Source organism: Pituophis catenifer, unplaced genomic scaffold (genome assembly GCF_029215685.1).
Source record: "Pituophis catenifer annectens isolate HBS135680 unplaced genomic scaffold, rPitCat1.0.hap2 SCAF_2, whole genome shotgun sequence".
Classification (NCBI taxonomy): Eukaryota; Metazoa; Chordata; class Lepidosauria; order Squamata; family Colubridae; genus Pituophis; species Pituophis catenifer.
Window position 1 is genome coordinate 102716711 of NW_027256882.1, and position 576716 is coordinate 103293426.

The window sequence follows — 576716 nt, forward strand, 5'->3', positions numbered from 1 at the left end:
AGAGTGATAATGATGAATCCTGACTTGATCCCAGGCAGCGTTGGAGGGAGAAGCGTGTGCAGCAAAGGAAGAGGCGTGGGAGGGTCAGGGATTGAACTGAGTCACTGAGCCACGCCCCACAAGGGATAAAAGGGGGCGTGATTGCTCGACAGGTTTTGTGACGGACAAAAGTTTAAACTCTAAAGAGTCACATTGTGAATCCTGCACTTCGGCTCAGATATATTTTGGACTAAACTCTTGTGGATAATTTGTCGCTCTGGAAACTGACTGCAGATAAGGCCTCTCCTGCTTTTTGGGAGTACTAATTGGACTTGGCAGGCGTTTTACAGTTAGCTGCCAGAACTCTCGTCTGCCAGGAATTCTGGTCTGTTTATACAATAAATTATTGGCAGGCATGTTTGATACTGCATTTGTCTGTGTGAGGACGGGGAACAGAACAATGTCTTCCGTAATAAATACTCTAGAAATGTGTAGTGTAATATAGTTCAGAGATGCAAGGAGCATTCAAAATTCAAAATACAAACCCCTCCATCCAGTATATGTATATACAGTATATATACATATATAGTATATATAAACACACTTTTGCTAGGCAAAAGGCACACTTCCTAGATCCCACTAAATGGCAACTAAATGGAAGGGACTAGAGCAGGCCTACTCTTATCTGATCTAATGGAATGGGCAAATACCTTCAGGACAAACGGTCCCACAAATAACCAGGAGACAAACTTGGCTTGCTTCAGTCATCATCAATAAGCAATGCCATCTAGTGGGATAGGAAACAAACAATCCTTCCCTGTTGCAATATCTGCCCTTTGGGGCAGGGGTCTCCAATCTTGGCAACTTTAAGCCTGGAGGACTTCAACTTCCAGAATTCCCCAGCTAGCTTTGCTGGCTGGGGAATTCTGGGAGCTGAAGTCCTCCAGGCTTAAAATTGCCAAGGCTGGAGACCAGTGGTGAAATGTAAAAGTTGTTACTACCGGTTCTGTGGGTGTGGCTTGGTGGTGGTGGTGGTGGGGTAATATGACTGAGTGGGTGTGGCCAACTTTTTTTTTTAACTTTTAAAACCATTTTTTCTACAACCTCTTCGGGTGAAGAGGTTGTAAAAAAAATGCTTTTAAAAGCCTCTGACAATCCCAGCTGACTTGCCTGATTGGCAGAGGCTTTCTTTTTTTAAAAAAAGCCTCTGACGATCCCAGCTGACTTGCCTGATCGGCAGAGGCTTTTTTTCCTTTTAAAAACATTTTTTCTATACCTCTTCGGCTGAAGAGGTTGTAGAAAAAATGCTTTTAAAAGCCCCTGATGATCCCACCTGAGCCGCGTGATCATCAGAGGCTTTTTTTTTTACTTTTAAAAGCATTTTTTCGGCCAAAGAGGTTGTAAAAAAAATGGTTTTAAAAATAAAAAAAAAGCCTCTGATGATTGCGCAGCTCAGCTGGGCATGGGGGGGGCAGGGATTTTTGCTACCGGTTCTCCGAACCACCCGCCTTCATCACTACCGAATCAGGCGATCCGGTCCAAACCGGGAGCATTTCACCCCTGCTGGAGACCCCTGCTTTAGGGTATTGCTTCTCCTAGAGATTTTCTCTGTCCCCAAACTTCTTGCCTTCAAGAGAGAGCTAAGAACACAGATCTTCCTTCAAGACTTGGGTTTGAGGGCCTGATGGGCTCTCTATGTTGGGGGCAATGTGGAGGATTGTTTGTTTTTATCCCTCCCTCAGGGCAATTATGTTTTTTATATCATACCGTTGTTGTTTTTTTATGTTTTTAATTTGTTTAATCTTGTGAAGCTACCTAGAGTACTTTTATTTTTATTTTTTGAGATGGGGCAGTTTAGAGATTGGATAAATAATTTTGCATTTAGGATAGTCTGAGAGATCCTCTCTTCCTTGGAGGGGAAAAAAGTGGTCTGATAAATATAGTGAGTCGCAATGGAAACAAGTTTATGAGTGTGATGGGAGCAGAGAACGTTAACAGCCAATAAAATACTTTTTTCTTGCTCAGGAAAAGGAAAAAGATATATGGTGTCAATGGAATTCTTAAAAGCAGAGCACAAGATAATCTGATGAGCACTGGCACGTGATTCCCTGCCATGGTCCCCACCGCACCAGACAAAAATCTGTGACACAGAGAGCGGAGATGGATGCATATGCTGGAGCTCTATGGAGAGTTTTGTCTGTTGGGATGCTTCAGGCATTAAATGTGCTTTCTGTAAGCCGTTGCAACATTCCCTGTCTCCTTGTTGAATACTGCAGTGAGGCACCTGGGGTGCTGTAATAGCAGGGATGAGAGAACAGTTTCCTCACAGGTGATATTGTGATATTCCTAGTAAAGATGAAGACTTTAAAAATATTTCCAATACTCTGCTTAGGGCATTCATACTTTTCTATTCTGGATCTTTTCCTGTTTTAGGAGCTTTCCTCAATGAGTGAAGTGCTACCTATCCGTCCTTGAGTTGGCAAAAAACCAGGCTGGTATGAAATTTGGAGCCCCCATTGCCTATCCCTACCCTGTTTCAATTGGCCTTGTGACTTACTGGGCTGGTTGGTGTTGTCCTAAACAAATGGCGATTTCTATATTTTTCTAGGCTTTGTTCAGGAGACAGAGTGGGGTTGACAGAGGTGGTTCCATCATTCCAGTGTGATATTGTTTTATAACGCTATAGATGGCATGTTGATTTTGATATCCAGAGTTGTTGCTTGGATCCCAACATATGAGTAAGTTTTGAAGATCTGGTTCTTATAACTTCTTCCATAAAATAGCTATGGAGATCTCAAGAGCTTACCAGTTAAATTCTATAAATTTGGCTGATGTAAAACAGTTATTGTCTAATCACCAATCTTGGTTTTTGCTTCCTTTGTAGACCAGCAAAACTTATTTTGTTATAATTAAGGTGTTGCAATAAATTATAAGTTGATCCTTGGTTCTTACTTTTGGAACAGTCACTTTCTCTCAATCTAATGTGCCTCACTGGTTATAACTGTGGGGAAAAATGGGAGGAGGGAATTTGATATACGCTCCCTTCAGCTCCTGAATGAAAGTCAGGATAAATATATTATAAACATAAAAACATGTTTATATAAACCTATAAGCACATTTATATATTATATAAATTATGATATAAACATAAATATGAAATCATTGTGTTTTAAGTCCAGTGGTATTTCTATTAAAATTGCATTCCTGGGGATCCTGTGATGTATTCTTCTAAGAAATATCTGACTGGTACCATTTTAGAAACATTCAGATTTCTTAAATGTCATATAATGTATATCATTTATTTGTTATACAGTATGCTGCCTTTCCTCCAGCAACTCAAGACATGCATAAACTTCCTGCCTGCAGCTTCCTCCCCCCCCCACCCCCACCAGCATCTAAAAGCCCTGGTTAGTACTCTGATCAAGGAACATTTGGGAAGTTCAGCATTTAAATTAGACTGAGAAGTAAAAGAAAAAAGAAAAGAAAGAAAGAAAAACCAAAAAACCTTAGAACAATATTAGAAGGGTTGCCACCACAAAGAAAAACCTATTCTCCAAAGCACTTGAAGGCAGGATAAGAGGCAATGGATAGAAACTAACCAAGGAAAGTACCAACCTAGAACTAAGGAGAAATGTACTGTCAATGAGAACAATTAACAATGAACCAGTGGAACAGTTTGTGAGTGTTCCATCACTCGAGGTTTTAAAGAAGAGATTGGATAGGCATTTGTCTGAAATGGTATAGGACCGTGATTGCGAACCTATGGCACGTGTGCCACAGATGGCACACAGAGCCATATTGGTGGGCATGCGAGCTCAGCTCCGGCACGCATGTGCCCGCCAGCCAGCTGATTTTCAGGCCTTCTGGGCCCACTGGAAGTCAGGAAACAGGCTGTTTCTGGCCTCCGGAGGGCCTTGTGGCGGGGGGGGAGGCCCATTTTTCGCTCTCTCCAGGCTTCTAGAAAGGCTCTGGAGCCTGGGGAGAGCGAAAAAACGGGCCTTCCGGTCCCACAGGAGTTGGCAAACGGGCTGTTTTGGCCTCCAGAGGGCCTCCGGGGGTGGGGGTAAGGCTATTTTCACCCTCCCCAGGCTCCTAGAAAGCCTCTGGAGCCTGGGGAGGGTGAAAAAAACGGGCCTACTGGGCCACTGTGCCATTGTGTGACAAAAGCAGGGGGGTTGCATGCACATGTCCGGGGGGTGGGGGCATAGAATTATAGTCGTGGGCAAACGTGCGTGTGATCCCCCCCCCACGCTTTTGGCATGCGATGGCAAAAAGGTTAGCCATCACTGGTATAGGGACTCCTATTTGAGCATGAAGTTGGACTAGAAGACTTTGGAGGTCCCTTCCAACTCTGTTATTTGTTTGCAATCCTCATACAGAGCTTCAGAGAGATAGTAGTTTTTGAAACACCAGGGTCAGGGAGAGAATGTCAAAAGCAGCATGCCATCCCAAGAACGGCCTTCAGTTCTGCATTTGCCCAGATTACCAACTAAAGCAGGACATCAAGACATTTTCTTAATTGACAGAAAGGTTCATGTGGAAAGAGGTGCAAGATATCGAGAAATGGGTGAAAATCCTTTAAAACTAGAATAATCAGTTTATCAAGACTGGCTACCACATTGTAATTTCATTTCCCCATCACCCCCACTGATTTTACACTAATGTAAGGATAGTGGGACAGAACATTAGGCTGCATGTTGGGACTGACACTATGGAGACAAAGAGGCAATCAGTCTGGGAGGAAGCATGTTACCCAGCTTCCTGGATAAGCAATTTGTTAAACTATAAAGCCAGAGCGCTGTTATAAAATCAACTCTGTTTACCTCTTGAGTCACAAACCTACTGGAGCTGCAATACAGTATTTTGACTCTCTCCTGTAGTAACCTGTATTGAAACCCAGATTCAATAAACGTTTTCTGAGAGTGCGTGTTAGAAAAACACTTAGCATTTCTCGGCCCAATGGAAGACGGGAATTGAGTTCTTTCTCTGAGAAAGGCAAGTGCTGTTTGTTCTGATAAAATACTGCTGGGTCGAAAGTCAAAGGTATTAGCTATCCATTTCCTCTTGTGGAACTTCATTCTTGTCAGATTGTATTCACTTTACAAGATCAGATCTGTTTTCTAGAAAACAAGGCAATTTAAAAAATAAAATTTGGAATTCATCACAATAATGGATAGATAAGAGAAAAATTCTGCATACACAGACACATACACACACACCAATGTCCTGCTGTGCTGTCTTCTCACAGTGGGAGAGGGGTTTCTTGGGAGGGCACCGGGCATGTATGCCAAGGGTATATCTTCCAAGCAGACTCAACCAAGGTGTGACGTTCATCTCAATTGTCTAGCTAGAACAAGCAGGCACCTATATTGGGCAGCAGTGATATAGGAAGCTGTTGGAAGCAGATGATCACTTTAGTGACAATGGCAAAGGCATCATTTTATACAGCACAGGAGAAGACAATAGTAAATCATTGCTGCAATTTTAGCAAGAAAACCACACAGACAGACAATGTGAAGTGATTAATAATATGGTACCTGATGCTGAACATCTCAAGTTGGATGGTATTCAACATGCTATTGAGGAAGAACTACCAGAAATACAAATGTGAAAGATGAAGTAAATCAATTACATACAGACATTTTAGGCAAGCTGAAATGGACTGGGACTGGACACCTGCAGTCAGAAGATCATGTTTGCAGTATCACTCAGGACATGAAAAGCAAAGAAAGCATTGCTTTGATAGTTAGGAAGGATATAACAAACAAGTATTTGAGTTCAATGTAGTCAGGGACCAGATAATACCAGTAGCAGATAGACTTTATGGACAATACTTTAATATGATGGTTATCCAACCATGCTCTATTCACTGATGCAGAAGGGAAGGTTGATGAGTTGATATCTGAGTTTATTCTGAAGTCAACAGAACATGCAGGCAAGATGTGTTGAATGTGTTTGGAAATTGGAACACCGAAGATGAAAATATTAGAAGAAACGTATAGTTTGATTGTATGGCCTAGAATCTGAAATGAAGCAGGACAATGACTTTCCAGTTTCTGCAAATCCAATGATATCATTACAGCGAACATATTCTTCAAACAATAAAACAACATCCATTTAAATGAACATCACTAGACAGAGCGCATAAAAATCAGTATAAGGATAGCTTCTGCCTTTTTGGATCTAGAGGAAAGGAATCTACAGTCAAGAAATATGTCACTGACTAGCATTTGGTAGGATAGGAATGAAGACCTTGTGGGGGGGGGGGAGATAGATGTGTCTATACTTACCAAGTTCAAAATCATGCAGAAAATGTATTTAATTTTGACACTGTATGAAGCGAAAGTTGAACTTTGAAAAAGCAGCCTGGAAGGAAGTTGCGTATTTTTAAACTTTAGTGTTGGAGAAGAATGGGTAACCATGAAAACAAACAAATAGATCACAGAAAGTATCAATCCAGAGAACAAATGACCAGCCTCAACTTACCATATTTTGGGCAAAAAACTAGCTTCCTGAGAAAACAATAATATTAGGTAGGAAAGAAAATAAGAGGACGACCAACAGCAGAGTAGATGGACTTGATTACAGTAGTGTTGTCCGTTGTTGGACAGGCCAGGCATGGAACAAAACGTCCTGCAGAAGGTCTGCCTGGGTGATTGCTAAGAATCAACAGTGACCTGATGGCATATAACGGTCAAGAGCACTACACAATCTAGTGAAAACACTTCCTCATTAGTGGTCATAAGCCAAATTCTCACTCCTACCAATATTGGAGCCTTGGTAGTACAGTGGTTTAACGCACCCTGTTATTAACACAGCTGCCTGCAATTTCTGCAGGTTCGAATCTTACCAGGCTCAAGGTTGACTCAGCCTTCCATCCTTTCTAAGGTAGGTTAAATGAGGACCCAGTTTGTGGGGGCAATAAGCTGACTTTGTATAAATATACAAAAGTATGAAGGCTATTGCTTAACGCACTGTAAGCCGCCCTGAGTCTCCAGAGAAGGGCGGCATATAAATCAAATAAAAAAATAAATAAAAAAAAATATTCACTTGCAAAAAAACTACATTTTTGTATGTCAATTTAATTGGAAAGGCACATATCTCAAATTGTACTAATGTTAGTGGTAAAATTCACTTTAACTTAATATAAAAATACAAATATACAATCTTTTTATTAAATCATAAGCAGGCAATTAGCCTTTTTTTCTGTAGAAATCCAGATAATGACAACCATTTAATTTGTTTAAGTTGCATTTTGAGTAACACAAACTACACAGTTGGAGTAATTTGTGCTATTAAGTCATGAAATGTATGATGTCAGTGCCCCCCAAAATGCTCCTGCCTTTCTATTATACAGACAGCCTTAAAGATTTAAGAGGCTGGTGCTAAGAACAATCTTCCTTGAGAGGCATAGGTTTAAATGTAAACAAAGCAACTATTAATCCAGGTTCAGGCTTTGCATGGTTTATGAATCTAGTTTACATACATATATCATGTATACTGGAGGAAAAAAGTGGCATCACTAGTAAATCACTAGTCACCCTCTCTCTCTTCATGTTATCAATGCTTAATTGAAAACTACCATATCTTCTGGAAATTCTTCCAGAGAGGAGCTGATTCATTCTGGAGAAAGATAATATTTGAATGGTTGTCTTTGAATGGTCATGATCTCAACTTGAGTCTCCTCTCTTCAGCCCTAGAAAACAGTTATCAAGCAGAATTAGCAAAGACAGACCTCTGTAGAAGGCTACTTCCTATGTTTCTAAAATCCAAACAAATATCAAGACCATTGTGCTCCTAGAAATTAAGCCATAGATCCACATACTTAGGATTTCCCCTTAGCCAATTAACAATGTTATTGTTAATACTAATTTAATGACACAAGTGCAATATATTGCTTAATGTATTGTAAGCCGCCCTGAGTCTCCGGAGAAGGGCGGTATATAAATCAAATATCTATATCTATATCTATATCTATATATATATATATATATATATATATATATATATATATATATATATATATATCACTTTGGAAGCTTTTTTCACTAATGAATTGTGACATATCATACATTAATAATAATTTTATTAAGTTTATCAAGATAGAAAGTGAAAATAGTGAGGAAATGGGGAAGAAAAAAGGGAAGAGAAAGAAGTGTAAAGAGGAAAAAAGAAAAGAAGAACATTGACTTCCAACTCTTTTTAGCACAATAGAATAAGATAATGAAGTACAGCCTCATTTTTTTATTTTTACATACTTAACATGTACTAGCCATTTCTATAACAACAAATTTATCTAATCAGCAAAATCCAAAGTCAAAATTTCATTTTTCCCCCCATCTCAAGCACAAAATCCAGAAGTGGTTTCCAAGGAGAAACAAAGTCAAATGTATTCTTTCTTTGATTAAAGCAGTCAATTTTGCTATCTCTGCCAGTTCCATCAATTTTTCCAGCCATTCATCCATTGTGGGAATTAGAGTATCTTTCCATTTTTGTATATAAAGCATTCTTGCTGCTGTCAATGTATATAAGAGCAAAGTTCCAGATTTTTTTTTCAAGATCTTTGTCCATTAAGCCTAAAAGAAAAGTCTCTGGTTTTATTTTTATATTCACCTTAAGAATCTTCTGTATTAAAATATGACTCCTACCCCCTATTTCTTTACTTTGTCACAAGTTCACCAAAGATGGCAAAAAGTTCCTTCTTTAAATTTACATTTCCAACATACATTTGAAATATCTTTGCATATCATTGGCAGTTTATCAGATGTTAAATACCAATGATACATCAAATAAAAATTCTTGAGTTGTGGAAGAGTTGTGTTGCTTGCCACAAGGAGCGTCTTTACACTGTCCAGAAGTTGCATGTGATACCCCTGCTAGCATATTCTATTAACAGATCAGAAAGAAATCAATTGCAAGGGTGTAATCAATTGGAGAAGAATTGGGAAGAGAAAAGAAGATATTTTGTCTTTCATAGCTGAATTTCAAATGCACATTTATCACACAGTAAAGTGAATAGGAACTCAGGAAAAGTTTTGAACTGCCTTAGGTCAACATGGCTTTTCTTGGCTTCTTTCTCCTTCAAATAACAGAAAAGAATAAATTTAATTATCAGTGTTTCTTTTCTTCAATAACTTTGTGTCATATCCACATTTTCTGAAATTACAGTCTGAGATTATTTTAAACTCAGGAACAATGGGCTGTAGAATTTAACAATCAAGAGGCAAATTGAATTTGTAAGGGAAAAAAACGGTTAAAGGCAGCTGCCTTCGAAGATCACTTAAGAAAAGAATACAACATTTGTGTGAATATCAAATCCCACTACTTGTTTCCTTACTTTGTACTCCAGTGTGATATTTCATATTATACTTGCTTTTCCCACTTTTATTCTAGCTGTAATTAAATCACTGAAACATTAAGGTACCAGTTTATCCAAACACCTAGATTTTAACATTAACTGCGTGAAGATAAGTGTGAGGTGCAAATTCTCACCATAAATAAAGAAGTTATATGTGCTCTGAGCTCCATGTAAACCTCTCTTCTTGAATAAAGAAAAGATACAACTTCATTTGTTGCTTTCTATCGAGTGAAGTAATGGATAAGACACTACAGAAAGAGAGAGGGGGAAATTATCAGTAAAGTTTGGCTTATATAGGCCAAAATTCAGACTGGACTATTCTTTTCAAACAGGTTCCCTTCAATTCATTTTGAAGTCACTTAGAAAGATGATTGACTCAACAGTTTCTTTCTAAGAACAGTTCTAGCCACAGCTCTGCTAAATCTGAAACAAGAAGCTCATGTCAGTTTCAAGCTTACATTGCTAAGAGCTTGCTACTGTAATACTCTTTCAGCTTACACATCTCTATCCTGCTGATTAAAAAGGTAGCATAGGGCCCTCCCTCAAGTGCTCTCCTTGAAGTGACAGAAAACTACAGTGCCAGAAAATGTCAAGCCTCCCCACACCCCACACCCCCAGCAATCCCTATCCTGCCACAGGCATACCTCCTGCAAATGGTGCTCTCATTTATGATGCACAGGACGCATGAAGGGAAAGGACTGATGGATTCCCTTAACTCTGTCTCCCCACCCCAGTCAATTGTCAGCAGCTAGTGGAAAAACATGCATCTTTCAGTCGGCTTACTTTGGACTTGAATTAGATCTGGAGAGAAAGCAAATTTTGACAGATGACTAGAAAAGCAAGCTTAGCTACTGTATGTGTCAGAATCCTTGGTTTTATACAAGTGTGAATCACAGGTGCATTCAAAGGAAGATTGACTATCAGCTGAGGTCCACTGATATTTGGAATCCTTTTGGACACAGGTTTAGTGTTATTTCAGAAAAGGAGTGTCTAGCCATGTTGAAAAATGCCCTGAGTACCAGCTGATGAGCACTGGGAGAATTGCATCACCAAGCAATAGTGAGCAAGCCAGCTAGCAAGAATAGAATAGAATATTGTCACTTTGAATGTACACTAATCGGCATACATTAAAATGAAATTACATTGCATACAGCTCTCAAAGGGTCACCACCTCTAATATGAACATAAACATGACAAAACAAACAAACAAATAAATAAATATGCATGTACCCACATATGTTATGGAGAAACAACACAGTCTAGTTCGGATGTATACATGTACATGGCAAGAGAAACAAATCTTGCAAATTTACTTATCTTTATCTTTCTCCCTCTTTGCCACATAAACCCTTCTGATGGCAGCATGGATCACATGCTATTCGGGTTAATCAGGGTCTCTGAGACAGGTATAGTCTCAAAAACATGGAAGATATAGGGAAATAACTGGTTAGAAAGAACTAGATAGTCCTGGTGTCCAAAGAAAAAATTCTTATGGAAGACAAAACTAAGAAACTAAGAAAGGAAGGGAGATGCTTATATCAGCCTAAAGTGACTAATATGTACCAGGCTAATTCCAACCTCTAGGGTCACCTGACTGCCCCACCTATGTTGAGAGAAAGGGGGAAATCTATTCTGACCCCAGTACCCCAAAGAACAATTTAAGACTGCTTCAGGTATTGGTCAAGGATAAAATGAAGACAAGGTCATGAGTTCACAGTAGAAAAGACTTTGGCAGGACATGTTTGTGCCAAGCTGAGAAGGAAGTGAGGAAACCCTTACCTCTATCAAAGTTGTCATTCTTTGCCATGATGTTATGCCAACTCCATTGAGCAAAACTAGTGAAAAGAGAAATAATCTGTATGATTTTATACAGTATATAGATGAAATGGTGTAGGGTTTCCTGCTCGAACATGGGGTTGGATTAGAAGACCTCCAAGGTCTCTTCCAACTCTGTTATTCTGTTATTCTAGAGATTGAAGAAAACCAGTATGTACCATTCAGTCCTCTGATGTCACATAGGCAAAGCAACCACAACAGTGGACGTTTATGAAATGTATAGACCTCAACACTTGTCTTTTTAGATACCACACTAGCAATTTCATTCTTCTCACTCTTGAACATCTACTGATGATTATTCTTACTTGTCTTCAGTGGTTCTTCATGCACTGAAAGATCCCGTGATCTCCTATTTTTAGGAGCTTAATGGCTGCTTCTCTATGGTGCCTCTGGTGTACAGGAGAAGACCCATGGAGTGGAAATGGCTGGGAAAACGATTTTTGCTGAACATTAGGAAAAAGTTTCTAATCTCTGATTGTAGGGCTCTGGTATTCATGTACTACAGCTTCTACAGGGAACAAGAGATTGCTTGTATCAATTACCAGCTAAAACAAGCCATTTACTTTGTCATTCAATTTTAGGGTCACTCGGAAGGTGAATTTATGATTTGCTGATTAGATCCGTAACATCAGAAATGGAGCATAGCTCAGAGTCTGCAAACAGTTACTCCTAAGAGGCTGCTTTTCCATTATCTCCACATTTTGTAAATCTAGAAGTCAAATAGTGTGGAGAAAACCAGAGGAAGCTCTTATCTAATAACATCGAAGCAATACACTAGATACTCTTTCTGAGATCATCTTTTCTGTAATGAATTCAGCATTTGTTCTGAAACCTGAAATCCAAACCAAACCAGGTAAAATGTGGTTAGTTTAGTTACATCACCCTACGTAGATATACCTTTTTGGTTTCTCTTTCGTTAAGTTTTTAAAAACTTTGTTCTCTTTATCAAACCGGTTGGATCTTTTCACACAGTCCAATTGAATAAGTCAGGAATAAGTAGGAAATTGGAGGTTCTGTGGGCCCCTAGCTTATTTTTCCAGATGCATGGTGTGGTTAACTCTGTATTTTTCAACCTTAGGACCTTGAAGGTGTGGGAACTTCAACTCCCAGAATTCCCCATCAGTTGGCTAGGGAATTCTGGGAGTTGAAGTCTACATTCTATCCAGCTGCAAAAGTTGATAAATGCTAAGTTAAACTAATGCAGCATTTGGAGGGGGAAAAAAGTAGAATTCAAATGTTATATCAGTTCAAGCAGTCCAGACATCTGATGAAGTGAGCTGGAGCTTTGAAATTGTATTCTTTTTAATAAAATAGTCAGAAAAGGTGCTTTCAGTCTCATTCTGATTTTTGCCTGCCACCGCTGTCCTTGTACAATGCTTTCCTAGAAGCAGTATATCTGCTGGGAGTAGTCACTGGAATCATATGACACCTGTATTGTGATTCCTATGCTATTAGCTTCCAATTTAAAATGTTGGTGTTAATCTACAAATCCCTTTATGGCTCGATGGCAGGCTACCTACAGGACTCTTATTTCCCTGTAGAAGTCTGCCTGATCATTATAATTGTGCCAGGAAAAGCAACTAATTATTCCCTGCTTTTGGGAGGTCAGAGGGACTAGTGTTCGGAGGTATTGTTTCTCAATGGTGGTGAGTAAAAATTGGATAGGTAAATGAACAAATAAACAAACTGTGTTGGAATAAATATCAAAGTCCTCCTATTTGGCTTTCTCCAGTAAAAGCAAAATCCTTTTATCCAAGCTGATAGTTAGCCAACAATTTGGAAACCTCTGAATTATATACTGGAGGACCAAGTTCTTCTTGTGGTTGTGAGAAACAATTTCCTATTTTGTAAAAGTACATTTAAAAGTAGCCAAAGATGGATTTCCATGAGATGCAGCCAGATTCCACTCTGATTTATACAGCTTTGCAGCACAATTGCTTCTGATTGAACAGAGAAGGACAGACACAAATCGGCCTCCTGCTAACTTTGGCTTTCACTGCAGTAGTAACAGACATGTATCTTCCATTAGTTTCTTTCCCCACTTCTTTTTCTGTCCCCCTTTTCTTTGTTTGTATTGGAAATTAACCCAGCTCAGTATATTAATCTGATACTAAATCTCAGCATTAGCTTGCCAGTTATTATATCAGCAGTCTTTCAACAACCTTGCCATGTAATTTTCTTCTTAATAGTAATTTTATTAAATTAAAAAATAAAGTGCAGAAAATAAAAGAAAAATAGAAAAGAAAGAAAAAATAAGAAAATAGTAAACAAAGAAATATACAAAGAAATCATTTCCCCTTTCATCACAACAAGTATAAACAATTTTAGCAACATCATTTTCTCTTAAAATGCAACCAGTGATCTCTTCTTTCCTATAAACCAATCCTTAAATCTCATTGTTCAGTCCTGATCATCAAAAGTCCATTAAGGGTTACCAAAGATAATGTTATCTATTTTAACCTTAATTAAACAAACCAATTTTATATTCCTTATATTTACTTTTAACTATTTTAATCTTTACTTCCTTCAAATAATGTCACAGAACTTGATTTATTTTCATTTTTTCTTTATCCCTTCTTATAAAATTCTTCAAAACTTTAACAAGCCTCATTTGTAAATCCAATACAAGAAAGTTGTCCAGGTCACTCTTTTGATTTGTTATTTCCTTTTAATTATTAAAATGTCAGCCAATTTCTTTTGTATGTCCATTGTAGCATCTTTCTCCCTTTCATTCTTGCTTGTACTTTTTGAATTCATTTTCAAATCAGTCTCAGTCTTATCTGTTAAAATTTATTTCTCATTCATAACATCTTTTAAGACAGGCTGTCTATACAGGGAGACACTCTTAGAATTAACTTTTGAGTCCATTGTTCAAAAATACCCTTCAATATATCCGATGTTAAAATATTTTGCTTCATTCTGTATACATGTATATTCCCTCCAGTGGGAAGCCTCTGGTGGTGGCTGCTATATGCTCTGCCCACCACTTGCACACTCGCTTGCTTGTCCACCCACCCAGCTCTCCCTCTGGCCGCATGAGGTGAGTTGGCTGTGTGGAGTTGTTCTGCGGTGATTTGGTGACAGTGCATTGGCACAGACAATTTGGCAGTGGCAAGCTGGCTGACTGACCTGGCCATGTGAGTTATTCTAGACCCCAAGGAAGTGATAGCACTGAATTCAAATCTTGGCAAACAGAGCTTTCCATATTAATAAGAACGGTTTCTCTGGGGGAGCAGAGTCAGTGGTTAGTCCTCTGAAATATTGTTAAATAGCCTTCTTGTTTCTTCTTGTGGGAGAGATTATTTTTGAAATCCTAACAGCTTGGCCAATATCAAAAATGAAAGAAATGTGTAAGGTCAATTCTATCTAATGGCAGAAGGAATCTTTTAAGACCGGAAACTAGAATGGGCAAAGTGAAGTCCTCTGTATGCTTCAGACCAGTCAGCATGGCCAATAGCTAAAAGATATTATATTCCTAAATGTAGTAAGTTGCCTATCCTTGATATGAATATTATTCTCATATTGACTCTTTCCCTCTTGCTTATGAAAGCAAGAGAAAATTTGAATGCATTAGTTGCAATCAATTTTCTATTCTTTGCAAAAACTTGTCTTTGAGCATCTGAACTTTATTCCCTTGTGTATTATGTAGCTAACAGAATGAATTCAAGCTCTTGGCCTATCATTCAATTTCCAGTTGAAGCTACCTAATAACAATGGATAGGTTTCACACTCATAGGAAACAAAAACTAAATAAACTATACAATAGCATAACAGAGGCCTGCCAAGCATCCTTGTGCAACCTGCTGGCATTTTTAAAAATTCAATATATTTGCTACCACCAAAGTCATTGAAGCCAGGAAGGCACCCTGAAAAACATGCTGCTGAGCATCTCCAGTATCTCTCTAGGCCTCATTGATGCCACCAGTTGCAGTGTGTTACTGTCCTGCTAGTGCCAAACAGCTGATCATCAGGCCTGGTATTCCTTTGCAGTCCAGAATGATTTTTACATTGTCAATAGGGCCCTTTCTTATTTTATTTGTTTGTTTATATTCCATATTTCTTAACTGCCCATATCTACAAGTTAAGCAAGCCTGGCATAGGCCAAGGGTTACATGAATTCACATAGGTACTAGTATTAAAGAAGAACAGAGCTAGGGTTCACACAACATACCAGTCATAAAATTCTACTATGACTCAGTGTGTAGGGTAAACACAGTGCTAATTTATATGTAAGTGAACATTCCAGACATCAGCAGGAGTTACTTCTTTACTCCTGAACCCTGAATATTTGGCAATGATATACAGTTATGTTGAGAAGATTCCTTGTGCATAGGCTTTTAGCAATAAATCAGTTTAATTGAATCTTCACATATGGGTCTGATCTTTCACACCTGATAGCTAGGGAGGTAAAGGTTTACAAGAAGGGGAGTGTGACTCCATAGTGCAGATCAAAATGGGCAGGATGTTATGCCTGTTATCTGGTTGATTTGACCCCACCTCCTCTTTCAGACACTGCTGGTTCTGTAGAAAACATTTCATGGCCTTAGTTAAAAGGAAATCATATGGCTGTATAAGTGGTAGATGTCACACTTGGACTGCAATTCTCTCTATATATGTATATTGTATATACAGGTACCCATCATCTCTGTGATGAACTTTTCAGGAAAGCCTGCATTTACCTGTACAGTAATTCCATTTTTACAGAACAAGGTGACTGGAGTTTAATGGTGTAATAAAAATTAATTCACATACATATATAGATGGAAAATAAGTATTGACTCTTCGTCAGGGAGCTCAATTTTTAATGGAGAGAAGATACACTGCTTCTTTGCCTCCTTTTCTCTATTCCAACTTATTCTAATTCCAATACATATCTCCTTTCACTTTCTCCATCTTTGCTACTTCAACTTCTGGCTATCAGATTTTTTCCTGAGCCACCAAAATGCAGTAACTCTGTGATTTGCTTTTAGTCAGCTCCCAATAGTCATTATCTGTGTTCCTGCAGCAGAAGGAAGGCCCTTGGTGAAGATTCTGCAGTTGTTTGAAAACAACTCCAGGCTTCTGTAATTCCATGAGGTCTGTTGTATTCATGAGCAGAGCTGATTTATTTCTGGCTCAGCTATGAGAATTTTGAAATGATGGTAAAATTCATCTTTTTTTAAAAAAAAAAACATGCTGGGACTCTGTAGAGCCTATGGGTAGTCACCTACACTTCCTGATTTAGGAAGTATTTCGAGAAGAAGCGTAGCTTGAGTTTTTTGGCTCTCCCTCATAACAACCACTTGGGGTTAGGAGGCAGGCAGGGAGTTGCATATAAATGCCAAATGAATGCAACAAAGCTATGGTTAGATGCAAGCATTTAAAAAAAAAATACTTTACTGTGGAAGTAGGATGAGCTAGTGTCTGTTATTTCAAAACCTATCACTGCTCAGAGCAAGACCCTAAACTTCTTTGATGTTTGTTGTCCATATTTTGAAGTCAATTGAAGTGAAACTATTGTAGATCATCTAACTGTTTCTCAACCTAAGCAATTTCTAGATTCTTAAGTCCCAGAATTCTCAGCAGTGGTTATGCTGGCTGGGGAATTCTGGGAGTGGAAGTCCACACACTGAAAGTTCCCAAGATTGAGAAACACTGACTGAACTCCTTTTGAGGGATTTGAAAATGGAAAACAGTGGAAGTAACCTGAGCCACAAACCAGCCAACCTCATTGTACAAACCCAGATAATTTATGGTTCAGCATGTAATGTATGATCAAAAAATTAGGTTAACAACAACAACAAAATAAAACCATGGATGTGTCAGACAAACTCAGCCATCACTACATTCACTCTCATATGTAGAAAACTTTACTTCTTAGGAATTTCAGAGAAAATTCTGGAGAGTTTGTTAACTACAGATGTTTATTTTTGGAGTAGGTTAGTTATTTTGAAATTCCACTGAAATCAAGTGATGTCACTTTCTTCAAATCAGTCAAGTTCTTCCTCCTTTTTAAATATTTCCGTTAATGATAGTCCAGCTCTGAGCTGCCTGAGAATTAGCTGATGTTATTTGGAAGTAAGAATGAGAATACCTGGTGTGAAAATGTTCCATCGAAGTATTTTACAGTTTCATCACCCATCAGAACGAGCAATGTTGGTGAACTTTCTATACTTCAGCTGTGTGGGCTGGATACAGATTGGTTCAGCCACCCAGGTTTCCCAGCTTAGCTGGTTAGACCAAAAAAGAAAAAAGAAAAAAAAACCACCCAAGGAAAAAATTCTTCCCATACCCAGAGGCAATTTTTATAAACAAAACACGTCAACTTACTCTGCTTTTAAGGTCCCCCAACTAAAAACAACAACCAGAATGTAGTCACTCGCTGACTGCTATAGGATCAGTGACTGCAATTTCAGACTAAAGATTTCTAATTCTGCTGCAGGACAGTTTTAGAATCCACCCAAGGATTCTTGAGACTTGAAGGAGAGCTTCTGTTGTGCAGTTGTCCTGACAATTGGTCCAGATCTTCAAGTGAAATACTGAAGGATGATGAGGGAGGTTGCCATTTCCTTGTAGGATCCCAGCACTGGGAGAAATGGAGGAGACAAAAAGGCAGTCCATGGGAATTAGGGTGTGATTATTTCTGCTCAGGGCAATCAGCTCTGAGTAAGTTCTGTTTAGCACTTACTTTTATGAATAGATTAGAATTCAAATATCACCTCTAGGTTGGGGACAGAAAATCAAAAGAAGTTATTTTTATTAAAGAACACACAAACAAACTCTGGTATGTTGTGGTTTTCCTTTTCTTTGTAAGAGCTTATATAAAAATGAGCTCCACCCTTAGGGAAATTGAGGCCACTGCCTCAATCTGAAGTGTCACTAAAGCTCTGGCGATTAATCGTCCCTCCACTGACTGACTTTCTTGTACCAATCTTCCTGCACATTTTCTGTCCTACGACTAAACTACACCGCACACCCCACCCACACCCTGTTTAATTGATTGGGTCAGGGTGCTCACTTCTTCTCTAGCTAACTTTGTTGTACAAATTGTCATTCTGAATTGTCATTCAGCAGAAGGAATTGCCACAAAAAGTGAGAGCTATTTGCAAGATTTTCTGTTGCACATGTATATAATTTGCCTTGACGGGAGCTGTGCAGCTGGACTGGGAGCTGGCCTCAATTTGCTGCTTTTCCCAAGCTGACTTAAAGGAGTCCCTTACTATTATTTCATTTCATGGAACTAATACTGCGAATGCTAACTCCTGATCTCCCTGGGCAGCCTTCCCCAATCTGATGTCCTCCAGATATATTGGCTCACAATTTCCATCCTACCCATTAACTTTCATCTGTGGCCAGTACTGGCTGGGGATGCCAAGGCTCATTTGGAAGGCACCAGTTCAAAAGTGCTGCAGATTCTCTTCTGGAATTCATTTTAGGACAGTGAATCATCACTTCAGTGAATTTAGTTCCAGTAGAGAGCTGACAAATAGTGACTTCAAATTCAAAATCTCTTACAGAGTTGTTGATTTAGGGACAAAAGAAATATGTGAACCATAACATGTTGTAACATGACTTTCTCTTTCTTGCTTGGCAATATATTTGAATTTTGAATCATATTAAGCACTAGCTGAAATCTCAGTTAACTGGTAATCATCTCTAAAACTATAATTTTAGTTTTCAGTTCTTTGAATAATACAGTGGGGGGAAAGTCGCTTAGGTCTTATTTGTTCTAATTTTTAACCACCAAATACTGCTGTCTGAAAAATAAAATAAACGTTTTCCAGTTTCCGAAAACATTTAACATGGGTTACCTTCACATGGTTTATTTTATTATGATTTACAACTCAGTATGTTTAGTGAACCAGACTTTATTGCTTAGCATGTGTCATGAAACTAACCAATTGTGACTTAAGTAGTTAGCCATAATTCAAATCATGTCACGGTATATGTGAACACAGTGTTCAAGTAAGCAAAAGTTCAATTTAATCAATATAAGCTTGTAAGTAGGCTTTAAAGAACCAAAACTTATGACTCTTGTTTACGAATAGAGGAACAAACAATACAGAGTTGAAAAAAGACATCTATAGAGAGACTGTGGTAGTCAGAAAAATAGAGACATAGAAATAAAAAAAGTATCAAGAAAGAATTATATTTGATTCACCTGCTGACAAAGAACTAGTATATTATATGTCAGTTAGCATATTGAACTATGATCACAAGTCTCTGCTGAGCTGGGAAACTCCCTGCCTGCCCTTGAGGCAACCTACTTATCCAGGCAAACTACTGGGTTAGGTTAAGATGGGCAAATGCAGGCTTTGGGAAAGATGAAATATGGAAGACAACTGTGTGCACCATAGGAAAGAATAGAGGAAAGAATACAGTGATGCTACTAATAATCATAAAACTGCTATACATTGAATGAAACATGTTGCAATATTTTCAGGATCAGACTCAATAAAGATAATAGAAGTTATAGGTTTAAATATAATTCTCTTTAATCATAATAGGCATTCTATATTCGCTGAATATTCAAGATAGAAGCAAGGAAAATGGGGAGGATGGCTCCTTTTATATACAAGGGGCGGAGCCAGGAATGGGAGTGGTAAAATATGAATACATTAAAGCTCAAGTAATAAGTTAACCCCTGATGTTCCATATATACATTATTTACACATTAGAGAATAAGGCATTTACATCTGACAAATCCCCCTCTAAATGCCGGTTCGTTATACAACACCAGTTACATTCAGATTCAGGACAATATAATACATATAATTTAGAAGTTAAATATTTGTGTTGTTTAGAAGGTAAGGGTTTTGTTAATATGTCAGCTAATTGTTCAGAAGTATCACAATGTATTGCTTTGATGAATCCGTCTTGAGATAGTTGTCTCACGTGCTTAAATTTTATATCAATATGCCTGGACCTTTGTCCAATTGCATCGGATCTAGAAATTTCAATGGCCGCTTTATTATCTTCATGCATAATAAATGGTAAAGTAGGTTTCTTCCAAACATCTGTGATCAAATCATTGAACCATACAAGGTTATTTGCAGCTTTAGACAAGCAAACATATTCTGCTTCTGTGGTAGAGGTGGCTACCAGTTCTTGTTTACCAGTATACCAGTAAACTGGACAATCGTTCAATAGAAAAACATAACCAGAGGTACTCTTTCTGCATGATGTATCACCAGCCCAATCTGCATCAGCATAACAAGTAATTTTTGGTTCTTTGTCATTATTGGGTTCCAATATTAAACAAAAATCTAATGTACTTTTCAGATATCTTAAAATTCTTTTGACAGCTTCCCAATGATACAAGGTTGGTTTGCTAACATATCTTGACAATAAATTGAGAGGTAATGCAATATCTGGCCTAGTCCAATTAGATATATAAAGGAGTGAACCTATAACTGATCTGTAAAATGTGTTGTCTTTAAACTCAGGGGAAGATTCATCATTGTTTCTAAGAAAATCAGTTTGCATAGGTGTGTCACATGTTTTGGCATTATTTAAGTTACATTTGTTTAGGAGTTCAATGATTTTATCTTTTTGAGTAAGTTTGAATCCCCTTTTTGTTTTGTTAATTTGTACACCAAGGTATTTATTCACTCTACCTAGTGATTTCAATGAGAAGTGTTCGTTTAACTTATTTACAAAGATTTCCCTGCTCTCTTTATGCTTTCCAATATATAAAATATCATCCACATAAATTAATACAAATTCAATATGATCATTACTCTTTTTTACAAAGAAACAGTTATCAGCAGTGGTGGCGTTGAAATCCATGGTCTTTAGTACTTTTACCAAACAATCGTACCATCTTTTGCCAGATTGCTTCAATCCGTACAGACTCTTATTTAGTAACCAAATTTCGTTCTTATTAGTGTATTGACTGTGTGGTGCTCTTACATATATTTCCTTATCTAATTTTGCATGTAAGTATGCAGTCTGTATGTCATATTGAAACACGTCTAGATTGAGTGCAGATGCTACTACAAGAGCTGTTTTGACACTCTCTGTTCTCACTGTGGGTGAATATGTGTCAGTATAGTCTTCTGGATATTTTTGTGCATAACCTTGTGCAACTAGTCTGGCCTTGTATAAGGTATTACCTCCTTCTAAATTCTTAATTTTATAAATCCACCTGGTACCTATAATTGTTTTATCCTTAGGTGCGATCGCAGGTGTGAATACATTTAATCCTTGTAAACTTTTCATTTCTTTTTCCATAGCTAGTTCCCATTTTTCTCTTTCTTCACGGGGAAGTTTCAATACTTCCTCATATGTATTAGGTGTTATTTGTTCTCCATCCATATGCATAATATAATCTTTGTATTTATTTGGTATTTGGTTTCTATTATTTCTAATATTTCTTTCAGGTTTGCTATGGTTGTCATGCAAATATCTGGCTTCCTTTTTTGTTAATGTGTCTGTCTTTATTTTATGCTGACTATTTGTCCAAGTTTTGGTTTTGTTCTTACTTTTGTTAATATTTTGATTTTCTGTTGTTCCTTCCTCGCAAGATATATTATCTTTGCTTTTATTAGGAAAAATTTCATTAAGGTGCAACTTAGACCAATTGGCCTGCTCATGAAACACAGCTGTTCTGGATACTATAAATTTGTTATTATTATCGATGAATCTGTACCCTTTGGTTCCAGTTTCGTATCCCATGAATCTTAATCTCCTGGATACGTTTTCTCCCTTTCTCCTCAATTGTTTAGGTATGTGCACGTCTGCAGTAACTCCAAATATGTGCATGTGTGCTAATTTAGGTTTTCTATTGTACATCACCTCATATGGTGTCTTATTCACAATACTGGACCATGTTCTATTTTGAGTGTAATTTGAATAATGTAAGGCTTCTGACCAAAATTGTTTGCCTAAACCAGCATCCTCTAATGTGCATCTAATCATGGTTTGTAGTGTGGAGTTCTTTCTCTCTGCAATCCCATTTTGAAAGGCAGAAAATGGATTGGACGTGAAATGTAGCATCCCTCTATCCTTTAACCATTGGGAGAATTCTTTAGACATGAATTCACATCCCCTATCTGTCATAATTTGTTTTATTCTGATATTATGTTGTGTTTCTATGCGTTTGTAGAATTCCTTAAATTTCTGAAAGGTTTCATCCTTGTGCTTTAATGTGTAAACAAAACCATAGCGACTGTAATCATCCACTATTGTTAGGAAGTAACGTTTTCTATAGGTAATTGATGGAGTTAATGGACCAACTAAGTCCATATGTACCAAATCAAAAATATTGTTAGTTGATCTGTTAGATTTTTTTGGTCTAGGACTGGTTTTTAGTTTGGTGGATTTACATACTGAGCATTCTAAATAATTTTCACAATTTTTTATTTTTACACCTTCTGCGTGTTCAGTCATTTTTTGTACTACAGGAAAGCTAGCATGTCCTAACTTCCTATGTAAGATATGAGCACACTCATCATGAATTGGTTTACCTATTTTTGGTTTCTTCTCATTGTGTGTATTTTTGTTATCATGAGTTAATTTACATTCATCATTGTCACTGTTACTGACATTTTCATCATCTGCTTCAATACAATCTTCCATATTTGAATCAATGTTATGTAACCATCTTTCTTTGGTTATCAGATAGGGTAGACCCCCTTTTATCATCACAGTGCCTACATTTGTTTTGTTCTTTTCTATAGTTGCTTTCCCCTTTGAGAAAACTATATTGATGTCAGATTCTCTGCTTAGTTTTATAGCACTTAGTATGTTGTGAGGTATTTCTGGGATTAATAATACCCCCTCTATTTTCCCTAAACCAGGCAAGGTCACATTTCCTCTGCCTAATACTTGAACCTTTTCTTGATTAGCTACCTTTATCACAAACTTATCTTCTGTAAATGAAGATAATATACTTTTGTTATTAGTGGTGTGATTTGTTGCACCAGAATCAATAAGCCAATTATTGTTCTCATCTTGTTGTGTTTTGGTGCTGTCTTGTTTATTTAGCCCATTTAGTGACCCAGATTTTCTCTCTTTTGAATTTTCTCTACCCCCTCTACTTTCTCTGTAGTTTGATGGACTTCTATATTTGTGTCTATCTGTGGAAGATTGTCTGTAATTGTATTTGCTCCTATATTCTGGCCTATGTCTCTCCCTTGGGACTTTGGGACAGTCTCTTCTACTGTGTTCCCTGGATCCACAATTGTGGCATCTAAAGACTTCATTATATTTATCTTGAAAGACTACTTTCCTAAAAGATTTGTGTTCTGTTTGGTTACTGGAACGATTTTTTCTTGAATTGTCTTCTGCTATCAATTTGTTAGATAGACTTTCTATTGATAAATATCCCAAATTAATGGTATCTAAGTGTGACATAAAGCTATCCCATGATGGATCAAGTGAATTGATAATAACACTTTTCATAGTTTGATCTGAAATCACTTCCCCCCTCAATTGCAGCTCAGCTCTTATTTTGTTTAGATTTATCAAATGTTCACTTATAGAAACCCCTGGTTTCACTCTAGAAGAAAAGAAATCCTTAGACATTCTTGTGGTTGTGGCTACGCTATCGCTGTGAAATAGATTAAACATGCATTGAATTATTTCTGATACAGTTAGGTTTGGTTTGATGCTATGATACATTGCAGGAGACACGCTAGAAATTATTATGAAAAATGCTCTATGATGTAAACAGTCTATTTTTAAAGTCCAAGGTCTTCTTGGAGGACTAGTTATAAAGAATAGTAAATTTTCTTTCATAAAAATAACCTGAAGCTGTTGGTACCACTCTTGTAAATTAATGCCATCAACTCTAAGTTTTGGGAAGTCACTGGGTAAGTTCCCCACATTATTTTGTCCATTACTTACAACCTGAGGCAGTCCGTGGTCTCTCAAGTGCAGGAAATTACAGAACGGCATTGGGATGCTTGTAACGAGTCTGCGCGGTTCTCTGGCCAGTTCAAGTCTTTCGGGGCCGTCTACGTAGTTTTGCACATGCGCGTTGCTCATTTCTTCTTTGGCGCCGTTGTGGAAGGTTCTCTCCATTTCAGCTCTCTCGATCCGCTCCTCTTCAGATGAGTCGGTCTCTGGCTCGGTTTTTGGGGCTTTGGTGATGGCGGCGGTTCTTCTCTTTCTCTTGTGTGTGCTGGCACTCGATTCTGTCTGCGGTGTAGGGCGGAATCGGCATGGCTCTCTGGGCTCGGGTGTCGTCGTTTTCGAAGTCAGGATGGGAGCGTGCAGGTCTTGAGTTGTCGGTTTGATTTCTTGCTTCTTCGTCGATGTCTTGGAGATTTTCAATCTTGGCCCAAAAGCAGCAAAAAGCGTTTTCATTGCTGACTTTACTTGATACTTTGTTAAATCGTCTTCACTTTCTGATTTTGGTTCATCTGAAGAGTTTGAGACTTCTTTTTCACTTTCTTCGTCTGATAGTGTTTTTCGCGCCAGAAATTTTGAACTGAGCGTTTTGATTGGCTCTGCTTCACTCTCTTTTGAAGTTCGTTGAAACCAAGATGGCTGCCGTTCAAAATTTCGCGCGGGGTCACATCTTTTCTTTTTTACAACTATTTTCTCAGTAGTCATTTCACTCACAGTTTTTTGATCTTTGGGTTTTTCTTTAATGACGTTTTTCTCTCTCGCTGCTCCGCTGTTCCTCAGCATCTCCTGGAGGTCCGCGATGAGGCTTTCATCATTCTTTTGGCTTTTTAGTATTTTTAATATTTCTGACCTGAGTTCGTTATTTTCTATCTCGATTTCTTCCTGGTCGTTATTTTCACTCATCAGTTCTTCTTCTTCAGTGGTGTATTCTTCGGATTCTCTCGAAATCGCATTAGTGGATTCGTTGATCATCTCTTGATCAGTTTCTATTTCTTTGCTGTAGGCCCTGGTGTTGGGCCTATCTTTCTTGGACATTTTTAATTACTTATTGAGTCAATTAACCATCCTCTGCTACCAGCTTGTTGCAATATTTTCAGGATCAGACTCAATAAAGATAATAGAAGTTATAGGTTTAAATATAATTCTCTTTAATCATAATAGGCATTCTATATTCGCTGAATATTCAAGATAGAAACAAGGAAAATGGGGAGGATGGCTCCTTTTATATACAAGGGGCGGAGCCAGGAATGGGAGTGGTAAAATATGAATACATTAAAGCTCAAGTAATAAGTTAACCCCTGATGTTCCATATATACATTATTTACACATTAGAGAATAAGGCATTTACATCTGACAAAACAGATTTCAGTTCCAACACATATCGTACTACCAAGGAGAGGAGGATGGAGTGAATCAAGGTAACTGTGTCTAGACATGTGTCCAGAAATAAAACATCTTCATTTAAACAAGCACATTTTTTAAATCAAAGGTGAAAAGAAATATTCCTTTCACATCCTTTTTTTATTCTTTGGATGGAAAAAAAGTTGTCTTGCAATGTGCCTTTAATTTATGTGTCTTTTCATACACCAGTTTACTTATATATATATTTTCTTCCTTTGAAGGGGCTCGGGTGCCTTATCTCTTCTTTGCTGCCATAATGTTTTCCTAATGTGAACTAGTTTACTCTTCAATGTGGCGAGTGGCAGAAAGTCCCATACAGTGCAATGCATTTGAGTCTTATTTGAATTTAGGATTAGAACCTAATGAGGTTCCCAAAGGAATGAGAATTTGAATCCATGTCTTTTGCATCCTGGTAGATATTTGTGCTGGGTTTATTCAGAGGAATAAAGGGTTTCTTTTAAAAAGGGGTTGTCATTTTTATCAAGGGCATTTTCCATTTCTTTAGCAGAAAACGCCACCACTCTCTTTTTCTACAAATTATAAATCTCAGGGCTAATGTTAGTGGTTCAACATTTGGCTGTCAGGCTCAGTGGTGAAATTCAATTTTTTTTTACTACCGGTTCTGTGGCGTGGTGTGGTGGGCATGGTGTGGCTTGGTGGGCATGGCAGGGGAAGGATATTGTAAAATCTCCATTCCCATCCCACTCTGGGGCCAGCCAGAGGTGGTATTTGTCGGTTCTCCGAACTACTCAAAATTTCCGCTACCCATTCTCCAGAACCTGTCAGAACCTGCTGAATTTCACCCCTGGTCAGGCTGAAACAGTACTAGAGATGCCTAGTTTAAAAAGCTTTATGTCCTAGGAAAAATAAGGAATACATTATTATTTTGTATCTGTTGAGTGGTAGCTCAAGGAACTTATTCATAAAGTATATGTCAGATGTAAATGCCTTATTCTCTAATGTGTAAATAATGTATATATATGGAACATCAGGGGTTAACTTATTCTTTGGACTTTAATGTATTCATAATTTACCACTCCCATTCCTGGCTCCACCCCTTGTATATAAAAGGAGCCATCCTCCCCATTTTCCTTGCTTCTATCTTGAATATTCAGCGAATATAGAATGCCTATTATGATTAAAGAGAAATATATTTAAATCTTTAACTTCTATTATCTTTATTGAGTCTGATCCTGAAAATATTGCAACAAGCTGGTAGCAGAGGATGGTTAATTGACTCAATAAGTAATTAAAAATGTCCAAGAAAGATAGGCCCAACACCAGGGCCTACAGCAAAGAAATAGAAACTGATCAAGAGATGATCAACGAATCCACTAATGCGATTTCGAGAGAATCCGAAGAATACACCACTGAAGAAGAAGAACTGATGAGTGAAAATAACGACCAGGAAGAAATCGAGATAGAAAATAACGAACTCAGGTCAGAGATATTAAAAATACTAAAAAGCCAAAAGAATGATGAAAGCCTCATCGCGGACCTCCAGGAGATGCTGAGGAACAGCGGAGCAGCGAGAGAGAAAAACATCATTAAAGAAAAACCCAAAGATCAAAAAACTGTGAGTGAAATGACTACTGAGAAAATAGTTGTAAAAAAGAAAAGATGTGACCCCGCGCGAAATTTTGAATGGCAGCCATCTTGGTTTCAACGAACTTCAAAAGAGAGTGAAGCAGAGCCAATCAAAACGCTCAGTTCAAAATTTCTGGCGCGAAAAACGCTATCAGACGAAGAAAGTGAAAAAGAAGTCTCAAACTCTTCAGATGAACCAAAATCAGAAAGTGAAGACGATTTAACAAAGTCTCAAGTAAAGTCAGCAATGAAAACACTTTTTGCTGCTTTTGGGCCAAGATTAAAAATTTCCAAGACATCAACGAAGAAGCAAGAAATCAAACCGACAACTCAAGACCTGCACGCTCCCATCCTGACTTCAAAAACGACGACACCCGAGCCCAGAGAGCCATGCCGGTTCCGTCCTACACCGCAGACAGAATCGAGTGCCAGCGCACACAAGAGAAAGAGAAGAACCGCCGCCATCACCAAAACCCCAAAAACCGAGCCAGAGACCGACTCATCTGAAGAGGAGCGGATCGAGAGAGCTGAAATGGAGAGAACCTTCCACAACGGCGCCAAAGAAGAAATGAGCAACGCGCATGTGCAAAACTACGTAGACGGCCCCGAAAGACTTGAACTGGCCAGAGAACCGCGCAGACTCGTTACAAGCATCCCAATGCCGTTCTGTAATTTCCTGCACTTGAGAGACCACGGACTGCCTCAGGTTGTAAGTAATGGACAAAATAATGTGGGGAACTTACCCAGTGACTTCCCAAAACTTAGAGTTGATGGCATTAATTTACAAGAGTGGTACCAACAGCTTCAGGTTATTTTTATGAAAGAAAATTTACTATTCTTTATAACTAGTCCTCCAAGAAGACCTTGGACTTTAAAAATAGATTGTTTACATCATAGAGCATTTTTCATAATAATTTCTAGCGTGTCTCCTGCAATGTATCATAGCATCAAACCAAACCTAACTGTATCAGAAATAATTCAATGCATGTTTAATCTATTTCACAGCGATAGCGTAGCCACAACCACAAGAATGTCTAAGGATTTCTTTTCTTCTAGAGTGAAACCAGGGGTTTCTATAAGTGAACATTTGATAAATCTAAACAAAATAAGAGCTGAGCTGCAATTGAGGGGGGAAGTGATTTCAGATCAAACTATGAAAAGTGTTATTATCAATTCACTTGATCCATCATGGGATAGCTTTATGTCACACTTAGATACCATTAATTTGGGATATTTATCAATAGAAAGTCTATCTAACAAATTGATAGCAGAAGACAATTCAAGAAAAAATCGTTCCAGTAACCAAACAGAACACAAATCTTTTAGGAAAGTAGTCTTTCAAGATAAATATAATGAGGCCTTTAGGTGCCACAATTGTGGATCCAGGGAACACAGTAGAAGAGACTGCCCCAAAGTCCCAAGGGAGAGACATAGGCCAGAATATAGGAGCAAATACAATTACAGACAATCTTCCACAGATAGACACAAATATAAAAGTCCACCAAATTACAGAGAAAGTAGAGGGGGTAGAGAAAATTCAAAAGAGAGAAAATCTGGGTCACTAAATGGGCTAAATAAACAAGACAGCACCAAAACACAACAAGATGAGAACAATAATTGGCTTATTGATTCTGGTGCAACAAATCACACCACTAACAACAAAAGTATATTATCTTCATTTACAGAAGATAAGTTTGTGATAAAGGTAGCTAATCAAGAAAAGGTTCAAGTATTAGGCAGAGGAAATGTGACCTTGCCTGGTTTAGGGAAAATAGAGGGGGTATTATTAATACCAGAAATACCTCACAACATACTAAGTGCCATAAAACTAAGCAGAGAATCTGACATCAATATAGTTTTCTCAAAGGGAAAAGCAACAATAGAAAAGAACAAAACAAATGTAGGCACTGTGATGATAAAAGGGGGTCTACCCTATCTGATAACCAAAGAAAGATGGTTACATAACATTGATTCAAATATGGAAGATTGTATTGAAGCAGATGATGAAAATGTCAGTAACAGTGACAATGATGAATGTAAAATAACTCATGATAACAAAATTACACACAATGAGAAGAAACCAAAAATAGGTAAACCAATTCATGATGAGTGTGCTCACATCTTACATAGGAAGTTAGGACATGCAAGCTTTCCTGTAGTGCAAAAAATGACTGAACACGCAGAAGGTGTAAAAATAAAAAATTGTGAAAATTATTTAGAATGCTCAGTATGTAAATCCACCAAACTAAAAACCAGTCCCAGACCAAAAAAATCTAACAGATCAACTAACAATATTTTTGATTTGGTACATATGGACTTAGTTGGTCCATTAACTCCATCAATTACCTATAGAAAACGTTACTTCCTAACAATAGTGGATGATTACAGTCGCTATGGTTTTGTTTACACATTAAAGCACAAGGATGAAACCTTTCAGAAATTTAAGGAATTCTACAAACGCATAGAAACACAACATAATATCAGAATAAAACAAATTATGACAGATAGGGGATGTGAATTCATGTCTAAAGAATTCTCCCAATGGTTAAAGGATAGAGGGATGCTACATTTCACGTCCAATCCATTTTCTGCATTTCAAAATGGGATTGCAGAGAGAAAGAACTCCACACTACAAACCATGATTAGATGCACATTAGAGGATGCTGGTTTAGGCAAACAATTTTGGTCAGAAGCCTTACATTATTCAAATTACACTCAAAATAGAACATGGTCCAGTATTGTGAATAAGACACCATATGAGGTGATGTACAATAGAAAACCTAAATTAGCACACATGCACATATTTGGAGTTACTGCAGACGTGCACATACCTAAACAATTGAGGAGAAAGGGAGAAAACGTATCCAGGAGATTAAGATTCATGGGATACGAAACTGGAACCAAAGGGTACAGATTCATTGATAATAATAACAAATTTATAGTATCCAGAACAGCTGTGTTTCATGAGCAGGCCAATTGGTCTAAGTTGCACCTTAATGAAATTTTTCCTAATAAAAGCAAAGATAATATATCTTGCGAGGAAGGAACAACAGAAAATCAAAATATTAACAAAAGTAAGAACAAAACCAAAACTTGGACAAATAGTCAGCATAAAATAAAGACAGACACATTAACAAAAAAGGAAGCCAGATATTTGCATGACAACCATAGCAAACCTGAAAGAAATATTAGAAATAATAGAAACCAAATACCAAATAAATACAAAGATTATATTATGCATATGGATGGAGAACAAATAACACCTAATACATATGAGGAAGTATTGAAACTTCCCCGTGAAGAAAGAGAAAAATGGGAACTAGCTATGGAAAAAGAAATGGAAAGTTTACAAGGATTAAATGTATTCACACCTGCGATCGCACCTAAGGATAAAACAATTATAGGTACCAGGTGGATTTATAAAATTAAGAATTTAGAAGGAGGTAATACCTTATACAAGGCCAGACTAGTTGCACAAGGTTATGCACAAAAATATCCAGAAGACTATACTGACACATATTCACCCACAGTGAGAACAGAGAGTGTCAAAACAGCTCTTGTAGTAGCATCTGCACTCAATCTAGACGTGTTTCAATATGACATACAGACTGCATACTTACATGCAAAATTAGATAAGGAAATATATGTAAGAGCACCACACAGTCAATACACTAATAAGAACGAAATTTGGTTATTAAATAAAAGTCTGTACGGATTGAAGCAATCTGGCAAAAGATGGTACGATTGTTTGGTAAAAGTACTTAAGACCATGGATTTCAACGCCACCACTGCTGATAACTGTTTCTTTGTAAAAAAGAGTAATGATCATATTGAATTTGTATTAATTTATGTGGATGATATTTTATATATTGGAAAGCATAAAGAAAGCAGGGAAATCTTTGTAAATAAGTTAAACGAACACTTCTCATTGAAATCACTAGGTAGAGTGAATAAATACCTTGGTGTACAAATTAACAAAACTAAAAGGGGATTCAAACTTACTCAAAAAGATAAAATCATTGAACTCCTAAACAAATGTAACTTAAATAATGCCAAAACATGTGACACACCTATGCAAACTGATTTTCTTAGAAACAATGATGAATCTTCCCCTGAGTTTAAAGACAACACATTTTACAGATCAGTTATAGGTTCACTCCTTTATATATCTAATTGGACTAGGCCAGACATTGCATTACCTCTCAATTTATTGTCAAGATATGTTAGCAAACCAACCTTGTATCATTGGGAAGCTGTCAAAAGAATTTTAAGATATCTGAAAGGTACATTAGATTTTTGTTTAATATTGGAACCCAATAATGACAAAGAACCAAAAATTACTTGTTATGCTGATGCAGATTGGGCTGGTGATACATCATGCAGAAAGAGTACCTCTGGTTATGTTTTTCTATTGAACGATTGTCCAGTTTACTGGTATACTGGTAAACAAGAACTGGTAGCCACTTCTACCACAGAAGCGGAATATGTTTGCTTGTCTAAAGCTGCAAATAACCTTGTATGGTTCAATGATTTGATCACAGATGTTTGGAAGAAACCTACTTTACCATTTATTATGCATGAAGACAATAAAGCGGCCATTGAAATATCTAGATCCGATGCAATTGGACAAAGGTCCAGGCATATTGATATAAAATTTAAGCACGTGAGACAACTATCTCAAGACGGATTCATCAAAGCAATACATTGTGATACTTCTGAACAATTAGCTGACATATTAACAAAACCCTTACCTTCTAAACAACACAAATATTTAACTTCTAAATTATATGTATTATATTGTCCTGAATCTGAATGTAACTGGTGTTGTATAACGAACCGGCATTTAGAGGGGGATTTGTCAGATGTAAATGCCTTATTCTCTAATGTGTAAATAATGTATATATATGGAACATCAGGGGTTAACTTATTCTTTGGACTTTAATGTATTCATAATTTACCACTCCCATTCCTGGCTCCACCCCTTGTATATAAAAAGAGCCATCCTCCCCATTTTCCTTGCTTCTATCTTGAATATTCAGCGAATATAGAATGCCTATTATGATTAAAGAGAAATATATTTAAATCTTTAACTTCTATTATCTTTATTGAGTCTGATCCTGAAAATATTGCAACAGTATAATAGCTAACATGCAGCTCAAAGGGTTTATATTGAATGAAATTCAGTTTAAGAACTCCTCACACATATTTAGAAACTGGAACAAATCAGCATAATTAAAAACACTGAGGGTAATAATTTGGAAGTTTCCCCTATCCCTCCCCCCCACCATTGTGCAGCTGGCTGGATATTGTAGATATTTATTCTTTTAAACTCCTGTGAATGGTAAGACATTATTGGAACAACTTTTTTTTACAAAAGCAGAGCTTGTGGGAATTCCAAGTAAGGGCTTCTGGTATCTTTAAAACACAGCTGGGATCACATAAACATTCATTCATAAAGCCCAGGTTATAAATTGAACTGATTCCATTCATATATCCTGTAATGACACACCCTCCCACCAGTGGTGGAATTCAATTTTTTTTTACTACCAGTTCTGTGGGCGTGGCTTGGTGGGCATGGTGTGGCTTGGTGGGTGTGGCTTGGTGGGCATGGCAGGAGAAGTATACTGCAAAATCTCCATTCCCACCCCACTCCAGGGGAAGGATACTGTAAAATCTTCATTCCCATCCCACACGGGGGCCAGCCAGAGGTGGTATTTGCCGGTTCTCTGACCTACTCAAAATTTCCGCTACCGGTTCTCCAGAACCTGCTGAATTTCACCCCTGCCTTCTACCCTATTCTTGCATACTATGTCATGCACAAGTATAACCTACATTCCTTCACAAATATACGGTAATGCATACAAGAGTAAGCAGATACCCCAGCCTACTGGTTTGCCAAGGGTTCTGTACTTCATACTTTTTGGGAAAACTGAGAACTACACGTGTGATTATGGTCCCACCCACTATGTATTTGTGTTTTAATAGTAATATGCCTAATATAATGCTTACACCACAGTTTTTTAGGTTTCTAACTCAAAACAGCAAAAAAAACATGCTCTCACTTTACAGAAGTCCTGGTCAAAAGCTCCAGGGGCTGGGGAAAAAAATTGGTTCAGTACGGCAAGCAGCCTTGTGGCTACGGCTTCTCTACTCCTGTCCTAGACACAGCTGAACAACATCAAATCTCCATTATTAAGAGCATATAGTCCACTAAGGGCCATAAAAATTGCAAGCATGCAGCCTTTGAACTGTGCCAGAATGTTTAATCCCCACCCAGAAGATAGGCTGTGCGGCAGCAGTAACTATCAGTTTTCCCAGGCTATTAAGAAAAAAACAAGTAGCAGGCTATGCAAAATAAAATAAAAAACAAACCTTGTGACAATCACCTTTTTCTGCTTGTAGAAAGAGCCAGCATTCAGCTCTGTAATTATGGTTCCCAAGTTTCATCCATCACCATTTGGATCACTTAATGCTCCAGCCCATCGCATTTCAGTTGACTTTGTGCCACTTCACCTTGGCTTTTGGCTGCACCCTGTCGTAGGCATACAAAAAGCGGCTCCACAGAGCAAGCTGTTCACACAGCTGCAAGACAAGAGGATACAGCTGCCAACTTGCTTGTCAGGCTAGGCTGAGTAATGCTTAATGGAGGGAAGTAAGTACTGGATTGCCATAATGCTAAAATAAAAATTAGTAGAAAAGGCCCTACCTTCAGGATCATTTATTGCAGAGTTATCTAATTCCTAACAAATTTAAACTAGCAATTTTTTTCTGTATGCATATATTTAATGGTTTAAAAGAAACTTGGTTTTTGATTGGAAATGTTGAAACCTACATGATACAAGGTAGCCACAAAGAAACAAACACTTAGCTGTCATCAAGCAGTCTAGATTTTTGAGCCCAGATTTGGCAGTCCAACTTTGTCTTTTCTCTTTTCCCCCACCACTTCAGTTTGTCTCATCATTATAATTTCCTATGTTATTTCAGTGATTATAGGCTTTGGGTATTAGCAATAGCACTTAGACTTATATACTGTTACACAGTGCTTTTACAGCCCTCTCTAAACGATTTACAGAGTCAGCATATTGCCCCCAACAATCTGGATCCTCAGATTACATCAATCATTTGTTCCACCATATTGTTTTGTGACCCAGAGAACAACATTTAAAGGAAGAAGGTGTTCAGATTGGACTTGCATATCATTCTACAATATAATGTGGTTTATTTGGTTTGCTGTGATGCTTGATTCCAGGTTGAGTACTGTTGTAGCATGTTTGATGGCTTCATTCATTATAGCTTAGTGAGAAAGCAATGGTTAAAGCAAACTGTGGCAGATGGAAGTGAGGCATATGTTCTTCATTTTTTCATATAGACAGCAGAGCAGTGGATATTATACAGCATTGTTGCCTATATAATCCCTGGAGAATGGAGACAATGTACAAGAAAGTGTCCAAGAACAATAGGAAGAAAGTAGATCTGAATGTATTGGTAAGTCTCTTGATCGATCAGTATTCCAATCAGAAAAGACTTGCGCTCTTCAGTTGTTTCCAAGTAGCCACAAAAGGATGGGGGAAGCTTCCTCTCTCTTTAATTTATATTGTTGAAATGACAAAAGATGAATATAACCAATTGAAGACATTTTATGTACAGAAGCCTCTGCCATAGAAGAGTGAGGAAATGTCTACATATTCTTAGAGTTGATGTTATTTTCAATGAAATAGAGAAAAAGCCATTGCCCTACTAGAACTTTGCAAACCGAAGTGGCATTTGAACTTGTCAGAACAGGCTGATCTCAGGTAAAGTTTCTTGGAGAAGACTGGTACTCAAAGAACGTAACTGCTTTTCTTTATGTTAGAGCTTTATTTCAACTAGCTGGGCTGGCTTGAGTTAAATTTTAAATTGATTTTAAATTGGGTTGTTTTAATTTATGGCCAAAATATTTAATTATTTTAAACTGCTTTTAAATTTTGTATGTTCTGTTTTTTACTTTGGCTGTTCACCGCCCTGAGTCCTATTGGAGAAGGGCGGTATAGAAATGGAAACAAACAAACAAACAAATAAATAAGTATACACATCTGAAAGAAGCCCAGGTCAGAAAAAAACTTGTGTCAAAAAATACTCTGATTTTGGCTTAAGTGTGGCATTTGAATTAAAGATGCTAATTTTAAGACACCACTTAATGAAGGATTTCCCAGGCACAATAGGTTTACCCTTAAGTCCTTGTGCTAGTTTCAGGAGATCATGGTTGTTGGTTTTTGTTGTTTTTCACAACAATGATTGTGTCCCTGCCTGCAGTCAAGTCTTCATCCCACTCCAACCCTTTCCAGTTTTTCCCCCAATAGCTTCTGGTTAGTTTGTTCTGTTATACTTAAAGACATCGGAAAGCAAACTGTAGCTCAGTGGAATTATTAGTATTTTAGTTTGTCATTAATTGTGAGTAAACATTGTTTTAAATTGTAAAGGTTTCTAGAATGTATTTAGAATCTTTTTTAAAAAAAAACAAAATCTAAAAACAGTCCCAATTTTTCAGCATATCATTAGGACACTTTTTTTCTAAATGCAATAAACTTTAGTGAAGCCTGTCAATAATAAGTTAAGAAAAAGAATAGGGAACTATTAATTAGCTCATTTGCAAACTAGAAACATTTTGTCTTTTACGGAACTTCATTTTAGTTTAAAGAATTGAGAGACACATTTGCTTCACTGGAATTGTAACAAAATAGTTGGTTTAGTCCAGTGGTGGGATTGAAATTTTTTTACTACCAGTTCTGTGGGCGTGGCTTGGTGGGTGTGGCAGGAAAAGGATACTGTAAAATCTCCATTCCCTCCCCACTCTACGGGAAAGTTACTGTAAAATCCCCATTTCCTCCCAATCAGCTGGGACTCGGGAGGCAGAGAATAGATAGGGGTGGGGCCAGTCAGTGCTGGTATTTACCAGTTCTCTGAACTACTCAAAATTTCCGCTACCAGTTTTCCTGGTAGCTGCTGAATACCTGCTCTGGTTTAGTCTGATCACTTATATATACTCCTAATAAACATCACATTTGAGAATTTGACATTTTATTTTGATAAAACATTTATTTCACTTGGCGCATCCTCAGAATCTGGGACTATACACTTGTAAGAATGCTACCTTTTTAATGTAACTTTCTTTCCCCAAAAAACGAAATGTGAGATAGCATATTGGCCTTTATGCTTCTTTTCAATATATCTGCAGTCAGACACAAATCAGGCTTTGCATTTTACATTTTATAAATATTAATTCTTTTTTGGTTTCTTCTTTCTTTTAAAGATTTGTGCTATTTTTAAGGACATAATTCATTGGGAGACGCAGTTTACAATGTAAAGTATTGATCAAAAGGTAACTGGCAACCCTTCTTGCCTTGGCCTTCTGGAGCAGAATCCCAAACAGCCTTCAGAATTCTGCATCACCAACTGCTAACTTTTCATCTTCTCTCAGCATTTCTATTGCACCATATTGTATTTAGCACAGATGGTAGTTTGGAGGAAAACAGATTTTCCCAAACAAATGTATTCATTAGGGTTGGTGGTTGGGTTTTTTTTTCCCCCCTCCTCTTTCAGGTTACAATAGACAGAACCATTGCTCGTACTTAGAAATATTACCTTCCTCATCCTGTGACAATTAATAGCAGCAGCAATAATAGATAGCAAATTTTTGTTTGTACCATTTACATATTATTTTTCATCAATGCTCATCAAAAGCAGAAGATATTCCAGTGAAATCTGAAAATAGTACAAGAGCAGCAGAGTGGAAAACTCATTTCCAGACTTTAAAATGCAACTTCCTTCCAAAAAGTAAAATAGACATTTAACACATCCTCTATTCATAGTGTTCCGAGTGCTTTACAAATACCATCATGGTAAGCCCTAAAAGCATCTTATGAGTCAGCGTTATTTATTATCTACAAAGTAGTATTTTGGACCCGTTTCCATTATATCTTGCACTGACCAAGTACTCAGAGTAAGGTATACAGACTTGGTAAATGCTCTGGAAAACCATGCTGATAGGAAAGCAGCCACTGACGTTGTCCAGAATATCCAGCTATCGCAATGCTTTGCTCTGAAAGTCAAGATCTTATATTGTGTATTGTCCTCTGCCTGATGCCCCAGACAGAGATACCTCACTAATGCATCATTCTTGGAAGTGATTTGTCTCTCTGAAACACCCAGGGACATTAATACAAGACTTGAGGAAGCTTCAGAGTAATGTATTAAGATGGGCTATGTGACTATTGAAACAAAAAATGGCATGCAGGAGCCTTTCCTGGGCTGATTCTGACTAATTTGCTGAGACAGAAATTTCATGTTGCCTCATGAGAGAACTGGCTCTGCAATTAACAAGGATTTCTTTGGCTAAGTTTGTGACTAGATGTCAGGTGCATAATATCACATATTCAATCTGAGTTCCTTTACCTGCCATAGACGCACTGTTCTCAGATCGTTTCCATGCCCTTGCTTGTGATTTCACATCATCATCTAGGTTGGACAGATGAGTGGGTTTATTTTTGGCTCAGCTGCAATTCATGAAGAACCACTTTGAAGGTAGTTCACAACTAAAAACAATAAGAGATGCTCTGCTGAATGTACCCCTGGCCCAGTTAGTCCAGCAATCTGTTCTCTCAATGCCTTAATTACCTTGGCCAATTTCAGCTTCATTTCTATTTTGTTTGTATTGGAGACACACTGTAATCATATATTTCTCTTGGACTTCTTTGTGGCTTTCAATATTTTCTGAGGTAAAAATGGAGGCATAAGCTTTCTGGAAGCTTTCAAACTACTTACGTGAAAGCGACACATGCAAAATGGCTTATAGCACACGTGCAACCTAAGTCTCATTCCCCCAATGGGTATAAAGATAATTTCTGTTCATTTTCAAGTGAATTCATATGAAGCTTCCTATTCAAACCTTCCTTTTCAAAAAAAAATTTTAAAATTTGATTTATATGCCGCCCTTCTCCGGAGACTCAGGGCGGCTTACAATGCGTTAAGCAATAGCCTTCATACTTTTGTATATTTATACAAAGTCAGCTTATTGCCCCCACAAACTGGATCCTCAATTTACCTACCTTAGAAAGGATGGAAGCCTGAGTCAACCTTGAGCCTGGTGAGATTCGAACTTACAGTAATTGCAGACAGCTGGTGTTAATCACAATGCTATCAGTCTGCTGAGCCATCAGGCTGAGAGGAATGTGACAGGAATGGATCAGGCATACTGGAGGCAGGCCTCAAATATACACAGTATATGCATGCTTTCTTTTCACAGAAGCCTTTATATATGAAAAGTCTTAATGCCTGCAATCACACAGTTGTTTTGCTTCCATCTGGAAGGCCAATTCTAGAAGCTGTCAGTTTGATTTTTCTTCTCCTCTAGGAAAAATGCTGGACATAGACAACTATATGGAAGATGAAGATCACACACAACCACACAGTCTGACACATACTGTGCTGCCACAAGCTGTTTAGAAGTAGGATGCTAAAAGTGTGAGATATAATATCTCATTGGGTCGGTACCTTTTTTAAAGACTAAAAACAAGCACTCCCCATTGCACTGAATCTCACACGTAAGCGAGATAGACAGGAAAGAAAGTGAGTCATTCTGATGCTGAGTAATAAAGCTATTATGGCTCCTTGGCCAAGGCATACTTCATTAACTGTAGGTCTTTTTCTACTGATTCTCATCTTTCTCACTGAAAATGTTGCTGCCTGGGAACCAAAACATATGTTGAGATCTTTGGTGAAAAGAGTCTCAAATAATTAAAAAAGTGATTGAATAAAGCATGTTGAGTCTGACATTTGATTGTCTTTTTGCTTTTTCTCTCAGAACCTCGGTAGCTACTCCATATTATTAAGCTTCATTCAGGAGGACAGTTAGGAACCAAATATAGCATGACAGCAAAAAGGCAAGGATAAACTCCATACTTGTTAAATACTTAGTTTTCTGAATGCTGTATATGAATCTATCAACCAAGATTTCGGATCGGCCTGTGAAATGTAGAAGAGATCTACTGTTTCACTTCTGAGAAATGAGGCTGTGATAAGATGATCAGCATTTTTATTAACAAGTTGTGTAAATGTTGAAATGATTAAGAAACTACAATCAAAGTCATAAAATGGCCAGTCTCATGTGGAAAATTGAAAATCATGTTCTATTGCAGCCACTTCATTCACCCGGTGTTTCTGACCAAAATGATATGAAATAACAAATGGTAGTCTCTAAATCTGTTCTCTCTCTTCACCCCAACAAGTATGATTAATGTATTCGGAGGCTACCATTTTAACATTGCAAAATGCCAACGTTAGGGCCAAAAACACCTTGCTGTTCTATTCCAGGTCATTAATGTTATCTACCAGTAGATCTAAATCTGGTGAATCCTGTTTAGTTAGTTAGCTAGCAAGATCGATGTTACAACCCGTTTTCCATGGCCTTGGTTGAAACAACACACTAAGCCACAATACTGTTTGTGAACTTAGCTACTTAACCTTTATTTAGCAATCTCAAGAAGAAACTTTCACAATTACTGCAACTTCTGGAGGTTAATAGGTATGAATAATTATTTCTACCTAATTTGCTTAAAAACCATAATCTCCGTATTTTTAGTTTCATTGCAAAAAAACCTGACGAACCCATTGCAGGTTCTCTAGCCTTTACAGAAAGGATAAAGAAGCATGTAGGGAAGATTCTGATTCATGTGGCTGATTGAGGATGAGTAACATGTAGCAACCGCAATGTTCTTTAGTTGAGGACTTAATAAAGAAAGAGAGAAGACTAGGCCATTTCATCCTGTACAGATCAAAGGCAGAACAATGTTCTTCAAAGACAGATAGGCAGGAGCTGCTTTATACATGGGAATATGCATGCTCCTAAACATATGGAGAAAGGGGGGGGGCTGTTTCGAGTGGTTATTTAAATAGCTTAAAATAATTCAGATGTGAAACCATCTGGGCCTGGAGGTTTCTGCTAGATTCTACAATGTTGCAGATAAGGTTAATGGTCTGTGTGATGATTCAGCTTTCAGCTCAGGAGGTACACAGTGTTCAAAGTTGAATGACAGAACAGGAGGGAAATCAATCTGAGTTTTTGAGGTTTGGGTTGCTTAGATATATTGAGGGGAATAGCCCTTTCCTAGTTCCGTTATATTGCTTGGATAACATTTTGCCTAAATTCAGAGCACTAACACTTTCCTACTCTTTATTTTGTGCCAGTGAGTCAGTTTTAGGCTCCTGGTGACTGCTTGCAGGACTAGTCCCTGCAGGAAGCATTTTCAGAAGAGGTTTGCCATTCTTATTCTTCCTAGGGCTGAGAAAAAATTAGTGGCACAAGGTCACCCAGATTTGTACCTAAACTCACAGTCTAGAACTCACTGTCTCCTGATTTCTAGTCTGATAGCTTAACCACTACACCAAACTGGCTCTTTTCAGATCTAACCTCCTAAAAAAAATGGGGGAGGGGATATGTTCACACATTCTGCTAAGTCAGGGGTGTCAAACTGGATTTCTTTGAGGGCCAGATAGCATTGTAGTTTGCAGGTTGGGGTGGGCAGGGAGTGGGGGGAGACAGGACAGATGCCTCCTGTAGCACTTTGCCGGCCAAAACGAGGCACGGGGGGGCTGCATGCAGCCCCGCGCAACTCATTTTTGCCCTTCCAGCCTCTTCTGGGGAGGCGGAATGGCCAAACACATGCTGTGTGTGGGCCTCGTGGGGTCTCCACATGGCCTCTTTTTGGCTGGCTGAGTGCTGCTGGAGGCTGGGAAGACCGAAAATGGGCCATGCGGGGGCTCCACAAGGCCCATTTTGGCTGGCAGAGGCACCATGGACCAGTCCTTTGATATTTCCAGGCCAGCCCTGTGGGCAAGAGGCACCCGCAGGCCAGATCCAGCCCGTAGGCCTTGAGTTTGACACCCCTGCACTAAGTAATAATTTAACCATAATACAACTAGTCATAATTTATTGACTAAGCCACTGTTGATTTCATCTACATACCAACTAATCAACCATTCATTTGTGAACCTCCAATACTTTCTCCCCCAGTACTTTCAACTTAGCAATTTATTAAATTAAAACCAAACAAATGACATTATAGGCTTAATGCAATATGCAAATTTGCCCAGTTTCTTAAAAGACCAGAAGTATGGAAGTAAAAGTTAATCTGCCTGTAAAACAATAAAGTAATTCATGAATATAATGCAGTTCAGAACATTAATTGGATTGTACTTGATCTTGTGTTGGTATAATGGCATGAATTTGTTTGCTGGAGAGTCACAGGAACAGTGTAGTAATGTGTAGAATAGAAACCTGTAAGAAAAAAAGATAATGAAGAAAACACAAACAAACCATAAATATGCTATTATTTACAATTATTCTTGATGTCACAAAAACTACAGGTTTCTACCCCTTGATCCTTAGGTCATAGTCCTATATATGTTTCTAGGTATAATTCAACATGATTTATTTTAAAATAGACCTTTACACAGTATTATTGAAAAAAGTTGTCACCCACTTTGAACTTGTTGAATGAATATCCTAAACTGGTTCAGGTGATGAAGTTATTATGTAGAGCATGGATATCGAACTCACTGTCAGATGTAAATGCCTTATTATCTAATGTGTAAATAATGTATATATGGAACATCAGGGGTTAACTTATTACTTGAGCTTTAATGTATTCATAATTTACCACTCCCATTCCTGGCTCCGCCCCTTGTATATAAAAGGAGCCATCCTCCCCATTTTCCTTGCTTCTATCTTAAATATTCAGCGAATATAGAATGCCTATTATGATTAAAGAGAATTATATTTAAACCTATAACTTCTATTATCTTTATTGAGTCTGATCCTGAAAATATTGCAACAAGCTGGTAGCAGAGGATGGTTAATTGACTCAATAAGTAATTAAAAATGTCCAAGAAAGATAGGCCCAACACCAGGGCCTACAGCAAAGAAATAGAAACTGATCAAGAGATGATCAACGAATCCACTAATGCGATTTCGAGAGAATCCGAAGAATACACCACTGAAGAAGAAGAACTGATGAGTGAAAATAACGACCAGGAAGAAATCGAGATAGAAAATAACGAACTCAGGTCAGAAATATTAAAAATACTAAAAAGCCAAAAGAATGATGAAAGCCTCATCGCGGACCTCCAGGAGATGCTGAGGAACAGCGGAGCAGCGAGAGAGAAAAACATCATTAAAGAAAAACCCAAAGATCAAAAAACTGTGAGTGAAATGACTACTGAGAAAATAGTTGTAAAAAAGAAAAGATGTGACCCCGCGCGAAATTTTGAACGGCAGCCATCTTGGTTTCAACGAACTTCAAAAGAGAGTGAAGCAGAGCCAATCAAAACGCTCAGTTCAAAATTTCTGGCGCGAAAAACGCTATCAGACGAAGAAAGTGAAAAAGAAGTCTCAAACTCTTCAGATGAATCAAAATCAGAAAGTGAAGACGATTTAACAAAGTCTCAAGTAGAGTCAGCAATGAAAACACTTTTTGCTGCTTTTGGGCCAAGATTGAAAATTTCTAAGACATCAACGAAGAAGCAAGCAATCAAACCGACAACTCAAGACCTGCACGCTCCCATCCTGACTTCGAAAACGACGACACCCGAGCCCAGAGAGCCATGCCGATTCCGTCCTACACCGCAGACAGAATCGAGTGCCAGCACACACAAGAGAAAGAGAAGAACCGCCGCCATCACCAAAGCCCCAAAAACCGAGCCAGAGACCGACTCATCTGAAGAGGAGCGGATCGAGAGAGCTGAAATGGAGAGAACCTTCCACAACGGCGCCAAAGAAGAAATGAGCAACGCGCATGTGCAAAACTACGTAGACGGCCCCGAAAGACTTGAACTGGCCAGAGAACCGCGCAGACTCGTTACAAGCATCCCAATGCCGTTCTGTAATTTCCTGCACTTGAGAGACCACGGACTGCCTCAGGTTGTAAGTAATGGACAAAATAATGTGGGGAACTTACCCAGTGACTTCCCAAAACTTAGAGTTGATGGCATTAATTTACAAGAGTGGTACCAACAGCTTCAGGTTATTTTTATGAAAGAAAATTTACTATTCTTTATAACTAGTCCTCCAAGAAGACCTTGGACTTTAAAAATAGACTGTTTACATCATAGAGCATTTTTCATAATAATTTCTAGCGTGTCTCCTGCAATGTATCATAGCATCAAACCAAACCTAACTGTATCAGAAATAATTCAATGCATGTTTAATCTATTTCACAGCGATAGCGTAGCCACAACCACAAGAATGTCTAAGGATTTCTTTTCTTCTAGAGTGAAACCAGGGGTTTCTATAAGTGAACATTTGATAAATCTAAACAAAATAAGAGCTGAGCTGCAATTGAGGGGGGAAGTGATTTCAGATCAAACTATGAAAAGTGTTATTATCAATTCACTTGATCCATCATGGGATAGCTTTATGTCACACTTAGATACCATTAATTTGGGATATTTATCAATAGAAAGTCTATCTAACAAATTGATAGCAGAAGACAATTCAAGAAAAAATCGTTCCAGTAACCAAACAGAACACAAATCTTTTAGGAAAGTAGTCTTTCAAGATAAATATAATGAGGCCTTTAGATGCCACAATTGTGGATCCAGGGAACACAGTAGAAGAGACTGTCCCAAAGTCCCAAGGGAGAGACATAGGCCAGAATATAGGAGCAAATACAATTACAGACAATCTTCCACAGATAGACACAAATATAGAAGTCCACCAAACTACAGAGAAAGTAGAGGGGGTAGAGAAAATTCAAAAGAGAGAAAATCTGGGTCACTAAATGGGCTAAATAAACAAGACAGCACCAAAACACAACAAGATGAGAACAATAATTGGCTTATTGATTCTGGTGCAACAAATCACACCACTAATAACAAAAGTATATTATCTTCATTTACAGAAGATAAGTTTGTGATAAAGGTAGCTAATCAAGAAAAGGTTCAAGTATTAGGCAGAGGAAATGTGACCTTGCCTGGTTTAGGGAAAATAGAGGGGGTATTATTAATCCCAGAAATACCTCACAACATACTAAGTGCTATAAAACTAAGCAGAGAATCTGACATCAATATAGTTTTCTCAAAGGGGAAAGCAACTATAGAAAAGAACAAAACAAATGTAGGCACTGTGATGATAAAAGGGGGTCTACCCTATCTGATAACCAAAGAAAGATGGTTACATAACATTGATTCAAATATGGAAGATTGTATTGAAGCAGATGATGAAAATGTCAGTAACAGTGACAATGATGAATGTAAAATAACTCATGATAACAAAAATACACACAATGAGAAGAAACCAAAAATAGGTAAACCAATTCATGATGAGTGTGCTCATATCTTACATAGGAAGTTAGGACATGCAAGCTTTCCTGTAGTACAAAAAATGACTGAACACGCAGAAGGTGTAAAAATAAAAAATTGTGAAAATTATTTAGAATGCTCAGTATGTAAATCCACCAAACTAAAAACCAGTCCCAGACCAAGAAAATCTAACAGATCAACTAACAATATTTTTGATTTGGTACATATGGACTTAGTTGGTCCATTAACTCCATCAATTACCTATAGAAAACGTTACTTCCTAACAATAGTGGATGATTACAGTCGCTATGGTTTTGTTTACACATTAAAGCACAAGGATGAAACCTTTCAGAAATTTAAGGAATTCTACAAACGCATAGAAACACAACATAATATCAGAATAAAACAAATTATGACAGATAGGGGATGTGAATTCATGTCTAAAGAATTCTCCCAATGGTTAAAGGATAGAGGGATGCTACATTTCACGTCCAATCCATTTTCTGCCTTTCAAAATGGGATTGCAGAGAGAAAGAACTCCACACTACAAACCATGATTAGATGCACATTAGAGGATGCTGGTTTAGGCAAACAATTTTGGTCAGAAGCCTTACATTATTCAAATTACACTCAAAATAGAACATGGTCCAGTATTGTGAATAAGACACCATATGAGGTGATGTACAATAGAAAACCTAAATTAGCACACATGCACATATTTGGAGTTACTGCAGACGTGCACATACCTAAACAATTGAGGAGAAAGGGAGAAAACGTATCCAGAAGATTAAGATTCATGGGATACGAAACTGGAACCAAAGGGTACAGATTCATCGATAATAATAACAAATTTATAGTATCCAGAACAGCTGTGTTTCATGAGCAGGCCAATTGGTCTAAGTTGCACCTTAATGAAATTTTTCCTAATAAAAGCAAAGATAATATACCTTGCGAGGAAGGAACAACAGAAAATCAAAATATTAGCAAAAGTAAGAACAAAACCAAAACTTGGACAAATAGTCAGCATAAAATAAAGACAGACACATTAACAAAAAAGGAAGCCAGATATTTGCATGACAACCATAGCAAACCTGAAAGAAATATTAGAAATAATAGAAACCAAATACCAAATAAATACAAAGATTATATTATGCATATGGATGGGGAACAAATAACACCTAATACATATGAGGAAGTATTGAAACTTCCCCGTGAAGAAAGAGAAAAATGGGAACTAGCTATGGAAAAAGAAATGAAAAGTTTACAAGGATTAAATGTATTCACACCTGCGATCGCACCTAAGGATAAAACAATTATAGGTACCAGGTGGATTTATAAAATTAAGAATTTAGAAGGAGGTAATACCTTATACAAGGCCAGACTAGTTGCACAAGGTTATGCACAAAAATATCCAGAAGACTATACTGACACATATTCACCCACAGTGAGAACAGAGAGTGTCAAAACAGCTCTTGTAGTAGCATCTGCACTCAATCTAGACGTGTTTCAATATGACATACAGACTGCATACTTACATGCAAAATTAGATAAGGAAATATATGTAAGAGCACCACACAGTCAATACACTAATAAGAACGAAATTTGGTTACTAAATAAGAGTCTGTACGGATTGAAGCAATCTGGCAAAAGATGGTACGATTGTTTGGTAAAAGTACTAAAGACCATGGATTTCAACGCCACCACTGCTGATAACTGTTTCTTTGTAAAAAAGAGTAATGATCATATTGAATTTGTATTAATTTATGTGGATGATATTTTATATATTGGAAAGCATAAAGAGAGCAGGGAAATCTTTGTAAATAAGTTAAACGAACACTTCTCATTGAAATCACTAGGTAGAGTGAATAAATACCTTGGTGTACAAATTAACAAAACAAAAAGGGGATTCAAACTTACTCAGAAAGATAAAATCATTGAACTCCTAAACAAATGTAACTTAAATAATGCCAAAACATGTGACACACCTATGCAAACTGATTTTCTTAGAAACAATGATGAATCTTCCCCTGAGTTTAAAGACAACACATTTTACAGATCAATTATAGGTTCACTCCTTTATATATCTAATTGGACTAGGCCAGATATTGCATTACCTCTCAATTTATTGTCAAGATATGTTAGCAAACCAACCTTGTATCATTGGGAAGCTGTCAAAAGAATTTTAAGATATCTGAAAAGTACATTAGATTTTTGTTTAATATTGGAACCCAATAATGACAAAGAACCAAAAATTACTTGTTATGCTGATGCAGATTGGGCCGGTGATACATCATGCAGAAAGAGTACCTCTGGTTATGTTTTTCTATTGAACGATTGTCCAGTTTACTGGTATACTGGTAAACAAGAACTGGTAGCCACCTCTACCACAGAAGCAGAATATGTTTGCTTGTCTAAAGCTGCAAATAACCTTGTATGGTTCAATGATTTGATCACAGATGTTTGGAAGAAACCTACTTTACCCTTTATTATGCATGAAGATAATAAAGCGGCCATTGAAATTTCTAGATCCGATGCAATTGGACAAAGGTCCAGGCATATTGATATAAAATTTAAGCACGTGAGACAACTATCTCAAGACGGATTCATCAAAGCAATACACTGTGATACTTCTGAACAATTAGCTGACATATTAACAAAACCCTTACCTTCTAAACAACACAAATATTTAACTTCTAAATTATATGTATTATATTGTCCTGAATCTGAATGTAACTGGTGTTGTATAACGAACCGGCATTTAGAGGGGGATTTGTCAGATGTAAATGCCTTATTATCTAATGTGTAAATAATGTATATATGGAACATCAGGGGTTAACTTATTACTTGAGCTTTAATGTATTCATAATTTACCACTCCCATTCCTGGCTCCGCCCCTTGTATATAAAAGGAGCCATCCTCCCCATTTTCCTTGCTTCTATCTTAAATATTCAGCGAATATAGAATGCCTATTATGATTAAAGAGAATTATATTTAAACCTATAACTTCTATTATCTTTATTGAGTCTGATCCTGAAAATATTGCAACACTCACGTTGTCACGTTGTCATCATATGACATATTGTGACTTTTTTTCCCCTTTGCTAAAACAGGGGTGAGCATCAAGATCACAGGATAGTACCGCTCTATATTGCACTAGTGAGGCTACTCTTGGAATTTTACATTCGGTTCTGGTCACTATTAAACAAAAAAGATTCTGAGGTCCTAAAAAGAGTGCAGAGGAGAGCAACAAAGATGACAAGAAATTGTATGATAAACTAGATATGTTTAGCCTAATGAAGAAAAGACTTAGGAGTGACATGATAGGAGTCTTCCAGTACTTGAAGGGCTGTCACAGGGAAGAGGGCATTGATTTATTCTTCATAGCACCAGAGAGCAGGACAAGAAGCAATGGGTGGAAGCTTGTGGCAGGAAGATTCAACCTGGAACTAAGAACAAATTTCCTGACAGTGAGAACAATTAATCAATGGACTGGCTTGCCTCCCAGAGTTGTGGGTACTCTATCACTGGAGGTTTTCAGGAAAAAAATGGACATCTATTTGGCCAGGATGATACAAGGATTCCTGCTTTGGGCAGGGGGTTGGACTAGAAGGCTTCCAACATCCCTTCCAGTCCTATAATTCTATGTCACCACCTGAACCTACAGTTAACTTGAGTTAGTGAGGGTTAGTTTTTGTTCAGATCAGTCCTGGAGCTATTTGACATTACATTATTATCAGTCACCAACATTGTACAAATGGGAGGAGAAGTTAACAGAAAATTCAGAAAATTGGTACAAAAACAGAAACCTAGAATGGCTCTTTGATTTTGGATGGTATAAAATAATGAGGAGGGTAAGCAAGCCTTCCTGACTCTGTCTTCATTGTGCCACACCTGATTCCAACCACAATGAAGTGCTTTTCCAAACAGATCCTTTAAAAGCAAGAAGTGACAACTCCTCAACCATCTTTGGTGTACCTGGAAAGTCATCTAGCCAGTCCACATTTGACTGGGATATTTGTGATTGTGTGCACACACACATATTTTATTTCCATGAGGGGGGGGCAGATTGTTGTCTACCTTCAGTTGTGGAAACATACTGATGACTTTCAGCTAGTCACTTTCTCTCAGCACAATTCACCTGACAGAGTTGTTGTTGGGGGAGAAATGAGAAGTGGGATCTCTATATACACTACTTCGATAATATGATTAAATCTGATGTTGAAAGCAGTTCCTGAAGAACAAGTTGCCTCAAAGTGATAAAAGATAGCACTGATGTTACCCAGTTGGGTAATGAAACTTCTGCCAAAAAACAATCAAGTTCAGAGAGCTCCAAGGACCCACAGGTAGAACTGTATTTACTGTAGCCTTGGTTACCAGTTGGAAGGAGAGATACTGGGCGATTTACCTAGGTTAGGAAGGCCCTTTAACTCCAAAATGTCAACTACAACAGCAGCTCAATAACTGGGTTCCCATTAAACTCAAACTGAACAATCCACATCTAACACACAGGTGGGCAACCTGCAGACCTCAAAACTCTTTTTTGTGGCCTGAAACAACCTCTGTGTGCTAAAAAGCAGTGATGTGTTTTTGTGCTTTTCTGAAGCAGGAAATACATTAAAACTAGAAGGCAAGCTTTAAAAGAATCTTAATAAGTTTTGAAAACATTGTTTGTTTGTATTGTCTTGGTCACTTTCCAAAATCTTATGCATGGCCCTCAGCAATGTTGCCCACTCATGTTGTTTAGGTTGTATGAATCATATCAGTGTGTACATATACATACTGTATGGTAAATGATACTGCTTGGAATTTACCAACAGTAGTCTGAATGTAGGAGGGGAGATACAGATTAGAAAACTATTCTGAGATCTAAAAGAAGTTCCTTGATTCGGTTTCCTTATCTGTGGACAGAAAGTCAGAGATCACACCAAGCTTCTACTAGTGAATCTCAAAGTACTGTTAGTAGATCCCCCAATCTGAAATCTGCCTATCTATATTCTGTCTCTTCTCAGTCCTCTGCTGAAATTCCTGTTTGAGTCATACATGATTCAAGTCTTCTCAGGGAGACTGTGGTGGGGGGAGGGGAAAAGATCAGAATAATAAGAGAAAATTGTTTCTTGGCTAATTCTTCACAAAAGAATCAGATTGTCTAGCTCTGAGTCATCCCTATTAATGCCAGGGAGCAGGGATCCCTGTAGAGAACACTGCAAAGGAGAGATGGAAGGTTATCTTTTCCTCCTCAGCACGACTAGAACTTAAAGTGGAAAGGGGAGGGGGGCTAAAGGAATCACAGCTTGAATATAAAAAAAGTAATGGTGCTAGTGAAAACTCCCCCCCACCCACCAACTATCTAGGCTCTTTAAGTGCTGCATCTCTCTTATGTTGCATGCCAGAAATTGAATAAAGAAAAAGAAGGTAATGTAGTTGCATGCTATCTATCTTGCAAATGTCTAATTTACTTCTGCATCTCCAGGTACCACTACTGCACGTCCATCTCTATGTGGATAGGAAGCCAAATGGTATGATATGTTGAATGCCTATTCACCTTTGCCATGTGGGTGGATGGGAGTGGGGGTGGGGGGAAGAAGAGTGGAATCCCTTAATTACATCATTTTTTTCAACAGAAATCATCCCCTGTCCTCCCATTGTGCCAGACTCCAAATCAGGAGGCTCTAAGAAATTTTATCCCTTCTTCAGGACTGGGTAATAGCACAAAGTGTGTGATTTTGGTATATTGCTTTATTGGTGATAAGAGAAGCTCGTATTGTATATATGCAGAAGGTCAGTTGGCCTAGTGTATGTATATGTGTACGTGTATGTATACATGTATGTGTATTATATGTGCATGTATATGATGTATATGTATATGTGTATGTGTATGATGTGTATGTGTATGTGTATACGCATATGCATATCCATATATGCGTGTGTATGTATATGCATATGTATATTAATATACCCATTATGAGCCATGGAGGCGCAGTGGTTAGAATGCAGTACTGTAGACTACTTCTGTTGACTGCTGGCTGCCTGCAATTTGGCAGTTCAAATCTCACCAAGCTCAAGGTTGACTCAGCCTTCCATCCTTCCAAGGTCAGTAAAATGAGGACCCAGATTTTGGGGGCCAATAAGCTGACTCTGTAAACTGCTTAGAGAGAGCAGTAATGCACTGTGAGGCAGTATATAAGTCTAAGTGCTACTGCTATATGATGTGTGTATATATATATATATATATATATATATATATATATATATATATATATATATATATGATGTATATGTATATGCATATATGTGTGCGTAGATGCATGTATGTGTACACACACACACAGAGTGTATATTGGTGCCAAAGTGTAGGCTTCTTCTTCACATCCTTTGGAGTAACAGAACTTTGGCTGTTCATTTTCTAGTCTTGAGATTGAGACAGGCACTCGCTCCATGTTTACCCAATAATTCTGTCTGAATCCCATGTTAACCACTTCACCCCTTACATAATGCTGCTATTTGCTCGGGAGTAAAACTGCCAGGGTTGCTAATGGCAACTTTTCTTTCAGGACAATTTTTTCCCCCCAGATGTAGTAGATCAGGAAGGAATACGGAAGTAGAGCTTTAATGGAATGAGTGCTTTTTGTTTTGATATCAGGATAGACAAACATAATCCTATAAAATATATACACAGAACCATACATTTCACATCCTGCCTAGCTTGCTTGCTTATTTATTTATTTGATTTACAGGTAGTCCTTGACCTACGACCATTCATTTAGTGACCATTTAAAGTTACAATGGCAGTTTAAAAAGTGACTTATGACCAGTTTCCATACTTATGACTCTTGCAGTATCCCAGTGGTCAAGTGATCAAAATTCATGCATTTGGCATATAATTATGATGGTTGCAGTGCAGTGGTGGGTTTCAATTTTTTTTACTACCAGTTCTGTGGGTGTGGCTTGGTGGGCGTGGTATGGCATGGCTTGGTGGGTGTGGCTTGGTGGGCGTGGCAGGGGAAGGATACTGTAAAATCTCCATTCCCACCCCACTCCAGGGGAAGGATACTGCAAAATCCTCATTTCCTCCTGATCAGCTGGGACTTGGGAGGCAGAGAATAGATGGGGGTGGGGCCAGTCAGAATTTTTACTACCGGTTCTCCGAACTACTCAAACTTTTCGCTACCAATTCTCCAGAACTGGTCAGAACCTGCTGAAACCCACCTCTGATGCAGTGTCCTGGGCTCATATGGTCACCTGCTGTGACCTTCTGGTAAGCGAAGTCAATGGAGAGCCAGATTCACTTAACAACGGTGTTGCTAACTTAACATCTGTAGTGATTCACTCAACAATTGTAGTAGAAAAGATCATAAAATGGGCAAAACCCATTTAACAACTGTCTTGCTTAATAATGGTAAATTGAGGCTCAGTTGAGGTCATTAAATCAAGAACTACTTGTATATAGACACTAATCTCACAATACAGTGAATGTCTACATGGCAAACAAAAATTAAAATCAAAATATTCTATAAATAATCAAAGATAACAAAAGAGACATAAATTTATGCCCAAAGTCCAAAAGCATTCTATTTAGCCCCTTGGCCCAAATTCTTAGAGGAACAACCAGATGTTTAATACTTTATGAAAAGCTAAAAAGTCCAGATTATCCAAATCTTGAGCGGATGCTGTTCTATAGGGCAAATGCTACAATAGACAGGGCACAATTCCTAGGTCCAACCAGATCAGCGCCCTCTAACCTTTAGGGACTGGTTCTGTGGAGAAAGGTTTTTCTGCAGACTGGAGGGGGCATGTTTTTGTGTGCTGCCTGCATCCCGCAGATGAGGCTTTGCTTGTTTTTGGCATGCCATGGCCAGGTGCTAGTCCACGGACCGGGGTTTGGGGACCCCTGCTCCAGATAACATAGTCTAATAGATCGGACCTGGGACATGTCCTTCCTGCTGGTTGTGATTGGGCAAGCAGAGACAATAGGAAAGAAACTTGTATCTATATTGGTTCATATCTACTTTGAAATACCGCCAGCCATAACCATATGGTTATGGCTTAACCATATATTTTGGTATGTCTCTAATGAAAAGAGAATAAATGTCAGGGTTCCAAGTAACACCCCCAACGAAAGAAGACTCCGAGGCTAGAAGTTCCTCAAAGTTCCATTTTATTAGAGATATTATATTGGCACATCTGGGAAAATCCGAATCTGAAAGCTTCCAGGTTTTCCCCACCCATAGGAAATTTCAAGTCCCTGCCCAGCACCCACATGTCCATCATATGGCCCAATCAATGCACTGTCCCAACTGGAGATGCCTCCCAGTCACACCACTCCAGGTGCAGAGCAAGATGTCCTTGACTCTCAAAGAAAGGAATGTTATTATGACTATATATCTCCCCTGCTCCATACAATCCCCCCTCCCAGTTTCCTACAGCACTAAATGTGGCAGGCCTGAAGATCCAATGCAAAAGATGGCTTCCACGCCTGACAATAAGCTCATTTTGGGTTTCAAAACTTTGGAGCCAAAGTATTGTTGAATGCATGAATATTACAAATAGCAGGCAATGTATAGCCTTTAGTATTACATAATACTGCTGAGCAATGATCAATACATGAGAATATTAAAGATGTGTTTTTCATCAATTACCTATTGGTGAGCACTTTGGGGAATTATTGGTGAAGATAGAGCAGTTTTTAATGTAGTCCTAATAGTGGAATAATGAACACATTGGAAAATGCAGCCACAGGGGTTTTCAGAGGAGGAAAATGGGTGGCATCTGCTGGACTGCTGGAGTAATTGATAGATTGATCTTGTTCACAAGTAAATGAAGTGATAATGAGGCTTTCAAAGTCTTCTGTTGTTTGCATAATATTGACCCCAGGAAGTAAGAGAATGAAGAAAATTTTCAAACAGAGGCTATTTGTATCTATTTTTCTTAGATGGATTTTTCTATTAATATGAATGGATAGGTGCCTATGTTTTAATTCCTAACAAAAAGCTAATGATTACATTTTAGAAATTTACTATGTATCACTGGATCTCTTATTTGCAGTTCAGTCCAGTTATACCATCCAGCATTTTTGAGTCCACATAAAGTTGCCAATGGTTGCTAAGACGAATTAGGATAAATTTTATTAGTTTAAATATTTTTAGCTACCAAAATGTTTGTTATGTAACTGAACTTGCATCAATTCTTTGGTATTTTTGGAGTGATTTATAATTTTTTAAAAATATTGTTAAACTCGATGGCTTTACGACATCCATCGTTTTTGCTAAGTACAGTGGTGAAGTAGAAAATGCCCTAGATGTCTTTGCCAGACATGTCAAGGTACTTTTACTTTTTTTAAAAAAAGTATTTAAATAAACTTTTTTTTTTATGAGGGAGGAACAGAAAGGATTGCAATGGTGAAGCCAACTGAATATGGGAATCAATTTCAAACAGATGGAGAAAGGCTGCCTTTGGGTGGATAGAAGTGAAAAATTATCTCTCTCGAGGGTGGAGAATCCCACCTTGACTCTCTCTGCATCTGTCTGCATCTTTGTATACTCATCTGTAGTGTCTATAGCAAAGCCTTTCTTGAATGTTCAGGAGCTATTATTTCTAACGGAAAAAGTAAAATATATTCCAGATGTAATATTAAAGCAGGCTAGAAATCTGATCATTCTTCTTCTTCATTCATAAAATTATAGTTCTCAAAAGAGACATGGATTTTTTATGTGTCTGTTTAAGATGACAGAGAATTATCAAATGGTCTCACTTTTTCTCACTCTTTAACATGTTTGCCCTTATCTTGTTGAGCATTAATCATTATTGGACATTTAATTTTTCACAATGATAAACCGTTTTATGCATTTAATTGAATGTTCTCAGTTTACACTGAAAAAAAAAAAAGAACCCCTTTCATGACTGTCTATTAAGACCCTATATCATGAGCAGACATTTTGTGCGGTAGCCTGATTCCAAATGTGATTTAAAACCAAAGAGATTGATAGCACCTTTAAGATGAATGAATATTATTATCATAAGCATCTCTGGATGAAGTCTTTCTCCAAGAACTTCTTTGCATCTGGCCCTCCGTGCAAGCTCCAACACTTCACATTCAAACACTTGTGGGGATCGTAGGCAATTTCACAGAGAAAGTGGTGAAAGACTTCCAATCATAGAAAAGATTTCCATGAATGAGATTCAGTACTCATGAGGTTGGCTTTAAAGATAGATAAAAGTTTATGAAAAGCATCTCCAGAGAGGAGGTCCTGTAAATCAAGTGAATTTGGGGACAGTTTTATGGTATGTTTAAGATTCTGTGATAAATATAATTTTATATAATGTCGGAACACTGTTGGAGCAGCATAGAATTTTGGGAAGGATTAGGGCTTACATTTTAGGGCTCACAGCTATTGTACCTCAGAATGAGCATGATGACGGACTGGAGGCACATGGAGACTAGTGGTTTTAACTGGAAGCTATTTTTTGCAAGGTGAAGGTCATACTGTGCTGCCCAGACAAAAGTAGAAGATAAATTTTATATTAGACCATTAGATCATTCATAAACTGCATCCACCTACTTGCCAGCTGTCACAAATTTCCAAGGACTGCCACATTTTTCAAACTTGCTGCCTTAAAGCAAAACTCTGCCCCAGAAAAGAAAGATAAAACTGCATCTCAAATAGCTGAAATTAATCAATTTTGAATAGTTCACCTATCCTTCCCAAATCTAACCAAACAATTTTTTTTGGCCGTGATTGACCAGAAATCCAAGGTAAAAAACAAACAAACAACCTCGTACATAATAACACATCCAAGATTTTAGGAGCTATTTGGATAAGCAATGGATTGGAGAAAAGCAGAAAGATGTGTAGGTCAGTTTAGCTATCTTTGATCCAATTCTAGTACATGCAATATGAATTACAAATTGTGTGTTTTTCCTGACTACATATCATGTGTCCATATATGAATTTCTTTGCACATCATCCTCTATACCCGTGATGGCGAACCTATGGCACATGTGCCCGAAGTGGCACACGGAGCCATGTCGCCTGGCATGCGCGGCGACGCCCATTCCTCTTCTGGGTTTCTGACGCGCATGCGCACATGACAATCAGCTGGCCTTTTTGCGTGCTTTTCTGTGTGAGCATGTGTGCCGGCCAGCTGATCATCACATGCGCATGCATGCCAGAAACCTGGAAGAGTAGCTGGCCAGCGCATATGCGTATGCTGGAAACGTAAGTTCATCTTCAGGTGTGCACATGCACCCTGGGCAGCTCCTCTTAACGGGTGTGGCCCACACCAGCGCACACTCCCTTTTTTGGACCTCAGTGCTAAAAAGATTCGCCATCACTGCTCAATATAATCAGGTTTCTGTCAATTAAGGCGCAGAATTGCGCCACCAAGGTGCAATTCTGCGCCTTGGTGGCGCAGCAGACTAAAGTACTGTTAACTAACACCAACTGCCTGCAATTACTGCAAGTTCAAATCTCACCAGGCTCAAGGTTGACTCAGCCTTCCATCCTTTCGAGGTAGGTAAAATGAAGACCCGGTTTGTGGGGGCAATAAGCTGACTTTGTATAAAAAAAGAACACTGTTTAGGGGGGCCCAAAAGCCCTACTAAGCAGGTATACACAAAAGTATGAAGGCTATTGCTTAATGCATTGTAAGCCACCCTTAGTCTCCGGAAAAGGGTGGCATATAAATCGAACCAATAAACAATAAATAAATTAGGCAATGATAATTACTTTGGAGGTGCAGGAATCCATTGTGTATATTGTAGAGAATTCTGATGGCAATGTGGATGTGCTTCAAAGCTGAGTGTCAGTGAGTCCTATAAACTATGAAGTGAGAATGCTTCCACTCTGGCCTTTCCCCGAATTCTGACAGTTTTACGATCCATTCCTCCATTGTAGCAATTTCAATACTCTTCCATCTTTGCGCATATAATAATCTTGCTGTTGTTACCCATTTATGAAATTAATTTTCCATGAGTCTTTTCTAATTCAGTATCCATAAGTTCCAATAAAAATTATGATTTAACTGCAATATTAATCTTTAAAACATTTTGCATTGTTGTATCTACTTGCATGCAAAATTTCTTGGCTTTTTCACAAGTCTACCATGCATGGTAAAATGTCCATTCGTGTTTTTCACATTTCTTGCAATGGTTTTCAAAGTTAAACTGGCGTGCAGGAATGTGGCAGATGGAGCATTCATTGGCCTCAGGATGTGAAGAAGCAAGCTTGATGTGTATATGTCAGTTTGCTATAAAATGACATAGGAGGAAAGGCTGTGAAGAGTTGGCAGTTCTAATGTGGCAAATGATCGGATTGGTTTTTTTTACATTCTAATGTCTTTTCTAATAACACTGTTTCCTTTTTTGTGATAAAAAAGAAACATTCATAGATTGACTGCATAATGGTAAGATACTGAGCCACAATTGGCTAACTACATTTTAAGTAAGTGTGTTATGTAAAGCCAAGCTGATTGGTTAGGTTTTGGTTTAGTATGTCATCACAAGCCAGAGACCTAAGGTTCACTTGATCATGTGTGTGACAGTGGTGAAATCCAATTTTTTTTACTACTGGTTCTATGGGTGTGGCTTGGTGGGCATGGCAGGGGAAGGATACTGCAAAATCTCCATTCCCACCCCACTCCAGGGGAAGGATACTACAAAATCCCCATTCCCTCCCAACTCTGGGGCCAACCAGAGGTGGTATTTGTCGGTTCTTCGAACAACTCAAAATTTCCACTACCGGTTCTCCGAACTGCTCAAAATTTTCATTACTGGTTTTCCAGAATCTGTTAGAACCTGCTGGATTTCACCCCTGGTGTGAGGGTTGTATGAACATAACCCATGCAAATTTATGTATTTAGGGGGTACAAGGAAGGCATTTCCATTCAGCAGATTGATGTCATTTCAAGGGGTTACAGAAAGACACCAAATGATTGTGTTGACCAGAATATCCCTAATATTATCCAGAACTGATTCAAAACCATGCCAAATATTAGAGATTATTTCTTTATTAATGAAGGACAATATTTCTTACCTAGTTTTTACATTAAGGGTTTAAACAAATCCCAGGAATGCCTGTGTAATACCCAGAACAGAGTCTTTTTATTTAACATTTTCTTTTGAAGTCACACCTTTTCTCCAGAAATGATTTTCTTTCTACTATATGCAGCTTGGGGAAATAAACATTTTTAAATGATTTGCTCACCAAAAAAACCGGTGCGCCTTCCCTTCTCACTTGATTATGGGGATATTCTGTGCCTGAATACTTTTTTTTTTCCCCTGAAGAAGCCAGTAGGGGAAACTTTCTGAACATCAAATGTTGTTCTCCTTTTTCTCCTTTTCTTGCTCATGACTCATCTGCTGTGTATGCCAGCACACAGCCAAGACCCATTTAAGCCACTTCAGAGAACAGTAAGTTGGCCAAGAGAGAAGAGAATCGAAAAGAGACTTTGATAGTGGGCGCATCTTTAGAAAGGCCTCGCTAGCAGATCTAAATAGATCAATAGTTGTCTCTGGATAGCATTTCTCATAACGATGAAATACAATTGTCCCATCTCTACCCTTTTGAACTTCTGGACTGAAGAAAGGTGTAACATAAACATCCAGAGCAGAATTCTGAAAATTAATTACTTGTCACAGTGCATTTCTGGCCCTTACCTGAATGTCTATTATCCATGTCCTATGAGAGGCTAGAGAGTTCCTCACATAGAGCAGCATAGAGGCAGAACTGCACATTGATCTACTGAGTGTGTCTTTAGACTATCGAAAGTCAGCTGGTTATTTTAAGACCTTGATGCTACCTCAATATTGGAGATCTTTTTTAAAGAGCTGAACTAATCTCTTTCTAACTGCTTGACTGGAGGGTGAATTCAATAATATACCATATAATGGATGTGCACTTGCCCCTGTGGATCAGAAGCAGTCAATATACTTTGGACATATCCTTTGATATTGCTCCTCTTTTATGGATCTTTGTATGGAACACATTTCACCTCTATCACTATACCGTCTTTGGTACTCAGCAACAAATTTCTCTCTTTTAAGCAGACAAGCATTCTAATACCACCTACAAGGAAGGTAAGTATTTAGACTTGAAGAATCTGTTGGGATCTTCTAAAGCAGGGGTGTCAAATTCGCAGCCCTGCTGGCCACATCCACCCCTGGTTTAGCGAAGGGGGGAACAGTCACGATACCTCACCTGATGATGACGTGATGATGCGAGTTTGACACCACTGTTCTAAAGCAAAATATGTCTATTTCACCTGGGTACATTCGGCTGCATTTTCAGTCTCTCCAAAATGGCGTGAAAAAATTGTACCATACCTTCGACAATGATAAAGAGTTATTCTTTTCTGGGGGGGGGAACTTACTTGATAAATCCTTAGTAAGACCACACCTGTAATACTGAAACTAGTTTTGGTCACTGTTGGAAGAAACATCCTTCTAGGTTCTGCTCCAAGTGGGGAAAACAGACACTGGAAACATGGAGACTGCTTGGAAAGATGGTTTAATGGAGGACAGGATCACATAGCTTGAGTTCCTGAACAGAAAAGGGAGGAATACAGCGAGTCCACGGGTTTTTATGCTCTCTCTGGCTCTGCATTTCTTGGGGCCCCGAAAGAGTATCCTGATTGGTTGTCAGACTCCCAGGGGGTGGGGGCCTTGCTGGCTGATGGTCACATGTGCTTCCCAGGTCACATGTGGTGAGTTTCTGCTGCTATTGTGTAGAGGGCTAATCCTATCATTGGCAATTCCTACTATGGCTCTGCCTGAAGGAGGCAGATCTTTGTTATGTAGAATAGACTGGCCCAGGCCTTAATGGCCCATTGACAAAGGGTGGGGGGCAGGAAGGTGGGAGCTGCTTTGTCTGTAAAATATGCTTCTCATATTTCTCATCCAGGGAAATATAATATTCTGCCTTTTTCATATTTCCTAAAATATTTCACTCTTCCAGGAAAGGGGTGGGTGCTAACTTCCTACAGTCACCACACTACAAAAAAAGATGTTGAGATTTTGGAAAAAGTGCAGAGAAAAGCAACTAAGACGATTAAAGGATTGGAGACTAAAACATATGAAGAACGGTTGCAGGATTTGAGGTTGGCTAGTCTAGAGAAAAGAAGGACTGGGGTGACATGATAGCAGTATTCCGGTATTTGAGGGGCTGCCACAAAAAAAGAGGGGTTCAACCTATTTTCCAAAGCACCAGAAGGCAAGACAAGAAACAATGGTTGGAAACTAATCAAGGGGAGAAGCAACCTGGAATTAAGAAGGAACTTCCTAACAGTGAGCACAATTAACCAGTGGAACAGATTGCTTTCAGAAAATGTGGGTGCTTCATCACTGGAGGTTTTTAAGAAGAGACTGGACATACATCTGTCTGAAATGGTGTAGAGTTTCCTCCTTGAGCAGGGGGCTGGACTAGAAGACCTCCAAGTTCTATTCTATTCTATGCGATTCGATACTCTAACTTTAGTTTTGGATCTTACATGCAGAAATCAATTGAATGGAAACTTTTCCTACCATGGAGGACCATAGCGAGAATGTTAATTTCTACATGTCAAGGCTATTAAAGGCAGCAATGCAATGGCAGTCCTGCAGTGAAATTGAATATTTAAATGGGTAATGAGATTTTTGGGCACAAATGAGGACTAGTCTTCTAGAAAATGTTGAATTAAACCTCCCATAAACTTTAACCATTGCCCCTTTTAGAGATGATGCAAGTCTACTAAGACGTAAAGGGCCACACATTTTCCCTACCACTACCTGCAATGAGAAAGAATTGAGGGGTCACCTGGGCTAGGTTAAAATGTGCTACTATGCCTGCTCAAATCAAAGTACCTGCTTCCCTGCCTCACAGATACATAAAAAGCATTCTGGCAGGAAGTTTCCATTTTCTAATCTGCCATTGCTTGAAAGCATTCCCTGATCAGAAATGGGCCCAACCTTTTTTGGGGAAATATATACAGCCCAATTACCAAAGAATCAAGAGAAATAGAACATGAGTCTACATAATTCCACTAGATGATGTCATAAGCTCCTTTGTGGGAGGAGGTGAAAGGGGAGGAGGGAGAGAGAGAACAAATCAAGGGCTAATTAGTACCTATAATATTGAAAGGAAAATAAATATTCAGATAGCTTCAAGATTACTGAAGTGGAGCGAGAGAAAGAGAGTATGCTTTAAAAAAAAAAGACAACTAAGTAAAATCTTAGCTCTCAAAACCTTTGAAGTCTATCTGAACACCTATGTAATAGCCTGGGGGATTTGGCAGTGCTATGGAGAAGGGAGGTAGCGAAGCAGAGAGATTACTGTGGACCTTCATTGCTTTGAAACATGAATGACATAAATGCCAATCCATCTCGCCTCTTCTAGGCAAACCAATTAAAAAAAAAGATGCGCTATGAGATAACCAGTTTGAGATGTCGGAAGGCAGTAAACTCCCTAACTTCTTACAGTGCAACAGATTTTTCACTTTTTGCTTCTTTCTTGTTCCTCTGATTCCTGCAGGCAGCCTTTGAATGACAGGTTTGGCACCTGGTGTGGACTAAAGTGTCCTCTTTTCTGCTTTCCATCTTTCCATGGTCAGCTCACACCCGTGGTAGGCTTTCAGAAGTTTAGAATGCTATTTGGCTGAATGGGCGATATATTCAGGGGTGAAATTCAGCAGATTCTGACAGGTTCGGGAGAATCGGTAGCAGAAATTTTGAGTAGTTTGGAGAACTGGCAAATACCACCTGTGGCTGGCCCCAGAGTGGGGTGGGAATGGAGATTTTGCAATATCGTTCCCCTGGAGTGGGGTAGGAATGGAGATTTTGCAGTATCCTTCCCCTGCCACGCCCACCAAGCCACACCCACAGAACCGGTAGTAAAAAAAATTTGGATTCCACCACTGGATATATTTATTTACTGTTGTATCTGGAGACATTTGTGATCTGCTTTACTGTTTCTCAAGAAAAGTTCATAAAGGCTTCCAGCAGCCTTCCCTTTGCCAGCAGCAAAGGTGGATTCTAGGTTCCAAAAAGCTAGTTTATGAAGCAAACAACAAATACATACTAAAAAAAGAAAAAAAGAGAGAAACTTTTTTTTAAAACTCCAAGTACAGGGAAAGATTCTGCTCTGATTCAAGAACCCAGGAGAACAAGTACAAGATCACTTTAATGCATCTCTATGCCATGAATCAAGCAGAGGATTTGTCATCAAACTGAACTTTTGCTCATGACTCAAGTTCTTGCCCTTATCCTCAATATACAGAACATAATTTTACTTTAAACTGAAGAGGGGATCAACTTATTTTCCAAAGAACCACAAGACAAGGCAAGAAACAATGCATAGAAACTAATCAAGGAGAGAAGCAACCTGGAATTAAGGAAAAATGTCCTAACAGTGAGGACAATTAACAAGTGGACCAGCTTGCCTTCAGAAGTTGTGAATGCTCCATCACTGGAGGTTTTTAAGAAGAGACTGGACAGACACTTTTCTTAAATTGTATAGGGTCTCTTGCTTGAGCAGGGGGTTAGAAGACCTCCAAGGTCCCTTCTTACTCTATTCTGATTCATTCATTCAGTCTTCCCAATCTTTGATCTTTGTGCATTGTAACACTTTCAACTCCCACCTCATCCAGTCATTTTTCATGACAATAATTGGAGTTGTATTCCAACAGAGGTTTTGATTGTGAATTGCTTGTGATTGATCTATGCTATCATTACACTGAAACATTGTTTTGTTAACATATGAGGGACTGGGAATAAATATTTACTTCTAATGAATAGTGTGCTTTGTGCTCTACTAGCAAACATTATCTCAGATTCAAGGACAAAGATAATAGTAAGAAGAATGGAGGACAGTCACCTCATTCATATATTTCAGATCATATAGTATTGTCCTCATAAATACTCATGCTTGTGGGCAACTGCTACCAAAAATAACTTATTGCTTTAATGACCGTTAAAAGTTTGCTAAAACAATAAAGTGGATGGTGGCCAATGCTTTTGCACAATACTGAATACGCCAAATATATACCGTGTTTCCCGAAAATAAGACCCTGTCTTATATTTTTTTGCACCCTGAAATAAGCACTTGGCCTTATTTCCATGCACTCAAAAGCCAGATTGGGCTTATTATCAGGGAATATCTTATTTTGGGGAAAACAAGATAGGTAGCTCAAAGAGACAATACTATTATTTTCTGCTTTATCTGTCTAATTTCACTACACTGAAATGTTTTTTTCTAAGCAATTCCTGGGAAATCTGGGGCAACCTATTTTCTCCAAAAAGCATCTAGTTTGCACGAATGCACCCAACTTCCACATTCCATCTAGAACCAAATTGATAAAGACATGATTTGAAGAGCAGCCATTTTTCCTCTTTTCCTTTTTTGTTTATCTTCTTCTCATTGAAGGGTTTTGCTTTTCTCACCTTGAATGCTTGCATACAAATTGTAGGGGTTTTTTTTCCTTATGGCTAATGGGCTACTATTGGTTTTATTGCTTTAATACCATTTCTGTACTGCAGTTATACCATACCCCAAATTGAACTGAATATCTATAACCGGGGTGGCGAACCTATGGCACGCGTGCCAAAGGTGGCACATGGAGCCATATTGGTGGGCACGCGAGCTCAGCTCCGGCGCACATACATGCACCAGCCAACTGAGTTTTGAGCCTTCTGGGTCCCACCAGAAGTTGGCAAACTGCCATTTACGGCCTCCAGAGGGCCTCCGCAGAAGTCGGGAAGGCCATTTTCAAGCCCTCCAGGCTCCTAGAGAGGCTCTGGAGCCTGGGGAGAGCAAAAAACAGGCCTACTGGGCCCATTGGGCCATTGCGTGCCAAAAGCGGGGGAGAGCGGGGGGGTTGCACGCATGCATGGGGGGTGGGGCGCATATAATTATGGGTGTAGGCACGTGCAGGCACGACATCCCCCCCACGCTCCCCATGCTTTTGGCATTCGATGGCAAAAAAGTTAGCCATCACAGATCTGTAACTTAACTGACACATAGTAGGAATTGTGAAATAAATCAAATATGTTTTTCAATTAGTATTGTTCCCTAATCCTCTGTCAAATCTTTTTCTATGCAAATCCTAATAGGCCCCCCTGTTGGTGGTGATGTAGACTTCAAAGCCATGTGTAAGTGTTGATGGCAACTAAGCCAGTCATGGCAGGAGGACAGGGAGGCATGTAATACTAAACATATCATGATGTCATCCTGCAAATAATATTAATTTAAATGCTGTATGTCATTCGTGTCATGATGTGACTGATGCAAATTCCATAATGCACGTTATGTCAATGATGATGTCATAGCAAGTTTAACATTAAAGCTTCTATTGGACATCTAATGAGCCAATAGCTTTGCCTGTACACATAATGCTAACTTGGAACTCTCTTGGCTGTTCACATGGTTTTTGATGCACCTGTTTTACCCAGTGATGGGACTCAGGGCCTAAACTCCAGGATCTGCATCTGCAGAAAATGGTAGGGATGACGCAGTTAAAACAAACTTTGTACAGTATCAGCTGCTGGAAGGAGGAGACAGTGGCCCATCAGAGCCCATTTTTATGGCTCATAAAGCCCTCTAGGATCATTGAACAAGTTTTGGTAAAATGTTGCAAAGTATATACACTGCTCAAAAAAATAAAGGGAACACAAGCAGAAGACATCGGAGATCTCAATGAATGAAATAGCCTTATTAAATACTTTGTTCATTACATACAGTAGTTTTGTGTTCCCTTTAGGTGTTTGAGCAGTGTATAAACTACTCTATGTAAAGAACAAAGTATTTAATAAGGCTATTTCATTCATTCAGATCTCGGACGTCTTCTGCTTGTGTTCCCTTTATTTTTTTGAGCAATATATATTTGTTAAGGCAACGATTCACAAACTGTAGGAGAAAATAGATGGATAGTTGTTAGAAGAATGCCCTCAGAGGGATTCCCCCCCCCACCAGAAGAAAGTTTATCAGTTTAATGCAGAAATACGTTGAATAAAATGCAACACAAGAGTTCCAGAGCCCTAGATGAAGCCTGAGTGGTTTTCTTTTTTTAAACACATTTGCATTTGACAATTTGGCACAGTGGTTAAGGCATCAGGCTAGAAACCGGAACAGCTTGAGTTCTAATTCCACTTTAGGTAGAAAGCCATCCGGGTGACCTTGGGCCAGACATTACCTCTTAGCCCTAGGCAGGAGCCAATAGCAAACTACTTTTGGGGAGGGAAAAAAACCTTGTCAAGAAAACTGCAGAGACTTTGCAGGACTCAGCAGACTCGAAGGAACCCTTTCAATGAGGGAACAATTATGCCAGGAGGTCACAAAAATTCTCTGATCCACATTTTGCAGATGAAATTAGGGCAGTGGGGAAAAGAGGAAAGGCACTGAGAAAACAGAAGAAAGCGGTGGCAAGAACCTCGAAAGAATTTACAAGGGCCAGGCTGAGAGAAGAAGAGCAGAAGGACTTTAACTATTATCTCAGCAGAATATAGGACCCAAAGCATCTTCTATCATGCCAGTGTTTTTCAAGCTGCACTGCTTTAGGATATTCAAGACAAGCTGATTTAGGGCAAGGAAATGATCTGTTCTCTGGACCTAGATTTCCAGAATTTTGTAAAATTTAGCAAACTCTCATTTTCCATTAGAAATACAATTCATTTTTATTTTAGGGGGCGAGGTTTTTCCAGTATAATGGTTTTATTTTCCAACTTTATAAGGTGGTGTTGTTACTGCTGTATGAGCATGTGTGTGTGTGTAATTATTAAAAGTAAGTGGTATATTTATTTCTTGCCCAAATCTAACCCCAGCAAACTGTAAATTTTCACACATCCCAATAATCTTTTTAAGGGGTCACGGTATTGCATCCCTGCTCTGACAGCTTTGACATATTAATTGCAGGGCTTTTTAAATACAAGTGCTTAAAAGGAACAGGCTCCAAACCCTGCCCTTGACTTCTTTGGTGATTTTATTAAATCAACCCCCATCCTTTGCAGCCCTTTGGTGGATGGAAAAATTAGGAGAATAGAAGCCTGCCCTTCCCACCAAAAGCTGCCAACCTGCTTCCGAAGCTCATGCTATTATTTTTGTTTTTAAAAAGCAATCATTCCTTTCAATAGCAAAATTATATTTATGCTTAGTAAGATATATGGCTATCTAAAGGCCACAGGAGTGGAGAGGCATAAATCCATGAAGTCCAGGGTTTAAAATTACTTATCCATACAGCAGGTCATGTGCAAACTATTTCTAAAGATCATGGGATTCTGTCAAGCAACCCCGGGCTTTGATGAGCACAGTTAGGTCATAAGTGATGTGTGGCTAAACGTGTCTGAGTCATGTTGGAGGAAGAGTGAACGCGAGCAGCCAGATGAATTTAACCAGATGATCAGATTATAAGTGTTTTCTGTTTGTTCAGATATAAGGCTCTCTTTTGGCTGGAAAACCATGCAATATGTCACATCTTGGAGGTGAAGTGCTGAGTGAATTATGTGCGTTCTGAAATCTGTATTACTGACACTTTTCATCCTGGAATTGTGGCGTGATTTTGCTCTGAACTCCATATCTGCAAACAAATAAGAGTTCAAGGAGAAACAGGTTCCAAATTCTCCTCTGGCCTTTGACCTGGGCAAAGTAACATTATTGGGGTATAGTAGTCCCTGCTTTCTGCCACCTCCTGCTTAATTACACAGCCAGCAGGCAAGCCAAGAAAAAGGAGATGAGGTTGCTACTAAACTTTAAAGCATGTCACATTAAGGTGCTGCCACCTGATTCTATTATGGGAAGGCAAGAAGAAGTGGGTCTCAGATCTGGTTTATTAACGCAGCAAGCAGAGACCCTCCCTGGGGAAGGACAAGCATGGTAATGCTCAGGAATAATTATGTTGCAAAATAAGTCGCTCTATTGCTGGGGATCTTTTAGCCATTATCTAGTGTGGGAATGAAAAACTGACGCATCAGGGAAAGTGCTGGTTACAGCAATATCACATTCAACGGAGAGGTTAGCAACGGAGCAGGAGCAGGGTTGGAAAAAGCTTCCCAACTGTCATTGCCTCAGCAGAAATTTGGGGAGAAATCCAAGTGATTTTCTTTTTAAGCAATTGTTTCTCATTCTTCTCCCAACTCCCAGGCTATTGCCAGAGCATTCTTCCAGCTGGAGAAGCTTTTTGCTGATTCCAAACACGTCTTTCCGCCTTCATTCACAGCACAAGGCACAGAGAAGTAGGTACAGAGTTCCTGTTAACAAGGATGGAGATTGCTTCAATCTTCTGCCTTCCTGCACAATGTGGGCTAAATGAATGTATGCTGCACAGAAGGCTGCCCATGCAACTCTGCTTGGTTAATGAGAGTTGACGACTGCTCAAAAATCTTCCGGCGTGGGCAGCAGTTCAAAACATGGCCATGACTCTCCTACCTGTCATTTACAAGGCCAGCAACAGAGCCTTAGTAAGCAAGAAAAAGAAGCAACTCATTGAGTTACTTGCACACTCTACAAAACCAAGTGAAATAAACCTAAATCTTTACTCTGCTTGAGACTAGGTACTTGATTTAGAAACTAGCATCTCATTTTTATGGTTATTCCATCTTGATAGAAGGCAATGGGTCTGGTATCTTTTAAATTTCATGTCCTCCTTTACCGTTTGCCTATAATTTATTTCCATTTATCTGCTGCAAAGAATAAGTAATATCAAGTTTCTAGATATTTTGGTCCCGCTGGCTAGGCTGGTGGGAGCTGATATCAACAATCAGGAGGGCACTACATTTGCTTCTTCATTAAAGAATAACAGAATAAAAGAGTGGGAAGGGACCTTGGAGGTCTTCTAGTCCAACCCCTGCTCAAGCAGGAAACTCTATACCAGGGCTGTCAAACTCCCGGCCCACAGGCTGGATGCATCACATGCTGGCCATGCCCATGCCTGGTTTAGCAAAGGGGAAAAAAGTCCCAATATGACATGTGACACCACCTTGACGACGTGAATTTGACACCTCTGCCCTATACCATTTCAGACAAATGATTGTCCAAACTCTTCTTATAAAAAACCTCCAGTGTTGGAGCACCCACAACTTCTGGAGGCAAGTCGTTCCACTGATTTTTTATCTGTCAGGAAATTTCTCCTAAATTTTATATTGATTCTCTCCTTGATTCTGAATATGGTCTCTATTGCTTTCCAAATGTCTAGCCAAAGCTGTGCTTTCTTTCCAACAACCAGGTCATATCATATTGCCCATATCGTGATATATGACTGGGTTATTTGTTTAATTAGGTATATATAAGGAATATTTATCTCCTATTGGGTTCTAGAAGCAGACAGGATTTAGTTCAGCTAGGATAATTTGAATAGTCATACAGTTGATATCCAATTCCTCTGTGTGTATACAGAAGTGAAGGAATGAATCAGCAGCCATCATGATTGAACTACAAAACCTTTTTGAAGCTCCACCTGTAGGTAGCTGTGCACTTCCACTCTCCCTGCAGAAGCATCATTTCATATGATCATCAGCTCCATGTGAACGTAGTTGGGTTGCAAGACCATCATTTTACATACTCTGCAAAGCTGTTGCATGTCAAGCAAAGGCTGAACTAGATTTTTTATTAAAAAGCACTAAAGAATTCACTAAAGAAATCGGAATGTGATTTGGCACCAGCAGATGTGCAACCATAGCTATGAAGGCAGGCAAAATTATTGAAGATAAAGGAGTACAGCTTAACAATGAAGATTTTGGGGATTTTTGGAAGTTTCCTATTTATTACAAAATACTTCTACCAAATATATCAAATGAGTTTGGAAAATTTGATATCAAAGCTAAATTGTAGAAACATCATTAAAGGAATTAATACCCGGGCAGTCCTTGTTATTTGATATAAAGCAGGAATAGTTGACTGGATCCAGATGGAAACTTGATAACTTGGGTAAGAAAATTAATGACAATGCACCATGCTTTGCACACAGAAAATGAAATTGATCTGCTGTATTTGCCAAGAGCCAAAGGAGAGAGAGTACTTAGAGATGAAACAAACTGTGGAGGAAGAAATGTATGGCTTGAATGACTACATTAAGAAAAGCCAAGAACTGAAGGAAGTCAATAAAGGAAAACTCTTGAAAACAACAAGGGTAAAGACTGAGTATAAAAAATAAACAACTGAAAATCGATTTGTTAATTGGAAGAACAAGCCAATGCATGGTCAATACTTGAAAGAAATATAAGAAAAAGCAAATAAAAATCTCACATGGAGTTGGTTACAATCAGGGGTGTTAAAGAAAGAAAATGAAAGCTTTCAATTGAAATTGAAAGACTGAAGAATAAGCCTCGTCAACTAATAGCAAATGTTAGCAAAATTATTCATTAAAAACTTAGCCAGAAGTTTGGATCTGAATCTAAAAAAACCCAATTACTGGAACCATCACATTGAACAGATTTTGGGAAATGAGTAGGTTAAGACCTTATTGGGTTTTAAAAGCCAACAGACAGGCATCTTCTTCATAACATGCCTGATATAACAGCTATTGAAAGTCTGGTTCATTGATGTTGCTATATTGGGTGATACTAGGATTGAGGAATACAATTGGAAAAAATTGTGAAATGTTAGGTTTGCAGATCAAAGCTGAATGCTTATGGAAAAAGAAGCCCATTGTTATACCAATTGTAATTAGAGCCCTCGGAGCTATAATAAAGGGCTTCCTTGATATCTGAAAATATTTTATTTATCAGAGCTAAACATCCTAATTTTTCAAAAATCACCCTAGTTGGAATTGCCTATATTCTTAGATGCCACCTTAAAAATTCTTAGTTGGAACTTGAATTATTAAGTTTCTACTAGTCTTGCATTGTGAATCTAACTCTAGATTAACACAATAACAGCAATTAATTAATTAATTAATTAATGCCAAAAAGGCATTAAGGGTTGTAAACCTACTCTTGCAAAGCTTCTTCTCCAGTAATATTACATTACTAACCAGAGCATACAAAACATTTGCTAGACCAATTCTCGAATACAGCTCATCTGTCTGGAACCCGCACTGCATATTGGACATTAATACAATTGAGCGTGTCCAGAAATATTTCACAAGAAGAGTCCTCCACTCCTCTGCTTGTAACAATAGGCTCGTACCCTATGCCACTAGACTTGAAATTCTGGGTTTAGAAAATTTAGAACTATGCCGCCTTCGGTATGACCTAAGCATAGCTCATAAAATCATCCCATACAATGTCCTACCAGTCAATGACTACTTCAGCTTCAACCACAACAATACATGAGCACACAATAGATACAAACTTAAAGTGAACCGCTCCAAACTCGATTGCAGAAAATATGACTTCAGTAACAGAGTTGTTAATGCCTGGAATGCACTACCAGACTCTGTGGTCTCATCCCAAAACCCCCAAAACTTTAACCTAAAACTGTCTACTGTTGACCTCACCCCATTCCTAAGAGGTCTGTAAGGGGCATGTATAAAAGCACCAGCGTGCCTAGCGTCCCTGTCCCAATGTTCCCTTTAATTGTACTCATTTTATGTATTCAATTCATGCTTATACTTATATATATTATCTAATATGTACTCGACAATATAAAATAAAATAAAATAAAAAATTATACATCACTTCACTGTGCTTTACAGCCCTCTCTAAGTGGTTTACAGAGTCAGCATATTGCCCCCAACAATCTGGGTCCTCATTTTACCGACCTCGGAAGGATGGAAGGCTCTGTCAACCTTGAGCTGGTGAAGATCAAACTCCTGGCCATGAGCTGAATTAACAATAATTTGAATAAACTTCTTTAAATAATAAATGTATATGATGTTGAAGACTCTAAAATGTTCCATACAAATTACATTATATAACTTACAGCACAGTCTGAAACGCCACTAAATTGAATTATTTGCTTTTTACATGATCTGTCTTTTGTTGATATTAGCCTGCACAAACTCTCCATTCCACTTCTTGGTTTTTTTTTTACCATTCGGTCAGTTTTCTGTCAATGTTTTGAAAAGAATTTATTTGGATGATGCTTGGTTATTTCCAAATAACTGTGGGGTAGAATGAGATGTTATTTTTGGTACATTTTCCCAGAAATGTAGGAGGTGAGGGTTTTTTTTTTAATTACCAGAAATATGCACTTCAAAAGTTTTTGTTTCTTCCGTTAACAATAGCAATGCTCACTTCCTCCATTACCTACCCATAACAAAACACAGGGACATTGCATAACAGCTAAATACAGGAAATGAATGATCATAGCTAATTCAGCTTAACAGAATGTAATCCTAGAAGACCATCTTTCCAAATTCTTGGAGGGTTTCCAAGTCAGTTGCCTGGACAGTGAAAAAGCAAGGGGAGTCAAAACCACAGACCTCCTTAGACTGTTTCCTTACTAATGATTGATAACATTTTCTAGTGTCATCCAATCAATGCAGTGCCAAAATAACAGTAATGGAAACAGGCTTTATATCAACATAGAGATGGTTAGGTGACATTATAAGACATCATAAATCACCAGTGAGGAAATGACCTTAGAGTAGCTTCAACCCTGCCTTATCAGGAGCTAATTTATTCTAATGACACAGCCGGAAAGCCAAATTAAAGTGCTATCCACCGGTTCTTCAACAGGTAAAAAAATAAGCTGGAGTAAAATTTGCTGTCCTGATGGCTGAGTAACTTTGGCCTCAGTAATAAGGATGGCAATTGGTGCTGTCCATACTTCATTTAAACAGACAATTATGGAAAGTGATTGGTGGATCATTTTCTGGCTAGATTTCCTCTTCTTCAATGTGTTGCCTGTCAGCAGGAAAATAACCTCCAGTAATACTTCCAAATATGGTGTGGGGCAATGTTGGAGAAGTACAGGTGAGTGTCTTGAAATGACATGTTAGGCTACCTATCAAGTTGCCCAACTAATAAGTCACAGCCATGATGGTATGTTCCAATTCTGAGCTGACATGACAGGCTATTTATGAACTCGGATCTAGTGAACTTTTGAAATAGACAAGTTCCAAAAATGTCCCTGTTGACTGATCACAGGAGGATGGTGTGTGAAGCAGGATGAAGTGACAAATAAGAAGGAAGCTCTGTCCTCAACTAGTCCTGCAAAGGAATGGCAATGCTCCATCTTCCCAGGTAGCAGCATCTAGAACGGGGGTGGGGAACTATGGCCCCTTTATGACTTACAGACTTCAACTCCCAGAATTAATATTTACTTGCTCCAATTAGGTTCTTTATTTTGGAGGAACCACCTTAAATTTTGTTGCCACTGCTATGATCTTAATCCATCCTGTGGTTGCTGATACTGTCAGGAGAGTGATCTGCCCCAGAGGTGGGTTTTAGCAGGTTCTGACCAGTTCTGGAGAACCGGTAGTGGAAGTTTTGAGTAGTTTGGAGAATCGGTAAATAACACCTCTGATTGGCTCCGCCCCCCATCTATTCTCTGTCTCCTGAGTCCAAGATGATTGGGAGGGAATGGGGATTTTACAGTATCCTTCCCCTGGAGTACAGTGGGAATGGAGATTTTACAGTATCCTTTCCCTGCCATGCCCACCAAACCACGCCCACAGAACCAGTAGTAAAAAAATTTGAATCCCACTCCTGTTCTGCCCACCTCCCAACTGGCAATTTTGGACTGTTTCAAACACATCACCACTTTTCCAGTCACCAGAAACTGCCATTCAGGGTGAAATCATGAAGGGGCCATAGTTCCCACCTTTGATCTAGAACAATTATCCGCCTCTCCTAGGTTCTTGGAAAGAACTCGATAGGGGGATAAAAACATCAAATCCAATCTAAATGGATTTGGCTGATTGTGCGACAAACCATAATAATAAATAATAAACCACTTGTTGGCAGTAGTGGTGAGAAACCTATAATGTGCCCAGTGGTGATAGAGACCAGCTTTTCTTTCAGTTTAAATGGCATAACACCAGACTAGTGCTGATTGTTACAAAAACAAGTTTAATTTGAAAGAAATCAATTTTTGTTTAAAAGATCTACCATTTTTCAAAGACCATGCACATTTATAAAGACCCAAGATGGGCTTGATAAAGTAATGGTAGGGCATTACTCCAGTGGTGAAATGTAAAATTTGTTACAACTAGTTCTGTGGGCGTGGCTTGGTGTGTGTGGGGGAGGGGTAATGTGACTGGGTGGGTGTGGCCAACTTTTTTTTTTTTTAACTTTTAAAAGCATTTTTTCTACAACCTTAAGAGGTTCCAGAAAAAAATGCTTTTAAAAGCCTCTGACGATCAGGCAACTCAGTTGGGATTGCCAGAGGCTTTTAAAGGCATTTTTTTTTCTACAACCTCTTTGGCCAAAGAGGTTGTAGAAAAAATGCTTTTAAAAGTTAAAAAAAAAAAAAAGCATCTGATGATCGCGCAGCTCAGCTGGGCATGGGGGGTGGGCAGGGATTTTTCCTACCGGTTCTCCAAACCACCCACCGCCATCGCTACCGGATCGGGTGATCCGGTCCGAACCGGGAACATTTCACCCCTGCATTACTCTATGTAGACAGATGTTCAATCTTCTGCAATTTAACCAACATGGCCATGAATGGCAATTTCTGGTGACTGGAAAAGTGGGGATATGTCTGTCTGAAACAGCCTAAAATGGCCAGTTGGGAACTGGGCAGATCCCTCTCCTGACAGTATCAGCAACCACAGGATAGATTAAGATCATAGCATGGCAACATAATTTAAGGTGGTTCCTCAAAAATAAGAAACATAATTACAACAAGTAAATATTAAACACTGAAGCTTTTAATTTATGTAACTAGAGAATTCTAAAGCCTTCTGCCAAAAACTATAGCTTTAGGACAAAAAAAGAAAAGGCACCTGGGTTTTCTACTCTAGCAATTCCCAACATGGGATCTGAAGAACCACTAGTTATCTATGAGAACATTGCAAGTTGTCTCTGATATGGGAGCCAATATAATTTCAAGAATTGGCAATTTTTTAATGAAATCTTTCAAATTCTAACTTGAAATCTCAATTTTTTTAAAAAAAAGTTCACCAAAAATTTATGAAATTTGGTAATGCCACATGATTTCAGCCGTTAAAAAAATTAAGATCTAACTTAATTTAATGACTAACTTAATGACGTGGTGGCTCAGTGGCTAAAACGCTGAGGTTGTCAATCAGAAAGGTCGGCAATTCGACGGTTCGAATCCCTAGCACCGTGTAATGGAGTGAGCTCCCGTTAATTACCCCAGCTTCTGCCAACCTAGCAGTTCAAAAGCATGTAAAAATGCAAGTAGAAAAATAGGGACCACCTTGGTGGGAAGGTAACAGCATTCCGTGCGCCTTTGGTGTTTAGTCGTGCCAGCCACATGACCACGGAATTGTCATCAGACAGCACTGGCTCTTCGGTTTAGAAATGGAGATGAGCACTGCCCCCTAGAGTTGCAAACGACTAGCATGTATGTGCGAGGGGAACCTTTACCTTTACCTTACTTATAAGGTAAGTGGTTAAGGCATCAGCCTACAAACCAGGAGACCCGTGCAGGGAAAGACTAGGAAATTACATCTATCCCATCACTCAGAACAAAAAGTGCCTAGGTATAAGAGTAAAGAGTAAAGAAGGGAAAAATAGTAAGAAAATGGAAAAAGAAAAATAACTTACTGGATATTCAACCCCTCTCTCCCTCCCTTTCTTAGTTAAGCTTTCAAAGTGCCAGGGCCCATAGTTTTTTACAAGGGCCTTTGTGGAGAAGAGGGAGGATTATACTATCTTGGGGTATTTGATGCTATTGGTTTCTTGCAATTATTCTTAACCCTATTTTGCATTTGATTGCTTTAAGCTGTTTAGAATCTCCACATTGGAGTGGAGGTTTATTTCACTGCAGTCAACCAATAGAGAGAATTCCAAGTAACAATAACATTAATGTTTATACGTTAGTTTACTTGTTTATAATCTCAGCTTTCAGAGCATAAGCAGAGTTATTTTCAGAAAAGACAGCTAGCCTGAAAAAGAGCATTTAAAAAAAACTTACTGATTTTGTATTGTTCGAATACAATGGAGAGAGCAAAATTACATATTGTAAAAATTGGAGATCAGAGAAAGGCAGACTTTTAGCAGAGGCAGGCAGTTTTTATCCAGCTCTCATTTTCCCGAAGTCAGTATTTAGGCACCAAAGCAGAAAAATAACTTATCAGCTAAATCTAACCAAAACTGCTAAGAAATGTAACACACCCAAATATTTGGAGCAAAACTCAATAATGTTCCTTTCTACTGACCACACATTGTTGGATTGCAAAGAGATAATTAGTATAGATTGGGTTGGGGTTTTTTGTTGTTGTTATTTAAAAACCTCAGTTGCTCAGAAATATAATCAAAACAGATAACATAGACAAAAAGGACTTTTCAAGAGACTGCTCTTTTTTTTTTAATTCTAAGTAATCATTTTGTTCACCAGAATTTCTGTTTTGCAAAATTCAATTTATTATATTTGGGCTGTGAAAAACAAATTTGGAGATACTTTTTAATTTAAATTTATTAGCTGCCCAGTTCCAAATGAATATTCAAGTGAACGATATTCAATACCTTTAAAAAACGCAATGTTAGTTTTCAGTTTGTAGATAAATAACTCTGATCACCAAAGAACATTTTGTAGATGCTCTTTAATCTAAAATGAGACCCTTGATGGATCTCTCCCAGTATTGGAGAGCAAATTTCTATTGCTGTGATACATGTTAGACCTACTGGATGGTGATTGCTCAATGAACACTTAATCCATTTTCTGATCTATTGATCAGGGAGATTGAACAACTGGCCCTGTGGTGCATCCAGAACAATCTGGAGCTGAACACACTTAAAACTGTAGACATGACAGTAGTTTTTAGGAGGAGCCTCCTATTCTACCACCTCTTACAATATTAGGCAACACAGTATCAACAGTGGAGACCTTCATGTTTCTGGTTCTATAATCTTCTAGACTTGAAATGGACACCTAACATTAGAATCATGATTAAAAAGGCACAACAAAGAATATTCTTCCTCCGTCAATTCAGAAAGTTCAGATTGCCCAAGGAGCTGCTGATATAGTTCTACAGAGGAATTACTGAGTCTGTCATTTGTACTTCTCTAACAGTCTGGTTTGGCGCAGCAACCAAACAAGACAGGTACAGACTTCAACGGATAGTTAGGATTGCAGAAAAAACATTTGCAACCAGGCTGCATTGAAGTCCTGTATACTGCACGGGCCAGAAAGAAGACTGAGAAAATATCTACAGACCCCTCAAATCCTGGACATAAATTGTTTGAACCCTCATGACACTGCCATAGGACACTGCATGCCGAAACACAGAGACAGTTTTTCCCCCATGCCATCACTCTGCTAAACCCCAAATTCCCACAGCACTGTCATATGCCTAAGGATATTTACCCATGTAGTAGAGCAGTATTGCAGTTATCCTTCTAGTTTTATCTGTTACCTACTCCTATTTATATTTTATGATTTATCCCTTGTTCTTTGTATGTACACTGAGAACTTATGCACTGGAGATAAATTCCAAGTGTCTAATCACACTTGGCCAATAAAAGAATATTCTAATATTCTAATTGTACTGGGCAATACAAAAGCTAGTCTCTCCAAAAAGGCTGGCATTCTTTTATCTCTGGTATCTTTTAAAACTTTGAAACCATTGCTCAAAGAAATAAAAGCCTACCTAATAAAACCTGAAGGGAAGACAAAAATTCCCTTTTTCAAACTATTTCCCTTTGCAATGAAGTCTGTAAATGTTCTGCAAGGACCTATTCAAGCAAGTAATCTGTAATTTGTTTAATTAGGTTTCCTTTACTGATTTTATTAGGAATTCTATATATGTGGCTGTTTTCTCTTGTTGTTCTTCCTGTTTTCTTCAAATAAGCTGCTTTTTATATCTAGAGATCTAATTGTGTGGTTTTAAGGGTAGCTTTGCAGTGAAACATTTCTTATGTGCAAGATTATAAAGTGGCACAGGTATTCATTGTGTTCTCAGGATTTTCATAAGATTCTGCCTGATGTCTGGGCAAAGTCTATTTATTTATATCTTTTTTTCTCCGAATTTGAATAGAAGAAGGGTGCTTGACAGAGGGTCTTGGGACTCCCCAGCAGGACAAATAATATTGACAGGCAGACCAGACTGAATGTGGTTTCCTGTTTTTTTTTTTTAATGGGAACTGCTTGGAAAAATGGGAGCATCACTAGGAAAAAATGTTTTCCTTCCCAAATATGTATATTAGAGAACAAAGATAAGAACTGTCATGTTTTCTAGCAAGTTGCCAACTTACTTGAGCTATAATAGAATATGGGGGTTCAACATAAGAGAGCAGGAGGAAGAGAGAAAGATTATAATCACATCTGCTGCTCATAGCAATTTGTTTATATTAAATTTCCATAAAATTATAATAGTTTTCCTCCCCTAGAGCTTCTTCCTTTTTTCACTGGAGATAATCAGGCTTTGGACCTTCTGCATAAAAACACTTTCTACATGTTGCATTTATCCTTTTTAGAATAAATAAGTGGGTACCGACTGAGTGGGTATTATTCTGGCCAGAAGTAACTACTCAATCTTTTAACATACTCTTCTCCAAGTGAAGATTAGTTTCCTAAATATTTTTTTCATTACTGAAGTATATTGCTGTTGTTATGATATACAGTATATATAATAATATGTATGTATAATAATCTATAATAATATAATATGATGAACTAAACTCAGCATATGGTCCTCAATGGAACTACATGTACATGGAGGGAAGCATGCAGTGGAACACCTCAAGGTTCTGTCTTGGCCCAGTTTTCTTCCGAAACCTTCTGAAATTACCCTAGATAGCGGGATTGATGGGCACTAATCAAATTTGCAGATGACACTAAGCTGAGGGGAAGTGCAAACACTTTGGGAGATTCAGATGTAGTTTAGGGGTGAAAAAAGTAAGATCCTGTACTTAGACAGGAAAAACCAAATGCACAGGTACAGTAGTACCTGGCTCAATAGTAGTAACCTGTGAGAAGGATCTAAGTGTCCTGGTGGACCACTGCTTAAGTATGAGCCAGCAGTGTGCTGCAGCTGCCACAAAATTCAATGCAATCCTAGGCTGTATCAACAGGGGGATAGCATCAAGATCATGAGAAGTGATAGTAGTACTTTATACTGCACTGGTGAATACTGTGTTCAGTTCTGGTCACCATGATACAAAAAAGATGCTAAGGCCCTAGAAAGAGTGCAGAGAAGAGCAACAAAGATGATAAAGGATATGTGTTGTGGTCCGCCAGCAGCCTACGGAGCTGGCAGTGGAGTCGGACAGTGAGGAGGCTGAGGAAGAACATGGGCCAGTCCTGAAGGCTGGGGAAGATCTGGATGAGGGCTCTGCATCGGAGGCAGAGATGGGGCCAGGGACATCTGGGAGTGATGTGCGGATTCTGGAGCCTCCAGAGGCTGACAGCAGAGACGCAGAGGAACAGGAGGTGCCTGTTCCTAGTGCTCACAAGAGAAGAGCTGCCAGAAGGCAAGAGCAGCTAAAGCAAAAATGACGATTTGGGAGTAAGGCCAAGAGATGATTGGCCCTGCCCATAAGGCTTAAAAGACCAGCAACGGCTCTTGGGCTCTTTGTCGGAAAACAACATTGATAGAATTGTTTCTTGTCTTGCTCCATTTATTTCTTGTCGGCATCTTCTGCTTCTGAACTTTTGCCAAGAAAAGCCTTTGGCAGGTTGCCTAATTAGACCAAGGTTGATGATAAGGCTGAAGAATTGTGTTATGAAGAATTTATTTTGAATTAGTTTGGACTATGCTGAGAATGAGTTAATTTTCAGCTATTCTAATAATGTCTGTTTGTTTCGAACTGATTGCATCTGATAATACCTACTTGGGCCTGGGTCACAACAATATGGAGGCTAAACTGTATGTTGAATGGCTAAGAGAACTAGGTTTATGTTTAGCCTAACAAAGAGAAACTTAGGAGTGATATAATAGCCATCTTTCAACACTTGAAAGGCTGTCATGTGTAAAAGGGGATCAATTTGTTCTCCAAAGCACCACAAGGCAGGACAACAAGCAGTGGATGGAAACTTGTTAGAGGGAGATCCAACTTAGAACTAAAGAGAAATGTCCTGACGGTTAGAACAATTAGTTAATGAGCTTACCTCCCAGAGTTGTGGGTGCTCCCTTTCTGAAGGTTTTCAAGAAAAGATTAGAAACCGTTTGTCTGGGATAGAATAAGGAAGGAATCCTGCCATGGGCAGGGTGTTGGACTAGAAGATCTCTAAGGTTCCTTGCAGCCCTACAATTCTATTATCCTGTGTAAGAATAAAAAAACCTGGGAGAATTCAATTGGCCATGACAAGACCCCCCCCCCCAAATCGAAGGGAATTGATCAATGTCTCCTGCTAGAGGAATATAGTGTCAATATAAAGGAAGGCAGTAATAAGACCTGCACTGAAGAAACCTTTCTGTGATACTGGGAATTATAGGCCAACCACAACTGTTTTGTTTTGATTTATATTTCAAACATTTTACCCTATTTTGATCACATTAAGCAGCTTTATTTTACACAGTAAAATAAAGACAATGATATAATAACATAGACAATATCATCAAAATGATAGTTACAACTTCTCTAATTAATATAAATCCATTTATCACAGCATTCAGTACACTACATCCATAGTGATACTATCAACATACATTTCAGGTACATCTATACCTCATTTCACCCTCCTAAAGATGCTTTGAAAAGCAAGTTTCTAAAAATAAAAAGTGAGGGCACAGGTATTATTTACAGAATGTAAGGAGAAGCATCTGAACAAAATGCTTGACCTTAAATTCTTTCCTACCATGTCTCACAGTGTGTGGAGACTCTTAGTAAGCATCTTCGGTAGGAATTCCTTGAATGGGCAGATAAAGTGGTTTTAGAGATAACCAGACCCAAAGCCATGTGAGGCTTTATAAGTCATTACCACTACCTTGAACTGCACCCAGAAACCAACAGGCAACCAAAGCAGATCTTGTTATATGGTGCTGTCATGTAGTCACATTTAGTACTTGGATAGCTGCATTCTACTGCATTAATGTAACTGAAGTTTCTGAATGGTTTTAAAGCACAGTCTCATGTAAAGCACATTAAAGCAGATTGAACAGAAGGTGACAAAGTCATGAATTAGTGTTGCCAGTGCCTTCCAAGAATAATCAAATTTGGGACACCAGTTGTAGTTGGGCAAAAACTCTCCCAGCCACAGCCTCCATTTGTTTTTCCTGAAGGAATGGAGAATTCCAGGAGAACCCCTAAATTCTGCATTAAGTTTTTATGGAAGAACATAAACTCATTAAGAATTAAATTTGATATTATCCTGCACTCAGGTTACTTTACCTTGGTAGAGTTAAGTCTCAAATCTGCTTCATCCCATCCAGACCCTACAGACATTGGATCAAGATTTTCACCACATCTTTACACTGGACTAGAGCAGAGAGGTAGACTGACTATTGCCAGGGTACTGGTTAAATTCTTGTGGCTTAACATAAAAGTTAAGTTAAATAGAGAGGGTTGATTCCTGTGATCCTCTTTCTGGAGTGCCCTAAGTTTTAACCTCAGGAAAGAATAGAGCCACTATAAAAGAATGCCTTTGATCCATCACCCTTGAAAATAATAGATACAACAAGAATAAAAGGTTGCACTCCACCCATCCACAACCCACCACAGGTTATCAACAAGATGAACCAGTACAGTTTCTGTCACATGTCTGCCCAAAAAGGGGCCAGATAATCTGCTTCTTACAGACTTTTTGTAGCTATTGCCCTATCACATTCTCAAACACCTTCCCTTAAAAAAAGAAAGTTTGAGAGTGAGCAGTAGTTGTCTGGTGTAGATGAGTCCATAGCCAGTCCTTTAAAACCAAAATGTCCCAGTCACCATTTTAAAGATTTCACACTTTCCCCCTCCCACAACAAGACATTCACATTGGCCCAGACCTAGCCACTTCTCTCCTCTTTGATGATCAGTGGCAGCTAGGAAGGAAAGGAGTCTAGCTTATTGATGGCAAAGTTCATCTCACCAAGGGTTCTGTTTATTTCCTTAGGGGTAACACACTCAAATCTTCTAAGATAATGTATCCAGATGCTATGTCCACAATGTGCTGAACTAATATTTCACAGCAGCCTGTTAGCAGAGGTCTGGGTCATTTCAGAAAAGGCTGCCATATAGCCTTCTGCAGATACAATAAGGCCAAAGACGTAATTCTGCTTTGCTGGCCATATTGGTATGGTACTGGTATGGTATGGTGTGGTGTTTTATGATACGGTAATGGTAATGGTAATGGTATGGTGTGATGTATGATATCGTTATGGTAATGGTAATGGTACGGTACAGTATTGTACAGTCTTAAATGTGGGCTCTTATATGCATCCAATGAGATTTTCTTCTCCTTCTCCACCAACATAGTTTCATTTCTGGGTAACAGGGAAAGTGGTAAGTATATTAGATGTATCTGAATGATATTGATTTTCCTGTATCTAGTGGATGAATTATGCTGGAGGATAGTCCTGCTAGTTCTATTGAATATCATGGTGGTTTTTGATATCAGAAGCTATAGTAAATTTCTGGACTTTCTGGCAAGATGAAGCCCTGTATATTCTAATTTACAGTGTTTCTGATCCAGTCCATTGCATTGTTTTAAAAAATGATAGGAAACCATTGTTCAGCACCTAGACCCCTGAAGTTTCAACATGCTGTTCCCTATATTATTCAATATCTACATAAAAGTGCTAGAGGAGGTAATTTGATCACCATATTGATCATCAATATGTTGAAGACACCCAACCGTATTGCTCCTTACCATCCAATTCCAGGAAATAGTTGGTATCCTTGAATCTGCTAAATGACAGAAAAGAAGCTGAAGATGGAACTAGTACTGGTAACAGGAAACTAGATTTGGGAACTGATATTCAGTCTATTTGCAATCCATCTGAAACAGTGGATTCATAATTCTGGGAGTTCTCTATTGATTCTCAGGTGCCACCGGATTTACAAGTGACAACTATAACAAGGAATATTTTTGCACATGTATGCCAGCTCTAATCCTTCCTGAGCTGAACAGATTTGATGGCTATATAAATTTAATAAGGAAGGAAGGAAGGAAGAAAGGAAGGAAGGAAGGAAGGAAGGAAGGAAGGAAGGAAGGAAGGAAGGAAGGAAGGAAGGAAGCTAGCTGATGGACCTGCTTGAAATAATAGGTAGATGCCCTGTTGTGTGCTTCTGTGTATAATATGAAGATGGAACTCTCTTTAGTGACAGAAAAAAGAAATGGGTCTTTAATGACAGCTATAACAAGAAATACTTTTGCACATGTACGCCAGCTGTAATCTTTCCTGAGCTGAACAGATTTCATGACTATATAAATTTAATAAATAAATAAATAAAAATTAGCCATGCTTTGTTAACATACTATCTTGACTGCTGCAGCATGCATTGTATGCAACTACCCTTGGAGAGTGTCTGGAAGGTGCAATTAGTTGAGAAGTGTGCTGTTAAGGCTGCTATCTGATGCATGGTGAATGAATCATATGATATCTGAATGAAAATAACTGCAGTGTTTGCTCATTGTTTATTGCTTGCCAATTTAAAGTGATGTTAGTAACTTCTGCCACTCCTACGTTTCTAAGAAACCACTTCCCTTACTGTAACACTGCCCAGTGGTTGTGAATCTCAGGAAAGGCCCTCTTGAAAATGCCTTCTGCTGTCACATCTCATCCACTTAACATACACTTCTGTCCCCTGCACTGCTCCCAGGCAATAGAACACAATTCCTCAGGCTCTCAACATTTTGGAAAACTCAAAAGATGCCTCTCTTACTGAAGATAAATGTATGGTCCTTTTCACTCAATGGATTGAGGACTTGATTGCATTTGCTATCTATGAGTGGATTGCCTATAGACCTAGACTTTGTATGGAAAAATATAAAGAAATATGGAACTCATTTGTACAAAACACAGAAGGTTGAAAAAAGAGAAAACATAATGTAGTAGAAGTATAAATGTACTTGAATAATAACTGCATCAAATAACTATGTGTAGAATTATATTTACTGCTAAAATAAAATATTATATTTTTGTTGTATTTTTCACTTTTTTAAAGAAAAGCATTTTCTATGTGGATAGTATTTCTCCCTCTTTCTTTTTTTTTTTGCAGATGCATTTATTTTTATAATTGTGATTTGGGTTTTTCCCTCTTTATTTTTTGTCACTACTTTAAAACTGATAAAGATTCCGCTGTTACTGCAATTTAATTGTTAGACCACTTTAATACTTACTATGAACTTTAATCTGTATTTTTTATTTGTTATGTTGCATTTTGTTTTAAATGTTTTAGCTATGTTGAGTACTTATGAGAGCAGAAAGGCAGGGTAGAAATCAAATAAAAATAAAGAAAGTGACCTAGCTGAGCCTGTGGCAGGACCAGGATATCAGCAATATTGTGGGAGCCACCCAAAAACCTGATAAATATTAGAGAAATGGACAAATAACTTTCTAGTTGTTTTCTCAAAATACAGAGCCAGGGAAAGAGCAAGCTGATGGACCTGCTGGAAATAATAGGTAGATGCCCCTTTTCTGTGTTTCTGTATATAATATGAAGATGGAGCTATGGGCTGTCTCTTTAGTGACAGAAGAAAGAAATGGGTCTTTAGTGACAGAAAAAAAGTCCCATGAGGTTTCTCTTTGGGAGGGAAAAGTGAATTCTAATTATTGGAAAGAAAGGCTGCAATTTGTATGCTTAAATTCTGGATTTAATTATTAACATCCAACCAGTACAAAAATTCTACCTCTGATGCCTCATGATGGGGCTGCTGAGTGGGTGGTGTTAAGACTCAGAATACATTAATCAAGTTCCTTTTTTCATCTTTCAAGCAGGAAAGTAAACCTTAACATGTTATTAAAAGCATTTACCTAGTGATCACATCAACGGCTGACACCTTTCTGTGAGATTTGTAATTTTACATGCAATAAACCAGAAAAGGTTGCAGAGGTTAGAGATTACATTGGAAGTAGTAAGTAGGGCAGAGGGATTATGATCTCATGTTACAGATTTAGCTCTCGCAAGCTATGGCTGTTACTTCCTGCTTTTCTTAACTTGGGATGGAATTTCAAGTTTAGTAGCCAGAACAGCAAAATGTTCGGCATGACATGGATAAATAATTGCTGCAATCAGTATGGATAATGCTGAATTAAACTGAACATTGTAGGTTACTTAAAAAAGACAGAAAGCTGAATCCAGAGATGCTGCACTTTTTGATAACAGCGTATCATGCAGCACAATGATAATCTATGTGTCTAGATTGGTTTCAGGATTCAAGTGGACGTGCTCTCACTTAACTTGTAGTAGCGAGATCTGGCAACCTAACCCTGAAAATCTATTAATGTTCCTAGTTCACTCTTCACAGGATTTTCAATAGGATTTGGTACTATGAAAATGCATGCAGTCTGCTTGTACTTTTGTGTATGGTGCCTGTTGCCTCATTTCAACTGGTTAAATTACATTTTTAAAGGCATGTTATATGCTTTTCTTTGCTGTAGTTTTCTTTGCTGACAAAAGAAGGCTATAAGGGCAAACAACAACACTTGATTATCTCTTAGCAGACTGAGATAATTATTTACAAGTACTTGGTTATCAAGTCAGACCTGTCATTTCAATAGACATATAAATCATGAAATGAAGGACGATCCCATTAATATTTACAAACAGTCAACAAAATATACCACTTCAAAAAATGCAAAATGGAGGGGGGGGGGTGGAAAAAAAATGACAGGAAATCTCTGGAGCCTATGATGGTTTCTATAGTTTTATGATATTAATTGTCATCCTTATCTAAAAGTTTTTTTCCCCTCATGTGCTGTGTTATTCTATCCCCTTTGTAACTGATATGAGAGACAAGCCAACTAAGATTCCCAAATATACATATTACCTCAAATACATGTCAAAACTGACAGCACTTTTCAGGCTGAACAACATCTAGTTTGAAGAGGCCAGAGTTCATCTTTAGGAAAACAAAGCAAACCAGAGAGAAGGGAGAGAAAGAACTAGAAAAAGACATGTAGCACTTTTTTGCACACAGTGTGTGGTGATCTCCTATTGCAGCCTTCTCCAACCTAATAGTCTCCTGATGTGATGCATTAAAAAACAATCCTCTCATCATCAGTAGTTATACACTGGCTTACAGTTGGAAACCAAGACATCTACTTTGTACATCTTGTCTGTCCCACAGAGATGAATGGGAATTACAATTTCTCCAAATTGCAAAAAGAAATATCTGAATAATATGCCCATTGGTTGTTTAATACAGCTGAACTCTTGATTGAAAATCTTATGGAATCTTATTTCCTTTAACAATTTGAAATAATTGGTGGTGGTGGGGGGTTCTTCTTAAAAAGGATCTTATTCTGTATGCATCTTATTTTCATGTCCACCATTTAAACAAAAGAAAGTCCCATCAATTTTGGTAGAGAGGAGGAAGCATACTATATGTATCATTTCAGTCTCATGCCAATTGGTAGTAAATTATATCTGCCTTAAAAATGACAATATTTCACATTAGCTTCAAAAGATAATGAAAAAGATACCCTCACTTACTCAAGAACAGTGTTTTTGACAGTCAGCCCTGAAATAATAAAAATGGCCCATAAAGAAGACAATGGGATAATATGACATTCAAAGATGGAGTTATGGAGCTGCTGTTTTTAAATGGAACAAAATTCTACATCCCCTTTTCCATTTCCAATCCCACATGCTTAGGTACCGTGACACTGAATCCAATGTTTCTGAACCATGGCAAACTTAAGATGTGTTGTCTTCAAGTCCCAGAATTCCCCAGCCAGCATGATGTTACTTTCCAGATCTCTGAAGTATGCCTGGATTGCAAAACAGCATCCAAAGTACCAAAGACTGCTAAACTCTCTGCATCTGTCAAATACCATTAAAAAAAAAAAAAACTCCAGGCATTGCTAACTTGTATATACGTGCTGTGTAACAATTTATTTTTAATGAGCAGAGACAACAGGAAAGCAATAATCTGGACCAATTTATATGAAAGGGTAGTCCAGCCCCAGCTGATCCGAAAAGCAATACTCACAGCAAGCTGTTGATATACGTGCAACTGTTTATTCATAAATAAACTGAATTCAATGGAAATAATATCTGAGTAAATGCTCTTCATGTTTTCAGCCTCAACAATGCAATTCTATACCTGTCTATTCAAAGTGAGTCACATTTAATGCATCTTTCCTTAATCTCTAGATGCTTCCTTACAACTTCTGTCATTGTAGCTTAATAGCTGCTGGCTGTGGATGATGGTCATTGCAGTTCATCATGTAAAGGATACTGGGATGGGAAGTTAATTGAATGGGACTTACTTGTGTGTAGTAAATATAATTAGTAAGAGAGGGAGAGAGAGCACAGCTTAAAGAGCTTTGATAGGAAGGAAAAAGAGAACATATATAAATTAGCTCAGAGATGTAAAAACTAGTAATTCTCTAGAGAAATGTATTAATTTCTCTGCTTGTAAATCAGTATAAGTTGATCTGATTTTTCATAGATTGATACTACCTTGTAGAATGGAGATGCCACTGATGGAAAGTGCTGCAGAATAGTATGCATTTGGTCAAAAAAGACCAACAAATGGAGCTGCTTCAAATGGCAGCAGTGGCTAGTTAAAGAATTCATGGGAGAACCAGAAAGTACCGAAGTTCCTTCTTGAGTTGTTCCTTCAATAGAAGCCGATGTGTGCTATAAGAACATCTATTGACTTTGCTGAGCTAATTACACTGTGGAACACGGTGCAAGCTTATAGTGGCCTCAAGGGTCTTCTTCTCTTCTCACATATTTCTGTTAAATTAAGCCTTAGAGGTTTAGGGGTGGTGGAATGATGTGGAAATCAACAAGGAGTTATTTTTACCTGGACATATTATTGCTTGTACAGAAGAACACTGAACAAATTCTGGATCGGTTTAGTTTCAGGGATTTGTGCATTGCATTAATGGATTTTATATGTGCAGAAACCTAAGCATAATTACGGCAATTTGAAAATCAGTAAAGTTCATATTTAGGACACTGCTTACACAAATGTCAACTGGATGATAACTGACTGCTATATAATTCACATTTCTGAATAAATATGCATAGGCTTGAGTAACTTTTAATTGGACACACTGTGATATTTTTATGTGACTTAGAAATCCTAAAATCATATAGCCACTGAACTAAGTAAGGCCACTAAATTCCAGGGAAATTGTCTTTGAGAATAGAATAGAATAGAATAGAATAGAATAGAATTTTTTATTGGCCAAGTGTGATTGGACACACAAGGAATTTGTCTTGGTGCATATGCTCTCAGTGTACATAAAAGAAAAAATACGTTCATCAAGAATCATAAGGTACAACACTTAATGATAGTCAAGGGTACAAATAAGCAATCAGGAAACAATATCAATATAAATCGCAAGGATACAAGCAACAAAGTTAGTCATACAGGCATGAGTGGAAGGAGATGGGTGATGGGAACGATAAGAAGATTAATAGTAGTGCAAACTTAGTAAATAGTTTGATGGTGTTGAGAGAATTATTGAGCAGAGTGATGGTGTTTGGGAAAAAACTGTTGTGTGTAGTTGTTCTGGGGTGCAGTGCTCTATAGCATCGTTTTGAGGGTAGGAGTTGAAACAGATTATGTCCAGGATGTGAGGGGTCTGTAAATATTTTCACAGCCCTCTTTTTGACTCGTGCAGTATACAGGTCCTCAATGGAAGGGAGATTGGTAGCAATTGTTTTTTCTGCAGTTCTAATTATCCTCTGAAGTCTGTGTCTGTCTTGTTGGGTTGCAGAACCAAACCATACAGTTATAGAGGTGCAGATGAGAGACTTAATAATTCCTCTATAGAACTGGATCAGCAGCTCCTTGGGCAGTTTGAGTTTTGAGTTGGCACAGAAAGAACATTCTTTGTTGTGCTTTTTTGATGACTTTTTTTGATGTTAGCTGTCCATTTTAGATCTTGTGATATGGTAGAACCTAGAAATGTGAAGGTCTCTAGTTTTGATAATGTGTTCTTTAGTATTGTAAGAGGTGGAAGTATGGAAGGGTTTCTCCTAAAGTCTACCACCATTTCTACGGTTTTGAGTGTGTTCAGTTCCAGATTGTTCCGCTTACACCACGAGGCTAGTTGTTCAACCTCCCGTCTATATGCAGATTCATCTTTGAGTAAACAGCACAATACTGTATTTACTATATCACTGTAGTTTTCACTTCATTTTAAGCTGTGGATCGATCATCTAATACTGAAGTAAACTAAATAAATGTTCTTATACCACTGAAGACAAGAGGTGAACCTTAATGCTTTCTGCTAGTTAAGATCCACTTTCTGCATCAAGAATTTTGTGTGATGTGTTTAGAAGACTCACTGAATTCAGTCAAAACCTCACCATAGGATCTGATGCTTTTCAGAAAGTGGAAAAAACTAATCTATTTACCTTTAAATGAATGGTGAAATGTAAAATTTGTTACTACCGATTCTGTGGGCATGGCTTGGGTGGGGGTGGTAATATGACTGGGTGGGCATGGCCAACTTTTTTTTTTACTTTTAAAAGCATTTTTTCTACAACCTCTTCGGCTGAAAAATTGCTTTTAAAAGTTAAAAAAAAAAAAGCCTCTGATGATCCCAGTTGAGCCACGCGATCATCAGAGGCTTTTTTTTTTAACTTTTAAAAGCATTTTTTCGGCCGAAGAGGTTGTAGAAAAAATGCTTTTAAAAGTAAAAAAAACAGCCTCTGATGATCGCGCGGCTCAGCTGGGCATGGGAGGGGGGCACAGGGATTTTTGCTACCAGTTCTCTGAACCACCCATCGCCATCGCTACCGGATCAAGCGATCCGCTCCGAACCAAGAGCTTTTCACCCCTGCTTTAAATGCCTGGGAAGATAATATAAGAGCTGTGATGGTGCAGTGGTTAGAATGCAATATTGCAGGGGTGGATTCTACTTACCTTTACTACCGGTTTGCAACGGGAGCGCATGCATAGATTACCTGTGATGATGTTGTGGCGGGTGGGCGGAGCCTCCCGCTGGTTTTACCACCAGTTCTATAGAACTGGACCGAACCGGGAGCAACCCACCACTGTTGCAGGCTAATTCTGCCCTCTGCCAGGAGTTCGATCCTGACCAGATCAGGGTTAACTCAGCCTTCCATCCTTCCAAGGTCGGTAAAATGAGGACCCAGATTGTTGGGGCAATATACTGACTCTGTAAACAGCTTAGAGAAGGCTGTAAAGCATTATGAAGTGGTATATAAGTCTAAATGCTATTGCTATAGTCAAATATGTATTATTTAATGGCTTTTGTATCCAATGTTCAAGAATCCAGTCTCACTTGCAATTTAAAGGACTATAAAACATAATACTCAGTATCAAATTCTTATGCCCATACATGTCAGTGAAACTTCGGTTATAAACAACCAACCGAAATCCCAACTATAACTAAAATAGCATACAGATCTACAGAGAAAAATCTTATTTCCTTACAAGTTTCTGTCAAGATAATAAAGACAGCAGAGGTGTTGCAGAGATGAACTTTAGGGAGGCATTTGGCCAATATTAAAGGAGATGCCAAAAGCAGGCCCCTCCTTGCCAGAAATACCAAAGGATTGAGCTACTTATTCCATTATTGTTATCTGCATCTAAAAGTATTAAGGACAGGTGCATCATCCAAGCACTGGCTGGGTGATGCTACAGTACAGTACTGCATTTTATTTATTAATCACATTTAGAAACCACCCATCTCCCTCAGAGGGATGTTGTACAGCATACAAATAAAATATTAAAAAAATAAACTATATAAAATTTCAAAAGACACAGAGATAGTTAAAATTCAATTCTAAAAGTTAATTTAAAAGTAGGGGGAGGGACTTTTGGGTGCTAACAAGATGTGTACTCCTCTGTGAGCCCCAAGCAGGATAGCAGAGCCAGGTTGTCCCAAAGATGCTTTAAGAAAGGCAACTGCAGGGTCGTGCTGAGGATTTTGTGCAATTCCTGCACGATAAAGTCGCTCGGATTCGGGATGGCTTGGACTCCGATTGGATGAGTCCACGGGAGGAGACCGGGGCAGGCCTTGAGAATGTTATCTGGGAGGAGTTTGATCCTGTGACTCCCGAGGATGTGGACAGGGTTCTGGGTAAGATTAGTGCCGCCACGTGTTTATTGGACCCGTGTCCCTCCTGGTTGGTACTGGCCTCCCGGGAGGTTACACGAGGCTGGCTCCAGGGGATTATAGGTGCTTCTTTGGGTGAGGGTGCCTTTCCTGCTGCCTTGAAAGAGGCGGTAGTGAGGCCCCTCCTCAAGAAGCCTTCCCTGGACCCGGCTGAATTAGCCAACTATCGTCCAGTCTCCAACCTTCGTTTTGTGGCGAAGGTTGTTGAGAGCGTGGTGGCACGACAACTTCCCCGGCACCTGGATGAAGCTATCTATCTAGACCCGTACCAGTCGGGCTTCAGGCAGGGGTACAGCACAGAAACGGCATTGGTCGCGTTGGTGGATGATCTCTGGAGGGCTCGGGACAGGGGTTGTTCCTCTGTCCTAGTCCTATTAGATCTCTCAGCGGCTTTTGATACCATCGACCATGGTATCATGCTGCAGCGGTTGAGGGGGTTAGGAATAGGGGGCACCGTTTTGCGGTGGTTCTCCTCCTTCCTCTCCGACCGCTCGCAGTTCGTGTTGGCAGGGGGGCAGAGGTCGACCTCGAGGCGTCTCGCATGGGGAGTGCCGCAAGGGTCGGTCCTCTCGCCCCTCCTGTTCAACATTTATGTGAAGCCGCTGGGTGAGATCATCCGTGGTTTTGGAGTGAAGTGTCATCTGTACGCTGACGATACCCAGCTGTACATCTCCACCCCAGACCACCCCAACGATGCCCTTGATGTGATGTCCCGCTGCCTGGAGGCCGTGCGGGCCTGGATGGGGAGGAACAGGCTCAGACTCAACCCCTCCAAGACCGAGTGGCTGTGGCTCCCGGCGCCCCGATATAGTCAGCAGGTGCCATCGCTGACTATTGGGGGTGAATCTTTGCCCCCCACGGAGAGGGCTCGCAATCTGGGTGTCCTCCTGGATGCACGGCTGTCTTTAGAAGAGCATATGACGGCCGTGGCCAGGGGGGCCTTTTATCAGGTTCGCCTGATTCGCCAGTTGCAGCCCTTTCTGGATCGGGACGCCCTGCGCACGGTCACTCATGCCCTTGTTACTTCCCGGTTGGACTATTGTAATGCTCTCTACATGGGGCTCCCCTTGAAGAGCACTCGGAAGCTCCAGCTGGTCCAGAATGCGGCCGCGCGGGTGGTTATGGGCGCAACCCGTTATGCCCATGTGACACCCCTCCTGCGCGAGCTGCACTGGCTCCCGGTGGTCTTCCGGGTGCGATTCAAGGTGTTGGTTACCACCTTTAAAGCGCTCCATGGCATAGGACCCGGGTACCTCCGAGACCGTCTTCTGCCACCAATAGCCTCCCACCGACCAGTTCGTTCCCACAGAGAGGGTCTCCTCAGGGTGCCGTCAGCCAAGTTATGTCGGCTGGCGACGCCCAGGGGGAGGGCCTTCTCTGTGGGAGCCCCAGCCCTGTGGAATGAACTGCCCCCGGAAATTCGTAAGATATCTGACCTCCGGGTGTTTCGCTGCGCATTGAAGACCCTGTTGTTCCGCCAGGCCGGACTATCAATACAATAGTTTTAAATTGGGGTATTTAAATTTATTGGGGTTTTAAATTTGAGCCATTTATTTAATTATTTTAAATTTTATATCATTGTTTTGTTTGTGTTTTTAAATAGGCTGTACACCGCCCTGAGTCCTCCGGGAGAAGGGCGGTATAGAAATAAAATTATTATTATTATTATTATTGATTTTTCTTTTTTTTCAAGAAAAATCAAGAAAACCCAGATGCCTTTATAAAGCACTTTTGGGACAACCATGACTTGGATGACTGGAAACTTCAAGAGACACAGAGCCAGGTCTTTAGACAATGCTGAAAGGCCAGGAGAGTGGGGCCTATCTAATTTCTGGGGGCAAAAGGGTAGGAGGTAACAACTGAGACGGTTCTCTTCCTGCATCTTGATAATTGGAATTCTTTCATGGGAGTCCACTCCCAGTGGGCTGGGCTGATGTAAATGGTTTGAAGACGGTTCAGTACATAACTTGGCTCATACCATGTACGATTTTAAAGGTCATAACAAACTTCTTGAATTAGACCCAGAAGTAAACTGGCACCTAATGGCAGTATAACAGCTATTAACTGTGAGCTATCAAGTCATTGTCAATTCTTAGCAGCCACATCTTCTCTCCATTATGATCTGTCCCTAACCTGGTCTTTTAGTCTCCTAACAGCACTCCCCATCACCACCGTAACCTAGTCTGTCCATCTTCTTGCCGGTTGTCCTTTTCTTTTTCCTTCCACCTCCACCTTTCCCAGCATTAGAGCTTTCTCCAGAGAGTGAGGTCTTCACATAATGTGTTGGAAGTAGGATAATTGCTAGTTGTAAAATGGCCTCTGTCAAGCCAGGGACAGTTCTTTCTGGTTGAGTGACAAGGGCAGAAAACAAGCCACCTAGGTGATACTATGTGCAGCTCTGGGAGCACCCCAGTCAGAGCAGCTGGAAGTAACTAAGATGTATTAACATTAAGCAGATGAATTAATGAGGTAGTTCCATCACTCTGAGAGTGGTTTTTTTTTTTTTTTTTTTTGGCAAAGTCTGCAATGCCTGGGCTACAAAATTCCAGACGGTAGCAACGCAGAGGTACAACCCTCAGTATTCTTTGCTGCCATCTAGTGGTCGTCTGGGTTTTAGAGGCCTAGATTTCTTAGTCCTGACACTACATCATTCACAGAAGCCGCCATTCCATAAATGCCAGTCGGCGACTAGGGGTACAGAGATGACTCTACACTCTCTGCGCATGCGGATCATTGCGCAGCCAAGTACGCCAGCCCGGTGGAATTAAGAAGGCCCCAGGACCGGAGTGAGAGCAGTGGAGATTGACGGCCAGAGCGGCAACGCCGGCCTTTTGCCTTCTCGCCAAACGGCTGCTCTGTTTAAAGGCGTCAGTTCCGATTCCTGGTGGGCAGGCTAAAGGAGGGAAGGATGGTAAAAGGGGACAACGAGGTCGCGCCCGAGCCCGAATTCCCAGAACAGTTCCGTTCCTACTCGGAGAACGAAAAACATTGGCAAGCGCGGCGCGCTTTCATCCTGCGCAATAACCCGCTGGAGGGCGGGGAGGCTCCCACTCCGCTGTGTATGGACCAGCTGCTCTCCCTCTCCATGGTTTGGGCCAATCATCTCTTCCTGGGATGCAGGTACCGCCTCCTCGTCCCTTCGCTCGCATGGCCTCTAGGTATTTTGTCCCTCGCAGCTGGGCCTTCGTCGCGCCCGGCTGGGACGGATGGAAGTTGTCGCCCGATGCTGCACCAGGGAAACGATAGAATGGGGGGGGGGGGAAGGCGGTAGCGAGGAGTAGGCTGCATTCAACGCATGCGCTGGGATTGCCCGGTATTTTCTTAACCGCCCATTTTTTTAAGGGATTACGTCATAGTAAAAGAAGCGGTCTCCCTTATATTTGCAGGTTTGAGAGCAGCGTCACCTGTTTCCTACCAGGACAGGTAGTGAAAGGGAAATAAGCGTATTCAGACATAAAAATACAACCGAACCACAAACATGGTTTTCTTTCTAGAGGGGAAAAAAAGGACAATTATGTATGTAGATGTTGAAATAAAGTTAACAGAGTAGCATGACAGGATTTCTTGAAGTTGTTTGCAGATAAAAATTGATATCCTGCACATTCTTCTCCAACAATTTTGTGTATTTCCTGTTATTCAGTGATGATTAATAATAATTATTAATAATAATTATTAACTGTTCCATGCAAGTTATATTTCCCAGCATTTTGGAATAATGGACTGTACTTTCACCCCATGTCACCATAAAGGAATCATTGGGCTGTTATACAAAAATGGGAAGATCCTATTTCAAGATAGGCAACCCACTTATTTTAAGTACTTTGTTCTCATTCTTCAGCCAGCAAGTGTCTTGGGGTATTTATTTATTTATTGGTTCAATTTATATGCCGTCCTTCTCCAGAGACTCAGGGCGGCTTACAATGTGTTAAGCAATAGCCTTCATACTTTTGTATATACCTGCTTAGTAGGGCTTTCGGGCCCCCCAAGCGGTGTTCTTTTTTATACATTGCCCCCACAATCCGGGTCCTCATTTTACCTACCTGGAAAGGATGGAAGGCTGAGTCAACCTTGAGCCTGGTGAGATTCGAACTTGCAGTAATTGCAGGCAGCTGGTGCTAATTAACAGCACTTTAGTCTGCTGCGCCACCAAGGCTCATATAACTTACATAAGGTCATTAAGAGCAATACTATGCTATTAAAACAAGACTATTTTAAAAGGTGACAATGATGGCATTTTGCCACTTCTTTTTCTCCTATTCACAGGTCAGTTTGTTCAGAGGAATTAGAAGCAGGTGGGGAAAATGTTGATAGAAGTTCACCTTGCTGGTTTTTAAATCTTTTTTTTAAAGAAATATGTTTAAAATCTGTTTTAGAAACAGTAATCTGAAAGTTTATGAGCTTTTGGTATTTATTTACTGGAGGGTTTGTTACAACTTTGCTTTCCAAATTTCATTTATGCCTTGTTTCTAAGAAAAAGGCACAGAATTTTTATGAAGTATGTTTGGAAACTTGGTAATTAAATCCAAAGTAACTTTGATATTGTATTTAGCCTGTATTTGCTTAGTTTTGTTCCTAACTTTTATAATAAAGCTGGCCTAAAGCACCCCAATTTTTCTCAACTTTATGGATGTTGTTTATAAAATTGAAAGGATTGAACTTTATTGGTAGCAAATGTGAATTGTGGGAACAGTAGATGACTGTTAGATACCTTATAAACTTTTGTTTTCTTTATACAGCTATAGCAAAGATCTATTGGAGAAGGTGACAGAAATGGCAAATGGAATTGAAGTTGAAGATGTGCCACATTTCACAACTCGTGATGAATTAATCAAAAGGTGAATATTATTCAAGACTTTGGTTTCCTTTAGAAAACTTTTCTTGTAGCAATTTTACACACATGCTCAATTTTAGAGAAAAGCAGAATAGCCTATAACTATTCGATTGGGCTTTTACAATCTCTAATAGCTCCTCCTGTCTTTAAGCCTAGTTAGTGTAACTTTCCCAAAGTCCATTCTAGTAGATTATTCTTTTATGATTTTTTAAAAGCACCAGAAATTATGATGGGTATTCCTAATAAATGCCCCAATCATTTGTATTATGACATCAATAATACTTTTGTATTGAGCACATTTACATCTGAATGTCTGCTAAGGGCTCATTGATTTGGCATAATAATTTCAGCAAAAAAAAAAAAACACAACAAAGTGAAAAGCTAGTAAGTGATGTGGAATTCATGTTTTTAAGCCATGCCATAACTTTAAATTTATTGTTGCACACTTTTCAAATGGCTGGGTGAACATGATGCTTCTGATAATACATAGTCTTTGCCATGCCACTGTGTATTCATAACTGGCCCAACAAAGATGTACTAATATAGCTTCTGAAATGCAGCATTAACTTTTCCCTGGCTGCCATACATTTCAATGTTTATATGAATCAATACTTAGTCTGCAGTTATTTAATTATTTAGTATAAACTGGGATTAGGATTTAATTTAAGTCCTAGGAGGTTTGGTATAATAATGCTTTTAGAACTATTACATTTTGTGTAGGATTTCTAATAACTAAGGCTCTTTATGTAATGCTTGAATAAACTAAACATTACAAATTACTGAACTTCAGATATCTGTGATTGCAATATACTTAATGGGCTTGTACCGTGCATTTTTTTAGAATCAACACTAGTGCCTAGGAGAAGAAATGCCAGGCTTTTGTTCTACTACACAATCTGTTTATATTGAAGACTGATCTGGATACTTCAAGCATCGCTTCTGAGATGCATTTTAGATTAGACTGTTTTTATACTGGATGCTTAGAAATTATGTACAGATTTTGATTAATAAAGAGTGAAGAAAAGAAAACTAGTACTTATGTTTATTTATCATTAGATACTCTGTCCCCCAAACACCAGCCCTTCAGAAAACATGTTTAAATCTGATGTGACATTTCCTAAGGTATTAGTTATATGGTATGAATACAGAAGTAACAAAATCCCATGAAAAATAAATGGGAATAATAGAAACGAATGTATAGTCATGAAAAATTGCTGGATGTAAGAAATAAATGTTTTTTTAAAAAAAAACAAAGCACTACGTTGTCTTATTTTTTCTCTTTCTTACTACATATGCCTTGTAGCTGGCAATGCCTCGCTGATCTTGTTTCACTTTGGAAGTTAAGTAGAGTTAGACCTGGTTAGTTCTTAGATGGGTGACACATTGAAATATCTCAACTCTTAAGTTGAAAAATAAAACTGGAAAAAGGAAATGGTAAATCATTTTCATATTGGGCACCATTTGCAAAAAAGTATCTACTTATGGACTGGATGATAGGCCTTTTGGTTGTGGTTGTTATGTACTGCCCAAAAACTGGATTGAAGTAGTTTACAAAACCTAAATGAACTAAATAAATGGTTGCTAACAAAATGACATGGTCTTCTCTCTGATGTTAATAGAGTTCAATTATACTTAAAGACTGTATCTCTTATATGACCCATTTCAGTATTAAGGCTGTTATATCTTTAACCATCCATACAAATGTTTTTTGAATTCTCCATGATGTTTGAATTATATAAAACTCTATTCTGAACTCTTGGATTTCAAAGATATCTTTTGTTGACCATTAGAACATTCCAAAAACCAGTAGTAGTATTAAACTGACTTGACTTGGTAAAAGAGCAGTACATTTTGACCTTATAGTGATTCAATGAATATAAAGTACTGCCCTAATCTGAATTTATAAAAGTACTGGCATACAAGGTAAAAGGAGTCCAATGTTGCAATTTTAAGATAGGTCCCCAAAGTAAATGTTCAGCTTCCCCCCCCTTTTTTTTATTGTCTCAGGTCTTGCCTTATTCTTCCTGAAAATACAGTAATTATTTAGGATAACTAAGATATCATAGAAAGTTTCCCACTCAAGCAGCTCTACCATTGTGGGATGGGAGAAATTCAGTTTTGGATGCATCTTTTCCTTTTCACAGAAATGTTCTACAGCATTTATCCTGGCATATCTCTACTATACATCAAAATTACATTAGGGATTACTCTATCTTTTCTGTTAATACAATTCAGGAATAGGCAATGTTTTGACACCTCGAAATTGAACACTACATGTGTCTGAAAGTTAGTGTCTGAAAGCTGCACTTGGTTGGAATGATGATGATGCAAAAATGACCAAGATTTTGCCCTTATTGAGAATTTTCTTTTTAAAATCTATTTTACACTTAATAGTAAGCCTTCTACTACAAAATGACTCTGAACTATGCAACAATTCTTAGCAACTACTGTATGGTCAGACTTGGCTTAAGGGCTGAAAAAAGGATTAGGATTCTTGAAATTCCCCCAAAAGTTGCCTATCCCAGTCTAAATATTCTTTCTATTGCAACTATTGTGAGGAAAACAGCTAAACATTTGTTTAAAAAGACCTAGGAAAGGGAATTAAGTTTCTTTCCCTTGGTGTAGACCTCTGGACTCTGTAGAGATTCCAATCACAAAATTGTTCATATAGTAGGACTGCTCTGCTTATTAATCAACATTTTGCTGGAGTTGGGAGATGGGAGTGAATTGAATGTAATTTCATAGGAACGTAAAAGCTTTGTTGGATTAGACCCAAGGTCGATTAGTCCAGAAATTTGTTTTCAGTAGGTCAGCCAGATACTTCTGGGAAGCCTACAAGCAGGCATATGCTATCCTCCTCTTATTGGCTGCTAGCAAGTGGCATTTCCCTTAACCATGACAGCTGACAGCTGATAGATATTTCATGAATTTACTTTTTCTCCTTATCTAGCCATCTAAGCTCAAGGCCTTTGAAATGAATGCCCTTTTTTCTGGCTTGAAAGTACTGCCAGTATGTTTGATGAACCTGACCTGGAGTGGTTTGGGTGAGTGCTGGAGATAAATTGAAGATAAATGAGAATGATGGCAGATTATTGGCATCACTAGAAGTGATATTGGTGCACAACTGCAGTCTGCAATCCACTGCATGTTGTATATTTAGAAAGGATGGGTCAGACAAAACCTTTTTCTGGGAATGTAGTATGGTGGTATTGGGCCTGCTATCATTAGAGGTCTACAGTTCTCAACCTCTTACATTTACGAATATCTAATTATACTGTACATTACAGTACTTATTAGGGAATCTCAGACACAGACATTTAACCATTGCAGAGTCATCAGATCACACAAAAACAATTGTGATTTTATTGATATGAAAGTATGTTCTAACTGCCTTTGACTTCTTTAGATAACTGTAATATAAGCTGGATTTCCATTTGGTGGACCTGAAGATCGCCCTCTGTGCATTACTGCTGCAAACCTGAGGTATTTCTAAGGCATGTTTACAGAAAAAAAGCCAGCCCAACTATATTTTCAGTTATTAGCTGTTATGTTGTGTCTATTTAAACATGAACCTTCTCCATTTGAGGATAGCTTTTTTGCATAGAGGTATCCCTCTAAAATGGATGCAGTTTGGTTTTTTCTTATAACCACTCACTTTCAACTAACCCAGATAATTAAATAAAGGGAAGTCCATGCCTATTTTTCTGTTTAGTTTACTCTTTCCTTTATGTAATTCTGGTGAAAGATTGGCTAGGCATATCTACCGGCTATACATTGCTGGTTCTCTGTTCTTGAGATAACTTGGAATTGTTTAATGCTATCCATAATACTGCAGTTCTGTGTCCTACAATCTGATACAGGAAGTCCTATTAATAGACAGAAATTATAGTTAAACAATTGAAAGTGTACTACGTCATGTCTCTATTGAACACTCTAAACTAACATTCACTGATCTTGTTGGAAAACATTAAACTTTATAGTTTTTAGCAGTAATAACTTCAACTGAATATTTTCTGTACCTGTCGACCAATCATGCATATGTTGTGTCTATTAACAAGAGAACATCTATTAAGGCACTGCTTTCATGTGATATTTTGGGACTGTCTTTACATGAACTGGTTGCTTCAAGTCATGCCACATCATTTCAGTTAGAGTAAGGTAAGAGCTTTGATTCAGCCATTTCAAATTTAACAATTCAATTGGCCTCTGTTTTATATTTATTTGTGTGCGTTTAAGAGCATATAACTCAAATTTAAATTTCAGCTCCCAGAAGGACATACTGGACACTTTCTGGTAGAATCCACTAGTACAATCCAGACTCCACTGTTCCCTCAACAATTGCAAGACACCTGAGGCTGAAAATCAGCCCCAAATCATATGCTCCGCTGTCCTATTTCATGGTATGTAGTATGTCAGATCTCCCTAGTAACATTTAAGATAGGAGAAAGAACTATTCTCTCTGAGCATGGGTTAATGAGATTTATTAGGAATAACAATGCAGTGATAATACTTTGACTAAGTTTGCTTTCAAATATAAAATCATTTAGAAGCAGTTTATATTTTGGCTTTCTTCCTTTAGCCCTTTCAGGGTAAAATGAGGAAGCCAATCTTTATGAGGAGGCAGTCTATTCTACCACTGGATTTTGTTTACACTACTCTTATTGGTGTGGGAAACATCCTAATTTTTTTATTCTCATTAATAACCCAAAGTTCCACTTTCATCTTGCGTAGCCTCAGAATCTTGTTCTTTAAATGGTACACTAGGTTGTGAAAGTAGTCTTTGGGCAAATTTTCCTATAATTTCCTTCTCATTAAACCCCCCACCCCCAACCTGTTGTAGTTTAGTGATTTTCTTATGTGGACTCATGAAAACTAACATCAAACATGGCCTGCAAATCCTTTGCTGTTACCATGGATCTGTGACCTCCAGGAGTTTTGTATTATCTTCAATGATTTCTTGGATAATTTTACTAGGAAGAGGTAGCAATGCTATTACATTTCCTCCAGTGGTACATCATCTGCTAACAAGATTTTAATTGGAGGCCAAAATCTTTGGCTATGGTTTTGTGACCTAGCCCACTGGGCCCCAGGCTCAGGAACACCAGCAGCTCTTTTTCTGAGTCTGCCGCAATGCCTGACCGAGGCATGATTCATTTTCATAAACCTGTGCTATGATGAGCAAACTCCAATGTTAACAATCATCACAGTTGTGTTTGTTATTAAGAAAGGGCTCCTTGAACTCACACCTGTGATTGGTATTTCTGACATAACTTCGCCTCTTAAGAGAGCTAATTTTTCTAAGGCTTTTTCATGAGGGGGAAAGTTGACTCAGTATGTTTAATAAAGACATGACAGACGGCAGTTTGGAGTGTTATTTAAACAGAATCTATAAATGGGTACAACTTAGATAAGGCCCTGATCACATTATAGGTACAGTACAAATAAGGATTCATATTTTTTTTCTCCCACAGCTATATCCCATATAAATTCTGGCTTGCTGAATGCTATGTGGAAACCTTTTGGAGAGTTAACAGAAGATGAAGGATTTTTTTTTCCAGCAGGAATGAAATTATGCAACTAAATGTATCCCACACTGAACGGAGAACTATGTGTAGAGAAATGTGTTTTGTGCATGACAAAACTTAGTTCCTATTGTCTAATGTGGCTAGCCAATAATCATTTTTGTTTGAAAAAACTGCTCAGAAAAAGGGGTAACAAGCAATACTGAAATGAACTTTTGTGAGCATGTTTTTAACCCAATTTTTATACTTCAAATTGCCTTTTTCTATATATTCCACCTTATTCTAGAATGAAGTTCATGTAGATGAAGAACCTATTATTCTATGCGCTCCCATGTATGTGCATGTCATATTCCTGCAGCCATCTTCCCAGCCTAGACCCCTAGTTGGGACTACCTAGAACAAGGGTGTCAAACTCACATCGTCACGGTGGCATCATGTGATGTATCGGGACTTCCCCCCCCTTCGCTAAACTGGGCATGGCCATTATGTGATGCATCTGGCCCATGGGCCAGGAGTTTGACAGCCCTGACCTAGAAGCTTTCATTCTCAAATGAGGCAGTCTGGTGCAGTGGTTAAGGTGCTGGTGTAGAAGCCAAGAGACTGTGAATCCTATGTCTCCTTTAGGGATGAATGCTGGCTGGGTAATTTTGGCCTTTTGGCCCAACCCATCTCATAGGACTTTGTGAGAAAAACAGAAGGCAGAGCTATTAGGCATGTTCATTGCTGTGTGTTATATCCAGAAAAGGCAGGATAAAAGTCTAGTAATTGTTCTGGGTAGAGCTACATGGAGTGGAAAATATACCAGCAAAATTCCAGAAAAGCACAAACAGCTGTTTTATATTAGAATGTATCTACTTACTTTGTGGCAGTTTGGCAGTTTGCAGGATTTCTACTGCAAACTCTCATAGCAGATTTGATGCAGAATAGTTAGAGGAAACATCTATCCCGTTGCTTTTGGAAATATGTTGTGGGGTCTTGTACCTTTCTCCATTTCAAATTAAGCCCAACATAGCAGCATTGTATCTCTATCTGAAGAGAGCAGCCACATAGGAGTAATTTTATCATAAGAACTTGGATGGTAGAGAAAGGCTGAAAAAAATTGTTGCATTTTTTGTTTGCTTCTCTTAAAAGAAGCCAGAAACCAGTATTTTTCCCACCCCATCGAATAATTGTTTTTTAAAAATCCATTGCTCATACCCACTTTACCAATATTCCCCATTGATTTTGATGCAACATAATTCCTTAGAGATCCCGCTGGATACAGATGCTTCTAGTATATTTTAAGTTATTTATATCTAAGGGATCATTAACTCCTAGATTTGCTGAATGTTCTGAGTGTTTTACTTGACTTTTTACAGATATTAAACTAATGCCAACCCTGAGAATTTAGCAAACTATTAAAAGGATTTGAATCTTTGCAACTCATTAAGTATATTCAGTTGGTGTTTCTCTTTCATTTAGCAAATACAAGCCTTAAATGACCTACTATGCCTGTTAATAAGGTTGTTATAGTAGCATGTAGTCTGATATCAGTACATGACTACTATTTATATAAATGTAATATGACCTTAACCACAACAAAGAATCACATGTGCACAGCACTCAAAGAAAATGAATTAGCTCTTTGAACAAATGGCTGTAATGATCTAACAGAAAGGAATAGGCTTGCACCTTAAGCCTTGTGTATGTTTAAAGCAGAGTGGGCAATTTTCCTGTGGCAAGGGATTAATGTTTGTGGGTCTGGGTTTGAGGTAAGTGCTGGGTATTCTTTGCATTTCAACTACAAAATGGTTATTTAAGGGAGACTATTGTGGCTTTCCATATGTTTCCTGCTTTAAAATGGGAAAAACTGATTTGTCAAGTTATCATATTCAAAAGGCCTTCAAGAGTACTGCAATTCACACAGATTTTCTTCAGTGATCACATTCACAGAATTACCAAGAATTGCTTTTCAGCCTTTTGGCTAATATCAAGTGTAGAATTACCAAGTAAGGATAGAATAGCAACACAGAAGGCTTGTACAGCCAAGGCACAGGTACAAATTATTTAAAACCCAGGAAGACAAAAGTTTTGGGACTGCAATGTCCGTAATTCATTACTAGTAAATATATTGCTCTGGCACTTTAGTGCTAAGTCCCTAGTGGGCAGTAATTTGTTTCTCCATGTTCAGAGCTGTTTGTACTTTATTTAATGGCACTGGGCAAGCTTTGGCAAAAATTTTCGTTTTGGAGAGCAACATGGGTGCAATTTCCAAGTCAGATGTAAGGTGTCTTATATTAGTCTACCATACAGGATTAGTGAAAAATGGTTGTGCAGCATGCTCCTTTAAAAAAAAGCATATAAAAATTAATAAACTTTAAAATCTGTGTCAAAAATAGAATAGTGACAAAAATGTCTTGCACTGAGGTTATGTATTTCAGCTTTACATGAAATATTTTATATATAAAACTCTAGTGATTTGTCCAATTTAAAAATCTAAAGAATTCAAAAATAAGGCATTCAATATTTTGAAAAAAGTACAGATTTACAAAATATGTATATTCTGTCATGAAAACTTCACACCAACATTATACACTTTGAAAAAAATACAAACAGGATATATTACAAATTTATGTAGCAATAACTTAGGTCATAACATGCAATAAAAAGTACATTAATCAAAGTACACAAGCTTTTAAAGTTTTGAAACTGAAGAGCATTTGCAAATGCATCTGTACGCAAGTCAAACGTGGCACTTGAGTTCTGGTAGCATTTCCTATCGCAAGTTAAATTGTACATGATGATTATGGGGTGTCTGTTAATGAAAGTCATTTCTTATGAATCATTCCAACTTTGTTCAACAATAGCTGAAACTCGTTTTTCATATTCACGTTTGTTCTCTTGATAAAGCTGTGCAGCCTGACTGTTGGCAGGACTATTAGGATTAGGTTCATCAAGCAGTGACTGAAGGTAGAGGAAGCCAAAAACATGAAAAATAGCATTAATTAGCATTAAAAGGATAATGACAAAATAAATATAGAACAAAGCAACACTGGGCAGAAATTATAGCTAGACTGATGTTATAGATACTTTGTATAGTGTTAAAGTTCAACAAAACAATCTTTTTTGACAAATGTAGTCATATACAAGCTAGCTTAGTCAAATAATGTAACTTACACCTGAAGATTAAACAGCTAGCACTTCTATATCAAGTCTGAAGAAAGTTTTCGTTATTATTTTTAAATTACCTGAATTGAAGTTAAAATAGATGAGACATCGTATGTTGGACTCCAACGATTTTGAAGGATATCTAAACATATGCTTCCATCTGCATACACTAAAATAGATATTAACATTATGTAATTTGTTTCAGATCATTAATTTCCCGTTTACTACAAACACAGAATAATTTGGATTCAATGATCATCTAAAAAAAGGTGATGCACTTCCTGATTCTTCTTAAAATTACTTAAAAGTAATTAAAAAATGTTTGCAATTTTTGTGTTACATCCAAACTAGCTTTCTTTTTGCTAACTAGGAAAAAATCATTGGCAATCATGTCTTCTGATTTTGATGGGAAAAATGAAGAATGCAATCTCTGAGAGTCAGTCCCCGATTTAACTGTTTCCAGAGGAACTAAGTGCTTCAACACCATGCAGAAAGTTTAAATTATTTTGATATCTTATTAATGCAAGTCAATAATATATTCCTCCCACGGTTTAATATTTTAGTATAACTTTAATTGAACAGTCCAGATATCTCGGCAAAGATATTCATACTTATTGCCAAACAATAAATATCTAAAAATGTATGACATATTTCAAAGAGACACCTAATTTTTTCATAAGCAGGACTAGCTTTAAGTGTAGCTCATATAAACCAGTCATTATATTTAGATACCATAACTTATTTAATTACAGTATTATTATTCACACAGGAAGAAAGCCCGTATTTTATAAAGATATGGACCCAAATAGTTTATTTTCCAAATTTTGGATTTCTGCAATGATTAGTAATTTAATATATGAGATTCAGGACCCATGGATTTCTAAAATTAAATCAAAGGAAAGTTGTAGTTTAATGTAGATTAAGGTTTATTTTTATTTATAGTAACAGAATGGGAGGTGGTATTTACTGTAGACTAATGCATCTCCTTACAACAGGAAAATATCTGACACACCTATAATTCCTTTATGATTCCATACAAAATAGGAAGTTTTAATTTCTCTTCCAGTGGAAACATATTCCTTTAAAGAGTCTAAAGGTTTAGTTTCTTTATGCATCTTATCATATGCTTATTTTAGAACATTTTTGTATCAGAACTTATATTAAATTTCACAGCAGTGTATAGTAATAAGGATAATAGTAATTTATTACTCATCACTTTTGAATTAATACATTGTAACGTAACTTTTAAAAAGGCTTAGCTAAGACAATAAAGGAAAAATATAAATTTAAGTCTGATTATATGCAGGTTCTTGGTATTTTGGCAAATGACTGAATTACTGCTTTAAGTTAACTCCCTACAGTGACTTCAAGAAAAGAATGTATCTAAAGAATTGTTAATAACCTCTAAGAGAGCCAAGAATTTATCTTAATTTCGTTATTCTTTTGACCTAAATGATTAATATTGTGTTGATTTTATAAATTATCCCTGGCAGATTGTGAAGAATTTCTGGGCTAACCAGTTGCCAGAAGCCTATCTTCAACATACAGAAATAGAACATTGCTGAATATATTATTACACTGAAGATTTTATTATTGCATCTTCCAATAAAATTTACCATTGGGATGAAACATCTTCGATAAAAACCTAACCGTTGGCGGTTTATTTGGGTATTCTTCTGAAAATTCTATTATTAGTTTAAAGGTTCCTGTGTAAAAAAAAGAGTAAGCAATAAGGAAGTGTGGCGGGGCTTAGGAAATAAAGAAATATACATATATATATATATGCTTTTTTTTTTTTTAAAGAAGTAGAATAATAGCTGTATATAATACATTCCTATGTCACCTTAGTCAAATAGCTTGAAACATGGTCACAGTAAATCAAGTGAAAACTAACCTAATTTTTCATTTTTGCAAAAACAGGGCCTATCATTGTAAAAACAAGTTACAGTAAACATTTTTTATTTCAAATATTAATAAAACACTGAAATGCAAATAGAAATAACATCAGCTTCCTCTAGCAATCCATCTAAAAGACTATGGACAAGACAAAACAAATTAAAAGTTAACTATTAACTATTTTAAGGGAAACACTGCAGATCCCTATTGTAGGGATATTACTACAGCTGAAGAAATCAAACACAAAAATAGAATGCAAGCTCATGTATGACTGGTATGACTAACCTGTTCAGAAAAAAAAAATGTAAACACCTCATTTGTAATAGGTATTAATTCTTCTGCTAAACTAAATGTTAGGACTTCTTTACATATTATGCATTCCCTATACTAAAAAAACCCTGCTTTGCAATAGAAAATTCAAGATCTTCTGTGCTTCTCTCCCTATTTCTCACACATGCAAACATAGAAAATTTAGATATAAATAGCCAACATCTGAATTTCATAGTCCTCTCAGGTAAACAGACTGGAAATACAATTAGATGAAATAATTCTACTTTTATTGTAAGGCTACATTAACAGAATCTTGTTAAGTCTAAGGATACAAACTTTCTGCTGCCACATTTAGCAGCCTAATCAATTAGTGCTGATCCTAAGTTTCTTTTTCTGACAGTTAAGCCACTGGAGCTCCTGTCTCAATTTTCTCATTGTTTCCCTGACAGCATCTCTTTCCCCCCTTGTTCCCCAAGGTCATCCATGCATTCCATTACACATACAGTACTCTTTCCTTTAAAAAAAATTAAACAATTACAATTAAAAAGGTAAAAACTAAAAAAGGTTTAAATATATAAAAAATAAAAGAAAACTAGAAAATGCAGAAAATGTAGAAAAAAAGTATAAACAATTTTGGTAATTTAAAATTGTTCTTTTAAATACACCTTCTCTTAAAATACAACAAATGATCTCTTATTCCCATATCTCTTTAAAATAAATCCTTAAAACTGTGCAGTCCTAGTCAGCAAAAGTCCATTATTATCAGAGTTAATAGAATATCTATTTTAACTTTGGTCAAATAAACCAACTTTATATTCCTTTAATCCTTTAATTCAGGAGTGTCAAACTCGTGGCCCATGGGCCGGATGCATCACATGCTGGCCCCGTCCCTGCCTGGTTTAGCAAAGGGGAAAATGTCCTGATATGTCACGTGACGCCATGAGTTTGGCACCCTTGCTTTAATTTCTAACAAACTTGATTTTTTTTAAATAATTCAAAACAACAGCATTTTCCTGCAGGAAATTCTTTCAAAATCTTATTTCAAACCTATAGTAGCTGGACCCTTAGTCCATTTGTAACTTTTCAAAAGGCTTATTCCAAAAAGGGATATTTTTTTTTGTCTTTAAACTTTTATTTAAAATTTCTTTTGCTAAGAATTGAAGGAAAATCACCTGGTGTTATAAAATAAATGTGTCAGTCTAAATTTTCAAATAGTTAAGAAGCAATTTCCCATAGTAATTAAGAAATGAGGTTTGGCAAATCTTATATCCATATAGGCTACAATAGAGCTGTGAGCTTAGTTGAAATCCATTAACTCTCAGCTATTCAACTTATAAATCGACCACAAAAATATCAGTTCCTGCAGTGCAAATGGGTGATCTTATAACCTCTCCTTTTTCTACACTTGGCTGGCCAGAATTCACCATCTGTCTGTAAATCACCACCACAATGTCATCCCTGCTCCTTCACAGACATCTAGTTCACCATGAATCCTCACTAGAAGCCACTCACATGGTATTCTTTTCAACACAAATTTACTGGTGGGGGGAGGGCTTAATATACATATAGATGCACAGAAATAAATCTTCCACTTTTGTATAGAATGAGTAAAAGTATTTGTAATGTGAATTCTTCCTCAGTGTAAAACAAAGTAGGGATTCATTCTTTCTTCAATTCTTTTGAAACAAAGGGATTTCAAAATGTATTAACTAAGAGTTTCTGGAGTGCAATCCCCGGTATATCCACAAACGTAAATATCACTGAGTTCCAAAGAACTATTTTATTATTGTTGTTTTAAGCCGCAGAATTATATTAATTTAGAGTTTATTTCACAACAATTTGAATTTCCACTTTTGAAGTTTTACTTGTAATCCAAAAATAATCCTTCAAAGAAAACTGATAAGTCTGTGGACAGTTTTAGAAGGCATTACTATATTCAATACAGTTGCTATAAAAAGGTAATAGGATCTATATGCTATGGCAGAACAGGAAGCATGTCATCCGCAGGAGTGTTGAACTCCCCCATTAAAAAAAAAAACAGCTGCATATGGAAAGCCCAAGTAACTTGGCTTGTGAATAGCCAATTACCTTTTTGAGGGAGCTGAATAAGAATGGTTTCCAGGAAGGGACAATTCACAATATTATTCTGCTCCTTTCCATTACAACAGAAGCCAGTGCCAAATAAATCTGATCCAAATTTTTTTGTGAATTTATTATACTTATAATGCATCCATTCCCATCTTCTAGTATAAATACAGAACATTAACATAAAAAGAGTTTCAACCATTAAACTGAAACTTCATTGCCTGTATTTGTTACTTAAAAGTACATTCTCATCAATTGTAAGTCTCTCACATATATACCTATCCTTCAACATGTTTTGAGTTATAAACAAGCATATTTCCAACTGTATTAAAGCTGTAAAGGCTTCAATTGAAAAGAATTGCAGAATGTGAGTATAGCATCTGTTGGTGAGTCTTTAAAGCAGGACTGATCCTGGAAACAGATGCATCTGCGTTAATGAGTCAGTGGCTGCTTTTCAGAACAAAATCTGAAGCATTGCACAACCTTAAAAATGCTTCTTCAAGACATAACATTTAAAAGTGAGAAGTGGGTGGGTGGATTGTATGTCTGTCACTGCCATAATAGTCTCATATTTTACTGTGATTGTTTGTATCAAGTTAATGTAATATATTGGGACATCTGCATTTTCAAGTGTCCAAAGATGAATTAGGACAATGTATTACTGACAAAACTGGAAATCTATATGAAAGATAAAGTGGCCCTTCAACCCAGGTGCTTACTGAATAAACTAAACAATTAGAATATAAAATTTTGGCCTAATGTTTTGATATGTTATTGTCTTTTGAGTCATTTTCCTCAAAATTCAGTTGAATCAGTGACCTCAGATTTGGTAAGGTCTTAAGAGAGCCTCTCACAAGTGAGAATCAAAGAATGGCTTTAGTAGTGTATAGAAATTTGACCATGCTAAAGAGAGGGATTTTTTTCTTCTGAATATAGGGAAACAATGCTTATCTTGCAAGATTCCGATGTGGGTGAATTCATTTTTAGAATGATCAAGTCTGGGATTATAACTAATTGCATTAATTGTGAACCATAGATTGAGTAGTACTTAAAAAAAAAAATTAATTTACTGCAGATTTTGAGTTTTACTCATTGATTTACCAGCTTATTTATCCTACCCACCTCTAGAGATCTCTTGCTGATTCACATTCACATGACAAAAATAGATTTAAAGGGTGAAAAAAAATTCCATATTTTGGTTCTTAAATCTACAAATGTTTCCTGCAGAATTGTTTATTTTTGTTCAAAATATATTTTAGCTTCTTTTGTTGCATATGGCAAATAGATTGATGTATTTAATTTCCAATTAATATTATTTGCCAATAGATAGTTTTCTCAATTGTTTTTTTGTTGTCACTGAGAAGCAAATGAATACTTGCTATATAGTCAGTTACTGTTTCTTACATATTATTTTTCAGGATCTGCTTCAGGTATCAAATGCAGGAAATAATATATAGGCTCATGAAACTAAAACCAAAAAAGATGAAGTTTAAAGAAACATACCATCTTCAAAGGGAGTACCTTCAGGCCTGAAAAGAGAAACAAGATCTATAGTGATTAATTCTTGCACTTAGTTATACCTGCACTATAAATGACAAAAATAAAACATTTATAACTAATCTGCTGCAATTGGGTAATCCCATAAATATATAGAATATATAATTGAAGATAAATGTAATATTCTAGTAGCTCAGGTCATCTATTTTCCTGAGTCCTACTTACATTTATAATTTGAGATAAAACAAACACCAAATGGGATTTGCTTACAAATGTTCAACATTATGACACTTTTATACTTAAAATTATTAAGAACTTTTTTTTAATTTTGAAAACTTTGGAAATACTTTTTATGTTGGGTAGTCTTATTTAGTATTTATATCACGATCATACCCAATATATATTTTCTTTACAACTGAATTCTTTACTTACCCAAAAATTACTGCATTCCATTGCATTATATTGTTTTCAGATGGTGCACCACTGACCCCAACAGGTGGATCTTCTTGTAATCTTCCAATAAACAAAATATAATATACAAAAATATAAAATCTGATAGTATGCAAACACCAATTATGCAGCTTGAAAGTAATCAGAATCATATTATTCTAATACTTTACTACTGAACTCTCAAAAAAACCGATTGACCTGTTAAGAAAAATATAGAAGCATTCTCTCCAATTTAAAAGATATTGGTCAGAATGTTCTTACTATAAGCAGAATTTTGTAGAAAAGATAATTGATATTACAGGTAGTTCTCTAAACCACAATTGACCCTGGAATCTTCAGTTGTTTAGTGCAATGGTCATTAAGCAAGACATCATGTGACCATTTCGCTCAAACACAACAATCCTGGCTGTCTCACTTGTGGTTGTTAAATTATCATGTGGTCATTAAGTGGAGCAGTGGTGGGAAGAGGCCCTAGGAGGCTTGGTGCAGGCTACAGGGCTCACCAGTGCACAGAAAACTGCCACAGGTCCAGGTGGTCCAAGTCTTCTCTCCACACCCCACCAGACTTGGAAGGCCTCAACTAGTTGCAGTAACTGCAATTGCAGTAACACATGTAAATTGCTCCACTTACCTCTGCATTTTTCTGCAGCTGCTCACTGGCGTGCCCAGCCAATATGGGGCAGATTTATTCTAGTGGACATTTGGAAGGGTTTTTTTGTTTGTTTGTTTGTTTGTTTTAAATCATGATTTGGGGAAGGAGCACTTTCTAACTTTCTGAATGATCATGAGAATGGCACCTGTTTGCAGAATCATTTGGATGGCCTTTATAGGAAGACCACACCTCACATCAACTGCATATGCCTGTCAGCAGCTGCAGAAAAACTAAAGGTAATTGAAGCAATTTACATGCACTGCTGGCCCTGTAACTGGTTGAGGCTTCCTGGACATGATGGAATGGGGAGCAGATCCAGGTGTCCAAGGCTGCAGCAGCTTTGCAGGTGCTGATGGGCCAGGTGGGCAGCTGAGATGGGGGAAAGAGACAGGCAGATGGGGAGTTGGTTGCAGAGCTCCCGCAGTCAGTTGTAAGGATCGGTGGACTGCCAAGTGCCCAAATTTTCATCACATGAGCGCAGGAATGCTGCAACAAAAGCCTTAACTTTGGGTGCAGGTTGTAAGTTCCTTTGTTCAGCAGTCATATTTTCAAATGGCCACTGAATGAACAGTCATTAAGTGAGAACTATCTGTACTTTTACATATAGTTATTTCCATGTATTGTGTACTGATTGTATCTCTCCAAGAAGGGGACATTTAAGTTTATCTCTCTGAAGCACCAATAAATTAGTACAGATTGGAAACTTCCAAATCTTTTGTTTGTATCCAAACAATAATCAAACAATGCCATTTTATTTTGGTGGGTGGAACAGCCTGATTCTGATGTGCTGTCCCATTCCATTCAATCCAATTACCTCTATGAGGTATCCCATCTCTCCAAAATACTCATATTTTATGTATCATATCCGTGAAATATCTTAATTTTTTACATTATTCAATCACTCAAAGTGAATTATCAACAGGCCATCCTTTACAGGAAAGTTAAAGAGCACAAAGTTCCACCATGTGGCAAATGTGTCCTCTATAATTTTACTGTATGAAACTTTCCTTATCCTTGACAAACAATTTAGTTACTATAATATGCAAATGTTTTTACTGCAGCATTAATTATACTACATTATTCTCATTTATACACTTAAAGAGTTCACAACCTTTTATACATGTTTTCTACATGTTTTATACAGAGCTGTATCTAAAATAAAACTGTAGTCATACACTTTTGTTTCTTGGAAAGAAATTGCAAAATAGTAATAATAAGGATAAGAGGAAATTAATAACATGATCCGCTAATCTATACTTCTTTGCCCTTTAAAACTACTCTGAACTTTATACAGCTCTGATTTTCAGGCATGCTCAGTTCAATCCATTTAATGTCAACAACACAGGCTACCCAAAGCCTTGGCTGGATAGCAAAAGAATGTGACCCTCTGCTACAAGGCAGCAAGTTTGCACACTAATGTCACACCAAATTATTAATTGCCATGTGCATTTCAGAGATAACTTTGGCTATTAAAGCTTCATTAACACCATGCTGTGAAAAGCCTTTCACTCTTTAAATTTTGTATTTTAAATGGGGATTTCATATGTGAGCGCTGTCATCTGAAGGTCACAGAATACATAAATGCTATTTACTACCTCCAGTTTAAATTCATAAACTTTCTCCCATTAATAACAGCATTCTGAGCCTAGTACAGAAGCTTTCTGACAAGAAATCACCTCCAGGGCCTCTATACCAACCTAGCTATTTTAGAAGGCACTGTGGAATAAATGAATTCCATTTTGAGATACCTATTTCTCATTTGATATTTAGTATGGCTTTCTTATTTATCTTTGTTAGATACCACAAATGAAGCATATTTTGCACTGTTTCTTTCTACACAGTTCTAGATCCAAATGGTTATCTAATGACTGAAGTGCAATTTAAATTCTAACCAAATATTGGGATAGAACTGCTCTACATATATGCAAATATATGCTGATGATCAGCTACAGCATCCAGTCTACACTTATAAAAATCACTTTTTTTTTCTTTTGCCACTCCCTCCTATACTAATTTCAGTCTAAATGAACATTGGACTTCCTATAGCTGTACTGATTTTCTAATTAACATTGTATGGGAGCAGCTGTAATTTTAATATAGTGATATACACATTATCCAAATGTTCGGTTTACGAGCTGTTGTTTAATTAGGATTTTAGGCTTTATTGGTGAACTTTATTAGCTATGCCAGGAAAGACATTTTGGACAGTTTTCTTAACAGCTTGCTTGAGAAAAGGGAATGGCCATATTTCTGCCAACTAGCAATAACAAGCTCAGATGCCTCCAGATGTCACTAAAAGCCAAGAGGCAAAGAAGACAGAAGGAAGCAACCTAAGCAAATACGGAAGTATAAGCTCCCCCTTCCATAAAGAAAATTAAATAGCTTCCTTGTGCTAGAGTTACTATACAGTACCTGGGATGTTTATTGTATTTGCTTCAGCACAACTGGCTTCTTCACAAGTATTTTATCAAAGAAGTATTTTCAGAACGATTCAGAGAGAAAAAAAAACACCAAATCACAGGCTCATAGACTATTTTCTTCCATCCACATTTTCCATTTCTTCCTTTCAATTATAGAATTCATTAGCCAGCCTGTCCCAGATTTTACATGCCTGAAATAGAAGCTGTGCACTATTCTCTTCGTATATGTATTAAAGAACAAAGTGAAGTAAATTCCAGATATACCGACAAGATTAGTTAAGAGATTAGAAGATCCAACACACTAAAGAAAGAAGAGGATCCTACTTTCGACTTCAGGGTTTCCTCGCCAGAGATTCAGCCATGCTGGCTTTTATTTTATTATTTTTAATCAATTGTGCAGTATTGGCAAAATGCTTTGTAATCGGTGAAGGGAAAGCATACCAAATAAACACTTGGAGCCAAAGACGTCGTTCACACAATCTATGGCCCATCCACCAATACCTAATGGATAAATGTTTTTTTTTTAATATCAAGTTTGCAGCTTTCATGCAAACGCTTCTAATCTTCTTGTCTGGGGTTTAGAAAGAGAAAGAAACATGCTTTCGTTTCCCCAGGTAGCTCAGTACTTGGTAGCAAATCAGTAGCTTTTTAAAGCAAGGCTTCTGGCCACCATTTCCAAGAAATAGTTAAAAAGAAAACCTGGCACTTGCTTTTTTTCTTTCTCTCTCAACTACAGGCGCCCCAGTCAGCTGTACTACGTGGTCAACTCAGTCCATTTTAATCCGGCTCACTTTATTTACAAAATAGGCATTAGACCCATGGCTTTCACAGTCTCTCATGGGAGGTTCTTTGGGTTGGGAGGATTATTAAAAACAACAACAACAACAACAATCCACATGCACCCAATAATCCGATCGTTTAAATCTCTTGTGTCTCAAATAATCCTTCTTTAGTTTTAGCATCCTCATTGTTTTCTTCCCTAACGCGGGACGACTAAGAGAGTGGAAATAGTTTCTTACAAAGGAGGGAAAGACTTTGCCTCCCAGTTTTTGAGCAGAAAATAAAATCCAGATTTCCTCTTTCGCTTCTTTTTCTCCACGAAGGCCCATAGCCGTCGCCGCCCGGAAGGGCAAAGAGTAGTTAAGTTCCAACCGAGGGATCCCCAAGAAATATATATATATATCTCCCTTTCCCCCTAGAAAAGGGGACCGGGCGGAGGGGGGGGGTTCCAATCCAAGCTCAAGCACTAAAGAAAGGATTTCTAGCCTTGGAAAGAGCGATCCGGAGACACATAGGGAGCATTTACCTCTTGAAATCCCTCATTAGCCTCCGCCTGGCTGGAGTGGACATGATCTTCTCGCCCCGATGATCGAAGACTCCCGGTCGCCCCCTCCCCCAAAAGCCTCAGCACTGCTCCTTAGCGCAGCTGCCTCGCTTCCTCGCGCTGCTTCACAAACAACTCTGCAATGGCGTCTCCCTCCGCCGGTGGGAGGAGGGAAAGAAGCCACCCTTCGCGACTCTACCACTCGGCCTGCTTGCGGAGGAGACCTAGAACGCCTTAGGAACGTACCACCGCGCCGGGGTGAAAAGGGGGAGTATCCTTTCTCCGAGAGGCGGCGGGTAGCTTTTCGCTCCGCTTTTTAAGCCTGAGGGGGCGCGGGCGGGCGATGTTTTGCGGATTTCTCTCGTAGCGCGTCCTGACTTTTGATTTCAAGATCGAGTCTATTATTCATGTTTCTGTATATTGACCACAGTACCCTCATCGTTAAGTTGTGGAGGTGTGGTGTAAGCCTCATGAAGAATCTAATTATAAACAAGTCTCACTGTGCTTTAAAGAGTTAATTTATTATCGCGTGAAAAATTGGTCGGTTCTTAAAATGCCACACGGTTATTTTTGCCGCTTAATGTGACCAGCAACTGAATCTATAGGTGTATGACTGTGTGTGTGTATGTATGTGTGTGCCAAGCAACGGAGTGCTTTTTTGCCACAATCTTCCAATGCCTTTTTTTTTTAAGATACTACCATTCTACGATGAAAACGGGGTTGCTTGGATAAGAGTGTCAATAATGCCCTAAAAACGGGTGAATATTGAAAAATTCTTGTGCTTTCGGACCACTTTGTTTTCTGCAAAAGGAAAAACAGTTAAGAAGCGGGTCCACATAGAAGCAATTATACCAATGCAGCTGAAGAGAGACGGGGACTTACGTGAATGAGTATAAGAAAAAAACAATAATTAGCAGAATGCCTAGTTATAGCTATGGAAATATCGCAAGCTTTCTGATTGTGTGCAATGAGGCCCGATTGCCTACATGCGTTCAAAATGAAGCGGATTAAACACACAAACAAAAAAAACAACCCCTCGATCCAGCATATTGCCTATTAATTTAGAAAACAGTTTTACGAACGTAACTACGGTGCAGCCGAAACCACCCGCCCCTGAAACATCTGATGTTCCCCCTTTCGATGGTGCTACATGAGGACAAAGAAATGAGCATTTTTCCAGGCTGTGGGCACTTGGCATCGTCCGGTGTTTTCAAACTAATTTTTGCCGATAACGCGGCTTTTGCAGAAACAGCCCATTAGGCGGGACAGCACGTCGTCTTCCACCTGGGAACTGACGTCACCCAGGACCTTGCCTTGCCCGAAACCTTATCGAACGCGATGACGTCGTGCCTGGCTGTTGACATAGCGGCGGTTGCCATGGAACTGGGCCGGTTTGCTTGGCTAGACCTGGGAAGACTCAACATGGGGATTTCCCGGGAGCAGGTCAGGAGCGCCCTAGATAAGGGAGGGCAGCTGTGGGATATCCTGGTGTGACGCGGGAAGGAGGTTTCTTGAGGCCCGGAAAAGAGCAGACAGGGTGGGGTATGCGGTGGTGAAGCATGCTCAGGTTGCGTTTCCGAACACTAGCATGGGAAGAGATGTGGAAAAGGTTGCAGACTGACATATCATCAAAATCCAAATGCAGGTTTAAAAGCAAAGGATTATTTTGCAGTCCTGTAATAATCCCTTTGCTCCAGAGAAACCTTCAGTATACTGAAAAGTACCTAAATAAATGTGCAGGGGATTAAATTGGATATGCATTATGCAACATCCAAATGCACCAAAAGGCACATTTGCAATGAAGGTTAGTCAGAAATTTCCACTCTGATATCCCCCATGGTGGGCAGAAGGATGCTTATGTATTTATGTAAGATTTATTTTATATGGCCAGCCAACTCACTCACTCTCAGTAACTCCCGGAGGCTTACAAGGATAAAAGGCTAAAGCCCAATACAAAAATAAATAAAATGCAATAACCTCCCTGTGCCCCGCTGGTGACAACAATCAAACGCACCATTTGATGGGCTTCATCTCATTTCCATCTGTTAAATGGTTTTAATGCTTCCTGCAAAAATCAGGGCATTAAGCATTTGCCATTTTTTTTTCTTTTTGAGAAATGGGAGATACTCCGTCATAGCAGAGTGTGCCCAGTACAAAAAATAAGTAAATAAGGATAAGCCGCAAAGAACGCAAACAGACAACGTAGTTCAATAGAGGGAGAGGTGAGCTGGTCCCTGGCAGAAATTTGCATTAGCTCTCCTACATTTCTTTGCTATTGACATTTTGATAGAGATTAATCATTGAAATGCATTCATCTTCAGGGAAAGAATTCCCTGCTCTTGATCCTCTACTCTCTTGGGCAATTTTCTTAAAACATTTTTCATGTTTTCGGCAATTAATCATTTTGGAAATGAATTTTCCTAATATTCTTATAAATAATAGTAAATAATCTTATTGGAAGAAGAGAACATTTTTAACAGAAAATAAATCCAGCCAGTATGCTATTTCTAATATATTATAGTTGCATGATAAATCTTGGAGCCATAATGGGGTTTGCAGGTGGATCTGAAATGAAAGCATTAAGAAATGGAATGTATCAAGAGTCAAGAGTAGGCTATAAATTAATTGCCTGATTTGAATGCAGGCTACCCTTTGTATTGCATGGGATATGGTCCACCAAATCTCTAGTCTCAACGACTCAGAGTCATCCTGGATTAGAGCTAAAGCCAATTTATTCAACAATCTGTTCTTTCAGTAGTCAATTTACTTATGGAAAATTGATAAGCAGAGGCTTGATAACGTTCTTATGTGCTCAGCAACAGTCAATTGGAAGCATATTATTTCTAATACTGGTGGGAGTAATACACCATCATGACAAGCAATTGTAGATAGCCTTATCCTGCAGTAGTCCTCTCCATAGAGAATAAATATTCAAAAACCCAAAAGGTAATTGATATTAATTGCCATTTAGTCTTGTGGCACTTGGATAAATCAGTGTTTTTAACCGTTATATAGCTTACTAATATAAGATGTTTGATTCTGATTATGTGCTATCAGGCCAGTATGCCTGTGAGTGTAGTCATAATTTATCTGCTAATGTTTATAAGCATAGTTTAAGAAACAAATAAAAATAAGACTGGTTAACAAAATATATATTTTTTCTTCCAGAGATTTCAGACTTGAGTATGGAGATGTATGAGATCCTTGGAAAAGTGGGAGAGGGAAGTTACGGAACGGTAATGAAATGTAAACACAAGGAAACAGGACATATAGTTGCCATTAAGATATTTTATGAAAAAACAGAAAAATCTGTCAACAAAATTGCAATGAGAGAGATAAAATTCCTGAAGGTTTGCTTCTTTTATTCTTTTGAAAATCAGTATTTTTAATAGAGGCCTGTACAACTTGTAGGGGGAAAAGAGCAACATTGATACCGTAAATGAAAAATAATTACAGCATGCAAAGAAATACCGATCAGTTGTTCACCAGCTAGTAGAGCTGTGGCAGTGCTAGAGCTGCCAGTGAGTCCTGGAAGCATAGAAAGTATTTGGCAGGGCATCTTTGTACTGCCAGTGGCAGTTTATTTGTTGACATTTTAAAAAATGTTGGTGGGCCACATGTTGTGTGAGGTGTTTGATATTAAAAATTTGATTTATAACCTAGTAAATACATATTCTTCTTAACTGCGTCTTACCACTTCGGGTGTCGAAGATACAAAATTTGGGTTCTTTAACTTTTGGCGGCCTCAACCACTGTTATTTGATGCAGTTGTAGTGTGTTTTTGATGTTGTCTCTCCATCTTCTTCTGGGTCTGCTTTGTGTTCTTTGGCCTTCTCCTCTTTTTGTATATGCCTTGTATGGTTTAGAATCCCAAGACATTCTTTTCAGGTGAGCAAACCACTTAACTTGCTTCTCTTTGTAATTTAAGATTGGTTCTATTCCAGTTCTTTCTCTTATGATCTCATTTTTGATTTTATCTCTTCTGGTCACTCTACAGCTTTCCTCAAACATTTCATTTCCTTGGTGACTAACTTTCACTCATACTTTATTGCAAATGTTCATGTTTGGCACTGGTAACATAGGGTGGGGATGAATATAGATACATATTAGTATAAGTAAAGGGATTGTGTTTATGCCAGACTTATTTTTGTGTAAGCCTTTTAAAATTATTATGCAGTTTTTTAAAAGAACAACACTCGTTTGAAAGTTCCAAAGAAATTAATTACATTTATTACTGCACGCATTTCTTATATTATCTGTAGTACCAAGGACTGACCTATTCAGAGTTGGCAGTATTTCTTTGCTTTACAGATTTAGATTTTTAAAATATGTGCTTAAGTATTTTGAAAAATATATTTTTCAGTGAGATTGTTTCAGTGAAAGTTGAAGTTATCCCCACTTGGCTCTGCTGGCTATCCCAGTGGAAGATTCCTCTTGGAAAAACTCTTTAAAGTTATCCTGCTGAAGTTACTTCACACCTTCATGTGGCTGCAGCAAAATATGATTATGTTATGCTGCTGTTTTAGTAGATAATAAACATAATGATTAGAAATACAGCAACTATATATTAATTATATAGTATTTAATAATAGAATTGTTTTTATTATCCCTCAGTTTCCGAAGCTTTGTTTCTTTGTAGTAAGCACAGGAGTTCCTTTAATACCCTCATGCTGTTTAACTTCTATATAAATCTGTTAGGTGAGGTGATCTGAGATTTGAATGTGGATGTTATTGGTATCCTGATTTTGTCCAACTATATTCCTCCCTTTTATTGGAATTATATGCTGTTGCGCAGGTAAGGGACTACTGACTGGATACTTGAATGATCGAGACATGAAATTCCTCTTGATAAATTGGAGGCTGGATAGAATTTGAGTTCTCAGATCTGGACATTTGAAAAATACTTATTTAGCTAGGATTACACTTTAAGAAGTCAATAGTTTTAGGGTGTTTTTCATCAATTTTTTGTCATTGAAAAAGCAAGTAACTTTGATGATCTGGAGCCCTTTAATCAGGTATATCTATTTTTAGTCAGGAATAGAATATTCATTCTGGTAGCAAGTTTTGGGCAGTGGTTTTCAAGTTTATTTGACCAAAATTGATCCAGAGAGGACAGACCAATTTTGCTCTTTTAGACACTGCAAGGCACTTCTAGGGCTCACAAATTCTGTAGATCCTGGTAACAGCACATATAATTCCCATCAGACCAATTTCAAAAGAATTGCACTAGGTGCCCTATGTTTATAGTATATGTTTGTGGCATTGGTAATAACATAGAATCCTAAGTAGGATTTCTCTCCTATAAGTATTTGCCTAAATATTAGGGTCTGTGAGTCTGTCATCTTTGTTCCCTTATGGAAGCTATATGTTAGGAAGAGATAAAGAGATTTTCAGCTGTGATAGCTGAGTTATGAAATTACTTCTTTAATGGGCCTTTCATGCTACATAGTGATTTATTTCAAAAACATGTTAAGTGTAAATGTAACCTTCAAATCAATATAATTTTATGTTCTATAGTAGTGTTAATTTTATAGTGATTTTCTAAAATTGCAATTGCTATTGTATAGTTTTCCTGATTCAATCTATCACATACTGTAGGTGGGTCAGAAATATGTTAATATAGGTAGTCCTCTACTTACAACCATAATTGAATCCAAACTCTCCATTTCTAAGCAAGGCAGTTAAGTGAATTGTGCCCCATTTTACTTTTTTGCCATAGTTGTTAGGGGAATCACTGCAGCTGTTAAGTAAATCATGTGATTGTTAAGCAAATTTGGTTCCCCCATTGACTTTGTTTGTCGGAAGTCAGCTGGGAAGATTACAAATGGTGATCACATGACACCCCCCCTCCCCCCCCCCCCGGCTTGGCTTTCTTTGTGGGAAGATTCTTAAATTCAGAATTGGCTTTTGTGGGGTAAATTCCATTTTTTTAAAATTGTAATGTAGATGAAGCAAAGTTTTTAGTTATTCTTTCACAGATTATACTGTAAATGCTGATTTCCTAGTTAACAGTAGTGTTTGTGATACTTTTATTAAATTACTTAATAAAACATATAAAATATATTGGTTTAAATTAATTATTATAAAAAAATAGATGAACAGTAGTATTCAAAAGTGTTGAGGGCGGTGTAGAGCACACACAATATTCTTCATTTGCTCTTTTGTTAACAGCAATTTCGTCATGAAAACTTGGTCAATCTGATTGAAGTCTTCCGACAAAAAAAGAAAATTCATTTAGTGTTTGAATTTATTGACCACACAGTTTTAGATGAGCTGCAACACTATTCTCATGGACTGGATAGCAGAAGACTTAAGAGGTATCTTTATCAGATTCTTCGAGCAATTGACTACCTGCACAGCAACAATGTAAGTACTTTACAAAAATATTGTAAGTACTGTACAGCTTGACTACTGCAATGCACTCTATATTTAGCTGGCCTTGAAGACCACCTAGAAGCTTCAACAGGTCCAGAACGAGCAGCATGAGCAGTGATGGGCCTACCTCAGTATGCCCACGCAACTCCTCTGGTTTGCAAGCTGCACTGGTTGCCATTTAGCTTTTGGGTGCCATTCAAGGCACTAGTAATTTCCTATAAAGTCCTTCAGTGACATAAATCCTGGTTACTTGAAGGCTGCCTGTCTCCCACAGTATCTGCCGGACTGATTCAAACTGGCAGAGATGGTGTTCTCTGGGTTTCTTCAATTAAACAATGGCATCTCTTGGGATTCTCGAAATAGACTTTTGCTGTAGCAGCACTTGTTATGTCAATTTGGTATAATAGCAAACCACTCCCATACCTCCTCTTATTCTTCCTTTTACTGGACCTTCAGTATAAACCTGGTAGCTTTTAAAAAAAAATCTGTTTGTAATTAAAATTTCCAGCTTCGTTCATATAGGTCAGAGCTGTCAAACTCCCGGCCCGCTGGCCAGATGCATCACATGCTGACCACACCCATGTCCGGTTTAGCGAAGGGGGAAAAAGTCCCGATACGTCATGTGACCCCGCCGTGACGACGTGAGTTTGACACCCCTGATATAGGTCTTTTAAAATTCCATGTAGAAAATCCAACAAGGCAGCAAACATCATTGAGTCCCAGACTTCTTTCATCTGAGCTCTTGAATTAATATTTGTTTTTCTATTCATCCTGTCCCAAATATTCAATTCTTGAACAAAGGGATAATTCCCTTTTTTCAAGATAGGTTTACAGGAAATTGAGTTCCTAATTAACACTTATGTTATTGCCCCTTCCAGTATATTAAAACAAAAGCTGTAATTAAAAACCAAACATTAACAGAAAAAGTCTAGGTTTAAATAAAATGGAATATAGTGTTTCCAAAATGATAATAATCAGGCTTGTTGGACCCATCTTTGAAAATAATTAAATGGGTATTAAGATCTCAGTATGCAACTTGCTTTTCAATCCTTTCTATTATTGCTTGAACCATAGTATTATAAGACTAATATTACTGATAATATAGGTAGGCTTTTGTTTTAAGCCTGTCATCAGTTCAACTAATTCATCTAGTTTTTTTTTTACCTCGCAAAAGATAATTGAAGTTATTCTTTTATTCTTAGTTGTTTAGCAGTCTGAACTTGTATTCTTGTTATATTTATTGAATTAGTTAGCTTTTAATATTTTGTTTCCAAACAACATATTTTTGTTCTTAAACCAGATTCTACATTATTCTTCTGCTAGGTCATTCACCGTGATATTAAACCTGAAAACATTTTGGTTTCACAAACTGGAATAACTAAGCTTTGTGATTTTGGATTTGCTCGGACTTTAGCAGCCCCAGGTGATATTTATACTGATTATGTAGCTACAAGGTGGTACAGAGCTCCAGAACTGGTATTAAGAGATACAACATATGGGAAGTAGGTATTTTTTTTAAAAATAATGCATATGGCTGTTCAATATGTATCATTAATTATTTTTAATTAAAGTACAGCCACACAGAATATTCCAAAAACAAAAAATCTATGAACTTACTTGTGGTGAATAATAGTAAAGGAACATTAGAGGGCGCCCTGATACATTTATATACTGTAGTTCTTGTTTTGCTTTTAAAAAGTCCTTGATTCAGACTCAATCCCTAGTTAATTTCTGGGAACAGCCCTGTAGTTTTCTTTGCACAGTAACAATATGGGATGGTTTGCCATTGCTTATTCTGGATTCTTATTTGTTTATTTGTTTGTTTGCTTTCCATTCTAGCCTGTAACTCTGGTATTCCTTACAGACTCCCATTCAAATACTAATCACGCCCAACCTTGCCTAATTTCCCAGGTCAGCCAGGGGCTGTTGCTACATGCTGAAGTACTCCTTTTCTTTTCTTTTCTTTTCTTTTCTTTTCTTTTCTTTTCTTTTCTTTTCTTTTCTTTTCTTTTCTTTTCTTTTCTTTTCTTTTCTTTTCTTTTCTTTTTTCCTTTCCTTTCCTTTCCTTTCCTTTCCTTTCCTTTCCTTTCCTTTCCTTTCCTTTCCTCTTTTTTTGATAAAGTCTAAAAAGTATTCAGTCTCAGCAATTTGCAGAATATCATAGACATAATCTACAGTTTGAAGAAGAGCTATAAATGTTACATTAGGGTAAACCGTAGATTACAAAAACACAAACAAAACAGTTCCAAAAATTTGAGGTGAGGAGATTTTGGCTACAGGAGGTTCTGCCAGATGGATGTACGGACACAGTTCGGTATCAATATGAAACATTACACACACAAAAATATACATTCCTTTTGCAGTCAGTCTTATGATTATATGAATATTCTGATAGGAATGTTGCTAAACTCTGGTTCTAAAGCAGGTGTGTGAATTTGGTGAACTTCCTTTCATGGCAAGATTTGTAATAAATTATTTTATTTTATTTTATTTTATTTTATTTTATTTTATTTATTTTATTTTATTTTATTTTATTTTATTTTATTTTATTTTATTTTATTTTATTTTATTTTATTTTATTTTATTTTATTTTATTTTATTTTATTTTATTTTATTATTTCTATACCGCCCTTCTCCAACAGGACTCAGGGCGGTGAACAGCCGAGATGAAACATAACATATAAAATTTAAAAAACAGTTTAAAAGACATTAAATAATTTCGGTCCTCAATTTAAAACAACCCAGTTAAAACCAATTTCAAATTAAAACCGAAAGGATGGGATCAGGCCAGCCCGGCCAGATGTAATAGATGTGTTTTCAGGGCCCGACGAAAAGTCCGGACCCTGAAAACACATCTATTTCATTTGGCCGGGCTGGCCTGATCCCATCCTTTTGGTTTTAATTTGAAATTGGTTTTAACTGGGTTGTTTTAAATTGAGGGCCAAAATTATTTAATTAATTAATTTGCTTTAGAACATTTATACAACAAGAAGTAAATATTTGTAAATTTAGTCTTTGTATTGTTGAGCACTTTGTTCATTTCCTGATCTTAGACCTGTGGACATCTGGGCTTTAGGTTGTATGATTATCGAGATGGCCACTGGCAACCCCTATCTACCCAGCAGCTCTGACCTAGATCTACTTCATAAAATTGTGACCAAAGTTGGTAAGTGCTGTTCTTAATGTTACTCACAAAGAAGTAATACAGTGCAAATCTATTGGTCCAGAATAAATGCATTTAACCCTATACATCTTTCTGTTCAGCCTTTGGAATTTCTATAAAACTTTCATTAAGGGGAATAGACAAATCATATTCTTTATCTGAAAAAAAAAATCACTTTCGGTAAAAAAATTACTTGAAAAGTTCTCCTTGGCTTCAAAATGTCTCCATATTTTCTTACGATACATAAAATAGAAAATAGTGTGAAGCAAAATAGCTTCTGTTCTTCCAATGCTTGAATTTCTGAACCACTTTGCTCCTTGCAGCTTTCTCTTTTCTGCCACCCTCATATAAAAGAGATAAACAGTTGTAGATCCGGTCTTATTATTCATGCTATCTTACTTCCTTGACTTCAAATACAGATTTCATTTGATATTTGTACTTCCCTCTCATCTCTTAACCTGTCCAAAGATTTAAATACTTCCTGTATTTCTAATTCCAATGCAAATTATCTCCAAGGTTACTCCAAAAGCAAATGCTTTCTAGAAATGTATATATAAAATCATTTTAAGATACATAATTTATTAATTGTAGAACTGACCTAAGTATATATGTTATCTGTTTACTCCTTCCTTTCCTTTTTATGTTATATAATCTATCAATTTTTACAATGTATGCTCTTTGGGGCAGGGATGTATACACGTACAGATTATACACGTAAAACTTATTTTAACTGACAATTGGGATGGACTGTTTGTTAAATATTATAAGGTCTGACATCACTCAGTGATGCAAAATGCAAATATCAGTTGATACCAAACAGAAGAATTTAAATGATGACATCATGCAATTGAGATGAATTACATCGCTTATGTTATTTGCATAAAGTGTCATTATTAATCATCAGATTTTTTTAATTTTGCATGTACTAAACGCAAGTTTCCAATTTCCTTCAAAGTTACTTTTCTGCCCGAGGCCTAATTAGATTTAGAAATCTAGGTGTGTTACTCTCCTTCCAGAGTTCTGGAAGTATTGTCTCTAATTCTGCATGGTTTAGGTTCCTCTCTCCCTCCCTTTCCATGTTGTTTCTGTGGAAGAATTTAAAGAAATAAAAGTCTTCAGCTTTTCACCTTATTTAACTTCAAGATGAGAGAATTTGCGTTTACTTACAGATGTAGCCAACAGGTTGTCTTAGTTACCTTATGACAGATAATGTTAGTTTGTGTTCTGACCTAACCTGATTTTCAGAAATTGCACTACTCGAGGTACCCATTTTTGTACCTCTACTGTACAATCTGTAGGACTTTAAATAATTACTAAATACTCATTATAATGAAATAAATCCAAGGTCAGACAGGGGAATTTATTCCCATTACACTATAGATAGTCCTCAACTGAAAATGACAACTGGGACTGAAATTTCCATCACTAAGTGATGCAGTCTTAAAGTGCAACTGCACTGCTAAGTGATGGCAATCCCTGCAGTCCTGGTTGCCATCGTAAACTGAATTCCAAGCGAGTTATGCAAGGCAACTCCTGCCAGCTTCTTACAACCTAAGTAAGTGCAGAAGCTGGCAGGAAGTTGCAAATCCCAGGACAGCAGACAGCTAAGTGACTGCTGCTGGGGGAGGGAGGGATAGGGTGACCCAGAAGTTCAGCTCCAGCTAGGGAGTGTATGAGTGTAGGAGAAAAGTGTGGTTTGGGGAGGGTGTGTGAGAATCCAGTGAGGATCGTGAAGAGTATGCAGGGTGTTATTAGGGCTGAGGAGGGTATGTGAGGGTGCAGTGTGGGTCAGTAAGGGTGTGTGAGTTCTAGCACACTATAATTGGTTCTAGCATGATGAGTACTCATACCTTTGGACTATGAGTACTGTCTTCTGTTTGACTAACCAGCATTTCCCTCATACCTGACAGTGTCTACTGACATCTGTTCCAATTCCTGACCAGCAGAACTATTGATATTGATATTGATAATATTGTTACTTTGTATACATTGTCATTTCCTGACAAGATGTTTTTAAAGAAGTGTCTTCCCTGTTTTTCTACCATAGCAATATCCCATGGGAGGTCTCCAGTATTCAGGGGCTCTCCTCTGGTTTTATCTGCCTCTCTGTTTCTTTTTTTTTTTCTTTTGGAGGCTTACACATCCTTTCCCATTCAAATTGGGATGAGAAGGGAGAACATGATCTATTGCTTTTGAAATCTCCTTTTCCCCTTATGTGCTTGTGCCTTAGTAGTTATTCTTACCCCTCCCTCTGAGGATATGTCTAGCCAGGAAAATCTGTTCATATTAGCAGGCAATGGGGCAGTTAAGTATTACCACAACCACTGTTGTTTCTATTTCATCCTTAACTTGTATATTTGCTCTACATTCTAGTACAAGTCTAGTATGGCCATAAACACTGTTAAGTACTCTTTGTCCACTCTTGGTACTTTCTTGACCAAATAAGGACAAATCATTTATTTGCTTCCTAAGCCTGTAACTGGGGTTCCATTGATCTTAGCTCACATTGTTATTTCTTATTCTCTGGATGCTTGCAACATGGCTGAGAAAGATCCCTTTCCTTGGCAGATTTGACAATCCTGAACTAACTGCCCTATCTTGCCACATTTATAACAGAGCCTATTTTCTCTTTGGTTTGTTCATCCTCCCTTTTCCCTGCATACCTCCTTTTTCAGTCTCCTTTTTTCTTGCCTTTTCCAACCTCTCCATGCCCCCTTCTAGTTTCCTCAGTTTTTCTGACTGCAAGATAATCTTCGGCTAAGGAGGCTGCCATTGTTGCCAGCGACACTCTTGCACCCGAAATCAGTCAGGACCAGGCAGGACCTGTGCGAATTATTCCAAAATACTTTCATCTGTACCATGTCTATCTGGCTGTAATCATTTTCTAGCTAGGTCTCCCAGCCTTGCCTAGAGTTCTTTCACTCCTTCCTATTCCAGTTATATTCACGGAATCTTTGCATATTTTGTGACTTCATAATAGTAGAGGATCACCTCTTTTACTTTATTGTAATTCACCGCCTCCTGCCACCGAGTCCTCCCTTGGCCATTTACATAACATTATTGCACATTCAGACATAATTAAAAATGCCTCTGTGTCTTCATTACATGGTTATGTATAGATGGATTTTTATATACCTAAAAGATCCTTCCTTTGATCTTTTCTTTCTTTCCCTTTCTTTTTCTAGACAATCTCTATAGGTAGTGTCTCCTTCATACTACTAGTTTATGACTCTGCTGGGCTGGATTTGCTTTAACTCTGCATCATATGCTTCCACTGTTGGATCTGGATCTATGTATTCTTCAGTAACCATCTCTGCCTTTTTTTGGCTGTATCTGCTGCCCTCTTGATGTGTCCCTGAGCTTGAGGGCACATTTGTGATCTCAGGGTACTAGGAATTATGTATGTCAAGTACTAGTCACATTGCTTTACCTCCTTCTTCATGCACTTATTTGAATATCTAAAGTATCATCTGCATTCTTGGAGCATGACATTGTGATCTCTCATGGGGAGTTCTTTCTGATGATGACGACATGCCATAGCATAGAATAAAAACGTTACATAATCTTCATTGTACTAAACACTTTACTCAGCAATAGGCTGTTACCCTAATTCCACCCTCCTACCCTGACAAGTTGGCTTAGCACGTAAACAGGTGGGGCCCAGTCCTTACAACAGCTAAAAGTCTTAAAGTTTACAAACTTTAAGTTTGTATGCTCTAAAGTGGCATCCAGGCCTTGCCTCTTTCCAACATTTTTTGCATTTGTTGGGGTTTATAGAGCTGAGGTGGCGCACTGGTTAGAGTGCAGTACTGCAGGCTACTTCAGCTGACTGCTAGCTGCAGTTCAGCAGTTCAAATCTCACCGGCTCAAGGTTGACTCAGCCTTCCATCCTTCCAAGGTGGGTAAAATGAGGACCCAGATTGTTGGGGGCAATATGCTGACTCTGTAAACCTTTTAGAGAGGGCTGTAAAGCACTATGAAGCGGTATGTAAGTCTAAGTGCTATTGCTATATGCTTCCTTAGCGTGGCTGTTCCTTTTGTAATTTTTGCCAAGGTCCAGGCCAAGCTCTGCTCTTAAGCAGTGTTGGTATTGAATGCCAAGCTAAATTCCAGGCAGGGATCAAGCACAGATGGGCCACTTACCCTGCTTTTGGTCTTGATAGTTGACTGTCAGCAATCTTGCTTGCTTGTAGCTATTATATGTGCCTGGATGTCTGTGATGACCCAGGGCATGGCACAGAGATAACACAAACAGCTGGCAGTTCAAATTTTTTTGCTCCAAAGCTCCCCAAATGCTGCCACATTTCTGGCAAGTCCCAGAGCAGAGTGAGAACAAAACCCCACACAAATTCCACACAAACCTCAAGCAGCCTCTGGTTGCAATTAGTCCAGCCCAGCACTGTCTGCACCAAAGCTGCACGACAATAAATCCCAAATGTTTTTGGCAAAACAAGAGCCAAGCAAGGAGTTCAGGGAGCAAAAGATCCAGATTAGTCCAGAATGCCAACAAGGAATGCAAGGACTCTTGGCAAGCTCAAACATCGGCACACAATACTTCAGGAACTCAGCATTTGTTCCCTACAAATGCCCCTCCCCACAGTGTCTCCTTAAGCCTCATTCCGCCTGGTGACTGGGCGGGGCACTCTCCTCGCACGTGGCCTGCTCTGTCTGCACTGATCACGCCTTCCCTGCATTCTCCGAACCCTTGCATCAGGAGGGGTGGTTCTTGCTCCTTGTCTGAGCTCTGTCTTTCCTCCTGGCCTGCAGGCCTTACTAATTCCAAACAGCCATGCCTGGACTGACTCTGCCCTTCCCCAGTTTTCTCCAAGGCCAACGGAGCTGCCCTCTCACTCGCTGTCAGTTCTTTTCTTTTCTTTTTTTTTTTAAATTTGATTTATATGCCGCCCTTTTCCGGAGACTTAGGGTGGCTTACAATGCATTAAGCAATAGCCTTCATACTTTTGTATATTTATACAAAGTCAGCTTATTGCCCCCACAAACTGGGACCTCAATTTACCTACCTTAGAAAGGATGGAAGGCTGAGTCAACCTTGAGCCTGGTGAGATTCGAACTTACAGTAATTGCAGACAGCTGGTGTAAATCACAATGCTTTTAGTTTGCTGAGCCACCAGGCCCTTCTTGTTCCAGCTCATCTTCCGCCACAGATTCAGAGTCCAACTGGGGCTTGGCAATGTTACTTTGCACTTCCTCATCTTCCAGATGCCCCTTCTTTGTGTACTATTCTCCTACTCACACATATAGACACACATTCTGATTTGGCTTTCCATTGTTTTAGCCTAAGGGCATGAGTGGGATAAGGTTGCTGTCCATGGAGGTTGGTACATTCCTGGAAAAGCCCAGGGGGTGGCTCAGCTATCCAAATGGGATGTTGTTATGCCAGTCAAAAAGCACTGGGTGTGGCCAAATGACCAGCAGAGATGCAGGTGTGGATGTATATGGATGAACGTTGTTAGTCCATCTTTCTCAGCTGGCTGGCTGGGGGGAATTGAGCATTCATATTTCCAAGACATTAAGCCTGTGTCCCTTTGTGGAAGGGGTTGAGCTTAACTTAACCTCAGGAAGTGGGGTCGGTGGGATTTCTGCATGACTGCAATCACACCACTCAATGTTTTTATGCTGTTTCTCCAAAACACAGAGAGCAGTTCTAATTCTCACTTGTCTCTCCCTTCTATTATGCATGTGATGCTACTATACTTGTTATTGGTCTGTCTCATCTCACATGCTAATAGTATTATATTCTGATGAGAAGGTTAAACACAAATAAATACAAATGAAACAATACAGAGGAATGGGGATAGCTGTCTGGAACATTCTCCTCCATTATATCTCTTCTCTTCAATCCTGAATTTGGGAAAAAAAACAAAATTGTAGGTGAAACATTCAGGAATTAATAACAATCCCCTGCAAACATACATTCATCATTATCATTATATTGTAACCCAGAAAAACCACATCTTGGTGTCCCTATTTCCTAATTCCTATAGCACAACTAGCAGTTCTGTTAACTACCATCATCCTCTTCCTAGGCTTGGGCTCTATCTTCCTTCTGCTCATCAGAGGCACTACTTTTATGGTAATAACACACACAAAAAAGGAAGAAAGAGAAGACAGACAATACATAATCCACACTGGTCCCGTTCCTTGTAAAAAATACCTAGAACTTGCCTTATGCATGGGTTTCAATTCCACCCAATAAAATAACCACATTAGCTGAATTGCCAAGGATCCAGGATGGGGGAAGACATTTGAAACACCTTATATGATTTGGACTTAACTTCCATCAGATCTTACCAGAAACGAAGCAGTAGTTGTTCAAAGTATTCTCCAGTGATTTATTAAAGTCTGAAAAAGGAAACAGACGTTAGAATATTACTGGGAAAGGAGAAAAATATGACCTTGCTGTGCTTTTTAAAAATGTATGTAAAATAAAAACAATGTCAGTGATATTCTGATATTCTCAGTTTTTAGCTTGAAATTTGATGTTGGGATACCTGTATCTAGAGCTTTAGAATAGAGTTCTAGGTAGAGACATGCTAGCAGTATGTCCTGATCAATAAGAATGTATAAAGCAAGGCTGTTTGGGACAAAATCCTTATGTTGTATTATAAACATTGTATATTATGTGAATGCTTAATATGTAGCATGAGACCAGAGATCCCCATTCCTAGAAATACGAACAAGTAGAACACAATAGCTAACATATTCTTTTGTGTGTGTGTTTGTGTTTGTCTGTCTGTCTCTGTGTGTGAATGCTACTTTTTCATAGAAATTGGATGTTAAGGAAACATTGAACAAAAATCTAATCTTAACAGACATACTCCAATCAGTTGACTTGCTTTAAATTAGAGAAAAATGGAGGAAAGATAGTTTGTAGCCTGTACAGTGTGTACCTTTACCTTTTAAAGTCATGTTATGACATTCAAAGAATAAAGTCTATAATAATACTTTGTTAAACTGGTCCTAATACTTTGTTAAACTGGTCCTACCACAGCTGCATTAAGATTTTATCAATATTCCTTTACTATAACAACATTCCTTTAAAACGATTAACTATCTGGAAACCACAATCCACCAAACAACTATTTGGTATTTCCTAAGAAGTCAGTAATGAAACTGACTTTAAATTGATCTATCTCTTAATATGAATAAAATTACCTTAATCTGAGTTTAATCTTAAACTATGGATGCAAAATCAATGTTAACAAATTTGTTACAAAATATTAACAGTGCTAGAGTAATAAATGTGGGAGTAACTTGGATTATTTATTTGTTGCTGTCTTTCAGGAAACTTGACACCTCACTTTCAGAGTATTTTTATAAGGAGCCCAGTTTTTTCAGGGATGGTTCTTCCTGAAGTTCAGCATCCTAAAAGTGCAAGAAAAAAATATCCCAAACTCAGTGCACTACTTGCAGATATGGTTCATGTATGTCAGAAGAGGTCTGAGTATCAAGCTTACTGATGATTATTAATTGTAGCCTAACATCATTTTTATGTATATACATCTTGAATTATCAGTTGTATTTAGAAATCTGAAAGAGACTTGCTGCATGATATAAAAACTTCTTAGTTGTTTATTTGTAGGTCAATGCCTTTTTCATATCCAGTAGAGGTTTTATTGATATTTGAAATTTTAGTCCAGGTCTAAAGAGAGGTATTTACATATTTCAGATATTTTTGCAAGTCCATGAAGTTTTAATTTTCTAGTCTAAGATGCTATTTTCCGTTTTTATTCAACAGATTGTTATAGAAAAGCTCTTGAGTATGTCTTTAAAGGTACTGAAAGGCAGGGAGAGGTACTCTATTTGAGCACCTATGTATGTATATGTATGGGTGAGAGAGAAAAATACATACTTTTAAATTAACAGACGTGATTTTACTACAGCAAGTATCATTTTAAAAAAGGTACCTTCAGATCAGTCTCGACTCCTAATAACTACATGGACACATTCATATGAGCCCTTGGAAGAATCAAAGATTTTTGGATGAAATTCCTATTGACTTGGCAATTTAATATGCAGGAGTAAATATATATTAAATATATTTATCACACATCCTAATAAATTAATATTAAATAAACTTCTTAAATAAATGCTTATTACTGTAGTTGAGGGTGAAGGTTGGCTGTGTTCGCAGTAAGCATATTCAGGTTTTATGTGTAAGTAAAGCTTCATTGTTGCTTTCTTAGTTGCATAGCACAGGGCAGAGCATTTGGGGAAAAGATGGTGTCCTAGCTTGAGATGTCTTGGATTATCAGTTATTCATTTAAGCAGGGGTAGGAAACATACATCTGAGCCATGCTGGCTCAGGAATTCTGGGAGTTGAAGTCCACAAGTTATAAAGGAGCCATAGTTCCCTACCTCTACCTTAAAGGTTCAGTGGTTGAGTTTACTGGCATTTTTAGTCAGCATTAGATTTTTTTTCCTTCAGGAGTTTCCAGTCAACTGTAATCATATTTTGACTTACACCTTCAACATACCCTGACATGATTTATTATTTATTAGTTGGTCTTATTTATTTGGGCAGTGTAGTGCTTTTAATCTGATTCCAAAATGGTTCTTTGGAGGCCAAATGTATGATCCTGGGGAAAGGCATGACTACCTTTAGGAGTGGCAGACAGATGCTATATTTATGTTCTTTCATATTCCAAAGCATACGTTGGAATGGAATGGAATTGAACATGCTACATAGTTCTACTGTTTAAGGCATAATATTATGGAAACTATTAGCCATTTATTAAATCTTATAAGTGGATTATAAATTGGCACAATATTATGGAAACCACTAACCATTATTAAATCTTAGTAGTGGATTATAACTCTACAGAGCACACAACTGGCATTACTTTGGTTAAAACAAGATTTTGTACTAACAGAAGATAAAGTATCCTTTGATCATTTTCATCTTTATTTAGAAAACACACACATCTAGTAATGCATCAGTTAACATGGGAGATTTTCTTAGTAAGGAGGAATATTGAAAACAACAAGATACTAATTAATCAAAATGAATTTATTAAGTGAAAACATTGTCTCTCCATCATCTTCTCTCAAGTTAAAAATAATAATAAACAAAATTAAAGGAAAAAATTAAAGTTATCTTCAAAGTATCTTCATTGGCAGCTCAATATCTGGCCACTTATAATAAAATACTAATAAATACTTAATTTTCAAAACATTTCCCCCCTTGTTATCTTATTTAGTAGTTGCCTACCTATTTCTTCTTGGGTTTTAAAGATCTTACCTGAAAACAGAAAGACTATTTTTCCAAGTCTCAAATATTGTTAACTTTTATTAACTAATAGATACGATTTTGGAAGCTACTGTTTCAAAATTAGACATACTTTTTCTTTAAAAAATGCTATTAATTACAGATTCACTTCAGTAGTATTAATTCTCTTTAATTATGGCATGAATTGGTGGTCACAGTTTCAGCATCTTTAAAAGTATAATGCAATTAAAACATATAAAATTCAAACAATTGTTTTTCAAGGTAGATAATTAACTTAAAAATGTTTCCTAACAAATCTATATTAATAATTAAAAGACACCTGTACAATTTTCTATCCATTTCATAGCTTTTCTATCTTGTAGCTTGGGTTTTATTGCAGTTTTTAATAGGATCCAAATCAACTTGTTCATTAGTTTTTTCTTTGTAAAATTACTTTTATGTTATAAAACTATTTTATATTGTACTAACCCTTTTGGCCACTCACAGTTTGGAAATTGTACACTTCTAGCTTTGAATCATTAGTTATTTCTTAATAATTTTTTTTAGTTAACATTGCAGAATAAATTTGTTAATAATTATTGGTTTTAAACTTTTTATACGGCCTAGACAAGTCACTGTTGTGAGATAAATAAGTAATTTTATTTTTCACTGAGGAAAGGGAGCTTGAAACTCTACAACAACGTCTAACATTTTTAAGACAGCTAAAGCATCTTTTTTAAAAAATCCATGATAGTCTAGGCAGGAATTTAGAATTCTGGAGGACTGTTGTTAGCCCTTTATTTATTTACTTGTGATGTGAGAAGGTTTGTACATACATTGTAGTAATAGCTATTTCATGATGGATGATCATTTGTTGTGGATGTATTTGGTGAATAGAGGAGTTATTTTGTGTCTTGTAATTAGTTTGACAGGGAATGGTGCTTTTTCATGCTTCTGATACTTCTGATAATTAAACTCATAACTCGTTTGCTTATATGAGGAAAGGAACTTTTTTTAAAAAAAGAAGTAGAGGCTATGTGCAAATTTATTTTCAATCATTTGAAAATTTAAGGGTAACATTTTAATTCTGTTTAATCAAAATTTTAGCTAAAAGGTTTCCCTGAAATATTATAAGCTGATTTTCTTTATACTTATAGAAAATTTCAGTATGCACATTATTTCTATATTTTTCCTGAATAAATTGCTTGAAGTGGAATCCATTTACTCTTATCAGCAAATTGTGCTGGCCTAAAATTTGCTGCTCCCCATGTCCTCACTCTTTGTCTTGCCTCTACTGTTCCAAATCACTAAGTTTCCTTTATTTCACTCCCCAGAAAAAGAGAAAGGGAGATATGATAGATCTTATTGATCTTGAAATACAGAAGTAAATAAACTTTGTGCCAGTTCTGCTTATCATAGTTTGTTTTTTGTCTTAACCACATTACAACTCAGTGATTCTTTATATTGGTTAAGCTTAAAATAAGGTGAAAGACCTGCTATTATATTTGGGCCATGCAAGTCCCAGGCAGATATATTAAATGGTTAGGCAATGTAACAATGCAGCTATCACTAATCTGACATGTTACATCAGCTTTCTTTCCCATGTCTCCTCTCTGTTTTGGTAACCATTACTCAGATCGCAGTCGTAACAATATTGGCTTTTGTTGTCTTTTCACTAACTGTTGAATCCTCATTCCAGATTAGATTGGGAGTTGCTATGGTTCAACTGCCTGAACTCTTTGTGAAAGGCCCTGTTGAAATGAGGAAACCTGATTTAATCTATTACATAATGACATATTTCCTGAAGGCTGATTGTTGGCCTCTGTAATTTTTTCATCCATAAAATAGGTATTCTTAAAATTTTCTGCTATATTTCTGAAATCTACATTTTACAAATATTGTTTTAGACAGTGTCTGCTTATCAAATCTTAAATCTAAAGAACTGTATACATAATAACAAAGAATCAGTTACATCATTAATGGCAATAGCAGTGGCAGGCACATTTGTAATAATACTGTACAGCTATCATTTATTGTTGAACAAAAGTCTAAAGTACTTGATTCAGCATAAAGTAATGAGGCCCATAACTCCTTTAGCACTGATAGACTTCATTTCAGTAAAATGAAGGGTTATCATTCATTTATTCATTCAGTGAAAGGTCACTAAAGCTGCAAGCAGCAGAATGATGGTATTCACAAATTAAAAATGTGTTAGCCAAACATGGAAATGTTACAGCAACTTTAGTTTCTACTTTATCCAATGCTGGTACATATTAAATTTCACCGATGATACAGAAAGTGCTAGTTATTGTAATTCTGGGATGTCTCCATGTTAACTTTAATATGCCACAGTATCATCATGTAAGCTACCCATAGAGTTCTAAAGGACTCTTTGAATAATTTAGTCATCTCAAACAGTGCTTGCTCCTTGATCAGTATAAAGCAATTTCTGGATTGATAACACTACTTCTGAGAAATGTTTCTACATGCTTTCTATGATTCTAGCAGAGAGAAATTCTAGGAATAATATTACAGTTCTTAACTTACTTTGGATCGGGGAGTATGAAGCTTACAATCAACTCTGTTTTTCTTTTAAGTTATATAGATAGAGCGAAAGAGCAAATTAAATATTTCCCTATTGCTCACTTTATGAAATGCATTGCCTTTTTGATGGCGAAAACCCACGCTCACTTCAAAAAACTTCCAGCAAAGCCTCTTTGCACTAATAGGACCATATAAAGACAGCAAAACAATTCTGCATACATCTGAAGGCTCTTGGGCTGCTTTCAATCCAACAGTTTCTAGTTTTCAGCCAGTATCCCACAACCTAACACCCTTCCAATATGCTGGAATACAATTAGCCTACCTAGGTTGCAGAAGACTTTTCTGCAACATCTTTGTCTTGGCCAAATTCAAAACTAAAGAGCTTTTCCTTCCCCTGTGTTACTAAGTTCATTTTTTTTTCTGGTGAACGATTATACATACTCACAGGCACAGGCACGACAGAAAGGGGTGGGGGGAGAGAGAGAGAAGAGAACTAGCCATTAGCTTCTATTGAGGATCAGCTCTGTTTGCAAACAGCTTTTGGAAAAATGATTGTGAGGCAGCTCTTGCAAATGTTCACCGCTGTTAAATCTAAATGTTTACATTAATTTCTTAAGATCAGCAACTTTGTAACTAGAGGACTATGTCACATTTAATAGAATATATGTTTTAAGACTCCTGGCAAACAACGGCTCTACTATCCAGGAATACTACCCTTATTTATTTTTAAAAGGGCAGAATAGTTTTTGTGAGTGTTGTTTTTTTCACAGAAGAGCTGTTTTTAATAACTGGGGATTATAGGAGTTCAATTCAAGATACCGAATGAGTCCCAGATTATGGAAGTTATGCGTTTTCTTCATTTTCATCTTGACTGGATAGTTCTGCCTATTCAAAGACATAATAACATGAATAGATTTTCTTTTTCTGGGAATGAAAGGAACCTTGCTGGTCTCAGCATTTTAGAAAATCCAGTGATGTCAGGTTCACAGTGGCAGAACTAATGCCTTGAAGGGGGGGGAGTGCTACTACGAATGAGACGAATTTCTTCATAGAGCCTGTAGACTAATGCACTGTTATTAACATCTGCTGCTTGCAATTACTGCAAGTTCAAATCTCACCAGGCTCAAGGTTGACTCAGCCTTCCATCCTTTCAAAGGTAGGTGAAATGAGGACCCAGATTGTGGGGGCAATAAGCTGACTTTGTATAAATATACAAAAGTATGAAGGCTATTGCTTAACGCATTGTAAGCCGCCCTGAGTCTCCGGAGAAGGACGGCATATAAATTAAAGCAAAAAAAAAAAAAAAAAAAGTCTGCCTTAACATAGGAGTAGGCAGTTTTTCCCCCTATTTTGCGGTGGTGGTGGGAACTATTCAGAGCGAAGGGCATAAATGGCCAATTATAATTGGGAATGTAGTTGGGAAAAGAAAGCTCAAGTACTGTAGTCCTCCTAATTAAGACTTACTATGTGTATAAACAAATTGCAAATGTGTTTCCTAATTATAAATTCAGCATAATGTCCATTTGCCCCTTTGTTTTAGATTCCTTCTTGCACATTTCTTACTGTTTCTAGGTTTGCAATAAATAATGCTCTGGAATAAAAATTAGGTAGACTTCCCCCAACATTGCACTATTCTGGTATTTTGGAGTATGCTCAAAATCCTTGGCTAGTGTTACCCTGGATATGGATGATGACATTTTTGGTCTAACCTGGGCCTCTAGCTGAGAAAGACAGAATTGCTAAGTTATCATCAATAGCCCAGCTGATAGTTTATCATTCTTTTTGATGTTTGAATTTATCACTGGCACTATAAGAAAATTTGATTCACTTTTTGATTGCCAATCTGCTTCCGGATCCAATTCAAGGTGCTGTTTTCAAGTTTTAAAACCCAATCTGGTTATTTGAGGGACGGCCTCTCTTCAGTTATACTATATCTGGTAATTCAATCAGATCCTCCAGGAGAGGCATGCTATACAGGTGGTCCTCTACTTACAACAGTTCATTTAGTGACCGTTCAAAGTTACTTTACTGGCCATTTTTCACACTTACGATCTTTACAGCATCCCGATGATCAGGTGAGGAAAATTTGGATGCTTCGCAACTGGTTCATATTTATGATGATTGCTGTCCCCCAAGCTCATGTGATCCCCTTTTGTGACCTTCTGACAAGCAAAGTCAATGGGGAAGCCAGATTCACTTAACAACCGGGTAACTAATTTAATAACTCTAGTGATTCACTTAACAACCGAGGCAAAAAAGGGGCAAAACTTATTTAACAAATGTCTCACTTAACAATAGAAAGCTTGGGCTCAATTGTGGTTGTACGTCGAGGATTATCTGTATAGGTCTTGTATGATAGGGAGCCATACTTGACAGGTGTCAGGAGATGAGCCTTCTCTGTCAGGGCACCCACATTATGGGCCCTGACGTGAGGCTGATTCCATCCCTGTTAATTTTCTGGAAGTCCTCAAAACCTGGTATCAGGCCTGGGGCCCTAGGGGCCTTGTGAGGTACTGAGATGGTTCTATTCTTGTTAATATCTGCTGTCCTTTCTTTACTTTTGTAATTTTACTTTTTTTTTTTAAAAAATAATTGGGTTGTTAAAAATATGTTTAGCTGTTTTATAGATGAAAAGTTTATTTCCTTTAGGTAAAATGTCAGGATTCTAGACAATAAATTATCAGCAATTTGCATTTCTTATGCTATAAAATAGGCCTGTGTTCCTAAAATGCTCTTAGAAATCCTTTCAAAGATCATGAGAAAGATAGCTATTTTCTGTTTCAAGCAAGACAGAATTTGTCTTAAAAGGATTGAGACTTATTCATATCAGTGTACTAATATAAGAATTTTTGTAGAGAAAAATTGAGCAAGATTTTTCTGGCAATTAAGAGAAATACTCATTATTGAAACTAAAGGACAATTATATTTACTTTTTTAAACAATAGAAAAAAATATAATACAAACTTTATTACACAACATTCTTCTGTAGTATATCATTTCTAACATAATAACTTTTATTTACTAGGCTTGTTTACAAATGGATCCTGCAGACAGGATATCATCTGCTGATTTGCTACAGCATGAATATTTCACCAGAGATGGTTTTGTTGAAAAGTAAGCTATTTGGATATAACATTCAGCATTTAATCAAAGAGCTTTTTGAGATGGTTGGCTTTTTTGTATGACAGATGTAAAATTGCTGTTAATTTATTGATTGAAGAGAGTCAAATCTCCACCACAATGCTGCTTGTGTTGCTGAGACGCTATATTTTTCTTATGCGTAACATCTGATTTCTTAGAAACCTTACTATCTTAACATGTTCTAGATATAAAACAGAGCAATTTCAAATGCAATTACTGTGTGATTGCTGATATTCAGTGTCCCAGTACTCTGTAGATCAGTACATTCCTTCCTAACTAATACCTTCCAGATTTCTAGGTGCTTTACTACTTTTAAAAATTTCTATCTGGTGTGGCTTTGCCTGGGTATTCTGGCTTTTTCAATTGAAACAAATCGGGAGTGGGGGGACAAAAGGGTCAGAGGCAGTAATGTGAGTGGTATTCTCTCTGAGGAATTCTCCTTATCATAACCAGGACAGTGTGAACATGAGGGTATTACTTTATGAAATTTAATAGCTTTTTTTCTCAAAACTTTGTAACTAGCCAAGTTTCTAGGAAGTAGCCTGGGAGAAAGAAAATAGTTCTTGTTTTATCTAACTCTCATGTTCTTGCTTCCGGGATGTACTTAATTGACAAGGTTCAGAGCTCAAATTTGAAAATTATACCCTTGAACAGGGAAACCTTTTCTACAGAGAGTGATTTGCACTTAGAAACTTAAAATATATAAAGAAAAGGAAGATATTAATTCCCATTGGAGGAATTAATCCTATGAAAAAGGAAGAAAAACCTTACTTTTTGAACCCAGATCTCAGGACCCAGATAATTGGTTTTGGAGAGCTGTGTTTTTGCATATCTGCTATTGAACAAATTGGGCTCAAGTACGAAAAAAAGTGAACAGAAGTGCTGAAAAAACTCTCTTGAGTCTTACAGATATCTTGGAATGATGAAAACATAATCTATACAAGAGAATGTCCCATCACCAAACATGTGGTTGTTTTTTGCAAGACTGTATATTGCTAGAAACTTGATTCATCTTCTGAGAAGGAAAAGGGATCAATGAATGAGATATTCTCAGTTTCAACAAATGGCTCACAATATAAACAAAGTATGGATGAAAGAAAAGCAGTATATTTCCAATAGAAAGGCTAAGAACAATGGAAGCAAGTTTTACTGCCTTTGTGCAGAAGATGGGTTGTGTAGCTGTATTATAAAGTTTACTAGCCTTGTCTGTCTTGTCACCCAATCTTGTTTAACAAAGCATATATCGTGATAGTTTCAGAAACAATTTTAGTAATTAGCTTGAATGGATAGAATGGATAGAAGGAAAGTTTGAAGCACAAGCCAGTGTGAAAGTCTCTCTCTCTCTCTTTTTTTTTTTGCAAACCCTTATAGTTTGGAATGTATTCATGGATGACATAATAATCTTAAGTATTAGATGAAAAGACTGAATGAATAATGAATTTGTTGCAAATTTGTCTGGGAATTTGTTCTATTTTTTGAACTTCAAAATATTTTGCTAAAGGGACAAGAAAGGATCCTGATTTTTAAACACAACACAGAACAGTGCATAATTTGTCAAGATTGAAAGAGAATTGGAAATTTAGCATATATTTTGTACTGAGAAGTAAATATTTAAGATGGAACATAGAGCGCATCAGCGAATCCTTAAAGTCTTTTCCAACGAGACCAAATCTACAATATAGAACATGTGTTGTCATTTGTGTGCTTTGTACAGTATATTTGCTTAGTATATAGATATATGGCAGTAATTGAAGCTGAATACTGAAAAGAGTTACATGAACTGTGTATTGCATTAATTTCTTTATGAATTATGCTTACTTTATTGCACATACAGTAGTTTGGTCTCTAGAGAGAAGTAGGTGGTTGGAAAGGAGGAAGAACCAAATTGTTGTAGGGAATCAAGCAACTGGACAAGATTATATTTGAAATTGTCAGTGTGATGTAAATAATGTCCTTTTTCATATCAGATTCTTACCAGAATTGAAAAGCAAATTACTACAAGAAGCAAAGCTGAATTATCTTTCAAAATTCAGAGACAATAACAAAGAGATTGAACAAATCAAAGATGAAAAGAGAATAGTTCATATTAACATGTCTCAGAATGGTCCTGTAACTGTAAAGGTAAGAATGATTTATGATTATTCTTTTAAAATGTTTGATCTATGACACAGCGTATAACATATACAAATTATCTGTTAAATATCTACAGATATACCATTATATTGTTTTATGTATGATTTATTTAATCATATTTTATAGCCATATTAAATTAATTTCCATAAAAATTAATTTATTCTTGTCTTAATACAGTGATTTAGTCTTCTCTCAACAAGTCAGGTCTATTGGCAATTACAGCTCCCAGAATTGTGGGAATTTTTGCTCAAAAAAGCTCATGAATTTCAAGTTAAACAAGGCTTAAGAATTTTGATTAAAGGATTGTGAATTTAAGACCCATCACAAGACTCTCACTGATGACTCACACCTGACTTATCACAAGACCCATTATAAGACCCTCATTTGACACACCCACAGCTTACCCATCCCAAGACCTATTGACCATACGAAACTGTTATAAACAGAAGAACCCCGACATTGACATTCCCTAAACTCTGCTGAAGATGTTACCTAGCCTGGTAACGAAATGTTTGGAAACCAACCCACAAGCTTGGAGAACGAACCTTCACCTTCATTTATTTAAAAAACCACCTAACTTCCACACAGAGGGATTCTAATAAAATAGCTGAAACATTTGTCAAAACTGTTAAAATATTTATTAAAATTGATAATAATTTGGTGTAGTGGCTACAGCATCAGGTTAGAAACTGGGAGACTGTGAGTCATAGTCCCACCTTACGGATAAAGCCAGCTGGATGACCTTAGGCCACCAGTCTCTCTCAGCCCTAAGAAAGAGGCAAGGGCATAACCCTTCTGAAAAACTTTGCTAAGGAAACTTCAGGGACTTTCCAGGTAGTATCTGAGAATCAGGTATTGTTGAACAGAAGAAAAAAATAGTATATGTTGGTGATAATATGATATCCTAAAAATACAATATGATAGAATGTGATATTAAATTATTGGCATTGTTTTCATTCTAGCTGATTGATTTACACTAGAATTGGTATTACAATAGGCTGTTTAATTAGGCTGTAAGGCTAGCAAAAGCAAACAATTTAATATTAATAAGAAAACCTCAGGATTCTGTTTTTTCTAATATTGCTGAACTGAGAACTCTAAACAACTTTTTTTTTGCAATTACATTAATTATAAAATAAAATGCATTTAGAAATGAAGAAATATTTCCATTTGAGCAGCATGAGCCATGGTGGTGCAGTGGTTAGAGTGCAGTACTGCTGGCTATTTCTGCTGAGTGCCGGCTGCCTGCAATTTGGTCGTTCGAATCTCACCAGGCTCAAGGTTGACTCAGCCTCCCATCCTTCCGAGGTGGGTAAAATGAGGACCCAGATTGTTGGGGGCAATACACTGACTCTATAAACCGCTTAGAGAGGGCTGTAAAGCACTGTGAAGCGGCATATAAGTCTAAGTGCTATTGCTATTGCTATTGCTATTCATTTAATATAAATATTGTTTTTAGGTGTAGCAAGCTCCAGAGGAATAGCTGGCATACCTTTTGCAGCAAAAGCAACAAAGAGTTTTGCAACACCAAAAAAACAATAAGTTTATTACAACCACCTGATGAGATGGATTTTGTGCGACAGTATTTTGATGTAACAAATATATTAGCTTTAAAGTGTTAAAAGACTTGTTTAATGCAGTATCTCTGTAAAGAAAATATTCTCGATTATTTTAGTAAGAGAGTTCCACAATTAATACTCACAGCATATTATCCAGAGAATCAAGTTCATGTATTCTACTGGCAAGATAATATTTCATCTATCAAAGTTAGTGTTCCATAGTTGTTGAGTTAGTATTATGGATCAGAAGATTATATAAGAATTACACAGGTTTATCTATTGAAACTATGAAAAAAATAAAGCAGGCCCTTCCTTATGTTGTTATCTACCAAAATAACTATTTTTAAATTGTGAATTCATATTCTGAAATGATTTGAACAATTTCATTTTTCAATGAATTTCATAAACATGTTTCACATTTTATAGTATGAGTAGATGTATTTGCACAAAGTTTGAATGTATTACCTGTTCTAGGAAATGGAAAAAGACAGAAAGTCAAAGGAGATGAAGATCAAAGGTATTAAAGTGAAAGGGGGAAAATCTGAAATTTCAGAGCTTAAAAGAAATGAACAAGAAGATGCTGTTTCACAGTGGGTGACTTTGTCTCAGAATGCTCTAAACTTACCTTATGAGAACAAACCCACAATTGGTGATGGTACCAGCTTGATAACAGTTGGCATTGATGCTGGTGGGATGAAGGATGAAGCTCCACAGACACCCTGTACAACAATGCCACGGATACATCCAAACTGTGGAAATCTTACTGCGAATTTCAGTTCACATTTCCTGTGTCCTAATTCAAGGTATCGATTGGAAAACTGAATAGTGGCCATGTATAGGGGAGAGTTGGATGGAGGATAGGAAAGGGTATTAATTTTTATTCATTAATTTTAGAGGTTTTATAGGTTCCTCCAATCACAACCAACCTGAAGCAATGTTTTATTTCCTCTCCATAACTTGGATTAATATTATACAAAATGTCATTATAATATTATATTCATAAACATCACAAAATGAGATCCTGGGAATAAGAGTAACTTCCATTCCCACCAACCAATCATTTCTGTTAATAGAAGAAAAACATCTTAGTCAACGCTCAGGGCTCATTCAAAGCTTTAAAGAGTTGGGTTTTTTAATTCATAGATTTAAATATGTGTTTGACTCCTTATTTAAAAATCATATTTTCAGGATAAATGTTTTAAAATGATATATGAAACATGTTTTTTAATTTTATTTTGGAGGAAAACATTACCCTCTCAAGTGCTCAATTATTGTCCAAGAATAAATGTATTCTTTCTTTATCAGACTTCCAGAAAAAGCAAAGAAACGACGAAGTCCTTGGCCATCAGTAGGACAAATAGGTTCAAACAGTCGTCAGGAAGATGGAGTTATGACTCAAGTAATGAATTTTTTTTAAAAAAAAAATACTGTAGTTCATGTACTAATGCAATTATAAATCAAATTATTTTCCAATTATTTTTTAGCTATACTAGATTTGACAAACTAATTTTTTTTGTTTAAACATGGTTTATAGCCCAGCTACAGGTAAAGTAGGAAGGAGATTCATTCACCTTAGGTATGAAACACTAACTGAGTGACTTTAGGCCAGTTACTCTCTCTTAGCCTAACTCACTTCACAGGGCTGTTGTCATGGGCAAAATTGGAGCAGGAAGGAGTATTAGTTATGTTCACTACCTTGAGATTTATAAGATAATAAAGGTGGGATTAAAAAAAAAACAAATCAGGATATGTCCTCTTTGGAGCTTACCTTCTTTGCAGGCTGTGTATCTTAAAATCAGTATTCCTGTTTGATGGCCTCATATTTGAATACATTAAAAAAAACCCTCTTATGCCCTTTTAAATCAGTGAGGAAATAATGCCACTTCTGATTTCAGCTGGATTTAAGCAAATCTGTTAATATCATGCTGCTGACTTTTGTAGAGTTTTGATTTGTTGTATAGGTAATCCTCGTTTATCGATTGCCTCTGACTATGACCATTTGCAGTTACAATGGCGATAAAAAAAGGAACTTTGTAGCCAATGCCTGCATATATGACCTTTGCATTGTTTCTCAGTCACATTTGCCATTCAGTGGTGGGTTTCAAATTTTTTTACTACCGGTTCTGTAGGCGTGGCTTGGTGGGCGTGGCGGAGGAAAATCTCCATTCCCATCCCACTCCAGGGGAAGGATACTGTAAAATCTCCATTCCCTCCCCAGTCCAGGGGAAGGTTACTGCAAAATCCCCATTTCCTCCCAATCAGCTGGGACTTGGGAGGCAGAGAATACATGGGGGCAGGGCCAGTCAGAATTTTTACTACTGGTTCTCTGAACTACTCAAAATTTCCGCTACCGGTTCTCCAGAACTGGTCAGAACCTTCTGAAACTCACCTCTGTTGCCATTACAGTCAACTAGTACAATATTGGATTGTCCTACACCTGACTTGTTTACTTTGTTGCCCCCGGCAGGGCAGAGGGATTATTATTTAAACAAGCTTTTCTCCACAATGCAGTGCATCTCCAGAAGGTGCTAACCTCAAATTAACAAACTCAGCTCTGTGATCTTCATTAGTTGATTGGAACTCTCCAATGGGCTTGCACTGCCGTCTGACACTGACCAGACCCTAATTAATTTCACACTGAAGATTCTTTTGCCTCTAGGAAGCTGGCAGCCATGAGCCTGATAGGAAAAGTGCTAGCACATTCCTTTAGATGTGTATTCCCCATTGTATGCCAACTTACTCTCTTGTAATCCCTTCCTATCCAATTAATGCAAATACAAGCATTAGTTCTTTTCTTGCTAATTATCCAAGTGTGGGGAGGGTAGGAAAAAAGAGCCATAAGATTTTTCCTTTTACCTAGCTTCCTTATAAGTACTTGCACTTTTTCAGGCTTCTAAAAATGAGTAAATAACTTAATACTAAACAGACAGGTTGATGTTTACACATTCCTGGCCTCTGGACCATAGCTTGTTCCTATGATCTGAATTGGAAAATAAATAATAGTCACTGAGCTATGCATCTCTTTGGCTTTTTTTGGGTGGTTTTGATTACAGAGAAGGCCTATTTGAATGTGGTAACTGAAAGGAGCAAATTTTATGGGAAGATTGGCTATCAAATTCTGACTTTGGTGTGCCAGTTAAATAATTATTTTAGAGAAATATGCTTGGAAACACGTTTCAAACATTACCTTGGCTTTCCCATTTTTTTCCAAAGGAAATTGCTGCTTATTTTTTAGCAGATAAAATAAACAAATCTTAGTAGATAATGTAAACCAAGCAAGTATAATTGGATTTTTCACAGACATAATGCTGAATGCTGTCAGTTACTAAAGCACAAAATGTATTGATTTAGTTTGCCCAATAATTTTTAAAGAACTTCTACTTCTTATTCCTTTCCCTAAATAAAGGAAAGATTTTTAGTATGTTGCATGAAAGATGGAAATGAATAAAAATAATTTAAAAAATTAAATCTAATGAATTCTCATAGATGTCTCCCAAGAATAGTTACCTTGCATAATTAGGGTCAATTTCTTATATTTCTGATTAATTAATTTTTTAAAATTCATTTTGATTATCTTAAAATGAGGTTTGTGGGTGGCATCTGGTGGTGTTGTCCCCTGAAGTGTTGAGTTGCTGATTTGATATAAATTATATTATAATCATGGTATAGATGTTTCCTTGGATGCATAATTATTCCATGTTTAGAACCAAATGGAGAAAGTATCCCTGTATGAAAGAGCTGCTCAAATTGATCAAATGGTGAACATAAACAGGAAGAAACGCAACATTTCAAGATGTGAGAAAAGAGAAATTCACTTGCCAGAACTAAATACAACAGGGCAACAGAAAGAACTGAAAGCAATGGAAAGTACGTTTGTTATATTCTACAGGTCTTTGTGAATGTGTTTGTATATATAATTATGGGGCTTACATCTGAAATGTGTATCTGTAATTATGGACTTTAAATATGAAGTAGCATTACATCAGGTTTAAAGAAATAGTTCCCACAAAATTCATTGACAGCAAACAGTCTTTTCGTTTAATACACAACTGGAGTAGCATCTTTTCTTTGTAAATGGATGACTGAATAAAACCAAATACAGAAATTACTGGAAACGGGAAGAAATCCAGCTATTACTGGAGTACAGTTATGGCTGGCTTTAAGTGGCAGCCAGCAAGCATATTTGCCCCCAATACAAATAGAGCTTTAGCCTTTATATTTAGCCTTCATATTTTCCCATTAGAAACATTACTTGTGGTCCATGACTTACAATCATTTGTTTAGTGACCATTTGAATTTACAATACTGGAAAAAGCAATTTACGATAGTTTTTCACACTTAACGACTACTACAGCATCCCCATGGACAGGTGATCAAAATTCAGACGTTTGGCAACTGGCTTATATTTATGGTGGTTCAGTGTCTCAGGGTCATGTGATCACCTTTTGTGACCTGACAAGCAAAGTCAATGGGGAAGCCAGATTCACTTAACAAGCATGTTATTAAGTTTACAACTGCAGTGATTCATTTAACAACTCTGGCAAAAATGGTTGTAAAATGGGGCAAAACGTAACAATCGCCCCATTTAGCAACATAATTTTCAGGCTTGATCGTGGTAGTAATTCAAGGACTACCTGTATTGTGTAAAGGCTACCGTTTGCATTAATTTTTGTTTGCTTTTTTAAAAAAAAGATCAGATTAAACAGCCCCTCTATCTTGTGCTGCTTTCTCCAGTAAAAATGTAGTTCCATTAGAATATTTTAAGTATAAATAAAATACTAAAAGTCCTGAATAGTTTGGCCACAAGATGGCCAAGAATGTGTATTGCTTTCTTTTCTTTGAACTGGAGAAATTCCATAACCAACTGAGAAACTGCTTTGGAACCCTCTCATTTTCTAAAAAGGCTTGCAATACATGAGGTAGGGGAAGAGAAGAATTGCTTTTTTTATTGGTGAAATATCTTTTGGATAATGCGAGATAGCAAATATACTCTGACATTTCGGTAGCCATGTCACTGCCCTATCAGAGCATATTTGAAACTGAACCTGGCAATAGAAGTCAAATCATACTTCTGTGTTTATTGAGGCAGTATATGTCTATAAGCAGTAGGTAACCAAACAAGCATCCAAATAAGTAGAATACAGTGTGTGTGTGTGTGTGTGTGTGTGTGTGTGTGTGTGTGTGTGTAATGTCACAGATGCTCATTATATAAGGATATGGTATCTGTTGCTGCATTCAACTTCAGACCTATTAGAGACTAGTGGCATGACTAGCAAAAATATGTATTCATGGTCTCAACTGACATTCCCCAGAGTTCATTTCACTAATAAACATTGGTTTATTAATAGTGGTTTATAATAGTGGTTTATTATCTATGGTTTCTGTTTTTAGTTGCTTTTTAAAAAAAACTTGGGCCATTTTTTTTAAACGCTAAGCAGCCTGAGGAGCTTCAAATTTGGACTAGAGGCAGTGATTAATGTTGCTTTTCTGACAGGTACAGAATTATGCTCCTGCAAATGGCCCCTTTCATTTATTTTTCATTTTATAGGCTGAGGTCTTCAGATATATATTTACTGAAAGCTAAATTAAAATATGAAAACTTTGATAAATCATTTTTCCTTTTGCAATGGTTTCCTTTTGCAATCTTCAATGGTTTTGTTATCTATTAAATTGTAGATTTTGGAATATTTGCTTCAAAACAGAAAATGTGCAATTCTATATTAATAATTTTATGACTAGAATAGAATAGAAGGAATGGAATGGAATGGAATGGAATGGAATGGAATGGAATGGAATGGAATGGAATAGAATTCTTTATTGGCCAAGTGTAATTGGACACACAAGAAATTTGTCTTTGGTGCATATGCTCTCAGTGTACATAAAAAGAAAAAAAATACATTCATCAAGAATCCTAAAATACAACACTTAGTGATAGTCATAGGTTACTAAATACGCAATCAAATCATACTAGGAAACAAATAAAACAATATAAATTGTAGAGATACAAGCAACAAGGTTATAGTAGTCATAAGTGGGAGGAGATAGCTAATAGGAAGGTTGAGAAGAATAATAGTAATGCAGCCTTACAGTGTTGTGGAAATTAGTTGTTTAGCAGAGTGATGGTATTCGGGGAAAAACTGTCCTCGTGTCTACTTGTTCTAGTGTGCAATGCCCTATAGTGTCGTTTTGAGAGTAGAAGTTGAAACAATTTATGTCCAGGATGTGAGGGGTCTATAGATACTTTCACAGCCCTCTTTTTGACTCATGCAGTATACAGGTGCTCAATGGAAGGCAGGTTGGTAGCAATTGTTTTTTCTGCAGTTCTAATTATCCGTTGAAGTCTGTGTCTGTCTTGTTTGGTTGCAGATCCAAACCAGACAGACACAGATATAATATTATGAAGATATAATATACAAAAGAAAGTGAAATATTGGGAAAATGAGGAAGGAAAAAGGGAAGAGGAAGAAGTGTAGTGTAAAGGGGATAAAAGAAAAAAAAAAACATTGACTTCCAACTCTCTTTAGCACATTAGAATAAGATAATGTTATTACAGCCTCAACTTTTTACTTTTATATACTTAAAATATGTACTAGCCATTTCTAAAACAACAAACAAATCTAAACCCATAGTCAGTTTCATTTTAAAAAAAAAGGAAAGATAAAGAACGAAAAGAAAATGTGCAATTTTAGAAATAGTTATTTTTTCTTGTAAAAGTTAAACAGGTAAGAGTGCTGAAAAGGGAGTCAAAGAAACCTGAAATATCCAAAATACCATCTTTACAAACTACGGATCAGAATCGTGAAAAACAAGAAGTAAGTTAAATTTCTCTGCTGTGAACTTCTAGCCATATAACTATGTGCTTAGTCTATTAAAATTGATTTAAACTTTATTGTCTTTGTACAAGCAGTAATGATAACAACTCAGCTAAAAATTAAAAGTCCAGGGATAACCACAATCCCTTTGGATGATTGTCCATGGGAGGATAGGATCAAATGGGAAGGCGTGTGATATCCATTTCAAATGACCCAGATGGTTGATCTGGGTCATTTGGTTGATGGTTGATGGTTGATGAAAATGTTGTGACATAAATTTACTGCTGGGGATATTTACATTGGTGGTGGGCAGGTTGCAGTAATGATAGGTCAGAATGGTATATGAATGATCCTGTGGGCGTCAAAGCCCTTCATTCCCTTGAAAGGGGCTTCCATTGGTTTTCTTGGTTGCATACCTGAAGTTGACAAAAGAAAATTCTCCTGATTCCTTTCTGGGATTTTAATAAAACAACACTGATGCCCAGATTACTTTTGAGGTAGCAAAATCCTGGAAATACCAGAAAATCTTGCTCTTTTCACTCCCATGTTCCCAGACCTGCTTTGAATTCCTTTGCTCAGTTATTGTTTGAATGGGGTTATAAGTAACATTTGCATTCTTTGGTCTGTCATTTATGAGTACTGTACATTAAAAGCATGATTTCATGCTGCATAAAGAATGCTAAAAACTGCTGCAAAAACCTTTTGGAAATTTTATTGCAATGTAAAACACTGGAGTGTTTAAGAAAAAGATTGGTGTGCACTGCTCAGAGTTGCTTTTATAGAATTGGATTAATAAAGAAATAAGATAATTTTAATGGGCTTCTAATAAAAGTCTTCTGTCAACTAATTTTATTTTTCAATGTAATATTTAGAGCACAGGAAATTCGGGAAATATGCAAAATGAATGAAAAAAGCCAAGTTTTTCCATGTAACAGCATGCATCCTGGGAAGATATAGAATGTCTGGCGTAAGACATTTGCTTTTCAATTAACTTTTCATTTAAAAAGTGCCATGGATAACTCTGCAGAACATGTGTAGATCCTCTAATAAAGTATTTTGAAATGCAATAGTCACCAAACTATTCATTTTGTATGGAATTATATAGTATATTTAAAGGTACAGGCAAAGCAGACCTATAATCAGTTTGTTAAATTAAATGTTTGGGGAGTGCATACATTGTTATTTTAGTATCAGTTGTATTGGGGAGAACCCTTGCCACCCAGATGTTGTTAAATTACATTTTTTAATAGCTACTGTCTGTATGTCCATAGTCAGGGATGCTGGAAACAGTAGTTCTCTAGATCTTGAGGAACCACTTCTTTCCATACTGCCTCATGTATTCCACAGTTTTTATAGAAATTTCAGCATTGTTGATTGATCAGGCATTATGCTGGGGTAACCTGCCTAAGTATATATACACAGTGCTCTTACTAAGACACTGGGGAACATCTTAGCATTCAGCTCCACATAAGCACACATAGAATAATCAAAATTATACCAAAGTGCCTTTAGTCCACCAGCCCTCACTCACATTGCTAGTTGAGTTCACATGTACAATTCTATGAAAAAGTATTCATCCATTTTTAGATTTTTATGAATTTTGCATATCTATACCAATGAATGTTATCCGCCACAAATGTTTTGAATTTTGGTGTTATTTTTTCTATCAGAAATAATTATTTGGTAGTAATTAATAGCAAATATATGCGAAAATTTTAACAACCTAAAAGGGGATGAATACTTTTTAGCTTTTTACTCCTCAGGTCCATGCCAAAAAAGATACTGCTAAATGTGGTTACTGCTAATAAAGCACATCAGAACATTGTATAAGATAATATGCAATGATTCTAGCTTGTGGAATAATTGTAGCTTGTCTCAACCACAAAAGATAACTTTGGGCAAGGAGAAAACTAACAGAAACCATCCACAAACAGAAACATTTGGGGCCCAGGACAACTCTTGTCATAAAACGTCTAATGCTTCTAGCCTTTAGCCACCTTCCCATCTCTGGTTGTTCACTGGCTGCTAATATAAAATGCCTCCAACTTATCCTGTGACTTAATTTGCCTTTATACTAATGTCTGAATCCCTGCCTCCTGTATTTCTGGATATGTAATTTCTGCTACTTATTATGATGAAAAAGTAGTTATTTTGTGAGTGAACCTAAAACATTGTGAAATGATTTGTCCAATGATAATAACAGATACCACTGCTGAAATATTTTACAGTCATGTAACATACATTTTATATACAGTACTGTGCAAAAGTCTTAGGCCACCACCCGCTTTGTTGTTTTAGCAAGATTTTAATGACCATAATTATTTTTTTGGTCTCAAATACCACATCTTGAATATCCAGTTTGTTGGTTTCCCTTTGAGAGTAGCTTTGCTGATGCAAAAGTATGATTTTATCTCTGTCAAATTAGGGTTCCATTCCATTTAGGTTTATGGGGGCCAGGTATCTGCTTTGCTCAGCTGTAAAGGGAGGTCACACTATATACTTGTCACTTTGGCCTATGGAAGCTTTTTTCTGCTTTTTCCTGTTTTGGATTCTGCACACAAATTTCCAGTATTTTCTGGTTGTATTCTAATAAGGAGACAGACATAATTATATATGCTCATTATACCATTGCTGCAACAACAAATCTAAAGATGGCCAAAGACTTTTGCACAGTTTTTGTGATAATGTCTGAATCTGAGTAAGCAAGCACCTAAAATGCTGGGGAACTAAAAAAAAAACCTTCTCATTCTGGTTCTTATTTTGAGAGTAAGACAGTTTACCAATTATATCACTGGTGATGTTAATTAAGGGTACCCCATAGCTGAGATGTACAGTATTTGAGTGCATTGCATAGGCAATGGAATATGAGCCCTTGAAAGCATAATCTTGATATTTAGCATAATCAAAATACGGTATGTAGAATCAGAATAATATATACATGTGTGGGGCAAAATATTCAGAAACAGCTTTTGGAAATGGCATTATGGACTACTGCATGGTTTACCAAGGTATCTATAGATGTGAAATTGCAGTTAGAAAGGATTCTTCAGATAGTGATAGAAAGTAAATAATACCTGTTATGCATCTGAAAGAAAGTAAGAACAGGAGAGATAAATAGGAGAAGGATAATTGCCCTATCTATACTGTATCTGGTATTTTTATTTATTTATTTATTTATTTATTAGCTTTAAAGGCTATTCAACTCCAGATTTGGGGAGCTCATCATTAAAAATGGAAAAACAATAAAAAATATGCCTGTTTGTTTCCATCTATTTGACATAATCAGGATTATGCAATCTGATCAATACAGTGTTGTTAATAGTATGTCTATTTCTCTAATTACTATTATGTGGAGAAGGCCATTGTGTCAAAGCAAGTGGGAAAAACAGCATGGGCTAGAATACCTTTTGATTAAACACAGCCAATACATTAGGAATTACAAAGCACATTCTACTTCAAATTGATAGAAGTATTTTTTTATCATTCATATTGGTTGGTACATTTTAAAATGCTCTGCTAAACTGTTTTTTATTTTATTTTTCAGGTCAGAGAAACTTACTGTAAATACAACACAAACTGAATGAATGCAGGTTTTTTCTTTATGATTTTCCATTGATTATGATTTTCACCATTCAGCTCCAAGTACTTGATAAAGGAAATAAACAGGAAATAACTTTTTCTCATACAGTGAATATATATGCTGCAGGACTTTTTCCAAAATAAATATATACAGTAATTCTCATTTAGCTAATTAAAAATATTTCAATGTGTCTTGTACATGTCGTTGACAATAAGCTGAATTTCTGTTGTTGTTTATTTGCAGAGGGTTTATTTGCAACCTGAATCAAGGATCATTTTTATAGAAACAAACACATTATCACTTGTAAAAATAAAATATAACAAAAGGAAAACCTGCAAGTATATCAGCTGCTAAAAAATTCTTTCCCTTCCTCCACAAAGGCAATCAAGTTAGACACAGTCGCTCAAATACACACTGAGAAACACATATTTTCTTCAGCAGCTGATCAAAATGCCACAGTGCCTGAAATTTTTATTATCTACTTTTATTGCTGTTTTAATGATTAGAAGTAATGTAGAAAAATTACTATAGCAAGGCTTATTCAATGTTGCCTTGTGTGATTCTGTTAAATTCTATAAAATAGTAACAATTTTCACTTAATACTGGGTTTTTGGACATTAATTACAAATGGTATTTCTCATTTCCAACTATATAAATATACAAAATTATGGTGTGTGTGTGCGTGCGTGCGTGTGTGTGTGTGTGTGTGTGTGTGTGTGTTGCAAGCAGTTGCCCCTTTTCATGTCATTGATGGTTTGGTTATTAGAAGTTATTGTCAGTCTTTCAGGATAGATGATGTCAGGAAACAGATTCCATAAGATATAGTCATGTGAAAAAGAAAGAACACCTTCTTTGAGTTCTATGGTTTTATGTATCAGGACCCAAAGAGTCATGAGAAGTGAAACATCTTCAAAAGAAAAAAACAAAAAAGTCCACTTGCCTCCTAAAAAAGCACCTTTGGGACAACCATGAGCTGAGGTGGCGCAGTGGTTAGAGTGCAATACTGCAGCTACTTCAACTGACTGCTAGTTCAGCAGATCAGCAGATCAAATCTCACCGGCTCAAGGTTGACTCAGCCTTCCATCCTTCCGAGGTGGGTAAAATGAGGACCCAGATTGTTGGGGGCAATATGCTAATGCTAATGCAATATGTTAATATGCAATATTATTATATTGGTCCTTAGCAGTTTTTATAAGTAGGTATTCAACCTCAGGTAAACAACAATGCATGACATATTACACCATGTCTTTTATTTTACAAAAAGAAAGGCAAAATGGAAAAGCCATGTGGAAAACTAAATACATTGGTAATGCTTCCATAGGTATGAAGAGGCTAGGTAGCAGGCAAGTCTGCTAATCAAGACCCCTTGATCAATTGATCATCAGTAAGTATGACTACCTCTATAAAAGCCAAAGTTTTAGGCGTTTGCTGGTTTTCAGCATTGAGGTATGTGTGTTAACACAATGCCAAAGAGTAAAGTCATCAGCAATGAACTTAGAAAAGCAATTGTTGCTGCCCAACAATCTGGGAAGGGTTATAAGGCCATTTCCAAACAATGTGAAGTTCATCATTTGACAGTGAGGAAAATTGTAAGTTGAAAACATTCAAGACAGTTGCCAATCTTTCCAGGAGTGGACGTCTTAACAAATTCACCCCAATGTCAGATCATGCAATGCTCAGAAAACTGCAAAAAATAATAATAATAAAAAAAAAAATCCAAGAGTTACATCTCAGCACGTTAAATGTTGAAGTTTGTGACAGTACAATTAGAAAAAAACTGAACAAGTGTGGCTTGTTTGGAAGGAATGCCAAACAACCCTTTTTTTTTCTTTAAAAAAAGAAACAACCATGGCGGCACGGCTTAAGTTTGCAAAGTTGCATCTGAACCAATCACAAGATTCTGGAACATTGTCTTTTGGACAGATGAAATCAAAATGGAGATGTTTGCCATAATGCACAGTGCTGGGTTTGGCAAAACCCAAACAATATATCAGCACAAACAACTCATACCAACTGTCCAGCATGATTTGGGCTTATTTTGCAACTGCAATACCTGAGAACTTTGCAATCATTGACTCAACCATGAACTACTCTGTATTGCAAAATATTCTAAAGTCAAATGTGAGGTCATCTATCCGACAGCTAAGGCTTGACTGACTCTGGGCCATGCAACAGGACAATGATCCCAAGCACATCAGCAAATTTACAACAGAATGGCTGAAAAAGAAAAGAATCAAGGTTTTTTATTGGCCCAAAGTCCAGACCTCAACCCAACTGAATAGAATAGAATAGAATAGAATTCTTTATTGGCCAAGTGTGATTGGACACACAAGGAATTTGTCTTGGTGCATACGCTCTCAGTGTACATAAAAGAAAAGATACATTCGTCAAGAATCATAAGGTACAACACTTAATGATAGTCATAGGGAACAAATAAGCAATCAAATCATATTAGGAAACAGTCAATATAAATTGTAAGGATACCAGCAACAAGGTTACAGTCATAGTCATAAGTGGGAGGAGATGGGTGATAGGAACGATGAGAAGATTAATAGTAATACAGACTTAGTAACTAGTTTGACAGTGTTGAGGGAATTATTTGTTTAGCAGAGTGATGGTGTTCGGGAAAAAACTGTTCTTGTGTCTAGTTTTGTGCAATACTCTATAGCTTCATTTTGGGGGTAGAAACAGGATGTGAGGGGTCTGTAAATATTTTCACAGCCCTCTTTTTGACTCATGCAGTTACAGGTCCTCAGTGGAAGGCAGGTTCCTAGTAATTGTTTTTTCCGCAGTTCTAATTATCCTCTGAAGTCTTTGTTTGTTTTGTTGGGTTGCATAACCAAACCAGACAGTTATAGAGGTGCAGATGACAGACTCAATAATTCCTCTGTAGAACTGTATCAGCAGCTCCTTGGGCACTTTGAGCAGGACCTCAAGAGAACTGTGCATAAACAAATGCCCTCAATGAACTGAATCACTGTAAAGAATGGGCCAAAATTCCTCTACAACGATGTGACAGAAGATTGATAAAGTCATACAGAAAACGATTACTTCCAGTTATTGCTACTAAAGATGGTTCTACAACTATGAAATCATAAGGTATACTTAGTTTTTCACACATCACTTCTCCATTTTGGCTTTCTTTTTGTAAAATAAATGACAACATGGTATGTCATGTGTTACTGTTCATCTGAGGTTGTATTTACCTACTTTTAAGAACTGCTAAGGACCAGATGTTTTTTTTACTATGTCCTGATACATAAAACCATAGAATTCAAAGAGGGTGTACTTTTCTCCCCATATGACTAGTTGTCACCTGATACCAAGCAAGTGGTCGATGAAGTGGATCAGACTGCACCCTTTGTTATGGCTTGTTGCCTACTTAAAATATCCTAATAATTGTGTGGCAAAACAAATTCTAGTTAGGCACACTTTTGAGAAAAGCTCACCCAGTTGAATTTCTCCTTTGTTATGTATCTGTGAAAGATCCAAAGTAGAAATCTGTATTGAGAAAAAAATGGCAACTATATTTTAAAAGAAAACCTTGAATGTATATGATTCTAATCACAGCTCCCAAAAAAACTACAGTATAGCAATTAATTATATTACTGACCAAACTACTTTTGTACATTTCTTAATTATCTGCACTTATATATTCATAGCTGAAGTCCCAATCAAGCCTTTTTGCCTGTTCACAGGAGACCTGAACATTAGAATTCTGTTCTCAACTTCTTCTATACCGTCCTCAGGGCATGGTGCTTAAACAACCCAAACTTTCAAAGCACAAGAAGTTCTTACTAGTGAATGTAATAGCTTGTATTAAACTGTTTGGTAACCATAAAAATAGTTCATACATAAGTCATGCATGCTTCAGGGTTATAGTAACTGATATATCTTTTCTTTTGTAACACTTGCACAATTCATTCTGTTCTATCTTGTACTGCCCTAATTTTGCCTTTTGTTCCTTGTGTTGTTTTACCATAGGTGTAGTTCTTCTGAATTTGTATTTTTTAAAATCCCAAGCCCCAAAATCTTTTTTTAATAATGATTTGATGGATTTCTCTCCATCTGATTTTGATACCCAGAAGTCTTATGTCATCATTATTATTATCATCATTAACTTAAACCAACCCATTATATGTCGAAGACTTCTTCATTGAAGATTATGGATTCAAATCTGTTGGTTCAATTTAGGGCTGAGAAATTTGGTCAAAATCACCCGGCCATTTTCCATGCCTGAGAGAGGATGAGAACCACATCTAATAGCTTAACTACTTTGACACGCTGTTTCTCATACTTACTTGATAATGAATCCTAAATAGAAATGGATTCTACATAGTAAATAATTATTGGGGGGAGGGGGCTCCCAATATTGAATATAAGATTTATATTGTAATTGATTACCTGCGAGCAGCTTTCTAAAGCCGGTATTGGACTGCATACAGTCTAAATTTCCATTCTTTGGATTTGTTGCCCAAGGAAAATATACACAATAAAAGTGAATATGTTCTTTTTGTCTCAATAATAATTGCAAACATAGAATAGACTGTGTAGAAGAGATTGCATCTGACTTCTTGAGCAGGAATAAATGCTGCCATTCAGGAGAGTCACTTATATTTATATTCTCTTCCCACATATGACTAAATGCTCCCAAAATAATTCTAAATAGCATTTCAGCCAGTTGATTATCAGATCACAAGATGTTTCTTTCCACGATTTTATCGCTTGTCATTACTGGAGAGAGAAGTATTAGTTTCCTCTCTCATGATAGCTAACCATTAGATCTTACCAACATCACTTGTTAAAGTTATTTTGGAGAGAAAGCTAGGCCTTTTATATGGTTATTCAGACTAGGAAAATTGGGTATATTTGGATATTTTACAATTTGAATAAAAGTGCAATATTAGAAGCATGTCATTGGAATTTAGTGTTAATGAAGTAACAGAATAACTTGTTTATCTACTGTACTTATAAAAAGCCCCACTCAAGCCATTGTTAAATCATATTTCATTATGGATGCACATATCTGTTGCCTGTTTGTTCTCTGAACAATATAATACAAACTTCCCTGGTGCCTTTGGTGTTAAAAATAGGTGATGATGCAGTTAGGATAATTATGGTGGGTCTGAATATAGTTTGCATTCTTACATAACAAAGTGTTCTAACCCAGAGCCTTTATTAAAAGGGAGGAGTGGAATGATACGCTGTGGCAACCAGAAATTATATATATATATCACAGTTCCGTTTCCATAGACTAGATTAGGAATATAGCTTCACTGTTTGAGTTGAAACCATCTGCAGTCAAGTATCATGAAATGTGATACTTTTGTTGCCTAGATTCAGTGATGGGTTACCACACTGCAGACATTTGTGCAATTAGAGAGAAAGTATGTGTGTAACAATGTAGGCCCCTTTGTTCCACCAATCTGCACCTCGATTTTACTGAATGATAAAACATTTAGAATGTTTTAAGTAAACAACAAACTACATGAAGAAACACTGCAGTTCTGCAAGAATTCATCAAACCACTCAGTGTGGTAATCTGCTATTATTTCCATATTGGGTATAATAGTTAAAACATCAGGCTAGCGATTGGGAGACCAGGAATTCTAATCCTGCCTTGGGCACAAAGCCAACTGGGTAACCTTGGGCCAATTGCTCTCAGCCCTGCTGAGAGGCAATGCTAAGCCTTTTCTGAAAAACCTTGTCAAGAAAACTGCAGGGACTGCAGGGACTTGTCCAAACAGTCTCCAGGAGTCAAGAATGACTCAAAGACGCACACACGCGCGCATGTTAGTATAAGTATAATTTTATTTCTATACCGCCCTTCTCCCGAAGGACTCAGGGCGGTGTACAGCCTATTTAAAAACACAAGACAAGCATCAATTAAAAATTTAAAATTATTAAATAAATTCGGCTGAATTTAAAACCCCAAAAATTTAAAATACCCCAGTTTAAAATTGTTATATTGATAGAGATACAAAAGGATTTCATTTAAGTGTTATTGAAAAATCCCTAGCTACTGCAATCCTACAGAACAAATAATGGGTTTTTATCCAAGCACATTTAATTTGATCCTAACACTCCCACTTTTATCAAATGCAATATAGCAGTTTATATAAACAGAGATTACAATCCATCAGATTTTAACATAACAGGTGTTTCTTGGGGTTGACTGCCCTTCTAACAGTATGTATTTATAAGCACATACCTGGAAGACGATGGACTGCCCTCTCTGGTTCCTTGGGGAAAGTCCCTACAGCAGTGTTTCCCAACTAGGGGCCCTGTGAAAAGTTTCTAGGGATTCTGTGAGAGATTGGGATTAAAAAAAACCCCAAACCCAGTTTTTTGAACTTTGCACACTGTGCAGTGCTAGCACTCTTGGTGATGGTAAAGTTTATGGGTCATGACTAAATTGCCAGCCTGCTGTTTTTCTGTTATTGTAAACATTGTAAAACATTGTGTCAGCTAGAAATGAATTGTATTGCAAAATTTTCATATTTTTGCAATTTTTATTCACTGGTTCCCTGAGATCCGAACATTATTTCAAGGGATGGTGGTAAAAGGGTTCATAAAGGCAGCTTTAAAGCATTTCCTCATAATCCCTCTTGGATTTTCCCTTTCTCCTGTAACAATATATTCAGGACATTGTCATTATTCATGTTATTCCAGGTAAAAGTCCTACTCTGCATTGTGTGATTCAGGAGGAAAAAAGGGGTCAAATGTTCTCATCAGCTATTTAGCCAGGTGAGGAAAAAAGTACTACTTATTTATTTTATGTTATTTCGGTATTAGATGTTTATTCTGCCTTTATTATTTCTGTAAATAACTCAAGGTGGCAGAGTTACTTAATATTCCTTCCTCCTTTTTATGCCCCTATTCCTTCTTTTTATGCCCCTATGTCATACCTGCAACCTATTAGGCAACTTGACATATGGCTAAATTTACCATTCAGGATACCTCTCCATACTCATCCCACCTCACATATTGAGAAAACATGGTTATATTTCCTATAGCAGGTGATGCTCATTAGGAGGGGAAATTAAATAGGGGAATCAACCGATGACTTTGCTTAACTTGTGCATTAACAAATGTCAATAACAAGTGTCAATAACAGTATCAAGAGAAAACCCCTTGCTGGCCTTGTTAGTGATAAGATTCACTTGTCAGGGCAACATTCACCTGTCAGGATAGTAGTTTTTTGCTGGTTCAGTGGCTAGTGGCTAGTATTTTTAAGGTGTGTTGAGACACAATTTATGAAGAAGATAAATAAATAGCAAATCAGCTAATGCTATGCTAATTTGCTATTTTCTTCATTTGTACTTTGAAGGTCCATCTATGATGGAGAGTTGACAGAAGTACCAACATGTAACTGATGATTTACAAACCAATAATGATAGTACTAATTCTCAAGACAAAGGAGCTATTGATATTAGGGGAAGCAGATAAAAGATTCTTAATTACACCTCTTTGAGTATATGTAGGTAGAGATATTCCTTCATATGTGTAGGAAATTGCTTCTTCAGATAAGATTTTTTTTCTCCCTCACATTGCTCAATGGAACATTTTCTCCCATATTTACTTATTCAGATTGTAAGGCAGGCTGGTAAACTGAGAGGTCACACAAACCATCATGGGCGCCAAGGAATTCTAGCAGTTTAAGTCTACACATCTTAAAGTTGCTGATGTTGAGAAACACTATTCTAAATCACTGAGTTCAAGTCCAGCACTCTTACACCGCCCCTCCACCCCCATGTGTGTGTGTATTTTTTAATTGTTCAGGAATGCTAGTCTTCCCTCTTTCCTTCCCCAGAAGCGCTCTTGGGAGGATTTCAGGTACAATGGCAGTACCTTCTCTGTTTTGAAAGTGAAAAAAGTGAAAAAAATGGAGGTGGTGAGGAAAGAAAGAAAGAACAAGATAGATTGTACCCCAGAGGGAGAAAATGAAGAGGCTTCTGACCAAACTTTCTTTGCCTATACTTAGAAATTTACTGTATTTTTCGGAGTATAAGTCGCACCAGACTATAATATGCACCTTAGTTTTTGGGGAGGAAAATAAGAAAAAATCTGATTGGCAGGTGGATCAGCCTCCTGGAATACCCCCAATCAGCTGTTCCCAGAGGTGAATTTTAGCAACAGGTTCCTAGGTTGTGAGCTCTGTGCCTTGCTTTTTTTTTTTTCTGTCTCTGAAACTTCTGAAACTCTAAAGCTCTGTTTGGGGGCTTCTTTTCTGAAGCTCTGTTTGGGGGCTTCTTTTCTGAAGCTTTATTTCGAATGTTTTTTCAGCCTCTGAAGCCTCCGTTTGAGAAGCTGGGCAGGGCTACATTCGGAATATAAGACACACCCAGATTTTCACCCTCTTTTTTGGGGGGAAAAGGTGCGTCTTATACACCGAAAAATATGGTACTTGCATTTACCCTATGTGGATTGAATTTGCTATGTAGGTAGCTCCTTCCTTCATTAATCTGGACTTCTGAATCTCAAGTAATTCCTTTTGTTGCAGCATTTCCTAACCCAACACATGAATCCGCTGGTTCTTAAGCTCTGTACACAACTGAAGAGTTACATAACTAAGGACAGGAAGTTCTGACCTGTTGGGTAAACCTCCAATGAGTTCCAGCCTGGTTTTGCAGAAAGCATTGCATATTCATTCCTTTTGAGAGTAAGTGGCCCAGAACTGCCGGATGCCAAAGAGGGAAAGAGCCCTGCATGATAAAAGAGTGACTTTTGGCAGGGTTGGGTTGCTGTTCTTGTATTTCTCAACCAGAACAAATTGCCGGTCCTTTCTGAATGGGAAGAAAGAGCAGGTAGGCTTCCTCAGGAAGCGTCTCAGAGGGATGCAGAAATTATATAGAATTTTATGCCTACTGGAGCCATGTGTGGCATGCCAAATATATACAATTTCAATTGTAACATAAAATGGTAGCATATTATCTCCATGGCAACTCCTTGTTTATCCTCATGATCTGTTCCTTGTTTTATTGGCTTTTGTGAACGAATTATGAAGAAAGAGGAAACAATGCCTCGGGTTATGTAGTGTGTCATTCAAGGAATGGAGGAAACCGGAAGATGTTCAACACAGATCATCAAAGCACTTTGCTACATTCATTTTATTTTATGTACTATAGTTTTATACTAGAGCTTTCCAGGATTCAGTCTTCGTATCTATTTTCTATGCCAAGGTTTAGTTTAGGGAAAAGATGATTTAAGAACAGCAAAAATGCCCCAGGCAGGCTTATAGTGTATTTCCTACACACCATTGACAAAGCAGAGAGAATCTACAGCATACATCAGGGAGTAAAGGAAGGGCTTCCTAATCAGAAAAATTCACCCCCAAAGCTAACCTCTGGCATTTCCTTTTTTTAGAAATTAACCACTGGGGATTTAAGAGCCCATAACAACTGCTGTGTAATGGAATATGGCAACTCAATGAACATATCATCAATTCCCAGCTGTAAATGTGAGCAGATGTCAGGTTCCAAACAGCAGCATAAAATTTAATAGGATTCCCAATGCTTGATTTTCACCAAGCTGTAAATGCTGCCAAGTATTTGTTGGCAAATTAGAGGATTTATATTTTAATCTGGTGCTATTCCCCCAGGGCACAAGAGCAATTGGAATGTATGGGAGAGGTTGACATCCTTGAAAATTGTCATAGCAGGTGCAGTTTCAGAAAAAAAAAGGTGACAAGGTTTCAGTTTGTTTGAAAACTTCACTAGTTCCACTAGAGAAAAAAAAATAATTCAACTGCTAGTTAAATTGAAAGATGAAAACATAAAGGATATTAATGATATCCTCTTAATTTATATCACTATCATTCATGTATTATGTTTTCCTCCACTCCTTTTTTAAATCATGTACACACATATTATCAGATAGAAAAGAGTCAGCCAAATATTTATGATGATCCAACAAGCAAAATTGTAAAATAACTTCAGCATGTACTTCAGACAAATAACACCAGTTCACTTTCTGCTGGCAGAAAACAGTAAGTTTTAATATGCACTGCCTTTCTGTGTGATAAAAACCTGATATAATACCATTTAAAATTACATTTCTATCTGATTCATGCATAGCAATACAGTCAAAAGAGCAATAAATGAGACATGTAAAAGTTGCCTACATTTATGATAATTAGTTTCATCTATTCAGAAAAAAGGCACTTCCTTTACAAATTCAAGTATTTATTACAATATTTAGAAAGTATCTTTCAGAGTTCTCCCAGAGTGCTATACTAAACAACTGCATACAATAATAAAATATTGCTATGTAGCACTTTAAATCATGGGTGTCCAACCTTTTGGCTTGCCTGGATTGCACTGAGTAAAGAGGAACTATCTTGGGCCACAGAGAAAATGTGTCATATAGTTAATGTATATAAATCACATAATAGTGTTAAAAGTTTATAATCTTGGGCCACATTAGTAGCTGTTCAGGGCCGCATGTGGCCTGCGGGCTGGACATAGTTGCTTTAAATATTATTAGTTCTTTCCAGAAGTAGTGTTATCAGGAATTAAAAAGAACTAGTTCAGTGGATAATAAGTATAAAAAAAATGATCTAGAACTGAGAAAACAGCGGTTCCTTCCAGTGGTGAAATCCTCCGCAGTTTGCCACCAGTTCGCCGCCCATGCATGCGGTGTGTGTGCCAAACACGCGCTGCATGCGCATGCAAAGTGTGCACCAAACGCATGCTGGATGTGCGCAGTGCGCACCAAACATGTGCTTCATGCGGAAAAAGGACACTTAACAAGGTAAGTAGAACAGCAAGGGGGGAACAGCTGTGCCGCGCAATTTAGATTTGCTAGAAAGCAGGATTTCCACAACTTTTCATGATGTGACTTCTCAAAATAACATTATGACCTAGTACAGGGTGGAAATCCAGTCTTTGAATGGCATTATATAACTATTTTTACAAAACTCATAGATAAAGCAGAATCTAAGGCAGTCTAATCTGGATTCTAATCCAACAATGGAATGTATTTAAAATTAGTATATCACCTGACATACCATACTTTTCTAAGTAATATACATTGTTATACATTAACAATGGCTTCCGGTGGACTTCCGGGTGCGCTTCAAGGTGTTGGTGATCACCTTTAAAGCGCTCCATGGCTTAGGGCCAGGGTACTTACAGGACCGCCTTCTGCCACCAATAGCCTCCCACCGGCCAGTTCGCTCCCACAGAGAGGGCCTCCTCAGGGTGCCGTCGGCTAGACAATGCCGGCTGGCGACCCCCAGGAGGAGAGCCTTCTCTGTGGTGGCACCTACCCTTTGGAACAATCTACCCCCAGAGATACGAGTGATCTCCGACCTCCGGACCTTTCGTCGGGCCCTAAAAACTCATCTCTTTCAGTTAGCCGGTCTCTCTTGATTTTATGATTTTATGGTTGGTTTTAAATTTTGATATGGATTTTAAATTGATAAATTTTAAACTATGGGCCAAATTTAATTATTTTAAATCTATTTTTAATCGTATTTATGTATAAATGTTTTTATTTTGGCTGTTCACCGCCCTGAGTCCGAAAGGAGAAGGGCGGTATAGAAATTCGGATAATAAATAAATTAATTAATTAATTAATTAATTAAATACAGTATGTAATATTATACGGTGGTGTCGCATAATTCAGTAAAAAAACCCAGAATAAGTGGTGCAAAATATGTAATCGGTAATCAAGCAGAATAAGTGGCTTCTGGTGTGTGTCATGGCCAGTGGTGAAATCTGAACCGGTTTGCTAGCTGTGCATGTGCACTGCGCGCCAAACGTGCGCTGCGCGTGCACACATACACAATACACACCAAAAGGAGGCTTGGGAAAGTAAGTAGAACAGCGAGGGGGGGATCAGCTGTGCTGCACGATTTAGCTTCCCTAGAAAGCAGGATTTCCTGCTCTCTAGCAAATCTAAACGGCGCGGCACAGTTGATAGTCAGAAATACCAGTTCGGAAGAACCAGTATCTTTTTAAAATTACCGGTTCGACTGAACCGGCAGCTAACTACTACTTCGACTGAACCGGTAACTTTTTAAATTGAACCGGTAGCTTTTTAAACCAGTGGTCACCAACTGGTGGTCCGTGGACCACCGGTGGTCAGTGAGAAAATTTTGGTGGTCTGCAGAAAAAGTATTTGCATTTTTTATATTGCTCTAAGTTAGAGGTCCTCAAACTACGGCCCCTAGGCCGGATACGTGCAATGAACATTTGTGTTGCAGCAGAGTCTCCCCTTTTGGGGTCTTTTTGTGTGGGTCGGAGGGGGGCAGAAATTCTGACTTGGGGGTCTGCTTCAGCCTCCTGGTGCAGGGCTTTGGGCAAAGGCTGGAGGGAAGTGCTGCTGGTGATGAAGAGCTGGAGGGCCTCGTTCCAGTGGGACTGCATCATGGCCTGGAACTAGCTGACCATCTCAGCCCGCTGAGCCTCCAGGCGCCAGTATCTGGCCTTGCACTCCCGCAGGTCTTCCCTCTGCTTGGAAAGCCTATGCTCCTAGTCCTCAGTGAGGTGCTTCTGCTGAGTCTCCTTCTCGGTCAGATCCAATTTGAACTAACTGAGCTGTTTTGCCAAAACTTTCTCCTGGTGGCTGCTTAGCTTCAACAGCTGCTTCCTGTTGGGGCCCTAAGGAGCCCGGACGGACAGGCAAGGAGTGGCTGGGAGGGGAGGGGTGAGTAGAGGCTGGCAAGGTGCCCCTAGATGCAAATGACATCGAGTTGGCCACGCCCATCCAGTCACATGACCACCTAGCCACACCCACCCAGCCAGTCATTAGGCAGATCATATTAGTGGTCCGTGGGATTTAAAATTATGAATTTAGTGGTCCCTGAGCTCTGAAAGGTTGGGGAGCCCTGTTTTAAACTACTGGTTCACCTGAACTGGTAGCTTTTTTTTTACTATCAGTTCATTTGAACTGGTAATTTTTATTACTACCGATTTGCCCGAACTGGAGTTAACCAGTAGCATTTCACCCCTGATCATGGCTAACTAAAGTTGTCTCCACAAATCAGAGATGACAATTGTTGTGAAGGACAGAAGACTGGCAATTAGATTGGGTTTTTTGGTTTTTCAAAGATGGAGAGATTGGGAGATTGTTTACAAGTGTCTGAATTGCAGCTACTCACAAACAGCATTCTGCTGTGGGTTTGAGCACTAGGAGTCAAGGGAGACAACATCTTTGCTCTCAGCAATGGCAGAGCATTTCATAAGGACACTAAGCCAGCCAAACTCACTTTCTAATTATGTTTGGAAATGTTGAATTTAATCACTTTATAATTATCAGAGATTCTCAAAACAGCAAGCTTAATTTGGTCAGTTTTATCTTCTTTTTTGAATTTGAAAAATTTTAAACATACTTAATTAAAAATAATATGCAATTGGCAAAAAGCAAAAAAAAAAGTATTTTAAGAAAGTTTTAAACAGATTGGGAGACAAAAGACAGTTATTGGAATATCAGTTATTTTTTGCTTTAAGATTAAAAAAAAATGAAATAAGATATTAGGGGGAAATTACTGAAATGGAACTAAATCCATATTAGGCATTAAGGCTTGATGATTAAAGGACCAGGGAGAACAGAGTTAAAATCGTAAGCCAGATATAATTTTTTCTTTACTTAAAGAGTTTTTTGAAACATGGACTGAAATATTGATAATATCTCAGAAAGGCTACAGATTTCAGTAGATAAAATTAGGTGAGAAAAAAAATTAAGAAAATGTTTACCTGACATAAACATTACAGAGTTTGAAGGCATGGAAGACAACAAAATTAAGATGATTATTTCTCTACTGAATAGAGATAAAAGTTAGGCTATGAAAAGGAGAATTCTTTATTTGTAACTTTCAAATAAAGTGAAGATTTAGTATATCAGCTTATGCTTGATGTGATAAAGGTTGGAAGCCACTTCTTTATTATTGCATTTGTTGCCTTTTTCTTTCATCTTCTACTTTTTTCTTTTTTTTCTGCACCTGATTTTTTTCCTTCTAATTTAGCTTGTATTTATTATATTATCAATAAAATTATTAACCAAAAAATACTGACATGAAGTGCCCTGACAGAATTGGTTCAGAGGAGATATCAACGACATTTAATATCATGTTTATTCAAAGGCATTGCTCATTTAGTCCCATGGAGCCTTCTTGCAGCTATCAATTGAGTTCTGGATTATGAATGCACAGCCTGATTCTGTGCTCTATTAAAGTAAGTCCATTGCTTTCAGTAGTATTTAGCATGACAAGCTATGCAGAAATACAAAGTATTATGGTAAGCATTCTCACAAACAATAGATAAAACTTAATTGAGACTTGTTACAAGGGGAAAAAAATCACAGGTGACTTCAGCCTGGTACTTTGGCCATTTCCTCATTAAAGATTGATAGGATTTTAATGCGTCATCCAACAATTGTTGAAATAATATATCACTAATGAAGATAGGGCTTACACTGACAAGCAAATTGTTGGATTATTATACTGCAAGATGTAAGAAATCACTAGCAGTGGAAATGGTAAAAATAAGTTTAGATGGTAAATAGTTGCAATATAAAATAACTTGCCAGTTTGCCTTCTAGTAAATGGAATTGCGGGGGCATTATGGCTCAGAGGTTAGAGACACTGAGCTTGTCAGTTGGAAAGCTGACAGCCTGGGTTCGAGACCAGAGCATCACATGATGGGGTGATCTCCTGTTACTTGCCCCAGCTCCTGCCCACCTATCAGTTTGAAAGCATGCAAGTGCAAGTAGATAAACAGGTACCACTTCAGTTGAAAAGCAAACAGAATTCTGTGCACCTTTGCATATACTCATGCTGGCCACATGACCTCGGAAATGTCTTTGGACAATGCTGGCTCTCTTGGCTCAGAAACAGAGATAAGCACTGCCCCCTAGAGTCGGACATGACTGGACAGGAGAAACCTTTATCTTTAGTTTTAAATGGAATTCTATGTCTATGCAGTATATACCCACCATGGCTGCAGTTTTGAAAATAACCTATATTGATTGCACATTTTGAAAGACTATAACAACAGTTCAAAATTCCAAATGTTCTCTATCTCATTTAGTTGTTCTCTAAATGTTTTTCTTTCAGACTATGCCTCACAAAAATATTTTTTTGAACATGGTGGCCTTTTAAAATGTTGCTATGCCCATTATGTACAATTTCACCTTTTCTTACCACTGCTATTATATATAAAAATAGTATTATTTATTTTCCAACATGAGCGACAGGTCATAGAAGAAGAATCTATAGAAAAACATACTTGTATTTCTTATTCACCAATTTTATTAATTGTATTAATTATTCACCAATTCAGTTCTGGTCTCATTTTCAATAATGGCACACATCCTCCAGAAAGTCATTCTTCTGTATATGACTGAAAATGACTGAATCAATATAAATATCACCAGATCTACCAGATCTATAAAGAAAACATTCTAGCTATTTTAAACCTGGAAAATAGGTTAATGATATTTCGTATTGGTACATGTTTTTTACTCATAAAACTGCATACAATATGCTAAACCACAGTTTAAGTAGAATGGCTGAATAAGTCATAATGGACTGGATTCATGGAACGAAGCTCCCAGGGTGACATTGGGCCAAGTCACTTTCTCAGCTTAGCCTACCTCAAGGAGGCTGTGAGGAAAAAACAGGAAGAACATTATGTACGCTGCCTTGAGTTCTAAATGAAAGCTGTGCTAGGAATCAAATTTAAAAAGTAAATAAATACATAATTGCACTAGCCATAATTCATATTTCACAAACAGCTGTGTTGGTGAAACATACAGAGCCATAAACAAATCAAATTATGCCTTAGTACAATGTGTAAAGTTAATGTGTAAAGTCATGTGTAAGTCATAATTTTTGATTAATCGACAAAATTTAACTTAATCTAATTGCATTCCCTCTCTTACTCAGGAAGGTAAGCATAATGCAGATTCCTACTGCTAATTTGAAGAAGGTTTTGCTGCTGCAAAATCATATTGTCCCAAATAAACTGCTCTTAAACACTGCAGCTCATTTGCTACCCAAGACCAGATTTTCAGGTGGCCAGTTTAGGCAAGAAATTAACAATAGTTAACCAATATCATTTGTGTATTGTATGTTTTATTGCCAGATGTGAACTCAAAAACCTTATTTGAACGTTTTTCTCTTTAAAAAGAAACAAAAACTGGAAAGTACAGTTACTTTCATCATAGTGAAAACACACCCAAAAAAGAGCAATTGCTTCTTGTACAAATACATATATGAAGAGTATCTAAGGGACATCTTTTCCAATTGCATCTACCATGTTTTCCCGAAAACAAGACTCTGTCTTATATTTTTTTGAACCCTGAAATAAGTGCTTGGCCTTATTGCCATGCACTCAAAAGCCCGATTGGGTTTATTATTAGGAAATGTCTTATTTTGGGGGAAACAGGGTAATACTGTAGAACCCATCACTGCTATTTTTAATTCTAAGGCCCACAACATAGGTAACAAAAGCCAGCCTAGCTCACATGGTTAGTGAAGACTGTTGCTAAAGAAAAAACTTTCCTCTCGCCTCTGTCCTAATTCGGTTTTTATTTCAAGACAAAATCATGAAATGTTTTATGGCTCTCTACAGTTTAAAAAGCCACAAAACACTTGGTTGTTTTCTCTATAGAAGATTTAGAGCTACTCTTCCAAATTCAAGTCACAGTCGCTTTGCAAATAATACTGAAAATACTAAAGAGAAACCACACCATCATAGCCTCACCAACAATGGCAGGGGAAACTACACAGGGAATAAACCACACATACTCCCTAACATTAATGATGTTACCTAGTTGTTGGGTAATGAAATGTCTGCAAGTAAATAACCAAGTTCAGACAGCAGCAAGGTGAAGAGACATGGTGGCGCAATGGTGAAAATGCAATATTACAGGCTAATTCTGCTAACTGCCAGCAGTTCGATTCTCACCGGCTCAAGGTTGACTCAGCCTTCCATCCTTTTGAGGTCAGTAAAATGAGGACCCGGATTGTTGGGGGCAATATGCTGACTCTGTAAACCGCTTAGAGACGGCTGTAAAGCACTGTGAAACGGAATATAAGTCTAGGTGCTATTGCTAGTGCTATAGTGTTGAAAATACATACAATGTCTGTTATGCAGCCTTCTAACACTGTCAGACATACACATTTTAAAAACAGGAATTAATATGACAGTGATTAATATTATTTGACTTTCACCTACTTTCCTCCACTAAGCCTAATAAGTATAATTACTTTGTTTTTGTAGAATTGTTTCAAAATTGCCAAGGGACTGTTGCATTTAGAAATATGAGGGATTTTTATATCTTGTGATACCCACAGAAAAGCTTTTTCTCGCTATTTTGTAACTTCCCTACAGTACTGATTCTTCTGAATCATATATTTCTTGGTGCCTTTCTTTCTGGACAACTGGCCATGCATAGGTTGTGAGAAACCCCAGCCTTATTTTCATAGCCTCCAGAGTTCCTTAGAATTGTGTCACATTAACATATTAGTACTATGCCTCTTGAAATCATAAGCCAATATACTTCTCCTATTGCCAGGTTTCCCAACTTTGCTATATTGCAAATTTATACACAATTTATATACAATTTGGGCTTTTTTTTTTTTTTTTTTGTAAAAGTGGAAACAAGAGTCAACATTTCTTTCAATGTAGGAGATATAACCAATGAGTATCTCTGGGAAAATTAGAGTAATCTTCCTCACATTTAATTGCTCAGCATTATGCAAAAATTATCTTATAATTATATAAATTAACTAACCTGATTCTATGTTTCTTGATTTGACAGGTAGCATTTTGGAGATGCAATTTATAATTTGCCTAAAAGTCTACAATATCCTAAATATTTCATCCATGTATTTAAAGTAATTAATTGAGCTCCATCTATTATAATACTGTTGGTAATTTAGTTATTTTCATTTGTTAGACTTTCCATAATAATAAAACATTTAGCAGTTGCTCTTTTTTATTGATTTCAGGACTTTTTGAAAAAATGCTTTTAAAGCATCCTTGCTTATAATAATCTCTCACCATTAACAGCAGAATCCTATGCATGCCTACTCAGAAATCTGAGCTCAAAGAGCTGAAAATTACACAGCAGATATATTGATGCCAATTCTAATAAAATAGTACTAGAACATTAATAAATAAATGAATCTGTAGAGGGAAATTGAGAAAAAGTGACATACCTTACCAGCATGCCAACTCTATTTTTATCAGTTTCTATTTAATCCTCTCTAGGGTGGAGGTTAGAGAAAACTGGTTCTACTCCATTGTAGGAAAGTCCTGATTGGATGCTGCTTTTCTAATCATAAATAAGGAATGTAAATCAAATCTCTAAGCTAAGTCTCTTAAAAGTATGTGCAGCAAAGGTAAATGGGGCAAATGCAGATGGTTAAATTTATACTTGATTTGTTTTTAGAAACTATTAGATTTATATCTGCCACTATTTCATACAAGGCAGCATAATATCCACAGCTTCTGTTTTTCCCACAACCATCCTGGGATATGGGTTGGGCTGAGAGAGTGACCCAAGGTTCCCAACTGGCTTCATGCCAAAATGGGATTAAACTTCACCATCTCCAGATTACTACCGTAGCTGGTGCCTTTGGTGCCACTACACCAAACTGGATCTCCAGCAAAAAGCTTCAATAATTCTAATAGAAAGATGTCAGTGGATAAAATCAATTAGTTTAAATCAGTTAATGCAAGTTCTGCTTGGCCAGTTCAATTTGGGAGAGTTATTGCACTCTGGGTTTCATCAATTAAACTGTCAGAACCCTGGAAGCTTGATTTCTCTATAGAAGCACCTGCTCTCTGGAATGAGATTCTCCCATGAAATTCAAATGGCTCCCACCCTACTGGTATTTTGAAGGGCCTTAAATGCCTGGCTCTGGAAAGGACTAATCCTTCCTTTCCTTCCCTTCCTTCCTTCCTTCCTTCCTTCCTTCCTTCCTTCCTTCTTCCTTCCTTTCTCTTTCTTTCTTTCTCTCTCTCTCTTTTCTTTCCTTTCCCTTGTTCCCGACTTTGTTTTCTCTGCCATCTTTGTCTTTTGTCTTGTCTTGTTTTTTGTGTTTTTTGTGTTGTTTTTTATTTTAAATTGTTTTACCAATTGTATACCACCCCAGGTCGCTGGGAGTTGGGCAGCATATACATTTAATAATTATCAAATTATTTACCACCACCCCATTTCTGCCCCACAATTCTCCAAAAACGTTGCTAGAGTGGAAGTTTAGATAAAGGGGAGCACCTGCATACCCATACGTTTATTTGAAACAAAGAGTAGTAAAAGATTGATTACTTTGGTTACATTTGGATCTAAACCACTTCCCAAAAGCTTCAGAGTGCTGAACCATAATGTTCATCCCATGGTGACTGGGAATGCCGAAATATGGTGTTGCCGGATGATTATAGGATTATAATGATTATTATCCAATAGAGAGGATGGCTTTATAGAAAGGGTCATCTTAGTTATTACACAGTATTTGAAACTACTGAAGAATTACCTAATGTTTTTAATCAAATGAACACATCGTACCTGATCTTTGGAGGGCACTGGCTACCATCAATTTCAATGTTGTATGTGTGTCTTGGGTATAATTTTTATTACGTTGACAACCCATCGGGGAAATGGGTTTGCGAGGTTTTTCTCTTCAACCTGACGCCGTCCGCTAAACTGAAGACTTTTTTGCGCTTCACCTTCAATGTCTCCTGCCTTATTTATAGAATGGCACGGGGGAAAAAAAATCGTTGGGGACGAGTCATCCAGATTTCTGGAGTTCAGGCATGAGAGCGAGACAAAAGAGACAAAATATAGGACCTGGAGAAGCATCTCCCTCCAAAGTTAATTCAAACTTTCTGCAAGAATTAGAACGCGCCTTGCTTTTCTATTCCTACACTGCGATCCCATTTATTTATTTATTCGTTCAATTTATTTGAAAGAAAAGTCACCTTTCTCTGCGCGCGACCAGGACGCCTCCTCCGCCCCCCCCACCCCACCCCAATCCAATCCACTCCACTCCCTGGAATCTTACCCCCATTCTGGAGTCTAGAACGCACAGAGCAACTCATTGAAACGCCGCCGCGCGCATGCTCCAAGAGGCGTACTTGTGGGGCGCTTAGGGCAGAACCACCCATTTGACTGTAAGGACGCATGTGCGCCGTCTGAGCTGGTCTAAGGAGGGTGGGAAGTGTGGGGGTGACGTCAAGGCGCGGCAGCCATTACACGGAGAGCGGACCGGATCAGCGAGCGTGAGAGGAGCAGCCGCTGCCGCTGCTCCCGGTCGCCTTGGAGGGAGAGATTCCGCTCTGCATGTCTCTCTCCTCCTCCGTCCACCCCTCACTCCTTCCCGACGCTTAGCAGCCTCCCCTAATCTCCGCGAGGGGGAGGGAGGAGAAGGGTGGGCGGAGGTGGGGCAGGGGTGGTGGGTGCCGGCGAGGGAGCGAAGAAGGCAGGCAGGAAGCGGCGGCGGCGGCAGCGACGATGGAAGAGAAGGTCTTCACGAAGGAGCTCGACCAGTGGGTCGAGCAGCTGAACGAATGCAAACAGCTCTCGGAAGGGCAAGTCAAGAGCCTGTGCGAGAAGGTGGGCAGCCAGTGGCGGGGGAAGCGGAGGTGGGGGGGGGGGAGAAAGACCCAGACCCAGACCCAGTCGGGGTTGGGTGGGGTGGGGTGTGGGGAGGAGAAATACACCAGGGGTAGGGAAAGGAATTCGGGAAATGAACCTCGGTGGAAACGCACCGGGATCCAGCAAGATCCGGAAGGGCTCTCGGGTGGGATCTGATCACGGAAGGCTCCGCTGAGATGAGGAAGCGGGCCAGGAGGGCGCTGGGACGAGCGAGCGCGGACTCGGGAGTCACCGCAAGGGGCGCCCTCCGGGCGGGATGAAAGAAGAAGCGGCGGCGAAGGTGGAAGCGGAGGAGTACATCTGCCCAAGAAAAGGCAGAGCGGGGTGTGTCCCAGGGTCAGGTGCAATGCAAGAGACGGGGCTCTTGCCGGCCTTGGGCTGCCCACTCTGCAATCCCCGCGAGGTGTTTTTTTTTTTTTCCCCTCCTCCTTTTTGCTCGCGGAGTAGCCGGTGTGGCTCAGCGGACCGCTTCCCCCGCCGGTCCTGCGCCCCCTGTCGCATCGCCCTCTCCTCCTCCTCCCACCAGCTCTTAAAATGGCGCCTTTCTCCGAAAATAATGCTGCTAGGAAGTCCCTTGTGCTCGGCGGGCGGGTTTTGATGCACGGGCGAGTGATGGAGGAGGGAGAGAGAGGTTTGATAAAGATGCCGGCGAAAAGACAAGAGAAGAGAGGAGCCAAATGTATTGTTCTAAAAATCCGCGCCAAGCTCTCGGCAGTCCCAACCTCGCTCGGATCGAGAGAAAGCAGCGATTAATTTATGCGGTCGGAATATCGTTCGGATCGTGATTGATGTCCATTAGGTTGTCATTTTACAAATCTTCCCAGGCATTTTATTCCACTGAACTTAATGGACCTTACTTCCGAGTAAACCTACATTGTTGGAATAATGGGAGTAGTATGGAAGAAAAGTGAATCACCCTGGAATCTATGAGTATTTTCTTCTATTGCAGTAGTATATAACGATGAATCAGTTAAATTAGATTGTAACGTTTTGTTGTCAAGTTCCTTCATACTAAAATGCACTTGATTTTTTTTTAATGAAGCATTTGAATACCATTCGTTAAATTACATGAACAAATGGTATAAAAATAATTTATTACAGTAACATTACATTAACTGTATTACATTAAACTTAAATGACAGCAGGAGAAAGGACAGTTTTTCTCAGCACATAGTATTTCCTTTTCTAAATTGATTCCTGTGGCTATAAATGTCACACTCTCTCAGCCCATACCACCTCACAGGGTTGTTGTTATTGTGGAGAAAATAGGAGGAAGAGGTGTGTTGGGTATGTTCATTGTCTTGAATTATTTCCAAAATTAACAGGTGGAATATAAATGAAATAACAATTGTAATTAATTCAGGTTTAAATTTAGGATTATGGTTTTAGGTAAGTACTTTTGGCTAGAAATATATCTGATTAGACTTATGTAGTGATTTGTTAATTTTCATTAGATCCATAAGTTTTTAAAATTTTTAATATTTAACCTTCAGTGACAAAGCAGATAAAAATGTTAAGAGTGCTTTTTGATATAAACTAAAGATAGTCCTCGACTTACAACCACAATTGAGCCCAAAATTTCTGTCAAGAAATTTGTGAGAAACTTCTCACAAATTTCCCATTTTACAACCTTGTCACATTTGTTAAGTGAATCAATGCAGTTGTTAAGTTAGTAATACAATTGTTTAGTTAATCTGATTTCCCCATTGACTTTGCTTGTCAGAATGTCGCAAAAGGGGATCATGTGACCCCAGGACACTGTGACTGTCATAAATATGAACCAGTTGTCAAGCATCTGAATGTAAACCATGGTCATAAGTGTGAAAAATGGCCATAAGTCACTTTTTCAGTGCTGTTGTAACTTTAAATGGTCACTAAATGAACCGTTGTAAGTCAAGGACTACTATATTACTCAGTTGTTGATGTCTATGGAGATTCTCAGTCATCCAGGTCATGGTTGTCCCAAAAGTGCTTTTTCAAAAGGCAACCCAGACTTTGTTTTAAAAGTCTAGTTGCCTTTTGAAAAAGCACTTGTGTGATACTCAGTCATAAGGTTTCATTGGAATCCATGGAAGGAACTTAAATTTACGTAGAGTTTTAGTTTAGTTTGTGGTAACAAAATTTAATTGTTTGAGTTGGCAACCTGCAAGTGCAAAAGTTATAAGGTTGGGTTGTTGGTTTCATAACCATCATAACTTACAAAATGTTAAGTTCCATTAGAATCGTAGGCCGGAGACCATCTATACTAAATAACTTTAGAAATGGTAGAAATTCAGTTTTGAAATATACAAATTTTGGGGTGAAGGATGGAGATTGTCCAATACATTGGCATATTATTAATAGGAATGAGTAAAACAGGTAATGGAAGATTTATTTTAATGTTACCACTCCTTTCTTTGTAGTTTGTTTTTGGGTCATTCATCCATCTGTGAAAACATTAAAAAATGCTATATATATGTTGAATTTGCAGTTCACTTATACGAGATGCTGGTTTTAACTAGTATTTGAAGCTACTATTTTTCTAGTTTTGTTAAAGAGATATTAAATATGGCAAATGAATCCTTTCCATACTTGGAGCAGTCTACCTTTGATAGTAAAGAATTTGGAGAGAAAAAGTAAGATTGTTCTTGTTTAGTGATTGCCTCGTTTAGTGACTATTTGCAATTATAGTAGTGATGAAAAGTAACTTTAAAACCAATCCACACATTTACAATCCTTGTAGATCTGTAAATCAAAGAAAATCAGTCATGGTTTCATTTAGGAACTGCTTCATTTAACAACAAAGATGCTGGTCCCAATTGTGGTTGTTAAATAAGGACTACCTTAATCCAAGCAGTGACGTTAAACTGCAGAAATAAATATAGTGGTAATAAGGCCAGCATGATTTTTAACATTAAATGTGAATGGTATAAGACCAGGAAGCTTTTCTGCTTGTTCAATGATACATACATGAATAAGTGAAACATTGTGTCATAGATTCATTACAACACTTTTGCTAATATGTTAAGAATAGCAGGTAAAAATTGTGGCTTTGCAAACTGATTGTCTGAAATTCTTTTAAATATTACTGGAAAATTCACTAACTCCTTTGGGCTGTTCAGATTATACCAAACTCAGGTTAGGAGTTTCTGTCAATTTATTTTTTGAAAAATTTAGAACTGAAATCTAAAGAAATATTTTTTATAAAACTGAATTGTTTATCCAATAAAATGGGAATGCATAATATATTGGTCAGATTTGTACAAAATATTATAGCATACTTATAGAAAATACTTGTTTTTCTAAGATTTTTGTTCAGGTTAGCTGTCATCTCTTTTGTGTATTTCTTTTTTTATAGTGATACTCATATTTCTGAGACTGTTGTCCTGTTCATTCTGCACAGGGCCATTGCTTGGAGTTAGCTTTTTTTAAAAAAGAATTTTTAAAATTATTTTGACAAATCTTGGTGTTCTTAAAGCCATCTGATATTTCAGTCTTGTTAGTGCTCAGCATGTAGTGCAGTGTCCCTATATAATAACATCTTCTAGGAAATAAAGTTAGATTATTACAAATTATGGAGGAAGGGCAGAATGTCAGATTTTTTAAAAAATGTTTTGGATAGAAAAAAATGTACTTTGCGTCAGAATTTTTTATTCTGTGGACAGAAATATAAGTAGCAGGTTTTGTTCAAAACACCGCAAGGGAATAGAAAGAATTGAGCATGAAGAATGATTTAAAAAGTCAGGCATTTGAGGTAAAGAGATTAAAGAGTATATATTAAAGTTAAGGTAGTGATTTTTTCTAAGGAAATTAAACAGATTTTAATTTTTCATTTGAATTAACATATTAATGATAAATATTGCTCCACTGACACAGGTAATAACAAATATAATAAACTATATTGCCTCTTCCTGTCTTGATAAGTTGCTAATAAAGAAAATAATTGTTCATTTCCTCCATGCTGGTTCTCTTTTCTAGTTAAAATAGCTTGCTGCTCCTGTACTGGTATGCCTTTAATTTAGATACGAAGATAAGTAACAGTACTAGCTAAATATGCAATTGTTAATTAGTTCTGAATTGGATTAGGTACTAATAGAAACCTGGTGTGATTCAGTATATAGTATTTAAGGTTCTCATCAGAAGTAATGAAGTTTTTCAATGTTATTTATCAGATCAGCATTTAAGTTAGCAATTAAAGCCCTGTTTTATGACCTCACTGTGTTACCTTGGATTAGGTGTAGCATTCCAAATAAAAACCAAGATGTTCTAGTCTAGTTAACTGAAAGTAATTAATTCACTTAGACTGATAGATTAAAATTTAAAAGTTCAATGTTTTGAATCAAACTAATGTTTTGAATCTTTTATGTTTTACACATAAGACAGAAATCCTAATGATAAATAGCAAGAATAAAATGAATTTTGTAGGATCTCATATTACTGCTTTGAATAGTAACTAGGACTATGCAGCCACTCATATTTTTAAGAGGAAAACATTTGGATGCCTTCATGGTTCTAGTAATAACATTAAGACCAGTTGTAGCTGTGGAAATAAACTGGACAGAAAAGTCATCTGAATGCTTGTTACTGGGATTGGGTGGGGTGGGGGGATTTAGAGAATATCTGCACTTGCAAATAAAATTATACCTAGAAAAAATGTTTTGGAAGTCATATACAACCATAGTGCTTTTTCCTTTGTCTTTAACTTAATGGAATGAGCCTACCAGATGGGAGTGGGATCATGATCACTATTCAGTGTAAACAATTTAAGCCTATCTAGAAAGACACAACAATCACTAATAGGAAATTTAAATAGTGTTTCATGAACATTAGAAGGTCAAGGCAAACTTGAAGTTAAGAAGCAAAATGGATGTTGACAATCAAGCTTAGCCAAAAATTTCTTACATTTCTTAACACAACTAAGACCAAATAAAAATTATTTATAAAAAGATAAAATATTTAAAATACAAGGCATCAATTTTGCCACTTTAATGATAACCCAAGATTATCTCAAGACAAGGGCTGAGCAATTATGGAATAGATGTAACTTTTCCAAATATGTTATATACATCTTTAGCACGAGACAACTGAATCCTATCACACATCAAAGAATTCATAGCACTTATAATCTGTTTTCCAACCTTGGAGTGTCTAGCATTTAAATTCAGTAAATGTAGATGAGTTAGTTAATCTTAAACATTTTGCAAATTTACCAAAGCTGCTTTGAATGCTGCTTCATGTATTATATTTGTTTACAGGCTGAACTAAAACAAGACTTGGATCATGTGGGAAGCTGTATTAGAAAGTTACTTAGGATGCAGTGAAGGCAGTACTATTGTATTGATAGAAAATATTTATTTGCTTTTACTTGCTTAAACATGTACACATGAAGTTTTCATTGTATTGTAGCTGCATCCAATCTTAGTGAAAACATTCTTATGTCTGTTCCATGCAACGGCTATCCAACTGGTAATGTACAATTTTGGTTAATTAAACAAATGATATAAAATGAACAATAACAAGTCATTCTATAGATTGAGTTCAATCCTAAATCTTGAACTTCCCATTCTTTATTTTGGTATCTAGGTCTTCTGCAAATCTCTTGCTTATATTTAGCATGATGCATTTTAGTCTCCAGGCCTTTGATCATCTTAGTTGCTCTTCTATGAACTTTGTTTCAAAGTCTCAACATCTTTTTTTGTAGTGTGATCTTATTAAGGTTTTATAAGGTGCTACTAATACTTCACGTGATTTTGATTCTATGCCTTTTTGTACAACCCAGGTTTGTATCAATCACTAGGACTCCAAGGTCCTCTCAGTTACTGTTTTTGATCTAGGTCTCGCCTAATCTGTACTTATACCTTTGGTTTTTCCTGCCTAAATGTAACACTTTTCTCCACATTAAAATCCATTTTGTTGGATAGGGCCCATTGTTCACATCTGTCAAGATCTTTTTGGATTCTGAGTTTGTCTTCTGGGGTGTTGGCTATTTCTGCCAGCTTAGTGTCATCTGCAAATTTGATGAGTTCCCCTTCTATTCCCTCATCTAAGTCATTTATGAAGATATTGAAGAGTATTGGGCCTAAGATGTATCTTAGATAAAGAATAATTCACTTTTGGCACCCCACTGCTTACTTTCCTCCATATATATGTAGTACCATTAAGGACTGGCTTAAATCCAGTTCAAAAGTGGCTTGAATCCGGATAGCTTCTTGCCTAATGATCATGTAGGATTCATTCAACAACAACAACAACAACAACAACAACTGGAATTGTCAGAAATGCCATCACTAAGCAGAGCAGTCACTTGACAATTGGCTTAATGACTGTCTTGTTTTGTAATGGAATTGCCAATCATTGCCAAATGAAGACTACCTGTAGATTAAAAACATTTGGGGAATCAATTGTCTTTACTCTAGACTGCTGCAAATATGTATTTTTATTCAGAGTCTGGCTTTTCTGAACTTGCTTTCTTGTATGTATGCCATTTTTAAAGTTTTAGAAAACCAATAGTATTTATATTGAGGTAATTTAATCGAGGTACAGGATTTGCTACCTTTCTATCATGGTGGAGCACTGTGTATAATCAAACTCTATAGTAGACCATTGATGAGCCATTAAAAAAATCAATTCCTGCCAGTATTACCGTAAGACACCTGGTGTTGGCAATATAATACTTGTAGAAAATTATTTGAAATATAATACTGAGTAATATTAAACAAAGAATCATTCACTTGATTTTTAGATACCCAATCATACACTGCTCAAAAAAAATAAAGGGAACACAAGCAGAAGACATCCGAGATCTGAATGAATGAAATAGCCTTATTAAATACTTTGTTCATTACATACAGTAGTTTTGTGTTCCCTTTAGGTGTTTGAGCAGTGTATAAACTACTGTATGTAAAGAACAAAGTATTTAATAAGGCTATTTCATTCATTCAGATCTCGGATGTCTTCTGCTTGTGTTCCCTTTATTTTTTTTAGCAGTATATTTAAAACCAATGCTGTAATTTTAATTTCAGAGTGATATTTGTAGGGACATACAGATTTGAATGGACAGCTTTGCCATGCACGGTCTCTTAATTAAAAACTTCCAAAGTGCTGTTTTATTTTGGCAATGCAGTATTTATTGCTGTTTCTTAAGAATTTTTTATTTATTGGCTCTTTGTTATTTTATTACTTATTCCATTTTAATCTTGTCATGGTTCTGTTACATGAATGGAAATAGTATCTTCAAATAAAGCTAATAGGAAATTGTGATTTAGTAATTATAATTAAATAGATAATATTTATTGGTGTGGATGCTGCAGATTTTCTTTGCATTATAATGGCTTCCAGAGATTTTAGTGTCATAATTAATGATATCGGGTTATGCTTTGTCTAAAAAGTGCCAGAGAATAGTCGTATCAGTTTGTATTCAGGTAATCCATTTATGTGACCTGAGCATGATAGTCATATTTTATTATGGGTTTTATTAGTTACTATTAATTAATTTTTGGATTAAATTATGATTTTATTGTACTTGTTTCTTGTGTTTGCCGCCCTGAGTCCTTCAGGAGAATGGCGGCATATAAATACATGTAATAAATAAATAATAAATAAATATTGTGAAAAATGTCATTGCATTCTGCAGAATTTTAAATGTGCCCACTGCCTCCCTCAGTTTTTGTGTCCTAAAAAGACTTTATTTGAATACAGACATGTATTGCATGCTAGAATAGAGAAAAACTAAGCAACACTTTAGAGGAAGCTGAAACATTTCTGCTTTTACACTTGTTCTGCATTTTAAACAAAACTATTATTGATAGGGATGGTTAAATCCAAAGAGCTTGCTTTTCAAGCTTAAAAAATTATTGTAGTTGTTGTGTTAGTAACTTCATTTGCATGCCTCAATTTTAAGTAATTTACTTTAATCTGTAATGCTGATTTTTGATTAACCACTAACATTGGTTAACACAACCTTTGTATTTAATGCTTTCATTTTTTAATGTGTTGGCAAAAAGTTATTTGAAAGATAAATGGCTCTGAATTAAGTCATAATGCCTGTGAAAGAATAGCAGATTTCACATTTTAAAAAATAGATTGCTTTTAGCGATATCTGGTCTTAGATGCATATGGTATATATTTCTTATTTTAAAACATATTTCATTCTCAAAGCTTTCTGGATGCTGTTAAATGTAAGACTTAGGCAACCCAAAAGTATTTCTTTTGTATTATCTTTAGAGCCAATTAAAGTACAAGCTATTCCAGATAATAATATTCTTCAGAATTGGGTGTGTTTAAAGGAGGAAAGAAGATTCACAGTACTCTTCTTATTCTCAGCACTATTAATAGCAATCAGTTTTGGTGTTTCACAAGTAATATTCAGTTACAACATTGAATTCAAAGTCTGCTTCATATAGGATAATGTTGAGTAGCAATATTCTGTAGGAAAAACATAAAATGTTATGCAGATTGGGAAAATTGGCCCCAGAACTTTCCAGTACTTATGAAAGTAGTGTAAAATAGGCAATGTCTGATTATTTTTAGTTTGCCTGCTTTCCTCCTCCTTCGGTTCTCTTTCTGAATAATTTGAAGCAAACTTAACAAATATGTATATCTTTTCTTTGATATAAACTATGGAACAATCAGATTTTTAATTGGTAAGTTTCAAACTGAAATATTTCTGAATTATTTATTTATAGAAAATGTTTCATTGTTTGGCAGTAGAACTTTTATATACGTCTACTGTAGTAGCCTTTTCCTTGTAGATGATAATTTCTAGCTCTTCTAAAAGATGACACCATTTGAAATGCCTATATGTAATTTATCAAATTGAATATGCCACCAAAGTCAAGTAACAGTGAAGTCATTAGATCTTTCTGAAGCTACATTGCTTTGGGGAAAGGATGTTGAAACATGCTGAAGGATCCCCATCACTGCTTTATTCCATCAGAAAGAATAAAAGTGTCATTTAATTCTGTCAAGAAAGTACATGTATCTGAGACAAACATTTACTTTTAATTTCTCTGAAATTGCATTGGCTTCCATTTTCTAATAAATAGCTTTCTGTAGTTTTGTCTACCAACAAAAGTTTTAACTATTAATGTTTTCATATATTGGGGAGATCGGCTGAAAGAAATTGAATGTTAATTACACAAATGAGATTTGAACAAGTCTTGCATTTGGTGTGCACATTAACATTTATAATATCTTTTTTTCTGTATGGCTAGGACACTTTCTTACAGAAGTATAATTAATTGGCAGTCATTAGGGGAACTGAATCTTTCAATTTAGAATTAAGACTTTTTTTGGCAATTTGGGGTTAAAATTTGCTCTAATTTTACTATTAGATTTTAATATAGTAAAAATTTAGTATACTTTTATAAAAAAATACTAAATTGTTGCTATGATTGCTACTTTAACCTTTCGCAAAGTAATTGCTTAGGATGCAGTAGTATATGAATCTTTTCTATCTTGAACAGTTTCCCAATGCATTTTAGCAGACAATTACCTTGCACATTATTATTTTACACTTGAGAATTGGATTTAAGTATTTTCTAGACTGTCTAGCTTCATTTTGCCAACCTTAGAAATATGTGAATGAAATATTAATCTGTCAGGATAATGATCTGAAAGTCAAGAACTTAGATGTGACATTTTAGAAGTCGTATATTGGTCCATGGTGAGGTATCATTAGTATGATGATGTTACTTAGATATATATGTCCATTTCAAGTACAGTGTAAGGTCTGACCTATTGCTGGAAGTTGTAGAATTTGGATAGGGAAAAAGTAGGATAAAATTGAATCCCAGCAAGACTGGGCTTCTGTTTGTCCAGAAAATATCTGGTACTCTCTCTAGTCCAATGTTCTCAGCAATAATACCCACTTCTAGAGCAGGCTACCACCAGAAATCTAGATGGATCTATTTCATCTGAACTTTGATTTCAACTATCCAAAGAAACATTGAAAATCTACCATCAGTGCAATACTGTTATTGCTGTTGACTCTCATTATAATAATATTTGAGTTTTAAGGATTGTTTATATTATGTTGTTTTTTAGTTTTCATTTTTCTATTTTATGCTGCTATGAGTCCAAATGAATTGTATTTATATGTATGATAAGTATTGTTACTGAAAAGTTAAGCTGACTTTTTGTTCTCTTGCAGGCTAAAGAAATTTTAACAAAAGAATCCAATGTTCAAGAAGTAAGATGTCCAGTAACAGTTTGTGGAGATGTCCATGGACAATTTCACGATCTCATGGAACTTTTCAGAATTGGAGGCAAATCACCAGACACAAATTACTTGTTTATGGGGGACTACGTTGATAGGGGATACTATTCTGTTGAAACAGTAACACTTCTGGTAGCGCTTAAGGTAATAAAAATACATTTAAAACATGTTGGCATTAGAAATAACAGGCATACAGAAAACATTGGGGTTACCTCCAAACATTTTGAACTTTATTATATTATGTTTATATTCTGAATTACTGTAAGGATTTAATGCTTTTGAAAATTCTGCACAAAATAAAAATTGTAGAGAATAGTATGCAACGGAGAAATTCCAATAAACTCCTACATACTAATTAAGATATGTAGGTAGTCCTCGACTTACAACAGCTCATTTACTGACCGTTCAAAGTTACAACAGCATTGAAAAAAAAGACTTGTGACCGTTTTTCACACAACTGTTTTCACATACTGTTGCAGTATTCCCACGATCATGTGATCAAAATTCAGATGCTTGGCAACTGACTCGTATTTATGACGGTTGCAGTGTCCTGGGGTTATATGATCCTGTTTTGTGGCCTTCTAATGAGCAAAGCCAAAAGGAAAGCCAGATTCATTTAACAACTGTGTTACTAACTTAACAACTGCAGTGATTCACTTAACAACTCTGGCAAGAAAGATCATAAAATGGGACAAAATTTACTTAACTCGATTAGCAATAGAAATTTTGGGCTCAATTGTGGTCATAAGCTAAAAAAAAAGAGCCTTGGTAGTACAGGGGTTTAAGGCACCCTGTTATTAAGCTTATTAAGACCAGCTGCCTGCAATTACTGCAGGGTTCGAATCTCGCCAAGGCTCAAGGTTGACTCAGCCTTCCATCCTTTCTAAGGTAGGTGAAATGAGGACCCAGTTTGTGGGGGCAATAAGCTGACTTTGTATAAATATACAAAAGGATGAAGGCTATTGCTGAGCACATTGTAAGCCGCCCTGAGTCTTCGGAGAAGGGCGGCATATAAATCAAATTAAAAAATAAAAAAATAAAAATCTGAGGACTACCTGTAGTTAGAACATCCGTGTTTCTTAAGTCTGTATCTCCATTTCAATAGATGGAAAAGAGATCAAGGACTGATAAGATAGTACTCTTGAATTTAAATTTAGACTCTCCCCCTCCCTCCTATATATCAGTACTATTAAACTAAACAAAATGAGGCAGGAGGAAAACAGATTTTTAAAATTTGGTTTCAAAAGATGTTTTAAAAAATTATGTTTTCTCCACACATCCATAAATACTGATTATGATAGGAGAAGATATATGTTAATAGAGATGAGGACAAGTCAAGGTAGGGAACATAAAATGAAAAACTCTTAATTCTGTGATCATACTAACTACCTTATCTTATAGGTCCGTTACCGCGAACGCATCACAATCCTTCGAGGGAACCATGAAAGCAGGCAAATCACCCAAGTATATGGTTTCTATGATGAGTGTTTAAGGAAATACGGAAATGCAAATGTCTGGAAATACTTCACAGATCTTTTTGACTATCTTCCTCTTACTGCTTTGGTGGATGGACAGGTATGTTGAAAATATGAATATTTCTTGTTAATAGCAACAAATTTTAATCAGATGTTTTCCTTTTAAAACCATCTATAACTTTCAGTAAATATGTTCAGCTAACTGTAGTTTTTGATAATTAAAAATAAGTTACTCTAATACTAGTTTCAATATTTTCACAGATTTTCTGTCTACATGGTGGACTCTCTCCATCTATAGATACACTGGATCATATTAGAGCACTTGATCGTCTTCAAGAAGTTCCACATGAGGTAACTTAATGCAATTTGAATTCTGAATTGTGATTAATGTCTAATGGTACTGTTTAAATTATTTTTTCTTTTGTAATTTTTATTAACAAATAATAACAAATACAAAAGAAAAGAAAATGATATAAAGAAAAAATATAAGATGCAGAAAAGAGAAAAAATTTGAAAAGAAAATAGAAAAGAAAAAGAATACAATAGGGAAAGGAAATATAAAGAAGGGACTTCCCTTCATCTCAAGTAAAAACAATTTTAGTAACTGACCACTTTCTCTTAAAATACAAATAATTATCTTCTCTAATATCTAATCTTTTATTTGTAAACAATAAAACCTTATTAGTTTAATCCTGGTATTAGCAAAAGTTCGTTAAGGGTTACCTGAGGTTACATACCTATTTTAACCTTGATCAAATAAAGCAACTGCACATTCTTTCCATTTACTTTTAAAAATCCTGATCTTTAATTCATTCAGAAAATGTCCTAGATTTTTGTTTTCATTTTTTCTTTGTCCCTTCTCACAAAATTCAAAACATTAACAAGCTTCTTTTGTAGGCCCAGTATAGAACATTTATCCATTTCACTCTCTTGATTTATTTGTATATCCTTTTTAATTATTAGAACATCAGTTGGTTTCTTTTGTGTGTCCAGAGTAACATCTATTTCTGTTCTTTTTGAGCTTGTCATTTTTAAACCCATCTTCAAACCAGTTTCATTCTTGTCTGGTAAAACTTGTTACTCTTCCATAGTATATTTTAAACACAGTCCGACTAAAGAGGCAGATAATCTTACAGTTAATTTCTAGGCCCACATCCTTAAATATATCTAACGTTAAGACATTTTTCTTAATTTATAATTGTGAGTTGACTTTGAGTATTCTTCTCCTTTATAATCTTTAGTTCCCTCTGGTGTCCATTTTTTAAAAGTATTTTTTAAAAAATTCAAAACAAAGTATTTTTCCACAGGAAGATTGTTTATAATTGATTCTCAAATCTTATTTCAAATTTACCTGGAGTATATTTGTAACTTTGTAATAAAAGTTTTAATCACCCTTTTTGCTGTTTATTCAAAAAAAAATGTTTTCCCATGGAATTCACTTTTTGCAGAACCATCTTCAGTCCGCTATTTTTCTCCAGAAGTCTGGAGTCTTCAAATTATTGTCGAGTCTAGAGTTGGCAATAAATTTCGCATTTCATGTGCTTCATTTTAATGCTTTTATTGTTGAGATGATTTGGATTCCTTCTAGAATTACTTATGAAAATTGCTGCCTACTGTTTCATCTGATTTTAATGTATTAATTGATTATGGAGTTTATAGAACCCTACTAACAGACACAGAATTTCAATCTAGGATGAAAGACTTAAGTACTGTACAAAAATTCCTGACATGATAGAGAATCAGTGTAGTGACAAGTGGAGAATTTGTTGCTCTCTCCTTGTTGCTGAATATTAAGTAACAAGCAAGTTAAGAGATAACCTGAATTGTAGTTCAGCAATATCCGAAAGACAATAATTTCCCGAGTCTAGTAGCATAATCTTTCTTCTAATCTTCATAATGATGGATTCAGAATTATGTAGAGTTAAAAGTTAATACCCTGGTTCTAATTTTAAATTCATCAGAATTGGTTAGTTCTGTTCTAGATTATGCCAATGTGTTGTAAAATTCTTTGAGTACTATTAATGTTCATATACCTGATATAAATCTTGTGATTGTCAGTATTTAGAGATTTGTGTCCAGTGCTCTTTTATTGAGAAGTGGTATCAACAGAATAGAGTGGTAAATTATTTTAGCGGTCAGTTTCTCTTACAAGCCGCATGTTCTCCACTGTTGGTTGAGGGACTTTTCCAAGCAGCCACAAGATGGAAAATTATGTAGAAAATGAGTTCTTATAGTAGGTGAGTTTGTGAGTTCTTCTGATGGAACAAAGATTCTAATGAAGTGGTGTCTTTTTGAGTGTCTTATTGCTACAGATAATGGTCTATAAGAGTGAAATAAAATAGATTCTGAATATGAATAATTTATCATATTTCTGAGAAATCTTCCAGCCTTGGTTTGTATATTATGTTACAGAAGAATGAACTTGACTCTGGTTTTACTGCCTTGAGTGAGGAAGTAAACCAGTTATGTAAAGTGACTGCTAGTGTTGGCAAGCCCAACTCAAATTTAGTGTTTTATCTAATTTTCACTGTTCTGCATTATATTTTCACCATTCTGAAAGAAACTTCTTTCTGTAGATGGCTAGAGTGTCGTCAAGGAGACGCTGGGGTTTTTTTCTCCCCAGAAGTATGTTCATTGCCACAATGTCTTAGCATTATTGTTGTTCACAAGAATTAGCTTTAGTTGAATTCAGCCATAGCTGAAAAGTAGCTGTAATTGAATTCTTAAGAATGCCCAGGTGTAGGAAACTTAGCAATACAAAAATTCTGGATTTCTAGTATCACTGCTAATTGTTACCATTAGCACTGGATAAAAGTGTACTGTTCTCAACATATTTAGCCATTCCAGTTGTCATTTTGGAAGTTTCCTTTTGAAGTTTCTATGTTGTATTATGCATCTTCCATTTTTAAAGGCTAAATCATAATACTGAAATATTTCTTAGGGTCCAATGTGTGATTTGCTGTGGTCAGATCCTGATGATCGGGGTGGCTGGGGTATTTCTCCTCGAGGAGCTGGCTATACTTTTGGACAAGATATTTCAGAAACTTTCAACCATGCTAATGGTCTTACGTTGGTTTCAAGAGCTCATCAGCTGGTAATGGAGGTAAGCTTGTTTTGACCTCCTGTAAATTGTTTTAAGATATTTAAAACACAGATCATACCTTGATATATTTTAATACAGTATATGTATATACATAATATATTTTATTATAACTACAGTTTATATGCCTAATATTATCTGCAGAGGCTCTTATTAAAATTACGCATTTTCTTTTTTCAGGGATACAACTGGTGTCATGATCGGAATGTAGTAACAATTTTTAGTGCTCCAAATTATTGTTACCGTTGTGGTAACCAAGCTGCAATTATGGAGCTTGATGATACTTTAAAATACTCATTGTAAGTATTTTAAAAATATTTCTATGCGAATGTTCAAAGTGCATTATTTATACCACCTAGTTAAAAGTTTCACACACATAAAAAGTCATGCATGCTTGAAATAAATATGCTCTGTTGCTTGATCTGGTCTTTCTAGGTTATTTCAGAAGAGATTATTTGTGGAATATCCAATTTATTTTAAATTTGCATAGCTTTAACATTTAAAAACATGTTTGGATATTTCGGGGTGTACTCATTGATTCTTGAGTTATTATAAAACTTAACAGCAATCCTTCTTAAAATTATTTTTCTGGATGAGTTCTTTGAAGTTTAAGCCCTAAGTTGTGTTAAGAAATATTTGCTTCTGTTATATTAATACTATGTATGTAAAAGAATCTTTTTACTTCTAAGATTCACACAAATAGGTTGAATTCCTTTTTGTATAAGCTCAGTCAATGACAAGACATTAATTCTGTGCCTGAATAGAGCTTCCTTTGGAAATCCTTTTTCTCCCAAAGTGGCTCCTGCCATTTACTTTGCCACACTTAGCAGCATTATAGGGAAGCTTCTCTGTCCTTCTGAAGAAATTGTTCTGAAGTGTTATTTGAAATTTCAAACAGTATTAACTTTTTTATAGGTTTTTTAAAAAAATATTAATAGACCAACAAATTTGAATTCTCTCTTCCAGTTTGCAGTTTGATCCGGCACCACGCAGAGGTGAACCACATGTTACTCGTCGCACTCCAGACTACTTTCTGTAATGAGATTTTCCACTTGTACAGTATTACCATGAACCATGTGTTGACCTAAAGGAACATGGGAAGAGCAACAGTAACTCCAAAGTGTCAGAAAACATTTAACATTGAAACCTGTTTTCACATGGACCAAAAGATGTGCCATATTGAAATTCAAAGCCTCTTGTCTGTCAACGACTGTGACCACTTTAGAATGAACCAGTTCATTGCATGCTTGAAGCAACATTGTTGGTCAAGAAATCAGTTTCTGGCATAGTTCTACTTGTAGTTACTTTTGCTTTCTCTGAGAGATTGCAAATATTAATACGTAGACATTTAACACTTCGTGAATTACAAGTAACTTTCCATTTAGCTTTAGCTTTCCAGCATGATTGTAGATAAGAATAGCAAACTATCATTGAAGCTTAATGAACATTTTAAATAAGCACCGAGACCGACTTTTCTTATTTGTGTTCTTATTTTGTTTTTTAGAGAAACAATTTAATTTAATTGTATTGTTTCATCTGAACTGTTCCCACTCCCATTTTTCTCTCACACATTTCCTCTACAAAGTGTCCCATGTATGTGTTCATCGTAGTGAATTACTTTGAAAGAACAATTTATTTCTGTAAGACGTTGCTGCAGGAGTGTTGCAGCATTTTTCATAATAAACTTGTGAACTAAGTTTGGAAGATGGTTGACTTTAAAATGTATTGCAAGCACATACCATGTTGTATTTAATAAAAAAGTAGCTTTTATGTTTCTTTGAACCTTTGAAGGACCCAAACAAGACTGAGTCACAAACAAGCTGTTTTCAGGAAACATATTACAATACATAAAAATCAAAATCTTAAGGATCAGATTTTGTAATCTGTGATATATTAGGCAAATAATTACTGCTATAATTCTGTTAACATTTTTCAAATACTTAGGGAGAAAGCTATTCTGCAAAACAGATATTCTGACATTTAATTCTACCGTATATTTAAAGTGAAAAAGTCTCGATTGTGAAGTCAAACTTCACATAAGCATGGTCTTAAAAATTGTATATCCTCAATGTTCCTGATGAAATCTACTTTTTTTTGCTATACATGTAAACAAAAGAATATGAGGCTACTGCTTCTGTGTTACTGAATGAAGAATGGGAAGGAATTGGTGAGAGATCATAAATCAATTTCTGTATCCATTCTTAGTAGTAGCAGTCTCTCATACACATTACTCTCTTATGCCCAGCTTACTTTCCTTTGGTTTGAGCAGAAAGCAGTGAATAAGTTCCAAATACTTGCTGAATATATTCTGATCACAGAACTTGGGATATTTAAATAGCTAGGAAAAATGAGCCTATTATAATGGAAGTTAAATTCTTACTCGTAATTGTTGGTATCACACATTTGTTGAATGATGATGAAAATAGTGTAACAATGGGGATATACCAACAAGCCACCTGTAACTTGATTGTCTCAAATGTGAAAATCAAAACGTGTATTAACAGTGATTTCCTCTTACTTTGTAACTAGTGTTTTTACTTACCATTCAATAAAGTAGTAACAGAATAATGAAGTTGGAAGAAAAGTCCTTCTGTGCACAGGGCATGTTAAAGTGTTGTGCATACTTTGTGATTCTTGAAACTTTTTCATGGAATGAAGTGGGCTGATACCTTCAATTTCAAGTAGTTGACCTTTTGCATCAAGGGTTGCTGCTCAGAAGCAGGGCAAATTGCTTCTGTAATTCCCAGCCAAGGCATTTTTAACTTTACATATAAGTCTCTCTCTCTCTCTAGAGAGAGAGATTTTCAGTTTCCTGAAAAAACTTCAAAAGTTGAGGTTTTTCTAAGATACTGTTAGAAAAAACCAAAAAGGAACAAGTATTATAAAGAAATACTATTGGCACTGTTATTGCTCTTCATTTCCCCCTAGCGTCAGGTTACCAGAATATTCATTTTAATAGAAATTTAACTCCAAATATTAAAAAAAAACACCTTCAAAGAGAAATTCGATGCCAGCTAAAACTTCTACTGGTTAAAAAAAAAGGTAAGCAATAAGTTAAAAGTGGCCAACTTTTTCTATGAATTAACCAGTTAAAACACCAGTTTTCTTGCACTTTTAACTGAATAATACAGTACAGCTTCATTTTGCAGCTTCCTCTCCTTTTCTCCATATGATCCCATATTTAAGCAGAGATTAGAAAATGTTTCCATGTACAGTATGTTACCCACTTTTAAGTAGTAACTTTCATGATTATAATTCCTATGCCATGATGATTGGAGCAGTTTTTCAAAGTGGAAGCCACCCTTCTTGAATTCCAATGTCTAATTGGCTGCTTTTAAGACATTTTCTAAGCAAGTTACTGTCCTTGGTTAAATATGGTTTCTGGAAGTGAAAGAGAAAGCTGAAATTGTTCTTTTGAAAAAGAAAACACCTGTTGACAGGTCTTGTGAGCTTTATATATTATGCAGAAGAATTGTTCAACTGAAAAAGCAGGTAGTAAATGTTTAGAATAACTTAAACATAATAAAGTATGGACTATTTTTATAATTTTATGTTAATACAACATACTAATATGAAAACATACGGCATACCTAGTCACATCACAAATCAGTGGACACTTGTGGTATTTAATAAACCTAACAAGTTGATTTTGATCTATGAAAGTTCATATGATAGCTATTAGTTTTTTAACATGTTTTAATACTCTTGTTTAAGAGTCATCGTGTTTGAAAATCATATAGTTAGCATGGCCAGAAGGGAAGTCGGATAAATCCCTTTATTTTTTTTTTGGGGGGGGGGAAGGGTACCTAGCCAACTTTGGCTTATCTAGAAAGCTAATTAGGAAACATCTGTGAAGCTAATTGGAAACCTTGTGAAGTACAGAGTTGGTTTGTCCAGGAACTTGGAAAACATCCTGAAAGAAGGCGGTGAGAGAACTAACTCATACTAATAAGACTGCATGGAGATATTAATATAAATTGTTGAGCTCATGCTTGGTTCAAAGGCAATTTTACTTACAAGTAATCCTTGTTTAGTGACCAATAACTCAGTTAAGTGTTTGCTAAGTGAAATTGGGACTGCTTATGGTCTCACACTCACTTCAACTTCCCTTTGTTTTCAGGCCCGAGGTTATAAATGCAAGGATTGATTGCAAAGTTATCTTTTCATCATAAATGCAGAGTTGCTTAACAATAATTACCTATATTAGATGGTGCTGGTGATGGAGGAATTGGATGCTTTCATCAATGTCTGGGCTAAGTATTTCACTATGGCTGACAGTGATTTCTTGTATTGGGTTTATAATACCTCTAGATCAATCTGGATTTATCTTTTTGCTGCAGTTCACTCCATATGCCTAAGAGGAAATTTAATGCTCGGAAGATTGAGCACTCCAATTCTACAAATATTAGAAGGTGGTGTTTGATGACACTAATATGCACTATATTTATCAAGCAACAGAGGTGAGACTTTCCAGCTTGGAACAAAAAAGGCTTTGCTGTCTTATGACTAATGCATAAATATGAGAGGGAGTAGCAAGTAAAGATATAAATTGTGATATTGCTGTGCTATCAAACATCATATGGTATTCATCTGAGGTAGTTTAGGACTGCTTTAGGAGTAGTTTTTGCCTAAGAGTTTATTTAAACTTTGGTTTAAGTGGCAGAGACTTTGAATTCCAAACACTGGCTTAGTGTTACTTGTGATCTGCTTCTTGATCTGGAAATAGTTTTTCAGAAGATGCTCCTCTCAAAATATTTATTGGGGAGGGTGTGTGTGTGTGTGTGGAAGGGGAGGAGGAGAAAACATAATGTACCATTTGAAATGTTATTGTGCCAGAGGAGTAAATGTAGTGCTACCTATTATATAAGAGGCCCTTTCCCTCTTTCAAAAGTTGGAACATCTATGCAATTAAAATAGAACTATTTTGAGTGGGCAGAGGAGGGTGAATAACCAATAAATCAGTTCTTTATTTTTGCTAAATAAACAACTTGAATAATTCTCCTAGCTGGGTAATGGCAACTAACATCTTACCTGATATTTACTTCCCGGTTGGACTATTGTAATACTCTCTACATGGGGCTCCCCTTGAAGAGCACTCGGAAGCTCCAACTGGTCCAGAATGCGGCCGCGCGGGTGGTTATGGGCGCAACCCATTATGCCCATGTGACACCCCTCCTGCGCGAGCTGCACTGGCTCCCGGTGGTCTTCCGGGTGCGATTCAAGGTGTTGGTTACCACCTTTAAAGCGCTCCATGGCATAGGACCCGGGTACCTCCGAGACCGTCTTCTGCCACCAATAGCCTCCCACCGACCAGTTCGTTCCCACAGAGAGGGTCTCCTCAGGGTGCCGTCAGCCAAGTTATGTCGGCTGGCGACGCCCAGGGGGAGGGCCTTCTCTGTGGGAGCCCCAGCCCTGTGGAATGAACTGCCCCCGGAAATTCGTAAGATATCTGACCTCCGGGTGTTTCGCTGCGCATTGAAGACCCTGTTGTTCCGCCAGGCTGGACTATCAATACAATAGTTTTAAATTGGGGTATTTAAATTTATTGGGCTTTTAAATTTGAGCCATTTATTTAATTATTTTAAATTTTATATCATTGTTTTGTTTGTGTTTTTAAATAGGCTGTACACCGCCCTGAGTCCTTCGGGAGAAGGGCGGTATAGAAATAAAATTATTATTATTATTATTATTATATGAAACAGAAGATGCTAATGTTAGGATGATGAAGTAGTTTCTTACCAATGATATGTGAAAAACAGACCCGATTCCCTTAATGATAATCCAAGGGAACGTTGAAACGTCTGATGCATTTGTGGATACACACATTACTCAACATCTTTTGTGGGAGGGGGGCCAAATAACACCAGGGAGTAATAACCAGAAGGAGCTGGATTCACACACACACTCAAACCGCATCCAAGATTATCAGACATGAATTACGTAGCCGTCCAACTGCAACAGGGAAAAGAAAAGGGAATATAATTACGTCGCTCAGAATAAACGAGAAACCGTCCTTCCTATTATGACGTAACGCCGTCGCCACCATTATGAGGTAGCCTCGATCACGAGCGAGCTCGTAGCGGGCAACCTCCGATTTCGCCTGAAGGACCCCGAGGTACTTAATATCTAAATACGTTTAAGGGTCTCTTTCTTCTTTTTTATGCGAACTAGGTTATACCCCTCTCGGCCTCTCCGCAGTCCCTCCGCGGTGAAGGCGGGGGGGCCGATGCCCGCTGAGTCGTCCGGCGCAGGCGCTCAGGAGACATACCCAGCCCCGTGAGTGGAAGGGGCGGGGACAAACGCTTTGGGCCCTCGGCTCGGGTCCGCTCCGCCCCCAACTCTATAAAATGCAGCGGCCACAAGACGCTCCAGTGCGCCCTTAATTTGAGTTGGGTGGTGTGTCTTGCGGGGAGAGGCTAAAAGGCGCCACCGTTGCCGCCGCTACCGTTGCCGCCGCCGCCGCTGTTGTGCTGCCTCACGGTGAGTGAGGCCGAGGCCTGGGTGAGGTTCGGGCCTCCTCAGCGGATGGTGAGGGCGAGAACAAAGTTAGGACCGTAAGGGCCGCGGAAGGGGGATGAAGCCTTGAGAACCTATCGCAGGTGGTTGCTAAGGGAGCGGCTTCCCCCCCCCACCTCGCGGGAAGGGGTGCGGAGACGCGCAGCCGAAGGGCCGCCTCCGCCATCTCTTCCAGCAGCCCGGCTCGTCCTGGAGAGGGAAAAAAGGGAGGGAAGGTGACCGACGCTAGGAATCCGCACTCCTTTAACAGTTCGTTCGCCTCCCGAGCCAGAGGAACGTTTCCCCATCCCGTTTCCCTCTTCTTCTATTAAGGAAATAACGTATTTTTATTTATTTATTTATTTAAAAAAAAAAGTTGATGCTATGGGCTGCGTTTCTTGACGGTGTGTGAGTTTTTTTGCAGGGCGTCTTTAATTTGCAAACGGTGCATACTTCAGAGGAGAGAGAGAGAGTGTTTTGCAGGAGCGAAGCAAGAAATACAATATAGTGAGTGAAATGAAAGGCTATAGGGCTGACGTAGCCAGCCGGGCACTTTACCTTGACTTGTTTTATGCAAAGGCTTTATGTACCCTAAAATGCTTAGTCACGATTGCCGTTTAATCCGAAACTGCTTATAAAAAGCTGTCCTTTAAACAATCTGGTGAGTTTTAAGTTTATTTGAAAAGAAAAAAAAAAGTAACAATGATAATGGACTGGATCCAAGCCTAGCCTTAGGATTTAATGATGTCCTAAGTCATGGGATTTAAATGATGATTAAAGTGTCCATTCAATTTAATGCATCTGTTTGTCTGAATAAACAGAGATTCATCTTGATCTCATGGCTACACAGTTAAAATGTTTATAACTGTCAGGTTTGTTTCTTAACATTACATGCATATTTCGTTTATTAAAAATGGTTATCGATTTTAATGGGAACTTTCCTTTATGAAAAATACCATGGAAACTGTTAATTATTGTGCCCTGAGCTCTCCAAAGTAGTATGCATCATTTGTGAATACTAAGAAATTTATTATACATAAATAAATTATAAATTTATTATTTTGTTTTAAGGGGTCACAGTAGTTAAAATCAAGAATTATGCTTAACCTTATCCAAAGTGGATTATGTAAGATTTGGATACTACTTGAACAATTCTGAGAATTTTCATATATTTAGTGATTTCTGGTTCTATACCTTGAAAAATAATTTGGGTTCCTCTTAAAAACACTCAATACTGGTTATGTAGCTGCTTTCATGATGCCTGATCATTTCCCAATACAGAACTGTAGTTGTTTCCCAAGTAATGTGAAGAATGATGGTGTACAGTAGTTTGTTGAAAGTATAATATTATATTTTCAAATCTTGCTTGGTAAATAGTCCACATGATTGGAATTAGGTCATTAACCATGAATCATATCAAAATGCCCAGATAATTATCTCATTCTGTAAAATGAATGTCTGCTTTTGAAACAAGGTACAAGCATATGCAATACACTGCCTTAAGTAGCATAATACAAGTCAGATTTAGAATTTTAAGTAATTTTAGTCATAAATTTTTATTGGGCATGTGCAGCACTTTACATTGGAAAGTAAAAAGTTTTGGAACACTAAAAGATAAAAAAAATTAAACAAGCTTGTTGAAATACTTAATCAAAACATGTATTTTAGTTTTATGCACTAATATTCCATAATAAAGATTACGTTTAAGGAGGCGACACTGCAAATATAGTCAGAGTGAGCTGTAATCTGATCAACCCTTTTTTTAGTCATTAATTTTAAGCAAACCATTACTTAGTCGGGATATAGCTTTATTGACCATGTTATGATAATGCAAAGATGGATGAAACAGCATTGTAAAACAAAAAATTAAATTTCTTTTGTAAATATGGTTTACTGTATTTTTTGATAGGAGATGCTAATGAAACCACATAACTAAAATGTCATACATAAAAATATGGGTAAAATATATTTTATTCATTTACAGATGCCTTCAATTAAACTACAGAGCTCTGATGGAGAAATATTTGAAGTTGATGTTGAAATTGCAAAACAGTCTGTAACAATCAAGACTATGCTGGAAGGTATGAGCATCATAAAAGAGAAATGCTTTCTGTATTTCTGTTTTTGTCTCTCCATACACACCCTATAACCATTTTTAATTTGATAAATTGGATTTTAATCTTTGAATCAGTCTTGGGGGTCATGGGATGTCTTCCTTTTCAAGGAAGGAAGACAAAAGAGGGTTTTTACAGCCTAATGGATTTCCTGAGACTAACAGCTTCTTGGCAAAGGTATGGGTAAGGTTGTCTAATTTTTGTTTTGAAGCTGATAGTGAATCCTTACTATGCCTTGCAATTGGGTTACAGTTAAATCTTGTGAAGCAATAAGATAAAGCTAATATAAAAGTGAAAGATATAGGAGTCCCAGTGGATTTTACTCCATTAGTTGTTGCTGACAATGGGGGATGGTGCTCATCTCCGTTTCAAGACCATTAAGCAAGTGCTGTCTGAAGACATTTCTGTGGTCATGTGTCCAGCATGACATCACTGAGCAGTGTTACCTTCCCACTGAAGTGATACCTATTTATCTACTCATGTTTACATGCTTCCCAACTGCTAGGTTGGCAGGAGCCGGGGCGAGGATGGGAGCTCAGCCCGTCACATGGCGCTTGGATCTTGAACCTGGCTGCCAGCTTTTCCAGCAAACGAGTCCAGCGCCTTAACTGCTGAGCCACCATTCCGCCATAAGGATAATACAAATAGATTGTGAAGTTTTGGAAATAGTTAAGCCTTGCAGGATGACAGCTTAATTCTGCTTCTCAGCATATTAAAAAATTGATGAGGGAATTTAGCCAGATAACTTATTTTTTTTAATCAATTGTTCATAGACTTTGGAAAAAGAGCCTAGTAATATTTAAAGATTTCTTCCCATTTTCTTTTGACCATGTTGTGATTTTTTAAAATATACTGATTTGGCATTTTTATAATTCAATGCATTGTTGCAAGCTACTTTTACAGTTAATTTGAATGTTGGAGGAGTAAGCAGTATTTTGAAGAAATGTATTAATTTAGCCCTTTTCTCTGTCCATAAATGTTTATTTGTGATGTATACAAATTCTGTATTATAAACATTTTCTAAATTTCATTATCTCTCACTTTCAGTATAGGTAGTCTTTGAGCTATGACGGCAGTTATAAGCAATGTAGTCATAAAACAACATCACATGACTGTCAGTGATGGCAATTCCAGCAGTACCAGTAGTCATTGTTAAATGAGGATTGTGTAGGTTGTTGAGAACCTCACATAATCATGATTTCCTATTTCTTGTTGGCTTTCCCCATTGCCTTTGCTTATAGGAGGCCAGCATGGAGCATCAGGAATCGTGAACATGTGACCAACAACATGCTATGGTTTAATTGTAAGCCAAGTGTTGAGAACCAAGATTGTAATCATGTGGGTATGGGAGCCCTATGATGGCTGGAACTCCCTGATCCATTATAAGTACCCCGCTACAGTGTCGTAACTTTGAATGGTATTGAACCATTCAGTACCATTCAAACCAGTCATAACCTGAGGACTAATTGTAATCATCCAGGTGATTCCTTGTCCCAGTAATAATAAGTAGAGAGGGGGAAATATGAAAACTTTTAAAATTTATTTTTGGAAATTTTTTATTTTGAATAATGTAGAAAATAAGAAGTGAAAGGCATTAGTGTGTGTTTGGAAATTCATTGAATAACGAAATAAAACAATAATATATCCAGAAAGTGATGTTTTGTGTGATAATAATATATATTCTCAGTCCCTTAATATCACTCCCAATTACCGTATTTTTTACACTATAAGACGCACCGGATCATAAAATGCACATTAGCTTTAGAGGGGGAAAAGAAAAAAAATCTGCCTCTGCCTCCCAACATCCATCCGGTATTCATCTGGCTAGTGTCCTTGCAGCAAACACCAAACAGCCTGGTCAGCTTCAACATGTTATTGTAGCCCCAGCACGTGGCTCGTCAGGGCTCCGATCTGTTGCGCCCACCACTGGTCAACTGAGCTGAGCTGCTATTACAGTCGAACACTGGAACCTTCTCAGTGGGGATCGTCACTGATCTCTGTCCGCCTAGAACAGCTGATCAACGGTATTCCGGGAGGCCGATCCAACCGCCAATCAGCTGCTCAGCAGTGAAGGCTCCAGCATTCCCTGGTGGCGGTGAGCAGTGGCAGCAGTGACAGGCAGCGGTGGTGACAGGTGTCACCGTCGTTTGCTGCCGCACGAACCCCCCCTCTCCCCACCGCAATATTCACTTTATAAGACGCACAGACATTTCCACCCACTTTTGGGGGGGGGGGGAAGTGTGTCTTATAGTGCAAAAAATACGGTAATATTTGCTTTATCTGATAAAGTGGATGACAACATTTAGAATATGTAAACTTCCTATGTTTTATTATATTGGTGGTTTCTTCTATTTTAATTACTCTTGCCTGCCCACTTTTACTAAGTAGAGGAAAACAAAGTGATGCTACATTGTTTAGAGTTGAACAGCTTGTAGCTCCATTTGTAATATAAATTATTTTAAAATATATCCCATTCCCTAAATTGGTAAATTTTTGCATGAGATACATTGTTAAGTGAATATACCAAATATGTTGTTTCAAGTAACCCAAAGACATATTTGCTTTTATACTTTGTAACATCTTGATATATCTGTCCTCCATTTGTGTTATACTTGAACTTGTGCCACTTGTTCTGGTCTTGTTTCTTCACTGCTATTTCAGGGTATTAGGCAGCTGCTTTAAACCAGATAAATCCATCAATTAAAATGGATTAAAATGTACTTGCAGCTCTATTCGGTGTAAGCCTAGAAATATTTGTTTTAATCTCAATTTTTTCAGAACATAATGACATGTATATTATGTGCTTCGATAATCATAATAGCTTAGCAAAACTAAAATATAATATTCCTTTTATAGTTATCATTTAGCTCTATACAGATTTTTATATTTTAGCACAACAGGACACAGAAACTTCAACTAATTTTAAATAAAATGCAATTATGTTTTACGATGGTAAAGATGGGAAAATCATGCTTTATTTATTATCTGCATCCTTTTAAATATGGGTTATGTTTTTGAATTATTTGAAAGTTCTCACTTAATAGTGGTAATTGGGACTGGAATTTCTGTTGCTAAACGATGCAGTAGTAAAGTATGATGTCACATGACCACAGGGATGGCAATTCTGGCAGTCACCATTGCCATTGTTAAGTGAGGATTGCAGGTTCTTAAGTTAGGATTGTGTTAACTATGACTTGTGACTGCTTATTAGCCTCAAACAAAGTCAGTGAGGAAGCCATCAGAAAGTTGCAAGTCCTGAGCAGAGAAATGCTATGGGTATGATTGGACTGGTGGTGGTTTGTGGCATCATGTGAGTGTGGGCAGCAAAAAGGGCACTGGTGGACGGATGTGTGCTATGGAGTGTAATTGGTGAGATGCTATGGATTTGTAGCTCCATAGGCCTCTCGAATGGAAAAAGTAGTGGGTATTTAAAGTAGTTAAGACTGGGCCCTATCTAACAAAATAATATTCAGTGATGAAAACAAGTAAAGTTTTACACTTAGGACAAGAAAAACCTTGTCTTAAAGTGCACAGGTACAGAAAAGATAGTACTTGCGCAATAGCAGTAACTGCGAGAGGGATCTAGGAGTCCCAGGGACAGCTATTTAAATATGAGTCAGCGTTATACTGCAGTCTGTCGAGATCCTTCTGGATCTTGAGCCTATGTTCTGGCGTGTTGGCTATTGCCAACAAATATAAATACAAATAAGCAAGAGAAACAGATCCATTTACAATTTTATCCCATGCGTATTTCCTTAGAAGATCCTTAAGTTCTTTACTTCTATGAATATTTTATATTTTATGGTACAGATAATGGCCCATGATAATGTTAAGGTAGCAATATTAGAAACTGAGGGGTCTTTGGTGCTCTCCGAGCTTGTTTTCTTGCAAATGTTTCATTACCCTAACTAGATAACATCATCAGTGCTAATCTTATGATTTTACCTAGTTAGGGTAATGAAACGTTTGCCAGAAAACAAGCAAGCTCAGAGAGCACCAAATATTCTACTTTATTAATAGTAGAAACTGTTTACTCATATCTCTTTACAGAGAAAAATAGCAGTGTTTTTTGGAAATTGCTAGGTTGGCTTAATTGTTGTATTAGTAAAATGGCTGCTAATATTTCATTGCTTGTTTTCCTTCTTAGACTTGGGAATGGATGACGAAGGAGATGATGATCCTGTTCCTCTTCCAAATGTTAATGCAGCTATATTAAAAAAGGTAATAATTCTATTTTAATGAAATACAGAATTTTCAAACAATCTGGTTTCACAATATAAATATGTTCTAAGCTAATTTTTATATTGAGAAGTAGTATATCTAGTGCTTGGCGAAGGCAGTTCTGTCTAAAAATTATTGGATGGATTATCATTTTAAGTTTATAGGTATATTCTTGTTTTTGCTGCAGAGCTCTATTCATTTGGGACATCTATACTGCAGAGTAAAAGTGCTGGTGTTAATTATAGTATCCTCCCTGGCTTGGCACCTGGGTACTTTGAAAACTGTTTTGTCCAATCAGATTCAGCCTGCCCTGTTATAACATGGAAGAGAGATGCTCCTTGTCTCACATTTTTGGGATTTTAGGCGACCTGAAGCTAGAAAGTGCTGCTTCACAGCAGTGTCTGTGTAATGGAATGAGCTTCCCATTGAAATCAGACTTCTCTCTGGTACTTTTTAAAAAGCTACTGTATTAAAAATGGAGCTTTTTCAGAGACAGCTTCTGTAACTTCATCTGCATCTCTTTGATTTTGTAATTTGGGCTGTAGATTGATTGTGATGGGATCAAATTAAATAGATTTTGTTGTGCATGATATCATGATTAACTGAAGATCTTGAATTTCTGTACAATGTTAAATGCTGAAGCTAGGAGGCCATCTTTGGATGAGTTTTTTTCCACACTGTGCAGTTTATTATTGACATTCATCCAGTAGTTGTTTCCATAGAACAATAGACTATAGTATTTAATATCGGTTAAGTTCTAATTATTGGCTTACATTGTACATGTGTTTTACGATAACGTATATTACTGAATATTTTCTTTGAGCTACTTAGATTTTGAAAGATTGATTACAAATGCCTTTACATTATTTTGATCAATAATTAAACAATTCAATGCAAAAATTAGGCTCGTTCATTTTTTTGGAGCTGACTCCTTTTGGATTAGTTTTTCTAGTTGGAGTGCTTTTGTATCCCTCATTGCTTCCCTCATTGCATTCTGGTCAAGAATGCCATTGTCTAGCTTTGCCATTGTAACATCTATACCATTTCTGGAAAGTGCAAGTTTGTTTATGTTGATACCGAGAGTGATTAAAACATTTCTTATATAGATTTTTTATTTATTTATTTTATTTTATTTTAATTTGATTTATATGCCGCCCTTCTCCGAAGACTCAGGGCGGCTTACAATGTGCTCAGCAATAGCCTTCATCCTTTTGTATATTTATACAAAATCAGCTTATTGCCCCCACAAACTGGGTCCTCATTTCACCTACCTTAGAAAGGATGGAAGGCTGAGTCAACCTTGAGCCTTGGCGAGATTCGAACCCTGCAGTAATTGCAGGCAGCTGGTCTTAAGCAGCTTAATAACAGGGTGCCTCAAACCCTTGTACTACCAAGGCTCTTACTTACAGATTGCTGCAGTGCGCTTCACATGAGGCTGACCTTGAATCTTTGGAAGTTGCAGTTAGTGCAAATATGACAGTATTCTGGCATGCATTTTGTTGACCATTTTGTGCCGTTTTTGTTGTCCATTTTGTGCCATTCTATCACTTGCATTGATACAATTTTTATTCTAATTATATTATTTATATTTGTATTACTTTTAGATAGATTGTTTATTTTAACTTTGTACTTTTCAAATGTTTAAAATTAGACTTAATTTTTTAAAGAGTAGTTTGTATTCACTGGTTTCTCTACTGGAAGATAGTTCAAAAACCAGGTTTCCCCGAAAATAAGACCCTGTCTTACATTTTTTTGAACCCTGAAATAAGCTCATTTCCATGCGCTCAAAAGTCCGATTGGGCTTATCAGGGGATGCCTTATTTTGAGGGAAACAGGATAGTTGTAGAAAAACAAAATATTTGGTTATATAGTTAATATCAGTGTAATATTCTGGCAAAATTGTTACAGGATTTATCTCTAACCTGTTCTTTCTATATTTTTAGACATAACAAAATAGAAATTTGCATTATTTTTACATTATTGAAAATAATTTTCCACAGTTGAAAGTATTTTTCTAGGAAGTAGCTAAACCAAACTATTTTAGCTAGGAACATATCTGTTGATTATTTTTACTGTTTTATTTCATATTTCTGAATATTTTTCTGTAAATCCTTTATATTAGTGTAATTAGTCCTGGAATTTAGAACAATAAAGTATATAAAAATATGTAGAATCTAATTCATATTTTCTACTTTTCTATCTCTGAAAGATTGGTACTTTAGCATTGTGAGCATGCTTAATTTGAAAATGGTACAGCCTTTTGTTTAAACCCATAAATCATGTTTGCAGTATTGTGCTAAGCAATGTTTATACAAAAGCTTTGTGGATGCTGATAGAGCACTAGTTTAGTGCAGTAGAAAACAAATTTTATAAAGCTTTTCCATAACGTATTTCAATTTCCAAAGGTGATTCAGTGGTGTACCCATCATAAAGATGATCCACCTCCTCCTGAGGATGATGAGAACAAAGAGAAACGAACAGATGATATCCCTGTGTGGGATCAAGAATTTCTCAAAGTAGACCAAGGAACTCTCTTTGAACTCATCCTGGTAAGTTGGTCTAGTACAGGGGTCTGCAACCTTAAACACTCAGAGTCACTTGGGCCAGTTTGCCACAAAGACAAAACACTGTGAGCCACAAAACCTGGGTGGGCATGGCCAACTCAACATCACTCACCCACTCCCAGTCACATGACACCCCCCCAGCCATGCCTACCAGGTTTTGTGGCTCCAGGTATTTTCTTTTAAACAGCTCTCTCTCTCCCCCCCTTTCTCCCTCTCCCTTTCTTATTTCTTTCTCCCTCCCTCTACCTATCTCCCTCTCTCATCTTTCTCCCTTTTTCTTTCCCCCCTCTCCCTTTCTCCTCTTTCTCCCTCTCTCTCTCTCTTTCTCCCTCTCTCTCTCTCTCTCTCGCATCTTTCTCATCTTTCTCCTCCATCTCTTTCTCCCTTTCTCATCTTTCTCCCCCATCTCACTTTCTCTTTCTTTCCCAGATAAATGAAGCTCTTTTGTCCCCCTGCTGTGACTCCCTGTCGGCTGGCTGCCCCTCGTCCCTCATCCTCCCCTCCTCATTCCTCACCTGCCCTGAGAAGAGAAGGGTGGTGGAGGCGGATGGAGACTCACTCTGTATTTCAGAGCGGAAGCGAAGTGCCTCTCTACTTGCCTCTTTTTCCTTGTTGGGAGATGCATGACTTTCTCCACCCCGAGACACCGTCTGGGCCGCCCCAGCTGATGATCCGCATCGTAAAGGGCTCTAGGAGGAGGGGATGCCGTCTCTCCCATTGTGCAGGGTGCTAAGTTTAAATGCAAGAGCAGCAAGCAGCCATGGAGGCAGCGAGAGGAATATGGGGAGACGCGCAACTTTGTCCCCCCCTCCAGACACTGGCTGGGGTGTGTCTCCCCATATTCCTCTCGCCGCCTCCTTGGCTGCTTGCTGCTCTTCCACTTAAACTTAGCGCGCTGCACAATGGGGGAGATGGTGTCCCGTCCTCCTCCTCCTCCTAGAGCCCATTACAACACACAGCATTGGTTGCAGCCAGGCAGCCCAGCCAGTGTCTTGGTGCAGAGCAAAGTCACGCGTCTCCCCCAGCGACTGAAGTGTGCACAGCACCAACAAGTCCAGAAAAAGAGACAAGTAGAGGGGTGCTTCGCTCCTGCTCTGGAATACGGAGGAAGTCTCCATCCACCGCAATTGCCCTCCTTTTCTCAGGGGAGGGGAGGGGCCACCCAGTGATGGGAGCATTTGACAGGGAGCCGCAGGAGAGAGCCCAAAGAGCAACAGGTTGCCGACCCCCAGTCTAGTATATCCCGCTTCACTGATATTTTCAGACTAATGAAATATTGGAGTATAATAGGGTTTGTATGTATTTTAATATCATAAATACTTTGCAGTTGGGTTAAGCAAAATGCCCTAAAATCTAAAATATCAAATGTCAAAGATAAGCATCATGATTGTAAAAATGCAGAGAGAGAGAACGCAAGCAACTCAGTAAAAACACAATTTAAAGCAGGCCCCTCCACCTTTTGGGCAGCAGAAACCAGTTCTATGGAGAGCAGCTTTTTTGCAGACCAGAGAAGGTGTGGTTTTGTGTGCTGCTTGCATCCTGAGGATGGGACTTCACTTGTTTGCACAGCCCGGTTTCTGGCATGCTGCGGTCCAGTCCTGGTCCACAGACTGGGGGGTTGGGGACTCCGACTTAAAGTATATATAATTAACTATGCCTACAGCATTCAAGGCTGAGATTTGGGTTAGTTTATCTCAGAAGTTTAACAAGAGAAAGTACATATGTTTACTGGTTTGCAGTTCTTGCTGCTTTTTGAAAGCTCAGCAAAACTAGTTGAAAATGAAAACCTGATATATTGTGTCTTATGGAATATGTATTCCAAAGTACAGAATTCATAACAGCACTGTGAAATTTTAACTGGAAGTCCTTACAAAATCTGTAAATGGGAGAAAGGCTTGTTATTGCCATTAGCAATAGTATTTCTAGATCAAGCAAGAAAATAGTTACATCAGACTTCATTTCATTTATCATTAGTTGCTATTGTGTATGATTACTGCTAGAAATATAAAGTGCACTATTATATAATGGAGCATTGATTTGCAGAGTCTTTAAAAATCTGTTGCTTTCTATAAAGGCTGCAAACTACTTAGACATCAAAGGCTTACTGGATGTGACATGCAAGACTGTTGCAAATATGATTAAAGGAAAAACACCAGAAGAAATCCGCAAGACTTTCAATATTAAAAATGACTTCACTGAGGAGGAGGAAGCCCAGGTATGTCAAGCCCTTTTATTTAAAACAAAATCTATTTACTATTTAATCCTACAACTATTTTAGCTTCTGTAGGCTAAAATAGTTGCTTTCTGTTGATTAATGTATACATAGTTTGTTGTGAAGCTGGTGTTGCAGTAAGACTCTAAACCAGGGCTGTCAAACTCGCGTCGTCACATGATGTATCGGGAGTTTTCTCCCCTTTGCTAAGATGGGTGGTGGGTGGAGCCAGCACGGGATGCATCTGACCCATGGGCCGCGAGTTTGACACCCTGCTCTAAACTATTTGTTTTTATAGACAACGAATACTTATTTGGCAGTTCAGCCTTCATATAATTAAAATCAAATGATGGCTAAAATAAATCTGTGCTCTAATTTGTCCCATTCACTGACTTTGCTGGGAAAAGAAGTCTCAGGCAAGCTAGCTTACTATTTGTTTGTATTGATACACTATTGCTATTCTTTCATTAGGGAGCTTAGAACTACAGTATATATAAAAACAGATTTTTTACATATGCAAATCAAATTGTTATTCTAGACATAGAATTTAGCACCTCTTAAGTTTTTTCCCTTGGCTGTCATCACTTAGGGACTTGTCCCTTCCAAGACAAGATATTTTATGCAGAATAATTCACCTAGTCTCTCTGATACCAAGACAGTGATGGCAGAATAAGCAGAATTTCTGCAAGGAGCATTGCCAGTACAGGGGACTCTGTGGATTTTACTCCAGTAGTTGCTGCTGATTATAGGGGGTGGTTCAAGAGAGAGAAAAAGAAAAAAAGAGCATTTTATGGAAAAATGTTAGGAAGAAAAAAATCAGGGATAAAGGAGATGCCTTGCAAAATATTTTATTAATTTTTTATTTATTGCTGATTAAAGATGAGTTAGAGTAGGTTGCCTGACACAATCTAGATTTTAGATTACAGTGCCATATGCATGGCCTATAGTAGCACTATTGAGAAAAACACTTAGCAGTTATTTAGCCTAAGTTTATAGTTTCAGTCTTGCTATTGTTAGATTCCAATTCTTTACTACAGAATCACTGTGTGATTGTTTATAATTCTTTTTAATACTATCACTATAATTGTTGGACTGCAAAGAAAATTTTTAGACGTAAGTCCTACCATTTATCCATTTTATTTCAAGCGATCATTTAGCATGTTGAAAATAACTGCTAGTGTCCTGCAACCAGTAATCAAGCTAATAAAACCCATTTCTTCACCCCAGATTTTTACCCATCTTTGATTTTCTGTTGGCAGAATGAGTTTGTCATGTTAAAAAGTTGCATGCAGTCAGTTCTAAAATAGTCATAACTATATTTCCATAAATATGGATATATTAGTTTTATACAATGGTACACTTATTTTTAAATACTACTTGATATCTGGAAGACATCTGAAGTGGGGAAATAATTTGAATCACAGGGATGCTATTAATTCACAGTAAATATCTAGAATAGATATATAAATATCTAGAAGACATATTTGATATTGCTCTTCAGGTGTAATTGTAAGGTTCATCTTTATTTTTAGGTACGCAAAGAAAACCAGTGGTGTGAAGAGAAGTGAAGCTTTGTGCCTGATACCTAACAACACTGTAAGGATTGTTCCAAATATCAGTTGCACTGCTCTGTTTATAATTGTTAATATTAGACAAATGCAGCAGCAAATGAAGTTGTACTAGTCTGGTGGTGTTCTCTTTGCATGTGTAACGTTTGAATATAGATTTAAATTCTATGGTTTAATCAGTGTAATCTGATTTCCTTATTTTTCCTCTTCTCTAAATAAAACTAAACTCCATGCAAGTTCTGTATGGCAATTAGCACTGCAAACTAGACCTTCTGTGCTTCTGAATGTTTCACTGTCACATTAAAATCCTCAGCATGTCAGAATTCAGAAGTCTCTGAACTTGTAAATAAAATTACTTGCAAAAGTTTTCTGAAACTGAATCAGTGAAGCCTACTTTTATTCTTGGAGTAAGAGCCACAAAATGTTTTGAAAAACAAGTTGGAATAATTGTTTTGGGATTCTTCCATTCTACATCTTTTGTAGTAGTTACATTATTAAAACACTAAAGCAAATTAGCTCTGCTTGATACCTACCATTCTAATCTAATATAGGTGTGACCCTGGTAGCGCCTGGGCAGTTAGAGCTCTCTTCTGGCTAAATACTTGTAGTTTCTGTAAAGAAGCATAGTATTTGGTATGTACGTATTTTTAAAACCAATAAAAATTTGAGTTTTTGATCAAAAATAGATTTCTAAAAACAATTTCTTGGACAGTTTAATATCTGTTTTAGTATTTCCTTATAGCTATCAGAAACTACATCAGATTGCAGCGATTTATCACTGCATGCTGAGTGGTGATATTGATGTATTATTTAAGTTCATAACACTTGCCAGTAGGATAGTAATTTTTTCATTCTTTGTGATTCTGTTTAGGGGTTAGAGGAGAGAGATGTAATAAGCACATCCCATTTCTGTATTAATACTAGGTAGAATAAAAGTTAAATATTTAAAAATCAGTGATGACCTTAAGCATTTCATGTACAGTAAAGAATTTTAACATTTAACTATGCATAACGAAGTGCATATACTGGGCAATTTCACAAATTTGGTCATTATCAGAGGTAATAAAGACATTTTTTTAATAAAATGGTTGCCAAAAAGATTAATTACTAGTAATATTTTAATAATATAAAAATAATTGGGTTTCCTACAAAATAGTTCACACACCACTATAAGTTTCAGTTGAAAAATCTACTGAGGATAAAATGAGTAATGGAGTTTTAGAATTTGTCTCTTTTCAACGTGTCACAATTAGATGCCAGGGTGATGAAAAAACAATCAAAAACATGACAGCAATGGAGTCTTATTTTTGAACATAGTCTCTGTTCCAATCCATCCACTACTATTTCTATCATTTAAGTGTGCCTTAAATGTTTTACTTTTGTATACATACATTGCTGTTTTCAAGGTAAAGTCTCGGAACACACTTTGGCAGCCTACTGAGCCCAGCATGGTGTAGCATTGAAATCTGTCTTGAGAGGATAGCAATGTTCTATTGTAAAAAAACAAAACAAAAAAGTAATACAAATCCCCATGATTTTTCAGTCATTCTCATTGTTCAGCTGTTATAAGGGAGCAAGTAGTAAGGAGAATTGAAACTATTGCCTTGATAGGAATTGGCACCTGTTTTGAAATTTGGGTGAAATCCATGCTTTTTTGGGCATATGAACAAGAAGGGCAGAGAGCTTAGAGCTCAAAAGAGTAGTAATAGAGACTTCTCGGTAGATTTTTAAAAAAATGTATATTGTTTGTTTTACAGCTTCAGAAACTTAGTTCTGTTCATAATTATGCTGGTTCCTTCCATCTACATTGCTGTGTAAGAACTGAGAACTGAGATCAAAGCAGTGTGGCTGACTGTCATCTCGCAGTATGCACTTTGGCAAATTACCCTAGTCTTTTTCATCAATGAAGAACAGCTGTTCACCTACTTTGTTTTTCACTCCTTTGACCTGAAGAAAAGTTAGGGACTGTCCCAAGATAGCATTTCTCTTTTAATCTTAAAGGGAAGCTCAGCCTAGGTGTTTTTACCCATCATGCTTTTTCTAGCCAAAGAATCAAGTTTCATATACAGTAGTGGTCAAGTCACCAGGGTGTAAACTATGAGTTCTAGTTCTACCTTAAGTATGAAATTAGGTGGGTGACTTTGGACCAGTTGTGTTATTTCAGCTCTACAAAGAAATACTTCCGAACACCTTGTCAAGAAAATTGCAGTCCAGGCATCAACATTGACTTGAAGGTGCCATTTGCCTTCTAATAATGGCTGATGCAAAAATGAGACTCAATCTGTTTTAGCCATATGAAGAAGAATTCAACTGGGTTTTTTCAAGTGGCTGCTGCAGACTCATTTGGGGAGGCACAGTTTAACTGTAGGAACCAGTCTGAGCATTGAATAATATAAATTAGTGAAATGTCACTTTAAAATAGTTGGAGATACATATTTACTTCATGTACTTCACTCAGAGTTGAAGATCACAGCTGATATACCATTGTATATGTATAGTGAATAAGAGGGGCGCTCACACAAAATCAGGCAGCAACACCTGTATGTTGCATCTACAGTGCCTTTATTAGATTTAACATAATCACAGCTTTTCTCTCAACTGCTATAGCCATATCCACTTGAGACCCCTGCCCTGAAATAGTATTTTTTTTTTGTAGGAAGAAAATTATGAATTATAAAGAAAATAGGTAGAACGGTCAATTTTCACTGCCATTGTCAACAAGTGGCTAACTAGATCTAGCTTTGTTGATTTATGTACATAAGATGCTGGTGTTGATTGAAGTTTTTGCACACTGTCTTTAAGAATAAAGTCCTTTTAACACTGTTAGATAATGTGCTAAATATTCAATTTTAAATTTGAATGCTTGAATCTAAAATTATTGTGGCTCATTGGTTTTCTTCACAAACTATGTCATGGTCACATTGTTGTAATATATGGAAATATGCACAGAAAAATATAACATTGTTTATAGGATTATAGTCCCCAGTTACCCATTTTTGAATGGACAATCTGGTAGATCATTTTTATTTATAAAGCCATAAACAAATTTTAAACAAAGAAGCAAAACAAATTCAAGATTAAAAAAAGACAAAACAAAACTCCAGATGATAATTGTACAAATGAAATTTTCCCCTGCTACATACATACAGAGATTTTTTCGTGGCTTATTAAAGTTAAATTTCCATGACATGGTACATTCAGTCTCTTCAGAAAAGCAAATAATTGCACTTGCTGTGTATACATTTAACTTGAGTAAAACACCATGATAAAAGCTTTCATTTTACACAGCGAGGGAAGATAAAATATAGAAAATTTAATACAGCATTTTTAAGCATCTCTTTTTGGTATTTAAGTTATACTTGCATTTTTGGAAACTTGTTTCTAAATCCTTGTGACTGCTCTAGTCTTAACTAAAATAGCTTATCTTCGTAGTTACATAAATGATAATCATGCTGATTAATATTGAATAGTTAATTCAGTTCCATTTTTGCATATCTTGTTATGTACTCATCTGATTTGTAGGTGCAGTCTAGTATGTACTCATCTGACTGTAGGTGCAAATGCAGCTACATTTATGACCTATGCTTATATCATATTGGGGTCAGGAGGCTTTCATTAATTTCAGAGTTCCTCTGAACTATCGGGTGAGCCTTTCTGGAGGAAGAAATCAAGTACAGCATTTTAAAGAATAAAATTTCAAAATGATATTCCTGGGGAAGTACTCTTGCATAGACTTGAAATCAAGTTTGGGCAGCCTTCTTATGTCAAAAGGCACTCCAAGTTTTCCTTGAGTTACTGAAGGTTTTAATGGAGGACTATTTCATGTGCGGCTCAAGGCACTGGCTGGAAGCTGGATGATTGTTCTAGTCCTACTGTAGACACAAAATCAACTGTGACTTTATTATTTTATTATTATTTTATTTATCAAATTCCTATAACGCCCTACTCCCGGAGGACTCAGGGCAGTGAACAGCCAAGATAAAATACAGATAATACAAACATTAAAAGTCCATTAAAATTATTAAATGTTTTGGCCGAAAACAAATTTAAAACACCCAATTTGTAAAACAGATTAAACGATTTAAAAATTTAAAAGGGAGAATTAGGCCAGTCACATTCTTAGTGTAAGTCACATTCTCTCAGCCCTAGGATGAAGGCAATGGCAAACCACTTCTGAAAATTGTTCCCAAGAAAACTGCATGTACTTGTTTGGGTAGTTTTGTAGCTCAAAGGTAACTCAAAGGCACAAATAAAGTAAAATAAATGTATGTGGGCTGGGATTTTCCCAACTCTGATAAATTTTTGAAGCTGAATTATTAGGATTTATACTACATTTTATGAGTGAGTGTTTGCTCTAAAACTCATCCAAAACATGGGAAAAATATTACCAGCTGTTCTTAGCAGTCATACTATTATATTGGATGGTTAAATCAGATGACTGAAAAAAGTGGCTAAGAGATTATGGTTTATCTACTCTTGATTTAATGAGGTTTCTGATATTAATTCGGAAATTCAGATTAGGAATCACTTTTCTTCTCCTTTTCCTTGAGTTCCTAAGATACTTGAATGAGAACATCATGCAAGTATTAGGAGGATCAACCTGCAATTCTACCTTTGATTCATTTATGGTCAGCTTATTCCCTATTTTCAAATTAACCTGTCAGCATTACAGTCTTTCTAATCTTGCTGAAAATGAGATCCTTTCAGATAGAGTGAAGTGATTTAGTTTCAATTCCATAAAGTTAAGAAAAGTGGTTTGCTTTCAAGTCCATAAAGTTAAGAGTTGCAAACTCTTCAGGGCTGTGATTTTGCAACCTTCCTTTACTCCCAGAAAGGTTAATGTAAGGTTTGTTGAAATACCATTGTAATGAAGTGACTCACCCATTTCAGTTACTCCACATTATGAATTTTCCTACCCTTTGTCCAGTATTATCTCAGTATGTTGGGATTGGTATCAATGTGGGATTGTATATTTGTCCTCTCAGAAAAACTACCATCTCTAAAGCACCAGAAAGGGACCATCTGTGTTTAAAGTTCAAAGCAATCAACTTTGCTTAGCACTGAAAATGAATTGGGCTCTGGGGAAGCATATAACTTTCAAATAAATATCTTCCTTGTGAAATGGACAAAAGGGATACAGAGAATGAGGAATATGACTAGGCTTCAATACTGCAATTGCAGAAATGATTCTATAGGCAGAGTGCACGATCACAATTGGCTTGAAATAGATAGTGGGTAAATCTTGGCAAGCTTTTAAGAAGCCACAAAGACTGCAGAGTAAATTTTTAGTGATTAGAGGCACAGCTTATATTCTTTTTTTTTTTCCCCATTGATTACATAGCAAAAGTTCGGTAAATTGTGAAAAATAAGTATTTTTGAGATTTGCATATTTTACAGTAGATAGCATAAAAAATCTTTATAGCTGAAAAATTGTGATGCACACAGTCCTATGTCTGGAATACTAGGTAGACTTTCACAGCCAGTGTTTTCTCCTATTTTATCACCTAATAAAGCTGCTGGAATAAACATTGGTTAATGCAATCCTTGATCCCAAAGATGAGGCATAATTAAATATTTTAGTTTCTTACAAGCTGCTTTATACTTTTTCTGTGGAACATTTGAGCTTGTCATTCAACAACTGCTTTTGTAATGTATAATAGCTATTGGATGGCTGAAACTCAGGACTTTGACTATAGTAGTTGAATAAATGCCTTAACGTTTATAGCACCTCTCATCTGCAATTAGATCAGTGTATTTTGTTTTTATCTTAATTGGAAAAGAGATCAGATAATTCAGTTACTGACCAGAATTAAGTTTATCTTCATACTTTTCAAAGAGACTGTTGATGTCCTTACTTAGACAACACTTTTAGTTCTGCAGCGGTATTGTTTTCTGATTTGGCTTTTGACTGACTTTAAGACTATACCATTTGATGGCAGGCTGAAGTTGTCTCTGTAGCTTCTGTATGCAGCAGAACCAATCAGCAAAGTGCCTGATGTATCTGTGCGCCTTGATATCACATTAGTACTATGTTCCTATTGATACCATATTGTGCCCTGAGGATTCACCTGGCACTATGGATTTATGAGGCATTGTTGAACATTTATTAGAAGGAAGTCCTGATGTGCTTGTAGCAGTTTTGAGATGTGCAGATAAAGAAGAAGGATTGGCTTGGTTTTGGTGTATAAGATCAGCAGGAGCAGCGAGCTTGTTTGGAATAAAAGCAGGGGATGTACACTGGAGCACATCCAAAGAGGAGGGAGGGGAATCTATAGTACTTCCATTGGAAGAAACTGGGCTGGAGCAGTGTCCTTTTCCTTGTAGGTACCGAATGCACTTCTTTTTCCTCCTAAGAACAGTGAAGAGAGTTATCTGTAAATAAAGGGTGAATTTACAGGGTCATATTTTTTTTAAATGAAAGCATTGTATAGCATTTAATACAAGTATAGTGTCTAAAGAACAAGGATTAGAAGGAAAAACATTCATTCGTAACACCTATTACTCAGGTTTTTGTAAGAAGAATTAAAAAAACACACACCCTTATTGTCAACTTGTATTTTTTACCACTAGATGGAGGTGTAACTGTAAAACTGCTAAAATTTCTCCAAGCCGATGTGCAAAACAGATTTATTTATTTATTTTATTTTATTCAATTTATATCCCGCCCTTCTCCTAGTGGACTCAGGGCGGTGCACAGCCAGAACTAAAACACATACCAATACAAAATTTAAAATTATTAAAAGAATTATATAACTGTGGCCCGAAATTTAAAACATTGAAAACTAAAACCCATTTGACAATTTAAAAAGCTAAAAAAGGCTAAAAAAAGGGGGGGGGGGTTCACGCCAGCCCTGCTTGATAGAAAAGTTTTTAGGGCACGGCGAAAAACTCGGAGATCTGATATCCTTCATACCTCCAGGGGCAAATCGTTCCAGAGGGCAGGAGCTGCCACAGAGAAGGCCCTCCCCCTGGGGGTCGCCAGCCGACATTGCCTGGCTGACGGCACCCTGAGGAGTCCCTCTCTGTGGGAGCGTACTGGTCGGTGGGAGGCTATCGGCGGCAGAAGGTGGTCCCGCAAATACCCAGGTCCCATGCCATGGAGCGCTTTAAAGGTGGTGACCAACACCTTGAAGCGCACCTGGAAGACTACTGGAAGCCAATGCAGCTCACGCAGGAGAGGTGTCACATGGGAGCACCCCCTCGCTCCCATAATCCCCTGCGCGGCTGCATTCTGCACCAGTTGGAGTCTCCGGGTGCTCCTCAAGGGGAGCCCCATGTAGAGAGCATTGCAGTAGTCCAGGCGGGAAGTGACGAGCGCCTGAATGACTGTGCGTAAGGAGTCCAGATCCAGAAAGGGACGCAACTGGCGAATCAGGCGAACCTGATAAAAAGCCCCCCTGGCCACGGCCATCATATGCTCTTCTAAAGACAGCCGTGCATCCAGGAGGACACCCAAGTTGCGAACCCTATCCGTGGGGGCCAATAACTTGCCCCCAATAGCCAGTGATGGCACCAGCTGGCTATATCGGGACGCCGGAAGCCACAGCCACTCGGTCTTGGAAGGGTTGAGTCGAAGCCTGTTACTCCCCATCCAGGTCCGCACGGCCTCCAGGCACCGGGACATCAGTTCAAGGGCATCATTGGGATGGCCTGGGGTGGAGATGTACAACTGAGTATCATCAGCGTACTGATGGAACTCCACCCCAAAGCCACGGATGATCTCACGTAGCGGCTTCACATAAATGTTGAACAGAAGGGGCGAGAGGACCGACCCCTGCGACACCCCACAAACAAGGTGCCTCGGGGTCGACCTCTGCCCCTCTGCCAACACCGGAGAGGTAGAACCACCGCAAAATGGTGCCCCCCACTCCCAACCCCTCCAACCGGCGCAGCAGGATACCATGGTCGATAGTATCAAAAGCTGCTGAGAGATCTAACAGGACCAGGATAGAGGAGCAACCCCTATCCCGAGCCCTCCAGAGATCATCCACCAACGTGACCAATGCCGTTTCCGTGCTGTGCCCAGGCCTGAAGCCGGACTGGAGCAGGTCCAGATAGACAGCTTCATCCAGGTACCCAGGAAGCTGTCGCACCACCACGCTCTCAACAACCTTTGCCAAGAAGGGAAGGTTGGAGACTGGACGATAGTTAGCCAAAACAGCCGGATCCAGAGCAGGCTTCTTGAGATCAAAAGTTACCAGAAATGTTTAATTATGGTTATTGCTGTCCAAGGGATTACTGAAAGCAACCCCCCCCACCCCCACAGAGATATAGATTTGGATAATTCCCAATAAATAAGTATAATGTTTTTGAGCCAGTTGTTTAATTGGGTTTTCTTTATTTAGTTTTAGGACTTGTGTGGAGAATAGATCGTGTTTTAAGTTGAATTCATGGGTCTAGTGGTTAGAAACTAGAAATGGAATAAAACCAAAAGATCATGAGTTCTAGTCCCAGCCTTAGGCATGAAGCCAGCTGGGTGCCTTTGGACCAATAACTTTTTCTCAATCCTTGGAAAGAAGCAGTTGCAAACCATTTCTAAAATCTTGCCTAAAAACTGCAGGTACTTGTTCCAATAGTTAACAGGAATCAATTGTCTTAAAGGTACCCTCTCCTCCTAATTTAGAGATGAGTAGTGGTTTTGACAGGGATAATTCCAAGGACACTCTGTCCATACTTGAATACATTCAGAAATTATTCTGCTTCCTTGAGTATGAAATAATTATACACTGCTCAAAAAATAAAGGGAACACTTAACACAATGTAACTCCAAGTCAATCACACTTCTGTGAAATCAAACTGTCCACTTAGGTAGCAACACTGATTGACATGCTGTTGTGCAAATGGAATAGACAACAGGTGGAAAGCATAGGCAGTTAGCAAGACATCCCCAATAAAGGAGTGGTTCTGCAGGTGGTGACCACAGACCACTTCTCAGTTCCTATGCTTTCTGGCTGATGGTTTAGTCACTTTTGAATGCTGGCAGTGCTGTCACTCTAGTGGTAGCATGAGACGGAGTCTACAACCCACACAAGTGGCTCTGGTAGTGCAGCTCATCCAGGATGGCACATAAATGCGAGCTGTGGCAAGAAGATTTGCTGTGTCTGTCAGCGTAGTGTCCAGAACATGGAGGCGGTACCAGGAGACAGGCCAGTACATCAGGAGATGAGGAGGCCGTAGGAGGGCAACAACCCAGCATCAGGACCCCTACCTCCGCCTTTGTGCAAGGAGGGACAGGAGGAGTACTGCCAGAGCCCTGCAAAATGACCTCCAGCAGGCTACAAATGTGCATGTGGCTGCTCAAACGGTCAGAAACAGACTGCATGAGGGTGGTATAAGGGCCCGACGTCCACAGGTGGGGATTGTTCTTACAGCCCAACACAGTGCAGGACGTTTGGCATTTGCCAGAGAACATCAAGATTGGCAACTTCGCCACTGGCGCCCTGTGCTCTTCACAGATGAAAACAGGTTCACACTGAGCACATGTGACAGACGTGGCAGGGTCTGGAGATGCCGTGGAGAACGTTCTGCTGCCTGCAACATCCTCCAGCATGACCGGTTTGGCAGTGGGTCAGTAATGGTGTGGGGTGGTATTTCTTTGGGGGGGCCGCACAGCCCTCCATGTGCTCGCCAGAGGTAGCCTGACTGCCATTAGGTACCAAGATGAGATCCTCAGACCCCTTGTGAGACCATATGCTGGTACGGTTGGCCCTGGGTTCCTAATGCACGACAATGCTAGACCTCATGTGGCTGGAATGTGTCAGCAGTTCCTGCAAGACGAAGGCATTGATGCTATGGACTGGCCCGCCCGTTCCCCAGACATGAATCCAATTGGGCACATCTGGGACATCATGTCTCGCTCTATCCACCAACACCACGTTGCACAATAGACTGTCCAGGAGTTGGGGGATGCTTTAGTGCAGGTATGGGAGGAGATCCCTCAGGAGACCATCCGCCACCTCATCAAGAGCATGCCCAGGCGTTGTAGGGAGGTCATACAGGCACGTGGAGGCCACACACACTACTGAGCCTCATTTTGACTTGTTTTAAGGACATTACATCAAAGTTGGATCAGCCTGTAGTGTTTTTTTCCACTTTAATTTTGTGTGTAACTCCACATCCAGACCTCCATGGGTTGATAAATTTGATTTCCATTGATAATTTTTGTGCGATTTTGTTGTCAGCACATTCAACTATGTAATGAACAAAGTATTTACTAAGACTATTTCATTCATTCAGATCTAGGATGTCTTATTTTTGTATTCCCTTTATTTTTTTGAGCAGTGTAATTCATTGGTGACTTGACTAACAAAGGATATCACATTAACTTCAAAACTATAATCTTATATTTTCCATTGCAGTTCTGCATATTTCCAATACAGCTTGGGCAAATCATTAAGATTTATTTTGACAAACATGTTTGAACTGTGAAAGCAAACAAATTAATTTTAACCAGAAAAGGCCATCTAATTCACCTTGATTAAGCTATTTAGGTGCTCTCAAACCACTTCGGGCAAAGGCTGTGGGAAATGGGCTCTCTCAGCCTTTTCACCCAGGATCAATTGATGGGACTTTCTGCCAGGCAACTTCAAAATTACCTATAGCGTGCAATGAAGCTATGTAGCCTGGAAAGTCTTCAGTTTATGACAATGGATCAATGGTGCAACCATATGATGGGTATGTTCTAGGCAGTTCTGTAGCAAACACCACAGCCAGCCTATCTGAGCCCTCTTGGTACATAAAGGTTTTCCAAACAGGTTGCTTTTGACAAACACAACAGAGTTCTTTGCAGCATGCAATAAAAGTGGCCAGCTTCAAAGCACTTCCGTCTGAGGATTTTCAGCTTATGAATGCAAAAAGAAAGTAGGAGCAGTAATGGCAGTATTTTGGCCATTCTACCTTGGAGAGTTGAACTATTGATGCCAGCCAGCCACACATCTATGAACTGTTGACCAGCATGGGCAGAACTGGTGACAGTTTCACTTCAAGTCCTTTTGGCATTGACTGGCAAAAAGTCTGACAAGCATGTGTCAGAACAGGTGAGCTGGTGGTGCACCTTGCTCACTCCTATCTGACCTATCTGGCACCTGCTGGGGAGTGCTCCTGGCTAACCATCTTGAGAAAAACAAGCCAATGGTACCACTGGCTGCTTCAGCCTAGAATACACTGGACAATGCTCTGCTATATTCTCCCAGCCTATGCTAGGAGATGTATAACCTGTGCTGAGAAGGCATCTTCTCTCACAGGTCTTGCCAAAGAAGATTCTTTTCAGCCTACGTTCTGGCTCTGTAGGAGTCTGAAGAGAGGGAGTCTAAAGTAGATTGAAATAGAACAATTATCTTAAAAGTGTGGAGATCTTTATTGCACTGTGAAACAACTTCAAGAAAATGCAACATTTGAAAATTTGTAGAATCATTATTTTGAGGGAATAAACCAGTAAGCCAAGGATTTGAATTGTAGTAAGATCCACCCATGCTGCCTATCTAGACATTATCACTGTCCTGCTGCCTTTCAGTTGGTTTTTTTTTTTTTAATTTGATTTATATGCCGCCCTTCTCCGAAGACTCAGGGCGGCTTACAATGTGCTCAGCAATAGCCTTCATCCTTTTGTATATTTATACAAAGTCAGCTTATTGCCCCCACAAACTGGGTCCTCATTTCACCTACCTTAGAAAGGATGGAAGGCTGAGTCAACCTTGAGCCTTGGCGAGATTCGAACCCTGCAGTAATTGCAGGCAGCTGGTCTTAATAAGCTTAATAACAGGGTGCCTTGACTTCCGGTTTCCTTGTCTTCGGCGTCGGCGGCGCTCTTTGAAGCTCCGCCAGCCCCGCCGCCTGTAGAGCCGCTTCGAAACGAAGAAGCGGCTCGAAAACTTCTAAATCCTAAAGGATTGAAGAAGAGAGACCGCAGGGCACTGGTTGAGCCCCTGTGACCCCCCAGGGAAGTTTCTGGGGAGAGAACAGGCGTGGCTCCCTTCCAGCCTGCTGAAACTCCGGGCGACGTGGGACGATTCTGCTTTTGCAGAACAAGCCGGCTGCAGGAAACTTAAAGCGAAAGAACCGGCTTTAATAAACAGCGAAACTACCTGAATCCTGAAACTTGGAAACGCAAGTATCAGCACTTTATTGACTTTCAATTTGAGAAATGCGAGTGAGTGAAAGTGCTTTGAAAAGAAAAAAACATGGCGCCTAGCATCAGAGTTAACGAGCCAGTGAATGTGGATTGGTGAAGTTATCTTGTTTTGTTACAAAGTTTCCAAGTTGCTACAAAGTTGCCTTGCTTGTCATAAGAGAAACAACAATTTCTCCCTTTTTAATACTGGACTTTGCTTTATTCTAGTCTTTATTTGATTAAATCTGGGGGACTTTTTTAGAAGTTTTTGTGCAGGAGGGAAAGGAAAAGGAACCTCCCTCTTTAGAAAAACTAGATCACGAGCCAGGATGGCTTCAAAGAAGCAGGAAGGGAAGGCATCAGGGGGGGGATCCCCCACACACAAACATGAAAAGCAACCTCCCCCTGCTCAACAGTTACAAACTCAGAAAAAAGAATTTGATGTGGGAGATTTAAAAGAATTTATTTCTAAAACTTTGGATGATAAATTTCAAAAATCCCAACAGGAGATAGATGATAAACTTCAAAAATCACATCAGGAATTTATGCAGGAAATTAATGAAGTTAAAGACATGGTGAATCAGAATCAAAAAAAGGTGACCAAAAAAATATCAGAAGTGGCGTCTGGCCTGGTAGAATTTATTGGGAAAGTTGATTTTAAAGTTGAAGAATTTAGATCAGAAGTTAATGTTAAGATGAAAGACAATGATTATAAAATTGATGAAGTTGACAATAAAATGCAGAGAATTGAAGATGAGATTGTTATGATACAATTTCGGGCGATGGAATTTGCTATACGGCTTCGGGGAATTCGAGAGGAGGAGAGACAGGACTTGCGACAAGTTTGCTCTGAAGCCTTGGCCAAGATTTTACAAGCTAATCCTGATTTGGTATTTCATAAAATAGATAAAATCTACAGAGTCAACTCTTGGGTGGCCAGACAAAGACAACTGCCTAGAGATGTGGTGATATATTTCACTGATAGAGAAATTAGAAATCATATCCTGCAAAAATCTTTTCACACCTCTGTACAAGTGGGGGGTTCACGACTTGAAATTTTTAAAGAATTACCTCCTAAAATGCTGAAAGCTAGAAAAGAATTTGGTTTTCTTGTTAAGGAATTGAAAAATTTACAGATACCCTTCCGGTGGGACGCACCAGCTGGGATAATTTTTAGATACAAGGGAGAAGGATATCGGTTGAATACCGTGGAGAAGGCACAACATTTTTATAGTACTATACTTAAGGAAAGAACTCCATCTCCACGTACATCTACAGTTTTGGAGATTAAGGAGAGTGAAGAGAGGCAATTGGAAGAACAGTCTAAGCAGGAATTAGAAACAGTGCAAGGTGCAGAAGGAGGTTTTCTGAGTGAGCCCTTGCTGGATTCTTCTCCAATTTTGGATTTGACTCAGTTGGCTGAAGTGAAAGATCAACGTATAACTAGAGCTCAATCTAAGCTATTTAAACAACAGCAACAACAACAACAGGAAAGACAAGACAAGAAGGCAGTTAAGAGCACCGTACAAGAGAGTGGCGCTATGGGAGGAGCGAGATCGAAGCTTTCGGATGAACTTCAAAGATATTGCTCCGCGCTCCAGAAAGAGGCTGATGACCTTTAAGTGTCTATCTTGGAATGTCAATGGGTTGAATTCAGCACAGAAAAGGAAGAAATTATTTACATATTTGAAACAATTTAATAATGATATAATATGTTTACAAGAAACGCATATAACTACTCAAGATCAAAAATATTTGATAAATTCAAAATTAGGAGCACATTTTATATCTTCGACTTCGCAGAAAAAGAATGGTGTGGTTATTTATGTAAATAAAAAATTAACAGCGAAAGTTATAGAAGCAGATCAAGATGGTAGGTTTGTAGCAATTGAATTGTTTACAGCAAATGGACCAATTCTTCTGATTGGAATTTATGCTCCCAACCAACAACAGGATTATTTTTATAAGATATTACATACTAAAATATTGCAATGGGACTATAGATCTATTTTAATTATGGGAGACTGGAATGGAGTAATTGATTCTAAACTAGATAAAAAGAGCTTGGCAAAGTCTAGAATTAGACTACCACAGACTTTTTTTGATATGAAAGAAGATATGGAATTAAAAGATGTTTGGAGAATACATAATTCAAACGTATTGGATTACACTTTTTTTTCTGATAGACATAGATCTTTCTCTAGGATTGATTTTATCCTGTTGTCAAATGATCTACTTGTTAAGACCAAAAGAACAAAGATTTTTCCAAGAACTTTGACTGACCATAGCCCTGTATGGATAGAAATTGAGATGGATAAGGTTGAGAGACGTTCCTGGAGATTAAATGAGAACTTGTTTAGATATGAAAAAAATACAATAGAACTTAAAAAGCATTTGAAAGAATTTTTTGAAATAAATTTGAATAAAGGTACTCCAATTGAAATTGTTTGGGATGCAAGTAAAGCTTATATGAGAGGGGTACTTATCTATATGAACTCTAAACATAGACAGTTCCGACAAAAGAAAAGAATTGAGTTGGAAATGGATATAATATAATTATATTATATATAATGGATATAAAGAATAAAGAACAGTTACTTATTAAAAATCCAACAGACGAAAGAATTCGAAGTGCTATAAAACTTCTGAAAGACCAATTTCAAATGCTTATGGCGGAACAAGTTGCAACAAGCCTACAATATGCGAAGCATAATACATTTTGCAACGCTAACAAACCGGGCAGATGGTTGGCTTATACATTGAGGAAAAAACAAAGTATACGGACTATTGATAGTATTGATATTGGCGGGAAAGAAATCTTTCAACAAAAATTAATTAAAGAAGCTTTTGTGGACTATTATACTAAATTATATGCTAAAGAAGAGGTGCAGAATGGACTTATAGAAAAATATTTAAATGATAAGAGAGTTACAAAAATTACTGATCAACAAAAGGAAAGAATGAACTATCCCATAACAGAGGAGGAGATAATAGCAGCAATTAAACAGTTAAAAACAGCCAAAGCTCCTGGCACGGATGGTTTGACTGCAGTGTATTATAAAACTTTGCAAGCTGAAATGGTGGGACAACTTAGAGATTTATTTTGTAACATTCAACAAGGGGGTAAAATACCCCCATCTTGGACAACTGCTTATATATCTTTGATACCAAAAGAACAAGTAGGTCCTAAAAAACCAGAGAATTATAGACCAATATCTCTTTTGAATACAGACTATAAAATTTATGCGAAGGTATTAGCCAACAGGTTGATGCCAGTAATTCAAAAGGTGATTCATGAGGACCAAGCGGGATTTATTGAAGGCAGATATATGAAGGACAATGTAAGGCAAGTAATAGACTTATTGGAATATCTTGACAAGAATAAACAGATTCCTGCAGTGCTGGCTTTTTTGGACGCAGAGAAGGCCTTTGATAGAGTGGATTGGAATTTTCTATTAAAGACTTTAAAAAAGATGGACTTTGGGGACCAATTTATACAGGCAATCTCAGCAATTTATCAAGAGCAAAAGGCACAGATTATTATTAATGGAAGTTTGACGACAGAGTTTAAAATTGAAAAAGGAACAAGACAGGGATGTCCGTTGTCCCCACTTTTATTTATTTTAACATTGGAAGTCTTGTTAAACACAATACGGGATTCTAAAATTTTGAAAGGCATAATGATAAGGCAAGAGGATTATAGAATAAAGGCATTTGCAGATGATCTGGTGGTTACCCTATCACAACCAATGGAATCAATAATCTTGATGAATGACATTATACAAGACTATGGTAGAGTTTCAGGTTTTAGATTGAATTCAAAAAAGACCAAAATGATAGTTAAAAATATGACACAAGATCGTAAATATGAGCTTGAAAGGAGGGCAGGTTTTGAAATTGTACCTAAGGTAAAATATCTTGGAGTTCAGGTTGCAGAATCAAATTTGAAATTGTTTCAAAATAATTATGAGGTGTTGTGGCGAGAGGTCCAGAAAGATATGGAGACCTGGAAAAAGCTGCAACTGTCTTTACTTGGAAGAATAGCAGCAGTTAAGATGAACATTTTGCCAAGACTTCTGTTTTTGTTTCAAATGATTCCGGTGCTTAAAAGTGATAAACAATTGAAAGTTTGGCAGTCTGGTGTGAATAAGTTTGTCTGGAACGAGAAGAAGCCGAGAGTGAAATTGAAAATTATGCAAGATGTTCCAGAAAGAGGAGGCCTTAAACTCCCAAACCTACAGTTATATTATGATGCTGCAGCTTTAACTTTAACAAGTGATTGGTTTGGAAGTAAAAAGACTGGAATACTGAACGCAGAAAGTTTTGATCTCGAATTTGGATGGCATGCTTATTTATTTTATAACGACAAAGTAGATAAAGTATTTAAAAGTCATATACTTAGAGATTCCTTGATGAGAGTTTGGAAGAAGCACCGACTCAAATGGGATTACAAAATACCGCTATGGCTGGATCTTGGTCATACTTTGTGGAATACAAATATAATGTCACTCGGGGGGTTTTTATACAAAGAGGTTCTTTTTACAGATGCGGGCAGATGGCAGCTGAAGACATTACAGACACTGTTGGATGAAGGGCTTAATCTAACTTGGTTACAATATAATCAATTACAACTGAGATGGAAAGAGGACCAAAAAACTGGTATTATGTTGCATGAGGAAGAATTGGTTAGACATATAAGAGAGAAAGGCCCAATGCATGTTAAAAGGCTTTATAATGTTTTGCTAGAAAGGGATTCAGAAACTGAATTAGTTAAAGATTGTATGATTAAGTGGGCACAAAATTTTGAAGAACCAGTGATGCTGGAAACATGGGAAAATATTTGGGTTCAGAATGTTAAATTTACACAGTCCCAGAACTTGAGGGAAAATTTCTATAAAATGTTTTATAGATGGCATTTAGATCCCAAAAAGTTGTCATGTATGTACCCTAATGTTCAGCCAAAATGTTGGAGATGCGAATGTTTGGATGCTACGTATTATCATGTTTGGTGGACCTGTAGGAAAGTTAAGGCTTTTTGGATAAAAATTTGGTGGGTCATGCAGAATGTTTTGAAGGAAAAAAATTCAATTTTCACCACAATTGTTCTTATTGGGTATAGTTAAGGGTTTTACACGGGGTGAAATAAAACTAATATTGTATATGATAACAGCAGCAAGATTGTTGATAGGTAAATATTGGAAGAATGAAGCTTTGCCTACTATCGAGGAATGGACTTTGAAGATGGCTAGTTTTGCAGAGATGGCGAAGATTTCAGCGTATTTAAAAGATTGTTCACAAGAGACTTATGAATGGGAATGGAAAAGGTGGATAGAATATGTTCAGAACAAATACCAAACTAGAAAGTATCAAATAGCTTTTATTTGAAAATAATGTATTAGAAATATTTTAATGTAAAGAGATAAAGAGGAAAAATTATATAGGGGGGAGGGACGGGTTCAGGCTTATATATTAGTGTCATTAGTTATGAGTATGTAATAGGGAAGTCTGGGGGGGGAGGGTTAGGGAGGGTTAGGGAGGATGGGAAGTTTGGGGTGGGAGGTGGGGGGTGAAAAAGGGGATGAAAATGTAATTGTAAAACTTTTGCAATAAAAAAAAACAAAAACAGGGTGCCTTAAACTCCTGTACTACCAAGGTTTGTGCATCACATTTTATAAGAGGAGGAGGTAAGGGATTAGCTCAACGACGCAGCTCAACTACTTTTGTTAATCTGGAAGCAATGCTGATTACAAGCAAAATATTAATTCTTGCCTCAATACAAATACATACTGAGAAAGAAAAGTTTAGCATTACAAATATGGGCACACTTGAGATGTTCACTAGTTCCTAGTTATTGTTTCTAGTCTTGAAATCAATTTTTAACTTACTTATACTACATGGTAGTATAAAAGAGAAACATTTAATATCAAATAAGAATAATCTGAATATTGAAGGTTTTTTTCTTAGAAGTTAAGCATGTTCTGATGGCTAGGTAGACATGATGCAACCGTTACACATAGTTACAGAAGCTATTATGTACTGAATTCCTTCGCCCAATAAACCAACATTATACCAATCAATAAAGTAAAAATTATATATTTAATTGGAGGATACAGATTGTTTGAATCAACAAATTGGGTAGAATCATGATAGACTGAAAGAACATGATTTTCGACCCATGATCTCCCAAATCTAGAATAAACATCCTGACATGGTGCTTCCAAAGAGCACCAAGGTGTTCTTAAGGGCTAAGTAGCTCTCCAAAGGAAAGGACAGAGCCATCAATAGTAAAGATGTTAAGAGTATGAAAAATATAGGCCCTTTTATAAATTTTCCTCTATTCTAAACAAAACCAAGATTAGAACATTGTTATGGGAGAGGTAAGTAGATATTCTCTTATCAGTGCTGGTTTACATAGGAAAGGAAGGATGTTTCCCCTACTCAATGTTTGAAGGCTCTGTTCTTTTCTGTGTTACAGTGTCTCTCAAGTAGAAAGACTTTGGTTTATAGACTACTACTTTGTTACTATTGTTCCTATCATAAATGGAAGCCGTTAAGTTTGTATTACATTTGCAGAATATTTTGTTTAGTAATCTTACACCCTCCCCACCAAATAAATACTGGGAAGTCCTGTCTGTGCTACAAGCACATCTTTGAAGAGTCTTGTGTTACACCTTTTTTCTTTCATCTATTACTTTAAAAACAGTCTGGATCTGTTTGTTCTGGAAGAAAAAAAGTGGGGACAGTATATTTATATTATCTTCAGCCACAGATTACTTCATTTGTCAGGATAAGAAAACAATTAATTGCAGGGGACTGTTGATGCATAAGTATTGAAACCAATACCAGGAATAATAAATGTCGTTGCTTCCTTAACCAAAATTCTTAAGGAACAGGGGTCATTTTTCCTAAAGGATGACTAAAGAAGAGAGAGACACTTTGGAGGATCCTAGAAGCCATACTGTTTGGATTGGCAATTGGCAAGGAACGGCATGTCAGTAGGTTTCGGTTACTGATTCATGGAAAAGTATTCTGATAGTTTACCACTTTTATCCTTTGGTCCATTTTAAATAAATCTGATACCGTTTTCAAAAATTTTAACAATTTTTCTGTGTACCACTCTAGTTAAAAAAAGGGTCCCCCTCCCTCCATATACATTAGCTATGTTACTAATTTCTCTCTTCAGCGTTAAATGCAGAAAGTATCTGTAGGTCACTTAAATGAAGCATGTGGAAAATTGAGAGCAAGCCTAAGCAGCACCATTAGTAGAGTTAGAAAAGGCAGCTATAGAAAAGATGCAAGAGAGGTAAATCAAACCAGAGTACAACCATCTTTGTGGTAAGAAACAAGGCTGCAAAGCGAAGGTTCCTGATACACACCTGCATGGGCCGCACCAGTCCATTTGTTGGTTGAGGCCAAAACGAGCTCTGCATTTCTTAGGAGAGGCAGGATCTGAACAAGGAGCATGCGCATTGAATGGGCAAGGCAGAGGCACAAACAGCAGCAAGAGCAGGAAAAGGAAGAAAAGATGCAACGTTGGTTTAGCTGCTGAAGACAAAACTAAACAGGCCACGTGAACTCAATTCTTCACCATAAATGTCTACTAACATCATCTTTCCCCCCAGAAAATGAGTGTTAAACAAATAGATTTGATAGGGCCACAAATGCAATGATTAGGAAAATGAAATTGCAGTAGTATAACATACCAATAGCACTTAGACTTATATACCACTTTACAGTGCTTTACAGCCCTCTCTAAGCGGTTTACAGTGTTGGCATATTGCCCCCAACAGTTTGGGTCCTCGTTTTACCCAACTCGGGAGGATGGAAGGCTGAGTCAACCTTGAGCCTGGTGAGATTTGAACTGCCAAACTGCAGGCAGCATGCAGGCAGCAGAAGTAGCCTGCAGTACTGCACTCTTAACAACTGTGTCACTGTGGCTCATACTAGTGTTTTATTCTTTATTTCATTTTGGTCACTTTTGTGTTTCAACCTATGCATTTTTTAGAGAATATTTGAAAACTCCCTTTTGGTTTGATTAGATCTGAAATTCTGCCGAGCAAGCAAGCAGGTCTTTTTATGTTAGGATTTTGTTACATGAAGAAGTAACTTAGCGACATCCTATGTGCCAAATCCTTATTGTTAAACAAATAAGTTGGAAAAAAGGGGACCAAGAAATCACTTAGAAATTAATGATGCTTAGCTACAGTCTAGATTGGAAGTAGAATATAGCCCTCCAGATGTTGCTGAACTAATACTCTTGGAGATCCAGCCCACCCAGCTATTATGATCTACACGGGATCATCAGCTAGCAATTCGGCAGTTCAGGTCTCACCGGTTCAAGGTTGACTCAGCCTTCCATCCTTCCAAGGTCGGTAAAATGAGGACCAAGTTTGTTGGGGGCAATATCCTGACACTGTAAACCGCTTAGAGAGGGCTGTAAAGCACTGTAAAGCGGTATATAAGTCTAAGTGCTATTGCTATACACATAGTTTTCACATGGCTATATACTACTTCTGCTTGACCAAGCTTTTCTGTAGACATTTTTCAGCGCAGGGATGCTTAGTCCAAAATAATGGCTGCCTCAGTAAATTTCTATAAGAATCCCTTGTTTTTATTATTGATAATAGGGATTCCAAGCTCTTGTATCAAACGTTAAGACCTAGAAAATTATGTGTTACTGTTAGAACAAATCTATATGAGACAATAGCCAATATTATAATATGTATGGGAAACTAACATTCCAAAAGGTTTGGTGGGGTCTTTTCCTCTTGCTGTTGAAAATTTGGAACCGATTTTTACTTTTACTCTTTTCTTTTTTTAAAAGGGCTCAAGAGTCATAAAGAGAAATCGACTAATGTTCATTATCCAGAAAGTATTTAAGATTTAAAATGTGCTTAATATAAATTAAATTTAAGAAGTGTTTTGGAATTAATCTGATTTTCTTTTTCATTGGCATCTTTCCAAATGCCCTATCGAATGACAAAATGGATTCATTTCATTATAATATGTGAATACTAATTTTAAGGAAAAACATATTAAAAAAGCATATATGAGAATATGTCTGTTAAGATTTTATATCCTTCTTAGAAACTTATTACTGTTACAGGCATCATGCCTGTTAACTATTTCTAATCCCCTAAACAAAGGCCTTTGTGCTGATTGAAAGTTTCTAGATACATTTTAAAAATAGGAACTAATCTTAATTGATTACAAAGGAAAAACATACACCATAAAAGTCTACCGTACTTTTCCACAATATAGTTATAAAAACAGAATCTGGCAACTATTGCCAAGGCAGAATTTCATTTAATCTATTTTAAAATCTATTTTATTTACAAGTCTTTTATTTACATGCTTTTTTTCCTCTTTGAACCCACTCAGTTTCCTGAGGTTTTTTTTTTTTTAATGGAGTCCTTTGGCCTCAAAAAGATTCTTTTTTTATATTTGGGTAGTTGCTGCAAAAACTACCTTTTTGGATATTGGATTGGAAGTTAAATCACACTTGGCCAATAAAAAATTTCCTATTCTATTCTATTCTATTCTATTCTATTCTATTCTATTCTATTCTATTCTATTCTATTCTATTCTATTCTATTCTATTCTATTCTATATGTTTCGTAAATGTTTTAACTTATGCTTTCTTCATTTGTTATTGAAAAAAATTGAAACAGCCACAGATATAAAGAGACCGTCAAGGCAAAAAGATGGGATTTAGTTGGTACTTCAAACTACAGTTAACATGAATTAGTTACTTTTGGTCTGTTGATATTGTCATCACAGAATATCAGACAAATATATAATTGTAGATAGTGGCAAAGCTAGAAAGATTAGTGCAGACAGTAAAGCATAGATAGTCCCAATAACCCATCCTGGAAAAAAATCTTTTTTGGCTAATTTCTTACTAATGTAAATGAAGTGATCAGTAACCAGATAATGTGCTAGATTTACACCAGGAGGTTTACCTGAATTGGAATCTTGCTGCTTTTCTCTTGTTCGTCTTTTCTTTTTTCCCTATGATTAAAAAAGGAGGAAGAGAAAATAAATCATAAATTGAACAAAACAAGCTAGTTTTATTTCGAAAGAGAATTTGGTGAAGAAATATAGGAACTAATGCAATACAGTTCCCCTTCTCTCAATTTTCTTGCCGTAATTTTATCACCAAATATTTTGTTTTTTTCAAATTCCTTATTTGCTAAAGTAAGATGGCCCCATTCATCAAACATCCAAACAGAGCATGTTGACGCTTACTGACTATATTCCAAAGTTGCATAATGAAAGCACTTCTTACTTTCAAAATATGATAACATTTTCCCAAGACTCCAGAGTCACTGTAACAGTGAGGTGGTCAATAGATAGATAGATAGATAGATAGATAGATAGATAGACAGACAGACAGACAGACAGACAGACAGACAGACACACACACACACACACACACACACACACACACATATATATATATATATATATATATATATATATATATATATACACAGAGAGAAAGAGAGCTAGATAGAGATGATGATGATGATAGATAGATAGATAGATAGATAGATAGATAGATAGATAGATGATAGATAGATGATAGACAGATAGATATGATCGGGGTGTCAAACTGGTGGTCCCCAGGCCGGAGGTGTCACGAAATGTCCTGATGGCAACGCGATACAGTGAATATGATTCCCGTGTGATAGATGACAGATATAGATAAATAGATGATAGATAGATGATAGAAAGATAGATGATGATAGATAGATAGATAGATAGATAGATAGATAGATAGATAGATAGATAGATAGATAGATAGATAAATAGATAGGCAGGCAGGCAGGCAGGCAGACAGACAGACAGGCAGACAGATATAGATGATAAATATGTAGGTAGACAGATAGATATAGTTATCCTTATGGCCCTGATTGTAATATTTGATTCAAGTTTTCTACTCCACCAAAAGTCAAGCTATGTAATGAACAATGTGAGTCTAGACTACCATTGAGAAGCAGTATTTTAACTAATTGTGACAAACCCAGATTTTTAAAACTTCTATAAAGTATCGTAAAGGAGAAGGATGTTTGATAGCAGCAGCTCCAATTGCAGTAAAAGAGATCATTGGGTTAATAAGGAACATACCCATACCCATAATACAGAGAGACCTCTACCATACAGAGGAAAATAATGTGCTAAAAATCTCTCCCTCTTTACTGTGAGGTCTGGACAGTTCTTGTCTAACCTTTCTACCTTGATGCTTCAGTTGTCCATTACAATTACAATTGAGAGCTGTATCATGAAGCAACAGATACCATAGTGTTACACTACAGGTAGTCCTCGACAATTGAACCCAACATTTCTGTTGTTAAGTGAGACATTTGTTAAGTGAGTTTTGCCTCATTTTATGACATTTCTTGCCACAGTTGCTAAGTGAATCATTGCAGCTGATAAGTTAGTAACGCGATTGTTAAGTGAATCTGGCTTCCCCATTGACTTTGCTTGTCAGAACGTGGCAAAAGGTGATCACGTGATCTTGGGACACAGAAATGGTCATAAGTATGAATCAGTTGCCAAGCATCTGAATTATGATCACATGATCATGGGGATGCTGCGAAGATTGTAACGTTGAAAAATGGCCATAAGTCACATTTTTCAGTGCCATTGTAACTTTGAACATTTACTAAATGAACTGTTGTAAATTGAGGACTACCTGTAGTCCATTCCTCTTGATGACACATTATATTCTCCTTATTTGCAGCTCATAGTTGCTATTAAAGTCATTATATATTAAGATCATAGCTGATATTTCAATGAGATCAATTTGACCTTGTCGCTTTCATGATTTTTGAGGGATTAACAGACATTTGTTCCGAAATCTGCTAAAGTCTAAAGCATAAACTGGCACATCGAACCTGCTTATTGTAGGCCATACCCATGGGGTATCAGACATTTGAGATGGTTCATGGTTGTAACAAGAAACCTATTACAAAAGTGGCACTGTTTCTAAAGTGATATTGCTGCCATAAGGGCCTGATTTGGATAGAGGAAGATGCACAACTTTTGATTACACAACTTCCATCAGAGGTACTCTGGAACTGAACAATTTTCTTCTAGGAGTGATGGAGAAAAGCAGCTGGTATTGCATGCAGATGATTGTGCCTGGATAACTAAAGGATTGCCTTTGCAGGCATGCTGATCTGCATCATGTGCACAATTTCTCTCCCAATGAAACAAAATACTTTTATCTGCTGGAAAAGTCTTTTTAAAAAACCAGGAGCAAAATGGAGGAGGTAATGGGATGGAAAGAAATTTGTTTCGGTTTATAGTAGAGCATAACAAAATAAAATAGTGTAATTCAAAATTTAAATATTCAACTTCAGAATCAAAAGCTATTTCAAATCAGCTGACAAACGAAGACATCTGCCCTATAGCTAGGGCCTGTTTGTATTTTCATATGTATCATACTAACATACGAATGTTTTAATTACATTAACCTCCATTGAGTATAAAATCTATAACTACTAGCAGCTTAAAAGACATGCAACCCTTGTAGGTTTGGGCTGCCCAGTCCAAAGGATATTTTACTAAGAACAAGCTCCCACTGCGTATAACTTACTCTGGAGTAAATATGTTTAGCCTTTGTTTAACTGCCAGAGATGCAACTGCAATTCTGGACAAAACAAAGATTGTTCCATTTTAAGTTCAAACAACATTTAAATATGTTTGTCATTAACTAGGCACAAAAAACCCACTTCCCTGATGAAAGCAGGCAAAATCAAACCAGATTGTGTTTTCCCCACACTTCTGCCCATACAGTACTGATTTTGCTTGCATCAGGAGGCCAAGTTACTGCAGAACTCCCAAACCCCGCAATTAAAACAAAGTTGGTGGTTGTTGCTAACTGGAAAACTCCATGCTTATATTGTGACACAAAACTACATTTCAGCTGTACAATGGAAATACAATCAAAATATAGACAGGCGTTCTTAATGCAAACCAACGGCCTTGATTTGGAAAGGCCCTTGTGCTTAAAATCATAAGGCAAGGCCAGGCCTAAAAATGCGGATTTCTTTTCAACATTGAAAAAATTATAATCTCATGGAAAGAAGGTGGAAGTATTCCTAGGTGCTATATTTAAAAAGTGTATGGTGATGGTGTGTGTTTCCTTTCAGAGGCCTGAGTCAAACATCTTGGCAACTATTATCCCACAGGGAGTTTTGATGTGCTCCCCAAGTGCTTCGCAGATTGCATTTCATTCAAATAAAATCTCATCAGACACTTTATTAAAATTCAGCTGCTACTTCTCTGCCAGCCAGTAACTGAGAAAAGTAGTTCCAGTCAATGCATTTTACAAGCATTTTCCCCCTTTTCTCTTGCGTTTCAAATTTTCACCATTGGAGATTCTACCTAGTAATGTGGATGAGGAGACAGACAATCCAGGATACTAGCAAGGAATGCCAGGAGCAGGGAATGCATTAAAGAGGGAAGAAGCCATCTTCCCAAAAACTGAATCTTGCAAATTATACCATTCAAGCTGAAGTTTTTCAATGGAAAACCAATGGCAGACCAGTTTAAAAGGCATGGAGCTTTGGTGCGTAATTCTGGACTCATAAAAATTTGAAGGTTTCATATGGCAGGAATAGTTAAGACTATACCAAGGCTGTCTCATTTCTTTTCAGCACTGTTTTCCTAATTAAAGTTCTAGTCCTACCACTAGATAGCCAAAGGAAAAATCCAAAATGAGACTTTTAGATGTCAAGAACATTACTACCACAAGAGGGCATCAACTGTCAGTGAGAGTATAAGAAATACTTTCCCGAAGGAAAAGCACAGTATTAAAACTCTTATCATATTTTATTTTTTTTTACTTTGCTACAGATCTGTTTATAGGTTTTGGATTATGAAAGTGATAACAGTGGTACTGATGTTTCAGATTTAATGTTATGGCTTTTTGTCCTGTTGGATGAGGCAGAAAGCTATAGAAATTGGCAATTACATATATGAAAGGTGAGACAGGAAGAGAAGACATTGTGTAAAAAGAAAATATTAAAATGCACCAGCTACTACCATTGGTCATTAATATGTAAATACTAATGTTGTTTTGTATGATCAACTTGGTTGCTTGTACATATTTCCGGGGTGCCTTGGAGTCAGTGCTGACTCTTAGCAACTGCCTAGACATGTCCCTGCAGTTTTCTTGGTAAGATTTCTTGGAAATGGTTGGCCATTGTCTGGTTCCCAAGGCTGAGAGTCTGGCCAAGGGCACCTAGATAGCTCTTTGTCTAAGGCAGGACTGCAACTTACAGTCTCCTGGTTTCTAGGCTTAACGACTACATCAATATCAATGATATACACTGATAACTCCCAAATGCTGGGCATTGCAGTTGGCTATTATCTGTGTTTATCATTCACATTGGTGTAGCCAATATACAGGCTACTTTTCCTGGTTGTGGGCTTCTTGTAAGCATCCATCCTGTTGCTCTAGAAAACAGCATGCTGGACTAAATGATCCTTGATCTGCCCAAGACAGGAAGTTCGCATGGTATTAAAGCTGCAATTGCACCTCAGAAACTATCAGTTCCTCTTCAGTGAACAATCTATTGTTTACTTGCTGCATTCTGTGTATATTTATGTATGTATGTATGTACAAGAAGGTATTTGCCACTTAGAAAATTAAATGTTGAAATTTTGTTTTCTTATTTCTGGGCCTTCACTTCCAGCTTCAGTATGTCCAATGCAACGTAAAACTAATATGAAAAGACTGGTTACATGTATGTTGTTTCTGCTGCCTGTTGTCCAACTTATAAACCTAAGCATTTTCTCTAAATTACCCTCCCAAGACATACAATGAGGAAGAAGATTTACAGCAATATATTTTTGGGCCCAAGAGATTCAAAATGGCGGCCTTCTGTTTATATCCTCTCAGAACAATATAGGAAAGGGTATAAATGGAGAAGTAGAGACGTGCTGTGATTCCAGAGTTTTGATTAAACATCAAAACTCTGATATATTCATCTCACAAACAACAAAGATGCTGGCATGGAGTGTCAACCCACTTCCACTGACATACAAGTTAGCCACCTGAAAAGTCATGTGGCGCATTGATTGTTCCCTCCCAATGAAGAAATTCCACAGCCAATGAGCAATTCTATGGCCATGGAAAAGCTCAGGGCTCCTGGAATTCTGCAGCCAACGCTGGGTTAGGTGGATGCATGAGTGGCAGATGGTTTCAGACTCTCACTGCCATAATGCAGAATGACATTTGCTGCAGAATTCGCTTACCCTTGCCGCAGAAGCTGGCCAGGAAGTGCTGCTGAATTCCAGGGGCCCTGAATTAAACTGTATGTGATCACGGGATGGAGAGCCTGAAGAAGACTGAAGAGCAAGGGGTAAAGGGTTAAAATAGCAGCTATGGAGAGCAGGGAAAAAAATAAGCATATGAACACATCAGGAAGTATCAGTAATAGGACACCATTACCACATCCCAGGCAAAGACTGAATTCACTATCACTATAACAAATAATTTGCCTTCTGCTGGAAATATATCTTCAAACCGTAATTACTTTGAGTAATATAGTAACAAATGAACTTTGTAGGAGTAAGGCTCTTACTTATTGTCACTGGCATTTATTTTATGCAGCATATGAATGCTGAACACTTGGTTAAAGAATGGTGGGTAGAATTATATATTGTGAAGATTTTGTTTGTTTTCTCTAATCTGAACTTTTTTATTTAATCCAATTTTACATTGGACATGGAGCCGAAAGTAAAGTAGCCCCAGAAAAATGTTTCAAGCACTTTTATCACAATTTTAACTTTGGATTTAAGATGAAGAGTTACATCTTTGCCAGGACAGTGGATGAGCTGTACTTCCCACCCATCCCTCACTACATATATTTATTAATGAATACCCTTAAATAGCATCTGCTACATATTTAGAAGTCAGTTTTACTGAGTCTGTGCTGAGGTTTGATACCATGTGGATGGGCACAGAACTGAGGTCTAAAATTATGTTCAGTAGATGAGAACATAAAACAGTTATTGTGAGATGCTAATTTCTGTTTTCTAAAAACTTCTGATACAGACTATTTTTTTGCTTTTTTTCCTCCCAGTGCAGAAAATACTGAAGCCATGTCCTCTACTGCAAAAAGCTGTAAGAGAAGGGTCCTTTCTTGGGGGTGGTAGTGCTGCTTCTTGTTACAGAAATTCAGATAAATAATATATCTATTGCGTTGTATTTTCCTCCCCCTAAAAAATTCTCTATTGCCCAATGCTTCTACTGTCCACCACTTTTCAAAATAATAAAATTAACCTGTAAAAGATATTTATTATACTAATGCCTTCCCTTCTTCGCACAAATTTTTTTTGATTAATTTGGGGTAATTTAATAATGCTTTGGTGTTTTTTTTAAAAAAACGATAGTAATCAGTCAATCTTAAAAATCCACAGAAACATTTTTAATGAAAGATGGCAGGTTGTACAAGATTAATAAACTAGTTTGCCTGGAGAGTCTTGTGGGAGACTCTGACCAATTTACCTCTAAGCCAATTGTACTTGACTAATGTGAGCGCCTAAGGAACAACAACAAGAAATAAAAGCCTTTCTACTTGAAGTGCTTTATGAAGATAACCTGAAGATCAACAAACAAGAATTTGCAATTGTGACCTGCAATGTTTGTGGCATTTGTCTTCCTTTCTGAAAACAAGCTGGAATACATTTGCAGCAAATGCAAATGTATAGGAAGCCTTGAGAAAAAGCCATGGAATTGGAGCTCAAATTGCTACCCTTTAAGAAAGGAAGCTCCAAAGTTTAAAAAAAAAGAGAGAGAGAGAGAGAGAGTGAAAGTAGAGGAAAAGGCATTATCAAATGCACTGGATGAAAGTAAAAACCAAGAGCAAGAAATGAAGATGTAGTCTCCGCTAGAAAACAGAAATAATACTCAGTTCCTTCGAATTCTGAACAGAAGGATGAAAATGAACGTGAAACAGGCCATGACTCCCTAAATGATAAATAGGAAGAAACTGTGCCCAATAAGAAGACAAAGTGTAGTAGTAGTTGAGTTTTTTTAGGATTCCAACAATTGAAACAAACATATGTTGACCGAATCTATCAGCTAATGAAGTTTGCTGTTTGCCAGGAAAAGGTTCAAGGATATGACAGAAGATTTTCAAAGATATACCTCTTTTAATAACAATTATCCCTTCCTGTTGATAGATGTGCGGAAAAAGAACTATAACTCTATCATAACATTTCTGACTAAAGGGTGAAAGACATGCATGATCCTAAGTCAGCTGGTCATGTTAATAAGCACTGTTACATTAAGAACATGACTGATATGGTCAGTCCACTCTGTTCTGAATCCATACTATGGTGACAGAACTCTGTCTGTTTGCCTGAGCTATGGTGGCGCAGTGCTTAGAATACAGTGTTGCAGGCTAATTCACTGCTCACTGTCAGGAGTTCGATTCTTACCGGCTCCAGGTTGACTCAGTCTTCCATCCTTTTGAGATTGATAAAATGAGGACTTAGGTTGTAGGGGGCAATATCTGTAAACCACTTAGAGTGGGCTGTAAAGCACTATGAAAGGGTATATAAGTCTAAGTGCTATGGCTATTGCTAATCTTCCAAAGTTGGTGCCCTCTGGAAGAAGTGGATCTGGCTTTCAGAATTTGGCAAATCAGTCAAATTTTGGAAGTTGTGGTCCAAGCTGGTTTCATCTGGAACACCAGATAAAAGAAAGTTGTGTTAAAGTGTTTTAGATCATAGAGAAAGACTAATCAACTTCTCACTTGGTGGAATGTGCTAATAAATAGAGACCTATATAAGTTCATTTAAGAGTTATTGACATTTCCAAAGGTTTTAAAAATGAAGAGTGTACATGAGAGATTCTGAGTGTGAGTGTGCATTATTTTGCTTTCCAAACTGCAAGCTTCCAGCTAGCTGTTTGGTCCAAAAGTTGAAAAAGCAGCTGAAGCACCTCTTTTAAATATTTTTTAAAAAAACAAAGTCAGATAAGGACATAATTTAACAGCCCTTCCCTATACACTACTTATTTATGCTATTTCAAGCTCCTATAGCAGTACAATATCCTGCAAATACTGTACATAATTGTCTAAATGTTAAATTTTCATGAGAGTGAAGACATTTTTCCAGGGCTCCAGAATTAGCCTCCCAGTCATATGTAAGCAAACAGAAATCAGCCCCTGCAAAAAAAAAAAATCGATTGTCCATCTCAAGATACTACCTTGATTTTATATATGCAAGGGATGCTAAACCAACCCATTGGTTAAGCCAATTGGTTTTGCTACTCTTTGTTTCTGAGCATCAGCCAGTAAAAAGCCATCTGCCAGCCACAGCCCTGTTATGGTTGACTGATAGCATTGATAAAACAATTAGATTAAGATCACCATTAATTCCAGCCAGAGAATAAATATTCTGGATTCATTCCAGCTGTCAAATTCATCTAGTAACCATAATTACATGTAAACCTAGGTTTTCCTATCAGTCTGACATACTATCCATAACATCACTATTGGTCTGTCCTGTCCTGTAAATAGTTAACTGACCCTAATAATTTGGGCATGACATTAGGCACTTCTTCAAGATTTTAAATGGACATTTGCCTGCTACACTTGCATACTTTTCCTGTGATTGCATTCACAATTTCTGTTATACCAATGCTCAATGATTGCATTTTCCTCTGAAGAAAAAGAAGATTCTTTAAGCCAAATAGTAAACAGAGAAGTGAGAGAAAATTTAAAGGAAAGATTGCAAACGAACTGGAGGTATAATGTGCAGAATCCTTCTTTTACATTTAGCCATAAAATCTAAGACCAAAGTTATGGGCTTTATCTTCTGGGCTTTCCATTTTTCTTCTGAGAGCTTTAGGGGGGTTGTTGGTGCTGATTCATTCAGACAAAGGGATCCTTTGCAGAAGGAATAGAGATGTAGGTAAATAAAAGTAGACACTCCTAAACGTAATTGCTTGCCGCCAATTAATTACATCTATGCAGTTTTCTAAGTCTTCTAAGCCAAGGGATTCCAACCTTGGCAACTTGTAGACTTGTGGACTTAAGCACTGGCTGGAGAATTCTGGGCATTGAAGTCTACAGGTCTTAAAGTTGCCAAGATTGGAGACCCATGTTCTAAGCAATGTAATGGAAACTTGGCCCTCTTTTTAGGGTTTTTTCAAACTCACAGCCTAGTCAACAATTCTGGAATTCCTTATTGGAACTCTTCCAACTACTATCCAGAGCTGACTATACTTAACTTCTGAGATCAGAGTCACGTGTTGCAACCTACTGAGGTAAGCATCAGGGAAGGCACCATCAAATTTAGAGATGCGTGTTGTAGCTTATCTATTTCTGAATATTCTTTTAATCATTTTTTCTTTGTTACATCTCAAGATGAGGTCAAGTGCAGCTATGTTCAGTATGAATCTCCTTTCTGTTGTCTCTTTTCCATTTTTTTGCATAGTGAACTGCTATGAAGTATGCAATGGTGCATTCCTGTTGTGCATTATACTGCAAAGAAACTCATCCATTTTTCACTATTCACAAAATGTACCCAGATTTCTGAGGAATATTTTCCCTGAAGTGTTCATCCTCAAATGCAATGTAAATTATTAACCTAGATCTAGATCTTCCATAGACCTGCATAAAGAAAAGTACAGTATATAACAATTGCCCTGTTTAACAATTGTTTGATAGTGGTCACACTGGTTCTTGAACTTATGACCATTGCAGTGTCTCCGCGGTCATATAACCATCATTTGTACACTTTACAGCCAGCTTCTGACAAGTAGAGTCAATGGCAGTAAAATCACAAATTGTGCTTATGTAGTGTCTTGCTTAATGATCAAAAATGATTCACTTAACAACCATGGCAAAAGTGAGGTCATAGATCTGTTGTGGTCATGTGATTTTTTCCTTAATGACTGCATTGCTTAATGATGGAGTTCCTATTTCAATGGTGAGAGTCCTTAAGCAAGGACTATTTGCATGAAAGTCTAGCAATTTCTCTGAACTAAGAACAATTTAGAACTAATAATATTAAACTGCCTGAATGCACTTATAATATTCACACACAAGAATAATAAGGTAAAGCATGTGTTGAGAGAGAAAGATCCAACATGTTTATTTATAGCAATAATTATACACGAAACATCAATTTCTGTGAGATTATTATTTACTTTGAGAATACTACCAAAGCCTTTCTCCTTTTCCACATTGTAATTTTCATTGAACTTATTTATGAATGGGCACAATCTAATTCAAGCTCATGTAAATTTAAAATAAAAAACTCTTCTTATTGCCTGATTGTTTTTTTAACCAATTTTATATTGTCAGTATGAGGAGGAAATAAAACAGTTTCTTAATGACAGCAATAAATTAATGAATAAAGAGATGTTAAAAAAATTTAATCCTTACACAATTTCAAGGCAAGGTATTATATTTTGTGGAGATCCACCTTAAAGCAATTGTTTATTTTTTCCCCACAAGAATTAAGTATCTTAGGCAGGCATCACACCTAAACATTTGCTTAACTCCTAAAAAGGATCTAGTCTTTATTGTCACTTACATAGTTTGAATATTCTTGGCGCAATCTTGTCAGGAGAAATTTAGCATTTTCATGTCCAATCCCATTTAAGCGAGGGAGCAGTGAATAATATCTTCTTCTCTGTCCTTCAGATAGTCTTCCAATGCTCCTCTTCTCTTTTTCAACTGTTTGGTGTCCTTGCAACATTCCATGGCTGCCTATTACCAAGGAGCATAAGTGGGCATGGAATGTTGCAAGGACATAGGCAGTCGAAAAAGAGGAAAAGGGCATTGGAAGAATATTGGAAAGACAGTGAAACAGAGGCACTGAAGCTAGTATACCATGAAGGCTTACTAAATACCAAAGATAGCAAACTGGCCTATAAGGAAAATCAAATGAAAAATAGAAAAGAGACATAGCAAGGCAAAGTATTACATGGCCAGGACCCAAAAAAGTAGCAGGCAAAGCAGATAACAACATGACAATGGCCAAGAGTAGAAAAGTTAACAAAAGAGACAGAGGGTCTAATTCTGGCTGTACAAGGCCACACTGTAAGAACAAAAGCCAGAATTGAGAAGACAGCAATAGAGAACAAATGCTGCCTGCAAAGACGCTGAAGAAACAGTGGACCAACTAATTGGCTGCTTGAAGAAGATTGCAAAGACTGACCACAAACAATGGGATGACAAAGTAGCAACAATGGTGCATTGGAATATCTGCAAGAAATATCACTTGCCTGCAAACAAGAACTGATGGGATAACAAAACAGGCAAATTAATAGCAAATGAAGAAGCTAAAGTCCTCTGGAACTTCAGAATTTAAACAGACAAACATTTGTCACACAGCACTCCAGATTAAACAATTGATAGGAAAGACTAAAAAATCTGGATGGTAGACATTGCAATACCTGGAAGGAGAGAATAGAAGAGAAAGAGAAAGAGAGAGAGAAGTCACAAATTACAAAGACCTGCAAAAGGAAGCCACAAGGCTGTGGCAAAAGAAAGGCAAAGATAGTACCAATAGTAATAGGCATCTCGGGCACAATTCCAAAACATCTGACCCATCACTTGAATATCATCAGCATTGACAAAATCACCATCAATCAATTGCAAAAGACAGCTTTACTTGGAAGAGCTTACATTTTGTAACAATCCCTTTAATGTTATTAAACAAGAACATCTGGCTATCCCCAGTCCTTGGGAAGAACTCGATAGGTGGATAAAAATGCCAAACCCAGTCTAATTGTGTGACCAACTATAAAGATACCATTTATTTTGGTTGTTTATAAAGACACATTTCCAAAACATTTTGGAATGGAATGTTTTGACTGTGAAATAGGGGACTTCAAGGATTTCAGATTCTTTCTAATCTGAAAATGGGCTGTGGATAATTGAGATCATTTTTTGGAATAGCCCATGTCAAGGTTGGATATTTACAGATTACAGATTAACCGAGTTGGAAGGGACTTTGTAGGTCACCTAGTCCAACCCCCCTACCCAAGCAGGAGACCCTACATCATTTCTGACAAATGGCAGTCCAATCTCTTCTTGAAAGCCTCCAGTGATGAAACTCCCACAACTTCCGAAGGCAAGCTGTTCCATTGGTTGATTGTTCTCACTGTCACTGTCAGATTCATTTTCTAAATACTCAAAATGTCACATGGTAAACATAGAGCACTTGGAAATGCTCTTGTTTTGAGATTGGAACATTTCATAGTAGAATGTTTTGTGGTCCTCTACTCATAAAGCATCAAGCTCAACAATAAAAAAGGGACAGAGAAAAGATGGAGAATGGAGAATGAAAAAAGGCAGCAGAAGTCAAAGGTAAATGTTCAGGAGAAGAAATACATTTCTGAGCACTGGGTAAACCAAAGTAAGGATAGGGAGATGCAGATCTTGTAGGAACCATGAATTATGGACAGAGGTATAAAATGATGGGCAGAGGCATAAAAAATAAAATAAAACAAGTGGAAGTCAACACAAAGGATAGTAACAGAGTTCTTACAGAGAAGAAGCTACAAGGTGGCAAATAGAGAAGATAAATGAGTAGCCAAAATCTGAAGATCATTTTTTAAGTATATAGATTTATTAAGTAAGAAAGTCCAGGGAAAGGAATATATACTATAAAACAAATAATATATAGAAAACAAAACCATATTGGTGAGAAAAGTAAGTAATATGAGTAAAAAAAAAAAAAGGATAGGGATAGAATGAAACAAGTAAAAGCTAAAGGGAAATCAAGAATCAAGGAGAATAAGAACAAAGAAAATATCATAATTTTTAAAATCAACATTCAAAAGTTGGAAATAGCAGCTTGTGTAAATATAAATAAGAAAATAATCTTTATGTTTTATTTATTCTGTCTGTGGATAGAATGGAGAATATAAAAATGAAACAAAATGAAGGATGTGTAGTGATGGAGCAATTGCTCTGCTTAGTTAATCTGAGGTAACCAGTCAGAATTAATTTCAATCAATGTCAAAATGCTGTATAAAAAAGAGAAAATTATGCTAAGGTATGCAAAAAGTATGCAAAGAACAAAAATGCTTACAGGTCTGCTGTTTCAAAGAGAAAACAAATATTGAAAGTTGAAATAATAGATCCCAGCAGGAATCAGTTTAAACCAAGGCTCTCCAACCTTGGCAACTTTAAGACTTGTGGACTTCAACTCCCAGAGTTCCTCCCAGAACCCTGGGAGTTGAAGTCCACAAGTCTTAAAGTTGCCAAGGTTGGAGACCCCTGGTTTAAACAATAGGCCCCAAATACCACTCTGGGAAAGTGAGAGGGAGGGAAGAGGAAGATAAGGTTCAGCAGGCTGTCAGATATATCAGCAAAATAAATAAACAGGAAAATCAAAATAAGAAAGAAAATGAAGTGTGCAAAATAGAAACTTATCAAAAAGCACAGATTTATAAAACCCTCAACTGTAAATATTCGACGTATTTTAGAATACCCCTTTCCCAATATGTTGGTCTGCTGTGACCCAATCAGAGGAATTGTGGACAAACACAATCATCCACGCTGATGGCAAATAGAGATAATGGCATTAAATACATTGAACCTCTTTTGGGGTTGCAATGAAGTCAACATTATAAGATCCTGCTGAAACCAGTGCCTGAAAGCAGGGTTTAATCTACTCTCAATATTCTGGTTTATAATAACCTATTGAATTCACATCCTAAACTCAACTCGTGCTCCCAGTGCCTAGTACCACTAATTCTTGAGCACAATTTGCTGTCAATTCTTTTCTTTTTTCCCCCTAATCCTCCTCTGCCCCCTGCAAAGGATTCATCTGAAACTAGGAGCTTGTGTATGTGTGAATTATGACTTGCAATATATTGTGAGAAAGTGATGGCAGGGCAGCAGAAAAGAGAATCTCATTGAACTTAAAAAAGTTCTTTTCAATGTTAAGTTCAGAACATTTTCAGGGTAAAATACAAAATAAAATATTCTTGCCATCAATATTGCTTGGCCTTCTTCTACCACTTCTACCAGTTTCATGAGACCTTTACTATACATGATTCAGATAATCCAGTTAAAGCTTTGGAAATCAATCTTCAACATAGTCTCCCATAGGGTTGGCATCACTTGCAAACTACTAAGACAGATAACTGAAAGCCATTAGTGGCAAAGATAAAGAAATCTGGAGTTATCTATGAAGATACACTAGCTCTTTTTCCTATGAAGGAAAAAGAGCTAGTGTCCTACACAAACTCTGCCACCACCACAGATCCCAGATACTCACATAATTATCTCTTGCAGACCAGCCAGGATAGAGCTGCATGTGAAGCTGCCTTTCCTTGCGGGCCAGTTCATAATACTTGGCTTGCTCCTCTCGTGACAATGCGTGCCACTGAAAAGGAACCATAGAAAACAATGAGCAACCAAGAAATTTACAGTCCTCTCACACCCTGATCAGAAAAGAATAACTGTTGCCTTCCAGGTGTTGGTAGATTACAGCTCCCATCAGCAGCAACCAGCTGCATTGTTAAGCAAGATCTAAAATATATCTAGAAATCTTAATTCTCTTAACATCTAATTTATTGCATAGATGCAAGGTGGGCGGAAGGAAAATCAACATATTCACAAAGATTCAGCCTTTAACTTTACACATGGTATTTGGAAACACACTGTTGCACACATCTGATCTTGATAAACACATGAAAGAAGAATCTTCCACATAACAGAGCAGAATGAGGAATTTGTGACTTTGCAGATGCTGCTGAACTACAACTTCTAGGCATTTGTTTATTAATTATATTGGCTTATATAGCCACCCTCTCACAGCTGAAGAATGGCCAGTAGGAAGGATTCTGGGAACTGCAGTTCGGCAAAAACAATACAGTTCCAACTCTTGTGATAAGGTAATGCTCCATTTCCCCCTTCCACCTACACGTTTTCTGTACCAGAACATGAAGAAAAAAAAAATGCAGAAATAGCAATTTTATTTTAGAATTTCTTCGTTTCTCAAATCCCCAAATCACTAATTACTAATACAGTCACTATTATTCATTTGCATATGCCTGTACTTATCAGTTTTTATGGAAACTGAAGCTTTCTGTGGAGGAAGCAACAGCAAAAGTTTATTAAATAAAGAGAATTCAATCTCTTATTCTATAAATAAATGGAACCCCTGCACATTATTCAACCCCCCCCCACCAAATTTAGGAATAGAAGATTTTGACTCAATTCACTGACACATTGTTTTTACTTTTTAAATTTTACTTTTTATTTTTAAATAAACACACACATATATATATATATCCACTTTAAGTTTTTACTATTTAGAATCAAGATCAGAATTTGGGATAAAATTGAAAGTTATGTACCTAACAAGTTTATGCCCTGAAGAAAAAAAGGTAAATTATATGATTGGTCAAAAAAGGAAATTAAAGAAACTGGTCTTTGAAATCCAAAATGAAAAAGCTTCCTCAGCTATAATAAATTAGTTGAGCAGCCTTTGGTAAGTCATTTCTCATGTTATGTCCCCTCTCCAAAATGACAATAGTTGGCACCTGCTTTACAATGTTGTGCGGATCCATACTTTGTGTAGGGAAAAATATTTTAGATGTAGAAAGTGATCTACAAATTATCAATTTGAGTCTCCTGACATCTTTTGAAAGTCCCAGATAATGAAAACCACTTCATGATCTGCTGATGCAGGGACTTACATACAATCTTTCAAAATCAAATTGGAAAAAGGAAGAAAAATATGTTGTTGTATTTTTCTTAAGCTATCCATTCTGCAGCAGTGGAGAAGTTTTATAATAAATTTTGTTACATTTCCAAAGCCCATCCAAATGCACTGAAACAGATGCAGAGGCCATTAACGTCTAAATACGGAAAAGATGGAGATCCCAGTTCTGGAAAAGTTGGTATACTGCGAACTGTACACCAACCAGGGCACTATACAGCTAGATTATTCACTGATACTGGAGAATAATTTTCAAAGTCTTTCTCCAGCCTCTTTCCCAATCCATTGGAGCAATATTTATTTATTTATTTATTTATTAGTTTGATTTATATACTGCCCTTCTCCAGAGACTCAGGGCGGCTTACAATGCTTTTAAGCCTTCATACTTTTGTATATACCTGCTTAGTAGGGCTTTTGCCCCCCCCCTAAGCGGTGTTCTATTTTATACAAAGTCAGCTTATTGCCCCCACAAACCGGGTCCTCATTTTACCTACCTCGGAAGGATGGAAGGCTGAGTCAACCTTGAGCCTGGTGAGAATTGAACTCGCAGTAATTGCAGGCAGCTGGCAGCTAAGTGCTACTTTTAACAGTAGTTTAGTCCACTGCACCACCAGGCTAAATATCTAAAATATCTAAATATTTTAGCCAATATCTTGGCTAAAAATAAAGTTTACAACTGAAATCCAGAATTTCTGAAAAAGCAAACAGCTCATTCATTCTGAACCTATCCTAATGCCTATATATTAATCAAAAACAAGACAGACCACTTGTGATCTTACCCGTCTTCCTAAAATTTGGTTGATTGCGGCACTTTCCTTCAAGGTGCATTCAGCAATGACCTTTGCCCGCATTTCTTTCATGTACAACATAAAAGCATTCAAAGGCTTCTTGATGGTAGGTTTCTTAGCTTCCTTTTCTCTCTTTGGTTCTGATTGTGATTTCCTTATATGAAAGAGAAAAAAAACCATTGATAACATAGGGTCTTACCTCAGTACTTCTTAGAAAATTAAAAAAAAAAAACCAAGGATTTACAGTGTAGGATTAAAATCAAGATTAAACATTAAAAGAGCAAAATATTTTTTCTAATGGTAAGCCAAAGCTAAGACATTATCACTGGAAATATAGTTTTGGCCTCTATGGTCCAAATTATCCTACAAAACATCCTATTGATCCAGTTCAATTCATCTGGTCTGTTAAATCTGATATATGAAAGATTCATGTAGAAACCACCATGTTTATTACTTTTGCCTGGTAGGACGGAAGATGTTCTTTTTGAACTGCTACAACAGATGTGTGCCTGATTATGTCTGATGACTAACAAACAGAGTGCAATCTTCCAAACTGTAACCCTGAAAACAAAGCTTGTAGACACTGGCTTTGCAAATGAGAAGAAGCAGCTGCTCTTCTAAGAGATGGAACTGGTAAGGGAGCATGCCAGGAGAACATACTAGACCAGGGGTCTCCAACCTTGGCAACTTTAAGACTTGTGGACTTCAACTCCCAGCGAAGCTGGCTGAGGAACTCTGGGAGTTGAAGTCCACAAATCTTAAAGTTGCCAAGGTTGGAGACCCATGTATTAGACCACTATTCCTGCCAGATTCCTCCCATCTGAAGAAGTTCCCTTAGGAGAAGCAGCTTATGAGAACCCATTTCTGTGAAGTGAGGAAGGCAGAAGTCTGAAAGAACTGCATTTTTATCATGGCGGCCCCCTTCTATGACAGCCTTCCAGATAGGCTGAACTTTTCTGGAGGACTTTTCTGGATGGATATTAATTATTATTACTTGGTTATTAATTATTATTAATAATATGTAGTTCTTGAGCTACAGTGGTAATTGGGACCAGAATTTCCCATTGATGAATGATGTGGTCATAAAGCATGATCTGACATTTAGCGACAGCAATCCTGGCACTCCCCATTGCCATTATTACCAGCTGACCCAATCCACTTCCAGCTTGCTCCTTCCCAGTCCCTTAAGTTTGGAACTGCCTCCTCTTCAACTCCCCCATCCTCTTATCACCCCATCATCTCTGCCCTTATGGCCACTTTGCATTCTGTCACCTCTGTCAGTCCTGCTGCCTTGTGCTCACTGACCATTCTGCTCTCAGCTGACTTTTGTCATCTTCCTCTCACTGCTAACTAATTGCGCCCAGCCTGGTTCAAACGTCTTCTTCCTGAGGTCACTTGTGCCACTCTCCGAATAACATGGACAATTCCCAGGCTTCTGTGACCATCTAAAATTCATGAGAAGGCCATGCCTGCTGTTCTCCAAATCATTTGCATCGTTCTTGTCATGCTTCACAAAGCCTTTGAAAAGCCTCTGAGGTATCCTGAAGCATCATAAGAATAGCACACGCTTTTTGAAGGATAGTGTGAGTAGACTTGGAAGAAGGCCTAGCAGGGTCAGATGCTGCCTCACATAGGGCAGGTTGGGCACACCTTTTTAGCAGGAGGAGAAAGACGGTGATGGTCAGTTGGATGTGGCAGGACCTGTAGAGTGTGGGATGGCAAGAGCTTTGAGCTGTGCCACTGGTTGTGGGCTTGAACTGAAGTAGCGGCTGGGAGCGGGGGAGACAGCTGACTGAAATTGCTAAGGCCTCAGGCCTCTACTTCTGCCCCAGTATTGCCAATGCTACCAAGGACTGCTGCTGTGCAGGACAACCAAAAGGGCAGAAATGGGAGAAAGGAAAAAAGGAAAGTGGGGGGGGGGAAGTGCCCCTGTAGTCATAAATGTGGCCAGACTTCCAAAGATGACCACAGGAGCTCTGCAATGTCTGCAATTTCGATGACCATTCATAAGTACCATACATTCAGCACCACTGTAACTTCAAATGGTGGCTGAACAAATGGTTGTAAATTGAAAACTACATCGTTCTGTCTTTGTTGTGCATTGTACTACATTTATTTTCTGGTCAAAATTTTATTGTGTCTTACTATGTTGAAGATTCAGCAGCATAAAAATGCAACATATAAATAAATGGCACAGTACCTATAAGTCTTCATCCCTATAAGGTTACTTACATGCTTCGGTCGTAATGATCCATTTCTTGTTTCCCAGATGGAGATGTCATGCCTGGGTGTGGGAGGCCTGGTGCATGCATTCCAGAGCTAAGCACCAAAGGATGTGTAATCCTGCAACATAACACAGATTTTTTATTGCCTGGACTTCTAATGCATTACATTAGAATGGGATTTGTACAGTAGTTGGACTAGTTTCTAGATGTGGAGAGTGACTGTTTCACAAAACTGTGTGGGGACATTGATGTAACAGCAAAGTTTGCTGACTTCCATGCAGGTTGACATTTCCAGAGACATAGCACAATATAAACTGAATCCTGGGTTTCTAAAGTCTTCTGGAACTGCAACATGATGGGTGCTTGGGCACTCAGCTGCTGAATTCTGAATTAGACTGAGAAATACAGCAATGGCAGCTAAGGGCTAATCTACACTTGAACAGAATTTGGTTTTCAACAATCGTGAGACAAGGGGTCAGGCTCACTAGGTGGCACTTTCTAGCTTGAAGTTGTTTTCCCTACATTGGCTATTGGAGGAAACTAACACAAATGTTACATGTCAAAATGACAATCTCCCATCTGCTACCATCATCTTTGGTTATCATGAAATTCTGTAAGGGAAGCATTCTTCCTGGATGCAGAACACCCAAGAAAGCTTTGACACAGCTCTTGGTAAAGCTTATGGCAATGCTGAGTCAGGCAGCGCCAACTCCAACTTGGTATTTTCTTCTTACAATGCCTGTAGTTAAATAAAGACTGCGAGACTTAATTTGCTGTGTGATTAAAGAGCTGTATTTAACAGTTCCTTACATGTACCTCAGGTTTAAGTTCTAAGAAAAATAAAAAAGGGGTGGGGAAAATTTTATGCTGATTTTCTGGCTTCAGTTCTTTGCAGTAATTATTTTATGCAAGTTGTTCTTGCCAAGAAAACTAGGCTGTTGGGTGACTAAGCCCATTTTAGATGAGGACCTAGACTTGGCTTATATACCAATTCTCTGCCAACTAGAGAAGGCTAACTTCTTACAATCTGCATCTGAGCCTGTGGCTTTAGTGCTATATAAATATTGAATGGCCCTTTCCCTTTCTTCAACAACCCTGAACACAAAGAGGTATTAGAAAATGAGGGCCACATTCCTGGAGTTTTCATAAAACAGATTGTAGGTGAATTGTTTGCACATTCTTCACCAGTTCTGAAGAATACTTTCAGCATTATAGAAAGATGCTGTCAATTTACTGAGCATCATGACTAAAGTTTGAGACAGCAGATTTGCCCATGGGAGACAACCAACTGTTCATTAGCTCTGTTGGCACAAAAAGAAATAATGCTTGATATTAATCTACTGGCATAGCTTGAAGCTTGATCATTATCTGTCAAGGTGTGCGTTCTTGTCTGAAAAATCTGCCTCATTCTCTGCTGTTAATGGGAATGCTGCTATGGTAAAGAATGAAACTACCAGATAACTAGGAGGTCTGTCATTCATTTATCTTAAATATTAAGATACTTAGACAGGCAAAGGTGCCTGAGGCAGAGTAAACATTAAGGTAATGGCATAATAATACTATAATAGTAAAAATAATGATGTGCCTTTCCCCATTATGACTCCCAGAATGTCTTCATCAAGAGACTTATTAGGACAATACAAAGCAGAAGCCAGAGGAGAAATGCAATGAATGGTGCTTGTGCATACATTCCCTGTAGGTTAATGTATATTCCAGCTGGACCTTCTCAGAAGTAAAGAGAAAATAAATTTGGCATTCCGGTCATTCTGATTAGCTCCCCAAAATTTACAAGCAAGAGGAACAAAGCCCAGCCAATTGATCGAATTCTTTTGTGATGATCAGGAAAGCCAATGGCATATTCGCTTCTGAAGTTGTGGTTTTTTTTTTTTTAAGTTTTGTATGAGAAGTCTGCATACCACTCAGGTGTGGTTGGAGAAATAGAAATAGCCTAGGCATTTGTCTGATATGATGGCACACTCACACTTACATTGCAATCCTCAGCTGTTGCAAATCGCCACACACTTCCATAGAAGCAAAGCTAGTATTTGATACTAGCTGGTGGCCACCAGGATATTGGTGGAATGAGGAGGAAAGTGTAAATCTTCTGTAACTCAGCAGAGCAAAAGTGCATTGAGAAAAAGCGAAAATGGGCTCAAGGGATGCAGCACATAAGGAAGAGAACCTGGTATCTTAAATGCACCAGGTTTTCTACCTGATTTCTATTTCTGTTAAAGACTACTAATTGAACAAAGTTGTAAGGAAGTCCATTATTTCTCGAAGCTACACCAGGTAGACAATTTCATTTTAATGGTAGCCAGCAAGATATTGCTTCACTTTGTCTTTTGAGAACCCAGAACAGTTTGAAAAAGAACCACTAAGTAAGGACACTTATTCAGTCATTCTACTGAAGTCCTTAGAAAAGAGCCTTTTGCTAAACTCTGCACAGCTTCAAAATCTGAAAAGAGGACTGAGGGTAGAGACCTAATATATAACAAGAAGTGTTTTTTGAGAGAGCTTAAATAACTGTGGATGATAAAAACTTATCAGAGCATTTTCAGCTCTCCTTCTTTTTCATTCCTAAATACATGACAATAAAAGACATGTTCTTTGGCTTTGCAACATCTCACAAGGGTTCTCTCTCTCTACTCTCCTACTATTGATGACCCAACCAAACTGGGTTTCTCCTCTGGAAGGTCATCAAATTATTTATTTCTTTTTGGGTCTGAAAAGTCTGTCTGTTTAAAGCAAGAGAACTCCTTCCCTGTTGCTGCCATCTGGACATGAGAGCTTCTCCCTAAATCCTGCAGACTTTCATGGCTTGAATTGCAACAGAAGCAGAGCAACGTGTCCTGGCTCAGGCAGCTTATACTTACCTGGAGAAAGTAGCCCCAGCAGAAAGCGCCGACGTATAGGGCTGTCTAAATCCACATGACTGGAATGGGCAGACAGGCTGGCTCTGCCTGGGAGCAGGAAGAAAGAGGCTATAAAGCATCTACACCCATGTCACTTTTCCTGCATACTTTTTTTTTCCTTTTTTTTGTCTGGACTCATAGCTGGCTAAAGTTGGGAACTTGCATGTTGGGGAAAGGACCCCCATTGGCTTTTTGTTTAAATGTAGACATGAATAGAGAAGAGGTTTTTCTCTAGAGCTTCTCTAGAACTCCACCAGCAATGCTTAAAAGCTACCTATAACGACTATATGATTAGCTTTGAAACATGGCTAGAGATGTAGGCTTTCATTCCTGGTTGAGCCACACAATCAGGTAGAGACGTTTGACATAATCCTTCTCCCATCCATCAAGGGGTTCATGCAGTCTAGTCATTTGGGTCCAAACAAGCAGTGCAAAATTAATATCCCTAGAAATCCAGACAAATATTTCTATCATCTATGCACAGACTTTATCTTCTTTGCACTATTAGAAATTAAGGTCTAAATAAAGAACATTTCAAATCCTATTTGCCATTTCTTAGTTGATGCTCTTGAGTCAGTCTGAAATCACATTGTCTTATCACTTGTTCTCTTACATAAATTACACATATAAACTTGCTCTATTCCAACCATACTCCAAAAGATTACATTTCAATATTGAAAGACATTGTTTAGCTTTGCACATGTTGACTTTTTTTCCTTTCCAAAAAAGGGCTGAAATCTCTTGGGTTTTATTGTAAACACCCACCCACTCCCAAATCCAAATCCAAATCCAAATCCAAGCACATTCCCAGTGTGCTCTTAGCAAAATGCCAAACAAATACATGCATCTTTGGATATTAGCCAAGACCTAATGTGTGTGGGATGCAAAGCTGGCAAAAATAATTTAGCATTACATCACAGGGAAACATGAAGTGGCAAGTGATCGGAGGACTGGATTGGGAATGCTTCGGCAAAATTCAACTGAATCCAGGACAATATCGTACATACTTTATAGAAGCCTCCACATCAAATGTAAAAATACATGATTTATGCTTTTTCTATCGTGAAACAGATAATGGTTAGCAAAAATCTATACTTAGCAAAGGTAAGCAGTGAAATACTGTGAAATTCTGAGACAGTATCAGTATCTGCTCTAATTACTAATCAGTTTTCGAGGATTTTGAACTGAACACATTTGAAGTCTTCCACCTAGGAGGAAATTGCTTACTCTTACTTCAATCCAAAATATGATCTAGGATAGTGTTCCCCCAACTAGGTATCTTGCAGAAGTATGGACTATTTGTGCCAGAATTTCCTAGCCAGCATGACTACTGTTGAAAATTTGTGGATCTGAAGTCCATCCATTTGGTAGCTGCCAAGATTGAAAAATTCTAATCCAAGACTTCAGAGCTGTACTTAATTATGATGGGATGGAAGCATCTAGTGGATATCTTGTTAAGAATCAAGAATTTAATTAGAATACATTGCTCAGCTATCTCAAATACAGGAACAGCCATGCTGAAAGTAATGCTGGCAGAAACTCGTGGCAAGGTCGAAAGGCTGGAAAGCATGTCTTAATTGTGGGGAAGATCGTCAAACTTCAGTAGATGTAGATCTACAGGTGTGGACAAAAAATCCACAAGAAAAATGTGCACTAATGGTGTCAGCATTGAAAGAGATTTCCCATTTTACAAGGACATATGCAATGGGAGCACAGAATGTGAAATGCAGGAATGAATATACCTCAACATTTTGAATGCAGAAAAGAAGCACATTAAGGAATGAGCAATTTTATATGGTCTGGAATAAGTCAAATTTAAATGAGATGATATATTCAGGGCATGAGGGCATAAGAAGGAATAAAATAGCAAAGGCAATGGTGTGGCAAGAGAATGGAAAGGACAATTATAATTATGCGTTCAGTTATAATCCAGTAAATCATAACAATTGAATTTAATGTATTTTCAATGAACATGAATATTACACAAGGATATGTATTCACCACAACACAATGGGGAAAGAGGTAGGCTATGACAAACCTTAAGTGGTACTGAATGCAACAACTAGACATGCAGTACTACTAATGGACAATTACAATGCAAAAGAAACAAGGAATTACAGGAAGATTTCAAATGGACAAATGCAGTAATGCAGGAGACAGAATATTAAGAGTTGTGTGAACAGAATACTACGAGTTCTCTGAACAGAATTATTTTTTGTTATTAATATTTATTTTAAGCAATATAAATACAGATTATACACTGGAACTTTAACTACATAATATCCTGGTCATCTCCCTTAAGGATTATTGCAATGAACACTACAGGAGGCTGTCCTTAAAGAGCATCTGGAAACTGCAGCTGGTGCAGAATGTGGCTACATGAGGAGTCTTGGGCCTCCAAGAATCATTCAAGTAACTCATCTGTTGCATGAGCTGCGCTGGATGCCAGTTTGATTCCAAGTCCAATTCATGGTTTGGTTATCACCTTTAAAGCCCTTCATTATGGCATGGGATCAGGTTACCCAAGGAACATCTTGTCCCAGTTACATCAACTTGTTCCACAAAATTAGGCTGAGAGGATATGTTACAGACCCATCAGTTAAGAATTTCAACAGGCAGGGTCTAGGAAAAGAGCCTTCTCTGCAATTACTCCTCCCTATGGAGTCTCTTGTCTTTAGAGGTGAAGTTAGGCCTGATATTCTCAGGCCCTCCAAAAGGAAGTGGCAGCTGGCATGGAGGTCAAAGAGTAGCTCACAACCCTGAAATTGGTAGTGGCTTGAGGGTGCTCCTTCTGCTGTTTTTAACTTTTTAGCATGTCTTTTTAACCCTGCACTTTTAAAAATATTTTTCATTTTGTTTTAATTATTTTAAAATTGTATTTCTTTATATGGTTTTATCATTTGTATCTGTAAACTGCCCAGAGTCACTTGGATAGTGAAATGGGCAGTATCTACATTTGATAAATAATGAATAGGAATTGAAAAATGGAGAAGTGCAATTCAGTCCCCAGGACACCTCCAGGTAAAAGAGAGAAATTATTCATTTCAAATATATGGGTTAAGCTTCTCAAATTAAAAACAGCATACAGCTGTTGTTGACAGACACAGGATTAATATAAGGATCAGATTCAGCATACTTAACATATAAGAAAGAAGACATGAAAAGCTAGAAGAAGAAACAAGAGGTGCATTATGGGAAGCAAAATAGAAAAAAAATTCCTAAAATTTTAAGAAAAGATTACAATGGCTTTCAGAGTAAGCTACCAAAATAGCTAGGTTGAAAGGTGGAGAATGAAAATATTGGGTAACAAGCATACAATGACTGAATGCAGATTTTCAGTTTCAAGTAAGAAAGGACAAGTAAAGCTATCTCAATCAAGAATGTCATCAAATAAAATAATGTATCATGAAAAGAACAAGCAAAGAAAATCAGAATTAACCCTCAAAATATACACAGCTATTATTCAAGCGATCTAATAGAGGCAAAGAAGTCTAAAAAAAGTGGAAGTTCTAGAATGAAATATTTTACAAAGGAGCTTATAAAACGACAAACATTAGCGAAGAAAGCAAATATTCAAAAACTAAATCCTCTGAAAAGTGAAATAGAACAGGCAACAAAGCAGGAGGGCAAACAACTGCACACTAGTAAATATGGAATAAATCTGAGTTTCACAAATGTTGGAAAAGATCAATGAATATACCAAATAAGGAAGATACAAGAGAGGTTTTGGTGCAAATTAGGGGGCCATTGCACTAGATCTTTATTTGGGCAAAAATTTGCTTAAGGCCTTACAATATAAAAATAAAGACAGATATAGATTGAAACCAGAAGAATTAGGTGGTACGACCTTAACATCCAGAGAACTACCTGTAATATCTCTATTGCTGCTGGCATTGTCTTCATCTTCTTTCTTAGTTAACATAGTTATCAATACCAGAAGACAACTTGAGGTACAAAAAGAAGAAAATATTAAGTCTTTATACTTTCTAAAGTCCCAGTTTTCTATGCTCCATCCCAGGGCACATCTGTGATTCTTAATGGCAGAAACTCTGAGTATTCAAACTTCTGTCAGAATGGTTGAAACCAAACTGTTTAAATCAGGGGGAGAGGAAAAGTATAAATGACACCTGGATGGTTATATTTTAGAGTCTACAAACACAAGGTGGCTTCCCTTTAAACCTAGATATGTTGCCAATATGAAGAAAACCTAAAGAGGAGAATCTCTGGCAACATTACTTCCCTTTCCAGGATAGCAGAAGTTGGAAGTCACCATAGAAGAAACAAGATGTCTAGATAAAAGGAAGGCAAGAAGACAGCAGAGAAGCAAAATGGGTTTCCCACATCTATTTTTGCTGTGAAAAATACTTGTTGGAGAAAATGGTTATACCTGTATGGTTATTTGAGGAGGGATAACATCTGAAAATGCATGCCAAGTAATAATGATATAATACATTGCACAATAACTAATCAGTAGAGCCAGATAATTTTCACCTGAAGAATTCAAATGAGATCTTGCCAATCTCTAACAAAAAAAGACAAGTTGCTGTTAAAATAATTTCCAGAGAACAGAAAGCCAAATAAAACCATTTTTAAATGTGTGCATGTTTGTGGTGTGGTACCAGAGAATAACAGAACAATTAGGATAATGCATATCTCAAAGTAGTAGGTGAAAACAGTGATTAAATGCAGATTTCCTACACTCTGAAACCTATAAAAAAAAGTCTTTGTGTGGAAAATCAGTAGAAGCTTGGTAAAGAGAAGTTCTTCGAATCATAGCTTTTATTTGCGTATTCATTTGTTTACTGTTTATTATTTGTTTATTCATGTCAGAAGCATACTATCATTGCAGTGGTGGGATTCAAAATTTACTACCAGTTCTGTGGGTGTGGCTTGGTGGGAGAGGTTTAGTGGGCTTGGCAGGGGAAGGATACTGCAAAATCTCTATTCCCTTCCCACTCCAGGGGAAGGATACTGCAAAATCCCCATTTCCTCCTGATCAGCTGGGACTTGGGAGGCAGAGAATAGATGGGGGGGGAGCCAGTCAGAGGTGGTATTTACCGGTTCTCCAAACTACTTAAAATTTCTGCTACCGGTTGTCCAGAACTGGTCAGAACCTGCTGAATGCCATTCTGAGAGTTATCAGCAACCATGCAAAATCAGCACACTCTGGATTGGCATTTATGAACTCATATATCTTTTTTATGGATTCTTAAATCCAGATGGGTTGAAATGAATTTTTTAATTTTTTTTTAAAAAACCCTTTTGATAAAGACTCCCCCTTTTTAGAAATATAGGTCCTCTTATGCTAACAAGTAAATTAAATGCAAAACAGGCAAGTATAACCGGAGAGTTCTGATTATGAGGGAAAATAAATGATCACTGAGTGAAAGCTACTTAATTTAATTGTAAAGAAAATGAGGCATACAATGCGGTTGACATCTAATTGCCCAGTCTTATGAAGTCAAAAGACTTTAAAGAACTCCAAAATGATTTTTCCAGTTAGATGAATGGCCAATACTGCAAATGCAGTGCATGCTGGGGGAAAAATGAAATTTATCATACAAACTGAAGATTACTTTGAATGCCTTAAAGCTGTGATGGAGAACCTATGGCACACGTGCCAGAAGGGGCATGCAGAGCCATCTCTCTGGGCAAGCCAGCCATTGCCCATTGCTCTTCCAGGTTCCGGCATGCACATGCCAACTGGTCTTAGCACGCACGGGAGTGCCAAAACCCAGAAAGCAGCTCCCTGGTGCACATGCACTGGGAAGCTGAGCTTTTGATTTCCAGAACATGCATGTGTGCTAACCAGCTGGTCTTCGCATGTACATGCACACCAGAAACTGGAAGACCAGGTGACTGGCGCACATTGCACTTGCTGAAAACTGGAAGCTCAGCTTCCCGGCGCATGCATGCATGCCGGGGAACTGCTCTTCTGGTTTCTGGTGGTGCCGTGTGTGTGCATGCTCTCGTTTTGGGACTCGGTGCCAAAAAGGTTCGCCAACACTGCCTTAAAGATTAGATTAACATTACTGTTAACTATCATTATCAGTGTGGTTATTTCTCTCTCTCTCTTTTTAAATCAGAATTTAGCTTCAATCTTGAGAGAGACTATACTGGTGAAAATTTGGAAGTGTCATTTAATATGTCATGAACCAGCCAAGACTTATAATACAGCAGGAAACCAAAACAAGCATCGAAATTTAACATTCTAGCTTTAAGGCTGAGAAAACAGTGACCTCTAATCCCCAAGTGGAAATTGGTCACTCCATGACCCAAGATGCTTCAATGGAACCCTCTGAAAATATAATGAATCGCCAAATCAGTTCAGAAAAAGTAAAATCCTTTTTTTCTCCTTTGTTATTTGGAGCAATCCCAATGTAGCCCCATCAAGGGAAAATTCCTTCTACTGATTTTAAAAAGTTGATATAGTTTCAGGAAGGGGGAAAACTCTTCATAATGAGACATTATCTAAGTGAATTCGTGGCTCATAGTTACAAGACTTTTTAGGAAGAGTCTCTTTTCATCAAATGTGAAACGATCGAAAATTGGATTCTAAATAATTTGGATAGTTCCTCAAGAGTCTCTCCATTTAACTACTGGGAGCCTTATTCCTTTCCAGAACACTTGACGGGTTCTGAGGCTATTCCTGCTGAATGTCTCAAAGATGCTTTTTCAAAAGGCAACTGGACTGTTTTTTCCTTGAGGCACCTTTGAGGCAACTATGACCTGGATGACTAAGAATCTCCACAGACATTCCTGCTGAACTTTTTCCTTCTCAGGAAAAGCTCTTTGCTATATTACGACCATAGTGCGTGTTTGAAGTCAGCTTTTTTCCAGAACAGTGAACCTGTTCTCTTCGAAGCCATTGCCTATCACAAAAAAGATTCTGGAGTCTCCCTCTTTCTCCATCTCCTCTCCCCAAATTGATTTGAATGCAATGAACACTGCCAAGCTCTGAAAAGGATGATACATCAAAGGAGGAGACAGGGAAGGAAATTCTCTGTAGGTTTTTTTGCTTGGGTACAAGCCCCTTATTTGTTTATTTTTTATAAAAGGGACTAAGAACATTGGTCATGTTTGTCCTACAGGCAACAGTGTGAAGTTCTCCAGGATAAAAGGCTTTATCAGCAAAGTGTTGGATGCACATGAGCCACTTTTGCAGGGGCAAAATTAAGAAATACATGGAAGGTAACTCACATGTAAATAGCATTGTGCAACTATGATGTCTGTGGGGTTTCTGAGGCATATAGGTGCACTGAGAAGGTTAAAGCGGGGTTGTAGCCTGTGGATGCCAATTGTCATACAGCACAATCTATATATAGGTTTATGAGAAAATGAAATTGGGCATAAATAAAATCAGCCCAATGAAATAACGGCCAAATAAAATTGGTCCCCCTTCACTTTGAGTGTATTTTTCTGGTTGGGAGTGGAAAATATTAAGTGAAGACTGGTGGTGTATTGGCAGCCAGCAGAGTTATTGTTTAATGTGACTTTGAGCCTGCATGCAGTGCAAGTAGAACACTCCATAGCATTATTTCTGAGGAATAATGGGAGAATTAATTCTCACCCAGTCAGTGACAAATAATATGATAGCAAATCTGACCATTGCAAAGATCAAGAAGAGATGGAAACAAGCCAGCCTGCCCAAAAGAGAGAATCAGGCAATCTGTTGCATGAGGCAGGAAAGAAGGAAACACAAGACGTCTGAACACGCCTTTCAGCATATGGACTTGTTCTTGACTCCCAACTGTTGCTATGGTTCTTTACTTGTGGCTTCCTAACCTTCTTCAATGAGACTTTGGTTATCCAAACTCTTGGTTTTTTGGCAAGCTACCCAAGTGGTTCCAGTCCAGTCCATTGGATGAAACCTGCCACAAATTAGGCACATCCAAGTGATATTTTTAGTTACAGTTTCTCATGTATTATCATCAGTGGTGGGTTGCTCCCAGTTCAGGTGATCCAGTACTGGCTGCAGTGGGAGGCTCCACCCACCCACCCAGCTGTCATCAAAAATTATCTGCGCAGGCGCAAAAACGCTGCGTGCTCGCAAAGCAAGGGAGCACGCCCGCACACTACCAATAGTGAACTGGTAGCGCTGAGTTTTGAAACCCACTACTGATTATAATGTGCTGCAATTAAAGGCAAAACCATTTTTGTACTGTCAAAGGTGCCAGTTTAAAGCCAAATCACACAATTGGTTTTTTTTTTTTAAAAGCAGATTAAAAATGATCAAAGAAGGATCCAGTCAGGATAAGGACTTCAGCTGAAGATGGTGTGTGTGTGTTTGTGCGCGCGTGTGCATATGTGTGAGTGGACCTTTTTTTGTCGAGTTCAGCCTTCTTCAACGTGGGCTTCCTCTACAATTCCCTCGCTAACACAACCAATAATTTCTCTTCAAGCTTAAACGAGACTTGGAGAAGAGAGCATCGACTTTGATAGGACCAAAAGATTAAACTACATGACTAGGTACCATGATGCAGAACCTAACCTATTATTTTAAGAGAAATATACTTAATGCCATATGTACTATTAGCCTCTTTTTTCCACACAGATTTATAGCCGAGCTCAGAAATGACAATTTTATACATGTATGCTATGAACTCTCATTTTAATTTTGCCAAAATTGAAATGAGTTCTTCAAACACTTCCAGGGTGTCATTGTTTCCTCTCCCCAAATGCTTAGAAAGCCATCCACTACTGTTTTTTTCCCTTGAAAGGCTTAGGAGGAGATGGAGTAACCCCTGCGCTGTCCTTCCCTGCTTTAAGTGGCTCCTGGTCCAGCAGCAAGAGAGATCCCTTCACTCACATTCCATATAAAGACAAAGGATGGGGAGAAGCAGCTTGTCTGGCATTTGCACATTAACTCCTTTGATAACAGAAGAGGAAAGAGAAACTGACAAAGATCTTGTCAATTCCACTCTTCTTCCTTTTGTTTTGATTTCTGAGAGGGAGTTGCCAAGCTAGGCTCAAGCTCAGGAGCAAGAATAAGTAAAATCTTCCACCAGTAGGCAATGGAGCCACTGCTTCATAAAGCAAAAATGAAATAACAGCAGCAATTTTAATTACACTGCATTCAGCCAGAAATAAACCAGGACAGCTCTCAGGCACTGTTGATGTCATGGGAACACAGAGCTCTGGAGCCATTCCCAAATGGGCTCAGGCTCCTCTTGGGAAGTGTCCAAAGATGCAACTGTTTGAGGTTTTCAGCTACAACATTAAAAATAGGGATATTCTCTCTGCTGACTATCTATTGAAATGGACTGGGCCACAATGATTATTTTTATATCCAAAAATATATCAGCTATGAAATGCAGGGATAACGGGAGCTGAAGTCAAAACTACTTAGAGGGAAAGTTGTTTGAAAAAAGAAATATTTTCTTTATTCATTCAACATATTTAAAGAATGTTTTTATTTGCCATCTTGCCAATATTTCTAGGCAATATTTCTTTTATCCACTCTAAAATGTTTTTCTCTCTTATTGTCTGAGTTGTTAACCATCACCCACAATGTAACCAGCTTAGGACAAACACAATATTTTAAGGAAAAGAGAAAGAGAGAGAGAAATCTAAATAATCAACTTTGACTTAAGTTGAAGCGTTAAGCATTTCTTCTTTTGTGAATATAACTATGGTACATTCTTTGGTAAAGAAATACCTTATTACCAGGGGTGAAATGCTCCCGATTCGGACCGGCTTGGGTGAGTAGGTAGTGATGGCGGCGGGCAGTTCGGAGAACCGGTAGCAAAAATCCCTGCACCCGCCCCCCATGCCCAGCTGAGCCACGCGATCATCAGAGCCTTTTTTTTCTTTTAAATGGCTCTGACCAGCCAAGCTCTGACGATCCCAGCTGAGTTGCCTCACCAGAGTTGGATCACCAGAGCCATGTAAAAGAAAAAAACTTTTTTCCTTTTAAATGGCTCTACCTGCAAATCGGTAGCAAAAATCCCTCCCCCTCCCCCTCTCAGTTTACTTACCTTAGCTGCTGGTCGCAATGCCTTGCTGTAATCCCTGCAATTGATTGCATCAGCAAGCAACTGAATCTCCCTGCCTGCAATCAAGCAGGCAGGGAGTTGTGGACTTCAACTCCCAGAACTCCTCAGCCAGGAAAGCAAAGCTGGCTGAGGAATTCTGGGAGTTGAAGTCTACAAGTCTTAAAGTTGCCAAGGTTGAAGACCCCTGTTCTATTGGGTAAGTTTTTTCCCCCTTTGGGAGCTTTAAAAAAATAGTTAATTGGATTTTTTTTTAGTTGTTCTTTTTTTAGACCTAGCCATTTAAAGTTTAGGAAGTTTTAAATTTAGCTGCTTTTATATAAAAATAAAAATAAATTAAAATAATATTTGTGCAGCTTTCTGAGATTTAGTGTGTTTCTGTAGTGTTTCACTCTAACTACACAATCACACAAAATCTCACAAAGCTGCATGTGGAATTTTGTGTGTGTAAAGTGTAAAAGTTGGTTTTTTGGGCTTTTTGTGGCTGTGTGAGGTTCCTGCTTGTTGCAGGGGCCATTTTGGGTCTAGCACAGCTGCTTTTATATTGTGGGTGAGCCAGTTGTGTTGTGTTGTGTTTTGTAGGTTAAAAAAGGGCAAAGAAGTGACATTGACTTGGCCACGCCCACCTGACCAACAAGCCAAGCCCTCCCAGTCACCTGACCACCAAGCCCCGCCCACTAACTAAGCCACACCCACAGAACCCGTACAAAAATTTTTAGATTTCACCCCTGCTTATTACTTAATTTGTAGGATAGTTTATGACTGCATTCCACTTAAAAAATTGCACTTAACCTTTCAATGCCAGGGTACAATCCCAATTTGCATGCTCCAATCAGTTAATCAGAAAAATTACTGCCTTCTGATCTCATGCTTGATTCAGCTAAGTTAGAAAAATGTATAGCTTACAAGATAAATTGACATTATACTATATGACAGCACTTTATGTGCTTCATAAATATCATGCATTTTTGCCTCTCTCAGGTTAGAAAAACTAGCAGGGCTGTGAAATTCCTGGCAGACAACAACACATAGCTTGTAGACTGTGGATTGACTTGATGACTCATAAACTGTGCAGTTTAAGATCCAACATTTGCACTGACACATACCCTTAAAAACTCAAGTCAGTCAACAATTGGTTTAGAACACTGCTGATTTCAATGGGCTTTCAATCAATGACTCCAGTGTAAACATTTGTGGTGTACTTTTCTTGCCCCTTATTCTTCTTAAGGTAGCTCTAATCTCCACTCTTGGGTATTTATCTTCATAACTGGAGATTATCCAAGGTTTGCATTACTGAATATTAATATCTTAACATTACAAGCTGATTCATCCAGGGTGGTTGCGGTGAGGAGTAGTGGTGACTACCAAATATTGTTTTCCCAACAATATTGATGAATCTTGAGAAAACAGAATGACAGTCTACTGTACCATTTCAGAAAAGCTGGAGAGCAAGCATTTTCTCAGGCATAACTTGACCACATTTCATGAGGCTATTTCACCACATCAAATACATTCAGGAATGGCAGTGAATCAACATGAGATGGAATCCCACATTATTCAGATCAAACAAACATCTGCCACACCACATCCATTCACCACAAACTAAAGTGATGATATGGATTAAACAGAGTGGGGAAAAGTCCATCAGAAATTAAATGAATGCATATACTGACTGAATCTTCCTTCCTTCCTTCCTTCCTTCCTTCCTTCCTTCCTTCCTTCCTTCCTTCCTTCCTTCTTTCCTTCCTTTCCTCCCTCCCTCCCTCTTTCCTTCTTTCCTTCTTTCCTTCTTTCCTTCCTTCCTTCCTTCCTTCCTTCCTTCCTTCCTTCCTTCCTTCCTTCCTCCCTCCCTCCTTCCCTCCCTCCCTCCCTTCCTCCCTTCCTCCCTCTTTCCTTCCTCCCTCCCTCCCTCCCTCCCTCCCTTCCTTCCTCAATATTTTCTGCCTATCCAGAATTATTCTTACAAAGAATGCTTGCAAAGAATGCTTTTTTTTTCTACAGTCAACAAAGAATTTTAGTTATCACAACAAAAGCTTTTCAGGTTTCTTATCATTTCTATCTTTTTATTATCTTGAAAAACCAATTACAAAAGGAATGATGGAACAGCTACACAGGTTTTTTTTTTATTGCAGAGATGTATAACTAGAAATCATGGGGTCATATTTGTACTCCAAAGAATTTTAAAAGTTATTACCAGATTATAAAGTTCAATATAAAAAGGGAAACACAATTATTTATTTAAATTTAGGTTTAAATGCAAATGAAATAAAATGAAATTGCTTCATTTTTTTCCTCCCTGGTTCCAACTACTATTTTTTGGAGCATGTCAGCTCCTTCCAGGTCACTCAATAGCCACGTGCAGCTCTTGCTCAGAAAAAGCTGTGTACCCTGCTTTGGTTAACAATCTAAATTCTACAACCTGATTTTCTTTATTATTTCCGAATGGCAGCAGAGGGCTCAATTAATGAAGGCATTCCAATTCTCTGTGCAATGATACTTGATAAAAAAAAAAGTAGGAGAGCAAGAGAGAGAACCAATATCTCACTCAATATGAACTCAGAGATATAAACATAGAATCTAGGAAACATACTAAAATTCAATTAATTAATACATGTCCAATGTTGCTTTTTTAAAAAAATGTTCTTCAGGTGAAGGCCTTAAATACTTACCATCCCACAGAAGGTGTTATCTGTCCAACCCCACTGGGAGGGAGGGAATAAAAACCAGAAATATCTGACGTCTGCGAAGGACGGTGTACACCTATCAGAAAATGAAAACATGAGGAAATTTAGGTTACCTTTATTTCTAGCTTTATATCAAAATGGATTCAGAAGATCCATGTTTGCTATGATTCAATAGCCAGTTAATTCATCTCCTCACCTTGTTCTTCCTACTATTTATTACTAAGATAAATATTCTTGGCCTTTCTTATCTGCAACGTTCTTTTCAAAGCATGCAGGCAAGTAGTTTACATGGTGTGAGGCATAGAGGAAGTGAGTGAGACAAAAGTATCCAAAGCAAATGTCTATGGAAATTCACAATTATCAAGGTCATGGTTGTCCTAAAGCTGCTTTTTTTCCAAAAGGCAATTGGACTTCAGCTCTGAAGAACTTTCTTGGATGAGAAGTGGAAAGTTTTCAAAGAAAAAAACAAAACAAGAAAATCCAATTGCGTTTTGGAAGAGTAAGGATAAAAGAGAATGAATAGAACATACTGGTAGTCAAGGTAGAATTAGGAAAGGAAGCAGTGTGGGAGATGAGTGGAACCTTCAATTTATCTAGAGGGGATACAGTTGGTGTTATGCATAGTTGGAGAGAAGATGTAAATTTAGAAACCTGCTTTCTGAAGGATAACAATATGAAACTGACTTCCTTTTTGCCCTAAATTATATTGCTGAAATGAAGAAAGCTTGCAAGAAACCTGCTTGGATTCTTGTGGGAAAAGATGATGAGCTTTACTCGGCGCCACTACTCAACAAATTAAGCTTGACTCAGAGTTTTTAAATTCCACCCATTTGCCTATATTCATGCTTTAACTCATTTATCCATTAAGTAAATAAAAAAGTATTCCTGCTTCTTAGCTTAACATTTGCTGTATAGAGATGCAGTACTGAGAAGGCATACTTCATTGGGTTATTGTGAAATACAGAGAACCTATGAAGTATTTTAGCATGATATGTGTTCTGCTTCAGATGACCAATCCTTCAAAGAAACATTCAAGTGTGATATTGGGAGATTTCAATTATCCTGACATCTATTGCAAATCTACAAAGATTAGAAGTACAAATAAGCCCCCCCACCTTTCTTGCTGGATTTATTTTTCAGAAAGTGAAGGAAAGAACAAGAATAATTGAGGTTTGCTATCCTAGACTGAACCCTTATCAGCAAGGATGGATTGGCTGAAGAAGTGAAAGTGGTGATTATTTGAAGAGAATTAAATGGATTATCATGATGTACAAAAGAGAAGATCTGATGAAGATAAGTATACCTGAGTTCAGAAGAGTGGATATTTGTTACTCCAAGGGAAGAGAGGTCAGAACCAATAGCCTGAAATCTTAACAGAGAAGTGTCAAGGAAGGAAGAAAATCCCGCAAAATGAGATATTGAAAACCTAATTATATTCTTATCACAATGAAAAATGGGAGAAATTTAGGCCAGGATGAATATGTACAAGGCTCTTTAAAACACTGCAGAGGAAAAGGAACATCTATAGGAAGCAAAAGAGAGACCTATTACTGAAGAAAAAAAAAATCAAGGTTGGCTTCAGAAAGTTTAGGAATTGTGTCAGGAAGATAAAGCTCAGAATAAGCTGAAGGTTGAGAGAGAAATCAGCCAAAAAAATCTTTAGGTATGTCTGAAAGAAAGCAAAGCCAAAGAGGTGTAAATTGATGAAGAAGAAAAATGGAGAGCGGGTAAGTGAACCTTCCTACTTCTGTTTTCTCAGAAACAAAATACAGCCCTGGTTAGTCATTATTATACCCCTAGGGCAAAGAGGGACCTGCAGCTTAGGACAGAAAAGAAGAGGTTCACATCACATCAAATTCTCTGTTCATCCAAGGTCTTCTCTGGATGGGCAGGCACTACCTGCAAAAGGGCAGGTTTGTGCTTGGGGGATTTTTCTGGACCTACAGCTTCTTCTAGAAGAGTAGATGGTGGCCATGGCTACTGGGGCCTTTGCCCAGCTGTGACAGGTGCACCAATTTTGACCCTTACTGGTGGCAGAGAATCTGGCAATTGTAATCCATGTCTACATCCCTGGCTAGACTACTATATTATATTTTCATAGGGCTGCCTTTAAAGGTTATATGTAAATTGACATTGGCCCAGAATGTAGTCACCTGTTGATGACCCGTGATGTTGGGAGCATATAACACTGATTTTGTGAGCCCTGCACTGGTTGCCAAAGATTTTGAGGTATAATTTGAGATAAAGAATCATACTGGGCTTGCGTAATTAGCTATGCTCCTAACTTCAGTAAGAGTAGCTACCAGAAGAGCCTTGCATTATCAGAGAAAGCTTATTTGTTTTTATTTTAAGAAATGGTCTTTTAGGAACACTCACAGAGAATTTTAAAATCCCTGGTTGAGTTTCTCAATATGTCAAGTTATAAGTTGCTTCATGTTTTATTTCCTAAAGAGCCAAGCAAGATTTGAACTATCTCACTCTCTACTTTCTGACAGATTTGGATATTTGCCCTTTGTGGAGCATCTAGTAACTTACTGTATGAATTAGTAACTAATTTTTCCCTCTTGTCTTTATGAAAAGCAAGTGAACATTTCCAAGAGGTTAGATATGCTAAGAGTATTTTTAATGTGTGGAGAAGACAATGAAACGTCTTGGGAGACCAACTCAATATCTGCAAAATCTGCATTGTCAAAAACAATGTCCAAACAATACTCAAAGGGGCTTAGATATAGTCATTTTTCAGTTTCATACCTACTTTTCCATAGTCTCTGTGTTTGGCAGCCTGCTTAATCATATTCAATATTCAAGTTTGTTGTGATTTTAGAATTTGGGGGGCGGGGGGGAAATGAACAGGTAATTTCTAATTATTTCAGTGGAAGTGAAAGAAGAAAAGACTGTTCTAAACAAACATACTGAGAAATACTATGGATGGAGCATTTTTATATCTCACAAGGTGTGTTCATTCAGAAATGTTGCAATGAGATTGAATGTAAATGTCTAGGAAAGCCAAAAACCATACATGATTGTACTATTTCTGAATGTAGGTCGACAGCAGGTTCTCTGCAACATGTGCCTGTTGGTGAAATGAAGCCAAAGTAGGGCAGAATGAGAAGAAGAAAAAATAAGACAATGTTGTTCTATGAAATTCTATCCTAATGATAGACTTTTCTTATGCACCAGAGACAAATTCCTTGTGTGTCCAATCACACTTGGCCAATAAAGAATATTCTATTCTATTCTATTCTATTCTATTCTATTCTATTCTATTCTATTCTATTCTATTCTATTCTATTCTATTCTTCTATTCAACTCTACTTTACTCTACTCTTCTCTCTCCTCTCCTCTCCTCTCCTCTCCTCTCCTCTCCTCTCCTCTCCTCTCCTCTCCTCTCCTCTCCTCTCCTCTCCTCTCCTCTCCTCTCCTATCCTATCCTATCCTATCCTATCCTATCCTATCCTACATAATATTGCATTGTGGGTATGAATTGCATCTAGAGTATATGAAATAAGATGCACATGGGAGATTCAAAGGGCAATGTATAAACTCTAGTAGGCAATCAGATTGGGAGAAAGACACTATGCAAAAGAAAGAAAGGAAGGAAGGAAGGAAGGAAGGAAGGAAGGAAGGAAGGAAGGAAGGAAGGAAGGAAGGAAGGGATCACTTTTCTCATACACTTTTCTTCTGCTGGGTTGGAAAATATCTTTTCTGACAGGATCGGAGTTATTGTTTCCTTCTCTATGAAAAGATACTCTTGACAGGAAGAGGGATTTACTATATAATTTATAGTAAAAATATAGTAATTTATATATATATATTTATATAAAAATATATAAATACTATATATTTACTTGGCTTGCTTTGTGAGCAAGCCAAGTTAGAACAAATCTGTGCAGACTGTGCCAGATATCCTCTGTTTTTATATTAGTTCTGTGAGTAGATATGTAAGTAATTCAGTGTTAAGACTGATCGGTAGGTAGGTGACGAAACTAAACTGCAAGTGAAAGTACTTTGGCCTGTGAATCTGAGTTTTGGATAAATTATGAATTATAAATGAAAAAGGATTTCCATTCATATTCTAGCTCTCAGCAGCATTTCATCTCAAACAAAGATTTTTATAGACAAAGTGAGGGTTATGCATTCATTCTTGGGTGCATCTATAGCTTTCTAATGCTGGGAAAGATTGAGGACAAAAGAAGAAGGGGACGACAGAGAACAAGGTGGCTGGATGGAGTCACTGAAGTCACTGAAGCAGTGGGCGTGAGCTTAAATGGACTCCAGAGGATGGTAGAGGACAGGAAAGTCCGGAGGAACGTTGTCCATGGGGTCGCGATGGGTCGGACACGACTTTGCAACTAACAAAATAGCTTTCTTGCCTATATATAAAATATTCATCCCTTAGTTCATTAAAAAAAAAAAACCACACTATTCATGGAGTTTAAAAAAGCAGTCCCAAAAGTATATGCAAAAACATATATACAAAAACATTAATCCTCATTTTTATCAGTCAGTTAATCAACCTTTTCTTTGTCTTGTGATAGCAAAGCTTGTTACAAGAAACAGAGTAATCAAACATCTCAGTTGTTAATTTCATATTTCAATTTTGATATTTTTGTACCATGGTCTCATTTAGTTTGATATTCTCAATAGTGCAGAAATATCATGATTATATGCCTTATAATGGATTATGGATTAATGCCATCACTCAATACCAATACCACAGAATGAAGTCATTATTAAAATTATAAAATTAATTTATAATGGAATTTTAAATTAAACTTATTCCTTGATAGTAATTAGTCCACCAGAAGAAAATGTCACAACACAAGGAACAAGGAGTTGTGGTCTAGTAGTTCTCATATATTACAACAAGCTTTGAAGAAGCTCTATAGAACTACTACCAAATTAAGTTGCTTTTAGCCTTCACTATATTTGAATAATTCACCCAATCAAATTGAAATGCTGTGGGATGGTTCATAAAAATTAAATCCCAAACAGATAAAGCTATGGTGCCATCAAATCTACATTTTGCAGCTTAAATCTAGTCATTCAGAGAAGCAATTCTCATTCTCTAAATGAGAAGCAAGAGATTTGTAACTGAGATCTTGAATGTTTTCATTATTTTGATGATAATGATGATTATGATACTCCTGAAGATTATTAGATCGTTTTCTAATCTAAACAGGTCAGCCCAAATGTACCAAGTTTCTTTTTCCAATATACCCTATACAAGCTAGTATGAAGATATGCTTAGAATTCAGTCAGGAAATGGAAAGTAGTGAAAAGTCACTCTTTCCTGATCTAGAAACTGGATTTCCAATAAATGGAAATACAGGTAGTTACAACAGTCCATTTAGTGACCGTTTAAAGTTACAAGGGTACTGAAAAAAGTGACTTAGGACCATTTTTCACACTTATCTCCATGGTCACATGATCAAAATTCAGATGCTTGGCAACTGACTCACAGTTATGATGGTTGCAGTGTCCCAGGGTCATGTGATCAACTTTTGTGACCCTTGGACGAGCAACGTCAATGGGGAAGCCAACTTCATTTAACAACCCATCTTACTAACTTAGCAACTGCAGAAATTCATTTAACAACTGTTGCAATAAAGGTCGTAAAATGGGGCAAAGCTCACTTAAAAAATGTCTTGCTTAGCAACAGCATTGTTGGGCTCAATTGTGGGTGTAAGTTGAGGACTACCTGTATATGTTAGAAAGGTCCCAACAACAAATGTTCTGTAAACTTTTAGGGTTTGCAATTCAATAAGTGTGAGTTGAGCTATTTCTAGAGGCACAGGGAGCCAGATAAACTCTTGAGAATGATTCACAATTAGCCAAGATACATTAGCTGAAGATATGAACTTTTATTAACTGGCTGTTATAACAGAGGACTTAAAACTAGAACATAGTGATATTTTTTTCTATTAAAAATGGGATTTGAAGCAATAGGGTATTTAATTTCCTAAACCGCAGTGTCATAGATACTTTCAGTGATTTGCAATCTGCTTCTCCATTCTTAAGTATTAAAACACAGTGCTTGTTTGGTTATGATACTTTGTTTTATGTGTCTCAGAGGTTTAGTATCAGATCAGAGAAGCTCTAAAAGGAAAAATTGGCCTCCAATAAACCCCAAGATTACTTACTTACTCCATTTCTCTGAGTGAATATGTCTGTTGGTACGAGAACATGCAGTTTGACCTCCAAGACACATGAAGGTGGTGTATAAAAATGGGCAGAGTCCACGATGAAGCACAGAGTTGGAAACTGAATGTCTGTGGCAGACATTCCAAATTTCATGAGTATGGCTAAATTCCCCACAGCACACACTTTTTAAAGCACATCTCTCCCCCCCCCAAGGGTAGTATCACAGGAGAGGTGAAGAATTAGTTACCTTGTTTCTGGTTGATGTCGGCTGGCAGGTGTGGTGAATGGGAGCCATGGCTGAAATGTTCATTGCTATATGGGATGAGTGGGGTGAGTGGATGGACCCCATGAGATGGCTGTACTACGGGAACCTTGTTAGACTGAAAAACAGAAGTCAGAAGAGAGACGATTTAGAAATGCTAGCCTTTTGAGCACTGCAAATTGGGGATGCGGGGGAGAAGAACCCAAGTCAGAAGTATCCTAAAATTCCTCTCTTCACCCCTAAATTACTTATCATCAGTGACAATACGACAACTTGCTTAGTAGATAACAAGAAGCTTTGGAGATGAATATGCAAACACTAACAGTTCAACAGAGGAATGGTAGGGAACAATTATTCCAGTCTGACTATGTCTTTATTAGTGAGATAGCTGAAATGAAAATGAATTAGAACAGGTTTGCCAAATGTAAGATTTACTTTATTAATTGCCATGCTTAGTAATTAACTGGCTGAATAGAGCTCTTGTTGTGTGAACTGCTTGCCAGCATCCCTCAAGATGACTTTTTTTGGGGGGTCACATGGTCTTCACATGTAAAGTGCTTACCTCCATCATCCTGCCAAAACTAGCATGTCAATTTATTTTGTAGACATTTGTTCATCAATTTATTTGCTAGACATTTACCTATACCAAACGGGAATAAAGAAGCATTTCTGCTTTATTGGACACTAAGCACTGCATCAAATCTTTTAGAAGCTTTGCACGGGGTGTCTTTAAAGGAACTTTTCAAACTAATACCTTTTAGAGTTGGAGAATGGGTGTTCCTCTATGTGTTACTGATTTATAATCTTCAGCATCTCTCAACATTAGCATTCTGGCAATTATTGTTCGGCAGTGATAATTCAGCAATGTCTGGAGAACTATGCTTTAAAAGATTGTGACTATGGGAATAAAACCAGTAGTGGGTTGCCCCCGGTTCGGACCGGTTCTATAGAACCGGTAGTAAAACTGGCGGGAGGCTCCGTCCACTGACCCTGATGTCATCAGAAGCAATCTGCGCATGCGATCCCGTTGCGAACCGGTAGTAAAGGTAAATAGAACCCACCCCTGAATAAAACCATTATGTGGAACTAGTGCTCCTCTATCCTGTACAGTGCTGATGCCAAGGGAACACCTAGGAGGCTGGCCATATACTGTATATGTTCTCACATGATTTCTAAACCCTGAAGTAAATCAGGGCAGGCCTGGAAAAAAGCAGGTTTCAAAGTACTACTGAAAAGTACCATGAACAAGTGTGAATCTGCATGCTTGTACACACACATTCTTTGTGGGTCATATGTGTTATCCAACAGTCTTTTGCAAGTCCAGATTAGTGTGTGAGGACCAGCACAGAGCATCCGAGCTTGATGCGTTGAGTTCTGTGGCAAGATTTTTCAACTGTGGAATAAGAGTAATATCATGTCAAGTTACTCTATAAGAGTGGACCATCTTTTAAAGGACTGATAATGCAACACAGTGATCATTTTATACAGAATATGCAGATTATTCAGGCTTGAAGAAAATGCACCAAACACATCAGTTCTGCCTTATCATGTTAAAAGAGGACAAAAAAAATATATATGCCCACATTTATCAAGCTATTATGTTGCAGTTATTTTTTTTTTCAGTTGAAAAGAAAGAATAAGGTGAAAAGATTAGGTTGAAAACTATCAACAATTTCCAACTGCAGCAAATTCAGAGGAACTTGTTTTCAAATGAAAAATATGCCTCAAGCATTCTTACCATTTCATACTTGCCCAGTTTCGCCCATGGTTGCCTTTATAATGACACTGACAGTACCAATACTGGAAAAATTGAGGTTTGTCATTCCGAAAAGCCCTCAGAAAAGTACTTTGTAGAGAACAAAAGGACTATCAAATACAGGATATTCACTGATTATTGAAAACGGAGACTTGTAAACTGCCACATTCCTTATATGAGTCCAACAGAGAAAAGTACTACCAAACAAGAGTAAACAAGCAAACCATCACATCTATGTTTGATACTGTCACACCTGGCAATTTATACATATACACTGAACACGTTCAAAGCAATATACTAGAGAGGGGGTGGAGAAATGCTAAATATAATGAACTCAGCTGAATGAGCCCAGAGGACAAGAATATGTTTTGATCACTCAAGATAAATCACTATTGTATAATCAAAAAGTAATACCATCTGAACAAGAGTCCACAAATCAAAACATGAAGCAAATGACTCACATTAAAATATATAGCTATTAGTTAGTTCCATATACACAGGAACGAAGTGATTTGCAGATTTATATGTGCAAAGCAGATAATAAAAACAAGTCAACCAAGCCACATACTATTAGGTTAAGAAAAAAGTGATGTATATAGGAAACATAAATCTCTTTCCCAAATGGAGAATACTGAAAGATAATTTTCCCAGTTATTAACTTTAACTCATTATTGAATTATCCCCGATGTCTATAATTATTTTAATGTTTGTCATTCATATTTCATTTTGTCCCTCCTTTCTTTAATGATTCTATTCCACTATTTTTTCGAATTAGTGTAACTCATGTCCCGTGGCGAGTTGACCTGCGGCTACTTGGCTGTGGCATATTAGCTGCAGCAAGTTGGCTGTGGCAAGTTGTCATACCTAGAAAAGGGTATGGAACAGACGTAAACACACTTGCACGCTTACACAGCAGGGAAGGTCAAGAACTCATCCCACTCCAAGTGAGGATGATCTATTATCAACTGCGTGTCATCTTCTCCTCAGCACTGACCCTAAGACCTATTACTATTTTGTTGATGAGTATGATGTCAGTAATACTATTGTAGATTCATTGTCTGTGTTGTAAATAGTACAATGTATTATGGTAAATTCAATTTCAGTATGATCTGAAACATTACATAGCATCCTTCATATTTTCATCGGACATTATGTTTTCATGAGGTTTTCTTAGGAAAAAATGAATAAAATACAAGATAAACAAGATAAAAAGCAAGATAAAATTGAAACAGAATAAAGAAAATAAATCCTTCCTAATGCCATAACTCTGAGACTTAGTTTGGTGCAGTAGTTAAAGGCACTGTGTTAGAACCAGGAGACTGGGTTTGACACTCAGAGAATGTGGGGGCACTGTGCTTTCCACCTAGTACCGCAGAGGAGAAGGTGTTGAAATGATCCAAAAGAAAAGCTCTACAGTGTGCTGAGTAAGTAGTTTGAGTATTGAAAGCCACCACCAAAGTTATCTTATAGCACCCCATGCAATATCAAAGACTCTTGGATACATTTTGGGTTTAGCTCTCTCTATTCTGAGGTGCAGCAGAATAGATAGGCCACACTGACATAGCTCAGGTGAGATTTTAGTTTTCCACCTTGTTGAAAGTACATCAAGAGCACCAGTGAGCCACAGGAACATAGAAGCTGAAGCCAATAAGAAAATGGCTGAGGAGAATTCTTTCTGATGCCAGTGGAATCATACCCGTTTCTATGCAGATTAAAGCATTTTAAATGTAGCATGATAAACAAAAAATACTTGCAGAGATTTGGATTGGCCAATGTCTAAGGACTTGGAATTATTGTAGGTACCTATTTATGCATCACGCACATTTCAGATATAGTTTTAGTTTTAACAGCTTGATGGGAACAGGTAACTCTCCTTTAGAAAACAAGCAAGCAAAAAAGCACCAGTCCTAGGATTACCTTAATGTTAATGCTAATTTTACTGCTCAATTACAAAGGTTTGAAAAAACAAAGCTATTCAAAAACTAGAACTTGTTTAATTTTAGTTTTTCCAGTTTGCCTTTGAATTTAATGATCTTTGCTGCAATTAGCTCCCCCTCTTATTCATATAGATACATAATATTTTGATCCTAGATATTGATCGTAAGGTTTTCTCCCTGCAAAAATTCTAAGGCCTATAGACCTTTACTGAGGCCCACCTGTCTCAGCAAAATGATTAATGTTTTTGTAGATCCAAGGAGCTGTAAGGCTCAGTTTCAGCCTCAAACCCCAAGACTTTACAGTTCTTTTTAAAAAAATTAATATGACAACCAGGCTCCTGTCTTTGTTTTTTTTTTGTTTTTTTACTAATTAAATTCCCATATTAAGTCTACAAAATTACTGACTGTTGCCCTAATATAGCATTGTGGAAACCTCTGCTGCTGCCAGCTTTACGATGCCTAGAGGTCTGAGGTCTTACCTTCCATCAAATTAACAATGGAAGGCAGTCTTATGTTTCATCCAGAGGCAAGAAGCAAAGTAGAGAGATGGGTAGGCCAACTAAATTCAGAGAGATTTAAATAGTGAAATATTTAGTGCTGCAGCCTGGAGAATAAATCGTGAAGCACAGAAAGGCAGGCATAACTTTATTAAGACAAGAGATTTCCTACTTCATTTTAAATCTGCTTGTATCATACAATACTTTTGATCAGAGCTGCTTCATGAAATGTAATTAGGATTTGAATTCCACCACTTCCTATAAATTAATATACAAATTTGGAGTAGCTAAAGAGGTTTTATTTGACTATTCTTGCATCTGATAAATTAAGAATTTAATTTATCAGATGCAAGAATCTTCTTACAGACAGTTGTCATATTAGATGCTTTGAGATACCTTTCTTGAATATGGGAAAGTGTATACTCACTGAAAAAAGGATAAATCAAGCATTATTTTAGTGTTTCCAAACCTTGGTCTTTCCAGATGTAATGACTCCTTCTCATTCAACATGGCCAGGAAGTATGTGCCAAATAATCCTTGGCATCCTAAAGACTAGCACATTTATTATGATATAAGGATTATACATTTGTCAGTAAGGAGCTAGAAGGCTCTATTCTAACACATACTGTATATCCTTCTGGAAATTGTTGCAATATATTCTGCTGAGCTACAAATTGGGTACAAATTTATTATTTCATTACTTATACAAACTTCTCTATTGAGACCTTGTGAATGGTCATTTTCAATATGTGTATTTATTTAAATATAATACATCAAGACATGCAGGTTCTATTTCTTAATTTACACATATTAGAGAAGATCTCAGCAGTCTAACATTCCTAACTATTTATCTAGATCGCTGTTTCTCAAACTTGGCAACTTTAAGATGTGGGGACTTCAGCTCCCAGAATTCCCCAGCTGTGAAGTCCACACATTTCAAAGTTGCCAAGTTTGAGAAAGAGTAATTTAGGTAATTCACAAAACTTGAATGATTAGTGATAAAAATTGCTATCAGATATCAAAAATATTGAAGATGGTATTTAAGAACAGATGGGAGAAAATATTTTACTTTTAACATTTGAGAACAATAGAAGGCAATTTAACTGAAAAGTATGAAACCACTTCATATGTAATTTTGTTAAATTGATCATTTACATGCCTGTGGTATTTATATTAGCTAAATTACAAATTAAATATGACTTGAAATAAGTCAGTTTCTGGGGCGGGCTCAGAAGGATGAATACCAAATAATATTAAAAAATTAAATTAAAGGGAGATTTGTTGCCTTCAATTCCATTTAGGCTCAATATTAAAAAAAAAAAAAAAGTAAAGTAATGGATTTACATTCCTGCACATCATGGTATTCACAGTGAATCTTCACCAGTTAGCAGGTAGTTGCTGCTGGGACCAATCGGAGGGCTTTTTTTTTGTTGTTAAAAAAAAAAGAATCACACCAGAATAATTTTCAACTTTGCAACTAATCTCAGCTACGTATCAAGGTTTCATAAACTTATACTTTATATACAAAGTTAAACAAAGATTTATTTGGAAAGAAATCAACAGTTGTATAAGTTCTGAGAAACTATTTTAAGACATTTTATTGTAAAGTCACACTACTGAAAATTACCCCATGGTTTTGAATGCCTGTGTATATTCAGTTCATACAAACATCGTCACTTTAAAAAAAAAAAAAGAATTAAGAGGTAGGCACAAAAATAAAAAAATAAAAATCCACATTCTTTCTTCTTACCATCCTTGCTTCAAAGGGTTAACTAAATTCTCCTTTGCTTGCCAGATTCAGCTGCTCCTTAAATTTCAAGGATTCTGATCCAAGGACAGTTTTCCTGTGGGTTTCTCTGAGATTTAGAGGTGGCACTAAGTGCTTTCAAATAGCTTATAAGAGGTAAGCAGCTAGCTTAACTGCTTGGCTCCTTCCCAAACTTCTTGTGGACGCACACCTGCAATCTCATTTCTGTTATTTACCAGGCACACATTTTAAAGAGATAAGCAGGTACTGCCACTGTCAATCAAAAATACATTTCATGCTAACCACACCATTCAAATAACTGAACAGACACAGGGCACTTGACTTCTGTGGTGAACCTCCCCCACCCCCCATCCCCTTAGCAGGGTCTGCAAAGAGAGAGAAAAAGCTTTCTTGTGCTGGGAAAGACATCTGCAGTCCTGAGAAAGATGAGAGAATTGTCATTTGTATTCGGTTTCTCAGAAAATTCAGTTTTTCTTAAAGGCATAAATGCAATTGTTATGCTGGGGAGGGAAGCATAAATACAGTGAGAAAAATGATTTCACTTGAAAATTTTAATTAGAGCGGAATATATTATTATTAGTGGCCTGTTTTCTTCCCTATATACTTAGACCAGCAATGATTATAAAGCATCTTGACGATAATACCTTTATCAGAGAGAACATTATTGACACTAGTATTCTAATTGGGGGGATACTCTCCTTGCAAGTACAGGTAGTCCTCGACTTATGACCACAATTGAGCCCAAAATTTCTGTTGTTAAAGGAGACATTTTTAAAGTGAGTTTTGCCCCATTTTATGACTTTTTTTTTTTGCCCCAGTTGTTAAGTGAATCCCTGCATCTGATAAATTAATCCAGTTGTTAAGTGACTCTGGCTTCCCTATTGACTTTCCTTGTCAGAAGGTCACAAAAGGGATCACATGACCTTGGGACACAGCAACAATCATAAATATGAGTCAGTTGCCAAACATCTCAATTCTGATCGCATGATCATGGGGATGCTGGAAAGGTTGTAACTGTGAAAAATGCTCATAAGTCACATTTTTCAATGTCATTGTAGTTTTGAACAATCACTAAATGAAATGAACTGTTGTAAGTCAAGGACTACATGTATAAGTGGATACCCACTTTTTCAGAATCAGCAAAACCTTTAGGCAATTAATCAAGGCTTTGGCTGATGTCTAAACCATGCTTAACTTTCAAAATAAGTATAACTGTTGTATGTGCAGTAGCAGACAAGGATAAAGTCAGTGGTGGGATTCAGCCAGTTCGCACCACTTCAGGAGAACCAGTTGTTAACTTTCTGAGTAGTTTGGCAAACTGATTGTTGGAAGAAATCATTAGGGCAGAGAACCGGTTGTTAAATTACTTGAATCCCACCACTGAATAAAGCCATTAAAAATGTACCATGACTATCTATTCTTACAAAGAATTAAAAGACACAAAACACTACAGCACTATTTCTTGCTTGAAATATTACTGTTGTTCTTTTACTGTTGTTGTTTTTCCTGTGCACTGACAAGTGGCTATCATTTCTGCTAAATTTGGGCACTTAAATTTTTTAGGTTTGCTGTGATAATAACTTTAGCTAAAATTATTATTTTTATATCTTATGATGCTAAGACTTCAAAGGCTCGCACAATCATTAAAACAATGAAAAATCAGTTAAGCAATAGTTAAAATAAAGACTAGAGTGCAATTAATCAAATCGGTATGTTAAAAGGCAAAAAAATTAATTGGTAACGCAACTAATGCAGAGATTTCTTGATAGATTGTTAGATCTTGGTTAATATTCCAAACACAAAGATTTTGTTCGTGGCTTAATTTTTTAATTTTATATTTACTAATGTTGTCAATAGAATACTTTTCATTTCTTCCCAGAATGCTTTTATTCATGGAAAGAAATCAGGAAGCTTCTCTATAAACTGATTTCCCTGAAGATCATATGCTGTTATACTGTAATTTGATTCTGTATCAATTCAATTGCATTTGTATTGTCTATATATTCATTCATACTAAAGCGGGACAATCTCCCTTCCATTAATCAGAAACCACCTTGAGTCCTGGTTCCAACACTGGGCATCATCATTAAAAAAAGATTCAGACAAATTGCAACAGGTTCCAAGAAGGGCAACTAGGATGATCAAAGTCCTGAAAATGAAGTCCTAAGAGGAGACATAGAAAGAATGGGGTCTATTTCAAGGAAAAATAACCAGAGGGAAATGCATTACCCAACTGCAAATACCTGGAGATTTTCTGAAAGATACAGAATAAATGTCCAATGTAAGAGGAAGGCAGATTCTGGCTGAATGTTAAGAAAAGAAATACTTCCGAACAATAACAATAGCTTGGTAGTGCAATTAATTACTGTACCTCAAGAAATGGTAGGTCATATTTTGCTGGAGTGATTCAGATGCTGGCTATGAATAATCATTTCTCAATGTGATGGGTATCTTATCACAAATATAAACTGCAGCTTTGCACACTTGTGCTGTGATTTCCAGTTGCATTCAAAACTGAAGTCTGTATTTGTGAAGAACATATGACATTTTGGTTTGCCACATGGGAACTAGAACCTGGTTAAGAAAATTCTGGTTGGCAAAATACAAACTGATTTTGTGACCCAGGAATGATCCAGACAGTACTGTACATATTTGTTGTCGTTTGATAATGGATTTGCTCTTAATTAATTTCCATATGAATTGGGTAATGGGTGGATCAGAAGAAAGATTTACTTTAAAAAAATCAGCCTCTTGCACTTCCCAGAAATTCTGTTGTCAGTTTAAGTTACAAAACAGAGTAAACATTCTGAGATAAATCAAGTTTAGGGATACCTACTTTAAACTGATTCTCTCTCAAAATATACAAGGGATGAAATATACATTTATTTTTGTGCTAATTATAAATAAAATGTAGGGATTACTATGTTAATGTAATGACACAGACTTGTGGGCATACGCATGCGAAAATACGAACAGTTTTATGTAGCTGGTTGAGGCAAGAGAATGTGGAATTAATTATCTATTTTTTTTAAATTCTCATGAAGAGATGTGCAGCTGATAGTGTATTTGATGTGGTAGCCCATATCTTCCTGGAACATATGCTTCCAAACATTTCTGTAAATACTTCACATTTTACAGGGTTCATTGCAACAATCACCATGCAACAGACGTACCAACTTAGCTTTTCCATTTGTAGACATTCTTCCTGGGCCACAAATTATTATTTGCCATCTAGCTTTTAGTATATATAGCATGATATATATACTCTGCTTTGATATATTTTTTTTCATTCCGGGATATGTTTTATGCTCCCATAAGACCCACTGTAAGCAGACGTTTAGCAGTCAGTAGTCCATGAAAGGACCTATATTTTAGATTTTAAAAAGCAGAAAATTCTTTATTACAAATGCCACTTATGCTGGATGCCTCCTTCATTAAACTTCGACCTGCATTTGCCAGGAAAAGAACAAGGCATTATTTGCTATTTGCATGGCTAAGATAGTTTTGCATAATTTTAATTTGTATTGGGAATATCCATCCCTAGTAAAGATTGAATAGGGTATAGAAACCGAAGAACAGGTAATTTATATAAACCTAGCCATCTCTTCCATATATGATTTCAGTGTTTAAGAGAAAAGCAATGGACAGCTTACTGGATAGTTTATTTGCTTTGCCAACTCATGACCTTAAAAAACAATTTAAGGAAGGGGAAAAAATATCATCAGCAGAACTCTTCCTTAATTAGATCGTTTAATGTAAAGATTAAGTAGCCTCTGTGAAGCTGTAGAACTCAGCGGACAAGCCCTGTTACAATAAAAAAAAATGACTGATATTATTTAATAAATTGGTATAGGATTTTCTTCATAAAAGACACTGAACAGTTTGTTATGGTCATGCCATTAATCCTTGAGAATATAGGTTAACTCCAGAGAGTTGGCTGTAATTGTAACCCTATAGAAAGTAATTAAGGAGAAGGTAGTTGCAACCCTTTTCCAACGTCCATTTTTTTGTGTTTAGTACAAGGGGACATTCATTCTTATCAATCCACCACTGAAGGATATATTTGTGGGACAGCAGAACTCTTGCACTATTTCTACTTATAATACTTTCTAAATGCAAAACTGGCCACTGTGCAGTTTTATCTCTCTAACCCATTTACCCTCGGGGCTCACCCATCTAGGTTTGAAAAGCAAGCAAAGCCTGTTCATTTTTGTAAGGAGCTTTCCCCCCAGAACTGCCTGTATATGGTAAGTGCCGTTCTCTTCTGCACTACTGCAGAGGAGAGGACTAAATGAATTGGCCCTAAGCTCAAAAGAAGAGGACAGAAGATAGCTTCATCTACATAAACAATGCTGTTGTTAGAAAAGACAGTCTTTTAATATTATTTTTTAATGAATTTCATTGCTCCGTTTCAAAAAAAAAAACCCATTCAAGTCTTCAACTTGCCCCAAGCAGCCATCTTTGGTCACTAGTGAAGCTGCGATGGAAACAACCCAGCAGGTTTTGATATGACAAATATTACACTGTTATCAACCAAACATTGTACACAACTTTGTCATGGCTGCTGAGTAAATTTGCCTTGTGGTTCTTAGCAGTCAGGCAAGTAAGCCGTGGCTGTGGTGAATTCAATGAGTCATTTCACCCTCAAAACTTTCCTAGTTTGCAAGCCCCCAAAAAGCTATTATAGAAGAGGAGTCAAGACTCAGATCAAATTCCTGGTACAAGAAGTGAAAGTATTTATGCATCTTTGACACGTTTTAAATACTATGGCTATTAGGAATATTATGTAAAATACAGCATCTAAACAGAAAAACAGAATAACAGACTTTGAAGGGGCCTTTGAGGTCTTCTAATTAAAGTCCCTGCTCAAGCAGGAGATCCTATATCATGTCAGACAAATGGTTGTCCAATGTTTTCTTTAAAAGCTCCAGTATTGGAGCATCCACAACTTCTAAAGGCAAGCTGTTCCAATGATTAATTGTTCTTACTGTTGGGAAATTTCTCCTTATTTCCAGATTGGTTCTTTCCTTGATTAATTTTCATATATTGCTTCTTGTTTTGCCTTTGTGTTCTGGAAAATAGGTTGATCCTCTCTTTTCTGTGGCAGCCCCTTAAGTATTGGAACCGCATCAGTGGGTAGTCACCAGTGGTGGGTTGCCCCCGGTTCAGACCGGTTCTATAGAACTCGTAGTAAAACCGGCGGGAGGCTCCACCCACCGACCCCAACATCATCAGCAAGCTTCTGCACATGTGCAGAAGCTCACGCACGAGCAAAGCGAGCACATGCATGCGGCCCCGTTGTGAACCGGTAGTAAAGGTAAGTAGAACCCACCCCTGCATGTCACCCCTGATCCTTCTTTTCATTAAACTAGATGTACCCAATTCCTGCAACCACTCTTCATATGTTTTAGCCTCCATTCCCCTAATCATCTTTGTTCTTCTCTACATTTTTCTGGAATCTCAACATCTCTTTTATAACATGGTGACAAAAACTGGATGAAATATTCCAAGCGTGGTGTTACCAAGGCATTATAAAGTGGTACTAACACTTTATATGATCTTGAGTTTATCCCTCTGTTAATGTAGCCTAGGAATGTGTTAGCTTTTTTGGCGGCTGCAGCACTCTGCTGGCTCATACTTAAGTGGTTGTCCACTAGGACTTCAGGATCCCTCTCACAGTTACTACTATTGAGCAGGTACCATCTATTTTATACCTGTGCATTTGGTTTTTCTTGCCTAAATGTAGAACCTTACTTTTCTCAGCATTGAATTTCATTTTGCTAGATAGAGTCTAGTATTCAAGTCTACCAAGATCCTACTGTATCTTGAACCTATTTTCTGCAGTGTTGACTATTCTGCCAGTTTGTGTCATCTGCAAATCCTCTTCTGTCCCCTCATCTAAATCATAGACATTGAAGAGTACTAGACTAAAGGAGAGCCTTGAGGTACCCCACTGAATGCTTGCCTCCATGAAGTTCCATTAAGGACTACCCACTGATGTGGTAACAAATCCATCTGGTAGTGATGTTGTCTAACCCACATTTTTCTATCTTATCAAGTAGTAGATTTGGTCTACTTTCTCAAATGCCTTACTGAACTCCAAATACATTTCGCTGGTATACTAATTTTGTCAGGAAATAACATTACCATGCTTCCCCAAAAATAAGACCCTGTCTTATATTTTTTTGAACCCTGAAATAAGCGCTTGGCCTTATTGTCATGTGCTCAAAAGCCTGACTGGGCTTATTATCAGGGGATGTCTTATTTTGGGGGAAACAGGGTAGTGAAGTTAGTTTGGTTTGGGATTAACATATTTTGTGAATCCAGCTACTGCTGTTTGTAAACCTGGATTAAGGGAATGCTGGATAAATATAATCATTGTGGTAGATTCAGCAAACCAATACACTGTGAAGTGTGAAACATCAAGCAAAGGAGACCTGGATGTGAATCAAAATCTAATAGTTACGAAGCTCCTGCTATGTATTCCAGAGAGCACCTGCTCAACATAGCTTAATGTAAGCTGCACAGAAAAAGAATGATGATAAAAACTCACAGCTTCCGTATCAGTTTTCCAAATTTGGTTTCATGCACTTCTCAAAAGATATGTCAACAACCACCTCAATAACTTTTCAACTTGCTGTCAGGATGTGATCAACACAGAGTCATTTCAGAATTCAGCAGATTGTTTTTGTGTTTTCTCACTTTTGCTGCAATCAGTTTGCTTCAGCCCACTGGCATCACAAAAAGGAAATGAGGGAAAGTTATTGCAACCTACGCTTGGGGTTTTATTACTACTGGCTCCTTCCCACACTGTCCCTGCAGTGAGATCTGTGCTTAGGAGAAAGAACTTTGATGCAATTTGGGTTGACCACATTAGAGTGGCTGACATAACTTTCCTCTGACAATGGCATGTGATTGGAGTGATAAAACTTCTTCTGTGCAATGAAGGATGCTTACAACTGCTACATGGCCTGAGCTTCTAAGCTGCTGGCTCAGCAAATGTAAATTGACTTAGAATGAATGAATGCTGAATCTCACCATTTGTCACACTGGGTCCACTGAGAGTTCATCTTATGAGACAATAATCTTGCCAGCACAAAGAGCCCCTTAGACGAATAAAGTGCAATGGGAACCACACTGTTTTCCTGACACATTATGGTAAAAATGTATAGGGACTATCTGCAGTTGGCAAACAAAACTGCAATTTGACAGAAGTTGAATACCTACTTAGGAAGTCACTAATGCATACAATCAGGCACTAATCAATCATTGCAGGTTGGCATTAGGTCTCCAGGGTCTCAGAGTAGACTTTCTTCCAGTCTGGGTTAGACATGTCAGAGCTTGAACTTGGCAGATTTTGAATGTGTTCTAAAACTAAGCTCTAGGGGTTTCCATACATTTCCATCAAAAGTGAGAATTGTAATCCTGAAATGCCAGTAGGAAGTGAAGGACAGTATTGTGGATAATAGATAACCAACTCACCTCTTAGATTAAGTCTGCATCTCAATATCAAGAATGAGCACTTTTCTGGATGCAAATCAGATAGAAGGATCTTGCTTCTGACTGAACATGGAGAGGTTTGTTCAGTAAAGGGAGGAAATTGACAAAGCAAAGAGAAATAACTAATGGAAGTCTTCAAAGATCTGTTTCACCTACACAGTTGATTTTAAAAACCTGTATCTTCTAGAACCTTCTCTGGAAGACTACTATATAGCTGATGTATCCCTTTCAAACAATCAGCTGTATATAACTCCAAAAATAAATAAAAAAAAATGAGTGGGGAAAATATAGGTGCCAGTTCCATCCTGCAAATATTTCAGTGCTGTTTTATTCACATATTTACCCGTTCGGAGAATTTATTCTCCCTCCCTGCCCTTCCCTTTTCCCTTGCTGGTAAGTGAAGGAAGAGATCCTAGCCAAGAAGCAGACAGATGTGAGTGACCAGACTCATTAGATAAGGATACTATCTGGAGAAATCCTTGTGACATGCATTCCAGATCTGGATCTGGATTGTTGTCTAAATCTTCTATTCAGTTTTCTATCCCAATTCCTATATTTTTGGGGAATGTAAGATGCTCAAGCTATACTTGTAAGATAGGGCTTGATTTGTAGAGTCTTCCCCACTTTGATAGTCATTTCTGGAATTTGCTGTAATCTGTCACTTTTTGAAATGTGATATCCAGCATTGGACATTGTACTCCAAACTGGTTCTGAGCAGCACAGAACAATGACTACAGCCTGCAGAAAAGACTTTGAATATTTCAAGGTTTGTCACACATAAGAGGTAGTAGATTTATTCTCTGCTGCTGGGGTGGGGTGGGGTGGGAGGCAAGACCAGGGTCAATAGGTTAACATTACAAGGAAGCAGATTCCAGCTAGGCTAAAAATCAGGAGGAATTTCTTGAATGTAACAGCTGTCAGCCTGTGGAACAGACAGCCGTATCTTGTGGTGAATTCGTGTTTGTTAGAAGTCTTCATACAGAGGCTAGATAATCATTTGTCTGCAATGTTCTCGGAAGTTGGACTAGGTGATTTCTTCAGTAACAGTAACAGAGTTGGAAGGGACCTTGGAGGTCATCTAGTCCAACCCCCTCCTCATGCAATAGACCTATACTAGGGATTCGAACCGCCAAACTGCTGACCTTTCTGATCAACAAGTTCAGTGTCTTAGCCACTGAGCCACCTAGCCAGGTTACTGAGCCACCTAGCCAGTTCTAGTCACTTCTAATGAACCTTCCAACTCTGTGCTTTACGTTTAGTAGAATTTTAAATGAAAACCTTAAAATGTATTAAGCATAAACCTTAAAAAAAAAAAAAATCCCCCAATTCTTTCTCCCTATTCTGAGAAAAAGAAAATCCCACCCTAACCAATATTTGTGATATAGACCTGCTTACTTTTAGGTGTCCCTTCGTCCCTCCCCTCCAAAGGTAATAGAAAGGTGGGACACCTCTAAGGAACACCTCTTGCCTCTTCCCCCTCTCTTTGAATTTCACCCCTGGTGCCTGATTAAAAATGACAGTGCAACAATTCCAGGCTTCCTTAAAACCACTCCATATTCCAAAAGGTAATCCGATCAACTGTTTCTGTGGCAGAACTGCCTGATTTGCAAACCTCAGTCTTGTTATTCAAATAGCATCAGAATTGCTAGCAACACTTAGATAGCGTACATAGATTTGCAATAAGTTTCAATTTCTGAGGGTGGATTTTTAAAATCTTTCTCAACTGCATACTAAATGGGCTAGAGTGCTGATACATCTCTTTTTTTTTTCTTTTTGCTTGGCAAGCATTTCTCTTCTGAGAGGAAGATGTAGGTGGCTCAGTGGGAAAAAAAGAAAAGTGGAAAAATGAGGTTAAATGGTTTGGCTACTTGTGCTGCCCCAATAGTCAAATCATCCCCAAACACTTTTGACCTCTCTTGTTTCATATGATTTTACAGTTACAGTACATTTACAAGAAAAACAACCTCACACCTATCGGTGTTTTAACCGTAAAGGAAGCCCCACTACTCCTTTTTTTAAGGTCGCTTACATACCCCCCTCCTTTTTAGAAGTTAATATGAAATGAAATTAATGCAACAGAGTTATTTAGAGTTGAATTGTTTACTTCTTAACTTTTCTACAAGTCGAAGGCCTAAACTGACAAGGGAAATAATATTCCATATAATTAGGTTGCTATTTGTTTAAAAATATAGAATTCCCATTTGTCATAGGGAGAAACCAAACAAATCATTACAATTGGTTTGGTTTATATCCTCTTTTTTCTCCATGAGCTTAAGGCATTTTACATTGTTTTTTCTGTTTAATTTTATTCCACAACTATCTTGTGAGGTAGATCAGGTTGGGATAGTAATAATTTTTCTGCATGGCTGAATTTCCATGGATAATTTGAAACTGAATTTCCCTTCAATACCCCAACACTTGAACCATTATTTCAAACTATCTCTAGACAAATCGCATTTACAACAGAAGATCTGATTTATTTTTATTTTTTTTTGGGGACTTTGGACTATCTAGTAACATGTATCAATTGTTCTCGTGGGAAGAGATGTTCAGGAGTTGGGTGGAACCATTTGGAATGGGGGAAGCAGAGACACTGAAAGAATGAGCTGAAATCACCCAAAATATCCTGTCTGTCTATTCTACTGCTGAAAATGTCAGCAGATCTGTATTTCCATGGGTGTGGAATTGGATTAAACACAGTGGTTTTCTCAACACAACACAGTCTCCAAAAGCAAGATGCTAACACATATTTTTTTAAAAAAAACCAATTCCTTTTTCTATGATCTAATGATTTAAATGTTTTGACAGTCTCAATCCATCTACATAGAACAACACATCAGATGGATTGGAAACTCAATAGATACAATTGTGAATATTAGCCATATTTACTTTTCACTGAAGTCTTATTTATTTTTTCATAACTGGAGTCAAGGAAGCATTACTGTATACAGATTCCGTCTTGTTGTAAATAAAAACATGACTCCGAAAGTATGGGAGGGAAATAAGACCCATGCAATGTGATTCATGGGGGTTTCGATTCTTTTGACATCTGACAGGGTTGCTTCAGGGCTGATTATTTGAACTCTCTATTTTACACTTATGCATTCTTCTCAATGTCAAGTCCCTCCCCTAACACAGGGGCCAATTGAGAAGGCAGACTGGGATCAACAAGGCCTCTCTGTTCTGTAAATCCATGGAGCAGTATAATATCTCTTCACGAATCAAAGTGTAATATGGTTACAAAAAAGTGCAAATGCAATTTTAAGTCCATCAAAAGTAAAAATAGTTTCCAAATTTTGGAAGACAATCGTTCTTTTTATTATGGATTAGTTAAGACCTTGTTATTAATAGTGCGTACTTTAAGAAGGCTTTAGACAAGCTGAGAAAGGTGCAGAGATGGACAATGAAAATTTATTAATTTATTATTATTATTTATTATTATTATTATTGGTTAATCTTTAGTGAGATTCACAGCCTTTGAGGCTGGTTAATAGCTCAGCAGCTCGAGTCCTAACCAAGGACCTAGGAACTGTTAAAGTATCGTCGGAGGATGTAAGCTGTTCCGAGTAAAGTGTTTTTTTGTAGGGTCAAAATGTTCAAGTCTGGTAAATTTAGAATTTCTAAATAGCGGGGTAGCCCTTTGGGTATTACTCCAAGGGCTCCAATTACAATCGGGACAACACACGATTTCTTTTTCCACAGATTTGCAAGTCCCGGTACTTTGTGATTTTTTCTTGATGCTTATCTTCAATCCGTGCATCACCAGGTATTGCAATGTCAATAAACCATACTTTTTTCTGACATAACTATTGTTATGTCAGGTGTGTTGTGGACTAAGTGCCTGTCAGTCTGAATCCTAAAGTCCCACAAGAACATGAGTTTCTCATTCTCTAAAACTTTCTCAACCTGATGTTCCCAGTGGTTTTCCTGTACTCAAATCCAAACTTCTGGCACAATTTCCAGTGAATGATCTTAGCAACGTGGTCATGGCATTGTAGGTAAGCAGTTTGTGAAATTTTGCTGCACCCAGTGATCAGGTGGTCAACTGTCTCATCTTTCTCATTACAGAGGCGGCATTTGCTGTTGGTGATAACATTGAATTTTTGCCTTCATGCAGTTTGTGGCTAGGGCTTGTTCCTGAGCTCCCAAAATAAAGCTTTCTGTTTCTTTTTTCAGTACTCCTGATCTTAACCAGTTTCAAGTTAGTTTCTGGTCAGCTTTGCCTTCAATACTTTTCAAGTATTTTCAAGTATTATTATTATTATTATTATTATTATTATTATTATTCATATTTCTATGCCGCCCACTCTCCGAGGACTCTGGGCACCAAAGACAGTATACTAAATAGCATATTGCCCCCTAACAATCTGGGTCCTCATTTAACCACCTCGGAAGGATGGAAGGCTGAGTCAACCTTGAGCCGGTGAGATTTGATCCGCTGATCTGCTGAACTAGCAGTCAGCTGAAGTAGCTGCAGTACTGCACTCTAACCACTGTGCCACCTTGGCTCTTATTTAATTTATATTCTGCCTTTATTTTGTATAATTCAAGATAGTGGACATAAAGTTGCTGCCCATAACAACCACTCTGGGAGGTTGATTGGGCTGAGGCAGAGTGATTGGCCAAAAGCCAATTCGAGCCACAGTCCAGATACCTTCCCACCATATAGTTGGGCCTCATTTGTCCAACCAAGCCAAGCCCAAGATCACAGCTTCGGTCACAGCTAGCTTTTATGGCTGTGTGAGACTAGAATTCACAGACTAGTCCAGCACTTTAGCCGCTACTACACCAACAGTATGGACAGAAAAAGAAGTCCTATAAAGGAAATTTAACACTGAGGAGATATGACAACATTCTTTACAAGAGAAATTTCTGAATACAGAATATGTTATGGATTAACGTATTCAAGATAAAGAAGCAGATTCTGAATGTTAGGAGGAAAATGATGTTGTAAGCTGCCCAAAGTCACTTGTTAGTAAAATGCCTGGCATATAAATTTAATAAATAAGATAAATAGGGAGAAACCCCTTTCTAAGAGTAAGAGCAAGCAATGGTATTCCTTGTACCACTCTGTGGAAGCAAAAGTGGATTTTGAAGAAGCAAGATAGGAAGAGTATTGATGCCTTTGAACGTTGGTATTAGAGAAGCCTCCCAAATAGGCTGCAAATAGCCAAAAAACAACAAATTGATCATCAAACAATCAACTCAAGGCACAAATTATCCTACTATGGACATAGAATGCAAGGCTTAGCTCTGTAAGAAAGGCTTTAATACTGGGCAAGGTGGAAAGAAAAAGAAGAGATCAACTAGCAGCTAAGTGGATGGACTCAGCGATAGCAGCTCTTCCAATACATCATTCAAAGAGCTGAAGAAGCAGGTTAGGGGCAGATCATCATGGAGAAAATCTATATGTGTTGTCATTAAGTGTCAACAGCCATCTGATGATATGCCATCTTCCTAATCAGGAATAAAAGCAATTCAATTAATTAGCTAAAGTAGTGAGTTCTCGACAGAATGCATTCAAATCAAGAGTAATAACCATCTCTGCCTGGATGCTTCAGTCTGAATTACTGCACTGAAGAGGAGGTCAAATTCTAGGTGCTAAATGGCTCTTTCCAACTGATGATTCTTTGATTTTGGCTCATTCTAGAATAATAATTTTAAATTGCTGATCTCAGCACAGCTGACAAATAAATATTAGGTCCAATCCTATTTAGCAGTCACAAATGTTAATCTGTAGTACAGGAACAATAAATTCTGAATGAGATGAATAATACAATAGCATTTCTATTTCTTCATAAATTTAAGAAATATATTCATTCTAAATATCTGAGTCTCGGGAAATCTTTTTCTTTTCTATTCTCTTTAATCATTTCAACTGTCTTTCTATAAAGCTCATGGGTGATTAAAGCTAGGTTTTAGTATATCAATTATGAAAAGATCTTAATTAATTACGAGAATCACTTTATTTCAGTGCTTCAGTTACAGCACTGACTGATATTCTTCTTCAGTTGAAGTCACTTCAACTTCCTTGTATTTGCTGTTTCCATGATGAAGTGATTGAAGATATTAACAGGGAAACATCAGAAGCATTCAGACAATTGAATCAAGCTTGCTCTTTCATATCAGACAGTGAGTTCTACATGTGCATTTCATAGTTTGATATGTGACAAATTTCGCACTGCAATCAATGGGTAAGTTGATATTATTTATTGAGCATTTGCTTGACAAAGCATTCAACTAATATTCAACTATCACCCTGGCAGATTGCTCTTTCTCTTACATCGCTCTACCTTTTGAATTACAGATGAAGTCAAATGAGATGTCAACATACCATAATTGCAACATAATTTAAAGGACCTTAGAAGGCTCCACTGGCAAGTTGAGAGACATGAACATGCCTTCTTTTAATCCCAATGGATGCTCATTCTCATTTGCTTACATAAAATGTAAACTTATCCTTACTACTCCCATTCATGCCAAAGTCTTTCATATTTTGATGTGGTTGCATGCTCCAGAATGTAAACTTGCAGTGTACAGAAAACAAACAATTACTAAAACTGGGCCAGTCTCGGCACAATGCTCCCTTTGTAGAAACCTCATTTGAAATATGCTAAAAAGCCTAGCTGAAGATTGCTCCTATTCAGCTCCATAGTTTTCTATTGAAGTGCTTGTCATCTTTGAGCCTTGGGGCAGCAATCTCACTGGCCATCAGGTGTAAGCTATGATGAAAGGAGAGTGCTGTTCTCTTGGGTAGTTGCATGGATGACACATTTTCTGAGACCCGAATCAAGAGGCATATTGGACAGAATCATGGTATGAATTAATATTAGAAGACAAAACAGTACTGATAAGAAATTGAGTTTGTGGTGGTTATGTCATCGTAACTAAAAGACTGCATTGTTTATTCTGCCCAAATGTCTTTATGTGCTGGGAAATTTTTATTTTCCACCTCTGGCTTCATCAAACCTTGTACAGGCTCTCTTCCACAGAGTTGAACTGACCTTACAAGAAATTGTGATTTTTTGTCTTGGTTACTGTCCACTTGAATCTTCCTTTTTGAACCTTGGTAAAGGTGTGTGTGTGTGTGTGTGTGTGTGTGTGTGTATGTGTGTGTGTGTGTGTGTGTGTGAGTGAGTGAGTGAGAGAGAGAGAGAGAGAGAGAGAGAGAGAGAGAGAGAGAGAGAGAATGCATGTGAAGTACAGCCAGTGGATTATGTCATGCATTCTAGATGATACTAAGTTAAGAACTTCACTCAGCTGTGCACTTTATAAGTCTTTCCTCTTTCCCCCATCCTTTCTTCCTTATATTAACATTTAGACATGTTGGCTCAGTGGCTAAGACGCTGAGCTTATTGATCAAAAGGTCGGCAGTTCAGTGGTTCGAATCCCTAGTGCTGTGTAACGGGGTGAGCTCCGGTTACTTGTCCCAGCTTCTGCCAACCTAGCAGTTCGAAAGCACGTAAAAAATGCAAGTAGAAAAATACGGACCACCTTTGGTGGGAAGGTTCCGTGCACCTTTGGCATTTAGTCATGCCGCCCACATGATCATGGAGACATCTTTGGACAGCATTGGCTCTTCGGCTTTGAAATGGAGATGAGCATTGCTCCCTAGAGTTGGGAACGACTAGCACATATGTGCGAGGGGAACCTTTACCTTTATTGTATCCTTTTTATTGTGTTAGAATTATAAAAAATAAATATGTTTTAGACCAAATTGTCTCTCATTACACTAATCAATAAATACCATCACTAATAATAATAATTTTGCAAGGACACCAGACAGTTGAAGAAGAAAAAAGGACTTTGGAAGAATATTGGAAAGGCTGTGAAGAAGAGGCTTTGAAGCATGAAGGCTTACTGAATACCAAACAGATCAAACTGGCCTACCAGAAAGACAACACCCCCCCCCCCGAGAAAAGAGACATGGCAAAGCAAAATATTACCTGGCCAATACATAAAGGCAAAACAGATCCAACAATGGCTAAGAGCAGGAAAACTGAAGAAAGAGACAGAAGGGTTAATTCAAGTTTCATAAGGCCAAGCCTTCGGAATAAATGCATACAAAGTCAGAATTGTGAAGATAGCAGCAGACAGCAAATGCTGCCTCTGCAAAGAAGCTGAAGAAACAATGGACCACCTAGTTAGCTGCTGCAAGAAGATCGCCAAGACTGATTGCAAACAATGGCATGAGAAAGTAGCAACAATGGTGCATTGGAATATCTGCAAGAAATGTCACTTGCCTGCAAGCAACTGGCAGGACCACAAAACAGACAAATTAAAGAAAATGAAGAAGCTATAGTACTCTGGGACTTCAGAATTCAGACAAGTACCTGCCATACAATACCCCAGACACCACAGTTGTTGATGAAATAGTGGATACTGCACTATCTGGAAACAGCGAAATAGAAGAGAAAGAATAGAGAAAATATCAAATTTTAAAGAGCAGTAAACAGAGGTAGAAGAGTTATAGGGAAAAAAAGAAAAAGGTAGTACAAATAGTAATAACTACCTTCAGTTCAATTCCAAAATACTGTATCTGGAGCAACACTTCAACAACACTGACATTGACAAAATCATCATCAATCAATTGCAAAAGGCAGCTTTACTTGGAACACTTACATCCTGCAGATGATACCTTAAGCATTATTATACAGCACCATTTCTGTGTCCCAGGTCCTTAGGAACGGCTTGATAGTTAGTAAAAAATGCCAATTCCAGTCTAAACAGCTGACTGTATGATGAACAATAATTACTGTAATGCTCTCTACATGGGGGCTCCCCTTGAGGAGTACCCGGAGGCTCCAACTGGTGCAGAATGCGGCCGCGCGGGGGATTATGGGAGCGAGGGGTCGCTCCCATGTGACACCTCTCCTGCGTGAGCTGCATTGGCTTCCAGTGGTCTTCCGGGTGCGCTTCAAGGTGTTGGTTACCACCTTTAAAGCGCTCCATGGCATAGGACCTGGGTACTTGCGGGACCACCTTCTGCCGCCGATAGCCTCCCACCGTCCAGTACGCTCCCACAGAGAGGGACTCCTCAGGGTGCCGTCGGCCAGGCAATGACGGCTGGCGACCCCCAGGGGGAGGGCCTTCTCTGTGGCAGCCCCCGCCCTCTGGAACGATCTGCCCCCGGAGATAAGAAGGATATCGGATCTTCGGGTCTTTCGCCGAGCCCTGAAAACTCTTCTTTTCCAGCAAGCAGGGCTGGCGTGAACCCCGCCTCCCTTTTTTAGTTTTTAATGGTTATTAATTGTTTAGTTTTAATTTGTTAATGGGTTTTAATTCGCACTGTTTTAAGTCGGGCCAAAGTATATAATTCTTTTAATTAATTTTAAATTTTGTATTGTTATGTATTTTAGTTTTGGCTGTGCACCGCCCTGAGTCCACTAGGAGAAGGGCGGTATATAAATTGAATAAATAAATAAATAAATAAATAAATAAATAAATAAATAAATTTTTTAAAAAAACACAGAATATATATTAGGTTCTATTCATTTGAAAATGTTTCCCAGATCTACAAAAATGCAGTTGGCAAATTATAATCAATCAATCAGAATCAATCAAAATTGATTGATCATTATCATCATTATCCATCCATCCATCCACATTTCGTTGTGTCTAGTATATTAAATGGAACAGGAAAAAAATAGCTAAATGGAAAAATTAACTTCCTGTCTCAAGGAGCTTAAAAATGTAAACTTCCAGAGAGAAGAAAAAGTGAAAGATGGAGAAGATAGATGACATATTCAGATTACTTTCTCGTCAACATATGAATTGGGAAGGAAACTGCAGCCATGGACTATACCACCTATATTATAAATTGTATGAAACCAATATCTGGTACCAGGCATTCAGTTTACATTTGCATAGGGCTGTTGATATCTCTGTATAAACCATAGGTCAATCAGGTCCAATGAAATAGCTATGTACATGTAGTTTTGTACTTATATGTATATTTTTACATGTCATTGGCTGGGCAGTGCTGGGGGTTTACTGTCAAAAGACAATCCAACTCATTCCAAGAATTTCTCTAGAGAAAAGCTAAGTATCATAGCTGAGCATCAGAACTCAGTGTATGTCTGATCCAGAATATATAGAAATTGGAGATCCCATGTTCAGATTAATCAAAAGACAAGCTCCTTGGACCATGATAACAATGACCTAACTATTACCCTGCCAAAAGGTGGCAAGAGGAATTTTTTTCATGCAGTATGTTCAGGATGATCTTTCTGAAGCTCCATGAAATCCCTCCCAATTTTTTGCTCTCAAAGTCTGCTGAGAGAAAGAGTAACTCTATATTCTCCTCTATCACTGGATCAATTTTGGCAAAAGTAATTGGACTTCTTATTTTTTCCTTGCACAGTGCTGATTAATTTTGGCTTGGTTGCAGCACCAAGAAAGCACTGCGAAAATAGTTCTGTAATATTAATTCTTGATCCAGGTGCAGGTGGCTTTCATCTTATCCCACCCTAGTTCCTTGGCTCTCTTCCTTCCACTAGTCAAAGTATCTTGCTTCTTGCTGCTGTTTCAAGTGGATCTCATGTCAACTGCTAAAGTAGGTGTCTCTCTTGCTTTCACTTAACTACATTTAAAGAGCAGAACGGTAGCATTACCTTTCCTTGTTGTGCCAAATACAGTATAGCATGTCAAGGAAAGGAATGGGAGAACAATTACATATGTTTCCCAGATTGCTGCAACATCCATAAAAGGAATGCTAGACAACTTATTTTAAAGAACTTTATGCATGGTGAGGACATCCTGAGGCAGTGCAAAGTTGCATTCAGAAGTATTTGGGGACAGAAATGACTCTACTTTTCTATTTCTTTGCCAAATCACTGACCCTAAAGATAGAGCCTTTGGAGAAGGAGATAATTTTTTTAATACTACTCACTTATCATATGTGAGGTAGAGAATGCTAATAAGGTATCTTATTAGGTGCAAGTTGGCTCTCAGACTGATAGAATCCTACTATCCCAGCAATTTGTAATGTGGCCTTTTCAGCCTTTGGTCCATTTACCCACATAGCACAGCTGGCTAATAGTACTGATAAAAAAGCTTCAATAAATTGCTTTAAATAGCATTTTAAAGGCAAAAGACTTCTCAGAAGCAAGCAAATCAGAATTAAATGACTGCATTTTATAAAGTTAAATTTTATTTCTGTTCTCTATGAAGGTACAGTTTAAAATTAGTTTCATACTGAATGAATTAGATCAAAGACTTAATTTCTAGCATCACTAGCTTTTCTTTCATTTAATTTGGCTGATGTTCATCAATACAATTCTAGCAAGTGTGCTTATTAGAAAAGTAGACAGATTTTTACTGCTGGTAAGATAGTTTGGGTAAGTCCCAAAGGTTCTTTTTCAAGAGGCAACTGGACTTTCTGGTTTTTCTTTGAAGACATTTCGCTTCTCATTCAAGAAGCTCCTTCAGAGCTGAAGAAGCTTCTTGGATGAGAAGCGAAACGTCTTCAAAGAAAAACCAGAAAGTCCAGTTGCCTCTTGAAAAAGAACCTTTGGGATAACCATGACCTGGATGTCTGAAAATCTCCATAGACTTTGGGATAAGTGAATATTACTACAGTTAGTGCTATACAGTATTTTTTATAAAGGAATGCATACATGTTCTATTCTTTGGTTTGTAGGTAAACTCCCAATACAAATACACACAGAGAGACACATACAACAACAACACAAAGCATAATAATGTAGTTGAAATAGGAAAACCTAGGCTGTGATATTCTAAAACAAAAGCAAGAACTGATCAACATCCTTATTAAAATATACAATGGATAATTAGGAGTCCTGTGTAAAGATAAGACATTGTAACTATAATGTGTAACTATGAACTCTGATATTTCTCTCTCTCTCTGTGTGTGTGTGTGTGTGTGTGTGTGTGCACCTTCTAGCCAGTGTTAGCTCACAAGGATTGGCTGGACAAGTCCTTCGTGTTTTCTTGGCAAGCTCTCAAAAGTGGTTTGCTATTGCCTCCTTCCTAGGGCTGAGAAAGTGACTGGCCCTCTGGGCCTATCGCAGACTAGAGGTCATGGTCTCCAGGTTGCTAGCCTTGTACCTTAATCACTACACCAAACTGATTGACACTTAGCTTCACAGATCACAAATTCTTGAATGCCTATTTAGTTAGATAGTTTCATTAAAAATCCATTCCACAAAGGATGCCCTTATGTTTTATTATCAGTTATCTGTTTTAGATATAAAGTAATTTATTGCTGACAAGATCCCAGGGCAAATGGTCTCCATCCTGACTCACACTATTTTCTTTTATTAAAGTTCTGCAATTGAATGGAGGAATACTGAACACTAAGGCTAAGAGCATATAAAAAAACTATCTATACTCATGGAATTAATCTATTTCCAATTCCCCACATCAATTAGGTAGAAATGTAAAATGCCAAAACTGATTTTGAAGGAGGCAAAGAAAAAAAAAGTATTCAGAAGCAGGTGGTGTAAAATCAATAGTAACATATCTAGCAAATTTAAAACTGTTTTTCCCCTATAAAAAATTCTCGACAATTCTTTGGCTTCTATTTAATTCTAGCCAGGCTGCCATTTTCTTTTTCAAAACAGACAGATACAATTTTTTCATAATCTATACCATACCTTCACTCCGCCTGGGTAATTTATTTATTTGAAATATTTGCATGGCTGTACATCTTATATTAAACTCTGAATGGCTCCCAATTAAGAATTAAAACAACATAAAACCACATTAAAACTATTAAAACCATAAACATCAAAAACAAAAGCCTGGCACCAAGTCAAATAATGAAGTTCTTGAGTCATCTCACACTCAGCATGATGGTTTGAGTGAAATATCCAAATAGCCAAGATGATTTGCTCCACTGATCATTCATTAATGAATAACAAATGATGTCCAAACTTAGTGGAGGCTTTGAATTAGCATGACAGTATGCGTTGTAATTAACTGACAGGTTGTAGCTTTGAATAGTCCACATATGAGAAACATCAAACTCAGCTATTATCACATTGAGCTTCTGGATTCTGGAAGTTTCTGCTATCTTGTGAAACAGATGGCAAAGAAAGTTTCTCACATTATCATGGGTAGATTTAGAATAATGAAGTTTTTCAGGCCAAGGGCAAAAATACATTCAAATTAATGTAATTGCAACACTTACTAGTAGAGTTAATGCAACATTCCCTGGTATGTAATTATTTTTTTCTATTCTGTCAGGTTAAAAAAAAAAATCACAATTTGAACACACAGTTTCAGAAGTGTTCTGGGAGCTATGTGTAGGCTTTCAGGGGCCACAAGTTGTCTGCTCCTATAATAAGCCTTCCTCATCTTCATTAACATTGCATTGTAAGTGGTTCTAATATCCGATTCATTCAAGGTGCTATCATAACAATAGTTCAGCAGGTGGCAGCACATGGTTGACCTTGTTTGGGCTTAGAAATTTAGCTTGGTCAGACTGGCCCGATGACAAAGTATCTCTCAGGGTTACAGGCAGGACTGGAAAGTAAAAAAACAAAAAAAAACAAAAACAAAACCCTGGCAAGACAAACCATTTAGACAGCATATCATTCCTTAGAAAACATCATTTCTGTGTCCATGCAGTTATTTAGTTCAACTCTGAGCCAGTGTTTGACCACTGTCAGTAAAAGTAACAGTTGGAAAGTCTTCGTTTTTTTTCACCAACCAGATGGTCTAATGCAGGGGTCTCCAACCTTGGCAACTTTAAGACTTGTGGACTTCAAGTCTCAGAGTTCCTCAGCCAGCGAAGCTGGGAGTTAAAGTCCACAAGTCTTAAAGTTGCCAAGGTTGGAGACCCCTGGTCTAATGGGTAGGGAAAGAGTGCATTGAGTGGATATTCCCTGTACGTATCAAAAGGGAGATCATCAAGTTCAGTAGAAGGTCTATAGAATCCTACTATGGGTGTGGATCTTTCTCTAAATTAGAAGCTTTTAAAACCTTTTGCTTCTTATATAGAGATGATTCATATGCAGGAACTGTTTTTCCTGAGTGCTTACTCTGTACTGAATCAGGTGATTATTTTGCAAATAATAAAACCAGAATGTATGGGCATCATGAATTTACCAGTAAATTGTATATCTGTAAGTTCATGCAGATGTATGCCCCAGTCATAAGTCCTATGTATATGATGTGTACATCTCACTGCGGAATATGGTCTGACACTGTATCACAAAATATCTGTTGAGAGACAGAGTTATTTCAACAAACAACTAGTTTCCAGACTAAGAAGCACAAGCTTTAAAATTGGTTAGCAATGTGAGGGTTGAGAGGAAAAAGGCGCTAGAGCTTAACTTAACTTAAGTAAGTATAAAAAGGAAATTGCACTTTCAAGTTGGCAACTATTCAACTCTTTTAGTAAGCTTTTTTCCTAAGAGACAGAAACAATTCTGAATTAGCCATGCCATATTGTGCATCTGAGAGCATTTTAAGTACAGTATGAGCCTAAAGCAGGGTCTTCAACCTTAAACACTCAAAGAGCCATTTGGACCTGTTTCCCACAGAAAAGAAAACACCGGGAGCCACAAAACCCTTCCCATGCCTGACTATTTCTTGAGCAGCCACAAAACTAGCATATGTAGCTGAATTAAACATTGAAACTAGTTGCTGAAACTAGGAAAATTAGATAGATTAACACTACCATTTACATAATATATTAATATATACTAAAGATACTTAATAGAAGTGGACACACTACAACATATTCAATCAGGTTCAGTACCAGTTAGACTACAATTTTTTTAAAAATAAATATGGACAATTTTCACTGGAAAAAGTGCCATCATTAATAGAGCTGTTATTATTCTCAATAACAGAGAATTCTTTAGCAAGAAAAGTAGATACCGTTTTCCCATTCTTCCCACCACATATGCCAGTAATGCAAAGATGTTTACTACTAGCTTCATTCAACAATGAGGAGGGCCATCTCCTCACTGAAAAAAATGAAAAGATTGAACTCTAAATGTCATCTGGAACTATTCCCAATGCACGCTCACAAACACATGCACAAACACACACCTTTTATTACACCTATCATATTTAGCAAAGTAAACCTTTCAAGTATTGCAACCTTTCTATGGAATGTAAATAATAATTCCCTCACAGTAAGTATTATATTGCTTTGCCGTTTCCTGTAATGCATGCGTGCTAGTTGGGGAATTTTTTTTTTGTTTGGCTGTGAATAAAAACACAAGAAAGCCTTCACTGTAAGGATGTTTGCTGAAATGTATTCCTTGTAATAACAATAATTATAACATAAAACACACTAATAATACCCTGTTTTCCCTAAAACAAGACATCCCCTGATAATAAGCCCAATCGGGCTTTTGAGCACATGGCAAAAAGGCCAAGCACTTATTTCAGGGTTCAAAAAAATATAAGACAGGGTCTTATTTTCAGGGAAACACAGTAGTTTATCATTACTTATATGCAGTGGTGGGTTTCAAAATTTTTTACTACCATTTCTGTGGGTGTGGCTTGGTGGGTGTGGCATGGCTTGATGAGTGTGGCAGGGGAAGGTTACTGCAAAATCCCCATTTCCTCCCGATCAGCTGGGACTCAGGAGGCAGAGAATAGAGGGGGCGGGGCCAGTCAGAGGTGGTGTTTACCGGTTCTCCAAACTACTCAAAATTTCCACTACCGTTCTCCAGAACTGGTCAGAACCTGCTGAAACCCATCTCTGCTTATATGGTATCTAATAGGCTTTCCTAGTTCACTCTAGATTCTGTGAGCTAGAAATAGATTTATCTGTAGAAACATGAATGCCCGGAAAAATGATTTATTATCCTACTCCCCCATTAAATACTGTCTTAACCAGGGAAGTAATAACTACAATAAATTTGATTGTTATAATATGTGATCAGCCAGTATGTATTTTTTGCTATGATCAAGTGGAGAGAGAGGGGCAGAGTGGGATATATTGTCTGTTTTATCTGCCTCTCTTCCATAGTTGCTGTTCATCCTACACAAACCAGTAGAATTGATGCACTTTGGTTCCCACTGATTAAGCAATATCCCCTGATGGTCCTTCTGTGTTATAGTGCCTATCCTCTGGAACCATATCTCCCCAGAGATTTGCATACGATCATTATCATCTTATTTAGTCAGGTCTTAAGACCTTGCTCATTTCCCAGATCTTGGACTACAGTGAGTGGCAGGCCCCTTGCGGGTTTTCTGATTAGCGAGAGTGTGGTCGTCTTCTCTAGATGTTCTTCTTGTATTTCATACTATGTGTATTTTTTAAGGTTATGCATTGTATGCTGCCCAGAGTCATAACAGAAATGGGTGACGAGATAAGGTCAGTTCAGATTGGATCAGATGTATTGTACATGTGCATGTTGGTAGCAGTTACAGGCAATAACATGGCAGGACCCATACCTGATTGACTTCCCCTAATTTTTTTTCCTGGTATGTTACTTTCAACAGCACCACAAAGGTGTATCTCTCTCTTATTTTAATTTCCCACATCTCCACTGCAGATGTGGGAAATTAACAGTGGTGGCCTTCAGAAACCTATGCTAAGGATGATCATCAGAAGGCCCTCAGTTAAGTATCCTCTTCCAGTTGAAATCTGCTCCCAACTATTCTATCACTTTCCAAAATGGTCTGACGCTCCTTATAACAAGACATCTTTGGGAAATCTTGCAGAAAGGTTTGAGTATAATCTTTTTTTTGCTTGCCCAGAAACTTGTGAATGAGATTTCACAGAACCAGGGCTGTAGAACATCTTAGCTTACGTAGGTAAAATCTGGCTAGAAAGAATATGTATACATACACACACACACACACACACACACACACACACACACATACACACATATATACTGAATATATTGCATCAACTAAATGTTACAATTCCATTGGTTCATGCATATAATTCTCACCTATCAGAACATTTTTATGATTACATGAGCAGTTCCCCTTCAGCCAGCCAGACATGGATGAGCTCAAGAAAGTCTGAATCTTATGGGTATAATACCAGACTCATAAATCATTTGAACAAGACAAACAAAGCAGGAAGTAATGAAAATTCTGGATGACAAACTATTGCTTCAATAATTATTTAGATTTATCTGCTTTGCTATGTAGTCAGAACTGTCTTAAAAACAGTCTGAATATATTTTAATGTTATATCTGATCAGAATAATTTAATCAAGTTATGAGTCATCATACAGTTCATGGAAAACATGATTTATGCATAATGGGTCTTCTCACATGTATTGAACATACAGATGATGGGAGTATGTTCTGTAGGTGCATGAACTAGATTCCATGGCATGTGTTCCCTTTGTATATTTCTTTGTATTCATGAGATTTCATGTGTTCTGCTGGATGCCATGAGTAGTTTGTAAGTGAAAATAGTAAGTACATTCCTATATATAAAGAATTCCTCCACTCCAGCCAATATATATATATAGGTCTAAGGTGCATAATATGGGCAGCTTTTCCTCTAAGATCATCATGGGGTCCCACTTGCCTGGACTTGCATTCAGTAAACAGCACTGAACTGTCACTATTGACTTGAACTACAGTTATACTTTTAGGTCTAGGGTGTAGGTCCTTAACCTAATTTGCTCAAAATTCTCCTAAATATAACAGAACAGGAAGAATAGAACTTTGCACAAAAAAATCTGTAGATCAGTCCAAGTGCATCAGACCAAAGGAAATGAAATAAAACCAAACAGTATTTTCCTGAAAAGAATTTAATTTGTGTTTGTGCGTTCATGTGACTGCAACTAAAGAAGAAAGCCAAGTGGAAATTACAAGCCAAAGGACTACTGTGGCTAGTCCCAAAATATTGTATACCCACCCACCAAAAGAAAACACACACACCCAAAATGTTCATGCATCTTTATTGTGCATGAACAATCCTAATTAAGCATTAAATAAAATATCATTAAAAGAAGACAGACTGCACAGCTAACATAATACCTCCTCAGGCAGGAGCTCAGATTAAAGTTGATTATCTTATCTTAATTCTAGATCTTGACGCGTTACCATTTAATTCCCTAGGACTTAAAACATATCCAAAAGAGTTGCATTAACATATTTTATGGGTATACGTGATGAGATATGTAACTTTATTTCCAAAACTATCAACCACAAGCTGAAATGATGAAGTCAGATTTTTCAGCCTACATCTCCAAGCCATTTCAGTAGTGATGCAATATTCAGACAGGCTATGGCAATGGAGATGGGATTTATCTGTGATTCAAAATCTTTGCAATTGAAGGGCTTCAGAGGTCTCATGCCAAGAGCCTGTGGTTTTCCCCAATTTAAATATAAAAGTGAAACATTCTCCTAATAAGCTGTAGGTATTTATTTTGTCATTGGTTGTACACAAAATAATAATAAAAAAAATATTCCTTGCAATATGAATATTTGATTGTGGTGGAAAAATAAAGTTCAAACAACCAAATTAAATGTTTTCTAGATACGTTTTGGCTGAGAATAATTGAAAATGAAATTTGATATTTGATCAGTAAGGTTCAGAAAAACTGATCTACGCGATTCAGGGTGCATCTTCCTTTGACTTTCGGCTTTCATTGCTGAACATTGCTAGGAGCCAAGTTCTGGGCCAGAAGCCAAGTTTTGAGGCCTATTTACAAAGATGCTGGGTAATAATAAAGCATGCAAAGAATCTTACTGAACTGGAATTTTGTAAAAATACTTGTTATTCTTTTTTAAAAAAGTATTTTTCTTTTTCTGTAGCAACATTTAACTGGTTAAAGTGGCCTTTTTTCTATGTTCAACTGATCATAGAAAAACTTCCAATAGAGTAAAAAACAGGGTCCTATTCATTTGGGGTCCCAATGTCCATGAGTTTAACTGGGTCCGTGAGTTTAGCCTGAGCAGGAAGATAGTGTAAGATCCAATCTGGGTCGGTCACTAGGACCAGAGGTTGAGTCTTCCGAGCTTTTGGACTCGTGCTAGAGAGTCCATCCTCAGGGGGCTTCTCTTGACTCTAATGTACTTTCCGGTAGAGCAGGGGTAGGCAACTGTGGCCCTTTTACAACCTGTGGACTTCAACTCCCAGAATTCCTGAGCCAGCTTGGCTGTCTCAGGAATTCTGGGAGTTGAAGTCCACAGGTTGTAAAAGAGCCACCCCTGCGGTAGAGAGATGGGCTCCAGCAGAAGTTCCAGTGACCATCACAGATTGGATTCTGCAACATTATCCTGGGACACGTATATCTGCTTTCATTCGGAACAGGTAGTCCTTGTTTAACAATGGTAAATGGGATTGGAAATTTCTGTCACTAAGTGATGCAGTCATAAATGGCAGTGTCCTGTGAAAGCATTGCCTAGGGTTGCCTGCTTATTATCTGCCTATTCATTTAATTTTATTTCAGTGAAATGTTTCATTCCAAATTGAAATTTCTGGGCTTGCTTATTTTCATCTTGTAAAAAGACACACAAATATGCTAGGGACATCCTTTAAAAATACTCTTTTTTTCTGACCGTCAGGTATTCTGCAATATATATTGGGCACATCCAATTTTGTGTTCATACTATTTAAATAGGTTGGGGACTGAACATTCTGTGTATATTCTACCACTACTATGTTTTCTGCCCTAATACAGAAAGGAAATGAAAAATGTAACTTTTTTGCACCTATAGAGATTCTCAGTCACCAGGTCATGGTTGTCCCAAAAGTGCTTTTTCAAATTTCTGATTTTTTCCTAGGAAAAACAAAGTCCAATTGCCTTTTGAAAAAGCACCTTTGGGTTACTTTTTTGTCTAAAAAGAAATCATTGTTTGCAGCGACAGTAAATTGAGTTTCCAATTTCCATTCAGGGGAAAAAAATGTTTTAGGTACCGAAAATTTGAAAGAGATTCTTAGAAGCTCATTTTGTTGTGTCACATCTTTCTAGTTAATTGCCTCATCCCATATATGGGATGCAAGTGAACATTTCCAACCAACTGTATTGTTGTTTTGCCTCAGCTGCTGTTTTGCCTTAACTTAAAACTTGTGTTTCTCCGAAATGGGCCATGCAGTCTGTTATGACAGACTTTGAGACCCCACTTAAAAAAAACCTGTATGGATGCCAAACATACTCTTGAAGTTCTGAGATTTATGCACGAAGTTTAAGGTAAACAACTTAAATGCTTCCAGAAAGGCTGCTGTGGTAGTCTAATGCAGGAAAAACAACAAAGCCTTAACAATAACCGGTAAGAGTAGATTGTTTGGGCAAATATATTCAATTTTATTCAGCCTATTGCCTATAACAAAAAAAAAAAGTTAGTCCTTATAGGCCAAAGAATACTTTATTAATTTCAGATAAATTTCTGACATTTCTTTAATACAGGAAATCAGAACACCCCCCCCCCCCCATGAGATTTCCTGAATTTTAGTATCCTGGAGGAAGACACCTGGCACAACCAACCCAGTTAGAAGCCTGGATGATTTTAGCTGATTTCTAAAAGTATCATCCCGGGTCTCTTAACTAGATGAAAAAACCAGCTTAAAGAAGAAATGCCCAACCACTTCTATATTGTCGGCAAGACATCTACATGAATTTCTGGAAGTCGCTTAAGACAAGGTTATGTCACCAGGCTTAGGGGCTCTAGGGGACCTATAACATCTTAAGAGGGCTCCACAACTGATATATTCACTTTCTGCACACCTGTGGTTTATATATCTTACTTTTTAATATATTTCAATTTTAATAAATATTTTTATATATTATACGGATTGTATTTTAATTGTTGTGTTTAGTTGATTATTGTTCACCACCCAGAACCACTTCTTGTGAAATAGGCAGCCATACAAATTTTACAAACAAACAAACAAACAAACAAACAAACAAACAAACAAACAAACAAATTAAGTTCCCAATGATAAAGTTGTATTCAAGAGAAATTGAACAAACAACAAAAACCACTAAAACATAACCAGGCAACACTGGTGCTAATGAAATCCTTTTGATCTTTAGCATTTTATTTTGTTATATATTTGATGAATAGTTGTTCATGAACATATTTTTTATATGTAACCTACAGTCATTCATATGTGTAAGAGTGGTCAGTATTTGAATGAGGGATTACCATGGGATGCCAGACTGAATGGATAATCCACAAACCATCCCAGAATAAGATAACTGAAACCACTTCCGCCCTGCCGCCCATAACTTTACATTACATAGCACGAAGAAAAATTTATGAGAATGTTTCTCAACCTTGATCACTTTACGATATGTGGACTTCAACTCCCAGAATTCCCCAGCCAGTTTTGCTGGGAGTTGATGTCCTCACATTTTAAAGCGGCCATGCTTGAGAAACATTACTTTATAGCAGGAGTCTCCAAACTTGGCAACTTGTGGACTTCAACTCCCAGAATTTCCCAGCCACATGGCTTGTAGAGGAATTCTGGGAGTTGAAGTTTACAAGTATTAAAGTTTCCAAATTTGGAGACCTCTGCTTTATAGCTTGCTCTTAGCTCCAGTCATGCTAAGCGAATGCTACTGCCTGCTCCTGAGCTCAGAGATGATAAAGAAACCACTTCAGCTGAGTTGTCATTCCCTTTGACAGTGCTTTCCTCACTTGCAAAAATTCCAGTCAGATCAACTGCATTGCAGACAGAGAGTAAGGAAGGGGGTGGGGGCTCTCTCCTTTTTTTCCAAATGTGGAACTTGAAATTGTAACCTTTCTGCATGATATTGGCAGGATGGTGAACAAACTGGTACATATTACCACCTTTTGGGGAAATATCCAGTTAGTCAGTCCTTTTGAAGAAATCAGGAAAATCAGCTAATAGTTCTTCACTATTGTGAAGTTTATGTTCCATATTTCCTAGCATATTCTAGTTGAAACACAGTAAGAAATTGAACTGATACCTGCTCCAGTTGCTAGGCCTGGCATCACAAATCACTGGAAAATTAAGTGCATCTTTTATCAAGATCACAAGCATATAAAATGTAAGAAATTGCTTTAATCAAAAAACATATAGAAAAGTTGTTTGAAAAATCCTACCATAAAGTGGATATTTATTCAAAACTAGTGATCACATTAACTATAATTTTCTCATTAGATTTACAACCATTTGCATAAATGACTAGAAATACAGTAGATGTTTCAAATGGATTTGGCATGTGTGCATATTCTCAAATTTTATTTAATTTCTTTTTCCCCCTGATTTTTTCCTTGGTTTATTTTTTCCTTCTAACTCTGTTACATTTTAATTTCTATTTTGAGGTTTTCTTTGATTTAAATAAGATTAGGTTTTTTGCCATTACAAAAGTATTTAATTTTTATCTCATATAATACTATATGAGATCACCATATGTTAGACTATTGCTGTTGTTTGGTATTTACATAGCCTTGAATGGATTTGCACCCATTTGGGGTTGCATTACCAGAAGACTCCACCAGCCCCATCAACTGCAGAATTAAACTCTGAATTTTTCATGTGTTCCTTGCCAATCCTAATTGCTGCTACACATTATTTGAAAGAAAGGGTCAATGAGTTGATAAGTAATTTTAAATTTTAAATTCAAATTTAAATTTAAATTAACCAAAATGATGATGGACAGTAGAGATAAATATATATGAATGGACCCATGTGGGGTCGACTCCGATATCTGAAGGAATGTAAATTGAAATGTAACAGAGCAAAGAGCATGAATAAATAAATGGAGAAAAAGAGTTCTCTTAGGTGTTTGTGATGCAGATCTGAATGAAGATGGTTTAGTTTCATGGAGTGAAAGTTCATTGAAAAAAACAAAAATGATTAAGGATAAAGCATTATTGATTTGATTTATATCCCACCTTTCATTCAGGAACTCAGGATGGCATACACAGCACTCCAACCTCTATCCTTTTTGTGAAATGGTATAATTAAAATATGTGTGAAAAAAGTAGAATCACAAATGCTACATAAATGTGGGTGGAATACAAAAGTTGATCACCAATCCTCATCTGCAATATAGTATAACTATAGCTAATTTTTGAACAACAAAATAAACAAGTATTGGTAGATGTCATTTTATTTTAACCTACCTCTTAGAACTTAAGAGGTAGGTTAAGTGATTTAATTTTAGACAAATAACATTCTGCTTCTAGTGCTAAAGGAGCAGCTTACACTGATAATAATGCAACCTTTAAAAAAAGAAAAAGCCAATCAGTCCTATAAATTGACTGAAATCTTTCCAGTCTAGCAATAGTAGAGGAGAGAAAATAAAAATATAATAATTTATATAAATCGCTGTTCTGGCTGAAATACATGTTTTACATTTAATCAGGCTCACCTACATTGTTTTTCTGAATAAAATAATTCTCATATAAAAAGCAGTTTTTATCTATCACTGCATCATTATCATTTTGCTGATAGAAATTACCATAGCCTCTTATAAGCAATCAGAATTACGCAAGTCAGCATTTTTAGAAGTGCAGATGTGCAAACATTTTCACCCAGTTTCCATTTGCATAGAAGAGATTAGCTCTCAATAATGACTGATATCATATTCTTTCTAAAATCCAGATTCATCCTAAATGGAATGGTCATATGTTATGAAAATAAAACTAATTTTTATTTTTATTATTTTATTTCATCAATTGAAAGACTGCCTGACTCCTAATGACTGGCTTACTTTAAAAAAATAAGAATAAAGAGGAAAGAGGAAAAAGATCATAAGTAGCCTGAAGCATCTTATCCAAGAAGGGTTCAGTTATCAACCTACCCCAAAACATGGGAAAATAACTAGGCCTGCAAAGGTTCCGGAACGTCATCAGGGTTAGAGTCAACTGGACCGTCGAAACAGAGCTTCAGAATAAAAGCCTCTGAAGCTCTGTTTGGGGACTTTAATTCATCACTATGGGGTTTAAACATAATATGCAACACTTGCATTTAGATTGATATGCCACTTAGAACTTTTGGAGTAAAGTGATACACAAATGTTACAAGTAAACAAATAAATACTGTAGGTGTCTGCAGTATAATTAATGGTGGTGACAGAAAGAATGCTAAATGGAACTTCATGGGTTGAGGGTTATTTCACAGATCTAGATGATAATGATGCCCAAATTGAGAGACAAAACTAGTTAAGTCAAGCTAAAATATAAATACTAAAAATAAGCAAAACGGTCTACCAGCATGTCAATTCTATCTGATGGCTCCTCCTACTTTTGGGGGGGCTGCTAGCTATAAAACTGCTTGTCACAGCATCTATATCTATATGATTTTTTAAAAATATGTAGAACCTCCATAAAATGAAAACTATAAAGCTATATTAATTTTTAAAACTTGGTTTTTCAAAAGCTTTATATAATTTTTTTTATATTTTTAATATTATATTTGTATACCACCCAGATTCCCTCTGTGAAGGGGATGAGTGATTTTTAAATAAATTGGTGAACAATTTATAAACAAATAAACAAACAAGCTGAAAGCATTACACTGCAACGGTGCTCCACATATTGGAAGAACTAGCTGGCATAAGCCAACACATTCCTGGTTAAGCCATTATCCTGATTTGCAAGAGTGTGCAAGTGTTAGTAATTTTCTCATTACTCTGAGGGTGAAGCAGTTGTTGAAAAACACATTTCAGAGGTGCTTTGAGCTTAAAACTGGCAGTTTGGATTAAAAACAGTTCAGATTTGAAATATTTTGTTTACTTTCCCTAACATTGTGGCATCTAAATGCAGTCACTGAATGACAAACTAGTTTATTAACATTTTAATCTCTGTTTTCTGCTTTAAAAGCACTCAGAGCAGCTAACAAAGTTATTTAAAAACAGGAAGAAAATATGTTTAAAATAATGATTAACAGACACAATGTAAAGAGCCGTGATGGCGCAGTGGTTAGAATGCAGTACTGCAGGATATTTCTGCTGCCTGCCAGCTGCCTGCAATTGGGCAGATCGAATCTCACCAGGCTCAAGATTGACTCAGCCTTCCATCCTTCTGAGGTGGGTAAAATGAGGACCAAGACTGCTGGGGGCAATATGCTGACTCTGTAAACTGCTTAGAGAAGGCTGTAAAGCACTGAAGCGATATATAAGTCTAAGTGCTATTGCTATTGCTACCTGTAAAACATAAATCAATGAGAAAGAAATAAAATGGATGGACAGAACAGCTAAAGAAAGACAGATAAAGCCAATGAAAGCTAAGTCACCAATACAAAGAAAACCAAAGCAAAACTACAGAAACCAAATGATTCTCAGCTGCTGATATGCATGAAGGAGATCATCTGGGATCAAATCAAGCTGGAGCCTTAACCCTATGCTTGATTGTGAGATTGTTTTTTTTTAAAAATCATATCACCATTTTGATAGAGTTTCCTTTCATGGGAAAGGAGAAGATACACAGGTGTGCCTGGCAAAGCAGTCATGTGGTGATGCCATGATTCACCCTATAACCCCAAGCAATTTGATCTGGAACTCTACCATCGCTTGAGCAAGAATGGTAGGAGACCTTCTGTGGGCTAAATGAGGAAACTTGAGTCTGAGAATGATTTTTTTTTTAAAACGGATTTTCATTCTTTGATTTTCACACTAATGTTGTTTATTCTGTTGGTAAGCAGATTTCCCCCAACACCAGTATTTCAAATAATTGGAATGGGTACCTCTGACAACCATGGTAATTTGAGGATCAGTTACCATTGAACGTTTGCTCAATGAACTAAACATATATCATTTCTGAAACAAGGACAAAATAAAACCTTGCCTGGATTAAAATTGGAAGTAAACCTTCTTAGTAATTAGAAATACTTAGGCTAACATCTAAAACAAGGAGTCTTATTCTGGGATTGTCCAACCCCTTGATAGATTCAGGCAGTCTCTGAATTTGGATGGCAACAAAATTTTAAATTCTTTTAAATTCTTGGCAGTGCTTATTAGTCAAGATCTCACCTGGAAAAACAACATGTCCCTGATGATTGGCAAGGCCCAACAGAGACTTCATTTCCTTAGAGTCCTGCAAAAAAATCAGGTGGAACAACGGCTGATGACCTCTTTCTATCGGTCCACGATAGAAAGTGTCTTCACATACTGCATTACAGTATGGTACGCTGGTTTAACTGCTGCGACAGGAAGGCACTACAGAGAGTGAGAATTCGGCACAAGAAACCATTGGTTGCCCTCTAACACCACTGGATGACATTGCCAGATCTTGCTGTTTTAGCAGAGTAAGGAAGCTACTCAGAGATGATTCACACCCTGGTCAGTGTCTCTTCGCACTTCTACCATCGGGCAGAAGACATTGAAGCATAGCCAGCTGAACAAATAGGTTTAAAAATAGTTTCTATCTTTGGGCTGTCAAACTCTTAAACACAACCACAATCACTCCACACACACACGGAAACATATGACTAGTTTTTCTTTTTCTTTTTCTTTCTTCCCCCCACCCTTAATTACTTGCATAGGGATTATTCTTTATACTATTTATGTTGTTTGTATTTTTTGTCATGGATTGCACCAGTGACGCTAAAACCAATTTCGTTGTATACATGATGTACAATGACAATAAAGGCTATACTATTAAACTATTAAAACCCTCTATTAAAATTCTTTACTATATTCTCTGAAATTTAGCTGTTCATTCAACAATCTAGATAAGCAACTAAGTAATTTATGCCTCTGGAGTTTAAAAATGTTTTTAAACTTCAATAAAGTTTGCTGTCTTAATTTATTATAACCTATAAAAATATTTTTTTTTTCCTTCCTAGTATTTTTCTGCAAGTGCAGGGTCCCCTTTTTTTGAATCAACCAAATATTGATCCGGTGGTTGCTTACGAATTGAGTGACTGACTTGTTGCCTGAGACTGACATTCTGGGTTGAAAGAATGACTGTCCCAAGATCACCCAGCTGGGTTTCATGCCTAAGGCAGGATTAGAATTCACTGTCTTCTAGTTTCTAACCTTACTCTAAAAAAAGGATATTGTCAGATATTGATTCAATGGATTAATAAACTGCATATATTATTGCATTACATGGTTGTTATTTTCTAATGTTTGATGGTTGCACTTGGGCATAATTCTGAGAAGGTTCTAATAGACACTTAAAGAGCCCATGTCACAAGAAGGCAAGCCATACCAAAGAAAAGGTAACATTTTATAGATGGGATTGTACCTCTCTTTTTAAATGGTAATGGCTAAGAGCTGAAGTAGGTGGTGAGTGACATGGGGATCTCACCATGGTGAAAACGTTATGCTTTTCTGGGTTTTTGAAGGTGAGGTTTGTTTTTTTTAAGGGAGGGGGGATTATGTTGGTGGTTTGTTACCAACATATCCCAAGTCTCTGGGGAATGCAAAAAAGAGGGGCCACAGAGGGGCAGAACAAGGGATGTATCTTGTCCACTCGTGGACCAGATATTCCACAAATCAATGTTTTGCTTTGAGAAAAGAAAGAATAAGCTGTAAAAATGGAAGCATAATTGAACAATGATTGAAATGTCAGCTGGTGAAGTAAGCGGGGACGATCAAGGAATCCCTGCAAGAGTGGGCATGCAAAATGACAGCCTAACTGGAACAGAACCTGAGGATGGGAGGATACCTGTTTCTCATCAATTATACAATAGACTGAAGAGCCCAGCTTAGTTCCCATAATTTAGCAGACTTTTTTTTTCTGCTTGGAAGACTGGATGTAGTAGTTCATGTGCTTCATTTCCTTATTTCCCTCTTATTAAGTAAGTTGACTTCAACATTAAAAGGATGCAATGAATATATATAAAAGGCTTGTTTCATACATAAGAAGGTTTTGGTGGGCTGTTTGAATATTTAAAAAAACCTAATAAAGACTAGATGGAGCAGAGCCTATGCAACCTATAACTTCACATGAAGTCTTATTATAAATGCAGGCAGATGATAGAGGTAGTCCTCAACTTACAACCACAACTGAGCCCAAATTTTCCAATGCTAAGCAAAGAGGTTTTACAACCTTTCTTGACACAGTTGTTAAGTGAATCACTCCAGTTGTTAAGTGAATTATGTAGTCATTATGCAAATCCGGCTTCCTGGTTGGCTTTGCTTGTTGGAAGCAAGCTGGAAAGGTTACAAATGGTGATCACATACCACAGGATAGTGCAACTGTCATAAATACATGCCAGTTGCCAAGCGTCTGAATTTTGACGCTGTGACCATGATAGTTAAGTGTGAAAATTGATCATAAGTTACTTTTTCAGTGCTGTTATAACTTTGAACTGTTTCTAAACTAAAGGTTATAAATCGAAGGTAACTACAATATAAAATTCTTGGAACTAGTTCTACGTATATTTATAATGCTTGCAAAGTTTCTAAACATGCAGAGAGTCAATAGTTCAGATAGATGACCCACCTTATATGAAAACTACATGTAGGGACCTGAAATAAGTAAACTGAATAGAGTTTCAGCATAATCATATTCATATCTGAAGTTTTCACTGTGCCTATCCAGAATATATTGTGGCAACTGAGGTAATTTATAAGCATCTACACAAACCAAACTGGGCATTTGTGGTAACACCCACCTTTGATATCAGCTAACCATGAGCATGCATGTGATTCTTTAAAGCTTAAAATCCTCACTTTCAAGATAACATAAAGAAATGAATCACATAGCATAAGGGTAAATATTTAGAGAGGATGTCTGAACATCCTTCAATCTGTAGCCTGGATCCCAGTAAAATTATAAGCCTCCATCTGAGCTGTTCGTCTTTAGAACAGTGATGGCAATCATAGGATTGAATGACAAAGTGCTGTGCATAGAAAATATCTTAGAAAGGAAGATTAATCTAGCTTTCTTCACAACATGGTTGTTTTCAATGTACAGAAAAGTCTTTTTGTGGGAAAACAGTCCTACATAGATGTCTTCATCAGCATTTGGAAATAGTACAGCCCCAATCTAATTTTACCACTTCAATGAGACCTCAGGCTCCTTTGAAGACTTTGCTTTCTATGGAGTATACAACCATGTGATATGTTTTGCTTCATAATTCTTAAGAATGTATGGCGAACTATGGTTGCAACCATATTGATGTTGTCAAATAACAAAGGCAAACCAGTGATCCTTGCAATGGTCTTCTCCTGGAACATCCTCAACATAACCAAAAAGATTGACAAGCATATATGGACTCTTAGCATATCATTCAATAGGTGTGAGTAGCCTGATCTTGCATATTGAGTCAAGCAGCCTGATCTTGTATATTATGACTCAATTTACGAGTTTGGTTTATGAATGTAAGACTTCTGGTAAAATGTTGGGGTTTTTTTGCTTGTATTTAATAAGACTGCATGACGGATTTGGATTCAGACATCTACCAACTGTTTTGAAAATATTCTAATTTGAAATAGAGAAGTTGTCATTTGAAACCTATTACAGTAACTAATCCGTCTTAGATTCAGTTAAGCAATGGCGTCCAGTGAGGTTTCCACGATAGCATGCACAAACGAACTTCAAAAATCCAAATCAAATTGTATCAATTTTCCAAAGCAAACTACATCATCAAATCAGATCAAGATTGGTTTTAATGCAAACTAATTTTGAATTTGGCAGCTTAATAAATCGCATGTTCTGAAGAGCTAATGCCAGTGCTTATTTAGAAGGCTAAGAAACTATACTGAAACCTCCATGGTTTCATACACCCCAACTTAACTAGAAATTTATACATGCAAAACTAGGAGAATCCTTCTTACAGGCTGCAATTTTGCTTCCTTGCAACAGCCAATCATGATAAGCAATACCCATCCATTATCTAGGGTTACATAATTTTAATGTTTGATTCAGTCTGAGCCTGGGACCCAAATTTGCTTCCAGGTGTAAGACAAAAGCACATTTAGTTTGAAACTTCAGTGAACATTTCTCCAGAATATACAGTTTATCCCATCAGAAAGCCAAGGATAGTGCAGTTTAAAGGAAATTTTATATTACAATAAATAGTCTGCCATGGTTTCTTTTAGGCAATAATTTTCGGTGATATTTTTTACTACACATGTACAAATCTTTCAGAAAAGTGCTTAATTTATGGCAGCAATGCAAGAAAAATGCCACATCAAAGAACTGAAGCAAAGACTTTGGTAGGAATTGAAGTTATCTTCTATGCATATATACACAGAAATGACCAAGGAAAACACTGGAATAGCTGGGTTGAACTTTAAGAGGATGCAGCAGAAGCATCCCATGAAATGAATGACAGAGCTTACATCATTCACATTCATACTGATCGGAATAGAGAAATACATGCTTATTTTTGTATGGGGAGAGGATTGCTTGCTTATTTTGGTGCCTTTTAGTCAGTGTTGGCTCTTGGCAATGCCTGGGCAGGTCCCTTCAGTTTTCTTGGCAAGAAAACATTTCAGAAGGGCTTTGTTATTGTCTCTTTCCTAGAGTCAACAGAGAGTGAGTGACCCAAGGTCACCTAACTAGCTTTGTGCCTAAGGTGGAACTAGAACTCCTAGTCTTCTAGTTTCTAGCCTCATGCCTTAACCGCTACACCAAACAGACTTTCTAGTAATGCACTGCAGGTTCTACAGTTACTAAATGTTGCTGTGGAACAGGACATTCATTATAGGAGCTCTGGGTGGCGCAGTAATTTGAATGCAGTATTGCAGGCTAACTCTGCCCATAGTCTGGAATTTTATCCTGATGGGCTCAATGCATCCTTCCACCCTTCCGAGGTCAGTAAAATGAGAACCCAGATTGTTGAAGGCAATATGCTAATGTTGTAAACCTCCCACAGAGTGCTGAAAACAGTTGGATAGATACAATTACTCATTGAATGACAGTTGTCATTGACTGTTAAATATAACCATATGCATGCAATTGTCATTCAACAGCAAGGATACAGGGAGGGCATGCATATAGTCATATTCAACTGTCAAAATGATATATATATTTCCAGTGACAATAGACATCTATTATATTCACAATTTAGTGGTATTAGCAAAGCAAGATGGAAGAATAAGCACAGATTAAAAACCAAAGTTTGCCTGCAGAAACACATGCTCAGATTTGTTCAATAAAAGTTACAGAAAAGAGAAAAATAGAACAATCCTTTACACGTCTATGTGATCCATTCTTAATCCAAAGCATAATACCTCCTCCCAACGAAAGGCTTTTTTTAAAGGAAGAGATTATGTTCTTTAATGGGAAGTCAATACCACACTATTATTAACTGATTAAGGGGAAATATCAACTCCAACATATTAGGAAATAAGAGTCACACTGTCACTGAGCATTTTAAGCTCCACATCATTTAATGGAGATATTGATGTTGACACTGAATTTTCTAAAAACTCACTCCTAATCTCAGGATGAAGGATCAAATTTATTTTAAGAAAATCGTTTCCAACCTTCCAGCTGTCAAGGTTTATTATTTATAGAGGATAATTTACCAAGCAGCCTATCAGAATCAACCGTTATTACTACTTGGCTGCTACCAAGACACATTAAAGTACCTCCTTTGAAGAATTTACAGTCTCAATAGGAGAGATTTAAATAGTCAGAAAGAAACCGTTTTCACAAGCCAGAATCTGTTCAGTGGGAGTTCTTATAATTGCAACTGTGTCTCTTTCCAAAAGGTTTCTTTAAAAAGACATTAGGAACCCTTCATTATCTTTGCAGTTAACTTCCTCCAACCCTTGTGGTCCAACCCTAGATACTGTTTCCATGGTGGTGAGTATACTGCTCTCAAACATCTCCAGATTTTTTTTTCCCCCTTTGGCAAGGTGCAACATGCCAAATGTGCAATTGGCTGGATCATCGGTTCAAAGCATACCCACTGAAATGAGTGAGATTTAATTTAATTATGACCGACTTAAAGCTGAAACTGATAGAATGCCAGCATGTTGCAAATTTCATTTGAATAAGGTTACGTTGACTTGAGGGGCATTTTCATTATAGATAGGTATCTGATACTAATAGGGTGGTTCAGAATCCTAGAGTATTTAAGACTCCTCTACAAAGAAAACCGAGATAAAATAACCATAACCTGTATGACTGACGTTTCAGCTGAGTAACAATTGTTCTTTTGAATGAGAAAAGCCTAGGAGCTATACTATGTGAAGAAAGGGGTTGGGACAAGAATTCTCCAATGTCATTATTATTCATTAGTTCAGTTCCAAGATTCTTTGGGGGAAACCAGGACTGTTAAAAGCCACTAAGAAGTAGGAAGCTTCTGAGAAGCGATGGAAGTATTTTTCTTCTGTATATATTGTATATATTGCTTATCAAAACAAAGCTCATAAAACAGTTTATGACAATTTTATTTTTGCAGTAAAAATGAGATGAAATAGAAAGCAAAATATTTTAATTGCTCTAAAACCAAACCAGTGCCTGACACTGTTAAGTCTTGATTGATAGCGACCATTATGCTTTCAATAAGGTACACGTTAGAAATATACAAGAGGCAGAATTATTTTTATTGGGTTTCATGGTCAATGAAGTAGAAAAGAAATATGGGAAACTAATATTATAAACTAACATTACATGACTACAGGTACATGGTAACAGCCTCAACTTTTGAGGACCGGTTGAAAGTACCCATTGTCTCGCATCATTATAACGTTGATTGGTTGCTGAATGAATGGTTGTAACTCAAGACCTAGCAATGATAAAGCATATAAAACATTTTTTAAAAAAAGCAGCAGTAAACGCAGTGCAAAATCTTATAGCATCTAAAGCCAGAAAAGTTGGTGATAAAACAAAACAAAAAAAATCCTCTATCTGGCAACTACTCATACCCCCCTCCCATGGGAGAATAATAATTATGAGAAAGAGGCTTGATCTGTTGTTTCAATGATAAAAAAAAACAACCAGTGCTTGTCAAATCTGCCTAGCGATGGTTTCTATAGGACACTGCATTAAAAAATAACTTCCAACCTGCCCAATTGTTGAAGGAAAGGATGTTCAATGGAGAAAGTAATGGCACTGTGTCGCACAACTGCCCAAGGAACAGTGCCTCCTTGCAATGTCAGGTTGGCTGGAGGTGTTGTTCTTGGTAGCCTCACCACACTTTTGGGATGGATCAACTGATTTGCCTGATCAGCTGATTTCCCCATCAATTCTACCTGCACTAACATTTATGGGAGCTCATCTTTGTTCTTGATAACTCTCAAATAGTTTTATTATGGCTTTAAACACTGCTACTGTTCATAAGCATATGTTCTGCTGCTGTTGGCTTCACCCTTGATACACACACACACACAAATTATAACAAAAGTATCATCAAATTCCTTCCCATTTATTATTAGGGACCTTCACCACAGAAATGGAGAATGAGCTAACTTGCAACATGAAAGACCTATCTGCAAATTTAAAAATATAAAGCTGTAGCTTTGCCAGGTTGAGTATCTGAATTTATGGCATCTAAATGTAGGTTCTGTATGCTAACAGCTAAAATCAAGAGAAGCATAGTGTAGCAAGGATGCAATTTGATAGCAATGTGAAGATGCCAGTTTCTGGGTTAACTGTACATTTCCTGTGCCTAATTTAGTTATGGCAAAGTACGGAAGATCATATTTTTAATGTATTTTAAATCCGAATGACTGATTATAGAGTAGTAGCAATAGGAATAGACACGTGCATGTAATACACAAAGAAACCAGTATCACAGAATGCAGCATGAAGCCTTGAGAAAACTGCACATGCTAACCAATATGGGAAATGGCCAATGTTAAACATTTCCTGAAGTGCATTTTAACCCTCACTTGATATTTCACAAAAGACTTTTCACTAACAGCTGAGAAAAGGCATTTCCTGTTTATTTTTTTAGGTCTAGGCTGCTTGAGTATATACACTGCTATACTCTAGCAGTGTATAATAATCACTAGTCACTAATACTGTAGAAACAGTTTTGACAAATAGAACATGAAGACAGTACATTCATCAAGTTGGAATCCTCCAAAACGTATTGGGACTCCACTTCCCAGAATTCTCAGCCATGTGTTAGCTATATTGTTTAGGAATTCTTGGCACCATTGTCTGAATACCTGGAAAATACAGAACTTCCTAAAATGGAAACCACTATTGGCTTTTACTGGCCTTTAGGGGAAAAAAAAGAAAGAAAAATGAATTTGCTAAGAAAGAAGGACCAAAAGTTAGGAATCCCAACAAAAGTTCCAGTTTAACATAACCACCTAACCCAAAAGATTGACTTGCCAAATTATAAAAGGCAAACCTGAAGCTGTTTGGGATATTACAAAATAGGAGATAGTCAGCCTTTTTCATTGGGTTTGGAAATAGGCCATCCAGGCATAGTAACTGAGTTTGCTGTCATAGCTTTGTTTCTGTTCACCCTACTTTTCTATACATGCATCCACCTAGGCACCCACTCAAAGTTCAAGAGCTTCTCTGTTTTAAGTACAGGAGCTGAGAAATCACTCTCACTTACCACTTTACCAAGGGAGATACACAACTGGCCTTGGGAGTGTAACATACACATGAACGATAAAGGGAAAATATTTTATCTTGTTCACCTTATATCTGGGTTAACTCAAATCCCCATAATCAAAATGGACTATATTACTAGGCTTTCTTACATAAGAGATGTTTGCCTGGTATCCCCAGGCCTCAATTTTAAGCAGATTTTAAAGAAAGATAAAATTGTTTTCTTGGCTAAGCCTCTGGGATTCATCACACAGAGTATGGGTTAAGCGCAGTTATCTGGCCTTCCTATTTCTAAATTCATAGGTAGATTACTTCTTTCTTTGGAGAATTTATCTTTCATGAAAGCCAACTACTTCAGGGAGATTGACAGCACTTTGCTCAGTCAAGGACATAATTGGAGTGTCCTGAGTCTAACCAGGAAATCAGAAATTATCTAGGGGCTAAACCAACCTGCCTAATTATCCCGGGTGGAATTAGAATTTTTGTTATTTGGACATTTCTATGAGCTGAATAATATAAAAAAATAAAAGCTTTTTGGGGGAGAGAAAAGTTAAATTCCATCTAATCAGCTGCACTACAGGAACAGGATTTATCAGATGTTTAATGGGCATTTTTGTGCCATTCCAAAGCTAGGATTTTGTACAAAATGTTTTTAAATTAAGCCCCTTTCTAATATAACTCAATTTTAATTGATATGTTGAGGTTTTAACCAGTCAGTCATGTCTGACTCTTTATAGGGAAAGGCTCTCCATGCTACTGTGTCAAACATAGCTTCTTTTAGTTGTTGGATGTTTAATTGATATATCCTTTAGCTATTTCTTTTTCTTGTTTATTTCATAGCTTGGTGTTTTGTTTTGTTTTTGTAGATTGTGTTTTCTGCTCTTCTGTCAATCATTCTAAATGCATTTTTTTGATGCAGAAGTATGGGATATAAATGATTGATACTAATAACAGATCATTAAAGTGACATGGACACTATTACAGCTAGTCCTCGACTTATGACCACAACTGAGCTCAAAATTTCCATTGTTAAGCAAGACGGTTAAGGGAATTATGCCCCATTTTACAATCTTTTTTTGCCCCAGTTGTGAAGCAAGTCACAGCAGTTGTTAAGTGGATCATGCGGTTGTTATGCGAATCTGGCTTCTCCCATTGACTTTGCTTGTCGGAAGCCAGCTTGGAAAGTTACAAATGGCAATCATGTGACCTCAGGACAGGGCAACTATCATAAATACATGCCAGTTGCCAAGTGCCTGAATTTGGATCACATGCCATGGAGATGCTACAACAGTCATAAGTGCTGAAAGCAGTTAAGTGACTTTTTTCAGCGCCCTTGTAACTTTGAGTTGACACTAAATGAATGGTTGCAAGTCAAGGACTGCCTGTACAGGTTGTCTTTATGGAAACAGGAGGAAAAAGAGGGGAACAAGTGATAGCTTGTCAAACCATAAAGCAGTACTAGCATTATCTCAAGAAACATCATTACTAAGCCCTGTGAATTAGATGGAGCATCACCTTGGTGAAACAGTATCTACAATGACTATTTGTTGCTAAAATGACTTTGGTCTAACCAGAAAAGAATAAGTTCTTTTCTAATTTTCAGTGGGAAAAAGGAATGACCATTGAATTAAATTAAGGCTGTACTCTAGATCTAATGTTCTGGCTGGCTGCATATGGACAATTGCTAGTTGACATACTTGCTATAAATAGACAGACCCTATTAAGCATCATAATGGTCCTTAAGTGTTAACTGTCTACAGACTGTTTTTTTTTCTTGGCAAACCAGGTGTGACTGTGGTTAATACTGTTATATGACAGTTTACCTCAAACTGCTCTTGGTATATTGTTATCACCGACTATATCTTTCTCTTGGTATTTTTTTTTAAAAATCTGTTAACAGGTACTTTGGTCAGAACAAGAGTCTTAAAACAGCACTTATACACACAGACAGTTTACATAAAATATTCTTAGTAAACCAGATGCAGAAGCCCACACATTTATATGTGACAATTGCTACCAAGGAGTCCTTGCAGAAAGAAGTCATTTTTTGTTGTTGTTGTTGTTGTAGTCCTTCCATAGATAATGCACAACTGATTTCACTGGACGAAAATGTGATTTTTTTTCTCAGCTGTTGCTACAAGCACTTGTGCAGCTTACTGGAGCTTTGATCTTACTGTAGCTGTGTGCATACTTCCTGTAACCTTCTGGTAGCTAAATAGGAGCTTGATGCATGTACAGATAGATCTAATGAACAACTGAAGTCAAATTTTTTAGCCAAAACATTGCAGTGCAAAGATTCTCATATAGAGATAGTACGCTGTAAAAATACACAATGCATAGTTTCCCAAAAATCTACCGGAAGCAATGAGGTGTTTTGCAACAAAACGGAAGGGTGGCACAACATTTTCAACAACATGGCCTTTGATATTTAGAACAAGTATGAATTAAAACATAGTCTTTTTTTTGCAATGGAACTGTGTGTCTTCTATTGTTTTAAAGCAAGGGGAAATATGATTGAATCGGTGTCTGCACTGATTGCGTAAAGACTAGGAACAACTTCCTAAGGGTGGCTGCAAAAAACTTCCCATCTTACTTACTGTGGCGTTTTTATGAAGCTTCGATCACCCCCATCTGTCCCCAAGCAAACCCATACAAACCTCTCAGCATTAAACAGTTACAATTTTGAATCAGCCGGCACCTCTCATTATTATGGGTGCAGCAACTCGTTGCTAAATCTCCAGACATATTTAGACTACTAATCCCTAGAATTCTCAGGTTCCAAACTGTAATCCAGGTGAATATCCATGGAGCTCACCAGATTAGGAAAGGTAGTCTTGAAAAGCAATAGTGCCCTTTTTTGAAATTAATTGAAAAAGCAAACTGGCGGTACGAAGGGCAAAAAGGCAGATGCAGGAACTTGATTCTCATGTCCGTGTTCTAATCTTTTCAAAAGAAAATCTTTGTTGATCTTTAAACTTTCCTTCTAGTACTGAAAAATAAAAACAAATTTGGGTCATAGTGGAGCTCAGTGCGCTCACTCACATGTCCAATTTGTGGTTAAAAGCAAATTTCCCTAGTCATTAGATGCCCATGAGGTTTCATGGTATATCAAGGATGCCCATCAGCTCTCTTTACTACTTAAGCAAACCTACGATTTGTGCCTGCATAGGATATTATAGTTCAAACTAACAGGATGAATTCTTGTGTTTTCCACCCAGAGCCACAATGTGAGATGGGCAACTATATAAATTGATGTAATATTAAATAAATAAGGAAAAGTTAGCCCCCTAAGAGGAATGGATGTAATATTTCAGAAAAATTAGATTAGGCTATATGAGGATATATTTGCTTATGAGAACAGAGACCAATCTATGATTGGCCAAGATCTTTCTTTACCTTGCCCCAAAGGCTGCTTGCAGATTCAGGGGCAAAGTCAAGGTAAGAAACTTGTGATGCTTGGCCATTGAGAACAGCTGAGAGATCAAAGCATAATGCAGATCTGAGCCACATGATGGTAGGTTAGTGCCAAAGCATGCAGAACTTCCTGGATTCAAAGTCTGGTACAGAAATGTCAGCGAGAACTTCTGGTGAGTTCTTGGCAGTCAGGACAAATCATATTAGAAACACAGAAACATAGAAAACTGATGGCAGAAAAAGACCTAATGATCCATCAAGTCTGCCCTTTGAGGTTTTTTTGTTTTTTATTCTTTAAATTATTATTTTTATATTTTATTAACTGATTTATCTTAGTTTTAATTTCATTGGATGATGGACATATGTTTATCTTAAGCATGTTTACACTCAGTTACTGATGATTGACCAACAACTTCTGCTGGAAGCTGGTTGCAGGCTTTCACTACTCTTTCTGTGAAGTAATATTTTCTAAAAGTATTAAACCAAAGGAGGACCATGATCTGAATTGGAATAAAGTAGTTCCCCACATTCAAGTCTGAAGGAGCAAGAATAAGGTTGATGTGGAAACAGGAACAAACATGGAGATAAACTTTCTAGAGAAAAGGAAATGCAAAAAACCAAGAACCTGTAAAACCACCATGTGTGGAAACTTGGAACTAAAAAAATTGGTACATGTGCCAATTTGTGAGTTATGAGATGGGTGTGCTTTGAGACAATAAAGACATACTTTGTTCCTTGTTCATTTTGTAAAATTAAGACAGTTCTTCAATAAACATTTCTGTTTAAAAAATCACAAAAATCACAAACAGAATGTATCTGCCCTCAGTGTGGAAGGGATTGCCACTCTTGAATTGGCCTTTTTAGTCACACTAGATGCTTTTTTAGGACCTCTTTCCAGAGCACGATACCATAGTCTTTTGAGACTGAAGGATGCCAATGCAATGAAAAAATCACCTCAAGTTAAATTATTATCTTACCAACTAAACCACCTGACACAATTCTACGAAGATAATAGATATGAACTGGAAAGGATTTTTTATGATATCCTGAATCACAAACAACAACCTTTTATCCTATCAGCCTCATATGTGATCATGATGGCGATGACCCATTCCAATTTTACAGTACAACTGTACTGTTACTTTTGACAATACATGTGGTGCTGAGATTCTAATAAACCCAATTTGCAAAAATAAGTTGAAGAATATCTCCCTCTGTTTTCTCCACTATAAAGGGAGATTGGGAATGTAAATGGCCTTATGGCACTATAACCTTTATCAGTGGCATTAGTATAGCTAGATGTCAGAAATTATAGAAGTTGAACTAAAATATCTGAAGTCACCTATTCCAGCACAAAATCCTAAAACTGCCTTGCTATTTCTCTGAAATAAAGTTTGCACATTGGATAAAATAGGAATTAAGAACCTCTTACATTGTGTCCTTCTCCCCGAAAGGAAGACATCTAGCATTGCTGATCTGGCAGGAGTCAAATGCTGGGACCATGGTGCTTATATTGAACGCCAAAGGTTTTCAGTGCTACTGTCCCTCTAAAAATTATGTTTATTAATGAGCTTGGAGGCCACAGCATAATTAATACAAGGTAGATCCAGATGCTGGGTGAATTTGGCTTGTAAAATTCCTGGAATTTTCTTTGAAAGATTGCAAAAGGAGAATTTTGAAGTAAATTCATTAAGAATATATGGCCACAGGTGAAACTACCAAGGAAAAAGAATGGATATAATTTATTTTTTATTTGTTAAATTTGTTAAATTTATTTGTCACCTTCCTTGCCATGGGGCTACTCTAGGAGGCCACTTTAGCTCCTAGTACATTTTATTTGGTATGTAATTGGGAATGTTAGACCAGAAATGATGTCAACGGAACCTCAAGACATAGCTAAGTTTAACCAAGAACAATCTTGATCATAGATCATTAGCAGTAAGAAGAAAATAAGAAACGTCATGGTAGATGAACCGCCTTAGTATAAATGCATGGACTGCAAGGAAAATGACCTGATAGCAACGATTAATGTCTCTACTAAAACCCACCCATCATATCAAATCCAATGTTTTAATTTGCCAGTAACCACCATAAGAAGAGAGCTGGCAGTAGGGTATTTTCAATTAAAATCCCAGACTGGCAAAATGTTTGAAAACTTGGCAAAAGAGCTCTTCTGCCAGCAATGTTCGCAAAATTAAGAAGTGTTTATTTATTATTAGTAATGTAGTTAGTCTGGAAAAATAAATCCACCTTTTACTAATCTGGTAGGAAATTCTAGCACAGAATTCTGGGGGTGTACTCTAACACATATGGAGACTATCTGATTGTGGAATGTATTAATCAAACAAAAGATTGATTACCTGAACTTCTGGTTCCTATGCATCATTAAGACTTTTTGTTTTTGTTTTTTAAAAAACACAATGGTTTAATGATAAAGTAGAGTGCAGTGCAGATAATGGATAGTTATTATGGGTGTAATACATTATGCTGAGCCAAAACCAAATATACCAGATGATTGTGTGAAGCAGGTCACCAATATATCATTTGTGAATGCTACCGGTTAAAGAAAGAAAACAGTTAAGTTCAATTTTGAAATCTAATCTACATGATTATAATTTTCAGTGCTGGTTTTGAAACAGATCAACAACTTGATCCAACACATGTGAGTTGGATTATATATGAAGGTCACGTGGACACGCTGTCAATTAAACATTTAGAGGACTGCAGCTTAACAGTGCAAATGTATACATATATATTCAGAATTAGGTGCCATTATTATTTGTGGATTTAATTGTGCAACAGAGTTAGCTATCATGCAAGTCCTGAACTCAACTTAATCTTGTTAAGTTAATGTTGCCTGTCTTTTTTGGATTCCTAAACTGAATATAGTAAGTTGCAAGCTTTTTTGGTAAATTATTATGGGAATTGCAGACAGTTTCAGTGTCAGGAATAGTTAAACTTTTTGCCAGTCCTAAGCAGATAAGCATGAATTGCCCCCTGAGGTAAAATACAATTAAGTGGCTCCAACAGCTAAAACAAAATATCTGAAAAATAATATTGGGATGTGGGAGTAAGCCTTTGGCTCAAAACCAAGTTTTGCCAGCAGCTATCAAAAACATGAATCGAAATGGCTTTCGTTCACATAGACCTTTATATCAAACCATGTTTCTATTCAATTAATAATGAACACACTTTCAACTGTTTTATTGATTCATATGTTTTGGTCAACATCACATTAACATTAAGCAGCCTTTTACCTTCCTTCAGGACCTCTGTTTTATGAAAACAGATACAGGAACAGAGGGTATGAAGTAGAACAGAGGTTTCAAACTCGCGTCATCAGGACGGCATCATGTGATGTATCGTGACTTTTTTCCCCTTTGCCAAATCGGGGGTGGGCAGTGCATGACGCATCTGGCCTGCGGGCCATGAGTTTGACAGTCCTAAAGTAGAATAAATAAATGCATTCTTCCCCCCCCCCATTGCATCAACCTCTGGTGGACAGGATGTTTAAATCATTCTAATAAAACTAAACTAAGTAGAATTAAGGCAGAATCCCCACATTTAACTGCAAATCAAGGGATGACTGAAGTATGTGGTAGTGGAATTTGCAAATAATAGACTTCTCTGTGATTTCAGAAAAAAGGCTCCAATGCTGGGAAAAATGAAAGGAAAGAAAAGAGAAGGGAAGAGGACAACCAGCAGAAAGGTGGATGAATTTATTTACAGTGGCAATGTATATGCTGATGGGGGACTTGAGAGAACAGATGGAGAAAATCTATCTATGTGGTCACTAGGAGTTGAAGACAATTTGATGATACATAATAAATCAATCTGTGATTCTAAGGCACATACAAGTCGTAGCAGAAGTATCTATATAGCAAAGAGAAGTAATGAGTGGAGAAACAAGACAATCCAGTTATAAGAAAATGAGCCTTACAATGAGTAACATCTGATTCCATACAAAATACTATCAGGAATTGCAGTTAACACAAGATATTTCTGTTTTTTCAAACATTCTCTCTCAGCAAACTTAAACAGGGAGCAAATCCCACACTCAGTAGCACTGACAATGATACCTAGTTGAAATATCTACAAACAACTGAGCTCAGAGAGCACCAAAGACTCCACATTTCAACTCAGAGCCACCTATATTCTCTTTTATTGGGATTCTCTCTCAAACTATTAGGAGGGAAAACAAATTTAAGGGAATGTATAAGGGTTTATTCAATTTCATTAAAGCAGCCTCCATTGACTATGAGATTGAAGCCTATAAGCTTAAACATAAAATCACTTGGTGTCAGCAGACTTACCCATTAAACAATTTAGAACAGGAATTTCCATATGTAGCATGATATTCATTTCCTTGGAAATGCCCAGATAAAATCATTATTTTATCTATGAATTAACTAAATTCATAGTGGCAATGCACAGATCTCTATCAGAACTTGCCAGTTCCTGGAAGCAACTGGGCCACCTTCAACAGAGAGGAGAGCATTCCACTTAACCCCCCCCCCCCACCCCACCCAGTGATGGGATTCAATCAGTTCGCACCACTTCGGGAGAACTATTGTTAACTTTTTGAGCAGTTTGGCAAACTGGTTGTTGAAAGAAATTTAACCTGTTGTTAAATTACTTGAATCCCACCACTGACCCCACCCCAAAGAGTTAGCTTTTAGCCAAGATTCAAGATTTCTATAATGAAATATTATACTCCATTCGGCTGATTTCAGACTCGCTCTTGTGACATGTTTGTGACCATTACCACCTATGATCCTCAGCAGACAGTCATAGTCACACCCATCTTAATTAGGATTTGTGAGTTGATGTAACAGCTTTTAAAATAGCAATAGCAATAGCACTTAGACTTATATACCACTTCACGGTGCTCTAGAGCACTCTTTAAGCGGGTTTACAGAGTCAGCATATGGCAGCCAACAATCTGGGTTCTCATTTTACTGACCTCGAAAGGATGGAAAGCTGAGTCAACCTTGAGCCACTCAGGCTTGAACTCCTGGCAGTGGGGCAGAGTCAGCCTGCAATACTGCATTCTAATCCCTGGGTCACCACGGCTCTTCAATAAAATAAATTTATTTTTTGTAAAGGTATATTATTTGAGCATCTCTTTCTCATTGGTCATGAAATTCTTTGAATCAGTTTTTCAACAAAATGCATTCCCATTGTTTCCCTAGATGTAGCAACATTCCTCTTTAAAATGGGTGCCATCTGCAAGGAAAAAAAATATATATTCTGAGCAAAAATTGCAATATTAAGAAGTCTATGTAATTATCTGTATTGTCAAGATTTACAGGTTAAGTTGACGGAACAGAATACATTCTTTCCCTTACAAAAGAGAATCAAGGACACATATACAATACTTACTCATGAACACAAATTATCTCCTCAAGGTAGCCTACAAACCAGTTTAAGAAAAGCTGACTGCATTTACTTCCACACAATTAGCTCCACCCCCAAGCCCAACTCCTGGCAAAGAGATAATAAGCTAGATTTTCTTCTCCCATGTAAGTTACCACCCTGTTCTCTGGGAAGACAGGGATGAGGTGGAGAACACCAGCTATCAAAAAGTTTCCATTGGAAGGTCTACGAGAAAAATTGGCCTCAGATCTGCAAGTCTCAAGGACATGCAAATGGAAAAGCTCCAGCTTTGGTGCTTTTTGGCAAAATGGCTAATTTAGCCTCAAGGCTCATGACTGATCTGTTTTCATCCATATAAAAACAAAAACAAAACAAAACTGGAAGGGAAGGGAAGGCAATCATGCTAAGGAGCAACTAGGATTGCCAACTTTTTTTAAAAATGCCAGACTAAATTGACCCCTGAGGAAAAGCTAGATTTCAACAAATGAAGCCGAATATACCTGTCCCAGAATAATGTTGCAGGTTCCAATCTGGGTCGGTCACTGACCCAGATTTCTAGTTGTTATTCAAGAGTTAATGACAAGCACGCCACTGGAGAAAGAATCACCTTGCTAGTTAAAATACTTTAACAATCTTTGCCCAAATATCTTCCCCTAACGAATTCAGGAAAAGCTGCTTTCCATTCCCTTCTTCTACATCAGAAAAGGCATTATAGTAAATCCACAATTTATACCATCCCTCATTCCTCAAAATGGTAGGCCTGTCTGCTGACACCCCAGAACAACTGCTTAATGTAAACATGAATTTGAGGCCATAATTGCCCCCAGAATATGCTGGAATATTACTAAAAAAAAAAAAAAAAAAAAAAAAAAAGCAAGCATGAAAATAAGCTATCTTTCAAGTGTCACAATTCTGAAGTAATATTAATGTAACTCACTGCTACCCATCCAGATTTATATTATATTGAACGCCAAATCTTTTTAAAGGACAGGTGAAAAAATTCAATCTCCCTGCCTCTATGTTTACCAGAAAAGGAGCATCATACAGTCAGAATTCAGAAGCTGTTGGGCAGCTTTGGGGTTTGCATGACCAAAACTGGCACCCTCTATTTACACAAGGAAGAATTCAAAGGCAAAAGCATTTAGAAGACTGACAGCTTTGCTATCTTCTAAATGGTTGGGCTAACAAGGAGCCCAATTGCAGCTAACTTACTGCTCAATGTTTCATGGCTTCTCACAGCTAGGAGGTTGCTAACACTCTCATGTGTACTTGGAAAAAGCGGTTCTTTGAAAGAACTTCCTTGCTGCTTAGATTTTTCCCTTCCAGCTATTAGTTGACAGACTGGCTGCTTGCTGTTGTTAATCAACATTTCCCAGACAGGGATTACAATACTGCTTTAACTGAGATAAAAGGTTTCAAAACAAATAAAACGGTCCTATACAATTTGGGATTTGAATTACAATACACAATGTACGTTTTAGTACATATACTAAATAGATATTTTCTAACCACACATGTCTCCCTTATCAATAAGTTGAGAGCCGAAGTACATATGTATACATGTATAAGTATGTACACTCACACTCACACACAAACACTACATTTGCAAGTTAGTTGTCAAAAGCAAACAAATGATTGTATTTCACTATGTACAAATATTTCTGGTATCATTCATTCCTTTCCAAATTTAATTTCTGTTATGTTTGTAAAAATAAGAAAAATAAATTGTAATTGTAATAGATTGAGTTGCAATCTAACACAAAGATATAAATGCATCTTTTCAGGTCTTTGCAACTCTTTTATTTTTTTCTCTTGAAAAATTCCAACAGATTGAGACTATCCTGTTCTCTGTTTCAGCTCCTTAAAAGGGACTCCATAATTTATATTGTTATGTTTCTAATCTACCCAACAACCAAAAATCTGACAGAATTAAAAGATCATAAATATTTTTAAAGTGCTTTAAACATTAAAAAGAAAAGCAATAAAATAAAAAGCATAATTAATGCCTAGCCTAGAAACATCAGGCCCACTATTCTAAGAATTAAACATCCATGTTCAGGTCTGTCTTGAGTCATGAACATTTTGATGTAACTTTGGCCCAGTTATTATCTCTCGGTCCAGACTAACCCAAAGGATACTTTTGTGGAGTAAACTCGAGCATGGAATGTAATAGATGCTGCTTTGAACTTCTCTGTAAGAAAAGCAGCATATAAATCTAATGGGAAAAAAAGTTTGGTAAGCAGAAGTGTTTAAGGCAATTGTCCCAACTACTTTACTTCAAAAACAAGATATAGAACTTCTACCCATCTTGAAACCATATAAAGGTTCAGAATAATCACTAAATGATCCATCTTCAAACTGGTGCACTCCAGATGTATCTTGTTCTAAAGCCATATTCACTGGATGCAGATTCTCAGAATCAAATGCATATGAGAAATATCCTGTATATCAGGGCTGGGCAATTATGGCCCTTTTATGACCTGTGGACTTCAATTCCCAGAATTCCTGAGCCAGCATGCTGGCTCAGAAATTCTGGGAGTTGAAGTCCATAGGTCATAAAGGGATCATAGTTGCCCAGCCCTGCTGTACATCTTACAATGCTACCACAGGTAGAAGTCAATTCTTGTGGACATTTTTGGGCCTTCTATTTTGGCAGCTTTTTTTTCCCAACTAGGTAAAGCAAATAAAAATAAATGTTTTCTTTAAAAACGTGTGTAGTACACCTTTGAAGCTAAATTATGATAGCCATATACAACAGCACATCATAAAAGCAAAGGATATTTAAAAGAAATTGAAAGAAATACAAAGCAGCAGCGAAATAGAGGTCATCTAAAGCCAAGAAAAATGTACAATATTTTAGCAAGCTAGGAAAAATAGCCTAGTTCACAAGGGAGATGCAATTTCTGAAAATACCTTGTCTCAAAGCCACCCACCTTGCCGCCAAAGTTGGAGGCATCCAGAACTGACTGAGCAGTTCTTTATGGAAGAAGACATTCCTTCAGGTGCTGAGATCGTGAGCCAACATAACTTTAAGTACTGGCAAAATGTACTCATTTTTAGATGTTCCAGTTAATAGGCTCACTGTTGTATTCAGAGCCAGATAATACTTAAATAAACCACTGGTTTTATTTCAGATCTAACACTAAGCCATCAATTATAATTTACAAATCCTAGAGGCTACAGTTCTAAACCAAAACCAAACATGATATAGGTATAGCTTAACACATGTGAATATACTCTGATAGTAATCTGGTTTTACATTAATAAAAAAGAAAAAAAATAGGTCAGGTGATTGGGGGGGAAGAGTCACATCTAGGAGGAATCCTTACTTTGATTCATTAAACCACCAGTAATCACACCATCAAATTACAAATCCAAGCCATTAGGTGAAGCATAAACATAACTACATTTTCCACCAGTAATATCACAAACTAATCTGAGTTGGAGGTCAGTATAGTGGTCTCCATCAAGCCCACAAGTGACTTCAAGTTACTATTTAGAATATTAATAACTTTTGGGAGACGAGAAGGATGGAGAGTTATAAGTCACCACAACATTAGACCAGAAAAGCTTTGCAAAACCACAACATGAATGTCTTAGGATAAAGCAGCTATTTCCCAACTTCTTCTAGAAAATATATATTCCAGAAGAATATCTGCTTTGGCTACAGTACAAAAAGAAAGCATGGTTGAATATGTTCATAAAGTTGGAGGAAATCTTTTAGGTCCTCTATTTTTTTCTTGAGAATATTGAGAACAAGGGCAAACAAGATAGATTCAATTTCAAATTCAGGGCAAAGTCAATATAAGATGGGTACCATTGATCTCTTAAATCAGTAATTCTTGAATAACCCTTCTAAACAAAGATATGCAAGTCCATAAAGCAGATGTTATTTTAGTTCTCATTCTTCTTTCTTCCACCTTTGTAAATTTTATTTACTCTCTTTAGACATTCATGATCTGGATGTATTTATCTGGGAAGCATTGCAATGAATAGGAAAGTTACATTTCAATTGCAAACTTGCTAGGTGATCAGACACAGGTTCTGAGTTGAGTGAGAAGACGGAAGCACAGTATGCATCTCCATTGCCTTCAGATTTAGTTTATGAAAACCTGAGGAAAGCTCTCTTGAGGAACAAGATCCTGAGTTGACTGACACTAGGAAGAAAGATTTGCTTTCCTCTTCTGAGTAGTAAACCTTAATGATCAAAGACAGCAAAAATCTGCTAGATATTTATCTTAAACGGCATCATAAAGTTTAGCACTGAAGTTAAATAACATATTGAAAGTTTTTCTAAGAATAACATCTTCATTGCAGAACAGTGTGCCTGGCAATCTATGTTATGTTATATGTTATATGTTATATATTATATTATGTTTATGTTATGTTAGACATCAGAAAAGACTAGGCTTAGTACTTTTGTATGGGGATGGATGGATGGATGGATGGATTCAAGTTCAACAACTTGAAATCTATTGTTGCTTCCTACGATTTGATTTTCCTCCATACACTTAAGGAACTTATGCAGACCACAGAGAATATATGTTATTTTACAACAATTATTTCAGTATTACCAACTGCCAGTGAAAATTTAGGAGCTGGATAGAAATGTTAGTAAGGAATTACTGCCTTTTGAGAAGGAGCGGAAAATGCACTAAAGATTTAAATTAAAACATACACTTGGAAAACAGATAAAAACAGCCACAGCAAATCCCTTAATGGTAGAGTTCCCAAAGAGTTTGTGCGCCCTAGCCACATCTGAACTAAATGAAGCTCTGAATTTAATAATTTTGAGGCCTTTTATTAAACTGCAATATTGTTTTTATAGAGAATCCTATTATTTTATTAAATGTCTGCCAAGTTCCCATTCTGCCACCTTCATCTCAAAGGCAAATGGTTTTTTTATGAAAATAAAGTACTTTAATTTAAACTAAATGGCGTGTGCTTTTCATTTTATCATTTTATACATATTATTACAGGATTAGTTTAGATTTTTAGTGGCTTGGCTTTTTAAAATATTTTTAATCTTTTTTTTTAAAAGTGCAGAGAATCAATATACCTCCAAATGGGGGCAAGGTGGAGGGAAAAAATCTCATAGGCACAAAAAGTAAAAATACAGTAGATCTTATACTGTTTTCAACTGAAAAAAATACCAGAAAAGGTTGCAAGCTATTTAAACAATATATGTGAATGGAAGCAGTTATACATGGCTTATGGTTATTGGTTATGGAGTTCTTTTCAGATGATCAATGTATAGCACAAGGATAGTTGTCTGTTTTATGTGTTTATGAGAGAGAGAGAGAGAGAGAGAGAGAGAGAGAGAGAGAGAGAGAGAGAGAGAGAGAGAGAGAGCAGGTGGGAGGGAGGGAGAGAGAGAGATCTTTTTAATAAATACTTTGATAAAAGTGGCAATAAAATGCTATGAATAAGACAGTTACTGGATAGGGTCTACTGTACAATACAAAACTTGAATAAGCTTCCAGAAAACTATTTTGGCATTTTGTGAATTAAACATCTTTTCACATAGATTACTGCATGGTGCTGAGGTTGGCTGGCTGGCTGGCGTCTTGCTGGAGTTGCCCAGAGATATTGGTGCTGTTGCCATCTCCTTGCTTTTTTTTTTGTGCCTGTTCCAACACCAAACTTCCAAACAGTGTCTAGAAGCAATGTGCTCTTCTTGCCTTGGGCCCTTTTGGTGGACAATGTCATGACATATAGCATTTTTCAACTTGGCAATGTTAACATGTGTGGACTTCAACTCTCAGAATTCCAATCAGCTCTGCTGGCTGGGGAATTCTGGGAATTGAAGTCCACACACTTTCAAGTTGCCAAGGTTGAGGAGCACTGAGTTAAGCATAAAGAAGACAGCTTAAAAATGATTTGAAGCAAGAGTCAGACATTTTAACAGGATCCTCCTCATACTGAACATAAAACTTACCTCTTCCAAGAGCATCCCACTCTTTAGCCAGCATTTAAACAAACAAACAAACCAGCAAAGCTTTTCCTTCACTAGTAATAATCATATTCTGCCCCCCACCTTGGCAGTATTATTTGCCCTTTCTCAAACTTTTATTTTCTTTTTCAACTTCTTGAAAGCCAGGAGTTCAGTCGTTCCCCTGCCCTGGCAGCCTTTGGAAAATAACAGCAACATCTGAAGCTTAAACTGTTCATAGCTAGCATCTCCCTATTTTTGTTCTGTGTTTATCTTTACCATGATCCAGACAACACAACAACAACACATTTATTGCTCAGAATAGAGGGAGTTGCTGAGAGCATTTATCTTTTCTAGAGAAACAGCCTCTAGCCAAATTAGCTCTTCCTTTCTGGACAGGTCACACAGATGATGGTGTAACCTAACTGGAATCAAAAGTGTCTCCAGTACACATATGATTTCACCTGGGAGAATACAGGTAGTCCTTGACGTAGAGCCATAATGGAAGCCAGAATTTCCAGTGGGTGTCATGATAATTGTAAATTATCATGACACCCACGTCACCAGTCCAATTTTACTTCTTTTTTGTGTGTGTGTGTGTGGCAGTTCTTAAGTGAATGTGGCAGATGTAAAATGAAGATGGCAGTCATTAAATAAACACACTCATTAAATGAACCCAATATCAAGCACCAGGGAAATCAGAAGATCCAGGCAGTTCAAATGTGTATAAGGATTTATTGCATGCTTAAGTTATCTACAAGAATCTGTACTAATAACACTAGAAGGGAAATTAGCAGGAGTTAAGAATAGTAAGGAATTCAAGGTGGGATGGACTTAGATCAGGGGTGGGCAACTGTGGCCCTTTTACAACCTGTGGACTTCAACTCCCAAAAATCCTGAGATAGCTTGGCTGTCTCAAGAATTCTGGGAGCTGAAGTCCACAGGTTGTAAAAGGGCCACACTTGCCCACCCCTGACTTAGATGACTAGTGGGTATGCAAGGACTCATGGCTGATGATGCGTTTGACCCCTCCTTTGGGCTCACCCTGGTCATCTCCTACATGTCCACAAAGGGTGTTTCCCCCCCCCCAACCTCCCCAGAACCAGAAGGCCAGTTTCTGGCAAAAATGTCATAGATTGTGGTCACCTGACTGTGGGCTGCTTCAAATGTTCTTAAATGTGGGCTGGCTGCTGAGCACCCAAAATGCAATCGCGTGCTGGAGGAACTTTGAATCTAGGTCTTAAGCATCTCTAAGTGATCTGTAATACGTATATTTTTATAAATGATGTTTTTGTGAGTGGGGAACAGAAGATTTGTATCACCCTACCAGGTGAAATGGACAACCCCTCACAAAATGGAAAACAGTGGACATGGGAAGTAGACCACAATTCCAGATGTTAAACGATTGGCTTTTTATAGAAGGGCTTTTATCTTGGATTTAAATTTAACCTCAACGTGGCAATTGGTTGCTTTCTTCTGCTCTGTGAATATGTAGCTTTGCTTCCTCTTTTATGCATATGCTGAGAATTAATTTTGCCAGCTTCCAATGCCAAGACAAAAATCCATTATAGCGAAAGGAAAATGTCATCACTTGTTATAAATAAAATGATTTTTCATGAGCAATAAAGAAAGGTAAATCAGAGAGAAAAAACCATGTGCTGAAACTTTTAAGCCCTGGTTGGCAGTGCTCTTATTGACAGAGCTTTGCCAAGAAATAATCCTAGAGCAAGGAAATGCTAAAACGATTAAAGCTAGCCAGGCAAATTTAAAACAGCAATGAGAAGATGTGAGGGCGTATCATGATTTCTACAGGATGGATAACATGAACAAAATGCAAGGAACTACTGTTGCTGGGTAGAGTCGACCTATAGCATTACTTCTGGGAAAATGGCTGTCTACACGGCTATTTCATTTCATGAGCACTTAAATTACGACTAACTTGCATGCTCTCTGAATTGCTATTTTTAGGCCTTTGCCTTTCATGTGGCAAAATGATGTGGATTTTACAAGAGCATTTATAATGTGTTTCATATGCTACAGAGCCTTTTATGAAATTGCTGTGTATAAGAGAAAGCTAAATACACACATGCATACACACAGAGCGTTCTCTCTTTTCCTTTATGCTGCAGGTTTATTTATTTATTTATAAAACACATATCTGGGGCCACCCAACTCCAGAATGACTGTAGGCAACTTACATTTAAAAAAAAAGAAAAGAAATATTTATTGAGGGAACAGTAAAACCAATTTTATCTCATACAACACCCAATCTAAAGGACCTGACAATCACCCTAGAGCAGGGGCAGGAGTGTGTTGTACTTACCTTTACTACTGGTTCGCAAAGGGGCCGCGCGTGCTTGCTTCTGCGCATGCGCAGAAGCTCCCTGATGACGTCAGAGTTGGTGGGTGGAGCCTCCCACCGGTTCTATTACTATTCTTGCGATCCGGTCCGAACCGGGGGCAACCCACCACTGAGCAGGGGTGTCAAACTCAATTTCATTGAGGGCTGCATCAGGGTTGTGTTTGATTTTGGGAGGGGTGGGGGACATGGCCATGGTGGGCGGGGCCAGATTGATGTCACTCGGGTCGGGGGCACCTGTGATGGCCTGAATACTCTGCCAGCGAAAACAGGCTCCCGAGCTCTGTTTTTGGCTGCCATGGTCTCATGCAACCCTCAAGCTCCATTTTCACTGGCAGAGGGTTGCAGGAAGCTGTGGCAGCCAAAAACAGAGCTCGGGAGCCCATTCTCACTGGCAGAAGCACTGTGGGCCAGTCCTTTGCTGTTTCCAGGGCGGGCCCAAGGGCCAGATCTAAGTACCCTGTGGGCCAGATCTAACCCCCGGGCCTACCTCTGCCCTAGAGAAAGAGCTTAAAGGCTGGCAGGCAGGCAGGGTACAGGCAGTTCTAATGCTGAGTGAAAGGTTTATTCCTACTTGGGTTTTTTTTTTTTCCCAGACTGCCTCCTGTAAAAATGCAAGCAAAAAAGATAGACAAAATCTTAGGAGTTTTAATTTTCCTGTGAAAGACCAGTGGTTTCCGTTTTAAAACACTGGTTAATTTTAATAGCCTTCCTTGTAAAGATGTGACTGAAGTTAAAAGCTTCAGCGCTGAAATCGTGGGATGAATACAATGAATATCTCCCTAGCAATTGCATACCTATCTGCTAAGATTTAAGCTCCCTAAATTCTAAACATTAGCCATAAACATATGTTGAACATTCCCACTAAAATTCCAGGGAATTGTGCTTAACCTCACACACTAGCACACTTCCTCAGACTAAAATGCGAAACTTAGAGGAAGTTACTACCAATTCTTGTAATCATCAAATCATAAAAATCTCCATGGATTGGCATAATAAAAACTAATTTACATAGTAGGCGCTTTACTAGACTGTGTCAATTGGACCACTTCAGTATTCCCTGGCTCACTTGGTTTGCCAGCATGCTTGTTGGCTGGCAATTCTCAAGAGTTGTATTCTCAACATACCTGGTCAGCAAAAATTGGGAAAAGCAGACGTATTTGTTTAAGCATTATAACTCCGGAAGAGAAAGACTGTAAAAGATTTCCAGTCAACTTGGAGACAGGGAAAAATGAATGTAAATGCTGGAACTGGAAATTCCTGCCCACTGAACAACATCTGTAATGTTCTGCTTCCTTCTGCAACGCAATGAACATTTCGTCGTTACTTCAAAACTATGTACCTGAGTAAATCATGATTGAGAGTTGTCTTTGTTAATGTTTGAATCTGCTCATATAGTGGGCAATCAAAATGAGCAAATGTGTCTTTAGAGATATAAAGAAATAAAATTCATTTTAACAAATATGGAAATCAAAATCTTGTGACTATTTTCATTAATCTGTGAATAGCAATCTCCTTCGGTGCTGGAGAACTTAATCCGGGGTGAAATCCAGCAGATTCTGACAGGTTCTGGAGAACTGATAGCGGAAATTTTGAGCAGTTCGGAGAACTGGCAGTGGAAATTTTGAGTAGTTCGGAGAACCGGCAAATAGCACCTCTGGCTGGCCCCAAAGTAGTGGGGTGGGAATGGAGATTTTGCAATATCCTTCCCCCAGGATTGGGGAAGGAATGGGGATTTTGTAACATCCTTCCCCTGGAGTGGGGTGGGAATGGAGATTTTGCAGTATCTTTCCTCTGGAGTGGGGTGGGAATGGAGATTTTGCAGTATCCTTCCCCTGGAGTGGGGTGGGAATGGAGATTTTGCAGTATCCTTCCTCTGGAGTGGGGTGGGAATGGAGATTTTGCAGTATCCTTCCCCTGCCATACCTACCAAGCCACACAGACCAAGCTACACCACGCCCACTAAGCCACGCCCACAGAACCAGTAATAAAAAAATTTGGATTTCACCACTGACTTAATCCCAAATAAATCATAGGAGTAAGTTACACAGAAGTTACCCTAAGCAATTTCTTCATCCAAATTGAAAAAATGAATAGAACAAAGGTAAATAAACAGGGAACAAAGAATATTAGGTATTAATTATATAGATTGGACATTCAGAAAAAAAGACTATCACTGTCTACACATCCATCTTATTAAGCCATCATTTGTTTAAATGTGGAATAAGACACAATTTGTTTGTACAAAATGCAAGTCCAAAAATCACATTATGATAGTTGTATTCAGTCTGGCTCCAGATTGTGATAAATCATCTGAATTTGTATTTAGATTTATTTCAAATGATGGGCAGTCTAGGAATTAATAATGAATGTATTCTGTTTAGAACTAATGTATAAAAATTAATTTTTTATTAATGAAATATCATGTCAGAATATCTAATGTATATTATGTAACATTGGCTTGAAGCTGCTAGCAACTGCAATTATTATAACTCAACAAATATAATTGCTAATATAAGTTGAATATAATTGCTGATACATGAAGATAAAACTTTTGCATTAATATCAGCAGACAAAGATTGCATTTTTGTTTGAATTTTAATTGAAATTTAAGCTAGAGAACTGGTAAACTTTCTTAAGGAAACCATTTCAAGATCATCTTCTTAAATATTCTCCACAGTGATAGCATACTAGAAAATCAAAGTTGGAAGAACTTTGAACATCTAAGTGTATCTACTACATGTTTGAGATTCATCAGCCATCATTTCCCAAGCAAATATTTCAAATTCTGGGATTGGAGAACTGGTTACTGCCTTTAAACCATATTTCTCCACAGTTATTTTATTAAGAACTTCTGGATTCTTTTGCCTTTGGATTATTATTTAAGATAATAATAATAAAATAGCAAAAAATTATGGTGCTCAGATATTAAAATACAATTAGAAATTTATTCAGACCAGCATTACACATGTCTAGTTTAAAGTTGGAAAGAGGGGAACAACTGTCTTTGAATTTATGGGATGGTCATACGTCATAGAATATGTGAATTGTCAGGGATTTTAGATCATCTAACCTGACTTTATCTTCAGTGATGAGGAATCTTACTATTCTAAACAAATTATTCCACTGTTTAATAGCTCTTAAAATCAGGAAATTCTTCCTAATAGCATAAATATTTTTCTTTTAAGTGTCAACAAATTGGTCTATATCATGCTTTCATTGTCAAGAGTCTCTTGTAGGCCATTATTATATTTTACCTCAATCTTATCTTTTGCAAATTGACAAATTCAATTAATGTATGGTTGTCTTACTGAAATCAGTATTTCCAGATAAATAGTCATTACACAAAATTTGATAAGTTTTGAGAAAGCCCATTGTAATCAGAATAGCATATAAGTAGAACTGCAATCTAGACAGATTTCACAGCACTGAACTGTAGTTTTGAAAAGTGAGGATCCAAATCTTCGCTAGTCTGAAAATGGCTGAAAATTAGTCAGAAATAGCAACTTTATCCTGATATTCTTTGGTATTAAGTCAGTCCTAATTTTTTCAAGCCTGATTCTAATTTTTTGTCATCAGTTATAGATACAGGGCTGTTTCAAATTATCCAAATACACACATACCTACAGACAAAGAAAAAAAGTGCCACAATTTTAGAGGTAGGAAAGATATAAAGAGACATAAATGAGATATAAATGAAACATAAAGAATAATGGTTATATCTGCTGCTGAGCTGCTTTTCATGTCACTTTTCCAACAGTAATATTACTAGATGATCAGAGTCAGGCTAGATTAAGCTTTTTAAGCTAATAATTACAGTAAATAGCAAGCTAGAAATCCTCCAAAGCATTTCAATATTTAGCAGACAAATGGAATTTGTCATTATATTTGCAGTTCATTAGAGAGATTCTTTAAGCAATATTGTCTAGTTAATATGGATACCCGTTCTCCCTCTTGTGTCTATGTTTTTAAAAAAATAAAATCATCAAGGTACAGTGTTTTGACCATTGAGTCCAATCCAAATCAACATACTGAGAGTTGACTGCTCGACTTTCCTTGAATGAACCCAACAAAGGAGATTCCACCAACTTTCTCTGTAAGAATTTGTTTTGTGTTATTATAAGAATAATAGAACCTACTATTATTCTTTAAATGCACCTAATCTTCCAGGATTCCCTTACTCACTATTTTCAATGAAACAGAAATCATTTATTAAGTAATAAATTTATTTTAGTTGGAGAGTCTGCCTGCCTATCCTAAATGAAGAATCTCTCCAGATCTCAAGCTACCATAGCCTTTAATTATGGTCATACAAGGAGTGATAAGGACTGTCTTGCCCAGGAAATTCACATTTCTTATGGTAGTTGAGTGAGAATGTCTTTTGGGTATATCTCTTAAACTCCAATTCCCAAATGGCCTGTCAAATTTCTGGGAGAAGGCAAGAACATCAGTCTCCATGTAAAATGCAATATGTAAAAACTCTCCTCCCTCTGTGCCTTTCAAATATCTGTACCATTCTTTTCAAGTCAGCTCTATTAAACTGAACAAAAATGCGGCCATTTCCCAGAGACACTGTGTACTCATTTAGTTCAGAAATCTCTTTGTACTTCAAAGTGAAAGTTTCTAGGATGTTAATCGGTAACATGGATAAGCCTTGTGGGTTTGGGTTTTGTTTCCTCTTCTAAAAAAGAAAATAATAATAATGAAAAGCTTGAATCGTGCCATTTCAACAAACATCCTTTGGCTTCGCTCAGAAGGGTCGTGACTTCATGTCAATCATTATACCGAACATAAGTACTGATATACAATGTAGCTTGTTGATGTACAATATCAGTTTGAGAGGAAATATTCCAAAAGAGATAAAAAAAATGCTTCCATAATATTTTCTCTTGGCTTTGAATAGCATTTCATCATAAAGACAGGAATTGAAATTGATGCTTCTTCATGCCCGTGTCAGTTTGGATATTCTGTAATTTAAGTTACCATGTTCATTAACTTCACTTACTCATTTTGTTTCAATTGTGTTTTATATTTCTTATCATTTCTATTTGTACAGCTTTCTATAAGTTGTTTTTTAATCACGACTGTTCTTTATTTAGGTGAAGTTTAAGAGAAAATAACTTGCAGGAGGATATTCACTGAGCTGAGATAACTATGATCACCTGGACTTTAATTAACCTAGTCTTCTGAAATATCAATTCCTTTTGTCAATCCACATGTCATGATAACCTTACTAAAACTTGTGATTGCATTCAATTTTTCTATATCTAAAAATGCTGTATGTAGTTCACAGATCTTGAAAATGCATATATTATATTATAGTAAAAGGTAACATAAGTTCCTTTGGAAAAGGAAGATTTATTTATTTATTTTGTATTATTTATTTATTAATTTTATTTCTATACTGCCCTTCTCCCAAAGGACTCAGGGCGGTGTACAGCCTAATTAAAAACACAAAGACAGACAGTCTAGTTTAATTCTCAAAAACTCCCTGGACAAGTCCCTTTAGTTTTCTTGGCAATGTTTTTTGAAAGTGGTTTGCCATTGCCTCCTTCCTAGAGCTGAGAGAAAGTGACTGGCCAAGCCACCCATAAAGCCCATAGCTGGCTTTATGCCTAAGGCAGAACTAGAATTCAAGGTCTCCCAGTTTCTAGCCTAGTACCTTAATCTCTACAATAAACTGGCTCTAAACAAGGAGTAAAAGGCTTTAAGCAAACAAGATATCTATTTTAATGTGAACAGCACTGTTCACAAGAACAGTGAATAGACATGATATAAAAGGATGGAAGAAAGATATAAAAAGCTGAAAAGAAAAGAGAAAAATAAGAAAAAATATTTTACACTATGAGCAGCTATCTTTAGAAATTAACACCATAGGATTTGTTAGTGACTAGCAATAATCCTGATTTTAAAAAGCACTGAACACAATCCTGTCAACAGGTAGCACAATATCTATTTACTTCAAAATCAAGTTCCACAGTTTTTATAAATTTTGTTGTAGAAGTGAGACTCCTTCAAATGTTGGGCTGGTAAAAAAAAAAAAAAAAGTGTCAAAGTATCCATAATTGGCAGCTGGCAGAGACAGGGCCAAAACAAGTTCACTGTTAGTTACTGTATATACAAGCATGACCAAAAGTTTACCAAATCTTCAAATCTACTCACAAGTACATGATTTGATATGTTCAATTGATTTGCTAATTTAGTTGGCTAATTTGATGAACTCATCTTTGAATTGAAGTTTTGCACAGCCTTAATAGGGGTATTTTGCTTTGAACTCTGAAACAAAACTGTGCCCTCTTTGTTTTCATCGTGGTGGAAAAGCCATGCTATTTGAGTTCAGCAAAATTGGCTTCTGTGCCTAGGCAGAAGCTGATGTAAGAGAGGTAGATTAAAGTGGAATTACATGCTTCCAGGCCTTTGCAAGGGTCTTGAATTCCTTGAAGTAAAACTAAGAACTCCAAAATGCAGGTGTTCTAACATGATAGCACAATAAGGGATGCTTCCTGTGTAGAACCAGGAGGAAGATAGCTGAAAATAGAGCAAAAATGTGACCCTCCATTTCTGAAGAACCTTCCATGGCCTTTTCTGGACATACATGTTATTTTGAAAGAGGAGTCATAAATCTTGGAACTCAAGGAATGGTTGCCGGTTCTACCAGGGTAAAAAGAGGCTACAGTTCATTTCTAATATGCAAAGTAATTTTTTTTGTATGCTGAATCAAGACAAAGATAGATTATTTGGAATTAGGCAAATGTTTCTTCATCAATGAAAGAATCAGGCTGAGACCAAGAAAGAATTTAACTTTATATCATGTTTACTTTTAGCTCATAAAACTCTATATTAATTTTTTTTTAAAAGTTATCTTTATTAAATTGAGAGTCAAACAAAATACAAACTACCATAAAATTTTATATGTCTGAACTTAGCTTGCCCGTGTTACCCTAGAATGGGCAAAATGAACCAACAAATACCTATGGCAGGGGTGGGCAACTATGGCAACTTTATGACCTGTGGACTTCCAGAATTTCTGAGCCATCATGGCTGGCTCAGGAATTCTGGGAGTTGAAGTCCATAGATTATAAAGTTGCCATGGTTGCCCATCTCTCACCTATGGGAAGCCCCAGTTCCTTTCCATTACCAAAATTAAGAAACTAAAGTGCTTCTTCAAGCACTTTATGTTTAAAGCAAGATATCTTTATATATAACAAACCTGCTACAGGATGCAACAATGTTCATAAAATACCCTCAGGTCTTAATTTAAATATATTGACACAGCAAAGAGAAAAGTTTAATCTGATCAAAGTTTTGACATGTCTGACCTTTAAAGTTTGTAACCACCTAAAAGGCAGAGCCACTTGGTCCTCAGATGCCTCAATTTGTTTTTAGACATTTCTACCATTAAAAAGGGACATACTTTCATTATTTTTTTAAGGAAAGGGAATCAGCTAATAATACTAAACTTCATACAGGTTTGCCATAAATCTCTTTTCCTCTGTTTTCATAAAACTACCTTTGCAAAGAGGAAAACTTGCAGGAAGAAATGGTCATGTACAGTATTTACAAGATGGCTAAGTTCACACATCATAGTAAAGTGAAATGCAATTGGTCTGAGAGTTGGATTTAGTGTGCAAACCCTGCAAACTCAGCTAGTCTATTTCATGACTGAACAACATGTACCACATCTTGTTTGACAAACCACAGCTAAGCTCTCTATGTTAGTTTTTTTTTCTTTTCATGATACTGATCATGCTCAGTCCAGGATTCAATCCAACTTGTTTTGCTGCCTAGAATGAAGCAGAGTCTTCCTCAAGATATTTAAGACTCAAGATCTGTCATGGTATGGTGGTACCTGAGGCATAAAGCTCCACAAAATGCTTCATCTCCTCTGATAAAATAAGTAAATATCTCCCCCTACCCTTTACCCTCCTTTCTTGACATCAAAGGGTATCTCCCTTGGATGTCTAATTCACTTAGCATAACGGCCCTAATTTAACTATTTGAGAGAGAGAGAGAGGGGGGGGGGGGTTAGGCCTCTGTGCCTTTAAACAATCTTTTACTTCTGCATGCCTCATTGTTTACCCAATTCCATCCAAGTATGGCATTGCTTCCTTTTTATTTTTCAAAGGCTTTGCTTTGGCTCTCATCATCTTACCACAGAATAAAATGAGTCTGCTGTTAGACAAGATGGTTATAACTACATTAAGATGGTGTTATTCAAAGAAGGCATCAGGCATTTACCTTGAGTGTTATTCACCTAGCTAGTTTTAGAATAAAGTAAAAATATTTGCACTGTTTGTCATGAAAGCCAAGAAGAAAGCAAGATATTGTAAGTTTAATTCTTAAAAACTAAATTGCACTGTTAGAAAATCATTGCACATATTAGGATAACATCTGAATGCATTTAAGATTTAAATATGTAGCCCAGCCACATTTCTCTAATGGCCAGAACATACTCAGAGCTTTAAAATGAATGTAGTTGCTTCCAGAAAATGCCCATATAAGAACCACTGTGACATAGTGGCTAAGGGTTTGGACTAGCAATAGGAAGACTAGCAATAGGAAAGTTGAGCTTCAGCAATTAGAGCCTCCTGGGTAACTTTGGGCCAGTTATTCTCTCTCAGTACATCTGCATCTTGTGTTATGGTTGTGTTATGGGAAAAAATAGGGGTGGGGTGGGGTGGACTGCTGGGTATGTTGCCATGAGCAACTGTGCAAAAGGGAGGATGTAAATTTTAAAATAATAACATTTACACAAGCAGTTCTACTGTGCTGGAAGTGCATCATTGGAATTTAGCTTGTAGAATGTGCTGTACAGCAATCTGGATTCAAAGAGGAAAAGAAGATGTTGAGATGCTTTATGGAGCATCTGGATTGTTCTGCAGTTCTCTTGAATACTTCGTTATTTCAACTATTCATCTATTACCAAATTTTCAGGAAGTGGGGGAAGGAAGGAAGGGGAGGGAGGGAGGGAGGGAAGGAAGGAAGGAAGAAAGGAGGGAGGGAGGGAGGGAGGGAGGGAGATAGGGTATGGTGGATACCAAATGCTAAGAGAGTTAGATTTGCAAACAAAATCTCTATCCATGTATATCATCTAATTGCCAGAATATCAGCAATCTCCCAAATTAAATGAGAACTATCTTCCTTACAGTCAAATATGTGGCCCACTCCCAAATGACTCTGGGCAACTTTTTATATAAAAACCAACAGCGTAAGAATACCTAAGCACTCAAACCTAGATAAAATAGTAGGTTTTAAACTGTAATAAGGAGGGAGCTTGCCTCCCCTTCAGCAGCAATTTGATGAACAATAGAAGCTGCAACACAGGAAAGTAAAAATTCAGATGTATCCATAGCAGAACCTGGAAAATGTGGATGTTTTTGAAGACTTAAGATTCTGAGGGAGATTGTATGGATGCTCCAGAGGTGGGTTTCAGCAGGTTCTGACCAGTTCTAGAGAACTTTTTTTAAGTAGTTTGGAGAACCGGTATTAAAAATTCTGACTGGCCCTGCCTCTATCTAGTCTCTGCCTACCAAGTCCTAGCTGATTGGGAGGAAATGGGGATTTTGCAGTAACTTTCCCCTGGATTGGGGACGGAATGGAGATTTTAAAGTACCCTTCCCCTGGAGTGGGGTGGGAATGGAGATTTTGCAATATCCTTCCCCTGCCACACCCACCAAGCCACACCCACAGAACAGATAGTAAAAATTTTTGAAATCCACCACTGGGTGGCTGCTGCTGGAGCTTCAGGCTTAAGCCTTAAAAGGTTTTGTGTATCAGAAAGCACTCTGAATTATACTCAAAAAAGTAAGTTATGTTCTAACATATACGATCTAACACATCGTATTAATGTGTTCCAAATGGACTGCATTGCAATTACTGGTTGCTGAGGTTATATGTGCATGTGTCACCAATTCCAGCTATATCTCTTTCAGGTAGAGGCATACCAGGTTTATTAGCCAAAGCTGGCAAAAGGTCTCCCTTGCCATAGAGGTTATATCCCTGTCCATTAGGATGGGAAGATCTTCTGATTGGTGAATCTGTTCCTTCAAGGCTGAGTATGACAGTGTGCACAAAAACTGAATCCTGTTCCTGAAATCACAAAAAATGTGGTCTGAAGACTAGAAGGGTCAAAAATGTTACAGCCTGAAGACTAGGGTCTCTCTCAAAATATCCAAGTCTTGAGTGTACAGAGAATGAAAATTATAGTTATGTATCATCTGCAGGCTGATGTCAATTGACTCCAAACATGGGTGATAAGATGCAATTTTGTGCCCTCCATCCCCACAAGCTTGAAGCAGATTTCTCTCAATATGACCATCAGATAGCACTTAAAGTGCTTGGAGCAATCATTCAGAGAAGTCTTTTGCTTCCTCTGAATGTTCCAAAGTGTTACTGTGGTCAACAGTATCCAAGACTATCAAGTGGTCTTAAAATATTGACAGTACTACACTTCCTTTGTCTTTTTTCTGGCATTTAAATGAATCTACACTTCCAAATGAATTACTATACATTTCAGGGTACTAAAGGAACAATTGCAGATGATCACAGAACCATTCATGGTAACCTTTAAGAACTTCTGGAAGACAGTTGATGTCCCATAAGGGTTAAAACAAAAGTTGTGCCCATCTTCAAGAAGGTGAACAGGGCAAAGTTCCCAGGCGAAGTATTATAGGAGCTTATTTGTGAGCACTACAGTTAACAAGGCTAGCATTGGTGTTCTGCAAACTACCCAGATGAAACTTATCGCCTTTGATATAGGTACAAATTTAATTGATTGGTGTGATGCCATACATGTAATGTACCTGGATCTCAGCAAAGCTTTCAGCAGAATGCTTCATATTTTTTCTTCATAAGATAGTAGTCTTAAGTAGTAGTAGTATTCATCTACTATTGTTAGATGAACTCACAGTTTGAATAGAAAACTCTGAAAAAAATGATCATTAATTGTTGTACTTCAGCTTGGAATGAAGTATTGAGTGGAGTGGGTTCTGTTCCAGTCTGTTCAAAGTTTTTACTAAAGATGAGATAAATTTACTACTTATTTTACTGGGCTTATAAGCAGTGGTGGGATTCAAGTAATTTAACAACTGGTTCTCTGCCCTAATGATTTCTTCCAACAACCAGTTTGGCAAACTGCTTAGAAAATTAACAACTGGTTCTCCCGAAGTGGTGCAAACTGGCTGAATCCCACCACTGCTTATAAATCTCTTTAGACATGAACAACTCTGAACTGTCTACATCCCACTTTTGTAAATCAGCTTAAAATGGAACAATAGCAAGCAAAATATATCAATAATATATTATTATTATTCCCACATCAATTCACCATAGAATAAAGGTCTCTTGGCCAAAGGTAATGGACCATAATCTACCATGTAGCTCTAGTGTAGAGGTTTGGAGAAAAACCAGAACTGGGAAGGTGGCTAATTCTTTACGTGAAAGAGAAATGCTTCAAAAAGACCTAAACAGCCTTGAGTAGTGGACTGAAATGAATGGGGTGGAATATAATAGAGAGTAATATAAAGTACTATACCAAGATAGGGAAAAAATGTAAGGCACAAGAAAAAGGTAGGGCAGAGTTGGTTTGATAGTAGTGCAGGTGAGAAGACTAGATATTCTTTTTGACTTCAAGTGAAACAAGCCATCAGTATGACACAGCTGTTAAAAAAGCAAGTGTCTTATTGGGAGTGTATTAATAGGATTATAGAGTGCAAGTAATTGTCCTTTTCAACTCTGTCCTGCTCAGACCCCATTTGGGATCCTGTGTCCAGTTCCACACGCTATTGTTCAAAAAGGACACCAACAAACCAGAGGAGGCCTACCAAAATGGTGAACAGTCTAAAAACCAAGCCCTGTGAGGAATAATTAATAAAGGATCTGGATATGTTCAGCCTTCAGAGAATACTATATTTCTGGAAGGTTGTTACAATAAAAATGCAATGGCCTTGTTTTCTATTACTTCAGAGGGCAGGATCAAGATCAATGGGTTAACATTAAATGGAAGAAGGTTCAAGAAGACCCTCCCGACTACAGAAGCTGTTAATCAGAGGAACAAGCTGCCACATGATATGGTGAGACCGACCGGTGTGAGAGATGCTCAGGTGAAGCCTAGGGAATTGGACTAGATGCTGCCTAATTTCCTTTCTATCATTCTAAGTTCATTAACTTTCTATTTGCTTGCTGCACATGAAACTATCTGCTGCATGAACAGGCTAGCTGGGATATACCAATCTTCCCATTTTAAAGGACTATACTAGAAATTGATAAACTAATAGCTTTCTATGGACATTTTCGGCATTGCTTAATATTAAATGTGCTATTAATTGTGTGGAAAGGAAATAAATGCTTTTATCCTCCACAGACAATCGTGTCAAGTGCTTCTGCCATGAAATCACTACATGGTTTTGGGCTAGGAATTTCCTGTTAGCGTCAGTTCATCCATGTATAATAAAGGGGGAATAAATAAAACTGACTTTTTTATATAAAGATGTTCTACAGATTACTGTCAAGTATGTGAAGTGCTTTGAACCACATGAAAACTTTTTAAATATTAAAATGTATTATGACACTACTCTGAGCCTATTTCCTATGCTATTTCATTACTGACTGAATTGCTAAACAGTTAATTGATCCTCAGCTCAAGGAATGCAGGCCAAAGGCCAAATAAATAAATAAATAAATAAAAAATCACTGTACTTTTCTCTGCCTCTCTTTCTCACCCACACACATACATGTGTGCACACACACACATAGCAACTGCTTAATCCTGATGGTGTAACTGATAATTAATGGAGAAAAAAAAGAGAGATAAGTTGTAAAAATGCTGTTGGTAATGTTTTTAAAACTATTCAATAGTTAATGATTTTAAACCACTTAATATTTAACATTTTAGCCAAGAACAGCTTTAAACGTCTTTGAAATGTTGCCCCATCCCTATTAATATCTTTCTCCTCTGAAATCCAAAGTTGATCCTCCTGCCCCATATAGATCAGAAAAATGAGTTTTCCCCTATCAACCTCTTTTTCTCTCCATCACACACACACACACACACACACTGCACCGGCAATTTTAGTGTTATGATAATACATAGTAGGATAAGATATTTTGGAATCCTAAATGAATTTACCAGGAAGTGAGACCCATCCTGTCTACCTTTGGATAAAAATGCATGGGATATTGATGTCAGATTCTAACACATGCATATCTTTGATCTTTCATTACTGTAGCTGAAATATTCTTAAGTAATTTATTAAAACATGAACTATAATTGGAAAAATATGCTGATGAAAAATGTCAAGAGAAAAGAATATAGTATTAACCCCAGCATCCTATACGTGTTTACATGGTCCCCGATAATTCACTGTTTGCTCACACATAGATTCTTGCAATATATAAGAAGGCAACATTAATCTAGAAACCTTTCTATGCTGTTACACCAATTGATGCACATCTCACCTTTTCTTCTAGCTAGCAAATGTTGCTATAAGCACAAAGATCCCACCTAATATTGGTAGATCTCTCTGAAAGAGAGTCTCTCTGCTCAGCTGCCTTCTAAAATTCCTGAGATCTCCAGATCACTGTAAAGATCAGGGCATTGCAAGACATGATGGGCAAGACATGCCAGTCCCTTAAGAGAATCCTGTAATGGTATGCAGGAATCAACACTTAGCTGGCAGTGAAAGTCCTTGTCTCCGAATTATTGGTCCTAGTGCTGTTTTGCCTTCTGCCTTTGTTTCCTCTTCCTGCTTCCGTATTATTATCTGTGTCATAGGACTGCTAATCAAGCAAGCAGAGTTTTTGATTCCCTAGCCAATACTGGGGCATGCTTTCTCCAACGAAGCATGCCTGGGACAAATTTAGGAACAAAGAAAGTTCCCTTATAATGACCCAGTTCATAAACAATGCTATTTACACGATTCATTTCAAGCTTGTTTACTGAATAAGCTACAGCTACCTGGCGTCATACCTATTAAGGAATAAACCATGGTTTAGAAACAACAACAATAAGAAAAATATATTTATCTCCACAATGGTTTGATGCAATTGATCAATTAATTCATATCAATTCAACTATCGGTCTATTTGAGGCAGAAACGGGTACATCTTTCCAACATTCCGATACCGAATGATTTAGCCCTTCTACAAATAATGGCTAAGCTTATTTCATTACAGCTTTGGCTCAAGACAGCCCTGGGAATTGTGTTGCTATCAGATGCATGAACAAAACTAGCAACTCTTGAAATAGGGTAAAAAAAATTAATGAAAGCTGGTAATAAATATGGGTGCTAGATGGATTTTCTACCTTCTTCATTGTTTAGTGAATCTGGATTGCACATGGCTGTTTATTTTTTTTAACAGAAAAAATAGTAAACAGAGTAAATAGTAATTTACTATTTACTACAGAGTAATAGTAAACAGAGTTGACTAGAGTTGGGCAGCATCCAAGGTGAATAAAATAAATAATAAAAAACATTATTGATAACTTGAGATCGTATCTTTTCTCTGAAGGACTCAAGTCATATACATGACTGAATGGCCCTTTTGTTTCCTCAGCATACATGTGCTATAACTGAGGCTAAGAGATCATGTATAGGTCAGAATCACTCAATGAGCTTTCTAAAAACATAACAATTCGAATCTGGATCACTCCAATTCTAATCTCACAATTTAACCACAACACGTGCAGTGTTTAAATCCTGTACTGTACGTTCAGCTGATAAAGCAGAACTGCATAGCTATGCTTATTTTGTTGATAACGTTCTGCTTTGAATGGAGCTGTCTTTTAAAGAGATAGACAAATAAGCTTGCAAGACCTTCTCAGGGATCTACTTGGCTGCTGCTGGTGGTGGTGGTTCAGTCATATAAGAATCAGTCTACTAGCTAAATTAAAAGTTCTCAGAATGGGATGATCCAGGGGTAAAATCCAGCAGGTCCTAACAGGTTCTGGAGAACCGGTAGCGGAAATTTTGAGTAGTTCAGAGGACCGACAAATACATCTCTCTGGCCCCAGAGTGGGGTGGGAATGGAAATTTGCAATATCCCTCCCCCAGGAGGGGAGGGAATGGAGATTTTGCAGTATCCTCCCCCTGGAGTGGGATGGGAATGGAGATTTTGCAATATCCTTCCCCTGCCACGCCCACCAATCCACACCCACAGAACCGGTAGGGAAAAATTTTGGATTTCACCCCTGGGATGATCCCATAGAATTTTACAAAACAACTATCAGGCATGCACTGCTTACAAAACCTTGAAGAATGTGGCTTGAAAGAGATATACTGCAGTTGATATTTACATAGGATGAGACCTCAGGTATCAGTTAATAACAGCTGAATAACTAGTACGCAAATACAATTGTCTGTAGCTACAGGAGAATCATGCACAGGCACTTGTTGTTGTCGTTTTTTTAACAACAAAACCAAGTAGTCATCCTATGCACACAGATAGTTGGGAACATCTTACAAAGCAGCCACACAAACCTAGGAGAGGATAGGGCTTCTTTAACCATGTTAAGAAAGATACTTTGTAGGTGTTCCTGCATTTTGCAAAGCACCGTTTCCAGAAAGATTTGCACTAATCAAAACGGGCCTTTTCTAGTCTGAAATTTAGCCAGAATATTTCCTTCATTCTCCGTTACCCCAATACTCCTCTAAGTTCCCCAAGGTAAAACTTAGCAAACAGTTGTTTATACTATATTACAAGCAGTAGAATATATTACATGTATTACATAACCTCCTCCGGCATGTATTCAAATGAATTAAAAGGAACCTTTGAATAGATGGGTAGACTGGAAGCCATACTCATGGTTCAACCAAACACAGAATTATTTTGCTAATTTGCAGGTCAAAATAAACATTCTTTCCCTCCTTGATATTTGTTAAAAAATTGAAGATATTGGAAAGATCCAACTGAGAAATCATACAAGCACATCTGCATGTGCCACACACAGTTTTGCTTAGTATTTTCCTGATTATAAGTTATAATATGAGCTTCAATCAATTTCTGAAAGCCAATCACTGAAAAAAATATGTTTTATTTTAGTACATCAATACATATTCTGTCTCTATATGAAGAGCTCTGTTATTTCAAATTGCTGCTCCATTTCATTTTCTGCATCCCCCAAAATAGTTTAAGATTATGATCCCATGAACAGCTGGGGCAAGATCTATTGCAAACAACGGCATTTATTTTTTAGCAGGTTTTTTTAGATATATACAGTATTGGACAGCACTACAAAAAGTCTCCTCAATTTACAACAGTTCATTTACTGTTTGAATTTACAACGGCTGTGAAAAACATGACTTATGACCGTTTTTCACACTTACAACTGTTGCAGCCTCCCCACGGTCATGTGATCAAGATTCCAATGCTTAGCTCACATTTATGATGGTTGCAACGTCCTGGGGTCATGTGATCCCCTTTTGCGACCTTCTGACGAGCAAAGTCAATGAGGAAGCCAGATTCACTTAACAACTATGTTGCTAAAGTAACAACTGAAGTGTGTCACTTAACAACGGTGGCAATAAAGGTCATAAATTGGGGCAAAATTCACTTATCAACAGTCTCCCTTAGCAATAGAAATTTTGGGCTCCACTGTGGTCATACGTCAAAGACTGCTTTGACTACTGTTGATAAAGACACTTTTGTGAAGCCAGCTACTTTTTAAAGAACAATTTCGCATATTAACATGCGGAAGTGCTAAAGAAGGAAATGCCAGAGATCTTTCTACATAACAGACAGCCCACAAAGTTGATCCAACAGAAACTGCTGATATACTCCATAAAACGGAGATTTGTTCCATTCATTGGTGTTAAGGATAGTATCTCTTTTGATATATCTGCTGGGTAAATCTCTTCCAGACTGTGCTTTAAAATCATTTTACATCAGATATAAATGAGAATGATGCTCCTACAGTTAATTCTTCAACAGGAAAGATAATTTTAGTATATATAGGAAGGATAATTTACAGAAAAATTAGAAAAGGTGATTTACAATAGGCAGGGAATATGACCATAGCACCTGTCTGCAATTCTTTATAGCGGTTGCATCCATTGCTTTCATTTATTTGCAGATGACTGAGGGAAAATTCAAAGGCCAGTGAAACACTCTAAAACTAAATGTCTCCTTTTCCTCTGTTTTTTTTTAAATGCACTATTGTTAAAATCATTTTCTTCTACTTAAGAAATTTTGAGAAAAATATTTTTTTTAAAACGAGGCTACTACTTTTCAGGAAATTTCAGAATTTCTGGAATAATAAAACTAGAATATTATATATAGTCTATATATATATATATAGACTCAGGGCAGCTTACAATGCGTTAAGCAATAGCCTTCATACTTTTGTATATTTATACAAAATCAGCTTATTGCCCCCACAAACTGGATCCTCAATTTACCTACCTTAGAAAGGATGGAAGGCTGAGTCAACCTTGAGCCTGGTGAGATTTGAACTTACAGTAATTACAGCAGCTGGTGTTAATCACAATGCTATCAGTCTGCTGAGCCACCAGGCCCTTGTATATGATCTAATGATCAGGGACAACCAAAACTATCAAAAATCTGTAACATATAAGGAGTGGGGAAGGGAGGCAGCAGTAATTTGGGTCCTGTAGATTAGGAAATTTAACACTTTCAATCCAAATCACTTCTGCTACAGTCTAGATACTGTTTTCATCAAATGTATTAATTTGAGAATCTGCCGCCACAATCTGAACTGACAGCTGCTGCCAAAGATGGCTTTAAATGGAGATAATAAATTGTTGACAAACTTCTTAACTGAAATAGCAAAGTAGAACTTTCACTATCATTGGCATAATACTCCAAAATGTCAATTACTAAGGTATCTGAAGAGAAACGTTTTGCCTTCTGTGTGTAAGCAAGACACAGGAAGCCAAATGACGGAATTTTGGTAAGGTCTAGCAAGCTCAGCCCAGGGTTGAATTCATTTTCTTGTTCTGTAGAATTCCCCTTGGAATCTGCTACCTTCAGACTCTTTCCTTGTCCAGATCTGAAGTCTTGCTTCCCTTCCCCCAAAGTCTTATTTTATCTAATCAAAGATAAAATTGAAACATCTCCCTTTGACACTAGCTAGCTGCCCAAGAAATCTGTTCTCTTTAAGGAGGGAGGAGACAATGCTAAAGTTATACTTGACAAAACCCAAACAAACATTCAACCTAAGCAAAAGCAATGGTTTTTCTAGTGAGAGCACAAAGTGTTACATTTCTTTGACTGCATTTCTTTTGACACTGGCCTTTTTTGGACTTCGGACAGACCCTTCAGACGGAATCAAAATGTTTAAGGCGCAAAACTCCCCAAGATCTGAAGTTATATTGAAAGGACAGAGAAATTGTCCTTAATTGCACCATCCTATGTATACTGCAGTGGAAACAATCCCTTTTTGATTAATGGGTTTACTTCCAGTTAACTGTGTACTAGATTGCAGCCCGAAGGAGCAAATCTGGGACTAAGCCCCACTGAAATGAACTAAATTGATTGCTGCGGAAACCAATTTAGAATTCTAGAGTAAGACAGCAACTGAATCCTCATATACTTGGGGTTAAGCTGTAGTAAAAACAAAGCCACACTCACAGCAACATTTAAATCTCCCAATTAACCTCCCAAACATTGGAAAGTAGGCTTCACTGAGATGAGTATCAGCACAAAAGAAAGTCTTCCAATAATTGCATAAAACAATTGCAGGAAAATGGCAAATAAGAAAGCAGGAAGTGGCAACACTTTATGAATGTAGACAAACATAATTGTCCCAAGATAATTTTGCAAGGTCCAATCTGAATCGGTCACTGGGACCAGAGCTTTTGGACTTGTGCTGGAGCCCATCCTCAAGGAACCGAGGACTCAGATTGGACCCTGCAACATTTTATTACGCTGATCAATTTATCCTTTTTTTTTTATTAGTAAGAAAGAAACTACAGGCAGCTTTTTACAATATAGAATCTAACCCTACAAATCTCAAACACATCCCATCAACAGTTAAATCCATCTGAAAGCCACAGAACTTATCTGTAACTAGTGAGGCCAAGATCACAGTTTGTATTATGTATTTGTATTTGTCAATAAGCACAAAACATTGCCCTACTGCACTGAATACTAAAAATAGTTTATTTATTTACTCCAAAATAGTAAAATATTTTTTAAAAAGCTTCTTTGCATATATTTTTGCAATTCTTATACAGTGGAGAAATGTTTACGTTGACAGGTCTCTATAGAGGTTGAAGAAAATATTTTAAAGGAAAGAAAATGTAGGATACCCATTTTATTAATACCAAACACCAATAACAAATACACTGTATATTAAATAATTTTTATTGATATATTTCTTGATATCCAACTATAATAGTCCCTACTTCCCTAATGCAACAAAATAAGTTTTCATTAAAACATTCCCCCCCCCCCTTCCAATGTAGGCAGGGTAGTAAAATGTACCCTATGTGCCGCAATTTTACAAAATAGGCACATTAGAAATAGCTCATTTCTAACCCATGGTCACTAGACCAGTTCATGAACACAAAGTTTGCCTTAAAATAATCTCTACACTAACTTACTGTTTAAAGGTAGAATAAAAGTGGAGATTCAGAATTCAGTTCAAACTCCTCTGCTTCAAATTCAGGGGGATTTACTGTGGGATGAACCTGATTAATAGAAACTTCAATCTCTACACACACAAATACAGGATTTTCAGAGCTGACTGCTTGCAACCAAGTTGAATCTCTGGCAAGAGGGAGGGAGGGAGGGAGATAGATGTACTGATGAAATCTCTAACCCTCAAATTTATCTGGAAGTATGTAGAGCGTGGTATCTACTAGGTACACATTTATAACGCTTAAGGTACATTGGGGCGAATTCTACTTTGGGGGCGAAACCCTCACTTTGCCACAGGAGAGTTTTTTAAAAAAAAATTAGTCAAGGAATGGATCCCTTAACTGAGCCATTTCTGATCAATTGTTTTTTTTAATAACTTTAGTACAGTAGCAGAGTAGAAACAATAATAATACTAATACTATAATTTTGCTAATTTGCTTTACATGTGTGCTCTGGGGTGATAGGAGACCCCCCCCCAGCTTAAGCAAACATGTATTGCAGCATTGCAAGGCAAAGGAGGTATTGCCTAAAAGGCCACAATTCCTTTTAATGGAACCTATCATGTTAAAAGTTTTGAAGATGTTAAAGAAAGATGTTAATTTCAGTCTTGAAAAACAATCACGAAGACACAATGTAAGAATTTAGGAATGGCAGGGGAAGTGTACTCACCAAAGGTGACATAGATCCATTTGGCAGGTAAGGATCAGACAGCATGAGGAAAGGGTATCCAGAATAAGGAGATCCTTTATACATCCCTGGGTCCTGGTGTTTTAAACCTGTTAAAATTCAAATGCCTGGTTAGGATTTCGTCTCAGAACCGATCTCCCCTCCAATCCACATACATTTTGTTGCATTATTTGTGCTTGCTAGCATCTGTGAGGTTCACCTGACATTCAGCTCCCCATTACTGCTACACACGAGCCTTAGAGCCTTAGAGTTTGCAACTTATCTGATGGTAAAAAGTAAGCCAGGAATGAAAGGACCACTTCCCAGAATGAAAGCAGCGTGCAGATGTGCTCATTTCTCCACCTTGGTTAAACTCTTGCTTAATAAAGAATGGGATGCATTCCGTCCCAGGTAGTTGTACCTGCTCCATACCTCTTCCCTAAACTTCCACTAGTTTTTTCCCCCCCACCCCCAAGGAGCTCACTGTGCCAAGAGTACCCAGACCAACTTTACCTCCCGCGATGCAATGGGGGGGGGAATAGGTTGTGTTGGTGTGCGTGTGTGCATGCAAAAGGTGTGTGTGTGTGGAGGGTAGGATGAAAGCCTACGGAGAAGCACCTTTATGTTAAGTTAAGTGCACCCGGGAGCCCCGCAGGTCAGGGCTTTCATGAGCGGTGCGGAGTGCCTCTCCGGCGCGGTAGCGCGAGGCGTTTGCCCGCTTTGATTTAGCAGCGAGGCATTGACGTTTCCCCCGCGGACCACGAGGGCTGCCAAACCTTCCCCCTTCTCTCCCCTCCCCTCGGCGGTCGAGCTCCCTCCCTTGAGGCACGGAAGGGAGAGGAAAAGGTGGGCGGCGGGGAGAGGAGACGAGCGAGGAGGAGGAGGAGGAGAAGAAGAGCGGGTGGCTTTGTCCTCCCCTTCGAAACTGACCATCATCCATGTGATCCGGGAGTTTCTCTGGATAGACCCTCTGGGGTTCTTGCAGCCGCCGGATTGCCTGCAAAAGGCGAGGAGAGAGAAAGGGATGAAGGTCGATCATCATCATCATCATCATCATCATCATCATCATCATCATTATTATTGGTTAATCTTTAGAGAGATTCACAGCCTTTGAGGCTGGTTAATAGCTCAGCAGCTCGAGTCCTAACCAAGGACCTAGGAACTGTTAAGGTGGTATTATTATTATTATTATTATTATTATTATTATTATTATTATTATTATTATTATTATTATTATTATTATTATTATTATTAAGTTTGGCATTAGAAGAGAAAGTGATCTAGAGATCTAAGTGATCTCACCTCGGGATGGGCTCCTGCGGCGGCGGCGGCCACGGTTGCTGCTGGGTTGGACGCCTGACGGTTGCTGCCTCCGCCGCCGCTTTCCGACTCATTCACCAGGGATGATTTGAGGTCAGCCAGGTCCCCCTCGGTGAAGACGTTGGCCTGGATCTTCTCCTCCTGCTCCCCTTCGTCCTTAAAGGCGATCATCTCGTCGTTGGCTCCCAGGTCATCACCCCCGCCGCTGAGTTGGGGCATTTTCTTCCCGAGCCAAGCCAGGGAAAGAGCGAATTTTGGGCGTCGGAGAGGCGCCGGGCAAGGAGAGCGGCGCACTCCGCTTCCCTTCTTTCTTTTCCTTTCTTGAAAGAGGAGGCAAAACGTTTGGCGACCTCCTTTGAGCGCTGTCCCGGCACTCCGACTCTCGCCGGGGCTCTAGCCTAAGGGGGAAGGAGAGGGAGGGGAGGGGGGAACTGTGCTTGACGATCCAAGGCAGGAAAAGCAACCGGAGGGGTCGAGGCAGCGATCCAAACCGCTTCCACCCACCCCCCACCCCTCCGCGGTCTTGGGTCCCCCTCCCTCCCCGGCCAGCCCCGGGAAAGTTTGATTAAGTAGGAGCCGGCCGGCCGGCTAGCCAGCTAAATAGCCTAGCTTGGATGAGAAAGCTGGAGCAGCAGCAGCAGCAGCAGCAGCACCGGCGGCTTTTGCTGGGAAGGAGAAAAATTAAAAAAAAAAAAAAATAACAACCACCCCGAGCAGCAGCCGAGCTAGCGCTGTTAAAAGTGCGCGACTCTGGAAGAACACTGGAGAGCCGCCTAGCCAAAAGACTTTCAACATCAAAGCCGCCGCCGGCTGATTGACAGCGGCGGGGAGGGATTGGAAGACTCTGTTCTCCCGCGACGCGCTTCAGCCTTAAAGAGACAGCGCCCGTCTCCTCCCGTACGGCTGCGGGGGATGCTCGCGACGGGCAATTGAGAACCGGCGCTCTCGCCTCCGTGGGATAAAAGGTGGCAGCGCGCGGAAAGCCGGTCCCCCAAATCTTCCTCAGGGGCGGAATGCAATCTTCCTCGGCGAGGAAGAAGAAGAAGAAGGGGGGGGGGAAAGGCAGCGAGTTTTCCCCTCTTCCTGACGAAAGTTGGTCCCCTCCGATGGATTTGGCGCACTTACACGTGTCGGTGCGCAAAGTAATACGCAGACGCCGCCGTCCCGTGCGCAGGCAGGGCAAGAGAAGGGGAGCGAACAATGGGGGGTTTGGCTCCGGCGTTGCTCCCTTCTACTGCAACCCCCCCCCCCCACCTCCACACCCTTCCCGACCTGGTTGCCTCCAGATGGCTCGGACAGCTCGCAGAATTCTCAGTCAGCTCGTCTCACCAGGGTGACTGGGGATTATGGGAGATGTCGTCCAACACGTCGGGAAGGAAAGCAGGTTGGGAAGCCTGTTTTAATGCAACACCATTAATCTTTAGGCAATTGCCTTAAAGAAGGAGACGGTGGTTTTTTTTTAATTATTATTAATGCTCTATTCATCTTAATATTCACTTTTAAAAAAAACTTCATCATTTGGGAACATACAGCTGTTAAATTTATGGAACCATTCCTACGTCAAACATCACAATCTGTCCGTCTGTCTGTCTGTCTCTCCCTCTCTCCATGAGATCACGGTGGGGTTTCTTTCCGAGTAAAGGGTATTGATTGTTGTAAGGGTCTGATCCCATAGCCATTTATTTGGAAATCATCTCGGGAATGGAATCCGGATGGGTGCACTTATCAAGCCAAACCATGATTTGTTTAACCATTGTTACGTAAAACAGTTGACTAGATTAATGCAACATGCTAAATAGAAAAAAAAAACCCATGTTATGGCTCCAATTAACCACACTATTTCTAGTGAATTCATATGAATTACAACTATTTCTATACACTCTTAGGTGAAATAAAATCAGGTCTTTCTGACATCCAGTCACCCAAAATTCCAGCGCTGCTGTTTACAGCTGTTGTTCTAGCGAGACATGCCTGTCTTCCCCACAGAACCTAGACACAATTTTCTTAATTTTAATGGCACCAAGTTTTAAATAAGCAAGGGTTAGATTACAGCCTTAATTGCCCTTATTTTATTGTATTTTATTTTCTTAATGAATGGGCAGAACTATTTTTTAAATTAAACTTGGGGTTTAGACTAAACCCAAACTAGTCAAACAACATGAAGCATCAACAGTGAGGGTTTTTTTTTTAATTATTATTAATAAAGAGTCAGCTTTTTCAGCTGTGCCTGCAACTCTAGCCACATCTTTTGGGCACATTGAACCAATGGATTGACTTCTGAGTAAATCAAGTGTGAGCTGTATTTCTGATATTTACCCCCTGCCGGCTACCCTCTTATTGACTCCAAAGAAGCTCAACTAACTTGGGCCCAAGAGATGCCCATTTATGTTTGGGGTGAGGCTGTTTTGCGCTATGAATGGGCAAAGCCCTTCTTTCTCTTTTTGTGCCTGACAAGTGATCATATACAGTGCTAAAAGCATTTATCTATGTCTGATGGGGTTTTCAGGTTCCCGAAACCCTCAACTCCCCCCCCCAAAATCAGGGAACTCCTCTGTTTTCTCCTCGTTTTTTTTTTTTTTTCTTTTCTCAATTTCTCCTCCTCTGGTATTGGTGATCCCTCCTGGAATAAAGACAAGTAACACTGGATCTCAGATAATGATTACTTTTCCTTACGTGCCCGGAGGGTAAGGAAACATGAAATGAACAACTTTTCAGCCGGTTTTCAAACCACTTAAAGCGGGGGTGTCGTCCAGAGGCGGGGTGGGGAGTGAATTTAGGCGACAAATTTTTCATTCGGGGTCCTCCTCAAAGTCCCTGTTACTCACGAGACAGTTCTGAGACGATATTTTCCAACCTGGCGCTCGCAATTCTTGTACACAAAAGTTAATGAATAGTAAAAAAAAAAAAACACAAAAAAAAAAACACTCCGACAAGACTCCCGCTCCTTTTCATAGCGGGACAGCTGCGGGTCTTTGCAAAACCTTCCATCTGGTCGGGGATTTGAACAATTCCACGTAAAGAGGTCTTCATACTCTCCGCATGGCACATAATTGTTACTTTCAACACCTCAATTATCTCCAGCGCTTCCCTCTCCTTTAAAGGTCGTGTTCTGCTATTGAAAAGATTTATTTTTCGGCAGCTCAAAAGCAAACCCACCCTTCCACTAAAAAAGGGAGAAGGAACAACCTTTCCAGCAGATGCGTGACTTCTCAGGGCACGCTTAGATCCCTATCTTCAATCTCTCTCTCTCTCTCCCCCACTCTTCTCCCTCCCTCCCTCCCTCCCTCTCTCTCTCTCTCTCTCTCTCTCTCTCTCCCTCCCTCCCTCCCTCCCTCTCTCTCCATGAAGCATGTAAGCTAAGTAAAGGATGGAGACAGAGACTCCTCCATCTCTCAGGCGCACACACCCCTGAAAGACCGAAAACAGTCGTGCGGAGCTTTCCTGGATCTCCCCACCACCACACAAAACACGTGCCGCTCTCTAAAGGTCCGAAGTACCTTCTGAAACAAACCCTCACTAGATTAAACATCAGCCCGGGTCGCCCCTCTGCTTTTCTGCCCTGTTCTGCTTCTAAGCAAAACGCGAAAAGCGGGGAGGGAGGGAAAAGCACGAAGCAGATTTGTTGCTTCCAGTTTTTCTTTTCTTGTCTTTTTTCCCCCTCGTGTTTTGAGAGTCTCCCGCTTTGCATGTGAAAGGCAAGCGAGCGAGCGAAATAGCCTGCGATTTACAGCCCTCCCAAATGGAGATAAAACCTTGGCAATGAGTTGGAAACCTGTTGTAATCTGTGATCCAGGAAACAAAGAGGCTCATTAATGCAGAGTCTTTGGTGAGCCTTTGATGTTAGCTAGCATAGCATTCACTCTCCTTTCCATTTGCATTTAAACATTCATAAACATCGTTTCTGCTTCCTTTGCCTTAAGCAATTTAGAAGTAAAGTATAGCTTTCTATTTAAAGAAACCCACAGTGGTGAAGCTGAGAATACGAATATCACATAATCTTCCAACAGAGCAAATATTTTCTCCTGCATTTCTGGTGGACGGAGATCTAATACAGACTCAAGATTTAAGGAACACAGATGGTTAACTCAAGTTTAAGTTGACGTAAAGAGAAAGAGGTCTGGATAACTTTCTTAAGGTGAACTTCATCTATTAGCCGATTTTGCTGCATGTGGAAATTTTACAATTAGATCCCTCAGCAGAACAGTCATAATTAATCCACACTCTTGTTCCCCTTTTATTTCTTCAGTTTGAAAGGGCTTGAATTACAAAATATTTGTGCTGACTCATGATTCAGGAAAAAAGAGACTGGCTGACCATCAATAATGAAAATAATAATTAAAAATGTTCCCTAAAACTTTAATTCTCAATTCATCTGGACATGGCTAGCAGGTTGAGTGCTGTACTATAGCCAATGTATGTTGATATAAGTGACACAACATGCCTGGAAATTGCATAAAAAGACATCCGCTAGGATGGGTATCAATTGGAGGAAGAGATATGGTCCATAAATACCCCAATGCTGGGTTCTTGCACAAGTTGTTGCCTATATGCTTTGGGAGATCTGCAGTTCTATCACGACCCTATACTGCTTCATATAGAAAAACCGCCCACCAAATTCAAGAGGATTTATATTTAAATATGTGTGGTTTACAGAAGAGTAAGGCCTTTGTTCTTAGCCATAATGCAGCCTGAATAAACATGCAGGGATTTGTATTGCCTGTCATTATTGTCTCTAATTGTTGAGCTATATTCTGCTATATCAAGAAACTTGGCAGTCTTTTTGGCAAATCACAATGGAATAGAACACAGTAGAAGGAAGGCTGTCATTGTTATTATCTTGGAACCTGAATTCTACATCTGGGATTTTTTTTTTTTAATGTAACCTCATAACTGATGCTCAACCAAGGTAAAGAATCTAATACATATTAGTATCTTGCCAGCCTCAAAAAGGTAAATTCAACTTCAGTGGGTTAGAATTTGGAAGAATGGCCTGCAGGAAATTTTAGGCTGTGATTGAGAGGAAGAGGGATAAATAAATAGATGGAAAAATTAAATTGACAAACATAAATATTCCAGAAACAGGTTGACAGCAACCCGTTTCTGTACTGGTGCCAAGAAAATAACAAACACACCAGGAGTTCCTTTATTTACATGGGGGACCTTTTTAAAGCCATTCTTTTTTTTTAAAAAAATGCAATATGCAATGATGAGTGCAAGAAATGTACCCTTATCTCTGGTAGTAATCAGTGATGGGTTTCAAAAATTTTTACTACCGGTTCTATGGGTATGGCTTGGTGGCGTGGCTTGGTGGGCATGGCAGGGGAAGGATACTATAAAATCTTCATTCCCTCCCCAATCCAGGGGAAGGTTACTGCAAAATCCCCATTTCCTCCTAATCAGCTGGGACTTGGGAGGCAGAGAATAGATGGGGGTGGGGCCAGTCAGAATTTTTATTACCGGTTCTCTGAACTACTCAAAATTTCCGCTACCGGTTCTCCAGAACTGGTCAGAACCTGCAGAAACCCACCTCTGGTAGTAATGTTGCATTTCTAAAAAGCAATCTTTTCATATAATGCATCATGTAGGAGTCTGAATGGTGAGAACTGAATTAGTGCAAACTAAGTGATCCAACAATGGTATCTACAATGGTAATTGTATCCCTATCTTTTTGTTGATTTAAGTCTTCATGTGTGCAAAACTATATGGAAGGAGGTACCATAGTTCTTTTTATGAAATGTATTCCTTTAAGCACAGAATTCAGGTGCATGATTGGATTACTGGCACACACACCCTAAAAATTAAAAAAAAAAAAAGTTCCCAAATAGAAGAAAATCATCTTTCTGATATCTTACTGGAAGCAGATCAAAGTGGAACAATAAGCCTGATGCATTTGTCAAATCATATCTGCGGGCAATGTCACAAGTTGATTTGCATTGTTGTTATGGGGAAGAAATCCTGAAATAAGCCCTTGTTGTAGAATATTTTAATTACGTTGTAACTATAAGCTTCTCCAATAATTTCAGTGAAGGCAAGTTTTCTATTTCAGTAATTTGGGGAAGAGGCACCCAATTATAACTTAAGGGGAAAAATGAATGCCTTCCTTTCAGTTCTTCTGACACGATGGGTCTCCTTAAGAAAATTTTTTAAAAAACACCCCCCTCCCCCTATATGCTGCTGGGTTCCTAGCTGCTTCCCTGCAGGAAATAAAAAAGGTAAAGTAAAATTAAAAAAAAAAGTGCCAAACTCTTTCTGGTGTTTATTTGCTGTCTTCATTAATCACCCAAATCATATGGCTCTATGAGTGGTGTGTACAACAAAGCAAGCACATATAACAAACATCATTCAAACATAAACACCATCAGACAGTATACGGAAATTATATAAGTACAAAGATGGGCACCTGCAACAATCAATAGCAGCCAAAAGCTTGTTGGAACATGAAGAGGCTTTAGCAATCTTCTGGAATCCCAGGAGGGAAGGAGCTATTCAAGTCTCTGAGGGCAGAATGTTCCATTCCACAATGGGGGGGGGGGGACGTCAAGAAGGCCTGCTACTTTGTCCACTCCACTTATGCTACCCTGGGATTCCTCTTTGACCATTCCACTTCACAGAGGGTTCCTTTTTGGCCACTGTCCAATAGCATTTCATAGGTGTATGTGTTTCCTGAAACATCTAATTTAATAAACGAATGTAAGTCTCTGTGCCTGATCTTTTCAACATTTGTTTTTATGGCAAGTTATTTATATTGGAAAGTAAGAAAAATAAATACTGAAAAGACCATTTTCAGAAGCAAGATTGGCAGGGTACTCTCCTTCCTGGACTGGCAGATGTCATAGAGCTCCCTTCGTCTCTTATAAGCTTCAGGCAAACTAATAGGTGGGTGAGGGGTGGGGGAACAGTGACCTGCATGTGTCAGAATTGGCATGATGGCAGCCTAATGTTGCAATGCAAGCTCCAACCCTTTTGTACACCTGACCATACAAAACAGTGGGGCTTGCATTATGATGTTTTGTCTGCCCTCTTTCCACTGTTGACCATTATTTCCAGATATTGCTGGCAAATTGTGATTCCCCCCCCCCCGTTGATGTTATGAATGGCACACCTTCCTTTTTGTCTCAAACTAGAGTGCTATCAGGATTCATTTGTTTATTTCTGTCTCATCCTAGAAAAGCCTCAAGACTTCTACTGTTATTGTGGATACCTTTAATCATTTTCTTTTGGTTGAGCTTTTAGAGAACCTAGCTTTAATCTACTTCTTTTTAGGCTAAATTCACCTTGATCTGTATTTTGGACTATGATCCTGTACACATTTCCCTAGATCTTAAATCTCCCTGAACTCAATGCATGATCTGTTTTTTTCCCCCTTGCAAATAACATTTTTTCCTATATTTTATTATTTATTGTTAATTAGGTAAAAAAAATGTGATCTGCTTTTGTGGATGCTTGCTCCCACAAGATACAGTAGGGTTAAAAAGAGATTGAAAAAATTTCATGGATGAGTTTATTTATTTATGACCCAAGACCAAGTCACAGTATTTAAAAATGCAGTCCACATTATTACGTGTGTTAATAATTATATATAGTACGTACATATAAAAAAAAGGAAGAAGTCCTATAAAGCTGAGATTTCATTGAAGGTCTAAATGACTTCTATAAATAAAATTAAAAAGTATAAATAAAAATTTAAATGAAAAGCTACAAATGAAAAAAATGCTAATGTCTTTGAAGCATCTGGGAATTGGTCATTTGATAAGAAAATCTCAATTTCATCATCATGAGTGGAATTGATCACGCTAAAGAGTGGATGTATTAGTTCTGTACATCAAAGTGAGTACAGTGGGCACTTTAAATGGATGTACCGGTATAAAACAAACTCAACCTCTATCCTCAAACAGATACATAATCAGTCTTTATATGGAAGGTTGGCATACTGACCAAGTGACAGCTCGTGGATGAGTAATTGAAATCTGGTTCTAATTGTTACTTAGAGCCTAACACTGAACAGTAGCAAGTATGTGTCCTTTCCTTTAAAGCCCGAGGTCAATGGACATATACAGTACTACATTTTGCAACATCTAGTACCATTCACATTATGCTTGTCCAGTTCTACAGTATTGATGTTAATTGGCCTTTAATATATAATTGCTTAAGACATTTGTTTCTTTGCCTTTCTTACTTTAATTTTGATTTTTAGATTGTAGCTAATTCTCTTGTCTAAGACTGCCATACCTAATACATATCATATTGATGAGAAAAGAAAGTCTTAAGTAATGCTTTTCTTCAAACACAGAAGAGAAAACTGAAGCTGGTTCTAAATACAGCAGTACCAGATGAACATAGTTATGGTATTTAATGTTAATGTTTAGTAAATTTAATTAAAGGCTTTAAAAAAGGGACATTTCCGTCATTTCATAGACCTTGAATTTGTCCAAATTAAGAAGACCACTGTAGTACTTGTGATGTTTGAAAGTAGTTAATTATATTCAATATTTTAAATCAAGTATATTTCTCTTGGAAATGAACCTTGATATTGATATGTATTCCACTAAATTTTTTTATTCTATTTACTAAAGTTGAGGATAGTAATGCTGGATAATAATGAGTATGCTGCTCATTATAATTTAGAGCGGCATTATTATTTTTAACAGAGATTGTTTACATGACTAGATGACATATGAATTTTTCTTTGTTATTATTTGGATCTACTTCAGAATCTGAGGATTTTTATTATTTCCAGAATCAGTGATCAATGATCAAAATAAATTAAAGCAGTATTTTTCAACCTTGATAATTTTAAGGTGTGTGAACTCAATTCTGGCTAGGGAGTTCTGAGAGTTGAAGTCTGCATATCTTAGAGTTGTCAAGTTTGAGAAACTCTGAGATAAATAGTTTCAGTAAATATGAAAATAAAGTGTTTTGTAATTGTTTATAAAATAAGCTTATAAAATATGTAGCCAAACATATCCATAGCCTGGAAATGTTTCTTCCTTTAAAAAATATTTTTTAAAATGATTATTTCCAATAAGTTTTAACAGATCTACTATGAAAAAGCCCTGGATACTACTATTAATTTGTGCCCGTAAAAGTGAATGATAGATTCTGGTAATATAATCTCACCAGTGCTTCCTAGTTCAGAGATATACAATTAGAGATCCTAGGGTGGAGCACCCAAAAGTTTTGGATATGCCATCAAGACCCTTCTAAATATGTCACCAAATTGTGATTTTTAATATGGCAGCAAGGGAAAAAAATCCATACAAGAGAGATCATGGGATCAAAAGTACTTTAAAACACAATTGACATACAATCAGTTTTTTAAAAAAACTTGCTTCACTCATTTTTGATTAGGCAATCCCTCATGCACATTCCTAAGGCCAGTCCATTCCTCTTCCAGCTGTGGTTTCCACCCTCTGTTCATACCAGCCATCACGAACTTGGCACCCTCAGAAGAGTTGGATTACAGTGCTCATAATTCCCAGGCAGCAGAGTTTATAGTGTCTGTAGTCCAATACTTCTGGAATGTGCCACATTTGGCAAAGCTTATCAACTGTATTTATTCTCAAATTAATCAAGATGTCTTATAAATGAAAACCAGCAAACTTCCTGCATTCTTTTAGGAGACAGTTTGGTTTTTTTTAAAAAAAAAAAAATTAAAAAAAATTTTTTTTAACTTTTTTTTTTAAAACAGGCTCACTTCTTTTTTGCAGAGCAATTGCCTGGCTTATACTATGGAAGAGGCCAAATGAGTTGCTCCCAAGTGGATCAGACAATGTGGTGCTTTTCCCTGTTCCCAGGATACATTTTTTGAAGAACAATATTTTAAATATTCAGTTTCCAGCAAGCTAATAAACAATAATCCACATTGGCTCTGGGAGGGGGTTATTTCTCCTGAATGCTTTCCTGTATGCTCTATTCCATTGTGACCTTCAATTTCAGTTCAAGATTCAGCAGAAGCAGACTCCTTCAGTAGGAGAGGATGTACAAAGGGTTTGGAGTAGCGAAGAGAAATTAAAAGTCTGGGAAAATCATGCAATATCCCTAAAGAAACAAGCAGACTGGAAAGCCTGATGAAAGGGTTGGATGATGCAAACAATGAACTGAATCCAGACTTGGTCCAGCTTAGAAATGAACCAGTGAAACAACTGAGATTTAAATTAGCCCTGATTAAATTACGCCGGTCATTTTAGAAGATCAATTCTAAGCATGATGATCTTTAGATATAGTCCATGGAGTAGGGCTACTACATGCTGAGTATTTCACACAGAAGTCAAATCTAAATAACCTGTCTAGTTGTGAATCTCCCGAACAATAGTTGCTTCACCCAATGAAATGTGTGGCATATAAATTAATTAATTAATTAATTAATTAATTAAATAGATAGATATAGATAGACAGATAGATAAATAGATAGATAAATAGATAGATAGATAGATAGATAGATAGATAGATAGATACATACATACATACATACATACATACATACATACATACATACCCTCCCCCCCAATGTCCAGGGATCCTCATTCAATTTTAGAGCAGTCTTGTTCCCATGCACCAGGGGTGAAATGCTACCGGTTCGCACAGGTTCGGGCGAACTGGTATTTCCGACGATCAGCTGTGCCGCATGATTTATATTCGCTAGATAGCAGGAAATCCTGCTTTCTAGCGAATCTAAATCACGTTGCACAGCTGTTCCCCCCCTCGCTTTCTACTTACCTTCTTAAGCCACCTTTGTCTGTGCGAAGCGCGCGTTTGGTGCACACCATGCATGTGTGTGCACAGTGTGTATTTAACGCACACTGTGCATGTGCATGCACAGCATGCGTTAGGTGCCCACTGTGCATGTATTGCGCAGCGTGCATTTGGTGTGCACTGTGCATGCACGTGCGCAATGTGCCTTTGGTGCACACCGCGCATGCACGAGCAGTGAACTGGTGGCAAACCGCGGAGGATTTCACCACTGCCATGCACATACCCCAATCCTCTTTCTCTTTCTGTGTCCATGTGGCATATTGACATTCTTTCTCTTGCTTTACTGGTTTTTCACTTACTCTACCTACTGTATGCGCCTGAGTTTCTCTATTGCTTCCCATTTTCCTCAGATTCCTGGCTCTCTGCTTGTTTCAAGCCCTTTAAGAAATCTATTCCCTGCTTCTGCTCATGCTTACACTCTTCCCCAGCCTGTTCAATCTCATTATCTCCTTCATCCCAAAGGTGCTTTTTCAAAAGGCAACTGGACATCAGTTCTTCAGAACTGAAGAAGCTTCTTGGATGAGAAACGAAACGTCTTCAAGGAAAAACAAAGTCCATTCGCCTTTTCAAGAAGCATCTTTGGGACAACCATGACAGAGAATCTCCATAGACACTCTCTCCTTTACCTGTCACATGTAATTCCCTTGAGCCCCTGAGAGAAGATGGGATAGAAAAGCAAAAATAAATCAATAGTTTTCCTTGGGAAACTCTCACTTTTTAAGAGTCCCCTTCCTTTTGCAAAACCGAATGAACAGTGAATGCTAGATATTAGCATATATATTTTCCACAAAATATTACTAATTATCTTTATCATATGCTTGTAAGGTATTCAGTCATATCAACAACTCTGTAAGGTAATTTGGTATTATTATCACTGAAAATGTAAATGAAAAGAGAGAGCCAACTGTGGAACTCACAGCAGAGGGAATAACATTGATTTTCAGTACAAAGATTTATTTTGAGAATAATTGAAATAACTTATGGGAAATATGAACTCCTTACTCCACCATCATCATGAACATCTTCCTCCTCCTTTTCCCCTCTCCACAAAAGCCAGACCCATTTGTTTAACTATTAAACAACAATGTTTATGGGATACAAGGAAGAGAAAACTGCCACTACAGACAGAAGCAAGTAAGAACTGCCTAACAGAAAAGAAAATAGAAAGTCATCTGAGGAAAGTCTGAATTGGTGTTTCCAGAAGAATTTGTCAAAATGCCTTAGCAGTATTGTTTATTTAATGAGCTCAGAGCAGATACATTTAATTAGGGTGTGTCTACATTCACAGTCATTTATGTAAAGGTAACGTGTTGTAGACCTGGATGAGAAGATCAGTAACAAATAAAATAAAGCCATCCATATCTGTGCCGTCTTGAGACCATTGTTTTGACATAGCTCAACATAACAGAGAGAAAAATAGGTTTTTAAATCAATATGTTTCTGTGGTTGGTTGTTTCAGGAGGTGTTGTATATGTGCAGACATCTGTTGCTGGCAAGGCTGTAGGCTCAGGGCTGTTCGCCAGACTCTTTTGTCTCCAGGCAAGTGTGTGTGTGAGAGAGTGATTCCTGGGCCTTCCCCCCTCCTACTATCCCAATAGAAATTTTTCTCTTGTGCAACCATATTCAAATGAAAATTTACAATTATGCTATAATGTTTTTTTTTTAAATTTCTTTTTGCAGTTGACTTCTCAGTAGTAGAAATGTGTTAACCAGGATACAGAACCATCAGCAACAGTGGAGAATATGGAACTAATGATACCCTGCGTCAGTCATCAAGAGAAAGGGGACTGAATTATAGCAGCACCACTGCCAGAATGCAATATGATTATCAGCATTGATATTAGACATAAAAAGCTCCCTCCCAGAGTTACTGCCAGAAATAGTATAATAGCTGTGCTAGCTGATTTTTTAGTATTGCTTCTAATACTGATAGTATATGTGTTCCTTTGGCAAAGGCTTCCACTTTCAACTAATTGCAGAAATTTATTTATTTATTTATTTATTTATTTTTCATATTTGTATACCGCCCTACTCCCGAAGGACTCAGGGCGGTGAACAGCCATAATAAATACAAATACATATAGAAGTTAAAAACTATTAAGAAACAGATTAAGTAATTTAGGCTCAAAGATTAAAAACATCCAAATTTATCTAAAGAGGTTTAAAACCCAATTTAAAAGCCAGTTTAAAAGCCAATTAAAAAGGGAGAGTTAGGCCAGACCAGCTTGTTGGAATAGAAATGTTTTCAGGGCACGGCGGAATATGCGTAAGTCTTGGATGTTTCGTAACTCTGGGGGAAGCCCGTTCCAGATGGTAGGTGCCCCCACAGAAAAGGCTCTCCCCCTGGGGGCTGTCAGTCGACATTGTTTGGCCGACGGCACCCTGAGGAGTCCCTCTCTATGGGAGCGAACTGGTCAGTGAGAGGCTATTGGTGGCAGGAGGCGGTCTCGTAAGTACCCTGGTCCTGAGCCATGGAGCGCTCTAAAGATAGTAACCAAAACCTTGAAGCGCACCCGGAAGACCACTGGAAGCCAGTGCAGCTCGCGCAGGAGGGGGGTTACATGAGAGCACCACATTGCTCCCATTACCACCCGCGCGGCCACATTCTGGACCAGTTGGAGCCTTCGGGTGCTTCTCAAGGGGAGCCCCATGTAGAGAGCATTACAATAATCCAGGCGTGAGGTGACAAGGGCGTGAGTGACCGTGCGTAACGAGTCCCGATCCAGAAAGGGATGCAACTGGTGAATCAGGAAAACCTGATAAAAAGTCCTCCTGGCTACGGCCGTCATATGCTCTTCAAAAGACAGCCGTGAGTCCAGGAGGATGCCCAAGTTGCGAACCCCATCTGTGGGGGCCAACGACTCGCCCCCAATAGTCAGAGATGGTGCCAACTGACTATATCGGGACGATGGAAACCACAGCCACTCGGTCTTGGATGGGTTGAGTCTGAGTTTGTTCCTCCCCATCCAGATCCGTACGGCCTCCAGGCACCGGGACATCACCTCGAGGGCATCATTGGGGTGGTCTGGGGTGGAGATGTACAGCTGGGTGTCATCAGCGTACTGATGGTACTTCACCCCAAAACCACGGATGATCTCACCCAGCGGCTTCACATAAATGTTGAATAGAAGGGGCGAGAGGACCGATCCTTGTGGCACCCCACATATAAGGGGCCTCGGGGTTGACCTCTGCCCCCCTCTCAACACAGACTGCGACCGGTCAGAGAGAAAGGAGGAGAACCACTGTAGAACAGTGCCCCCCACCCCCAACCCTTCCAACCGGTGCAGCATGATATCATGATCGATGGTATCAAAAGCCGCTGAGAGGTCTAGTAGGACCAGGACAGAGGAGCAACCCCTGTCCCGAGCCCTCCAGAGATCATCAACCAATGCGACCAATGCTGTCTCTGTGCTGTACCCGGGCCTGAATCCCGACTGGAACGGATCTAGATAATTCGATTCATCCAGGTACTGAGGCAGTTGTCGTGCAACCACACTCTCAACAACCTTTGCAACAAAGCGAAGGTTGGAGACAGGACGATAATTTGCTAATACAGCTGGATCCAGGGAGGGCTTCTTGAGGAGGGGCCTCACCACCGCCTCTTTCAAGACGGTGGGAAAGACACCCTCACTGAAAGAAGCATTTATAATCTCCTGGAGCCAGCCTCGCGTCACCTCCCGGGAGGCCAGTACCAACCAGGATGGACACGGGTCCAATAAACATGTGGTTGCATTTAGTCTGTTCAGTATCCTGTCCACGCTTTCGGGAGTCACAGGATCAAACTCTTCCAATCAAACTCATCAAATTGTGGCCACTATTAGCAACTACCAGAACACTCAGTTATGGGTATCTCCTGAACCAGAGTTAGAAACTTGAGTGATGTGTTCTTTCCAAAATGATCATATATAACAGAGGAACTGACATATAACCAGGGATTGAGTCCATTTCTACCAATTGCCAAACTGCCAAGGACTCACTGGACTCAACATTAATACAGGATTCCTGGGAATAATATGCCATATTTCCAGAAGCATAGGACTTGATTGGGGGCAGAAAACTATGGGAAAATGGGAAGAGAGATTCAGGGGATTGAACCCTTTTAAAGCAAATGAGATTACAACCAGAATTCTGGTGGACATGATAGACCTTAACATCCACTACATCCAAAGCTTTAGCACCATAGAGAATCATTACACTTCTACCACAAAAGTAGAATTGGATGAAGCTACTAAATATGTCTTGATGCAGGATTTCTGACAATTTATAATGGTGACAGGAAGAATACCCAGGCCATAGATATAGGTAGCCTGTGGCTTACGACCACAATGGAGCCCAAAATTTTCATTGCTAATCAAGGCAGTTGTTAAGTGAGCCATGCTCCATCTGATGACCTTTTTGCCATGGTTGTTAAGCAAATCACTACAATTATTATGTGAAATATGCGGTTAAGCGAATCTAGCTTCCCTCATTGACTTTGCTTGTCAGCAGCTTACTATGAAGGTTGCAAATGACAATCCTAGGACCCTGGGATGTTGCAACCATTGTAAATCCCAAAGGCACTTTTTCAAGAGGCAACTGGACTTTCTGGTTTTTCTTTGAAGACATTTTGCTTCTCATCCAAGAAGCTTCTTCAGCTTTGGGACAACCATGACCTGAATGACTGAGACTCTCCATAGACAATCATAGTAAATGCATGCTATTTGAGAAGCAGCCAAAGTTTGATCATGTGACTGTGGGGATGCTACATTAGTCATTAGTGTGAGAATAAGTCATAAGTTACTTTTTTTTCAGTGGTATTGTAACTATGACCAGTCAGTAAATGAACAGTTGTAAGTCAAGAACTACCTGTATGAAGCTGTTCAATCTGCAGGTGGGGGGCAAGCATGGGAATCATTTTGGAAGGACCCTCCCAAAATTTTCTAGAGACTGAGAAAAAGGAGGGGTGGAAAGACTGATGCCAGCCCTGCAAGAAGCATACACAGATGAACTGAGTTCTTTACTGTAAGGTTACATTAACAAAATCATTCCCACACACCATTATACCCTCCTTGTCTTCAGAAGGCAGTTAATTGCCAGGTAGTCCCGGGTAGTCAGAAGGGGAGCTGAGTCTGGCAGTTGTAATTTTTCATGGGATTCTTATGGGACTTGGTGATGTGAGAGTGTTTTTAATATTTCGTATTTTTATTTGTTTATCAGTTATTTGCTGTCAGGTCTTATTTTATATAAAAAGGGCAGCCTAATGTGTTTGGGTTGTGACTCCCAAAATGATTGGCTGGAGGACAGTGGAGATTTTCCTCTCGTTAATCATGTCAGTTCCTAAATATAAGTTGTCTTTTCCATTTCCTTCAAGTGTCTTTCAAATAGAAGGGGCTGCATCACTCTTTGACCTTCTCTATATATCAGGGGCTGGAAATGTACTTCCAAGAAGCAACAGATGGGTTTAGTAAATTACAGCCTGCAGTGGAATCGGTACCTGGAGTTGAGTGAGATCAGATTTGAATGGTAAGGGGACATTTTCTAAATGTTATTTTCCACCTTGCTGGAGATTGCTGAGCATTCATTTCCCATGATAGACCCAAGATGCTCATTATCACCTGTAGTTACTTGAACCTTTTTGAAATGGGAACTTCCAGCAACATTTTTTTAAAAAACTTATTACCTTTGATGGAAGGACTGGATAGATCACTGGAGGAAGCTTATCCTGAGGATAGGAGATTGGTGCTCTACCCTTACAGACAAATGGTAGGTAAGTCCCTAGAATGTACTACTTTGCAAAACATCTTATAATGACTAACAAGAGAAGGAAAGAAGAGGTTCCTGCATTCCTGGAAGAGGTTTGGAGAAGAAGCTTGGCTCTTCTAGCAGAGGGAATGTAGAATGTGCTATCTTTTCTCTGTACGTATTTCCAAGTTGTCTTCTGCATGAACCATTGCTCATCCTGTAAACTAACTTTATATGTTCTAACCTTGTATAGCTGTTGAAGAGATGGTCCATTTTATGAACATGGAGGAGAAGGTAATTGTTGTGTATTTGGGGGGAAAATGTAATGGCAACCTTATTAGAATGTTCTAACCTAAAACACTATTTCAACTCATATTCCCCTCATGGTAATAAAGGTCTTTTTAGATCTACAAGTGTCAGTGAAGCACACTTTATCCTTTGTCTTTTAGACTAACATGATCATTTGTGTCTTTTTCCTTTGATTGATCTTCTCCATTCAGGATGTGAGCCTTGCTCCTTTATCCTGCCTCCTTCTTGTGTTTTCATTCCCCCCCCCTTGACTTGTTCTTTATCTTACATATCTGGTTTTATTTCATGACTCCGTTCATCTCAAACAGCTGGTTTCAGCCCCTCCTGGCACTTGTGATGTCACTGTGAGCTGGAGAGGCAAAGTTGAGAGATGATGACTTGCCCAGATTCACCTATTCCTTCATCAAGGTCACATTTCTATTTCAGCCAATACATGATTGGTAGAAAAATAACAGACCTCCTTTTTCAACCCTAAAAGATACACCTATACATAGGGGTATAAAACAGAGAAAGGACAAAAAGTTGAATTTGATCAAAACTTTCTTCTAGCTCCATTAGCCTGAATTTATCTTTGTAATGTACTGCTATGCTATTTATGACTTTATAAAATATAAATTATCTAGGCCCATTCCCTCAGTTCATACTCCATTAACCTATCTGTATTGAATTTATTGGATCCATTAAATATTTTTTCCTTGATGTTTCAGGCTCAGGGCTGTTCAATATAACACCCCAGGCCAGTAGTATACCTGAAAACATTTTCTTTGATATACACACCAAACTTCCATGCAACCTGGCTTTCCACAGTTCAATTATTTTATTATCTTTTCTGAAGAAAAGTTGGCATGCTGTGGTGCAAAGTATCAGTTTCCAAATTATTCATGATTTACAGGAATATCTTCCCACCTGGACACCAAATGGGCCCCATAAGCCTTGTTAGATAAAAATAGAGGATTGCTTCAGTGCTTCATATGAAATTTTGATGGACTACCTAGACAAAAGAGAAATATAAATTGGGGGATAAAAGGAACTAAGAGCACCCTAGGAGTCTTGATGAGATGGGATAGAGAACCATCTTCAGGTTGCCTGCTAGTAAATTGATGATTTGTGTCTGGCCAACTCAATCAAAGGCCTTTTGTAAAAAAATGAGGTTCCCTTTCCTACGAGGCATATTGTAACAATATTATGACTGCAGATTCAAGACCTGCTTACCTGAAAAGCTTAGGAATCTATATTTGCTCAAAGGTGTAGGCACCATAAAATGAAAAGCAGTTGAGAAACTCTGGGATGAAGGATCTAAACATTCACAGAATTGTATGGCTCATTTTTCAGAGATCCTGAGAAACAGTTCCTCAAGTTGTGGAATTTTAAAAAATTAACTTTTCAATTTGTGTTTGATTTTTCACAGAATCATTTCCATAGGTCCCAGTTTGCTAGGGGCAATATCCTGACTCTAAATCGTTTAGAGAGGGCTGTAAAACACTTTGAAGTGGTATATAAGTCTAAGTGCTATTACTATTGCTATAGGTCTTTCGATCCATTTTTATTATAAACTTTATTTAACCCAGAGTAAAGTATTCCAATATATAAAGATTACACATATTAATATTGAGTTTTAAAATTATTTTAGCTCCAAAACAATCCTTGCCAGTTCTAATAATCTAATCCTTCTTTTCCAGTTAGCTTATTAACTTCAGCAAGATGGGCTTTGTAGTCAGGCTTATAATAGTTTATAATTTGTATATCTGATGCTACATTGCAAATATTTGGGTCACTATACTACAGTTCATAATCATGTGACTGAGCTTGGTGGATATCGCATGAATAAGGATGATTCATGGGATGGGTTGAAATACTCACTTAGGCTTGCAGGAACTACCTCATCAACCACAGAAATCCAACTTCTGCCAAAGGGAATTTTTGATGCTCTTCTGGACATGCCCCAACAAACCATATTCATTTGGAGAGCAGCTCTTACTCACTTCTGGAGTCCTCCTGGCTCATCAACAATATTTTGACTGTCAGCTCTTCCCCACCTTTTGCAATTATCTTTTCAGAATACTGGTTTTCAAATGTTGCATCCATTGCAAACTCATAATATCTGATTTTAGAAATCTTCTACGTCTAGGTTTTAGAAAGGCATATAAAGCAACTAGCCTGGGTGCTTGCTATTTGTGGCACTTAGGGAATCAGTATTACTAACACTGCATGGTTTTTATATAGGTAGGGTAATACCTTGTGGGCAAATTTATATTATTACATTCATACTACTACAAATTAAGTCTGCTTGGTTGTCCTCCTGAACATATCTAGGCTTTAACCCTATAATTGTGGCTTCCACCAAAGAGTCCTGCAAAGTAATATGCTAAAATAAATGAAGTCCCATTAGCAAACTGTTCCTACCTATCTAGTCTGGCTTTTAGAATCTTTCTGGACCAGTCTGAACATCAAGGACATTTCTTCTGTCCCGAAGAAACCAATAGCCAGCCTAGATGAAAGGAGTCACTCCTTGAGATATTTTTCTGAAGAAGTTGTTCCCATTGAATTGAAAACTAGAAGTCAAAGAAGAGACCCAGATGCCAGCTAAAAGGCCAGATTCTTACAGATTCTCCATTAGGTTCTACACCAATTTACAAGGGCTACAAACAGTGTCCTGTTGGAATAGGCAAGTCAGAAGAAGTTTTGAATCTATCCAATGCCTGGGTTTTAGAGTCAAAAAGAAAGCAATCACTGAACATAAACTGATCATCCTTCTTCCCACTTTTGTGAGCCTCCTGATTGGTAAAGATGATGCCACCTGTATGGGATGAGTTGTGTGGTTGAACGTAATTGAAACTGTTATGTGCCATTGATAATGCTAATAATTACAAAGGGATGTCTTAGTAGTTCTGGCAAGGACAGATATTTTTGTCTTTGGCTTTCTTTGAATCTCTGCCTTAAAAGCCGTAGCAGTAGAATCTTATGGATATGTATTTTGTAGTAAATCCTACTGAGTTCATAAAGACTTTATTCAAGGGAGTGTGTAGAATTTTAGCTAGCAGGAGAACTGTGGGAAAAAAAGGCTAAAATAGGAGGAGATGATGTATCTGCTCTTCCCTGTTGTCCTAGCCGTTAAAAAAGTTTCCTTCACTGTGTAAACAACAAAAGAAAATTATCTATATCACCTCCAGATTTGGAAATTGATTCCATGCCAGCTGGGGACATTTAGCAGATGGATGGCCACTTCCACAGCATAGTTTTTTGGCTTTTCAGTTGTTAATTTTTTTTCTGAGATAGGATGAGCTAGGCAGAGAAAACAGAAATGCCTGTTTTTTAACTCAGCTCCCTCCTTCTGAGATTGGACCTTTCCCTCTGACCCTGAGGACAGGACTCCAGGGAATTCTTTATTCCCTTGGACACCTTCATAAAAGCCACAAAATGGCTGCCTTAACTGAATAAATAGATACTATCTCTTAGTTATGCAGCATTTTTGTTAAAGAAATACCATTTTTAATACAAGTCCATATAAAATCCACAATTAGGAAGCACAGTTTAAAAGTGGGGGTGCTCTTTTTTGTTAGAAAGGAAATTTATTTTCCAATATAATAACTGAAACCAACCAACCAACCAACCAACCAACCAACCAATCGCTCTTGCACTCTCTCACACAAACGAAATTATGCATTCCTTTTCACACTAAGGGATCATTCTGCAACTGTGTCCCCCCCCTTTACATGGTTCTATGTGGCTTGATAATTAACTTTTTCTGGCTTTTACCCGTGTCTCATCTATGCTTTTCCAGGTGCAACCAATTTTATTACTTGAAAGAAGAAGTGACCATATGTATATTATAGATTCAGTTCCTTCTCATGTTTGGGATGTTTAGTAATGTTGATGGCAGCTAATGGGCTACTATTAAAACATAGTGGCAGTACAGTATAACTGCCTGCCTGTGTGCCTTCCTTCATCTCATTTTATAGAACATGTTCAGGTTATTTTACAACTTTAACAGGCAGGCATTCTACTTCTCTAGCCCATGGTGCACTTCTCTGGGTTGCTGCCTGGACTAAATGCCAAAGGTGCACAGAACGCTGTTACCTTCCCTCCAAAGGTGGTCCCTATTTTTCTACTTGCATTTTTTACATGCTACTCAAACTACTAGGTTGGCAGAAGCTGGGACAAGTAACGGGAGCTCACCCCCTTATGCGGCACTAGGGATTCGAACCGCCGAACTGCCGACCTTTCGATTGACAAACTCAGGGTTTTAGCTACTGAGCCAATGAGCCACCAACTTTGGTTAAATACCGTGAAAACAGCTGATAGGGACAGAGATCAACCTATTTAAAAGATGACTTCGGAGATGAGCTCCGCCCCCTAGAGTCGGGAATGACTAGCACATATGTGCGAGGGGAACCTTTACCTTAACCAAAGATTAATTGTAGCTAAGAAGAGGATGAAGCCAGAGAGGCAAAGCCTTGGAATCACTATAGACTGCACGCCCCTGCTTTATTCCTATAAAATGACCCACTGAGAAGAAAACAATCATGTAGTGAAATATTAATTCCAAGAATGATGTATTAATATAAGAAAATAGAGAAGTATATATTAAGTGAATTTTTTTATAGAGAATCATATCTGACTTGACAACTTCTTCTTGCAAGCTATCTGTATCAACCTATTATGGGGTGAGTTTTGTAACCTATCAACAGCCAATATATGGTAAAATCATATTCTTCAAGTAGAAAAAAAATCTATTGATTTTATTGACTCTTGCAATGATTATAACATGGAAATGGTTATGATCTCAAATTTTTTTTCATTCATATGGCACTGTGTTGAGTTCAACATCAGAAGACACATACATTTCTGTGAACTTGAAAAAAGCAACAATTCTACACAATGTATTCATTTCTAATTCAACATTTCATAAGGAAGCTGATGTCAACATTTCTAATTCATTATTCATCAAGGACTTAAATATTTGGGTTCATGAAATTCATGTTTGATTGGTAGTCTGGACTACCAATCAAAATATATACAGTAGAGACTTTAGGGGTTTTAAAATGTTATATCCAATATATAGTGAAGACGGGAAGCACATATTCATTAAATCTCAATATATTGGCAATTTCATATGTTCTACTGGGAAAGAACAGAGTAAAGCCTTGGTGATAGGAGAACAATGAAAAAAAAACTGTAGAGTTGGATGGATTCTGGGCATAAGAAAACCTTTTCCACTGTGATTGTTGACAGAATACCAATTGATCTTAATACTTTACTATTTGCATAGCAGTCCACTTGTTCAGTGGTGAAATTTTTACTTGCTTTTCTTAGAAGCATAAACACAAAGTTGGAATTTATCTTGAATAACATCTAGTCCATTCTAGCTCAATGCAGAAATGGAACTGCAGCATCCTTGGTCCATTTGTTACTTCCATACTTCCAGTGAATGAGAGTTCATCACGTCCAAAGTGCTCAGTTTCACTACAAGGCAGTTCTCCTTTGGAAAATTCTCCCAGCACTTAACCAAAATCTAATGGTCTGCCATTGTTGCTATTTAGCTCAAGTCTTTTCCTCTGAAACAATCAAGACTAAGTATCCTCCATCTTTCAAGAATAGAAAAGGCAGCTATCACGTTTCCCTTTAATATTCTTTTCTTTGCTCAGGCCATAGAGCATGCATTCAAAAAGTATTAAACATGAATCAAGCCAACATAACTTGCTCAGCAAGCCATAGTTTAAATTTAAGAAATCCTATCTGCTATGAATATTACTGTTTTGTGGCTGTATATGGGGCTGCCTTTGAAGAGTATAGGAAGCTTCTGGGGGTGCAAAATGCATCAATGTGCTCAGTTATGTATACTACAAAATATGCACATATTACAACTTAGCTATGCGAGCTGCATTGATTACAAGTTTGCTTATAGACACAAAGTCAAGGTGTTGGTTATAACCTTTTAAATCCCACATGGTATGAGAGCAGGATATTTGAGGATACACTTCATCCTGGTTAGATCTACCTATCTCATCAGATCTGGCAAGAGAGACATGTTGTGGATCTTTTAGGCTAGGGAATGTTGTCATATGGGAGCTAGATAGAAAGCCTCTTCTGCTGCGGTATTTGCCTTGTGGGACATCACTCCCCCAGGTGAGGTTGGCCCCAATCCTATTGGCTTTGTTGGAGTTCCCATGGTAGAATGGAACCTGTTAGATGGTTGTAAGACAGTTAATGAAATGTGCTGTCTGTAAGTTCTCCTGCCATATTTTGTTTCTTGTTTTTATTTAAATTTATTATTACTATGTATACCACCCAGAGTTGTTACATGAGATGGGCAGCTATACAAATCTCAATAAATAAATAAACAATAAAAGGAAAGCATTCAAAACTCTTAGGACCAGTTACTAAAAAAAATCAATGCCCAGCAAAAATTTTCCTTCAGTTTGTTCGCCATTTTTCTTTTCTTTTTCTTTTTCTTTATTATTTTTGGCACAGTTGCAATTTGGTCATGTTTATTTAATGCTGTTTCACTTACAGCGCCTTATACGTGTGAAGGTATTGAGTTAAGAGATCACAATAAGGGATACAGAACAATTAAACCCTGTGGGGTATATTATATTACATCTTGCTTGAAACAATTATAGATATTATCTTTGCTATTTTAAATTAGATTGTATTGCGTCGCTTTCAATCATTACAAAGCATAAATTGTGAACAAGTCTATTAAGTCTCCAAACCTGGGGAAAAACAAGAAAGATGGCTCATTTACATCATCAAAAAATTGAGATCTCGGAAGTCCATGGCTCAAAACTCACTCCAGTTATGAACTGATTGTCTGGGTTGATTCAAAAAACTATATTAAAAGAATTTTATGAGTCTCCATGTTTGGGAACACAGTCTTTGTCATGGAATGTTGTAAAAATAAGGGCCATCATTATGCTGAATCCTCATATGGTTTAGCAATAACAATAGCATTTAGACTTATACAGGTAGTGCTAGACTTACAGCAGTTAGTTTAGTGACTGTTCAAAGTTACAACAACACTGAAAAAGTGACTTATGACCATTTTCCACAATTAAGACCATTGCAGCATCCCCATGGTCATGTGATCAAAATTGAGGTACATGGCAACTGACTCATATTTAGGACGGTTGCAGTGTTCCAGAATGATGTGATCCCCTTTTGCAATCTTCTGACAAGCAAAGTCAATAAGAGAGCCAGATTCACTTAACAGCCATGTTACTAATTTAATAATTGCAGTGATTCATTTAACAACTGTGGCAAGAAAGATCGTAAAATGGGATAAAACTCATTTAACAAATGTCTCACTTAGCAACAGAAATTGTAGGCTCAGTTGTGATTGTAAATTGAGGACTACCTGTATACCATCCCATAGTGCCTTAGAGCACTCTCTGGGTAGTTTACAATGTCAGGCATTATTTGCATATCACCCCCAACAATCTGGGTCTTCATTTTACTGATCTTGGAAGGATGGAAGACTGAGTCAACCTTGAGCCAGTCAGGTCGAACTCCGGGCTATGGGGAGAGTTTGCCTACAATACTGCACTTAATCATTATATCACCAGGATTTAGGGCAGTGATGGCTAACCTTTTCTGGACCGAATGCCCAAGGTGTGTGCACGCACGCCCAAACCCCCAAAATGCAATGCATGTGCGGCCCCCCACATGCGGCCCACCCCGCACATGTGCACACAGCCCCCAGACGCCCCCCACGCATCCGCAGCAGAGACCTAAAGACCAGCTGGTTGGCGGGAGGTGTGCATGCATGTGTGGCGGAGCTGAACTGGGGCAACGGCTCATGTGCCCACAGAGAGGGCGCTGTGTGCCACCTCTGGCATGCGTGCCATAGTTCGCCATCGTGGGTTTAGGGAATTTGGCACAGCATGTGATGTAAATACAGCAGTTCCTTCTGACTAACCTGGGTTTAGGTTTAGTGAGTGTGAATAAAAAACTCTGAAGAACTTTCCCTTCAACAAAAATAAGGACTGAGTTGTTAGGTATGAGGACATTAAGGTGTTCTTGTATATGTACATCTAGTTTGTGTAGAAAACTGAGTGACTCCCTTATGGATAGTAACATTCCAAGTCTAAAATACAATGGACAGAGAACAGATTAGACCACAGGTGTCAGACTCATGGTATCATGTTCCCATCACGTGACGTATTGCAACGTTTTCCCCCTTCGTGGAGCTGGGGCAGGCAGGACCTGTGCGTGACGCATCCAGCCTGCAGGCCGCCAGTTTGCCAGCCCTGTATTAGCCCATTGAAAGGCAATTCGGTTATTTGTGGTCAATTTATGTGCAAAGATTGTAAATGGGCCTTGCCGCAAAAATAACAAAAAAGGCACATTTCTTCTAAAGCAATGAATGCGATGAATATTTGCTTTAATATTTTGGTGGCTTTTGAATGTGTGCTTCTTGCTTTGAAAATAAGATGCGAAGATTGCAGTAAGTTAGAACAGTAGTTCATGTAAGACAAAAGTCCACCCTTGTTCTAAATTAATGCCAGACTTTATTTAATTATGGACATCATCTGTCCTTGGAGCCATCATTAGATCAGTAATCAGAATTTTCTGTCTAACAATGCTTTGATGCACAACATAGCAATAATATTAGTGGACCTAATGGGAGAGTATACCCATTAATTTCATAATTATTCTAGTCTACATAAAACCCATAGTTTGTTCATCCTGCTTTTATTAAAATCTGAAACAGCCTCAAACCAAATGCTGGAAAGCTAATTCTTAAGAATGAAAACCTGATCTCTGAAAAGATTTGCTCAGAGATTATTGGGTTTTATTTCTTGATACAAATTTAGAATTTAGAATAACCTTATCGTCACTTTGAATGTACACTAATAGGCATACATTAAAATGGAATTATGTTGCATACAGTTCTGAAAGGGTCTCCACCTCTAATATAAACATAAACATGACAAGATAAATATAAATAAATAAATAAATAAATAAATATGCATGTACTCACATATAGTATATGACATAGAGAAACAACACAATCTACTTCTGATGTATACATGTACATGGCGAGAGAAACAAATCTTGCAAGTTTACCAGACAGATGGCATACAGAACAAAGCTGTCACAGAATCTGGAAGTCCTGCTAGAAATACTTCAAAACCTCCTCCCAGAGGGGAGCAACAGAAACAGATCATGAACTGGGTGTGTGGGGTCTTTAACAATGCTTTGAGCTCTAAGCACATAGCGCTTATAAGCATTATCCTTAATGACAGGAAGCGAGCCTCCTATAATCTTCATCAGCTGTTCTTACCACTCTCTGAATGGACTTTCTATCTGAGGCACTGCTGCCATCAAACCAAACAGTGATGCAGTTTGTTCAAACGGTCTCAATCAATTGTCATATTGTCATGTTTTATTACACATTGTTTTATAATGTACACAACTCTCAAAATTGCAGATTTGAGGGGATAGCATTGGGGGAGCTATCAGCAGGGATGCATCATCAAGGACCCGGATGATTAATATCTAAATTGTGTTTGATCTCTGCGAGGGCTTCAACCTAAAACCATGAATGCTTTTGTCACTTTATTTTATTTTTTGCACCAGCAGCAGAAGGTGTCAAGGCAGCCTGAAGTATAATAATCCATACAGTTGGGAATATAGTGCTAGTTTTCCTGCACCCCCTTGTGGATGCCTCTAGAACAACTAAGCAGCTTTCTTCAGCAAGCACCTTCTCTTCCTCCCAAGTTTCTGCTAAAACATGTTCATTTGAGTAAAGATTTGGGGTAAGCTTCATTTTGGAACAAGTAGATTAAACTGTATTTGTAGGCAAGCCTCACATGGAGTAAAAGCAAAACTGTATATAAAATAACTGCCGAAATTTACACTAACTTCATGGGCGGAAATGACGTGGGCAATATTCCCTAATGCCACACTTACAATATGTTCTTCTTTCTCATACTGAACTTCACCAGCATGCACCAATCTTTTGTTTCAAAGTCTTTGTTTTCTTTAAAATAGACAACAATGATCCAATAGTACTTTTATTCAACACCAGTAATCATTTCAAGGGGGTATCTACGGATGATTTTAAACATATACTGGGTGTGCAATTGAATCAAAATATCAAGTAACCAGTGGTGGGCTGATGCCAGTTTGGACTGGTTTGGGCAAACTGGTAGTTCCGACCAGTGGCTGGCCCCGCCCACCCACCCTGGCGCTATCATGTCCTATATAATCACACACCTCACATTTCGGTTCCAGGCGAACCGGTTGTTACAACTGGCACCAGCCCACCCCTGCAAGTAACTATTAGGTTTGCAAGATCATCAGACTTTTAATTTCCATTACAATACATTTGGAGAAATATTGTTCTTCTAGTTATAGGTGAAGGCCACAAACTCTAAAACACAGTTTTCAAAACCCCATTCAAGTTCCTAACAATATAGTTCTAGCTGTAATGCCTAATATCCTATTACAACTAGAGACATGTGCACCTTCATAAAAATCCTTAATTTAGTTTGTTAAAAATCCTTAATTTAGTTCATATCAGAATTGATATGAATTTATTTTGTTTGAAGTTCATACACTTCCAGTTATTTCACATTTAGGCATAGAATGCATAAAAATTGCCTTGAATTTCTCTGGTATATTGTTTTCTGAACACACACACACACACACACACACACACACACACATGATTCTGCCTATTAGTTGCATATATTTTCCAACAAAGCAAACCTATTGTCATTTTGAAATCAGTTAAGATTTTCACTGAAATCACTGGAACCTGAAGGGGACAAAGATAATCATTTTCTTGGAGATGTTATTGGAAGTTAGCTCTCTTAGGCAAAGAAGTATTTTGAAATTGGCAATATGTTGTGAGGATTGGACAGATTGTTAGGAGTATTTATCGCAGGACAGAGTAGAAATAGTACAGATATTATTTCTAATACAGCCTATATTGATTTCCACTGATGGCATGAATCATTTTTTAGCTAGATTTTGAAGTGAAAAGATTAGCCTTTCATAAGTTACAAGAGTGTCATGTGTACAAAATATAGCTTTGCTTTCAGCTAACAATACACAGGAGTCTATTGTTCCTCCTTGTCTTCATGTTGTAAAGGCAATGAGTCATACTTGTGCTTCATTTTGCAACACAAAGACATCCAAGGCATCCAACCTTTTCTAGAAATGAAAGCAGGATTGTTCATACCAGGTCTTTGGATAAATATATTCTTTTTTCAGCAGCTACACTGACTTATTTATACAATTTCTATCCTGCTTTTTCTCCTATAGAGAGTTAAGGTAACTTGACAGCACAGCTATGATAGACACAAACATTTACACCCACCAAACAGAATAATTATTTACATAACTCAACTGAAAATACCTCACTAAGCAAAACTCAATTTCTTTCCTGAAAGCAGAAATACTGGAGACTCTTCTCAGTTCTCTTGGCAGCCTGTCCCAGGCTTGAAATGAGACCATTTTAAATAGAGATTCTCCTATTGACCTTAAAATGGGTCACACATCTGATATGGCTTAGTTTTGCTTGCAGCTAAAACTATGGAACCAATGGTGGAATTCAAATTTTTTACTACCAGTTCTGTAGGTATGGCTTGGTGGGCATGGCAGGAGAAGGATACTGCAAAATGTCTATTCCCACCCCACTCCAGGGGAAGGATATTGCAAAATGTCCATTCCCACCCCACTCTGGGGCCAGCCAGAGGTGGTATTTGCCGGTTTTCCAAACTATTCAAAATTTCCGCTACCAGTTCTCCAGAACCTGTAAGAACCTGCTGAATAGCACCCTGTATGGAACCCATTCACTTAATTATAGGCTCATTCTATCCATAAAATGGATTGTTTCAATAATTTGGAAGATCTTGAAACTTTCATGAAGCCTAGATAATGTTCATTCCTATTCCAACTTTGCATTTTACCATTTTAAGGAATCTTAAAGTATACCGCACAGAGATATGGGGGGTAGTATTTTCACATGGACAGACAAAAATAAAACGTAATTCACAAATGATAATTCTCACAGGGAATACAAGTTGTGTACTGTTGACCAATGATTACTATTGGACTAGCTTCATTCATTTGGAAGACTCCAGATTCATTATTTAGGATAGAACTTGAGACAAATTGCAGAGTGCTTGGTTATACCTTTTTGGAAAATTAAAATTGAACTAAGGGATCAGTGGGGCCCTAGCTTCCTTTTTAAAGTATATAACAGAAAATCAAAGTTGGTCTTTTCTTTTCCCATGGTTTGGAAGACCTATCTATCTATATGGAACAAATATCATTTAGGTAACTCTGACTTGCTTCTAGCTGATCAGGAAATTAAAAATGCAAACAAATAATATTATCTGAACACAGAGGTGTTTGCCTTCTTTTGTAACTTATGGAAATATGAGTGACAGATTAAGAAAGTAGGTACCATGTTGTGTGAAGGTTTTTTCATCAGACGGATTCCATATTATGTGGGAATCAACCCAAGCATAACTATGAAAAAGATTGGGAATATGATCTGTCCATGTTTCTCTGTCCACTGGTTAAATGGCTTTGGGGGATAGTGCCCAAAATCTGCCATATACTGAATTACAATTGAGACATGAAATGTATTACTGTAAATTTTAAAATGATTTTCCCCCCAAACACACACCCTTCTCCCATAACAAATAAGAAATCCTCTACTTGGTGGTTTTTAATGAAAATCGTATTTTGTAGCTCTAATAGCCAACATCTGGGAAAATGAATGCTTTTCTCCTTCATCATCTAAAGACTTATTTGGAAGAGTATTGGTTTGTGGCTCTACTGGGTAACTTTGCTGATGATCCGATTTAAAAAGTCATTTAATTTCTTCTAAGACCACAGTGGTTACCATAGAAATGTATTTGCTGAAAAACAAGGAATAATTAGTATACATTTGTTCCTTCATATCCCCTAATTTCTTCCATTCAATGTCTTAAACATATAATTAAAGGGATTATTTAGCTTTTTGATTCCCCCCTCCTACCAAATTAATTTAAAGACAAAACCCTTGTTTCAGCAGTGCCGAAGTCACATTTGGTAATCAGTCCAGACTGTTTGTCTATACGGACTAAGCCTGCATGTTTTTCATTGAAAGTAGTAACCTTGAACTAGTGGTAAATGCTAGATTCTACTGGAACCTATAAAGAATGGATATAAGCAGGTAGAGAAATGTTGGTAGAGATTCTTTGCCCAGTCTCTTGTGTTCATGGAACTGTTGATGATGAAAGGATGTAGAAGTAAAAGCTTTTCCAGACAAAACATCATCCATGGAAGGGGGTGGAAAGACATAATGGACAACTGGATCAATCCCAAGACAAACTGAACCAATTCAATGTGTGGCAAAGCATTTCTCATTGGATTTTATTAGGGACAGAACTAACATATGGTAAACATGGGTTTTAGTTGGCTCACATTCTGAAAAACTGAAGCTGTAATCGTATGCCTTGTTTTCTCAGTGTAGATTACACAGAACTCAGTGGGGGTTACTTGTGAGTAAATAGGTATAAGATTTCACATTATTTACTCTTTTCAACTTCTAACGTTCTAATGTTTGTTTGTTTTTTTGGTTTTATTTTCTGCACATGATGTATCTGTCAGTGTGTTCAATGGCCTAGAACAGGAGACAATGTCCCAATGTGGGTAGAAGGAGAGTGAAAACCTGTGCATGCAGGATTATTGCAGAAGATGGAATTATGCAGAACATGCATGTCTTGTTCCAGCAAAGTGGGAAGGTTTACAGTACCTAGACTATATCAGTTACAGAACTTTTTCAGGCACTGGTTGTCAGTTTCCAAGCTTTTGTTTAAAGCTAAACTTAGAATACAGTTTTGTATTCTGGAGATCATTTACCAATAAAGGAGAATATTTGTAGCTCAGGGTTGAAATGAAGGGTCCTTGGTGCTCTCTCTCTGATTGTTTTCTTATGATGTTTCATTACACAAACTAGATAACATCATCGGTGTGGGTCTAGCACTAATGATGTTATCTAGTTTGGATAATGAAACATCTGCAAGAAAACAATCAAGCTCAGAGAGGACCAAGAGATCATTTATTTATTCCATTTCTCTTGACCATCCATATGAAGTATTACAGGTAATGTAAATGTGCTTTTGTATTACATCAAATACATCTCAGAATCTATTCCTTCATTTTTCTTTTGTGTCAGAAATCATATTAAATATTTCTTCCCATCTCAGCTATTGTTTTGATAGTCCTCTGTGTCTATATGTGCCTAAGGATGAAATTGTCATATACTCTTTATTATACAATGAATAGGCAAGATATATGCTCTATTCCTTCTATTTATGCTCTAGAGATTCTTAGCTACCAATCCCATAAGTACATGTTTGTTGAAATTAATCAGCTCTGCTGATCTATTATCTCCTGAAGAACATAGACTCTCTCAGCTGCTGCCATATCTGTCAAAATATATTTGTAAAGATAAATGATATACTGCACATGTTTATTTTGGTGGCTGACAGTACTGCACAGGATACTAAATTTAGGATATATCTTGACCCCAAAAAACATTGCCCAGTATGTGACTACTGAATATAACTCAAAAGTTCCGTGCTGTGAAGAGCCAACAGTCTTTGCTGGTAATATATATTTAGGAGGCTTTTTATAGCCCAATACTTATGCTAATGCACAGAAGATAAAACAAGTTGTAAACCACTAAGTACAAGCAATAAAACACAGTGACCACTGAACATTTCACTGCTGAAAATAGGCAAGCCTAGAGCTGCATTTCAAATGTTTTGCAAAATGAATATGATTCCAAATACTTGTAGATGTTTAAAAATACAAAGAAAAAATAATTTTTCATAGCTAAGTGTTTGTAATATCTGTTCTTAACTATCCGAATATCAACATAGTAAAAACAACATCGTGATGTCAAGTTCTGCCTTTTTGTACCTGCACCGATTATTGCAAACAAGTAAAGAGGAGATGAAATTTATGTTGTGATGTCATAATACGCCATTATGATAGCTAACTTCTGGGTGCTTGGTTTTTTTTTAAATTTATGTAAATATCAAAAAGGAAAATGTTCATGATTACTAATGATTGGCCACTGTATTTTGGAAAAGGCAAAGGAATGGTGAATGCCCTCCAAGATGAATTTTATGCTACTTCTTAAATTAAAATAGCATTTATGTAAATCTTTCTATCCTGTGACTGATCTCCATTTTTTTCAATTAACACCTGGAAGAGAGGCTCCTATTTACTCTTGTGAGTGTGAGATAACAAACTTCCAGCTCTAATCTCAATTGGATAATAAGTCCCCTCTATTGTCATAATAGGTGCCCAGTTCCTGCTAGACACTTAATCCTCATTAATATCTAATCTTTCCTTGCTGATGCCTAAACTGAACTCGGTGGGTGGAGGGGAAAAGAGAGGTTGGAGGCAGGGTTATAAAATTCATCCAGTGAAAACCACTCCTTTATGAATTGAATTCTGGAGACCATCCTTGCAGATTGGGGGCCTCTGGGGCTGTAAGCAATTAATAAGGACAATTTTAATCTTATTAATCTCCTCCTGCCTCAGTATCTATCCTGAAAATTCTAAATTGGCAACATAAGTATTTCAGAAAACATCTTATACTGTACTGTACTAGGAGAGAAACAGTGCAAATAAAGTCTTTGTTACTTGATAAATCTGTGGAAAAGATTTCTAAGACATGCACTCTATCTAGAAAACATTCTATCTTTTCATTCTGCAAATCAATCTGTTTTTCAAAGTGACCATTCTTCCCATTCAGGGCTTTGTATATGTAGCAAGCAGCAAAATTTTAGATCCTAGTCTGACAGGGATATAAGAAAATAGCCGGTATTAAGGAACATAAAAGCCCCCCTGTAAGATATCCTGTTTACTTCGGTGTACTTAGATAGTTGCTGAATCCTTGATACATCACAAGTCTTTTCTTTGCAGTGGCTGAGATAAATCAGTCAAAGCTGAGCATTCCTTTCATACTTATTTATAGTAAATTCTTCTGGCCACTTTCTCTTCCAGCATAAATGAGCAAGTTACTCAATAGAGTTCTGCTCTTATGTTTCAGCTGTGTAGTATTATTTGTCTTTGCACACCAAGATTGTTACATCCATTCATTATTTCTGATATATATTTGAAAAGTCACCTCCTGCTTACTTCGTGTCAGATAAAGACAATAATAGCTTGATAACTGTACTTCAACAGGTTCAGTATTTACATCATGTGATTTGTTAATGTTTGTGTAATACTGAAAGATAAGTTTGAGATTCACCATTATTATATTGACACCATTTAAATATTTTTAGCCAGTTGTAACACTTAAAACAGAATTTAGTTACTAAAGAGTTATTCTTGGCTTAGGGTTATAAAAGACTTTGGAGGAGTCAGTTGAGTTTCACAAACTGGTAACCCAACTTTAAAAGATGTTGAAATAAATGTATAAATTTATATTTATACATTTATACAGAGAAGGGAGAGCCTTCTCTGTGGGGGCCCCTGCCCTCTGGAATGAATTACCCCCGGACATACGAAGGTTCCCCGACCTCTGCGCCTTCCGTCGTGCAGTGAAGACCCTGTTATTCCAGCAAGCCACTCTGATGGGATAAATGATTTTAATTTGGTTTTAATGGGGTTTTAAAAATTGGTTTTAAAATGAGAGTTTTAAATTCGGCCTATGATTTAATTATTTTAATCTGCTTTTAAATTCTATTTTTGTACATTGTTTTTATTATGGCTGTTCACCGCCCTGAGTCCTTCGGGAGAAGGGCGGTATATAAATTAAATAAAATAAATAAAATAAATAAATTAACTATTTGTGTGAACTTTGGAATAACAAGTTTGAATAGTCTGGATCGGGGTGAAATTCAGCAGGTTCTGACAGGTTCTGGAGAACCAGTAGCGGAAATTTTGAGTAGTTCAGAGTACCGGCAAATACCACCTCTGCCTGGCCCCAGAGTGGGGTGAGAATGGAGATTTTGCAGTATCCTTCCCCTGCCATGCCCATCAAGCCATCTCCACCAAGCCACACCGCCCCCACCAAGCCACGCCCACAGAAACGGTAGTAAAAAAAATTGAATTCTACCACTGGTCTGGATATTTTGAAAGTTGCCTTAAAGAGTATGAACTTAATTTTTTTATCTTAAAATGAACTTAATACAGGAGAACATTCTAACTGTGCAGATGAAGATTAGCAGAGTTCTCCTGCTATTGCCACATTTGGGGGATAAAATCCACAGATTATGATGTCATTAGAGTTTATCTTTGTTCTTTAAGGTTGCATTTGGAGTATCCGGATATTAAGCGGAATTGTTTTGTATGTATACAATATATGTCCATGTGTGTATGCCTAGGGAGTGGCATAAAGAAAATAACTTTGAAAGGACAAATTTCCTTGATTTGCAATAGTGGGTAACTGAAATATGTTACAACCCTACATTTGAAATAGATGGTTGTTTTAGCAAAGTGGCATGGAAAAGGACCTTTGAAGAATGTGGTCATATTTTGGGGAGTTGTTTTGTTTAGATATCGTTTTTCAAGTTTTTACTTTCCTTTTTCATTCATATAATAGGTTGGGATTTATAAGAGGGATATTAAATGAGTAAGAAGTATGCTGCAATTAAGGTAAGATTGAGATTGTTATTCTATATATCAAGACCAATAAACAACCTTGACAATGAACTAGAACAAAATATTTACTCAGCCCAAAAGGAGAAATTAAACAGATTTATTTTGGAGTGAAATTATAATTCATTACTGAAATGGAGATGGGCACTACAACCTGGGAAAAGTATTTGTCTGTTAAAGCATTTGTTCTTAATTAATCAATTTCTAATCATAGTTTTCTCTGGAGGAAATCTGTTGAAATAGCCTTTCAATCCCGTAACCTTTTAGCTATAGTAATACATGATGGTACAATCGTGCTATCCTAAACCACAAATTATTCCAATACTTTTTAGCCTAGTGAATTTTTAAAACATATCTTTTCTCCACAAAGCTCCCTTACATCCATCTCTGAATTCCTTTAAACAAGCAGCCATTTCAGCTAATATCTTTTTTTTGCATCCTATGTAAAAGGCAATCAAACAGTAGCCAAGCAAAGCCTTCTCTTTTTGAACTAGAGCTACATAGAGAAACTATACTTGGTCAGTCAATCGGGGCTAACTTGCCTGCCAATAACCTAATTGTCCTGTCCTCTTAGATCTTTTAATTACCGTTAAGCTGATTTGGAAAACTGAATCATAATTATCAGAAGTGCTTTCAAGAAAAGTGTTGAATCAAATGAGCTCAACTTCTGAATCGATCTGAATCAATTGGATCAAAGACAATCTACAGATCCTTACTGTATTTTCTGCTGTAACTTTTTCTAGCATATGCTTTTAAAGAATGATACTTATCCCTACTGGTACTTTTAAAATAGTATATGCACCTTTCCCAAGTACACGCTCACATTTTGAACAGGAAACGATGGTTGTTATCTTTCAGGCTTCATGCCAATGTATTCAGGAACCTGCTTACAGCAGAAGCTCATAGACACAACATGGTTAGACTAGTTATTTTTCTACAGACAAAGAGGAAGCCATATACATTGTGAAGATCTGCTACTGCAGAGAAGAACAGAGCCATTTAAAGCTGTGTGAGAATTAGACTCTGAGGACTTTCCTCCTGTTTTTCTGAGTCAAAAGATATTGGCCTTTCTTTCAGGTCTATGGAAAGATCTTCCCTTGGCTGAGAACTGCTAGTTCTTGCCTCGCCAACTGCAATCCTTATCATCTTTAGTTCCATTGAATACTGTGTCAGTCTGTTTTGGCACATTGCACCACTTTGTTCCCACTGCTATTCTTGATGATTTTCTTTAAATGTTCCTAGCTAAGACATAACATCTAAATTATGTTATTTCTAAATTTTGACAATTTTCCATATGTAAAAAAAAAAAAAAGCATGTGCAAATTTTATTTAAATTGTGCCTGCTTTCTTTTGTGGTAAGGTATCTTAACTCCAGTGGTGGAATTCAAATTTTTTTACTACCGGTTCTGTGGGTGTGGCTTGGTGGGCATGGCAGGGGAAGGATACTGCAAAATCTCCATTCCCACCCCACTCCAGGGGAAGGATACTGAAAAATTCCCATTCCCTCCCCACTCTGCGGCCAGCCAGAGGTGGTATTTGCCGGTTCTCCGAACTACTCAAAATTTCCGCTACTGGTTCTCCAGAACCTGTCAGAACCTGCTGAATAACACCCCTGCTTAACTCCTTCGGTGATCTATTAAGTGGCCAGCATGAAAAAAATAGTCCTTTGAGAAATAATTATTTCATCTAATTAATCTTTGCTCAATCTTTGCAAATATAAGTTTAGAATTTTACAACAATATATGCATTCATCTTCCTGTGAACTGGAGTTGAAAATGATTGAACTAGGAAAGAGTTAATTACCCAATGTTTGTCACTGAGATGATTCAAGAAAAAATAATTTTTGAAGGACACAAACATGTTATTAGGTGAGCAGATTTACAGTCTTGTCTAACATGCTACATGTGTAAAAAGATGGGAGAAATGGGATTATGGGAAATATTTGAAGAAACTACCTGACACTTCATCACTCTTCAAAAGTTGATATTGCTTTGAAGATTCTCTGAAAGAAGTTTTCCTGAACAATAGTTGTGTTTCCAGAAATATGTGAGTGATTCGGTATTATGAAGGATAGCCAATGGCTAACTCCTTGCCACACTTGTCTTTAACACGTAGAAGGCTTTTGAGACAAGCAGTATTGGGAAAATATATCCCAATTTCTTTAATTTTCAAGCACAACTTGATCTCAATTTTAAAAAAAATGTTTTAGCTCTTCCCAAAAACAACATTTTGTCATATTTTCAAGGAATTTTCAGTTATTTGTGTCAAATATACGTATGTAAAATTAGGGTGACATAGTACTTTCTTTTATGATTTTTTAAAACAGTGGATAACAAACTTGAACAGTATATATGAGTTCAAATGAATATTTTACAGTTTTCACATACATTCATGTGATGGCATTCTGTCCATATGAATGTAAATGTGCAAGTTTTGATTTTTATTATCCAGAAACAGGATATTTTCACAAAACCTTTGTTTATGTTCAAAGGAAGAGGAAAACTACTAGTATCCTTAAAATAATACACAAACTGAATAGTCTTGACATAAAATGACGTTAGAAATGGCAGATGTTTCCACTGCCTCTTTTTATCTTGCTACAAATCTATGCAAATGCATTCACCACAGGTACAGTTATACCTAAGATCTCTATCGATTTTATACTAGATGCTGCTAACAGACAATCTAAACATAGAAACATTAAGGTAACATGTAGCTTCTACTGGTATTTAAAATGGTCTGAACAATTTCCATATAAACATTTCTCTTAGATCCCAAAGATAATTGCTTGATTTGATCGCTTTAATCCAAACCAGAACACACACATGAATTACTAGCACATGCAATCCACTGGTGAAAATCTGATTGCTTAGACTATATAGTGGCTTTCGTTGCTTGACGTGAGCTGTTCTCAACAGCAGACTAACCTGTTAAGGGCCATAAAATTTAAGGAACTGCATCTAAATAACCAATTTTTGTTCAACAGACAATTACCCAATCTTTTAGATTAAGTTCGCACCCTCAAGGAAACAAAGAACAATCAAGCCTATTTATTTGTGTCCTCATGTATTTGTAACCATCTCATGTATTCATACCCATGTTTATACATTTCATATATTCACAATCATGTTTATACATGATTATATATGCTTGACAAAATAAATAAAATAAAAATAAATAAATACATTATTTGAAGCTACCAGTTAACTTGTTTTGCTTTAAGTAAGTGTGTGTGTGTGTGTGTGTGTGTGTGTGTGTGTGTGTGTGTGTATCAGCAATATATATAGAAAACACTTAATCTCTCCCCTGGCTCAAGCTGATGAACAGAGGAGAACTTGTGGCTCAGAGGTTAATACAACTGCCTAACATGCAGGCAGCCCAAGTTTGAACCCAAGTAAGGGTATGGCTAGCTGATGAGAGCTGAATAGCTTGAAATAGATCTATACTAGTCTCCCTTTATTTCTTTATCAGCGAAATATATATTATACCAAATTTATATTTCGCTGATAAAGATATATATCTTATTTATTTATTTATTTATTTATTTATTTATTTATTTATTTATTAGTTCAATTTATATGCCGCCCTTCTCTGGAGACTCAGGGCGGCTTACAATGCATAGCAATAGCCTTCATACTTTTGTATATACCTGCTTAGTAGGGCTTTCGGCCCCCCCAGAGCCTGGTGAGATTTGAACTTGCAGTAATTGCAGGCAGCTGGCAACTAAGTGCTACTTTAACAGCACTTAGTCCATTGTACCACCAGGCTTCCTGGTGGCGCTGAATATATACTCTCCAGAACCTGTCAGAATCTGCTGGACTTCACTCCTGATTGCATTCCTACTCTGGCTCTAGCTACTAGCAAATATTTAATAACAGATGTGTTGAATTAAAACACACATCATAACCCTATCAAGATAAATTTTTAATTCAAGAAATCTACCATGTTTCCCCAAAAATAAGACCCTGTCTTATATTTCTTATATAACTGTCTTATATTTCTTATATACCCTGTCTTATATTTCTTATATGTCTTATATTTTTTTGAACCCTGAAATAAGGCTTGGCCTTATTGCCATGTGCTCAAAAGCCTGATTGGGCTTATTATCATGTCTTATTTTGGGGGAAACAGGGTAGTGGATGCCAATTTGATAAAATCTTTATGAGAGTTCTCAGAATTAGGGACAATAAGGAAAAGGGAATTCACAACTAGGGAAAGATGCTTTGGATCTGGCACAGCTGTATTTACTTATTTACTTTATTTATTTATTTGTTATAGCCACCCAAGTCCATCAAGTGACTCTGGGCTGTTTATATTTTAATTATAAAACAATTTAAACAATTTAAAAACTTTAAAAAAATAAAATATCCATAAAATGAATATGCATATGCATAAATGTGCATTTGTGGCATTTTAAAGAGCTTGTGACTTTTCTTGGTTTCACATAGTACCTGCACAGTGTCAGAAAAAGATGTAGGCATTAAAGATGTGGCAACATTACTGTGAGAAAGCAACCATGTGCACATCAGGTCCAAAGGACTTTTCCCTCTCTGAATCTGAATATGGCACAGTTTTATCCACAACCAGGGTCATCCAAGATCCAGAATGTATAATGCTATTGATTTAAATTACATGAATCTCTTGCATCACTATCTTGTCTAAAAAAAACACAAAATATTTTAAAATTATTTTAAATTATATTTAAAAAATAAAATAAAATTAAAATTATAATATTATAAATTATAATTTATAATATTATAAATAAAACAATATTTTAGAAAAAAATCTTTTTTTCTCAAATGCTGTGAAGTAGAAACAAGGCAGATGATTCTGTATACACAACATGAACTGGGTGTTTAGAAGTATCAGGATGATCAACCACATTTTACAGCAAGCGATGCGCACATCTGGGGTGGTTTTTATCTCCAGTGGCCTATTCACAAATGCACATATTTCATAACGGATCCTGATAAGAATCTCCAAGAGGTTTCTTCTTCTATGATATGAAAACAGAATTCTGCTTTAAAAACGGCAAACAATTCAAGGTAGCTTGGCACACAACAAATATGAGAAACCCCTGACCACAGACTGCCTTTAATGTGAACCCAAGATTTGAAATTACTCACATCTTCCGATACTTGTCAGAGTTCAAACAGGAAACCTACTTTTTCCTCAAATGTCAACAACATTTTTTATGAGCGCTCTGAGGTAAAGCCATGATATAAAGAACTGACACTCCTGTAGCTTTTAAGATCTAATAGGAGTTGCTATTTATGTATCATTCATGAATACGTGGAGATCCTAATCACATGGCTAAAGAGAACTGTTGGGTTGCTTCAATAGGAAATTATTTTCTCTTTAAACCCACAAAATGTACCTGTATTTTCAAAGTTAAAAAAAAATAAACTTATATACGTTTCTTTTGAGGTTTCAAAATGGAGCCATGACCAAGTAAAACCAAACAAATTATCCCATTTATTCATGTTTCTTTCAATCTTTCTAGCATTTCTTCACATGCTTTGCTTTCATAGTCTTTTCCTAGGGACAGTCCTACCTAGTTCAGTGATGCGGTACATGTGGTCAAGGTATTATTTTCTCCAATCTGGTGATCTTCTCAAGTGTTAAGACGATAGACTCTTCCTTACAACCATAGCAACCAGCCTTCTCCAGTTCTTAAATCAGCAGAAACATAACATGACATAAAACCAACTCACTCCACTAGAGAGAAGTTCTCTGAGGATGGGGTCTAACATGAGTCTGAAAGCTCAGAAGACAAAACCTCTGATTCTGGTGACTGACCCAGATTGGACATAAACTGTATTGACTGAGCCTTGCCTTAAGGCTGAGTCCAGGAATTGAAAGAATCCTTATGGTTTTAATATGGAACAAAGTAAAGGCCGCAGTTAGTGGATTCTTCAGCTGTGTCTCTTCTCCAATCAAGCATCACTGACAGGAAAAAACATTCTAAAGATAGTCACTCTATAAACAGGTCCCTGAGCCTGTAAGTTGCTTTCAAGTTGTTCAAATGGCAGTGAGTAATATGGAGATTCTGTGCACTAGTGACCTGTCTCTCATGTTTTCCTGAATATGGAGCTGATTTGGAATAGCCATAAAACTCAGGTCTCCAAAATAGTTTGGCCGAGAAGTTGGTGAAATGGAGGAGGGGAGTACATTGAGTCTGGATGAGGCTCTCCAAGGATATTGGGGATATTTCCTCCTGCTGAGTGTTGTTTGTGCTGTTTCAAAGAGTAATAGCCCCACATACTGTATATAAGGAGCTTGTTAAAAATCTGACAATCACTTTGGAATATGCAGACTTTACACAGCAATCCTTTCTTGAAGGATTAGTAATAGGTAAGACCAAGTAATAGGTCTCTCTTACAGACTAAGCCAAAATGGCCATGGAAGATGGTGGCCAGTGACATAAGGGAAGGGAAATTTCTGCAGCAACTTCAGGTAGTCTCAGCCCCTGACAAGTCATCATAAACATCATCAATGAGGCATAGCAGAATATTCATATGGGAAGAATGATGTTGGGAGAAAGGTAAGAACACTGATTTAAAATTGGTACAATTAAAAACAAATGCCAGGTGTCTAGATAGTGGGTTGGATATGAGCTGAAGGCAATTTCATGAAGCTATGTCTTTTAAAAATACTTAGTAAGCCATCTCTATCCCAAGGTTTGTGAGATATGCCACCAGGCTTAAAAATTTGGGCTTGGACAATCTGGAATTGCACTGCTTGGGGTCTGATTTAAGCATAGTACACAAAATTGTCTGCTACAATGTCTTGCCTGTCAACGACTTCTTCAGTTTCAACCACAATAGTACACGGGCAAAGAATCGATACAAACTCAAGGTAAATCACTTCAAACTCGATTGCAGGAAATACGATTTCAGCAACAGAGTGGTCAACGCCTGGAATGCTCTACCCGACTCCGTTGTTACAGCCTCAAATCCTCACAGTTTCAATCTCAAACTGTTTACCATGGACCTCACTCCATTCTTAAGAGATCCATAAAGGGGGCGTGCGTAAGCGCACCCGCCTGCCTACCGTCCCTTTCTTACTGTCCCCATTTATTTGCATTTACTTCCTTTGTTTATGTTTATGTTCATACCTATACCAGTGGTGAAATGTAAAATTTGTTACTACCGATTCTGGTGGTGGTGGTGGTAATATGACTGAGTGGGCATGGCCAACTTTTTTTTTTTTTTTTACTTTTAAAACCATTTTTTCTACAACCTCTTCGGCTGAAGAGGTTGTAAAAAAATGCTTTTAAAAGCCTCTGACATCCCAGCTGACTTGCCTGATCGGTAGAGGCTTTTTTTTTTAAGCCTCTGACGATCTCAGCTGACTTGCCTGAGCAGCAGAGGCTTTTTTTCCTTTTAAAAACATTTTTTCTATAATCTCTTCGGCCGAAGAGGTTGTAGAAAAAATGCTTTTAAAAGCCTCTGATGATCCCAGCTGAGCCGCGTGATCATCAGAGGCTTTTTTTTTTAACTTTTAAAAGCATTTTTTTGGCCGAAGAGGTTGTAGAAAGAAATGCTTTTAAAAGTAAAAAAAAAAAGCCTCTGATGATTGCGCAGCTCAGCTGTGCATGCAGGGGGCAGGGATTTTTGCTACCGGTTCTCCAAACCACCCGCCTCCATTGCTACCAGATCGGGTGATCTGGTCCAAACTGGGAGCATTTCACCCCTGACCTATACCCTGTTTTCCCCAAAATAAGACATCCCCTGATAATAAGACCATCAGGCTTTTGAGTGCATGGCAATAAGGCCAAGCGCTTATTTCAGGGTTCAAAAAAATATAAGACAGGGTCTTATTTTCGGGGAAACACAGTACTTGTTATCTTGTACGCGTTTGAAAAATAAATAAATAAATATTGGAGTGTGAATCTATAATTCTCTAAACGCTCACGTAGCACAGCATATAACCACCACTGAGTTGAAGAATTGAGTTAGTCAAAGGCAGTTTTCTGTGTTTAATTTTCATTTTCCTGTATGTATGAATTCTTCAGTTCCCTTAAAAAATCTAGCAACCTGGACAGTTGCATGTAATTACAACCTTCTATTGCCTTGGCTGGGCAGATGGCGCAAGCATTCCGTTGCTATTTCTCAGCAGAACAACTGAAAAAATATGTTTTTTTGTGATGATCAACTTAATACAGAACTTCTGAGCCTGCTTTGGAATTAATCCACATGTTGTCAGAGTAATAAAACAGTTTTAACATCGATCGAATATAATATGTGCATGAATGTGGTAAGAGCAATTCCTGATTTGTTTTTTTAAGTATCCATATTAAATTGCATAGTAAAACAAATGTGTTAGGCCTAGTTTATGGTTTGGCCAAGGCCCCACATCAAACAGCAAAAGAGAAAAAGACTCTATGTTCTAAAGGAAAGGGAGAGAAATGGCAAAGATTATGTTGTATTAGAGTATAAAATTGCACTAAACAAGGAATGTATTATAATGATTGATGGACAACAGGAAGATTAAATTTGGATGCCAATTCTGGATTTAGAAAAGTGTCTCAGCAAATTTGGATATGGGGGCCCATTCTGAATCAACATTTAGAAATTTAAAGCTTAATCATTCCTGTTGACTGTCACTGGAAAACAATAGTCATAACTACTTTGGGGGCATATTTGACCAAAATCAATGAAATGTGGTATAGTAACCACGTAAACAGATGAAGTCTGCAAAATATAATCATGCAATAGACTTGGTGGTTGGTACTGGATGTACTTAAACCTTCTCTCTGTGGGTATGTTATGTTTCAAAGCCACTGCCTCAGTGGTGGGTTTTAAATTTTTTTACTACCGGTTCTGGGGTGTGGCTTGGTGGGCGTGGCATGGCTTGGTGGGTGTGGCAGGGGAAGGATACTGTAAAGTCTCTATTCCCACCCCATTCCAGGGGAAGGATACTGCAAAATCCCCATTCCTCCCGATCAGATGGGACTTGGGAGGCAGAGAATAGATGTGGGCGGGGCCAGTCAGAACGTTTACTACTACTCAAAATTTCTGCTACCGGTTCTCCAGAACTATCAGAACCTGCTGAAACCCACCTCTGCACTGCCTGTCTTATCTCCTGGATTCATGGGAGCATATTTGTAAAGCTAATTACCCTTTCAGGTAGGGTCAAGACTTTACAGATTTCCTATATAGATGCATATCTCTCTAGTTTTGTAGGAGCAATTTTGATGAAGATGACCTATGTAGGAAGGGTTTCAGAAAGATAGAAATTGTATCAGAATCACTCATTTTTGTAGAAGACAGTTGTCAACTCTTTGAAGAAAGAGTTATTCTCCATCTTCTAGTTCATGTTCCAAATTTTACACCTCTTTGAAATTTGTTCTCTCTGAGCAGAGGTTGAGTAGATACTGATGGGTGACCATCTGTATTAATGTACTAATTGTTTTTTTAAATGCAGTTTTAGGCTTAAATAACATGGGAACGGAATTAGGCAGTATGAAAATACCAATAAAAATGAACAAATCTCAGAATGGCTATCCAAGCTTCAAGAGGGAAGATTGGCACTAATTGGACATATATCTGTCCCAGTCTGATCTGTTCCTTGTTTATTACTGGTTTAAATATGAAGCTTGTCTCCAGAGCTAATAACACACTCACTTTTTTCTCTTAGAGATGTGTTTCTCTCTCTCTCTCTCTCTCTGAGTATGTATGTGACTTTCTTGCTTGTTCCAGGTACATTTGTAGGAACACACCAGAGCTTTATTTCCAATAAGATGTCACTGAACTGGATTATCTGAAGGAATTGATTCCCATAATGCTACTGGGTGGTGGGAAAATGAAGAACAGCTGATGACTGTTGACACTGATTGAATGTATATAAAGGGAGAAAATTAGCCCATGGGGAAAATGGCTTGATTGGGAAAAATTCCTTGATGATTTATGAATGACAGATGAAAAATGCTACACTATAAGAAAGGACACACAGGCAGTTATATGACTATCATCTTGTTCTGTGCCTGTCATTCTGAAATAGGTTTTGTGGTGTGTATAATCAAGAGGCAGACCATATGGCAAACTCCTGTAATTGTAAAAAGAATCCAGCTGGTGCTATTCCTATTAGTAGAGATACTTGCTGAGATGGCCACATGTGGAGAAGAGGAGGCAGATGTCATTGCTCACAACGAAGCTGCATAGATGAACAATCATATCCATTATTTGTGATTAGAAATGCGTAAGAGGCTGGGGACAATTCTGGGAGAAAGAATAAATGGGACTTCTGCTTTCTGCTACTGCACCATAAACATATCCCTAGTTGCAGGAATGTATACGTTGCATGAATTGCCACAGCAACTCTAGCATTTCCCATTTTGCTGGATTAGAGTCTGTCTTCACCCCATTTTCAAACTGACATCCAGATTTAGGAAGCAGCTTGCCTTAATTGTGATTTGCCTTCAGAAGTTGTGAGTGCTCCATCACTGGAGGTTTTTAACAAGAGATTGGACAACCATTTATTTGAAATGGTGTAAAGTCTCTTGCTTGAGCAAGGAATTGGACTAGAAGATGTCCAAAGTCCTTTCCAATTCTGTAATTCTGATGTTGTGCTTTGGCTGGATCCATGATGACTTAAACAATTTGAATAAGATACCGGTAAGTGAGATTAAATATGTTATGCCATATGCCAACTCTTTGGAATGCCTTACATATGTGGTCAAATTATTGGGCTAGGACTGAGGGGACCCTATTTAAATCCCAACTTATACAAATTCATTTGATGACTTTTAGCCACCCACTGTCTCTCATTCCAACCTACTTAACTTGAATGTTGGTAGAAAACTATAAACCAAGAAAGAAACTGAACATGCTTTTCAAAGGCTAATAAAAGTGTGCCATAACATATCGTGTTCCCCAGTTTCTCCTCAATATGGGCAATTTCATACCAATATTTTTATAACAATTTAGAACCAGGTCTGGATGTGGTTGTTTAAAAAAAAACTATATTCTTTTGTAGATGAATTGATTCATTTCTGACTCTATCCTAGTTTATCAAAACTGAAACAAGGCTGTTTTTTTCCTTTGAATTACTGCAACTCTGCAGACCTCAGGGGGGCCCCATTTTCCTATTGATGGGAAATCTTCTCACATCTGGATATTTGACTTCAAGTCAAATGTCACCTTTATCTCTGAATTTCACTGCCTGGTTATAGAGCTTGACTTTTCCTATATGTCTGTTGTTTAGAACTTATCCCCTGTTCCTTCAATCCCTGCCTCATAATAGCATGCAACCTTGATTACAGCTATTGGGAAATGCATCTAGTTATAACATTTCTGATATACTGTAATTGCACAGCTCATAGGAACTTCTAAATTTAACAGAAAAATGGTTGCAGGGCAGCCAGGAATTATTTGGAGGGTATTATATACGTACTGAAAAATGATGGATAAGTGAGATACCAGCAATTTATTTTATCTATCTGTTTGTTGTATAGAAAAGGTTTGGACTTTGCCACTCCGTGAAGAGTAGTATTGCAAGGAGAAGAATTTTAATTGTTTGACATTTTTTTATAAGTAGACCTTGACTTATGACAACTAAGACCAGAATTTCTGTTTGTTAGGCAAGTTGGTTAAGTGAATCACATGATTGTTAAGGAAATTTGGCTTCCCCCATTGACTTTGCTTGTCCGAACTCAACTGGGAAGGTTGCGAATGGTTATCACATGACCCTGAAACATTGCAACCATCGTAAATACATGCTGATTGTCAAGCATCCAAAATTTAATCATGTGATCATGGGGATGTTGCAATGGTTGTAAATACGAGGATTGGTCATAAGAGAGCTGAAGAAGCTTCTTGGATGAGAAGCAAAACGCCTTCCAAAAAACCCAAAAAAGTCCAGTTGCCTCTTGAAAAAGTGCCTTTGGGACAACCATGACCTGGATGACTGAGAATCCCCATAGACTGGTCATAAGTAACTTTTTTCAGTGCCATTGTGACTTTGTATGGTCATTAAATCATTCATTTAGTCAGGGGTGGGCAATTGTGGCTCTTTTACAACCTGTGGACTTCAACTCCCAATTGCCCACCCCTGACTAAATGAATGATTGTAAGTAAAGGGCTTTACAGTCTCCTATTAATCTACCTGAAGGAAAGAAGGTAACCATTGATTGCTCATGGTGATCTCTGTGTTTTTTGATTGGCAAAAGTAAAGGTAACCACAGGCCAGTTTCAAACTACTCTGTGAAAGATGGGGGGGGGGGGCTGTCCAAACACTAGCAGCGAGGAAGTTCCCTTTTGTAGCTATTCAGTGACACTTTTACTTTCTTTTCTGTTTCACTGAAATATATCTGTTGTCAACCATCACTTTCCCACATCCTGCCAAACTCTTATGGGAATAAAGTTGAAAAACCCTAACCCTAACCCTAACCAAACAGCTTTCTTTTACAGGAAATAACAACAACAACAACAACAACAACAACAATAACAACAACACGTTACTCTTCATGGAGCAGGTTTTTCTGACAGGAAGGAATTTATTGAACCTTGAGGTTTAAGAGAATCGCTGAAACGGTCTACCAGATCTTAGGAAGATGCTTATTTATTTATTTAAACATCTTCCATATAACTTCCCATTAGTACGAGTGTCCAAAAATGCTTACAATGGCAAAATGCAATTAAAAACATAAGGCTAAAACAATAAAATGCAAAATAAGACATTTTAAAAAACACAATAAAAGTGCAAAATCAAAACAAGATTTACACAGCAACAGCAAATAAAAGCCTGAATAAAGAACTGCAAATCACAGCAACATTAACATTGTCAAACGGCCTGAGAAAATAAAAGTGGCACCACAAAGGGTAGTGCCTCACTGGGGAAAACATTCCAAAGTGGAGAGGCTGCCAACCTCTAAAAAGTCTACTTACATATAGTTTCTTTTCACACCCCAGCATAGGAAAGTTACCAAAGCAAGCTTCTGAAGATGACCTTGGGGGTCATCTTACACAACACTTGCACCACTTCATTTGCTGCTTTTCCTTACTTTTGGGTGCCAGCGTTCCTTAGCTTGCTGCTCTCCCCATATGTTAGAATTTACGACTCCCAGATTCCTGTCATATCTGAAAGTTCCCTGCCAGGTTCATTTCTTTAGGGGCCTTGAGGAATGTAATAGAGACTCCTAAGCAGGGAAGATATTCCAAAATGAACAAGTACTGGAACTGATCAAAAGATAAGGTGATGTAGAAGCTGTGTGTGATGGCAGAAGTTACAGGAATTTAGAGAAGAGAGTCATCTACAACAGAGGACCAGCAACCCTCTCTGCAGTTGCCACAAAGCCACATTGATGATGTCGCAATCCCATCAGCTCATTGTGAAGTTTTCAGAGTTAAGAATTAAGGAAAAATATGTAAATTCAAGAGTCTGTCAAGAGTCAGTCTGATAATTGAAATCTATGGTTGTCTGTTAATAACTAAACCATAGTGTTCTCTGATTGTAACTTTCTGGTGGGATTTTAGGTTACTGGAAGATATTAAATTAATTTCAAAAAGCCCATCATGTACTTTAAAAATAAGAACATCAAGTTTCAGAATGAAACCCTTGCAGTTTCTCATTCAGCCCAATTAGTTTGATGACTCTGTAGGAAATGAAGAGCTATCTCATCATTGAGAAATGCCTTTGCTGTTTGAGAAATCAACTCCTGATGTAAAATTTGTTCCATGCTAGTGGGGATGATTTAAATAAACATAGAGCTAATATCAGATTAATCTCGTGCCTGAAAGAGAGAGACTTATGTCTGACGAGAAGTTCCTAGTCACAGATTCATTATTTGATGTGCTTACAAAATAATAAAAGAAAAAAACTGAGGCATTACACGATCTGACATCCTCCTCTTGTCCAGTTAGCTTGCAGAAAAAAAAATCAATGATAGTGGTAGCTTCTCAGATATGAACTCCAGCTGAATTTTTTAAATTAATTTCTGAAGGTTCTTAATATATATGAGTTGATCAGGTAAACTAATCACACATTGATATGATGTCCTCCTTTGCTCCCTCCTTCTCTCTCTTCTTCGTTGGAATTGCCAAGAATTTAAGGTGAAATGTTTAATACAATATGTAAACAACATTGTCTGAATAATAAATCCAAAGATAAATAGGCTTTGTTCTTTGTTTCTACAAGAAACACATCAACTCTCATACAGACTACAGATGATTGCTAAAATTGTTCCTGGACTATGCTATTGTTAACCATATTTTTTATTTTTTAAAAAATCTTATTATGTGCAATAGGAGCATAATAGAGGAAAGGTTCATATTCTTTGGCAATGTATACATGTGACATACATATGACACTGTACCGAGCATGGTGTGGTATCATATAGGAAAGTTTTGCTAATTGTAGAAACCATATTTCCATTTTGTGCAAATCAAACTAGGCTAATAGTTCTCTCAATCATTCTCATGACTTTTATAACCAAATCCTATGATTCTGGATGGTTTCAATACTTATACTAAAAAAAAAATTACCAGAAACTAGCAGGTGTTTATAGAAATTTCAGATAATGAAACAATAATAACACCAGCATGAAGATGCCCTCCATGAAGGGCGCTAACTGTCAAAAGCCTGCTTTAAAAGGCAGGTTTTTAGTACCTTCTTGGATGAGGAGCCTAAATGTGTTTTTGGAGGTTGCATATTCCATAGGATACAAGCTTGTCTCTGACCCTAATTATTTTCATATTGGATATAATCAGCTTGGATGTCTATGGAGATCTTCAGTCATCCAGGTCATGGTTGTCCCAAAGGTGTTATTTTCAAGAGGCAATTGGACTTTCTGGTTTTTCTTTGAAGACGTTTTGCTTCTCATCTCAGAGCTGAAGAAGCTTCTTGGATGAGAAGCAAAACGTCTTCAAAGAAAAACAAGAAAGTCCAGTTGCCTCTTGAAAATAACACCTTTGGGACAATCAACTTGAATATAATTATCTACTTACCCATTCACCCACTGAAAAGAGCAAAAGGTTTTCTGATTTGTTTTATATCTTTACATTTCAAACTAGACAAACAGAACTTTTATCAAGCCCTCCCTGGATGTCTTCATAGGAAAGTCACAATAATGTTGGATAATCAGTGTAACTATGTCTCTTGAGAAAATCGTTGAGAGATTGCTCAATGGAAGCTCGAATCATGCAACTTGGGTATTTTGGACCTATAATACAGAAGCAAGAGTTTTTAGAGAAGAACCTGATGTTTGGAAAAATGGAAGGCAATAAAAAAAAAAAGAGGTTGGTAGAAGACAAGATGGCTAAATGCTATTAGTGGTATCAGTAGCATGAGTTTATAAGAATTCTAAGAAATAGTTGCTGTTAGATAGTCCTAGTTACTTTAAAGAAGTGATGAAACAGATCAATTTTTGAGAATTATGTCTAGTCTAATTGGCAGACGTTTCTAGGGACCAACGAGCAATAAGACTTTGGGTTAGCTGATTTATCTGAAGCTTAGATTTAGGAAATTAGGGTTCCAGGACACCTTGTCATTCTGCATTTGAAATAATCGGGTTTTCCCAAGAGAGAAAGCTGGTTTGAAATGTAAGGACATGAAACAAATCAGAAAACCCTTTGCTCATTCTGGGTTCAGTGTGTGACTGGGTAAACAGCTGATTATATCCAAGACTTGGATTTCTCCCTCAAATACTAGTTCATTAACTAAATGGCAACAATTATTTTCATGACACCTTGTCAGGCTTTAGATTTGGAAAAAAAACATATATAGTGTGTTTTTAATTTTTAATGTACATTAGGGACATTCCATATTTTGCATCAGTGTATTTGACTGATACTGAATGTTCAGTTCCTTGCAATTAAAAAATAATAATGATACTTTGCTATTTAATTAGTGTATTTTCTACCTTATGCCTGATCTGCTTTGCACAATTTTTGTGGTAATTATCAGTTTTATGACCATCTTCTAAGTTATTGATTGCGATTTATTGACTTTTTTAAAAAAAACAATGGTAAGGATATTTAACTGGAGTATGAGTTCACTGAACATGTTTTATGAAATGGATGAGATTTTGCATTTTGTATCACATTATTTATAATCAAAGTAGGCAAATCCATTCAAAATTAAACAGCAAAATTTTCTTAGGGAAAACCTTTTGTATGCCCTCATATGCTTCTTTGTATTTAATATAATCTAAAGAAATTTTTTAAAAAATACATTGTTTCATGGAATAAACTTGCATTTAGTGTTAAGGTGTCATTCTCAATGTTACAAAAATTCCCTCTCAGTATACAATTATATCATACTATCATGCTCAGAGTAAACCCCCTAAATTCACATGTTTTTGAGTAAAGAATGACAAAATAGTTCAGAAAGAGGAATCAGGCAATTGTTTATGACTAGCTGAAAGTTTCAGACCATTATAGAAAGTGGTCTTAAGAAAGATGTAAAATCCATGTATGTGCAGGTGAGATCTCTGTGAAAATGAAAGCTAGAACAAAAACTCAAAGCTAGAACAAAAACTCAGCCTATATATGTGTGTGTGTGTGTGTGTGTGTAACAATAAAAACAACCAAAAAACAAATACATACAATAGCCAAGATAGTTAACCTACTAATAGTAAAATCAAGTAACAAGGCCCTTAACACCTTTTGAGTCCCAAGCCTGGGTACACAACCATGTTTTGAAAGTCTTGTGAAAGGCCAACAGGGTTGGGACCATTCTAATCTCTGACGGGATAATATTCCATAAGGCAGGAAAAACCTGTCTTTTAGTTCCCACCATACAACACTCTTCGGCTAAGAGGATCTGCATCATGCCCAATCTGCTGGACAAGTAGAGACTATTGGAAAAAGATGGTCAGTTAGATAGCCTTTTCAAACCAGAGTTTACCAACTATACCTAGAAATGCACTGGCTTAATGTTTCCCTTTGCTTCTGTCTCTCCAGATTGCTTCACATGGGGCAAACACACACACACACACACACACACACACACACACCAAAGTAGCCTAACTATGTGATATCGTGCAAAACCCACCATTAAAAGACAAGATGTGCTAGATGTGAAATAATTGAAAACACTGATGGGGTGTGTACCATGAACACATGGGATCTGAAATTAGTAGTCTGTCATTTAATTAGACTAAAACTTTTAGCATCTATTTGAAAAATAATCTTCTGCTGGGATTGGGTGGATTAATATTATGAAGCCAAGTTAAAAGCCCTAGTTGTGGAAACTTTTGGTTGGTGGTCCATTTTCTTTGTTTTGTCAGTTCCCATTGAACATCTGTTTTGAAGAAAAATTAAGTGCACAAGTGGCTATAAACCAAACTATTTTCATGATGTCAACATTGAACATTTTCTGTTTTCTATATATTAAAGAATTATAAAGCTGTTTTAGGGTGGAAATGCTAACCCATATACAGTAACTAACAGCAACAAAGGACTAAAGATATTCCAGCTGAAGTAGAGATGTCAACTTGTCAACAATATCAACTTTGTATAAAGGAACTGTTTCAGGAAGAGACCACAGAGTACTATGGTAAATTGAACAATACTGAGAAATAGTTTTGGGTGGAAAATCTGTTTACCCATATATCTGCATGTTTTGGGACAAAGGTTAGACCAGCTGTTTAAACAGCTTACAATTATAAAACTATAAATTAGTTAAAACAATTAATGACAATAAAAACAACCAAAAATAAATAGCTAACCAGGTAAAAGTAAAGTCAAGAATAGGGCCCTTAAGCCTCAGGCCTAGGTATACAGCCATGTTTTTAAAGCCTGGTGAAAAGCATGTTCCTTCTCTTGTCCCTTAAGGTTGACCCTTAGTCAGTGGTGAAATTCAAATTTTTTTACTACTGGTTCTGTGGGTGTGGCTTGGTGGGCATGGTGTGGCTTAGTGCACGTGGCTTGGTGGGTGTGGCAGGGGAAGGATACTGCAAAATCTCCATTCCCACCCCACTCTGGGACCAGCCAGAGGTGGTATTTGCCGGTTCTCCGAACTACTCGAAATTTCTGCTACCAGTTCTCCAGAACCTGTCAGAACCTGCTGGATTTCATCCCTGCCCTTAGTTTCCTTCTCTTGTCTCTTAAATGGTCTTTTAGTTTCCTTCCCTTATCTCTTTGATTCCTTCTCTTGTCCCTTAATTCAAAATCTTAAAAAACATCAATCATATGTGTGTGCGCACATGCATGTCCCTCCCCCCCTCCGCAATACTTCATGACAGAGCTTGCATCCCTGGTTCAGTTCCCAAAAACTCATTTGTAGTAAAGGATATGGATATCTTCCTGATGTTCTTGAAAGTTGCTGCCAAATATTTGATTTATGTAAAGGAGTTCTCTATGGTAATGTGATTGATTGTGAACTTACTTGATAATTAGAATGCAAATGAAATAAAATGTACTTAAATATGATCTCATAAAATTACTGTATCATTTACTTCTAGAGCAAATGCTAGAACTGAGCACTCATCCAAGAACTCATACTTTTTTTTGCCATTGTATACCACTGCTACTATTGTTAGTTTATTAAACTTGTATCCTGCTCAACTCTCAATGATTCATAAAATACACCAATAGTTTTTTAAAAAAAAATACCTCACAAATGGCATTGGACCTGGGTATTTGCGAGACCGCCTTCTGCCGCCGATAGCCTCCCACCGACCAGTAGCTCCCACAGAGAGGGACTCCTCAGGGTGCCATCAGCCAGGCAATGTCGGCTGGCGACCCCCAGGGGGAGGGCCTTCTTTGTGGCAGCACCTGCCCTCTGGAACGATTTGCCCCCGGAGATACGAAGGATACCAGATCTCCGGGCCTTTCGCCGTGCCCTAAAAACTTTTCTTTTCCATCAAGCAGGGATGGTGTGAACCCCCCGGCCCTTTTTAGCTCTTTTTAGCTTTTTAGCTTTTTAAGTGTAAATTGGGTTTTAATTGGATTGTTTTAAATTGTGGGCCAAAGCTGTATAATCCTTTTAATTGGTTTTAAATTTTGTATTGGTATGTTTTTTATCCTTGGCTGTGCACCGCCCTGAGTCCAATAGGCGGTATATAAATTGAAATAATAATAATAATAATAATAATAATAATAATAATAATAATAATAATAATAATAATAAAAAGGAAAAAATATAGCAAAGACAATAAAGAAAGAGATCTCATTCTCCCTCGTTGAAAGCCTGGGTGAATAGCTAGGTCTATTAAATAACAGCAACAGTGGGGGACCATCAGGATCTCTGGGGAAACATTATTTCAGAGGGCAGGTGCTGCTTCAGAGAAGATACACTTCTGGGGCCCTGATAGAATGAATGTATGTGATGAACTTCAGTATGTTACCACAAGTCAAAAAAGAGTTTATCTCTATAGCCACCATCCACTTCACAATGGCAGAAATCACCGAAAACAAAGAGGACAGCAGCATGGGGACAATACCATCACCCAAGAAGAAAGAAATAATTCTTAGATTATTTTTTTTCTAAAAAATTCTTATCTCAATTTTCACTAGATAAGCAGATTTGTCTGGAAAACATCGTTGTGAATAAAACCAGAACTGGGTACTGTACCCAGAAATAGGCTAAAAGCAAAAGTAGCAGGGGTGCTATCCAACAGGTTCTGACAGGTTCTGGAGAACCGGGAGCGGAAATTTTGACTAGTTTGAAGAACTGGCAAATACCACCTCTGGCTGGCCCCAGAGTGGGGTGGCAATGAAGATTTTGCAATATCCTTCCCCCAGGGGATTTTGCAATATCCTTCCCCCAGGGGATTTTGGTGGGCGTCTGCCATGCCCACCAAACCACACCACACCACGCCCACCAAGCCACGCCCACAGAACTGGTAGTAAAAAAAAAATGAATTCCACCACTGAAAAGTAGGTATTGTCAGGGTAATATCTCTATTATTAATTAGGTATGAAAATGCTGCTGAAAATTCTGAAAGCATTTCTATTTTGTTTTGCTAAAAAAGAAACCAGTGTGGACTAATAGTGAAGGTGTTGGATTAAGGCTGGGAAGACCCAGATTCAAGTTTTCTCTCATTCACTGAAACTCACTGCACAACTTTTGTGCCAGATGCTTTCTCTCAGCCCTATCTATCTCATAATGATATTGTTGTGGGGAATAACATAAAGGGTAAGGTGACCAGATTTTAACATTGGTAAAGAGGGACATTGTGGGCGTGGCTTATTTTGTGGGCGTGGCTAGCTGGTCATGTGACTGGGTGGGCGTGGCTAGCTGGTCATGTGACCGGGTGGCCATGGCTATGTGTATAGGGTAAGGTGAACAGATTTTAACATTGGTAAGAGGGACACCATTGTGGGCGTGGCTTATTGTGTGGGCGTGGCTTGGAGGCCATGTGACTGGGTGGGCGTGGCTAGCTGGTCATGTGACCGGGTGGCCATGGCTATGTGTATAGGGACTACTCAGAGGGCTGGAAAGTCATTTCTGACAGGTCCTCACACTTTTGACTGGTCCTCACACTTATGACCATCCTCACATTTATGCCCGTGCAGTATTCTTAACAACCATGTCACTCATTTCACAACTGCTTCTCTTCACCATGATGACAAGATAGGGCAAAAATGTAAAATGTGAGGACAGTCGTAAGTTCGAGGACTGGTCAAAAGTGCGAGGACCAGTCAAAAATAACTTTTTCAGCCCTCTGAGTAGTCCATATGCATAAAAGGATATAGTAATTGAGAGGGATGAAGGAAGGGAAGGGAAATTAGAGTAGGAGTGACGGTTAAGAGAGGGAGGAAGAGAGGAGGAGAAGGAGAAAGGAAGAGGAAGTAGGGAGGAGAAGAAGAGGGGGGGAAGAGAAAGTAAGAAGGAAAGAAAAGAGAGGTGGTAGGTTTGAGGAGAAAGATTGCTGTACAATAAAAAAGATGAAAGGGAAGAAAGCCAACCCCAAACAAATATAAAGATATTAAGATAAAGAATGAATTGTTAAACTTTAAAGAATAAAAGAGAACAAATATGAATAAATAGCAATAATTAGAAACACACATACATACAATGTATTTTCTTTGAACAGAATATTTGGCTGGTTCACAAATTTAAACAGTGTTTAGTCATTTCAATTAAATTTACAATTTCTATATTTCCTTTTTGCCATATTTATTCCTCATCTATTTTTTTAAAAAAACAATATTACCCTTCATCCTCATCTCTAATCTTAATCAAATTCAATTTTTCCCTTCTATTCTATTTTATACCCCTTCCCATTGTCATCTATTTTTATATCCATCCTCACATTGGTTAATTATGTAATTATGTAATACAGTTGTTTAATACAAATTCAACATTTTAATATAAATCAATTAGTTATATAACTATCTTTTTTGTATATTAATCAATATGAACATGAATATTCCAATTATTTCCATGCAATCCAATTTCTTACAAATCAATTAATTATACTTACCAATAATAATAAACCAAATAATTTCCCCCATATATTCCTCCAAACCACAACTTAACCATTTCTGTTTTCAACACAGTATACAATTAATAATATCTCAATTATTACAATTCCCTAGTTAAAAAGAGCTTTTTTTTCTTTTGTGTTTTAAAATCTTGAACTCTCCTCTTTTGCCCTAAATAATTTTCCATTGTTTGCACTTACCTTTTTTGGTGAGGAAAAGGAAAATAAATCTGCTGCCTAATTTTCCAATGTTGCAAGCAAACCGCAAAGCCAACAGCCTGTTTTACTTTCACTTTCGTTTTGAGCTTGGTTTGCACAAAGAGGAAAAAAAAACTGAGCAATTTAGCAAGAGCAGAGCCCTGTGCAAATCAGCTGAGAGGGGGAAGCCGAGCTAATTAACGTAGGGCAGCCCTTTGAAGCCCCGCGGCAAGAGTTTAAACAGGTTTTTTCCCTCTAGCCATCAGCGGGGATTCAGGAGGCAGCCGGGAACCAGGAGGCAGAATGAAAAATCGGGACTTTTTAAAAACGCCGCGGGACGCGGGACAAATTGCTCAAAAGCGGGACTGTCCCGCCAAAAGCGGGACGTCTGGTCACCTTAGTAAAGGGAGATCTCCAGCTGAATCTCACAGAGCTTGTGGAATAAAAATGGGATAGAAATCTAACCACTACCATCTACATGTTATTAAAGTCTTGAAATATTTTGAAAACTGAAGCAACAAGGTGCTGAAGTGAAAGAGCCAGCTAGATTTTGGATTAGGTTTGTGCCTTAGAATACTGTCAATCTACCAGTTTTAATTTGGAGGGGGAAGAGGGCTATAACAACAAGAGTCTCAGGTTCAAATTATACTACACGAGGATTAGTTCATTGGCTGAAGATGACAATGCTGAAGACTTTTTATAAGTTAATACAAAAGGTGGCATGTTGATTCGCTAATTGAAAATGAAGAATAGCCCAATTAAAAATTAAATACTAAACATTAAATGCATACATAAATACATACACATACACTTTATTGTGAAACAGAGCTACTTGAAATTCAGAAATTCAGACCTGCAATGTAACCTTTTCATTTTAGCCACTTAGCTGGAAGGGTTTTTCATAAAGTAGAATACCAATATGTTTTACTGAGTTGATATGTAATATTTTTTTCCAAGATCAACACCTATAAAATGTTGGAGGGGCCATGAGCTAAAGGCAAAAGCTGAAACTGCTTTTGTTGCTTTTTATACCGCCCTTCTCCCGAAGGACTCAGGGCGGTGTACAGCCATATTAAAACCACATATACCTATAAAATTTAAAAACAGTTTAAAATATATTAGAAATTTGGCCCTTATATTAAAAACTACAAACACCCAATTAAAATTCATTTTCTAAGCCAGCCCAGCCTGTTGAAACAATAGAGTCTTAAGGGCATGGCGAAAGGTACGTAGGTCAGGGATCATGCGCATCTCCGGGGGCAATTCATTCCAGAGGGCAGGTGCCCCCACATAGAAGGTTCTTCCCCTGGGTGTCGCCAGTCGACATTGTTTGACCGACGGCACCCTGAGGAGTCCCTCTCTGTGGGAGCGTATTGGCTGGTGGAAGGCTATTGTTGGCAGAAGGCGATCTCGTACATTTAGAAGAAGATTAAGTGCCTCCTAGAGCACCAGATACCCAAAACACTAATTTTCAGGAAAAAAATGAAAGGGAGGAAGACCTGTCTTATTTCCTAAACCTGAAGTAGTGTTACTCTTTTAAGCTTCTACTTACACTGAGACTTAGCTTTCAAAACAATTTTTTTAAAAAATATCATAAACTTCTGAACAGAGTATTTTCCATTTGCAGAAAAGTTTATTTTGTACTTTTTATTTTATTGATAATATTTCCAAACATCACCAATTTGTTTCCGACAAATGATGAAAGTTCTAATTTTATTCTTTAAAAAGTTTTTTTTCTAAATCTACTCTAGAGATTTCTTTGTGGCTTTCACTTCTTATTTTTAACACACACAAAAAAATAATTACCTCTATTAGGTGTCTTCTTAGTATTTTTTTACAATAACCACAACAACAACAACAAAACAACAAAACAAAACAAAAACCTATAACATAGCAGGAAGATGTGGATGCAAGGGTGGAGTTCGGAAAGCATTCTAGAAAAACAAACTAACCACAAATGAAAAACATAATTTTCACCCAGGTAGGTGAAATAAACAGAATGGTTTCTGGCCAATTAGTAGTGGCTCATATTGAGCTGATAAACAAATTGCTCCCTTGAAGTTTCTCTACCAAGTCATGTGCAGAAAATAAGACACTTTTGGGGAAACCACTTCTGAGTTTGGTGGAGACATTCTGAATTTATACTGAAGGAGAAATACTTGTAAAACTGTTTGCATTTCCTAGAAAGGTCTTCCTGGAATGGATAATGTGACAGTTACTCTTTTCCCTTTGGTTCCTTAACTATATTTCTATACTCACCCATATTGTACACAGAATATCTGCAGAGAAAAAGAGATTGACTGAATTCGTATTGCACTAAGCTGAAATCAAACCACATTATGATTTACCATGATGTACATACCGAGCCACAGGCCTTCAAGCCAGCAGGCATATAACACACACACACACTCCTACACATTCACTGCCTTATTTTATTCATTTAATATCTGTGTCAGTATTCACATATGCCTTATCTTTATAGATTTTGTTAGAACAGGAATAGATATGTAGCTTACACTGGCTGACTTGAAAGCAGTATACAACTGTTTGCAGTATCTTCTCCAGGTTAGGTCTTAGGATACCTGGGGTGAACAGTACCACATGCCTAAGGCCTAAAACCACATAGGGATGTATTTCTGTCTTAAACAGGAGAAGAGGGAAAACACACTCCCCAAGGTGTCTGGATTTGGGTTGTTTTCAGTCTGCCAGATACCTCTTGTGTCAAGGAGGTATCTGAACTTTTTGTTAGTTTTAACACTTGGAACTCAGAGTTCATATAGTTCTAGAACTTAATCTTAACTTTATACCCCAGGCACTTGTCACTATCTACTTTATCTTGCAATAATGTTGTCATTGCCGAAATAGGTGTTTCAGCAACTCCGAATTTGAGAGATCCCCTGACAAAGAATGATATGAAGTACTCTAATCTTTTTTTTTTTTTTTTGGTCTATTTACGGTACTTCTAACATTCTGCAAGGACACAAACGAATTGTAAGTCAACAACTACCTGTATCTAATAAAGTTTTTGTCTCTTTCAAGGCTGCAGCATGGTCACGTGATCAAAATTCGACAGCTGGCAACTGACACATATTTATGATGGTTGCAATGTCCCGGGGTCATGTGATCCCTTTTTGTGACCTTCTGACAAGCTACGTCAATGGGGAAGCCAGATTCACTTAACAACTGTGCTACTAATTTAACAACTGAAGTGATTCACTTAACAATTGTGGCAAGAAAGGTCGTAAAATAGGACAAAACTCACTTAAGAACTGTCTTGTTAGCAACAGAAAATTTGGGCTGAGTAGTGGTTGTAAGTCAAGGACTATAATTAATACAATTGGGCAAGGGAGCAAACCTATGTCTTCCCATCAAAAATGGAGAAAACCAAAGCCGGTAACAAGGATTCAGCACAATACTTAAGCTGCTGAGAAAATACCTTAGAAATGTGAAGTCAGAATATAATATAATAGATTAGAATACTTAGGATAATTAAGATAGTATAATCAATAGAATAGAACTCTAAACACTGCAAGAGTTTTGTACAACCACCTTGAATAATAGATGCACATGAACTGGGAAAACCCTAATTTACAGCTCAGCTATTACGTTACAGTACAGTGGGAAAAATCATCCTTATTCTAAGCTGATGAAATTAACTTGAAATGTTCAGTTTCGTTATGTGCAATACAAATTTGGGAAATACTTCCTATGATCAACTTCATATCTCCAGTTCACACATTTAGTTTTGTAGGCAGCTTAAAAATTCCTGAATTATACTTTTTAAATGTAAATAATAAATAAATAATTTTTGTATCATGCCATACAGAAGAATTCAAATAATAAAAAATTAAACTGCCAGAACTTGTGGGAAAAGTATGAAAAGAAAGAGAAAAAGGTCTTGGAGTTAGAGTGATGATAGATAGCACCCAAATGCTGAAACATCTTTGAAAAATAATTGTTGCTATTGAGAGTTGTTTTGTGCATTTTTTTTTACCCCCAAAATCATTTTTCTTGCAGTCAATAAGATTTTGTTGGAAGAAAAATCTAGTCCGGTTGCAAGCCAGGAGAAAGGTGCTGGAAATAAAACTGAGGCTGACTGCAAGGAAAGGTTTATTTGGTTTTCAGAAACTTGAGGACAGCAGAAATGTTTCTGGGATGGCTAACTAAATGGCTGAGTGAGTAGATGGATCTTTATAGCGTGATTGAGATGCTCTAGGGGGTTGTGCAATGTAGTGAGCCTTGTGTCTTTTGCTATTCTAATGGTGGTGGTTAAATCCTATTATGTCCTAAAGGTCATGTCCTGTCCTTAGAATTTGGGTGGGGGGATGTAAATTGGTATGGATTCCTCCTCTGATTCAGAAAGAATTGCTGAACCAGGGGAATATCATGACCATTAGCCAGGGTGACTGACAGGAGATGGGTGGACCCTGGTTGGCACTCCTGCAGTAGATGGCTGTATGCTGAGAAAAAGATAGGATTTGCACTCCTGGTTGCCAGTCTTTTTGCAGTCACAACTGCATCTCTTTAGTTTTCTGTATTACTAACATTGTCACTGAAGGCTTTTAAGAAGAGACTGGACAGCCACTTGTCTGAAATTGAATAGGGTCTCCTGCTCAAGCTAGAAGACCTCCAAAGTCCCTTCCAACTCTGTTAGCCTGTTATTCTGTTATTTTTAGTTCCAGCCTGGGGAAACTGTGGCTGAAGGTGTTTTGTTTATGAATAGAATGCTCAGCCTTTCTGAATGGATACAAAATCTGCATTCCTAAAGACCAGTCTCTTATGCTTGAGGCTGTTTTACTATGCAGGGCAGGATGACTGGGGCTGCTTTCTGCCTTTAAAAGCATGTTTCTCTATTTGTCCTTTGGGGAAATATTCTATCCCACCTCTTTTTAATATTAAGAATAAAGAATATTTTCATTCGGGGGGGGTGACTTCCTACAATTTCAAACAAATTCAGGGCTTGTGTGGCTTGATGTCACTTGACCCAGTGTTAACATGTGGTCAGAACTGGCAAAGAGAGGATTTTTTTCTTGGCAAACAATGATCTTGTAGTGATTCAAACCCATGTAATATTTTAAAGCTATGCTTGCTCAAATTGAAGTCTTTTCATGAAAGGACACATTTAGCAACTTCTTCCTTCCGAGGGGGAAAAATATTGTTCTCAAAACTTGACACAGAACTAAAATGAACTTGACACTAGGAAGTAGGAAGCAGGAAGGACATGAGATTGTCTTGACATTTCTTTCTTTGGAAGCTGCTGCCTGGACTGCAAATTTGACTGGGGAACTGGTCCTGAGTGTTTAGTAGTTCTCCTTTATCACACAAGCAAAGCTGCAGCTTCTCTCTGAGATTTCTATGGGTCTCTATCCCCATGTGAGGCTAACAACAGCTGGGGACAATTGAGTTTGAAGAAATGACATGGAAAAAAAAATTAATACGACTCCTCTGGCACTGCACTGCTTCCCCCATCAAATTAACCCTCTCCCACAGTTGCTTTGAAGAAAAACAAAACATCTGTTTTGCCTTCAGGAGTAATAAAATTTTATAAAGTAGCACCATTATGTATGCATGCATGAAAAAGTGATCTTCCAGAAGATGGTATCAGCAAATAGACGTAAGGGGATATGGAGCAGAGTAATGAAACCTAATCCCAATGTAAATATAATTACCAGTAGAATAATATATAAGTATTTATCCAAGTTATTATGCCCATTGGAAGATAAAAGGATGTTGAATTTCAGGAAGGATGGTTGTTCTCTCTTTTATCTAAAAAAAAAAAAAAAAAAAGGAGCTTGAGGCTTTGAGTGTTGCATTCAAAGATCTGAAAAACTCCAAGGGCTGTTTTAAATGTTTATTGAATAGTTGAAAATACCATGTTTCTCTTTTGCCTCCCTCTCTCCCAAGAGAGTCCACAATTTTTTTACATGATGGATCCATAATAAGCACAATCCTCCATGAGATTCAGGAAAAATATTGGCAAATGTTTGAAAGAATCACTTTACATAAAAATATGGGGGACTCTTTGTATAATAATATTGACATAGATTTCAGGAAAGTATTCTGAGTTTTATATTGTTCCCAATATAGAACAATATTGTTCCCAACATTTTTATTTCTTTTTTAAAAGATAACTTTACTAGAATTTTTAAATAAAAAGATAAAACTAACACAAACAATTAAGATAGGAAAGAATAGAATAGAATAGAATAGAATAGAATAGAATAGAATAGAATAGAATAGAATAGAATAGAATAGAATAGAATAGAATAGAATAGAATAGATTTTTTATTGGCCAAGTGTGATTGGACACACAAGGAATTTGTCTTGGTGCATATGCTCTCAGTGTACATAAAAGAAAAGATACGTTCATCAAGAATCATAAGGTATAACACTTAATGACAGTCATAGGGTACAAATAAGCAATCAGGAAACAATATCAATATAAATTGTAAGGATACCAGCAACAAGGTTACAGTCATACAGTCATAAGTGGGAGGAGATGGGTGATGGGAATGATGACAAGATGAGAAAATTAATAGTAGTGCAAACTTAGTAAATATTTGACAGTGTTGAGGGAATTATTTGTTTATAAAAGTGTTCGGTAAAAAACTGTTCTTGTGTCTAGTTGTTCTGGTGTGCAGTGTTCTATAGCGTCGTTTTGAGGGTAGGAATTGAAACAGTTTATGTCCAAGATGTGAGGGGTCTGTAAATATTTTCACAGCCCTCTTTTTATCTCGTGCAGTATACAGGTCCTCAACGGAAGGCAGGTTGGTAGCAATTGTTTTTTCTGCAGTTCTAATTAACCTCTGAAGTCTGGGTCTGTCTTATTGGGTTGCAGAACCAAACCAGACAGTTATAGAGGTGCCGATGATAGACTCAATAATTCTTCTGTAGAACTGGATCAGCAGCTCCTTGGGCAGTTTGAGCTTTTTGAATTGGCGCAGAAAGAACATTCTTTGTTGTGCGTTTTTGATGTTAGCTGTCCATTTTAGATCTTGCGATATGATAGAACCTAGAAATTTGAAGGTCTCTACTGTTGATACTGTGTTGTCTAGTATTGTGAGAAATGGAAGTATGGGAGGGTTTCTCCTAAAGTCCACCATCATTTCTATGGTTTTGAGTGTGTTCAGTTCCAGATTGTTCCGGTCGCACCACAAGGCTAATTGTTCAACCTTCCGTCTGTATGTGAAAGAGAAAGAAAAGAAGAAAAAGTAAAGGAAGGAAAAAGAAACTCAGAGAAATTACTTGCAATATTCTTTGACAACAATTATAAAATTTAAACTGACCTCGTCTTACTCCAAGATTGCAACATATTTTCCTATTATCTACTTTTTTTTCATCATTGCTTTTTTCATAATTACAGCATTTTTCCTGTTTCACGCAGAAAGTCCAAAAGGGGTTTCAAATCAGTATTAAAATTAATCAGTGTCTTTTCTCTAATCACTACTGTCAATTTTGCCATCTTGGCCAAGGCAGTCAACTTTATATGCTTAGATATTTGTAAAATTTATTGGCCATCCATCTTACCACAAGGTAGCACTGGTCAGCATTACCATCTTTGCCATCCAAATCCAACCACTATCTCATTATGGATAATGTCAGATCCTTCCATCGTTGTACATATAAAACTCTTACTCCTGTTAATATGTATAAAAATAAACAACCATGAGTTTTTTTCCCCAACTGTTTGTCAATCAGTTTCAGAAGAAACATCTCTATCTTCAGTTGTATAATAATTTTTAACATCTTCCAAATTAATGTATGAACTTGAATCCAAACTTTTTTTGGCTTTTTTGCATGTCTGTCAAGCATGTTAAAAAGCCTCCACTGTTCATATTTCCAACATAAATTCCTCCCGCCTGGACTATTGTAACGCTCTCTACATGGGGCTCCCCTTGAGGAGCACCCGGAGGCTCCAACTGGCACAGAGTGTGGCCGCGTGGGTGGTAACGGGAGCGACGTGGCGCTCCCATGTAACACCCCTCCTGTGTGAGCTGCACTGGCTCCCGTTGGTCTTCCGGGTGTGCTTCAAGGTTTTGGTTACCACCTTTAAAGCACTCCATGGCTCAGGACCTGGGTACTTGCGGGACCGCCTACTACCACCAATAGCCTCCCACCGGCCGGTACGCTCCCATAGAGAGGGGCTCCTCCGGGTGCTGTCGGCCAAACAATGCCGACTGGTGGCCCCCAGGGGTGCCCCCCTTCTCTGTGGGGGCACCAACTATCTGGAACGAGCTCCCCCCAGAGATACGGAGGATCCCAGATCTGCGCACCTTCCGCCATGCCTTAAAGACCTTTTTATTTCACCAGGCGGGCCTGGCCTAATTTTCTCCCTTTTTTATAAAAGATTTTTAATTTTTTAATTTTTTAGTATTTTATATATTCAAATTTTAAAATAGGTTTTAAATTGATTGGGGTTTTAATTTGTCTTGGCCAAAACTATTTAATTTGATTTTAATTCCACTTTTAAATTTTGTATGTATGTATTTTATTGTTTGGCTGTGCACCGCCCTGAGTCCTTCGGGAGTAGGGCGGTATAGAAATCAAATCAAATAAAAATAAATAAATAAATAAATAAATTTGAAATACATTTATACATTTTAAACAATTTTTCTAGTAACAAATACCAAAAATATATTGTTTTATAAAAGTTCTATTTAAGGGAACTTAATGGAAATTTTGATGGTTTTATGCACATACTATTTGTATGTGTATAAAACCATTGATCTATTTGTATATTATAACCACATTTTTCATAAATTCTTTTACTTGTTCTTCTTCCACTGTGAATTTTAGCAACAGTTTATACATTTTAGGAATAACTTGTTCATCAGTTCTGTTTTCAAATTCAGTCATAAAATGTTCAAAATGAAGATATATAATTTCATTTCTACATGTCCAGCAAGATTCCCGGGAGCCATTTAATAAAATCCCCTTAAGAGTTGCATTCTTTCAATAATTAAGTCTTTATTTTGAGGTCTTGAGTTTCTTCTTCAAGAAGAAACTTTTTAATATATATATGTGTTATTGGTACATTTTATATATTTTTGGCCACTGTGTCTTTCCTCCAAATATTTTTTTTCTCTCTTTGCTGAAGTTCTTTTAATTTCAGCCTGCTGTTCCTTGTTTCAATAGAGAACATGTCTGTAGCCCCTCTACAAAAGAGCTTTTTAGCTGTATGTAGACCTGCATCATAGCGCATCTCCTGTTAGTTTTCTCTTTTGCAAACCAAAAACACCCAGTCCCTTTAACTGTTCCTTAGGGGTTTGGTTTCCAGACTCTTCTCATCTTGCTAGCTCTTCTCTAATCTAGTCCAGCTTTTCCATGTCCCTTTTATACTACAGTTCCGCTCAGAATGGAAGATTCAAGTGTGATCTTACCATTGCAGCAGAATTGAGTACTGTATTTTGTTTGGTCTGGACACAATGGTTCTATTAATATTATTTCTGTACAAAATAGGTGTGTGTATATGTACACACATACAAACACAATGGTTTCTATTTTTTTCCATTTATTTAATTAAACATCTAAAAGGAAGAATATAAATCATGAAGTATAAATGAAACATAAGAAAAATTTAAAAAATTAGCAAGATACAAATAAGTAAACATGGGATTACTTATATAACATGATATAAATTGCCAACTAAAAATTAAAAAGTAGATATTTTAAGGAAGGTAATATTGAAGCACTCAGCAAACATCAGTTTAATTATCCAACTGATAATATCAGGGTATTAACTACAGAACTGAATTCAGAATACACGGCTGCTCCAGTACCACTCACAAATAGAATCTAAATGCATCTTCAGCAGTGGTGGGTTATTCCTGGTTTTGTCCGGTTCTTGCGAACCGGTAGTAAAAGCGGCGGGAGGCTTTTATCGTCATAAGGTACGATCTGCGCATGTGCAGAAGCGCATACGCTGCTGTTGCAAACCGGTAGTAAAGGTAAGTAGAACCCACCCCTGATGTTCAGCTTCAGAGGAACTCTAGACATGGGCAAATCCTGCTGCTTCTGATCTATCCAGCATATCACAATGATTTGCTAAGTGAAGCAAGATTTGTCTGTGGAAATTCTTAAGACATTTAGGTCATAGTTGTTTCAAAAGGTGCTTTTTTTCCCCCAATTGTCAGCTGGACTTTCTTGATTTTTTTGGAAGACATTTACCTTCCCATCCAAAAGGCTTCTTCAGTTCAAATTAACTGGAGGGGAATGGAAAGATTTATACTCTTTGCAGCTGATTTCCATTCCTTCCATTTCACTCCAGTTAGTTTGAACAGAAGAAGCTTCTTGGATGAGAAGTGGAAAGTCTTCAAGAAAAATCAAGAAAGTCCAGTTGACATTTGGGGGAAAAAAAAGAGGTACCTTTTGAAGCAAGGTTTCTTTTCTTACATCATCTTGTCATGGAAGGTATTAGTCTCCCCCTACAGATACTATGTGTGCATAGCACTCTGTTAACTCTAAATAACTGTTAGTTTAACATGGCCATTTATATTTGTTCACTGTCATTGGTTCAGTATTACTCTGACAACTATGATATCAGGGAAGCAGTAATCATTCTCAGTACATATGTGTGTGTGTGTGTGTGTGTGTGTGTGTAAAATACTGAAGGATAGCTCTGAAAACAGAGAAGATATAACTGACAGAGCAGGGAGGCTGTGCATGCATCCATGCAAGACTATTGGTCTGATTTCAAAACACTGCTGCCATTGACTTCCTCTACAATCTGAGAGTATATCAAAATGATGATATATTTAAGCCTTGACTTATGTCTGTTTAAAGATACAACAGACTTCCCTAGGGATATTTATGATATCAATATCACTTAGACTTATATACCGCTTCACAGTGCTTTACAGCTCTCTCTAAGCGGTTAACAGAGTCAGCCTATTGCCCCCAACAATCTGGGTCTTCATTTTACCCATCTCAGAAGGATGGAAGGCTGAGTCAACCTTGAGCCTGGTGGGATTTGAACTGCCAAATTGCAGTCAGCCAGAAGTAAGCAGAAGTAGCCTGCAGTACTGCACTCTAACCACTGCACCATGAAGCTCCACATTTGATCCAGATTTGAAGTTGTGACAACTGCCCCATCACCAGTGACATGACTGCATTTGGGGTGCTTGACAACTGGCACAAATTTTCAGTCATTTGCAGTGTACTGCAGTTACATTACCACGGTTTAATTTTTTTTGCCAGAAATGATGTTTGTGTCTGGCAAAAAAGGTCATAAAATTGGGCACTGTCATATGATGACCTGCTTAATGACTGGTATCAGGGGTGAAATGCTCCCGGTTTGGACTGGATCACCCGATCCGGTAGCGATGGTGGTGGGTGGTTTGGAGAACCGGTAGCAAAAATCCCTGCTCCCCCCATGCCCAGCTGAGCCGAGCAATCATCAGAGGCTTTTTTTAATTTTTAAAAGCATTTTTTCTACAATCTCTTTGGCCAAAAAATGCTTTTAAAAGTAAAAAAAAAGCCTCTGATGATCGTGCGGCTCAGCTGGGATCTTCAGAGGCTTTTAAAAGCATTTTTTCTACAACCTCTTCAGCCGAAGAGGATGTAGAAAAAATGCTTTTAAAAGCCTTTGACGATCCCAGCTGAGTTGCCTGATCGTCAGAGGCTTTTAAAAGCATTTTTTTTCAATCTCTTTGGCTGAAGAGGTTGTAGAAAAAATGTTTTTAAAAGAAAAAAAAGCCTCTGCCGATCAGGCAATGCAGCTGGGATCATCAGAGGCTTTTAAAAGCATTTTTTTACAACCTCTTCGAAGGGGTTGTAGAAAAAATGCTTTTAAAAGTTAAAAAAAAAGTTGGCCATGCCCACCCAGTCACATTAACCACCACCACCACCAAGCCACGCCCACAGAACCGGTAGTAACAAATTTTATATTTCATACTGACTGGCATGACTTATGACTGTAATTCCACACTTAATTATGGTTATAAGTCAACCATATATGACATTGTGCTGCAAATCCTGCCCTTATGCACTTGTATCCTGACCTCTGGTGCATCATGATGCATATTCTGTCATTCTCCCTCCTCCTATTCTAGAACATGGCTGTTTGCTGTCTACTGGAAGCCGAGATCTAAAGCCTAATTGAAGAAACCATCTGTCCTCCTTTACTGCAAGCCAACAAGATGGCTAAAGAATCACTAACCAACTTGTAACTTTGGAAATTTCATAGGCCCTTAGGCCTCTGTAGGGTAAATTGGAGAGATAGCCTGCTCAGTAGCATCCCATTGAAGAGACTACAGGATCACAGGACTTTGCTTAGAGAGGGGTCCCCAACCCCCGGTCTGTAGACTGGCACCAGTCCACGGCACGCCAGAAACCAGGCCACACAAACAAATGAAGCCCCGTCCATGGGATGCAGGCAGCACACGAACCCATGTCCCCTCTGATCAGCGGAAAAACCTCTCTCCACAGAACTGGTCCCTGGTGACCAAAAGGTTGGGGACCACTGGCTTAGAGAACCATTGTCTAGGTTCTCAATTGTATGTTATCTGATGCCCATATGTTTCTCAGGCATTGCCAAAGGCTAAGAATTCCAGCCAGTGGTGGGTTGCCCCCGGTTCGCATTGGTTCTATAGAACCGGTAGTAAAACCGGCGGGAGGATCCACCCACCGACCTCGACATCATCAAAATGCTTCTGCGCACGTGCAAAAGACACACACATGTGCAAGCGAAGCGAGTACGCATGGCCCTGTTGCGAACCATTAGTAAAGGTAAGTAGAACCCACCCCTGATTCCAGCTACTGCTATGAACAACATTTCCTTCCTCCAGTCTTCATATACCAAGACTTTAATCCTGTATAAAACAAATCTAACTTAATTCAGTGAGCCTTCATTCTGAATAAATACACTTAGCATCACCTTACATTCATTACTTTATAAATGTAATTATTTCAGCAGTAGGAAACATTTGATCTACTGATTTTGTTAAACTCTTCCCATCATGTAAGAATGACCTGCACTTGTGAAGAATAGTGAGGAAATTCAAAGTACTATTATGTGACACATAACTCCTTGTGGTGTTTTTCCCTCCATATATTTGTATATAGAAAACATATGATTTCAGAAGCCAAAGGCTTTGGAAGAAATAACTTTTTCCCTGTGTGATCTACTTTGTTTTTAAAGCATTTAAGAAAAACTGCATGAAATTAATGTTACAAAAACAGTGTGGTTCATAGAGTTTCTAGAACTCTTTGCCGAAAAGAAGGCTGTTCATAAAAGCAGCTTAAATCTGGGACTCCTTAGCTGCATTGCTACTTTAGAAATTCTGGTTATTTTCAAGATATTATTAATGGTTATTTTACAGTAGGTGCACTTTTTAAATTCCCTATCTCAACCAGGTTAAAATGAATTCTTTCAGTGAGATTAAAAAAATCCACTGCTCATTGTTCAAGCAAAGGCCAGGGAATGGCTTATCTAGAAGTATGCTACATCAGATCCAGGGAGTGCTTAACTATTCATGGTGTGTTGTTCTATCACAGGGGTCTGGCCCGCAGGGCGCTTAGATCTGTCCCGTCTCCCCCGAGCCGCCCTGGAAATAACGAAGGACTAGCCCGCAGTGCCTCTGCATGTGCCCCTGAGCTCCTTTTTTGCTGGCAGAGGGCTGCAGGAGTCCGTCATGGGCAAAAATGGATGTTGAGCTGAGCCACGCCCACCCCTGGCCCTCCGAGGTCAAACCAGGGGTGAAATGCCACTAGTTCGCCCGAACTGGTGTGAACCAGTAGCGGTGGCAGTGGGTGGCTCGGCGAGCTGGTAGTGGCGCCAGCGTGAGGCTCCGCCCACCCACCTGGATGTCGTTACTTCCTTATGACAATTTCTACCCAATCACAATTTCTCACTGTAGCTCCACAAACTACTCTCTGTAGAAGAGTAGGAGTCTAGTCTCTGTAGGAGAATAGGAGTATATGAATTCTAGTCTCATGTTAGGAATGAAAGCCAGCTAGGTAAACTTGGGCCAATCACTCTCAGTCCAATTCACCTCACTCACCTGTTGTTGTGGGGAAAATAGGAGGAAGGAATACAGGTAGTCTTTGACTTACAACAGTTCATTTAGTGACCACCCAAAGTTACAACAGCCCTGAAAAAAGTGACCTATGACCATTTTTCACACTTATAACCATTGCAACATCCCCTTGGTCATGTGATCAAAATTCGGATGCTTGGCTATTGGTTCATATTTATGACAGTTGCAGTATCCAGGGGTCATGTGATCAGTTTTTGCAACTTTCTGACAAGCGAAGTCATCAGGAAAGCCAGATTCACTTAACAACCATGTTACTTAACTTAACAACTGCAATGATTCACTTAACAACTGAGGCAAGAAAGTTTGTAAAATGGGGCAAAACTCATTTAACAAATGTTTCACTTAGCAACATAACTTTTGGGCTGAATTGTAGTTTAAGTCGAGGACTACCTGGTGGCCTGGTGGCTCAGCAGACTGATAGCATTGTGATTAACACCAGCTGTCTGCAATTAAAGTAAGAGCCTTCCATCCTTTCTAAAGTAGGTAAATTGAGGACCCAGTTTGTGGGGGCAATAAGGTGACTTTGTATAAATATACAAAAGTATGAAGGCTATTGTTTAACGCATTGTAAGCCTCCCTGAGTCTCCGGAGAAGGGCGACATATAAATAAATAAAAAAAATACTTGTAATTAGATACTTTTACCGCCTTGTGTGCATTAAAAAAATAAAGCAGGATGTAAATAAAATACATATTTTTTCTGAGTTTAGTCTGGTTTGGCGGCTGAATCGTTTTTCTGACTTTGATAGATCACCTCTTGTGGTAGGAGACAGAAAAAGTACAACTTTATTGATCTTACTGGATCCCTAGCCGCTTTTGATATTCTTGACCACAACATCTTTCTGAATTGTGAAATGAAGATTGGAATCATTCTTCTATAGTGAATTTTCTCTACTTGGCAGAATGCTCTCAGAATGTTTGAAATATCTGTATTGTGAACCATGTGGTTATACTCTGAGGTGTCAAATGGGAAACTATCCTAACACTCTCTACCACTATATGAAATGTTGAAGTAGTCATCAGAAGCTTCACATAAAGCAACTATCAAAACATTGATAACATCCAGCTGCTTTTCATGGTGACTTCTGAAATGCGAGAGGCTGTGCAGGTCATAAACTGGAATCTGGATTATGAAGGCCAATAAATTGAGACAGAATCATGACAAGAGGGAGATCCTGTAGGTAGATGATACCTGAGCACAGTCTGCCTGTTCCAATTTACATTTCTGCAAAAGAAGCAGGTTTGTAGCAAGAACTGGAGACCAGGACACATTACACTGAAGCACAAATTGGTTTATTGACAGTGCTGGTGGCAAAGGCAGATGTTAGGGTCCCTTTATAGACTTATACAAGGTCTGTGGCAGTGGTGGGTTTCAAAAAATTTTCTACCGGTTCTGTGGGTGTGGCTTGGTGGGCGTGGTATGGATTGGTGGGCATGGCAGGGAAGGTACTGTAAAATCTCCATTCCCACCCCACTCCAGCGGAAGGTTACTGCAAAATCCCCATTTCCTCCTGATCAGCTGGGACTCCAGAGGCAGAGAATAGATGGGGGCGGGGCCAGTCAGAATTTTTGCTATTGGTTCTCCGAACTACTCAAAATTTCTGCTACCGGTTCTCCAGAACTGGTCAGAACCTGCTGAAACCCACCTCTGGTCTGTGGGGTATGTAGCATGGAAATCATAACAAAAATAAGAGGAGGAATCAAGAAAAAAAGAAAAAGAAAAAAATCCAGCAAAAAACAAAGCTGAAGAGCCAATCTAGGAAAGAATATTTCCCTAGGCATAGCCTACCTTATTTCAGATAGCCACAAATATGGAAATGTTTTTCTATGGCGTAATTTAAAAACTCATGGCTCTTAAAATCCTTCTCAAAATATGCTTCTGGAACTTCCTTTTCAATCTCTGATCAGATTGTGGGATTTTCAATTGCATGAACCAATATTTTGGTTCATGCAATTGGTAGTGGAATCTAAATGTCTATGGAGATTCTCAGTCATCTAGGTCATGGTTGTCCCAAAGGTATTTTTTCAAGAGGCAACTGGACCTTCTTGTTTTTCTTTGAAGATGTTTTGCTTCTCATCCAAGAAGCTTCTTCAGCTCATGACCACCTATCTGCAAGGAATATAAATCCTTCCATTCACCATCACTCAGTCAGAGCTGAAGAAGCTTCTTGGATGAGAAGTAAAATGTCTTCAATGAAAAACAAGGAAGTCCAGTTGCTTCTTGAAAAAGCACCTTTAGGGTAATGGAACCCAGTTATTACATTACTGGGTGATAAAAGAATGCCATATCCCCCCCCTCTGCCAAGGACTCTTGGCAAGAGATGGGCTGCACCTCACAAAAACAGGGGAAAATATACTGAGAAAATGATTGGCCCAACTCAACAGAAGGGCTTTAAACTAAAATTGAGAGGGGAGGGTGCCCAAGCTTTAGAATCTCTAAAACACAAAACCAATCATAAATCCCAAGAAAACAAAGCAAACAATGAGGCAGGGAGTTATGAGAAAAAAGAAAAAGTCAAACAAGTAGGAGGTGCAGGAGACATACCCATAGACAGGCATAAAAATCTTAAATGCTTATACGCAAATGCTTAAAGCTTGGGGAACATACAGGGTGAACTAGAAGCAATAGTACACAAGAGTAGGTAGGATATACCGGTAGTTGCCATTATAGAAACCTGGTGGGATGAAACCCATAACTGGAATGTACTGATGGATGGATACAAATTGTTCAAAAGAAACAGAACTACAAAAAGAGGAGGTGGAGTTGCACTATATGTAAGAGATCACTACATATCTTCAGTAATGCACATGACCAAAGATAAAACCCCTCTAGAATGTATATGGGTCAATATAAAAGGAGAAAAAAAGTAACATTACCATAGGTGTTTATTACTGGCCATTCAACCAATCAGAAGAAATAGATGAACTTTTTGCCAATGAGTTAACAAATGTATGTAGGAAGCATACCACAGTAGTAATGGGAAACTTTAACTACCCTAATATTAACTGGGAGACAAACTCTGCAGCAAGTGGAAGATCAAACAGATTCCTAACCAATCTAGCTGACAACTTTGTCATCCAAAAGGTGGAGGAGGGAACTAGAAGAAAAGCTATACTGGACCTAATTCTTACTAATAGAGAAAAAGTGAAAGTGACCATGTCATACAGGAATTCAATATAATGCAAACACAAGCAATAATCCAACCAGTGTCTTAAACTTTAAAAGAGCTAATTTTAACAAACTCAGAGAGAGCCTAGGAAAGATTCCATAGATGAAAATCCTAAAGGGGAAAACAACTCAAGAAGCATGGGAAACTCTGAAAAATGTGATCATAAAAGCCCAGTCCAGCACAATACCACTGAAAAAGAAAAACAAGAAATTCAAGAAGAAACCAGCATGGTTGCATAAAGATCTCTCTGATAAACTGAAAGACAAAAAGGACAATACAAAAAAATGGAAAGAGGGACACATAACTAAGGCAGAATATCAGCAGATAGCCCAAATCTGCAAAGATGAAGTCAGGAAAGCAAAGGCTCAGAATGAACACTTGCACAAAAGTCAAAGATAACCAAAAAAAAAGGTTCTTTCAACATATTAATAACAATAACAAGTCAAGGAAATAGTTGCTCCACTAAAGAGAGAAGATGGCAAGGAAATAACAGGCAGTAGTGAGAAAGCAGAGCTGCTTAACTCATTCTTTGCATTAGTCTTCATGCTTTTTGCTTTTGCTTTTTTTAATTTATATGCCGCCCTTCTCCGGAGACTCAGGGCGGCTTACAATGCGTTATGCAATAGCCTTCATACTTTTGTATATTTATACAAAGTCAGCTTATTGCCCCCCACAATCTGGGTCCTCATTTTACCTACCTTTGAAAGGATGGAAGGCTGAGTCAACCTTGAGCCTGGTGAGATTTGAACTTGCAGTAATTGCAAGCAGCAGATGTTAATAACAGTGCTTTAGTCCACTGTACTACCAAGGCAAAAAGAAACTACCAAAAAAACTACCATAAAAGATAGACTAGAAATAAAAATTAAAACAAGCAAGAAAATGGTAAGAGAACACCTATCTGATCTTGATGAATATAAATAATTGGGATCTGACAGATTATATCCCAGAGTTCTGAAGATGTATCTCAGAACCATTGTACCATATCTTTCAAAAATCCTGTAGCACTGGGGAAGTACCTGAGGATTGGAAAAGGGCTGATGTAGTTCCCATTTTCAAGAAAGTGGGGGGGAACAGGGAAACTACAGACCAAGCAGGTTGACATCAATACCTGGGAAGATCCTAGAAGATGTAAAAAAAAATCAGATCTGTAAACATCTAGAAACAAATAAAGTTATAACTTGGAGCCAGCAGATAAAAACAGATAATGCCTAACCAATCTTATTTCGTTCTTTGATAAAGTGACTAAATTAGTAGGCCAGAGAAATGTTGTGGACATATTATATTTAGACTTCAGCAATGTATTTGACAAAGTAGAACACAACCTACTTCTTGGTAAACTAGAAAAATGTAGAATAGACAACATCACCACCAGATGGATTTGTAGCTGGCTGACAAATTGTACTCAACAAGTGGTCCTTGATGTACTACATCTACATGGAAGGAAGGAAGCAGTGGGGTATCACAAATTTCTGTCTTAAGCCCAGTACTCTTCAATATCCCCAATGACTTAGATGAGGGAATAGAAGGGGAACTCATCAAATTTGCAGATGGCACTAAACTGGCAGGAATAGCCAACACCCCAGAAGACAAGCTCAGGATCCAAAAATACCTTGACAGTCTTGAACAATGGGCCCTATCCAAAAAAAAAAAAAATGAATTTTAATGTGGAGAAAAGGAAAGTTTTACATTTAGGCAAGAAAGACCAAAGGTAAAAGTATAGATTAGGCAAGACCTGGCTCAAAAACAGGAACTGTGAGAGAGACCTTGGAGTCCTAGTGGATTACCACTTGAATATGAGCCAGCAGGGTACGGCAGCAGCTAAAAAAGCTAATATAATCCTGGGTTATATAAACAGAGGCATAGAATCAAGATCACATGAAGTATTAGTACCACTTTATAAAACCTTAGTAAGACCACACCTGGAATACTGCAACCAATTTTGGTCACCACACTACAAAAAAGATGTTGAGACTTCAGAAAAAGTTCAGAGAAGAGCAACTAAGACGATCAAAGGCCTGGAGCCTAAAACATATGAAGAATGGTTGCAGGATTTGGGTTTGGCTAGTGTAGAGAAAAGAAGAACTATGGGTAACATGATAGCAGTATTCCAATATTTGAGGGGCTGCCACAAAAAAGAGGGGGTCAAATTGTTTTCCAAAGCACCAGAGGGCAGGACAAGAAACAATGGATGGAAACTAATCAAGGAGAGAAGCAACTTGGAATTAAGGAGAAACTTCCTAACAGTGAGAACAATTAACCAGTGGAACAGCTTGTCTTTAGAAATCGTGGGCGCTTCATTACTGGAGGTTTTTAAGAAGAGACTGGGCAGCCACTTGTCTGAAATGGTGTAGGGTCTCCTGCTTGAGCAGGGGACTGGACTAGAAAATCTTCAAGGTCCCATTTTATTCTATTCTATTCTATTCTATTCTATTCTATTCTATTCTATTCTATTCTATTCTATTCTATTCTATTCTATTCTATTCTATTCCATTCCATTCCATTCCATTCCATTCCATTCCATTCCACAAAATTGCACCTATGTAAGAAGAGCATCAGGGCTGTGGAGTCTGCTTCTGTATTGCTGCCAAGACAACAATATGAATGGGTCCATGCTGTCACTGGGACTCATGCTTGATTCCTGGCCTTGGAATTTTCTAGTTGCATCTTAAACTGACCTACTGTACACTGTTTCGATGGCTCCATCGTTGTTACCCTATTTCTCCAACCCTAGAAAACAATAACATACAGTAGTAATAAATATAAGTGACAGCTACAACTTTAGCTGGATTCACATGTGCTAAATCTTAGTTCATGTCCTTGTGGCTGAAGGAAATATTGTAATATTAATGGCTCTGCAGAACACTTTAAACCCATATCCAACATGGAACTCTACAGTTCTGTTGCACTTCAATTCCCATCACTCCCAGCCAGCATGGCCATTTTTAAAGCTGAAAGTTCAATATGTCTGAAAAGTGTTGTGTTGGAGAGGACTGTGCTAACCATGTTTTAGAAATCCAAATGACTTGTTTTATACAGATGAAATTAAAACAAGCAACGAACAAGAAAACATCACCATTTCCTTAAATAGAAGCATGCCTGTAAGCAGTCTCTGTGCACAAGAGGACCCACCTTATCAGGCACCAATTATTCTTTTACCACCTATCAGTGGGGAAGCTGGTCAGTGTCTGTCACGTACTATAGTCATTTTTAAGGATGACAGATTTTGAAAAGTCACCCACAGTTGCATCCTTCAAATTGTTCCTAATTAACTATCTTCCCTTCCAGCTCTGTTAATCTGTTAAGGGGCTGGTTGATTGTCTCTTTTGCACAGTCTATAGATGTTGTTAATGTCTATTTGTCTATTTGATGGCTGATTTGTCAGCGTGCCAGGCTTCTAGAAATTCCCTGGCATTTTTTTGGATTTGGCCTGGTCTAGGATTGTCACATTTTCCCAATTGAAACTATGGTTAAATCAGTGGTGGGTTGCCCCCGGTTCGCACCGGTTCTATAGAACCGGTAGTAAAACCGGCGGGAGGCCCCTCCCACTGACCCTGACATCATGAAAACACTTCTGCGCATGCGCGCGGCCCCATTGCAAACCAGTAGTAAAGGTAAATAGAACCCACCCTTGGGTTAAATCTATCTATATTTGGGGAAATTAAATAATTTTCGTCATGCCTTCTGACTGCCAGTTGGTGTTCATGGATGCGTTTTGCTAGTCTTCTGCCTGTTTGTCCTACAAAGTGGTTGTCGCAGTTCTTAGGTTGTATGTTGTAGATGACTCTTGTTTTTTCTTCTGGGGTTGCTGGGTCTTTTGGTTTGCTTAGGATGTTTTGAAGGGATTTTTGAAGGATGTTTTGAAGAGTTTTACTGCCATCTTCTGGGAGATAAGCATAACAATGAAAGCATATTTTCATTTTCTATTAGACATAACTTCTTTATATGAATGCACAGAGTTGTCCACAAAATATATAACAGTATACATTTTAGTGGTCAGATATGCATCATTATAACAAAATAAAATTACTGAAAGATATGGCTTGCTTCAAATTATGGTAATCTAAGGCATTTCCTATAAAACCCTGAAACAGCTGACATTTGGGTCAGATCAAATTGCATCTCTGGATCATAGAAGACTACTGTATTTCCTAAGGACTCCCCTTGTTAATGGTCATTTGATATGAATGATATGAAGACATTTGATATGAATTTACAGAAATTAAAATAACACTTTTTTTTACTGAAATAATGTCTCCAAGATTAGAGTCATGTGGAAGCCCCTTTACTACAACAACTGATGATCTGTAGCAGCTAAGTGTACCCACAATCTTGGCCTGCAGAAAGAAAGTGGCACCAGATAATACAGTAATTAAGTTTTTAAAAAACCCTTAAAGCAACCAATATAAATAAGAATCGGGTTGGCACCAGATTAGAAACTGGGAAACTGTGAGGTCCAGTCCCACTTTCGGCACAAAGCTGGGTGACTAAGAGCCAGTTACTGTTTCTTAGTCATAGGAAGCAGGGGTGGGTTCTAATTTTTTTTACTACCGGTTCTGTGGGTGTGGCTTATTTTGTGGGTGTGGCTTGGAGGTCATGTGACTAGGTGGGCGTGGCTAGCTGGTCAGAGTCATTTCTGGAAGGTCCTCGCACTTACGACCAGTTCTCGCACTTACGACCCGACTCATTTGTTTGCTTTTAACAGTGATCAGCTGTAGGACGGCCCTTTGAAGCCCCGTGGCAAGAGTTTAAACAGTTTTTTTCCCTCTAGTCATCAGCTGGGACTCAGGAGGCAGCAATAGATTGGGGGTGGGACCAAATAAAAGGTAAGAATAATGTGAGGGGGTGGGGGGTGGGAGGGCGGGGGGGAGAACCGTTTCAGTGACCTCATATTGTCACCGCTACTGGCTCGGCCGAACCGGACCGAACCGGGAGGAACCCACCACTGACAGGAAGGAAACAATAGCAAAACCACTTCTGAAATCTTGCCTGCAAAACTGCAGGGACTGACTTGAAGCTTTCCCCCAGCTCCCAAACTGCAATCTTAACAAACCAATGGTGAATCAGACAGTAAAAGAAAGAAGCTACCAAAGAGAACTCAAGCAGCACAATATGAGTATGTGAGACTGTAACATGGCATGGCATCTGCTGTTTGTTTATATTATTTACAGATCATCAGAACTATAAGGATTCACAGTTCTTTACACTGTATTCATAAAATCATAAAATAGACAAAGACATAAAAATGTCAGCTCTGCCTCAGCATCCAAGTTTCAGCAGTTTTACAGACTAAGCTTTAGAACATAATTCTGTTTTCACTAGCTTTCCTAAGACTGTCAGGAAGGGGATCTCTTATAAGGATCTCCAGTAGTAAGCTTTCAAACTGTTCCCCAGGTATGCAGGTGGGCCTGAAAAACATTGTCTCCTCCTTTCTTAAATCTCAAATGGGGGAAGGGGTGGGGAGATCCTCAGCGTCACAATTTGGGACTCAGAGACCAAATGGGTTGATAGGCTTGAAGCAGATAATTGGCAGGTTCTTAAACCCAAACCAAGGTAAGGCTTGATAGATAACAAGGAGCACTTTGCATTGTATTTGGATAACCAGTGAGTTTGTGATCCTACCAGCTCTCATCCACCAATAGACAGACTGTTGCATTCTGTTCTCATTTGACTCCCCCTCCCCCTATGCCAGTAAATGCAAAGCGAATGCCAAGGCAAATATATATAAGATGGACAGTGGTATGATTTGCTATATCATTGGCTGGGAACCGGGGGAGTAATTGGCCAGAGATTACTTAAAACCTGCCTTGAAACTTGAGGGAGCAATCAACAATCAGTCAGCAGGAGAAAGGAGAGGTAGAGATATGAGTATTTCTTGTAACACTTCAGTTTTTTAGTGTCAAAGAATTCCATAAGCTGCTTCTGATGGATCACAAGGCATTTGTGAGCAACAGGAATGCATATCCAGACTTAGATAGTTAGCTCTAATAGCTGGAAAAGGACCTGGAGGCTGCTCTTATCTATAGCCTCAGATACTGCTGCTCTTTCCTCACACATCTTTTGTGTCTGTAGATTTGCCATCTGCAGCTGCTGGCATGCTCTTGGGCTAGGCCCTCTTTATCTGAACCAGCCCCCATCTGCAGAAACTCATTATCTCCAAGAGTTGCTTCAGGGGATCTGGTTGCCTGCCAGGTCTTCAGACTGACAGTTTGGAAGGACTGCCTTCTTCAGCCTCTGACTCAGAGAAGTCCACAACCTTCTGGGTAGTCTTCGGGAATTACTTCTGCTCTGCTCTGTTCTAGTGTCCAAAGAACATCCCCATGAAAAAATTATATTTTTTAATTATTAAGTTATTGTCCATTATTGGCTGGAAGAAATTATGCAGCAAAAGATAGAACTTAAACCGGAGCTGTTCTTATTAGGAATATTAGACCCAAAAATGGAAAAAAAACCCTTGCAATATATGATATTACATATATTAACGGCGACTAGGATTACCCTCGCACAAAATTGGAAACAGATTAATATACCATCAGAGCAGGGGTGGGTTCTACTTACCTTTACTACCGGTTCGCAACGGGGCCACGCGCATGCACTCTTCTGCGCATGCGCAGAAATGTTCTGATGACGTTGGGGTCGGTGGGTGGAGCCTCCCGCCGGTTTTACTACCGGTTCTATAGAAAGATACTTGAATGTGCAGAAATGGACAAAATGACTACGGAAATAAAAGAAAGAGAAGATTTGGATTACTATAAAGTGTGGAATAGAATGTACAAGTGGCTAGAAAACAAAAACCAAAATAAGAAATAGGAGTTTTTAATTAATATCAATCAAACAAAAATTAAAGTTATTAAATACTGTCAAAGTTAAATTACTGATTATATAAGTAAGTATAATGTAAATATACGTAACTAGTACGGTTATAATAGCTGTTAAAATTGTAATAAAGGATAGAAAGGTAAAGTAGAAGAGCTAATTATAAATGCAGAATATACATGCTGATACGGAAGGCTGTAAAAATATGATACATTGTTATGTTTGTCTTGTTTCTTACTGTTTTTTTATGTTTTTTTTCTATTTTAAAGGTGAAAAATAAAACTATTTTTAAAAAAAGTTATTGTCCATCATGAATGAAACATACCAATGATAGCATCTAAGCTGATTTTGAGAAAATTAAGCAGAGTTAAACCTATTTATAATCTGAATAAGAGATTGGGCCTGTAACTGGGACATTTTAAAAAATCTTATTACAAGGCAATGTAAATCCATTTCCATACTATTGCCTAATATATCCATGGGGCTACAAGGAATAAATCCTGACTCAAGTGGAAATTGGCATTATGTATCTTCTTGTCATAGTTGATGGCATGCCATGTGCTGAATTGCATTGTCTACATAGCCACATTATTTAATCCGCTGACATGAATGGAACTATTGAGTCTGAGAAGAAGCTCTACCTCTACACAAAAATAATCATAGACCATTACTCTCAAAGTAACAGATTATTAGAGACCATTAACTTCTCAAAGTAATAGATTATTGGCCTATAATGCAAATAGCCTGGGGAAAAGAAATTCAAAAGCTTTAAAGATGAACATACTAATAAAAGAAGGCTGCCTTAGTTGTCACAAGTCTGGGCTCCCATCCTTTATTCTTGGCATTAAAACTTATTAAAAAGACCCTGTGAATTTTGCTTCCTTGATTGTGCTCTATGGTTACAGATTTTGACATGTACTGAGGTTTTATAATCAAGCCTCAGAGAGAATATTGTATGAATATTCATATTCATATTCATATTCATATTCTTAAAACCTAAAGGGAAGCCACTGAGTTGAATCAGAAGGTGCATCAAAGTCACAAAAACTGAAAGAGAGCAATAATTGTAATTGGCCATGATAATGTTACCAGTTCTCCATCATCTGAGAGCAGCAAGTTGGTTTAGGCAGCTCAAGGCAGATTAAATTGTTATTAATGCCCTGATCACTTCTAGGATAACTGGGGCCACTTGGAAGGTTTGCTAAAGGGAGTGTGCCAATGGTGAAATCCAATTTTTTTTACTACCAGTTCTGTGGGCATGGCTTGGTGGGCGTGGCAGGGGAAGGATACTGCAAAATCTCCATTCCCTCCCTACTCTAGGGGAAGGATACTACAAAATCCCCATTCCCTCCCCACTCCTGGGGGAAGTATATTGCAAAATCTCCATTCCCACCCCACTCTGGGGCCAGCCAGAGGTGGTATTTGCTGGTTTGCCAAACTGCTCAAACTTTCCATTATCGGTTCTCCAGAACCTGTCAGAACTTGCTGGATTTCACCCCTGGAGTGTGCCCCTATTGTATCTTTTATGGGTGGCAACCTGATTGTTAGTTGGTCTGGCATAGATCCTAGCAACGTTTTTGTTTCTGGCACCAATGTGAAAGTTTCCCAGTTATGGTTTGCAACATCGTCTAGTCATTGCTTTGCACTGTCATGTAGGAGTGGCATTTAGTGGTTTCTTGGAGAACTCAGTGTGACAAATCAATCTGTCCCAGGGAGAGAAGGCAACATGCCACGATGTTTCATGGCCTTTGGATTAAGAAGCTATACAGAATTCTGCAAATGACTCAGAAGACTATCTGGTCCTCCCTTTTGGAGGAAGTGAAAGGTTGTGACCAGGCTAGCTTTGAGGGTCAGTCACAGCAGAAAGTAGGGGCTCAGGACTGTCATGTATCCCCTGTAGCAAAAGCCATTTTGTTTCTGGCTTTCAAGAGAAGGGAAAACTAGACTGCCACTGGAGATCAATGAAAGTTGAATTTGACTGAACATGGGTAAGAACTAACATTAAGGTTTATCTTATTGTGGTAAGAACAGCTGTGAGAATACATCTCTGCTCTACTGCCATTCAGTGGTCTTGTTTCAGGTGTCCTGATCTTCTGTGCAAAGGCAACCCAGAAAATACTTGAAGGGCTGTCACAGGGAAAGGGGAGGGTCAATGCAGGGAGATAGGACTTATTTGGAGACCTAAGAGCAGGACAAGAAGCAACAGAGGGAGGCTCGTCAGAGGAAGATCCAACCTGGAATTAAGGAGAAATTTCCTGATAGTGAGAACAATTAGTTAATGGAACAGCTTGCCTCCCAAAGTTGTGTGACATCCATCACTGGAGGTTTTCAAGAAAAGTCTGGACAACCGTTTATTCAGGATAGAATAAGAACTTCTACCCTGGACTGGAGGTTGTACTAGAAGATGTCCAAGGTCCCTTCCAGCCTTATGTTTCTATGATTCATCTGCAAGGTTGAACAGAAGAATTTTCAGAGCATCTCTTATCACTCAAATTTGTTCCCTATACTGAGGCCAGCCTTAGTACACATCCAGTGGGGTACTGTTCTTACCCTGTTGGGTTTGAAGAATTGGATAAGATCATTAGGACTATGAGTGCAAGCTATCAGCTCCTTAGATCCATGCTCCTGCATGATACTGGACAATTTTCATTCATTGTCCAACCTCCGTTTTCTAGGGAAGGTTGTGCGGGAAATAATAATAATAATAACAATAACAACAACAACAACAATAATAATTTTATTTCTATACCGCCTTCTCCCGAAGGACTCAGGGCAATGTACAGCCTATTAAAAGCACAAACAACAATTAAAATAATTTAAAATTACTAAATAATTTCGGCTCAATATTAAAACCCCCCAAAATTTAAAACATCCAATTTAAAATCATTACATCGATAGCCCGGCCTGGCGGAACAGCAGGGTCTTAAGAGCACAGCGAAATGATCATGCAGCAGCTTCAGTGGATCCTGGATGAAGCAGATTATCTGGACTATTTTCTGGCAGGATTCAGGCTTAGTTTGGAATGAAAATGGTATTGATCGTGCTTTTGGATGATCTCTGGTGGGTGTGAGATGAGGTACGCATCCATCCTGACTGTTCTTGACTGTTCTTCTCAGTGACTTTTAGTACCATTGGCATAGTATTGTCCTGGTTCTCTTCTTTCTTCGGAGTCCAATACCAGTTGGTGTTGATTGGGAATGAGACCTTGCCCTCAGCTCCTACTATGTAACTGAATAACTTTAGGTTTTAGGGTCTTCTGGACTACCATCCCCTTCTCAGACATATCCAATCTGGACATCCTGCTTGAGGAGCAGCTGCCAGTAGTGGACCAGGGGACCTTTGCTTTGTTTGATTTCTGTTTTGTCCACCACTTGTACTTTTCCTGGATTGTGAGGCTCTGTTCAGTTATTCATGCTCAAGTCATCTACTGTATGGACTATTGTAATGCAGTCTACATGGGCTTCCCTTGAAGAAGTTGCAGTTGGTGCAAAAGGGAGCAGAATAGGCAGTTATGTATGCTCTGAGGATACATGTTTGGTTCATCGCTTTAATTAGTTTCCACTTTGCTTCTGGTTACAATTCAAGGTGCTGGTTTTGATCTTTAAAACCCTATATGACATATGGCTGGGTTATCCGAAGGACTACTGATTCCACCTTCCTGTCCTCTCAAGCCTGGTAAAAAGGGATTCAGTGGGTTCCATTTACAATGAAATTCCATCTAATGGAGTGTAGGTGGTGGCCTTTTCTGCTGTGGCACCAGCCCTCTGGAACATTATTCCTCCTGTGGTGAGGTTGGCACCAACTCTCATGGCTTTCCAGAAAGCTTAAAAATGTATTTAAAAAAAAAAAAAAAGCCTAGAAATCACTTCATAATTGGGAGCCCATGTGTTGGCTTTATTATATGTAATATTCTCCTGCTTATGGTTTTTATCTTTACTTACTTTAGTAAAAAAAACTACTATACTTTTATTAGTTGTAATCAATTTTGAATGTATCTTTTAAAAACATATATCATTGTATGCTGCCCAGAGTCACTTTCTGTGAAATGGCAGTCATATGTAAATGTGACAAATAAATAAATAAATGAGAATATTTGTTGCTCAGGGTTGAATAGAAGGGTCCTTGGTGCTGTCTAAGCTTGGCTGTTTCCTTGCAGACATTTCATTATTCAAATGAGGTAATCTTTTTGCTTTATACCAGTATTATATGTAACTTAATGTTTTTATGACTTCAAATGCCCACATCGTGATCTTCCTAATTGTAACCTGAAGAAGAGTTTCAACATATTTCTAAATTTCAGTGAAGTATTACTCCAGAGTTTCACCATAAGAAATATTTCTTTAAAAACACAAATCAAAGTAAAAGGGAAGAAAGAGAAGGCAGAAAATAAGAGTTCTAGAATTAGCCACAGAAATTGACATATAAATAAGAATTTGGTCTATGGAAATGAGCATCTGTTTTAAAGTTTTATTTACCAATATATATATATTTACAAAAGTATGCCTTGAAAAATATGTATATATTCCACACAGTTTTCACATAATGCTCAATGCAGCCAGGAAAACAAACCAATGAATCATCAAACAAATCAACCCAGAGTTCTTACTTGAGACATTAATGACTAGGCTCAAATTATCCTACTTTGGACAAATTATGCAAAGACTAAGCTCCCTAGAAAAGAATCTTAAGGTTGGGAAAGGTAGAAGGAAAGAGGATGACCAGCAACATAGTGGATAGATTTAGTTACAGGGGCAATGAATACACTGGAAGACCTGAAATACTAGGTTAAGGACAAATCACCATAGAGAAAATTTATCAATATTATCACTAAGAGTCCACAAATAGTCAATAGTCCACACAATCAGTCAATCATAGCTCAATAAGGATATTTTAAATTTTTCCTGCAACATTGGTATTTGCAATTAAAGGCATTTGGAAATGGAATGCAGGCAGATTAGCAGTGTAAGTTGAACTGAAATTCTTTAATGTAACTATAGTGATATCTTATTGAGAAATAAAGTCTGTAAAATTTGTACGTGTATATGTATAGTCATATAAAAGTAATGTTACTTTTAGGAATTCAGAGGCCAAGAATGTAACTCAAATTCCTCTGCATGACATCAAAAGGTATTTTTGAGCAGGAAGCTGTCCCACAGATGGCTTAGCTTTATGTGAAAACATAAGCCATAAACACGGTTACAGCAAACAATGTGAGCACCTGGACTTGTCCATCACATTATGCCACGATTGGATCAATAAGGTTTAGTAAGTGAATCCACATCTTGTGATTCGGAATCTATGCTGCTTGAATCTAGGCAACTGTGTCTTCTTCCATAAACCCATGGTTAAATAAATTCTGGCTTGGGGCACGAATCAATAGCATCTCATTGCTACCTCCCATCTCTTTCCCGTTCGATGTGCTTAATGGACTTTGCTCACTTCTTCATGGAGCTAAACCAACAGGTCCAGAAGAGGAGGATTAGCTATTCATCCTAATTCAGTTCATCTCCTCCCCAAGAATTTGACCTGCACGGATTTGGGTGAGGGCTAACACCAAGGCGCTTTCCCCCTTCTTTTCATCACCTCTGTATTTACAGCACCAAAGGCAACGGCGGATCCCACGCCTTGCAGCCAACAGCCTCGCCCCCACCCCTACTCCGGACATCTGGCATCTTGGCGCACTCCCGGATGCGTAAAAGACGCAAGAGACGACGCCCTTGGATTGGCGGAGTGGCTGCCTCGGCACGGAAAGTCCTGCCTCGCTTTTCGCTGCCTCTCCAGCCCTCAGCCTATCCGCAGCCTGGGGGCAGGCGAGCGTGTGCGACGCCGGGGCAGGCACGTCCTTCTGCGAGCCGGGTGGTTCCATCTGTTCGCTTGCCAGAGCCACTACGGTGCGTGCCGGGTTTCCTCGTTTTAAGCTATGTTGGGCTCAGCGCAGGGGAGGCCCGCCCCGTTCCATCCCTCCTCCGTCGCCGCTTCTGTCTCGCCCGCTGTCTCGCCTCCGAAGCCTTGCTGCAGTCACGAAAAAGACGGGGAGCACGCGGTAAGGCAAGGCAAGGGCGCTTTAGGCTTTGGGTATACACGACATCATGGTGGACCAGCCCTGGGCTCCGCCGCGGGGATCGGGAGGAACAGAGGGAGAGCGGGAGACTCGCTGGAGGCGGGAGACGAACTAGCGCGGCTTTGCTTCTGCCGCCATTTGACGCCCGCAGCTGCAGAAAAGATGCCGGGGGAAGGAGGAGAAGGAGGGGGGGGGGAAGAGGAAAGGCTCCGAGTCACGACGGGCCTCCGGAGACCGTCATTCGAAATGGTCGGGGACAACTTCCTCGCCCTCCAGCGGTGATTCATGATTGCCCTACCTACAGTGTTTCAAGGCCAGGGCGCGCCCTGAGCCCCGCTTCTCACGTCGGTTTCTTGGCGCGTTGGTGAGGAAAAGGGGCATCCGTTCCTATCCCCCTTAAGGCTAAGTTCGGGCACGGCTGCTTCGGGAAGTTTGCAATTCCGTCCCCGCCAACCTCTCTTTTTCTCGCCCGTCGTTTCTGCTTCTCCCCTCAGCCCCAGTCCACAGACGGCGGCTCGGCTGCCGGTCGGTCTCCCCTTCCCAGAAGCGTCTTTTTGCTCCTATTTTAAACAGCGGCGGAGGATGCGTTTGCCTGCCTGGCCTTGAGTCTACCTGCTCGATGAGGGGAAAGAGAGAGAGTCGTGGAGGGCGATTGGGGCCGCTTTTCTGCGCTCTTCTTGGGCGCGCCGAGTTTCTGGGTGACCTTCCCGAAGCGTTTCCTTTGCTTCGGCTCTCGTCATTTGACTCCCATGTGCGCGCCTTCTCTCTCGGGCGCTCTAGAGATCTCGGGCGGAATGCGAACTGAGCTGGTTGGCGGGGGGGGGGGGGGGGAAAGCGGCGGACAGGCACTGAAAGAAGGAGGAGAGCAAGGTCGGGCAGCCATGTCGTTGTCCACAGGCAGCAAGCAGCTCCTTCGCAAGGACTCGATTCCAAGGGATCCCTTTCTTAAGCAGCCCTTGCTGGCTCCTTTTCAGCCTCTTATCTTTCCTCTGGCCTGCTCCCTTCTCTTCAGCGCCTCAAGTGCCCTCCAAGTGCCCTCCGTGTCCTTGCCTGCCCTTACCCCGGTAGGAAGAAAGTGAGTGATGATGAAGTGAATTCCCGAGGTTTGGTCTAGGAAAGTTATTTGTCTTTTGGACTGGATTTCCAACCCTTTTTCACTACAATGGAAGGCATAGAATGAATGGCATGTCCTCAAGGGTGTCTGGAGGCAGAGAGCAACCAGATTTGCAAATAATTATGTCTGTCTGTCTGTCTGTCTGTCTATCTATCTTATTCTCATTTTATCTTCCCTCCCCCCCACCCAAGAAAGCCAAACTGAACCAGATGCTTAAAAATAATTTCATTGATTAGAATATTGTAACCCAACCACATTTTGCTCTTCCAGTGGATACCAGTTTAATATACAGTAAAAAAGGACCACATCTGAAATCCCTTGATAATGAATTATGTCTAGATTTTTGGAAAGCTACCAGTGTTGCAGTGGTAATAATTGATATTTGATGTTTATGGCTGGATGGGTATCGCTGGATGGGTCCTCTGGGATCTTGCATGGGCTGTAAAATTAATATGGGTAAACCTGGTTGATTCTTGGATGGGAGAAATATCAGGAAAAATCAGAGCTGGCATTAGGTATGCCTTCATTTCCAAAAATTCCTATGGATCCCATAAGCTTCTGCAGAACATCAAAATAATGGGGGCTGCAGCCCAGTGCTTTCTTTTATAGTATGCACCTGCCCAGGAGGGAGTGCCATCTATGGGAGGGAGACCAGAGTAGCTTTGTAACTAGATATGCCTCCTTAGCAACTGAACTAGCCTAGCCCTCTTAGCAAAACTTATAACAGTATTCAACATATGCATGTTATCTTTCCAAAGCCTTGCCTTATTCAGTCAAACAGGTATTCCTTCTATGTTTGTTTACAGATAAGGGCAAAAAATTCTGATTCAGTACTTTATTTAACAGAATCTTAAAAATACAGATATGGCTAGTAAATTGTCCCAAACTGCATTCAAATCACAGCTATAACTTTTGAGAGAGTATGTATTTTAAGAATACATGCTTTATTTCTTTGTAAATAAGTTGCAGAAATCTGTCCATTATTTATTTGATAAATAACATTTTAATGATTTCTATCCCTTCCATATCTTCATCTTCTTTGCAACTTGGCACTATGCTTACAATGTTTCATCCAGGGTTTGTCAATAAGTTTCAGTATGGTAGATGAGTTTCACAATTACACTGGCATGAACAACAAGTTTTAATATGGAAACAGAAAATGCATAACCTATATTTCCTTCTTTGGTCAGCTTCAGAAAAGTGCATATTGATCTATTTGGTTGAATGTTGGATGAGTCAAGCATAATTAAACTCAGTAAAATGCAACAATATCTTTGGCAAAAGGTTCTGTTTCCTCATACAAAGTAGCAATATAATTCATGCAATTGTGTAATCTCTCCAGGCTAGATGTGCAGAAATGCAGGTATATATGATGTAGGAAGTCAGGACAAAGTCTCCCAATTTCCCCTTTTTCAAAAGTAGACCTGTGCAATTTGATATGCAAGCTGATCACATAACTCTGTGTGTTATGCTAATTTCCATTGCCTTCTGTATCTGTTCAAAGAATACAATAGGGCAGAATAAGGAATGTGTTATAGCATGGGGCATTTTCTATTAAAAACTTGAAATAAAGTTAGGAGCAGCATTGATGTTGCTTAGTGAGAAAATAACTTTTGATTGAGAGTTATGCTGACCCTGTTCTCATAAACCTCTACAGAAGCAGGGTGTACATTTTTGCTGCATTGATAAGAAACAACAACAGCAAAAATCTAGAGGAATTTTTTTTGAGGACGTGGGGTTTGTCATTTTGCTTGCTCATACCTTAATATAATGAAATATATTCCTTCCTTCCTCCCTCCCTCCCTCCCTCCCTTCCTTCCTTAATGTTGCACTTTAAAATAAAAGATACTTCATCCATTTTTTAAAGGCTACTTTTAAAAAAGAAGAAAAAAGAGACCAGTGTTTGCACTTCTTTCCAAGAAAACACCACTGAATTTCTCCTGTCATTATTCATTTTTCTAAGGCTGTTTCTTTTGACCTTTCGTACGTCTATGGCTAAAAATAATTTCTACAGTCAGGGCACTGCTTGTGGCAGCTGCAATTCATTACATTCTCTCTGCTCTTAACCAAAAGGAAAGCTAAACTCTGTACTGTAAAATCTAACAGGATTTAGCAAACATCCTCATGAGAACCTGCAGTGCAAATTTGTTGCCTTCACAGCATTTTGCTTGCCATATTTTGTCTTTCCCTATTTGGATCGCTTGATCAATATCAATACTTCAGGATCGGCCTTTTTATTTTGTGGCTGCTGGTTAGCTAGAATTCTGTATCAGCTATCAGATACTGAAAAAAAAAACCTTATGTCACTTAAGCTTTTCATTATGTGTATAATGTAGAGCTGGGGTGGGGAAACTGGTTCATTACCGAGATAACTTTTCTGGCTGATGTGTTGGCCTTTCTTATTCTTGGAAGCAACTCTCTGAAAGCTTTTGCTTTTGCTTTTCCATTTTATGTTTTGTGAAAACATGGAAAAGTAGAGAAGGGATACAGTGATTTCCTTGGAGAAGGAACGATGCAGTCCTGCAGCACTCTACATTGTGCTCACCGTTGGAAATAGCTTTGACCATCATTTAGTCTAGACCTGTCTGTAATTCTCCATAATTTATTCTCCATCAATCTAATGGATATTTCCCATGGGTAATTACTTTTTATTCGCAAAAAAAAAAAAAGTTTGTGATAGATTATTATTCTCATCTTGTGACAATTTTATACATATTCTGCCTGAAGAAAGTTGGAGAATTAATGTCTACTAGTGTTTCAGTCCTTGCTGTTTTATAAGCTTAGGTCAAAACATCAGAAAATATTTAAATTGTGAAAGGTTGCTGTATGCTCACAAGGATCAAAAGTGAAACTTTTTTTAAAAACGGGGAAAAATATTAACTTTTTTTCTCCTGAACCATTTGCCCTTCATTATTCTGAAATGATGATTCAGGTACACAAGCATTTCGGGAATTTCAACTTTAACTTTTCATTCATCAGTGCCAAGATAGGTAAGAATGGACTGTGATTGAGCAAGCTCTGAGCCAATCCTTCTATAATTTATGAAGCAAGCAGTGGAATAAAATGGTTGTTCAGGTGGTGGATTTTTTTTAAGTGTATGGCACGTGTTAGCCAGGGATCATCCAGGTAGCTGACTGCCTCTGTGAAAGCAATTTTTTCAGGGGGTGTTATCTTTTATCTGTGGCATGCCTGGATGCCAGTAGGCAATTGGGGGAGGCTCCTTTCCTGTCCCTACGCAGTTTATTCACTCACTGCCGACCTCAGCGGAGTGCAGGCTCAGCATCTTACTACGTGAGTCACCGCAGCCCCTCAGGTGGCAGAAAACAATACCTACAAACATTTATCTGGATGTAGGTTTGTTAAGAGGCTGAATTCTAGTAAAAGCAAAGACTTGAAGTTCCTGAGCTTTAGTTGGAACTGCTAATAATATATTTTATATATTCAGCTTTGGCACTTGTTTTCATACATTGTATTATATTTTCCTATGTTTTTGGTTTGGTTTTGGCTTAGCCAAAGAGTGAACTGAACTTTGGTGGCTTAGGATGACTGGAGTTTTGATGTTTGAAAGACTTCAAGGAGAAATCATTCTGGTAGTTTTACTCATAGTTTAAACCAGGGATTTCCAAACTTGGTAACTTTAAAGATTTGTGAACTACAGCTCCCAGAATTCTTCAACCAGTCATGAAGGGTTGAGCCATGAGGAATTCTGGGAGTTAAAGTCCGCAAGTCTTAAAGTTGCCAAGTTTGGAGGGCCTCTGGTTTAAACTATTTTTTTCAAACAAGAAGAGCCTCCCGAGATAATCAAGACTATTTTTCATACATTAGGTGGTTTCAAGTCTAGGTTTTACATCAATTGTAGGCTCTGATGAAATTTAAGTTACCTATAATAAACTGCAATGTAGGAAGATGCTGGAGGCAGATGTCACTTTTTAATGGCAAAGCATTCATTTATACTGTGTAGGAGAAGGCAGTGGTAAATCACTTCTGTATTTTTACCAGGAAAACTATATGGATTGAAAATATAAAATGATTGATGATATTGTGCTGAATAATGGACCTGTCAAGTTGGATGGCACTCAACATAGTACTGAGAAAAAGTGAGAATCCTTCCAAATACTAATCAAGTTTATGACATTGTTAGATTAAAGTTTTTGTCTAGTTGCTAATGTCATATAGGGGAAAAAGTCTGAACCTTGAAGGATAAGAATTACAGTAGGAGCATGAAGATGTGAAAGCTTAATACAGTGAAATATGAAATGAAACAGCTACAAATTGACATCTTAGACAAAATGAGCTGGACTGGGATTGGACATTTTCAGTCATAAAATCACAGTTTTTGTTACTCGGGAGATGAAAAACAAAAGAAGGAATGGGTCTACTTTTATAGTTATGAAAGGTATAGCAAGACTGGTAGAGTACTTGGCTAGAGTGTAGTCAATGACTGAGTAATATTGATTGGACAATGCTTTAAATGTGATGATAATCTGACTTTATGCTTTGCTTAACTACTGATGCAGAAGGGGGGAAGTTGATAAGTTTTATGTTCTATTTGAAATCAACAGATCATGCAAACAAGTTTGTTGTGATTCACCCAGAGTTCTTTAAAATGGGCAGCTATATAAATCTTTAAATAGATAGAATGAGTGAGTGAGTGAGTGAGTGCTGTTTGTGATTGGAGACTGGAATATCAAAGTTGAAAACGTGAAAGAGGAAAATGTAGTCGGATTTATGGCTTAGGAAACAGGAGACTGATTATAGGTAATCCTCAATTTACAACAGTTTATGTAGTGACTGTTACAATGGCGTTGTAAAAAGTGACTTATGACTGTTTTTCACACTTGATCACATGAACATAGTGTGGTGACATGATCAAAATTCAGATGCTTGGCAACTGGCTCATATTTATTACGGTAGCAATGTCCTGGGGTTTCAGCTTTTGCGACCTTTTGACAAGTAAGTCAATGGGGAAGCCAGATTAATTCAACAACCATGTTAATAATTTAACAAATACAATGATTCACTTAACAGCCATGGTAAGAAAAGTCATAAAATGGGGCAAACTCACTTAACAAATGTTTCACTTAGCAACATAAATTTTGGGCTCAATTGTGGTCATAACTCAAGGACTACCTGTAATCAATTTCTGCCACTCCAATATCTTCATAGGCAAACTGTATTTAAAGCACTAAAATGACACCTCTGTACATGGACATCACCAAATAGAAAACACACACACACACACACACACACACACACACACACACACACCCCTAGACACCAATTTGACTATTATTGTAAAAGGAGGTGGAGGAATCAATTACAGCATCAAAGACATTGCCATTCTGGAACAGATCATGAACTCTGATGTGCAAGTTTCAAGTTATGTTAAAGAAGAAGAAAGCCAATCAGTTTCAATGATGTGATCTCCATCATTTCCAAGGTGAACAGCAGGAATCACATAAGTCATTAAAGATCAGTGTGAAAAAAGAGTGCCAAAGATGAAGAAATAGAAGAAAGCAAACTGTCAGAATGAACCAGGGAAATTGCCAAGAAAAAAGAGAAGTCAAAGCTAAGAAAGATTAAAATCTCAGAAAGCAATTTATACAAGACAAGAATTACAAAAACATCTATAAAGACATTGAAGATGGAAATAGACATGGAAAAACAAGGAAAATCTTTAAAAACAACAACAACTCAGAAGGAGGTTCCAACTTTGAATTGATATGTTAAAGGATGCCAGTGGACACAAAGTAACTGAGAAGTAGCTGATTTAAAGGAGATCAAAGAAAAATAGAGTGGTGTACTGAAACATTGTACAGTAGCGATGCCAAGAGAGCTGAGAAGATACTGATTTACAAGAACTGCTAATACTAGAAGATGAAGTTAGATCAGCATTTTAGTCATTGCCAAGTTGGAAGGCTACAGGAACTGTTAGAATACCCACTGAAATATGGCAAACAGCAGCAGAAAAAAAAAAGTAAAGTTTCTAACTGACCTATACCAGTAAACCTAGAGAATAACATAGTGGCCAACAGATTGGAAGACGCCAATCATTCCAATATAAAAAAGGAGAGTTAACAAAGTGTGGAAACTATCATACAATAGCCTTAATTTCATGTCATAGCAAAATAATCCATAGGATCATCCAACACAGATTGGAGCCCTATATGGAAGGAAAAATGGCAGATATTCAAGACGACTTTAGAAAAGGCCAAATAACATAAGACTGATGTATGCTATACATATAAGACATTATTGCTGATGTATAATTAAGAAAGCCAATCATAGGCTTTTATATCTGTTTGGTGGGAATAGAATAGAATAGAATAGAATAGAATAGAATAGAATAGAATAGAATAGAATAGAATAGAATAGAATAGAATAGAAGAATTGGAAGGTATCTTGGAGGTCTTCTAGTCCAAATCCTTTTCAAGCGGGAAACCTGAATCATTTCAGACAAATGGTTGTCTAATCTCTTCTTAAAAACATCCAGTGTTGGAGCATTCACAACTTCTGGAGGCAAGTTGTTCCAATGATTAATTGTTATAACTGTCAGGAAACTTCTCCTTAGTTCTATGTTGCTTCTCACCTTGATTAGTTTCCATCGATTGGTTCTTGTCCTGCCCTCAGGTGCTTTCGAGAATAGCTTGACTCCCTCTTCTCTGTGACAACCCCTGACATTGGAACATTGCTATCATGTCACCCCAGTCCTTTTTTCCCATTAAACTAGACATACCCAATATAAAGTATTTTTATAGCACTTTATTAAAGACTCTTTTAGTATAATTTGTGGGGATGTAAAAGCTAATGATATTTAGTAGATAAATGGCAGATTGGAAAACAGATTCAATGTTTAGAATTCATTTAATTATATTATACATTATTTTCCAAAATGGCTGAGTCACCAAATACTTGATTATTACATTTCCAACATTTTTTTGAAAATGAATGATCAGTTTTAGCTATCAGAATTGGAGTAATATATTATTGGTAAAATATTTATCAAAGGTAGATATTGTGCATTTCACTATCAAAATGCCTCTGAGTGCTTTACAGATACAAATGATAAAATATAGAAAAGACATAATTAAAAATAGAATTAGAAACAGAGTTAAGAATGCCAGCTTTGTCTAAGTATAACATACACTGTAAATTTCATGATTTTCTTCCATTGAAATTTCCAATGCTCCATGCCAATTTTCCTGTAAATTTTACATCCATTTGATCATGCAATCTTAATTTGTTCAGTTGCTGAGTCATACTTCACACAAAATATATAAATACAGGTAGTTCTCAGTTTACAAAGACAAATTGGGACTGGAATTACCATCACTAAGTGATGCAGTCCTAAAGTGCCATGTGATCATGTCTCGTAGCAACAGCAGTTCCAGAAGGCTCAGTTTCTCTTGTTACGTGAGGACCACACAGGTCCTTAAATGATGACCTCAGGTGGCCATGGCATCTGATTTTTCCTGTCAATATCCCCATCTCTGTATCAATAACTTATCATTTAAAGAACTTAAAAGATGTGTATAACCTCTGCCCCAATACTCATTAATACTTGCCCAGGCTTATTCTGCCACACTTTAAGGAGAATGGATGGTAGTGGTTTTCTTTGCTACCTAATGATACTGTTTGGGAGAAAACACATCATTCTACAGATGCCTCTCCTTAAATGGAATTACAGTAAATATGCATGGAGACTAATTTTGTAATTGAGGAAGATTAGGGCTTGGCCTTAGTGTATGCCAGTGTAAATTATCCTGGTATATTTTACATAAAAGGTTTGGATGGTCCTGACCCTGTTAGCTTTTCCTAAGGCAGTGAACAGCTGGCTGTTTCCTCAGTAGGTTGGATCACCTTCACTTTTGATGATGTGCTTTCTTTGTCTTTAGCACCAAGGTTAAATGTAATGGGTATTTTTCCATTTTTTTAAAAAAATGGAAATTTTTTTCCATTTTTTTAAAAAAAACATTCTACAGCTACTCTGTGAGGTATATAGCCATATCAATCAATCAATTTCAGCTTTGTTTTGTAGAGACATGTTAGATCCCCCCCTACTTTTCTTACATATTTATATGAATCTGAATTTTGAATAGATATGCCCTGATAACTAACTTCTTGGTGAAGAGGAGAGACTATGCAGCTGGAAGTATCATTTGTCAACTCTCAAAATTTCCCTCTGTTTATTTGAGCAATATCCATGCTAGATTAACTGATGAATGGGAGAAGATGGGAAGAACATCAATGGGACCTCAATGGGAAGATGTCCTCCCAAAATAGAGCTACCACATATCCAAGGAGGACACAACCAATCGAAAAGAAATTGTGTGTGTGGGGGGGGAGAAAAGAACAGCTTTAGCTTTCTTGACACCTGTAACAAAAAATTTTTAAAAAAGTGTTTAGGCCTACATGTATATATTGCACCCTTTCTTCATGGCAGAAATGTACTAAACTGAATTAGAAGACAAAAATTCTTTAGCTTGTAGCCGATTTAAAGTCTTGTCAATTTCAGGCAGCAGCTGCAAGGGGAGGGAGAATATTAATCAGCTAATTGAGTCACAGAACTGAGCTTGTTAACTTGAAGTTAGCACTAATTAGGAAAGTGCTGCACTGTGGAAAAACCTATTCAGGAAGATGTAGCTTGTTATATCCTCAAAAAGATAGACAATATTTGATTTCAAAGCTATGCCTGCTAGATAGAGAATATGAGGACAAAAAAAAAAAAAAGAAAGACATGTCCTCTTTTTGCCTCAACATCTTGTAACCTCACCCAAAGTAGACAGTTGCTCCAGGGTGGATAAAAATCAACGATTTTTTTTAAAACATAAAAAAAAAATCTTTTAAATTTTTTTAAAAAAATTTTAAATTTAAATCAGATTTTTTTTATTTTTATCAAATTTATTTTAATAAAATGCTGTTGGAGTAAAAATCTAAAGATAATTTTTTATTTAAGATAGATTAATAATTTAGTTTATTCAGCGTGAAATGGAGCTTAGTTATGTAGCGTGAGTCTGTATATTCTGCAATATTTGGACTGTCGGTGAGTCAACAGCAGGTGAGAGGAGGAGAAGTTATGGGACAGAGATGACAGTTACTCATTAAAAATTATGATTTAAATCTAGTTGATTTAAATAAGCCCTTTTACTAGTGATTTAAATCATGATTTAAATCAACTTGATTTAAATCAAATCTACCCTGTGTTGCTCCCTTATTTAGCTAATATAATTTGAGAACCTTGACTATGTTGGTAGTTCCTCTAGGTGTCTTTATAACACACCTCCTAGGTATGGTTGGGATAGTAATTCCATTGAGCTCAAATTGGCAAAGAAAATTTCGTAACTTATCTAGCAATATTCTGTTCTGGCACTTAATGCTTCATGCTAGAAGTAGCTATTAAAATACTTAGGAAGCATCACTGCATTTGTAATACCCTTATCCCATAAATTGGTTCTCCTAGGGAGCCAAAATGAGCAATAATTCAAACCCCGATGGTTTCTAACTAAGTGATTTAGGGACCCGTGCCAGTTGAGAATGCTTACTGTCTATATCTATTGCACATTCCTAGTTTTAATTTATTTTCTGCTTGAACAAAATTAAGATAATGCAAACCCTAAGTGACAAAATCTTTGCCAAACAGTAGGCTTCCTTAGCTGCTTTTTGTTCAGAGGCAAAGAGGTAGTGGTGAGTGCAAAATAATTTAACCTATGCAGTTTAAAGAGTCCTCTATCCGCTGCTTCATTAAAGAACTGAATGTGAAACCTTTAATGTTTACAATGAACCATTCTACATTATGCATAAGTGAGATAACGTGGCTCTTTTTCACAGATAAGTTAAATCACCAGGGTCTCATGTATTGAATTCTTCTTGGCTATGCCATCCGAGCTTATATTACGGCTATTCTGCTTTTGTAAGGGGAAGATTAAACAATTTAAATTAGTGTTTATTCTTTGGTGGGAATATTTGAAAAAAAGGTAGTGTAAAATATGAACTTTTAATTGGAAGAAGAGGGATACTGTTACATTGCAATGTGTGAATGATCTGAGGGGAAAAGATGCTGCCTAGGAAACAATCAGACAAGAGAGGCAAGGACCTCCAGTTGCTTAACATCCAGGGAAAGAAATTTAGAAAGGACCCGCCCTATTGGGTCAAGTAATTAAAAGTGTTGATGGAAAGTTTGTACCTTCAGATTTGCAGGATTCTGTTAATGTAGCCCAGGGTTGTCAAACTCAATTTCATTGAGGGCCGCATCAGAGTTGTGTTTGATCTCAGGGGTCGGAGTGGGCATGGCCAGTTTAATATCATTTGTATCGGATCCTGTGGTGGCCCGAGCGATCTGCCAGTGAAAATGGGCTCCCAAGCTCCATTGTTGGCTGTGGCGGCCTCCTGCAACCCTCTGCCAGTTAAATCGGGGTTTGGGAGGGCAACACTCCGTTTTCACTGGCAGAGGGTTGCAGGAGGCCATCACAGTTGATAACGAAGCTCAGGAGCCCATTTTCACTGGCAGAGGCACTGTGGGCCGGTCTTTCACTGTTTCCAAGGCGGCCCCACGGGCCATATCAAAGCACCCCGTGGGCCAGATCCAGCCTGCGGGCCTTGAGTTTGACACCCCTGATGTAGCCTGACAGTAAAGTAGATTTAGTTTATCTAGTGAGGTTTCTTGTCTGGTTTACCTGAGACGGCTGACAAATATCTAAAACATTCTCTGGGTAATATAATAAGCTAAGCTAGAGTTTGTTGTCAGGTTTACATTTAGCAAAATTAATAGTTACTTGAACATTTCTAGTTTCTTTCACCTCTGTTTTTAGTTGCTTTTATCTTGTCCATGGATTGGTTAGGACCTTGGGCAGGACTTAAGTACAAATGAAGAACTAGGAAACTATAAATCATGGTTTTTCAATGTTGGCTAGCCAATTTTGGGAGTTTACAAAGTTGCCAAGATTGAAAAACACTGTTATAAATCAACCATGCATTCCACCAGCTCACCATGATTTCAAAGCATGAGTGTTAACCAGCCATAGGGAATTGTTGCAATAAGACACATGGACTCAAAGCTTAGTTTTTGGCAGCACCTGGTAGAGAGAACCTTGCATGAATCAAAATAGATAAAGCAATTGAATATTTAATCTTATTTTAATTTTTTTAAAACAATGGTTTCAGTTTGATCACAAAACTAATCAAGTGTGTTGAAGGCCTCTGAATTCCTCACAGAGCTAAAATCTGAAATTTGGGATCCAGAAGGAAAATTGTTTGCTATAGGTAACTTCAGCTTGCTTCTTGGCAAACTATAATTTTAGAATCACAAATACAGTGCAAATCTTTGGGCTGATAGCAGAAACATAATTGTGGCATCTTTATTTTAACAGAAAATGGCAGTGCCTCCTCCATATACTGATTTAGGAAAAGCTGCTCGAGACATCTTCACCAAAGGATATGGTAAATATTGCCAAGTGAAACTTTTATTTTCTATCACTTTCATCCAAATGAAATTTCTAGCAGTAGAGGATGTAAAAGGGCTCTATAACTTGTATCAAAAATGCCTTCTGCAATTTGCCCTGTAATCATTTTTTGAGAAGAAAGATGTTGCAGATGGAGATACTCTATAATTATTAGTTTTGTACATGATTTGCTGGAATGTTCTTACTTTTTTGGAGTGAAATCTATATAAATTCCTTTATTTACAAATGGCTGATCTCAAGAGTCATGGTAGCGCAGTGGTTAGAGTGCAGTACTGCAGGCTACTTCTGCTGACTGCTGGCTGCCTGCAATTTGGCTCACCAGGCTCAAGATTAAGAGATTGGTAAAATGAGGATCCAGATTGTTGGGGGAAATATTGCTGACTTTGTAAACCACTTAAGGCTGTAAAGCACTGTGAAGCGGTATATAAGTCTAAATGCTATTGCTATTGCTATCTTTTAGAAAAAAAGTTATTATTGTAAGGTGTTGATCATTATGCTTCTTTTAGAGTGGGAACATTGCTCAATCTGTAAGTAGTCAGGATTTGCAAGTACATTACAACATTTAAATATTTTCTACTTGTAATTGGCACACAATATGGGGAATCAAATTTACTATACTACATGGCATTTTGGTATCTATGTTAGGTTCAAGGAAGAATTTATATTGTACTGTCATTGTGTAGCTAATTAATCTGCTGAGCCATGGCTTGTTTTATAAGCTATATATCTTGGTGTATTAATTAAAAATAAGTAAACCACAATATGGCTTAGTCCAATGTAGTAATTCACACTGCTATTATATTATGTATTTTAAATTTAGTTTTAATGTTATTTTGTTAAACTTTAGGATATTATATGTAGTGAATTAACTTCTCTATGGCTTGCTTAGCTATAGGGAAGCTATATAACAATAAGATTGATGGATAAATAATACATGAATATAATTTGAATATTCTTTTGTATAAACTGTTGCTTTCAATTGGTTTTGAAACAAAATGAACTTGTGGTATTGCCAATTAACAAATCAATGTGTTATACTTCTCCTTTTTTATTCAGGTTTAATGGCTTGTTTGACAGCTTATGTAATAATTCATGTGCTTTACTTCTTATTTGAGATTTAGCAAAATTTGACTTGAGAATGAGAATTTTATGTTGCATTTGGGTTTATTCTAGAAAGTGCCAGCACCTAGTTGCCTTTATATAATTCTGGAAAAAGAACTATGTAGGGCTGGTTTTGGTTAGTGCTTAGATGGAAGAAAACCAAAAATCCCAGGAAGTGGCTCAGAAAAGCATCCCAGAAGACTATGGCAAATTTGTTGTCAAGGCAACAACATGGACTTGTCTGTGTAGTTACCAGGAACTGAGCTCATGATATTTTCCTTAGTAATGCATTCCTTACTCTTATCAATGTATAAATATATGCTATGCTGTTTGAACTCAGTTGCATTATTGATCCAGAATCCAGTTGTTATTTATGGATGGCCTGTAAGTTAACCTAGTTATGTCTTTATTATGCAATCAGAATATGTAATGCATCTCTTTAAAGTTCATTGTTTTCATTCTACAATAAATAATTTGCAATAAAAAAATGGCAAATCTAACTGTTAAAGGACAAGCTTGTGGAACAAGCTTAAGGACATGGTCTCCTGAAGTAATTTAACAATTTCTATAACATGATACAAGTTTCCAGCTTTCTTTTATCTTTCATTTTATAATTCTCTTAGTTCAAGAAAATGGGTTATTAGTTCAAGCAATGGGTTATTCCAGGGGTGTCAAATTCACGTTGTCACGCGACGTATCGGGACTTTTTCCCCCTTCGCTAAACTGGACATGGGCGTGGCCAGCACGTGACACATCTGGCCTGCGGGCTGCAAGTTTGACAGCCCTGGGTTATTCCCTGAGGAAAGAAGGGCCAATATCATTTTTGAAAGTTCAAATCATACAGACTAAAACCTAGTTTTTAATTAAAGGGGCTTTGGAGCCTTAGTGTTGCAAAATCCGGTTCACTTTTTTTTTAATTAAATTTCTATACCGCTCTTCTCCCGAAGGACTCAGGGCGATGAACAGCCAGAAAATAAAACACAGAGATACAAAATTTAAAATAGATTAAAACGAATTAAATAATTTGGCTGAATTTTAAAATACCCCATAATTAAACAGATTAAAATTTGTATTTAAAATTTAAATTTAAAAGAGGAGAAGATTTAGGCCAGGCCAGCTTGATGAAATAAAAATGTTTTAAGCGCATGACGGAAGGTGCGCAGATCCGGGATCCTCTGTATCTCTGGGGGAAGCTTGTTTCAGATCGTAGGTGCCCCCCAGAGAAGGCTCTCCCCCTAGGGGCCGCCAGTCGACATTGTTTGGCCGACGGCACCCAGAGGAGCCCCTCTCTATGGGAGCGTACTGGCCGGTGGGAGGCTATTGGTGGTAGCAGGAGGTCCCGTAGACTTAATGCAGAGGCCTTCAAACTTGGCAGCTTTAAGACTTGTGGACTTGAACTCCCAGCTATGCTGGCTGGAGAATTCTGGGAGTTGAAGTCCATAAGTCTTAAAGCTGCCAAGTTTGAAGACGTCTGACTTAATGATTAAGTGGCCGTATCTTCTCTGCTGCTGAAGAAAGAACCTGCTAAGGAGCCTTTTCTATTCTATTTTAGATTGAGCACACATAGGCCGGCTTGATTTACAAATGATTACTGATGAATAGCAAGAAGTCACATGCAAAGGTAGACAATGCATGTGTAGCATATACACCCATATATAGCAGAAATGCTTTTGTTTCAGAACCAGGCAGTTAGTTCAGTCTAAAACTGAATCCTGATAAAAAGCCGCAAGTGTAGTCCAAGACAGTCCAGGGGTCCAAATTTCAAATAGTTGAGTCAATTGATCTGGGTCGAAGAGCCGAGATGCAGGAGACAGAGCAGGAAACAAGGACCCAAGGCTGAAGATCCGAGGATGGCAATTATTCCTAGCCAAGAGGCCAGAAACCCTGATGGTTTCTCTGAAATAGATGCAGGCATGACTCAGTTATGGGTATTCAAGCCTTTGTTTCCAAAACAACTGAGCACAATAATTCTGCATGTTCCTGAAAAGTTACTGAGGGCATCCTTAGATTTGGTACTCTGCCAAGATGGGGCCTGTCAGCCTCAGGATCACTTGTTTCCTGATTCCCGAGTCTCCTAACCATCCATTGGATCAGCCTTTAGCACCCTGAGACCTTAACAGAGCCTCTGGGGCTGTTCTGCAGTTTGTTTTTCACAGGCTGCAGTTTGAATGACTTTGCCCAAGCTGCCCTTTGGTAGTCCTTGATTTATGACCATTCTCTTAGTGACCGTTCAAAGTTATAATAGCACTGAAAAAAGTGGCTTACAATTGTTTTTCACACTTAAGACCATTGCAGCATCCCCATGGTCACAGGATCAAAATTTGGATGCTTAGCTACTGATTCATATTTATGACCTTTGCAGTGTTCTGGGGTCATGTGATTGCCTTTTGCAACCTTCTCTGACAAGCAAAGTCAATGAGGAAGCCAGATTAATTTAGTAACCATATTACTAATTTAACAACTGATTCACTGAATGAATGTGGCAAGAAAGGTCATAAAATGGGACAAAATTCACTTGTCTGTCTTAGCAAGAAGCAGGAAGAAATTTTGGGTTTACTTGTGGTCCTAAATTGAAGACTATCTAGGCTTCAGTTCACTTTTCAGCACTGCAAAAATCAGGGGGTGCTGAAATTGACAAGGCATAGTTTAACTATTTTTTCTTTTTCTTTTGAAAGGGCTTTATTTTCAATACTTTTTCAAAATATTGAAAAAATAATGGGAAAATAAGTTCCAAAGAGACGATGCGTTCCCAGTAAAATTCCACAAATAGGGCTGGCTAGATTGCAAAGCATCCTTTGGAAACGCGCCAAATATTTTCAGTAGTCTTAAAGTAGGGCAATATTCATTGTGACTAAAAGAAGCCAAACAAAACCAAATAGACCTGATTTCTTAAATGCTCTTCTTCGTGCATAGGAAGCTCAAATTTTATAATGAGATATACTGTATATTTTCTCTTGCCCTGCATGTTACTAATACTAGCCTACTTTTATTTGTTTAGGATTTGGTTTAATAAAATTGGATTTGAAAACAAAGTCTGAAAATGGACTGGTGAGTAGAAAAAGCTGAGATGCATTTTGTTATTTAACTTGCATTTTACCTTGTTATAACATTTTGGGTTTTTTTGTAATTATCCAACTTCCACAGAAACATGAATCAGGGTTATTCAAGATTATGCCCTTCATGTCATTATTGCATGTGTTTGGTAGGTGAGGGATATTGGTCATTACTTACTTCATGCTTATCATTTCTAGTGGTGTCAGAATTAGTGCAACTGACATAAAAAAATCAAAACGAGAATTTTTTTTTCATATAGATTATAACATTCTTCATAGCACAGAACATGGATAGCTTATCTAAGGTATCATTGTGAATAAAAATATTCTATTTTGACCTCAGGAATTTACAAGTTCAGGTTCTGCAAATACAGAAACAAGCAAAGTTACTGGAAGTTTGGAAACTAAGTACAGATGGAAAGAATATGGCTTGACATTTACAGAGAAGTGGAACACAGACAATACATTAGGAACAGAAATAACTTTAGAAGACCAGGTGAGTGATCATTCACTTGCAAAATACCTTAATTGATCAAATCTTTAAACAAATTGCATTCAAACTATATATTCAACTACTGGATTTCTTTTCAGCTGACACATGGACTGAAATTGACTTTTGACTCCTCATTCTCACCTAACACTGGGTAAGTAATAAGTATATTTCAACAGTATTATATCATTTAATATAGATTACCTAGTTTGTGGAAAATCTGGATTACCACATCTCTGTGTGTGTTTGCCTTCAAATCAGTGTTGATTCCTGGCAACTGCCTGAACAAATCCCTGAATTTTTCTTGGAAGATTTCAGAAGTGGTTTGCAATTGCTTCCTTAGGGCTGAGAGATTGTGACACGCCAAAGGTCATCCACCTGGCTTTGTGCCTAAGGCAGAACTAGAATGACCAATTTTGACCAGGAAACCTCATACAGTTTGGAAGTGTGCTGAATATAAAAGCAGAGTGTTAGAAAAGCATTTCTGCAAGCGTGACATATTCCCAAAATTCTTTGTATTGTGCATTTTGCACTTGAGGTGGGAAGTTTCATGAAGTTTTACTGCTCAAAACTTGAATGAAATATTTTGCATACCCACAGTACTTATATATAGCTATAACAGAGCAGACTAGAATCATGTAGGATGAACACATTTGGGAATGGGTGGTATATAAATGTCTTTTATTTACAAAGTAAAAATTCTACTACTTCAGACTCCTCCCATCTTCTTCTAAACATTACATATATTAATTCGAGCTCTGAATTGTAATACTAATACAAATATATTAAAATATTAAAAATATTTACTTCGTCGAAATGTCGCCAAGACAGTTCCAATTTTACGCGGGAAAAAAAACGAATAACCAAAGACCTACACACACACACACACACACACACACACACACACACACACACACACACATATGCAAGTCTTGGTGTATTCGGGTCTTCGTGTAAGATTGAGAGCACTTTGGCAACATTTCGGCAGAATCTCATCTGCCATCATCAGGCTTATGCAAGGGGTCTTCTGCAGCAATATATATATACAGTGGGGCAAAAAAGTATTTAGTCAGCCACCAATTGTGCAAGTTCTCCCACTTAAAAAGATGAGAGAGGCCTGTAATTGACATCATAGGTAGACCTCAACTATGAGAGACAAAATGAGAAAACAAATCCAGACAATCACATTGTCTGATTTGGAAAGAATTTATTTGCAAATTATGGTGGAAAATAAGTATTTGGTCACCTACAAACAAGCAAGATTTCTGGCTCTCACAGACCTGTAACTTCTTCTTTAAGAGGCTCCTCCACTCATTACCTGTATTAATGGCACCTGTTTGAACTTGTTATCAGTATAAAGGACACCTGTCCACAACCTCAAACAGTCACACTCCAAACTCCACTATGGTGAAGATCAAAGAGCTGTTGAAGGACACCAGAAACAAAATTGTAGACCTGCACCAGGCTGGGAAGACTGAATCTGCAATAGGCAAGCAGCTTGGTGTGAAGAAATTAATTGTGGGAGCAATAATTAGAAAATGGAAGACATACAAGACCACTGATAATCTCTCTCGATCTGGGGCTCCACGTAAGATCTCACCCCATGGGGTCAAAATGATCACAAGAACGGTGAGCAAAAATCCCAGAATCACACGGGGGGACCTAGTGAATGACCTGCAGAGAGCTGGGACCAACGTAACAAAGGCTACCATCAGTAACACACTATGCCGCCAGGGATTCAGATCCTGCAGTGCTGGACGTGTCCCCCTGCTTAAGCCAGTACATGTCCGGGCCCGTCTGAAGTTTGCTAGAGAGCATTTGGATGATCCAGAAGAGGATTGGGAGAATGTCATATGGTCAGATGAAACCAAAATAGAACTGTTTGGTAGAAACACAACTCGTCGTGTTTGGAGGAGAGAGAATGCTGAGTTGCATCCATACCTACTGTGAAGCATGGGGGTGGCAACATCATGCTTTGGGGCTGTTTCTCTGCAAAGGGACCAGGACGACTGATCCATGTACAGGAAAGAATGAATGGGGCCATGTATAATGAGATTTTGAGTGCAAACCTCCTTCCATCAGCAAGGGCATTGAAGATGAAATGTGGCTGGGTCTTTCAGCATGACAATGATCCTAAACACATGGCCCGGGCAATGAAGAAGTGGCTTCGTAAGAAGCATTTCAAGGTCCTGGAGTGGCCTAGCCAGTCTCCAGATCTCAACCCCATAGAAAACCTTTGGAGGGAGTTGAAAGTCAGTGTTGCCCAGTGACAGCCCCAAAACATCACTGCTCTAGAGGAGATCTGCATGGAGGAATGGGCCAACATACCAGCAACAGTGTGTGCCAACCTTGTGAAGACTTACAGAAAACGTTTGACCTCTGTCATTGCCAACAAAGGATGTATAACAAAGTATTGAGATGAACTTTTGATATTGACCAAATACTTATTTTCCACCATAATTTGCAAATAAATTCTTTCCAAATCAGACAATGTGATTGTCTGGACTTGTTTTCTCATTTTGTCTCTCATAGTTGAGGTCTACCTATGATGACAATTATAGGCCTCTCTCATCTTTTTAAGTGGGAGAACTTGCACAATTGGTGGCTGACTAAATACTTTTTTGCCCCACTGTATGGATGGATAGATAGATAGATAGATAGATAGATAGATAGATAGATAGATAGATAGATAGATAGATAGATAAGGAAATTTCTGTCACATCCTTTTTGGGTTTTTTTTATCTCTGTTAAGAGTTTGGAAGTGGGAAGAATGGATTAGAACACAGAGAAGCGACCAAATAGCTAGTAGCAGAAATCGTAGGGAGGAGAAGAATGACAAGTAGCTGACTTAACCTTTCCTCTCTCTACCAGTGCAATATCATTCTGCTTTTAGAGTAGGAAGAGTCTCCCAGTGATACACCCTTGCATGCAAAGGTATACCATCCCAGCTTCTGCCCAATACTCTGAAGGAATGTCCAGAAGACATAGTACCTCAAGGACAGGAGCCTGAAATCTTTGAGTTGTTTTGGATCATAAGAACTCTCTCTACAGTGCTGATGGCATCCTCTCTCAACCTGCCATTTCCCCCCTTATTTTTCTGCCTTTACCAATTCATCTGCTCTGCTCAGTTCTCAGGTTCATTTATTATTTGCCCACCCCCTTGGTTTCTTTTCTCCCACTTCTTTCTTCATTTCTATCCATGATTACACAATGCTTTGTTCTATGCTAAACTGTTTGAAGATCCACTTTATCAAACCCTTACCAAACCATCCCAGCCTCAGTTTAATCACTACTCTGCCTTCTTAGTCTTTGTGGTCCATTAATATAGCTCTCTATCTAAATTAGAGTAATAAGTCAATTGGGTTACACAATAATATGTTATTTTATTGTTAGTAGTGGCATATATATTCAGCTGGAGGCTATAGTTAAAAAAAGATGCTGTGGGTTGACCATTCATATCTTGTTTTACTAAGCCAAAATATGCAAAACACGTGAAAGCCAAGAATGGGTTATAAAAAAATGCCCTGGTATTATGGAAAGCAAAGTCTGTCAGTCAAGTGAACTTTGTAGCATGTTGATGCCAGCTGGTAAGTAGAGTACTATACATTTTTAATTGGTTTATTTCATATGTTCTTTGTTTGTTATGTTCTTGAGATCAGAATCAAAATATGTGTCTCATCCTCCTTTGCAGTTAATAAAAGATTCCCTGAACATTTAAAGAAATAGCAATATAAAACTTTGTTTTCCCATTTAGAAAGAAGAATGCTAAAATCAAGTCTGGATACAAGCGGGAACATATCAATGTGGGCTGTGATATGGATTTTGATATTGCGGGTCCTTCAGTACGTGGTGCCCTTGTCTTTGGCTATGAAGGCTGGCTGGCTGGCTACCAAATGACTTTTGAGACAGCTAAAACCAGAATAACTCAGAGTAACTTTGCTGTTGGCTATAAGACTGATGAGTTTCAGCTTCACACTAATGTGTAAGTACTGATGATGTTATGCTGGGTGAGAATTTATAACCAAAAGAAAAACCTTGGTGAAAACAAAGAAACTATTTTCAGTATTCTTTTCCATTTAAAAAAATTCTAAGAGAAAGATAAACATATTTTGGGTACTCTATATACAAGCTTTGAAAGAATGAATTTTGCAGGTGTGTGTGCATGTACTTGTATAATTTTCCTTAGGAACAGTTTTGGAGACAGGGATGGGGAACCTTTGCCCCCAACCAATATTGCTGAATTACAACTTACAGAGTCCCACACTATTGTCTTGGTAGAACTAATGGTATCTGAACTTCAGGTAACAGCTAGAGGGTCACATTTTGCCCACTCTGCTTTATGATCTTACTTTGCCTTTTTGAACGAGTACTAGTAGTTTCTGAATGCATCATAATGGTGTATACAATATAATATCCGTATATGATAGACTAGGAATAAACAATATTTTAGACCATAATGTGGTCCCTTGCCACTGGATATATGCCTCCTGGGTTTTATAGAAAACAAAATCTAAAAGATTTGGGGGATGTACTTTAGGTACCTATCTCAGGCAGTAGAGCAGCAGCTTTAAAACATTTTGTGGTTCAAGGTAACCTGAACATTGTTTTGAGTCTCAGTAAGAAATTGAGGTAGGAAACCATTTTTGATTCAATGTTAACATTATCAAAACCAATGCCATGGTGTGAAAATCATTATCCAAAGATAGGGTCTTGCTGACATAATTGGAACTCTGAGAATTGATTTCTATTGTCAGGAAATTCATGTAAGGTAAAGGACAGATAATTCTTTGCTGTCCCACATCCTTCTATCAGAATGAAGCTGTATTATATGAATAAAGTCGTACTACAGCACAAATGGAAGGAGAAGATCTAAAAATAGAGCTCATTGCCAATGAGTGTGATATTGTTGTTCTAATCTTTCACTTTAGGAACAAGAATCTGACTACCATAAAATAATGTATAGTATCAGAGTAACCATTAAAAAATACCCAGCGACTGCAGCTGATACATGAGATAGCTGCTTCATGAAGGGATAGCAGTACATACATTTTGTATTCATCTGTACTAAGATTTTTTTTTAATCCCTAAAATCATCTGGAGTTCATAAGCATGGGACTGTAAGCTGATCAGCTGTTTTATTTTTAAAAATAATAGCTCAAATGATTTTCTTCTTTTAGAAGCTTTCAGGCTATTAGGTAAGGATTTTCAATAGTTTTACTGAATTTTGATGTTTTTACAAATTGTTTGCTATCTTACTGACCAACTATTGCAAAAGTAAGCAGGGTCAGGCATTTAGTATTTTATTAAGAAATCCCATCATTTTAAGGTTTATATGGGAAGTCAACAAAATGTCTGGAAAAAAGGCAAGTAGTTGCCAAGAAAACATAGACATAATCAAATCTATGAAATCACCAGGAATCAAGCTGAACTGATGGTGGAGAAATTATTAGGTTAAATGTACACAGTTTTTCTGTTTATGGTTTTACCTAAAGGTATTACATTCTGAAAGTAGAATATACTTTTTAGAATAAACTGAAAACCAAATAATTAAAAGGGAATAGAGTTAAGTTTGGATCATGAGCGTGTATAACCCTTGGATAAGGGGCATGCAGAAGCGCACCAACGTGCCTACCACCTCTGTCCTAATGTCCCCATTTATTTGTATCAATTTCATGTATTAATAGCCATGTCTATACCTATGTCTGTTATCTAATACATCCACAAAGGCACTGCCAGTGATCTCTGGAAAGGTACTAAAATAAATAATATCAGGAGATCATCAAATCTTATCAGATTTTGGCTTTCTTATCCATATCTTGCAAGGTTTGATAGGAATGTATCCTGAGATTTTGGTAATCAATTAAATGAATTTTATTTGGTGTTTAGACACTTGCTATGGAATCTGTAGGCAATTATGTAGTGGCCTGCCTAAGCAAAAAGGTTGAAAAAGAATTGATAGAAAAGCAGGATGAATGGTATCCAAGGAGATTTAGTTCTACATCATATTTCTGTACTCAGCTTTTATTTCTAAAGTTAGCGCCCTAAATGTACTTTAAAAAAATAATAATATGAAAGCCACTGAAGAACCATGAATATGTTCCATTCTCTGGTACCTAATAGAAAGCTAATAGATTCCAAAATACACAAGCAAAGGAATTAATTCAAATGATTTTACTCTTGTTTTACAAGTAGTTCTCAACTTAGTACCACAATTGAGCACACAATTTCTGTTGCTAAGCAAGACCGTTAATGGGTTTTTGCCCCATTTTATGACCTTTCTTGCCACAGCTGTTAAATGAACCACTGCAGTTATTAAAGTGAATCTGGCCTTCCCCATTGACTTTGCTTGTCAGAGGATCGCAAGAGGTGATCACATGACCCCCAGATACCACAATGGTCATTAAAACATGCCACAGTCATATGTGTGAAAAACGGTCATAAGTCACATTTTTCAGTGCCGTTGTAACTTCGAATGGTCACTAAACATATGGTTATAAATTGAGGACTACCCGTACTCATATTGAATACTCATCTGTTTTTACTCACATGTTTGCATTAGCTATAAACATGCAGAAAATACATATAATTGTTACATCATTGGGGATGTGAGGTGGTTGGGCCCCTGGGATATTTTTCTTTACATTGGGAAGGATTGTGCAAATCTTTCTGTAACTTGAAGTAAGTTTTTAAAGTGTATTTAAGAAAATTCCAAAACTAATTATATTTTCATGAATAAGATTCTAATGACATGTAACATTTGAATCTATTATAGAAATGATGGCACGGAATTTGGAGGCTCCATTTATCAGAAGGTGAATGATAAATTAGAAACTGCAGTCAATCTTGCTTGGACGGCTGGAAATAGCAACACTCGCTTTGGAATAGCAGCCAAATATCAGATTGATTCAGATGCATCTTTTTCTGTAAGTAGCATTGATTCCATGACAATAAAGAGCCTTCAATTTCAAAGGCAATTTTTGTTTGAACAAATTATTTCACTACAATATTTAGTCAATACTCCTTTTTCTTGTTTCACAGAATTGTTTCTTTATCAAATGAGGTACAAGCAAGTAAAGAAGCATTGGGAAGAAAGACAAACTTGTACCATATGCTTTGTCATAAATACAGGTTCTTAAAATGCTGCTTTCCACTTAGTGGCACGATCTTAAAATCATTTTACTTTTTTCTGGTTTCCTTTAGATAAGTTTGGTGTATGCAACTTATCTCTCACTGAATTTCCCATATCAGTATATTAACACTGCCTGATTGTGTACTGTGAGTAACTGACACTTCTGGATTATCACCTGCACCCTGATAATAATTGGGTGGAAGTGTGTATGAACTACCACATTTTTGTTCTGAGTTAACAATAAGCCACATGCAAATTTTTATTACTCTTTTTCTAAATCCCAAGATTACAACAAGTGTCAAAAGAAATATCTGGTTTTTTTGTTTTTAAACAGAAAGTGCAGTGAGTGCTTCTTATTTAGTGGGTTCATTAATAGATTATGGTTGAGCTTTGATGCTAAAAGGACAAAACCTATTCAGGGTTTAATTATTTATTACATTATTTACTGGAAGACAGTAAATTCTTTTGCTGTTCACTAATTTAATTTGTGCCATTTGAAAGGCAATGGAATATTCTACTCAGATAATCTTTTTTGTTTAGCATTCAAATCAATTTGTCCAAAATTTTGTCATAAATATTGTCACCATTTTTTTTTTTGAGGGTTGATGGAGGGATGGAAATCAATGGCTTACATGAGACAGAACCCTTCTGCAAATATGCAGAAGCATATGTCTCCATTATTGGCTGAGAAAAGAATGCCCAAATGTCTTCCTGTGAAAAGCGGGGAGGAAAAGGCCTCAGATTTAGACCCTGAGTTTTCCTTCCTTCCTTCCTTCCTTCCTTCCTTCCTTCCTTCCTTCCTTCCTTCCTTCCTTCCTTCCTTCCTTCCTTCCTTCCTCCCTCCCTCCCTCCCTCCCTCCCTCCCTCCCTCTTTGGCCTTTTTAACAAGTTAAAAGGTACAAATATTATAAATGGCTGTAGGGAGTTGTGTACATCTGGTCTGAAAGAAAGGCTGTGTTTAATATGTGTTTACACTTGCTCTCTCATGCACATAGATATAATCTTGACTACAAAATTTATAATTATGAATAGTTATGTATATAGTTATGTATATCTATAGCTCTTTTGAATTAAATTGAATGCAAAGAAACAAAAAATTAGTTTTGCAGCGGTAATAAATGTGATAAACATAACTCAGCACATTGTTATTCGTTTCTATGAAATTGAATAACATAGCTACAAATTTCATCTCACTCGTATTAAAACAAAATGTTATAGAATAGAATAGAATAGAATAGAATAGAATAGAATAGAATAGAATAGAATAGAATTTTATTGGCCAAATGTGATTGGACACACGAGGAATTTGTGTTGGTGCATATGCTTTTAGTGTACATAAAAGAAAAGATACGTTCATCAAGAATCATAAGGTACATAGAGGTTTCTGTTTTTTCCCCATCCTAAAATAGAGGCAATATACAATGCAGATTTTAGACAGATGTAGGTATCAAATCATACTGAACTATTTTCAGAGTTATTAAATTGAACGACTTCAAACTAAAATATGACCTCTGCACATCTCTAGTTGTTATAAAGCTTACACATGAATTTATGTGCACTTTCACTGAATAGCTCTTTTGAGTAAAATGTTGAAAAATCATTTATGTATTGTATCTGACCTGATGAATTATTTATGAGCTATGCAGCACACACTTTGAAAGAATACTATTACATGATTGACTTTGTTTTGCAGGCTAAAGTGAATAATTCCAGTCTGATTGGTTTAGGATATACTCAGATTCTGAAGCCAGGTATGTACAGATTAAATTTGTTTGATATCATTGACATTTTTTTAATTTTAATATTTTTTTGCCAATAATTAAATTGTTAAATTGTGCCACTTATATGAAACCTGTAATGAAAACTAATCAGTTCTTTCAGGCACTGAATTTTCATTAATTTGAACAAATATTCTGTTACTACCTTTGCCAAAGGGTTAAAGCCAGCAAATGCTACCTTCTATGAATTCATAAAATTAAGTCCTGATGTATCTATGGTTTATCAGGAAACTAAATCTAAATAGATAAGAATCATAGATATTCTGATCAATCCTTAACTTTGTAAGTATTGCAGCAATTGAGTTGGATTCATTGTGTATCAGGAAAGGTAAATGTGTCTCTCCATAACTTCCTTTTTATAGAACTTCCAACATTTTTCCTAATCAGGTTCTTTGAAATATCTTTGCAATGCTTACAAATCAGCGCTAATAACTTTTCTCTTATTTCCTGCCTAGGTATCAAATTGACATTGTCTGCTTTACTGGATGGGAAGAATATTAATGCAGGTGGCCACAAGCTGGGTCTAGGACTGGAATTCGAAGCATAAAAGAAGGGATTTTACCATCACTAATTTTGAAACACTATACAGCATAGCTACCTTCTGGATTTAGTGTATTTTTCAATGTTTTACGTCTGGGATGCAATTATTGCTGTATGTCAGTCATATTAAATCTGGTTAAAGGCTAAACCTCAGAGCATGTATTTTCAGAGAAAGATGGAATTACTTTCTCTAGATCTGGGCATTTGGGGTATATTGTTGGTTGAAGCTACGTGCTTATCAGCTCTTGTATGAAGGAATTACCTTTCGTAAAATTGATGATGATTGTAGTGGAAGACACATCTGAAATTCATGCTGTGAAAATGCTGATTCATCACAGGGTGCAGAAAACACAATTTTCTGCTATCTAAGTCATCAGGCTTTCATTCTCTAATGGAGCATTCACGTTTATTCAAGAGACTGTCAAGGCAGGTGCACACCCATTTAAGTTTCACTTTTCCCTCCTACAGCTCTCTTTTACACTCAACAGCTTTAGAGTGCTTTAGAATGTTCACGTTGTACTATTTTGGTGTGTAGGAAGTTTGATGTAAATCAGCCAATCCGACTTAAAATTTCACATCCTTTCCCTTGCACTGATTATTGAGAAGCTTGTACAACAGAGCAATGAACCCCAAAAAAGCTGTTGTTACTGTAATCCCTTAGTGGCACTGCATTAAACAAAATGGACCTTTGTTTTATCACTTTTTTTTAAAGCAGTTTTAATGGATACATCGTCAGTCTTCCATTTTTGTGTGTGTGGAACTAGACCCTAAATGCTGTACTGGACACCACTTAAAATTAAAGATAAACAAAGTACATCTTCCTTCCAACATAAATAAAACATCTTCATCTCTAATTGTGTCTGTTTTATTAAATAGTTTTAACATTCCTATCTGGGAGTTTATGAAACACTCTAGCTTTTCCGTTGATAACTAGTGAAACAGCTAGCATTATGACTTCTGTGAATCAGTTCTGCTCATTATGATAGAACAAACAGTTCTGCTTATTTTGATAGAATATCTTTTCAAAAACCATTGCCCTCCCATGTGGTGCATTTCAACATCCTTAATTGGCAATGAAATTGTACAAAAAAGCACTATGTAAGGATTTTTATCTTCTCATAGATATAGTTGTGCATGCTCACTTCTGTTTCTGGAATTAAAGCAAGTTTGGTTATAGTATGAAGTGCAAACTGAGTTTTTGGGTGATTTCGGTCAGATCACTGCACGAATCCACAATAATTGTCTCAGGTGAACATGAAGTAATTTAATATTCTTGATCTTGCCTTGATCTCTAAATTAATGTATTCTAGAGATTTTTTTACACCAATTTAGACTTCTATAAATCTTTCTAATCCTTCCTTCCAAATGGTGAGCCCCTAATTCTAATATGTGAGGTATGGTACTACCAGTAGGTATTTTTCTCAAGAAAGAAAAACAGAAGTGTTGAGCAAAATGGGCTTACTTGGCCCTTTGTAAGATTCCATGAATAATGCAAGGTGATATAAACACCATGGCAGGAAATAATTTCAGTCTAAACCAGTGGAAAAATATTAGAGAATAATTGAGTAAATATTGATTTGAATGTTGGTGTTTTAAAAATTTAGCATAATAAAAGTGAGAGGCCAGTTAAAACAGTAATTGTCAAGTCAAAGATATGATCCTTTGGGTTTGTCAATATGGTAAATAAATATGCTTATAGAGACAATTACTTCAATTATTCTGAACATAGGATAACATCCATGAATCAAAGGCTAAGTGATAGCTATACCTTTGGATATTTCCTGCAAAAATATAACTGTTGTGCATATATATAAAAGGAAAAGATGTAGGTGTCATATCAGTGCATATTAAGAATACTATCCACCTTGCTACCGTAGTAGAAAATGGCATTTCTTTTGAGTACCGTAGATATGAATTTCATTATGCTACAGAATAAATACAGAAAAGGGATGTGGTGGCTCAGAGGCTAAGATGCTGAGCTTGTCGATCAGAAGGTTGGCAGCGGTTTGAATCCCTAGTGCCGCATAATGGCAGGAGCTCCCGTTATTTGTCACGGCTTCTGCCAACCTAGCAGTTTGAAAGCATGTAAAAAATGCAAGTAGAAAAATAGGGACCACCTTTGGTGGGAAGGTAACAGCGCTATGTGTGCCTTCGGCGTTTAGTCATGCCGGCCACATGACCACGGAGACATCTTCGGACAGCACTGGCTCTTCGGCTTTGAAACGGAGATGAGCACTGCCCCCTAGAATCAGGAATGACTAGCATGCACGTGCGAGGGGAACCTTTACTTTTACCTTACAGAATAAATGTGAATTCTAGTCCTGCCTTAGGCATGAAAGCTGGTTGGGTGGCTTTGGATTGGTTACTCTCAGTCCAAACCCACCTCACAGGCTGGCTGTTGTGGGGAAAACATGACATAGGATTACAGGTAATCCCAGAGGTGAAATGTTCCCGGTTTGGACCGGATCGCAGGATCTGGTAGCGATGGCGGTGGGTGGTTCAGAGAACCGGTAGCAAAAATCCCTGCGGGCCCCCCCCATGCCCAGCTGAGCCCCACGATCATCAGAGGCTTTTTTTTTTTTACTTTTAAAAGCATTTTTTCTACCACCTCTTGCGAGGAAAAAATGCTTTTAAAAGTAAAAAAAAAAAAGCCTCTGATGATCGGGTGGCTCAGCTGGGATCATCAGAGGCTTTTCAAAGCATTTTTTTCTGTAACCTCTTGGCCGAAGAGGTGATAAAAAAAGTCTCTGCCGATCCCAGCTGAGTTGCCTGATTGGCAGAGAGGCATTTTTTAAAGAGCCTCTGACAATCCCAGCTGAGTTGCCTGATGGCAGAGGCTTTTCAAAGTATTAGGAAAAATGCTTTGAAAAGTTAAAAAAAAATGGCCACGCCCACCCAGTCACATTAACCCCCACTAAGCCACGCCCACAGAACCGGTAATAACAAATTTTACATTTCACCCCTAGTTAATCCTCACTTAACAACGATTATGGCAGATTTCAAGAAAACTAGTTAAGCCACAGTAAACAACCCAAACAAACAACAAAAAACACAAGTAGAGGCAGTTGTAGGGTCTCCTGCTTGGGCAGGGGGTTGGACTCGATGACCTGCAAGGTCCTTTCCAACTCTGTTAATCTGTTAAGGGAAGCCACTTGAATATAAAACTGAGCAAACCCCATTCCCTACGTGCACTGATGATGTTACACATTTTATTTTCCAATGCAAATTATGTAAGAGTTCGTACAGTATTGTACCATCAAACCCGAAAAAAAAAATGCCTGGCCCATTAGGGGATTTCGGATTTTTATTAGAATCCGTGAGAGATGGAAACGTGAAGAGTGACATACACCGACTTTCCTTTTCCAACAGATTTTTTTTTTTTTGCAAAGGAAACCCGGAAGTGTCGTATTCAGACGAGGCGCCGCTCTACAAACGACACCGCACAGATACCTTCGTAAGGAAATTACGGGTGGGGGAGGAGCCTGAGCAGCTCAGGGGAGGCGGGGCTCGTTTCGTCAGAGGCTTCCCCTTCCTTGCCGAACGCAGTTGCCTAGCAGCGCGGGTGGGCGGGCCTGGACGAAGCCACCTCCCCCGGCGACGGTATGGCGGCAGCCATAGCGGTCAGCGAGCAGAGAGCAGAGCGTATCGCGATGGGAGAAGGGCCGTCGCTGTCGTCCTTGGCGCGAACGTCGCTCTTTCTTTTGGTCCTGGCCTTTCCGCTTCGGGGCCAGCTTTCAGACGGTGAGGCGGGAAAGGCGGTTAAACGGCGTGCGCCAAGTAGCGGCGGAGAAAGCGGCGAGTCCGGGGTCGGCTGGGAAGATTGGCTGGAGGAAAGTCACGCTGTCCCATCGGCTCCCCCAACCCCTTTCTATAAGCCTTGGGCCACCTGCTTCTCTCTGCCCCGTAGACGGCTTGGACCACGCACCTATTGTCCACAGCCCGGCGGAGTGGCCGTTCTGGTTGGGGACGATGGGGCTTGTGCCTCTACATCCGGAAGGCTTCCGCCTCTTTTGTTCCGCCTCGCCCGGTGAATCTTGGCGCTGTCGAGAACGGGAGCCTCTCCGGCATAGGAGGAGGTTTCTGGGGAGGAAAGTGGCGCTTTCTTGCTTTTTGTTGGTTCGGACGGGTCTGTCTGGGTTGCCCCTAAACCTGGCTCCCGCCTAATTAACAAGTTCTGTATAAATATTATAAAGGGATAATAATAATAATACTACAGAACTGCGCACAACGGCTCTGAAAAAGGCAGAAATGTTTTTAAACATTTCTGCCTTTCTCAAACACACTACGTAGCTACACACATTGTGAATGTACGTATGTAGAGAATGAGACAAATTCTGCTGCTTCCTCTTTTGGTTCAACTGCTGTTATGTCCCTATTTGTGTAATGGACGGAATTGCATGATTTTGCAGGGATTCTAACCGTCCTTTTGAGTAATGTGTGTGTGTTTATACATACGTGCACCTAAGTTGTAATGCTGTTTAGTTTTGAGGCAAGTTAAATGGCTGGGTATCTGGAAAGGAAAAGACAAGAAGGCAGCTTCCCTGTATTCTTAATTCTTGCTACTTAAGCATGGAGTAAAGGTTAGTTCATAGAATAATTACACAATTTATTTATTTATTATTAAGGGGATTATAACTGCTTCTCTGAGTGAGGGTGCCTTTCCCGCCGCCTTGAAAGAGGTGGTGGTGAGGCCCCTCCTCAAGAAGCCTTCCCTGGACCCGGCTGAATTAGCTAACTACCGTCCGGTCTCCAACCTTCGTTTTGTGGCGAAGGTTGTTGAGAGTGTGGTGGCACGACAACTGCCCGGGCACCTGGATGAAGCTATCTATCTAGACCCGTGCCAGTCGGGCTTCAGGCGGGGGCACAGCACAGAAACGGCATTGGTCGCGTTGGTGGATGATCTCTGGAGGGCTCGGGACAGGGGTTGCTCCTCTGTCCTAGTCCTATTAGATCTCTCAGCGGCTTTTGATACCATCGACCATGGTATCATGCTGCGGCGGTTAAGAGGGTTAGGAATAGGGGGCACCGTTCTGCGGTGGTTCTCCTCCTTCCTCTTTGACCGCTCGCAGTTCGTGTTGGCAGGGGGGCAGAGGTCGACCTCGAGGCATCTCGCATGGGGAGTGCCACAAGGGTCGGTCCTCTCGCCCCTTCTGTTCAACATTTATGTGAAGCCACTGGGTGAGATCATCCGTGGTTTTGGGGTGAAGTGTCATCTGTACGCTGATGATACTCAGCTGTACATTTCCACCCCAGACCACCCCAACGATGCCCTTGCTGTGATGTCTCGCTGCCTGGAGGCCGTGCGGGTCTGGATGGGGAGGAACAGGCTCAGACTCAACCCGTCCAAGACCGAGTGGCTGTGGCTGCTGGCGTCCCGATATAGTCAGCAGGTGCCATCGCTGACTATTGGGGGTGAATCTTTGCCCCCCACAGAGAGGGCTCGCAATCTGGGTGTCCTCCTGGATGCACGGCTGTCTTTAGAAGAGCATATGACGGCCGTGGCCAGGGGGGCCTTTTATCAGGTTCGCCTGATCCGCCAGTTGCAGCCCTTTCTGGACCGGGACGCCTTGCGCACAGTCACTCATGCCCTTGTCACCTCCCGGCTGGACTATTGTAATGCTCTCTACATGGGGCTCCCCTTGAAGAGCACTCGGAGGCTCCAACTGGTCCAGAATGCGGCCGCGCGGGTGGTTATGGGCGCAACCCGTTGTGCCCGTGTGACACCCCTCCTGCGCGAGCTGCACTGGCTCCCAGTGGTCTTCCGGGTGCGATTCAAGGTGTTGGTTACCACCTTTAAAGCGCTCCATGGCATAGGACCCGGGTACCTTCGAGACCGTCTTCTGCCACCAATAGCCTCCCACCGACCAGTCCGCTCCCACAGAGAGGGTCTCCTCAGGGTGCCATCAGCCAAGTTATGTCGGCTGGCGACACCAAGGGGGAGGGCCTTCTCTGTGGGAGCCCCAGCCCTGTGGAATGAACTGCCCCCGGAAATACGCAAGATCTCCGACCTCCGGGTGTTTCGTTGCGCATTGAAGACCCTGTTGTTCCGCCAGGCCGGGCTATCGACTTAATAATTTTAAATTGGGGTATTTTAAATTTTTGGGGTTTTAAATCGGCCAAATTTATTTAATTATTTTAATTTTTAATTATTGTTGTGTCTTGTGTTTTTAAATTGGCTGTACACCGCCCTGAGTCCTTCGGGAGAAGGGCGGTATAGAAATAAAATTATTATTATTATTATTATTATTATTATTATTATTATTTATTAGTTCGATTTATATGCCGCCCTTCTCCGGAGACTCAAGGCGGCTTACAATGCATTAAGCAATAGCCTTCATACTTTTGTATATACCTGCTTAGTAGGGCTTTCGGGGCCCCCTAAGCGGTGTTTTATTTTATACAAAGTCAGCTTATTGCCCCCACAATCCTCATTTTACCTACCTCGGAAGGATGGAAGGCTGAGTCAACCTTGAGCCTGGTGAGAATTGAACTCGCAGTAATTGCAGGCAGCTGGCAACTAAGTGCTACTTTAACAGCAGCAGTTTAGTCTGCTGCGCCACCAGGCTCCTATGAATAGTTCTTGGGTTGATATTATGCACATTTGGGCATTGGGAGCTTGGTTAGTGAACCCATTTCAAGAAGAAAGGGTAGCTTGGCAATCCTGTTCGATAACTTCATTCATTTCCTAGCTACCTTTATAGGGTAAGATGATACAGAAACATAATATTATTAAATATAATTGTAGATAAGAACAGATTCCAGTACAATTTAAGTACCCGTTAAGAAAAAATCTTTTAAACTGCAAATCGGAAAATAGAATAGCTAATTTCTAAAAGCAGCCATAATGTTATCAGTTGTGTATCTTTCAGGAGGCAATTTAGTAGAGTGATGTCATCACTAGGAAAACTCTTATTTCTAATGCCATTTGTACGGATATTAGTGGTAGACTCATTAGCAGCCTATTCATAATTGATGTTAAACACAGTCTCATATGAATGTAAGCAATTTTCCAAATAGCTTTTATAGATTATTTTTAATCCTACCTTTATTATTCTTATAAATAGCTCAAGGCAGTGAGTGTACCTAATACTGTACTTCCTCCTCCTCCTATTTTCCCCAAAACATCAACTCTGATGTGAGTTGGTCTGAGAGTGAATGACTGGCTCAAAATCATGTGGCCGGTTTTCATGCCTGAGGCAGGACTAGAACTCACAGTCTTCTAGCCTGATGCTTTAACACTAAACAAGTGATGACAAACCTTTTGGGCATATCAAAATATTATTAAGTTAAGTTCCAGTTTGCATTCTATCATTGATGTAAAAACCATATTCAAGCAACTATTCAAGACACTCAGTCTCTCTGATGTTAGTAGATTAAAAATATTTGTATATATCGTATCTGAGATGCTACATACTTGAATTCTAGTAGACATGGAGCATGGAACAGAATGAAACTTTGTGCTACCTTACAGAACAAAGATCACAAAAATAAGAATCTTTCAGCTCTATATAAAATTGGATGGATAATATAATCCTGTCCATAAAACCAACTCAGTCTAATGGATGCAGCAACCCAGCACCTGATATTAACAGTCAGTAGACATCCTGGAGAATTAACAGAGTTTTTATTTTTCCTTTTCATTTCACAATTTGTGTCATTAAGTAATACAGTGATTAAGGCAACCAAACTTATCCCTATTGAGGAAATTCCCATTTAAAATGATAGACACTGAATTGCTAGGGAGGGTCCGCCTTTGTCCTTTTCCTGAATACCAAGGACTCCAAGCTTAGCAGTCTCTTTGCTCTCTGGGAAAAAAATGGTTTAGTTATTAAGACAAGTTTATTATGGTAAGTGAATGAATTTGCTGACAAAATTACTGCATTTAATTGTGTAATTAACACTTTAGTGTTACTTATAATACTAAAATACACAAGGCAGATCAGACGTGTTCATTTATCCTCTTGTAGTGTACACTTGTAGTGTATTTTAACAAAATTTACCAAAAATATCCCCCTGAAATTGATTAATTTATATTGATGTAGCCCAACATACTGTATTATGCATGTTTTTAGGTTAATAATCTGTAGGAACAGTTTTCCTATAGTCTCCTTCATATGTGCCATTTAAATGCCTTCTTTTCTGATACATTATTCTAATACTTATCTCAGTTCTTAACTAGAGTCTTCTAAGGTGTAGTTAAATAAAATGCTAGGGGTTCACCAAGAGTCACAACCTGAACATTTCATGGTAAATGGGAAGCAAGTTCATTGGCTTTGGAGCTTATTTCTTAATTTCTTTTTCACAAAGCTTTTCTTCTTAGTTGACCATGTCAAAACAAAGAAAAGACGGTCTTTTGCTTCCCATTTACCATGAAATGTATGCAAATAAATGTGTTCATTTTAATTAAATATGAATCAAGTAGCTTCTCTTTGAACTGAAGAAAAATCATGAGGCCAGAAACTGATCTTATTGATTTCTGTAGTTCTATTTTAAATACAGCCCTGGATCTAATTCATTATCTGACTGACACATAAATCATAATAGGTGGGGTCATATACCAAGCTAAGCAAAAAACAAACCAATGAATTATTTGTGGATCAGGATTTAATCAATTTAAGTAGAAGCAATGTTAATAGTAATATAGATACAACCTATGTCATATAAGTCATGAGATAGTGTTGATATGGAAAAATGCCTTGTGCAGCTGTATCTTGTTTTCACAAATTTCTGTGTTGCTTGTTATATATACACACACACGTATATTTCTGCTTAAAACAGGCACAACTCTGTTTTCCTAAAGGATTCAATACTTAAAATAGTAACTATTTTAAGCAAATTTCTATTGTAGTCTATCAATTTTTTGTTTTTGATATGCTAAATGCTAGTTTTTAGTCTTCCGTGTTTTATTTGCTATAAATTTTGAATGCATGTTTGTCAGCTGAGATATGATTAATCCTCAAACCATAACAGTTTGTGTATCCTTGTACACTGTAAAATTATTTGTTAAAGATTTCAAATTATTCTTATCTTTCCCTCTTCAAGATGCTACACCTAATGCAGAAATACCTCAGAACTTTAAGTCAATTCATAAGGATGAAAAAGAGAATTTATCCTCAATTATGTCTGCAACCGGTGAGAACAGCATGAGGAATAAAACGATTGAAGATACGATCCCAACTTCTTTGAAAGTCAATGTTTCTGCTGTACATGCATCCACTCTAGCAGAAGATAAAGTAGTCCAACCTCCTGTGTCACCTTCAGAAACTGTTAGTATTAATCAACAAAATATCGATGTTTCAGAAGATGCAGATAGTAAAGAATATGACATGACAGACAGAAATATATTTACTAGTTCCCTACCAACAGCAAAAGAACCTAAAGATTATGTCATCTATGATCTAGCTTCTAACTCTCAAAATAATCAAGATGACCAAGATGTATCAGAATTTGCAGAAGATTCAAGTATGACGAACTTCGAGAATAAGAAGTCATTTGCTCATAACATGAAGGATGCTACAGTCTCAGGATTGGAAGATGACAGTCATTTCTTTTTTCATCTTGTTATTTTTGCCTTTTTGGTTGCTGTAGTTTATATCACATATCACAATAAAAGAAAGGTAGGATGGGCTTTTTAACAGTTTTCAGTTTAATATTAATATTAGAATATTGTTATTTTGAAATAAATTTAGAGGCAGTTAATTAGCTTATTGGTAAATTTTATACACTGAAAATCTAATACCCTGTTTCCCCCAAAATAAGACATCCCCTGATAATAAGCCCAATCGGGCTTTTGAGCGCATGGCAATAAGGCCAAGCACTTATTTCAGGGTTCAAAAAAATATAAGACAGGGTCTTATTTTTAGGGAAACACGGTACTCAGATATCAAATCTTTTTTTATTTTCTTGATTATTCTGGAAAATAAGGGCTAAGCAAAGTTGAATACTATAAATTATAAAATGCAAAGTTGAAACTTCAGAAAATTTCAGATTAAATAGGTTTCTAAGGCAGAATAGTGAATTTACAAGTAGTTGTTAACCGGTTTGAAATTAATCTTTTTACACAGCATTTCTAATAATTTTGCAAAAATACAAATCTAAGCAAGTCAGGAAAAATAAATTTTAGGCAGAAAGCTCCACGTAAATGTTCCAGCATGTTATGAATTAATGTGCAAATTAACAGATTACATAAATTGTGAAATATCATAAATTTTAAATTTGTTTTTCTGAGACATGTAAATTCGTTTAAGTATCATTGGTATTCATGGCTTCCTTTTATTTATTGTGGATTTTTAATCTGACATGATGAATTGATGACAAAATTACTTATTCAAGGTGGCAGAGTGGTCTTTGTCCATAAACCTATTTTTATTATTATTATTATTATTTATTAAATTTATATACCGCCCTACTCCCGAAGGACTCAGGGCGGTGAACAGCCATAAAAATAAAACATGGAAATACAAAATTTAAAATAGAGATAAAACAAATTAAATAAATTTGGCTGAACCATATTTAAAACCCCAATAATTTAAAACCAAATTTAAAATTCCCATTTAAAAGCGGAGAAGTTTAGGTCAGGCCGGCTTGCTGGAATAGGAACGTCTTAAGCGTGCGACGGAAGGTACGCAGATCCGGAATCCTCCGTATCTCGGGGGGGAGCTCGTTCCAGATAGTAGGTGCCCCCACAGAGAAGGCTCTCCCCCTGGGGGCCGCCAGTCGACATTGTTTGGCCGACGGCACCCGGAGGAGCCCCTCTCTATGGGAGCGTACTGGTCGGTGGGAGGCTATTGGTGGTAGCAGGCGGTCCCGTAGATAACCAGGTCCTAAGCCATGGAGCGCTCTAAAGGTGATAACCAAAACCTTGAAGCGCACTCGGAAGACCACCGGGAGCCAGTGCAGCTCGCGCAGGAGGGGCGCTACATGGGAGCGCCACGTCGCTCCCATCACCACCCGCGCAGCTGCACTCTGCGCCAGTTGGAGCCTCCGAGTGCTCCTCAAGGGGAGCCCCATGTAGAGAGCGTTACAGTAGTCCAGACGGGAGGTGACGAGGGCATGAGTGACCGTGCGTAACGAGTCCCGATCCAGAAAGGGACGCAACTGGCGGATCAGGCGAACCTGATGAAAAATCCTCCCGGTCACGGCCGTCAAATGCTCTTCTAAAGACAGCCGTGAATCCAGGAGGACACCCAAGTTGCGAGCCCTCTCCGTGGGGGCCAATGCTTCGCCCCCAATAGTCAGCGATGGCACCAGCTGACTATATCGGGACGTCGGAAACCACAGCCACTCGGTCTTGGATGGGTTGAGTCTGAGCCTGTTTCTCCCCATCCAGATCCGTACGGCCTCCAGGCACCGGGACATTACTTCAAGGGCATCGTTGGGGTGGTCTGGGGTGGAGATGTACAGCTGGGTGTCGTCAGCGTACTGATGGTACTCCACCCCGAAACCACGGATGATCTCGCCCAGCGGCTTCACATAAATGTTGAACAAAAGGGGCGAGAAATCTATTTAAATCTGAGATTTGTCTTCCTCTATCAGTAGTTATATTTTCTACTATATCTGCACTGATATAGAAAGCTTCTTTGTTACAATCTTTTAAAGACAGCCAATTTTTCTGTTGAAGATTTTTTTAAAATTTTAATCAGAAACATGGAATTTTATATCTTAAGGACCTGCTATTGGTAATGTATTTTAACTATTTTAGATTCACAAATCAACCTAGACTAGGGCAAATTAAAAAATACAACATGGAAGTAAAAATCCTTTCTCCCAAATCGTCACTCAGTTTCACTAATAGAATATTGGGTTTCTATTGCAGTTTATCTATTGTTATAGTCTCAGTATAATTGGGGTCTTGTTGAATGGCATAAGGATATATATCAGGGCTTATCATTCATTTCAGCTTTTTTTTAACTGCAGCAGGTCAGGTTTGTCCTAGTGTAAAGCTGGCATCGATTTATAAGAAATGTTTGATAGTAAATCATTTTTGGCTCAAGTTATAAATAGACAAAATCAACCAAAATATATTTTATGTAATTAACGCTATGAAACTTACCAGTCAAGGATAAGGTAGGCAGTTTGCTTAATAACACAAATAACCTTGTTATTACAGACCTAAAAGATTTGACGTGAATATGAAGTTTTCATGAAAAGTATATAAAATTTGCAAAGAATAATCTGAAAATATTGTTATAAATCTTTTTAAATATTTAATTTAATATGATCTTTTCTTTTCAGATAATTTTGTTGGTTCAGAATAGAAGATGGCGAGATGGCTTGTGTTCCAGAACAGTTGGATATCAACGTTTAGATCAAAATGTGAATGAGGCTATGCCTTCATTAAAAATTACTAATGAATATATTTTTTAAAAGCAGCATGACCCAAATGTGCAGAATTAGGAATTTTCATTGCCTCTCAAAATATAATATGAATGATTGCCATAAGCAGTGATGTGTGTGCTCTATTTTTACTTTGAAGGTTTTAGCCTTATATGAGGATATGCAAAGTAAATGTTTATTTTGGTGAAAGTTGGACTTCATTATTTTTGTACATACAGCTTATTGTTCAGTTGATTTATTTTTCATCCATTTTCTGCCTGGAGCAGTTAATAGTCCTAGCTGCAACTTTTCCAATTGATCAATATACAGCATATTAAAGAATGTACTAGATTCCCTATTTGGATAATTGACCTTGTTTCTCTCTTAATTCAAACTGCTTAATACTACATAGAGTGTATTAATATAATTCTAGCCAAATGATTTCTTAAAAGATTATGCTAATATTCCTTCTCTAGAACATTTGCATAGAGACATGTTTTAAAAGAATATGATTTCTTTTTCACAAATTGCCTATTTATTGATCTTACACAGTTTAGAAATAGGATGTCTGGTGATTCTGATCTTAGTTTTTCTTAGCAAGAATAATTCTGTGTAACACAAGAAGGCACCGTTCAGAATGAAGACAAAATTTTTCTGGCTAGAAAGTGCCAAAAACTGTTTACTCATTTGTTTTTTCCATATGAAATAAGGTTTGTGAAGGCATATCTTTGTAGTAGGTAAAACTGAATGTTGAAGGGAGGTAAATCTGAAAAACAAAGGTTGCATCCAATTGTGTCATTCTGCCAACAAGTGCAAGATGAACATAGATGGCAGAACTGATTCCTTTTTCCTCTTTATTCCCACTCTATGCCTCCTCAAAGTTCTGGAGAAAATTTAACATAGTGCAAAGTATGGATATAAAAAAAATGGAAAATTCCACTGTATTAGTTGACTATTATGGATGTTGATTTGAACAATTTAAATTGCTTAGGTATAAATACAGCATAGTAATTAGTTGCATGTAGTAAAAAAAAAAAAAGAAACCCAGGATTTGAAGCCGGGATTTGATGCCCATCTTTAGAGAATACTGCACCATTTTCTTTAACTTTGAAAATTTCTTCTACTTGAAATGAGTGGCAAATTACTGGTATGATTGCATTTTTTTTTGAATGCATATTTTGCTATTTATAATGATTGACATAAATTTTAAATATTTGTTAGCAGTTTTACTTACTGTAAAAATACTGTTTGTGAACTGTAACTACCATAGGGCTGAAAAACATGTAAATACTAATGACCTTATTTTCAAGTGATGCAATGTTATGAAAACTTTTGAACTCTGGACTGAGAAAATTTGCAGTGAGCATGGTATTAGTAAATTAAGCAACAGAGCTTTTTAATTTAGTATTCTTAAATGTGAATAAGTGAAATACAGAAATACATGTAAGACTGTTTTCTTTCAGAATTCTTATGAACTTGACTCATTTTTAATAGAATCTTTCAAATAAACCCTATAATGTTGTAACTAGCTTGATTTGTATACCCTTGCAAAAATAATTTGGTGATATGCATAGAACATTTAACAGTACAATTTCAATCAGGTGAAGGCCAGCTGTTTATGTCACATTCTTATTTTTGAAATATGAAGGTTATTTTGTCCCAGAGTTCACTGGAAATTAAAAAATCATTCCTTCTTTTTTTGATAGAACCTGGAAAAAATTTCGAGCATAGTACAATTTCTGGAGGATAAAACTGGCAAATTACAGAATAACATCTGGAAGACTTTTATGTGAAAGCCACTTCAATTTGAAGAAATACTTAAAAAGATTTGATAATTTTTAGGATAAATAAGTTTGTGTGTATACATGTTAGTATAAATAAATAGCAGCTCCCATGTAGAGACATGGGTCAATTTCAAGCTGATACAAAGTTATCATTGTTTTTTTGACTAGTGAGGAAACCATAGCTCTGTGTAAATAACATGGACTAATGTATTTGCCATTAATTATTCCTTAGATATGGATCTGATAGTTCATTCCATAGTAAGAAAATCCTTGCTTATATTTTTAGATAAGTCTTATCTTGTCCCTAGTTTATATATACCAATAGTGATCTTCACTTGGGTTGTTGTATAGATACTGTTTTTAAAAACATTACAGCCATCAGAGATTTCTCTCCTACAAGAAATGGGGAGTACCTTATGAGTAGTTTGTCGTTTTGCCATTTTCTGTCAGTTTTCTACATCTGCTTTAGAATACAGATCAAGATCTATAAACTTTCATATAATTACTCCAAGATTTGCATATTCTCTAATTAAAGTTGCCTGTCTTTGTATATCACCAGAATCACCACTGATTGGCAGATATCAACTAATAATGAATGGATATACATCTCCTTTCTATCTCGTGGCTCACTAAAGTTCTTGTCTGAGCAAACAGTGTACAAGACCCATGTTTTGATAATTAACGGAATAATTAAAACTAGGCTTCTAGACTGAGATGCTCTTAGGGATGCTCAAAAGTTGTGACATGCCTTGGGGATTGTAAAGATATTTTGGTTACTTTAATATAATTTATATATGCTTGGTAAGTAACTACATAAATATAACTTTTTAACATTTTGTTGGTTTCATTTCACAGGTTCAGCTGTCTTTCTCTTTTTTTAAATGTTTTGTCTTGAGTTAATACTTCTGGTTTTGTTTCCTGTGAATGTGATAACTGATCTGTAATGGCTTCTAAAAAAGGAACAAGACTGGGAACATTCACTCATATGATCAACCTAATTGGGACTGGCAGAGACTTGTTGTCTGAACTCCCAACACTACGAGACCTTGTCAGATATGGCCTACTGTTAAGAGAACAAAGTAGTGATGATGCTAAAAACTACCCAGCAGCCAGTCTTGCAAGAGACAAATATCCAAAAGTGCTTGAAAAGTGGAAATGAGCAAACAGTTCTTTTGTGACCCCTGTTGTAAGTTAATGAGTGGCAATCTTGAACAAGTTCCAAGAGAGCTGGGATCAAGCCAGAAACCTATCTCTTGGTAGAGGCAAGCTAGATGTCACTGTGAAACTTGACAATCCACATCTGCAAGTGTCAAATTGTTCTGTATGCCGAATTTTGTTGCCCTGGTGGCTGCAAAAAAGAAGCTCACATTAACTGTACCTGCCCTAAGGAGACGAAGATACCATTGAAGGAATTTGCTTTTGTTAAAGGTCATGTTGTGGTCCACTGGCGGCCAGCGGAGCTGGCAACAGAGTCAAATGGTGAGGAATTGGGGAGGAACATGGGCCAGTCCTGGGGGCTGGAGAAAGCTCGGACGAGGGCTCTGCGTTGGAGGCAGAGAGAGAGCTAGATGGCAGTGAGGCAGAGGAATAGCTGGAGCTCTTTCCCAATGTGCGCATGCGCAGAGCTGCCAGAAGACAAGAACAACTCAGAAAGCAGGGTTGACTTGGGAGTAAATCCACACCTTGGAGATTATTGGCCCCTCCCATAGGAAACAAAAGAGCGAATGGGGAGGCGGCTTTTGTAGGAAACAATTCGGTTGTTTCAAGAATGGAAAGTTCTGTTCGTGACTCTTAAGAGACTCTGTGCCAAGTTTTGCCTTACACTGCGTCTGGAAACGTTATGTGGCAGCTTGCCAAGCGAGATAAGGTGTGTGATAAATATTCCTTTGAAAAACTGGACAAGCCTTGCTGACTGTGAATGAAAGTAATTCACAGTTGTGTAAATAAAAGGTTTGGCCGGGACCAAGATTCTGCTTCCTGCTTTTTAAGGGTGCCTAGGTCAGAAAAGTTCAGAGAGACAAGATTGGTTCTTTTGGATTGCCCCAAATTGATTTGCCAAATGTGCCCAAGCAGAAATGTGCCTTTGTCAAATGGCAAAAGCAGCAAGATGATGAACGACAAAGGCTTGCTAAATATAAACAGAAGTTTCCAGAGATTTTGATACTGACAAATGAAGTAATTATCTCTTATGTTGAAAATGAATAGATGACTGATGATGAAGATGTTATGGAACTTATCAAGAGCCCTTAGATCAAACACACATGCTCTCTTTTTCAAAGAAAAGACAGAATACTATAGATAAGAAATAACAAATGTCACTATGCAGAGCATAAGATGTGGTGTTGGTGCTGCCATTACCATGGCTGCCTTCATGGATGCTGCCTTGATCATCAAGAAGACGAGACTTGTAGTTGACCACAATAAAGTCAAGAGAGCCCAGGAATATGAATTCCCTAGATCCAAGAATTTGATGAGCTCTGTAAGAAGGGTAAAATAGAATAGACCGTCTTCTGTGACGGTCGTATAGATTCAACTAAAGTTAGGCTGAAAGCAAACAATTCAGACCAGCAATTCCCCAGTACCATCAAAGAAGAACTTTATTCTTTGTGCAGTGAGCTGGGTGGAAGGTATCTTACTCCAGATAAAGGTGAAAAACAGGAAGACCTGCTCAAATGATTGCAGATAATCTGGTGTATGTCATGATGAAGAACGGCATTGACAAAAGCTTGAAGGCCATTGGAGGAGATTCTACAAATGTTAATACTGGCTGTGAAAGTGGTGCTCTGCACTGGATAGAGGTCAAGCTTGACTGGAAGTCGAACTGATTGATGTGTGCACTCCACATGAATGAGTTATCCCTACAACACATAATCACAAAATTGGATGGGAAGATTTTGTCTAATAACAAATGGGCATGTAAAATTGGCAATGTGAGAAATAGCTGTTGTTGAGTGAAATAATTTTTTATGTTTTTAATGTAATAAAAGCTTAATAAAGTGTATTGGAAAAAAAATTGGCAACGTGCTAGACACTGCAACAGAACTTGACATTGATTCTTCATTCCCCAGAGTTTCAATTGATGAACCTCTCATTTCATTAAGCAACAGTATTGTAAAGGATCTCTACTGATCAAGCATATGGATAGAATCACACAGGCAATAAGGACAGGAGAACTTCCCACAGATCTGGCTCTTCTGGAAATTGGTCCTGTAAGCCATTCAAGCTGGTTGACAACTGCAAATAGGCTTTGTCAAATATGGGTTTCAAAACATGGCTCTAAAGGCAAAAGTCTCCAAAATTTAAGAATGATAGTGGAATACATTGTTGATGTGTATTAACCTTGCTGGTTCAACATCAAAGTAAAATTTCCTGAATTGAAGGCCCATATTGTGTTCCAGCTGCAGCAAATCAGACTGCAAAAGAAGGCTATAGTAGATGCTGTTTTGCCAACCATTCAGCATGGTATGCTTTCAGTGAAATGATAATCCAGACACTCTTGTGTTCAGATGGTATTCAAGAGAGGAGAGCTTGTATGCAAAAGATCATTGACTTGGGTGCAGATGATTAAGGGCTGGGAGATTTTTCTGTATGTGCAAGAAAAATGTCTTTAATCAACACCAGAGCATCCACTCTGCTGGAGCTGATTGACTGTCTGAAGGTATATATGAGCCACCTTTGATGTGCAAACTGACTATAGCGAAAATAAAGAAGTTCATTGATGAACCAATGCAAAGTACCACAGTGGCCCTGTCATGCCCAATCAATAGAGAGATGTATGAAACAGGTCACAGAAGCAGCAAGCAGAGTGTATACACATGAGAAATGTGAGGGTGATATCAGAGGCCAAGAAGCAAGTTGGCGGCTGATGTCAACGAATCAAAACAACTTGATGAAACTCAGATGCTTTTGTAACTCAGATAATTGCTTTCTGATGTTAGTTTATGATTACAGTGATTTTTTTTTGCTTATGTAGATAAGATTCATGTAGAACCCCCCCCCCCCCGAATTTTTGTAGCACAAGGTGTGATTTTGAGAAGATAAAGTTAACAGTATTTGGGTTACAAGAGATTTTTGTGGGTATATGATCAGATGTGGATTTACCATACCAAGCTAAATGTTGTGCAAATGCACAAACAACAGCGGATTTGAATTCTTGGTGTAATAACACATTTTTAGAATCCCTCACTGAAAAATATTGCAAAAAATAATTTTCAGCCCATTAATTGACACACCCAACATTATATGTGTGTGCGTGTGTGTAATTAGTTTATAATATAAAATACAAAAGCAAATAGGAAATTAGGGAAAGGAAAAAGAAAGAAAAGGCATTGACTTCCGACTCCCTTTGGTGCACTAGAATAAGTTAACATCAAACCTCAATTTTTTACTTTTAAATAACAATATAAACTAGCCATTTCTATAACAACAAATCTAATTGGTAAAGCCCAAAGTCAACATTTCATTTTTTTTCCACCTCAAACACAAAGTCCAGAAATTGTTTTGAAGTACCCTGTTTCCCCCAAAATAACACATCCCCTGATAATAAGCCCAATCGGGCTTTTGAACACGTGCTAAAATAAGCCCCCCTTGAAAATAAGCCTTCCCCAAAAATATTTAAATGCATGTACAGCCGGTCCCCGCCATTTCCTCTGGTTTTCGCCATGCGCCCCAAAATAAGACCTCCCGAAAAATAAGGCCAGGCACTTATTTTGGGGTTCAAAAAATAAGACAGTCTTATTTTCAGGGAAACACGATAGAACTAAATGAATTTTTAAAATGGCTCTTCTAAAATGTGAAGTTAATTGGTATTGTAAGAATTATGACTTAGTGATAATCAACAATATTTTAGTTCGTAAGTTTCTAAAGGAGAAATGGTGACTAGGAAAATCAGTTGATACCCATATCTTCACCTTCAAAAGCCAAATGTTAGCGCTTTGCCAAGTATTTGAGAGGGCGCTTTTCAAACGTATGGACATGCACATTGGATATGTTGCTTGAAGCATCAAGGGAGTTGCAGATCTGAAAGGCACAGTATAGCTATGCCAAGCTTTGAGAAGATGATATTGTAAATGTAAGCTGATTTACATTTACATAAATTTGAGGCAATTTGGGATGACAAATGAGCTCTCTACATGGGGCTCCCCTTGAGGAGTACCCGGAGGCTCCAACTAGTCCAGAATGCAGTCGCGCGGGTGGTTATGGGAGCGACGTGGCGCTCCCATGTGACTCCCCTCCTGCGCGAGCTGCACTGGCTCCCCGTGGTCTTCTGGGTGCGCTTCAAGGTTCTGGTTACCATCTTTAGGGTGCTCCATGGCTTAGGACCGGGATACCTACGAGACCGCCTTCTGCCACCAATAGCCTCTCACCGACCAGTACGCTCCCACAGAGAGGGTCTTCTCAGAGTGCCGTCAGTCAAACAATGTTGACTGGCAGCCTCCAGGCGGAGAGCCTTCTCTGTGGGGGCACCTACTACCTGGAACGAGCTACCCCTGGAGATACAGAGGATCCCAGATCTGCGCACTTTCCGCCGCGCCCTCAACATTCTTATTCCAGCAGGCTGGTCTGGCCTAACCTCCCTTTTTAACTGCTTTTAAATCGGTTTTATAATTGGGGTGTTTTAAATTTGGCCAAAGTATTTAATGTATTTTAAAATGGTTTTTAATGTTTGTATTATGTATATTTTACTTTTTTGGCTGTTCACCGCCCTGAGTCCTTCGGGAGTAGAGCAGTATATAAATTTAATTATAAATAAATAAATAAATGGTGCACCACACATTGGCAAAGCTTTGCTGTCCTGCTTTCTGAGAAGATGCCCTTTGATGGTAATTATTCATGGTATCTTAAGTATTCTCCCATGCCTACCTAAATGTATATTGTTTAGGGCTTTGCACTCTTGGCTGGGAGCCCTGTGATCAATGCAGTCTTCACACATTCAATGAAGGGACTTGTTGCAGATCTCCATTTGGTTTGATTTCTTATAAAAGTAATACAAATTTTCCACAATGGTTTGTAAACCAAGGTTTACGGTATAGCATGAAGTGTGATAAACCAGTTTAGTTAGCAAACCATGGCTGCACTAACAATGATATTCTGTTGTTGGGTAGAGATGTAAAGTTTCTGAAAATTTTGAAGCCATGAGAATTGTCTCTGTTTTTTCCTAGGAAAAATAGAAATTTTGGAAAAATTAAAAAAAAATTCAGTATGGAATAGTTTTACAAGTTGCGTGAAATGCAGTGTATATAAAAGTATTATGCTTGCAATAAAACGTAACCACCCTTCTTTCCCTCAAAAGCAATAAAGAAAACAAGAAACCAAAATCAGATTTGCCCCTTAGCACCAATAGCAAATAAAGTTAAGGTTCAGCTCAATATTTAAGCTCCATAGAAGGTTTAGCTTTTTAGTGGTGCTTTAAAAAAAAAAAAGAACGAAGGCATAACATATACAGTACATGCAGTTTGTTCTATCTCATTTTCTGAACTCCCATTTTTCGTTTCTTCCTCTTTGTCATTTTTTTCATGGACTTCTAAAAACTTTAGGGGTGTACGGATTGAAACAAGCTTTTCTACCATTTCACATGTATGTTTGTTTATTGATTTGGTATGAATATTATCAAACAGACCAGATTCTTCCACATGCAGAAGAAGATGCAGGAATCTGCAGTAACCGAGATGCAAGAGGTGTCAGAGGTTGTGTGGTGCAGAGACCTTGCCACCATGTTGCAGGAGGGATATGTTTTGCAGAATCCCAGAATACATTCCTGGCCCAAATCCCTGAAGATGTTCTATATTCTGCAACATTTGAAAGTACTTTTCCAACATCAAGTCCTAAGGGTGCAGCTTGTTTTGTAATCCAGTCAAATGCAGCTGCTGTATCCTCATCTTTCATAAAACTGCCTTTGAATCTTGGATCCAGTAGATTTGCAGCAGTATGTACGGGATTGCAACAAAATTCTTCCTGTTTCTTAATAAAATCTTTTCACTTTTTTCAGTACTTGTAAATGGAGATGCACTTAGGTTTTCAAAAACATGTTTTTACCATAGCCATGTGGTTAGTAATTTCTGACAAAAGTGCAGTGTCTGATTCAGATGCACAGATTGCTGAAAAAAAAAATCTGTTGACAGTCCTGCAGTTGAACTCAAAACCCGTCATCATCAAGGACATCCTTATAATTTGGGAATTTTAAGATCCTCAATTATTTTTGTTGCCTGAAGAGCTTTTGTTTTTTTAAATAAACTTTCAAAGGAAATCACCACTCTACCGCAACGTGTTTTACTACAAAGCTTCAGTATCACTATTTTATACTGTACATCTTTTTCTTGCTTCTTAAATGAGCAGCTTTTACATATTTGATAACTTCTTTAGCTCTACAAATCCTTTGAAGGGTATCCAGTTTCTTGAAGTCACTAAGAAATAAGTTTAATCCATGAGAAGCACATCCTATTGCAGTAATATGTGGATACTTGTCCATTGTGTTTTCCCATGCAGCTTTCATATTACTTGCATTGTCAGTCAGCAAAGCAAATACTTTACCACTCTCAATTTTCTCTAAAACTGCACATATTTCACTGCTGATATACTCAGCAGTATGTCTGTTGTCTCCAGTTTCGATGCTTCTATAAAAGACTGAGATGTTATCACAAAGTTGATTCCTTCTCCCCGAACATTTGTCTATCCATCTGTAAATATTGCAAGACATAATGCTTCACTGATTTTTCCTTGTACAGATTCCATCAAACGCTTATATTCTGACTCCAAAAGAGGCCTGCTGAAGGAATGTCTGCTTGGCAAATGGTATGATGGTCGTAATAATTTAAAAGCTTCCTGCCAATATGCATTTTCAGTTATTGACAATACTGATCCAGAAGCATATAATGCTCTTGCAAGAGTGTGATCAATTTTCTCCTGATTTTCAGGTGTCATTTAATCTATAAATGAAGGTATTGTGTATTTTTGTGAGGCAGTGGTTTGCAAAGCACAAAGAGTGTTTCTGGAATTAGAACTCTGGAAGGAAAAGCTACTTGCACTTTCATTCTGGTCCTCATCATTTAATTCCATAAAGTATTTTTTAATGCCTTTAGGTACCCCTGGCATGCAAGCATGCATTTTGTCATCCTTGTAGCATTTAAAAAACAATATTTGCAAATTGCAGCTTTGCTCTCAGCAGAAATTGCACTGTGGAGATGTTTCCAAACTCTAGATGTTGGTCTCACAATTTTATTGAGAGGAGGAAAAGAAAAAACAATTTACTGACCAGACTATAGGTAAACATGCTGTGATGGTGAACATTAATAGGAGTCATTTAAGGGTTACAAAAGAGAAACTAATTTTTCAGGCAAATTTTACCTGTCAGGCCTGGACAGAAACTATCATCTACTGCAGTGGTCCCCAACCCCCGGTCCGCGGACCGGTGCCGGGCCGTGGAGTACCTGGCACCGGGCCGCGCAGCGGCCGGGGGACATGAACGCTGCAGCGCAAAGGCTCCTGGGCCATGCGCAATGGGCCGTGCGCAAAAGCTCCTGGGCCGTGCCCCCACCCCTGCGTGCGCTCAGCGGGCCGCGGCGATAAAAAGGTTGGGGACCACTGATCTACTGTATACCAACAATTACTCAGCTGTAGGAGGTCCGAGGTACACAAAGAAACTAAACTGGAGCCTTTTCCCTGAAGTGCCTCCTAGTGGCACAAATACATATTTCTCTTGCTTGAGAACTACATTGAGAAAAACAATGTTACTTGAATTGTATTCCAGGATTTGCTTGTCTTCAGCTGAGAGAACTTGCAATAATTTAAGATTGTAAGTGTCAGAAATATTTCATTAAGGTCTTCATGTCATATAGTTTGAATACCATGTCATAGATATATTATTTTTCATTGAAAAACATATTTCACATTCCTTTTTTAAAAAAAAAATTCTAGAAAAAAATGGTTTTGGAAAAAATGGAAAAACCCCTATTCCCCCCCAATTTTTCTGTCCCCACCCCCAGGCTTCCTTTCTCTAGTTGTGCGTGAGTCAGTGAATAGTGCAGGGGGATGCATATATTTGCTTTCATTTATCAGTGAATAATGTTTAATTTCGCTTAGCATGCACTTTTTTGTCTTTAGGTAAAACTAAATTTGTGCATGTGTCTATGTTAAAAGAAAACATCCACTTGTTTCTTTACATCAAAAGAGATCATCTGACTATGCAGCAGGGGGCAGTGTGACTATATATTACAACTTTTAAAACCTGAAAAAAACCTGGTTAAACCTGGAAAGAGGAATTAAGTTTTCAAACAGACACTGAAAGGTGTTCAGACAATAAGTCCGTGTTGATAACAACAAACAACAAACATCCTTTTGTTTTAGGTTGTTTTAAGTTAGCAAGCAAGATAAAAAGTTTTGAATGTCTCTTCTCACTGGCATTGATCACTCCCCACTCCACTCTCCTGTTTTGATTTTCATCTGTCATCTCCGATTAACTACAGTGCAACAAAAGATCATCAGCCTCACTCTAGAATTTACATTAGAGTTGCTGAAGCACCAAGGTTTGGTGGGAAGAGAGGGTAAGAGGCAAGATAGAGTGATAGTTTGTTAAGCTATCTAGTTAAGATAGAATAGAGTAGAGTAGAGTAGAGTAGAGTAGAGTAGAGTAGAATAGAATAGAATAGAATAGAATAGAATAGAATAGAATAGAATAGAATAGAATTCTTTATTAGCCACCTATGATTGGACATACAAGGAATTTGTCTTGGTGCATATGCTCTCAGTGTACATAAAACAAAAGATATGTTCGTCAAGAATCATAAGGTACAACACTTAATGATAGTCATAGGGAAACAGTCAATATAAATCTTAAGGATACCAGCAACAAGGTTACAGTCATACAGTCATAAGTGGGAGGAGATGGGTGATAGGAACAATGAGAAGATTAATAGTAGTGCAGACTTAGTAAATAGTTTGACAGTGTTGAGGGAATTATTTGTTTAGCAGAGTGATGGCATTCGGGAAAAAACTGTTCTTGTGTCTAGTTCTTGTGTGCAGTGCTCTATAGCGTCATTTTGAGGGTAGGAGTTGAAACAGTTTATGTCCAGGATGCGAGGAGTCTGTAAATATTTTCACAGCCCTCTTTTTGACTCATGCAGTGTTCAGGTCCTCAATGGAAGGCAGGTTGGTAGTAATTGTTTTTTTCTGCAGTTCTAATTATCCTCTGAAGTCTGTGTCTGTCTTGTTGGGTTGCAGAACCAAACCAGAGAGTTATAGAGGTGCAGATGACAGACTTAATAATTCCTCTGTAGAACTGTATCAGCGGCTCCTTAGGCAGTTTGAGCTTTCTGAGTTGGCGCAGAAAGAAAATTCTTTGTTGTGCTTTTTTGATGACGTTTTTGATGTTGGGTGTCTATTTTAGGTCGTAAGATATGGTAGAACCTAGAAATTTGAAGGTCTCTACTGTTGATACTGTGTTGTCCAGTATTGTAAAAGATGGTAGTATGGGAGGGTTTCTCCTAAGTCCACCACCATTTCTACAGTTTTGAGTGCGTTCAGTTCCAGATTGTATTAGAGAGCATTTCACCAAGGCAGCCTTCGGTGGTGCCATCTTGGATCAATCTTAGATAGCTAAGATAACTAGCTGAAAGCATTGTATTACCAATAGAACTCAATCTTACTATGTGACACAATGTTCACAGTTAAGAAACAAAGAAAAGTCAGTTTTCTCTTTCCCATGAAATAAGAGTAAAACACTTTTGCCAAGTTTAAGAATTGCACTTAAAGGATGATGGACATAATTAAATCCAAGAGTAAATCAGAACTTTCTTATTGGTCTTACAATCAATATACGTTTTTGGTTTCAACTCTTGCTTGATGGCTGCAATACATTTCTTGTGATGTTATCTTTCTGTAACCTGAAAATGAATGTTAGTTTAAAATTAGTTTTTAATTTGAACTTGTTAAACAATTGTATGAATTCTGATATGATCCCGTGTGGTAGAGATTAGCAATCTAGTACTATTATCAGATATTTGTAAATTTTATTTAAAATAGACTTTATAATATTGAATCTACTAACTAAAGATTTTGATAGTCTAAAACATTTGGAAGGTACCAGACTGCCAATTATGGTAGAGACGATGATATCAGAGCAATCCATATATCAATAGACAAAGGGATGGTCTATGACTGACTTTTCATGGTTTCAGCTGATGGTGAAAACTTTTGCTATGACTTTCATAATGAATATTAGGTGTACTTTCTAAAGTTTATTCTGTGTCTTAAAATGCAATCATCATTGTTTTATATTTGATCCCTTGTAAGACTTCTGCTAGGCTGGCCCAAGGCATTCTGCTGTCAGTACCTTTCCTATTCTGTCTACAGAAGCTGACTGGGCTGCCATCCTTCATCAAACTCAAGGAAGAAAACTAGTATAAAGGGCATAGATAGATTATCATATTTAGGAGAAAAGTTGGGGACCTCAAGAATTTACCATTTTTGTGCCTCAGCTTCTGCCACCAGCAATAAACTCATTGCTGTCTGATAGTAGGATTGTCTCCTTTTGCTGATCTAAGCATGGAAAGAAGGTCACCCAAATTAAGAGAAAGGGAGAACACCATGGAGGCTGCATAACCTTATAAATAACGGATTTGAATTTTGAAAGATGATTCAGTAATATTTAGAGAATTAAGCTGATCCTCTTCCCTTTCTATTTTTATTTTGCCAGCTTCATTTTTGTAGAAGGCCAGCTGTTCTCCAAGCCAATTTTAGCTGTCCATGTTTGTTTTCACTAGTGAAGTAACATTAGTTCAGTCAATCTTCTGTCATATTCTCTATTATCTTAAATGACAGAACTAAAATCAATTGAAGATAGGATGTTGTGTGAAACAAGATTATAGTAAGATGAATCTTGTGCAATAGCACACAACATATTCTGGAGCAATACCTTATTTATCTGATAAAAGGCTGAGGGTATTTTCCTCAAGGTAATTATACAGAAGTAGTGATTGTTATGGTGAGGAGATGGTCTTGTTTTGATTGCAATAAGAATAGAAGACTCCCTTGAAGACAAATGGATGGAAGTTGAAACATGCTTCTGAAAAGTGTGATAACTCTGATTGTTACCTCTCTGTGGAATTATCTTAGTCCAGGATGTCCAAAAGATTTAGATTAAACCCGTTACTTTAAATTGACCTAATAGGGAAGCTATGAGCACCTTTTCCCCTATGTTCATCTTAAATATTATCCCGCACAGCACGGAGACAGCAAGAGAACACAGCCGGACACATCAAACAGAGGTTAAATGCTGGTTTAATGCTTTCGTCAGATATGAGACAACGCTGAGCTACAAAGCCTTTCAAAGTTGGCGCTATGAGCATCCGCCTCATAGCGCTTTTTATCCCGGTGTCCCGCCCCTCCTGTAATGATTGGGCGGCCGCCATCAGCTGTGGAAGCTTGCTCCGGGGCTCCGCCCCTGGTATTCCAGTGTCTTCTCCTCTGAGCGCAGCGGCTTTCTGGTATTGTAGACCTATTCCTGACACCCTACCACCTGGAACCGTGTCGCCTACACCTAGTGCCACCTCCACCGATATAGGATTTCGTTGCTCCGCCGGAGGTGTCCTTGTGGTTTGTATCCTTCACCGTTCCTCCTTCCCGTCCCGTCAGTGTCGAGCACGCTGGGCTCGACATATTAGTTTATAATATTTACTTATTTCTCTTTTAAATAAATACTATATACTGTATGGGTAATCATTGGATCCTATAACAAATACAGGTTTAGGAAGACTTTGCTAAAATGACTGGCTAAATAATTCTGATCAATTAATTTGAATAGCTTTATTGAACCACTGCTTAACAATTCTATGTTTGACAAGTGGTTGTTCATTAAGAAGAGATCTGTAGAATTTATGAAGCAGTATTTAGTTTCTGCACATTTATATTGATCAACAGTGAGATCAAAGCAACCAAATTCAGGCCATGTATACTACCAACTTTGGTCTCTGTGTGAAACCAAAATCACCCGCTAGAGCCTAAAGAGCTTATTCCCTGTAATCTAGATTGCTGAGGGGGTAAAAAAAAATGCACCAGGCTGTCTTAGTTGGTGCTGGAATTAATGGACTCTTGGTTCATAAAAAATCATACTGGGAAGAGCTGTGTGGGAATACACTCTAAAATGTAGAATCAAAATAATTGTTTAATTGTTTTAATATTTTCAGTGTGGGAAACTGAGAATGACTACTATTCAGTTGCAGCATAAATTGCTATATAATTGTATTCTATAGTTGATGCATGGAAATATATATTTCCCCCTCCTTTATAACAGAGGATAGCCAGGAACGTCTGACCTCTGCCGAGAACTACCTTGTCAGTCTATTAAAAGAGGGAACAGCTCCTTGCTATTTATTCTTAGGAAGTAAACTATTTTAAAGATATTTTACCTCTGTCATCAAGTAGATCAAATAGAAAATATTAAAACAGACAATGAAACATAGAAAAGTGCTAAAAGTACTAAAAACCATGACAGTTTTAAAAAATGAAATATATTGTGCAGTTGAAAAGACTCTTAACAATATTTTGCAATCTTATTTTCCTAGAGCACAGGTTAGTCTGTAAACAAGGACAAAATCTATATAATTAGATATAATTAGAAAGGTAAGTTATTCCAAGCCAAAAAAAAAAAAAAAGCATTACATAATTCTTAGGGAGAAGGCAAAGTGATGCAAGTTTTACAGGGTGAAGGCATAGTGATACATCTTCTAGTATAGACGTGGGCATTTATGAACCCTTTATGACTTGTGGACTTCAACTCCCAGAATTCCTGAGCCAGTCATGCTGGATTAGAATTCTGGGAGTTGCAGTCCATAGGTTATAAAAGGGGCATAGCTCCCACCCTTGATCTAGTGATTATTCTAGTTTTTCTACATTAGCAGTTGATTGCTGATAATGGACCAGCAAAGATATTAATCAGATGGATTCACACATTAAGGTCTGGATTACTTATCAATGGCTTATTGTATGAACCTCTATTATTTGGGTTCATAATAAACCATAAATCATGATTAATAAATCCAGGTCTATCAGCTCTAGATACTAAAACTCAGGATGGCAGCTAAGAGCGAGAATTTTCTGAATTGCAACCTAGATCTGGCTGCTCTAATAAATCAAAATAGCTGAAAGCATGGAATATGCCAAGCCAAAACTGAACAGAGCATGTTATGGCTTAACGTAATAAGTCATAATCCGGCTATTGTGACAAATGATATGCTATACTGTATGCATTTCTAAAATGATTAGGAAGGAGTGATTGCATTATATGTGTCAGTGACTCCTATGTGAAAGTTAGATATTATGTCAGTTTCTGTTCTGGTAGGCTTTTCAGCTGATCATTTGCAGTATATGTAGATGTGTTGCCCATATCCCAGTCTGTTCTCTTTGAGGTTTTGCATGATGCTGTATCCAGCTGTGAGTATTGCTCCGGCAGCTTTTACTGCTAGCACATTACACTGGGTTAACTTGTGCAATGTCAAAATTTATGACAGTGATTTGTGCAAAAACGGCAATCAAGAAAAAGTTGAATTCCTGTATGTAAAGTTTGTTAGTTCAGATACTTGTACTTCCATGAACTCTTTCAATTTCTTTCCTGTATTGTGTAAATATATAGTTGTCAATAGAATACGTTCTTTATAACGTGCCCATGGAATGCACATTCTTTATTTGTCTGCCAAAGTTCAAGTACTATATTAATGTTACTGATTTCAAGACTTGCACATCCGTTCTCCCTGATGTCAAATACTTTCTGAATGCATGAGCTTCCTTAAGGCATTACAATGCTATACTGAATCTGTTTCAAGCATGCAGCAAAAGATCTTCCAGCTGTACGGATTTATTCCATGAGAAAGCTAGCTCGCAATGTAAGAGATTTGTAGATCAGGATTGAACTGTGGAATCCTTCGTGCCCTCTGAGCACCAAGGTTGGAGTTCACCAAGGACTCCAAAGCTAGGTTTTTAGCTGAGTGCTGCTTATTTTAGGGTATATGAGGGCTTCTTTTTGATAAGGTGCCACTTAAGATTCTTTAAATTGCTTGGATTGAAAAACAAGCATTCTCAGAAGCATTACTAATTTACCCCCATCAAACTGTAGAAAAAAAATATCATATACACATGGGTGGATTCAAGGTATTTTAATTTTATATAAAATAAATATATAGATATATCTTCTGATGGATGGCCACTAGATGTCAGTATAGGGCTTTGTGTCAATATAGGCCTGACTTTTTTTTTCCTTATCTAAAAAGGAAAGAAAATAGAGGCTAAATCGACTTCTAAGTAATGACAATTCATATCTCAATTCTTCTCTTGGGGATTATTAATTCTGTCTGTCCTGTGGAAGGGGAAAAAAGCCTGAATCTGGACCGTTCCACAGATGTACCTGTGTCATCGGAGAGGTAACTCTACTCCTGCAATAATTTGTACAAAGGTACAAATTTCAATCCTGGGCATTTTCAGGGAGAGCTGGGTAAAATTCTGATTTGAAACCCAGTTGTCCATCCAGTCAGATTAGGCCTCAAGTTTGAAGCCAACATGCAGGTCTCCCAAGAGCCTCTAAAATCTGCTAGTTGTATTTTTTAATGACATTTAATTAAATTAACAGTGATTAAATCAAATAGAGGGGTGGTGGTCTTGGCTTCCCCAATTAATTTAACAATGCTAGCTCAGTGCACCATTTAAATGCCAAACATGGGTCTTAACTTGAAAAAATGTGGGCAATGCTGTTCTAGATAGATGAAGGATTTTCAAATTCCAAGGAGGGCATTTCAATAGAGCCTGCCTTGCTTCAGAACTGTACTAATTACAATAACTGGGGCCAATATGTTGGATCAGAAAGGTTTGTTCTGCAGATGCTCCTTTGCTGGCCTGTCTGATTTTCTTAATATGGAAAATTTCCTATTTATCGTATATCTGCAGAGTACTCCCCCCACCGCCTTTTATAAATGAGGAAGAAAAGATTAGTTTGAAGTTGAGAGGTGGCTTCAAACCTTGCTGGCTGAGACATTTTTGTACTTATCTGTTATCTGAAAGGGCAGGTTCTGATTGGTTATTACTATTTTATGAGCATTGAATATTCCTATGAAGTAAAGATCCTCTTATCGTAGGTATCCTGGTAACTTGAAATACACTAGTGTCCTGATCAAACTCTGCTTTATTTATAGATAAGAAATCAGAAGATTTGGATAACCAAAACACTGGCACAACAAGTTGTGATAGATGATAAAAGTACAGATATAACAATGGGCAATTATGGAATAGGGAATTCCCTTTCACAAATACCAATCTTCCAGTTGTTGACTCTTATTTTATAGTTTCTTTCATGGCAATATGAAGATTGGAGACTTAGCACTGATGAGATGCGAGCTACTGAAACCAGAGGTGGTATTCAGCAGGTTCTGACCAGTTCTGGAGAACCGGTAGCGGAAATTTTGAGTAGTTCGGAGAACCAGTAAATACCACCTCTGACTGGCCCCACCACCATCTATGTTCTGCCTCCTGAGTCCCAACTGATTGGGAAGAAATGGAGATTTTACAGTATCCTTCCCCTGGAGTGGGAATGGAGATTTTACAGTATCCTTCCCCTGCCACACTCACCAAGGATGCCAGGCCCACCAAGCCACACCCACAGAACCACTAGTAAAAAAATTTGAATCCTACCACTGACTGAAACCCTAAAAATTGAGCCCTAGAGATACTAAACTGGTAGAGCCCCAGTTCAGCCTATGTGTTTTATTTCTTTTTTTTCAAACATACTTTGAAAAAAGTATATATACAGAAAAAATCTCATTTCTATTAACATCGGATATGCAGTATTTATACATATATACATCGAATATATCTGGTGTCACATAAGCTATTTGTTGCAATTTATTTAACACACCTTATACTCCTTCTTTAATTCTATCATTCATCCATTCATACCACCTTTCCCACACAGTATAATACTCTGAGTTCTCATCATTGTTTATTTCATACGTTAATTTACTCATCTCTGCGCACTCCAGTATTTTCTTAATTATAAGTTCTTCTGGTGGCAAGGTTTTCTCTTTCCAGAATTGTGCGTAGGGTGTTTTATTTCTAAGTAAGCATCAATATGTGACAGATGCAAGAAGAGGCTAATCTGAAATGGGGTCATAGGATTGACTATAAAGCTTTATCAATCCTAAAGGAAATCAGTCCTGACTCTTCTTTGAAGCTCAAATACTTTGACCACCTAATGAGAAGAAAGAATTCACTGGAAAAGACTCTGATGTTGGGATGGATTGATGGCAAAAGGAGAAGGGAACGGCAGAGGATGAGATGGTTAGTGTCATTGACACAATGAACATGAATTTAGGCAAACTCCAGGAGACAGTGGCGGACAAGGGGGCTTGTCATGCTATGGTCCAGAGGCTTGCAAAGAATCGGACATGATTTAGTGATTGAAAAACAACAAATAAAGCTTTAGCAACTGCTTTGTAGATAATATAAATGAAGATTTTAGGGGACTGGTTTGATTTTCCTAATGTCCATCTCCCTTATGTTATAAAAGTAACCAAGGTGACAATGCCAGTAATTCTTCAGGGCAGCTGCTTGCTTTCCAGAAGAACACATTAAGGGCCCAGAATGCTTAAGGAGAAAAAAGGCTGGCTACATTTGTTTTTTAAAACATAGAAAAAGTATTTTTTGGGGGAGTATTAGTGCCATTACTATTCCAGACATGCTGTGGCTGGTTAGCTTTTAAACAAACAATGTGTGAATGTATTGGGGAATGCAGTTGCTAAATTCTGTTTGGGAAAGCTTATTTCATTGAGCAAAATATTCAGAATTCATGACCTGAATGACTCCAAAGCTCTCTAGAGGAACAATTTTGTGAATTTCATGGGTAAGAAAAAGCAGCAGCAGCAGCAACAAAACAGACCACTCAACAAGGTGAAATGTGGAGTGCAGAGATCCTTTCATATTATGCACAGATGAAGTCATAAGGACTTTTCAAAAGATATGCAGGCAGTTGTTGCTGCTGAGACACCTTTTTCATCAATTAATTCAACAGGATTCAGTGTAGTTACTGTGGCAAAAAGATAGATTTTCCTAAAGTTCTCCAAAAAACGGAGTACAGCTTTTAGTTTATGATAGTTATGGTTGGCCAGCAAGCTCTAAAGTAATCTTCAATGAGATTCTGAATCAAACACCAAAGAAATGAATGTTCCACTGCGCTAACAGAAAAAAAAAAATACAGATACCTTGAACCACAGATTGTAGCTTGGTTCACATCTACTGGTAAGCGACACTGTTACTTGTTTCAGATATTAAACAGAATATTGTAGGAAATTTGTGTAGACAAAAATTACAATGGTTGTATTTAAGAACATCAACAATAATATGATGTATTCAATCTTTTTTTTGTTAATAACTGAGAGAATTTAACAAAAACCTGATATTTATTGCAGGGTTAAATAATCTAGACTGAACACAGAATTTTGCAAAGCTCTGCATAATTACTAGTTTTCTGGAACAACAAAGTAGCATTATTGAACATTTACAGGGAGGTTTCTAGTCCTCTTCAATCTTCTGCTCTTTTGATGAGTTGGCCTATGATTTTCATTGTTCCTGGCCACCAAGGCTAATGAGATTTGAGGATTAACATAACTACTAGGAAGTAGGACAAGGAAGACACTGAACATGAGTCTCATTTGAACCACCTGTGAGCATTTTATACTTGTATGATTACAAAAAAAAGCTCTATTATCCCCCCCTTTTTTTTGTAATTATCAAAATTGCAATCACATATTTTTCTTGTTCATGCAAAAGCTCTATAAGGGATTTCCAGTCGACCATAAATGTAGATACTGTTTTTTTCTCTCAGATCAAAGAGGTTAATTTAGCCATCTGTGCAAGTTCTGTCATCTTCACCAATTATTTCTCCATTGTGGGTGGTGTTGAACCTTTCCATTTTTAAGCATATAATAGCCTCTGGAGTCCTTGGTACTTGGTTGTTTACTTGCACATGTTCCGTTATCTCACTAGGTAACATCTTCAGTGCATTAGTCAGGTAACGAAATCTCTGCAAGAAAACAATCAAACTTAGGTAGCACCAAGGTTTCTACGATATCCTGAATGACATCTAGTCTCTTCTATGCATATAATAATTTCTCTGCAGTTGCCCTATATAAAAAAGTTCCATTACCTTTTTCTACTTGCCTGTCTATTTGTTCCAAAAGTAAAAACTCTGGTTTTAGTTGAACAGTAATCTTTAACATCTGAATTAATGTATCCATTTTGGGGGCTTTTTTTACATAGCCACCAAACTTGAGAAAATATCCCTTCATGTTCACAGCAAAGATTCAAAGCACTTTTATAGTTGTCGACAATTTCTCCAATGACAAATACCAATGGAACGTCTTTTTATAAACATTTGCTTTAAGCCTAGAATATACTGTAAATTTCAGTCCTTCCAACCACATATTTTCCCATTGGTCCATTGTACATTTTAGCTAAAAGTTTTAGCCCATTTTATCATACATGCTTTCACTTCTTCTGTCTCATATTTCAACAAAAGCCTATACATTTTAGCAATAGTACATCATTGCTGAATATCATTAGTACATAATTCTGTTTCAAATTCAGTCTTGCTTTGTTCAAAACCACAAAATCTTCTATCCACTTTAAACCTTTTTGCTATTTATATATAAGAAAATCATTTGCAAGAACATAACTTCTATTATTAAATCTTCTCTTGATTTCATTTTAAGTTCCTTTGAGAAAATACTAGTTTATGTAGTACATCTCAAGATGTTAACCATTTATATTTACTGATCATTTCTTGTCCATAGAATGCTGATAGCCATAAAGGTGTTTTGGGGCATATATTTATTTCCATACTCTAAAAATAGCCCATCTAACCCAATGTCTACATTCCTCTTTATCATACCACAGATATCTATGCCAGTCAAATCTCAAATCATAACCTTATGAATCCAATAACCTTCTATTTCTTAACAACTCCTGCTCTTTCATCCAAATTAAACAGCATGCAGCAAAATATAATGTTCTATTTCTATTCTATATATGCTGGATTCCCATGCCAAAATGTATATAAACTAAAGATTTAAAACAAATAATTTAAGAGTTGGCCTTATTGAAGGGTTGAAGCATTGTCTCTGTGTGTGAATAGCATGAATTACTGAATTCTGTGGGACACAATTCAAAATGGATCACATTTTTATTTATTATCTATTTCACCCAATAACTAGAGTTATTCCAAGAGATATTAGTTTTTTCCCCCACTGCTACATAACTATGTTGTTCTGTGTAGTACCATTTTCAATTCCTTTTCTAACATTTCTTGAGTTGCTTTTTTTGTTAAAACACCTTTAATCATCTATGTGTAATTAATTGTGAGTTAGTGCAATAATGTTGTTGATTACTGTCATCCATCCAACCAACACTAAAATGTGAGTGATGTTTTTCAAATACAGGTCTTTCAAACATACATGAAGTAATAATGATGGCAGATTTTATATATTTTTATATCTTCTGTTGGAGAGAACCTCTACTAAAACATGTTCTTCCAAAAGAATTTTTCTTCTCACTTATCTTATTGAAAACTTTCTTCAGAGTAAAGAGAAAGGTATTTGATCTGATATTAACCAATTGAGAAAAATTAATTGAAGTAATGTAGAGCTAACAGAAACGTTGAGAGAAAACAACCATGGCGTGATGGAGTCCTAAATTTAAAGAAAATTAAAGCTATGGGAGAGCCAGTATGGCCCAGTGGTTAAGGCACCAGCCTAGAAACTAGGAAACTGTTAAAATTTCAATATAATAATCCATTGCCATCAGCTGATTTTTATATAGTTATGGATTAAATAGTCTGTGAAACTAGTGGCAATATAGTTCTTTGACTACTGTTTTTAATTAGTTACAGGAATGGTGATGTAAATAATGCAGATATCCCAAGGGTACTTTTTCAAGAGGCAACTGAACTTTCTGTTTTTCTTTGAAGATGTTTTGCTTCTCATCCAAGAAGCTCTTCAGTTCTGACTGGATGGTGGGGAATGGAAGGATTTATATCCTTCTTGGATGAGAAGCGAAACATTTTCAAAGAAAATCCAGAAAGTCCAGTTGCCTCTTGAAAAAGCACCTTTGGGACAACCATGACCTGGATGACTGAGAATCTTCATAGACATAACACAGATATCCCTTTCAGATTGCTATGCTTCCTCAGTATATGTAAATACCTCTATATGACTCTCTCTTCCTGAAATATTCAGTGATTTGAGTCCAGTGACTTGGGTGACTGATCCAGTGAGAAGAGAGACAGGATGCTGGGATATATGCAAGGCAGAGCAATATCTGTATAGGGCACTTTTTAAAGCATGTCAACATCTACAATGCAATGTGTTTTTAATGATGCCTTTTATTACCTTTTCAGATTATTTCCCCTCTTTTCCTGGCCTTAGAATTTTGCATTCCCAAGGCTTATCACTGCTTATCCTCTTTTCACTAGTTAAGCGTAACTTAAAGAAATGCCCCCACCCCCCACCCCCACCCCCGATTTCAGATTGTGGTTGGACCAGGTTCCTTTCAAAGAATCTCTGCCCCATTGTAAAGATTTTGTTTAGCGTAGAATTGCAACAGAGTTACTATAACACAGACAAAGGACAGTCTTTCAATACATGGCAGTGTAGTTAGTTGCTATAGAAATATCTATTAACCAAACACCTAACAGCCATGGAAAATTCAGGGGTCTGAAAATGGTTGCCTCAGAGGATGGCTTTGTACTGCTTTTTTAAAAATGCATTGCCTATTTTTGTTGTTTTATTTCATGCATCATTACTTTCCTCCTCTCCCTTAGCTGCTACTATCTTATGGGCACTTCTTTGCTATATGTGAGAAGTTCACAATTTTTGTCCTTCAATGCGTTTATTCTTTATTTTCTTTACTTGTTTTACATCATTCATCCAAACTTTTGGGTGAAAATATAGTGCATGAATTAGATAGAGATTAGAAGGCATCTCTTTTCCTTGTCTTCTACAACACACCATTCCAACTATTCTTAAACAGCTACAGAATAGAGTTTGTGCAAAATGGTGGAAGGGAAGGAAGCATATGAACTCCTGTTGGTGGTGTAGTGGTGCAGTGGTTAAAGCATCAAGCTAGAAACTGGGAGATCTTGAGTTCTAGTCCTGCCTTAGGCACAACAAAGCCAGCTGGGTGATCTTGGGCCAGTCACTTTCTCTCAGCCCTGGGAAGGAAGTAATGACAAACCACTTCTGAAATACATGCCAAGAAAACTGCAGGGACTTGTCCAGGCATTCTCTGAGAACTGGGCATGATTGAATGGAAGAAGTTATCCCTTCACAGATTATTTACCTTGTAGTAATAAATTATTATTAAGCAATAGGTAAGAAATTATTGTACTTTGGTCATACAGTGGTCATGAAAGTTGATAGGAGTTGTATTGTATAATAGAATAAAACAGTTGGAAGGACCTTGTCGATTTGCTAGTCCAACCCCCTATTCAGGCCTATACCATTCTGGACAAATGGTTGTCCAATCTCTTCTTGAAAACCTCCAGTGATGGAGCACCCCCAACTTCTGAAGGCAAGCCATTCCATTGGTTTATTGTTCTCACTGTCAGGAAATTTCTTTTTAGTTTTAGGTGCTTCTCTGCTTGATTAGTTTCCATCCATTTCTTGTCCTGCCTTCAGCTGCTTTGGAAAATAGATTGATTCCCTCTTCTTTGTGGTAGCCCCTTAGATATGGGAAAAGTGCTATCATGTCACCCCAGTCCTTCTTTTCATTAAACTAGACATACCCAATTCCAGCAACCTTTCCTCATATGTTTTAGCCTCCAGTCCCCTAATCATTTTGTTATTTTGTATTGGCAAAATACTCTCCCAGAAAAGTCATCTGTGATTAGAACAGGAGTCAGACAAAATTCAATGAATTGGAGAAGGGACTGACAGCCAAGAAAACAAATGGTCATTCACCTCTGGAACAACGGCAGCATGATGCTGGAAAATGATCCTCCAAGTTTGGAAGGCATCTAACATGCTACTAAGGATGAGCGAAAGACAAGTACAAGCAGCGCTGGTACTTCTATGTAGATAGACTGAAATCAAACACACAGTATATCCAGAGGCTGATGTAGTCAGAAGCAAAAGGGAACCTGGTTTGTGAAATTTCAGAACAGGAATCAAGGCAAACATCATGTGTTCAGAGTTGAAAAGTTTCTGGGAGTTAACAACTTGGAGTAGATTATAAAGACATTTCATATCAGAGGACCATCAGATCTCCAGACAACAAAAATATAGAAGAAATGGGACCCTGACCATTATTAATAAAAAGGTGTTAAATTCAATTCTTAGTTACTGCTTCCAAAATGGAATGATCTCAGTTTGAATTCCAGGAAAGCTGATCAATAAGATAATGAACCAAATCTTTACTCTAACCACAGATGCAGAGAAAGTTACACTGTCTATAACAGTGTTTCTCAACCATGGCAACTTTCAGAGGTGTGGACATCTAACTTGAAACAAGGCTGGCTGAGAAATTCTGAGACTTGAAATCCACACCTTTGAGAAACACTGATCATAGTAACTTAAAATGCCTTGTTTGACAAAATTCCCCCCTCCCCATGTGCTAATTATAGGAGAGTTGAATGTGAAAACTGGAAATAATGTAATGTTTGGAAGAAAGGGAAAATTAAGGAGACAGATAAGAGTTACATTATGAAAATTCAATATTTATAGCAAATACCTCCTTCTAGCAACCTAAAATATAACCCCAAGGTGGACAACAAAATCAAATTGACTATATAATCTGTAAGCAAAGAAGAAGCTCTATATTCAGACAAGAAAAAGATCTGATGCTTACTGCACCTCAATTCACTAACTCATTTTTTTTGCAAAATTACAACTCAAAGAAAACAATAAAAATGTCAGTCAACAACTTACAATTTCAACAATATCCATATGATTATGTGGTGATGATAGAAAAGATTTATTGGCATAGATTTGATAAGTAACTGCCTGAAGAATTCTAGATTGAAATTTGTGACATCATTAAAGATGAGAGCAAGCAAAAATATATTGAAATGCAAAAGTAAAAGAAGGTGAAATGGAGGTCTCTGATATTTTGAAAATAGCTGAAAAAGGCAGAAAGCAAAAGGCAACACAGAGAGGGAAATCTGCCCAACTAAACACTGAGTTCCAGAGAAGAACAAGAAGAAAGAAAGTCTAATCTCTAAGAGTGAAAAGTAGTGAAAAGTAGCTATGAATTTCAATTAAATGGACAAGATAAATATACATTTAAGGGGAACCTTTATGCAAAAAAAGCAAACATGAGCTGGAGAGGAATATATAAAGATGGAGTGGCAGAAATCTCTGGGTGATGTGTTACCAAAATGATTCAGTTAATCTATAGATGATAGATAGATAGATAGGGCAGCATGGTGGCCCAGCAGGTTAAGATGCAGGTTTGAGACCTGAGCACTATGTGACGGGATGAGCTCCCATTCTTACACTAGTTCTTGCCAGCCTAGCAGTTTGAAAGCATAAAAATGTGAAACCACAGTGGAAAAGGTACCACTGTGGTTGGTAGATAACAGCACTTTGTGATATCATGCTAACCACATGACATGGTTTGTAAGCAGATATAAACAGAAAACAATGGCCAAGGATCTGGAAAAGATCAAATCATATTCCAGTTCCAAAAAAAAAAAAAAAAGACAGTGCAAAGAATGCTCAAATTACTGAATAATTGCATTCATCTCACCAGGAAAATGCCCACAATTTGCAGGGCAGATTTCAACAATACATTGAACAAAACCTGCCAGATGTACAAGCTGGATTTAGAAGATGCAGGGGCATCTGAGATCATACTGGTCATTACTAATGGATAATATAAAAAACCAGAGAGGCTATTTTTTGCTTAATTGATTAGATTAAGGCTTTTGACTCTGTAGACTAAAGCAAATTGGGGATTGTCCTGAAAAACATAGGCTACCTCTTCTGCCTAATGAAGAATTTATATGATGATCAGGAGCAACACTTAAAATAGGGAGCAATTTAATGGCTCAAAGTCAAGGAAGAGTGCACCAAGGTTGTAGACTAACTCATAAATTTAAATGTTATGCAGAAAATATCATGGGAAATACTGGGTTAGAAGAAATGGAAATTAGAATTGCTAGGAGAAGCATCAAGACCCTCAAATATGCTGATGGCTGAAATTAAGCTAGATTTAAGGAATATTTTGTTGAAGGTGTTAGAAGTACAAAAGCTTCTCATGGCTTAATATGACAAAGCCTCATATGTTTATGTTACTTCTGTTGTATCTCAGAAAAAGAAATGAGAAATAAAAAAATGGGTCATATGGCCTGGTGATTCTAGCTATGAAATAAAGAAAATTTAGACAATCTAGACAAATATTAAAGCTGAAGTTAAGTCTAGTGGTGAAGGCACCAGGCTAGAAAACAGTAGACAGGGAGCTCTAGTCACACCGTAGGCATGGAACCCAGTTAGGTGACTTTGAGTCAGTCACTCTCTTTCAGCCCATCCCATCTCACAGGGTTGTTTTTGTGTGGAAAATAGGAAGAGGAAGGAATATGAGATATGTTCACTGCCTCGGGTTGTTTATAAATATAATAAAGAGGGAATGTAAATAAAACAAACAAAAATAATAAAAAAGGGCAAAAAATGGGTGCTGTGTAAAGATTAAAACAGAACAATTAAAATCTATCCCCCCCTTCCAATAATGGTACCTTCCAGTTATAAAATGCGCACCAGCAAGAGGGCTAGCCTAGCTTTTGGCCTGAATGCCAGGAGGAGCCAACAGGCTTTCAGAGCCTCACAAAATATCAACAGCTTATCTATTTTTGTTTGTTTTTTGTTTGTTTGTTTGTATTAAAAAAAAAGCTCAATAAAAATTATTTAAAAAAAAAGAAACCAATGGGATGAAAAGAAAATATCAACAGCTTATCGATATTGAAGATGTGAAAAGCTTCTATGAAGTGATGAATGCTACTTTTTGCTTGTTAACCTTTGTTTTTTCTGGCTGATTAAATCAGCTCTGTAAGCACTAGTCCCATGGTGAAAAAGGGTGACCGGTGTAACTTTGAGCACATCACACAATATGTCCTTGCATGTTTAAGGTAAGATAACTTCATTGTGATCATTAACCAACACATGAGACTTGCTATTCAAATATTTTAAAAAATCCAAAACTAAACTGACAGTATCAGGTTAGGAAAAGCACATACAGACAAAAAAAAAATGGTTTGTGTGTCTAAAAGGAGCAAGTATAAGACCTTTATTGAAAAAGCTTCCATTCTGGAAGATCCAATTGACGGTCAGTCTCAAAACAATGGCGAAAACAGTAGCATTGCACTTTCAGATTTATCTGGATGATGGACATTACATTACAAAGAGATTTTGCTTGGGAACGTGTACTGAAACTGGTTTGATTGCCTGGGTAAATGGACTATACCAGAAATAGATGGGGGGGGGGGCTTAGGGTCATATCCTTGTTCTTTTTCTTGGATCAGCTATGCTATTGTCCTGGGCAGTTGGGCAGTGTTTTGCAATGGTTCCAATACTTCCTGGTGGGAAGTATTTAGAACAGGGGTGTCAAACTCATGGTGTCACGTTGTCATCATGTGACATATCAAGACTTTTGCCCCTTCAATAAAATGGGGGTGGGGGTGGCCAGCGCATGACGCATCCGGCCCACAGGCTGCGAGTTTGACCCCTGATTTAGAAGGTAGCACTGGAGGACTATTTTTTAATGCATAGTTCATTGATCTATAGTGTTCCTCCAAGATCTCTTTTAGCTTTTATGGTATTAAACTGTTGGAGAGCTTTGGAGTGATACTAACAGTATAATGGTGATGAACAAGTCAGCTGCTTCCTACGGTACCTAACTTGATTTTTGAGCATTGCCTGAAGTTAATAGGTTCGTGAGGGAAAAGAAACTAAAATTAAATCCCAATGACATGGTCTCTATGATTGCACTGAAGTTATGTCTGTGTATTTTCACAGAGTTGCAATTCTTGAGAAAGAGCAGTTCATAGTTTGTGGAATGCTCCTTGAACTCCAGCTGTCACTTGATCTACAAATGGCAACTGTAGAGAAGAGCATGGCCACAGCTAGTTCAGCAATTGCTACATTTCCAGCTGGACTTAATACAATCCATGTCTTTACAACCTATCTTGACTTGTTATTTATTTGTAATTGGTTCAAAATTACTTATGCTTAGTTCACAAGATTTACCAAAAAGTCCTACCTGTAAATGAGTACTTTAATTTCAACCGTAATAATACAAGGGCTATCAATAGATTCAAACTCCATGTAATTCACTCTAATCTTGATTGTAGGAAATAGGACTTCTGCAATAGAGTAGTAAATGTCTGGAACATTCTACCTGATCCTGTTGTTAGTCTCACTAATCCCCATACCTTTTACCTTAAACTGTCTACCGTGAACCTTTCATGTTTCTTAAGACATCCCTAAGGGGGCATGCATAACCCCACCAGCATGCCTACCGTCCCTGTCCTACTGTCCCCATTTATATGTAACCATTCTATGTGTTTATGGCTATGTTTTGCCTATTTATAACCTTTTATTTGTGCCAATTTTTTTCATGTGTCCATATCTATGTCTATACTATTATTTGTTTCATTGTATTTGTTGATAAATAAATAAATAAATAAATAAATAAATAAATAAATAAATAAATAATATGGCAGCCTGGCATATTATTGAACAGTTGAACAGTGCAAGTGGCAGGAAAGTTGGTATTGGCTGCCAGTTGATACCTGGGCACAATTTATTGTATATCAAAATGCTAAATGGTTAGGGTATGATGGTTTGTGGGATTTTCCCATTATGACCCTGCCTAATTACTTAGCTCACATGCCAGGCATTCTGCTACCAAGTTACAGGAGAGAACTTTCTCTTGTATAGTTCCAGAGCTATGGAATACTTTAAGTAGGTGCCTTAGGAAGATGGCAAGAATGCAATTCTTTTGTCAAATCTTTAATATGGTAAAGGTAAAGGTTCCCCTTGCACATATGTGCTAGTCATTCCTGACTCTAGGGAGTGGTGCTCATCTCCGTTTCAAAGCTGAAGAGCCAGTGCTGTCCAAAGACGTCTCCATGGTCATGTGGCCGGCATGACTCAATGCCAAAGACGCATGGAACGCTGTTACCTTCCCACCAAAGGTGGTCCCTACTTGCATTTTTTATGTGCTTTCAAACTACTAGGTTGACAGAAGCTGGGACAAGTAATGGGAGCTCACTCCGTTACGTGGCACTATTAAATCTTTAATAGTTAATGAATTAATGACTTTTGATTTTAACTGTATTTTTGTTTCACTATTTGTAAATTTTATTTTTGGAGCTGCTTTACGTATTGGAATAAAAGGAAAGATATAAATTCAATAATAAATCAACTAAATGTTTGCTTCTTTGCTGAGCTACCTAAATGCTAGATCTTTAATAGTTTGTTTCCCATACTGAAAGGGATGTTTCCCAGGTTTTATGTTTGGGCCAAAATGAAGAAAATAAAATATGTGATTCTTTCAATAAGCAAATACACAGAGACTGATTATAAATGAGACTTTCCTTTTAATTCCAGATAGGCAATAGTCTTCCAAGAAAGTCTTATTTTTCTTACTAATTAGACTATCCCCAGGTTGCACTAATGGGAAACTATACTTAAGTGAGAGATGTTGTGCATCTGAAGAGGCAGGCAATTAGCTTTAGCATGGCAATAAAACTGATTCTCCAAAGTTTATACAAAATTTTTAATGAGGTGGTTGGGATGGATGCAAATGGGATCCAAATATATATCAAGTTGCTTACTGGTATAATCCAAATACATACAGATGCTTTAAAGAGGGAATCTTGTATGTTTAGCAACATGATCTCATTCTGTAAATGCCAGTCCTTTGATGAGCTCTTGATGATGATTCAGAGCAGATCCCAGCCATACTGATATATTTAAGCAACCTATAAGGTTTCCTATATTCCTCATAGTAAAGAGGAGCAGAGATCAAAGACTGACTTTAAAAAAGTGGAAAGGAATACAGCTGAACAGTTGTCTTAAAAAGTCAATGTTATTTCTAAAAGTCTCTATGTATTTATATCTATTTGCATTAATGATAGAGCAGGAGTAAGAACTCTCCAAAATAGGTTTTGGAAACAAATGATAATGTTAGCTATCTATTCTCCTTATACGATTTTAGCATCTTAAATAAACTATAATCTATTACAAGTCAATAAGATTAAATGATATAGGAAAAACAATAGGTTCCTTTTAAAAAAATTATCTGAAAAGACAATGGCAACATTGGTTTAATGTTTTTTTTACTAATCCATTTCACAAAGCCATATTGTCATCTCCGGCTAACAATCTATCACTTGTGGTCAACTTCCAGATTTCAATAATGTCTCCATTGCTTCATCCACTTTATTTATCCAGTAAGCCAGGCAGAACTATGTTGACCTGTCTGGTAGAAGAAGCCAATCAGTCATGGTCAATCTGCTATTCAACAGCAAATCAGAAGTTACATTGCTGGTCTTTGAAATATATGAAGCTTATTAAAGACTGATCACATCAGTCTTTAATAGGCTTCATATATTTCAAAGGCCAAATACTTAACTTCCTGAGTTATGAGGTAGTTAGAAAAACACTGCTAGCCTATAATAAAAACCCTTATATTTGGAACAATTGAAATCATGTGCATGTCTGTCTCAGCATTATCTCTACCTCTGAACTTCTTGTGAGATTTTAAGATTTCCCATACACAAGAAAGGAATAAAGAGTTGAGCATAAAACAAATCAAGGACTATCAACTAGGTTTTGGTCCTGCAATGGAAAGTAATTGGCGACATGTGTATTGAAAGAGCCCTGCCTTTGTGTAGCCTATTGTTTTGTAATAAAAGCCCCCAAAATAGGTAATTGTAATGCTGATGGCATAATTCCAACCGCTCATTGGAAATGTGGACTGGTAATCAATAAAGTGCAATGCTTTTTATTGAATCTTGGTGCTACCCATTGTTCACCTTGGGTAGTCAACAAAGGACCTGTCTGATGTTCCCTGCATCCCAAAATGCACAGAATATTAATCAAGTTTCTAGGTCTCACCCAAACATCATCTGGCAAGTCACCGCAAGGAATAACATGGTGACTTGATTACTTCCATATTCTCAGCATCATATTATACTTGTTTGGTTTATAAGCTTTAGAGCTACTTTAGATTTTGAGTAGCTTATAAAGTTAGCAAAATAAGGATTTTTCACTAGGGAAGGTCAGGAGAGGTCTTTGCAATCATTGCTCCTATTAATATGTTATATTCCAGTCAGAAGTCTTAAACAGTGAAGGTTTTCAAAGCATAAGTCATAGTTTTGATGAATGAGGTTTTCTTTTAATAGCTGAACAGGAAATGGAAATCAAAGCAAAGAGATGTAAAAAAAAAAAAGCCCATCCATCTGTGTAGTAAAGAAAAAGAACTACCTATAATTGATATGATTTCACTGTATTTTCCATATTAATAACGAGAAATGGATTTCCTCTGGGAGGAGTGGTTCAGCTTGCAAATAAACTTTAAATTGCATTCTAGGCTGAGCAGAAAGGAACATTGCAAAACCATACATCTTTGGAAATATATGTCTGTGTATATGTGTATAACACACATCTATAGGTTATTTGCAAATCATGTATTTAGTAAAAGGAAGGGGAATTACGATTTTTAAGCTATTGCTCTCAAAATAGATATGAAATGCCTACTTTTTACTTCCATAGAGAAGCTCACTTAAGTGATGGAAAGCAAAACTAACATCTCTGCTTGGGGATAGAAAGACCTGACGGATGTCCTTGCATCTATTTGTTGTTGCAGTCTATAATAAGCTTGCAACTTTGCTGCCCAAGGACCCTCAGGCAATTTAAGGTCATATTATCAGGAATGATGAACATAGTTCCATTAATTTTCCATATCATTTTTTGTTCACTCTGGCAGGTGCCTCTGGCATTTTGCATATCTGGTTCCTAAGGTATTCTTGTACTACATTATAACATAATAATGTTAATTATTGTTGTTATTGTTAATTGTCAATTAGACATTACTGGATTTTAAGTGTAGCATCCACTTAGAACCTGTGCAATATTCAAGTGCATTTTAGAAAAGTGGAAAAAAAATCTCACTCACTCACAATATATTTCACAATCTGATTGATGAATTGATATTTGTCCTGATTATGAGCACCAATGGCACTTTGAGAGCAAATGGCCCTGGTAGAGCAATGCAGAGATGCAGTTCCATCATTGGGGACAAATAGGGCTTTTAAAAGCAAAATAACAGCTGTATGCAGTAATGCTAAGAGAATATTTCTGCCTTGCTCAGCACTATTAAGCCTGTAGGATTTCATTGTATAGCAGCCATAACATAATTTAAATACTATGTCATATTATAGATAACATGATGTAGTCAGGGCTTTCCAATATTTCTTCCGAATTGTTGGAAACCTCTTAAAACTTTGTCAGTGCAAATATTGAAAGACAGCTTTAAGAAAAGTCTGCCTACTACTCAGTGTGCAGCTTTAATGAAATATTGGCCTTAGGGAACAGTTGACTGTAGGGATATTCAATCTTACTTGTTTGAATTAACAGCTCTAATGCAGTGTTTCTCAGCCCTGGCAGCTTTAACATGTGAACTTCAACTCCCAGAATTCCCTAGCTAGTATGCTGGCTGGGGAACTCTGGAAGTTGAAGTTTAGACTATTAAGTTGCTAAGGTTGAGAAACACTTCTCTAATGCATCCAGAATCCATTGCAGTGGATGCTGGACATACATTGGTTCTTTAGCTGATACAAAGGAATTCTTCAAAGTAGATCTGTAAACTTCCCGCCTCCAGCCTATAGACATTAATTTTTAGAGCTGTAAAATGTATCTTTCCACTTTATTCAATGTCATTTACAGCTGTGCACATAATGTTTGGATTTCAAAATCTGACTTTGACAAGTTAGGACTTGCTAATTTTTCTCAGAACTGAATCTATGGCAGAGTTTAAAAACCCGTAGTTTAATTTAATCTATAGGAAATTCAGTGGTAGTTTTACTTAAGGAACAAACCAACCAACCAACCAAACAATACTTTTAAATATCTTTGCATGACATTTGCAGTCCTTATAAACTAATTCTTTATTATTTCAAACAACATTAGGAAAATAAAAGAAAAAAAAGGATTCACACACATGGATTAACAATAAACTATAACTTTAAAATTAAATGAGAAAGGAGAAATGAGTACAAGCATGCCTGCACATATACATACACACTCTTTATGGTTTTCCTTTTCACAGTAAACTACTTTATAAATAAATAAATAAATAAATAACTTTATTGTCATTGTACGTGTATACACAGTATACCCATACAACGAAATTCACTTAACATTCAAAGACCAGTCCAACACACATAACAATCCCCAAACACACTCCCACCCACCACAATTCTCCACCCCTAAACCACCCAAACATCCACACAACAGACCAAGTAATACTGTCCAACAACTCACTGATGGTGGCCCTTTAGTTCATTGTTGAGTGCAATTATAGCTCTGGGATAAAAATTATTCAGAAAATGTGTGGTCCGAGTTTTAATTGTTTTGTATCTTCTGCCAGAAGGCAACAGTCCAAAAAGATTGTAAGCAGGATGGGGAGAGTCTTTGAGAATGTTATGCAACTTTCTCAAACAGCGAGATTCAAAGATTTATGCAAAACAAGAAGATGCAGTTCGTTGGTGAGAAAAGTAAGGTCCTGCACTTACGAAAAACCAAGCACAAGGGTACAGAATAGGCAGTACCTGGCTCAATGGTACCTGTGAGAGGGATCTAGGAGTCCTAGTGGACCACCACTTAAGTATTAGACAGCAGTGTGCTGTCTAATAAAAAAGCCAATGCAGACCTAGGCTGCATCAATAGCATCAAGATCACAGGAAATGGTAGTACACCCCTATACTGAACTAGTGAGGCTATACTTGAAATACTACATTCTGGTCACCAAGGTACAAAAAAAGATGCTGAGGCCCTAGAAAGAGTGCAGCGAAGATCAACAAAGACGATAAGAGATCTGGAGGCCAAATCATATGATGAATAGCTAAGGGAGCTAAGTATGTTTAGCCTAAAGAAGAGAAGGTGTAGGGCAGTGGTGGGTTTCAAATTTTTTTACTACCGGTTCTGTAGGTGTGGCTTGGTGGGCGTGACTTGGTGGGCGTGGCAGGGGAAGGATACTGTAAAATCTCCATTTCTTCCCGATCAGCTGGGACTTGGGAGGCAGAGAATAAATGGGGGCGGGGCCAGTACTACTGGTTCTCTGAACTACTCAAAATTTCTGCTACCGGTTCTCTAGAACTGGTCAGAGCCTGCTGAAACCCACCTCTGGCATAGGGGTGACAAAATAGCTGTCTTCCAATACTTGAAGGGCTGTCACAGGGAAGAGGACATTGATTTATTTTCCATAGCACTTGAAGGGAGAACAAGAAGCAATGGGTGGAAGCTTGTCAGAAAGAGATTCAACCTGGAAATAAGGATGAATTTCCTGAAAGTGAGAACAATTATTAAATGTAACAGCTTGCCTCCTGGATTTGTAGGTGCTCTGTTGCTGGAGGTTTTCAGGAAAAAACATTGGACAACAATTTGACTAGGATGGTATAATGACTCCTGCCTTGGGAGACTAGAAGACCTCCAAGGTCCTTCCAGACCTATGATTCTATGATAAAGGAGTTAGAAATAATACACCAAAGGCAGAAATAATAAAACAGCTGAAATTAGTTTATTTCTATACCAAAATATACTATACCAAGATATTCATTTCTATACCAACATATATAAATTCAGCTACCTAATACTAATTTTTCACTACTTATGTATAATTTTCAATGGTTTACCCCATCACAAACCAATCAAACTCTTGATTAAATCATACAATCTACATAACATTTGATACAAACAATTTGGTTTTCAGCCAATAGCAGCACATCATCTACATACAAAAATAGACATATATTTACATCCCAATCAATAAGCCTTTAAGGTCACCAGTCTTTCCTTATATATCAATACAAGGGAGCATCATTTTATCTTTGTCTTATTCCCTATTCAGTACTGAATCACAAAATTTTCCATATTTTTTCACACATCATACTTACTTCAGTCACCAGCTTCATACCATCTGTCAAACTTTTAAAGTATATTCGCTTTACCATACACAGTTTGTACATCAATAAATATACAATAAACATTGTCACATTGGTACATTTCTCATTAACCTACTGAAGAAATATAATTTGGGCTGATCCTCCTACTCTGAATAAGGTCAAACTGTACTTCCCACTTTTTGCTTATTATCATTTCTTCTACTTTTTTGATGAGAATTCTGTAAATAGGTACCTTCCAGTGGTGGTATCCAACCAGTTCTGTCTGGTTCGGGCGAACCGGTAGTGGTGGCAGTGGGAGGCTCTGCCCACCCACCCGGATGTAACCATGTCTCATTTTTGACACTGCGCATGCGCGGAAGGCCCTGCACATGGATGGAGGTGTCCCATTTTTGACACTCTGCACATTTGCAAACTGGTAGTGAAGGTAAGTGAATACCACCCCTGGTACCTTCCCAGGCATACTCAGCAAACAATTCCTTCTTGCATTAGCGGAACGCTAATGGCATTTTTCCAAACAGGTTGCCAAATCAATTATAGTTTCAGATTTATATCCATTTCTTTGCTATAATGTATGCACAGGGGTCCACAATCCCCCAGTCTGTAGACCAGCACCAGTCCGCAGCATGCCAGAAACTGGGCTGCGCAAACAAGCAAAGCCCCATCCAGGGAATGCAGGTAGCACATAAAATCACGCCTCCTTTGGTCTGTGGAAAAACCTCTCTTCTTGGAACCGGTCCCTGGTGCCCAAAGGTTTGGGGCCACTGCACTAATAGATTTATGTTTAGGTCACATATCCAAAACACATCATTTTGTAAGCAGATATCTCACTAAATACTATTCTCATTCAGTCTACACCTTTAATTTAGTTTGTTCACTCATGCTCTGTACAATTATTCCTATTGCCTTCCAAATGGCAGTTTTACCGTATGTCATGGTCTTCACCAAATGGGTCCATATATATTAACCCTGCTGCATTATAGTTTTGATCAGTTGGGTCTCTTACATAAAACAATTTAGTAGAGTAGAATAGCGTAGAGTAGCAGAGCGGAGCAGAGCAGAGCAGAGTAGAGTAGAATAGGATTCTTTATTGGCCAAGTGTGATTCGACACACAAGAGATTTGTCTTCAGTGTGTAAGCTCTCAGTGTACATGCAAGCAACAAGTGATAAATCATGATCATAACAATAAAATGGATTTATAAATCATAATTTAAATTAATTTTTAAATATAATTTAGTATTTGCTATAGCTACTCATTCTATTAGGCTCTGGGCAGCTTACAAAATCCAGAAACAATAAAAAAAATAAATACACCTAAGTACACATATATAGACAGCCTGATCCAAAACAACCAAATGATAAACCATACCATACAGGTATAACAGACGCTCCATAAAAACCTCACTAAATCCATTAGCTTCAAGTCTAGTTAACAGAGCCAGATTTTAAGGGCTTTTTGAAACCCCTGGAAAGTGGGCACCATTCATATCTCTGGGGAGCTGCTGGAGGTAGGGGGACCAACAGAGAAGATCTGCCACCAAAGGACAATGTTTAATTGAGGGAACCTGGAGCAGACTATTTGTGAACTAGGTGGGCAGAGATAATTGAAGATAGGTGGTCCTCAGATAACCAAATCCTGGTTATATTTTATATTTTAGTAATATAGGGAACTAAGTTCCCAGATTTAGACTCTCCATCCCACAAGCAGCATCCCCTGCTAACAATAAGGATAGCGCACCTTAACCAATACAATGAAAGCACAAGTAAAATCTATACACAAACCTTACTCATGGGACTCTGTGTAAGCTATTATCTGTACCAGGGGTGGGTTCTACTTACCTTTACTACCGGTTCACAGTGGGGCCACGCACATAGAAGCATTTTGATGACGTCGGGGTCACTGGTTTTATTACTGATTCTATAGAACCGGTACGAACCGGGGGCAACCCACCACTGATCTGTACCTTAGACACTAACTTGCAATTGTAGTCTAGTCCCCTTAATTAGGAGGTATATGCATAGTACTGACACATATTCAAAACAGAAAAAGCAATTCCGAAGAGTTGATTAGTATCCTCTAAGAACATTTTCCTCATTTCTTCATTGAAAAACTGATTCAGATGTTTACAAACAACACATACAAAGGCTCTCTTACCATAATAAAAGCTCCCAAACAAAACAAAAATCTGCAACAATTTCTGGATTATCTTAAATTTTAATTAGTTAATTAATATATTAATCAGGGTTTTTTTTTTCTTTACCTAAAATAAGCAGGAAATAAAACACCCCCAAATACTTTAGGTACTAATAAATTGGAAAATTACCCAAGATGGAAACTTTCCCTAAGGTCACAATTTATTGTAGTAGCAATAAAAGAAAAAAGAGGTAAAATAAGGATAGTAACCTGAATTTATGGATAGCTGCTGTAAAAAAGAATCATTGCTTAATTTGTTTAGCTCTAAAAACCAATAGTTTAATAGACTTCACCTTCCTCTGCCAATATCCTGGTCTAATACGGTATAATAATAATAAAAAACCTTTTTAGAAGCTTAAAACTTACTTGAGTCCATATTTAGTTGAAGCCAGAAATCTGTATTGCTCAAGAGATGAATGGGATATGTAATCTTCTTCTTAGAGATTTTATTTTAATTAACTGCTGCTTCTTTTTGTATAGAGTGTATATAGTAATATGGCCTTGGATAAATGCTTCCTTGGTGTTTTGAATCAAAAGTGGTGATGCAATCAATTTCCTGTTCACATGAGAAAATTCAATTACTTGGTGTTCTATCTTAATAAAATCTTTATTACTCAACAAAGGTAATTCAGAGACCATTTAAAATATGCATTTAACTTTTTTTTTTGTCTGTATTGTATAAACTTCACAGTGTAAGGGCTGAAGCTGGTGAAGTAGAAACCAGCACTTCTGGGGCTAGGCAGAATCATTATGAAAACACTGATGTGTCCCAAGAGAAGACCATAAATAGAATGGTCAAATTTTCACTTACTCGAAAAGATGAAGGGGAATATAATCTATTTGTCTGTCTGTCTTGACTGTTTGTCTGTCCTGCCAGCCAGCCAGCCAGCCAGCCAGCCAGTATAAACCCGTGGAATGGCTTGCCTTCAGAAGTTGTGAGGGCTCCATCATTGGAGGCTTTTAAAAAGAGACTAGACAGCCACTGTCTATATAGGGTATCCTGTTTGTGCAGGGGAGTATACTAGAAGACCATCATGATCCCTTCCAACTCTCTTATTCTGTTCTTTTCTGCACCACAGCTAAATTTCTGTGTTCTGCAGTGGACAGATTTTTTGTCTGGCCAACCACTATATGATCGTTGTATTTTGTGCAAGATAGCCATGCGGATTTTTGCTGTAAGCAAGTTCCTGAATATAAACAAATGAGGTTTATTATTGTGCTTGGTTAAAGTCTGGCTTTATAGGACAGTGTTCCTGCAATAGTAGCATCAATGTCATACTTACATACATTCTGTGTCTGTGTACATGTGAATGTGATCTTTAGAATGAAGTACCACGAAATAATTTAGACAAAATGACAGCTGTGGACAGAAAAACAAAACCTCTGTTTATTTTGGGAAGGAATAGTAGAGCATCAGATATACATTAAATTAAATTTGCATCTACAATATCTCTCCCTCCCTCCCTCCCTCTCTCTCCCTCTGTCTTTCTGTTAATCTGCCAATCTGCCAATCTAACAATAAGTATTAAAATGCCAGGCTTTATCTCATACTCCTTCCCCCCCCATTGCATATATGTGCATTAGATTGCACTGTACTGGATTTGCAAAGGGTGGAACAACTACATCCAACCAAAAGGTGTTTGCAAATTGTTTCCCATTGTCCCAGAAAGAAGCATTGATTGAGCTGCTCTAAGCCTCTGTTTTAGTCTAATCAACATCTTATACTGCAAATGCCTAGAAAATAGAATGAACGAGATGCTTATCAAATGTGCAGATGACACCAAGCTGCAGGAGTTGATTAATATCTTAGAAAATATAAATGAAAGTTTGAAATAACTTGAACATGGAGCAAATTCCAACAGGATTATGTTGTGCTCTGACAAATGTAAATTGCATCTGGGTAAGAAAAATCAAATACATGGGCAACGGCAGTCAGATTTTGTTGGGTGTCAGTGCATGTGAGAAAGATTTAGCTTATAGTGGACTACTAGTTAAACATAAGAAAATAGTGGAATTCAGTGCAATTTGGGGCTGCATTAACAGAAGCATTCAATCACAGTCACAGGAGGTGATGGTTCTATTTTCCTCACCATTGGTCAGGAATATTGTACCCAGTTTTGAGTCATCACCCTTTAAAAGGTATATGCTAAAACTGGAATGAGTTCAGGGAAGAGGATCCAGGACACTAAAGATGTGAAAGCTAAGACCTGTAAGAATAGGTTAAAGGAAGTGAGCATGCTAGCTTGTAAGAGAGAAATTGAGAGGGAGACAATAGCAACAGCAGTCTACAAAAATCTAGAAGGTTATCATGTGGAAGAGAAAATAGAGTAGGTCTGTACTAAAATTGAAATCAAGACAAGGACCAGCAGCTTCCATTTAAAAGAAAGGAGATTATAAACCTACAGACTAAAACTGCAAATCCTCCTACATGTTTAAAATCACAGTACCAATAATATACAACTCACATATCTTGTCTTCCTAGAAGTGATTTAATTTCCTATTTTAAAAGTGAAATAACACTTGTTTACACATGAAAGAGGATCCCAATTCCTTAACATTCCTTGTTATAAAAGAAACTGCCACAGGAATGAATAAATATTTGCAATAGAGAACAAGGGGAAAAGCATGTCCCTTTTGATACTGACTTGATGACATATAATCATATATATGACATATAATCAATTCCTATTTTAGTTTGATAGATAGACAGAGAGCTATCCCAAGTTCCAAATGTGAAAAATTTAAAAATGTGGAAGAGAAGTATGGTGAGTGATAACGACTGAAATAAAACATGTACTTTCACATTTGTGGTACATAATTATTGCATGAATCCCTAATATTTACCCTATTCACAAACTGGTAGTTGTTACTTCCTGAGCCAAAAAGTGAAAGATAGGATTCACAGAAAGAACTGGCATACTCACCCACCCACTTACTCACTCACTCACTCACCCTAAACGCACAGATAAAACCAGATGTGAAAAGAATAGAAAGAAGAAGAAAGGAGTGCAGAAAAGAGAGAAACTGCAGCTACTTTAAATGCTGCAATTTATAAACTTTTCCAGATAGTTTCTAGAATGATTCATGAAACAGAAAAGTATTGAGATTCAGACTTAAAATTCAAAAAATTGGGAACAAATAGGTATAACAGCGATACATTCTATTCCAATTGTCCCCAAGACATTTAGCCGAAAGATACAGTAAAGCAAAAAGGAAGTTTTCAACCTTCACAGGGCCGTAAATGGATTTCTGGACAGAAACTGATGATCTGGAAACCCGATAAAGAATGATACCAAAACATGGTAAAACTAATAAAGATATGATTCTTGCAACACCTAGCCTTTTTCTGTGAGGATTTATTTCTCCACCCGCCTACCCTTCATTTGAATGGAGTGCAATCTCTTCAGCAAATCATTTTCTGTGGCAAATCTGAGCAACCTCATGGTAAATGGTTGAGATTTATCAGCACTATGAATAAGAGAAAGAAAAATAAGTCCCCTAGATCTCTATTAATATCTTGTAATGAATACAATACCTGCTAAAATTTCCATAAAAGAGAACAGAATGGCTTGTCTTCATTTGTTCTGTAAGTCTGGCCATTTGTAAATGGGACTCGGGAGGTTGATTCTAAGCACATTATGTATCCATTACTTATCGTGACAACCTGCAATATATCAGCTATAGTTGTAGCAACAGATTCTACATGATCTTCCAAGTGAGAGAGTCTACTCTTAGCCGTTTCCAAGGTAGTGTTTATAGTGCAATAGTATTAATAACTTTTATAACCTCCAACATCACCTAAATATATCTAGCATCCTTTCCAGTCACTACTGTAGGACTTGGAGGAAGGAGATGGGGGCAGAACTGTCAAGCAGGCAAGAGACAGCCTTTTCTGATAGCCAAATGAAAAACAACTATTTACTTGCAATAAACATAATGTGACAAATTGATATCCATAAAAATAACCTAGTGCAACTGCTTGTAAACTGATGACTATTTAAGTTACTAATTCAAATGCTGTATATTGTATATTTCCTTATCTTTCTTTTATGTATATGTGAAGGGTGGGGTTAAGAATGTAAGAATTTAAATTTAAGAATTTAAATTCTTAAATTCTGGATTATTCTCCTTTCAGTGTAAAAGATACAGTAGATAATTCTGAAGTGAAAAAGCTTGCCCAAAATATGTCAAAAGATTTTCAATTTTTTAAAAAGTGATTTCTCAAACAGAATTAACTAATACTCTGACATTTTCCCCTCATTAATGATAATAAATCTGCTGATTTCTTGGGAAGTAAATATATTTTGTACAAGGGCATGTTCCCACGGAAATGTATTCATTATGTTGCTCAGCAAACTGTAGAATATAAAACATAGTAGATCTTCTAATAGATCTTCTATGTAGATCTCAGTAGAGCAAGATAGTTTAAGGGGGAGTTACATGGAATATAACTTGCCTCTGCTACAAGACTCCCAAGATGAATAGCTTATTTACCTGCCATGATAACTCTTCTACTTTTGTTTTTAGAAGAGTACTAGGAAATAAAGTTTGGCTAAAGTTTGGGGAAATTAGCAGGTGGATCACACTTTCCTTAATTCATACACTGCCAGAAATGTATGTATGTCTTGAGATAATACCATTTCCTCAGATCTATGGTCTCATAATGGCCAAGACCTTTAGTAAACAAGCTGATTTCTCTCTTTCCCCTTTTCAAGTTTCTTTCAAGCTTCAAGTAGATCACAGGAGAGCAAGATTGTTTAAGGGGGAGTTATATGGAATGTACAGCTCAGCTTTCAAATGATGGGAAATGAACATGGCATTCAGAAATGGAGGGCTTTTGATCTGTCCCTTCAACCAGCATCCTTCATCTTTAATATTAGGGTCAACTCTGGTGTTTCAGAAAACAATTGGGGTAAGAAATGTGTTCTTCATGCTTGCAAAGAAAGGGTTAAATGAATTGGGAAACTCATAGAAGGAAATGTCTTTTGTGTTGGAGGTGACCTTTCTTGCACAATGAAAGCTACAATGCTTTTTGTGTGTGAAATTGGAACTAGGAATCTCTTAAAAGCCTCCACTAAAGTGAACAACAGTCATTATGAAAGAGATACAAAAGCTGCACATTAAAAAGAAACAAGAATTATAAGTAATCTCTTGTTCCCATCAAAGAGTTTTTTCTCCCTCTTGCCACAAGTGATGTTAAAATCTTGTCTCTTTTCAATTCTAGAAAATCCACACACACATCTTAAAACTGGGAGGCAGATTGTCAGCTCTGGGAAAGCCGTTTTTCAGAGTTCTAGAGAGTTAAAATAGATTATTTATTATTATTATTTTATTAAATTTCTATATCACCCTTCTCCTGCTGGACTCAGGGAAGTGAACAGCCAAGAATAAAAAAACATCAATACAAAATTTAAAATTATTAAAAGAATTAAACAAATTTTGGCCCAGATTAAATGATGGTCTTCTATGGAGATTCCACAAGTGTAGATAAATCTGAGAGAGAGAGAGAGCGAGAGAGAGAGAGAGAGAGAGAGAGAGAGAGAGAGAGATATTCTCCTCTGACATGTGAAAACGGTCACTGTGAGACAAAAGAGTTTGTACACAGTATATTCTAAATAATTCAGTTATTTTTAAAGGTTTTCTCAAAGAATAACTCAAAAGCCTATTCCAATCACATATCAGAATAGCTCACATTTTAAAGGGCCTAAATCACTTCTCCATGTTCTTGTTGTAAGCATTGTTTAGCAAACAATCAACTGAGGTTTCCCAGACATGGACATGCCTGTTGGATATTAGGAATCCCCAATTCATTTAATAGATTACAGTTAATTTTCCAAGGCTATTCAAGTGGAACAATCCACATTTTGATTGTTTTCTATTCCTAATGGAGCAACTAAGGTACTAAAGGTACTAGGCATAGTCATGTTTTATGTTTATAAAATCCTTTGCATATTTAAATTTTCACTTATTAATATATGAGATATCTTGCCAGATTTCAGTGCCGAGTTAAAAGAAAATTAGTGTCTAAATCTTATGTTCTGTAATGCTCTCATATATGTATTTATAGGTTTTCTATTTAGAGCTCATAATGGGACTAACACTATTATTTTATTGATTTATTTAATTAGTGTGAACTCATTTTTGCCCAGAGGATTATTCTATTAACAGAATAAAACAGTGTTAAAATGCTGTAACAATCACACTATTTTGCTGTGACAAATAAGGAAAAATGAGGTTATTGGGTCACAGCTAAATGATTCTAGACAGTAGAGTTCCAGATGCTTCAAAAAAGAGACTTAGTGTGGAATCATTGTTTCCCTGTTGTGGATGATACCTGAAGCCAAACCTTTGTGTAACATTCAGACCATTTGTAAATGGATTTGTTCAGTGTTATTTGTAAATGGTGTGGTTGTCAAGACAATCTTATGCAATAGAGAAAATGCAATAAAACAAACAGATTCTGCAAGAATGCTTCAACTATAGTGACACTTCAGAGTTTGCAGCTAAGTTTTAGCCATATTGCTATTGTCATTTGTAAAGTTTAGCAATTTAGGCAAGGGACCATACCATATGTTTTAATGCTGCTTTGGTTTCCCTAAAAACAAAACATTCTTATTTTAACTATCAGTAACAACTAATGCTATGGCATACCATAGCCATTAAGCAAATTAGAATAGAGAAAGCTTTCACATTTATTCAAGATGTGTACTTTAATTTTACATATCAAATACTGAAATGTCTTATAGAACATGTAAAATCTCATTTGGCTGCTTGTATTTCTGGTCTTAAAATGTTAAATATATTCATTTATGTATTTTATTCATTAAATTTATATGTCGCCCTTCTCATTCTGAAAATGACTTATAGCTTTATAATGTTATAAACTACATGCTGTAGACTGCAGGAAAAGTATCTTTGGATTTCTGACAAACCATATTTCTCAGTCTCAATCATATTTGTTTCAAAGACATGAGTTACTTTGGGCCACTCTATTGATGAACTGATGAAAAGTGCCATCTAAAATTACAATGGCTTATTTCAGATACCTTTCACAGCATAATCATGGTGAAAATAGCACCTTCTTTGTGAAGTTTCAGCTGTTGAGCTAAGCAGAATATGTGTAATTTCCCCCACCCTTCAACTGCATGCTTTTAAGCAAATTAAAAACAACTCAGAGTCACTTAGAAGCATCATCTTGAATATTCTACATTATATTCATGAAATGCTAAATTTTATTATAATTTTTATTGTGCAAGATGGATTCAAGTAGGAACATATGTCATCTTTTGTTGGATGCTCTAGATTTCAGCACAAAAGATTATGAAACACTCTTTTGCAGAAAATAAAATATGGTTTTCTTCTCTTTTTTTAAAAAAGAAGTGGGCAGCAGAGAGTTAAAGGGTAAATTGAGCATCTTCAAATATCATTTATCTTGGGCTAGCTTAGTTATGATGAGGCAATTTCAAAACCCCTTTTAAAACTTAAAACTGTATTTGATTTACTGACTTGTATCAAAGAGACATTCATGATATTATCAGTCTCCTTAAATCTCCAATTCTTCATTGGGATAGTTATCAAATCTCATAGCAATGGATAATCTGGCCAAGGACAGGTAACTAAGGGTCTTAGCTCAGCTCTAGCTTGGTTTTTTGCTTGCCTTTTTATAGCTAGATTTATAGATGTTTTGACCTTTCTGATAATTCCTGCTTCCTAATAACATTAGTGGAGCTTTACATTATGTTTTCCCCTAGGACAGAAGGACTCTAAATCAAACCATATTAAAAGCGCATACAAGAAAATACTGTAAGAAGAAAATAGTCTTCTTAGTGCAGGTATGTGGTGCTCATCCTCACAGCCAGGCAGCTGGGGTTGTTTTCTGAGAGTTTTTTTCATTGCTGCCTTAACAACTTATCCTATATTTTCTAGAATCTTCAGATCATGTAAGTTTTCTCTTTTGCAAAGGAACCATATATTGTTATAGATCAACTTCACTGTTACAACACAGCATTTACTGACAGAAGTCAATAAGAAAACCCTCTTAATATTTCCTGCAACTCAGCTACTTATTTGCTCATTGGGCGCCAAAAAGTGAGCAAGTGAGGCAGCAGATAGTAATTTCAAAAGTACCAAGAGCAAAACCAAGAACGATGTCCTGTGAGTCTCAAGAAGTTACTGGCTATTCAGCCTAATAATAATAATAATAATAATAATAATAATAATAATAATAATAATCCATAGGCATTGCTTAAGATGGGAACCATCAAGAAAGAAATAGAAGGTTTAATACTCGCTGCTCAAGAACAAGCACTACAGACTAATGTCATGAAAGCAAAGATACAAAAATCCACCAACAATCCAAACTGCCGATTTTGCAACAACAAAGTTGAAACTGTTTCACAATTATTATGTGAATGCAGCAAAATCGCACAAACTGATTACAAAGCTAGACACGACTGAGTTGCTAAATTAATCCACTGGTCATTATGTAAAAAATACGACTTTCCTGTATCCAAAAAGTCATGGGAACATAAAGTGGAAAAAGTTATAGAAAATGAGAAGGTGACGATCTTGTGGGACTTTTGAATACAGATGGATCGTCACTTGGAACACAACACGCCAGATATCACAGTTGTTGAAAACCGAAACATACAATTTATTGACATCATGGTACCAGGAGATGCCAGAATCGAAGAAAAAGAACTGGAAAAAATCATGAAATATCGCGACCTGGCCATTGAAACTATACGGCTATGGATGAAACATGTAACAGTGATACCCATTGTCATCAGGGCACTTGGTACCATGTCCAAGAATTTTATAAGATACATCAAAAAAATGTAGCTTCCTGCAATAACACCAGCGGAACTGCAAAAAACTGTGCTACTTGGAACATCGTACATCTTAAGAAGCTACTTGGTTGATACCTAGGACGCTGGCAGCAACCTGTATCAACCAATAGCACCAGTTAATAGTATTTGTGATGCATTCTTGAATGTTCAGTTGACTGAGTTTCATGTTTAATGAATAAAGTAAAATAATAATAATAATAATAATAATAATAATAATAATAATAATAATAATAATAAAAACTCAAGAAACTCAAGATCTTGTGGGACTTTAGGATTCAGACTGACAGGCACTTGGTCCACAACACACCTGACATAACAATAGTTGAAAAGAAAAAAGTATGGTTCATTGACATTGCAATACCTGGTGATGCACGAATTGAAGATAAGCAGCAAGAAAAAATCACAAAGTACCGGGACTTACAAATTGAAGTTGAGCGACTGTGGAAAAAGAAATCATGTGTTGTCCCGATTGTAATTGGAGCCCTCGGAGCAATACCCAAAGGGCTACCCCGCTATTTAGAAATTCTAAATTTGCCGGACTTGAACATTTTGACTCTACAAAAAACCACCTTACTCGGAACAGCTTACATCCTCCGACGATACCTTAACAGTTCCTAGGTCCTTGGTTAGGACTCGAGCTGCTGAGCTATTAACCAGCCTCAAAGGCTGTGAATCTCACTAAAGATTAACCAATAAATAATAATAATAATAATAATAATAATAATAATAATAATAATAATAATAATAATAATAATATCTGATTTTGTGATTGACAACATTTATAAATATGAATATCAACAATTTCAGATTCTTCACGAGCTTTTCAGTCAACCCAGACATTTGTGGATTTTAGTTCAGGTCAAAAGAGAACATTTTTCAGAAGTTTCAGAAAGTATGAAATTCCTAACATTTGGGAGAAGGGCTCAATAATCAAATGAAATATTTTCATACATCAGGTATAGCTGGGGAAAAAAAAATCTATCCTGTCTCCATCAGTCAGCCCCGGCTGTACAAAGAGGGCAACGGTTTAACTCATTTTATTTGTGTGGCCGTTGTCCAAAATTGTATTCAAAATGGCATGCAGGAAAAAACCACAAATAACTCTTCTGGGTTTTTCTTGCATGTCATTCTTGCATGCCATTATATGATAACATATGATATCATACAAAGTACTTGACAAACTTACCTTCCCCAGTTTTCTTTCAAGAAAACTCTCTGTTAACAAGGTGGAACGGCAACTTTGATACCGGCAATATCTTTACAAAATTCTGAAGATCCAATATTCTGCAGAGGTGCTACAAATGCATAAGGCTCCAAGGAGTTTGGAGTTTTACAAAATGAAAACAAAGCAGAGGGTAAGAGGTGATCCTAATATCCTCGAGCTGGATTCAGAATATCTGAAGAAAATTCCTCTCACAAATGTAATCTTTCTTTAAAATGTTGCAAGCCAGTAGTTCAAAACTGTACACTGAAAAATTAAGCATTTGAAAGTTTTCAACTCTCATAACTTAGTTAATTAATGTGGCAATCATTTGAGTTAACAACAAAAGTACTGATAATTACATAAGTTTTCTGTTTCTAGGATGGTTCTACATTTTAATAATGACTAAAGACATCACAAAATTTGCTTGGTTCTTTAAAAATATGGAATAAAATAACAGTTTCATTTTTATATATAAAACAGTCTTTGAAAAAGCAAGTCAATTTTTCAGATTTTTGATTTGTAAACTAAACAGCAAATGTGGAGTAGAATTTTCTTCTTTGTGCATATGCTATTAGTGTGTTTGCATCATAACATTTCTATTTAATGAAAGCAAATTCACCATGGAATTTGTTAACAAGTTCTAATAGCATTTTATTTTGATTCTGCAGTATATTAAGTAAAGCTAAAAATAAGAGACAACTTAAATAACTTTCTTGGGGACAAGGTAGTATACAAGTCATGCATGAAAATTCACATAGAAGGGTAAAAAATAATGGGAATATTGTGAGATGAAAAAGTCAACTTTTTGCACTTTATGGAAAAAAATTGATCAGGATAGGACAAAATGAAAGGCAACACAGAAAGCACAATAAAGATATGATAAATAGGAAGTGACAACTGATGAATCCTAGATGAAAGAAGTATTCTGTGAACCAACTCTCTTGCTGTGACTCATATTTGGTAAGCCATGAAGAGAAATCTAGTAGACTACAAAAAAGACTCTGCAATCTTAAGGCAGGGACTGTTGCACTAAAAACTGGAGGCCACCTGTCCTAGTGATCAGGAGGCACAATAATAATAATAATAATTCACCCATAATGATGAGAGCTTGTAGGAGAAGAGCTATATACAATTTGCTAGCTCTTCCATAATAGCAGGTCCCCACATGTGCTCCCCTGTGCATGTGCACGCCCCCTGCATGCGCCATTCCCTCTGTACATGCGCTCCCTGCATGCACCCCTACCCCCATGCATGTGCGCATGGCCCCCCACATGCACCCCATCCCCACGCATGTGCAGCAGAGACCCGAAGACCAGCTGGCCAGTGGGAGGCACACGCACATGCGTGGCGGAGCTGAACTGGGGTGTGCCCACAGAGAGGGTGCTGCAGGCCACCTCTGTCACGCATGCCATAGGTTTGCCATCATGGTCTTAGGGCAATACTTTGGTGTAGTGGTTAACTAGAAACTAAGAAACTGTGAGCTTTATTCAGTCTTACACATGAAACCAGCTAGATGACTTTGGACCCATCACATTATTTAAGCTTAGAAAGAAGACAATGACAATTTTTGAAATGTTGCCAAGAAAACTACAGGTAATCAATAAGACTCAAGTCTAACTTGAATAATCTCTCCCTCTCTCCCTCTTTCTCTCCCTCCCTTCCTCCCTCCATATAGCTATTAAAAAAATTAAATTGACAGCTGCTGAACACCAGATATAAAATTGGTTGCTATGCCATTTTTAAAATTGAATAACATGACTAAAAACAATTGGCCAGTTGCCCGCATGTATCTCCATGGATTCTGCCCATTCTACTTCAAATGTGGGGGCATCGAGGGCAGGGCTTCCAAATATAGTTATAGGACTTAGATAAGAATACACGAGGGGAAACATTTTTTTAACTACTATAGTCTCCAATTATGCAGAGATTTGTTGGTTAATATTACTGCTTTGAACTGTCAATGGAAATTTTCATGCAAGCAACAAAATTGATATAATATTGAGGTAATAAAATCTGGAACACTATATCCTAATCAGTTTTCTAGTGCTTTATTCATAACAACTGAAATCTCTAGACTATTTTCAAGAGCAGCTTCACCTAGCACTCAATACTAGAATCTAACTGAAAAGTTGTCAGGGCACATATTAATGCAGCAGAGCAATGTAACTTGTGCACCATATGAACCTGGAAAAAGGCACTTAATGTCAGAAATGACAATTATTTGTTCCTCTACTGACTGACATAGGTTTATCAGTATTCCCAGCATAAACCTGATCTATTGGAGGACTGTAATCCTTGCCACAATAAGTTGAACACAGTTAAATCAGATAGGTAATGTTTTGTCTGGATTGACCTTCAATTTATTGGCCTTTCTCCAATCTATTGCTGTAACCGGGCATTGATTAAGCACTCACACTATCTTACTTGGAGCTGATGAAAAAAGCAGATAGGATTTGTGTCATCAGCAAAATGATGCCATTGAATTCTAACTCTCTGAATCAGGTTTATGTCTGAAAGGTTGGGGTCACCAACCTTTCGAACCTCAGGGACCACTAAATTCATAATTTTAAATCCCATGGACACTATATGATCTGCCTAATGACTGGATGGGTGGGCGTGGCTAGGTGGTCATGTGACTGGGTGGGCATGGTCAACTCAATGTCACTCACATCGAGGGGTGCCTTGCCGATCTCTACTCGCCCCTCCCCTCCCAGCCACTCCTCCCCTCCCTACCCGGGCTCCTTAGGGCTCCAACAGGAAGCAGTTGTTGGAGCTAATCAGCTACCACAAGAAAGAGTTGGCAAAACAGCTCATTTCAAATTGGATCTGACCGAGAAGGAGGCTCAGCAGAAACACTTCACTGAGGACTATGAGCATAGGCTTTCAAAGCAGAGGGAAGACCTGAAGGAGTACAAAGCCAGGTACAGGCGCCCGGAGGCTCAGTGGGCTGAGATGGTCTGTCAGTTCCAGGTCATCATGCAGTCCCACTGGAACAAGGCCCTCCGGCTCTTTGCCATCAGCAGACTTCCCTCCAGCCTTTGCCCAAAGCCCTGCACCAGGAGGCTGAAGCAGACCCTAAGTCGGAATTTCTTCCCCCCTCCAACCCACACAAGAAGACCCTGAAGGGGGAGACTCTCTCAGCAACACAAACGTTCATTGCATGTATCCAGCCCAGGGGCCTTAGTTTGAGGACCCCGATTTAGTGCAATATAAAAAATGCAAATAATTTTTCTGTGGACCACCAAAATTTTCTCATGGACCACCAGTGGTCCATGGACTACTAGTTGGTGACCGCTGCTCTGAATGACCTCACTTAGAGGCTTCATATTGATTGTTAAATATAACAAAGAATAAGCTAGAACCGTGTAGAACCCACTATGTAAATACTATGGGTTAACCATTGCATAGACATTCTTCAACAGTTTTGAAAGGACTTCTCAGAGTCTGTGAATGAGGATGACACTTTGCATCAATTTGTAAGCCAAAGTAAATAAAAGGAAGCTTGTATCCCCCCTCCCCCCTTGCTGAGGAACTTTTGTTCCTTCTAGTGTCCAGTTTCTAAAATAATAAAATTACTTATCTTTGTTATGCCTTGTAATAACAAAAAATGTGTTTTCCTTGAGAAGCTGTTTATTCTTTATAATTAATTCAAAAAACCTTATAGTAAAAGTCAATATTCCAAATTTATTGGGACCCTCTTAACCCATTTAATTTTGTTTAACTTTTTGCTGTTTATTTCAGATTCTCTAAATTCTTAAGCTATTTTTGTTTTTGTTGAGAGTTGAAGATAAAGTGTTTTTAAACATTTTAAACCAGGGAGCCCTGGTAGCGCAGCAGACTAAAGCACAGATATTAACATCAGCTGCCTGCAATTACTACAAGTTCAAATCTCACCAGGCTCCAGGTTGACTCAGCCTTCCATCCTTTCTAAGGTAGGTAAAATGAGGACCCAGATTGTGGGGGTAATAAGCTGACTTTGTATAAAATATACAAAAGTATGAAGGCTATTGCTTAACGCATTGTAAGCCGCCCTGAGTCTCCGGAGAAGGGCGGCGTATAAATCAAATCAAATTAAAAAACAACAACATGTCATTATGAAGGTCTCCTATAGCTTTAAGTTAGTTAACAGACAATTTCTGGAAGTGATTAGAAATTGAGTTTTGCAAACTCCACCAGCCTCCAAACACCTCCACCATAGTTGTGAGCAAGATGGCTGATCCCATTATCTCCCAGCATTCTGGTTCCATTCTGTATTAATATAGCTGCTGAAAGGTAGAACAAAAAGTTAGAGTTGTTTAGAGATGACCAATCTAGTTTAAGGCAGAATTGGCAACTAACAATTTCCCTCTACAATCTAGCCAAAAAGTTTAGGTTCTCCAGGGGTGCTTTCATTTTTTTTTTTTAAAAAAAAACTTTATTTAGTTTTCTTAGTCCATAAGCATTGTACAAAAGCAGAAGATCTCAAATAGAAATGCAAGAAGTAAAATGTAACACAGTGAAAATACATTATAAAAGGAAACATTCAATAATATAGTCTTTTCCTTCCTTTCTTTTCCCACTGCTAACAACTACTTAGATCTTTGCTTTAAGCCATTGCTTATACCTATTTAAATCATTCTTTTCAGTAGTTTTAAAAATCTTTTCTTCAAAAATTGTATTCTAAGTGTCTTAACTTGCCTTGCTGTGTAATATGTTATATGTTAAGGGAGTCATTCCTTCTTGAATTTGGTTAACTTCTGTTGTGAATATATACAGTTAAATCAGGGGTGAAATGCTCCCGGATCGGACCGGATCGCCTGATCCGGTAGCGATTTTCCTCTGTGGTTCAGTGATCCGGTAGCGATTGCCGCCAGGGTGTCATTACTTCCTGGTTTTAACCAGGAAGTAATGTTTTTTTCCTTCTGCGCATATGCAGAAGGTTTTGCGCATGCACAGAAGGTGTGCGTGTGCACATGATGTGCACATGACGTGCATGTGCAAGCAAAGCAGGCACGCGCACGGGGCATGTGCACTTCCGAACTGGTAAGGAACGTAAGTAGATTTCACCCCTGAGTTAAATTGATTAGGGCAATGGGTGACATATAAATTTAATAAGTAAATAAATGTATAAATAAAAAAATAAAAAATCTTCACTGCCACATATTCTCCAATTTTGGTCTTTCAGGAGTGCATTCCTCTGTACTTATATAGTTGTATTTTTTGCTTATGAAAACATAGGAAGAAAGTGAGAAGGGTAGTAGTTAAAAATCCTTTGAGGATTATTGTAAGAATCCTCTTCCCAGTCAAGCTTATAAATCAAACCAATAAATAAATAAATAAATAAGCTTAAAATACTATCGTTCCTTAATTATAGTATTATAAAAGATTCCCCAAATGGCAAATAACAAAAAAATAACTTCAACTTTTGGAAAGTGCAAATAGTAGTTTCTCTTCATTAGAACATTTGTTTTGTTGATAATTCTGCACAAAGTAACTTAGACTTGCTTTGATAAAGTGCTTCATGCTGTGGAGCAGAGGTGGGTTTCAGCAGGTTCTGGCCAGTTCTGGAGAACTGGTAGCGGAAATTTTGAGTAGTTTGGAGAACCGGTAGTAAAAATTCTGACTGGACCCACCCCCATAGATTCTCTGTCTTCCAATTTCCAGCTGATCGGGAGGAAATGGGGATTTTGCAGTAACCTTCCCCTGGATTGGGGAGGGAATGGAGATTTTACAGTATCCTTCCCCTGCCATGCCCACCAAGCTACGCCCACCAAGCCATGCCACACCCACCAAGCCACACCCACAGAACCGGTAGAAAAAAAAATTTGAAACCCACCGCTGCTGTGGAGGCAATATGATTCTCTTCATGGGCCAAAGAGGCTGTGGGGTTTCCCTTGACAATGCACTTGGCTTTGCCTCAAATATTACCTCTATCACCAGCAAAAGCCGGGAGGAATGAGTATACAGATGTTGCACACCTCCAAAAGGCTCTTGTGAGGTGCCAGAGGATTCCTCTTTAAGCATTCTCTAAAGGCAACCAGAGCCTCCAGCATCCAGAAAAGCAAAAGTAGCCTCTGTGTGTGTAAGCCCCATCTGATTTTGGCAATTGCCAGAAGATGCTGAGGAGAGGTTGCAAAGGATACAAAACTAAAGAGGACTTCTTTTATGTTACATAGTCAGAGTGAAGCCAGTGAATAAAGGCTCCACTCAGGTCCGCCACCAAGGTGGGAAAATAGTTTGTTCTTATTAGCTAAGCAGGCTGACAGCTCTCTATAAAAGGAGAACTGTCAGGCAGACTCTTTGCTGGGTTTTACTTGTAGTTAATAAATAGCTTTTGCTGAAGATCATTGTCTGTCTCTTCCATCATAACCAAAACTTAACATTTCAGGTCATAAAAGCGAAAGCCGATGTGATGATTTCCCTGGATGCATCCCTGGACATTCGTTTGGATGAGGAAGAGCCGGATCCAGGGATGTCGGAGAGTGGGAGAAGATATTAAGAAATGTCTGGAGTTTGCCAGAATCTATGAGCCAGGAGCAGAGAGAGTGAGCACAGTGGAGCGACTGGACAAGCAGCCAGCTGAGCTGGGGATAGGAGAGGCACAGATGCAGCTGGGAAGCCCAGAGGCTTCAGGTGGAGAGGGCACACAGCCACAGCTGGTCAGGGGAGATGTGGAAGAACTGCCTCCTCCTCCTGATCTGAGAGCACATAAGTCTAAGAGGAGGCATGCCCCTCTTGATGTGGTTATTTACAGTAGCTCAGTAAGTGGAGCTGGGTGAAATGATGCTGGGAACAACGTGTCCATTTCCTTGCTATGTATTGTTCAGCTGTCATGAATCTTGCCTTGACTCTTAGACTGGAATCTGAATGTTGAACTTCAGATCGTGCTTCTTGAACCCTGGATTTGCCTTTGCCTCATGGTCTTGCCTGTGAACTTGCCTTGGGTTTGCACTATGGACTGGTGCTGGCTGCTCTTGAGTAACCTGTTGAACTTATTGGGGGTGCCCTGATGTTAATGATGGGAATTGCTGGGGAATATGAATTCAGGCTTAGAAGCCTTAATAAAGATTCCTAACACATGTGGCATGTGTGTGCGTACAGCACAGGTCCGTGTTGTTTTATGAAGCAGCTCAGAGAGAAATGTGTACTTTTCTTTAAGCATCCCACACAGTCCCGCTACGCCAATTGTAAGCCTTACAATTTGCTTTTTAAATTATATCTTAATTGTTTCCTTTTGTTTTTGATTGTGCAATAAAAATGCAGCATCTAACATCTTGGGCCTTTCTGTTAAACTAATACGTGATGAGATGTCAAGCACCGGAGAGATCAAAGAGGCACGAAGCAACTAAAACAAGGCAAAGCAGCTGAATGCAATGAAGTCACAGCAGAAGCACTGAAATCAGGAGGTGATCTTTGGCTACAATAACCCTCGCCCTTGATTTAATCTGGACATCAAAGCAAGTGCCAAGCACTTGGACGCAAGCCATCATAGCTCCTGTCTTTTAAAAAAAGGAAACCAGTACAAAGGCAAAAAGTACCCTGAGATCAGTCTATTTTCCATAGTTGTTAAAATACTTGTGGAGATAATTCAACTCCAAATATAAAAAAAGAGAACAAGTGGCCTGTGAAGAACATGCTGCTTATCATCCAAACTGGGATTGCTGTGACCAGATATTTATACCACTACAATTCATGGAAGAATGAATTTGATGCAGCAAGTGACTCACCATAGTATTCACTGACTTTGTGGCTGTCTTTGACAGTGTACATTGACCCATTGATTTAGAAAGCAATTGCTGCTAAGGGAATTCCAAGTAAGATCATATGGTTTATGGTAGCTTAAGCAGCAGGTTCACATTGAAGGTGAACTATGAGAGACTTTCCAGTCTTCACTGTTATATGCCAGGGATGTATCCTTTCCCAGCTGATCTTCAACACAGAACAGACACCATCATGAGAAAAGGTTTTACGTATTAGAGTGGATTTAAATTTGAGCAGGCCACAGTTTATCATAACTTTGTTTATATAGATTAGGGGTGTCAAACTTGATTTCATTGAGGGCCATATCAGGGTTGTGTTTGATTTCGGGAGGGCGGTGGTTGAGGGGCATGGCCAGGGTGGGCTTGTCCAGCTCGACATCACTTGTTGAGGCTCCATTTTTGACTGCGATGGCCTCCTGCAGCCCTTTGTTTTCAGAGAAAATGGAGCATGCGGCCTTCCCGGGCCTCCATTTTCGCTGGCAGAGGACTGCAGGAGGCCATCGCAACTGAAAACGGAGCCCGGGTGGGCTTTGCATGGCCTCCATGAGCTCCATTTTTGCTGGCAGAGGCACCAGGGGTCAGTCCTTCAGTGTTTCCAGGGTTGCCGCTTTGGCCAGATCTAAGCACCCTGTGGGCTGGATCCGGCCCCCAGGCCTTGAGTTTGACACTCCTGATGTAGATGATAAGTATTTGCCGATGAGTGGAAGCCACAAGTAGGGCTCTATGATATCAGGAATGAAGCATGGCCACCTGGACTAGTGATCAATGTGGAAACCACTGTTGGTTTATCAGTAGTGATATAGCTATATGGAATACATTTAGAATGAGTACAAGAATTCAAATGCCTCTTCACCACAATACAGGAAAAGTAGGTTATCTCAAAAAGTGGGGAAAGGTGAATTGGTGCCCCACCACAGATCTTAAATGTGTCATCAGTTTGGAATAATTGCATTGCCACAATAGATCCAATTCCAGCTCCTCATGCATTCTGTTGACCACTATCTAGCATCAGTTTAGCTTTGACCATTAGCTGACTAGATTCCTGTACAGAGATAGCAATAATAAACTTTTCTGTGCTTTGTATTCAGCAAATGATCCTGTTTTATTGTGCCTGACAAATACATATAAACTACCATGGAGAACCCATCCCTCCAGCAGATGGAAAGTCTCTGTCTCTTCCTCTCTCTCTCCCTCCCCCCTCTCTCTTTCTCTCACTCACTCACGCACACACACACACACACACGGGCCTGTTTCATTTTTCAGAAAGAAGCAGAGATGAGTATGGATTACATTAATTTAAACACAGAATACCATTCGGTATTTTAGACACTAAATCTGACAGGATCCAATCTGTAATTCTGAATCTGAGAAAAAACTTGTCACATTTGTTGGGAATATCTTAAAACAGCCATTCTTTTCCCCTTGATTGAGTAGGTACTTTCCACAGCTACCTCATGATTTCAGGAAAAACCATGGTTGCCCTTTGATCTGGTTGTCTACTCAGCCATAATACTTGATATTGCCTTTTAGTGTAGCTCTTCCTTTCGTCATCTTTCTCTGCATGAGTTCCAGGTCTCATGTTGTTCCAAATAGCTTTAATCTAAGCATTCCTGCCAGGCTGATACAAACATTCTTTAGCACTTTGAAGGCATGTTTCAACTCCCACTGTAGTCTTTTCATTTGACCCGCCTTTCTACTTTTAAACGTACCATATATTCTTTGCTGCTTTGCAGAGAAAAGAATGCATATAGGGCAACAATAATGTTTGATTACAGTCAAACAAATAAAAAAAATGTTCCATGGAATTGGAGAGAACTTTACATTTCCTCTCTACCTTTTAAAGAAAGTAATTTTCCTTCTAAAGGATTTCCAGCTGATTTTGTTATGTGAATGCCACATATAATGCTTAGCATAAAATACCTCCTATCAAGGTGTTTAGCTTTGGCATCCTTACATGGAACTGAGCAATAATTTATTGAAATATATGAGGGTTAACAGACTTATCTATCTGCAGTTAAAATAACGTACTGAATTATTCATGTGATATTTGAAATTATGATTGTGGGAACAAATTAGCTAACTGAAAACTGGAAATTAATGTTGCTCATTAATAATGCATAGATTTGGGAAGGGTGCTAGGAGAGCAGGTGGCTTAGTTCATGGCATACAAATGCAAAATTTTCTATCTGATAAATATTCGTCCGATGACACCCATTGCATTTGAGAAAATAAAATGCTATCCACAATTTCTGGAAGAAAATGGCCTTTGGGAAATTGTAACGGCCTTATTATAATCAAATCAACTTGTGTGCTGTAGTTGTCTCTGGCTCTGCCATTCAGAGTTGTTTTCTTTTGTATGAGTTGCTTTCATGCATACCCATGGATCAATGTAGTGGTTAATCCAGCCTTGATTTTAGGCTACGAGTAGGGATAAGGCTGTTCTACTATTAAACAAAGTTGATTCCTATCTCAAATAATAGATTCTGGGCAGCCACAATGGAATCTGCCCTGCCTCTCCTAAACCATCTTGCTATTCCCAGCTACAGTAGAGACCTGTAATCTTATCAACAGTGTTGACATAAGCTAATTTTTCAGCTGGCTTTTCCATGTGGAATGAGCAAAAGATCACCATTTCATCCTTCATCTGATGCAGCACAAATATTTTGTAAGGTTCCTAATTAGAGGAACAATTCAGTCTTTATTTAATGGAGAATAAACTATTTTTCCTGCAAGTCTGTAGAGATTCTCAGTCATCCAGGTCATGGTTGTCCCAAAGGTGCTTTTTCAGGAGACAACTGGACTTCCTTGTTTTTATTTTGAAGACGTTTCATTTCTCATCCAAGAAGCTTCTTCAGCTTCAAACCCTTCCATTCCCCACTCTCCTGTCAGAGCTGAAGAAGCTTCTTGGATGAGAATGAAACGTCTTCAAAAGAAAAAACAAGAAAGTCCAGTTGCCTCCTGAAAAAACACTTTTGGGACATTTTTCCGGCAGTAACTAACCTTCATTAGACTTAGACTTTTAGACAATTAGACTTGGTTTGCTATTGTTAATGGGTGAGTTAAGTATACAACAAATCCGTTTCTGCTTGACAGGGACAGATAGAATATGTGTAAAGTTGTAAGCCAACCAAAGTCGCCTTGTGGCCAGATTGGTAGCAGACAAATTTAATAAATAAATAAAAATATGGCAATTACAATAAAAACCAACTAAGTTTCAGTTTCATTCTACAGCAACATGATGGTTTGGCCTATAAGCAACCCATATAAGGAATTAGAATGATTGTTTTTGCTGTTCCAGTCTGATAAACTCTGTAAAATTTCCTGGTCTGGCAAGAAAATTAGCTTTATTTCTTTATTTAGTTTTATCCTGTCTTTTTAATTTTTATAAATAACCCAAGGCAGCGAAAATACTCAATACTTCTTTCTCCTGCTGGTTTCCCCACAACAATTCTGTAAGGTGGGTTGGTCTGAGAGAGAATAACTGGTTCAAAGTCACCCAGTCAGCTTTCATGTCAAAAGTGGGACTAGAACTCACAGTCTCCTGGTTTCTAGCGTGGTGACTTAACTTCTAGACCGAATTAGCAAAACATAACCAATCAATCATGGAATTTGACATCTAGGTTTTTGGGTTTTTTTGCATATATAACTTCTGCATTTTTCTTTGCCATCAAAGAAATTCAACAATACCTTCCTCTTGTTTAAAGGATAAAATATAATGAAGTTGGCTAAAATTGCTGTAAGATTTCAAAGCAGCTTAACCCAGATACCTGTCAATCACCCTTCATATTAATATTGATGTGTAAAGGCCAAATTCATACACATGAAACTGAATCAGATGTTCTATATCTAGATGACATATCCTGATTGACTATTTTTTTTTGCTTTGGATTGACATAAATGGCTGATGCAGACAAGGGCAGAGGGAATGTGATGTAGGAACTTGGTTGGAGCTAAGCAAGTTCGGTTTAGTCAATATCATGACTGGAAGATGGTCCCCAAGAATTTAGAACTTATCCCCCATTCCATTACAAAGTAGAATTGTAAGCACAATCAATACAATGAGTTCCTTGTGTTATGATGCTGCTGGATAAATTGTATATGACAGAAAGGGAATTACAATTATAAGGCTGGTATGTATTTAGTTTCAATTTATTTAGCCAGAAAATTCTGCTGGGAATTTTTTGGGGAAAGAAGGATGGTGATAAAATAAATACAATTATTTTGAAAGCAAAGTTTCTAGTAATGGCTTTTGAGTTCAGTATTTAACAAATCGAAGGAAGTGTCTAGTTCTGCTTTGATGCATACATTTTATTACAGCAATTTTACTTCTCTCTTTCCTCTCTCCCTTTCTGAACAAAGGATGAGCAAAGCCATAAACCACAGCCCTGATTTGTATGCAGCTGGCCATGCATCTTAAAGTTAACTATCTTTCTATTGGATATCGGTGCATCGAAGAGACTAAATGGGTGCAGTACTATATCTAGGTTCCTACTTACTTAGGAAGTACTAACTCCTACTTAGAGTTAAGAGGTAATTATGCTGACTAGCATTCTTTCCTGGGCTGTCAGGCAGTGGTGGGATTCAAACAATTTAACAACCAGTTCTCTGCCCTAATGATTTCTTCCAAAAACCAGTTCACCAAATTGCTCAGAAAGTTAACAACCAGTTCTCCCGAAGTGGTGTGAACTGGCTGAATCCCACCACTGCTGTCAGGGTATGGTCTTCCTCATCTTTAGATTCCCATTAAACCAGCTGATGAGAAGTATCCAAGGATAGACCAGGATAGTAACTGATACAAATACATACAGCCAGGAGTTAAAACAAAGAATAATAAGTTTGGAAGAGACCTTGGAGGTCTTCTACTCCAACCCCCTACTCAAGCAGGACACCCTACACATTCTTGATGAAAAAATATGTTTGGTTGATTTAATATCTAACAACTTTATTGAAAGTTGCTATTGCCTATCAAAAACTTTGATATGCCGTCTAATTTGGATAATCATATCCATATTCAGGATGTGTAATGTGTATTAATCCATTAAGGCCATGGACTGGGTAATGTTAAAATGACATGCTTGCTTTAATTAAAATATTGCTAGAATCATTTTATATAACTTGTATGTAAATTTCTTTTCCTGAACTAATTTGAGGAAGCTTGTTGGAGTTTGAAAAGAAGATACTTCTTAAAGCAGATAAGAAAGGAAGTGTGGGTAGGTTTTTGAATTGGCACAATTTTGTGTCTGATAAATACATCAGGAAGAAATAACTTTTAAGCAGTTCTGTTCTCTTGATTGTGCTTTGTTTCAGGGATTATTTATATTTAAATGCATACACTCAACAGAATCATGCCATTTTAAATTTAACATCCTATTAAAAACTATGAGCCCAACATTGCACTTAGCCTGAAGTACTATAGATAACAGATAGATCTACTCTTCACCCCTGGTGTGACCCTAGAACATCATGGTAGGACCTATAATACCAGAAGAAGAAAAGTAAAGGCAGATGTTTGAGTATTAGAGTTCTGTGTAGATGCTTTAATGCTTTTCATGCTAAGCAATATCAGCTCACCTCCAATTTGTTCTCACATTCTCATTTTACCTTACTTTTCATCTTTGTAGCTGCAATCAGCTGGCTGTCAAGGACAGACTGTATTTGGGGACTTGTCATAATCAATTATTGATTTGAAAAAAAGAGCATCCTCACCTTGTGCATTCAATTATGAACAGGGCTGTGCAAAGCTTTGAAGGGGTGCTTTGATTCAACAAAGCTTTGATAGAATGACCCTCTCAAAGCAGATTTCCAAACCCAACTGCAGACTTACTTCAGTAAAGTTCAATGAATTGCATCTGTAAAATACTTTACAATTTTGCAGAACACTTGGCAGAGTTGATTTTTTTCCCCTGTTATCTTTTGGATAGCCACAGAGAATATGCAAATACTAAAAAATTATTCCTTCATATAAGAATCCTGGGCTGGGCTGTGGGAGATGAATAGTGTGATAGGTTCCTTGATATTGACATGGATTTTACTCCACTAGTTGTTGCCGATTGTAGGGGGGTGGTGCACATCTCTGTTTCAAGGCCCTTGAGCCAATGCTAGTCCAAAGACATATCCATGTTCATGTGGCCAGCATGATGCCATGTTACCTTCCCACCAAAGTGGAACCTATTTATCTATTCATGTTTTTATGTTTTCGAACTGCTAGGTTGGCAGAAACTGAGGCAAGGACGGGAGCTCACCCTGTTGCATGGAGCTCGGGTCTCGAATTTTGGTGATGGCTTTCCAGTCAACAAGTCCAGTGTCTTAACTGCTGAGCAGGGGTAGGTTCTACTTACCTTTACTACCGGTTCACAGCAGGTTAGCATTTTGGTGACGTCGGGGTCAGTGGGTGGGGCTTCCCACCGATTTTACTACCTGTTCTATAGAACCAATATGAACCGGGGGCAACCCACCACTGTTGCTGAGCCACCGCACCACCCTGATTCTGACATGAGCAATACGAATTTGAATATGAATTTTACCACCTTAATAAATTCTCGGTTTATCAGAACCCATTTAGCTTAACATTGCTTTAGGCTTTTTCTACTTTCTCAGCTTGTTTCATGTGACCAACCATATGCCTTAAATTTGCTTTCCCTTGTGCTAATGGATGTTACACTGCTGATCCTGGGGCTTCAAATTAATCCACAATACTTCATAATGCACTCATCACCAATTAATCAAGTTTTTCTCAGTTTGAGCAACTTTAAACCATTTGGAATTCAGGTCTTACAACTCTTAATGCTGGCAGAGGAATTGTAGGAGTTGAAGTCCACACAGCTTAACACTGCTAAGATTGAGAAGTACTGAACTAATGTAATATTCATATTTACACTCTGCATATTGTAGCTAGTTTCCATCTCTCAATAATGCATGAATAGATGCAGCTGTATTGCTAAAGTATCATCACCCTGACAGAATGATGACCAGCTCAGAAGAGATGCATTTACCTTGCCCTGCCCTGCCACCCTTACACTCTATCTCAATTATTTGAATAAGTGTTTTATTTTTATTGGGAAGACCAAGCTTATCGATCAGCTTATTCAAACTTTGTCTGGACTTCATAAAAAGTCAGCGATTGGGGCATAAAATTTACACAAGGGCAAGTCAGTGGACCTTTTCAGTTCTCCGTGGTATCATGCCATACCAGGAGCCCCAGAATGAAGGAAAATAACAAAGAGCCTAATTATTTAAAAGTCTCTGAAATTCTATGTTTAAGTTAGAGAAGGACATATTCTGTCATGGTTCAGCAAGACTTCTCTATTGGGTCATTGCTGAAAAATGTGGCTTCTGCTTTACTGTTCTTTCTGCATTTCTGCTTAAAAAATGGTATAGATAGAATGATTCAAAAGTTATTGCCACTGAACCATTGCAGATATCCAGCACAAAGTTTAACAGGATCATTTAGATTTAATTGTTGCTGCTGGTTTCAGTCCATTTTAGCAAAATGTAAAGCAATTTTGAAGACATTTGAGTGCTTCCCCATTATATTTTATACTTAAAAAAAAAAAAAGGAAAACGCCAATTCTCAAATTGATTTAAATGGAATCAGTTTTGTTTCAGATCTCAGATGGCAACCTTGAATCAAATGAGACATTTTCCTCAGACATCAGTTCTCTAATTCAAATGAGATCAACATTGATTCTCACAGGCCTTTTATTTGATTTTTGTCGTATTTTAAGAACAACTAGAAAATACTTCAATTTTCAATTAACAATAACAAGAGTGTTGATTTCTTGGAACTCTCTGTTTACCAATACAAAGACAAATCATCCCTTCTATTTATGCCCTTTAATGTGAAGTTAGTTCTTTTTCAAAAGGCAGATGTGTCTGAATGATATGTCTTCTTTTTTATGTTGTTTTCAAGCAAATGCATCATAACCAGGCAATAAAAATACTATTGTAAAATAAGGATAGGAAAATATACGAAAATACATCAGAGTTTTTAATATATTCAAGAGCTTACTTTGTCACAGTTATTTTCATTAGTTATGGATTTATTTGTTATTCTATGTTGTCATCAGTCCTCTTCTATCAGGTAATTTAATTTTCAGTTAATTGCATAATGGAGGAAACAATTATTGTGCTAGAAAGAGAACATATTCATCAGTTTAATAGAGTTAATTCTTAAGCAAAATATTTATGATGGACCTTTTTCAATTCTTTCTATTCACAATTCACTTTCAACTGGGCTATATTAGATTCAGCTACCCAAGGAGAGTATGTGACAAAAAGTCAGTGGTATCCTGTCTTCTTATTTTTTCCCCCCCACTGCTTTCATACACTGCTTCACTGCTTCCATACAGGCAATGTGTTATGGCCAAATAAAACAATAAGAAAATAGAAAAGGAGAACAAGAATTCCCCAAGTCACTGTTCTGAAGAGATTGAACCTTGGCGGTGATGGCTACTTGGGTACTAACCATATCCAGATCCTTTAAAAATTGCCCATCCCTAACTTCATTGACTAACTAGTGGAATTTACATATGTATATTTGTGTATGACTGAAAAATGAATGTTAAGATTACTCTTATATTTCCTAGAATATTTTGGGAAGAGACTTTTATTAAGACACACACACGCACATGCACATGCACACGCACACACACACACACACACACACACACACACACACACACAAGTCACAAACATACAAATATTTTGTAAATTGTTAGTCGTATTTTTGATGTTTAAATCAGAATAAAGTTTTGATGATATACTCTGGTCATGAGATTGATGATATACTCTGGTCATAAAATTCACTTCACAGACTCTCTCTCTCTCTCTCTCTCTCTCTCTCTCTCTCTCTCTCTCTCTCTTTCTTTCTTTCTCTCTCTCTCTCTCTCTCTCTCACACACACACACACACACACACACACACACACGGCCAGTCTGGTCTGCCCTGTTTTCCCCAAAATAGGACATCCTCTGATAATAAGCCCAATCAGGCTTTTGAGTGCATGGCAATATAAGACAGGATCTTATTTTCGGGGAAACACGATAGTTTAGGCAGTAGGCTAGAAAGCCATGAAAGCCAGTTGAGTGACTGAGTCAGTCACTTTCTCTCTCAACCCAACTCATCTCACAGGGTTCTTGTTTTGGGGAAAATAGGAGAAGGGAAGATGTATTGGATGTGTTCACCACCTTGAGTTATTTTGTAAAAATAATAATTGCGGGATATAAACAAACAAGGAAAGAAACAAATGAATAAATCCCTCCCCCCATTAGCCATTGTCTATCCACTGCAGGATGAAGGCCTCTTCCGCATGTTTTCAACCAATATGGTCCTGAGCTTTCTTTTTGCCAATTGCACTGCAATACTTGCTGATGTCTTCCATCCATCTTGTTTCCAAATATTTACCACACTTTTTATTAAAATATTTTAAGGGACTTACAATATTAAAAAAAAGAAAAGAAAAGAAGAAGCATTAAATCAACAGAGTTTCAGAGCTGAAGAAACGTCTTGGATGAGAAGCGAAATGTCCTCAAAGAAAATCCAGAAAGCACAGTTGCCTCTTGAAAAAAGCACCTTTGGGATTAAATCAACAGTACCAAGCACTTCAATTTAAAAGAATAATTGCCAGAAAAAGACACAGCTAATATAACAAAACTCTTATAGTTAGAATTTGGAAAGCAAAAAGTCTACTGAAAAACAAAATATAAATGACAGAATGACATTGGATAAGGGGAGTGAGTCTGTCTTAATATCATTCTGGAATATAGTTATGAATAGGATAAACTATATAAAATAAATGTGAAAACATATCATGTCATGGGGTATCCTCTGTGCTGATTATAAAACTGACAATAAACCTAGATATATTGCTATATAAGAACTTGCTCACCAATTCAGTTACTGACAATAATAATGGAGAGGACCAATGCCTGTGAAGTAACTCAGTGGTGGGTTGCTCCCGGTTCGCACCAGTTCTATAGAACTGGTAATAAAACCGGCAGGAGGCTCCGTCCACTGACCCCGACGTCATCAAATTGCTTCTGAGCATGCACAGAAGAGCATGCACACAGCCCCACTGCAAACGGGTAGTAAAGGTAAGTATTTATTTATTTATATTTTTATACCGCCCTTCTCCCGCAGGACTCAGGGCGGTGCACAGCCAAAATAAAACATAGTATACAAAATTTAAAAACAATTTAAAAACAATTAAATAATTTTGGCCCAAATAATTTAAAACAACCCAATTAAAACTGAATCAATTAAAACTGAGAGGATGGGATCAAGCCAGCCCGGCTAGATGGAATAAGTGTGTTTTCAGGGCCCGACGAAAAATCCGGAGGTCTGATATCATGCATATCTCAGGGGGTAGGTCATTCCAGAGGGCTGGTGCCGCCACAGAGAAGGCTCTCCCCCTGGAGGTCGCCAGCCGGCACTGTCTGGTCAACGGCACCCTGAGGAGGCCCTCTCTGTGCGAGCAAACCGGCCGGTGGGAGTCTATTGGCAGAGGGCGGTCTCGCAAATACCGCGGCCCTAAGCCATGGAGCGCTCTAAAGGTGGTCACCAACACCTTGAAGCGCACCCGGAAGACCACAGGAAGCCAGTGCAGCTCGCGCAGGAGAGGTGTCACATGGAGCGCCCCGTTGCTCCCATAATCTCCCACGCGGCCGCATTCTGGACCAACTGCAGCCTCCGGGTGCACCCCAAGGGGAGCCCCATGTAGAGAGCATGTAGAACCCACCCCTGAAGTAACTCCAACAGAAAATCTTCAACAAAAGCTGGGTATTGTACAATGCAGGATTATGGCTTGAACACAAGATTTATTTCATATTCATCTACCTAATTTGATTTATATCCACTTAGGAAAGAATGTGCAAGTTAGTTCTACTAAAAAGTACATTTTAATTGTTATGAGTTGTGATTTATGCCCTTTCTATATGATATCTTAAATAAACTCAAGAAGTAATGTACAAGATAACATGCATGAAGGAATTCTGATTTCCCCAATTTATAGAACAGTAATGAGAATTGTTCAGTGGCAAATGAATGTTTAAGACATATTGTGCTGAGCTATTCTAGGCTATTTCTCTAGATGTGATGATATTCCAGCAAATTATACAATTAAAATGTTGGGGATAGGCTATCAGCTAAATTAATGCTATCTACAGCTGGACTTCTAAGTACCTCGGTGATAAAGCAAAAATTCTTAATCTTCAGCTTCTTTCAAGTATATTCTTGTTAAGGATATTTTTTCTTGTTTATACGCAGAGAGAAAACAGAAGTTTCAGGGCAATGAATTAAAATGACTTAATGGAGAGGAAGCTGCCCACGTTTTGCGACCTTGATGCACAATTAGAAAGGTGATTTTTCTCTCCTAAGCTAAATGAAATATTTCCTCTTGGCTGGATGAGGTTGAGGACCTACTTGTATGGTCTTACAATCTAATTAATGACAGAAAAATAGTAGTGGAACAGATTTATTATTGTCATCAAAGGCATTAATAGCTATGCCATTTATGAGTCAATGGCTTGTTGGATTAGTAAGTGCTGCTAATTTTCAGACTTGGGCTGATTTAGTTTTTACACATCATTTACTGATGCTTCTATCTGAAGTTAATTTGTTTCCCCACTTCCTTTTTTTGTTCTCTTATGCTTGGCTTGTAAGTGGTGTAATTCATTTTTTCCCCAGTCCTTCTCATCTTGGGTTGAACTTTGCCTTCAATCGCTGTTTATGTGGCTTCAGCTGAAATGGAAGTTCTACTCTTGACAAAAGAATGAAAAGAACAAAGCTCAAGGTGGAAGTATTCTGGAAAAAGTTTCAAATTTAATTCTGCAAGAGAATTAAAGGAAAGAGAACATTGTAGAATAGTTAGTTTTGTAGAGAATAAAAGACAAGTTCTTAGTTTAAGTTACTCGCAGAATGAATGGATGTGGATATTTTTAACTTGCATCCTACATTGTGCAAATTCTTCCTTTTGCTGAAATTTAATGTTGTGCAAATCTATAATTAGCCATTACAGATTTTAGATTATTATAAATTAGCCAAAATATTTAATTTCTCCAGTATTTATTAACAATTTGATTTACTGCATCAATACATATACAGTTTTCATTTCTCTCTAAAAATAATTTTAAATGTACATTTACTATATGACTTTTAGCCAAAATGGATGAACTCTAGAAAAATTTCTATATTTATGGGACAATATATCGCACACAATCTGTCATTTTGCGATACAGTTTCTAAAGAGCAGGTCTTGAAGGTAAGGATGATTGTTGTAATCCTCAGAGATAATTTGTTTAGCATAGAAAATGCAAGTTCTCTTTGTAGGAAAAATATACTTTTTATCTAAAAGCATCTTTAAGCATGCTTTAAGTATAGCTTCTTTGTAGCAGGTCCATAGATTTATGGAAAGAAAAGTGTCAAATTTTTGTGTTGAATTACAGACTTTTCATGATGCTTTCTGCTGTTTCATTTCTGCTATTTTAGTCAATAAACGGAATGACGCTTTTCATTGGTGAATTTTTAATGTAATTTTTACTTTATTTGGTCCACTCGCTGGGTTAATAATGTTCAGTGTAATCCAGTCCTAAGATGTAGCTTTTTGAAGATTGGCAATACTCTTAGACCATGTGTATGACTCTGCAAAAATAGTCAAATCGGAGCTGTGGAATAGAATTTATTCTCAATTATTAATTTTCAGACGGTGTAGCAGCATGTTATCCTTGATTTATTCCATTTAATGTCTCTTTGGATTTTACATGCAACTTTGAGCAGGTATTCCTCAGGAAGGGCGGGGGTGGGAAGCAAATTGATTCTAAAATGAGATGATGTGCAGTCCTGCCCATGTTTGTTCTTGGTCAATTAAAAACTCTTCCTTTTGTAATTCAGGGATTATAGTGGTGTCACATTTTATAAAACAGCATTTTGATGATGTACCCAGGAATACAAAAAGCCTGATGTTCAGCAATTAGGGGATAAATCAGTTTTTTGCGTGGGCATACAAGGAACATAATTTCTCCAATGTGCATAATAGGCTATTTGATTGCTAAACCAAATAGACTGTACTGTGATTAATTTTGTCAACAAATTGGAAATAGTTGTAGTTTTTTTTACAAAAAAGATTGTTAGGACAAGATGTAAATTTTATAAAGTCTCCATCCCCAGGAGTTTCTTAAAGTCTGGGTGAGCCGAAAATGCTCCTGGCATTTCAAAAACTGTCAATTTCCCCATAATTTGAAAGAAATGCCTGTAGAAATATTCACTCATGTACATTACTATGCCTTACATATGTCATTCCATTTGGCCTTATTATGATCGCTTCATATGATTCAACCAGGAAAAATATAGAAACAGGGAAAATGACACTGAGGGAAGAGCAGCAAAAGGAATAATGGTATGAAACCAAATAGACAAATGTTGATATTCTTGTCAACAGAAATTTTATAGGTAATAGTTTTAGGTTTCCACAATTAGTTTTATTACCTTGAAGGTCCAAATGGAAGTAGTCCTAGCACCATCAAATATCATCTAAGATTACTGGATATTTGTGTAAAGTCTAACTTTAATTTATCTTCAGCATGTTCTTGGAATGTGTTGCAGAAGATGGTCTTGAGATAAGAAGCTATTGAGACATATGGGGTTTTTATAAAGGACAATTGGTATGCTGAACTGAGTAGCCTCCCTCCAGAGATCCAGGGGCCTATTACTCTCTTAGCATTCCAGAAGGCAGTGAAAGCTTTTCCTGCAGATTTTGGGCTAGGATAGAAGTGAGCCTTGCAAATGTGCTGCTGCTATGGTGTTGTCATGGTGGGATATATCATAGTTGTAGTTATTGTCAAAGGATGGGACTGTTGTTTTATCTTTATTTTTTTATTGTATTTGTACCCTACCTTTATTATTTCTGTAAATAACTCAAGATGGCAAACATATCTGATATGCCTTCCTCTTCCTATTTTTCCCACAGCAGCAACCCTGTGAGGTGGTTGGGCTGAAAGACTGGTCCAAGGTCACTCAGTTGGCTTTCATGGCTAAGATGGGACTATATAACTCATGGGCTTTCACTTTCCAGCTTGACGTCTTACTCACTAGACCAAACTATATTATTATTATTATTATTATTATTATTATTATTATTATTATTATTATTATTATTATTACTATTATTATTATTTCAATTTATATATCGCCCTTCTCCTATTGGACTGAGGGTGGTGCACAGCCAAGGATAAAAAACATACCAATACAAAATTTAAAATCAATTAAAAGAATTATACAATTATACATACAATTGGCCCACAATTTAAAACAATTCAATTAAAATCCAATTTACACTTAAAAAGCTAAAAAGCTAAAAAGAGCTAAAAAAAAAAGGGGGGGGGGGATTTCATGACAGCCCTGCTTGATGGAAAAGAAAAGTTTATAGGGCACAGCGAAAGGCCCGGAGATCTGGTATCCTTCGTATCTCTGGGGGCAAATTGTTCCAGAGGGCAGGTGCTGCCACAGAGAAGGCCCTCCCCTGGGGGTCGCCAGCCAACATTGCCTGGCTGACGGCACCCTGAGGAGTCCCTCTCTGTGGGAGCGTACTGGTCGGTGGGAGGCTATTGGCGACAGAAGGCGGTCTCGCAAATACCCAGGTCCGATGCCATGGAGTGCTTTAAAGGTGGTAACCAACACCTTGAAGCGCACCCAGAAGACCACTGGAAGCCAATGCAGCTTGCGCAGGAGAGGCATCACATGGGAGCGCCCTCTTGCTCCCATAATCCCCCACAAGGCCGCATTCTGCACCAGTTGGAGCCTCTGGGTGCTTCTCAAGGGGAGCCCCATGTAGAGAGCATTGCAGTAGTCCAGGCGGGAAGTGACGAGCGCCTGAGTGACTGTGCGTAAGGAGTCCTGATCCAGAAAGGGCCGCAATTGGCGAATCAGGCAGACCTGATAAAAAGCCCCCCTGGCCATGGCCGTCATATGCTCTTCCAAAGACAGCTGTGTATCCAGGAGGATGCCCAAGTTGCGAGCCCTCTCCGTGGGGGCCAATGATTCGCCCCCAATAGCCAGCATTGGCGCCAGCTGATTATATCGGGACGCTGGAAGCCACAGCCACTCGGTCTTGGAAGGGTTGAGTCGAAGCCTGTTATTCCCCATCCAGATCCGCACGGCCTCCAGGCACCGGGACATCACTTCAAGGGCATCGTTGGGATGGCCTGGGGTGGAGATGTACAGCTGCATATCATCAGCGTACTGATGGAACTCCACCCCAAAGCCACGGATGATCTCACCCAGCGGCTTCACATAAATGTTGAACAGAAGGGGCAAGAGGACCGACCCTTGCGGCACCCCACAAACGAGGCGCCTCGGGGTCGACTATGTTTTATTGGCTGCTTTTATGAGTTACCTAGGCAGTAAAAAAAGAGTCACCAGTGAGCATGCAATCAGCTGCCCTTGTTTCTGGGCAATCTTCAAGGGCAGCCTCATGTTGTGAGGCTGTGAGCTGTCCTTAAATACCACACTTCACTTCTTACTATGTTACAGAGCCTCTGATTACGACCTCGTACATGCGAATAAGCTGACTTCACTACTAATGTGGGCAGCCTCCTGCCCATACCCTCTTATCTTTCTTGGTGACCTCAATCTACCTCTTATTAATTGGACCCTAAACGAATGTGCAACTGAACCCATACATGCAACCTGTACAATGCCATCACAAATCTGGGACTGGATCAACTAGTAATAAACAACACTAGACTCAACAACTGCCTTGATCTCATCTTCTGCAACAGTTTAAACTCAATTTATGAGTCTACAAATAAAAGAATCCTTTTCCAACAGTGACCACAGCATGATCAACTTTTGTCTCAATTTACGTCCTTACAATGATGATCATAATGATGGAATCCCAAATTATAACTTTAAAAAATCCAACTATGATCAAATAGTTGCTGATCTCTTATCTCTTGATTGGCAAATTTTGTTCACTGACTGTATTACTGCCGAAGACCATTATAATACTTTTTTGCTCATAGTCAAAAGAGTCATTAAACTATTCGTACCACTAATAACCTCCAAACCCAGAAAAAACAAACTTATGATAAACCGCTCCAAACTCGATTGCAGAAAATACGACTTCAGCAAGAGAGTGGTCAATATCTGGAATGCTCTACCTGACTCTGTGGTTTCATCCCCAAACCCCCATAACTTTAACCTTAGACTGTCTACTGTTGACCTCACCCCATTCCTAAGAGGTCTGTAAGAGGCGTGCATAAGCGCACAAACGTGCCAACCGTCCCTGTCCTACTGTCCCCATTTATTAGTATCCTTATCCTGTATTATTCATAATCATGTTTATACTTATATTTGTTATCTTATATGTATTTGACAAATAAAAAAATAAAAATAAAAAAATAAAAAAAAATATGTGAATCATAGTAATCCAAACCAAAGGGTTTGTGGGACCATCTTCAGTGCTCCTTGGTCTAGCTAAGGCTTCAATTGGTGAACTACCATGTGTAGATGCAGTAGAAACAAGGATGGTATGTAAAGATAGAAAGGAACAGGGTGAATGGTTTTGGTATAAGCTCATTTAAATCAGTTTCCCTTTCCTTTTCTTATTTTGTCTGCCTCTGTGATATTTTATTTACAGCTTCCTACTCTTTTTCTGAGCTTCAGATAACATCACATATTCCAAAAACAAATAATATGGTGAATAGGAATATATACGCATTTAATAATTACTTTTGAACTCTTTTCTGCTTTTATTGTTCACAGTAAGAAGGCCTTCATAATCCACATGGCTTGCTGTATCTGCATAAATTTTCATCTGTGTAAGCATTTTTTTTTTTGCCTCTGTTAGTTCCAGTCCAGTTGCCCTTAATGTAAAGCACATGTAACACTGCCTGTACTTTAAGAGTGTAATATCTGAAATAAGATCAGGCTAATCTAGGCTTAGGCACAGCACTATATATTCTTATCATGTATTCAGAGTATGAACCCAGTCAATTTATTGTAAAGATTTCTATAGCATATAAAGATATAAAATAATTTCTAATTTTTGGCTTAGGTACCTTTTTGGGGAAGAGGAAGTATTGTAGTTCAAACTTGGCCCCTGACAGTAAACTGCTGTCATTGCAATCTTCTTTTATTTTATAATCCTGTTCTCTGAGAATGTACTTATATAAGACTGGGTTTTAGGAAAGATTGAGAAAGTAAGTCTTTTTAGTTGCCTTGATCTTACAGCAATCTTGTTGCTTCTGAAAATTTCCCTCTCTTTCTGTGTACAAAAACCAACTGAATTGGAAGCTGCATTTGAAGATTAACTCAAGTTAGTTCAAAGGGCCAAGCTCCCTGTTTTTCATCATTGGTGACCCTTCAACTAAGTGGGTGGCATTTGAATATCTGAACGGAATTTACTAGTGTTCTTATTTTAGGGAAAAATTCAGATAATTACAGAGAGGAGCAGTTAGATAGTCTTAATAATATTGTGCTTCAAAGCAGCACAATATTTTGCTTAGCATGCCATAGCTTGCAGCTGCTATGGGCATCTGCCAATGCACACAGTTTCCAATGTTGTTTACTCACCCCAGGATTGTTCCAGAGAATTATAAATACAGTACATCATAACAGTAATCAAAAGATGTCCTCCACTGAGCAGCTAGAATTGATTTAGGTTGAAATCCTGGCCTAACTTTCTATTCTAAAGCAAGTAAACATGGAAACTTTTTGTAGCTGTTTCAACATTTGGTAAGATGTCCAGGCTTAGAGTGGTAATAGGACCCCATTATCTTATTGCATATCTATTCATGTTACTACAGTTCAGGAAAAAGACTGCTAAATAGAATTTGCTATCTCATTGTCACTACAGAAAACTAAATTGAGGAAATGTTCAGAGAAAGTCACCATCTCATGATAGAGTCCTAATTTTAAAAGAAATGACCCTATCCGTGTCACCTTTCCTTAAGACTGTATTTCTACTGGAAAACAAACAAATAGACAAAATTTCTCCCTCATTCCAGCCACATTGTAATTTTACTTGGCAATGATCATGGGCATTTCTCTGATACAGGTAGTCTTCATTCAGCGACAGTTTGAAGTTATGATGATAATGAACAAGGACAGTGTTTGGCATTTGGCTTACAATTATGATGTCATGATATCCCACTGTCATGTGATTGCCATTTGTGACTTTCACTGCTGGCTTCCCACATAACAAAATCAATGGGAAAGCCATCTGGAGGTCATAAATGGCAATTATGTGACTGGGGGATATCATGACATCATAATTGTGAACCAAGTGCCAAGTGCTCAAATCACAATAATACAACTGCAGAGATAATGTGATCCCTGCAACCAGGGGTGGGTTCTAAAATTTTTTTACTACCGGTTCTGTGGACATGGCTTATTTTGTGGGCATGGCTTGATGGTCATGTGACAATTCTGTAGGATTTAGCAGAGGTACTGGTCTACCAGGCTTTTAACTGCTTGCAGAGCTGTACCGGTCTACTCATTTATTTTTGGAGGCACCGGTCTACTCATTTGTTTTTGGGGGCACCGGTCTACCACCACACTGCTTTTTAACATTGATCAGCTGTAGGGTGGCCCTTTGAAGCCCCGCAGCAAGAGTTTAAACAGTTTTTTTCCTTCTAGCCGATCAGCTGGGACTCAGGAGGCAACAATAGATTGGGGGTGGGGCCAAATAAAACGTGGGGGGGAAGCGGGGGGGCAGAACCGGTTCGGTGATGTCATATCGTCACCACTACCGGCTCGGTGGAACCGGGAGGAACCCACTACTGCCTGCAACTATGAGAAATAGTTTCCTTGTTCATTACCATCATAACTTCAAACAATCATGGAATGAAGACTACCTGTATCTGATAAATGCCCACGCAGGAGTCGCTTAACGACTGGGATTGCCACAATTGCCATCAAAAGTCATCATGGTCACATAATGTTACTCTTTAAGACTGTGTTGCTTAGTGATGGAATTCTTGGTCCTAATTATCATCAATAAGTGAGGACTGCTTGTACTGCCTATTTATCCCTTCAGCGAAATTGGACATTTCTTTTTCTGCCTCCAATCCTGAGGCTATTTAGAAACCATCCTGATGTCTGAAATGTGGCTGTGAGCCATTCTTTAGGTCTGGAAGGAAGGAGGGTAACAAACAGAGGGAAAAGCTTCTAGGATGCTTAACATTATAAGTGATGCAGAAAAACAGAACACTGATTTATTAAATATTTAGAATTTAATCTATTCAACACTGATTACTTTTAAATCCCATTTGTAAGAAAAATTTAAGAACGTGCTTCAAAAGACATTTTGTTGATTCTGTTGCAACAGGCTAGCATGACTACCCTTCTGGAAAACGAAATCGACCAGTCTGCTTAATTTTGACTGATTCGTGTCTTATACTGAAATTTGCCACCTTCTATTTGAAAGTAAAATTAGAGCTAGAAAAGCTCTTGAAATAAGCAACCATTAAGTAATATAACAATAATAGGATGTATGCTGTGAGATTATTATCTAATTATGGATGCTCAGATTCCGTATCAATCTTGTGTTGAAGTAAAACATCATAACATTAATGTATTTTGTTGCAGGAGAAAGGGCAAGATGTTAATATAATTTATTCAAAATGATATCAAGGCCCACTTGTAAAATTGCGTCTGATCATTTGAAGATCCGTTCTCAGCAAAAATAGTTTATATTGTCTGTGCCCAAGTGAAAGAAAAACCAGGGAGATCTCTAGAAAGTTAGTTTTTTTATGGTAGAAAAAATGATTTCATGATTATCATTACCATTTCTTGTTTCAATGACTTAGAGGTGTTTTCTCTGGGATCAAGGTAAGGAATGAAAAGGCTATCTTTCTCATTTTCCATATACCATTATTCTGCTTCCTCCCTCCCTCTCTTTTTAACTTCCTAATCGTTTGGATTTATAATATTCTAAAGATATACCCAAAGCAAACCAATAACTAGTTGTGATAGTTACAACTATATTACTTGCCAATCATACTATTCCTTAAGCAGGTTTATTTAAACTGCAGAAATAAAGTAATAAATAAAAAATGAAATTCAGTAAATCGGATAAATAAAACAAATATAACTAAAACTGCTTTGTAGCAATGTTGTTCACCAGTCCTGTGTTTTTATTCTTGCAAACTGCCCTTGCTTCCATCAGATCTACACATTGTTTTATACTTTGCCTTGTGTTCTTTACACTTTTAAAATTCTCTCATTCCCAGGATCACATCAACTTCATTTAACCAAACATTTCCTGCCTTCCACCTCCTGTCAAGCTGTTCATTGTTTCTTATGTTTGTTTTGCTATTCAACCCACATTTGCTATCTCTACTAAACCACTTCAATGTACTTTTTTGTGTATGTTGGCCACTTACTTTTGTATTCAATCCATGTTCATTCAGAACTACTGAATCATGACTTCTTCTCTTTTTGATTTACTGTATACGTATAGTATCAAAAGTGTATGGTCATGAAATTTTGAATACATTTTGCATACTGCATGTTGTACCACCACTGACTTCTAGCACTACTGTTCCCCTGCAAGGCTTTCTGATTTGGGAGCTAAAATTGACAAGATTCCTGTCAGTTTCCTTTTCTAGCTCGAGTGACAGGAAGACTAGTAAATCTATGTCAAAAAAATTAGTTTATCTGACAAATTGTTGGGGTAGGAGATCCTCCTGAGATGACGCAAGTTAGCAGTCACATTATGCAATAGAAGCTCATTCATATTTAACCTGACACCCCTTTTCCGCTCACCAACATAATTAGCTGGTCCATTTTTGTAGGGGTCTATTGGTGTTCCAAAACAAGTGATAGGCTACTAGAATGGAGGATCTTTGGAGGCTGATTACCGCTCAGTGACTGAGCCGAGGTGGTGCAGTGGTTAGAGTGCACTACTGCAGGCTATTTCAGCCGACTGCTAACTGCAGTTTGGCCGTTCAAATCTCACCGGCTCAAGGTTGACTCAGCCTTCCATCCTTCCGAGGTGGGTAAAATGAGGACCCAGATTGTTGGGGAAAATATGCTCTCTCTGTAAACCGCTTAGAGAGGGCTGTAAAAGCACCATGAAGCGGTATACAAGTCTAAGTGCTATTGCTATTTATCTTAGCATATATATTTTTTGTCAATTCAAGACTAAGGAATGTACATTAATGCAGCTAAAAGGAAGAGAAAGCTATCATTCTTAGTCATACCAGCATTCCCTGCCAGTGGTAAGGAAAATACAGCTAGATTTTAGACATTTTGGTCAGTATGACACATTACCTCATTATCCCATTGCATGCTACCTGATCTAAAGACTACCTTCACATGCTGTCCTTCAATAGCAACCTGCTTATTGCCCACACCCCAATGACCTGTATGAGATTAATGTGCATATGCAGCATGCTGAGACACAGTTGGAATATAGCTATTTAAGCTCATGGAAAATCTTATGTGGCCTGGTGATTGGCTGGCTGGCTTGCTTTATTTTCTACAGTCTTATTGACTCTACAGTCAATAAGTTCTTGAAAGTAGTTACAGCATTTCAGCAAAGAGGTGCCACCACAAAGAAAGCCGTCAAACTGCAAATTGCAGTCCAAGCTGCAATTGATGATATTACTGTCCAGTTTTTTTTAAATGGGGAAGGCCAACTACTTGGTTTTCTGGCCTCCAACTCCTTTCTTTTGGGATTTTTGGGGATGCACAATGGTGTATTGGGATTAGGATGATAATCACATAAGATCCATTGAGCAAAACATGTTCGCCTCTCACTTATCAGATAAAAACAGTATATTCAGGTAGGCAAACTAACGCTCGTGAAATCAATACAGTGGGGGGGGGAAGCTTTTAACCTTTCTGTATTCCTAACAGTTTGTTTTCTTTGACATCCATTAATTCTGATATTGATTTTGCTATAAAAAGCAAACTGCGTTTGTGCTGCAGCCTGAGCTGCAGAAAAGAGACTACATTGATTACACTGGAACAAAGTACATAGTAAAAATGAACTGCTGAAAACATTTAAATGTAGTAATCTTTTAAAATGTACATAAATCACATTGGTTAATGTTGCAAATGAGCAGTGCCCTCTTAAATATCAGAAATAGATGACACCATAAAACAAATTTGGCATGAAACAACAGCCTCTGTTTCTGTGTACCTGCCATTTTAAGAGCACTATCAATAATGGTTATGGTTATTACAAGCAAAAGAAAAGTGTTCTCTATATCCTCTTTAAAAGTTCCTTCAAAGTCACTTTGTAAATATGACAAGACTAGTGTTTTATCATCATGATAAATAAATCCTAATTATTATTGTGTCATGATTATTTTTATAGTTCACTCATCAAAAGTCTTCTGATGCCTCATTACTAACCATCATTTATAGCCCAAATACATTGATACTAGGCAGCTGATGAATGGGTAATTAAAGCAAATTAATTTGAGGAGGTGGGGGAATGCCATTCACTTTGTGTATAACTTTGAGAGCAATCCAAATGGGAATTGGCATGATAGATCTCCCTCTGTATTCCACGTTCTGCACATAAATAGGTGGGCTGATGGGATAGCGTTGAGAAGCATTTAAATTTTTTTTTCGGGGGGGACATAATATTAGTTTAATTTGCTTAGTCTAGATTTTGGGGCACTTGAGGGAATACATCAAACTTTGGATCTAGGAAATCCTAAACTGATGAATTCCATTTTTATATGGAATTCAGCTTCCCTGAGTCTTCGGAGAGGGGTGACATACAAATTGAATTAATAATAATAAATTGAATTAATAATATATGACCTTTTTTTTTGAAAAGAATAATGTTATTAAACACAACAATTTTAAAGATAAAAACTAAAAAAAGAAAAGAATAAAAAAATAGACAGCACAGAAAAGAAAAAGAATAGGAATCAAAATAGAAATGAAATAAAAAAATAAGGATAGAGTAAATTTTAAAAAAAAGAAATATAGAAATTATTTCAGAACAAGTATATATTTTTTAGTAAGTAATAATCTTTTCTTAAAATAAAACAAATGATTTATTTTTCTCATATCTCATCTCTTATCTATAAACAAATCTTTCAAGCCTCGTCATTCAGTACTGGTCAGCAAATGTACATTAAGTGTTACCACAGATAACCACATATCTATTGTCATCTTGATCAAATAAACCAACTGTATATTCTTTCCTTTTACTTTTAACAATCTTGATCTTTAATCCCTTCAAATAGTTTCTTACAGCTTGATTTCTTTTAATTTTTTCTTTGCCCCTTTTCATAAAACCTTTCAAAACACTAAGAGATCTCTTTTGTAAATCCACTATAGGAAAACTATCCAAGTCATTTCTGGTTTGTTCTTTTAATTACTATTAATTTTATTTTATTCACACACACAAAAAAATGGATCCATTTGTATGTTCATTATAGTATTTTTTCCCATATTATTCTTGTAGCCTATTGTTTTTAGATTCACTTTCAGAGCAGTCTTAGTTTTGTCTGGTAAAACCTATTTCTCTTCCATAATTATCATTTAAACAAAATCTATATCTAATAACAGATATTCTTAAAATGAACTTCTGAGTTCATAGTAACAATATCCTTCAATGTTAAAATATTTTGTACTGTATTAGTAAGTAAATTTAAGTGTCCTTATCCTTTAATTGTAATATTTAGTTCCTTTTAGTTCCTTTAGTGTCAAATCCTCAAAGTCTCACTCTATCCTGTTTTTTAAAAGGAATTCAGAACAACACCATTTTTCCAAGGGACAGAATCTTATAATTAATTTCAAAATCTTATTTAAATCCATATGGACTTTTAGTTCATTTATAATCAACATTCTAATCACCCTTTTGCTATTTATCCCCTGCCCGAAAGGATTTTTTTAAGTCCTCAAATTTATATTTAAAACTTTTTTTAAGGAATAAAGGAAACTCAGTGAATGGCATAAAATTGGTGGATCCAAAGGTTTCTAATAGTTGAAAAGCAATTAAAAAGTAATTCCAAAAGTGATTAAGAAATGAGGCTTAGCAAACCTTATGTCCATATATGCAATGTTACATATGTGAGTTTGGTTGAAATTGTTGAACTCCCAACTTCTTGACTCACAGGTCAACCACAAAAAGATTCCTGCAGTCTACTCATGAGGAGCAGCAGTCCAGAGTATCTGTGGGTGATCTCATGATCTTTCCTTTTTCTGGAGAAATTTTGCTGGTTGCTGATCTCTGCTGCAATGCCATCCCTGGTCTTTTAGAGACATTTGGTTCACCATGAATCTTCACTGGAAGTCCTGAAATGCCCCCTCTCTGAACACCAGGGAGCTTTTCTTAGAGGGAAAGGGGTAGGTGGAACATCTCTGATGGAACCCTTCTCTGCTCATGGAGGACTATCTCCAACCAAACCATAGGATGGCTGCAGGAGTTAAATTACTTTCTTGTTGGACAAAATAAGAAACAATATAGAAATGATTTCAGAAGGAGAACATCTATGATTAGTATGTCTGGAATTGTGCTATTCTTACACATTATATTTGCTTCTCTTTAAAATGGCTTTATAAATGTTAGAGGTCTTTGTTTAAAAAAATAGTGATTGTTGAGAAGAATATGTCTTTTCTTCAAACAAGCAAAGAAATTTCTTTAGCTCTTTTTCAGGCTTTATGACTAATCAAGGTTATCAGATTGCTTTGTCCTTTTAATATCTGACAGTATATAATGAGACTGATTCATAGTCATCTGTGTAGCAAAGTAACATGACCTCAGAAAATAAGCCGTTGCTAAGCGTTAACTCTACTTTGAAACAAAGTCTCTTTGTATGGAATTTATAAAGAATTTGGCTTTGAAAGGATAATCTATTTCCATTTCTGCTCTGAAGCATGTTTTAGATTTCTACAGGCAAGGACAAATAATTACAGTTTTTGTTTGTATTCTGCACATCCTACAAGGTATTACTCGGATCACATTTTAGTATTCTGATGTTGGAGACCAACGGCTTACAAAAGGTTATGAAACTGAGTGTAAAAATTTGATCAACAGCATTTCTTTTGAAGGCAGATGGTGGAAAATTCTCAGTGCCTGGAATGCAAACAAGCAAACAAAATAAATCAAATCAAACCAAAGTAACAAAACAACAAATAAATATCAGAAACATAATTTTCTAACAAAATTTGGCCAGACCAGGAACAATAAAAATAAGATGAGCCACTATTAGGATTACTGCTTAGTGTAACTGAGAACCTGGAATGTTGCCTTGTATTTTTATAAGTTGCAAGCTTGTCAGCCTTCAGAAATAATGGAAAAACTGTTTTGCAAGTTTTTGTTTTTGCTGTGTCATGCAATAGTCCACAACTAAACATCTAGCCTGAAAAACTGGAGAGAAATTAAAAGGGCAATCAAAAGAAGGAAACTAAGTAAGTATCAGTAGATAAAGATAATTGCACTTGAATTTAGAGATTCACTTCTACTTTTTTCCACTTGAGTTCAATTTTTGGGTTGCAAATTTTCAAACTTGCTTAATTCTCCCCCCCCTTTTTTTTATGAAAAGAGATTTCACATGTAGGCTATTTCTGATCTTTAGTTTTCTGAGATGTTCCTTCTGTAAGCTCAATATGTTACTTGCTATAGTCATAAACATTTATCCAATTCTACAATAGTGTATTCAAGTATCTACCAAGAATTTAATAGCTATCTATCAGTTTAGACTATCTCTGTCAACAAAATAAGAAGATTGCTAGAGTATCAGATGGATAACTCCCAACCTAATCCTATGTCAGGTTTCCAATGCCTGATACAGATACTCAACTCTGGCTGTCTCTTGGACCATGGATTACTTGATCAATGATATGGCATCAATACAGATAAGTAGTAAGGGTACATTTAGGAAAAAATTAACCCCTCTTATTTGATATAATCAGACTTCTGTGTTCTTGAGAGGACTTCAATGGTCTGTAATTGAGAAAGGCAGATAGATAAGACTTCAAGATTCCTCAACCTGAGTTTAACCTGGTCAGACAAAATCTAGATTAACTGCCACAATGAGCAGGACTGGGTTTATAGACTGTTTGGAAATGGTAGGTGAGTTGTGCTAATTGTAGAGTGGCATTAATGATAATTATATGCCCATTCTTATAGGGAGAGGATTGTCCTCAAGCTTCAGCTATCCAGTAAATATGTCTGAGGAGAAAAGGAGTGAGGAGGTTTAAAAGCTCAAGGGAGGATATTTAAATTTAGCAAGATTTGGCTGCAGAAAACTCCTTCAACACTTTCTTCAACACATCACAAACACATTCTGATGGCAAACCAACTATGAGAGAAGATGTAAGGAACTAAGACATAAAAAGAAGGTGGGAGCAAATCATGTATTACACTACTTATATGTATCTAGCTCAGTAGTTTTTATGGAAGTAGTATCAAAGGTTTATAGAAAGAATGAGTTCTGAAGACAAGTTTGAGACAAAAGTAGAAAGAGCAAGAGTCCCAAGAGAAGTATATAGTGCGCAATGAAAGGAGAAATACATCTATTATTTTTATTTCTGTTTTTCTGAGTATTTCTTGTGAATAGGCTTTGAGAAGAGCATATACATGGCATTTCATTTAGGATGAGATGAATCTGCAGCTTCAGGCGAATATATAATAGGCGCCTTTATTTTTATTTTCTATTGTTGACCTTTACTGTTAATAATTTATCCCTGCAAATTTAGGACTTCCTATTATAGTATTTCATCAGCCACACTAATCTCTTTCTATTTCTGCTGCCAATGTCAAGGATTCCATTTATTTATTTATTTATTATGAGTACTCTCATTGTCTAACATTAACAGTCTCGGTCCTATTTATGTCAGCATTTTATTTTTTGTTCAACCATCCATCTCCAGAGTTATGGTTCTCCGGTGTTATGGAAACTTAACAAAATGAAACATTCATTTTAGCTCTCAATACGGCAAAAACTATTAAATCAGTAACAGAAAAACATTACAGAAAAAACTGAGGGCAACATCCCCCCCCCTCCTGCAAATGGTCAAATATGCCTTTTAAACAGCTTTTTCTAATAAATGAATATTTACATAAACTTTTATTGTTATGCAACAATTACTAACCTATGCTGTTTTTGTGCGTAGTGTTCATAAAGCTCTATTTTCTTTCCCAATCTCCAAAATATACATATATTTGTATGCAGCCTTTTCAAGTGGATTGTAGGCATCGTCCAACTATCTGCAGTTGTTATATCTTCTGCCTCTTCCTTCTCCTCTTTTGAACCAAGAATTAGAATATGATAGATTCCATTTGGGGGGGGGGGAGAATTGTAGTTTTAACATTGTATGTAAATAGTTTTCAGAACTGTTCAGCAAAGAGAACATAAAAGCCAATTGCCTATGTTCTTTTAAAATTACATTACTTAGAAAGCGTAGCAAACAATTCCCTGTCAGGACCAGGCTATCTTCGAGACTGCCTTCTACCACATAGCTCCCAGTGACTGGTAAGATCCCACAGAGTCGGTCTCCTCCGGGTCCCGTCAGCTAAACAATGTCGGCTGGTGGGCTCGCGGGGGAGGGCCTTCTCTGTGGCTGCCCCGGCTCTCTGGAACCAATTATCTCCTGAAATCTGGACCGCCCCTACCCTATTGGTCTTCCAGAAAGCGGTGAAGACTTGGCTCTTCCGGCAGGCCTGGGGCCGTTGATCTCGTTATAGTGATCTTGTGAGACCCGGCCACAAATTGGAGTGTATGTGTTTTAACGTTTTAATGTTTTAACTTTTGTATGGGATATTGTTGCATTGTTTTATTCTCTGTTGTAAGCCGCCCAGAGTCCCTTGGGGGTTGGGCAGCATAGAAATGTGACAAAATAAATAAATACATAAATAAATTGAAAAGCAGGCTTTTATTTAAAGCCAATTGATATATTTATATATAACTTTGTTGTGGGTCTTTTTTTAAAAACTACAGCCACTGAGATTGAACCCAGACTCAAGAGCAACTTGCACTTCCCCAGACTTTCCTTTTCCTTTGCAATTCTACTTTGGAAGAGACAATGCTGAGAGAGTTCATATAAAAAGTTGTCATCAACAGAAGGATTGAGTTGGAAATCATCTGGTGTGATAAGCCCTTTGCATTTGATAATTGAACCTGTTCTTGCTTTTAAAGGATGAGCTGGAAAGCTTTTCTAAGGGCATGATTAAACCAACTGTCTCAGGCTTCTGATCAGGGATGAACTATTCTTTAAAATTCTGACGTGAACTGAATTCTGAGTGAAGAATTTCATCATAAAAGACTGCTGAGCTACAGTCTTTCCCACTTAGCCGAGAAAGCACTGTCATTCGTTTCATACATCCAGCAGAGCTTTAAGGAAAGGGCTTACATAAGTGGTAGATAAGTACAGGTAGTCCTCGACTTATAACCGTTCATTTAGTGATCATTCAAAGTTACAACAGCACTGAAAAAAGTGATTTAGGACTATTTCTCACACTTACAACCCATTGCAGCATCCTCATGGTCACAGATCAAAATTCAGACAAAATTGGCAACTGACTCATATTCATGACGGTTGCATGAATGCTCTGTGGTCACATGTTCTCCTTTTGTGACCTTCTGACAAGCGAAGTCAATGGGGAACTCAGATTCACTTAACAACTCTGTTACTCACTTAACAACTGCAGTGATTCACTTAACAATTGCATCAAGAAAAGTCGTAAAATGGGTCAAAATTCACTTAACAACTGTCTCACTTAGCAACAGAAATTTTGGGCTCAATTGTGGTCATAAGACAAGAACTATCTGATATCTGTACACAGGAACCTTCCCACTTCAGCTGATTAATAATTATTTTTTTAAATCTTAGTTTGTTAACTTTTTCCCTCCGTCCATTGTGCAGATTTTGTTGATATGCAGGGTTGACCCCAAATTTCAGATGTTTTCTACCACAGGAAATTAACGGAAAAATTATAAACCAAGAAATAATCCCTGTGTAATTTCCAGCTTTTCTTACATGTGAACCAAAGATGGCCAATTGCAGATGAAATGAAGCTGGGAATTTCCTCATTCATGTGACACATCTGTGTATAGATAAACATGTATCTACGACAGGACAAGAAACAATGAATGGAAACTAATCAAGGAGAGAACCAACCTAGAACTAAGGAGAATTTTTCTGACAGTTACAACAATTAATTAGGGGAACGACTAGCCTCTAGAAGTTGTGGGTTCTCCAACAATAGAGGTTTTAAAGAAGAGATTGGACCACCATTTTTCTGAAATGGTATAATGAGATTGGACTAGAAGACCCCCAAGATTGCTTCCAAGTCTGTTATTCTGTTACTCTATGTTTGTATAGGTCTGCCAGAAGCCATGCTCCAAAGCAAGGCATGACCGGATAAAAATAATAATAATAACTACATATTCAGATCAATTGCCTGTACAATAAGGGGCACTATTTATAAAAGCAATTGCTCTTTCATTTGCTTATGGCAGCTTTTATTTCTTTTGCATACATATGGCTTTAATATGCAGAAACAAATGCCTTCTCTTTTTCTGCTAGAAACAGCAAAGAGAAAAAAGGTATGCACTGCACTGAAATGTGTGTTTATGCTTGGGAGGGGGATAAAACAGGATGGCAATAAGGCAAGAGGAAGAAGAAAATCAGGGAAGGGGAAAAAAAAAGACAACAAACAAATTACAATTTAACAGCTCCTGTCAAGCAAGGTTAATTTTTAAAGGTATTCAGATTTTCCAGCACTGAAGTTTCTAATCATTTGTCTCTCATATCTGTTCCTTTGCTTTCAGCTGCTGCTTCTAGTTTTGTCTGCAAATATAAGAAGATGCTCTTGATTTATGAGTATTGATTTGTATGTAGTGGTGGTGGGGAAACCCTCATTTTATTATGTAAATATGTCATGTTATGGTAAGTTGGAGTGTTTGTATATTGGAAATGCCAGTTGATCTGTGTATTTTGCAGAGAATGACAACGGCATGACACTGTTATATCTCTTTGTGCCTCAATTTTTATGCCAGTTTCATTATTTGGAATTTGCTCTTTAAATCTCCCACCTGCTGTGTCACCTCCAAACACACAACAGGCTTATCTTTTTCTAACACAGTACATTGTGGGGATGCTCATTCAGTTATCAGTACTGGACACTAGTTACTTGCCAGAATTTATCTCCTGGCATTGTAAGAATATATAAACATCCTAACAGAGGTTTGCATATCATTAATACCACATGTAGCAGGAAGCTTTAGATTGGTGTTTTTCAAACTTGCCAACCTTAAGATCTGTGACTCCCAAAACTGGCTGGGGAATTGTGAGAGTTGGAGTCCACACATTTTAAAGTTGACAACTTTGAAAAACACCACTTTATATTATATAAAACCCCTGAAACTCTCCCAAGAGGAGTCTCAGCATCGATATTGGAGGCGCTGATGCTAGTCACTGGCAAAGATGGCTCCATTCTTGCTTACCAGGTTTTTCTGATCACTAAATGGTAAGCCAAATGTCTGTGTCAGCAGATAAGCTGTTGATGCAATTTACTTCAGTAAAGTCTACAACCTTCACCGGGTTAATTTATTTATAATCTCAGAAGCACTATCACAAGTGGCATTCCAATATCAACTATCTCTATTTAGAGAGCTTTTTTGTATACTTTTCATGAGATCCTCTTGACATACAAGAGTTACTGAAGAGTATCTACACTTCCAAACTTTTTCCAAACCTATTTTCATGCATTCATCCAAATTTTAGATTAGATACTAAATCAGGGTTCATAGCTATCTCTCATGGTGTCAAATTCCTTTATGTAGACACATAAAAGATAACCTTCCTTTGTTTCTTTCGAGATCTGTAACAGAATTTTGGTCAGGTGCTTATATGTTGTTGTTGTTAGATGCAAAGTCGTGTCCAACCCACTGCGACCCCATGGACAACATTCCTCCAGGCCTTCCTGTACTTTGCTATCCTCTGGAATCCATTTAAGCTCAGTGCTTATATTAGAATATCTTTTTTGGTAGCGAATTCCAGTTCAGGTGAAATATTGCCATAATTTTTGAAAGATATGGGCTAGTCTTTCAATTATTCTTCATCTACTGGACTTTTCAGTAATGGTACCAACCCTATGGAACAGTTCTCCCAAAATTGAGATAGGTTCCTCATATCGTAGCCTTCTAGAAACCGGTGAAAACAGAGGCTTTCTAGATGGTCTTTGGAGAATGATTGCCATTGTCATTGTGGTTATTATTCAAGTGGATTTTTGTTTGCTCATTCTTTTGCAGTAGGAGGGATTTGGGAGGTTCACTGTAGGTGTTTTACTATTTTTCAGTGTATGCTGTTTTTCATATAAGCTCTCAGGACCTTGAAGGATTTGGCAGCATGCAACTTGAATATATAAATAAATACTCTGTGCACATTGCAATATATTCTTTTCCCTATTCATTCTTTATTTCATAAACTAGCAGCATCTATTTCACCATGTCTAAGGAAGCTAAACAGGATTGGATCTTGTTTGTGCTGGAAAACTTCAGGGTCAGAAGCTAAACTAGGAAGTCAAGAACCATAGGTGAAGTCAGTGGCAAACTATTTCCATATTGTTGCCAAGAAAACAGCAAGAATCTATTTAGGAAGTTACCAACTTGGACTTGAAGAAACTATTTTTTTAAAAAATAAATACTTGGACCATGTATTCAAGTATTAAGGGACTGCTATCTGCCATGTTTTGTCCTAATCTATCCTTACTTTAATAGCTTGAAATAGACCATCCTTTCCAAACTATGAGTCCTATTGGACTAGATACTCGCAAATCTTTTTGGGCCGTCTTCCAGCTGTTAGTTTAATAATACATAAGTGGGAATAGTTCAGATTCATTGAGATTCAAGCAGTGCCCATCTTTAAAAACTTCCTCTGTGTAGTTCAAATGTAATCTTCCTCTTGCCAGCAAAGTTTCCTTCACCTACTGAAATCCCAAAGTTCCATATGAATGGGATACATATTTCTCTTTCTAACAAAGAGAACTTTTCTAGAGTATTTGAAAATAGGAAGTTCTGTTTTTTAAAAATGAAGCCCATTCTTAAGCATATGAAACATTAATAAAAGAAGCCTTATAATTATGATTTACTACAATTTTTAAATCTCATAACAGAAATACAGATGAAGAATTAAGTTATTTGAGATACATCATCTTTCTTGAACCTGACTGTGAATGACTATTTAAAGACTATTTTAAAAAACTTTTAAAAAATTACGGTAAGTAAAAACAGTTTAAAATTTCCTTAATCATGGTTTCAAACTATGTTCAATCAGGAATTGTGTATCCAGGTGGACTCCCACGTCATTGATCCTCCCCCTCAGGGGCTATGATTCCTGATACAGAGGTACTGCTGGTAGTGCCATGGAATCTGAATTGACAAATAGTAATTCCATATTGCTAGGATTCAAATTAAACCTGTTCTCTCTATCTAGACCGTTACAGTTTTCAGACACTGGAATCAAATCTTAGCAGAATCAACAGTCTGAGAAAGTGATGTACTTCAAGACCACTTGAAGTATTAGTACTGCTTTATAAAGCCTTAGTAAGGTCAACTTGGAATAGTGCAAGTTTTGGTCACCACATTACAAAATAGATGTTGAGACTTTGGAAAAAGTGCAGAGAAAAGCAACTAAGAGGATTAGGGGCCTGGAGACTAAAACATATGAAGAATGATTGCAGGAAGTGGGTATGACTAGTCTAGAAAAAAGAAGGACTAGGGATGACATGATAACAGTATTCCAGTATTTAAGGGGCTGCCACAAAGAAGAGGGGGTCAACTTATTTTCCAAAGCACAAGACAGCAAGACAAGAAACAATGGATGGAAACTAATCAAGGAGAGAAGCAACCTAGAATTAAGGAAAAAACTTCCTAACAGTGAAAACCATTAACCAGTGGAGCAGCTTGACTTCAGAAGTTGTGGGTGCTTCATCACTGGAAGTTTTTAAGAAGAGACTGGACAGCAACTTGTCTGAAATGGTACAGAGTCCCCTGCTTGAACAGAGGGTTGACTAGAAGACGTCTAAGGTTTCTTCCAGCTCTATTCTGTAACCCTATCTCACAAGCGAGGCGGGCTTGGGTTAATCTGTGGAATTCTGTGGAATTACTGGATGATATCTGATTTGTCAAATCAAACATTCCGCTGAAGCTATTTTTTTTTTAAATTTGATTTATATGCCGCCCTTCTCCGAAGACTCAGGGCGGCTTACAATGTGCTCAGCAATAGCCTTCATCCTTTTGTATATTTATACAAAGTCAGCTTATTGCCCCCACAAATTGGGTTCTCATTTCACCTACCTTAGAAAGGATGGAAGGCTGAGTCAACCTTGAGCCTTGGCGAGATTCGAACCCTGCAGTAATTGCAGGCAGCTGGTCTTAATAACCAGCTTAATAACAGGGTGCCTTAAACCCCTGTACTACCAAGGCTCTTATATACAACCTTTTTTCAATTATGACAGAATAGGATGGCCTTTTTGGATAAAGGACTGCAATATAAAGTATATGTGAATAGGAATCTATCCAGCTGTAACCGTAGGATGGGAAACAAATTCAAAGAAGTTTATGCTTTGCCTCAAAGATGGGTGCCATTTTATGGCTTTGTTTCCGACTGAGCTTTAACAAGTATAAGTTACCAGTGTGACTTTGGCAGCAGCCAAAAAAGCCAAAGCTTTAGATGTCAATGTAGTTCAAAGAGACCTGGGTTCAAGTGATTTTGAGAAATAGGTTATTCAGAGAAAAGTATAAAAAAGAACATAAAGCACTTTGCAAATTAAACATGATGATAGTAAGTTGCAGTAAGAGCATATGTTGATTTATTTCAACATTATTCTATAGAAATCAGCAATTAAATTTTTAAATAAAAATTAGCTCATAAAACCAACTATCTTATGTAGTTACTAATCTTTCCCATAATGGGATTACTGTTCCTTATAGGCATTAACATGATCAGTTGGTGTAATACCACTTACACATCGGTAAGTGGTGCACTTACACATTTTTCAAGATAAGTTGTATTTAACTATTCTTTACTTTTTGTATAAGTAGATTTACTTTCTGCATATTATTTAATAAGGAATATTCTTTGGAGCATCAGTTTATAGTCTAAAAGTTATAAACTGCAATGTGAACATTTAGAAAGGGCAATCTGAAATAATCTACGTAATTATAGTTGTGAGACTGATGGTGGCCTAGATCAGGGATCTCCAACCTGGAGAACTTTAAGCCTGGTGGACTTCAACTCCCAGAATTCCCTAGCCAGCTTTGAGTTGAAGTCTGCCAGGCTTAAAGTTGCCCAGGTTGGAGACCCCTGGCCTAGATGATGTTCAATTGTCAGTCTGAGTTTTAGTGAAACAGGTAGCAGGCCATAATATCAATTGCCATGGCAATAGGTCCAAGAAAGCAAGAATTCTTTTGTGAGGGCAAAATCATCAGAAGACCTTTCAAGTTTATAAATACATTTAAAAGACATGAGTGGCAGTCATGTGTAAGGTAAGGCACATAAATGCATGCATTTTCAACTAGAGGAGTTCACAACAAGAAGAACTGGTTGGTGCCTTACTTCCTTCACCTTGACTGTTCTCTTACTTTATACATATTTCAGTATTATTCTAAATATTGTAAGTAAACTTAAGGAATTAGTTATGACCCACCAGGTTTAAGGAAATTCTAACCTCTGAGTTACTAATTTAAGATGTACAAATACTAGCCTATCTGTGTGATGCCTTTAAGAAGAATGTAGTTGACTATCTATCTGTGGCAGAGTCAAAGTCCTTATTTGCAACTTGTCTAAGTTTGGCCAGTCTCAAGAGAACTGAAAATTGGGGAAATTAGGAGGTCCACATGAAGTGAGTATCATCCTTCTCTATGGCTTGATAGTAATCACTGGGGAAAACTGTACAGTAGACTACAAAGGACCTTAAAATGTGTAAACGCAAATAGCCAGTATAGGAATAGATTTAATCTGTCACATTAATCTATACATAGAGATGATGAAGTTAAAGACCAAAAAATTTGAATTCAGTTATGGAGTTTTGGCTTCCAAAATTCGACTAGTGGTGGGAATTGTTAGTATTTTCAAGTGCTAAACAATGATTGCAAGAGACTCTTGTGTTTTAATTTCTTGGTACATATTTCTTCCAAGATGCCCTCAGGGTAAGAAAATTAAAAAAAAAATGTTTTAAATCATTCGAAAATGTTATTGACCTGTCCTCCATTTATGATTCAGGTAACAATGAAGTAAGACCAAGAAAGTCAATATTAATTTAATTTAATTTAATTTAATTTAATTTAATTTAATTTAATTTAATTATTTAATTAATTTAATTTAATTTAATTTAATTTAATTTAATTTAATTTAATTTAATTTAATTTAATTTAATTTAAATTGCCGCCTTTTCACCCATGGCGACTCAAGGCAGCTTACAGAATATAAAACCACATTTAAAACAATAAAAACTAAAAAGAATCAAATAAATTAATATAGTACAATATAGTACAACATAACAAAATCACGCCCCACCTCCCACCCCCCGCCCCGGTGACATGAAGCCACTGCATTTTGCACCAACTAGAGCTTCCGGATGCTCTTCAAGGGCAGTCCCATGTAGAGCATGTTGCAATTGTCAAGATGGGAAGTGACTAGGGCATAAGTGACTGTGAGTAGGGATTGTTGGTCCAGGAAAGGGTGTAACTGGTGCACAACCTGCAGTTGCCCTCCTGGCCACAACCGCTACCTGCTCTTTGAGCAGGAGTCATGAGTCCAGGAAAACCCTTATATTAAGCACAGGGTCTGTTTGGGGTAGTGCCACTCCATCCAAGACCAAAGGTGGCAATTCTCTTTGAGCCAATGAACCCCAAACTCAGAGCCACTCAGTCTTGCAAGGGTTTAGTTTCAATATACCCAATAGACAGCAAGGACTAAACTCAGGTGAGAGTGTATAGGTTATGAACTACACAGAAAAACTAGAAAAGACACAAATTTTATTCACCATCTGTCTTTTATTGTTGTTAGCCTTCTAAACTGCCTAGTTTATTCTGACACCAAAGGATTGAGTTATTGTCGTGTTATGAGAGATGGGAAAATCACAACATCAAGGAAAAAAAGCCTTCACATGGATGTCTAGGTTATATTCCCTAGAGATCCTAATGTAACTGAAAGAGAATAAGGTATTATTGCTTTTTTCAAGGCTTATATACACAAAATTGATTAAATTGGAACCTGAGTTTATTATGCCATGAAACAGTAAAGGAAAAAGAACTGTAAAGAAACATGGAAATATCAGAATCAACCTACTGTACAATTTTATTGCTATTGTGGGCAAACATTTTGCAGAAAGAGATAGCCAAACTCACAGGGTTCTATTTATTTGGTTTATGAAAAGCTTGGGCTTTGTATAAAATATTGCAGTAGACTAAACTGAAACAGAACTGACTGACGAGTGGTAAGTGGCCAGTAGATTTGCATAACACTTTCTATTCTGTTCTTAATCAAACTCCACAAATGGAGGCAAAACATTCAGATAAGTAGATTAGGTTCTAATGCACTTTATTTAATAACATATTAACACTTGATGTTAACAGTTATTAGAGCCTGATAGCTTCTGGATATTTTGAGCTGTACCCTACAATAAATACATTGACATCATATCAATCACCAATGACTGTGCTGAATAGGATATGAAAAGAGTTTATTTATTTACTTGATTTATATAGCTGACAATGAGTGCCCATATCTTTCCATGACTCAGGGCAGCTCACAAAAACATCTACAAATACATGTATAAAATGAACAAGAAGTCAAACATCCAGCAGGCAATGAATCACAAAACAGTCCTCAAGACCACCGGGAAACGAGTTCCACCACACAACCAGAGTTCCACGTTCAGGCACAGGACCAGATTTTCAATGCTCTGCAGAAAGCCAGCTGGCCATCTTAAGCTCTGCAGGGATGATGTTCCGGAAAGTGGATGCCATAGCAGAAAAAGTTACCCTATGGGGCCCTGCCAGCCAACAGGCCTTGGCTGATGCACCTGCACCTGCTGGATGGATAGAGACAACTGGAAAGAGTGGTTTCATAACTAACTCATTGCAGACCAAGCTACCAGGAGGGGAAGGCTGACTAAAGAATTGATAGAAGGAACCAAAGAACTCACAACATCATATATTCGCCTCTCCGCCCACCAAAAAACCTCAGATGTCAACTGCAAAAGAAGTAAGTTCAAATACTCAGGGTTCAGCTCAGCCATTTTAAAATCATTATGATTGTAGAATACTGTGAAAGATTATAAGGATCTGCACTGATGCATTACATTCCTTGTTTATTTAGAATTAAAGTTGTGTTATTACAGAGTACTTTATAAGTAAGATCTATATTCCTGAAGTATCTTAATCCCTAATTGACCTTTGGGGAACCAGTTAGGTAAATAAAAATCCACAAGCAGAACATATTCAGTATGTTCAGTATGATCAATGTAAGGGAGGTTAAACTATCAGTGAATCCCAGGAAAAAAATTACTTTAAAAAATTCTCTTTTGAGAATTGACCCAACGACACCATGGGTGCAGATTTATCATGCTCTGTTGTTCAAACTGTCTTCTACTGTCTGTACGGCATCAAATAAAGGTTCTCTTTTTATGGAAATGATTGTTGTGTGTTTCTCCTCTACTTTCCTGACTGATATTTTTGACAGTATTTATTTTATAATTTTAAATAACTTTTGGATCTTCAAGACCGATTTTTTTTTTTAATGAAGCAGAAGAAAGCTGCAGCAAAAGCAAACCAAACATTTGGTTTGGCAGATAGCAGCAAAAAGGGGCAACTCACCACAGTCACCTTGCCCCAATCAACTTGCTGTCGGGACTAGTTGCCATGAGCCTGGGCCTTCCACTCTGGTTTTCAAAGCGAGGCCTGGTTTAAAGGAGGTAAAAGTTCCTGAAGGCTTCCTTGCCTTGCTTACCCTGCTGGTTCAGCAGGAGTCATTGTTCCATGCACACACACACGCATGCACATGTTCACAGAGAGAAAGAGAGAGAAAGAGAGACAAACACACACATACCATTCTGAGCTTGGGGATTTTTATCCGCATGTGAGCTGGAAAGTTGCCAGTCATGCCCAGGATTGGGGAGAAGGATCTCTCCTTCCGCATGCTGCACTGGTCCCTGACAGCTCCTGGGCAGGGAAAGGGGAAAGTAGGAAGAGTGAAGGGACGACTTGCTCCTGAATGCAAAAAGTGGGCTAATGGGAGTCATTCTTTTGGGCTGGAGGCTTCAACGGGAAGGGCCTTGGGAGAGAGTTGACCTGTCACCATCCCTGCTTGCCCCTCTCCCAACACCACCAGGAGTGCAGGGTGCAGCACAGCATGCTGAAGGAGAGATCCTTCTCCCCAAGCCTGGGTGCAATTGATAGCTTGCCAGCTAAGATGCAAATAAAAGTCCCCAAGCATGGAATGGTATCTCTCTTTCTCTTTCCCTTTCCCTTTCCCCCCCCTCTCTTTCTTTCTCTTTCTTTCTGTGTGCACAGAACAATGACTGCTGCTTAGCCCTTAACCCAGCAGGGGGACGGCACTGGTGAGCTAGGCAAAGAACAACTTGGAGAAGGAGTGTGGGCTGGCAGAACTTTTGCTTCCCTTAAGCCAGGGCAGCATTGGAAACCATACAGAAGGCTGAGGATCATGGTGAGTTGTCCCCGTGAGAAGTTGGCCAGAGCGAGGTGTCCTGCAACAAAGCAGTAGCGGTGAGGTGGTCATGGCAAGGTGGCTGTGGCAAGGTAGCTACACGAAGTGGTGGCGGCGAGTTGTCCTAGACTCAGTAGCAGAGGTCTTCTATCATTTAGCTGCGGTGGCGCAGTGGTTAGAATGCAGTACTGCAGGCTACTTCTGCTGACTGCCAACTGCCTGCAATTTTGCAGTTCGAATCTCACCAGGCTCAAGGTTGATTCAGCCTTCCATCTTTCCGAAGTCAGTAAAATGAGAACCCAGATTGTTGGGAGCCATATGCTGACTCTGTAAACTGCTTAGAGAGGGCTGTAAAGTACTGTGAAGTGGTATATAAGTCTAAATGCTATTGCTATTTATTTATTTAACTTTTTATATGTGTACTGTAGTTCAATGTGCTATCCTTGACTCTAGTGGAGATGTGATAGTATTCCTATTGATTAAAATGCTTATTCAGGTGTTCTAGACGTAGAATCAATGGATCATATATGACTTCAATGATCATTCCATCAATTCTGAACAATTTACATAATTGCTTTTACAAAAAAAAAATGGAAGGAAAGGCAGAGGTAGTTAATGTTACTGATTGTCTGTCAAATCTATTTATAGAAATTATCAAGTTGTCTCCTGTCTATGAATACATGGCATAGGTTCTCTTCCCTTCCCTTCCCTTCCCTTCCCTTCCCTCCCCTCCCCTCCCCCCTCCCCTCCTCTCTTCCTCATGGAGAATCATGTCACATTTCTACTATATTGAGAAACCCTGCTTAACTATATATTTTGGTTCATCTTCTCTTGGCTGAAGCATGTGATTATGTATTTCTATCAGTCCTTCCAGAGAGGCAGTAAGAGCTTTCCTGTTTTATTATGTGCCATCTGGCAATAATAAATATTGGAAAACTTGGTTGGCATACACATTCTATATCACTTTTGTCATGCAGCATACTACTTTCACAACTAGTCCTCTATGGCATTTCTCAGATACAGCAACTAAAGGGTAGCATTGCTGATTTTTTGTAGTTCTAATAGTTTAATAGGTTTTTCGTGTAATTCAGGTTAAACAATAGATACAGTTTATACCTTTGCATTATATTTCCTACAGATAC

General features: G+C 37.7%; 7 protein-coding genes and 1 long non-coding RNA gene across 13 annotated transcripts; 6 read left to right on the top strand and 2 right to left on the bottom strand.

Annotated features, from left to right (window-relative positions):
- Window positions 1–92237: 92237 nt before the first annotated feature.
- CDKN2AIPNL (CDKN2A interacting protein N-terminal like) lies at window positions 92238–95538 on the top strand. Its single transcript, XM_070933912.1, has 3 exons — window positions 92238–92608; window positions 94225–94323; window positions 95161–95538. Exons 1-3 carry the CDS (start codon window positions 92397–92399, stop codon window positions 95177–95179), a joined length of 330 nt encoding a protein of 109 aa, XP_070790013.1. The 5' UTR covers window positions 92238–92396; the 3' UTR covers window positions 95180–95538.
- A 2853-nt stretch (window positions 95539–98391) lies between these two features.
- LOC139312477 (uncharacterized) lies at window positions 98392–99911 on the top strand. The gene is made up of 3 exons (XR_011600001.1): window positions 98392–98477; window positions 98583–98719; window positions 99791–99911. It is a non-coding gene; the product is annotated as an uncharacterized lncRNA (long non-coding RNA).
- A 2520-nt stretch (window positions 99912–102431) lies between these two features.
- Window positions 102432–113823, bottom strand: UBE2B (ubiquitin conjugating enzyme E2 B). The gene is made up of 6 exons (XM_070937304.1): window positions 113565–113823; window positions 109169–109249; window positions 108743–108768; window positions 104605–104694; window positions 103069–103157; window positions 102432–102784 (listed from the first exon to the last, which is right to left on the bottom strand). The coding sequence occupies exons 1-6, from the start codon at window positions 113606–113608 to the stop codon at window positions 102656–102658; spliced, it is 459 nt and encodes a 152-aa protein (XP_070793405.1). The 5' UTR covers window positions 113609–113823; the 3' UTR covers window positions 102432–102655.
- A 1141-nt stretch (window positions 113824–114964) lies between these two features.
- LOC139310238 (cyclin-dependent kinase-like 3) lies at window positions 114965–190067 on the top strand. The gene is made up of 18 exons (XM_070934395.1): window positions 114965–115025; window positions 116751–116932; window positions 119754–119948; window positions 121281–121459; window positions 123011–123123; window positions 130426–130565; window positions 137919–138007; window positions 140002–140155; window positions 142201–142529; window positions 143032–143125; window positions 145431–145593; window positions 148441–148538; window positions 182855–183064; window positions 184322–184495; window positions 184657–184746; window positions 187337–187498; window positions 187676–187794; window positions 188462–190067. The coding sequence occupies exons 2-18, from the start codon at window positions 116768–116770 to the stop codon at window positions 188532–188534; spliced, it is 2547 nt and encodes an 848-aa protein (XP_070790496.1). The 5' UTR covers window positions 114965–115025; window positions 116751–116767; the 3' UTR covers window positions 188535–190067.
- Window positions 190068–193825: 3758 nt separating this feature from the next.
- SKP1 (S-phase kinase associated protein 1) lies at window positions 193826–235067 on the top strand. Of its 4 annotated transcripts, XM_070937309.1 has the most exons (7): window positions 193828–194023; window positions 195975–196071; window positions 200252–200325; window positions 202731–202874; window positions 204964–205104; window positions 206634–206697; window positions 234879–235067. In XM_070937309.1, the coding sequence occupies exons 1-6, from the start codon at window positions 194021–194023 to the stop codon at window positions 206667–206669; spliced, it is 495 nt and encodes a 164-aa protein (XP_070793410.1). In that variant the 5' UTR covers window positions 193828–194020; the 3' UTR covers window positions 206670–206697; window positions 234879–235067. The 4 variants fall into 4 exon arrangements, with proteins under 4 accessions (XP_070793407.1, XP_070793408.1, XP_070793410.1 ...); XM_070937308.1 differs by lacking the exon at window positions 234879–235067 and having other exon boundaries at window positions 193829–194023; window positions 206634–207049; XM_070937306.1 differs by lacking the exons at window positions 206634–206697; window positions 234879–235067 and having other exon boundaries at window positions 193826–194023; window positions 204964–205167.
- On the bottom strand, window positions 212697–356143 carry TCF7 (transcription factor 7). The gene is made up of 13 exons (XM_070937305.1): window positions 355907–356143; window positions 355535–355601; window positions 354608–354714; window positions 269490–269622; window positions 263084–263174; window positions 250384–250470; window positions 247518–247628; window positions 245277–245439; window positions 243049–243156; window positions 234049–234141; window positions 228741–228789; window positions 226155–226227; window positions 212697–213018 (listed from the first exon to the last, which is right to left on the bottom strand). The coding sequence occupies exons 1-13, from the start codon at window positions 356141–356143 to the stop codon at window positions 212697–212699; spliced, it is 1641 nt and encodes a 546-aa protein (XP_070793406.1).
- Window positions 356144–441660: 85517 nt separating this feature from the next.
- VDAC1 (voltage dependent anion channel 1) lies at window positions 441661–469498 on the top strand. 3 transcript variants are annotated; one of them, XM_070937311.1, is made up of 9 exons: window positions 441675–441810; window positions 454461–454530; window positions 458653–458702; window positions 459051–459203; window positions 459299–459351; window positions 462952–463179; window positions 465970–466120; window positions 468020–468077; window positions 468560–469498. In XM_070937311.1, the coding sequence occupies exons 2-9, from the start codon at window positions 454464–454466 to the stop codon at window positions 468649–468651; spliced, it is 852 nt and encodes a 283-aa protein (XP_070793412.1). In that variant the 5' UTR covers window positions 441675–441810; window positions 454461–454463; the 3' UTR covers window positions 468652–469498. The 3 variants fall into 3 exon arrangements, with proteins under 3 accessions (XP_070793414.1, XP_070793412.1, XP_070793411.1); XM_070937310.1 differs by having other exon boundaries at window positions 441679–441962; XM_070937313.1 differs by lacking the exons at window positions 468020–468077; window positions 468560–469498 and adding an exon at window positions 466236–466332 and having other exon boundaries at window positions 441661–441962.
- Window positions 469499–472240: 2742 nt separating this feature from the next.
- CUNH5orf15 (chromosome unknown C5orf15 homolog) lies at window positions 472241–483574 on the top strand. The gene is made up of 3 exons (XM_070933913.1): window positions 472241–472385; window positions 477687–478261; window positions 480879–483574. Exons 1-3 carry the CDS (start codon window positions 472247–472249, stop codon window positions 481008–481010), a joined length of 846 nt encoding a protein of 281 aa, XP_070790014.1. The 5' UTR covers window positions 472241–472246; the 3' UTR covers window positions 481011–483574.
- The last annotated feature ends 93142 nt before the right edge of the window (window positions 483575–576716 follow it).

Bases quoted from the DNA above. Each gene is read 5' to 3' on its own strand.
- CDKN2AIPNL (XM_070933912.1), top strand. From the start codon at position 92,397: ATGGTAAAAGGGGACAACGAGGTCGCGCCCGAGCCCGAATTCCCAGAA. The intron at 92,609-94,224 runs GTACCGCCTCCT...TTCTTTATACAG, and splicing joins CATCTCTTCCTGGGATGCAG to CTATAGCAAAGATCTATTGG.
- TCF7 (XM_070937305.1), bottom strand. From the start codon at position 356,143: ATGCCCCAACTCAGCGGCGGGGGTGATGACCTGGGAGCCAACGACGAG. The intron at 269,623-354,607 runs GTGAGTACACTT...TCTGTTTTTCAG, and splicing joins ATGGATCTATGTCACCTTTG to TCTAACAAGGTTCCCGTAGT. The intron at 213,019-226,154 runs GTGTGTATCAGG...CACTGTTCTTAG, and splicing joins GACTGGTGCGGCCCATGCAG to GAGGAAAAAGAAGTGCATTC.
- VDAC1 (XM_070937310.1), top strand. From the start codon at position 441,840: ATGTTGGGCTCAGCGCAGGGGAGGCCCGCCCCGTTCCATCCCTCCTCC. The intron at 466,121-468,019 runs GTAAGTAGCATT...TTTGTTTTGCAG, and splicing joins ATTCAGATGCATCTTTTTCT to GCTAAAGTGAATAATTCCAG. The intron at 468,078-468,559 runs GTATGTACAGAT...TTTCCTGCCTAG, and splicing joins TACTCAGATTCTGAAGCCAG to GTATCAAATTGACATTGTCT.
- SKP1 (XM_070937306.1), top strand. The intron at 200,326-202,730 runs GTAATAATTCTA...CAATTTCCAAAG, and splicing joins ATGCAGCTATATTAAAAAAG to GTGATTCAGTGGTGTACCCA. The intron at 202,875-204,963 runs GTAAGTTGGTCT...CTTTCTATAAAG, and splicing joins CTCTCTTTGAACTCATCCTG to GCTGCAAACTACTTAGACAT.
- UBE2B (XM_070937304.1), bottom strand. From the start codon at position 113,608: ATGTCCACTCCAGCCAGGCGGAGGCTAATGAGGGATTTCAAGAG. The intron at 109,250-113,564 runs GTAAATGCTCCC...GTTTATTGGAAG, and splicing joins CTAATGAGGGATTTCAAGAG to ATTACAAGAAGATCCACCTG. The intron at 108,769-109,168 runs GTAAGTAAAGAA...TTCTCTTTTCAG, and splicing joins TGGAATGCAGTAATTTTTGG to GCCTGAAGGTACTCCCTTTG.
- LOC139310238 (XM_070934395.1), top strand. From the start codon at position 116,768: ATGGAGATGTATGAGATCCTTGGAAAAGTGGGAGAGGGAAGTTACGGA. The intron at 148,539-182,854 runs GTAAGTTAAATT...GTTCTCTTGCAG, and splicing joins AGAATCGTGAAAAACAAGAA to GCTAAAGAAATTTTAACAAA. The intron at 184,747-187,336 runs GTAACTTAATGC...AATATTTCTTAG, and splicing joins TTCAAGAAGTTCCACATGAG to GGTCCAATGTGTGATTTGCT.
- CUNH5orf15 (XM_070933913.1), top strand. From the start codon at position 472,247: ATGGCGGCAGCCATAGCGGTCAGCGAGCAGAGAGCAGAGCGTATCGCG. The intron at 472,386-477,686 runs GTGAGGCGGGAA...TCCCTCTTCAAG, and splicing joins TCGGGGCCAGCTTTCAGACG to ATGCTACACCTAATGCAGAA. The intron at 478,262-480,878 runs GTAGGATGGGCT...TTTTCTTTTCAG, and splicing joins CATATCACAATAAAAGAAAG to ATAATTTTGTTGGTTCAGAA.